The following is a 540,250-nucleotide window of genomic DNA, read 5'->3' as shown; positions in this document are numbered from 1 at the left end:
TTTATGATTAAATTTAAGATTTTTATCCCATCTCCCTGGCCAGTAAGCCTTGAAAAGACATTGGCTGAGGGCTTCTGCGAAATTTTATTTGTTCTTTGGTGAAAACTTGTGAAAAAAATTTTTCTGACTGGTGTGAAATGGATGTGAAGACTGGAAGTGCCAATGGCCATTTTCACCAACCAAGAGGGGAAGCAGCCTGGAGCAAAGCCAGAATTCAGAAGTGGGCAGGGAGTTATCAATCTTGTATCCTTGATGACATAACAAACCTTACATTAAATGATGTCTGCAACCAAAACTACACCCCTGGTTAGAGTCACATCCGTTCAATTCAGCTCCCCTTCGTTTGCAGCCTTTAAGAGCTCTAAATTAGAAAGTAACACATCGGCATGGTGACGTAAAGAAAAGGGTGGAATCTAATCTTTATTTACAGGACACTGCAAGGTATGAAATTCCACATAGAAATAAGAAACCCATTGAGAGGAGAGGCTTCATACAGTATGTACAGTTTGGAACTGTTCAAGTATAGTTTCTTTGTAAAAAGTGCTACAATAACAAACCACGTGTAAAGAGTTCTTAGTAGAGAAACAGTAAGACAAACTTCTACCAAACATAGTACACAACAAACAACTTTATGCCTCAGATGTACGATCTAAAAGTTGAAGGTCCCAGCAGTGCCATCCTGAACTTGGAATGTATACCCTTCAGAGGTAGTTTCTGGCACAACATTTTGATCTTCCTCTTCCTGGAAGTATTTAAAAACAAACAATATAATCCCATAAATATGGCACATTTCTAAGAGGTAGCTGCCTAGAAGTCTGTATTTACTCTTTTTTCTTCTTTTATCTCAATTTATTTAGGCTAAAAACAAAAACAAAAAAAAGTTTACTCATTTCTCCCGCCTCTGGCAACCACCAATCTGTTCTCTGTATCTATGAGCTTGTGTGTGTGTGTTTTTTAACATTCCACATATAAGAGAGATCTTATGGTATTTGTCTTCCTCTGTCTGACTCATTTCACTTAACATAATGCCTATAAGGTATTCACTCTTAAAGTCTTCATTTGCGTATTTCACCTTTAATCCTGAAACACACTTCAATATCTCAAATAGTGGAGGGAGGGCTACTGAAACTTGCCTGAGAGGGGAAGGTTCTGAATGGGTTAAGAAATGCTACTACAACATGGATACAACTAGAGATTATCATACTAAGTGAAGTAAGTCAGAAAGACAAATACCGTATGACATTACTTACATGTGGAATCTAAACTACGACACAAATGAACCTATCTGTGAAACAGAATCACAGACATCAAGAACAGACTGGTGGTTGCCAAGGGGGAGGGGAAGGGGGAAGGATGGAGTGAGAGGTTGGCGTTAAGTGTAAGCTATTATACATAGAATGGATAAACAACAAGTTCCTACTGTACAGCACAGAGAACTATAGTCAATATCCTATGATAAACCATAGTGGAAAAGAATATATACAAAAAAGTATATATATATGTATAACTGAATCACTTTGCTGTACAGCAGTAATTAACACAACATTGTAAATCAACAATATTTCAATAAAAAATTATAATATTAAAAGAAAAAAATTTTTAAAGAAAGCTTCTACAATTAACAGAAAAATAGAGATTTTTTTAACCTATCACTTTTCAGTAGGCAAGAGCAAAACCGAATAGGCCAGAGGATGGCTGTGGGGTCGGCCTACTTCTCCAACTCCTACACAAACTCAGTCTCAAGATATTCCAAGATTCATGGGACTTCCCTGGTGGCGCAGTGGTTAAGACTCTGCGCTCCCAATGCAGGGTGCCCAGGTTCGATCCCTGGTCAGGGAACTAGAGCCCACAAGCATGCCGCAACTAAGACCCGGCACAACCAAATAAATAAATTCAACAACAACAAAAAAAAGATATTCTAAGATTCGTGAGGCTCTTCATTCGAAAGTAAATTGGTGACTTTTCAATATCTCAAGTTACAAAGATGGTATTATCATCAAGCCAAACATTAGAGGAGCAAATATGTATGTTATCTCCTACTTACACTGATATTTTACTGTATTTTTCAGGGCTCGTTAAAAAAGTATGAGGAAAAAAAAATCTTACGGGCTTAATCCTAAGTGTGTATTTTCCCAGTTCTTATTAACATTACCAGGTTACTCACCTCCACAGAGAAATACTTCTCAATCAAGTTTAATGAAGCTTTGTACACAGACTCATTTTCATGGTTTTGTAGAGCTTCAATTTTGTCCAAACCTCCACATTCTTCAATCATTATACTAAGTTTCTCAGTTTCACCTAGTTTTTCAGCAGCCTAAAAAAAATTTCCAAGTTTAGTAGCTTAAACTTTGTTCTGTTTTAATGAAGAAAACAATGTCTACGTTTGACTATCAACATGTATCAGACAGAAATAAACACAACAGTTCCTTCCATAATCCTATGAGATAAAACTATCTCCATTTTTATCTACATTTTACATTTTTTAAAAATTCAAGGGACTCAGACCTGTACTTGCTCTTAGCAACTACTTCTGCAGCCTTCAGCCACAAAGATCTTAGTATAGTTCTCAACCTTTTCGGCAACTTTAAAAATGACGCTATATCCAGGTTCAATTGGTCTGTGATGGGAATAGGAAATTACTAGTGTAAAAGCACCCCAGATAATCCCAAGATGTATGTAGTCAAGGAAGAGAACCATTGTCCGAGAGTAAAGATGGCCTATGGTATGTAAAAACAAATTCCCTGGACTAGATTATTTGATGATATCAAGAACCTATTAGGTGTAAGAATGATATTCTGGCTAAATATGTTTTAAAGTTCTCAACTTTTAGGAGAAACATAAATTTTTAAAAATGAAATAACTCACTTGCTTCAAAATAAAATTGTAGGGCTTCCCTGGTGACGCAGCGGTTAAGAATCCGCCTGCCAATGCAGGGGACACGGGTTTAAGCCCTGGTCTGGGAAGATCCCACATGCCGTGGAGCAACTAAGCCCGTGCGCCACAACTACTGAGCCTACGCTCTAGAGCCCGTGAGCCACAATTACTGAGCCCACATGCCACAACTACTGAAGCCCACGTGCCTAGAGCCCGTGCTCCACAACAAGAGAAGCCACCGCAATGAGAAGACTGCGCACTGCAACGAAGAATAGCCCCCGCTCGTCGCAACTAGAGAAAGCCCGCGCGCAGCAACAAAGACCCAATGCAGCCAAAAATAAATAAATTAATTAATTAATTTAAAAAAAATAAAATTTTAGGTAAGGTGAGTAGAAAAAGAGGCCAAGGGCTTCCCTGGTGGTGCAGTAGTTGAGAATCCGCCTGCCAATGCAGGGGACATGGGTTCGAGCCCTGGTCTGGGAAGATCCCACATGCCGCGGAGTAACTGGGCCCGTGAGCCACAACTACTGAGCCTGTGCGTCTGGAGCCTGTGCTCCGCAACAAGAGAGGCCGCGATAGTGAGAGGCCCGCGCACCGCGATGAAGAGTGGCCCCCGCTTGCCGCAACTAGAGAAAGCCCTCGCACAGAAACGAAGACCCAACACAGCCAAAAATAAATAAATAAAATTAAAAAAAAAAAAAAAAAGAAAAAGAGGCCAAATGTTGACAATTATTTATGCTAGGTGATGGATACACTAGGTATCATTACTCTAAACTCAACTTTGATATGTACAAATTTCCATAATCTGAAGTTTAAAGTTGTTGAGTAAGACCTACCTACCACCAAACACTATGACAAGTGCCATGTGCTAGCATGCTTGGATCAGTTAGGAACGGAACCAAAAGAAAAATATAATTAACTAGGTCATTCAAATTTAATCTCACCAAAATTCAGTATGAAACTGGGGAATTAAAAATTCTTGACAAAATAAATAGGTATGAATAGTGTCCACATATGTACCTGACCTCAATTCAGGTGACATCATGCACCTGTCATCTCCTTTATATCTCTTACAATCCCTTGTCACACCTTTTATCAAGAGTGTGGCCCCCATAAATGTCTCTCTGATTCTGTGGCCCCCTGAGTAAGCTCAGCTGCCCCCACCCCGATCACCTACATAGCAAACCAATTATCAAGTCCAAATTCAAACACATGCCACCTTCTTAAGATTTACCTGAAAGATATTTGAGATGGCATCCAGAATAACCAGAATAATTTTAGTGTCTTTCGCAGTTAGGAGGTTCATCAACGGTTCTATTATGCCACAATGAACAAGGTATACGATCTGCTCAACTGTTCCGCCGCTTGTGTAGTTGGTCACAGCCCATACAGCTTCCTTTTGTGTCTTAAAGTCGGCCTAATTAACATAAGAAAACAGGTTTATTTCAGAAGAGTCATAAAAATAAGATTCCAAAAGTACTGTTTCAGAAAAACGGTGACTAAAACTACCAACTGGTCCTATCCAAGCTTAAGTAAAAGAAATGACTATAATTCAGCAAAGGCAGTTAAGTAGAACTTAACATTAGCACATTAAGAATCTACCAAGTGCCTGTCCATAAACACTAACAATCCCTTATTAAGTCCTAAGACTTCATTACCTTAGAGAGAACGCCAACAAGGAATGGGACTAATCCATGATTTACAACTTGCTGTATCTGGTCCTGGCGGCCAGCCGTGATGTTTGACATTGTCCACGTAGCTTCCTTTTGAATATTAGTTTTGGAGTTTGTTAGCAGGCTGGGAAAGATGGCAAGTGCTCCTGCATCTATTACAACCTGAGTCTGTTCATCTGTCCCAGTGACAATATTCCCTATGGCTCTTAGCGCGGGAGTCTGAAAAGGAAAAAAATGTTGACGCTGGCGGTTATCTTTTATCTTTTCCAGCACTGCTCAAAATCTCTATACCCTAAAAGTTTTGACAAGTAAGAGGCTCATTATATGGCCTAAAATAGACAATATGTCAATATTAGTACCAATTGATTATGCTCCTTACACTTTATATTCTCACCTGAAAGTTCACTTACCACAATTGGCAATTCAGTAGCTCCTAAAAGCTTCACAAGTTGGGGTACAACCCCAGTTTTCACAACCATTTCAATCCGTTCATTTGGACCATCGGTAAGATAGGAAATAGCCCAGCAGGTATCAGCTAAAACTTCTGGATCATCGTGATGCAGGAGACGAACTAAAGTAGGAAGAATTTGTTCAACAGCATCTAAGGGGGGTGCAGGATTCTTGTTGCGACAAAGATTTGAAAGTGTCCAGGTAAGATTACGTAAGTAACCACACTGGGGGAAAAGAAAAATGCAATGAAGTGCTCTGTTTTTTGAGAAGGTGGGAAAATTATAATCAATGAATAACTTGATGTATGTTAAGTAACTTACTGCTAAAGATGACAAATCAGGAACCGCCAAAAGTGCCAACAGCGGGTCAACTGCACCATACTTGATAACCAAGTCTCGGAAAACCGAGCCATCACCTTTAAAAAAAAAAAAAAAAAGGCAAAGTTAACCATAACTACTTGTCTAGCACCATCAATTTCAGTGACTGAGTGCACCAGTGTCTTGACGCAAAGAAAACACTCTCAGAAATTCCTTAAATTAGATGCCACTTCCACCCCTTATACGCACTGGAAGCAAGTAAGTTCAAAACCCAACACAGACGTCACTATTACTTATGACAAGGCTCTTCTACCAACCTCAGTATGACTGGAGACACTCAGTCAAAAGAATTTTAAATCCAAGTACCTGCAATGTTTCCTAGAGCCCATACAGCTTGTTCACTGATGTGAGTGTGGGGAGATGCCAACAGAGAAATGAATGCTGGGATAGCACCTCCATCTACCACAGCCTTGGTCTGTTCTGATGTCCCGGAAGCAATGTTAGTGAGGGCCCAAGCAGATTCAAACTGAATGGGACTACAATCAGTTCTGCCCAAGAAGGACACAAATTTTGGAATCAAACCAGCCCGGATTATGCTGTCTATAGGGGGCTGTTTTTCCCTGGAAAGCAGTTTCCTAAGGGAAAGCAAAAAGAGAAACAAAAGTTGAAGGTGATTAACAAAACAGGTTCATATAAAAAAACAATTTAAAATGCAACTCAAGAGTTTAGAACTTTAAACAACCTTTTACAGTAAAGCACTAAATGCTGAGACATCCTGGATTTAAGAGGAGCTGAGCAGACTGGTTGCATGGCGCTACCGTAAGTTGCGTCGTAAACTACTTTTTTTCCAAAGCTGAGATATTACCAATAACATAGAACCTTCTCTCTGCATCTCTGCAGAAATCTACTTTAGATCTTATCACTTTTTAAAAACTTTGACAATCTGATAGCATCACACTCTGTTAATTTAATTTGCATTTCTCTGACCACTAGTGAAGCTAAACATCTTTTCCATGATCATTTGTCAACTGGACTTGCTTTTCCCCACACTGTCAAGCTACAGAAATTATTAATCCTTTCTATTATGGATATCACAAATATTTGTGTATGGTGGGAGATAAGAGTCTACATATATTTATTTCCTAAATGGATGGACCATTCTAAATAAATGTGCTAATCCCACTTCCTGAATAATTCCTCCTTTCCCTGACACTGACTTGAAATGGCACTGTGACAAAAACTTTGTAATTTTGTTAAAAAGTACACCGAAAGGTTAACAGTGATTATCACTGGAGGTAGACGGAATTACAGAAAATTTTACATCCTCCTAAGGGAAGATTCTAATGAAAATAGGCCTAGGCCTGGCTTAACCTTTACTTGACCCACACCACCTGCTCATCACTTTCCCACCAAAAAATGTAAAAAGGCTGATTTCTTAGGTTACCCATGCTATAGCAGACAAGACTTACCTAGCAGCTTGAGTAGCTTGGAGCTGGCTTTCCAAATTGTTGCTATTTATGCCCTTGACAATGTCATCAACAGACCAATTTACAGTGCCCTACAAGAAGAGTGGAATTAATTTTGCAAATTATCATTTTTAAGATTAAATACAGGGCTTCCCTGGTGGCGTAGTAGTTAAGAATCCGCCTGCCAATGCAGGGGACATGGATTCAAGCCCTGGTCCGGGAAGATCCCACATGCCGCGGAGCAACTAAGCCTGTGCGCCACAACTACTGAGCCTGTGCTCTAAAGCCCGTGCGCCACAACTACTGAGCCCGTGTGCCACAACTACTGAAGCCCACGCGCCTAGAGCCCGTGCTCCACAACAAGAGAAGCCACTGCAGTGAAAAGCCTGAGCACCACTAATGAAGAGTAGCCCCTGTTCGCTGCAACCACAGAAAAGCCCGTGTGCAGCAATGAAGACCCAATGCAGCCAAAAATAAAATAAAATAAATAAATTTATTTTAAAAAAAGAATTAAATACAAACAATAAAATCCCAACATGAAGACATTCCTAAGTTTATAATCAGTTACTACGAGTTTAGCCCTACATTAAAATTTGCCTGTTAATGAAATATTCATTTTTAATGTGTAGAACAATTCTCAAACTTGGTGTCATGATTAAACAAAGTCTCGGGCTTCCCTGGTGGCGCAGTGGTTGGGAGTCTGCCTGCCAATGCAGGGGACACGGGTTCGAGCTCTGGTCTGGGAAGATCCCATATGCCGCGGAGCAACTAGGCCCGTGTGCCACAGCTGCTGAGCCTGCGCATCTGGAGCCTGTGCTCCGCAACAAGAGAGGCCCCCACAGTGAGAGGCCCGCGCACCGCGATGAAGAGTGGCCCCCGCTTGCCGCAACTAGAGAAAGCCCTCGCACAGAAACGAAGACCCAGCACAACCATAAATAAAATAAATAAATAAATTTAAACAAAGTCTCAAGTAATGGAGTATCCCAGCATTTAGTCACTAAAGTAGCTGTGAACAACTTTAAAAAAATGAATTTGAGCACTGTGAAGGTTATTCCTATCTTAGTCTAAATCACTTGTATTTAGGTATGCTGGGAATTTTCATATCTAAGTTTGTTATCTATTCATTTCCACAGTAGTGTTGCAAATATAAATGTATAGGTTGTGATCATAGGTTTGAGTTAACTGTAGCGTTGGTTTGAGAACCAATGCTACAGTTAGCTCAAAAAGACAGTGTCCCTTTCTCCCTATAAGCTTACAACTTAACAAGGAAAATGTGACAAGTAAACAACCATATAATAAATGGCTGTATGTATAACACTATATATATAGTGTTATATGTATATAGTGTTATACAGAATTTACTCTTCTTTTTTGGTGCAGAATGGGGTGCTACAGGAATTCTGAGAAGGGAGCATTTTTCCTGTTAGGCTAACCAAAGAGTGCTATAAAGGAGAAGATGGGATTTGAGTATAAAACTCGAGAAATAGCACATAGGTGGAATTCAATAAAAAAAAAAAAACACTGATAAAATACGGAGCGCTAAAGTAAAGCATAACGTGAAAAAAACTAGGAAAGTGCCCAATATCTTTGAAAGATGAAAGACATAAATTTGAAAATCTAAGATGGGTCTAATTTACAAAAAACATTAAAAAAATAAGGATTTAAAACCATAAAGTTTCTAAGATGTTTAAAGCAGTATTTTAGGAAAATTTTTAGGTAAGTGGCATGTGGCACAGAATGAAGGGCAAGATAAAATTAGGAAACTACTGAAAGTATTTCAGTACTGAGGAAAAAGACCTGAATAAAGCTGGTGACAAGTACAAAAAATAGAGAAGAAAGAAAGGGAGGAAGAAAAAGAGAAAGAGAAAGAAAGAGGTAGAAATAAGATGGTTCTGGACACGATTAACTTTCAATTAACAGTTGAACGGCCAGGTCAAGGTATGAGCTGGCAACTGGAAATGCAGAAAAACTTGAAGGGAGATCAGAGCTAAAGACAACCTTAGAATAAGCTTCAGTAGATTACGTAGGGTGGGCAGGAAAAAGACAACGCATCAGAATTACTGACTGGGAGCACACAAAAACAGATCTTCACATTTGATAGTTAAAACCACAAAGCTAGGCATGTTATTTAAATTTCTAAGAAAAGCCCCATATTGATTTTTCTGGGTTTACCGTAATTCACAAGCTAAAATATCCTTACCTGGTTGTTGCGGTTTTCCTGCAGTGGAGAAGCAGCATCGTCTGGAAAAGAGCTGACATTTCTCCTTTTCAGCATCTGGTCATCCTTCTTAGCTTTCCTGAGCTCCACATTAACTTCTATTCGGCGCCGCCTCATTTCCTTGAGAAAAGACAACATATCATCTCACCTATTACATCAGTTTTTGTTGTCAAGTGAGGGCACTTTTTCAAATTCGCTCAAAATTTTGACCCCCTTTCCAAATATATTCCCGTTTAAGAAATATCATAGGAAAGCAACAGAAGGTACTCACTGTACTGTCTTTCCCCTTGTTCTTGAATCTGTTAAGGCGGGCAGCTGGTGAATTAGCATTCTCATTGGTGGACATGGTTATCAGACAAAGGGAGAAAGCTGTAAGATGAGGGAGAGAAAAAAATTTCCCTTTTATCATTTTGATTTGCAATAAGATGAGCATTAATGGAATTACCAAACACATACTGAGTCTACATTTCTATATTAGAGGAGGAACTTCCTTTTTCAGCACTATTAAACAGCTTTGGCCAAATGATCTTTGGCCCCTCCCCTCTGAAGGGCTGAGACTTCCTGGAGCAGTACTGTCCACCAGAAATATAATGCAGGCTGCATAAATTTAAGTTTCCTAGTAGCCACATTTTTAAGAAAGCAAAAAGGAACAAATGGAATTAACTTCAATAATATATTCTATTTAACCCAACACGTATTTTCTCATTTCAACACGTTACATCAAAAAATTACTGAGATATTTTACATTCTTTTTTCATACTAATTCTTCGAGATCTTGCGGGGACTTTAAGCTTACAGCATAACTCAATTCAGACTAGCCACATGCGTTTGGGGACTACCACACCGGACAGTGTGCCTCTAAACTCTATATTAGACCCATAAATAGTTAATTGAAGACAAAGTAGGGGAAATGAGGTTACAGTTTAAATCTATGTCCTAGGGGCCATAAATTCAGATCCTCTGGAGCCTCTACTGTCTTTAAAAGGCCAAAACAGGTACATTCTCCACGTCTGAAAATTTTTAAAAATCGGATTTATCATTACATTGTGGAGTCTTTCATAAAATTTCCTGCCCACCCACCCTGAACACCTGCGACGCAGTTCTGCATCTTCAGCATCTCGCATATATTTTCATTTCCAGAAATTCTGAGCGAATCCACTAAATTAGGCTGATATCAGCTGTGCTTCACTCAAACTCAGCTACTTAAGAGCAATCTCCAAAAGAGCACAAAAGTAAACGTCCTCCTTACAAGTGGCTATCTTTAATTCCATTCTGTTCTTTTACGAAATTGTGACACAGCCAAACCAGGGCCTACGTATTAAGAGACGTTCAGAACTTCCAACTGCCACCTCCATCTCCAGTCCCTTCCCCTGCCCCACCCCCCCACCCCCGACCCCATTTCGGGGAAGCAGCAGCGGGAACGGGCGGAGGAGGAGCCAGAGGCGCTGGGCCCCCTACCGAGGCTTTCCTCCTCGGGCCTCACTCTGATTCTCTCTCAAAGACAATCGCGGCTGTTCGCAGGGCCTCGAGCCCTAAAGCCAAGCACTCGCATGGTGCAACGCCCGTCTCGTCAACGAACTACGCCCCCGAGGCCTCCTCAACCAGAGAGGCCAAAGCCAGGCTGGGCATCTACCCCGGGCCTCCCCTCCCGCCGCCTGCAATCCGAGCGCGGCCTTGCGGGCCAGCCGTTGCCGCTCGGGCCGCGCTGCGGCCTCAGTTCGTACCTACAGAGCCGGCTCAAGCTTCCACAGGAGGCGGTGCGGGGCGCACAGGCTGCGGATCGACTGCGCTCTAAACGTCTACCACGGTCAGCCAGAGGACGGTGTGGCTCGAGCAGCCGGCCGGCGCGATTTAAATTTCCCGGTGGCCCCGCATTCCGATTGGCTGGTTCGAGCTTACGCTATGCGCCCATTGGTGGATTTGAAAAACACGTTGGGGAGGGAGTCAGAGGGCCCCGAAGAAGAGAGGATAGCATCGCGAGATAAGGGAGAGGCCGGGCTATCCCAGAGCGCCTTGCAGTTCGGAGGGGAAAGACTCCAGATCCCGGCACGCAGCGCGAAGAGCCAGTTCCCAGTCCGCCATGGCTGGAGCGTTGCCTCTTAGCAGTGCGTTTATGCTTGTACGGTGGATGGTAGTGTCCCTGGATGTTTGCCTTAAACAAGTACCACAGATGATTCCCAAAATAATTCTCTTTCAAAATCTTGATATAGAAATATATTGCTATGCATTTTTCCCCTGATAGGACTCAGAAGGAACTTGGTCGGGGTTTCTGGCCATCAAGGAGGGGAGGGGTAAGGCAGATATGTGCTGCATTTTTTTAGGTGGTGTTGACGTTGTTGTTTAACTTGCGTCATAAAAGACTGCATAGAAGGCACAAATATGGTAACAAAAGGTTTATTATGCCTGTTTCTCCAGTCTTATTTCTAATAATTTCAAATACAGTACAGCTGCAAATCTTTATCCATATTTGCCAAATGTTAACATCTGCCACATTTACTATTTCTCTATGTAAATATATATATACACGGCTTTTACATATTACTTTTTGAACCATTTGAGAGCAAGTCTGAGAAATCATGTCCCTTTACCCCTAAATATTTCGGCTCGTATCTTGTAAGAATTCTGTTATATAACCACACCACAATCATCAAATTCAAGACAACTGAACTTTGATGTGATTACTTATTTATAGTCTGTGTTCAAATTTTGTCAATTGTTATAGTAATGATCTATGCTATATTTTATACATTTCTGAATAAAATGTTTGTATTTTCTCGTACTTTTTAAAAAAGCATCAATGATGGTTATCAGAACCTCAGGATTATGGGCCACTTTGTTGTCTTTTTGCAACTTTTCTGTATTCTGAAAAGGGTATTTTTAAGAAAAGCTGTATTAGCTTATTTTTTACTATAAATTCAAACAATGAACTTCATCCCTTCTCGCAGGCATTTTTGCCAGCCTCACTCATTGTGTAGCAGCTATGAGAGTCATAGGAGGTTGATTTCTACTCCCACCGAACCAGTCAGCACAATCCTATCCCCCTAAATGCAAAAATGTGGAAGGATTTCACCTCCAAACCTGTCACTGCAAGGCATTCTCTTGGCTACTGTGAATGGTTCTGGGGCAGTCATGTGACCTAAATTCATCCAGTTGGGAAGCCTGTGCCTTTTGTTTAATGATTAGAGGTTGGAAAGCAGGCTCTGTTCTTCTGAACGGAGAGATGTGAGTAACAGAAATTTCAATTAGACAGTCCAGAAATCTGAATTAGACAGTCGTAGAGAAACCAGGATCAACAGCCTGCCTTACCTCAGAAAGCTGCAATTATATAACTTTGAAATTACATCATCCAATACATTTCCTTTGTTGTTTAAGCCCGTTAAATTGGGTTTTCTTTTTTTTTTTTTTTTATTTTTTGGCTGCGTTGGGCCTTTGTTGCTGCGAGTGGGGTTTCTCTAGTTACGGCTAGGGGGGCTACTCTTTGTTGCGGTGCGCAGGCTTCTCTTGTTGCAGAGCACGGGCTCTAGGCGCGCGGGCTCAGTAGTTGTGGTGCACGGGCTTAGTTGTTCCACAGCATGTGGGATCTTCCCAGAGTAGGGCTCGAACCCATGTCCCCTGCGTTGGCAGGTGGATTCTTAGCGGTTGGATTCTTAACCACTGCGCCACCAGGGAAGCCCCAAATTGGGTTTTCTTTTGCTTGCAAATATTGGGTACTATGTGCCCAGAATTGTTCTAAGTGTTTTACCTTTATGAATACATTTAATCTTCACAACTCTGTGAGGTAGTATTATTTGTTCCATTTCACAGAAGAGTGGGTGGTTAAGTAACTTGTACAGGTTTGCACAGGAGTAAATGGCAGACAGGATTCAAACCCAGGCCATTTCATTCCAGGATCCGTGCTCTCTGACCACTATTCTGTATTTTCACCTGAAAATAACCTGAAACACAAGTAAAATGTCAAAAGTGAAAGTTGCCTTTGAAAGATACAACCTTGTCCTGGGAAAGCATACACCCCCAACTCTTCCTATTGTAGTTTGGATGGAGATTCAGGAGAGGGTCTGTCTGGCCTAAGCCAATCATTACATTCCATCCCCCAGACACAGGAATTTGGTGATGAAGATGTAACACAATGCAGTAAAATATATACTGAGGCTTTTGTGAGATATCCCCTCTCTTCCAGTGGACTGCGTGCCGTGATGACGTGAGCCTGAGTATGAAGCTGCTCCAGAGAAGCAAACCCAAGTGTGCCCAAGTCTGAATAATTATAGTTTACCTGTCAGTCATTCTTTCAAGAACTATGTTCCACTGAAAAAGCAGCCAGTTTAGCCTGCAACTCAAACATTGAACAAATGTTTTCCTCAGTTCTGTGGTAAAAGTGATTTATGCATAATTCCCATTTTGTCACACAAAACATTAAAAAGATGTGTACGCAAGGGTCGAGATTTAAATTAATAATTCTTATAGTGTCATCAAGGATGTTCTTAAGTGAAGCTGGCCCAAATTCCCTCCCCTCCCTCCACTGCACAAAGGTGAAGAATAACGATTATTGCTAACAGTGTCACTGCCTTGATTCATTAAGGTGTCAGTTTTACCCACCATCGCTTCTGCACCATCGTTGCTATATGATTATTTATTATTCACTAATAATGTCCTAGTTTTTGTGAAAAGCATTTCCTGGATGACTCAGGATCCACAGGTAATAAAACTGACACATAACACACAGACACATAAGATTTGAAAGATGCACACCAAAATGTTAATAGTGGTTAACTCTGAACGGTAAAATTATTATCAATTTCAATTGTTGTTTGGCTTACCCCCATTTTATACAATTTAAAAATGAACAGGTATTATGTGTCTAAGAAGAAAACGAAATCGTGTATTTTTAAAAATAACAAATGCAGCACCTTTATATGCAACAAGCATACAGATACTATGCATGGAACCAGAAAATCTCTAAATCTTTATCGAAGACCTAGCTTTAAGATAAAAACAAAATTCGTATTATTTTGTATTTAGGGACCTCGTTATATTTATTCTCCCTTCAATTCGGAAAGAAGAGATGGGGAGAGAAATGGATGTAGGTGAGCGGGAGAGAAGGGCAGATTTGAAGAAAAGTCTCTTCACCCTGGAAACTCCCAACAGCTCCCAGCACATAATGCTATCCAATTAACGTAATTTGAAAAAATGCAGGGAAAAAAAGGGAAGGAGGCAGCTGTTAGGGATGGGAAGGTTGGGGGGATGCGGTAGGACCTCACCCCAGAGGAAGGTCGCAGGAACTCTGCAAAATGCAGAGGCCCGGGACCGCCCTGGTAAATAGAATTAGAACGGGGAGAGGCCAGGCACTGAAATTTTGTTTAGAGTTCCTCCGCCCCACACCAAGTGCGCCTAGTATGCTGCCAGGACTGAGACCCTTCCGAAAACCCAAGAGGAAACAGCTCCCCCAGAAACACCCAGAGCCACCCGCGTGCGGGCCACGCAGTACCAGGGAAAGGCGGTGGGGCAGACCCTGCGCATGCGCGCGGAGGCTCTGGCGGCGGGACGGGTCGAGGGCGCAGGAGTGCGCAGGCGCGTGCTGCAGGCACTGGGGGCGGCTCCCAAATCACACACCGCCGGAAGGGAGGCCGCAGAGCGCGAGGGCGGTGCGCGATGATGGCATTCCGTAAGGGGACGGTGTGAGAACCCGGATCCCGTGGTGACCCAGTGGCCTAATGGATAAGGCATCAGCCTCCGGAGCTGGGGATTGTGGGTTCGAGTCCCATCTGGGTCGCAGGAAGATTAGTTTTGGTGGAGAGAAACGCGGGGATGAGCACGAAAGTAGATTTTGAAATGTCGTAATTTCGCTTTCTCTACAGCGATCTCGAGGGCTATCCGATTTACAAATTAGGAAATGCATCTCCGGGTTCTAACAGCACTGTAAGTGAGACCTTGCAAGTAAAAGCTAAAATCTGACCCAAAAGAGGAGCATTTACTCTTGCTTAGTTTATACTGATCTTTAAAAGAGAAAAGCCTTAGGAAACAGCAACTGCCAACTGGACAGATGGCATCATCTCTTTTTCTATCTTTTAAAAATGGGTTTCATCATGGGCAGCCACACATGCAAAACTTCCTCCCCATTCTTATCCCAAGGGGTGTGTGAGCAGATTCAACTGTGCTGGGTCCAAACATTTATTTCCAGTACTAAGGAGAATATATAAGCAACTGTGTTTTTACTTGTGTTAAAACATACAAATATAATAAATACAATTTATGGTTTCTGTCCCTAAAGTATAATGAACAACAAATTGTAGTTGGAACGTAAGGTTTGTGTGTGTGTGTGTGTGTGTGTGTATTTAATTTGCAAATTAGTGTAATAAAAGAAATACAATCAGAGTTTAAGTTTGTCAGACTGGTTCAGTTGACTAGCTTGAAAAGTTTAAACTCTTCTTCTAAAACTTGTACAAGAGGAATATCGAGGAGTGAAGTCCTACTTGGGAAAAACAACTTAAATACTAAGTGCGATGTGGTATCCTGGATTTGAGCCTGAAAAAGATAAAGGGCGTTAGTGGAAAAACCAGTGGAATCTGAATACATTCTGGAGTTTAGTTACCAACAGTATGCCAACGTTGATTTCTTAGTTGTGACAAGTGTACATGGTAATGTAAGATGTTAGCATCAGGGGAAACTGAGTGAAGGGTATATGGGAGCCCTCTGTTCTATCTTTGCAACTGTCATGTAAATCTGAAATTATTCCAAAATTAAAGTTTATTAAAGGAAAAAAAAACCTAAACAATCAATGGGGAAATTTAGCTGATACCTTTACCCCCCACCCTTTTTTTTTCTTTTTTGGCCACACCGAGCGCACCCGGACCACCCATCAAACCCATGCCCCCTGCATTGGGAGCGCAGAGTCTTAACTACTGGATCGCCAGGGAAGCGCCCCCCACCTTTTTTAAGATTAGGAATGTAGTGCTGAATTTAAAAACCGGAACACATTAACAAATAAATAAGACCAGGACACAATTTCCAGCTGCATTCTTGGTACCTCAGCGCTGACCGCCACATTAGGTCCTTGCTACAGTTAGGTGCTCAAAAAATCGGAGCTGCATTGTCTCCTGACTCCTACCTGTAGGCAGCATCTGGGGACAACGGACAGTGACAATGTCTCCGTGGTCCAAAGGCAAGATTGCTCTCATACACAATACTCAGCCTGAGGACTGGGCAGGACAAACTCCTCACAGGTCCTCCCGTCTCTGGGCTTCTGACTGCCCTCTGGGCCTCCAGCAAGCTCACCTGACCCTCCCACCTCATTTCTCTCCTTCAGCCTCTCCTCTCAGCCCAGCTCCTTCTCTCTGGCAGATGTTTTGTGACTCATTCACCATAGTTCATTTGGCTGAAGTCAATGCCTACTGAACACCCCACATTCAAGTCATTCCATGCAAATTCCACATTTTCCTCTTCCCTCACCTCCATCATCTCCCCCGTGTTTTCCCTCTTCTGTCTCACATGAAGAGATGTCTCTTCTCCAGTCCCAGGCCAGTCCCAGGCCAGTCCCTCCCTCTGATTTTGCTTTGAACCCCTTTCTCCTCAGGAAACTTGTCTGACACTTAGTAGACACTCAGAAGGTGGAAGCCTGTTAATTCCCCCCCTTGACTATGTCTTTCGTTTGCCTCTACTGGCTCTTTCCTTTGAGCCCCAAACATTCTACAGATTCTCCAGTCCTTAAAAGCTCACCCTTGGTCCTGGGCACCTGGCATGAGTCCTGGGTACCTCCCTCCATGCACTCAGGTTGCCTCAAGGGCGGCTCCTGAGTACCCAGGGTCTCCTTCCCTCCACCTGCCATGTTCTCTTCATTCCTCTGTCGCTGGCCACACTCCTCCTGGAGAGGGACCTCTTAATTGGCAAATTTAAGAAGTACCTTTCAGTCCTTTTCTTGCTTGACTTTGACCTGAAGTTTGAAATTCTTTTTATTTTTTATTTATTTATTTATTTTTGGCTGCATTGGGTCTTCGTTGCTGCGCACGGGCTTCCTCTAGTTGCGGTGAGCGGGGGCTACTCTTCGTTGTGGTGCGCGGGCTTCTCATTGCGGTGGCTTCTCTTGTTGTGGAACACGGGCTCTAGGCCTGCGGGCTTCAGTAGTTGTGGCACGTGGGCTCAGTAGTTGTGGCTCGCAGGCTCTAGGTTGCAGGCTCAGTAGTTGTGGCGCACGGGCTTAGTTGCTCCACGGCATGTGGGATCTTCCCGGACCAGGGCTTGAACCCATATGCCCTGCATTGGCAGGCGGATTCTTAACCACTGTGCCACCAGGGAAGCCTCCGGTTCTTTCTTCTTGAAACACACCCTTTTCCCAGGCTTCCAGAAAAATGTCTTTTTTCTCGGTTCTCCAGTCAATTTCTCCATCTCCTTTGCTAGTTCCATCTTGTTTCCAACAATGGAAACAAACCAGCCCAACCTGAGCAAAGCAAATGAGAATTCATTGGAAAGACATGGGGAAGGGAGGTGCTTACTAAATAGGAGGGCAAAACTGGAGGACCAGTCGTGGGAACCAGCAAGAATAAGGACACACCAATGGCCCCCCAAAAGCAAGAAGCTGGAAGCACAGTGACTCTCAGAGCCAGGGACACTTGTCAGGGACACTGCTGCCAGCATTGCCACTTTTCATGCAGCTAGACCTGCAATAAGTGCCTCTGATAGTTTTCTTCATCCTAGGGTCACTTGCTCCAGAATCAAGTTTCCCAGGAAAAGCTTACAATTGGCCCAACTTTCTCCTGTTGATTCATGGGGCCACAAAGGGATCACCCTCCCACCAATTCTTCCCATAAAGGGGAAGAGGTAATTCCTTAAAAAGAAAAAGAGGCATGAATGCTAACTAGCCATGCAAAACATTGGCACCTATCCTCAACACAAATGTTGTACATTTTATTTTGAGTATTCCATATTAATTGTTCCACCATGACTGTTGATTTTAGGTGATGTAGACTGGGTTGTTTTTTTTTTTTTTTTCTCATTCAACTTTGTTTTAATGAGGCTCAAAATCCTCTGACAGATTTTTGGTCCAGTTGCTTCCATTAAAAAGTTCTGATTTTAAGAACTAATACCTTAAAACTGCCACAGACACACACACACACACACACACACACACACACACACACACATACGCAGACCCGGTAACCTTGCCATCTTACAATGCACAGGTTAGCCCCATAACAAAGAATCATCTGGCCCCTTGTCTAGGAACTGCCTTAGAAGCTTGACAAACAGGGATGGTATGACTATATCATTGATGGACCTCATGAAAAACATTTTAGGGCCTTACTAATTGTCCCCTTTTTTATCATTTTTCCTTTGACCCCAAGCAATCTCAGGGGCAACGTGAGGAGTGGGTCAAAGGGTACAATATTAGTATTGTATTAGTCCAAATTTTCAAAACTCATTTAAGAATGTCAGAAAGTACACCAGAATTAATATTAAAATACAAGCCAATGATATTAACATTCAGAATGATCATACGTTTAAATTTTACCGGATTTCAGTATTAAAAACTACAGTAAAGTTGCCATTTTTCTCCACTCCTCTCGAAAAATCCTACAAAAGCACAAGGGGAATGAGAAGCAGAACCACAAACAACACCATCAATGAAACTAGGAGATATCTGCAACTCCTCAAATAGAAGGAGAAGAAAGGGCTACCAAAAGCAATGAGGAACCAACACGGATAGATGCCAATTAGAAGAGGATGCTCGTGGACGCAGATCTTAGGAAATGCCAGCAGAGGGCGCTTCTCCAAGGGGAGGGTCGCACCCTGAGAGGCAAAACAATAATCCCTTGTTTGCAGTAAGACTGGGATGTGCGGACAGCGTCCTGTCCTCACAGGGACAGACACGTGTTCTGGGTATGGATTTGTCTTCTTTGCCTGCAGGGCTTCTGCTAGCACGACCATTCCTGGACTTAGACACTGCCAGAATGCGCAGGTCCAGTAACCAAGGAGAGGAGGTAGGGGTGGCTTCTCCCACTATGACCCCTAATAATTCCCTGGAAGAATCTTTTTGCTTTCCTTGACAGTGATCTGAGACTCAGTGGGTCTAGAGGTTCTAGTGCCCGGTGGAGAGATCTTTAGGCCAGGAAATACTATCATGGCTCCATTCAATTGGATCTGAGGCTGCCCCTTGGCCATCTGGGACTCCTCAGGCTGCTGAATCAATAGGCAGAGAAGGGGGGCGGTCACTGTTATGAGCTGAATGTTTATGTTACCCCCAAATCGATGGGTAGAAGCCACAGTGTTATGGTATCAGGAGGTGAGGCTTTTAGATGAGGTCATGAGGGTGGAGCCCCAGGATGGGATTAGTGTCCTTATAAAATGAAGAAGGGTCCAGAGCCCTTTCTCTGTCTCTGTCTCTCTCTGTCTCTCTGTTGCACTCTGTCTGTCTGTCTCTCTCTCTCTGACATGTGAGGAGACAGCAAGAAGGCAGCCATCTGGGAGCCTTCGAAGAGAGCTCTCGCCAGAGCCCAACCATACTGATACCCTGATCTCAGACTTCCAGCCCCAGAACTATGAGAAATGAATGTTTGTGGTTTAAGCCGTGCAGGCTGTGGTACTTTGTTATAGCAGCCCCAGGTATGACAGTCCCTGAACTAAGCCTTGGTGAAGGATGTGATTACCAACGGGGAAACGGTTTGCTACTTAGTGGAGGAAAGAGGAAATGTCTGGAATCCAAGGATTCACTGGGGGGCACATCTTAGTGTGCCCTTGTCCCAAAGACCCAGTTAATGGCAAAGCACAGCAATCCAATAAAGACAGGACCACCAAGATCTCAGGTCCTACAGGAAAAAAGTTTTGAGTCTCCTTACCAGGCATAGACCCCTGCCCAGCTGAGGGTAGGAGGAACAGGGAATAAATGATGGAGGAAGGTAGTTAAGATGATCAACTTAGACCTCATGGCCATTTGCAGAGGAACCTTCTAACAGCTACATTTATGTTAATTGGATCTTTTCCCTTCTCTTTAATTTCTACCTTATATAAAGAGCACTGCTAATAGTTTTGGAATCCATTAATTACTAGCTGTATAACCTTGGGCAAGTTACTTAACCTTTCTCTTATCCCTAAACTGGGATAATAAAAGTATAAGCTCATATGTTTATACAAAGATTTAATACTTGGAATGGTGCTCAGTAGATGGCAGCTATTATTATTGTTATTAACAATAGATTTTCCTTTACATTTCATTGTAATATTAGACAAGGCAGTTCCCAAATTAAGAAGGGAAAGATTTCCCAATTTTATTATTCATTTCAGAGATGATTTATTGAACTACAATTGCATATTTATATGGAATGTTCCAAAATTTGTAATTATAATTTTTAAACCCCTCAAAATTAATTTATAAGATATCTTTTTACTATAGTTGACAAAATCATAATAGGAAAAACATCCAGGAGAATGGTAGAGACCCCAAGTTCAGCATAATGATTACCTCTGGGAAGGAAAAGAAATTGGATGAGGGAGGAGCCTAAGGGGCCTTCAACTGTGTATTAGTTATTTATTGCCACAAAACGAATTACCCCAAAATTTAGCAGCTTAAAACAATGAACATTATTACTCACACTTTCTCTGGGCCAGGAATCTGGGAGTGGTTTACTGGGTGGTTCAGGTCTCTCAGGGGGAGGTTTCAGTCAAGCTCTGCACTGGGGCTGCAGTCTTATCTGGAGGCTCAACTGGGAAAGGATCTGCCTTCAGGCTAACTTACTAGCTGTTGGCAGACCTCAGCTTCTCACTGACTGTTGGCTGAAGACTTCAGTTGCTTCCTTGCGGTGGGCCTCTCACAGACTGCCTGAGTGTCCTCCCAACACAGCAGCTGGCTTCCCCAGAGGAAACGATCTAAAAGAAAGAGGTGAGAGTTCAGTCTTTTTGTAACCTAGTCTTGGAAGTGTATATTATCACTTTTTCCATATGCTATTGGTCACTCTGACCAGTCCTGCTACAACTACAGGGGACTTGTAGTGGGAAGGGACTACACAAGGTGTGAATACCAGGAAGTAGGGATCACTGGGGACCAGTCATCCTGGAGACTGGCTACCACTAACTATATCTGTACTATTTTAACATTAAAAAAACATGAAGCAAATATGGAAAAAATTATTAAGATTTGATAAAACTGGGAAACTGGGTCACACTTATGCAGGTATTCATTATATTATTTTCAATAGCTTTCTTTTTTTTCTTTTTTCTTTTTTGGCCACCCTTCGCGGCTTGTGGGATCTTAGTTCCTTGACCAGGGATTGAACCCTTGCTCTTTGCAGTGGAAGCGGGGACCCCTAACCACTGGACCACCAGGGAAGTCCCAACGGTAACATTTCTTATTTAAGATATCAAAAATTAATAGATCACGGACTTCCCTGTTGGCACAGTGGTTAAAAATCCGCCTGCCAATGCAGCGGACACCGGTTTGATCCCTGGTCTGGGGAGATTCCACAGGCCTCAGAGCAACTAAGCCCATAAGCCACAACTACTGAGCCTGCATGCCACAGCTACTGAAGCCTGAGAGCCTAGAGCCCGTGCTCCGCAATGAGAAGTCCGTGCACCACAAGGAAGAGGAGCCCCCACTGGAGGCAACTAGAGAAACCCATGAGCAGCAATGAAGACCCAATGCAGCCAAAAATAAATTTTAAAAAAATTTAGTAGATCAAACTATACAACACTTCAACACCACAGAACACCTCCCCCTCTGTATTCTTTCCAGTCACTACCCATCCCCAGGATAACCATAACCTGACTTTTAACTCCATAGATTAATTTTGTCTATTTGTGAATTTATAGAAATGAAATTACATAGTATATAGTCTTTTGTGTCGGACTTCTTTTACTTGATATCATGTTTATGAGATTCATCTATACTTTGCTTTTGTAATTGTAGCTCATTTAATTTCATTGCTGTCTAGCAATGATTATGGTTCACGATTTTGTCCCCAGGAGACATCGCAATGTCTGGAGACAGTTTAGATCGTCACAACTGGAGGTGGGGGGCGCTACTGGTATCCAGTAGATAAAGCCAGAGATACCGGTTAACAATGTATGACAAAGAATTATCTTGCCCAAAATGTCAATAGTGCTGAGGTGGAGAAACCCTGCTCTAGAGTATTTCAGTATGTCTCAATGCATTCATTCCTTTGTTAACGGGGACACGGAACGTTTTACAACAGCAAAAATTGAAAACAGCCTAAAATGTTCACAAATGATGGTTTGTCTAAATGAGAATATATTATGGACTTATGAGATTTCGTATCTACAAAGAGTTTGTAATAATATTTTAATTTTCATTGAATAAAAGCTGAATACAAAATTGTATACATGACAGGTGAAATGGGGAAGTGCCCTTGTCATGGTGTCATGTGAACAACACAGGATCCAAAATAGTGTTGGTCCTCTGATGGCATCTGTGTGAAATGGTATCTAAGAAAGAGCCTGGAAGGAAAAACATGGGACTATTGCAGTGATTGTTGGGTTTTTTTTTCCTTTAATTAATTAATTAAGGCTGCGTTGGGTCTTGGTTGCTGCACGCAGGCTTTCTCTAGTTGCGGTGAGTGGAGGCTACTCTTCATTGCAATGCGCAGGCTTCAGTAGTTGTGGCATGTGGGCTCAGTAGTCGTGGCTCGCGGGCTCTAGAGTGCAGGCTCAGTAGTTGTGGCGCATGGGCTTAGTTGCTCCGTGGCACGTGGGATCTTCCCAGACCTGGGCTCGAACCCGTGTCCCCTGCATTGGCAGGCGGATTCTTAACCACTGCGCCACCATGGAAGTGATTGATGGTGGTAGTTCTTGTGTCTACTCTATTTTTATTTTCCAAATTTTTCATTACAGTAACGTAGAGTGATAGGAAAACAAAATCAAGAATTAAAAAGCAGCTACTTAGGGAATTCCCTCGAGGTCCGGTGGTTAGGACTCGGTGCTTTCATCACTGCTGAGGGCCTGGGTTCGATCCCTGGTCGGGGAGCTAAGATCCCACAAGACAAGTGGAATGGCCAATAAATTTTAAAAATTAAATAAATAAAATTTAAAAATTAAAAGCAGCTACTTACCATTGTCTGTGGAGAGTCCATCTATAGGGCATCGAGGCTCTCAGCATCTTCCCCCGTTGGGGCTCCTTCCCTAGTGTGCCGCCATGCTTCCTGGGCCTGGGTAGATTCACATGCTCTCTTGTACCCCAGTGCCATTGCATGTGCTGTTGTCTCAGCCTGCAATGCCTGCCCTCCTTGGTCTATCTGGTGAGTCCCAGTCATTCTTCAAACCAGAGTTTACGTGATGTCTCCTGTAGCCTTTTAATATTGCACTTAACACTATAACGGAACGTTATTCCCCACAGCAGTCTGTGAGCCACTTGAGGGGAGGATTTATGTCCCAGTATTCCAGGACCTAGCCTGGTGCCTGTAGGAGTAAACCTAGCAGCTATCTGTGAAAGCCTGAAGAATCTGGGGAGACCTCGGCCCCAATCAGGATGGTCCTGAACTCGAACGAGAACATGACCCTAATTTACCTAATGGGAACCAGAGCAACAGTACTGTACTCTTTTTGAAGAAAGATGATGACGACGGGTATTTCCAGCTTCTAAAACGCCTGGCACATGGTGTTTCTTTGTTTTTGCTTTTGTTTTTCCTTGGCTGTGCTGCGCAGCTTGTGGGATCTTAGTTCTCCAACTAGGGATTGAACCTGGGCCCTGGCAGTGAAAGCGCCAAGTCCTAACCACTGGACCACCAGGGAATTCCCGGGGCACATAGTGTTTTGATACCAAGTGGTGGGCTGCAATTCAATTCTGACAGTAACCACCCAGAGTTAGCGCAGACCTCACTAGTTAAAGGGCAGATGACCCAGAACAAGACTGCCCTCATTTCAGACAGCTGGGTATAAATCTAGGGGGTTCTCATGATTCCTCTCAGGCCTGATAATTCTCTACAACAACTCACAAAACTCAGGAAAGTGCTCTACTTACGATCAAAGTTTTATTATAAAGGATACAGATCAGACCCAGCCAAATGAAGAGACACATAGGGCAAGATCTGGGAGGGTCCCAGATGCTTCAGGGTTTTCTCTCCACGGATCACAGTGCATCACCCTTCTAGCACATCAATGTGGTCACCGACCAGGAAGCTCCACTGAGTTGTCAATGGGTTTCATTAAGCAGGCATGATGGATTAAATCATTGACCATCTGATTGAACCCAATCTCCAGCCTCTCTCCGCCCCCTGGAGGTCAGACAGGCTCAAAGTCCCAACGCTCTAATTACATGGTTGGTCTTTCTGATGACCAGCTCCCAGCCCTAAGCTATCAAGGGGCCCTCCAAGAGTCACTGCATTAGCATAAACTCAGGTGGGATCCAGGAAGCTCGTGAATCATTAAGATGCTTCCATCACTTGGGAAATTCCAAGAGTTAGAAGCTCCATGCCAGGAACCTGGCACAAATCCTTTACTATACAACACACAGTAGATGCTCAACAATTATTTGCAAGGCAGAAAGATACACTCAAAATGCCAGAAATTGGCAGGGGAGAGGAAGGCAATTAGGCTCTTAGGTTCTTCCACCTGACACGTGGAAGATAGGCATGTAAAGGTGGACATATTAGGTTATGAGAAACCAATACCTTTAAACATTCCAATTATAGGACGAACTCCCCATGCTCTGGCTTATATTACCAAGCACTCTGATGATAATTTGGCTTCCCAGGTGACTTGTTTTTAGAAAGAGAACTCTAGCCAGGCTGACACGAGCCTGCAGGTCTGCCTGAGTCAATTTCTTGTTGGAAATTAATAAAGTGGCATTCTGACTTACATAGTTCAGTCTCTTCGAGCTCTCTGTGCTTTCCACCATGAATATGGCTTCTGCTCCTGCAAGCCATGCATGTGCTGCCCAAGACGCAGCCTTGGACCCTGGCAAGTTCTTCCAGGCTGGTGCCACCCTGGGAGCCTCTAGGAGCCTTCCAGTCAGCTCTCTGCCTCTACATTTCAGGGTGTGGGCTTCAGGGCATTCACAACATTCCTGCAACAGAAGAGTTTCGGGAACACCCCAAACTGGATCTGAGTGACTTGAATATTATCTCAGGCAGCTATGTCTAAGATGTGGTTGTAACTGAGAAAGCTTAAGCCTAGTTAATTTTATTCCACTTGACTTAAAGAGTACGTGAAAGAAAGGGATCTAAGGACATCTATAAATTATAAACCCCAAAGCATGAATTTCACAGTGTTTTTTGGTCTGGGCCAGAATCTGGACACACTGACTCTGGTGTACCTAAGCCTTGCAGTGACTGAAGAGATATACTCTTTTGGAGGAAACAGAGAATTTGCTCCTCTAAAACTCAAATGAGGGAAGATTAGCCCACCCTCAACTGCAATTTGATTTAGTGCTCAACAGGCAATCTCCTGATTAATCATTAGACCTCTGAATCACCTTTGCTATATCCTCTCTATTACAAATTAATAAGCGACATTCTGGGGCTTCCCTGGTGGCGCAGTGGTTGAGAATCTGCCTGCCAATGCAGGGGACACGGGTTCGAGCCCTGGTCTGGGAAGATCCCACATGCCACGGAGCAACTGGGCCCGTGAGCCACAATTGCTGAGCCTGCGCGTCTGGAGCCTGTGCTCCGCAACAGGAGAGGCCGCGATGGTGAGAGGCCCGCGCACCGCGATGAAGAGTGGTCCCCACTTGCCGCAACTAGAGAAAGCCCTCACACAGAAACGAAGACTCAACACAGTCATAAATAAATAAATAAAAGAACGTGAATTTCTTAAAAAAAAAAAAAAAAAAAAAAAGCGACATTCTGGTTTATACATCTGCTTTTTATGAGTTTGGTTAACGTGAGTTGGTCCCACAAATCTAATCCACTGACAAAACTGAGTTTCAAGCTGAGGAAAGTTGAGAACTAGACTACAGACATAGTGACCCCCTCCAACATATTGTCAGCCTGTGACTAGACAGCCAACTCCTCCCTAGAACACATTTATCTCACCACATCCCTCAAACCAACACACACCGAATTCAGGAACCTGTTCTACAGTATCCCTGAGTCACGTTCTCTTTGGATACCCCCAATGGCCAGGACCTCATTGTCACAACACCTCAAAGCAGCCTGCTTTCTTGGAGATCTCAGTTGTTAGAATATTGTTTCTTAAACTGAAATTAAACCTGTCACTTCATAACTTCTACTTACTGGTTCTTTCCCAAAATATAACAAATATTTTTCTGTGCCTAGGCTGCCTATTCTCAGTTCCTCCAAAAGAACTTGACCATGATGGACTCCAGCCCTCTCACCACCCAGTTGTTTTCCTTCTAGCTTTCCAGTGTCTTTCTTGAAAACATGATCCCCCCTGCCCCAAATCTGATCGGTCCACTAGCACTATTATTTTTGAGACATAAGATATTAGTGCAGCAAAAGTTTGTTATTTCTTTCAGCAGTTGCATCTCACTGTTGGCTCACGTGCTTCAGATAAAAATGCCTTCATCTCAATGCATTTCCCCTTCCTTTTGGATTTGAAGCTGTTGAAATGAGATACATGTCGGTAAGGCTGTGGGTTTACTATGGTGAGCTTACTTCCCCCTTTGGTGAATGCTGTTTCTGTTCAGTCTGAGGGACAGGGTCCTTAGCTCAGGACAAATATACAGAGCCATTTCAAGAATTCAGACCTAAGTAGTGAATGAGTTTTTCTTAGAAAGAAAAAAGAAAAATCCACCTTTCTTGAGGAAATGAGCCATCATTAGAGAGCTGGGAATGATTTTTACTTTTTTATTCTCTAGCTCCTGGTGGGTAAAAGGCACTCGCATGGGCTTGATGAATCTAGCCAACCAGCTACCAATTTCAACTGGGGACAGGGGGAGGGAAAAGAAAAGCTATTTTACTGAGGCTTTTTTCCTTTCTGATTCTAGAATATAAATATTGTATATATAGTAAAACAGTGTAACCAGACCTAGGATGTAGTGACTTGGTTCCTTTCAGAATCCCTGAGACAATCTGGGATGAATTTTCTGTCATCTGGAATCTCCTCCTTTCCACAAGCCCAAACTGTCTTAAGCTCTAATTTGCCTATTTGTTGTTGACTTAATCTAGACAAATCTCCCTATCACTCACACTCCCCCACCCTGTCCCTCAGCCCCTCAACATCCTTGTCCTCTCCACTGGCCACCCCACGCTCTCCTCCACCCAACCCCGGCCCGCAAACCCACACGGGTTTAAAGTGTAGGTTTTGATGCTCTCATTGCCCACGGATCGCAGGACAGACGTTCCCAGGGACAACTTTGAGAGGCCACGTGCTCGTCCCCCTAAGGAGGTGGGAGAAATCCCTGCAGCTCGGTTTTGTTCCAATGGTCTGCTCAGTGAGTGATTCCCGTTTCCCCAAAGGCTGCCCCTCATTAGCATGAACGGGGGTGGGGGGGGGGTGGAGAAGGGGTGGGGGGAGAGAAAGAGCAAAAGCCCAGGCTCAGTTTTAGAGCCTGGGAACCGTGTCTACAAACATGACAGCTAGAGCTTTCTGGCTCCTCTGTTTGATCGTTGGATCATCTCCCGAAGCCCCAGTGGCGGAGAGAAAAGGTAAGATCGATGAAACGCTGAGCCCTGGGAGAGGGGCTGGGATCCGGGGGCGAGCTGGGGAGAGGGCGCGATGAAGGGCGGGACGAGAAAGGGGTCAGGGCTTGCCAGAGAGGAGATTCCAGGTCCGTGTTCGTGTTCGAAAGGAGCAAAATGTGTCCCCAAGATTGTGTGTCTTGGCAGCCTTTATAGGAATGAAGCCAGTTGTTCAGCTACTGAAATGATCTCGAGCGAGCCGGGCAGGCTGGAGAAACTTTGCATGTTAAGTAGTTGCTCCATCACAGAGGAGGGAAAGTGTCAAAAGGGGTCGTGGCGCGCCTTTCGGGAGCCGTGCGGGCCGGGCTCGCGGGACGCGGCGGGCGGCGGGCGCCCGGAGGAGCGCGGGGTCCGCCCAGCGCCCGGGTCCCCGTCCCGCCGGCGATCAGAGGCGCTGGGTGCGCCCCTCAGGGGCTGGGAGCGGAGGGAGCCGAAATCGGACCTTTCTCCCCTCTCCCTGCAGCCGCCAACCAATGGCCTTGGGACACCTGAGTCTTTAAAACACACACACACACACACACACACACACAATTTCATGCCTGAGATGAAAATTACTGAGGGAATGAAGAAATAAGAGGTTCTCTGCGGGGAGGTGTTTTTGTTTGGCTTTTACTTGGATGTTCTGTTTGATTCACTATCTCTGGGAAAAATAGCTTCCGCACCTCACAGGGTAATTTACTTTGGGTTATTTTTCCACATGGAAATTGAATGACTTCAGTGGCATTTAACCCAAATATCAGACAATCTTTCCCATGACAACAGATGGTGATATCAATGGGGAAGCAGTTGTGAGGTCAACAGTTGACAGTCAGGAATTGGATATCCACCAGAACTTTATTCAGCTGTGTATGGGCAACGTTTAACATAATGAGCCAGAATCAACCTCTCTGCAAAAACATGAACTATAATCAGCTATTATTGCTGGGTGAAAGCTGATTTTAAAGGAGACTGTCAATTTGGCAAGATAAATCACTTTAAATGAAGTGTTGCAAGAACTGCAAATGGGCAGACCAAGCTCTTCGATGCCAGAGAGAAATGCTGAAAACCAGCCGTTAAAATAATAGAAAAAATAAAGATGGGCTCTTGTGCCCGTCTGGAGGGCACTGGGACCCAGGCAAACGGGGAGGTGATATTGTGTAACTGGGCATGGAAATTGGCCCAGCTTCTAAGCTTGTTGAAGTTTGCTCAACAACCTGCCTGCAGAACTGGGGAAAAGCACTAATAATTAAAAAAATTTGTTTTCATGCCGTTTGCCATTTAGGAGCTTTTCCTCCACCATGGGAAGGGGTGGGGGTCGGGCAGTGTAAGCGATGAGGGTGCTTTTACACTTAACCAGGGGTCTCTGCGCCCAGCCACGCTTTAAACCTCCTTCTAAGCTGCGGTTTACTACTAAGTGGTGTCCAAGAAGCCAGATAAAAATCCACTCACAGATGCTCGACTCTGCACAGACCAAGATGACAGTGTAAACACGGATGGGAAAACCAAACAGTTCTGTTGTCAGGGGCGCTTAAACAATTAGGAGAACCTGTAATATGAGACCTTTCCCCCTGGGGTTTGCTCTAGGTACTTTCTCAACAAACTGTACACAGCAAAAAGGCGGATGTTTACATATATATTAAAGAAAGGGCAAAAGACTTTGTTATTTAACCAAAGTTGTCAGTTATCTTTAGTCCTAGAACAAATAGGTGGTTGTAATTTGAAAAGCTATTGATTTGCAAAGCCTCCTTAACAAAATGAAATGTTCCCATGTGGTGAGAAAAATGTTCTTAGTTGCCCTCATTCTTAGAGGGCAAGACCCTCATCTCCGTCTCCTTGGGGCCTAGGAAACCTGGGCTCACCACCAGCCGGGGCGCCTTCCTCTTCCCCCTCCCGTTCTCTTTCCTTCACTTCCATGTCTGCTGCCCTCTCCACGTCGCCTCTCGCAGGTGTACGCTACGTTTACATTGTCCCCCATCTCCTCTCCCCTCCCAGAGCCATTTCTTCTTCCCCCCTGTCGGCCTCTCCTCCCCTCCACAGCCTCATCTCTGCCCGCCTTCCCTCCTCTCTCAGCCTCCCCGGCCTCCCCTCCCCTCCTCTCGGCCTCCCTCCCCTCTCTTCTCTGCCTCTCCCCTTCCCCCCCACCCCCGTCCCCTTCCCTCCCCTCTCAGTCTCCCCTTTCCCCACCCCTCCCCTCTCCTCTCAGCCTCCCCGGCCTCTCCTACCCTGACGGCCTCCCCGGCCTCTCCTCTTCTCTCCCTACAGCCTCGCCGCCCCACAACCGGAAGCCCGACCCCGGCGGCGGCCCGAGTGCGGAGACTCCTGGGCCCCGGCCGCAGTCGGTCCCCGAGACCCCGCGGCGGCCGCGCGCAGCAGAGGCCGCTCCCCGCGCCTGGTCCGACCTGCGGCGCCGGAAGCCCCAGCCGGCCGCCGAGAACCGGGCCGGCTTCCGGGAGGCAGCGCGCGCGCCCGCTGGCCCGCCGAGCCCGCGCCTCTCGCAGGCCGAGAACCGTGCGTCGCCGCGCCGCGTGCCCGCGCTGGAGGACTCCCCGCGGCGCGCGCGCGCCCGGGCCCTGCGCCTCCCGGCCGCGCGGCCTCCTACGCGCGCCGCCGAGGCCCCCGCCGGCCCCGCCCACCCCAACCGGCCGCGCGCGGCCGCACCGCCCCCGGAACCCGCGCCCGCGCCGCCGCCGCGCCTCAGCCCACAGCGGAGGGAGGATGCGGAGCCCGGCGCCGAGCCTTGCGCGCGCGCCTGCAGGGCGGACTTGGACGAGCGCGAGTCCTACTGCGCCAGCGAGTTCGGTGAGCCCCGCCCGCAGCTCCTCCCGGGCCCGGGCGGCCGAGCCCAGGCCGCGGGGCGAGCCTTTCCGAGCCGAGAGCGCCGGGCTGTGCACCGGGACCCCTGAACCAAACCCTAGAGAAACCCACCCACTCGGTCCTGCAGGCCCCAGAGCCGTGTCGACTATTTCGTGATTTGTTAGAAACGCACTGGGGAGAGAAAGAGGATGTGAGCGCTATGCATTTCTCCAAACTCTTTGTTTTTTTGAAAGCAGCAGTCAACGGAATCGTGCATGATGTGGACGTCCTCGGCACAGGGATCCGGCTGGTGACTCTGCTGGTGGACCGGGACGGGCTGTACAAGATGAACCGCCTGTACATCACTCCGGACGGGTTTTTCTTCCGAGTCCACATATTAGCCCTAGACTCCTCTAGTTGCAATAAGCCATGCCCCGAATTTAAACCTGGTATTGAAACTGATCTAAGTGATCATTTTATATATGTTCTTTATGTCACCATTGTAACTTTGACATATCACAGCCCGGTCTCTATCGGTTACCCCAGTACCTTTTTTTTTGGGGGGGGAGGGCTATTCTAAAATGAATAGAATTTAGAAGACAGGTATTATTTCGGCCACTCTGATTTAAATTCCATCAGCGCCTCCGGTTAAAGATGGGAACTGAGCGGATTGGCACAAAGCAAACACTCAATATTTGTTGACAAGTGGAGTGAATGACGAAACACTGTTGCCAGACGGGATGCCTAAGGGGCTTTTTAAACTGAGTTTAGAGACGTCTTTTGCTGGGCGCGTGTGTTTGGGGGGGGGGCGGGTAATGCCCACTCCCACGTCTTTCTAGAGATGTGCTCTGTAAAATCCTGCTGGCACTGTTGTGATTAAGACCTTTGTTTCTAGTGCTGGCTGTTTACAGGCTGAGTAATCTGATTATCTTATAAAGGTCACTAGGCTATTTCCACCTGCTGTCTGAGGTTTAAATGTCTGAGATTCAGCATGTGCAGCAAGATAAGAGATTCAAGCTTAGGCATTTCTTAAAAGCCTTACATTTTCTTATTGTTACGTGGTATTTGAAAGATAACTACGAATTTATATTTTGGTGTTTTTTTTTTTTTTTTTTTCAGGCAGCAGGTATATTGTGATGGGCCACATCTACCATAAGAGAAGGCAGCTACCTACAGCTCTGCTTCAGGTCCTGAGAGGGCGCCTCCGACCAGGAGATGGACTTCTCAGGAGCAGCAGCAGCTATGTGAAAAGATTTAACCGGAAAAGGGATGGGCAAGTGCAAGGGGCAATTCACACCCAGTGCATTTGAAACATACCAGCCTGGCATTTCTGGATCATAAGAGACTTGGAATTCAGCAGCAAGACAGGAAAGGCCTATCATTAAGTAATCGGATTTTCCTTTAGAACAGGGCACACAGCTCCTTTAGGAACTAGTTGCAAAGTGCCAACTCTCATCTTCAGGTTGTCACTTTTGTACAAAATACTTCATAAATGGTTATGCTTCTGAGCTCTGTGGTGAAGTTATTCAACTGGTGTGCCAGTTACTCACACAAGCTCAGATAACTGACCTGTCCAGTTAACAGATCACTGCTTCATGTTGTTTATTTTTAATTATTTTAATTTAAATACATTCTTCAGTAGAAATAGTTCACAAAAACATTTCCTTGATTTTAAATATACAATTTTGAATAGTTTATATCATGTATCAAACCAAATTTTATACTAAAACCATCACATTTTAAATTCTGTACATAACAGTAAGTGCACTAGTCAGACGTATGAAATGTCATTTAGATCACATTTAGATCAAACACTAAAGTCAGAGCCCGAGACAAGTATTAAAGTTTTACATTTAGAGTACTGAAGGGCTTATTCAAGCAAACAAATGTTTGTTCAAACAAGTGTTCCTGATGTACCAAAATATAAGATACAGTTTATTTTCATGCCTCCCTGCTTCTAAAATCCTATGTTTTGTGCCATACTGGCAGCTATCCCAATACCAAACATATTCTGGGTGTATCTGATGTCATTTTTCTATTAAGACCAAGTATCATGTTTGTGTTTGTAAAGCAGTAAATCTTTCTGTGAAATCAGATCTTGGATGCACCTGGTTTTTTCAGCCTCACTGAGCCCCAAAAGGTTTGGGAAAAAGCATTTCTCAAACTTACTCCAAAAACCCTGGAACCAATATTTAATGACGGCTTGCAAGCACGTGAATTTTAAACGCTTTCCAGTTGGCTTGAAAAAGATTTAATCACGAACTGAATTTATTATTGATTTTATACCTCAGCCCACAAAGACATTAACAATTTTTTTTCAGAAGACCAAGCTGTGCTTTAATTTGAAACGCTGTGAATAGAGACACTGATAATCCATGGTTGAAGATTACTGCCTAAAGAAAGATAGAAAAAAGAACTCCACTGAGGAGACAAAAACAGTCCATTTGGTATCAGATGAGATGCACTCTGGAGCTCAGGATGTGTCATTAGTCTGTAATGGCACAGAGTCTTTAAAGGCCTCGAAGAAGCACTATATACACACAGGATGTCAGGACAGCACAGAGAGACTGTAAGACATAACAACTGATTGTGACGGGAGATACTGTTACCTTATTTGTCCCAAACAGGGGGCAAAGAGGTAAAATAAAAGTTGAGAGGTTCTGACTATGCCGTGGTAAAGCATTAACTGAGGGATTTTTTTAGCGAATTTGCCAAGAATGAGTTGTGCCCAAGCTTATTAAAAATTATCTTAGAATTGCTTTTTGGGAATCCACTGCATTATTACACAAACCATTGGCAGTAGATTAGAGTATGCAGTGAATGAAGAGCTTCTGGGTTAGTTTTCTTAAGGATAAAAATTAACTAAGACAGAAGTAGCACCGGTCACAAAAACCAAAGCCGAATTTTTGAATGTCAAATGGCTAAGTGGTGATCCTGAGTAACATGGTGGAGAAAATTACAAAATGGCCAAATAGATAAATTATTAGTTGGATGGCCAGATGTTAGAGCATAAAGAGAAGTGTTATAAATAGCTCTGGTTTAAAAGATAGAAAAAAAGTCACTTTGATATAAGCCTGAGGGTTAGGGTTTGATTAGATTGCTTTGATAATAGTTTCTGAGAAGTTTTGGAATCACACCAAAAGTGCCAGAACTGTGATCTGTGTGATACTTGGAGGTCACATGGTTAGTATGTACACCTTGGCAAACACAAGCAGGCCAGTTTCTTAGAAACGTTGTTAAACTTAAGGCCATCATTCAAGACCAGGTTTGCAATGAGAGATGAGCGAGGCTCGGGACTTCCCTGGCGGTCCAGTGGTTAAGACTCCGTGCACTCCCACTGCAGGGGGTTCGGGTTCAATTCCTGGTCAGGGAACTAAGATCCTGCATGCCAAGAGGCACCGCCAAAAAAAAAAAAAAAAAAAAAAGAAAGTGATTGAGGCTCAAATGAGGTAGAACAGTGGTGCATATGGGGATATATGCACGGGAGGCGGTGCACAACAGGCTGGGAATTCCAGGTTAGGCAAAAAAGTTTAAGGAGAGTCTTCTCAATATTCAGTCAGTACCTTCAGTACAATCTTTTAATTTTATGGAAAATTTTAATTCCCAAATTCACTGTAGTTCCAAATCCTTTTCTCCTGTTGATAGATTTTCCTTAGCACGTGGGTTTGTGCTCCAAAGACTAAAGGATCACGGGCACAATAAAATACCTTGTTGCCTTCAAGAGGAGCTCAACACATCCCTCCTTCCATTCAGCTGTTGGAACTCAAGCCGAAAAAAGTGTTTTTCTTTTGGTAGGGAAAGGTCCATAAAACATACTTTTTTTTTTTTTTGTACTAGCTTTTAACTGTCTTTGAAAGGTATCACTTAGCACTGTTTATATTTCTCTTAAAATCATTTTTAAGGTTGATCAAACACAGGTATATGCAAACACCTAAAAACTGACCCACTACCTACAATGAGTAACTTCAGTTTCGGGTACAGGACTTTATCATTTAAAAAATATAGCACTTATTTCTTTAGTTGAATTTGGTCCAAATTGGATCAAGCGGGGTGTGATCTCCTAGGAAATGTCTTTTTTGGTATCTTGTTCCAAGTATCCAGAAGTACTTCAGAATATTTCAATTTATTAAAAATCCTTCCCCCAAGTACTTATAAGACATTACTTTGCTCATGAGAGATCACCATTCTCATTTTAAGGACAAGAAATCTGACACTTATGGGTAATGGCCTCAGTCATGAGGCTAAGTGTGTAGATTTAAAAGGTCACCGCACTGGCTCTTTAGTATCAGAAACACACAAAGATGCAGGGAGTTTGCCTAACAAATGAACAGAAATAGGGAAAGAACTTTTATTTGCAGATTCCAGGAAGGTAGATTACAAACAGCAGCAAATCTCAGAGTCTCTTAATAACACTCCAGGCCACTTGAAATATAAAAAGGTAATTGTTTTACTTTAGAAAATATCTCTGAAAGTTCACAATTTTTTAAAACTACTGCAGGACATTAACTAAAGTGCAAATCCTGCAGAATTTGGGTAGGAGAAAAAAGCCTTACCAATATTATGAAAATACTTTTTATGAAATGGTTTCAAGGATTGTGAACCTGGCAGATGAAATATAACAAGCATTGAAAATACTTTTAGCAAAGGAAATCTGTTGATGCAAATTAAACATATATACAAGCCCAAAGACTGTGTAGAAAAAGCCTAACAGTATAACAAATGTGCACTCTACTACTTGGATTATTGAAAGCAAAATAGCTGTAATACGTATATTTTATTGAGTAGCAGAAGCTTGTCAAATACTCGTAGAAAAGCAGCTTTTGAAACTCAGTATGTTATAAGAATGCACGTTTTTCCAAAAATTACTTTTGAAGCACTAAAGCTCTGTAGTTGATAAAACTATAAAATGTCTATGTATTTATATGGTGATAGAAACTGCAAAAGGCTTTATACTATTAAATACATATATGAAATTAACATATTCCTGGCCTGAGGATTCCCACAAAATTTACTTTTGTACAATTAGGCAATGCCAACATCTACAGAAAATATGTTAACCAACCAACCACTGTTTCATTAGAAACCGCACCAAATCCAATGTCAAAAACATTACTTTATTTTTCTAGGGTGAAATGTCCTATTACGTACAAAAAGAACTGCTGTTTAAATTTGCCACAATCTCTTAAAAACATAGCAATCTATTGCCTACAGGTAGGAAAGTTCTTGCTGCAACAAGTTTTAAATGATTAAGCCCATCTATATCTATATATATATGAATAAATAGTACAGAAATACTGTGACATGATGAGATGCAGAATAATTTTATAATTCATTAAAATGTAGGATTCTTGCATCAGCACAGTGCATACAATATGTAACATTTTTTAAAAGTAAAAGGACAAAATAACCTATATTTGACTACTTCCATGTTAGTATTTTAAGCAAAAACTTTGTTTCCATGTTTTCAATATTGAGCAATTAGTCTCTTTAGTTTGTAAGCATAAGTTTAAGTGATATTTTTATGTACAAAAAGGAATGGGCTTCATTAGATAAAATTAACCCAGAATAACTTGTACACCTGAGCCTGTAAGAAGAAAGAACTGGGAACTGTAGCAACGTCTTTCTTTTAAGAAACTAAGGTCCGGGAAAGGTTTTGCATAGCAGGGTGATATTAAACAGAAAGAAACTTTTAAAAAACAATAAATGGATAAATTCCAGAACTTGGTAGGACAAAGCTAATACGAATTAGTGCAAAATCTAGTAAAATTTTTGCAAAGCTGCATAAACCAACTATGGCAGATCTCACAGAAGCTATTATTACAATGAAGAAATACAACATGTAAGATTAGAACACTGAAAGGAAAAACATGCAAAATACGCCTTCCTCTGCTGCTGCCATTTTTTTCCCCTACTGTTTACACTACTTCTTCTTATGTGGGAAAAAACTCAACCAACAAACAAATACAAAAAGGATGAAGTCATTTTAAAAAATGCCCTTCATAAAAAATAAGTAGTGGTCTGTAACTGATAATTTGCCTGGTATCATATAACGTACAGATGAAGGCAATGTGTATTTTGTCACATTACCTTTTTTATTAGTCTGATCAATTGATGCAACAGGATTAGCACCCCTGAATATTTTTCTTCGATGTGATGACAGTGGGCTGGGAATTATAAAATGAAGGACCACTACTACCCTGGAGAAATCCAGGTACAATCAGATCCTTCTGCCTTTTATTTACCTTGCAGCCCTCCCTTTCCCCTCAATGGCTTACAGAGAATCATTAGCGCACATTCAAAGACACCGTCTGTGGGAGAAAAATTATCTCCATTTATTTTGTTTCATATACATCCATAGTTGAATTTTAATACAAAAAGAAAAAAAATTAGAATCTGACAAATGTTTACAAACAAGATACCTTCAAATAGATTTTACTCATGTTAACCTGGTGCAGAGTAAATGACAAATTGTACTGTTATATTCAAGGCAACAGAGTCTGTAGTCCAGGACCACTTAGCCCAACCTTTATGCAAGCTTAATTTTTATCTACTATGAACAATAAACTCATTGTTGATTCCCAGTTGTGTGTGTGTGCACATGTGTACATAGCAGCTCCTTTCATAGAAAGAAAAGACATCTAGAGGTCGTCTTGTACTTTTACCTACAGGAATCATGATAAGATACAGAATGGATTACATGTAACCGGGGCTGGATTTTATAAGAAAAAATAATTAGCTGACAAATGAGGGCAGCAATAAAAAAGCGTCTTTTTTGCAACAATAAATAAATACAGTCGAAAGTTTTCTGTGAGACTCTAAACCAGCTTCTTCACTGAAGAGCAGACGTGGCATTTCCATGGAGTTACACTTGACCCCATATTATCATTTTTTCTCTCTTTCTTTCTTTTTTTTTTTTCTTCAATAAACAAAGTTTTCCCGCTTCTGCCACAATAGTAAAACCATTTGATCTTGACAAGATAATGGTGTCGTTGACTTTGCTTTTCCCTTGTCCGTTGGACAAAATTGGCCAAGAATATAATTGGACTGTTATGACCAATAAAAACGAAGTTTAGGTCAAGTCTTGTCAGGATAACCTGACTAAAAACATCTGGCTCCTTAATTTAAAACAGTTCAGACAACCAGATTCTTGCTGTGTTTTATGTTAGGTTAACACGCTGAACTTTAAGAAGCTGTAGACTGCAGTTTGTTGTTATGAGACCTACAGAATACAGAAAAAAGGGAACAATTAAGCACCCTTCATTTTTGAAAACAGTGATGCTTTATGTGGATGCCAAGGTCAGTCTGTCTGGGGAAAGCAGCCATGTTCTTTCATTCACCCTTGGCAAGCAAATATATGAGAACAAGTAAGAAATTTTTACCCTATAAAATTAAAAATTTTCATTGTACACTAAACATGATAATTCACTGGAAAAAGCCAATATTAAAAAAAGGAAATATAAATATATATACATATATATATGTCCAATACATTTTTAGCCAAAGGGACAAATAGAGACATTTACAGAAGCATTACCATTGTGGTAAAAGTGTGTGTGTGTGTGTGTGTGTGTGTGTGTGTACACGCACGTTTATTTACATTGAGTTGGGGAATGTGAAGGAAAAAAAATAAAATATTAAAAGGAGAGAAATAACAGTATTAAAATCACATTTTTCTATTAAATTTCAGAAAGTGTCCTTTCTAGTTTCACAGTTTTATTAACAACTTTTGTTAGTAAACCAAGTAACTGTACAACTGTACAAGTATGTTCTATTGCAATAGTGTATATAAATACAGTCTTCTCGGAGTTTACAATTCTTAAATACATTGTTCAACATGGCTGCTAGAATAAATTGTTTACTACTATACATCTTTTTTTAAACATTAAAAAATTATATTAACTCATCTGAACTCTGGGGGGCAATTTTGAATTAGGTAATCAAGTGGTACAATAAAAGAGTGACCCCAACATCCAGTTCTGATTCCAGTTAAAAATTCAGACTAAAGATATCACAATCTGTAAGAAAAGAAAGAACATGGATGATATAAATGATGAATTATAACAAAGAACAGTTATGAAAATAATGCTGGAGATCACAAATTAAAAATGGGGAAAATACAGCAAAGGAAACCCTGGAAATCCATAAAAAATAATAGTTCAGTGACTGGCTACATATATGTTTCATTCTGCCCTAAATCTGGAAATCAACAAAAATCCCCTAACATCTCTTCACAGATCATTTTATTTACATAAGCAGACTTGAGCAAACTTCTCAGTTGGCTCCCATGTTCTTTAAGAAAAATTACATAAACCACAATATAATAAAAAGCTACATGAAACCACCAAATGGCAAGCTCTCCCGAGTGGCCCCTTCACCGTGCAGACCCAGCCTCTGGGCCTCCTCTCCTTCCCCCAGTCCCTGGGTTTTGCAGCAGGCCCACCTCAGCAGTTGCCGCCACCACCCACCCTCTGCGTCCTGCCTGCCAGCCTGGCAGCAGGGTGGGATTCAAATCCTCCAGCTTCTACTTCCACCAAAGGCTAAATAAAGCCTTTTCAGCTGAAAAAAGCTGTTTTAGAAATTTAATTGGAGTAATAACTACAAGAGGTACAAAGCAAGAAGCAAAAAAGCACGGAAGGCTTATAGTAAGTTGTGGTCCTCTGCCCTATCTTTACTCAACCTGAAAACCAGGCTCTCTAGGATGAATGACTTGGAACTTTCAGTTCTTAGGTAGTTAGATTTCTTACACTACTATTTCTTATTTTATCAACTTTATATTGTTTAAATCCTGCTATGGCAAACAAGAACTGAGCTCATGTAACCATTTTCCCTCCTCCCTTCTTGAGTACAAGTTTTATTTTTCTGTAATTTAAAATTAAATCTTTCCATGCTTTGTCTGTAGACATTCCAAAAGTTGAAAATCAATGTACTGTTTACATGACTATGTAAATATTTTTCTCTGTAGCACCTACTCTTTTGCTAGGAGGGCATTCTTAGTAACCTATACAACTTTTTGCCTTTCATGGAGTTTCTAATTGACTTTCATTTGCCCCCTTACATTCTTAAGTTATCTAATGTATGAATCAATTTTTTTCCCTCCAGACGCATCCCTCTTGGGAGTGCTCCATTCTCCTGCTCCAATTTGAACTGCCTGCTGCATGGGCCTGCTGTACAAATGTCACTCTGGGTCAGAGTCGTTCTCTTTGCTTTCTTGAAATCCAAGGTCTTTTGTTTTCTTGATTTGCTTCTTTATTTTGCTAGTGCACATCTTAAAATACCTTGCTAAGAAAGTATGCAAGGAAAAGAAGCCCTTTCTGAATCCTTATATGACTTGAAAATGTACTTATTCTGCCTCTACGCTTGACTGGCTAGACACAGACTTCATTTTTCCTCAGACTTTTGGATTTATTCTTCCATAATCCTCTAGCATTCCACGTTGCTAGAGAAAAGTCTGATAACCAGTCTAATTCCTGTTAATCTATAAGTTGTTTTATCCTCTTTACAAGCTTTCAGAAGAGCTTCTTCCATCCTTAGCCTCTGGAGATTTTACAGTGATGTGTATGTGCGGCGGACCTTGTCGCACTTGTCCAGCTGGCTTACACGTTTGTTTATCCACTCCACCCCATCTCCCTATCCCACAGGAACATGAGCTCCGTGGAGAGCAGGAACTTGGTTTGTTCTGCTGCTATAGTCAATTCTGACACACAGCCGGGGCTCAATAACCATTTTCTGAATGAACAGTTTTGCTTGGATTTGAAGTTGTGTGCCTCTCACTGGTTTGGAAATTTTTCTTATATTAGAGTAGTCTTTTGATAATTTCCTCTCCTCTGTCTTCTCTGTTCTTTCTCGTGGGAATTTCCATGAAATGAATATAGATACTTTGTAACATTTTCTTCTTTCCTGTTTTTCATCCCCTTGTCGTTTTGCTCTTTACACTGAGAGGTCCTTGATTTTAACTTTCAATGTGTGCAGTAAGTTTAAAAAAATTTCCAGTTACTCTCTTTTTCTCAGATTGTTCTTTATTTCTAATGTCCTGTTCACTGTTTTGCAGATGCAGTATCTTCTAAAATTTCTCTCGGGACATGACTTAGAGGCTTGTTTTGTTTTTTTAAAGCTCTCTCTTGTTCTCTCTGGAATCTATTTTTCGGTTACACCTTGACCTTTTTCTCCTTTACACTGCAGGCTTTCCTTACCTATCCGTCCGTCCCTGTCTGTTCCCACTTATGAAGAGCAAGTTAACAGCCTAGATGGGTGCCTGGAGAACCCTGTGCATGTGTGTGTGGCTTACTGACTGGCAGGCTTTGCTTTAGATCAGAGTTTTCAGTCTCAACACAACTGACATTTTGGAGCTGGACAATTCTTTGCTGTGAGGGCTATCCTACGCACTGTGGGATGTTTAGCAGCATCTCTGGCCTCTACTGATTAGATGCCAGTACCACTAACCACCTCCAAGTGTGACAAATGGCAATGTCTCTAGGCATCGCTAAATATCCCTTACGGGGTCGGGGTGAGTAAATTATCCTGTTGAGAGCCCCAGAGTTAGAATGAGGGAGCCGATCCTTCAGAGATCAGGGGAATTTTCCTCTGGGTCCCATTCTCTTCTGTCTAGTTCTCTGCAGACGGTTTATTCTCCTTCTTTGGAGAAGAACCCTGTGTTCTTCCAGTTCTTTGGGCTGCCTACGCAGGCTGCACACTGGGGTTAAAGGAGGCTGTGACTAGCCCAGATACCGATCTTCAGTTAACCCCTCTCTCCTCCCACTCTCTAGAGCCTTCGAGTCTATTTCAGAGTCTCCGTGTTGGAGGCCGTCTGGGGTCCTACTGGTCGGCAGGCTGTCACGTCCACTGAGGAGCCCAGCCCGCGAGGAGGAGTCTGGCTGCGCTGGCCCGCCTTCGTCGGCCGGTCGCCTTCCATCTGCTGAAATCTCATCAGCTAACTAACTTCTACCATATTCCTTTCACCACTCTGAGCTTATCCCTTTCTATTCCTTTATTATTATTTTCCTGGGGACTCTGTCATATTAAAGTTAAGTCCTCTTCCCTTTTAAGTTTTACAGCCGACGGGTTAACAGATAGGCAACGATAGAAATGGGACAGTTGCAGAGATTCTGTGGAGTCTCTTGGTTGGTGGGCTATACAGCTGGCCCGCCCACCTGCTTTCCTTCCCTCCTTGCCTATAGTTTTTGACTCCTTCGCTGAGAAGGTGATTGGATACTTCAGTTGTGCTTGTCCTTCACTTTTAGTTTATGCAAACTGACTCTGAAGTACAGTTCTTGATCTACCTTGTTACAGGAGAAGGAGAGAAACAAAATACCCTGAAGATTTGCCTCAGAGAAAAATGACTAGGTAGAGCACTGATTCTTATGCTTTGGTATGCAGAGTCCCTTGGGAGTTCATTAGGGAATACAGATGCCCAGACCCCGGCCCAGCCAAGATCTACCCAGTCTGACTAGGGAGGATCAAGCTTGCGGGCTGGTGGATGGGGGATGGTGAACAATGAATCTCAGGGCTACAGAGCGGTGGCAGCTCTCAAAGAAAAGGGAAACAGGCTTCCGTTGAAAGGAAGAAAGTCATGGGCTTGGGAAGGAGCAGGTGCGGAAGGTCAGAAACAGAAGGCACGAAGGTCACAGCACCTGACTAGCATGCAAAGCTGCTCAATGTTTTTATGTTACTAGAGGTTCAAAGAAAAGGTCTGCGGACTTGGATTAAAGTCTAGTTTTGCCCACAGAAAAAATCCAGAAGAACAAAACAATTCATGATTTCAAAGACACAGCAAACACAAATGAAAGAGAAAGCGCTTAAATCCCCACTTCGTGGTCTTCCCCTTACTCTACCCTACAGAACAGTCTTTTTTTAAAAACATTATTTTGTTGAATTCTACCAGTCTTTGAGCATTTCACCTACTATATATATGCTATGTTGAGTATTAGTTTCATAGTTTAAAAATAAAAAAAATTTTTTTTGGCCGCGCGGCTTGCGGGATCTTAGTTGCCCGACCAGGGATAGAACCCCGGCCCCCTGCAGTGAAAGCACCAAGTCCTAACCACTGGACCGCCAGGGAAGACCCAGAACAGTCATTTTTATACTTCCGTAAACTCAGTGAGAGCAAGAACTCTTACTACTACTATCTTTGTATGTGCCCCATGGCATTTAAGACAGCATCTTACATTCTGTAAGCATCTGATAAATGCTTTTTGAATTTTAAAAAGTGACTATAATTTTAAGCAGATCATAAACAAACCCAGCAATTTCTCGCTAGGAACTGAATTAGTTCAGAGCGCTGAACACATCTGCTTACCTGCTAGCCTTGAATCCTTTCAATTTCTGTACAAAGAATGATTCAAGAACTTCTGCACACTGGTAAAAAGGGGAGTCACTTGGATTGTAGTAACGACAATTATCAAAAATTTTGGTCATATCTGCTACAAATTCCGTCAGCTTTTCATAATATCTTCTTTGTACTCTTTCTTCCATGGTGGCAAGGTCTTAAAAACACAAAATGTAAAAGATTTTCAAAGCTTTAAGGTTGTTCCAATGTGAATACTGCCTGCAGTTCTGACAAATAAGAATACATAACATCTTGCCCAAGCAGTCCTGGAACCAGGCTGGTTTACCAGTGAAGACTACGTAGCAATTCTTGAAGAAAATAGAAGCACTTTTCCAATTTTGTTTTTGATTCAGGGTCTACAAGATAAATCCTGGCTACTGTTAAGAAGGGTCTTTTACTTTCAATTAACTACAGAGAATAGCTCTTTATTCAATTGGTTTGAAACAAAGGAAACACTACACCAACATGAACAATACATATCTAAGTATATAACACACTTTCACATGCAAACAATTGATTAAATACCTTACATGTACAAAGAGAAGGAGGAGTCCAGAATTAAGAATAAAATCTCTGTGGTTTTGTGAGCCTTGTATTAGACTTTAATAATATAATTTTGTTTCCTTTTAAATTTTTATTGTTACCTTTTATTGGTGACAAGTGATACTGACTTACCGATTATGTTGGTAATGATATAAAGTGTCTACTTAAAATAAACTTAAGGGGAAAATATTAGCTGATATGAATAAAAATAGCAGTATGTAATAGTAGAGATAGTATGCAGAAATGAAAAAAATTACTAGGGTGGTACACAGGTAACTGCTTTGGAATACTGAGCTAAATCCACCCAAAATAACAGTGGGTCGCAGGAGACAGTTGTGCTTGAAGGAAAATTCCATATACAATATGACATAAAAACCTGGGAGAGTAAAAGGTCAGTGATCTCAAATCAATCTAGGATTGATAGATAACACAATTCCTAACTAAATCTCAATAATTATTTTAGAATTTGAGAAAATAATTTTAAAGTACATTCAAAAAATAAAAGTGTAAGAATATCTAAAAAACATTTGAAAAATAAAAGTAAAGGGAGAAAATTTAATCTATGAGACATTAAAAAAAATTATAGGGACTTCCCTGGTGGCGCAGTGGTTAAGAATCCACCTGCCAATGCAGGGGACATGGGTTCGAGCCCTGGTCCGGGAAGATCCCACAGGCTGCGGAGCAACGAAGCCCATGTGCCACAACTACTGAGCCTGCATGCCTAGAGTCCACGCTCCGCAACGAGAGAAGCCACCGCAATAAGAAGCCCGCGCACCGCAATGAAGACCCAATGCAACCAAAAATAAATAAATAAATTTATATAAAAAAATTTATAAAGCTGTGATAACAAAAAGTGTGGCATTGCACAACATGATACAAACATTAATGGAACTGAATTCAAAACAGGAACAGACCTAACTGTATTCAACGTAAGAATTTCACCTATGTTGAGGATGTCATTTCAAATAAGCAGACAGGAAGAATTCATTAATAAATTGGGTTGAGGCAACTGCCTACCTATATTTGAAGAAAAATTCTATCTCACACTATATGCCAAAGTAATCCGAGGTGGATTAAAATTTAAGGACAAAAATGAATGTAGTTAATCACTGAATTATGCATATAAAAGTAGTTAAAATGGCAATTTTATGTTATACATATAATATTTTAACATACAAACACATCTTTGATAGTTCCAGTTTACGCAGGTAGGGGAAAAACGTGTAAACAAGAACAACTGCAAAAATGCACCCAGCCTGATTAAATTCCAAACAAGACTTGGGCTCATCCATTCTGTGTAGGTCACATAAGCTGTACAGGTAGGCAGAAAGCTTAACACAGCCCGCCAGAATATCACCATATTCAGACTTAAGTTCTGGGCACTTCCGGACCGACTAATTGTAATAAAGTATGTGAGTAGTGTTTGGACATTTTATGATTTCAACTTAATTAGTATCCCTTAAAAAAAAAAAAAAGTACTAGGAGAACATACAGGTAAGTATTTATGTATCTGGGGTAGGGAAAAAGGCTAAAAATACAACTCTAAAGGTAGAATTCATAATGATTAATAGATTTGAATTAAAAAAATGTTAAAAACTATCACATGACCAAAAAATTGCCATAAAACATTAAAATATCCTTAGTTTATAAATAACCCTTAAGTAACACTGACAACAGTATGAATATCTCAAGAGCAAAATGGCAAAATACATAAATAGGGAACTCATGCAGAAGTACAAACAGTAATAAGCACATCACTAGTTACTGAAGACAGGCAAAGCCAAACAGTCACTTCCTTTGCCCAAATTAGCAGAAATTAAAAATTATATAACATCAGCCTATTAACAGAGGCTACCTCTAAAGGTGGATGAAAGTGGTGGTAGATTTTACATTTTACTCCCTATATCTCTGTAACATCTGCATTTGTACATCAAACATATTCTTTCGAAATAAATATTTTCAAAGAAAAATTTTTCTCCTCGAAAGAGTGATAATGCTCAGGGTTTTCAAGTGTGCAGAGAAAAGGGTACAGATACACGCTATCAGTGGAAACTGGTTCAATCTGCTGAAGTGCAATTTGAAAATACTTACCAAAAGCCTAAAAAGTATACATACCCTTTGGTACAGAAATTCTATAACGTCATACAATTAAAAACGATGTAGGGGGACATCCCTGGTGGTGCAGTGGTTAAGAATCTGCCTGCCAGTGCAGGGGACACGGGTTCGAGCCCTGGTCAGGAAGACCCCACATGCCACTGAGCAACTACGTCCGTGTGCCACAACTACTGAGCCTGTGCTCTAGAGCCCATGAGCCACAACTACTGAGCCCCCATGCCACAACTACTGAAGCCCATGCGCCTAAAGCCCGTGCTCCGCAATGAGACGCCACCGCAATGAGAAGCCTGCACACCACAACAAAGAGTAGCCCTGTTCACCGCAACTAGAGAAAGCCCACACACAGCAATGAAGACCCAATGCAGCCAAAAGTAAAATAAATAAATAAATAAATTTATAATCAATCAATCAATCAATCACGTTAGTCTGTCTCTTTCCAGACATTTGCTATGCATCTCTAAACACAGGTACGTACCCTTAGAAAACATACAACTGTTTACTGCTTAAAACCTAGGGATTGCTCTGTAACTTTCCTATTTCTTTCAACAATATGCTTGGGAGACCTGTATTATCTGTATGTACATACCCACATAAAATGCTGTTTATCTTGGTGGTATTAAAAAAAGAAAAGAAAAAGACAGGAAAACATTCTAGCTCTTCAAGAAAAGAATTTTGGCTAAATAAGTTAAGGCATATTCAATTTACAGACTATACAAAGCCATTAATATCATGTTATTGAAGATTAATGACACAGGAAAATGACTGCCAGACACAAACATTTACTATATGATCTCAATATTTTTCTTTTTAAAAAAAAAAATATATGTTTTCAATTTTTACACATACACACACACACGAACACACCAAAATGTGGTAGCATTCAGTGAGAAAAAGATCAAAAGTGCATTGATCTTTTCTTACTTTTTTTATTTCCTAAATTTTCTATAATCACGTTATTTTTAGAAGCAAAAGACATCTATTTATTTAAATAAACACCCCAGGTACTTTCTCAAAGGAGATTATTCAAATCTGAAATGTGTATAATGATTAATTTCTTCTATCTTAGACATGAGGATAGAGGTAACGGCTACTTACTTATGGTTTTTCTTCCCAAAGATAAGCCCTCATTTATCTCTTCTTCATGTTTCCACATCTTTGAAGTTGCCTTCAATACAACCCCTGTCTTTTCTTTTCTTTTATTTCTTAAAAACCTGGTTGAACTTTAATTCCTTTAATTTTTTCCTTTCCTTTTATTTTATTTTATTTATTTATTTTTTTATAGCTACTTTATTTATTTATTTATTTTTGGCTGTGTTGGGTCTTCGGTTCGTGCGAGGGCCTTCTCTAGTTGCGGCAAGCGGGGGCCACTCTTCATCGCGGTGCGGGGACCGCTCTTCATTGCGGTGCGCGGGCCTTTCACTATCGCGGCCCCTCCCGTTGCGGGGCACAGGCTCCAGACGTGCAGGCTCAGTAGTTGTGGCTCACGGGCCCAGCTGCTCTGTGGCATGTGGGATCTTCCCAGACCAGGGCTCGAACCCGTGTGCCCTGCATTAGCAGGCAGATTCTCAACCACTGTGCCACCAGGGAAGCCCTCCTTTTATTTTTAAACTGAGGTATAATTGACATAGAATACTGTGGTACCTTTATGTATACAATGCGATGATTTTTTGTTTTAATTTATATATTTTTGGCTGCGTTGGGTCTTCGTTTTTGCGCAGGCTTTCTCTAGTTGTAGTGAGTGGGGGCTACTCTTTGTTGCGGTGCGGTGGCTTCTCATTGCGGTGGCTTCTCTTGTTGCAGAGCACGGGCTCTAGGCACACGGGTTTCAGTAGTTGCAGCACGCGGGCTCAATAGTTGTGGCACATGGGCTTAGCTGCTCCGTGGCATGTGGGATCTTCCCGGACCAGGGATCGAACCCGTGTCCCCTGCATTGGCAGGCGGATTCTTAACCACTGCGCCACCAGGGAAGTCCCAATGCGATGATTTGATGTTTGTATATATTGAGAAATGATCACCACAATACTTTTATTTAACATCCATCACCGCATATAGTTACAAACTTTTTTTTTTTTGGTGATGAGAACTTTTAAGATCCGCTCTCCTAGCAACTTTCAAATACACAATAAAACCATACCCATTTAAAAAATGCTTAGCTGGCCGTCTGGAATATTTTCATCAGCTAGAGCTAATTTTTTGGCAGTTTTGGAAGCTTTTAGCTATGTTTTAATTTCTATAACTTCTTTCATAGATAAAGTATTTTTAATATAATCACCGGTAGCTGTTCATCTTTTTTTTTTTTATTTTATTTTATTTATTTATTTATTTATTTATGGCTGTGTTGGGTCTTTGTTTCTGTGCGAGGGCTTTCTCTAGTTGCGGCAAGTGGGGGCCACTCTTCATCGCGGTGCGTGGGCCTTCTCACTATCGCGGCCCCTCTTGTTGCGGAGCACAAGCTCCAGACGCGCAGGCTCAGCAATTGTGGCTCACGGGCCCAGCTGCTCCGCGGCATGTGGGATCTTCCCAGACCAGGGCTCGAACCCATGTCCCCTGCATTGGCAGGCAGATTCTCAACCACTGCGCCGCCAGGGAAGCCCTGCTGTTCATCCTAATACAGTAAATCCCCTACATATGAATGAGTTCTGTTCCGAGAGCACGTTCGTAAGTCTGACAAAGTTAGCCTAGGTACCCAACTAACACAATCAGCTATATAGTACTATATTATAATAGGTTTGTAATACTTTTCACACAAATAATACATAGAAAACATTTTTAATCTTACAGTACAGTATAGTACTGTATACTTGAAAAGTATACAGTAGTACCAGCTACATCACCGATGCTTTTACGCTTGCTTCCAGACATCCTGGGCTTGAAATAAAGATGCTGTACTACTGTACTCTATACAGTACTGCACAGTAAAGTACACAAAAGCACAACCACTTGTAGAGGATGCACACATGTGACAATGTACACCAGACACGTGAACTAACTTACAGGACTGGACATGTGAATGCACGTTTGCATCTTTGAAAGTTCGCAACTTGAAGGTTTGTTATGTAGGGGACTTACTGTACAGTTACTTGTAGCTGTTATTTAGTACCATTTTTATTTTCTGGGCAATGAGGCTATATTCTCTTGGATTTCTACCTTTGCTCTCCTTTAGGAAAAGATGAAGAAGAGGTGACAGGAAAGATGAGAGGCTCATAAGGATCCCAATCCGTTCACTGATTTCATTCATTATACAGTAGAGAATACTCTGCTCATCCTTTGATTTAGCTACTCCTCTACTGATAGCTATTTATTTCATTTTCAGTATTTCTGCAATTATGAACACTGCTGTGATGAACAACATACCTGTGCACATGTAAATCCTAAGAGGTGAAACTGCTGGGTCCAAAGGTACACATACTTGAACTTTAATACGTACTCCCAGTTTATCCTACAAATGACCATATACCAGTTTGGACTCCCAGCAGTCTTGCTCAGCATATCTTCATGATATATCAATTTTTTGGATGATAAATGAAGTAGCTGCTGAGACTTCTGAAAAAACTCCATGTTCAACTCAAGCACTTACCCATAGGTTCCTTAATAACACCGTAATAATCTGGTGCATCATTAGGATCCACTGGTTCAAGGAAAGGCCAGGCCATCTTATGGGCCTATAATGAAAAAAAAAAAAAAAAAAAAAGACATCATTATTGTCAGGTGGAAATGATAATTTCACTTAAGTTCCCCATTTGAGTTCTTGCATCCATCGACCTTTAAACTGGAAAAGTCAGTTTTAAACTCGAGAGATGAAATTATTTATACTTAGATGATTTTGGCTGTGGTCACAAATTATCTCAGACGAGCATGCTCTGTGATAATGGTTCTCAAAGAGAGGTGTGGGACCTTAGCCTGCAGCGGGGATGGTGGCGCACTAGCTTAGGGGTCAAGGAATCTGTACTCTGGTCCCTTCACGATGACCTGCCAGCTGAGCGATGTTGGCACTGCAATCACACCTATTAAACTGGAGTGGGATGGGTTCCAAGTGTGGAATGGTTACCTCTGCAGGCTAATGACGTGGCAGAGGTGTGATGGTGATGTTAAATAACATTCAACCACATATCGAGACTATTGTTCTCGTTTCAGTTCTTTCAACGCTTCTCATTATGATTACAACAGGAGGAAGTGTCAATCTAGCACTCCTATGTCTGGAATACATCTCTAATACTTGCTAATCTTAGAAGCCACCCCCATCTTCCTTCTTATTTTTAATAAGGGAGGGAAGGCTTTGGCTCAGAGCCTTAGATAAGCATTTGTATCTTACTAGAATTTAATCAAATTGCTTTTCAATCAATGGTGGTAAGATAGTTTTCTTTAAAAATAAAATTTAGGTTAAAAATAATGAGTCACTTTAAACATGAGCATTAGCTAAACAACAGCTGAGCTAGTGTGTGGCTCTGGTTAACCTCACGGCGTCGGCACGGGAAGGACTGAAGTCTGTGGAGCACTTCAGCTGGGAGTCACTAGATAGTCAGGTGCTCTAAGATTGTAAAGGTCAAACCCCAGGCGTGTTTCCAAGGTCACGCTGGTTGATTTCATCTTTAAATGCTGCGCAGAGAGTGGTTTCTCACCTGTAAAGAACGCAGCACCCTCTTCAAACCCTCATAATCTTTCTCTGTTAGCGGCGTGAGCACTGTCATGGCATCCTCTGTTGACTGGCACTGTGGACAGACATACTCGTCAATGAGTTCTGCCTCACTTTGCAAGATGCCAACGCAGCGCCCGTGGTACCAATTCTGACACCGATCACAGCCAATATAAAATCTGCAAGATCCGAAATGGAAATGTGAGTTCAAAACAGATGGGATCACATTACTTATAATTTACTTTAAAAAGTAATAAAACATGCATCGAAAATATTCTAACCCTGGGATATAAAATAGTTTTAGTATTATAATTGTTTTAATACTTTTGAAGATTGACATTCCAATGAGTTACTTTAGTATTTCTGATGTTAAGAATAAGCATTAAAGGTTTAAGAACACTGTCAAAATTGGAGAACCAATATGAAGAAAAATGTAAAACATTTAATTGACTTTAAAGCTCAAAACAAAATAAAGACAAAAATCTTTCAACTAATACCATATCAAATGGGAAGCTGATATTGGCCACCCAACTGGGAGTTCAAAATCCTAAAAGCTGTTTAACAGAGTCTCGGAGCTTGTACCCAAATTAGTGTTTTTCTAACCTGCAATAAAGCACCATTTCAAAACACTGATAAAGTCCAAACAAGTCAGGCTATTTTAATCTCATTAATTTCTATGTTACATATTGAAGAATCAAGTCTACCATTAAACCACATTTTCCCCAATGCATCTCAAACATTCACTATGAAGCAACATAAATTTTGAAGGGGAGGTAAAGAGGGAAGAAGAGAAAAAAAATTGGAAAAGAATTTGTAATGTAAGTGTATAATATATGCAGAAAAATACCTTGCTTTTTATTTTAAAACAAATAAGTAACCAGTCAGAGCAATTTGGCTTCCTAAATTATTAAATATGATGCTCTTATCAGAACTCACTGTGACTCATCATAAGGTGTTCTGCAGATACAGTACAATTCCTCACTGTTGCCCTCTTGTGCCCGTTTACAATCATTACAGATGTACACATCCATTTTCTTAGCCTCCTTTTCTGTGATGCCAACACATTCTCCATGATACCAGTTAGTACAAAGATCACAGCCAATATAGAACCTAAAAGCATTCACAATGAAAATGACAATGTAATTGTCATTTTGAGCTGCATGGTACGTAAGTCTGTCTTCCCTGTCCTGATTCACGTTCTTACAGGATAACTTTCTGCAATGAGTCAGCTAAACATCCTGAATCCAACCATTCTAACCCTGACAAACTACAGCATCTGATGCTATATCAAGTGTGGGGACATAGAGTCGCTCGCATCAATTTCAACAAATACACTGTTTAGTGAAATGTGGGTCTTTAAAAACACACTGGAATTTGAAAAAATAAACAACACACTGATGGTAATGTCTCCCTCTTAATGAATGTGTGTAAAACTGTAACAGGCACAAAAACCAAAGCCAAAGAATCAAAGACTTACATCTGTCAAACCTATGCCACAGAAGCCATTTCAAAATCAGGGCTATTTCTTAGATAGGTTTGAAAATGTATCTCACGATTTAAATTTGAAAACAAAGCAAAGCGCAAACACCAAGTAGAAGTTATGCTACAAGGAACATGCAGGAGGTCAGCCAGGTGTAGAAGATAAATGGTCAAAACATGGTATGAAGAAGAAAACTAAAAAAGGTACATGTAGTAATTCAGTTTCTACCAAGTTTTCTAAGTAAATATTGGAACTTAATCTAATTTTAACAGACTATGACATGGGCCAGTTTTTCAGTTAATAGAATGTGTGTGACGATGTGGAGTGGCCAGGTTAATTAGCTGGTGAGGAACTACTTCAATTCAAAAACAGGGACACACGGTGTGGAGAGTGATGTAAGGACAGTTAATCTAAAACCGCAAGAGGGTCTACAAGATGGGGCCGTATGAGTGTGTAACTGTGGGTAGTAATCAGTTAATTAATCCTCAAGTCTTTTGTCATGTAAAATCCCAAATGGTAAAGTGAAAAGCATCTCTATGACAAACACACAGTGTATCAAAGTGTTGATGAATGCCCTGGAGGAACGCCTTGTCAAAGTCATGGCAAGAATAAGCGTGAATTGCAGGGCACGAGACTGGCCTTGCTGATACCATTGGTTCTACCAAGGTGTTTCTTGGCAGACTCGCCTACAGGAATCAAAGTAGTCCTTCCACCTAACCTGCTTTTGAACGCAAAGGAATAATGGTTGTGTGGTGTATCCTATTGCCACTAACTTTTTTCTTTTGAATTATGACTCCCGCATGATTTTCACTGCCGCACGTGGAGGCCTTCAGGGCGTTTTGGTATGCTGCCTTCACCAGGTGGTGGGCTGTGTGTTCTGGAAGTGAGCTCAGGACCTGAATTTCAGGTTTTAGTCACTCTCACTAGATTCCCAAAGCAGCCTACTTTGGAACAAGAGATCACAAAATACTCCTTAAAAACCACTAACTCTTCCCAACTAGAATAGGGAATGAATGAAGCCGGTATACTGAAATGTGAATAATGAAAAACTAAAAAATATGAAATATCCCCAAAATAATGAGGTAATCTCAATAGAATGAGCATACGTACACGTGTGCCGCATTTTATGCAATTTAGGTGTTAAAAAAAAGTTGTGTGTGAAATGAATTTCTATGATCTGAATATTTTAAATAGGCCAAAATGACTTGTTATTTAAGGAAATTCCATAAGCAGATCTTTTTGTAAAGAAAGAAAATCTTTTGTAAAGAAAGTAAATTTACAAAAATTGTATTGGACTTGTACTGGACTAAGGGGAAAATCAATCAATAGGGTTCTACTTTTTATATCATGTCTAATTTCTCATAAAGTAAGACAATGAAAAGTGAAGATGCCTACACTGATCTGTGTTTGATTCAACACACAGCTAAATCTACCAACAAAAAGTTTTGATTTAGCACTTGCAAACAGACTGTAATTTAAATAGCACCACTAAAGCAGCTTCAATGTTACAACTTAAACATCATTAAACAGACAATTTTATTTTATAAATTGATTAGGCATCCACTTACAGTAGACATTAAGCATTCCTAATTCTAAATGATCATACTTTTTTAGCACAATCAAATAAACTTTTGGGTACTATAAAATTAACACTGTGGTTAATTTTGGCTTTAAAAAGTTGGCCTGCATTTGAATGTTGAAAATGGAAGCTAAATACCTAGTTGAGTGATAATAATGATAGGAAAAAAAAAAGTGTAACCATGCTTATGGATTACTGTCTCTAAAATCGTGTATATATCACCAAATACAAGTTACAACTGTCAAAAGCAGCTTTCAGCTGCCATGCTTATCAAATTTTTGAGTGTAGTACTTGAGGAATGAGTGAAAGAATCACTTTTTGTATTTTTCTGACTTTTGTCCCCAATAAGAAAGTGGGAACTTTGACAAAAATAATATTAGGTTACAGTATTCTAATACAAAAAACATAGAATTACTTAAAATTAAATGCTAAAAATCCAAAACCACTCAAACTCAAAAGCCCCTTGCACCATTTGTATGTAGGTCATCTTTAGGATTGGATGTAATCGTGGGGTTGGGAAGATTCCAGAACAGATGATCTCAACTTTGGGCGGTGACAGTAATACACCTTTCTCCAGACGGCATTACTAATTGATCTGGAGTTGATCCAGAGAGAAGAGGAGACAGCAAAGGAGCAACAGAAAGCTTATCTGACAGAAAAGAATATGATGAAGGACAAACACGAATCATGAACACGTGGAAAAAGAACCAAACTTTTATTCTAGTGTCAAGGTTAAAAATATCAGCTGCAAAACCACAGATGAAATATTATTATCCTTATTTTTAACTATTATTTACATTGCTACTGATATACTCATTTTCTTCAAAACTGGAAACTGAGCTAAACTTTTAAGAAAATAAACTAGAGCTCAAAAAGATCTACTCACTTAGATTCATCGTAAGGCGTTTTACAAATACAGTAAAGCTTTGTGTCCTTCTTCGTTTCCTTTGAGGTAGTAGAGATCATTTTCTTCTTCTTCGACTTGGAGCTTGAGTCTCTTTCCTCTTCTCGCTTCCTCTTCTGGGAAGCCACAGGCAGCGTGGCCGTGGCCGTGGCCGTGGCTAGGGGGCCCGAGTGCTGCGGCGGGGGCGGAGGTGGCGGGGAAGGCGGAGGGGCTGGAGGTGCCGGTGGTGCGGCGGGGGAGGTTGCAGCAATAGCTGTGGCCTGCACCATGTCTTTTTCCTTCTTAATTTTCAGGTCCCTCTTGAGCTCTTCCTGTTGTCAATCAAAGAATATAAGACCATCAACTGACTTATGTAACGTTCTGGCCAGAGGACGTTACATCACCTCCCTTGTCTGAGTAGCTCCACAGTTCACTCTAAAGTGAGGGAGTCTTGCTAACTCCAAACAAGAGGGTTCTTACTACACCTTAAACCCAATTAAAACAACTAGAAACAGAAGATGAAGATTACACAACAACTAGAAAACTGCTAGTTCTCTTCAAAGGAGGTCTGACAGAAAGATGAGCAAGTGTGTAGAAAGAACGGCCCCTCCCGCATGCCAGGGTCCTGCCCTGGTCATTGCAGTCATCACTCAGGACATGATTTCAAGTGTCCTCGCCCGCTGGCTGCTTTCTTCCGGCCAATCTCCTTGTGTCTCCTTAGAGTGAGTCTCGACATGAACTGGACATGATACTCCAGATGTGGCCTGACCAGCCCAGAGCAGAGTAAGACAGATGTGCCTCATTTACTGTGCTCCTGTGGCTAGAATTTAAGACTGCAAGGAGAGCTATTTTCTCAGTACAAATTTTGCATAAATTAAAATACTTTTTCCCATGTGAGGTATTTTACAGACACACCTCTGCTACCTAGTGCTACAACTTATTCTTAGAAATGATGATGAAAGAACTTTTATTTCCCTTGGACTTCCCTGGTGGCGCAGTGGTTAAGAATCCGCCTGCCAATGCAGGGCACATGGGTTCGAGCCCTGACCCAGGAAGATCCCATGTGCCGCGGAGCAACTAAGCCCGTGTGCCACAACTACTGAGCCTGCGCTCTAGAGCCCGCGAGCCACAACTACGGAAGCCCATGCGCTTAGAGCCCGTGCTCCGCAACAAGAGAAGTCACCGCAATGAGAAGCCTGCACACCGCAACAAAGAGTAGCCCCTGCTCGCTGCAACCAGAGAAAGCCCGCGCGCAGCAACGATGACCCAATGCAGCCAAAAATAAATAATAAATAAATCAAAAAAAAAAAAGAACTTTTATTTCCCTAGAGAAAAATCACTGTGATTGGCATTCATGAACAAGCTTGGTGTAATTAAATCAGAGCTATGACCAAGTTTTTAAACATCAAAAAAATTCTAACAAATAAACCAGAATGATCCTGGTTTAATGAACCTCTTTCCTCTATCTAGAGTCTAAATAGTCTTATAACTGAGAAGATATGCTGTGTGACAATTCTACAGTCCTTCTCTATTTAAAAACGAAGTCTGAACTTTTTCCTAGGGAAGAAAGTAAATCTTGAGTTTCATCTTCCTAATAATATGATGTGTTTATAACATAAAGAGATGGATTTTAGGAAAATCAAGATCGTCAAGACAGGTACATACTTTGACATACCTCTTCAAGAACATTCCCATGGTAGTAAGATATAAAAAAGAGAAAACTGAAAAGACAGCCATGCTTGAATAAGATATAAATGTCTCTATGGAACGGAAACACAAAACCATGACCAGGGCTAAAACTGCAGGCCTCCTGGGCTCCAGATTCAGAACTGGGAAGTGCAGGCTCCTGGCTGGATGTTAAAGGCTGGCTGTGCTACACTAGGCTTCTCGAGGGAGGAAACAAAAACAAAACTCCTCTCACCTAAAATTCCAAATGCAAAATCAAATGAAAAACAATAAAAACATGTAATGTAAAAAAAAGAAAAGAAAAGAAAAAGCAACCAACAAAAATCAATAACCAAATATGAATTTACTCCAAGTGAATTTTTATGTTTTATAGAACAATCTGACAAAAAACTTTATAATATGTATGAGATATTCAAAGAGTTAAATGAAGGCATAAGTTCTATTAAAAATGAGTAAGAAATACTGAAAAGACAAGCAGAGGGGGATGGAGGAGGGAGGAAAAGGTAGAAGACAACACATTTTTAGGACAGTGAAACTATTCTGTATGATACTGTAATATGATTCTGTATTGTTATGTAACGTGATTATATGACATCACGCATTTGTCAAATGCACAGAACTATACAACACAAAGAGTGAAACTTAATGTAAACTATGGACTTTAGTTAGTTAATAATAATGTATCAATACTGGCTTATGAATTGTACAAATATGCCACCCTAATGCAAGATGTTAATAATAGGAGAAACTGGGGTTGGGGGTAGTATGTGAGAACTCTCTGCTTTCTGCATAATTTTTATGTAAATTTAAAACTGCTCTTAAAAATGAAGTCTATTTTTTAAAAAGGCAAGCATAAATGATATAAGAACAGGTAGATATAAAGGACCAATCACATATGTTGAAAATAAAAAATAAAATCTTTATAATTAAAAATAATTTTTAAAATATGCTAGTACATATACGTTTGAATGTTGTTGCTCAAACTAAATCATCTTAGCAATAAATTCTATAGTTAAAATAGTGCTGAACGTTTTCTTTAAGTATAATTTTTCTTCCTCATTAGATAAGCAATACACTGTCAGAGACAACACCACGACTGTATACTAGAATATTTATTTGCGGTAGTTGTTAACATTTTTAAATGGCTGCATAGTACGTACAGTGCAGAAAAAGGAAAATGTTCAGTGTATGTTGTCTCCAGCGTGATTCTGATTTTGTTTAAAATGTGTTTATATATGAATACATTTATTAAAAATAATATGGGGCTTCCCTGGTGGCACAGTGGTTGAGAATCTGCCTGCCAATGCAGGGGACACGGGTTCGAGCCCTGGTCTGGGAAGATCCCACATGCCGCGGAGCAACTGGGCCCGTGAGCCACAACTACTGAACCTGCGCGTCTGGAGCCTGTGCTCCGCAACAAGAGAGGCCGCGACAGTGAGAGGCCCGCGCACCGCGATGAAGAGTGGCCCCCGCTCGCCGCAACTGGAGAAAGCCCTCGCACAGAAACAAAGACCCAACACAGCCAAAAATAAATAAATAAATAAATAAATAAAGGAGTTCCTAAAAAAAAAAAAAAAAAAAAATGTATAAGCTATATCCTAAAATTATTTTAAAATGGTCATCTTTGGAGGGAGGATGATCAAAGATTACCGGCTCTTATTTTTGTTTACTGGGACAATGGTTGTGGTCTCAGTATTTATCTAGCAGTGACTACCTTACTGAACTCCCTCTTAGGTCTTAATAATTTTTCTTTAGGGTTTTGATATAATAATCATATCATACATAATAACAAATTTTATCTCCTTTCTTTCTTTGGCTTAACCTTAGCTAGAATTTCTAGAGATGCTAAGCAATAATGTTGATTCTGGGCACTACCGTCTGGTTTCTGACTTCAGTGGGAAGATCTCTAATGTCTCAGAGTTATGTGCAGTGTTCGTTAGTAGGATGATCAGTGTTTTCTTAACATCTCTCACCTTCTTAAAAAGTACAAGGCACTTCTAGGGATGCTTTATATAGCCCACTTCTCTTTTAAAAAACTGTTTAATTATGTATGAATAGATGTCTTCTTTCAATTTTCAACAAATTCCCTAAGTAAGCAGAGGATTAGCCGTGCCTGCAGGATCATTTACAACTCAAGGAAGAAATCTGGTCTTATTTAATGAGCACACTTTATTTTTCTTTCAACATTATTTTGCAGTTTCTCTGTCTACCTTTCTCATGAAACATGGCTCCTGATAACTTTTGGCAAGACTGCGTCACAGACAATAAGGGCTATTGCCAAGAGGGTCCTCGAATGTTTTAATCAAAAGACTAACCTCTCCGAGTGGCTAGTTTAGAGATTACAATATACATGTAGATACAAAAATCTCTGTCGTGTTTTAAAAGACATTATGTCCCACTGCTTCTCACTCTAGGGACAAAAATGTAAAATCTAGAAAACAAGCTCAAATTTTAAGCTTAATCGAAATTTCAAGGGGAAAAGAAGAATAAAATTCGATGCCAAACACTGGACACAGGAGGATAGAAAACGCCTTCTTACCTGCACTTCAATTTGTAGATCTTTGTCCAGCAGCGCTCTCTTTTTCAGTATTTCGGCTTTGAGCTGCTCTTTGTGCTTGAACAGCAGTGCAGAGAGCTTGCTGGCATTCTGTTTGCTACGTTTCTGTTCCACGCTCTCCTCTCGCTTCCGTTTTTTTGCTGCCTGTTTTTCTTCTTTATCTATCTTATCCAAAATATACTTCATCACCTGGTTACAGACAATCATTCTAGAGAGAAATACACAATCTATGTAATGCTGGGCATTTCATTCTGAAAGGCTTAAGACATAGTTTTTCTATGTCTTTACAGTTGGTACAAACTTTCTGTGACTGGGAAGCTTCAGAGTGACTGGAACCAGTTATGAGCATCTATTAGTACTGAGTGTTCTCATTTAATAAACTTCAATCAAGATAAAAACAATACAAACTCAGAACTCCTGTGTGTGTGTGTGTGTGTGTGTGTTAAAGAGAAGAGACTGCTATACAGTGAGACCCAGTGTAATGGGTTATAAACATTTCTCCCTACCTTTGATTCTCTTCTCTTTCAGCTGGAGTCATGGTCTTTTTCTGTTTTAAATGTTCTATTACAGCATTATGCTTCATCACCACCTTCAGGACAGAACAAAATCCAAAAATGCATATTTTATAATGACTACAAGTTGGTACACAGGTAACAACAGTAGAAATCTGAGCACATGTATGTGTTTCCCAAAGAAACTAAGAATTTTATATCGTAATACAAATAAAATGAGAGCTACTGTGTGGCCCGGGTGCTTATCACGTACTGGGCACTGTGCCCAGGGAAGCAGCTGACATTATCTTGTTTATTCACCGTAACAATGCTGAAAGGTAGGGACACTTTTATAAATGAGATAGTGAGACATAAAGAACTTACTAACTTGTTTGAGATTAAAAATTAATACAGCTCTAATTTTAACCCAGCTATCATCCTCCAATAACCATGTTTTTAACATTATGCTCTCCGTCCCCGGCATTCATTTTAAAGATCACCCCACCCCCGCCCCAGTGCCACCTTGTACAGAGATTAGGGTAAAGAGAGACATTGTAATAATTCTCAGTTCATGGACCATACACTGCTAAAAGCTGGATAATAGGGGCTTCCCCGGTGGCGCAGTGGTTGAGAATCTGCCTGCCAATGCAGGGGACACGGGTTCGAGCCCTGGTCTGGGAAGATCCCACATGCCGCGGAGCAACTGGGCCCGTGCGCCACAACTACTGAGCCTGCGCGTCTGGAGCCTGTGCTCCGCAACAAGAGAGGCCGCGATAATGAGAAGCCCGCTCACCGCGATGAAGAGTGGCCCCCACTTGCCGCAACTAGAGAAAGCCCTCGCACAGAAACGAAGACCCAACACAGCCATAAATAAATAAATAAATAAATTAATTAATTAATTTTTAAAAAGCTGGATAATAATGCATTTTAACACATTATATGTGATGTTAATTTTTTAAGAATATTACTACACATCTTCAAAATCTCTCTGCTGCTTAAAACACTTCTAACAACATTACAATCATCAAAGTTGCTAAGAGACTAGATCTTAATTATTCCAACCACTAAAAGGAAATGAAAATTATGTGACATGATAGGGGAGTTAATTATTGCTACAATGGCAGTCATATTACAAGATGTGAATGTATCAAATCAACAAGACATATACCTTAAATTAAATTTATACAATGTTATATGTCAAATATATTTCAATAAAAAATAAAAAGTGCTTCTATACACATGACCTCATTTAATCATTACAGTAACCTTGTGTGGCTGAAAGAGAGAGAGTTTTAATGAGGATATAGCTCAGGGGAGGTCAGTGGGTTTCACAGACTGTAAACGGGAGACCCAGGAACTGGGTTCTCCTGACTTGGGAACACTTGAAACCCACACAAACTCCTGACTAGCGCGAAGCGCTGCACATTCTCCCGCAAGGCTATAGAGGATGCCTGTCACTATACATGTGGCTTCGTTTCAAGCAGAATAATTCTAACTCATCTAAATTGCCTTACTTCACTACAAAGCTACTGCACAATGCCACTTTTTATTTATGCTATGGAGTAATACTATTTAAAACTTTTTTTTTACAAAGGTGTGGCTGGAAACACAAATGAGTTTAATCTGCCTATAAAATTTGCTTAGTCTACGTGCAAACTAAGGAATGACAACTGCAAATAACTTCAAAGAAATTGCTACGATGCCTGAAGTGGCTTCAAAACTTAGTTAAACCTTCAGGATTCATATCAATGAGACTGAAACTTCCTAAGTCCACTCTTTCCATCTTAGTTCTCCCAAAATACACGGAGTTTTTCCAGTAAGCACTGACTGTTTATATCCAACAAGAGTTCCAAACCATAACAGTCATTCAGTACGTTTTGGTCAATCCAGTGCTGCTTCTAACTTGAAGCATCAATGACTTTTGTGTCTTATTTAAGGAAAGCTAACACAACCAAACACTAAGTCTAATGCACAGCACAATAATTCAAGCTACTGAACATGCTGCTTTTACTGAGTGACTTTACCTGTTTCTGAATGATTTCACTTTGATTAGAAGCTTGGAGGGTGTGTTCCCGCTTAATCTCTATCTGCTGCTGCTTCTTCTTTTGCTGCTGGTCCCTGAGTTGCTGAACCCTTTGCAACTGCTCTTGCACACTGGCTGCCTGTACTGTGACCACATTCTGAGTCTGGTGAGTCTGCACAGGGCTGCTTTGCTGCATCTGAACGGGTAACTGGAGTTTGATCTGCTGGGGCACACCACCTTGCTGAGCCTGTATCTGAGCCACAACCTGCGACTGGATCTGGGAGAGAACCTGGACTTGCTGCAGCTGCGGCACAGCCAGGACTTGGGGCTGAGGCTGCTGTACTTGGAGCGGAGGGCGGGACGGGGACGAAACAGTAACTTGGCTTAACGTTTGTCCTGATGAAAGAGTTTGAGTTGAAGACTGTACCTGGGGTTGTGACTGTGGCTGGCCCTGGGAAGGTGGCTGAAGAGATGTGTGTGGCTGAATTGGAATCGGCTGTGAGGCTGTAGTCTGACCCTGGGACTGCTGTCCAGGAGACACTTGGGATGGAGCTGATGGATGCATTCGAGTCTGTGGCGGACTCTGGACGCGAGCAGGAGACTGTCCTTGGACATTACTCTGAGGCTGACACTGTCCTGCACCTTGGGGTTTGGAGGACTGGGCTTGGGTGGGCTGTGCTTCAGGAGGGACGTGGGAGGCAGCAGTTGCTTGGGTCTGGGCTTCAGGCTGAGCTGGGGACGGGGGTTGGGTTGGGGGCTGGGGCTGAGTTGAAGGCTGTGCGGGCTGAGCAGGCTGAGGCTGGGCTTCTGCAGGACTCACGCTCGACGGCTGAGCTGGAGACAGGCTCTTGGCTGGCTGCACCTGTGTCAGGGGCGATAATTTACTCTGTCTTTGTTCACTTGTACCTGTGAAAAGGAAAGACCAAATATTTCTTACTCTAGAACATCAGACTGTGGTTTAAGGAGAATTTGAAGGGGATTTTCTAAAGGTGAGAATTCTGCATTTCAGTACAGAAGACTGATGCCCTAGAAATGCTCCATCTAGAAACACCTAGGTCAGGACTCTCCTAAATTGGGGAACAAGGGCCCTGTTCATGGCTGCCCTCCGCACATTTTGCTAAGTCTCCAGAGGGCTGGCTTCCAAAGCAAGGCACAGCCAGGTCTCTGGCCCAGCCTAAGGCCAGCCCACATTCCTCTCCTATGGCGTGGCGCCAGTGAGTGACGGCCGCTTGCAGCAGGCGGCTCACCAAGTGCTCTGGTCCTGAAGCTCCCAATCGTAGGTTATGAGCTGGAAATACCCACCTGCCCTGAGAGCACATCATCACTCAATCAGCTCCTACAGGCTTGGTGAGGAGTTAGGAGTGGGCACAGTCACCACGATACTTTACTATTTTGTGCCAACCCCCCACTTTCTGTAGTTTTTAACGGGGGGTGGTGGTGACAGGGAGGCTGTCAGAGCAAGAGATCTGGTCAAGCTCTTGTGAGGCTGACCAGTCAGCTGTGACACTCACCAGCTTGAGGCACGTCCTCCCAAAGATAAATACCGGTCCTCTGGCCCCCTCTGCCACCCAGCAACCCGTGACACTAACATGCAGCATTTCCGAGAAGCCCAGGTTCTACCTGCTGCTGTAGTGGAAACAGTGGTGGTGGTGGTGCTGGTTGCCGTGGCCGTTGTTGCCAGTGGGGTGAAGAGGAACCGCTGCACGGTACCGTTTGGCATCGCGGCTTGCATCAGCTGCTGTCCTGGACCGGGAAGTATAGTCACCCCTTGAGGTATCAACTGCAATTGTCCAGTAGTTTGGCCTTGTCCTTGAATCACTACTGTCAAACCTTGATTGCCACCCTACGGAAAAACACACAACATGTAAACAGTGTTCAAAGCATCGATCTGCAAGTATACCATTTTTATGTTGAACAGATCCTTTAAAATAATGAACCTATGTATTTGAATGTCTGTGGAATGGTACCAAGAAAAATTCAGATAAGCTAAAATAAGAATATTTATTTTAAAAGATTGATGCTGTTTAGTGGAAAAAACATGGACTAACAATCCAGAGTTCCAGTCCGAGTTCTCCAAGTGGACAGCCAGGTTATCTGTCTATAAGTAACATCGCTCCTCTGGATCTAAATTTCCCAATCTATAAAATAAGGGCGTGAAGTGAATAACTAAGGTCTGCACAAAATTCTGATTTTAAATCACCTCATTTATATTCATATTATTTTATAACTTTCAAAGCATCTTTAGACATACTTTAGACATGCCTCATTTGATTCTCACAATAGACTTGTGACTTTGTGGATTAGGGAGAGAAAATATTACTCCAATCTTCCTACCAATTAGGAAACTCAAGTTAGAAAGTTCAAGTCTCTTACCCAGAGTGAGAGAGCAAGTTCAAGGTGAGATATAATGAGAAGCCCAGGTCTCCTAGTTTCAGTTTTTTCACTATGTACCAAATGACCTATGGAGTGTGTTGGTGTGTGCCAACGTATAGAAAGCTTAGGGTTCTACACATGGAATGCAAATGCCAGGTGAGGAAGGTCACTAATGTCTGAGTAGTCATCCAAATGGGGACTAGGAACTAAAAACTCCATCTGCACTGCCTCTTCTGTCCAAGACTTCTTAATCCTCAACTATCAGGAACGTGGTGGAGAAGTAGAAAGCAAACGTAAAAACAAGCCACCCTAAGTTCCCAACAGCCAAAACTGATGCTACAAAGTTCCTACACTGATGCTAAGCTTCAGGCCTCCATGCACTTTACTCAGGAGTCCCTTACTACAGCGGTCCCCAACCTTTTGGGCACCAGGGACTGGTTCCGTGGAAGACAATTTTTCCACGGACGGGGTGGGGGTGGGTGGGTGGGTGGGTGATGGTTCAGGCGGGAATGCGAGGGATGGGGAGCGATGGGGGGCGGCAGATGAAGCTTCGCTCGCTCGCCCACCGCTCACCTCCTGCCGTGTGGCCTGGCTCCGAACAGGCCGCAAACCGGTCGAGGACCCCTGCCTATTCACTGTTGCTTTTCTAAAACATTTCTGTGCACAGTCAAAACTACATAAAACACCAAGTATAGTTTAAAGAATAATTATAAAGTGAACGTCTATAAAACCAGCATCATCAGGTCATCACTGCCAGTATCCAAGAAGGCCCCCATGTGACCTGCTCTGATCTTAATTCCCCTCCTTTGCCCTAGAGGTAAGCACTACTCTCACTGTCACAATAACTGCAGTTCTTCATAGTGTGACCACTTAGGTATAGCTCTCTAAGGGCCACAGACTTACAACTTCAGGAGCACCATTCAGGAAGAATTCAGATGGTGTCCCTTCCAGGTAGGCAACGCAGCAGGCCCATCACCCTACACATGTAGCTAGTTTTGCCTGTTTCTGACTCTTATGCAAATAGATCACAATGTAATTCTGTTTGTTACTTGCTTTTTTATTTAGCTCAGCAATGTAGTTCTATGTGTCTGCAGTTTGTTCATTTCCATTGCTGTAGGAAGGCAACTTATTTATCTAATTGACTGCAGATTGACATTTGGGTTGTTCCCAGTTTTTGACTCTTATGAACAACGCTGCTGTATATATTCATGTCCATCATCCTGGTGCTCAGATGAACAAGAACTTCCCCAGGAAACACACCTAGAAGGAGAACTACTGTGACGTGGGGCATGTGTCTTCAACTTTGCTACACAGTGTCTACAGTTTTCCAAGGTGGCTAAACCAATTTATACTACTACCAGGTGTGTATGAGAGTTCATTCTCCTCCATGTCTTTGCCGTCTCTTGATTTTGTCTGACATTTTAGTTTAAACCAATCTCTTAGATACATGGTTTTAATATGCATTTCCCTCATTACTAACAAAATTCAGCAGTTTTTTGGATTTATGGACGTTTAGATTTCCTCTTTTCTCAACAAGTTTGTTTGCTCTTTTTTCCTACTGAGCTATCTGGATTTTTTTCCTTCTTAATTTGTAGTAGTAATTCTTCATGTATTCTGCAGAATAGTCCTTGGCTGGTTGTATTTATACCTTCCCTCATTCTTTTCACTCTTTTATAGTGTTTGATGAACTGAAGTTCTTATTTCTAAGGTTGTTGAATTTATAAATCTTTTCCTTTATGGCTAGTATTTTCTGTCTTTAAGAAAGCCTTTCCTGGGCTTCCCTGGTGGTGCAGTGGTTAAGAATCCACCTGCCAATGCAGGGGACATGGGTTCGAGCCCTGGTCCGGGAAGATCTCACATGCCACAGAGCAACTAAGCCCGTGTGCCACAACTAATGAGCCTGTGAGCCACAACTACTGAAGCCCGCATGCCTAGAGCCCGTGCTCCACAACAAGAGAAGCCACTGCAATGAGAAGCCCGCGCACCGCAACAAAGAGTGGCCCCGCTCGCCACAACTAGAGAAAGCCCACGTGCAGCAACAAACACCCAACGCAGTCAAGAATAAAATAAATAAAATAAATAAATTAAAAAAAAAAAAAAAGAAAGCCTTTCCTACCTTCTGAAAGTATTACAGTTTTACCTTTCACAGTCAGGACTTTTATCTTCCTGGAACTGAGTTTATGAGTGAGGTAGTGGTCTAAGTTCATGGTTTGCCATATATACTCAACTGACCCAGGACCCTTTATTGAAAAGCCTGTCCTTTCAATTATCTGCAATGCCACCCATGTCATATAACAAGTGTCCACACATACACATGGGTCCCTTTCTACTGTTCTGTATCTACTGGTCTATCTATCCTTGTGTCTGTACCTGACTATATTAATTAGTGAAACACCATAATAAGTTTTGTTATCAGGCTACCATATAGGGCAAATCCTCCTTTTCTTCAAAAGTGTTACAGTTATTCTTGATCCTTTGAACTTCTATATAAATTTTAAAAATCAGCTTGTCAGGTTTCAAAACATCTCTTTCAGGATTTTGATGGGAACTGCATTCAATCTATTGATTACTATTGGAAGAACTGATAATAATATTGAGTGTGGCAAGAAAACAGCTTAATGTACTCAAATTTTATTTATCCCAAGCAAACTGGTTAACTAATTTTTTTTTTTTAATAAATTTATTTATTTATTTATTTTGGCTGCATTGGGTCTTTGTTGCTACATTGGGTCTTTGTTGCTTCCTCAACTAGGAAGTCCCTAGTTGAAGGTTATTATACCCTGCCCTTAAGAAGTATTTTGGGGGCCTCCCTAGTGGTGCAGTGGTTAAGAATCCACTTGCCAATGCAGGGGACACGGGTTCGAGCCCTGGTCCCGGAAGATCCCACATGCTGCGGAGCAACTAAGCCCGTGCACCACAACTACCGAGCGTGCGCACTAGAGCCCGCGAGCCACAACTACTGAGCCCGTGTGCCACAACTACTGAAGCCCACACACCTAGAGCCCGTGCTCCACAACAAGAGAAGCCACTGCAATGAGAAGCCCATGCACCTCAATGAAGAGTAGCCCCCGCTCGCCACAACTAGAGAAAGCCCACGTGCAGCAACGAAGAACCAACACAGCCAAAAAGAAATAAATAAAACAAATTTATTAAAAAAAAAAAAAAAAAAGTATTTTTGTTTGACTCTAGGAACCAGCCATTTAAAAAAGTAAGTACATTTTTAAACATCCAAAGATAAGTACATGTTTTAAAGCTTACAGCAAGAGTAAGTAAGATCACTTGTAAAGTTAAAATGGAAGTCACATTACTTACGTGGCCCTGTGTTAACTGGGTGAGTTGAGCCATGGTAAGCTTCACCTGTCCTTGTTGGGGGCGAGGGGGCTGTGAGGTTGAAGACTGTAGACTTGCAGTGGGTGCTCCTGAAGTTAATCCTTTCTGTGCAGGTGTTGAGGAAACTGTACTAGGGGCAGAGATCGCAGTGGAAACAGGCTGCCCTCTGATGATCTGCGTCACCACCTGTTGAGGAGTACCTATGTAAAGAGCAAAACATTAGAATGCTCCTATGCCCTAAGCAATACTCTGCATTGAAATGTCATTCAACACTTCAGATGAATGTATTCTTCTCAATTTTCAAACAGACTTAAGGGATGCTGACAGACTGATGCATTCAGTCATATATCCACACCCAAAGGACCCACCTGGTTGTCAGCGAGGCTGTTTTCACTCAGCTCACTAACAACCACTCCCCCATTCCTGCTCTCTGCAGTAGTCAAAAAAATAATAATAATAATAATAATGCTCTTCCTATGAATCTAAAGCCAAAATGACAATAGGGAAGATGGAAGAGCCTATGTAAAATGTGCCATTAGGCTGCCTTTCCTTAGGAATATAAATGAAAAGATAATAATCTAATATATAATTAATTCATGTGATTTTTAAACAAAACATATAGAATCTGGAATATTCTGGGCCAATTATATTTATAAATGAGTTTTTCTTATAGCTATCTGCAACTTAGTTTGGGAGAACCAAGAGGGCAAGAACCCCTGTAATCCTCAATACTAGAGCAAGGTGCTCAACAAATGCTTCCACAGTTACTGTTGAATAAACATCTATAGAATGAATGAAGTTTAACTGAAATGGCTCTATAGTCTTCTAAAAACTTCTGTTTCTCATTTAACCTGATGAAACTAGAAGAAAAAGCAGGTGGTAATTATTTGGCAGCTAATTTTACACTTACAAAATCTGAATTCATTATTAATTAGTACATAATATTATATTTCTGAAATTTTGTATTCACTTCCTGTTTTTCTTCATATGTCTACATATATATTTCTGTGTATATTTCTTTTAATGACTGGTGCCTAATATTATTGCATTATGTATATAATTAAACCTATTTTGACATTTAGAACACTTTCCCTTTTTCTTTTTTTAAATAACACCCTTGTGAAATCCCTGCTTATAAATTTTTATGTGCTTCTAATTATTCCTTAGAATAAACTCCTCCCAAAATTACTGGATTCATAGCAGGAACATAGTACTAAATGGAATTTAGAAAGGTTATACCCATTCATACTCCCATCACCATTGGGTGCCCATTTCACTGAACCCTTGCCAACCCTATCACTAAAGTATCACATTCCAGCAATCAGAAATAGTATGATAGCATCACAGTGTCTGCATTACTTCAGTTGGTCTACTTTCCTTTGGTATCATGCTCCTAAATTCTGGGGGCTTGTAAACATGCTATAGAAACTGGCAGTGTAAGTTTTTCATCATTACTCTTTCTTCTAAACTTTACTTGGTTATTGTTGTCCACTTATTCTTCAAGATGAATCAAAAAACAGTTCAGTATATATAGACAAGTGCTTGAATTTGAGAACTTCTGGACCCCAACACTCTGTCCTTGTACTGCAGTTTGAGGAATAGTTAATGAAAAGTTACTTTCTTTTATCACCTTGTATTTTCTTTTTTCCATCTTTATTGGACTATAATTGCTTTTCAATGTGTTAGTTTCTGCTGTACAACAAAGTAAATCAGCTATATATGTATACATACATCCTTATATCACCTTGTACTGATATGGTGTCATCATAAACACAGATGGATAAAAGGGCTGGTATTGACTGATTATATGATGGTCAATCAGATGATCCCCAATATGTACATGTTCATTTATGTTTAGATCATCATCAAAATACAAATTCAAAAATTAAAACACTTTTTATTATAACCTGGAAGTGTTCAACTTTGGGAAAGGCTAGCATGGTGGTAGGAATAGGGATAAGCTGACCTACACACACTCAGACACACACTACACACATCCATCCACCCTCTACCTCTCTGACCACAACTCCTAAGACTCTTACTGTCTTTACTGGGCCCCACCAGCCTCACTGGCCACGTTGCTTTTCATATGACACACCAGACACACTCATATGTGAAGCTATATATTCACATATGCAAGTCTAAGTATATTACCATTTATCATCCATAAACTTTTCTTCTTCTTTACATTAGTTTTATCTTTCCTTTTAGTTGGCTGCCTAACTGACAGCTATTTTTAAACATGAATAGATACTGAATTTTATCAATTGTCTCTGTAATATTAACTGAAATAAGGAATCATACTTTCTTCTCTGGGGTAAATTTTGCTTAGGCATTAGGATATTTCCTTTAAAAAAAAATACTATGCTAGGTTTCATATTCGAATTATGCTAAATTTGTAAAATGAATGGGAAAGAACTGATCTACCCCTTTCCCCTTATGGCCTGCAACTATTTTTTATAAGAAGGAAATTGTTTCCTAACCATTTCAAAGAATTTTACCCATAAAACCATGAGGTCTGGAATTCTTTTTTGTAGGTAACACTATGGCAACTTTCCAAATTTCTTTCCTTGATGTGAGTCATTAAGACTTGACATTTATAAGCACAGTATATAATTACGCCTTGTTATTCAAACAGATTTAGTTCCTTCTATTTTCATTGCACTTTCTCATTTCTACTTTTTCTAAACTAGCATTTTGTTCCCTTTTCTCAAGATTAGACTTGCAAAAAAAAAAAGGTTTAATATTTGCCTTTTCTGTCTTACAATCATTACTTGTACTTTACTTCCTTCTTCCTGTTTTCATTTAAGACTTGTTTTATATATTTTTCTAACTTCTGGTTAAGATTTAATATGGGTTTTTTTTGGTCTATTTTGTTCACCAATGTGTTTCAACTGCCTAGAGTAGGTGCTCAAAAATATTTGTTGAATGAATGAATTTGCCTCTCAGTTCAGCTTTGCAGCCTGGCTTAGCTGCTACTTGACAATCTGTTTGTAATGACACAGTTGATGTTTCTTTAACATAAAAGTTACTTTGGAGAACATAACGTTTTTAAATTCCAAGCAAGTAAAGGTTCTTAGTATAATACCTTAATATTAATTTCTAGCTTTACTACAAAAAATGTAGCCTATACATGTTCTACTTTTTGGAATTCATCAAGGTTTTACCTGTGGCTCATTGTAAGACCATTTTCATACAAATAGCTCATAAATATTTAAAACTAATGTGTATTCCTAAAGGTACAAAAGCTGATACAGTCTGTTTCTGGTCTACTATGCTTCTGTTAATCCCTCCTTGATTTCAAATAGTTTTTGCTTTATACACGTCAAAGACATCTTATTTAAAGACCCAAGATTGCACCTTCACTGCAATCTATATCTTTAAGCCAATATAAAGTGACTTTCTTTGTCCTAGTTATTGTTTCTTTAAAATACTGAATTCGACTCTGTTCAATATTAGTAGGATTATGCATGTCTTCCCTCCGCCTCTCCCTTCTTTCTTTCTTTTTTTGTCCTTTATTTCATGTGTCTTTGACCACCTTTTTATTTTTTATGTTTTACCTTCTGTGGTAATTTGCTTTTAGGTATGTTTCTCATAAATGCACAGTTCGATTTCTTTTTTCACTCCATCTTTACAGGCTTCAACTTTTAATATGGGAGCTTTAACTTATTTACATTAAAAAGGGCAGGCACTGCCTTTGTAATCTGGTTTTATGCTTTCCATTTAAATGCTTCTTAGCCATTTCCTTGATTTTATCTTTTGGCACACAGACTGTTTTCTTTACTTATTCTCTTTACTCCAATGATCTGAATGTATATATCCCATTTACTAGAGGTTTTAAGAACATTTTTAACAAGCATACTTGGACCTGCTTTTCTCTTATTGACAATGCCAGAAATGAAATAAAATCTATGGGTGTGTCCCATGATGAATCAGAAATTTAGTATGCTTCAGAATCTCAATTCATATTGGTATTTTCCAGTATGTAGAGTGCCAAATACAGAATATTATAGATTTCCTAGACTGACTCTTTAGATGTAAAATGATAATACTGGATGGGTGAATACCTGGCTGTACCATCACAGGTGTTCGAATAATTGCCTTTCCTAGTGTTGACTGTTGGAGTGGTGTTCTAATCACCGTCATACCAGGGCGGATCTGAGGCCCTGTGATTACCTACAAATAACACAAAGGACAATGAATTAAAATGTTTTTAAAAGACTAAAGCATAATGGACTTAGAACAGAGATCCTTAAACATTCTATATTGATAAACATGTCTACAGAAATTACAGAGGCTCTTGGACATTACATATTAAATTATATTAAGCATCAGAATAAAGATAGAACTTTGAGGGGAGAAAATGTAATTTAAATGAGATCGCATGAAACTCCTTGTCACTGACACCAAGAATAGCCTACAGACTAAAAGGAAGGATACAAGACCCAAGAAAGCTCTGCCCTATAACCACCACAGTTGCTCACAGGAAAATGATGAGCCCTATTTTCCCTGAGCTCCAATCCTTATCTGTAACCCAGAGAACACAGGTGCAAGATCAGAGACCAGAAGTTCTTTCATAATTTAAAGGAGAGACTACACAGCATATTATTTTCAGTGTTAGGTTTAGAACATTCTCAAGTCTGCAAAACATTAAACTTTTTCCATAATACTAGTGCCAAAGAAATGATGTATATAATATGTGTGCATATCAGCTGATAGACAAGTTAATGCTGTGGATTATGTTTTCACTCTACTTCTTAGCTGCAGAGCACGTCGTTTTCCTGGGTGATCCAGTGTTGCCCATTGTTTTCAATAAAGACATTTTCTTCGTAAAATCCTGGAAAGCAATTCTTATGATTCATAAACTATACTAATGTGCTATTAACTAAATGTTAAAAATTAACAGTTCACTTGAAATATAAGTAACAGATTTTTTTTTTAAATCAATACTTTGTCACAGATTAAGTAAAAGGTGAAGAAAAACTAGAAGTTGGATTAATCCTGGAAGAGGCCATTCTAAAAACTTCAACCAATGTGGTTAACACCAAATAAACCTGTAAAGAACTCTTACTTGGGAAGTGCTTGTAGTTCCTCCAGAGCTTGAGGTATTGGGCCTAATTGTGACTGTTGCTGTCCTGGGCTGGAATGAAGTAAAGGTTTGCTGACTTGTACCTGTACTGGATGGAATGATACCCAGGACTTTCTGCTGTACTTGAACAACGCCTTGAAAAAAAGATGAAGAAGTAATTGATAACTGCCCCTTTCATAAAACATCAGGTACTGCTTGGTTCCTGAGGAGAAACAAGGTGTGGCGGGGGTTTATAGTGGGCTACATAAAATGTGAGATCCGAAGACTGAAATCAGTGAAAAGGAAATGAAAAATAATGGCAACAGTATGATCTGGCAAATGTGAATTAAAACTCTTCACATTTCCCTTACCTCCTTGCGTTGCTGGCACATTTACAGCGACAATCTTGCTGTTTGCAGGAAGTGGCAGTTTGGTAATTACTTTTCCTGCCATAGTGACTGGATTGCCTGTAATTTGGAACGTCTGACCTGTGCTGGCAATGGTTGTAGCAGATGTGGCAGCTGTGCTGGTGGCTAATGGGGTATAAGACATTTAATAAGCTTCAGATTTAAAATAACCAGCAACGTAGTGACTTCTAGGAAGGCACCAATGCATGAAATGTGGCTCATTTTGTATTTTTAAGAAAAACATTCCTCTCCACTCAAAGTAAGTGAACCATGTAAATGTTGAAAGTGAAATAATGTATAAGAGAGGAGTTTCGCTAATGTAATATTATGAATATTATCTGTAACAAACCTACTGTTAACAGTTTGTTTGCTCAATCAGCTGCAGAAGAAAAATAATTTTCTAAAGAAACATTTCATTTCAGTAGGTAAAGGACTGAAATTTCTTTTTCTTGAATGAAAGCAATCTTTTATTTAATCACAGTTGTGTACCTGAATTTGACTGGCCTTGCTTAACCCAGGTAGCAAAGGTCTGATGAAAGTTCTTGTTCTGCTGGAATGTTACTGTAGCTGGAGATCCAACTTTAGTAGTTAGTACCATTTTAGTGCCAGCTGTAACTGAGCCACTTATGGGGGCCACCATAACTTTCTGTGCTGGAGAGATGGTACTAGTTGTACTGTTTGTTGGGGAAGTAGTGGAAGCTGCAATTACTGTAGGCTTCTGCTGTTCCAATCGTTTCTAGAAAAGTCAGGGAGAGAAATCATGAACCAAAATCGTTCCAAATAAAAACACCAATCTGCATGAAGTCCAGCCACAATTCCTCTCAATCTAAGAAACTGCACCAAATTTCTAAAATATTTAACTTCTGAAAATATGCCCATACAAATTTACACTTGAATTTAATTTCTTGAGGGAGGCAACACTTTTTATGACTCTAAATCACATATACTTTATTAAAAGCAGTAAGTTTTTGGTAACAAAAATTTGAAATGATCAAGTTTTTCCAGTCTGTGCAAAGGTCCAAGCTTTCAGACTGAAAGTGCAAGAGACGTGGGTGATCTAACTGGAGACAGGGATACCTTGTGATTCAGCGGTGGGGTTTAGAACAGACAGACAGCAAATGATGGGACCTGTAATGTTAATTTATCCAATCATAAAGAACATGTCAATATTTAAATATCACTATTCAAGTTGGCAAACCTGCAATCAAACAAGCTGAAAATAATAAACAACTTTTCTAGACTTATATTTTTCAGTTCAAGTATTTTTACAGAAAAATCCTTTAGACTATTTTATACAGAACGGTATAATCGGATCTTTCAGACTATAGTGTTATTAAAGACAATTTGTGTTTCTTTTCCCAGAGACTGCTGCCTTTTCCTGACAGCTTATCAACATGACAGTTTAAGTTTACACATGTAAAAACTACAACTTGATCTTTTTGAATTATGGTTTCCTCAGGGTATGCCCAGTAGTGGGATTGCTGGGTCATATGGTAGTTCTATTTTTAGTTTTTTTAAGGAACCTCCATACTGTTCTCCATAGTGGCTGTATCAATTTACATTCCCACCAACAGTGCAAGAGGGTTTTTCTCCACACCCGCTCCAGCATTTATTGTTTGTAGATTTTTTGATGATGGCCATTCTGACCGGTGTGAGGTGATACCTCATTGTAGTTTTGATTTGTATTTCTCTAATGATTAGTGACGTTGAGCATCCTTTCATATGTTTGTTGGCAATCTATATATCTTCTTTGGAGAAATGTCTATTTAGGTCTTCTGCCCATTTTTGGATTGGGTTGTTTATTTTTTTGATATTGAGCTGCATGAGCTGCTTGTAAATTTTGGAGATTAATCCTTTGTCACTTGCTTCGTTTGCAAATATTTTCTCCCATTCTGAGGGTTGTCTTTTCATCTTGTTTATGGTTTCCTTGCTGTGCAAAAGCTTTTAAGTTTCATTAGGTCCCATTTGTTTATTTTTGCTTTTATTTCCATTTCTCTAGGAGGTGGGTCAAAAAGGATCTTGCTGTGATTTATGTCACAGAGTGTTCTGCCTATGTTTTCCTCTAAGAGTTTTATAGTGTCTGGCCTTACATTTAGGTCTTTAATCCATTTTGAGTTTATTTTTGTGTATGGTGTTAGGGAGTGTTCTAATTTCATTCTTTTACATGTAGCTGTCCAGTTTTCCCAGTTCTGAAGAACCTAGGGGCAGGACAGGAATAAAGATGCAGATGTAGAGAATGGACTTGAGGACACGGGGAGGGGGAAGGGCAAGCTGGGACGAAGTGAGAGAGTGGCATGGACATATATAGCACAGGGAGATCAGCTCGGTGCTTTGTGACCTCCTAGAGGGAGGAGATTTGGGGATATATGTATATGTATAGCCGGTTCACTTTGTTATAAAGCAGAAACTAACACACCATTGTAAAGCAATTATACTCCAATAAAGATGTTAAAAAAAAAAAAAAACTACAGCTGGCATTGACAACAAACCTGGTGGCAAACCCTTTACCCTTCATTATCTTATTTAATGCTTGGACCAACCCAATAAAGTTGCTGGTACTGTGATTTAAAGATGAGGAAACTGAGACTTAGAGAGGTTGTAAAACTAGCCCAAGGTCACAGAGCTAGTAAATGCTGGAGCTGAGCTGTGTACAAAAATCAAATTCCAATGCTGAACTATTTCTTGCCATCAAAAACTGCTCACCAAAGACAGCATACCTAGTCTTTTTACTGTTACTTTTGTATATGTCCTCTATGCGTTAAAATAATGTGAGGTATTTTACATAATTTCTCATTCCTCAGGAGAAAAGGAGGGCTTCCCTGGTGGTGCAGTGGTTGAGAATCCGCCTGCCAATGCAGGGGACATGGGTTCGAGCCCTGGTCTGGGAAGATCCCACATGCTGCGGAGCAACTAAGCCTGTGCACCACAACTACTGAGCCTGCACCCTAGAGCCCACAAGCCACAACTCCTGAAGCTCGTGCTCCGCAACAAGAGAAGCTAATGCAAGGAGAAGCCCACACACTGCAACGAACAGTAGCCCCCACTTGCCACAATTAGAGAAAACCTGCACGCAGCAGCTAAGACCCAATGCAGCCAAAAATAAATAAATAAATAAACAAATAAATTTATATTAAAAAAAAAGAAGAAGAAAAGGAGCTTAGTTTTGGATTCTTAGACATGTCATCCAATTGAATCAGTTAAAAAAAAAGGAGGCAAAAAAACCAAAACAACTAAACACATAGTTATTTTCTGGGGCTATGCCTTCAAAAATTGGAAATGCTGACTATGGGAAATATAGCCAATATTTTGTAATAACTGTAAATGGAGTATAACCTTTAAAAATTGTATAAAAAATTTTAAAAAATTACAGGGGGAAAAATATCACAGGTTTGACATGTCCACAAAATCTGCTGGGTTTGCACACATGTTCAAAACGGCAAGTTTGTCATTAAACTCTAGCTGTCATTATTTCTCAATTTTTGCATGGAAAAAAAAAGTTTTGATCATCTTCATTGCTAAATTTGGAAAACATATTAAAATGAAGATTGACTTGTTTCAAGAAAGATATTTTAAATAAAAATTTTGAAGTAATATATAGATTAAGTATATACTGCTCTGTTCGATTAAGCTATATACAGGTGGATGTCCATCACCTCAGAAACTGACACACATAGGAAAAGCAAAGAATACAATGTTCTTGGGGGACTTAGAGAGGTAATACATCACCAAGTTCAGGTTCTGACTTTCAACAGCCAGAGAAAAGCTTATTATCAAATTAAAGAAATTGACCCCCTGGCCCCCCCCAAAAAGTAATACCTTGGGTTACATCGTAGAGATGACAAAACACATCCATAAAATGAAAAACAAAACAACTAGCCAGTCTTTCTGTGAGTGGAGAGATAGACATGACAAAATCCAGAAGTGCTGTTATCTCAAACTTTGATCTAAGTGAAGATGACCTAGAGTAAACCACTGTAAAAGATACAAGAACTTGAAAAAATATTTTATAAAATATGAGGAAAAAGGTAAAACATGAGGAAATGAGTCTGATTTATTTATGTAATATGTAATTTTTAAGTAAGTTATGTGTAACTAAGTTAATGATACCTATTTTATCTATTTCTATTTTATCTATATCCTGAAAGTTTATATATTCAAGTTTGGCTAAAAACTTTCATAGTATCTTCTTATTAGAATGAAGGGGTAATTATCTTTTACTTGGGTCCCTAAATAGTCAGGCACATATGACACATCACAGTATGGAAATACTAAGACGCCACACAGTAGCTTGATGACCACCAATTACAACAAACTCTTATACTTTTAGTATAACTCACTTTTTCATAGACCACAGAGATTTTACAGATTGGAATTTTACAGGAAAAAATTATCTTTAGAAACGACCCTTTGAATTATAAATATAATAAATAAGAGAAATTATACTTCACACATTGTTCTTCAAATATGTACACTTTTTGCAAAACCAAACCTTGGTATATCCACAGAGCTATTTTCAAGTACTGAAATTAAGATATATATGAGATACACGTAAAACTAAAACCACATGAATATATAATTACTGTGCTTTTAGTGTGCACGAATTTGGCTAAAAATGTCAGTGCGCTGCCAGGTGGGACTGGTACCAACTCCCCCACCTGCCGGGCAGCCGATCGCTGCTGTTTGAGGTGAGCCTCCATTTGGGCCTGGAAGTCCTCTGCCTTCTTCTGTTCACTAACCTTAGCCTGTTGCTCAACTGCTTGTGCCTTTTCTTTCTCCACTCTGCAGGGAAAGAAAGGAGGAATTTATCAGAAACTACAGGCATACCTCATAGATATTGTGGGTTTGGTTCCAGATCACTGCAATAAAGCAAATGTCGCAATAAAGCGAGTCACATGATTTTTTTGGTTTCCCAGTGCATATAAAAGTGATGTTTACGCTATACTGTAGTCTACTAAGTGTGCACTAACATTATGTCTAAAAAAAAAGTACATACCTTAATTTAAAAAATACTTTATTGCTAAAAAATGCTAATAATCATCTGAGCTTTCAGTGAGTCGTAGTAGTGACATCAAAGATCACTGATCACAGATCATCATAACAAATATAATAATAATGAAAAATTTTGAAATACTGTGAGAACTACCAAAATGTGACACAGAGGCACAAAGTAAGCAAATGCTGTTGAGGAAATGGTGCCTATAGACTTTCTCAATGCAGGGTTGCCACAAATCTTCAGCTTGTAAAAAACGCAGTATTTGCAAAGCGCGATAAAGTGAGTATGCCTGTATCCTACTAGGCATCTGGCATCTAATATTAAGTGAAATCTGGTTAAGTTTCACATCATACAAAAAGTATAAAATTATTTCAATTTAAAAATAAAACATCTAAATTAAGGTAATTCAAAATTGACAAGTAGATAATAACTCATAAAAATTAGAAAGAGGACATTAGTAAATGATACACAGCTAGAGAATCAAAAGGTGGAGCAAAATTAGGACATACCGAATAAACTATTAAAGGGGTAATTCTTTAATTCTGAAGTGATAAAAATCTTCAGCATCTGATCACATATAAACCATTTCCTTACCTCTCAGCAAACGCCCTGATCTCCCATAATTCCAACTCTTCCTCTGCTACCCAGGTTTCAATAATAACAGGGCCAGTTTGCTTGGGCGTTTCTGGTCTCTTTGGCCGCAATGCACTCGATCGAAGGCCTTTCCTCTGAGGCGTAGGTGTTTCTTTGGAAAAGAAATCGGAGTATTTTAAGCAATATAGCTTTTAAATTATAGTACTTCTGGCATCTTCTCTTATATCATGAAAAGCAGGGATTGGCAAACATTCTCTTAAAGGGCCAGATGGTAAATACTTTAGACTATGCAGGCCAGATGGTCTCTGCTACAACTCCTCAACTCTGTCTCATAAAAGGAGCCAAAGGCAATACATAAGTGAGAAAGTGTGGCTGTGTTCCAATCAAACTTTATTAACAAAAGCAGATGGTGGGTCAAAGCTCATGGTTTGCTGGCCCCTGATATAAAAGTCCTATTAGCCTTTACACAGCCTGTTCCCTCTGCCTGGAACACTACTCCTAGCCTCCTTCCCCCTCATTTGACTGGTGTCTAATTCATCCTTCAGACCGCAACATGGATACAACCTTCTTCAAGAAGCGTAGCGTGTTCCTCCCAACTGGGCTGGGTGTCCTTGACATGTACAACTCTGGCGATCTGTATTTCTCTATCAGGGCACTGAGAAGAGGGACTGGAGAGTTACTAATGTAAAGGAGGGATCGGAAACTATTAAGAATAGATATAATCTCCAGTGATAAGATTCTAAAAATAAAAAGTAGGGACAGACAAGCATTGAACCTTCCCATATGTTCAGGAAAGAGGGAAGCAGTAGAATCACAGGCAAGCAACAGAAGGAAACTGAAACAGCAGCAGGACCTGGATTGTATGAAGTGATACAAGAAAAGAAAAGTGATTCAAGGAGACAGCAGTGGTTTGCATCAATGGCTGTGGAGTCAAGACTGACGACTGGTCAGGAATGCCTTCTTCCATCTGTGTGTCTTTGCCTATCAACTGAGCTGTCTATTCCTGTTCCAGGACAACATTGTTTTAATCATACTAATATTTCATCATCTATTAGGACAGCTACCCCTTTATTGGTACTCTTTTCAAAAAAGCCATTCTCATTTATTCTCCAAGATGAGCTTTTGAGTTGATTCAATCAAGATTCAAAAAATTAAATTTATCCATTTGGGGACAATTAACTTCTATAAAATAGTAAGCTTCTATTTATAGACAGCATTTTCTTTTTACATGTTTCTTCATAGTTGTTCCCTTAGGTATTTTTACTACACATGTAAAATAAAATTATTGATTTTTGTCTAATTATATATCTTGAATCTGGACACCTTACTGGACTCTTTTTAGTGTTAATAGTTTTGATTCTCAAGTATAGAATTATCATACCTTTTCTTTGCTTCCTTTAGAATAGGGGCTGGATCCCATTCTTCTATGTATTTGCCACCTAGAGCCTATCATGTAGGTGTCTACAAATGTTTCCTGAGTAACTCTTTATGCCTCTTAGGTTACTTCTACCCTGAGCACTGAAGTATTACACAATAGCTTGAACGCTTGAGTCAACAAATCTTCACTGACCACTTATGTGTCAGATTCTGCAGCAGGTTCCAGGACTACAATCAGACAGACTCAAAGGCTTGAGTCTTGGAGCTGACGGTCTGGTGTCAACCACTGCTCCATATCTTTAATTACTGATACAAGAGGTATTTGTACCCTTCCTCTGCCTGGTACCGTGACTGTAGGCATCACTGTGTGTCTAGTGGAATTCTGCTATGTTTATTAATTAAATATCATTTTAATAACAGAATAGTTTGTGATGAAAAAGTATTTTTTTCAAAAGTTGAATAAAGAGTTAAAGAAACAATTATAATCAAACTTCAATTCATAAAAGATATGGCTAACAGGTAAGTAATAAAAGAATAGAATTCTTTCTACTCCTTACCTTTTGGTGCTTCTGGAACTCCAATGGGGCAGATGATTTTCCTGATACAGTATTCAGATCGAATGCCATAAGGACCAACATCTCGCCTCTTAATTATTTCTGTTGTTGTGATTTCAGTTTCAGATGTTTCTATGGTGATTTAATTCACATAGTATTAATAACCACCCAAAATATTCAGAGAATAAAAAGGTACAACATCTGGTACTTTAAAAAATAGACTAAACCTTTGGAAACATTTGCTTAATGAACAGCTGCAGGACCATCACTAGACTGCAACAATACTGAGTTTCTTCCTCACTGAAAATTTCTAAACTGAGCAAAATGCTGTTTGGGGACAGCTTAGTTCCTGGTGGCAAAATTCGGTCAAAATAATAAAAACCCTAGGAGAGCAGCAGCAAGCACAGGGTTCCAGATGTCCCAATTTAAATGATTTATACTGTGCGGTAAGAAATATCTTTTAAAAATTCACACTGGTTCACACATTAGTGACTCCCCTTATAATGTGAAACCCCCCTGCCCGGCCCCCAGGATTTTATAGCATGTGCCGCTAAACTTGACAAAAGCCTTGTTTTTAAAATACTAGCACTATATTTTAATAAATAACAGATATGCTTAAAATGAAGTGAACCGTCAAGAGGTTTTTCTCTTTTAAACTTAAATTAGAAAATAAAAAACCGCTACCCGTCCGTGTAGTCCCTCCTCCTGGAGGAGCCTTGGCTGCCATGTCATCCCATCTCAGACTTGCCCACAGTAACCGCAACATAAGACTCACTCCAGCTAAGGACTTCACAGTCTGAAGTCTATACCTGAAAGAAAAACCCAAGAAAAACGATGTATGTATACACACACACACACACACACACACACACACACACACACACACTCTACTGAACTGAAGGATTGTTTTTTGTCCTCATTGTGACTTCAATATTTATCATATGGCTTTATAAGCACTTTGGTTATTATATGTCCCTTAATAAAAGAACTTTCTTGTTCCCAGGCATAACATGCATCTAACAATTCACAAAGGGGCTGTAGTCACCTCAAATGCCATATAAATATGTAAAACAAAGCATGTTTCATTGTAAGACTGATATGGCAACAATTCACAAAGATTTTATAAATTTAGCCTAATTCTAAAATATGTGTTAGAAAAATTATGAATGAGAGCATATATGGAGAAATAAATAATTGTGTGACAATGTGGTAAGTGATCTGAAGAAGAATAAAATCTTAACTGATTTTTGCTGAAACAAACTGAAAATGTTTCAATTTTCTCAAAAAGCAAAACAAAAAGACCTCACAAATCCAATAAGACCTTTCCAGATGGACAGAAATTTTGTACTGAAATGGTGGTTCTGCAAAACACGAAGTACTGGATGATGAATGCTGCTAATACTAACATTACTTTAACAACATCAGTGTAGTTTTAGAATCTTATGATACAATGAATAATAAAAAAGGACATTACTATGTTAGTTACTAGTCAGGAGACAAAAGAATCTCCTCTGTGTTCAGGTTTTTTCTAAACACTGTATACAAAGTTACTGAACATTTTAGATATTCTTTTAAAAATAATATTAAAAACACATTTCAGAATGAATTTACAACTGCAATGAATATCATGTCTTAAAATGGAGCTAACCATAGAACATTTTAAAGCAGCCCTAGGCTGCCAATTCTCTATTAGTGGTTTTGTATAATTAAATATTTTATTGACGTTTCCACATACTTAAATGAATATACTGATTGATTGTACTGTAGGGAAAGCCTATGAAACGAAATAATTTCCTCCTCTAATAGAGGTACAAGGTAAATCTTAGACAATTTATATTTGAAAAGCAATGCTTTCTATTCTTAACGTTAAGTTAGAAAAGCAAACAATGTGAGAAAGAGAAAGCTCTAGCCAAAAAGTTGCTGCAATTTCTTAACTTCCCCTCTCCACCTGTGACACCATTATTTTCTTTGTTGTGCTATCACCCTGTGAATCCTCTGACCTGAACAGACGGTTATTAAATGAGAGGGCAAATGTTAATCAGTGCAAGGATGTCCTGAGAGGGGGAAAGTGTCTGTCACTTTCAGACCACACACCCTAAAGAAATGCCTAGGGAACTTTGGACTCATGGGAGAAAACAAATGAATATTTATTTGGAAAGAGAGTTGTTTCTCATTCTCTCTCTTCTTCCTCCAATCACTCTCAACAAACAACACTTGAAAGCATCTCTATTTTACAATGGAAACAACACCACGTGGGGAACACATCTCATGCATTGGAGCATGTTCATTCATTTATTCATTCAAAAAATACTTGAGTGTCTTCTGTGTGTTAAACTAAGTGAAAGGAGCTGGGGACACAGAAATGAATTATAATGTCTTCCTGCATCCTCGGGAGCTGTAACAGAGGAAAGCACAAGGGAGTGGTACCTGATTGGGCCCAGGGATGGGGATGAGAGCTTTGCTGGAGTCTCAGAGGACAAGGGTGAGGGGGCAGCTGACCAAAGGGCAAGGGGGCACACATGTGCTGAGGAGGAAGGTGCACAAAAGCACACACTTCTTCCTGAAAACCACATCCGGTGTACTCTGGCTGGAGGGAAGGGGTGTGAAGGTGCAGCGAGAGATGAAGCTGGCACGAGGGAAGCAGGCAGAAGCCAAAATGTGCTGCACCAAATGGAAGGGTTAAAGAGCATGAGGGGCCATCTATAAGGAGATCTCTGAAAGGTACCCAGTTTTGCGTGGGTTATAAAGGGGAGCCCTTCTCGTAGCCGGGGTGGACAGGTGACAAATGTTTTCCCCTTCCCAGCCCCGTGGTGGTGAACACATCCTCTTTAAATGCCTGCTCAGCTCACTCAGAACATTCACAGGATAGATCTGCATTTTTAGGAGGATCCTTCTGACAGCACCGTGGAGAAAACTACTGGTTCAAAGTGATCATGAAACACAGAATCAGGGCCTGGGGAAAAGGGAGTAAGGGAATGGACAGTGTGGAGGGAAAAAGAGGCCCTAATGAGTCAAGGAGACAAGTTTCACTTTTTCAATACTGCTCAGCCTTAATGTTAAATTTAATAAAGACCAAACATGCGCCTTTGGCCTTCTTAGCTCCTACTCTAAGCATCAGACATATTTTATTCAAGTGTGAGTAGAAAAATGCATTTCACATGCATGGTTTTTATAGCGATACATTTTTAAAAAATGCATTCTAAAGTCAAGAATCATTTACATTTTTACCCATGCCTCCGTTAGATAGAAGGGATTATGTTTCTCTCAACCTCAGCAAATTAAGACGTTAGCATATATCTGAAGGCAGTATCTGTTTAAAACGTACTGGAAGGTACTTCCTTCCATTAAAAAATGAGAAATTAACTAAACAGATAAAAACTGTGCCCCCAGTGCATATTAAAACATAACAATACAAGGTTTCTGAAACCCAGCCGTGCAGAAAAGGGCCCTGGGCAACACGTGAACAGAACTGGTTCAGAGAAAAGTGCTTCGCAGTCAAGCCTACCTTCCATTTACAGAATAGAAAAGAGCAGAAAGGTCGGCCTCCACAACTGCCAGGTCACTTTAATTAAAGTATTTGTACATAGTAACTTTTCCAGTGGGAAAGAAGTTACCTGCAGGACAGTCAAGGATACATTTTGGGACCGCTCTCAATGAAGAAAGCAGAAAAGTGCAGAGTAATCCTACAAATCCATGAACTGTAATGAAGAGTTCCTTGATTCCCTGCAGGATTCTGCAAATCCTTCATTGCAGGCCCTGCAGAGAAATTGTACTTTTCAGCTGTCTCTATTGAATGTGTAATGGAGTGATGATATTTTAATTCAAATCAAAAGATGAGTTATTAAAAACTTGGTCAAACCAACTATGACTGGTCATATTAATTAATTCCTTTATAGAGAGTACTCATTTACAGTCTTTTTTTTTTTTTTAATACTAGCTAATTGTAATATAAAGAAAACAAGAAAAGTATGATTTCAACTTAAAGGAACCATACTAAAAACACACAGAAATGAAGCCTAAAGTGAAATGGAGTCTGCCCAGGAACTTGCTGACGTCATGAACTTCAGGATCCTAGCGAAATCTCACTGCAAACAAGACCGTGCCTAGTTTCTGAGCATGTCCCACAGAACTCTTATGTTTTCAATGTTCACGTCCCATCCTTTTCAATTTTAAGGGTGAAAAGATAAAAAGACAAGGACATGGAAAAGCACAAAGCAAGGACAAATACGTGAAATGTGATATAGAAGATAAAGTACTGGACTGGGGTTTAGGAAAACCAGGCACTATTCCTAACTCAGTCCCTCTGTGACCAGAGGCAAATTATTATGCATCTAAAAAAGATACGAATTTCTAAGATCCTTTCCCAACTTAAAACTACATGATCTTACAACTGCCAACTCTACGTACTTATAATTTATCCCCAAAGCTTAATGCCCAGAAAATTTTAAATTAAGACTAGTTCTGGGTTTAAAGAAACTCTCTAAGGAATCTCAGACTACCTTTTCTCACATAAATAACAGAGAACTCCAAAACAAATGTCTATCATGCAAACAAATTACATTAAGATTTCTACATTATGATGAACCTTGTGTGATTTACAGGCGTGTTTCCTGTCTTATGTTTTTATGAATTACCTAATAGAAATAAAATACAAACATTCCAGAAAGTTGGTGATTATCCAATTCTGTGATTATCTCACTCCCAAAGCAAACACATGGCAATAACTTGGAGGTTAGACCACGAAAATAACTATGTTTGACACATTTCTTTTGTCTTGTGAAAAGTGAAGCTGAATTTCATTTTAAAGGATTCCCTTACATTTTCAGTCTTTAAACATTTTTCCCTAAGTAAACTTTAGTACCTACCAGCTGGCCGAGTTAAAAACTCTCTGTATCTTATTTCCATTACTAACTTTGCCCATTAAATATATATTTCCCTGTCTTATTTCTGTTATCTCATAAATGAGATATTTTTATTAGTTAATTCTTTAAAAACTTTCTCCCTCCCCCAAATGCATTTTAAAGTACATACCTCCAGGTGATACCAAAGGTTGGTCTAGGAGAAGGATATGGCCATATATCCAAGGCAGGTTTTGCATTGTAATTAAAATAAGGGACTTCTCGGATTCCTCCTTTTCTGGCCAATTTTTTTAGGTCATCATTGGGCAAAACAAATATGCTCTTCTTGCTGCTCTTGGTGATAAACTTTCTGTACGATGGCAGAGCTGTACCTGAACGAGTCTTCTTGGGTCTTGAAAACTTCATGAGTTTCACTTTGTCTCTTGTGGAATATTCTTTGCTCACGGTCATAGATGTTACCAGAGTGCCTCCTGCGGTGGTCAGTGAGTCTGTCACTGTCGTGGTGACCACAGTTTTGCTCTGCTCCTTCACAGAGATTATGTCCACACTGCTGCCTGTGGAGGGCGTGGAAAGCTTTGTTACCGTTGTAGTGGTGGTTGTGACAGTGGACTTGGCACAATTTTCTGTGGAAGAGACCACAGTCTGCTTATCAACTTTTGCTACCTTAATTACGGTTTTTGATTCTGTGGCCACTGTGGATGTCATGGTGGTGACTTCTGTGATGACTGTTTTTCTTTTAGATTCTCCATTGACATTTTCATCTTTGTTGGTGGGCGGGCCATTTTCATCAATAAAATCATTACTGAAGTGAGACTCCTCTCCAGAAGTAACAGGAGACGAAGTAACTTTCTTAACTTCGCAGGTTTCAATTTCCATATCTTCTACCTGATTGGCTGAACTGCTTTCTGGACAAGATGGCAGAGGCGTGGTAGCTTGGGTACCCTCAGATTCTTTGGTTGATGGCAGGGTCTCTAGGCGATCTTGGTAGTCGCCTTCAGTATCTGAAGACCTCAGTAAACATGATTTTGTTTCCAAGTTATTTTTTTCATTAAAATCTTCCATGATGACATCACCATTCATGAATGGCTTTACAGCAGATTCTTTAACAGTCAAAGACTTAATATCATTTTCAGGAATTATTTTATTTATATTATTAACCTTTGGTTCAACGTCACAACTTCCTACTTTACTCTCAGAAATGTCTTTCAAGCATTCACCTTTCAAATATACTTTAGGTTTATTATCTTTTCCATTTATTTGAAAGGTACTTGCTTTCTGTCCTTTCTTTTCAGACTCTCGGTTTTCATTATTCCTTTTGTCAGTGACACTTTTCAGATTGATTTGATCAATACATTTATTAAGTGGTCTCTCCTCTAATTTCTGATCTTGACTTGGTTTTTTACCATTTGCTTCATTTACCTTAGCCTGCAGCCTGTCGTCACAGTTTCCAGGGGTCTTATCTGAAACAAACTCATGTTTCAATGGTTCTAAGCCTTCACTACCTTGTTCTTGAGTTATTAACTGTTCAGAAATACTTTCACTGCTATTCTGAACAATCATATCTTCTTCACTGCTGTCTTGAATAGACATAGTATCAGAACTATTTTCCAAAGTGCTATTATATTCAGAATCACATCCCAATTTTCCTTCAAAGTCTATTGCTTTTGACAGAGATGGGATATCTCTATCATCAGTACTTTTAGGTACTGATGGAAGTAAAGGGCTCTGGGAAGGAGACACAATGGTGTCATTATCTTCCTGTATGAGTGGTTTTTTGTTCTTATAGATCAAAGTACCAATTTCATCTGCACTGGCTAGTTTAGCGTCATCAATGAGAAAATCACTTCCTTTTGTTTTAATCTTACTGGGTTCCTGGCCTTTACTGGCAGGGTCAGAGAGACTCTCATCTACGTCATTTCGAACAGAATTTTGTTTCTGACAGTTTGTCTCTGCGCTCTGAATGGAGGCATCATCTAGCATTTGATCTTTTGAATAAAGTTTGTTTGTTGTATGATCAGAATCACTGATTCCAAGAATTGAGGAATCATTTTGTGAACATCCCCGAATCAAGTCTTCAGATTTATCATTACTTGCATTAGAGCTCTGTTCTTGTGCAAGCAAGTCACTTTGACACCCTTCTTTTACTTTTGTTATTACTGGTGATTCAGACAGACTTTTCGAAGAACTTGTGGAGGTCTTTCCTATACCCTTAATTCCACCCTCCAACTTCATTTTCTCATGGCGTTGCTTTTCTTCCAGTGTAAACTGTTTAATTCTCCTTTCAAGGAGTCCATCTAGTTTGGATGATTTGATTTTCTTTTTATAACTAGTCCTTAGATGAAAACCCTCACTGACATTGACCACATCTACTTGAGAACTTTCCTGACAATTTATATGTGACTCTATTTTCACATCATCATCTATTTCCATCGGTTCTTCCTTAAAGGATTTATCATTGTCAGAGTCTAAAACTTCTTTTACATCTGTGAAACAAAGACATTTATATAAATGTAATTTTTAGTCTGAAATGTGGAATTCATGATAATATTTTCACTTTAAAAAATACCAGTTTTTCTGATTTTTACTCAAAACCTTAACTATAAATAGCTATATATTTAAAAGTTCCTGATATGATTAAAATAGGTCAATGGACAGGGCTAAACTTTATAAAAGGTTAAAAAACACATACATTCCAAATATTTAAATATTCTGATTCCTAGTATCTAAAAATGATGGAATGCCACAAGGAAAAATAACTTAGTATGTGACAGCTATTGCATATACCAGTACCTTCGCATAAGGTTTTGTACAGAGTATTTTATGGTTATTTTATGGTTATAAAACATATTAAGGCTCATGCATTATCTAACTTATCTAGTTTTAAAAAAAACAACTTTTCACAAAAGTCAATGTCAGTTCCTCAAAAGGTTGAACATAGAGCTATCTCTTGATCCAGCAATTCCACCCCTACGTATTTACCCAAGAGAAATGAAAACATATGTCCACATAAGAACTTGTACATGAATGTTCATATTTCCATTATTCTTAATAGCCAAAAAGAAACAACTCAAATGTCCACCATGAATGGATAAACACAACATGACGTATCCATACAACAGAATATTATTTGTAAATAAAAAGGAATGAAGTATTGATACATGCTACAACATGGATGAACTTTGAAAACATGCTAAGTGAAAGAAGCCAGACACAAAGGACCACATACTACCTGATTCCATTTATATGGAATGTCCAAAACAGGCAAATCCATAGAGACAGAAAGTAGACTGGGATTTAGGGAGGGCTGACTGCTAGTGGGTATGAGGTTTCTTTTCGGGGTGATGAAAATGTTCTAAAATTGAGTATGGTGATAGATGAACAACTCTGTGAACATAGTAAAATCCACTGAATTGTACACTGTAAGTGGGTGAGTTATATGGCATATGAATCATGTTTCAATAATGCTATTATCAAAAAGAGACATTGCAGTACCTTTCCTGCTGTGTGAACTAGATCCAGTGCTTTCTTATCACCCCCAGGCTGCCCTCCACACTTTTCTCTCCTTACCTTGGTCCTTCTTCTCAGTAACCTTTGAAATGTCCATTTCACTTTGGTCTGCTCCTTTTGTAGCATCTGAATCTTTTACCTCGCCTTTCTCAGAATCAGACTCTGTTTTTATTTTTTTTGGACTTCGTGGACTTTTTCTTCTATCTGATTCATCCATATTTTCATCCATATTATTTTTAGCTAAAAAAACCCCCAAGTATATAGTAATTACAAGTATGTCAAATATTAGCAATTTACTTTAATATACCTAGTTTAGTGGAAATTATCAAGTATATTCCAGCAATTTATACTTTATTTTTTATTCAAAAAACCCAAAATACAAAAGTTGAAGCTGTTACATTCTTTCTTATATGCTCAGGTGACCTAAAGCATAGAAGTAATGACTACAGTTTAGATGTACTTCAGAAGCCTTCACACATGAGACTATTTCAACCTGTTCACTGACTCCAGAAAGTCTGCATCAATGGTTTCTAACATACTTTGTATTACAGAACCATATTAGAATTGGATAAACGCTATGATCCCCTACCCAGAGAAAAAGTACATACACTAACTTTTGTAATAAATTTCAATGGATTCTTGAATACAGTTGAAGTTTATCTGTAGATTCCAAGTTAAGAATACTTAAGTCTGTATCACAGGAAAGAGAAATAACCAAATGCAATGTGTAGCCTTGTTTGGACCTGATTTACTACTCGTTTCTTCCCTGCTACCAGCTGGGAGGAAAAAACTCAAAAGATGCTCCAAGACCAACTTGGTACCTGCTAGATAAAGGCCCAGCATCTGGACAATAGAAAACCCCATGCTAAGGAAAGTGGATACAAAATAAATTCGCAAAAGCCTAAATATTTTGCATATTGATAATCTGGATTTTATTACATAGGTCAAACACAATTAAAGAAAAGCTCTCTATAATTCTTTCTAAGTGCTACACAGGTAACTGGAACAATGAAATAGTAATAAAAATTATAACAATCTTTTAGAATTTATTATAATGGACATTTAGCTTGAATATAATCAGATAATGTAAATGAATATTGAATAGTTCTATTTAGCAAATAGAAACAGTTATTGAACATCTGCTATATGCAAGACACTCCTAGTCCCTAAAAAATAAATTCCAGTGAGCTCTATAAAATACGTTTTTTTCTGTTAAAAGGTAATTCAATGACAACTTTCCCACATTAACAGTTTCAAAAATCTACTGGTTCAGGTTTCATGAGAACCATTCATAAGGAAGCCAAATCAGTTAGCTAGGTGTGTACATAGTACTTATTTGGCACTACAGCATGGGCTTCACAGGAAAGACCGTATCACACCATAAATTAGCAAATATGCTGCAGAGTGAACAGAACTGCTTTTGAAAATTGCTTAGATAACAAAGGAGAGACAACATGGTAGAGTGCAAAAAGGGCAACAGAAGCACTAACTGTGTGACCTTCAGTATGGCACTTAACATCGTCATGAAATAATTTGTTCATGTAACATGAGTTTCAAAATATTTACCTCCTAAAAGGGCAGTTCACCTCTAGAGTTCTGTGATTCTAAACACTAAAGTGGGGACTTCTCAGGTGGCGCAGTGGTTAAGAATCTGCCTGCCAATGCAGGGGACACGGGTTTGAGCCCTGGTCCGGGAAGATCCCACATGCAGCGGAGCAACTAAGCCCGTGCGCCACAACTACTGAGCCTGCGTGCTGCAACTACTGAAGCCCGCGCGCCTAGAGCCCGTGCTCCGCAACAAGAGAAGCCACTAAAATGAGAAGACCACGCACTGCAACGAAGAGTAGCCCCCGCTCGCCGCAACTAGAGAAAGCTCACGCGCAGCAACGAAGACCAAACGCAGCCAAAAAATAAATAAATAAAGTCATTAGCCAGTAGCATAAACTGAGTTACTATCTCCTTTATGTGATAGTGTTATGGAAGCCTCTATCGCTTTCTTTCTGGTTTTGTTAAATGTTACAATGCTGAGGTCACCAGACTGTGTTTCCTCAAGAAGTCAGGTAGTACTGAATTTAAGATTTTAGAAAAACAATTAGGTAGCTGAGGCCTTCTTTCTTTTAACAAATTCTATTCTATCATCTTTTTAAGCTAAAATCCTAGATATCAAAATCCCATGAATAAAGGTAATTTAAAAAACTTTAGAGTTTACAATTATTAAACTACATTAGTAATTTTGCACATTCTAGTAAGAATTTCAGAAAAACACTTTTATCCAAAATATAGTCAATATACTACAAATTTATAAGAATACAAATCAGAAGCAATTATGCAGGAAAAACAGCTTAAATTACTTACTTTCTTCTAATGACTTTCTGTAATTCACATTAGTATTGCCTGGCAATTTAGGAACAAACCTATAAACATGAGTTTTACTAATCCAGCTCCAACCACCATATCCTGTTACTCTGTATTCCTCTCCTTTTTGTTTCCAAACCTGGTGTAAAGTGAAAACATGCTGATTAAACAAGAATGAGAATGTTTTATAAAGTACGTGTGGTTTTACACATTTTTACTAAATAAAATAAATGGTCAGGCAAATTAATTTACCACTCATTTTATTTTCACTGAGAATCAAAGATTTATGAAGAAACTTAATATTCCTTTCTAATATGAAAGATGTACAACAATTTTACATTTATAACAATTTCTACAAATTGGTCTGATGACTCACCTATATTCTACTAACATAAACCTATGCTTATAAAATTGCCAGAAAGATTTACTTCATTCCAACTACGTTAATTAAAAGTGTGTCAAAAGTAAAAAAAAATTAATAAGTATTCAAAACTGCAGAATCAAAGTCTCAGAAATGGCTAACACAATTTAAAAGATCATACCAAAATTACCTGATGTTTAACTGGAAACGTATATTTTACCCATGTAGCTTGTTGCATTGTTTCTTCCTCTTCTTGTTTTTTCTCTTTTTTTTTGACTTTCTCCTTTTCTTCTCTTTCAATTGATGTCATTCTATGTAACCTAAGAATATATGGATAGAAAGACAGAATTACACTCAACTATGAAAAATAAACAAAAAAGATAAAAATATAGTACTGAAAATTAGGAAGACAAAAACAAAGAATGGTTAGCTATATAATCCCACAGCCCAGAAAACCCAGACTCATAAAAATAAGTAGATGTACAATTCTTTAATAGGAAAAAAATCAAATAGTACAAAAAGGAAAAAAACAGAACATGCTATCCTTCTCATATCCCTCTCCATAAGAAATATACTCACTTATGACTTATTTATGCATACACCAACATTGTAATATAATATCCTTTTTGTGTAATTATAAATACAATTACACAGTCTTTAATCAATGAAAAACTGCACTAGATCTTTCCATACCAGAAGATACATATCTTCTTTCCTTCCCCGCAAAAAGACCAACAAATCCCAAAACTCTTATTTTATCAACCAATATTCTTATTTCTACTAGTACTTGGGATTTTAAAGTCTTCAGAGGGTCCACTAACATAGGACTCAGGTTTCCTACAACCACAGAGAAAGGGACCCACAGGGCTCCTGCTTTTGGATGACGGGAAGGGTTGGGCAGGAAGGACCACATTGACTGGGCATTAATCATTAGGCATAGGGCACAGACCACACTCTTTTTTCAGGTAAGAAAATAGATATCACTGCACCTACCAGTAAGGAGATGGGCAGGTCTGTGGTGAGGTTCTACTTTAAGGTGATTAGATTAGATTATCATGAATGGGAATATTTCCCATAAAGAAGAACATTGACCAAAATCTACGAAGAAAGGAGCTCCGGTCTCTAAGAGCCCTAGTGCTAGAAGAATTGCTTTTATCATACCCTACCCAGATGTAGCCAATCTCAAATGCACAGCTATGTGAAAAGAATAAAGAGATCTTTTGTTAACTTGGGGGAGCGGAAGAAAGATGTGAGAGGGGATTTAATCCTTTTCCCCTCCGTCCCTCCACCAAAAACTTCCTATTTATCTATCTCCACTTTGAATAAAGTTTTGTGTCCTTGTGATTACAGCGCCCTAGAATCTAGCGTCCCCCAGGCCAAGAGCTCATGCCTGTTAACTGCACACAACCAGTATAGCAAAGATTCTTCATCTCTCACTACTGACGGGAGAGGAAAGGGAGTGGATTCTCACTGGGGACTCATTTAGTCTCAGATACCATAATTTGCAACCAGGGAGTGGGGAAAGCTCTGTAGGCACAACACAGTGGATAACCTGCCAGCCTCAGCTCTCCAGAGTAAAGAAGGAGTGACTGAGCTACGACCAAGTAGTATTTCTCAACAGGGTTTTTGTGGGCTCAGCTTTAAACACCTGTAAAAGGCCAGGTCTGGCACAGCAACTGAGCCATCTTCGCAGATTGTGGCCAGGAATGGAGCACTGTCTGGGGAGAACACCAGTACGGTGACACTCTGGGAACGCGCAGTTAAGCTGGGCACTCAGCTTGTGCTCTTGGGGTTCACATGGGGAACAGGTCCATCTTCATCCTCAAAGACAAAGACTTCACTTTGCTGACGCCAGGCCAGTGAGGTAGTATTGTAGCTAAACTGTGATGTCCACTCTCCCAGAATAGATTCTACTGTTCTCACCACCTCCAACACAATCCTTATGGGAAAAGGCAGCAGGAAAGGTGAGCTCTGCAGGGGTTCAGTTCCATTTAGTTGGGCAGAAATCTTGGCTACTGCTGGCAGCCTGACGGCCCCAGGAAAGAAGCCCCATGACGCTGGTACTACGAGCCTCCAGGCACCACTCCGTACTGGCGGGTGCACTGGGGGCAGGGGCTCCCTCCACACGTCCTCGGTTCAGAGAGCCGGGCCAGGAGTGTGGACTGAGCCTCAACTCCGTTCCCCATCTCCACAGGGTTTTGTTGTGTTTCTCTTCCTATTACAAACAAAGCTACAGGGAACCATGTTTTACGTGTTTCTTAGCAAACTTGAGGAATATCCCTTTGTGTTTCCCACTGGTAGAACAGCTGAGTCCAAAGGGTATTATATTTAAAGTGCTGACAGATGGTGCCCAATTGCTCTTCGGATGGGTATGCTTCACACTGCCATCAATTATAAAGCAACCCTGCTTTCCCGCACCTTCACTCAAGTTAGTACCAAACTTCTAAATTACTAGCCCAATTGAGAGAGAAGAAATACTATCCCGTTGTTTTTATTTACATTTCTTTAATTATGAGAGAAGTAACCACTTTTTTATGTCTACTGGCCTTTTATATTTATTTTTCTGCCAAATGCCTGTTCAAATCCTGTGTCTTATCTGTAATGGGCTTTTCATTTATAAAAGGTCTTTTTCATTTATAAAAGGAAAGTTTCCATTTGTGGTGTACATATTTTTCCTCAGTGTGTCATCTTTCTTTTGGATTTGATTATAATATTATTTTTCCACTCAGAATTTTAAATACATATATCCACTTTTTTCATCTATGGCATCTGGGTTTTGTATCTGTTTGAAAAGAAAGTATCACAACAGAAACATAAATTAATCCATGCGCTCTTAAGTTTTTTGTTATAGTTTTTAACAATATGTTGGGTATTTTTCAATCCTCATTTGTCTGAATGTTTTTGCTGAGGCAGGAATCTGGGTGATATTTTCCCCAAGCACGCCCTCTTTTCCTTCTCTGACAGGCAAAGCTATCACAGTGGATTCCCACATGTGTTTAGGTCTATTTCTGGATTCTCTGTTTGATTCCACTCCTCTACTTCTTCTATAGTACAAATTATTTTGATTATCGTAGCTTCAAGATATATTCTAAATACCTATTCCCTTTTTTTGTAATACCTACTTCCCTTTTCTTACACATTTTCTAGAGGAAATATTAGTATCATTTTGGTCAAGCCTCCCTCTCCCTCCAGGAAGAAAACTCCTATTCATAATGTAAATGAATATTAAATTTGATAGATTAAGTTAATATAATTAATATACTGCATGGCATCTTTAGAAAAATGCAACATACATATGTAAGCATATGATGTATCTTTTCATTTACTCAAAGTATCCTTTATATCTTTTTTTTTTTTTTGGCCACTGCACGGCAAGTGGATCCTAGTTCTTCAACCAGGGATTGAACCCGCAGTGGAAGTGCAAAGTCCTAACTACCGGACTGCCAAGGAAGTCCCAAAGTAACCTTTATATCCTTAGTAAAGTTTTAACGATTTCTTTACATGCTCCTAAATATTTATTAAATATATTCCTGGCTTGAGGTGTTTTGTCGTTGCTGGACGTTTTCTTCATTGTAATTTTTAAAAATATGTAAACTGTAACCAAGTTAAGAAACAGAACCTTATCAATAACCACTACATCCAAAACTAGTGTGTCCCACCCCCAGGCAGCCATTATCCTGACTTCTGTGTTATCATTCCCTTGCTTTTCTTTATAGTTTTACCACCACCTATGTGTGTATCCCAAACAATATAAAGTTTGGCTTTTGAAAACTCAGCAAGAAGAAAACTAGCTGCATGAGCAAGAGCAATATTGTCACTATTAAAAGAAGGTTCCCAGGAAAAAATAAATGTGTCTCCAGGTCACCTTTCACAGGTCAAGAGCCTCCTGTGGTGCAATCAGAGGGCGCAGTCATAAGCAACGCCTAGAAGACAGTGCGCCCACCACACTCAGGGTACCTGGCAGGACCAGGTGTAAACAGGTGCACTGCAGAGACAGACTCATGCATTGCTCTGCTCTTCCTGCTTTTGTGCCTTTTGAGGATTCTATGGCGTGACTGGTGAAATTCTCAGTTCTCCCCCACTGACTTGGGATTTGGCTTTCTTGGGTAGGGTACCACTCGTCCTCCTGCAATACTGCTTGCAGTTTTACTGGTGCTCTCTTCTCTGTTGTTCCCCTTGTCCCTGTGGGTTTATGCTTTGAAAAAATCCCTTTGCCATAGCTTTGGTGGAGTTCAGTGGGGAGCAAAATTAGATGTGCTCATTCAATTTGTTATTTTAACTCAGAACTCCCGCTGTATTTTCTTCATGGTTACTATCTGCATATATAAAAGCGACTGTTCAGTATGGGGGTCACCTTGATTAATTTTCATATTGTTTTATAGTTTTTCAGTCAATTAAGTATACAATTAGATCAACTACATATAATTGTCCCTACATTTACCTATTTATGTTTTATTTCTCTTGGCAAATTGCATTAATACTTTAAAGAAAAGTTAAAAGATAACAGCAACAGTGGGGATCTCTGTTTTGTTCCACCTAAATGTTAATGGGAATACTTCAAGGGTTTCATCAAAAAACATGACGGTTTGGTTTGAAATACATCTTTACAAAAAAGGGGAGGGGGCATTCATCTATTTCTACTTACCCAAGTTTTTTTTAAAACCAAGCATTAATAATGAACTTATATCTTCTTAATAAACAAATACCTTCTTGACATCTAATGAGAAAATCAAAGTTTTCTTTCTTTGACTTCTTAAAATAGCAAGGTATTAATAATCTCCTAAGAACAGACAAATCTTCCATACCTAGAGGAAGTCAAATTAGTCATGATTTATTATTCTTTTAATTTACTCTTGACTATATTCGCTAATGCTCTGTTTAAGATTTCTTGCATACACTTCTATTTGCTATTACTTTTTTTTTTTTAAAGATTTTTTTTTTAAACTTTGGGTTTGTTTGTTTATTTATTTATTTATTTATTTATGGCTGTGTTGGGTCTTCGTTTCTGTGCGAGGGCTTCCTCTAGTTGCGGCAAGTGGGGGCCACTCTTCATCGCGGTGCGCGGGTCTCTCACTATCGCGGCCTCTCTTGTTGCGGAGCACAGGCTCCAGACGCGCAGGCTCAGTAGTTGTGGCTCACGGGCCCAGTTGCTCTGCGGCATCTTCCCAGACCAGGGCTCGAACCCGTGTCCCCTGCGTTGGCAGGCAGATTCTCAACCACTGCGCCACCAGGGAAGCCCTGCTATTACTTATTAATCAATGGTAAATATTAATAAATGAGACAGGGCCATGATTTTCTATTTATCTATTTAACAAGTTTTAGAACACTTTTGTACTAACAGAAATAATAATGAACCGGATTTCCTTCTTTTTCTATTTTATGGAACAGTTTACATAGAATTATCTGTTTCCTAAAATTTGAAGAACTTCCTCATGAAATCATCTGGTCCTGCCCATCTCCTTACTGATAGGTGCAGTGATATCCTTCAAACTGAACCAGAAATCCTTTTCTTGCCTAAGAGTGTGGCCTCTGCCCTACTGTCCAATGATTCAGATCAGTGGGACTCCTCCTCCCCAACCCTTCCCCCACCCAAAAAGAGGAGTCCAGTGGGGCACTTTCTCTATGAATGTAGGAAGCCTGAATGCTATGTTACTGGACTCTGTGAAGGTTTGAAATCCAAAGTATCAGTGACAGAGATTCAGAAATATTGTTTGTTACGTCCCCTTTTTCATTCTTGATATTGGTTATTTGTTCTTTATCCTTCCTTCCCCCCCAGCCCTGCCCCCATTCCTGATAATCTCATCAGAGGTTTGTAAATATAATAGTATCTAAGGTACACATCTGTTTTCTATTTCATCAAATATTGACATATTTCCCATCTTTGGTTTGACTCATTGAGGTGCATGCCTAGCTAATTAATTTGCAGTTTTTCTTGTTTAGTGTAAGCACTGAAGGCTACCCATTTCCCCTAGGTACTCTTTAGTTGTTTCCCACAAATTTCAATTTATGTCGTATTCTCATGAACATTCAATTCATAATGTTTTCTAGTTTCCATTACAATTTTTTGACCATTTGTTATTTATTTAGAAGCATATTTCTTAAGTGTCAAGCATATAGGCCTTACACTTCTTTAAACTTTTACCACAAATGTCTACATCCCTAAACAATACAGCATTATATTAGCATACATTCTTTTAACCTTTACATAAATAGAATCACACTACATATATTTTCAGGCAAAGAACTGTTTCACTCTGTTGAACATTTCTGAGAGTCAATCTCATTGACTCATGTTGCTCTGGTTTGCTTTTTTACTGCTGTACAGTATGCTATTAGAGAACCACACCATAATTTAAACATGCCTGATTATGGGCATTTAGGGATTGTTACCAATTTTCACCATTACAAAATATTATAAGGAACACCTTTCTACATGTCTCTTCATGTACAGATACAAGGTTTCGCTAAGGTTTTTAGATAGGAACAGGATTGTATTCTCAATATTACTTTTACCAAATTGTTCTCTAAGATGGTTGTAGTATTTAGCTCTTTTATCGACAACGTATCAGAATTCTCTTCCTATTATATCACACATTTGCCAATACTTTTTAAATTTATGACAATCCAATGGATGTGAAATAATAGCCCCTAGTTTTTGGGGTTTTGGGTTTTTAAAAAATATTTTGATTGTATTTAGGATCTGTTACTCCAAAGACACCATGAGTCTTTACACAGTAAGATCTAAGTCTGGCAAAGATGCCTGCATTGTGAGTGGTACTTAGGGACTGAAACTGTTTTCAAACCAGCAGAATCACCTCTACAAGTCCACATTCATCCTGGAATATATTCTCAGACCTTTTTTTTTTTTTTTTGGCCATGCCCCGCAGCATGTGGGATCTTCCCTGACCAGGGATCGAATCCATGCCCCCTGCAGTGGAAGCACAGAGTCTTAACCACTGGACTACCATGGAAGGCCCCAGCCCCTAGTTTTGTGGGGGGTTTTTTTGACATCTTTATTGGAGTAAAACTGCTTCACAATGGTGTGTTAGCCTCTGCTGTATAACAAAGTAAATCAGCTATACATATACATATATCCCCATATCTCCTCCCTCTTGCTTCTCCCTCCCCCCTCCCTATCCCACCCCTCCAGGTGGACACAAAGCACCGAGCTGATCTCCCTGCACCATGCGGCTGCTTCCCACTAGCTAGCTATTTTACATTTGGTAGTGTATATATGTCCATGCCACCCTCTCACTTTGCCCCAACTTACCCTTCCCCCTCCCCGTGTCCTCAAGTCCATTCTCTACATCTGCATCTTTATTCCTGTCCTGCCCCTAGGTTCTTCAGAACCTTTTTTTTTTTTAAGATTCCATATATATGTGTTAGCATATGGTATTTGTTTTTCTCTTTCTGACTTATTTCACGCTGTATGACAGTCTCTAGGTTCATCCACCTCACTACAAATAACTCAATTTCGTTTCTTTTTATGGCTGAGTAATATTCCATTGTATATATGTGCCACATCTTTATCCATTCATCTGTCAATGGACGCTTAGGTTGCTTCCATGTTCTGGTTATTGTAAATAGAGCTGTAATGAACACTGTGGTACATGACTCTTTTTGAATTATGGTTTTCTCAGGGTATATGCCCAGTAGTGGGATTGCTGCGTCGTATGGTAGTTCTATTTTTAGTTTTTTAAGGAACCTCCATACTGTTCTCCATAGTGGCTGTGTCAACTTACATTCCCACCAACAGTGCAAAAGGGTTCCCTTTTCTCCACACCCTCTCCAGCATTTATTGTTTGTAGATTTTTTGATGATGGCCATTCTGACCGGTGTGAGGTGATACCTCATTGTAGTTTTGATCTGCATTTCTCTAATGATTAGTGATGTTGAGCATTCTTTCATGTGTTTGTTGGCCATCTGTATATCTTCTTTGGAGAAATGTCTATTTAGGTCTTCTGCCCATTTTTGGATTGGGTTGTTTGTTTTTTTGATATTGAGCTGCATGAGCTGCTTGTATATTTTGGAGATTAATCCTTTGTCACTTGCTTCGTTTGCAACTATTTTCTCCCATTCTGAGGGTTGTCTTTTCATCTTGTTTATGGTTTCCTTTGCTGTGTAAAAGCTTTTAAGTTTCATTAGGTCCCATTTGCTTACTTTTGTTTTTATTTCCTTTTCTCTAGGAGGTGGGTCAAAAAGGATCTTGCTGTGATTTATGTCATAGAGTGTTCTGCCTATGTTTTCCTTTAAGAGTTTTATAGTGTTCAGTCTTACATTTAGGTCTCTAATCCATTTTGAGTTTATTTTTGTGTATGGTGTTAGGGAGTGTTCTAATTTCATTCTTTTACATGTAGCTGTCCAGCTTTCCCAGCACCACTTATTGAAGAGGCTGCCTTTTCTCCATTGTATATTCTTGCCTCCTTTATCAAAGATAAGGTGACCATATGCACATGGGTTTATCTCTGGGCTTTCTATCCTGTTCCATTGATCTATATTTCTGTTTTTGTGCAAGTACCATATTGTCTTGATTACTGTAGCTTTGTAGTATAGTCTGAAGTCAGGGAGCCTGACTCCTCCAGTTCCGTTTTTCTTTCTCAAGATTGCTTTGGCTATTCGGGGTCTTTTGTTTCCATACAAATTGTGAAATTTTTTCTTCTAGTTCTGTGAAAAATGCCACTGGTAGTTTGATAGGGATTGCACTGAATCTGTAGATCGCTTTGGGTAGTATAGTCATTTTCACACTGTTGATTCTTCCAATTCAAGAACATGGTATATCTCTCCCTCTGTATCATCTTTAATTTCTTTCATCAGTGTCTTATAGTTTTCTGCATACAGGTCTTTTATCTCCTTAGGTAGGTTTATTCCTAGGTGTTTTATTCTTCTTGTTGCAATGGTAAATGGGAGTGTTTCCTTAATTTCTCTTTCAGATTTTTCATCATTAGTGTATAGAAATGCAACAGATTTCTGTGCATTAATTTTGTATCCTGCTACTTTACCCAATTCATTGATTAGCTCTAGTAGTTTTCTGGTAGTATCTTCAGGATTCTCTATGTATAGTATCATGTCATCTGCAAACAGTGACAGTTTTACTTCTTCTTTTCCGATTTGGATTACTTTTAATTCTTTTTCTTCTCTGACTGCTGTGGCTAAAACTTCCAAAACTATGTTGAATAACAGTGGTGAGAGTGGGCAACCTTATCTTGTTCCTGATCTTAGCAGAAATGGTTTCAGTTTTTCACCATTGAGAACGATGCTGGCCCAACCCCTAGTTTTAATGTGCTTTTCCCCCAACTTACTAGGGAGGTTAAGCATCTTTTCACATTTCTTGGCTATTTGTGTCTCCTTTTCTCTAAATTATGTTTGTACCTCTGGCCTTTTTTTCTACTAAATAGTTTGATTTTTTTTCTTACTGAACTGTAGAAGTTCTTGAATATACTGTGTATATTAACACTTTTTTTTTTTTTGCTTTTTTGATTATAGTATAATAAAACAATAAAAACACCTTCAACCAGTTTAGGATTCAGTGTTTTAGGATGACACATTATTATAAAACTCAAACAACAGAAAATCATTGTTTACTGCTATATACATATGTGATAAAACTACACAGTAGAAGGAAGGGTGTAACAAAACACAAATGTAAAAATGATGGTTATCTCTCAGGACAGGCAAGGTAATATGAATGCAAAGTAAATGCAATAATAATAATGTTCTTATTTTAAAATTGGGTGGTGAATTCACAGGTGTTCATTTTATTATTACCCATTATAGCTTATATATTTCACACAATCTTATGTACATATCACATATTACAGGTGAAGAAGGAAAGTCACTTTTAGTACTTGCACACACACAGGCATACACATGCACACTCATTCAAATCTGACAGACAGCACTCTTACAAATGAAATAAATAAAGCCTGCCTTAGCTATGTTAGGGGAGATACTGAATGAATCAAGAAGGAAATAAAACAATCAGAAGAGAAAAGGAAGGAAGTATGGCAGGAAGAAAAGCAGGAAGAAGGAACGAGTGAAAGGAAAGAGAGGCACAGAAGGGAGGAAAAAGGGAAGGAAATGGAGAAGGAGAGAGGGAGGGAGGAAGAAGAGAACTTTTTTTACTTCAGAGTCACAAAGATAATCTCTTATATTCTCTTCTTAGAGTTTTAAAGTTTGCTTTTCACATTTAGAATTTACTCTACCTGGAACTGACTATTGTGTATAATATAAAGAATGAAGTTCAATTTACCACTGTACAGACAACTGATTTCCTCCTCATCTTCTATTGGACAGTTCATCCTTTCCAGTCCTACTTCCATCACATACTGTATTTTCATATACGGATTGGTCTCTTTCTGGACTGTTTACTCTGTACCACTGGTCTATTTGTTTACAGCACAGTATTATAGCTACCAAGTAAGTTTTGTTACATGGGAGGGCAAGTCCTCCCACCTCGTCCTTCAAATTTACGTTTTCTATTGTTGCCCCTTTCCATAAAAACTTGTTAACCATCTTGTGAAATTCTACAGAAAGCCCAACTATAATTATTAATGTGTTTGAACTTAATCTGTATATTAAGGTGAGAAAAATTGACATTGTCAAGACACTGAGTCCTCCTATACGTGAACAGGAGATATATTTTCATTTATTTAGGTGTTCTTTAATGTTTTTCAACCAAGACTTTATAACTTTTTCAAAAAAGATCCTGCCTTCAAACCTTTACTATTGAATATCACAATAAACAAACATTTTATAATAAAATATTTGGTTGAATTTCTAGATACTGCCTTAGGATCAAGTCTTAGAAGTCTGTCACCTAAACAGTTGTGACCATACTACTGCCAAAAGTGGAAGTCCTATTATTAATTTCTAATTTTCATGAATCATGGTCTCTAATTTTTTTAAAATTCAAAGTATGCTGTATCACCTCATCATAATTTTAAAAAAAGTTCTTTTGTATATATTACCAGATGTGTCATACTAATACAATTCATGATACAATTTTATAACTCTAGTAACAGGTTTAAAAGACTAGTCATGGGAATTCCCTGGCTGTCCAATGGTTAGGACTCCACGATCTCACTGCCAAGGGCCCGGGTTCAATCCCTGGTCAGGGAAAGAAGATCCCACATGCCACGCAGTGCGCCAAAACAAATTTAAAAAAAATAAAATAGGATAAAAGACTAGTCATAATGACATACCAGGAGGGGAAAAAACCCTAACTAAAAAAAAATGAATTGCATTTTCATTAGAATGTTTAATATTTAGAAACGAATTTATAAAAGCTTTGACTTAGTCATTTTAAGTTACATTTGAGTACTGAAGTTTTCTTTAGCAACATTTAGCTTAACTTTAGTTCTCAAAATATTGGTCTCTGCCACCAGAGACCACCAACACAAGTTTCAGGATGAGCACTGAATAGGAGACTGTTGGCGCAGAAAAGTTTGGGGAAAGTCTGGAAGTAAATGCAAGAAGGAAAAACAGAAATATAGGCCTCACAATTGCCTCTGACTTTCCCCTTGCTCTCCCTGCCCTGAGAAAAGGTGGCGGTGAGAAAAATACAGGCATGCCACCCATTTAGCTCTCCTCTCCTGGGCTGCACCGTTCATAGCACCTTAACTTAACCCTGTTGTGTTTTTTTTAATCCTAGGAAGAATTAAGTCCATTCCATTTGTGGAAGCTTCTACCAGTAGCAGCAATTACATTCAAAATAGGAGGGAGAGAGGAAAGAGTATCCATAAGACTTATGGGGGGAAAACACTACAGAAAACTGAAAGCAACCCTTAGCAGATGAAAAATATTTAGCAGGCATATTTATTTTTCTTAAAATTTTTCATTATAAGATAAAACACAGGGGGCTTCCCTGGTGGCGCAGTGGTTAAGAATCTGCCTGCCAACGCAGGGGACACGGGTTCCAGTCCTGGTCCGGGAAGATCCCACGTGCCGCGGAGCAACTAAGCCCGTGAGCCACAACTACTGGAGCCCGCACACCTAGAGCCCGGGCTCCGCAACAAGAGAAGCCACTGCAATGAAAAACCCGCGCACCGCAACGAAGAGTAGCCCCCACACGCCGCAACTAAAGAAAGCCCGTGCACAGCGACAAAGATCCAACGCAGCCAAAAAATAAATAAATAAATTTATTTATTTATTTATTTTTTTAAAAAAGAAAACACAGGTGTAGAAAGCAACACAAAACATATTTAAATTTAAAAAAATACAGCATTATACCTTTGGAGTGGGCCCTGTAGAGGGGCAGGGAAGGTAAAAGGAGCCTTACTTTTTACATTGAATAATAATTTACATTTTTTACCATAAGCTTACATTAGGTTTGTAATAAGAACTTTTTAAAAATTAAAGTTAAAAAATAAATCCATTAGGGCTAAAAAGTAGATTCAAGTCACAAATTTATTTTTTTTGTTAACCGTCTGCTAAAGTCACACAACTCTGGGTCTACTTAGGAGCTACATGATCTTTGGCCAGATACTCGACTCTAAATAAATCAAGACGTCTAGCACATTCCAGAGTAAATATTCAAAAAATATAAGCATTCTTTCTATTCAATAAAAATACTTTTTACTTTAGAACATATTTTTAATTTTCATATACCTGATCTCTTCTGATCTTCATTATAATCCTATATCCTAAATAAGAACTAGTGTTTATTCAGGTTTACATCTTACATGTTTTCCTCCATCTTATAGGAGGAAAATGAGGTCAAGAAGAGTTAAGTCTTTATGATGGCCTCTTCAACACATTAACTTTCATTATTAATAGACTAGTATTCCAAAAGGGAGACTAACCCACCATTCACGAGGCTCAGGATTCACTTACCTGGTATGTCCTAAAGATTCCCGCCAGATTGGTAGCATCACAACTGGTTTAACTGCACACTCCAAGATAGCTAAAGCCAATGCAAATTCTCTGGGTTTGCTACACATCTGAACGGCCTTGATCCAATTTGCCCTAAATTTCAGAAAGGAAAAAAAAAAGAAAAAAACAAAATTTCATCTTGTTGATCTTAAAGCACAAGAGCTGTAATTTATGAAGACTTCACCTTATAGGCCATATGTTTCTAGGCTAAGCAGGTATAAAATATACTGCTACTGGAAGTTTCTACCTCACAGAATCATAGGTCTTAAACACTGGAGGAATCTCAGAGGTCAATTCGTCCTCCAAATCTTTAAACCTTCTATGATGTTCTGGAACTCTGTCTGGACTCCACTTGGTTCCGGGAATAAAGACTCTGCTTTCCAGAAATCTTCCCAATGTTAGTGTTGGATCGGTAACTTAAGAAGTAAAGTTACTCCTATTCCTAACATCCTCAGTGTTTTGCTGACTAAAATGCCTTCATTCAATTCATTAATAATGACAGTTTAAAGTGTGCAACTGCAATAATCATTTTGTAAATATTTACTATATTCACAGCAATAAATAAACCTAGTTTCCTTTACCTGTGTGAAGCCCAGTTGGGATGAAGAAAGGAGGAAGGGATATTGTTTTCCAACTGGGTGATAGTCAGTCTCAGAGTAGATATGGTAAGAACTTTGGATCCATGGACAGAACCATTCCATTTGAACTCTCCAGCTGGAGTCAGACAGAATTTATGTGCAAGATGCCTTCTCTTATCATGGTCTTCTCTGTGCTGGTGCTTATTCAAAGCAAATGAATTGGTGGAGTACTGATTGTGGTAGACGCGATACTTCCCCTCTTGACCCAACTTAAAATAATTGTTGATATTTCCCTTCATGACCACTTCCTTTTTGGTGCTCAACCGTGAAATTTCTCCTTGAGAATTAACTACCAGTACCTGACCAAGAAAATAAAAAGACTCCATTATTTATGTCAAATATGTAAATTTGATCAATTGTCTTTCAATAATTTGTAATTTATCATTCAAAATAAGTTAAGATACATCTTACGACTGAACTTTTGAAGTTTAAAGATTTTTTTGATGTGGACCATTTTTTAAAGTCTTTTATTGAATTTGTCACAATACTGCTTCTGTTTTTCTATGCTTTGGTTTTTTGGCCGAGAGGCACGTGGGATCTTAGCTCTCCGATCAGGGATCGAACCCGCACCCCCCGCATTGGAAGGCGAAGTCTTAACCACTGGACGGCCAGGGAAGTCCCTGAACTTCTGAAGTTTAAAAGCTAAAGCTAACTGTTTATAATTAAACAACCAAGATATGCCTGCAAAAAGAAAGAAAACTAAGCTCTATTAAAGTGCCTATTATATGTTGGACATTATTAAGTATTTTCATGTATCTCAAATATACACATGAAACTAATATATAAATCATTCACCAATCATTTTCTCAAGCTTACAATATACAGGGGTTAGAGACAAAAGAGGGCATGAGGGCATTACATGTACTACTCCCGCAAACATATATTCTTTTTTTTTTTTTTTTAAACATTTTCAAGACTTTTTGTAATTTTTTTTTTTAAAGATTTATTTATTGATTAGTTGATTGATTGCTATGTTGGGTCTTCGTTTCTGTGCTAGGGCTTTCTCCAGTTGCGGCAAGCGGGGGCCACTCTTCATCGCGGTGCGCGGGCCTCTCACCATCGCGGCCTCTCCCGTTGCGGAGCACAGGCTCCAGACGCGCAGGCTCAGCAATTGTGGCTCACGGGCCTAGCTGCTCCGCGGCATGCGGGATCCTCCCAGACCAGGGCCCGAACCCGCGTCCCCTGCATTAGCAGGCAGACTCTCAACCACTGCACCACCAAGGAAGCCCAACATATATTCTTAAAAATACCTTTTCTTCTGCTCCTTTTATCATTCCAGCTTTAGATAAGAGCCCATGGATACGTTAAAATAGTGTTTCAAATAGTTGATTCCAATCCTTTAGTGGACTGTGAAATCAATAGTGGGGCTTATTCAGCTTTAAAAAAAATGAAATATAATACAATAGACTAGAAAAGAAAATACCAGAGTGCTTCCCACATAGTAAAATACTACTTCAGGAAACTTTTGAATGTATGTACTGGGTTGCTATGAAAAATGTCTTAGTGAGGGTCAGAGTAAAAAGAAGTCTGAAAGCCACTGTCTTAAAGCCATTTCTTTGATGTTAAAAACACTGCATTAAAAAACAAAACAAAACAAAAAAAACCCCACTGCATAATCTTGCATATCTACCCTGCAAATAATTCTCAAATCTGAGAGACACAGCTGTGGCCCTTATTCTATCATCATGGCTTGCTGGGAGACAGAAATACTGAGTCCTAGCTTCAATCTTTTTGTTCACAGTCAGAGTTGAGATGTTCTATACACCGTGCTCTGCTATCAAGGGGTAAGTCTTACCTTTTAGCTGCAGGTTCATCTAAAATGACTACAGCCAGAACTGAGCATTAAATCTTTAATAAAGCCCACAAATAGCCTACCTGTTCCCACATGTGAAGAAGCAGCCTCTATCTCTTTAGAATTATATACAATAAAACTAACCATATAGTCAGAAACAATACTACCCATTTACAGCATTTCTATGCATGGATTGAAATTTGGGTGTACAACTATACTTAGCATAATACAAACCTAACACTTTTAATCTCGTTACACACTACACTCTCGGAAGTGAGGAAAATACAGTTCAAAAGTACCTCTACAAACTTCCTGCCCCTATTTTAAAAATGATTTTACATTCCAGAGATTTTTGTTTTAAACAGAAAAAAACACACCTCTTTCCCCTCCTTAAATAATTTATTTGCTTCGTGGGCTGCGGCTGCCACCTGTTGGCTCTTCAGCTGACTCAGTTTGCTGTCTGGATTCCGTAACCTGGTGATAATCCGAGTTGAACCAGACGCTCCTCTTCCACCTCCAGGAGACTCACTTATTTCCCCATTAGACTTCTCTGATTTGAAATCACCTGTTATCAGATAAAAAGCCAAAAGTAATTGCTAACAGTAAGTAAATTACATATAGTAATAACACCTTACTTATCCAAAACTTCTATCTGGTAGACAACTAAGATCCAGAAAATAAAAAGTCCTTGAATAGCCAAAGCAAATGCATTAATTCTTAAAGTTTTACTCCAAAGAAAGTATGCCAGAACTTTACGGTGAGTCATTTATTATTTTACAGAAAATTCAAACATGCCAGGTAATCTGTTTTAAAGCTCAGCTACTAGAAAAGAGGAAGGGCTGCTACAGATTTACAAGTAACAAACATAACTCAAAATGCACACTAATAAAATATTGCCTTATATATTCGACATGGATTTCTGTATTAAAAGTAAAGGATATAATTAATTTTAGAAAGATTTCCACTGAAATTCTGTTTAAATACCTAATAATTTAAAGCTTATAAACATAAATGCCAAGTGAATTTTTTCCTAAAGAATCTAGATAATTATCTGTGTATGCAGATAACTGTACATGTGAAAATCAACTACATTAGCTTTTTAAAATATAATAAAGGCCTCTCACATTTTCATAATATCTTAATTTTTTAAAGTGACAGATTTAACTGCCAAGGAGCAATTTCTGCTTTTCCATAAATCTCACTTCAGCTGAAAATTTCTATACGTTCTAAAACGATTACATCACTATCCAATTTCCACTGGCCAGACAGTTGAACAAGATCTCATTTTTCTTTCTTAATTTAAAGCTTTTAAAAACTAAGACAGTGTGGCACTGGCAAATGAAAAACCAAGCAGAAAATATGGCACTGACTAAATCAAGATGGGGTAGGGGTACTGGGTATCTTGCCATCTCAGGCTGGAAAGCTAGTAACCTTCAATGTGTGGTAGCAAAGCAGTTGGTTAGTTAGACTATCCACGATTTTCTCTCGGCTCTCAGACCATGATTGTACCCATGCTAGAGTTCTGTGCCGACACGATGAACTACAGCGGCAACTTTTTTTTTTTTTTTTTTTTGGCCACACCACGCGGCTTGTGATATTTTAGCTCCCCAACCAGCGACTGAACCCGGGCCCTCAGCAGTGAGAGTGTGGAGTCCCAACCACTAAACTGCCAGAGAATTCCCGATAGTGGCTACTTCTTGGGACTGTCTTTGAAGTCCTACAATAAAGACTTTTTAGACATCATTTAGTCAAGGCCAGACTTCCTAAAAGCAGAAAGGGAATGGCACAGCACTTTCTAAATTAAGCGCCTCAATTTAGAGCCAGCAATCCAACAGGTGAGAGTCAATCCTTTGCCACTTGCTAAGTTTAGTGCAAATAAGGGAAAGGAGGCAGAAAATTCATCCCTGGGGGTACGACTTGAAGGAGCAGAGAGAGGGGACAAGGCTAAGAGTGGAGGTCATCGTCTAGCACACCCTGCCCAAAGGCCACATTCCTGTTTAAAGGAGTGAATCACTGTGATGCCGCCTGGAGGCTGAGTGCAGAGCTGCCTGGCCCTGGCCTCCCTAACTCACTGTTTAATGAGTCAAGAGGCAGGAGCGTAGACAGACTTCGCTCACCTGGGGGCTGGGGCAGACAAACTGGGCAAGTAGAGGGGGTTTACCCTCAGGGACTCTGGGCAAGTTTCTGGGCATTAGGTACTAGCTGGGTATTCAGGCAATCTATAAGGGGGTGTTACTGCCAGAAAAAACCCCCAAACCTGTCACACTGGGATGTATAATTATTCAAACCTACAGCAATTTCCAGCAGGCCATCCCTGACAGAAGTCAGCTGGATCTAGGCTGTTAAAGGAGAATGGCCTCCAGAAGGGGGATCTTCCCGTATGCTTCTCACTTCTCATCCATATCCATTCTCCCAGAAAACCTCCCAGAAAAGGGCCGCCAGGTTTATCAGAGAACACCGTCCACCATCAGGTTAATGAGTGTCACAGGTAGTTAAGCTCATAATTTGGCTCATGGATTGTAAGATCAAGATAAGCCACAACCAGACATAATCAAAATAATACACACAATACACAGAAATCCTAGATACAGTTAAAATTACCAGATGTTCATTTTGGGAGAGAAGTTTTTGAAAAAATTTTCAGTTGTGGGTGAGATCTTTCCATTATGTTCGGCAGAGGCATTTTTTAATTTGAATACACACGTTTGTACTGAGCTAGGGTGGAACTGTGGATATTTGCTGTTTCCTATCTTCACAGCATCTCTCCTTCCTTGGAAAACCATTTCTACCCCACTCCAATTATATACTTTTGCTGGAGCCATCAATCATAATACCTTGCCTGCCCTGGCCACAGGAGTAGGAACAATATGTCCAAGATAGGCCACTCACATTCCTTCCTCAAGGGCTTTTGATTTGGAGCGGGAGTAGGGGCCTCGCCTTTGGGTCACAGACCTTGGAAAGATATGAATACAAACCGCTGATGCCATCTTCCCTGCCACTTGGGGAAAGCCTGTCTGTATTAGGAGAGAATGAGGTTAACACACAAACATATGCAGATCCAAAAGGTGAGACAGAAAGAGGAAAATGGAAAGAGTTTTGATACCTGGAGGTCCAGTTATGCCTGGTGATGGCTTGGACTTCCCAATTATATGAGCTAATTAAATTCCCTTTTCACTTAAGCTAGTTTAAGCTAGTTTGGTCACTTGCAATTGAAAAGGTTCTAATTGAGACAGATCTCCATCTCATATCATACACAAAATTATACACCAGAAGGATTAAAAATGAAGTTATAGAAGTATTATGTGAAATTACTGTAAAATATATGTATGTTCTTGGGATAGGGATGGTCTTCCTTAGAAAGACACAAAATCCAGAGAAATCCTAAAGAAAAAGACTGATAAATTTAACTGCATAAAAAATGTAAAAATTTCTTTATAAAACAACAGAAAGAGTTAAAAACAAGCAATGACTATATAAATATATAGGTAAAATCAAAAATTAATACCCACAATACATAAAGCATTCCTAAAACTCATTTGGGAAAAATATCAAAATTCAGTAGAAACAAATCAGCAAAAAATATGAATAAGCAATTCACAGAAAGTTCAGCAAACACATGAAAAGAAAGTCAACCACATTAGTAAGCAGGGATATGCAAATTTTAAAATGAAATACTTTTCACCATTGGCAAAAATGTAACAGATAGATGATGTCAAATTTAGCGAGAATATGAAGAAATACACATACATGTAAATGATTAGTATAAATTCCTTTTAACATACAATTAAGCAGTAGCCATCACTATTTTTTAAATGTACCTACCATATGATCCAGCAATTCCATTTACTGTATCTATACTGCCAGAAATACAAGTACACAGAGATATATGGTGAGGATGTTAAAAAGCACCACTAGTTGTAATAATGAAAAAACTGTTAGCCTAAATGTCCATTAATAGAGAAATAGTAAATGAATTATGGTTCATCTGTACTGTGGAGTACCATGCAGCAGTTAAAAAAAGAATAAAATCAATTTATTACATGAAAAGAACCCCTACATGTATTACTGAGTGAAAAAAGCAAGATGCAGAACAACACATGCAGAATGATCCCGTTTATATTTAAAAAAAAAAAAAAAAACTTTTTGTAAACATACATACATTAATGTAACTGCACGGAGAAAGATATAAAATGTTACACACCAAATAATGGTGGTTACCTTTGGGGAGGGGGTGTGAAAAAGATGTATTTTTTCCCAAGTGCTTTTTTATTTTTTTAAAAGAAAAACACTGAGTGCAAGTGTCACTTGTGTTTAAAAAAAAAAAAAAAAAAGGAAAAGAAAATCCAAATCTTCCCACCCCCCATCAAACTTTTATTTAAAAAATTAAAAATTAAAAAAATAAAAAAGCTCCTTTCAATGTATGAAGTGTATTCTTACCTATCTCTTCTTGAATAGAGACAGGTGTATGAGATTCTCTTTCTCCATTTTCAGGATCATCCGCTGCCTTAGCAGATTCACTCTGGGAAGAATTTAGTTCACTGCTGCTGTTACTGTTTTCCAGATTAGGCTGGGTGGAGGTAGTGGTAGCACTAGTGTTACTGCTGTCACATGTCTTGTTAGGTTCTTCTAGAAAAATAGAATACCTGATTTTTAAATTGGAAATCACATCAAAAACAACTAATTGTCAGAAAAGACATTTAATTGTTTTAGGGTTGCATTACAAAGCTGGATTTTAAAAAGCTGCTCATGTATGAATAATGCAATGTATGAAAAGAAATTTGTAAACAACACCCTATGAATTGTTTTTTAAGTCTCCCAGTATTAACTCAGGCTCTTATCACCTTAGTGTATAGTACACAGCAGACAATCTTTCATAATAATAAAGTGATATAACAATCTCACAAAATTTATGATGTGCCAGATACTGCAGAATTGATTTTGTTAAGAAAATCCCTCAAAATCTGAAATTTATATTCTTACTTTTCAAAAAGTATTCAAACAGTATTCGAAACAGAATTAAACAGGATTATTTATCTCTAAGGTTTTCTGCCTGAATTCTATACCCCCAAATTTAACTAGAAGGTAATGCCTAAGTGATTGTTAATTTTAAGACCAATATAATAGTATCACTAAGAGTATAGTTCCTAAAAGTATATCAAAATGAATGCTACCACAAACTGAAAGCCTAGGTCTTTCCTCGGCAGTTCAGAAATCTAGAGCCTCCCTGTGCATTTCATTTTGCCACTATTAAGATACCTTTTAAATTAATCCCCTAAATTAAAAGTCGTCGACAGTATATCACAAAGGCTATCTGTAATGTATCATGAGCTCCTAAATTTTTTTTTGAGTGAAAAAACCAACAACCTGATAGAAAAATGGGAAAAATATATAAACAGTGACGAAAGAAATGAAAATGGCGGGAATTCCCTGGCGGTCCAGTGGTTCAGACTCCGCGCTCTCACTGCCAAGGGCCCCTGTTCAATCCCTGGTCAGGGAACTAAAATCCCACAAGCCATGCGATTCAGCCACAAAAAAGAAAAAGAAAAAGAAAAATGGCCTTTAAACATGGAAATATGCTCACTTAATTCAAAGTAAGAGAAATGCAAAGTAAAATTGTATAGAGAAACTACCTCTCAGCTACCAGAGTGGCCAAAAATCCAAGTCTCACGATACACTCAGGTAGAGAGGCAGTGGGTTAAGAGGTACTGCCACACATTGTTGTAGGACTGTAAAGTGGTGCAAACTGGATAAAAGGGAACTGACAATATCTAGAAAAATTACAGATACATTTACTCTTAACCTAGCAATCCCATGTCCATAAATCTACCCTGAAATACACTGGCAAAAATACTAAATTATTTACTGATATTTACAGAGGTATTCACTGTAGCACTATTTATAATGGCAAAAGACCAGAAAAAACAAAATGCCCACCAATACGGCACTGGCTGAATAAAAGGTGGTACATACAATAAAATATCATGCACCATAACAAGGACTGAGGAAATCATTATATCCACATATGAAATGATCTCAAGATTAAATGTAAAAAGAAAGATGCAGAACAGTACTTAGAGTATGCTAACTTCATGTAAGAAAGGGAGAGAAATATGAATTTATGCACATATTTTGCTTTTCTATATGAAAAAAAAAAAAACACTAGAAGAATAACCAAAACTTAATAAAAATGGCTACCTGTAAGGGAAAGGAAGGAAATGGTTATCTAGAGAGGGAAGGGATGAAAGTGAAAATTCTCTGAATAGATTACAGTTACAAAGTTTGACTTTGGAATCATGTAAATGTTTTACATTTTTTAAAAATTCAAGCTAGAAATGCAGCCCCTAAAAACTGAAAGAAAACAGCCTAATCGTGTATCAAGTTGTTGGCATAACCACACAGAGAAAAAGATTATTTCAAGTGACTTTGGAACACAGAATTTTGACTATACATTCTTTTTTTTTTTTTTTTTTTTTTTTTTTTTTTTTTTAATACAAATTGACTCTTTTTTTTTTTTTTTTTTTTAATTTTTTATTTATTTATTTATTTTTGGCTGCGTTGGGTCTTCGTTTCTATGCGAGGGCTTTCTCCAGTTGCGGCAAGTGGGGGCCACTCTTCATCGCGGTGCGCGGGCCTCTCACTATCGCGGCCTCTCTTGTTGCGGAGCACAGGCTCCAGACGCGCAGGCTCAGCAATTGTGGCTCACGGGCCCAGTTGCTCCGCGGCATGTGGGACCTTCCCAGACCAGGGCTCGAACCCGTGTCCCCTGCATTGGCAGGCAGATTCTCAACCACTGCGCCACCAAAGGAAGCCCCTTGACTATACATTCTTACTGGAAATATGGTATAAAGATAAAGAGCTGCAAAAAAATCTTAAATGCGGTTCAGTAGTCTTACTGTGAGCAATAATATTGGTATTATGAAATTACTATGCTATTTAAATCATTTCTTCTTATTACTATTATTAATGCACATCAAGATATTAACAATAATTATAAAAATAATATATATTATTAATGGACATCTGTAACAGGATAAAGCAAGTATATAATTAAGTTACTGTTGTCAGGAACTAAGGCATTCAGTATAAAGGAAAAGAGATACAAGTGTAAAAAAAGAAACTAAGTATGCAATCCTCAATCTGAATTTGAAATGTCAACATGAATTGGTTTTTTTCTTTTCCAAAATATGTATTTCCTAACACTACCCAATAAAAAATCCTAGAGGCAGTGAGAGCCCAAGAGCAGTAAATACTCTTGGGTCCAGATGATGGTCTCTAAATATCATTCCCCACAATAAGGAACCAGGGCTTCTTGCAGGAATTACTGATTCGAGGTCTGGGGTAAGCAATGTATAAGATAAGCTGCATACATCTTACTCTGCCAAAAAGCAAAAAAGCAAAAGAGACTACTGGGGTCATACACAGCAAAAAGGACTCAAAAGCCAATGTAAAGGGGCTCCTGAAAATCAATATAACCAAATTAATGATAACTACAACTGACTGAAACAAACTGCATACATAAAGACCTATGAGTTCAAACAGATACTTAAAATGAGAAAATCATGCCCCTCCCCCCAAAGTTCATAACTCAAAAATCACCACTGAAGGTAACTGGACACCAACTCCTGACTCTGAAAATCAGATTTTAAGAGAAATAATTAAGCATGTATTTCTGCTCTAATTATATTTCAAGGTATTCAAATAGACTTAGTTAATGAGGGAAAATTCTTTACAGAAGAATTCCAGTTAAAAAAATACTGAAAAAATTATAGAATTAGAAATCATATACTATAACTTCCAAATAGACAGCTGATTTTGAACTCACTGATCTATCTTAGAATTTGTAAAGGTAAAACATACAGACATCATGATGAGCCTTTTGATGCAATATGATGTGAAATACCCAGAACACAGCTTATGAAGTATTCTTGCCAAAAATAGTTGAAAATGAATTTAATCAAGCCTTTAGAACAAATTAAACACTAAGAAGAAGGAAAGAAAATCCTGGATGTGGGATATTCCATAGGAGGATATACTAGGATTCTTTAAAAAGTCAGGGAAGGGGAGAATGCTCTAGATTAAGAGACTCAGTAGACATAAAACCAAATGTCATGTCGTGCAGGGATCTTATTTGGAGTTATTTAAAACACAGCCAATGTTTAAAAAAAATTTTTTTAAGTGAGGAAATTTAAATTGACTGGATAGTAGATGATACTAAGGAATTGCTGTCAATTTTATTAAAATGATAATGGCACTGTAATTATATAAGAAAATGTCCATATTCTTTAGAAATGTATGTAGGACTGATATAACATGATGTCCGGGATTTGCTTTAAAATACTGCAGTAAGGAAACAACCCAAATTCACATCAACAGGAAAGGGGATAAACTGTGTTATAGTTACACAGAGGAGTACTGTAATACAGTTAATATGAAAGAACTCCAGCAACATACAACATTATATTAGTAATATAAAGTGAAAAGATTAAGTTCCCCGAAGTTATACTTAACATATACACTTACTAAGATATACTTAACACAACACACTTGCTACACAGTTTAAAACAACCGAAACAGAAATACATAGTTTTTATGTTACAAGCAAACCATGTAGATCAACTCAATGAAGCAACAGTTATGTGGGTTATACATCACTTTGACCTCTAGTATCAATAGTCTTAATTCTACTGGATTTCTGTCATAAAAAGGAAAGAAAATATTAGTGAACACAGGATTTAGGGTGACAATCACTTCAGGTAGGGTAGAAGGATGCAGGCAATGAGATTGGGGAGATGGCTCGATACAGGTGAGTTTCAAAGCAGGACTTAGACTTCTGTTTTGGGTGATAGGTTCCTAGGTGTTTATTTCATTAATAAGATCATTTCAAACGTGAATGAATAAATTAAGGGGGACTATGCAATGACCAATGATGAGTGCAATTAACGAAGGATTATGATTTATCTAATAGTGTACACCTGGGGTCAAAGGGGGGCGATTTTTAAAAATTTGAGTCCTCCCCACTCAAAAAAGCAGTTTAAAAAAAAAAAAAGCATGAGTAAAACTAGTATGACAAAATATTGATGATTTTCTAATCTAAGTGTTAAAATATGGGGGAGGGGTCACTATGTTATTCTCTTAACTTTTGTGCATGTTCATAATAAGAAAATTTTATATGAAAGATAGAAATGGCAAACTTAAAATCTGACAGCTGCAAACCAGTAATATAATCAACTAACTCATGCTGTAAAATGCATATATTTGGAAGAAAAGAAGTCTCACATGAATAGCATCAAATTCCTCACTAATCATTCCTTTCACAACTGTAGATCTAGTTTTGAAATGTGCTGTATTCTTAATTTATAATTGTCTAAAAATCATCTTCTCGAATAATGAAACAGTATATAGACATCCCCTCATTTATGAGCTCAGAATTCAGAGTGCATTTTCTCACAGAAGTATAATAAAAAGTGATTGGGGGGCTTCCCTGGTGGCGCAGTGGTTGAGAGTCTGCCTGCCAATGCAGGGGACACGGGTTCGAGCCCTGGTCTGGGAAGATCCCACATGCCGCGGAGCAACTAGGCCCGTGAGCCACAACTACTGAGCCTGCGCGTCTGGAGCCTGTGCTCTGCAACAAGAGGGGCCGCGATAATGAGAGGCCCGCGCACCGCGATGAAGAGTGGCCCCCACTTGCCGCAACTAGAGAAAGCCCTCGCACAGAAACGAAGACCCAACACAGCCATAAATAAATAAATAAATAAAATTTAAAAAAAAAAAAAAAGTGATTGGGTTCTAGACTAGCCCACAAAAAACTATTTCAGCATACAATACACCCCAAGTATGGTTTTAACCAAGACAATAATTCTGGGATAGGACTTAAGAGATTCCACCTAATCATATCTTAAAATACTTCATAGAAAGTGCTCTCTGCTATTAGGAAGATAATGGTACTTCATAAAAGAATAGGCAATCAATCCCATCCCAAGGTATTTTGATCTTAAAAAAAACTACTACCCCACTGAAAGCAAACTGAATTCAGAATCTATCCATTTAAACTTTCAAGGTGCTAACAAGCTGAGGACTACCATAACTCATAATACAGAGCTTTTTTGTTGACCTGTCCCAAGTTAATTTGCCTTAAGTTTTCCTCCATTTCAGTTTAGAGGAATTGTTCTAGAACTCTTTACATCCTTACTTCATTAGGATTAAAGAAATCTCAAGCATTTGTTTTAAAACACCACAAAGAAGGTATCCCCTACCAATAGGCCTCACAGTTCAAATATTCTAGACTAGAAGCTAAAACCAAACACATTTAAAAGAATAAGAAACAAAAGAGTAATATTTAGCTGCAGAACCTCCAAAAGCCATTATCAATCAACTCAATGAGGTAAAAGTAAACGGGAAACACATCAGTTCAGCATCCAGTATCAGCAGCCTCTTACATCCACTTAATTTCCTTATAATAAAATCCAAACCTAAAGCAAAGTACTATCTTTTAAGATGTCATTATCCCAAAAAGTTAAGAAACAGGTTAAATTAATATGTTCTTATAGTTCAACCTTACAGATGTTAGACTTTCAATATGTCCATGGAAACACTTTCAAAGCAATTATAAATAGTTATGGAAATAAAGCCAGTTTTATCTACGGCTGCTATTTTCTTCATCCCAGGCATTAAATCTAGAGGCATAACTTTAATAAAACAAATGCTGTCTGCATTATATGTTTGAATACAAATTCTCAATAGTATATTTGAGGTTAAGATGCTAGAAAGACAGATGCCCCTGTCTCTCCTTATATATTGAAAAACTGACAATCTGGTACAAAAGTTTCTAATCTAAAATCCAGAACAAAAGTGTAATTCTGAAATTGAGCTGTTTGTTAACTACAAAGAAGTTATACTGAATAATAAACAGTACACTTGCTATAAGGGGTCGTTTTTGGCAACATAACCATTTTCATGAACTGAAATGAAATGTCTGGAATACAGGTGCAGCGGGGCAAAATCTGAGGAACAGATATTCAGAGATTAACTTTTTTAAGTGATGTCTACAAACATTTCCCAAAATACGGCCCAACTTTTCAGTTTAAACTTCAATCTCAGCCACATAAAATCTTTCTGAATCATACCCAATTTGAAATCATGAAATCTGCCCATTTTTCTTATGTTCTCACACTCCTTTAGATTTTTAGACCACAGATTTATAATTTTTCCTTTGCATAATGTCATCTATCATAAGAAAATGATAGTGCTCTCTGACAGGACCTGACAAAATACAGCTTGAAATAAATAAATATGCATATCCAGATATATGTATACATATGTGTGTATATATTTCTAAAGAAATTCTAAAGTAGATGTATTTTGAAAGAGATTTTAAATTCTCGGGTTATTTTTAAGTATCTTTCTATTCCAGAAAAGATATACAATACAAACGCTAATCAAAAGAAAGCTGCTGTAGTTTAGTAATATTATTAAAGATAAAGGACATTTCACAAAGATAAAGTTAATTCAACAATATAAAAATTATGTGCACCTAATAACACAGGCTCAAACTATATGCAAAAACTAAAAATATTTTAAAGATAAAAAGGCAACCCCACAGTAAATAGAAATAACTTAAAAGTATCTTGCATATGTTATAAAGCAGAAACTAACATACCATTATAAAGCTATTATACTCCAATAAAGACGTTAAAAAAAAAATTATCTTGCATAGAGGGAAAAAAAAATAGCAAAGATATAGATTTCAACAAAACAATTAAAACCCTGACCTAGTTGTCCTGTACTGTACCCCAAAACTAAAAATAGATATCCTCTTCGAGTGTATATGAGACAGTTTATCAACATTAACCAAATGTTGGACCACAAGACAAGCCTCAACAAATCTTAAAGGACATAAATCATGTATAGAATGTTATCTGACTACAGTGTGTTAAACTAGAAATCAATGAAAAAGATAACTAGAAATCTCTAGGACTTCCCTGGTGGCGCAGTGGTTAAGAATCCTCCTGCCAATGCACGGGACATGGGTTCGAGCCCTAGTCCAGGAAGATCCCACACACCACAGAGCAACTAAGCCCATGAGCCACAACTACTGAGCCTGAGCTCTACAGCCTGAGAGCCATAACTACTGAGCCGCGTGCCACAACTACTGAAGCCCGTGTGCCTAGAGCCTGTGCTCAACAACAAGAGAAGCCACTGGAATGAGAAGCCCGTGCACCGCAAGGAAGTGTAGCCCCCACCCACCACAACTAGAGAAAGCCTGCGCACAGCAATGAAGACCCAATGCAGACAAAAATTAGTTAATTAATTTAAAAAAAAAAGAAAAAGAAAATCTCTAAATGTTTGAGTATTAAACAATATATTTCTAAATAAGCAATGGGTAAAAAAAACACATCATAATAGAAATTAGAAAGTATTTTAAACTGAATGATAAAGACAAAATAACATATTAAAGTTTGTGAGATGCAGCTACAGCAGCAGTACATAGAGGGAAATTTATAGCCTTGACAACAGACATAGAAAAAATAAAAAATAATCAAAGCATCCACCTTAAGAAGCTAGAAGAAAAAAATAATAAAGAGGGTATGAAATATATGTATATGTATAACTGATTCATGTTGTTATAAAGCGGAAACTAGCACACCATTGTAAAGCAATTATACTCCAATAAAGATGTTAAAAAAAAAAAAGAGGGTATGAGAGAGACTTCCCTGGTGGTGCAGTGGTTAAGACTTTGCCTTCCAGTGCAGGGGGTGCAGGTTCAATCCCTGGTCAGGGAGCTAAGATCCCACATGCCTCACGGCCAAAAAACCAAAACATAAAACAAAAGCAATACTGTAACAAATTCAATAAAGACTTTAAAAATGGTCCACAACCAAAAAAAAAAAAAAACAAACAAAAAAAAGAGGGTATGGGAAACTTCTGGAGGTGATGGATATGTTTATGTCATAGATTGTGGTGATGGTTTCACAGGTATATATTTATCTCCAAACTCATCAAGTTGTATATATTAAATATGTACAGCTTTTTGTATATCAATTATACCTCAATAGAGTGGTTTTGAAAAAAAAAAGACAGGGAAGAAAAATTCACAAAAATGAAAAAAAATAAAAGGAATGAAATAAAAATAAGATAAAAAACTAGAAAAAATATAGAGAGGATAAACAAAGCCCAAAGTTGTTTTTTTAACGACTCATAAAAATTGTTAATAGTCTTATGAAATGATTAAGAGAAAACAGATAACCAATTTCTCGACTGAAAAAAGAGATCATTACAGATACTATAGACATTTAAAAAATAGGATGTTATTATGTCAATAAAATTTTAAATTTAAATGAAATGGTAGATTCCTAGAAAAATAAAATTTACTAAAACTGACACAAGAAAACAACAGAAAATATGAATAGCCTACTATTTACCAAATAAATGAAATCTACAATTAATAACTTTCCCACAATGAAAACTCCAGGACCAGAAGACTTTAGCAAACATTTAAGGAATAAATAACACCAACCCACACAAACTCTTGCAGACAAAAGGAAAAGTGGGAACTTGTACCAACTCATTTTATGAGGCCAGCATAATCTAGGCATCAAATCCTGACATAGACATTATCACAGAAAGAAAATTGCAAGTCAATCTCATTCATGAAAGTTGACGCAAAAATCCTAAACAAAATATTAAAAAATGGAATGCAACAATACATAAGAACAAGAACATATCACAACCAAGTTGTATTTATTCCAGGAATATGATGAGATTGGGTTAACACGTTTTAAAAAAATCAATGGAGAAACTTTTGCTTCCAGTCAGGATGGAGTAGAGGGACTTGACTTAGCCCAGCCAATGAAACAGCCACACACACAAAAAAGAGACCACTTAAAAAAAATAAAAATAAAAAAAATATTAAAAAAAACAGACCACTTGATAGAAAATGAACAAAAGAACTGACAGGCAATTCACAAAAGAAGTTATCCCAATGACAAATATATATATATATATATATATATATATATATATATACACACACACACACATACATACATACATACATATAGGCACACGCACGCACACACGCGTGCACACACACACACAAAAGGTGCTCAACATCCTTAGTCACCAGGGAACTACAAGTTCAAATCACAATAAGATATCCTTACATTCCTACCAGAATGGCTAAAATAAAGATAGGGGGGGAAAAAAAAAAAGGAAAGAATTACATGACATTCTTATAATACACAGAAAAATTCTTTAAGGATTTCCAATACAGTATTAACTATAATTATTGACTTTTGATAGGATTACCAGTATTTCTTTTCCTGTTTTGCTCATCTAAATTTTCTAATTTGTTTTTCAAAAATATACACACAGCTCCAATAATAAAAAAATTTTTTTTCATTTTTAAAAAAGGCAAAAGGAAAGGCATAATAACATTCTTGGTGTGATATAACTACTTTGAGTATAATTTTAATTTTAAAAAGCTTAAAATATTTATTACTGGTTAACTTACATTTTCATGTCAAAATATATTGTGACAATGGTTTTCTATTATAACATTATGGTTTGAGATGTTGTTAAAAAAAAACTTACATGACCACATGCAAACATAAAATTAATCTGTTAGTACATACAGAATTGGAATGGTCAAATCATTCAACACTGAGCCATTAGTATGTGAGTACTTAAAACCAAAATATCTGCCACTATGGTCTGGTGATAAAATATAAAAATAAGTCTATTAGACAAAAACAGCTAAATGAACTTTAAAAAGCATGAAGATTATGATGAGTTTCAAGCACTAAATGCAAGAACATCTGTCAAACTCCAAATGTTAGGTGACAACTTAGCAATTAGGGATGGCACTTATGTAAGCAAGCAGCATGAATGAACACATACTTTAAAGTTTTAGGTGACATTCAGCTTTTACTACTAAAGGGAAGGATTTCCCCCCCATTACAGAGGCATTGATACACTGCCCTCTGTACCTGGCACATCCTGGGGGAGCTCAGATGCCACCTTCTTCTCTGCCATGTTGCTGCTATCATGGGTTTCTGAGAGACACCCCACGGGACTCCTCCCTTCCTCAGAGGGACTAGTCTCTTCTGAAGAAGCATTTGCTGTGTTGTCGCCAAGATTTGCTGACACAGAGTTACCTTTATCCCCAACTTCTGTTGGCTCTACAGTAAAATGCACAACAAAACTTTAAAGATATCCTTTAAAATTGCTTTAGGACAAATGGCCACATTCAGTCAGCTACTAAAAATGAATGATCACCAAAAAACCTGGCTTCTATTCGATGGCCATTTTGAAGCAATTAGATTCTGGGATAATTTTGCAGCAGGTAATCCAAAGGGTATTTAAGAATATTTGATATATTAAGAATTTTAAGTAGTTAACATAAAAAGGAACATATTATATCACATACAAAAGTGTATATTCTGGTATAAAAACAGTGATTTTCACCAACAAATCTTATAGGGAAATGGCACCTTATTAAGAAGTATAAATAGAGATATGGGTATAACATTATAGTAAATCCACCAATATATAAAACTCATTACAATGACTGTACATGTTATAAGGAGGAAGGGTATCCTAATCTCTTCAGAAATGTAAAATTAAATAGGTGTTTGCAATAAAAAAGATTCATCTTCATTTTGCAAGTAAAACTGGAGTTTTCATAAATAACACTGATGAAATATTTCTTTTTAACCAAATAATGTTTTTACCCTCAGTTTTTCCTTGCTCAGGATCGAGGTCATCTGGCGTTTTGTCATCACTGTCTTTTTCAAGACTCTGGTCTTCAAACTCCTCTCTGCTTTTCTCAGCATCTTTGGAGTTATTATTCTCAGTCTCATTTTTCTCCTTTTCTATTTCTTCTGGACTTTTAACAATATCAATGTCTCCTTTTTTGGCTCTTATAGATTCCAAAATTTCTTCTATAATAAAACAAATAAAAAATTATGTTTCCATATATACCAAGTATAAAAGTACTACAAATGCCACTTAAGAGTTTCAATACAAGTTATTAAAGATAAATTTGCTAAAAGCATTAAGAACTATGAAATAAGGATCAAGATTACCAGTAACATTTTGATGTTGAGAACTCAATCGATTTGGTTATCTTCACTTCTAGAAAATACATGCTAATATAGGCTCTAATTTCTTTTTAAAAAAAGAAAGAAAAGTTAGTCTATCTTTTAAAATTGAGATTGATATAGATTACTGTGATATCCTCTGCCACAGGAGAAAACCTGCAAGCTGACATAGACCCACAGTCTGGGCAGTGTGGTACAGTAACAAAAACCTAGAGACCCAGGACCTAGCGCAGATCTGACCTGAATTAACCACGTGAGCCTGGGGGCAGGCTACTAAATCTTCAGGCCTCCACTGTAAAATGAGAAAACAGAGGCCCACTGGAAACATTTCTCTCTGAAGTACCATAACTTTCTGAAAGTCACTAAATCCCTAATGGCTCTAATTTTCTTTCAACTTGGGTGGAGTGATACTACGGCATGGGTGCAGACCGCAAGTTATATCAGCATAGACTCCTGTATATTAATGATGTTCTTTGGGTTATGATCCAATACTATCATTTTTTACTTTGTTGCTCAAATCGGTCCAGCTTTTGGCCATTGAGAGCTTTTCCAGGTAAGTTCTGTATCCTTTAAACACATGAGTCCTGTATCCTTTAAACACACTTCCTTCCCTCCTTCCTTCCTTCTGTGCTTCCTTACTTTCCAGCACTGCAAGATGTTCCAGACTCACCTTGTATTTTCTCTGCACCAGCCCTAGAATACACCATCTCTCAAGGAGTCTTGATTCTTTTTTTAATTGGAGAATGAGATTTAGAGGTCGTGATCTGGGCACTATGTGTACTTGGTACTACTGGGGCACCAACAGACCTAGAAAATATATATATGTACACTAACCTATGTATATATACATCTTTATTGTTTCTGTATCTATCTGTGTGTGGGGGGGGGTATGTGTGTGGTTCATTCAAGCATTGCTCTCTTGTTTTCTTGTAACTTTTCTGACAGAAGTTCTGTTTTCATTACAATATATTTATTTGGTCAATCCTGTTATACACAGTAAACCAGTTTCAGAATTGCTAAATGGTACTCTCATGAGAAATAAATTTACCAACTAGAGTACAACGTTTGTAAACAAGAAGAAACGTCTTTAATGCCAATGCCATGCACCCATGGTACTTCTTTATGGATTTTTAAATTTCCTTGTTTACATTTCCTTTCTTTAAATGTTCTCTACCTTCCCTTTCATCAATATTTCCTAAATTGTAGGTTTCCTAGGATTAGAAAAACCTTGTAAAGTCATCACTGGAAAACACTGACCTCTCTGGTAAAGTGATTACTTTTGAGGCGGTTGGAGTTAATTCCTTACTCTCTCTCACCTTCTCTACTCTTAATTCCTCTAAGAATTCTAAGCCAATGATTATATGACATCTAAGGACATCTGTAGGACAACAATTTCAAACAGAAGGAATCCTAATTGGTATATTTTCTGTCTTCTTCGTCATCCAAGTCACCCCGGATCCTTTTTTACATCATTTCCTTATATCCTTTTACCTATCTATATACATCTATACTGTTTTCAGTTCCTATTTACCCGAGCTGCATTTACTCTTGCTAAGTACACTAAACCTATCAATGGAAGTATCTCAATCACTCTTTTTTAAAGAACTTTTTATTTAGAAAAAGAAAATTTATTTACCAATTACTTGCTTTTCTTAGAGCCATATTATTTCTTACTTTCAAACATAGCTCCCCCCTGATCTTCAACTGCCAGCTTTTCCAAACCAAAATGTTACACATTCATCCCAACTTCCCTCATGCCATTTAATGGGGATTAAACATTTTTTTTTAAACCTACAAATTAGATCATCTAAATTAGATAAAAAGCACAGGTAGGATGACCAAAGATCTCTGATTTTCTATAAAGGTTCTAATTTCAAATATTCTATCTTGTTGCCTACTCTATCAAGTATACAAATATTTATCAGTCTATATGTCTGTATTTTCAGTTCAAAACCTATGGCACTCATAGCCATAAGAAAAATAGACCAAGAAGGTCAGGGGGGGAAAAAAACATTAAGGGATGAAAGGAAAAATAATCAGTTTAGGTTGTATCTGATCTACAATAAATATGCATATTCTATAAACATGTATACTCTATACTCTGCAGGAATATTTCAAAATTAAACAGAAAGAATTAACCTACCAAACTTTAAAAATCATCTCCTCTCAGAAAAATTTATTCCAAAAATAAACTTCCTTCAAGCAAACAAAATAAAGCATTGTAAAACAGTCACCAAAAAAGTATATGATAAAACAATTTACAGTTACAAATATATAATAAATTGTAGAATCTAGATGATGGGCTTATGGGTATTTATTGTATAATTCTTCCACTTCCTGTATATCTGAAATTTTTCAAAAAATATTAGGAAAAAATAGAAAAATTCAACTACCAAAAAATAGAATTAAACTCTCTTAAAGTGGTCATATATGTATATAAAAACCAGAGGGTTTAAAAGTTGGAAGGATTTATGCTATTTGTGAAGTTAAAAATGTAAAGTCATAAGGATGAACTGTGATTCTGAAATCACTGCTACGATACTGCAAATTATTCTTGGCTATTTCAGAAGCCCAGTAGTTTGTTTTTTTAATCTCATAAAATCCCAAGTTAAAGAAAACCGCTAGATATTATTTTGGGTATTTACCTGGGCTGGATGCTCCTAAACTATCATAGCCAAGATTTTGGTTCCCAGAGAGAGCAAATAAAGGTAATGACGGCAGACCAGTGTTTTAATGGGAAATTCTTCTATCTCAATGTTTAATTCATTGCCAATACATTCCTTAGAAAGTTGTTGAGAGGATCAAAGGCTTGTATAACAACTAGATGAACACCTGGCCCACAGTAGGTACTCAAACATGTTAGTTTCCCCTTCTTCCCCATCAATTTTCAATGCTTGTGAATCCCTCCACCTCTAGTACCAGGTTGGTTGCACCTTAGCAAAAAAAAAAGGTGGGAAGGGGGGAAGAAAAAGAGAAGAAAAATGTCACTTTTTGTCTAGATCTCACCGTTAAATCCAAGGTGCAGTTTACCTTATTTAAATTAACTCCAGTTGTTTTAAGAGGGTAGCTGCACACAAGATTTGGCCACCTAACTTTCTAAGAATATACTGTGCCCTAACGCTCAAAGCTCTCTCTGCTATTTTTGATTATTACGAAAGGTTTAACTAATTTTTAAAAGTACAGGGCTTCCCTGGTAGCGCAGTTGTTAACAATCCGCCTGCCAATGCAGGGGACACGGGTTCGAGCCCTGGTCCGGGAAGATCCCACATGCCAGGGAGCAACTACATCCATGCATCACAACTACTGAGCCTGCGCTCTAAAGCCCGCAAGCCACAACTACTGAGCCCACGTGCCACAACTACTGAAGCCCGTGCGCCTAGAGCCCATGCTCTGCAACAAGAGGCCCAAGCACCACAACGAAGAGTAGCCCCCGCTCGCCGCAACTAGAGAAAAGCCCACGCGCAGCAACGAGGACCCAATGCAGCTAAAAATAAATAAATAAAAATTTAAAAAAGTACATTACAAGCTGAATTATACTGAAATATAATATGCTTATTGTAGAAAAATTGAAAAATATAAAAAGGAAACTAACTATAATCCTACTATGCTAATTGGTTATTTTTTAGTGATAAAAGCTGGTTATTCACTCAGTTGGTTATTCTGAGGAAGAGAATTTAAGTACCTCAATGACCCAGGTACTGTTTTTGCATGGTACCTTAAGTAATTCTCCAATGTACAGTGTTCCATCACATTATAATCCAAAATGAAATTAACCAATTCCTCTGCATGTTTATTTTTAGTTTTACATTCCCCCAAATCAGGCCACTAAACATTTTGATTATCCATTCCTATGTTGGCTTTGTTCTTTATTTAATTGATACTACATATACAATTTTGCACACAGACAAGCTCACTCTAGAAAATATTTCTAATTTAACACTTGATAAAAACACACTCGCCATTGCTTTTTAGAGGGCTGCCTGGTTCTTTTTGATTGTATTAAAGCTGAGAATGCAAGAGAAAAAAAGGGATTTGTCAGTTTGAATGCCAGGATTCATGAAAGGAAATTAACAGGGGAAGTAACCTGGCTGAAATTAATAAAACTTCCTATTATTTGATCTATAGTACGGAGGGGAGGGAGTGAGAAAGGGATTATATCAATATGACTGCAATTATCAACCTCCCCAAAGAATTCTGATGAGTAAAACTTATCCGATGGAAAAAACACACATTTTAAAAAACAGATCTAATAAAAAAATACTTCCAAGTACAAGATATGAATAAATATAACCCTTGGTAACTAAGTCTGCTAGTTTCTGAAGACAAAGTGTATTTGTGCGCAACAGTATTTGTATATGACACCGTGAATACTGTTCTCCAAAAATAATCATGAATTCAAGAGAATACTGATGTCGAATATATGAGAACAAGCTTGGATACAGCTGAACTAAATATATTTATTAAATATAAAAAATCTATTTTTAAGCAAATAGAGAATAGGGGACTTTTTCAGTAACTGGAAAATGGAGGAAATTAATAGGATTATATGTATAGCAGATAGTATCAATATGTGTAAAAGAGGAGAACAGGCAGTTTAAGTATACTATCAGAGTCTTACCTAACCATGTTATCTATGTTAAGATTAAAAGGTACTGTTAGAAAATACAGGTGATACTTAGTAAACATGCACAAACTACATCTGGCAGGATGTTTAACAATGGCATTAATGGTCGTCTCTGAAAAAAGGAAGGTAAAATTGGGGATTAAGAAGGAGAGAGACTGACTTTTCAGTGTTATAATCTTTTGTACTATTTACTTTCTAAAAATATCATATGCATTCATTATTTATTAAAAAGCAAAGAATTTTTAAAAAGCAAAATGCTGAGCCACAAAATAAATAAGGTAGTAATTAAAATATAACCCAAGGGCTTCCCTGGTGGTGCAGTGGTTAAGAGTCTGCCTGCCAATGCAGGGGACACGGGTTCAAGCCCTGGTCCAGGAAGAGCCCACAGTGCCACGGAGCAACTCAGCCCGTGCGCCACAACTACTGAGCCTGTGCTCTTCTAGAGCCTGCGAGCCACAACTACTGAAGCCCACGTGCCTAGAGCCCGTGCTCCACAACAAGAGAAGCCACCGCAATGAGAAGCCCACGCACCGCAACAACGAGTAGCCCCCCGCTCGATGCAACTAGAGAAAGCCCACGCGCAGCAATGAAGGCCCAACGCAGCCAAGAATAAATTAAATAAATAAATAAAATAAAATAAAATATAACCCAAAGTGTAAAATATATATCCATGAGTCCATCCTCATATAAATGACTGAATAAATAAAGGAAGAATAGACGAATCTCCTGTGCAGAAACATCCCAAACAATGTATGCAGATAAATGCTCCCTCAAGGAGGTGCAGCATAACTCCTCACGGCCTAAGGGTGGGCTGTGCCGTAGCGACTTTCTCCCCAAAAGCACAGTATGGGTGGGAGGAGTAATTTTACAATAGAGAAACCTGACAAACACTGCCTCAACCAGATGACCAAGGTTAACATCATTGGTGATAAGTCACGTTGGTGGCAGGTACTCTTGATAAGATGATGAGAAGGGCACTGCACCTCTGTGGTCTTCCTCTCCAAAATACACAACCCCAGGCTAACTACGAGAAGAACATGAGACAAATCCATATTGAGGGCATTCTATTAAATACCTGACCAGTAATCCTCAAAACTTGTCAAGGTCATCAATAATAAGGAAAGGCTGAGAACCTGTGACAGTCTAGAGGAACCTAGAGAGACACGATAACGAAATATAATGTGGTGTCCTGGAGGGGATCATGAGACAGAAAAAGGACATTAGATAAGAACTAAGGAAATCTGATATAAGTATAGACTTAAGTCATTACAATATATCAACATTGGTTCATTAGTGATCACAAATGTACCACACTAATGTAAGATAGTGACAATAGGGGAAGCATGCTGCAGGGTACGTGAAACCCTCTGTGTTACCTTAGCAACTTTTCTGTAACTCTAAAATTATTCTAAAATTAAAAGTTTATTAGAAAAAAAGAAAGAAAAGAGTAAATTTTAAAGGAATACCATTTCTCATAATTAAAAATAGGACTCCCTAAAAGGTTTATTAATAAAATTCTTGAATTAAAGAAACAAATATAATTTGGGGAATATCAGTAATGAGCAAGGCAAGGTACAAAACACTAAAATGCACAGGATCCCTAATTTATGTTAGGATGAACAAGGTTCTCTTGAGAAAATGAAATATAGACAATTAAAATAAAATAATCATACTTGAAAATTTTAATATATTTTCATATTTTGTAGTGATTTCATACCAAGAAATGTAACAAAAAGTAAAATAAGAAAATTTCCCTCTCACCATTAGCTGCTGCCAGGAAGGATTTATTACTGCCCCGAGCCTTATTGGTCAGGTCTTCAGTTATGTCCATGTGCCGGTGGATTTCTTCACGCATTTCTTCTAGAATTTTGCAGAGTTCTGCTTCCCAGTAATCTTTGTCTAGACAGTCAATTAATTCTGCAAGCTGGACCTTTGTGCTGTAGTACCAAATTTTCTTTTCATTTTCATTTTCTGTATCTTCTTCTCTGTTTAAAAAAAGCACAAAAACACTTTGATGTTAGACAAAATGGCACTTACCTGACAATTTTATCTATCCAGTGGAAGTTAAAACACACAACACAAAGATTGTGCACTAAAGCTCAGTATATTTGCTCATAAGAGATCCTGTCAAGTCTCATTCAAACTCAAGGTACTCATTTTATTTAAACCTCTAATTATTTTGATTTCCTAGCCCATAGCAGCTTAGGATAAAATAATTTGCTTGTAGTAGTGGGAAGAGAGGAATTAGTATAGCAGCAAAGAAAGATATCTAAAAACATGACATGCAGAAACATGACCTTAAAATTCAGAGCGTGTGAGTACTTGGTGAAGGACAGTCTTGGTTACACTTCAATCAACTTTAAGGTCATCACTGGAACAATACGAGGGGCAGAACTTTAACCAGAAATATTTAAACTATGTTCAGTACTTGGCAGGTACAGAGCAGGTTCACATTACAGTGTAGTTTAGAAACATTTCCATCCAAATGGTGTAAATGCTCTGCTAAGTTCTGGTCCCTGAAGGAGTCATGTCAATCAAGTCACAATGCCTCATCTCTCTCTCTTGATGGACAATCAAAGCTCAAACTGGAGAGAAGAAGAGCACAGCAGCTTCTTTTCCTGCTTAAATCTCTCTGAAGATGCCAGTCACTTGTAATGGAGGTGGAGACTTCAACACTAATAACTAAAAACATAAGGCAAATTAATGTCTAGGACCAGACTTCGAGAAACATATGTGACTCAGTTCTTCTCTCATTCAGAAGATTCAGGAGTGTGTGTGAGGTACCTAACAAGAAAGAGTCTAACATTCCTGTCTGCTCAAAGGCAAACTCACGAAGCTGAAAGAAGAGCACTTTAAGAAAGATATGGCTTTAAATGGGCTCAGTCACTAATGAGATATGTGAATGTGGACAAGACACAACTCCTCTGAGCCTCTGATACATCTTATTCACCTCACTGGTAAAATGGGGATAACAGTACCGGTCTTGAGGGACACTGTTTATAAGGTAAATAAAGGTATTATAATAAGGCATCTATCATAGTACCTGGAAAACATCATTAGTGATCAATAAATAGAAAATATTATTGTTACTAGTAAGGTAGTAAATAAATTAAAATGTAGCAGAATTCCAGGAATGAGACATTCAATAATTCTGAACAAAGAAGGGATATATTAAATCATTGATAAATAAAAGGATAACAAAATTATCAAAAATTTTAAAGAAAAAGAGATTAATAAAGGGTCCCCGTTTTCCCTCTTTCAAATCAGCATCTGCTGACATATGATATCAATACATTTCTGTTAGAAGCTTTTTACAAAAATTTCTGAAAATCATTTTTTTAAGCTGCTCTAGATTTCACTCTACAGTGGGTATTTCTACTGACTTCTTATGACTGAGTGATAACAATGGTCTACTCCAATTTAAAATGTTAAAGATGTCAGAATCCTCTAAATAAAAAGATTAATAGGGGGCTTCCCTGGTGGCACAGTTGTTGAGAATCCGCCTGCCAATGCAGGGGACACAGGTTCGAGCCCTGGTCCAGGAAGATCCCACATGCCGCGAAGCAACTAAGCCTGTGCATCACAACTACTGAGCCTGCGCTCTAGAGCCTGTGCTCCGCAACAAGAGAAGCCACTGCAATGAGAAGCCCGCGCACCCAACGAAGAGGAGCCCCCGGTCGCCGCAACTAGAGAAAGCCCGCGAGCAGAAATGAAGACCCAACGCAGCCAAAAATAAATAAATTAAGAAAAAAAAAGATTAATAGGGAATTCCCTGGCGGTCCAGTGGTTAGGACTCCGTGCTTTCACTGCCGAGGGCCCGGGTCCAATCCCTGGTCGGGGAACTAAGATCCCACAAGCCGTGCAGCACAGCCAAAAATAAATAAATAAATAATAAAAACTAATAAAAAGCTTTCAAAAGGGAATACCATAACAAAAATCTAATTAAGTGACAATATCAAATTAGAAAGTACATAGTGAGGGGCTTCCCTGGTGGCACAGTGGTTAGGAGTCCGCCTGCTAATGCAGGGGACACGGGTTCAAGCTCTGGTCTGGGAAGATCCCACATGCCGTGGAGCGGCTGAGCCCGTGTGCCACAAGTACTAAGCCTGCATTCTAGAGCCCACGAGCTGCAACTACTGAGCCCACGTACCACAACTACTGAAGCCTGTGCGCCTACAGCCTGAGCTCTGCAACAGGAGAAGCCACTGCAATGAGAAGCCCGCGCACCGCAACGAAGAGTAGCCCCCGCTCGCCGCAACCAGAGAAAGCCGCACGCAGCAACATAGACCCAATGCAGCCAAAAATAAATAATAAATAAATAAAAAGTACATAGTGAGCTTTGACTGAGCACAAGAGTTACAGGACAGCCTAATTCTTTGTTTTCTAAGATTTCAATCTTAAGGATTTTTCCTCTGTTTAAATATATCAAATTCTTTCCTTAACTGTTTGCTTTTTTCCTCTTGATTCAGAAATATCTACAAATTTCAATGGAACAAGAAAAACATTCTATATAAAAACGTTTTTTGGGTAGAAAACAATTTATAAGCATAAGATTTCTACGTGAAAGTGAGATGCTATGGGAACAAATTTAATTAAATGGACATTCTGTCCAATTTTTCAAGCAACTCACAGGCTACTGAAAGGGTCCTTATCAGTTGACTGACTCAGCCCATGCTGGCATCTGCAGAATTTCCATCTTAACAGAGAACACTTAATTTTAATTTTAATCTTAATTTTCATCTTAACAGAGAATTCACAAGTTCATATGGTGGCAGTCCATTCTAGATTGGAACTGCTGTTAGAAAGTTTTTTCCTTTTAAGAGATGACACACACCTAGTGTTTCCACCAATCCATCCTGATTCTGCCTGCTAGAATTCTCTGAAATAAACCTAACACCTCCTCCACACACAGTCCTTCAACTCTTTCACAACATCTATAATTTTACCCTGTTTTTTTTTTCAGGCCAAACACGTTCAAATACTTTAACCATTCCTCATACAGCATGTTTTCCAGTCGTCACTACCTTGATATTCTTCCCCTAAATGTACAGTTTTGTCAACGTCCCTCTAAAAACAGCTCTATTTGGGGACTTCCCTGGTGGTCCAGTGGTTAAGAATCTGCCTTCCAATGCAAGGGACACGGGTTCCATCCCTGGTTGAGGAACTAAGATGCCACAGGAAGTGGGGCAACTAAGCCCGCGCCCACAACTACTGAGCCCGCATGCCGCAACTACAGAGCCCACACGCTCTGGAGCCTACATGCCACAACTAGAGAGAAGCCCACAAGCCGCAACTAAGACCCGACGCAGCCAAAAATATATATTAAATTTTAAAAAAAAAGTAAAAACAGCTCTATTTTTTATTCTGCTCATCAAAGAGAATACTCAACAATGACCATTTTTTTCTTCTTTAAGCTACAGAAGGATAAATTCATCAAAAGCATAAAGTAGCAAAACTGAGTGAACAATAACAGCTAATGCTTTCAAAGAAAAGTTTTAATATAGATGTACTTGGGCACATTTACACAGTTTATATAACCAAGATTATTTGTTCTGATTGTAAAAGTGACAACTGCTTTCCTATATGAATATACATCAATTTGTAAGTACCTTTGTTTATGGGGTTAGAATTTGGTTTCTACAGAAGCTCTGTCTCTGCAACGTTCCTTCTGCACACCCAAACTGGCCTGGCTTCCCTTAAGTCACTGATCAGCTCAAGGAGCTGATAGGGTGGCAGGGGAGGACAGAATGGAATGAAAATATGGGCCAAGAATACAATTAACAGCAAACTTACAGATTATATGCCTACATTTTAAAGTCTGTTTGGCTTTTACTCAGGCAAGATAAGTAAGAGGTTAATGACTAACCGTAAGTTTTGAGTTTCATTTCTAAACAAACCCACAGAAACTAAGAGTGAGGAACGCTAGTGCGGTGGGTTGACAAAAAGGTATGTCCACCTGAAACCGTAGAATGTGACCTTATTTGGAAATACGGTCTTTGCAGATGTAATTAGCTAAGGATCTTGAGATGAAATCATTCTGGATTTAGGGTGAGCTCTAAATCAAATGACTGCTATCCTTACAAGAGGAGGAGAGGATTCAGAGAGACACGTGGAGAAGGTGATGTGAAGATGGAGGCAGAGATTTGAGTCATGTGCCTTTGCCTATGAGCCAGGAGACACCAAGGAAGACCAGCAACCATCAAAAGCTAGGAGACAGGCATGGAACAGAGTCTCCCTGAGCCTCCAGAAAGAAACAACCCTGCTGACACTGGTTTCAAACTTCTAGCCGCCAGAATCGTGAGAGAATAAATTCCTGTTGCTTTAAACAACTCATTTTATGGTCAATTTGTTATGGCAGCCCTAGGAAACAAAAACAGATTTTGATTTCATGCTTTTTTTTTTTTATGATTTAATTTTTTTAACTTATTTTTTTGGCTGCATTGGGTCTTTGTTGCTGCACGTGGGCTTTCTCTAGTTGCGGCAAGTGGGGGCTACTCTTCGTTGTGGTGCGCAGGCTTCTCACTGCAGTGGCTTCTCTTTGTTGCGGAGCATGGGCTCTAGGCGCGCGGGCTTCAGTAGTTGTGGCTCGCGGGCTCTAGAGCGCAGGCTCAGTAGTTGTGGCATGCGGGCTTCAGTAGTTGTGGCACGCAGGCTCAGTAGTTGTGGCTTGTGGGCTCTAGACCGCAGGCTCAGTAGTTGTGGCACACAGGCTTAGTTGCTCCGCGGCATGTGAGATCTTCCCAGACCAGGCTCGAACCCGTGTCCCCTGCATTGGCAGGCGGATTCTTAACCACTGTGCCACCAGGGAAGTCCCCTAAAACAGATTTTGATACTGGGAAAGGAAGTGCTGCTATAATAGATACTTAAAAACGTGGGAGTGGCTTAGGAACTGGGAAATGGGAAAAGGCTGGAAGAATTTTGAGGCACTTGACAGAAAAGGCCTAGACTTTCTTGAAGAGACAGAGGTTGGCAGAGATTGGAATTATGCTGCCAGCAAGCCAAGGAACACTTGGGGCACTAGAAGCTGGAAAGGGAAAGAAAAGAATTCTTTCCTAGAGCCTTTGGAGGGAGTGGGCCCACTGACACCTTGATTTTTTACTTCTAGCCTCCAGAACTGTGAGAAAATTAATCTCTCACTTTGCCTTGTTACAGCAGCCACAGGAAACTAATGCGGTTCAGGAGTCAGAGATTAAAGGCAGCCCAAGGAGGTTAAGAGCACACATTCTGGAGTCACAATGCCTGGGACTGAATTCTGATTCTGCCACTTACTAGTTGTATGATACTGGATAAATTACTTAACCTCTCTCTTACCTCAACTTCTCCATCTGAAAAATGGGGTGACAGTACTTACATCAAAATGCTGTTGTGAGGATTAAGCAAGTTAAAACATAAAGTGCTTCGAACACTGACAGCACGTAGTGGGTGCAATTTGCAGGGTTGCTATTATGTTCTTCATCTGATGAAGTATATGATATTTACCTTAAAACAAATAATTACAAGTGTAATGCGTGCTTTAAAAAAAAGAAGTGTTTCACGGTGCAAGAGGGAGAGAAATTCAGGGGAAAAAGCCCTAGGAAATGGCATAAATAGGCTGACTTGAAGGATAAGTTAGTCGAAAGGCTTTGCGGGTTTTTAGTTTGCTTTTTATTGATTTTGTTTTGGGTGGTAGGAAGCAAAGGAAATAAATACACAAAATTAGGGATCTGTGAACTTTCTGTTAAGAGCAAATGGAAGTACGTAATTGAAAGGTTTTTCAACTTGGGGGGAAAAGACCTGATCAGAATGGCTGTTTTAAAAATAATCCAGCTATGGGGATTTCCCTGGCGGTCCAGTGGCTAAGACTCCACGCTTCCAATGCAGAGGGTCCAGGTTCAATCCCTGGTCAGGGAACTAGATCCCACATGCTGCAACTAAGAGTTCGCATGCCGCAACTAAATGATCCCGTGTGCCTCAACAAAGACCCGATGCAGCCTAAATAAATAAATATTTTTTAAAAAATAATAATAATAATCCAGCTATGGAACAGAGAACAGAATTGGGGAGTTACACGTACACCAGTTTGGAGACTACTAAACTAGTCTAATCAAGATGATGTTGACAGTGAGAACGGAGAGAAATGGATTCAATATTTAAGAGGTAATTAAAAGGTATAACAAACAACATAGGACAAAAGACTATTCCCAGGTTTCTAGCTTGAGCAGCCAGTAGGATGGTGATCCCATTTACTGAGATGGCAACACTGAATGACGGGTAGGTAATGGGGGCAAGTGATGCATGCAGTTTTAGACATGTTGTGTCTGAGGTGCCTGCTATGTGGACTTGTCCAGGGGGCTGCTGGTACGCAGAACTGGGCACAGGCCGAAGGATTACAAGCGTAGGTCTGATGGCAACTGAGTCAGCAAGTAAATAGGTGGCTTATGGCTAGAATGTGGAGGTGCAGGTGGAAAGCTGTACAGGTTAAAAAGCATAAATTAGTTCATCTGGAAAATGAAAAAATGCTGAGTTTTAAAATGATGTGTTCAAGGTAATTTTATTCAGAACAGACAGTGACAGGAAAAGGTGCTAGTCTAATCTGGCAGTTCCTATTTTACTAGAAGTCCCAATTTGAGAGCAAAGGATTGATAGAATGAAAACAATATTTAAGAAAGACTGGCCCTCTTACATAACAGATTGAAATTGATCTCTAAATTGTTTGCTCAGTAAGTATCTTGGTTCCTCAGGTAGACTATAAACTGATGTGTAAGAACTTTTCTTTTATTCCCTAACCTACTCAAATAACATATTTTTAAATGAGTATTAAACAAATAAAAGCAATAAGAGAAAAATATTTTCTATAAACTATTAGCATTACAATTAAAAAGTGTTCACTGCCCCAGACTTTTAGACATAACCCCCTTGGGCAATAAGTCCACTGATTTATCATTTTAAGCTTCTGGACTTCCAGGGAAAACATATACCAGATCTCCACATAACATAAGCTAAGCAATTTACATGGTTTCAAAACTTTCATCAGGAGTCCACATATCATCTACCACAAGGGGGCGCTTAAATGGAAATTGTTTTGATCTAAATTTTAAAATGATGTAAAATCTTTCACATTTACTCAAATTATTCACAAGGAACAACTATTATTAACAATGATATTTAGGGACTTTCCTGGTGGTGCTCCGAATGCAGGGGGCCTGGGTTCGATCCCTGGTCAGGGAACTAGATCCCACATGCCTGCTGCAACTAAGAGTTCACATACCACAAATAAGGAGCCCACATACTGCAACTAAGGAGCTGGTGAGCCACAACTAAGACCCAGCGCAACCAAATAAATAAATAAATATTTTAAAAAATTAAAAAAATCTTTGTATCTGACTTTTTACAAAGAAAATAGTCAAAATGTCACAACACATGAAAAAAAGTATCATACTTGTTCATCCGAGATCTTCATTAAATTCTGTGTACTTTATTATGCAATAAGAAAGGCAGTTTGAGAGATTACGACTAAAACTTTTAAAGCAAATAAATGTAAGTGAATAGTTTCCCTGCCAAACATGTAGTTTAAAGAATCTGTTCAATTTAGAAAAGTGGATTATTTCATTTCATTGGTAATGTACCACAAATCCATGCATGGGTACCTTCTTAAGTCCCTTCACTCCTGTAATTTTAAAGCTTTGCACCTATTTAACCACATTCAAAGGGTCTTCTCTTCTACTTGTCTGAGTGTTGTTTTATATACTGATATTGAATTATCAAGAAACAGAAGTTTTTTGAAACACCACTTAATTTACGTCATATTTTCTAAAAATGCCTGTGTTTCAAATTTATAAGATCTCAGAAAAACCCAGTCCCAATAGAGCCAAAACCATTATACTATCTTTCTCCCCCCAGTTATAAGCATTGCTTTTAACAGCTAAAACAAGGCAAATTGCAGACTTCTCAAGATGATGGCTTGGAAACTAGACTACAGTATAAAATTAGTTATTGAAAATATTCTTGGGACTTCCCTGGCGGTCCAGTGGTTAGGACTCCATGCTTTCACTGCCGTGGCCCAGATTCAATCCCTGGCCAGGGAACTAAGATCCTGCAAGCTGCATGGTGTGGTCAAAAAAAAAGAAAAGAAGAAACAAGAAAAGAAAATATTCTTATAAATAGGTCCTGAAAAAAAATTCTAGGTCCTACTTCCTAATAGCCATAGAGTCTTGGGCAAGTCCTAGAGCAAGTTATTTAACTTCTCTGAGTTTAGTTCTTCATCTATAAAATGTACAAAAATAGTACCCACATTATTGGGTTGTTGTGAGGGTTAATGAAAAAAATGTATAAATAAAATGCTTATTAGAAAACTGTAAGGCACACATTATTCTAAGTGAAAGAACTGAGATACAAAATAATATTATCATATGTTTCTTTTTATATGAAATGTTTAGAAAAGGCAAATTTATACAAACAACAGAGTGATTTTCTAAGGCTGAGAATGGGAGTAAGAATAACTGTAAAAAGATATGAGACCACTTTCAGAATGACTGAAATGGGGAGTAACCAACCACTTGGATTTGTCTCAGAAGAAAATGTTTCCTGGGATGTGGGACTTTCCGTGTTAATTTACAAAAATTATAGAATTGTACATCTACAACAATAGAATTTTATAATACATAAATTAATAAACAGCTCAGGGAATTCCCTGGTGGTCCACTGGTTAGGACCCTGTGCTTCCACTGCAGGGGGCACATGTTCGATCCCTGGTCGGGGAACTAAGATCCCGCAAGCAGCACAGCGCGGCCAAAAACAAAAAAAACCCAGCTCAATAAAGCTGTTAAAGTAAATAACAGAATAATAAAAATACTAGGTATACTTCACAAATAGTGTCTTGATTACTAAAGTAAACATACAGGAGCTTCCCTGGTGGCGCAGTGGTTGGGAATCCGCTTGCCAGTGCAGGGGACACGGGCTCGAGCCCTGGTCCGGGAGGATCCCACATGCCGGGGAGCAACTGGGCCTGTGTGCCACAACTGCTGAGCCTGCGCTCTGGAGCCCACGAGCCACAGCTGCTGAGCCCACCTGCCGCAGCTGCTGAGGCCCACGCGCCTAGAGCCTGTGCTCCGCAACAAGAGAAGCCACCACAATGAGAAGCCTGCGCACCGCAACAAAGAGTAGTCCCCACTCCCCGCAACTAGAGGAAGCCCGCTGGCAGCAACAAAGACCCAACGCAGCCAAAAGTAAATAAATAAATAAATAAATTTTATAAATAAATAAACATACAAGCATTCACAATTCATGAAGCAATGACAATTCTCATTTTACAGGTGAAAAAAACCAGGCTTAGAAGGGTTGTAGGTGCTTTAATATGACACAGAACTTGTAATTAACAAGGCCAGGAATGCAAACCAGGGCTAGTTTCAGAGCTTTAATATTTAACCACTCTGTATGACAACTGGCTAGTAATAAATGACCTGAATAAAGACAAAAAAAGAAAAAGTAAACATACAAATTTAAGATATATATTGGGAAACCGTAAATGTCAAAAAGAAAGAAAAAGTTTCTTATATACTAAAATAAAAATTTATACACACAATTTGATTTTTTATTGTCATTTTTGAAGGTTAGAAAATTGTGTATAAAATTTTCAGAGAAAAGGCAAATTTACTATTTAGGTTATATAAACATAAAAATGAACTTTTCAATCCAATGATAAATTAAATCTGTTACTGTCTGTAGGGCAAGTTGACAGTTTAATAAACTCCTTGAGGATCTCTCTAGATTTACCCACTTTCCTGGCTGGGGATATACATTTTGTTTGAAAAAAAAAAAAAAAGCTGTTGAAATTTTAACTTTTTTTTTCTACGTAAATATAATATGTAAAAAGCAAAAAACAAACAAACAAACAAACTGTACAGCATATATTAAGTGCTCAATAAATGTTGATGTTGGCTATTGTTATTACTAACCCATCAGCAACTAGTTCCACCTATAGGTCCCTAACACCAAGGCCTACACCATTGATTATTGTGTGATAAGCCTTACATTACAGATGTCAAGGCCTACCTATATGTGGACAAAGCACCTTTGGCATGTCTGGGGCCCGAAATGGCAGCACAGGGAAGGAAGTGAGAGGCAGTGAGAATGAACATCCAAAAAGGGTGAGGAAAGGCAGGACACGGAAGGGAACATAAGAATGGGAGAACAGGAGTACAGAATAAATTTCATTTACTTCCTGATTTGTTCACAGCAATCCTGATGACTCTGAGCCCTTCCGGGAAGGCACATGAGACTGAGTGGATAGGGTCTGTTAACTGCTGTGCTGAACATCTAGAGAGTACAAGCACCAGGCTCCCTGAAAGGCAGTCTCACTGACTTTTCACATAGAATGAAAGACTGCATTAAACTTCAAACCAAAATGTGGTTACAGTTATCTTTCCATTTGTAATGACCTCACCAACACAAGTTTCCATGCTACCATCTCCACAGCATGATATGAGAAAGATGGCACAATAAACACCACAACCAGATGTTTGGGAGATACGGGGGCAAAAAAAAAAAAAAAAAAAAACTTATACAAAATTTTAAAATAACTGATCCAAACCAAAACATACAAAATATACTTTGTATATTTAAAACTTTTAAAACTTCGTATACTGTTTCTCATATCAGTTTCTGGATTAAGGTAGTAGACTGAATCCACACATCTCAGTTTGCTCCCTCTTGAAACCCTCTTAAAACCACTAAAGAAATATTTTTAAAGATCTAAACTTACAAGATTAGAGAAAATAAGAGAGACAACAAAAAAATTTTTGGAAGCAGGAAAGCAAATGGACAAGTGATAACCGCCTTTAACAGAGCCAAGAAAGCCCAATCCGAAACATAAAGGGTGGAGCTGAGAACCAACAATCACCAAAATGAGGAGGGGAGTATCGACAGCAGAGAAGTGCTTGAAAGCTGTTTTAGGAGCAGATCCCAAGGCCACTTATCTATCCACTTAAAGCCACTAAAGGTTTAGTCTCTACAGGAGGTAAAAGTGAGGTTCTCCGGACCAGGGGACACCAGGTGCAGGTGTGAACAAAGGTATTGTACAGAAAACCAAGGTACTGAGTGGCTATGTACACAGTAAATGCGGTGTGCATGGTAAATGCAGCCCGCCTCCACCACCCAGCCAGCCAAACCCTCATGCTCCAAGCAGAACACCAGAAAAGGCCTCTCTGGGCCACCTGACCAGCTCAGAAGGAAGGACTAAAGATAGTGAGTGACATCAGGGATCACCAAGTAAAAAGATTAAGAAAATCACTCAACGATTAAGCTCAAAATTGATATGGTCCACACACTTGCTCAGAACTTCCAATCAGCTGTATAATCCCGCAGTGTTAATCAGGAGCAGAAAATTAAGGATTAATAGACATCTGAGGATGGAAGAGACAGACCAATACAAACAGCAGGAAGAAGCAGCCTGGAAGAAACAGAGACCATTCACAGTGGGAAAAAACACATGAAAAAACTATCAATAACATCCTCGAAAGTAAGAGAAATTATTATTTCCAGAAAACAAAAAACTAAGATTTTATTTTTTAAAAAGGAGGATTTTAAGAACAAAAGAGCTCTTAGAAAATAAAAATGTGATAGATAGAAAAAATAAACAGTAGGGCTTGAAGACCAAGATAAGGAAATCTTCTAGAAAAATTGAACACACACACACACACGCGCACGTGCGCACGCATTCCAAAGAGGACAAAGACAAAGAGGAAAACTGGAGCAAAAAGATAAAATCAGAAGACCAAAATAGGAAGCCCAACATTCAATAAAGTAATAGTTCAAGATAAATACAACAGGCAAAAGGAGAGGAGGAAGTCCTCAAAGGAAGTTCTCAGAACTGACTCAACTGTCAGATTGCAAGTGCCCACCACACACACAATGGATGAAAACAGACCCACACAAGGCCCTATCACTCTAAAACTGCAGAAAACACTGAAGGCAAAGAGAAGATTCGACAAGTTTCCAAGTAAGTCCAAAGTGGTTATACACAAAGAATCAATGAATGGATTCAGATTTCTCCACAGCAACACTACAAGAAGACAACTGTACAAAATTCTGAAATTCGCTGTTTATTCTGTACCATCTTTAAAAACTAAGGGTGGGCCTGGCTAAGATACTTCTCTGTACCTGGCTTGGCCTGACCATGTGCTGATGAAGTTCTTTCTCTCCTCTCCATGCCTGCTCTTTCATTTCATCCCACCACAAATTTTCTGATTTGACCTAATTCTGAGAGCTTGAAGAAGGCTTTGAAAACTTTAGAAGCTGAGGACTTCCCTGGCGGTCCAGTGGTCAAGACACCGCGCTTCCACTGCAGGGTGTACAGGTTCGATCCCTAGTCGGGGAACTAAGATCCCACATGCCACACAGCGCAACCAAAAGAAAATAAATAAATAAACAAATGAATGAATGAATAAATAAATAAAATATTTAAAAAAGAAAAGCTTTAGAAGCTGAAAATACAAAGTAACCCACTCCCTCTGACCATACTTCTACAGGATGCCCAAAACCAAGTCCACACTACAACCCTGCCAAGCACCCTCACTTTCCCAGGCTTCCTCCCGCCCTTCCCACTGTCCTGCCTGAAAGAATCTCTTGAAAACCCTCAGGAAAGCACAAGCCAGACTATGACCAGGAGTCTGTTGGGTTTAACTTCTCCTGGGAGGCTGCAACCAATCATGGCGGCACTGATCTTTCCTTAGACCGTTTCTTTGTTCTTGCTGCTCCATTTTATGTACAAATATAGTAAAACTAAAAAGAGAAGCAAGAAAATCCTGACACCAAAGTTAGGATGCAGATTACCTCATGGTGGGCTGCAGGGAATCTAACAGGGGAAGGGCCCACAATGGCATGTGGCATCCCACCTAGTAAGTAACGTTGTTTTCCATCCTAGGCATTGAGTACAATGGTGTGTATTTTGCTTTTTTTCATACACCCTTCTTTCCTTACAATTTTAAAAACTGTTTTAATGTACATATTCTTTCAAGTTAGAAATTATTAAACTATACAACTCATTATTAAATCACCAAGGTTTACATCACATCAGCAGCACAGCTCTACAACAATCATGAAGGAAGTTGGCTTAATTTTAAATACATACAAAAATTTAAGACCAGATTTACTCACATTATGAGTCTTCGGTTTAAGAACCAGTATTTCCTCCGACTTCTGTCATATCCAATAGGTTCATGTCGAATATATGGTTTGTTTTTTTGGATTTCAGCAACGCAGTCAGTCACACCAGGAACCTTATGTGCTACACAGACTTCACACTGCCACTCATCCTCTGGCACCTCCTCGAGAGGCGGCTTCACACATTCCAAATGGTACACTGCTGAGCAGGTCTCACAGCAAAGCAAATCCCCGAGTTTGTGACAAACCCTACAGTGGTCATCGTACTGGATCACCCCTTCAGACATCAACTCCTCACGAGCAATGTTTGTGGTAAGAAACTGATCGACTAAGAACTGCAGAACTTTGATTTTGTTCTCTACTGGTCCATAAGGATAGTCCTCTGCTTCTTGGTAAGGAAGAACATGATGGTACTCCTTGTCACTCTCACAGTACACCCGCAGCACCTCTGGCCACGTCATGCCATCGATGAAATACAGCGTGGAATTCACGCTATCTTTCAGATCGGCAGGTCCAAAGGTAGTATTGGAAGTGTCTTCTTCACGCAAAACTGCTTTCAAAAGCACAACGTGCATCTCTGCCATAAGTGTGCACTGCTCTTGACTCACCAGAGCTGCACAAAAGTCCTCAAAGCGAAAAGGAGATAACCTTAAAACTGTACCAAAGTTCCGCAGTACCTCATAAATGGCAATAACATTCATTATATGCTCGTTAGGCACCATTAAATCCTCAGAGGACTTGGGAAATTCAAGGGGTGGGATGTCTTTTTCTTCCAATATTGGAGAACGAGGCCGATGTACTCTTGGTTTTCGCCTACCTGTAAATAAAGAAATGGTATAATTACAAATCAATACATCATTTCTACAAACTAAGGATTTTCTGGTTTTTCCTATTTGGACATATACCCCCAAAAAGAGATAAGCATACTTCTATTTTTCTAATAACTGTCAAGTTAAAATAATACCAAGAAGCAATGATTTAGCTCTAATCTTTGTCTATAGAAAATCTAAATTTAAAGTTTTCCCATTATATCCCAAAGTAGAAGTAAAAAAAAAAATTACAATTATAATCAGTCAGTTCTCAATTACCTAGAGGGGTTAACTGGTTTACAGGTAACCATGATAAAAAGTAACAGTGAATTTGTGAAAGATCTGACAAGAACATAAATGAGAAAAAGACATCTCCAAGGAAGAGAACACGTGTAACAGATCTCACATGGTGCCAGCTGCACTAAGAAATGCCTCTCAGCAATCAGACAGGAAGTTCTCTGGTGCAGCACACCCTTTCCTTGGCCAGTTCTTCCTGAGAGCCATGTAATGGGGAGTTCCACAGTGAAGCACAAGGTTAGGGCTGAGACAGAAAGGAAGAAGGAGTAAGGAAGGGAGAAGAGAAGCAGGGTTCCAATACTGGGAGAAAAGGGTGGGGGCGGGGCTCACTTAGGAAACAGACAACAGATTATAATTTTTACCTGTAAATTAAGCAACAGGAGGCGTGCCTGTTCACCAATTTATGAAATGTACAGTCCAGGAATATATATGTATGTAAATGTATAAATATATAGCATTTGAGAGCTTAGTTCATAACAAGCAAGCAGATCTCATTTAATCCTCTGAACAAGTCTATGAGGTATTTTAATAAGAAACTTATGGAAAGAAACAAGTTTCTCCAGAATTGCCATGCCCATGCCTGCATTACTATTATTACACTTTCCAATGATATTTACAGAATAGGAAATGTACTTTTAAATAGCAGACTTTTTATGAGATTAACATTAAATTTATTTTTGTGCAATTGTTTTATTAACTAAGATTTATTAACTATGGTTTTGGGTTGCTGGTCACCTCTTAACTGCCTCCTCCCTTCCCCATTCCTGCGCCCTCCTCACATCTAGTTAACTCTCATCGTGTACAAACTAAAAGGGTACAGGGCACCAGGAAAAGAAAGTATGCTATAGAATATAAAAGGTCAAGATCTTTTATTTTATACAATGTACCCCCTCATATTCATTCACTGGAAAGATTTTCCAAATAAGATTATATCCATTAGTTTCTGCAGAAAAAAGTCCAAGGGATCACTCTGGGCCAGACTTTGCTGATGAGCCTACATAGTAAGAAAGAAACCTCCTCCATCTCAGCAAATACCCATCTACTACAAAGATGCAGTTTTCACAGATTCAATTAAATCACAGAATCACCATGCTAGTAATAAGCATCACGATGGTAATCCAGTCCATTTCACTGTCTTCTGGAAGTTATTTGGGCCTCATCTGCATAAGCACAAATGAGAGAAAGCAGAAAAGGATTAAAGGGAAGACTGAACCTAGAAGAATACCCTCAAATGCAAGAGAAGAAACACAAGTCACCAACTGAGACAAACCTGCTTATAGAAACAGTCCCTGTGTTCCTCTCAGCTGTTTATGCAAAATGCTGTCAAACAGAGTCCAAGTAAAGGATTACAGAAGTTAAGGCTGGAAAAGTAGTTCTAGGACCAGAACACGGATCCTTAAATGTTAGGTTTAGGCATTTGTACAGCACTTTATTCTGGCAGTAATGTAGGTTGATGGCTTTGAATGAAGTAATGAAGACTTTTTGAGCAGGGCAGGGACATGAGAAGAATGTTCCAGAAAGACTTCTCTGGCTTCAGTGTATACAATGAATAGGACAGGGGGAACAGACCAGACACAGGGCATCTTCTGAAATTACCCAGAAGATAAAGACCTGGATTCAGAGTCTGGCTGTGGGAATGAAGAAAAAGATGAATAAAAGTGACCTTATGAAGAAAGAAACCAACTGGTGTGGAACATAACACCACCACCCTAAGATTTAACTCTGGTACCATTTCCTCCAAAAGACTATTCGAACTCCCCCAAACACTTCTGAATTCTCATAGCCTTCTCTGAATCATTTGCTACCCTACAATTTACCTATTCATGGTATCCATTCCACCTCCATAGCTGAACACCCACCTCTTATGCCAAAGAAAGATCTGGCACGTTTGTTTTATTGGAAGCATTTGCTAGCATCATTCCCTTTAGAGAATTACCCTTCCCCTACACCATGTGATTCTGATGGGGCCCCCAAACACAGTATTCCATCTCTTGATCACTGGCAAGGCAGGCCAGTGAGTCTTGCCTGGGATTTTATATTCAGATGCTGAGTGAGAAGTGCTCTGAAGCTCGTTCTTTCCATGAAGGTGGCCAGAGGCTGTATGTGGCTAACCCACCTTTACCGCCCTTGTGGAAGAAGGGAATAAAGACAAGAGACAGAAGCAGAAATGGGAGATAAGTATTGATAACTCACGAGTACTGACAGAACCTGTCATTCAAATTTCCCAGTCAGGACTTCCCTGGTGGAGCAATGGTTAAGAATCCGCCTGCCAATGCAGGGGACACGGGTTCAAGCCCTGGTCCAGGAAGATCCCACATGCTGCAGAGCAACTGGGCCTGTATGCCACAACTACTGAGCCTGCAGTCGAGAGCCCGCGTGCCACAACTACTGAAGCCCGCGCACCTAGAGCCCGGGTTCTGCAACATGAGAAGCCATCACAGTAAGAAGCCCACGCACCACCACGAAGAGTAGCCCACGCTCGCCGCAACTAGAGAAAGCCCACGCACAGCAACGAAGACCCAATGCAGATAATAAATAAATAAATAAATTTATTTAAAAAAAAACAAATTTCCCAGTCACACAAACCAAAAACCACTCCCCTTTTGCTTAAGTGAACATGTTGGTTTTCTGTTGCTTGCAAATAAAAGAGTACTGATTAAAACAGTATCTAACACTGTATACAAGCCTTTTATAATGAGAAACTCAGTAAATTGCTATTTAAAGACTATCAATGAGAGCAGTTAATGTTTAAAAAAAAAAGACTGTTGATAGTACTCTTTTGTAGTAAATTAACTTAGACAGTAACAGAAGTAGTCTAATTTAATTTGATATCTAATTTTAAAATATCAGCTTTCACAGATTCTGAAAGATTTTGGATAAACATGTATTATTCTAATATTTAACAGTTCATTTAGCTTTATATTAAGCTAAAGTCTGTTAGCTTTCTATTAGTTTTAGAGGTAAAAGGAAGAAAGGCAAAAAAAGGTTCATAAATTCTACATTCTATCATCTAGCTGGAAACCACAAAATAGCATCTACTCAAACTACAACTACATACATACTGAAAAATGTGAGCACTTTTACAAGTTAACATTAAATACTGGTCAGTTCATTCTGAAGCATTATTGGGAGTTTAGATCGATTCAATTTTTTTAAAATTTATTTATTTACGCTGCGCCAGGTCTTAGTTGCGGCACAGGGGATCTTTTAGTTGCAGCACGCATGCGGGAATAAGGTAAAATTCATGTGCTGAAATAAGAAATCTTTAAGACATATTATTAAATAGAGGAAAAAGCCAGCTACAGAACAATGACTAGGATGTCATTTGGGAAACAAAATTAGAAACAAAAAAAGAAAAGAGAACAATAATAAAGTGTATACATCGAAGAGGTCATATATGAATCTTTTTAAAGTAGTTGTTCCTGGGGAGGAGAAATGGAAGAAAAAAAAGAAAGAAAGACTAATTTTTTTATCCTTTTATATTCTTAAATACCACATGCATATATTTTTATTATAATATTTTAAAAGAAAAATATTGGGCAGATATCTATACAAATATATAAAAATATTAATATTTAAATCAATAAAATGATGCTGCTGGTAATGGCTACTGATGGCCTTGTATGAATACAAACATAAGGTCATTATGCCAAATTCAAAGATTTGGGTTTACAGAACTGAGCACAGATCACCGTGTATAAAGAGAAAACTCATAAAATTAAACCACTTAAGCCCCTCAACTGTCAATCATTAGTATTAGCAAGTCAAGTTATTTAAACTATTCAGGGAAATGTATTTATAATATACCACTGAGGATTACACTCATTACCATTTTCAACACTGATCTAGTATCTAGCAGATAAAGTATATTAATTTTCCTGTATTAAAAAAAAAAAGGGATTAACGTCAACCTCACTAGCCATCAGGAAAAGGCAAATTAAAACCACAATGAGATACTGTTTCATACTCATCAATGGACAAAAGTTTTAAAGTCCATCCAAACAAACTTTTGGGAAGAACGGAGAACAACAGAGACACCGGTATACCACACTCGGGACTGTAAAGTGGCATCACCACTTTGGAGAGCAATTCAGTAACAGTCAGGTTAAGGTTGTGCACACAACCCTGAAAGGGCGGTTTGAAAATTTTTTGCCCATGACCCAAAGTAAGAAATACATTTTACATTTAAATCTAGTACACACCTACCCCAAAACTAAAGTTCTACAAAGCACTACTCTTATACTAATATCTTCTCTTCCATCCCATTCCAATACTTTCTATTCCATTCTCTTTCTGCTTTTAAATTATGCTGGTTGCAGCCCACAGTTTGAAAAACACTTCTCAGGAATTCCCCGGCAGTCCAGTGGTTAGGACTCTGCGCTTTCACTGCCGAGGGCCCAGGTTTGATCCCTGGTCAGGGAACTAAGATCCCACAAGCCACACCCCAACCCACCCTCCCAAAAAAAGAAAGAAAAAGAAAAACACTTCTCTAGAGAAACTCTCCTTATACATATGCAGAACACTGAACATTGCGTATAAAAGCAAGCAGTCAATCAAGCTGGAAACAACAAAAATGTACATCAACGGGGGAACGATTAAATTGTAGAACATTCATTTGATAGAATCCTTTTTTTTGGGCCATGCTGCTTGGCTTGCGGGATCCTAGCTCCCTGACCAGGGATCAAACCCGGGCCCTCGGCAGTGAAAGCACGGAGTCCTAACCAGTGGACTGCCAGGGAACTCCCCACTTGATAAAATTCTATAGAGCAGTCAAGGGCTACATATGTCGGCATGGATCAATCATAAAAACACCATGAAACAAATAAAATTGCTACCAAAAAAAAAATTGCTACTAAAGGATAAACAATTTGAAACCATGTGAAACAGTTTTATCTATTGCTTATGGATGAATGGATGTATATATATAATATATATATGAACTAGTAGTTAACATCACCACTAGAATGTAATCTCCTTAAGGGCAGGGAGTTTTGTCTGTGTATTTTTGCTGCTGTGAATACTTCAATAAATACTTACTGAAAGAATCAGGAGTTTAGTAGGCACACAAAAAGATGCTCATCATCACTAATTATTAGAGTAATGCAAATCAAAACTACAGTGAGGTACCACCTCATACTGGTCAGAATGGCCATCATTAAAAAGTCTACAAATAATAAGTGCTGGAGAGGGTGTGGAGAAAAGGGAACCCTCCTACACTGTTGGTGAGAATGTAAATTGGTGCAGCCACTATGGAAAACAGTATTGAGGTTCCTCAAAAAACTAAAAATAGAGTTGCAATATGATCCAGCAATCCTACTCCTGGGCATATATCCAGACAAAACTATAATTCAAAAAGACACATGCACCGCTGTGTTCATAGCAGCACTATTTACAATAGCCAAGGCACGGAAGCAACCTAAATGTCCATCCATCGACAGGTGAATGGATAGAGAAGATGCAATACACACACACACACACACACACACACACACACACACACACACACACACACTGGAATATTACTCAGCCATAAAAAAGAATAATGCCATTTGCAGCAACATGGATGGACCTAGAGATTATCATACTAAGTGAAGTAAATCAGAAAGAGAAAGACAGGGCTTCCCTGGTGGTGCAGTGGTTAAGAATCTGCCTGCCAATGCAGGGGACATGGGTTCGAGCCCTGGTCCGGGAAGATCCCACGTGCTGCGGAGCAACTAAGCCCACGCGCCACAACTACTAAGCCTGCGCTCTAGAGCCCATGAGCCACAACTACTGAGCCCACGCGCCACAACTACTGAAGCTCGTGCGCCTAGAGGCCTTGCTCCGCAATGAGAAGCCCCTGCAATGAGAAGCCTACACACCGCAACGAAAAGTTGCCCCATTTGCCGCAACTAGAGAAAGCCCGTGCGCAGCAACAAAGACCCAACACAGCCAAAAATAAATACATTTTAAGGGAAAAAAAAAAAAAGAGAAAGACAAATACCATACGATATCACTTACATGTGGAATCTAAAATATGACACAAATGAACATATCTATGAAACAGAAACCGACTCACAGACATAGAGAACAGACTTGTGGTTGCCAAGCGGGGGGCGGGGGTGGGGTGGAGGAGGGAAGGATTGGGAGTGTGGGATTAGCAGATGCAAACTATTATATATAGGATGGATAAACAACAAGGTCCTACTGCATAGCACAGGCGACTATATTCAATAGCCTACGATAAACCATAATGGAAAAGAATATGAAAAAGAATATATGTAAAATTGAATCACTTTGCTGAAAGAATCAGTAGTTTCAAACTCTAGCCTATGCAATTACACAAGAAAATGATGTCTTTACATTATTTGCAGATCTTAGAAATGTGTTTTTACTCCTCACTATGTAAATAAATAGAGGACTACAGTGAGAAGTCCTAGAACAGTGGTCTTCAAATTTTGCGCATCAGAATCACCTGGAGAGCTGATTCTAATTAAAACAGCTTCTGATTCAAAGGACTAGGAAAGAGTCTCAATTTGCATTTCTAACAATTCCCATGCGATACTAACTCTGCTGGTCTGAGGTCCACAGTTTGAGAACCACTGCCCTGGAACTCAAAAAGGTTATCCCTCTGAGATTCAGTTGAGTAAAAATTAATACACATCAGATGAAATTCACTAATTCCAGTTACCTTCAAAGCTTGCCACTCAAAATGTGATTGGCATTATCTATGAGGCTAGAAATAAAGTCAGAATCTCAGGCTTACTAAATTAGGATTTGCAGTTTCTCAAAATCTTCAGGTGATTCATGCACACATTAAAGTTTGACATGCTGCCTTGAAAACTATCCATCCTAAAACTAGAAGTGCAGCAAAATCACATGGTAAACTGTTAAAAGTAGAGTATCAAAATGCAATTCAAATTTACAGAACCCCAGGTGAAGCTCAGTAATCTGTATTTTTACCTTTCTCCCCAGATAATTCTGATGTGCAGCCAAGTGTGAAAATTACGGCTTTACCGAAATTGGATATTCCCGCTACCAAGCAGAAAGTGGGGCTTTTTTGGAAACTCAAACAAGAGAATCAAGAGGCTGCCTAAGAAGGTATGATTAGAATAGGACAGGTGTGAAAGGAAGCTGAAGCCTAATCAAAGACATTAATAAGCCTACAAAAAGAAAATGCTACGGATGGAAAGTGGTCTGCATGGGGGTGGGGAGCGGGTAGGGGAACCAAAGAGCAAGAATTTGTCAGTGAATTTCCAACACAGTCAAGGTTAAGGGAAAGAGTTTCTTTTTTTTAATGTATTTATTTTATTTATTTTATTTTTGGCCGCATTGGGTCTTCGTTGCTCCACGCGGGCCTTCTCTAGTTGAGGCGAGTGGGGGCTACTCTTCACTGCGGCGCACAGGCTTCTCATTGCAGTGGCTTCTCTTGTTGTGGAGCACGGGCTCTAGGCGTGAGGGCTTCAGTAGTTGTGGCACGTGGGCTCAGCAGTTGTGGCTCGAGGGCTCTAGAGTGCATGCTCAGTAGTTATGGCGCACGGGCTTAGTTGCTCCGCAGCACGTGGGATCTTCCCGGACCAGGGCTCAAACCCATGTCCTCTGCATTGGCAGGCGGATTCTTAACCACTGTGCCACCAGGGAAGCCCAAGGGAGAGAGTTTCTTGACTAAACAAGGATTCTGGCCCATGTGACAGATTATTACCTTAATAGAAGAATTATGCTACTACGTACATTATTTGAACGACCTGACAGTTGCTAAAGCAAAACTTTCCACTCCTTTGAACTCCACAGTAGAAGTCTACTGAATAGGGTCTACAGGGATGCTCTCTTCTCTGCGCTCTGGAAGAACGGGTCAACAATACTCACCAAGTGTTAACTGTCGCTTGGGGTCCTTTTCTACATGCCTCGGTTTTTAAAATATGCACCGTGGGGCACAATCTGTATTTGTTAATTTCTCCCTTTTTTAATTTAAAAACTTCTCTATACATTTTAAGCAGATATTGCCTTAATTTGCTGAAGCTGCAAGAAATCCTAGAGCTTTTCCAAGGCCCTGATCAAATGTCGCCTCTTCTGTCCTCTCCTGTGCCTCCAGGCACTGTGCTTCTCTGACACTTTGTACAGCTCTCCATTATAGTGTGAGTGCATTTATATTACAGGCAATTACTCATGTGCCCCAAGCTCATTTGTTAACTCCCTGAGAGCACAGACCATGTTTTATTGTAATAACCAAAAAAAAAAAAATGTGTTCAACAAATGATACCCAGAAGCAAAACTAGAAGTCCAGGGGTGAGGTCACGCCAAGATTAAAATCCAGACGCCACAGTAGATTTTTCAGTTTGGCTCATACATTTTTATTGTATTAATTCTAAGAAGAATATTTACAGTGTTTTCATACTTCTAGACCCCGTAACTCTCTATATAGTGTGCGTTTCTATCGGAAACAATCAGATAAACCTAAACAGTGAGACATTCTAAAGACAATTGGCCTGGCCAATGAAAAAATGTCACTGTCACAAAAGAACCCTTCCCTCTCCAAAAGTGACAGAAGAGCTCTAGATTAAAGGAACAAAAGAGATGTCAACTAAAAGCAATACATGACCCTTGACTGAATCTTGGATAAAGAAACAAAACAGCAATAGAGGGCAATTGGGGAAATTTGAAATGTAATATTACATTTGAAATGTAATATAAATGTAATATATCCAGGTTAAATTAAATGTCTTGAGTATGCTGAAGTATTTAGAGGTGAAGTGCTATTATGTCTGCAACTTACTATTCAGTGGTTCAGCAAAAAGAAAATTTTAAAAGACTGAGAAACCAAATATGGCAAAAATGTTTTTAAAAATTGGTGAATCCGGCAATTATACTTCAATAAACACGTTTAAAAAATTTTTTAAAAATTGGTGAATCCGGGACTTCCCTGATGGCACAGTGGCTTCCCTGGTGGTGCAGTGGTTAAGAATCCGCCTGCCAATCCAGGGGACAAGGGTTCGAGCCCTGGTCCGGGAAGATCCCACATGCCACGGAGCAACTAAGTCCGTGCGCCACAACCACTGAGCCTGCGCTCTACAGCCCGCGAGCCACAACTACTGAAGCCCCCGCACCTAGAGCCCGTGCTCTGCAACAAGAGAAGCCACCACAGTGAGAAGCCCGCGCACACAAGGAAGAGTAGCCCCCGCTCGCCGCGACTAGAGAAAGCCCACGTGCAGCAACAAAGACCAACGCAGCCATAAATAAATAAATAAATAAATAAATTTATAAATTTATAAAAAACAAAAATTGGTGAATCCAAGAGAAGGGTATACTGGGTGTTCATTGTACTATTCTTTCAGCTTTTCTGCATATTTGAAATTATGTAAAGTAAAAGCAAAAAGTTCAGAAAATCTGTTCTAAAGTTCCTTACTTCTAATTGTTTCAATTATTTGTTTCAATTTTTTCAATATATATAGCTAACAGGACATATCATGTTACAGCCTAAATACAGAGTAAGATTAAATAAGATTATTAAATTAACTGCAAACTTGTGAACATCAACTGATACCTAGGACAGAAAGTGCTGTAACATACCACCTGTTTTACCTAGCCTCTCTTTGAAAACATCTGACATATTTGGCCACAACACCCTTCTTGAATTTCCTATGCCACCCAGGACTCAATTTCCCTGACCAGCTGTCCCTCTGCCAAACACCTCTCTTACACGTGCAAATTCCCCAAAGTTTAGTCCTCAGCAGATTCTCCTGCTTTCCCCCAGTTATCAGTGGACTCAATTACCACCCAAATATCAATGACTTCTAAATGCATTTCTCTACCCAGACCCCGCTTCAGAACTCCAGAGACATTATTTCCAACTGCCTACTAGCTATTTTCAACAGGATGTCTGTCCCAGGTACACTTCACTTTGTAGGCAATGGAAATAAAAAGGAGTTACAAAAGTTTAATTTAAAGCAAAAATTTTTAAATCCCTAAATGGAACAAAGATTTTGTAACGATAAAGGATGCAGTCTACAATGAAGATATAACAGTTACGAACAACTTAATAAAAAGTAAATATGATTGTGCCAGTCCCCAACTTTAAGCCTTTCAGTGAGTCTCCACCATACTTGGATTAAAATCCAAACTCCATCCTGAGACCTACAAGGCCCTCTGTGAGGTGCGCCCTGCCTACTGCTCCGAACTCAGCCTCGCCCTCTCCTTTCTGCTTCAGCCACACTGGCCTCCTGGATCATGCAAAGCTCGCTGCCTCCCCACAGCTGTTCTCTCTACCTAGAATACTCCCTCCCACTCTGTGAAGTGGTCAGCTCCTCATTCATTCAGGTCTTTTCCCTCATAGTATTTTATCACACTTAAAACTCTTACAGTTTCATTCAATTAACATATGCCTCCACTGGACTGCAACTTCCACAATGGCCAGGACAATTTTTTATTTATTTATTTGTTTGTTTGTTTGTTTATTTATTGGCTGCGTTGGGTCTTCGTTGCTGTGTGCGGGCTTTCTCTAGTTGCGGTGAGCGGGGGCTACTCTTCGTTGCGGTGCGCGGGCTTCTCATTGTCGTGGCTTCTCTTGCTGGGGAGCACGGGCTCTAGGTGGGTCGGCTTCAGTAGTTGTGGCACGTGGGCTCAGTAGTTGTGGCTTGCGGGCTCTAGAGCTCAGGCTCAGTAGTTGTGGCACACGGGCTTAGCTGCTCAGCGGCATATGGGATCTTCCCGGGCCAGGGCTCGAACCTGTGTCCCTTGCATTGGCAGGCAGATTCTTAACCACCGCGCCACCAGGGAAGCCCAGGACAATTTTTGTTTGGCATCTCAGGCCTAGTACTTATTACACTTCCTGGTACATGGCAGATGCCTGAATTAGTTGCTGCATGAATTAATAAACCAAATAAACTGGCATCAAACAATATAAGGCAAAACTATAAGAAATCCAAGAAGAACTGGACAGAAACAGAATAGTAGCAGGAGACTTTAAGACACTTCTTTTTAACCTTAACAGCTCTAAATAGCTAACATGAATGCAGGTCACAAATTCAAATGTCCACAAGGAGGAGGTAGAAGAGTAAAGAGGACAGACAGGCAATCTACAGGGCCCAACTAGAACTAACCTAATCAAGAAAAGGTGGGACCAAGCACAATAAGTAGAATTGGTGACGATAAAGGGGAACTTGCCACAGGTACAGAAGCTATTAAAAGAATGCTAATAAAGTCTAAATCCTGAGTGAAAGGATGACTGTCAGAGAATTACTAAACACCAAAACTAAATCAAAAAACAGAAAACAAACCAATAATTATGGGAGAAACTGAAGAAGATGTCAGCGAGCTCTTACCCCTAAAACAGCACCCAGCCAGGATGGTTTTCAAAACATTCCAGAGGACAGAAAAAGAAGAAAAGATTTTAAAAGTCCTCTTTAAAAAACCAGGATAACAGTGACACCAAACCCTAATAACAAAAGACATGTACCCCCCCCTCCACAAATGAAATGATGGGCCAATCACAGTTATTAAAATAAAGTTAAAAATAGCAAATAAAATCCAAAAGCATACTATGTGTAAATATCTATGAAAAATTACAGAATAATACCTACCTTTTAATCTATCAATCCCCTTTCTAAGAATTTACCATATAACATAACTCACACGTACATTCATTTTGGCACTGTTTGCAACAGTGCCAAAGCTGTAAATAACTTAAATGTCCACCAGTAAGGAACTGGCTAAAACAAAAAACTATAACATTGTACTTCCGCACAAGGGAACACTATGCAGCTCACAAGAAGAATGTGGTCCAAAGCCAAGATGGAGTAAGCTCGCTGGAGCTAATGGCTCCACTAAACTGCAACTGAAAACTCTGGACAAAATACAGAAAAAGCAACCACCAAAGGATTATGGGGGGGAAAAAAAAAGCAAAAGCCCAAGGACCAGGTAGGGGAGTCGAAACTAGAAGAAGCAACAACAAACAACAAGCAGAGGTCTGTTTCCCTATTTTCTCTCCTGGAATAGAACAAGCTCACAGTGAATCTACGGCAAAAACCATGAACAGAAAAAACTCAGAGAAACCCTGTCTTTCAGGCAGAGGACTGAGGAAAGGGTCCCCTGTGAGCTGAAGAGCAGGAGGGAAATCCCCTGTTTTGTGGTTATTTTACTTTTTTTTCCCCTCTTCTGGCCCCTGCCTCAAGGGAGGCTCCAACTACAGAATCTACAAGAAACTCACATCTTTCTAGCCAGTAGATCAAGAAAAGGGGCCCCTGCAAGCCAGAGTATGGGAGGAATTCCAGAACATATAGCTAAAGAAAAATCTACAAAGCAGCAAGAGAAAAAACAACATTACATATGAGAGAACAATAATTCAAATAACTGCAGAGAATGGGACATCTTTAAAGTGCTTAGAGAAATATCAACCCAGCATTCTATATCCTTCAAAAATACTCTTCCACAGTTCAGGCAAAATAAAAACATTTCAGATGAAGGAAAACTAACAGAGTTTCCTAAAGCAAACCACTCACTCCTTGATCTTGGCTCTCCTGGTCAGAATTTTGTGCACTCTGTAACATCTTTGGTCGTGGTAGTCCAGTTCTTCTAGTAGCTTTGTTAATGTGCTGTAGAGGACTGACAATTTTAGTATGTAGTGTATGTGATATTAAATTGTGAATTAGTGGGACTTAACAATGTAACAGCATATCAATATTTGAAGATACTGGCACTTGATATCCTGTCAAGGAAAATTTGCCTCCAAATTTTAAGCTGGGAAGTCACTGGAATAACTGTTCAGAAAAGAATCACAACTACATGATTTTTTAGAGTTTGGGTATGTATGTTAAGAATTGTGAAAAAAAAAAAAAGAATTGTGTACAAATTGAAATGTCTGTGTACTGATCCTCAAAACAGCCAATAAAATCTCAATTATGAAAGAACAAAAACAAAAAAAACAAATGGTAAAAACGGTAAAAGAAACAGAAATGATACCAGAGTGAAAACTGGACTTTCAGGAATAAAGGAAGAACAATAAATTAAAAAACAAACAAAAAAGGTTGTTTCAACTCTTAAGCACTTTAAAATATGTACAGTGGTTGAGAGCAAAAATTGTAACATCATCTAGTGGAGCTTTAATGTATGTAGAGTCTGATACAGAGGGCCGACTGTACGGTGCCACTTTACACAAGGGATCTGACATCCAGAGATTCTGGTATCCACAAGGGTCCTGGGAATCAATCCCCCACAGATACAGAGGAACAACTGTAGATATATATGACACTTATAGCACTGGGGAGGGGGCTAGGATAAGGGAACCTCTATGGTTGTGACACAAATTTTACTTAAAGGGATAAAATGCTAACTTTAAGTAGATAAGTATTTTGTAATTCCTAGAGGAACCACTAAAAAAATAGAACAGACATAACCAAAAAGCTAATAAACTAAAATAGGGCAATGTTCAACTAATCCAAAAGCAGGCAGGAAAGGGAAACAGAGGAACAAAAAAAAAAAGAAAAAGAAAAGAAAAGATGGGAATTTCCTGGCAGTCCAGTGGTTAGGACTCCACGCTTTACTACCAAGGGCACGGATTCAATCACTGGTCAGGGAACTGATCCTGCAAGCCAAGCCTTGAGGCACAGCCAAAAAAGAAAAAAAAGAAAAAAATTAAATGTAAATAGTCTAAATTCACTGTCAGAAGACTGGCTTTTTAAAAAAACAGAACAGGGAACCCCTTTAAAATATGACATAGTAGGGACTTCCGTGGAGGTCCAGTGGTTAAGACTCTGCGCTCCCACTGCAGGAGGCACGGGTTCGATCCCTGGTTGGGGTAAGATCCCGCATGCCACGCAGCACAGCAAAAAAAAAAAAAAAAAAAAAAAAAAAAAATATATATATATATATATATATATAAAAATATGACATAGTACAGACTAAAAGTAAAAGGGTGGAAAGAGATACACCCTGCTAACACTATTCAAAAAGAAAGAAGCTGAACTGGTTATATTAATATCAAACAGTAAATTTTAAGCAAAGAATATTACCAGAGTAAAGAAGGTCATTTCATAATGATAAAGGGGTCAAATAATCAAAAGACCAACAACCATAAATGTTTATGAACCTAATAACAGAGCCACAAAATATATGAAGCATAAACATACAGTACTGCAAGGAGACAGAGAACAAATCTATAACAGTAGTTGTAGATTTCAACACTCCTCTCTTAGTAATCAACAGAACAAGTAGATGCAAAATCTGCAAGGATATAGAAGACTTTAACAACACTACCAACAACAGTTAATCACATTTATGGAACACTCTACCCAACAGCAGCAGACTCTTCCTTCCTAGTACACGTGGAATATTCACCTAAACAGACAATGCTTTGGGTCATAAAACAAATCTCAAATGACTTCATTTTTTAAACATTTAGTCATACCCAGTATGTTCTCTGACATATGAAGTTAAATTAGAAACCAATTTTTACGATAGCCAAGACATGGAAGCAACCTAAGTGTCCATCAACAGAGGAATGGATAAAGAAGATGTATATATACACAATGGAATATTATTCAGCCATAAAACCACAACGAAACAATGCCATTTGCAGCAACATGAATGAACCTAGAGATAATCATATTAAGTGAAGTCAGACAGAGAAAGACAAATATTATATGGTATCACTTATATGTGGAATCTAAAAAAATAGTAAAAATGAACTTATTTACAAAACAGAAACAGACTCACAGACATAGAAAACAAACTTATGGTTACCAAAGGGGAAGGGGGGGCAGGGATAAATTGGGAGTATGGGATTTACAGATACACACTACCTTTACATAAAACAGATAAACAACAAAGATTTACTGTATAGCAGAGGGAACTATATTCAATATCTTATAATAAAATATAATGGAAAAGAATCAAAAAAAAGAATTAAATAAAACTGAATCACTCTGCTGTACACCTGAAACTAACACAATATTGTAAATCAATTATACTTCAATAAGAAAAAGAAAATCTATCTTGGAAAAGGAAGACATAAAATCATCTCTATTTGCCAGGCAATATGATTACCTATGTAGAAAAACCCAAGAAATCTACAAAAAAAAAAAACAAACTACTAGACTGACAGTTGAGTTTAACAAGGTCACAAAGATCAATACACAAAAATCAATTGTATTTCTATTATAACAATAAATAACTGGAAATACAAATTCAAATTTAAAAAATAAGTACTAATTGTAATAGCACCAAAAATCATGAAATACTTAGGTACAAATGTAATAATATGTAGAAGACCAGTATGCCAAAAACAATAAAACACTGATGAAAGAGATCAAAGACTTGAATTAATGGAGAGACAGAATGTGCTCATGGATTAGATAGTTAAGAGAGTGAAGGGCTTCCCTGGTGGCGCAGTGGTTAGGAGTCTGCCTGCCAATGCGGGGGACGCGGGTTCGTGCCCCGGTCAGGGAGGATCCCACATGCCGCGGAGCGGCTAGGCCCGTGAGCCACAACTACTGAGCCTGCGCGTCTGGAGCCTGTGCTCCGCAACGGGAGAGGCCACGACAGTGAGAGGCCCGCGCACCGCGATCAAGAGTGGCCCCCACTTGCCGCAACTGGAGAAAGCCCTTGCACAGAAACGAAGACCCAACACAGCCAAAAATAAATAAATAAATAAATAAATTTATTAAAAAAAAAAAATAAGAGAGAGTGAAACACAAGCCACAGACCAGGAGAAAATACATGCACATCACATAGGCAACAAAGCACTTAAATTCCAAACCAAAATGAAATACCCCTTTATGCTTATTAGGATAGCAAAAAACAAAACAAAATAAAAAAATCAATGGTCAGCATAACAATTAACAGTGAAATATTAGCATCAGTCCCATTAAATTTAGAAAGTACACTAAGATGCTTCTCATTTCAACTAGTATTTAACATTGCTTTAGAGGTGGTAGACAATGCAATTTGAAAAGAAACAAAAAGGAGGTATAAATATAAGAAAAGCAGATGGATGTATATGATTCATGTTTGAAGATGATGAAATGTTATTCCTAGAAATTCCAACCCAATCAAAAAATAAGTTATTAAAAACAATTAGAAAAGAGGTGGCTAAATACAAAATTAACTTTTAAAATCCATGAGCTCTCCACCAGAAGCTCCATGAGAGCAGACATTTTCATAGACAAATTATTTAAAGATACAGTAAGATTTCATGGTATAAGGGAAAAGATTTATAAAACCAATTATGCATTATCCAATTTTATAAAAAATATGTACGTTTCTACACATGTAAGTACTCCTCATATGAATACACACACACTCACACAAAGCTGGTTATCAAAGGAGAGTGACCAAAATATTAATGTTATCTCCTGAGTTTTCTAAATTTTCTATATTTCTTCCCTGATAAAGAGAAAAAGCAAAAATAAAATTTGAAGTTCTTACTAGACTTTCAAAAGTGTTATTTTAAAAATTCAAAGCTTTTTCCCTAACCTAGTTATCCAAATCACAGATTAATGAATGTCAAGAGCTCAGAAAGAGGTTGGCAAACTATGGCCAGCCACAGACCGTTTTTACAAATAAAGTTTTATTCAAACACAGCCATGTTCATTTGTCTACTTATTGTCTCCAGCTGCTATCATGTTACAATGGCCGAGTTGAGCAGTTGCAGCAGAGACAGTGTGGCCCAAAAAGACTAAAATATTTACTATACAGCACTTTAAGAGAAAGTCTGCGAATCCCTTGCCCATTAGATCACCTAGTCCAATCTACACTTTATAGGTGAGTAAACTAATAAGGCCCACAGAGGAATGACGTCTCTAAGGTCAAATTCAAGCTAAGAAGCAATAAAAAAAATTCCATTCCCACTTGGCCAGAAAACTCTGAAAAGAGACATCTGCCCCCCAGTTTAGGAGCTAAACCTCAGGCTTTCATATTATAAATAAGTGTATTTACCAATAAATTGATGAGGAAAGGATTTTGGGCCTAGTCTATATCCAAAAACACCTGCTAAAGGTCTGAGTAAACTTCAGTAAGTCCCAGAAAAAGTCAATTTAAAAGCCACATAAACACAGATTAGGGAAGGTCTAAGAACAACAGTAATGAGAGTATAACCTGGTTCAGCCTATTAAATGTAACCCAACAATCCTACTCTTAGGAATCTACCTTATAGAAACACCAGGCTGGGCGACTAAAGATACATCTCTAGCACATTTAGAACAGCACTGTCTGTAAAAGCAAAAAGGGACTAAAATTCCAATAGGGTTAGTTTTTCAAGGCAAATAAACTTTAACAGCAAATGCAGTTTTGTATTAATAAAGAAAAAAAAAAGGCCACTTCACATCTTTAATTTACTTGGACCCTGCAGCATTTGAGTTTGTGTCCCCTGCCATAAACAAGCTCCCATTGTTAGGTTTCTCCTGAAATGCAGGGAGATTTTATAACTCAAGCTATTTAGGCAATTAAGGATAATAATATATCTGGATAAAGGCAATCTTCCAAGTTTACAGAGAATCAGAAATTTGAGGCATTTCACCCAGATAATTCAAACTAAAAAGTTCAAATATGTATCTGAAATTACAGTAAAATCACTTTTTATTTTTTTAATTATTTGCATAACACTGTGAAAGCAGATTATGGTCATAAGTTGGAGAAAAGGGTAATTTACTAAGACTGCAAGGCCTGTGTGAAATAATTTTGATGTCTAGAAAAACAGGGAAAACTGCACTGATAGGAAGGGCTAAAATTTTATTAGCTACTTTAAATGCTGGACTATTTCCTCAGACAAGTCTCAATATAGCTATGCAAGCATTAGAAGGAAAAAGAACAAGAAGAGAAATTCCACACAGATTAATATGTGCGTTTCTGAAATGCTTTTTAAGTTCCATAAATAGAATACACTGTAAACAGACCTCAAAGGAGGCAATGTTAACATCCTGAAATCAAGCAGGAAGCCACAGCAGCAAAATGTAGAAATTGCACCTACTGAACACTGTCATTCAGTATGAATCACTTGGCCATGCAGTCTCCCAAGTGTGTGAATTCTAGAACACATCCATGAGTAGAGAAGAGTGTAAGCATGAGCTTTCTTAGCAAATCTTCTGAGGTTCCATAATTGCCATTTAACATCGGTTAAGTAACAAAAGAATTCCACTCAAAAAGTGATGTCTTTTCCTTGAAAACTATTGAAGTAATTAAATCATTTGTCCAGAGACTCCTGAGAAAGAGGTTTTATATAGGAGAACTCAGACAACTGAAACAACACACCAGTATGTGACAATTCAGTTCACATACCAACTTTTACAATATAGGAATTCCCTGAGTTATCAAACTAAATTTCTCACCTAAAAGTCTCTGAATTTTAATTCTTCTTTCCCTTTTGTCCTGCATCTACGACTTAGCTTAATTTTCTCAGGACCATGGCAGATTTTCTAAAACTGAAGGTTAGCTGACTACGTCTTCCCCTACCCCAGAGAACAACAAGTGATGCCATCATCGCAAAGATGAGCCCAAGCCTCACTGCAGAAATTCAACACCATCACATCCACAAATAACGCTGGGCTGACAGGCTTAACAGAGACAAACCACAGCCGAGTGCTGGGGCTACCCAGGCCGTGCAGGATTCAGAGCAAATAAAAGGCTAGAGGAAAAGGGATGCTAGGTAAATTCTCACAGTTTAGCAGAAGCAGACTGACGACAGTAACACAGTCAGCCCAAGAGAACTTTCTGTGATGATATGAAGTGACCCAAATGTTCTACATCACACATGGCTACTGGGCACTGGAAATGTAGCTAGTGTCAATAAAGAACTGAAGTTTGAATTTTACTTAATTTAAATTTAAATAGCCCCACGTGGCTAGTGGCTGCCATACTGGACAGGGCAGAACTAAGGGTGAACATAATCTAGAGATTTTTTTTTTGACTCATACACTCAGTTCAGCAATTACCTGTGCTGCCTATTGCATGCTAGAGACTGAGCGGCACTAAGGAGAGGAGATGAATGAGAGCCTCCCTGCCCTAAGACAGGTTCGGACGAAGGAGAGAGCCAGATAATTAGAGTCCATTTCAGTACAATGCCTTAACAAATAAAGATATAATGATGAAGGGGTTAAATAATCCTTCCTAAATGTTTATGTACTTAATAACAGAGCCTCAGGGGCTTCCCTGGTGGCGCAGTGGTTGAGAATCTGCCTGCCAATGCAGGGGACACGGGTTCGAGCCCTGGTCTGGGGGGATCCCACATGCCGCGGAGCAACTGGGCCCGTGAGCCACAACTACTGAGCCTGCGCGTCTGGAGCTTGTGCTCCGCAACAAGAGAGCCCACGATAATGAGAGGCCCGCGCACCGCGATGAAGAGTGGCCCCCGCTTGCCGCAACTGGAGAAAGTCCTCGCACAGAAACGAAGACCCAACACAGCCATAAATAAATAAATAAATAAACTTAAAAAAAAAAAAAAAAGCTCAGAGGAAGTATATAATAAATAATAGTAAAGAATACATAATAATAATAGTTACCATTTAGTCTCACAACCACTACATGATACAATATTTAAAAAAAAAAGGGGCTTCCCTGGTGGCGCAGTGGTTGGGGGTCTGCCTGCCAATGCAGGGGACGTGGGTTCGGGCCCTGGTCTGGGAAGATCCCGCGTGCCGTGGAGCAGCTGGGCCCGTGAGCCACAGTTGCTGAGCCTGCGCGTCTGGAGCCTGTGCTCCGCAACGGGAGAGGCCGTGGTGGTGAGGGGCCCGCGCACCGCGATGAAGGGTGGCCCCCGCTTGCCACAACTAGGGAAGGCCCTCGCACAGAAACGAAGACCCAACACAGTCATAAATAAATAAACAAATACTTTAAAAAAATAAAATTAAAAAAATAAAATAAAATAACGGAGCCTCAGAATACATGAAGACTAACAGAACTCCAAAGAGAAATAGGCAAATCCATGACAGTATTCGTAGACTTCAACAATTCTCTCTTGGTAATCAATAGAACAAGCAGGTAGAAAATCAGCAAGGATACGGAGGACCTTCATAATGCAACCAACTTGACCTAACTGACACTTATGGAACACTCTATCCAACCGCAGCAGAATACACCTTCTTTCCAAGTACACTTGGAACGTTCACCTAGACCGACAACATTTTGGGGCACAAAACAAACCTCTAAAAAATTTATTTATTTTGTTTATTTATTTTTGGCTGTGTTGGGTCTTCGTTGCCGCACGTGGGCTTTCCCTAGTTGTGGCGAGCGGGGGCTACTCTTCGTTGCGGTGCGCAGGCTTCTCACTGCGGCGGCTTCTCTTGTTGTGGAGCAAGGGCTCTAGACGAGCGGGCTTCAGTAGTTGTGGTGCACGGGCTCAGCAGTTGTGGCTCGCGGGCTCTAGAGCACAGTCTCAGTAGTTGTGGCACACGGGCTTAGTTGTTCCGTGGCATGTGGGATCTTCCCGGACCAGGGATCTAACCCGTGTCCCCTGCATTGGAAGGTGGATTCTCAACCACTGCACCACCAGGGAAGCCCCACTATGAGGTGTTTGAGGGGAACTTTTACAAAGAATTCAGTATTACCTGACAATCAAATTCAAGGTGAAGAGAAATAAGTTGTGATTAAAGAGAGAAATAAAGGAGATTTAGAAGTCAATTCAACCTTGACCATATCCCAACTAACCAATCTATCACTAAGATGTGACATCCTAAATACTAAATTATTTTTTGAGTATTTCTCTCCAAGGTACAAAATCTGTCACCTGGTCTACTTCAACAGCCTAATTCCCTTCATCAATTCTTATCCCACTCCAATTCATTCTCTATTCTATAGCCAGAGGGACTTTTTTTTTAAAAAACACCAACCTGCTCACAGCACTGCTGACTCTGAAATCCTTCCTGGTTTTCCCTCCAGTCCATTGCATGTGGTGATCCTATGGCCTAGAATCCTCTTTCCCCTCCCCTCCGCCGGCTACTTCCATTTGGAGCTCACCTGTCACCTCTTTAGGGAGGCCTTTTCTGACACTTCCCCCCTCACGCCCATGAAGTCATTCTCACTTGCCCCTTTTGGAAGCACTTCTCTCACTGTTACACTGGCTACCTTCCCTGCTGTTTCAGGGCAGGGGCCATATCTGCTTTATTCGTGGCTGCATCCCAGAGAGTGCCTGGAACATAGTAGGTTCCCAACAGGTATTTTTAAAATAAGTGAACAAATAAATGAAGCAACAGAAGATGAGGCTGGTAGAGGAAGCAAAAGCCAAGTCAGAACTATCCACCTACGCTAAAGCACATAATCATTTTCCCACAGAAGATTTTTAAGAAAGGGCATAACATGGTCAGATTTGTCTCAGAGCAGAGCAGTATGTACGTGGAAGATGGATATGAGAGATGAATGGACAAAAGAAGGCCAGGCAGGCAGGCAGGCTGTTTCCTTAAGAGGCCAAATAAGGGATAAAAAAGGTCTGATTTAGGTAACCATTCGCATGGATGGACAAGAGAGCTGAAATATATTTAAGAGATATATAAGATGTAAACTTCACAGGACCTGGTGACAAGCCTGCACATGGAGGGTGAGGCACAGGGAGGAGAGTCTGGTACTTCCTCACTTCCGACTCGGGCAATTCAGTGGGCAGTGCCATTATTCACTGAACAAGGAAATGGGAGGTTAGGAGCAGTCTCTAAAGCATGAATTCTATTTGGAACATGTTGAATTGGATGTGCCTACAGGACTTCTAAGTGGAGGGGTTCAAGAAGTATTCACTCATCCATTAGTTAAAACACAGGAAGGAAACCATGACTACAGAGATTTGGGTGTCAGAGGTCATGAAAGCATTAAATTTTATTAGTCAAAAAATGCAAATTCAAACAAGAGAAACAAGAGAGCTTTTAACCCATTGGATGCAAAGATGGTTTATAAATAACCGGTGCTGGTGAAATGGGCACTTTCATACACTGCTGGTGGAAATATATTTCTAATATTTATAATATAATGACACATATTGTATTATTATAACATGTATATTATATATTACCTAATATATATGTTATATAATATTTATAATATATTAGTAATACATAGTAAAAGCCTTAAAAAAAACAGGAATGTGAACCAAGATTTATCTAAAGGTTTAGTCACTACAGGTAATCACAGCAAACGCAAACAGTCGGCCCTCCGTATCCACAGGTTTGGCATCCAAGGATTTCGAGGGCCAACTGTACAACACCATTTTATATAAGAGTCTTGAGCACCAGCAGATTTAGGTATCATGGCGGGGGGTGGGGGTGGGGTCCAGCCGCCAACTGCCCGCAGATACCAAGGAATGACTGTACAGCACAGCTTAACTACTTGGTAAAGCCTTAGGATGGGATCTTACGTAGCTATGAAAAGTTATATCAGCCCCCTCCTATTCCAATAAATCCTATACACCAAAGCCAGATTATTTTTCAAAAAGCTCAGCTTTTTTTTTTTTTTGGCTGCACCACATGACATGCGGGTCTTAGTTCCCCAACCAGGGATCGAACCCATGCCCCCTGCAGTGGAAGTGTGGAGCACTAACCACTGGACCGGCAGGGAATTCCCAAAAAGCTCAGCTTTATCATGACATACGCCAGTTTTAAAACATTCAATGACTACACACTGCCTACTAAGTTCAAATTCCTCAGACTGGCATTTATTCAAATTGGACCAAAACATAATCTCCACTTCTCTACAGTCTTGCCTCCTCCACACTCAGACCTCAAGTACGCAGTCCCTCAACGTTCACCTTCCTGTCATCTGTTACCTTTCACCTCCTCCTTTCTCTTTCTCTTCAACCTCCACCTGGAGAAATCCTACCCAATCTTCAAGAAATATCTCAAATTCAACCTTGTTCTTGACACCATTTCTGATCTTCCAAATATATAGAATATGATCTCTCTCCCTAATTTAATTCTCTGTTTTTCTTACAGCACTTAACCACAGCCTGCCTTGTATTATTTTATATTTATGCACTGTGTTATTATTCCCTCTTGAAAGAATAAAGACCTGAGAGTAGGGACCATTTCTTATCCATCACTGGATCTCTTTGAAGGTTTTAACACAGTACCTTGCACGCTGAATAAGTATTAGATAAGTTATTTTTTAACTGTTTTGTAAAGAAATACTTAATGAGACTTCACTTTATATATGATAAATATGTAACATGAGCTAATATCCTTTTCCTCGCAACACTTGGTAAATTGACAACAAAGAAGTACAAAAGGTAAAAACATACTAGAACAAAGAGAAAACCACAATGAGGTATCACCTCACACCTGTTATTATGGCTATTATCAAAAAGACAATAACAAGTGTTGGTGAGGATGTGGAAAAAAGGAAACCCTTATGCACTGCTGGTAGGAATGTAAATTGGTGCAGCCACTATGGAAAACAGTATGAAAGTTCCTCAAAAAATGAAAAATAGACTTACCATATGATCCAGTAATTCCGCTTCTGGATATATCCAAAGGAAAAGAAACCACTATCTCAAAAAGACATCTATACCCCCCCCATGTTCACTGCAACATTATTTACAATAACCAAGACATGAAGCAACCTAAGTATCCATTGATGGATGAATGGATTAAAAAAATGTGGTGTATACACACACACACACACACACACACACACAAAATATGGAATATGATTCAGCCATTAAAAAAAAAGGAAATCCTGCCATTTGTGACAACATGGATGGACCCTGAGGGCATTACGCTAAGTGAAATAAGTCAGACAGAAAAAGACAAATCCCATATGATCTCACTTATATATGGAACCTAAAAAACAAGCCAACAAACAAGCTCATAGATACAGAGAACAGACTGATGGCTGCCAGAAGCAGGGGATAGGGGGTGGGCAAAATGGGTGAAGGGGGTGAAAAGATATAAACTTCCAGTTATAATATCAATACAAATAAGTTATGGGGATGTACTGTGCAACATGGTAACTATAGTTAAGAGTGCTATATTGTATATTTGAAAGTTGCTAAGAGAGCAGATCTCAAAAGTTCTCATCACAAGAAAAAAAACATGTTTTTGTAACTATGTATGTTGACAGATGTTAACTAGACTTACTGTGGTGATCAGTTGGCAATGTATATATATATCAAACCATTATGTTGTACACCTGCAACTAAGATAATGTTGTATGTCAATTACACCACACTTGAAGAAAAAAAAAAAAAAAAGTTGGCTCAGGGTTCCTAACAGGGAAATTCAGTGAAGTGTGCCTACTCCAAGGTGTGAGCCCTAGTCACCCTCCCTCATCTGGCTTCCCAGGATATTGGTCACGTGCCCTCGGACCCCTACTCCCAGCCCCAGGAAAAAAGATTTAAGAAATCTTCCCTTAAGAAACCAAATAGACTCACAGGAGAAAAAAAAACAAGAGTGAAAGAGAAAACAAAAATACACAAAAACAAAAACAAATATTGATACCTGGGGTTCCACTGCCCAATTACTCTGCAGTGAAACCCACCAGCTGACAACCCATGGCCACCCACAAAATGCTACCCAGTGCTTCACTCCTAAATATGAAGAGTTTAGGATCACGAGGCATTTGAAAAATGTCTCCAATATCAAAGAGAAAAAACTAAAACCTAAGAATGGAATCTGAGGAAACAAAAGAAACAGAAGAAAACTTCAAAAAAAAAACTATAGTAAATGTCCTTAGAGAGATAAATCAGGATGTTGCATCCAAGAAGAGAATGCTCTGAAAAAGGAACAGAGAAAAGAGCTTTGGGAAATTATATACCATAAATAATATTTATGTTAGCTGAACTTTCCAAATTCAATAATAATAAGAAAACCACCCAGGGCTTCCCTGGTGGCACAGTGGTTAAGAATCCACCTGCCAGGGCAGGGGACACGGGTTTGAGCCCTGGCCCGGGAAGATCCCACATGCCGCAGAGCAGATAAGCCCGTTTGCCACAATTACTGAGCCTGTGCCCTAGAGCCTGTGAGCCACAACTACTGAAGCCCACACGCCTAGAGCCCGTGCTCCTCAACAAGAGAAGTCACTGCAATGAGAAGCCTGGCACCGCAGTGAAGAGTAGCCCCTGCTCACCACAACTAGAGAAAGCCTGCGCACAGCAACGAAGACCCAATGCAGCCAAAAATAAATAATAAAATAAAATAAATAAATTTATAAAAATAAAAAATTTAAAATTAAAAAAAAAGAAAACAACCCAATTACAAACTGGGCAAAGGGAGTTCCCTGGTGGTCCAGTGGATACGACTCTGCGCTCCCAATGCAGGGGGCCTGGGTTCAATCCCTGGTCGGGGAACTAGATCCTGCATGCATGCTGCAACTAATTAGTCCACATGCTGCAACTAAAGATCCCGTACGCCGCAACTAAGACCCAACACAGCTTAAATAAATAAATAAATAAATATTTTTTAAATGGGCAAAATATTTCAACAGACACTTCACCAATGATTTTCTTCACAGACAGCAAATAAGCACATGAAGAGATACTCAGCATTACTAATCATTAGGGATGACTGACTGATAAAGATACAGTGATATGGGAAAACCTTGCCGTATATCAAGGAAAAACAGTTTGTTTAGTGTCATCCTAGTTATAACTTTTAAAAACTGTGTAGATAAAAGCAGGTTACAGTAAATGGAATAAAAATATATATATATATACACAAACATGTCTAGTGAGTATCTTTGGTTGGTGGGATTACAGATGATTTTCATTTTCATCTTTATATTATATGTACTTTCCCAAAGGAGTAAATCTACACTATTTTTAAATTTTTCACTGCAATTTTTAAAAACAACTTGAGAATAAATGAGATCTCAGGGGAAGGAGGGAGACAGTGAGGGGGCCAGGGGCTGGTTTGAAAACCTGGAAACCTGGTGTTTAAGGAACAGGCGGAGGAAGATGGCATGGAGGAGAGGAACTACCAGAGAGCTGAAATTATCAAGAGCACTATTTCTACTTTAACTGACCCCTGTAAATAACTAAAGTAAATGTATTATTTATTATAGTTCTAGAATAAATCAGATGTTAGCTAAACTGAATGTTTTGAATGGGTAAGTTAAACATTTAGTAACTCTTTTAAAGGGGGGAAATAAAGCTCTATTTTAATGTACATTTTTATTTAATGTGGTCCTTAAAATATTTTTATACCTTGTGAGTCAGTTGACAGCTTTCGACAGAAGAAAATACTACCTCACTACATTGTAAGAAAGGTCCCTATATCCCTACAGAATATCCACTTTCAGTTCAGGAACAAATCGACAGACAATAATAGCTACTATTTATTGAATCTTTACTATATATATGCCAGGCACTGTTCTAGGCACTTCACATGCATTAACCCATTCAGTCTTCACAACACCCTGAATTCAGTACTATGATATCTCCATTTTACAAAGGAGGAAAGTGAGGTACAAAGAGTTAAGCAAAATGCCCATCACAGAGCCTAGATTCAAACCCATGAGGACTGGTTCCAGATCCTTCACTCTTTAAAACTCTGTGCTACATGCTACCTCCCTAGATCCTTGACATTCATAAAGATTTATCTAAAATCCTGAGACTCTCACGTATCATGACAGCCTAAGATTCTGTGCTGGGCTGACACATGTGGGTGCCTCCAAAGCCTGCCAGACGCCCTCACACTGACTATGTGGAAAAACGACTCCACTTACACTGCTCCTTCTCTGACAAACCCTGGTATAAATTCTCCAAGCTGACCTAAAGCAATCCAAAAATCATAGATATTTTGGAAGCTTTACAAATCAGCTCTCATTCATCCTAAGAGAACTGTTTTAAAACTACTGTAATGAACAAAATAAGTCTGGTTATAAAGATTCTATTAAAATTGTATTTGTAGGCTTCCCTGGTGGCGCAGTGGTTGAGAATCTGCCTGCTAATGCAGGGGACACGGGTTCGAGCCCTGGTCTGGGAAGATCCCACATGCCGCAGAGCACCTAGGCCCGTGAGCCACAACTACTGAGCCCGCGCATCTGGAGCCTGTGCTCCGCAACAAGAGAGGCCGCGACAGTGAGAGGCCCGCGCACCGCGATGAAGAGTGGCCTCTGCTTGCCACAACTAGAGAAAGCCCTAGCATAGAAACAAAGACCCAACATAGCAATCAGTCAATCAATCAATAAATAAATCTTTAAAAAAAAAAAATTGTATTTGTAATAATCCAGCTATTCCACTCCTAGGATATACCCAAGAAAAATAAACACATCTTGTCCAGACAAAAACCTATACATGAAGGTTAGCAGCAGTATTATTCATAACAGCCAAAAAGTAGAAACAATTCAAATGTCCATGAAGTGATGAACGGATGAGCAAAATGTGGTATATCCATACAATGGAATATTATTTCAATATAGTGCTGTTACATGCTCCAAGATCCAAGAACCTTGAAAACATTATGCTAAGTGAAAGAAGCTACATATTGTATGATTCCTTTCATAAGAAAGTTCCAAAAGAGACAAATCAACAGAGAATGAAAGTAATGGTTGCCAGGGGATGGAGCGGGGGAGGGAGAGAACAGGGAGTGACTGCTATGGATATGGGTTTCTTGCTGGGGTGATAAAAAATGTTCTGGAATTAGGTAGGGATGATATATTCACAACTCCGTGAATATACTAAAAACCACTGAATAATACACTTTTTTTAAAGGGTGAATTTTATGGTACGTATACTGTATCTCAATAAAGCTGCTATTTTAAAAATGCAAAAATTTTTTTTGTATATATATATATATATATATATAATTAAAAAAAAATTTTTTTTGCCACGCCAGCTTGTTGGATCTTAGTTCCCCGACCAGGTACTGAACCTGGGCCCTCGTCAGTGAGCGCTCAGAGTCCTAACCACTGGACCACCAGGGAATTCCCAATTTTTTGGTATTTTTTAAATGCAATTTTTATTAAATACTGCTCGAAAATAATTCAGTAATTTAGATGTCCAATGTTAGCTCTTACTGTTACTATTTTTAAAAATCAACCAGCAATCAAAAAATACTTGAGGGGCTTCCCTGGTGGCGCAGTGGTTGAGAATCTGCCTGCCAATGCAGGGGACATGGGTTCGAGCCCTGGTCTGGGAAGATCCCACATGCCGCAGAGCAACTAGGCCCGTGAGCCACAGCTACTGAGCCTGCGCGTCTGGAGCCTGTGCTCCGCAACAAGAGAGGCCGCGATAGTGAGAGGCCCGCGCACCGCGATGAAGAGTGGCCCCTGCTCGCCGCAACTGGAGAAAGCCCTCGCACAGAAACGAAGACCCAACGCAGCCAAAAATAAATTAAAAAAAAAAAAAAAAAAATTCTATGAGAACAAAGTTTAAAAAAAAAAAATACTTGAGGAATGTAACTTAGTATCTAGAAAAATATATAAAATAATTTGATACATACCAGTAGACAAAACAATTAAAACATTATATTTAGCTATATGCATTTTAATACTATCTGCATTTTACTGTCTATCTTTTAAAGTGCATTTTGTAAGTTTTTCGTTTTTAAAGAAATGTTCTGTCTCCTGAGGCTTATCATTTTAAAGAACTGAAAGCATGAAAAAAATTAGAATAATGAGGGTCAGTGCTAAACTAGTGCTAAATTATGAAGATGAGGCTATAACTGCTATAAGAGGCATTCAAAGAGAAGAGAGGACTTCCCTGGCAGTCCAGTGGTTAAGACCCCGTGCTTCTACTGCAGGGGGCGCGGGTTCGATCCCTGGTTGGGGAACTAAGATCCCACATGCCAAGCGGTGCAGCCAAAAAAAAATAGAGAGAGAAAGACGAGACCAAGGTGAGCAACAGAACTCTGGGAAGACTTCTAGGAAGAGATCCCCAGAGCATGGCTAAGGACCAGGGAGGGAACAATCTACCCAATGCAAAGAGGGCATCTACTTGGATTTGCTCCTGTCTATGTCACCCAGACTACCAGTCTGCCACCAGTACCACCACCTTCTCACCCCTGGCACCCCCCCAACAAGGATCTGCAGTCACAGGGAGGACATGGGGTCTTGAAGAGGGAGGAAAGGCAGACCTAAGGGAACAGACCAGAGCTCCTGGCCTTAATATCCTCAATCCTGCTGCACACACACATTTCAATACCCAGCTCCACTTCCAAATATACACCAGAAGAGTACTGAGCCTGAGCTGTACACAAACCATCTATTATTGCATACCTCAGACGCACCTCTCTAATACCCACAGGTCATGTTGTCCAACTTTTTAATAACTCTTTGGGGTCCGCATTTTCTTTCTTTTAATTCTCATGTTTAACCTCTTCAGGTACCAATACCTGAAAACAGATCTCATTAATTTCCCTTATAATCTTGAACTCCTGTTCCTACTGAAAGCATTGCCATTCTTACAGAGGCATATCTGATGCATTCCTCTGTCTACACTTCTGATGCTGGAGAATTCTGAAGTACCTCCTGAATTGATCTTCCCATCCAGGGCTACAAAACCCATCCAGATCCCCACCAGTTATCTGTCCTCTTCCAATCCATCCTGCAGAACAGAAGTAATGCTAAACTTCCTGATGTCCCCCTGAAATCATATCCCACTTGTTTCCAAATCTTCTGATTGATCCCCAATACCCACAAATGAAATAGATCTGAAATAGACGGGGGGTGGGGGGGGGAGGGGAGGAGGCTTCAGAAATCACCTCTTCCATTAATTCTCTCAATTTGTGGGGGAAAGAACTGGCTGCATCGGTGATTTAACAGTATCCACGATTTGATTTGGTTTTGTTTCATGCTCCCACATGGTGCTGATAGGAATACAGCAAATCCCTTGGGTGTTCCAGGAGTGAAAAATGACTGAGGATCACTGATCTACCCCGATTGTTATCCTACAGATGAGGGAGAGAGGAGATGCTATAGCCTGGTTCTCTAAGTACTGCCCAACAATGGTGCTTTAGTTTTTTATTTCCTATTCACATACTCAGGCTCTTGCTAAACCAGGTTACTTAAGACTGCCTGCACTTTAGAATCAGCGCCTTGCTTCATGCTGCTCCCTCCCTTCTTCTGTCCATCCTCACTAGCCACATGCCCATCCAGGAAGCATACGCCCACACCAACTCCCCCAAATAGGGTATGATCTCGCCCTCCTTTAAATCTCCACTGCACTTTGTACCTCACTTGTAGCAATCAGGAATTCCAAGTACAATGAAAAAGATATTTGGTTGACACCGGGGAGAATAAATACTGCCACCAGGTAACAAATTCTGCTTCAGATAAATCTACAGTTCATTCATGGCACCTACGCCACCCATCGCCACTGTCATAATCCTTAGAGCACAGGTCCCCAACCTTTTTGGCACCAGGGACCGGCTTCATGGAAGACAATTTTTCCATGGACGGGGTGGGGGGGATGGGGGATGATGGCTCAGGCGGTAATGTGAGCGACGGGGAGCGCAGACGAAGCTTCAGTCCTCGCGCTCACCTCCTGCTGGGCAGGCCGGTTCCTAACAGGCTGCGGACCAGCACCGGACCCGGGGGTTGGGGACCCCTGACTTAGAGGACATAAATCACGAACTCTCCCAGGGCAACACCAGAGCTTTTGCTTTCTGAAGTCATCAGAAGCTCCAAATTTCAAAATACCACCTAGGTATTCTTAGAAGTTCCACACAAGTTAAATGCAAGAACTATTCTGTTTAAAGTCTGATTTAACTTTTTTGAAGTAGCAAATGCTTGATTTCAAGGTGCTGTCAGAACTTTACCAAATGCCTATTCAAAATAGATTTTCTATACAATCCTTCTCAATGTACTGGCAAACTATGTCATAAAACCTACAGGCTAAAATAACTCTAAATTTTAACAATAAAAATAAAAGCCTTATTCAACCAAATGCCTTGAATTTAAGCAAAACTAGATGATTTCAATTTTGTATTAACAAATTGTTATACCTATAGTAATATCTGTCATGTGAGTACCTTACGTACCCATTTAAAATTTCTCTCCATTAAAAGGAAAACATTTCACCTCCAGTGAATAAACTTTTTTAAATATATGGTTTTAGAAAATTAAGCTAGTAACATCAACCAATGTCTTCGCATCAACAGGTATATTACCTACAAAGTACTCAACATATGAATAGATGAATGAGTAATTTCTTATACTAGGAATTGAATATTTAGTACTTAAGCCAACATTCTAGTTTACAAAGCTTAATCATCTTCTCTAAATTACCAATAAAGTATATTCCTCTCTGAGCCCTGACAATACAGTTGGATTCAAATCCACCAAACATATTTATTTATGAGCTTTGGGGATATCTTAAACCATCTAGAACATTTTTTCCTTCCGAAGCACATACATACACATTTACCTAGAAGTACAGACAATAAAACTAATGAAACAAGTGCTTAGCCTAAACAACTCACTGTCATGCATTGTTATTCTAGGCAAGTAGACATTCTAAAAGCTTAGAACGGCAAAATGTATCATCTCTTCTACAATCTTGAGAAATAATGTTTCAAAAAGTAAAACATCTAACAATCTTGAGAAATAATGTTTCAAAAAGTAAAACATCTAACACATTAACACCACATCCAATAAAGAAAGGAAAATGCCTGGCAAGCAATATGAAACAGCAGCTCGAAACTCACTAACTCTGCTACTAAAAACATGCCCTGGTCAAAGTATCAAAATCTAATTAGACCAATATTTAGTTTCCCCAATCCAAAATATTTAGGAATTCTGGCACCCACAGGAGAATTAGCCCAACTTCATCCATTACAAGTTCTCACCTACTAACAATCATCTGTCCAACCAATCTCTGATGAGCACCGGCTGTGTGCGAGACGCTGTACTAGGAACTGCAGGGGGTGTTACGATCACTATAAAGATATATAATCCATAATTTCACGTAAAGATAGGACAACCATACACAAGGTAGACTACGAATGTCATCAGAAAAAACGAAATGTCATGGAAGTACATAAAGATATAAGCATCTTTTTAAAAAAGGAAACCAAACAACAAACTGTAATTTAACTCAGCATATACATGGCTCTCAACCCTAAATATTATTTGCTAGGCCTTCAAAGAGGAGTTAAAGTTAGCTGAACCACCCTGCCAAAACGCCTTAGCTCTGTCTCATCTGAGAAAACTTCCTCCAGTAGTGTAATTTACTCTCCACGGGTCTTTCCATTCTGGGCTCTTGGTAGAAAAGACCACATGTGATTTCTTAAAGTAAAAACTATTACTATAAAAGACGTACTAAAGTTAAGTTGGCAAGAAATGAAGAATGGTGTGTAGTCCCTTCTACATACAGGACACGAACACTTGACATTTGATTCATTCCTTTCATTCTCCTGCCAGCTCTCCCCACACCCGACCCCAAAGACAGGCAGATATTCTGTCAGGCAAAAGAAATTACCTTTTTCATGTGCTGTTAGGACAATCTAAACAGGTTTACATCTGACTTAATACTCATACTCCTCCAATGAGTATTTAGGCATTTATTAAAAAACAGACACATTTAAATATAACTACTGCTACTATCCTAGTCTCTTTTAAAAACAAGTGACACACCTTTATCACTTTGTTAAGACCCTATTCCCTCACGAACTTCACTTTGTAAATGCTCTGAAAACTGGATTCTAATTTAGTTAATCCAGATTAACAAAACTATAAAGGAAAAGTCTTGTAGGTTATCGCTATAAGTTACGGGTTTTTTCACAATTTAGTAAGCCGCAATTACGTATTTAATACAAAGCAGCCATTGTGTGTGTGTGTGTGTTTTAAATAAAGAAAATGCATCTCAGCACCAGCCTAGAGGAACTCTGAGAAAACAGGAGAGGAGTCACCATGGAGAAATTCATTACAGATCAGGGAGGACTATCATCCTCAGAAACAGAATGAAAATAAAAAGTCATTTTGCAATAAATCTCCCTATACTTCTGCTGTGTGACTTGGGAGTTGGTCCAAAAGTTCATCTTCAGCAATTACGTCTGCATGATCAACTACACGTCTCTGCAACAGGTGACAGGAAACTGCATTTCTCAGGCAAAGGGATCAAATTAGTTAAGACGCATGTTCCTGAGGTCTCTTTATTTTATTTTGCATTTTACCAAAATGATTTTGAATCAGATGAAATACTAAATTTGTTTTGGTTTCCTTTGGTTTTTCCGCTTCGCTTTTTAATCGGCCATTTACTCGCAACTGTTGCACGCGCCCATTAGCACTCAAGAATAAAAACAAACACACAGGACCAGATAAGGCTCCCCTACTAACCCAACTGATCCATTTCCTTAAGACACTTTTAAAACCACACAGCTCGGGGTGTGAAGAGAAGCATGTTTTGTGTGTGTTTGTATGGCACAATCTGTCTAAATCCTGAATTCCCTTTTTAGGAACAGATATAGAATAAAAATCTAAAAGAAACCACATTAGAAATGCAAAGAGGTTTGCAAAAACAAGAGGCTTCTTTCATTCCAAAAAACCAAACCAAAACAAGGGGAGAAAAATGAATGCAATGGATGTGTGTGTGCCAAAGTTTCAACCCTGCCCGGTGGAGACACTGCACTGGCACAAATTTTTAAGAGGAAAAAGAGGGGGTTGGTGGGGGGAGAGGGAGAGAGAGCGCGAGTGTGTGGCCTGCGAACTGCAACAATGCAATCTCCATTTTGAACAATGCGCCTCTTTCCTCTTGTAAATCTAGTTTTTTGCCACTTGATGTGCCGTCGCATTTCCCCTCTGTCTGGGGGGGAGGAGGGGGTGGGGGGAGACCAGAGAGGGAGTGAGCGAGGGGAGAAGGGGGAGGAGGTGGGGAAGGAGTCTGCAGCAACTGGGCTGGGTGGGTACCTGGAGTGCTGCTATAGGTGCTATGGCTCCTGAAGCTGCTTTCCGTGCAATAACTGGCGTCGTCGTCGTCGTCGTCTTCCATCTCCTCCGGATAATCGGAGTCATCGTCGTCCTCTTCCATCTCATCCTCCTCGTCGTCCTCAGAATCCTGGGTCTCCTCAGCCTCGCCGTCCTCCTCCTCCTCCTCCTCCTCGGAGACCATGTCCTCCTCCTCCTCCTCCTCCTCGCTCTCGTGGTCATCGTACACCACTTTGTTGACGGCCCTCCGGGCCGGGGTGGTCCGGGCCAGGTGGCCGCCGCCGCCCCCGCCCCCCGTCCTGCCGCCCCCGCCTCCTCGCCCCCCCCGGCCCGGGGCGCTGGTGCTAGGGGGGGCCGGCGGCGGCGGCGGCTTCCTCCGGCTACTGCTGCCCCCCCTGGGCGAGCTCAGCCGCGTCTTGGGCGCCACCTCAGCCTGGGCGGCGGCCCACCTGCCCCGGCTGCTGCCGCGGTGCCGCGAGCGGAGCCCCCCGATGGGTCCGGACGTGGGCGGCGGCGGCGGCGGCGGGGCCGGGGCGCAGCGCTCCGCAGCGGGAGCCGCGGGCTGCTTGGGCGGCCTGCCCCGCCGGCCCCTCATGTCGGAGCCGAGGCGGGGGGAGAAGGGAAAGCGGAGGGGGGAGGGGCGGGCGGAGGGGTGGCGGTGGGGGGCGCCGGGGCCGGGTGGGGAGGCCCGCGGGGCCGGGCGGGAGGGGCCCGGCCGGCGGAAGCGGGTGGAGGGAGAAGGCTCAATCCGAATTGCTGGGGCCCCACTCCGGATCGCCTTCAGCCGCCATCTTGTTTCTTCCCTCTCGCTCGGTGACTGGGGGAACCGACAGCGGCCGCAGGCCCGGAGCGCGGTCACGTGAGCTGCGCCGCCGACGAGCCTGGGACGGAGCGAGGCCGCACGGCGGCCGCTAGGGGGAGCGCGGCAACGCCGGGTCGGGGGCGGGGAGCCCCGGGCCCCCTCCGCTCGGCGTGGCTGGACTGCAGCCGCCGGCGGCTCCGGGGAGAGGGGCGCTCCCTCGCGAAGTGCCGCGGGCCGAAGGCCTCGGGAGCCGGCTGCCGAGCCTGAACTCACAGGGCCTCCTGCCCGCATCTCCCCTTCCCCGGCTCCAAGACGAGGGCCGGGAAGCCCCCAAATTCGTCCCCCTCCTGCCCCCTTGGGGAAACTGATGCTGAAAGAACCAGAGAGGGTGTCGGGCAGAGGGGGAGACTCCAGCGACCGAGGGGGCAGGGCAGCGCCAGCAACGGAGGGAAATTACCTGGGGGCGGGGAGACGAGCCCCCAGAAATGTGAAACTCCGAAGGCTGGGCTCTGGAGAGTCCTGAAATTGAGCCCGGTGACAACTGCTCGGGGGCTGTGCCAGAAGCCACGCCCAAAGCTGCCAGACCCGGAGCGAGGGTCGCTCTGAGACTCTTAGGATAAAATCCCCACCCAAAAAGCCTTCGATAAACTTCAGAATACAACTACATTCCAGTCTCCTCCACCTTTCCCAGGGTCCCAGCTAGAAACTTGACCACCTCAGAAAGAACTTTTTTATTTGCTGTAGAAAGGGTAACTTCCCACCTCATACCTACTTTAAAATGTTGTGTGTTTGTGTTATCGGGAAATAATTTTAATCTCTCTACCTGACAAGTAACCAAGTCTCGGCTAAACCCAGGGAACGAATCATAATGATGAAATTTTAGGCATCCCCAGACCAAGGCAGGGAGACTCAACTCGCAGTGGTCTGGGGCTAAGAGCAAGGTTTTATAAACATATTAATATTTATTGAAGCACGTGACCACCAAAAAGTGATTTAAGGAAAAATAGTTAACAGGATTCTGTCCACCAAGTGGCTTATTATAATGGAGTTAGAAGGATAGAACGCATATGTGAAATGAAAATGAACGTACAAGCATTAACTGCCAAATTCATTTATTCAATATAATTCCATTGAGCAGCAAGGGTGGCAAACTTACATGCCTTCAGGGACCAGGTGACTAATGAAAGTAAATCAGGTGAGCAAGGTGAGGACTTTGGCGGATGGAAGTGCCTGTTTTGTTTAAAGAGCGCAGCTTTGGGAATGTGAGCCTAAAATGGCCAGATCTTCGAATTTTTCAAGAGAAGGTGGAAATGTGCATTTCACATGAAATCTCTTGATTTTTAAACGTTGGCAACTGTCAGTTTAAAAAAAAAAACAACACTTCAGATTGATCAAAATGAATGCAGTTCAGATATAGCCCAGAATCTACAAGTTTGCAACCTGTATCCTGCACTATATAAAGTACAACGCTATGTACTTAAATAGAAAGATATTAAAAATGGTGACAGCCTTCAGAGTTTACAATCTAATAACGGAAGAAACCTACTTTAAAATAGGTTCCCCGGACTTCCCTGGTGGTGCAGTCGTTAAGAATCCACCTGCCAATGCAGGGGACACCGGTTTGATCCCTGGTCCAAGAAGATCCCACATGCCACGGAGCAACTAAGCCCGTGCGCCACAACTACTGAGCCTGTGCTCTAGAGCCCGTGCTCTGCAACAAGAGAAGCCACCGCAACGAGAAGCCCACGCACCGCAACGAAGAGTAGCCCCCGCTTGCCGCAACTAGAGAAAGCCCGCGTGCAGCAACAAAGACCCAACGCAGCCAAAAAATATAAAATAAATTAAAAATAAATAAATAAAATGGGTTCTCATTAGGTATTAGAAGTGATCTAGAGATGATTTAAAGTATATGGGAGGGGACTTCCCTGGTGGTCCAGTGGTAAAGAATCTGCCCTCCAATGAGAGAACACGGGTTCGATCCCTGGTTGGGGAACTAAGATCCCACATGCTGCGGGGCAACTATGCCCGTGTGCTACAACAAAAGAACCCACAACAAAGATCCGGCATGTCACAACTAAGACCTGACACAGCGAAAAATAAATAAATAAAATTTAAAAAAAATAAAGTATATGGGGGAATGTGTGTAGGTTACATGCAAATACTATGCCATTTTACATAAGGGACTTGAGCATGATTGGATTTTGTTATCTGGGGGTAGGAGGGTACGGGAAGAGCTGTCCTGGAACCAATTCCCCGAGGATACCCAGGGACCATTGTAAATAGAATCCAAGCTCTCAAGCTCTTGTCTTCCAGCTGGCTCAGTAGGCGTGAATTCCCTGGGTCATTCCACTATTCCTTAAAGCCAGCTGCTTCTGGTTGTCGGGGTCCACAATACGGGGCTAGTGAATCTGATAGGACAGCCAGTTTCTTTACTTATTTCACTGTAAAGTTAGTTCCTTGGTCAGATGCTGTTATGGACTAAATGTTTGTGTCGCCACAAAATTCGTAAGATGAAATCCTCCCCCCAATGTGATGTATTAGGAGATGGGGCTTTGAGAGTTAATTAGGATTAGGTAAGATCATGAGGGTAGAGCCCGCATGAATGGGATTCGTGCCTCTATAAGATTATGAGAGAGCCTGCTTCCCATCTCTGCTCTCCTCTGTGTGAGGATATAATACGTCGGCAGTCTGCAACCCAGAAGAGGGCTCTCACTAGAACCCAACCACACTGGCATCCTGATCTCAGACTTCCAGCTTGTGAGAAATAAATTTCTGTTGTTTATAAGCCCCACAGGCTATGGTAATTTGTGATAACAGCCTGAACTAAGACAGATACCGTGATGTATAAGATACCGTGATGGTGAATAAAGTATTCGGTAAACCCATTTAGGATGAGGATGGTAAAGGCATGGCTGGTAGGAAAGGAAATCCAAATTCAGTATAAACCTCACCCCAATGAGGTTGACTCACTTAACCACCATGACAGAAATAATACATGATAATGATTCCTTCTAAAACGGGCACTCTGCAGTGGCAACAGTCAGACCAGCCTTGCGGAGGAGAAGCCTGTGACGAGCTCATGACCCCAGTGAGCAGGCAGTCGGTTGACTAGGAAAAGGTCTTCATTCACCTGACCAGTCGTCTTGTTCACTAATTTATTAAAGCTTCTTTAGCAGTGGGGACATTTTTTAAAAAATTTATTTTATTGGGCTTCCCTGGTGGCACAGTGGTTGAGAATCTGCCTGCCAACGCAGGGGACACGGGTTCGAGCCCTGGTCTGGGAAGATCCCACATGCCGCGGAGCAACTGGGCCCATGAGCCACAACTACTGAGCCTGCGCGTCTGGAGCCTGTGCTCCGCAACAAGAGAGGCCGCGACAGTGAGAGGCCCGCGCACCGCGATGAAGAGTGGCCTCCGCTCGCCGCAACTGGAGAAAGCCCTCACACAGAAACGAAGACCCAACACAGCCCAAAAAAAAACAAAAAAAATTTATTTTATTTTTGGCTGCATCAGGTCTTCATTGTGGCACGCGGGGTCTTTGTTGCAGTGCGCAGGTTTCTCTCTAGTTGTGGCCTGTGTGCTCAGTAGTCATGGTGCATGGGCTCAGTTGCCCCACGGCATGTGGGATCTTAATTCCCCGACCAGGGATTGAACCCACGTCCCCTGCATTGGAAAGCGGATTCTTAACCACTGGGCCACCAGGGAAGTCGCAGGAGTGGGGACATTTTGATAAATATTCATATAGGGTACAAGTACTCTCACTTTCTAGGTCTATTCTGAGGTTCATCTACAGCTACATCCTCTCTCCCAAACCTCCTTGTCACCAGCCTAAGTCCTTACCCACCTGGGCCATGAATTGGTGTAGAGTCTTTCTCAAGGCAAAGAGAACCACAAGAGTACAACTCAAAGCTGTGCCCACTGGGAGGACTTCCTTTTGCCACTTCCAAGACCATTTTCAAGACCATCTCCAAGTGTAGCTAGAACACCTTAGCAGTCCACTGCCAGCTGATACCATCTGTTAAACCAAGCTCAAATGTCTTCCTTAGTCACCTAGTCACAGGAGTTTTCCATAAGGCCACGGTGTGAATCGAGGGAGGAGTGGCAGTAAAATGGTAATAAACATACAGGCATACCTCATTTTATCCTGCTTCACTTTACTGCGCTTTGCAGATACTGTGTTTTTTTACAAATTGGAGGCCAACGTGCAAGCAGCTGGCATGTCAGCTCCCATAAAGTGGAGGGTTCCTTCAATGTGAGAGGGGATGTAGGTTGGGTGAGATACGACAGAGAGAGAAGTGAACATGAGTTGACTTGGACTTGGGTAACTTGGAGAATGATGTATCACAGACCTACAGGTGAGACTCAGCAAGTCAGCACAGGAGCTGGTTTAGGAAGGAAGTGATTAGCTCTGTGACCTTAGATGAGTCACCCTGACTGGGCCCCAGTTTCCTCACAAATAAGTTAAGGTGCTGGGTTAGATCTGTACTTTCCAACCCTTTCACATTATAGCACCCAATGAAAACTAGAGGGGCTTATTGAATGTGATAAAATGTTTTCTTTATAGACTGTGATTATAATAGAAATTAAATACATAGCATTAGAGACGATATTAAATTGTGAATTTGTTAACACTTTTCAAAAAGTCATTTTTATTAAATGAGAAACTTGAACTTGAATCCTAGTACCTAATTTTATATTCTCAGCTTTGTGTTTTAAATAGCTCGTTCCTGACTGAGACTTTTGAACAGTGATCTCTTTAAATGACAAGAAACTGTATAGCAGTAGGTGACCCAAAGAAATTTAAACCATCTTTGATAACCATTCAAACATTTACAAGAGTAGAAATTATATTTAAGTTATATTTAAGGCTCTTCCTCTTCTTTCATTGACAAATGTGCTTATGAAGTTTCTTGTGGATTTTTGATCCAATCAGACTTGTTCATAGCTAGTATTTCAAAACCATGATTGGGGCTTCCCTGGTGGCGCAGTGGTTGAGAATCTGCCTGCCAATGCAGGGGACACGGGTTCGAGCCCTGGTCTGGGAAGATCCCACATGCCACGGAGCAACTGGGCCCGTGAGCCACAATTACTGAGCCTGCGCGTCTGGAGACTGTGCTCCACAACAAGAGAGGCCGCGATGGTGAGAGGCCCGCGCACCGCGATGAAGAGTGGTCCCCACTTGCCGCAACTAGAGAAAGCCCTCGCACAGAAACGAAGACTCAACACAGTCATAAATAAATAAATAAATAAATAAAAGAACGTGAATTTCTTTAAAAAAAAAAAACAAAAAACCATGATTGAAGCCCTAGTTTACAGAACACGGACACTATTAGAATAGTCAGTTCACAGTTTGGACATCATTTGTGGCACACCGGCCACAAACAGACAAAATTATCCAACATCAAAGTTTGTGGAGATGGAGTTTCTGAGCTGTCTGCGCAGAACCCCCGCCACACACACGCACTCATTCACAACTCCCTGCCCGCTGGCTGCTCCTTATGTTCCTTGGGCACCTGGGACACAAACTCCTCCAGCATCTCTACGTAGGCAACAACGTGCCCTGCATCTGGCTGCCAGTGGTGGCCTCTTGCTCACTCTCAGACCCCGCCCCCCTCTCTGAAGGCCATCAGAGGATGCGGCTGTAGTGAACAGGGGTGACTGGTCCAGAGGCTCCAGCCACACTGGGGGCTGGGAGGATGAACGTCTCCGCCCGTCCATACCTCATTCGCTGTGCACTAGTGTGTGTCATAGCTCCCTGGTTCGGCAGGTCTGGATTAGATCATCTCTATGGTTCCTTCCAATGCTAGCATCTGTGCTTATGATCCTGTGATGCTTCTTATTTAGGTAGGCTGGATTTGGCTTACTGATGGGAAAATGAGGTGGAAATGTCTAGGAGACAGTTTGAAATGTGGACCGAAGCTCTAGCGAGATTAAAACTAGAGGTATGATTTGGGAGCCAGATTTATTGAGATGAAAGTGGCAGCCACGTGGATAAGTTAAACTACTATGAAAGGAAGTGCAGAGAGAGAAAAGAGCACCTCATATAGACCTTGGAGAATCATTTACATTTCAGAGATGAAAGAACAGGAAGAGAAGTCTATTCCATGATGTAGAGAATGATCAGTCAGGGAATTCCCTGGCGGTCCAGTGGTTAGGACTCCGCGCTTCCACTGCTGGGGGCACGGGTTCGATCCCTGGTGGGGGAACTAAGATCCCACATGCCGCGCTGCATGGCCAAAAAAAAAAAAAAAAAAAAAGAGAGAGAATGATTAGTCAGTATCAACACTAGCTTTGGGGGCCTTCCCTGGTGGCACAGTGGTTAAGAATCCGCCTGCCAATGCAGGGGACACGGGTTCGAGCCCTGGTCCGGGAAGATCCCACATGCGGCAGAGTAACTAAGCCCGAGAGCGCCACAACTACTGAAGCCCGCGCACCTAGAGCCCGTGCTCTGCAACAAGAGAAGCCACCGCAGTGAGAAGCCCGCGCACCGCAACGAAGAGTAGCCCCTGCTTGCCACAACTAGAAAAAGCCCGCACACAGCAACAAAGACCCAATGCAGCCAAAAATAAATAAATAAATAAATTTTAAAAACAAAAAGTAAAACAAAACAACAACAACAACAAAAACACTGGCTTTGGGGTAAGGCATAACCAAATGGAAAACAAGGGCTGATTGAGGAAACTGTACCCCAGACCTATGAACCTCAAATCCTACTTTTCCTCTGATCTCTTTGACCACTCCCCTCAGTTTCTTTTGTGGACTCATCTCCCTCCACCTACTGGCTCCAATGTCATTATACTCAGACTTCTGTCCTACTTACACATCGCCTGGACCCTCTCACCCACACCCGTGACTTCTGTTGCCACCCAATGAGCTCATGTTTCCCAAACCAGCATCTCTTGTCCAGACCTGTGCTCTGATCACCTGTTTCTCAAGCAATCATTTGATTAGTTTTCTCACTTCCCTGGTACCAGAAGTAAAAGCCCTCTGAATTTAAACACAAATATTCTGCTCACCCATCAGTCCTTATTTAGGGAGGAACACAGCCTGCCTCCAGCTGAGAAAACAAACGCCATCTGGGGACCTAAAATGTTTGCATCTTTGGAAGTATTCCGTGCAGTGAAATAGAGTCACCAACTTATCCCCAATCTGCCAAGGACTTTCCCAGTTTTAGCCTGAGTCTTGCATCCCAGGAAACCTCTTGGTTCCAGGCAAACCCGGTGGTTGGTCACCTTCCACGGAGGTGTCCACAGTGAAGCACTAGCAAGGGCAAAGTTCTGGAAAGAGTGGCTGTGCCTATAAGTACAGACATTTGATGAATATTGGGGTGGCAGGGGAAAGCAGATATGCTCTAGCTATTCCCTAGGGCGCCCAGAACATTTGCAAAGGTCTGCAGGAGCAGGTGGGGGCAATGAGGCAGAGAAATTTGGGTACAAGGTAAATGTGGCCTCATTTAAACTCACAGGCTGGAGAGGCCCGGGGACTTTTGGAATATAATTACATAGCCAAGATGACACCACATACACAGTTTTGTCTAGGGCTTTTGTATTTGTAATTCTACAATACAGACTCACAATTTAATGGCTGCATAATATTCCAGGAGGATTTTGAGTTTGTTTCAATGTTTTCCCTATTACAAATAACACTTCATGAATATCTTTGTGCTAAAAGGTTTTCTTCTGTATTAAAATGTTTTTCAATAGTAATTTACAATTATCATTGATGGCACGTATACATTTTGAGATATTATCTCATTTAATCCTCTATATTAAAGCACCACTCTGGAGCAGGTATTATCTTCCTTAGATAGAAACTGGAGCCCCGAGGCCATGTCATTTGCCCATAAGCTAGAGCATGATGGAGCCAGGACTCTAAACCAGCACCACTGTACACCTTTTAAAATATGCCGATGAATTTTGATAAGTTCAGGGCCGCATTGTCACTTGCCTGGGTTTGTTCTACTGAACCTCCCTGAGCCTTGCATCTGCATCTCTTTATTTCTGGTTATATGTGTTGCCCAAGTCATCACATGTATTTCTCTTTTGCATTTCTCCCACTGTGTTGTATTTGCTTGTTTACACATCTGTTCCACCTGCAGGTGGGGAGAGCCCACCAAGGGTAGAAATGCATCCTATTCATCTCCTCCCAACATACCTAGCAGAATGGAGTAGAGACGAGCGATTTGTTGTTGAATGTGCAAAAGGAGAACCAACTGGTAACTTAAGAGTGAAGGATTATGGGACTTCCCTGGCGGTCCAGTGGTTAAGACTTCGCCTTCCAATGCAGGGGGTGTGAGTTTGATCCCTGATCTGGGAGCTAAGATCTCACATGCCTTGCAGCCAAAAAACCAAAACATAAAGCAGAAGCAATATTGTAACAAATTCAATGAAGACTTTAAAAATGGTCTGCATTAAAAAAAAAAAAAATCTTTAAAAAAAAAAAAAGAGCAAAGGATTATTACAGGATTGAATGGACTGGAACAACTTGATGGGTGAGAGCTGATGGTCTTGTATGTGCCCAGAGAAAGTGACATCATCAGGGGCCAGGGGGGAGGGGAGGAAGGACTCGATCCAGGCAGACAAGCTATTCTGGACTGCGGGAATGGAGGAAGCAAATTTAGGGCGGTGGGAATGTCCATGGATGCCTTCACTTACTCACTCACTGGACCCAGCATGTTCGGGCAACAGTAAGAAGAATAAATGGAGATTTCCCTGGCTGTCCAGTGGTTAAGACTCTGTGCTTCCACTGCAGGGGGCATGGGTTTGATCCCTGGTCGGGTATCTAAGATCCCACATGCCACGCAGTATGGCAAAAAAAAAAAAAAAAAAAAAAAAAGACTAAATGTGTTGGGGCAGCTCTGTAATCCGGGGCAGGTTTCTTGACCTCTATTGTGTCATATGTAAAATGGGGACAATGACCACTGTACCTATCTCATAGGGTTGTTATGCATATTAAATAAAAGAATGCACATGAGGAGCCCAGTACAGTGCCTGAAACTCAGCAAACGCTGCTTAAAGTTAGGGATAATAATAATTATTATGATTCTATAATTATTATTTTATTAATAGGAGAACACTGAGAAGTGTGTGTACAGTGACATGGAATTGTCCAATGTTAATACTCAGGAATCAGGTCTGGATTCAGCCCTGGGGCTACCACATAATAGCATGATTTGCATAATTCTTTAACCTCTCTAAGTCCTAGTTTTCCCAGCTGTTAAAAATAAAGAATAGTACTTATTGCTTAGGACTGTTTCAAGGACTAAATGAAAAAAATTCACATAAAGCATTTAACACAGAGCCTGGTAACATGGGAAGTTCTCAAAAAGTTTGTCTTTTGATTATTATCTTTTAAGTACATGGAGGTTAAATCTCTACCATCCCATCGTCTCCCTGGGAAGAACACTGCAGTTCACATCTGCCCTGAGCCCTGCTCTGACTTACCCTTAAACTCTGTTAGCTAAGTAAATAATCTATTTGCAGTGACAGCACCTTAGATATGTTTTGTTCTTTACATTTGATGCACTTCTTTTGTAAAATAATTATTTTACTAGTTATACAAGAAAAGAATTAATATATTCTCCTGATTTAAACAATTAAAATATTATAAATTCAAACCTAAGCCAAAATGAGATCCACTAGGATGGCTGTAATTTTTTTTTTTTTTTTTTTTTGCCAAGTTGCTGATTTCTTTTTTTTTTTAATAGTAATCTTTTATTTATTTATTTATTTTTATATTTATTTTTGGCTGTGTTGGGTCTTCGTTTCTATGCGAGGGCTTTCTCTAGTTGCAGCAAGTGGGGGCCACTCTTCATTGCGGTGCGCGGGCCTCTCACTATCGCGGCCTCTCTTGTTGCGGAGCACAGGCTCCAGACGCACAGGCTCAGTAGTTGTGGCTCACGGGCCCAGTTGCTCCATGGCATGTGGGATCTTCCCAGACCAGGGCTCGAACCCGTGTCCCCTGCATTAGCAGGCAGACTCTCAACCACTGTGCCACCAGGGAAGCCCCCTATAATTTTTTTTAAAAAGGAAAATAAGTGTTGGTGGATGTGGAGAAATTAGAACCCTTATATATTGTTGGTGAGAGTGTAAAATGGTGCAGCACTGTGGAAAATACGTTGGCAGCTCCTCAAAAGATTAAACATGAGTTGCCATATGACCCAGCAATTCTACTCCTAGGTATATAGCCAAGAGAATTGAAAACATGTTCATGCAAAAATTGTACACAGATGTTTATAGTAGCATCATTCATAATTGCCAAAAAGTGAAAACAACCCAATGTCCATCAACTGATGAATGGATATATCCATAAAATGGAACATTATTCAATGTTTTATTTATTTATTGGCTGCACCCCGCAGCATGTGGGATCTTAATTCCCCAACCAGGGATCCAATGCGGGCCCCCTGCAGTGGAAGCGTGGAGTATTAACCGCTGGACCACCAGGGAAGTCCCCTATTCAATCTTTTAAAGGAAGGAAATTCTGACATATGCTTCGACAAGGTTGAACCTTGAAGACGTGCCAAGTGAAATAAGCCAGACGCAAAAGGATAAATACTATACAATTCCACTTATATGAGGTCCCTAGAATAGTCAGATTCATAGAGACAGAAGGTAGGATGTAGTTGCCAGGGGCTGTGGGAGGAGGGAAATGGGGAGTTACTGTTTAATGGGTACAGAGTTTCAGTTTGGGATGCTGATAAAGTTCTGGAGAGGAATAGGGATGATGATCGCACAACAGTGTGGATGTACTTAATGCCACTGAACTAGACAGTTTAAAATGGTTAAAATGGTAAATGGATTTTATGTTTATTTTTCCACCATTAAAAAAAAAAATGATGCTTAATGAAAGAAGCCAGACACAAAAGCCCACATATTGTATGACTTCAATACATGAAATGTCCAGAACAAGCAAATTCATAGAGACAGAAAGTAGATTAGTGGGTTGCCAGGAGATGGGAAAAGGGAAATGGGGAGTGACTGCCAATGGTTACAAGGCTTCTTTTTGGGGCGATGGAAATGCTCTGGAATTAGATAGTGGTGATGGTTGCATAACCTTGTGAATAGACTAAAACCCACTGAACTGTACAATTATTCGGTGAGTTTTATGGTATGTAAATTATATTGCAATCGAAATTAATAAAAAATAAATAAGTGGTACAAGGAATGGGAAAATATATATATAAACATGCTTTGTCTTCTTTAATTAGCTCTCCTCACCCTTTCCGCAACAAAGTTACTCTCAACTGATACTATTATTATCAGTTAGTAAGGTTTCTAGTCCCTTTTCTAACATTTACATATATATATCTCCAGAGAAGATATGCAAGGTTAATTCGTTTTTTCTTTGTGATTTTGTACTTTTTAAATTTTTTCTTTTACTGAGTTTGTGGTTCCACAACTTCCTTGCCCCCCCCCCCTCCATGGACTTTCTTTCTGCCTCATTTGGACTCTGCTCAAATTGACCTAGTTTTCTCTTTAATCAAGTCTTCAGGAACCAATTCATTACCATTAAAAATGATCTAACAAGCTTTATGTCGATCATTGTTAAAAAATTCTTTTTTTATTTTTGGATAATGCAATCACAAAGAATGTTACTTGACTAGTAAAAGACAACGCTTCTGAATAAAAACATATGCCAGCAGGCTTACCTGATGATAAAGATAAAGATGATTGCAGCTGAATGCTGCATCTGCCAGACAATGGTTTTAGATTTTCTGTGATCCCTGAAAGCCGTGAAAAATGTATCGCCCGGCATCTTGATAAAGAAATCAATTACCCACCTCGTTCTGCATGAAGAGAATAAGAGGATTTAAAAAAGTAATAACAACAAAAATGGCAAGAATAAAACAAACTGGGAAGAGACATATGTTTCAAGCTAGTATTGCGTTGCCTGAAAATAGCCTTTATGCGTTCATATATTCAGGGTGATTTTTATTCCTTCATTCCTGAGTCCTCCGAACTCATTGGGGACATTTATCCTAGAAGCAGCCAGCCGCCAGCTTTCAACCACACCCGATGTCATTTTTCTTAGCTTGTCAGGACAGTTAACCAGAGTGGCCTCTGCCCCCCCCTACCACAGGCATCCCATTCAAGAATTCACAGCCCCTGCTGGCCTGGCCGTAGAAAACGAATTTAGTTTGCAGGAGGAAGCTACACATGATCTTTTTTCCTGAACTGGGTTTCCATCGTGATGGAGTTACTTCTTTTGCCCTTCACTGCTCTCTGAACAGCGCTGGCAAATAGGAAGTGAAGGAGGTACAGGTTTTTCAAAGCCCCATTTAGTCTTCCTACCGGGTCATTTTCATGGAGCAACACAGGGATGGAATAGTTTTATTTCCTGATCAATTACAAGCTACCCTCAGTAACTGCAGCCATTTCATTATCTTCTTGCCCTCACAAATGCCGTCTTCTCAGCCAGGAAGCTATAAAGCCAACGTCTTACGAGGTTCGGAATTTTATTAAACATTTATTTGCTTTACTCAAAAGTGAATGTATGTTAGCTTGATCATAAAACGAATGACCTTTTTTTTCAGGGGAAGGAACGTGGCAAATGAAACATGGGACTCATTTGCCAGCTGATGCTGAGGGCATAATATAAATAAGAGGCTGGGGGTGGGGAAGCTTCCCACACCTTGTCTGGGATAGCGCATCCATAGATTGAGGCTGGAAGGAAAGGATCTGCTGCTCTGGGATCACACACACGCACACACACACACACACACACACACACACACACACAGGATTGACCTCAAGAGCAGCCACGGCCAGGCTGAACCTAATTTCAGAGGCTCTGCCGTCAGCCAGGGCTACTGTAGTCTTAAAGCTGTCACTATCCAGGACTGCACCTTGCTTTGCTGATTCTCTACCTTCTATCATGTTTAGAAAACTAGACCCAGATCACAGAGGCACGGAATGAAAGGTAGTCTTGCAGACGTGCCTCAACCTGTTTGTATACACAGAATCCCCTGGCCAGAGTTGTGGCCCATAAATGAATGAACAGAATCCCAAATCTAGCAAGAGGCCTCCGACCTCCTGCAGCTCGGTCTTCTACCTGATCCCTCCACTAGGGGACCTGGGGCTCAACATAACTGAGGAGGGGGCTGGCCAGGAGGCAGGGCATGGGGGACACAAGTATTACTGGCTCCTCAGTCTAGCCCCACTTGCATTGCATTCCTTAAAGATGTCAGATGTATCTTTGCCCTGTAAACACTCAGAGCGCATTTTGATCAGAAGAATGTTTAAGTTGTGTCATGGAAGGATTCGTGGTAAGGCTAGATTCGAAATGGTTTACCGAGAAATTGGGGTGTAGTACTTAAAATCTAGATCACTCTGGATTTGTGGGGATGGGAGTTAGATTTCAATGTAAGTCTTGAGAAGTTGGAAGACACGGCAGTGCTCTTAGGCTTGGGCAAGGCTCCTGCTCTCTCCAGGGGCTGATGAAAAGGTCCAGCCTAGCCTTCTGGGGCATCGTCTTCCACTGGTGACATCCTCATCCTTCTGCCAGACCTGCCTAAGCCTTGGCCCAGCAGTTCCAGATCAACGGCAGGCACGCCACCTCCAGGCCAATCCCCAGAACTGTAGTTTGGTGAGCTAGACTGACATTCTGGGTCTCGTTCATTCTGGGCAGTGTATCCTTGGGACGTAGGGCAAAGAATCCACTCTTCTGGGATGGGGACACCCTCCCTTATGCAATTCTAGAATCTAGGGTTTCTTGGGGCTCAAGAATCTGGGTGGTCCATCCCCTACTTTGCCACCCTGTTTCCCCTGAGTGACCTCAAAAAGAAATGGGATTCCTCTGGTACCAGCCTCGCTCTGTGTTTTGTGTCAGGGATAAACAACTCCTTCTTTTTAACTTGACCTTGGCCTCCCCCAAATCAGCCTGGCCTGACATCCTCAAAGCCAACCCTTCCGGCCTGTCTCAAGAAGTCCCCAGCCTAAGTGACTTCCTCCCCTGTGACTCCATGTCAAGAAACCTAAGATGGCTAAAGTTGACCTTGTGGGGAAGACAGACTTGCTAGGGAACTAGGTGGCCTTCAAGGAGGGGTGTCCCTCACCTGACAGCCAGGCGTGCCCGTGACACACTCACCTCATCTCACGCCTCATCACAGTCTTCAAAGACTGGGATTCTCACGTTTGCCAGCTGAGCAAAACTGTTTAGCAGATATCTTGTCACAAAAGCTGGGGACGGCAGGGAAGTCCCACCTCCAAAGCCCCATGGCCTGAGAACTTTGCAGCCATGCCAGGTTTGTTGCTGCTGGTCTAAACAACTCTGCAAGACCATCATCCAATTAGCTGAAATCCAAGCTGCCCCAAAGGTAAGGAAAGGGATGCACAGGATCCTCTTCCGCCTGAAGCATCAGTGCCTGGGCAGCTGGAACCTGCACAGCAGTGCTCGGATCAGATAAGCCACTACTTGGCATGTCACTAAGGATCATTCAAAATCCTTAAAAGAACTTTTGGTGGCCCTGCGGTCTGAAAACTGTCCCTAAAATCCATGAGTCCTTGAATCACAGGTACTCTGGCTAAGAATAGACCGCAACAGTCCTAAGGGCTCATATACCCTCTCCAGGCCCTCGTGATGCCCACAGGCATCACATCATTATGGTTGGGGAAGGGATACCCAACCCTCTAAGTGGGTGACTCTAAGTGGGTGACTCTACCCTCTATACTGGACCTTTCTTCTGGGTTCCTGATGGAATATATCAGTCAAACTATAGAGAATTCTCTCTGCTCCCTGCCCACCAGGAAACATGGCTGCACCATCCACCTTAACTGTAAAATCTGCTAACAGTTCAGCACATTCCCATGTCCAAAATACACTGACCCACACTTACCATGGCTTCCATTTCTCGAACGCTCTAAATCACCAACCATCTTACCAGCAAATGGTTAGGACCTCAAGGGCTTGCACCCTAGGGATGTACATCAGAGTCACCGGAAGAGCTTTTCAAAAACAGAATTCCTGCCATAAATAGATATTTATGAGGTCATTTGATTTTCAACAAAAGCATCAAAGAAATCCTGTGGGGAAAGGAAAATGTTTCCAACAAAGGTTGCTGGAAAACTGGATATCCATACCAGGTGAAAAAACAAAGGAACCCTGACCCCTTACCTCGCACCATACACAAAAATTAATTCAAGAAGAACCCTAGACTTAAATATGAAAGCTGAAACTATAAAGCTTCTAGAAGAAAACAGGAGAAGATCTTCATCACTTGGGTACAGGCCAAGGTTTCTTAGGACACAGAAAGCAATAACCATAAAAGAAACATTGATAAATTAGACTTATCAAAATTTAAAACTTTTGCTCATTAAAAGACATCATTAAGAAAATGAATAGATGAGCCACAGACTGAGTGAAAGTATTCTTTTTTTTTTAATAAATTTTATTTTTTGGCTGCATTGGGTCTTCGTTGTGGTGCGTGGGCTTCTCATTGCAGTGGCTTCTCTTGTTGCGGAGCACGGGCTCTGGAGCGCAGGCTCAGTAGTTGTGGCGCACGGGCTTAGTTGCTCCGCGGTATGTAGGATCTTCCCCGGACCAGGGCTTGAACCCGTGTCCCCTGCACTGGCAGGCGGACTCTTACCCACTGTGCCACCAGGGAAGTCCCAAGTATTCTCAAAATATATATTTGACAAAGGAGAGATATCCTGGACATAAAAAGAACTCTTAAAACTCAATAATAAAAACAATTCAATCTTTAAAATAGGTGAAGGATTTAAAAAGGCATTCCACAAGGGAAGACATATGAATGGCCAATATATACATGAAAAAGTGCTCTCCAACATTTAGTCATCTGAGAAATGCAAGCTAAAATCACAATGAGATACTTCTATACTCCCACCGAAATGGCTAAAATTCAAGGCTGAAAATAGCAAATGTTGAAGAGGGTAGTAGAGTAACCAGAGCGCCCGTATATTTTTGGTGGGAGTTAAACATAGCACAACCACATTGGGAAAATGTGTGACAGTTCCCCATAAAATTAAACATGCACCCTACCTTATAACCCAGTGAACCTATTCCTATGTATTTACCCAAGAGAAATAAAAACACGTGACCACACGCAGACACACAGTTGTACAAAAACGTTTATGGAAGCTTTAATTGTAATAGCCCCAAACTGAAAATAGTTCAAGTGTCCAGGAGAATGGCTTAAAAAAAAACCCCTGGTATTTCATACAATGGATTACTATTTACAGTAAAAAGGGACAACTACTGATACATGTAACAACATAAACAAATCCCCAAAACATGACTTTAAGTAAAGGAAGCCAGACACAAAAGAAGACATACCATTTCACTCTATTTTTGTAAAGTTCTAGAACAGGTAAATCTATGGTGAAAAAAGAAATCACAATAGATTGTTATCTCTGGGGAGGTGGAGGAGGGATTGAATGGAAAAGAGTACGGGGTGATATTCTGCATCTCCAGAGGGGTTTGGGTTATACGGGTGCATGCATTCGTTAAATTCATCAAAGGGTATATTTAATATCCATGCATTCCATTGTATATAAGTCTGACCTAAACAAAAAAATTTTTTTTTAATTTTATTTTTGGCTGCGTTGTGTCTTCGTTGCTGCGCGCAGGGCTTTCTCTAGATGCGTTGAGCGGCGGCTATTCTTAGTTGAGGTGCGCAGGCTTCTCATTGCAGTGGCTTCTCTTGTTGCGGAGCACAGGCTCTAGGCATGCGGGCTTCAGTAGTTGCAGCACGTGGGCTCTAGGGGGCTTCAGTAGTTGTGGCGCACGGGCTTAGTTGCTCCGGGCGGCATGTGGGATCTTCCCGGACCAGAGCTCGAACACTTGTCCCCTGCAATGGCAGGCGGATTCTTAACCACTGTGCCACAAGGGAAGTTCTCTAAACAAAACTTAAAACTCATAAACAAACACATGATATGTATGATGAAGTATACTGATGTTTGTAACTTACTTTGACATGCATAAAAAATAAGATGGGTTGATGGATGAATAGACAGGTGGGGAAACGGACAGATGTGTGATCAAACAAATAGTAAAATGTAAATTATAGAATCTTATCTTGGGTATATTGGTAATTATTGCACAATTTTTTTCAGTTTTTGGGGGGGTGGTAGGAACGCTAAACTGAATTGGTGATTTTTGTTCCTTAAGTGGTAAATAAATATACATGGATGTTTGTTAGACTTTTGTCATATTTTTGTTCTCGAAATAGTCCATAATAAATTAATTAATTAACAAACACATAAATAAGAGTTACCAGGTGATTCTGACACCCACTCCTGGGTGGGAAAAAACCCACTGTTGGGCTCTGAGAGCTCACAGATCTGCTTATACAGCATGCTGAGGAGCTACACGACGCTTATCCTGGGAGGAAAGAGACGAGTTTCCTATTGCTGCTGCAACACCACAAATTTAATGGTTTGAAACAACACAAATTTACTGGGAATTCCCTGGTTGCCCAGTGGTTAGGACTCCGCACTTTCACTGCCCTGGTCGGGGAACTAAGATCCCAACGCAAGCTGCGTGGCCAAACCAAACCAAACCAAAACAAAAACACAACACAAATTATTACCTTATAGTCCTGGAGATCAGAGGTTGGAAATGGGTCTCAAGGTGCTGGCAGAGCTGTGCTCCCTCTGGAGGTTCTAGAGGAGAACCCATTTCCTTGTCTTTTCCAGCTTTTAGAGGCCAGCTTCTGCATTCCTGGGCTCACAGCCACTTCCTCTATCTTCAAGGTCGGCAGCATAGCATCTTCAAATCTCTCCCTGATTCTGACTTTTCTGCCCACCTTTTCCACATTTAAAGGACCCTTGTCATTCCACGGAGCCCACCCAGATAATCCAGTATAATTTCTCTTGTTTTAAGGTTACCTCTTTAGCAACCTTTTTTTTTTTTAATTTTTATTTATTTATTTATTTTTGGCTGTGTTGGGTCTTCGTTTCTGTGCGAGGGCTTTCTCCAGTTGCGGCGAGCGGGGGCCACTCTTCATCGCGGTGCGCGGGCCTCTCACTGTGGCGGCCTCTCTTGTTGCGGGGCACAGGCTCCAGACGCGCAGGCTCAGTAGTTGTGGCTCACGGGCCCAGTTGCTCCACGGCATGTGGGATCTTCCCAGACCAGGGCCCGAACCCGTGTCCCCTGCATCGGCAGGCAGATTCTCAACCACTGCGCCACCAGGGAAGCCCTCTTTAGCAACCTTAATTCCACTTGCAACCTTAATACCCCCTTGCCATGTAACAAACATATTTACAGGACATGGACATCTTTGGGGAGTCATTATTCTGCCTACCACAGGGCTCTGCCCACCTGTGAGTGGTTCCCATGTAAGAAGTACTGATTCCTGCCATATACGTGCCACCTGGCCTTGAAGATGGAAATGCCACTTCTTGCAGAGCCGTGGCATTGCTCTCCATTCATGCAGATCCATTCTGTCCTCAACTACTCTCTTCTACCCCAGACCACCCTCCATACCCCCACTAGCAGCCCAAACAAGTCAAGAGGGGCAAGTGTGACATGTGGTGCAGGAAATACTGACCCCCAACTGCCTCAGGACCAGTTCCAACGTCTGGTGCTAACGAAAGGGTATGAGCTGGCAGAAGGATTACTGGCCCCCATCGCCCCTTCAAGCACTTCTCTGGAGAGGCTAAGACATTCCGCTGGGTGAGTGAAGGGATGCCCTGCCCTGCCCTATCAAGGGGATTTAGAAGACTCTGGTGCTGGCCCCAGTTCCGGCCCTTTACTCAGCAAGCCCAGCCACCCCCAAAAGTCAGCCCTAAACACCATCTGACAGCACGGCACCCCTGATGCCCTCAGGATGCTTGCTTCCCCTCCTTCCCCAATTTGATCCTCATCTGCTCAAACTTTTCTCTCCTCTCTCTGGTTCGGAACCTTGATCCCATGGCCCTTCTGGAGGCTCTTCCCATGAATGGAGCCCCAGGGCTCCTGTACAATTTTTGGCTCAGCCTCCTCCTTCAGATTCAGTGAGGACTCCCTGATTTAGACCCCTGGTTCTGAGGATTCAATTCCTCCATTCAGCTGCCAGGGGAGTCTGAGCCCCAGCACCCTTGCAAGGAATAAGGAGAGAACTCAATCCTTTTGTTCTTGGCATTTGTTTAACATTATTTCCTATAATGGTTCCATGTATCAATGGGATCCAGTATACTGACAGACCATATTTTGCTTTGTTGCTTCCAGGCTTTTAGCTCTGGGGACATGGGCAATCTGAGGCTATTATAAATAGCTCTGCAGGGAATTCCCAGGTGGTCCAGTGGTTAGGACTCGGCACTTTCACTGCCAGGGTCTGGGTTCAACCCCTAGTTGGGGAACTAAGATCCCACAAGTCGCGTGGCCAAAAAAAAAGCTCTGCAATAAACATTTTTTTTTTTCCCAAATTACTTTAGTTTCCTCTTGGATTATTTCCTCCGGATGAATTCTCAAATGTGAGATAATTGGGTTGAGGTGTTCATCTACTCCTTTTTTGTCTGACACGCATCCCTTTCCACTGGGAACAGCCTCTCCTCCACTTTATGGTTCTGATGTGCTTTTAAGTAGAAGTCCCCACATGTCCTGTCCCAGGGGTGGGTGTTTGAGCCAACTTGTTCATAGTAGATTGGTAACAACAAACCACAAATTTCAGTGGTTTAACACAGTCAGAGTTTATTTCTTGGTGATATCATAGCTTGACGAGGGTTTTGGAAGACAGACGGGGTGGAACACGGGAGGCTCTTCTATAAGCAGAAATTCAGAAATACAAGTGCCTTCCTTTTAGTGTCTTCAAGTTCTGTAGGGCTTCTTTGGAGCCCTTGGTCAGCCCTGTGCATGCATCCACCTTTGATGAGCAGGGGAAGGGGGGACATTTTAGGAGTTAACTCATAAGTTGTATGCCTCTCTTCAGCCACATTTCATTGGCTAGAATTGGTACATGCTTCCTGTAGATGTGAGGGCACCTGGGAAATGTAGTCTCCTCTTGTGTCCCGGAAGAAACAAACCAGTCTGGTCACCACATCAATTGTCTTTGCCAATTAGAGTACCCCATACCTGAACATGAAGCTTCTCAGTGATGGGCATATGACCTAGGCAGATCTATCAGAGTCCTTCTGGGGAATTGTTGTGGATTCTGAGAGTCCATCTAAGGACTAGAGTTATGCAGCTCTTGTTAGCATGGCACTGGCAGGGCTTCTTCCCCAGCAGAGCGAGGGAGGAAGGCTGCCAGAGAACAGAGCCAGAGTCAGGGAGGGCCAAGGAGCTCAGACCCCTGGGGTCCTGCTTTGAGCTCCTGGATCCAGAATCAGCTCCTTTGGATAAACTCCTTTTGTTCGAGCCAGTCTGTATTGGATTTCCGTCACTTGCAACCAAAGGAGTCCTGACTAATAATGCATAGGCCAAGGGATAAAAAGATTTACTAGTGTTTGAAACATTTTTCTAGATTACTCTCTAAAATAACTTAGACATCGTGTAAGGCATTTTTGTTTTCCCAATTTTTGTTTTCATAACTTATATGTATTTCTTTCTTCTCAATTCTTATGTATCTTACTTTTCCTTCTTAGAGTATTATGGCAAGCACTTCTACTATAGCATGCACCAAATTAAATTGTTAATTAAATTAATCAAACCACATTATGTTAGGGCATCTTGGTTTAACACTTTAAAAAAATTCAATACATAAAAAGAATCTAAAAAAGAGTGGACATATGTATATGTATAACAGATTCACTTTGCTGGACACCTGAAACTAACACAACATTGTAAATCAACTACACTCCAATAAAAACAAATTCAATATATATACAGGTTTGAAAATTCAAAGGTTACAGATAAAAGCTAAGTGAAAAGTAAAATCTTTCTTCCCTACCACCTACCCCTCTCCCTAAAGGCAAACAGCTTCTTGGGCTTTCTTCCACAAAAAAACAATAATTGTATATGCAAGAATGTGATTAATGTGTGTGTTTGTGTGTATGTGTTTTCACAAGCTCTTAATTATACATCTTTTTACACCTGTTTTTAGGTGCAATGATTCTAATGCTTCTCCATTAAGTGAAGATTCCAGGTGTGAGAGGCACTCCTTAACCCCTTAAGCCACGAAGCAGACGGGAGAGAATGCATTCACCTTACCTGGAGAGAGGCAGGGTGCACACGGTGGGGCTGGGGCACCTCCCAGGAGGAGCCCTGCCTGAGAGTTGGGCAGGAGGACATTTTAACGGGTCAAAACCATTGATTCATTGTTATTTTGCAAGAATTCTGCTCTTTCTTTGCAGCCGCTGTGTTGGTTTTAGGTCCTCTTTAGCATCTGCCATTTTGTCACGAAATTCTGTCAACAAATTCTGGATTGTTGCATAGCCCTTAGTGTCGTTATTATTTCTTTTCTGATTAAAAATACTCATTGGCTGGGCTTCCCTGGGGGCGCAGTGGTTAAGAATCCGCCTGCCAATGCAGTGAACACGGGTTCGAGCCCTGGTCCGGGAAGATCCCATATGCCATGGAGCAACTAAGCCCGTGCGCCACAACTACTGAGCCTGCTCTCTAGATCCCGCGAGCCACAACTACGGAGCCTGCGAGCCACAACTACTGAAGCCCGCGCGCCTAGAGCCTGTGCTCCGCAACGAGAGAAGCCACCACAATGAGAAGCCTGCGCACCGCAATGAAGAGTGGCCCCCGCTCGCCGCAACCAGAGAAAGCCCGCGCGCAGCAACGAAGACACAACGCAGCCAAAAATAAATAAATAAATACATTTATTTAAAAAAAAAAAATACTCATTGGCTAATGCTTTTTCACAAGTCTTCCTTTTTCTGTGATATTTTCATTTGGAGTTCCTTTTCAGCTTCCCCTCCCCTTTGGGGGGGCGCCCCGGGGGTCCTGGAATGCAGGCATTGCCAGGGCGTGCAGCCCTGCCTGGAGTCGCCAGCAGAACGCGTCACCTCCTGAGAAAGAATGCATCCTAGGGGAGCACGGCTTCAGGCAGGCAAACCTGGCACCTGAATGAGCTTCAGGTGATAGAGTGTAGAGGTGGTGCTTGTCACTCTTACCTGTGTGGTCCCTGACCCAGCCACCTGGAACCCAGCGTCCCTGGTCTGAACTGTCTCAGTTTCTAGGCTATATATGAACAAAATCTGGAAGAGCTGTTTCCAGCACAAAGTCTATAAAGCCATAGGACCAGAAGCAATCGTGTTCCCTTTCACTTTGTCCATGTGACAAAGTATGTTGGTAAAGTAGGGAGAGTGGCCTCGCTCCCCACTTCTACATGGACTTACGGCAGACAGCACGCTTCAGCCCGCTGAGTTTGCCAGAGAACACTATGCAACTTTGGCCTCCTGCTCACTGACATGGGTGGTATTCACGCGTGACGGTTAGTTTCACGTACCAACCTGGCTAAGCTATCGGACCCAGTTATTCAGTCTAACACTCACCTAAGTGTCGCTGGTGTTTTGTAGATGTGATTATTGACATCTACCATCAACTGAGTTTAACTAAAGGAGATTATCCTTGATAATCTGGGTGGGCCTCATTTAATCAGTTGAAAGGCCTTAATAACTGAGATTTCCCTGAGGAAGAAGAAATGTGGCTGCGGACTGCAGCATCAGTTCCTGCCCAAGAGTTTCCAGCCTGGCCTGCCCTACAGATTTCAGACTTGTCAGCCCCCACGACCATGTGAGCCAATTCCTTGCAACAGATTTCTTCATACAGACACCTTTTCCACCGGTTGTGCTTCTCTGGTAGAAACCCGAAGGATATACCATGGGAGCGGCAGCATCCAAGGGAGGCCGCAGCGGAGCATCTTGTGAAGATGGCAGGGCCTGTGTGACACTTTCTTGACTGTGGGTATCAGACAAAGTGGCAAGAGGAGATCCCACACCTTCTTCACAGGCAGCAGGTATCAGTGAAAGCGGCCAGGGTGGAGGAAACAGCAGACGCCTCGAGGAGGAAGGCAGATCTTGCTGGCGAACATGTGTGCACACCGTCTGGGGGACGCTTGGAAAGATCCCAGTGAGACTTTGAGGCAGTTGGAGGTCCTTCCCCAACAGCAGGTGTAAGTGGGACCCCACACAATACAGTTAATCTTCACGTGACCCTGTCTGTAGCTTGAGAATGGTGTGGTGGTAAAAAACACGGTGCTTGAGTTCTAGCAGGAAACAGGTGGCATGCCTAAACTAGGACCAGGCAAGGAGGTTTGACAAATGGACTATCTACCCAAGGCTGGGCGTGGCGTCGGGAAGCCTCGAGGGGCAGCCCAGCACTCCTGGGGCTGCTAACAGTCCGACTGTTACTTCCTCCGGGCTGAAGGGACAGGAGGAGGAAAAGATTCCCAGAAGCTGGAAGCAGAGCTGTGTGCAGAAAGGTGTCTTGTGAGGCACCTTCCGTGGAGGGACAGCCAAAGCAAGGTAAGCTCTTAGGGAGGGAGCCAAGGGAATAAATGACTCTGATCTTACTCTTTTTCTTCCCCTGATCTCTTTTTTAAAAATTATTATTATTTTTATTTTTAAAATTTTTGACTGCATTGGGTCTTAGTTGCTGCACATGGGCTTTCTCTAGTTACGGTGAGCGGGGGCTACTCTTCGTTGCGGTGTGTGGGCTTCTCACTGCATTGGCTTCTCTTGTTGCGGAGCACAGGCTCTAGGCGCACAGGCTTCAGTAGTTGTGGCACGCGGGCTCAGTAGTTGTGGCTCGAGGGCTCTAGAGCGCAGGCTCAGTAGTTGTGGCATGCGGGCTTAGTTGCTCCACGGCATGTGGGATCTTCCTGGACCGGGGCTCGAACCCGTGTCCCCTGCGTTGGCAGGTGGATTCTTAACAACTGCATCACCAGGGAAGCCCGGTTTAGGTTTCTTTATGGTTTTTGAAGCCAATGTAACATTAAAGCAAATTTCAAACAAAGAAAAAACTTCATCCTTAACCCCACCACCTTAGCAGTATTTCCAGAGTTATGCAGTCACTCCTATTACTTATTTATTGAGCACTTACTATGTGCCAACCACTATACATACATCACTGTGCACAGTGTTCTTAATTACATCATCCTCATTCTATTACATATCCTGCTTAAAGAGCAGGCTCCTAACTGACTCATAAACATTACTCATGTGTTCATATAATCTTCGTGATTATAATTTTTTAAAATATAATACATTATAAAAAACTTGGAAAACAAGTAAGAAAAAAAAACTATCCAGCACCTAAGAACCCCTGTTACCTTTCCTATATATGTCTCTATGCACTTTTATACAAAACGGTAATCACATATCTTACTTTTCCTAACATCATGTCATAAGCCTTTCCCCATTTTGTTACCCAGTCTTCTTGCAAAATAGCCTTTGCTTATAGAAATTTCCAGCCTTACTGGCATTGTCCAGGTTTTCCCTGCAGCTGACTTCCTAAGCATTGCTGGAAAAATGCCAAAATGATTGTCTGAGTTGGGGTTTGTTCTAAGTGGTTTCTTGTGCTGAGAATGGTGTGGCTCTGTGGGGTCCCCGCCTGCGGGACTCACTCTTGCCCATGTGTGAGCAGCTTTCAGAAAGGGCTGGTGGGGATGAGGTCAGCTTAGCTTTGCAGCTTCTTCCCTCTGCACCCCTCACTCGCCCTCTCTCCCCGTCTCTGATGCCCATGTCTTTGGTGTTGGAGTCAGACAGTCCTGGACCCAGCCACTCAGCGGAGTGACCACAGGTGAGTCACCCTGCATCTCTGAACCTGTTTCCTCAGCTGTGGGATGCGGCACCATGTCCACAGGGCTGTTGTCCACACATGAGATGATGCACGTAAAGTACAGAGCAGAGTACTTGCTATCATTGGTGCTGAGCAGTCATTCTGCATCTGGGGTTTGATCTCCATCACTGAGTCTGTCTGCCTGGGCCTGACCTGTAGACTCACAACCCTGTGAGCAAACTGTGATTGAGTTTGGCTCTCGTGAACCAGTTCCTCTGGGCCTGAGGTTCCACAACCCTGTCACCCAGACTTCTATGCCTTGACCTCTATTTCCTCAAGCCCTGTCCCTTTTTCAACTTCCTTACCAGAAGTGGCACTCCTCTTTCTGACCAGCGGCAATCTCCCCAGGCTCCAAACCTTCACGGCCCCGTCACACCTTTGTTACCCAGTTCCTTCCTCTCTTTACATTGGCTCTCCTGACGCAAGTTCCCCTCCATACACGCATTATGACCTGGTGAAGCCCTCTATTCGGTACCATGATCCTTATGTACTTTGCCCACTTGTCATGTGTCTGCACACTGCAAAGTGTCTCCTACACATGTGCTTTGCTGTGTTAAGAAAGCAATCTGGGCTTCCCTGGTGGCGCAGTGGTTGAGAATCTGCCTGCCAATGCAGGGGACATGTGTTCGAGCCCTGGTCCGGGAAGATCCCACAGGCTACGGAGCAACTAACCTGTGCGCCACAACTACTGAAGCCTGCGCGCCTAGAGCCCGTGCTCCGCAACAGAAGCCACCGCAACGAGAAGTCCGCGCACCGCAATGAAGAGTAGCCCCCGCTCGTCGCAACTAGAGAAAGCCCGTGCATAGCAACGAAGACTCAACGCAGCCAAAAAATAAAAATAAATAAATAAAATAATTTAAAAAAAAAAGAAAAAGAAAGCAATCTGATGAAATGAGGTACTAAGATAAATAAAATAAAAATAAAACCTTGCATGTGTATGGCAATTAACACTACATACAAGGTACTTGCTGGCAAGTTATCACCTTTGATTATCCCAACAGACCTATGAGCTAATAAGTAAGAATGGTTTAGTTAGCTTCTTTTGAAGATGGAAAATTAAGGCACAGAGAAGTGAATTGCTCAAGTTTGTTGATATCATGGTGGTGCTAAAATGAGTATCCTATGACTTCTCATCTAGTACTTTCCCCACTATCCTACTTAAATGACTAATAGCCCCTTCACTTTCCCTGTGGTATATGCTATTTAGAAGACATTTATTAACGAATCCAAATGAGTTTGTCTTTTCTGGCCAGCCATGGGAAAAGAGAAAGAACTTGAAACAAAGTCATGCAGTATGGAAGATGCATTCCGATGGCCATGTTGAAGGCGGCAGAAGCTAGCAGCCTTGACTGCTTCGATTTAAAAAGGAGGAGGAGAGAGGAGAGTGACTCTGAGGGGTAGCAAGGAGGGACATAGGGAAGGACAAAGAATTTTTGTTCTGTGGCTAGAAGAAAACCTCCCAAATCTGCAATCTTCCTGTTATTTTTTTTTAAATAAGTTTATTTGTTTGTTTATTTATTTATTTATTTATTTTAGAAATTCACGTTCTTATTTATTTATTTATTTTATTGATTGATTGATTGATTGCTGTGTTGGGTCTTCGTTTCTGTGCGAGGGCTTTCTCTAGTTGCGGCAAGCGGGGACCACTCTTCATCGCGTTGCGCGGGCCTCTCACTGTCGCGGCTCTCTTGTTGCGGAGCACAGGCTCCAGACACGCAGGCTCAGTAATTGTGGCTCACGGGCCCAGTTGCTCCGTGGCATGTGGGATCTTCCCAGACCAGGGCTCGAACCCGTGTCCCCTGCATTGGCAGGCAGATTCTCAACCACTGCGCCACCAGGGAAGCCCTTGTTTATTTATTTATTTATGGCTGTGTTGGGTCTTCATTGCTGCACATGGACTTTCTCTAGTTGCGGCGAGCGGGGGCTACTCTTTGTTTCAGTGCACAGGCTTCTCATTGCGGCGGCTTCTCTTGTTGCGGAGCACAGGCTCTAGGCGCACAGGCTTCAGTAGTTGTGGCTTGCGGGCTCTACAGCGCAGGCTAAGTAGTTGTGGTGCACGGGCTTAGTTGCTCCGCGGCATGTGGAATCTTCCTGGAACAGGACTCGAACCTGTGTCCCCGCGTTGGCAGGCAGATTCTTAACCACTGCGCCACCAGGGAAGTCCAACAATGTGATTTTTAATGGCTGCATAGAATGTCTTTTTATGAATTATTACTCCTCTATAGCTCGCTATTTAGCTTGTTTATGCTTTTTTGCTACTGTAAAGTAACACTATGATGAACATCCTTTTCACATACATCTTTGTACACATCTCTGATAAATTCCTAGAAATGCAACTGTTGGATTAAAAGATATGCACATTTTAAGGTTTTTGATGCATATTGATAAACTGTCCTCCAGAAGGACTAAACAACAACAGCGTATGAAAATGCCAACACTAAATCACATAGGGTCTCTCTGAAGAAATCTGTCCATTATATTCTGAGAGTCTTGTTAAAAATGCAGATCCTGAGCCTGTACACAGATCAGGAGTGAAGACAGCAGTTCTCCATTTCCAGCTCCCTGGGGGGCACTGCCACTGCTGATCTGCTGCCATGCTTCGAACTGTAAGGATTTTGAGGACTTCCAAATCACACAAGAAGGTTAAATGAAAACTGGTCTCTTAATACTAGCAGATTCCAATCAACAGGCACTTGAATGGCTTATCCAGCTGAATAGAAGACAGGTAAGGCCCCAAGGAGACTATCGCCAGGTGAAGATGGTGGAGAAATCCTAGATCCATTTGTGCTTTTGATGTAATTTACCTTCTAAGATTCCTTCTTTTTTGCATCTGACTCCACTTTGGTCCTAACCTCTACACCTAGGCCAGTTCCCTGGTTTTGAACCACAAGCTCCAGTGAACACAAAATTGTGTCTTCCTTACAATGGTCGCAATGAGTCGCAATGGTCCTGACCTCATTCCTGTCCCAGCCCTTGGCCCAGCTCAGCGCCCTCACAGTGGCTGTCCTCTGAGCATCTATCCTGGACCTGCCCTAAGTCCTTACCTGCATCAGCAACGCCTGTAGGTTCTCTCCCCTGGCCCAACCTCCAGCTTTTCCAAACTCAGTGAGAGTCAGAAGGAAAATTGTTGGAAATGAGAGGGAAACGTATTCCTATGAGAAAAGCAATTCCAGCAAAGATATTTACAGCCTGAAGCCTCTCAGAGATTCCTCTATATGTGTTCCATGACTCCTTCCAGACTAAGGGTCTGGGGGTGAATGCCCACTGGGAGAGTCCTCCATGCAGAACACTTTAGGGCCATTTGATCCTCAGTCCCCCCAGCAGTTCACTCCTTGGTGAATTCAGAGAGGGCCTGTAGCATGAAGGTGGGCACCCCTAGGGCACCGCAGCACAGATGACCCCTTTGTGACAAAGTTGACACCATTTTTGACATTGCCAATCACCCTCTGGGTCCCGCCAATGGCAGGAATGACACCCAGCATAATTCCAAGGACAATCCTATTCCAATGATGTTCCAAGGACATCCTGAGGACAGTGGTTCAAGGGACCAGTGCTCTCTCTTAACCCTGGAAACCTCTGAGATGTGGCTATCTCGTATTTTACTTCTAACCCGCCCACTGTCCACATGGGGGGAGGGAGCCTGTTTTCAAGATGAAGGATTCTTCTCAAACCAAGTCCCTTCCAAATATTGGCACTAGGGGTATCCATCAGTCTGCCTAATGTGGCCCTGCCCCCATGCAACTTCCTTTGCCCTGATTCTGACACCCTCTACTTGTCCCAACTCTTTCATGGAGCTCCCTGGCCATCTCACCTTCCCAGGAGCCAACAGGTAGCCCTCCGCAGTGCAGGGTGAGGTGAGATGTGCTCTCCCATCACTGAAGTAGGAATGGGGCCTGCATCTTCCCACAGAACTGTGAAGATGAAGACAAGCTGATAGTCCTATACTATCAACACTCTATTTCAGGTGCTCTTGTGGGCTAATCTCTAGTCTGTAAGCTTTGTGGCAGCCAGGAGCCATGTTTATTTAATTCAATCGTTGTATCCCCAACACCCAGAATTAGGCCTGGTACGAGTAGGCACTCACTTAATATGTGCTAAAGGAGAAATAGCCTGGGATCAAAACCACTTGTTTGAAACACTGGCTGTAAAACAGTCTAAACCCCTAACACCTACTCACATTCAGATGCCAGCCAGCAATCACACAGAGCCTATAGCGCCCCAGGCGCTTATTCACTGCAGAGAGCATCAAAGCAACCTGCAGGGCAAATCTTGTTATCCCATTTCCAGATGTGGAAACTGAGTCTGAGAGTTTAAGTGACTTGCCTCAAGTTCCATAACGACTAAGAATTGGGGTTTGCAAAGAAGGGCTAAGGCATCCCATAATACCTTTCTGTTAACACATGCTGCCCTGGAAGAACAACTTGTTCCTACAGATACATCCTTTTTTCCCCCCCTTGTAATGAGAACTCTTAGGATTTGCTCTCTGAATAGCTTTCATAGAAAACACACAGCAGTGTTCATTGTATTAATCATGGTGTACATTACAGACATAGTACTTATTTATCTTATAACAGGAAGTTTGTACCTTCTGACCACCTTCATCTAACACCTCCCCACCCCCAGCCCCTGCCAGCCTCTGGTAACCACAAATCTGATCTCTTTTTCTGTTTGTTTTTGAAGTATAATTGGCCTACAACACTATGTTAGTTCCTTGTGCGCAACATAGCGATTCAATGTTTCTACACATTACAAAACAATCATTGCCCTACAGATACATTGTTTTACCAGTGGTTTACTCCATTCTCTCAGTCCTGTCTCACCGGGTGGGCCCCATGGAGGCAGCCAGGCCCAGTGCACCCCTGGAGTTGGGTTAGTTACCCTGCACAGGTCACTCAACTCATCCTGTTTGCTTCTTTGTTGAGTTTTTAGTGTCCACATTCCTCAAAGGGTTATGGTGAATATAAAGGGGAGTGGGGGGAGAAAAGATTAAATTAAAGCACTATTTATAGTGAAGTTTTATATACACATTAAAATTAGAAATACAGGTGTGATTCATTAACTTAAAAATACAAAATAAATAGCTCTCAAGACTTGACCTCTAATCAGGATTTCACTAGGTCCCAACCTCTCTGCTGTGGGCAGGACCAATTGGCCATTTCAACACATTTTTTACAAACAGACTAGAATAAGCCAGAAAAACCCTATCTTTAGAAAGTATTTTGTATTGATTGAATGTGTGTGTATATTTAATTTCTTCTTTAAATCATTATGGGAAATTAATTTCAATTGTAGAGAGACTAGTATAACGAATTCCCACGAACCCATCTGTAGCTTCAGGAACCCATCTGTAGCTTCAACAATCATCAAACTCATGGCCAAGTATGTTTCATCCAACCCCCCCACTTTCCCCTCTCCCATATTATTTTGAGACAAATACTAGAAATCATAATTTCTTACATAAATATTTTAGTATATATAGCTCTAAAAGACAGGAACTTCCCTTCTGAAAACATAAAGCACTTAAAACAAAATCAAGAATAAGTCCTTTTATCATCAAGTATCTCTAATCAGAGACCAACCTTCTCTTTGTTTTATATGTCATACATTGTCTAGGTTTGTTTGTTTAAATTAACATATCTTTTATGTCTCTAAGTTTATAGGTTACCCTTCCCCCTCTCTATTACACCCTTGCAATGTATTTTGTAGTGAAAGCCTAAATTATATTTTAAAATTCTAAATTAAAATTATCTTGAGATCATATGTTGGTCTTAAAGCAAAACAGTGTCAATTTGGAGGGGGCAATCATCCATACTTTCCACCCACTTTTGTAGTCAAACACTGATTTGTTTACAAGGGAATAATCAGTAAGAAGATAGCACTACATTGTAATATTAAGGTGCACAGAAGTACCTCTTTAAAACACTTTTTAAATTTTATAAACCAGTTTTTAAGCAATCAAAACGCTACAGAATTACTCCCTTCATTGGAGATTTCTAAAGGGAAAAATAAAATTGCTGAGCTCAGGCTTCCCTCGTGGCACAGTGGTTGAGAATCCGCCTGCCAATGCAGGAGACACGAGTTCGAGCCCTGGTCTGGGAAGATCCCACATGCCGCGGAGCAACTAGGCCCGTGAGCCACAATTACTGAGCCTGCGCGTCTGGAGCCTGTGCTCCGCAACAGGAGAGGCCCCGATAGTGAGAGGCCCGCGCACCGCGATGAAGAGTGGCCCCCACTTGCCGCAACTGGAGAAAGCCCTCGCACAGAAACGAAGACCCAACACAGCCAGAAATATAAAAATAAAAAAAAATTAAAAAAAAAATTAAAATCTTAAAAAAAAAAAAAAAGAATCGCCTGCCAGTTCAGGGGATATGGATTCGATCCCTGGTCTGGGAAGATCCCACATGCCGTGGAGCCACTAAGCCCATGCGCCACAACTACTGAGCCTGCGCTCTAGAGCCCTCGAGCCACAACTACTGAGCCCGCGTGCCACAACTACTGAAGCCTGTGCGCCTAGAGCCTGTGCTCCGCAACAAGAGAAGCCACCGCAGTGAGAAGCCTGTGCACCGCAACGAAGAGTAGCCCCCACTCGCCGCAACTAGAGAAAGCCCGCGCGCAGCAACGAAGACCCAATGCAGCCAAAAATAAATTAAAAAAAAAAAAAAATTGCTGAGCTCATTTTATGTGAAACAACAGGGTATATGGTTACTGCAAAGGGCAACACCCAGGGCACAGGGCGGAGAGTGTTCTGCACGGATAAGAGCATGAAAGTGCATAAAGATTAGCTGTTCTTTATTAAGGGGCTCAAGGCTTCGAGAAACATGAAAGTTTAAAGATACCTGGTTGCCATGGCTGCACAAAGTAGAGAACAGAGACAACCCTCATTCACCTACAATGTGAAGGAGGGTTTGAAGGACTACTTTTATCTCCAGAATTGCTTTAATTTTCCATTATCCATTGTGGGGATGGGGTGAGCAGAGCTTCTGCCCCCAAACAGCCTTGGCTAAAGTGTTGTGGTCCCAGAGGATCGGCCTGAGGCGGGTGGGGGTGGAGGGGAGAGGGCCTTCTTTCCTTCTCTCTTCTCTGGGCCCTTTCACCCCCTGCCCTCTGAGTCTTGCTAATATACACTCTGCCCCGAGAGAGGGTGGTTCTGGGAGAAGAGCCCAGTGGCTGGGTGGTTGGGCAGAGGTGACTGGGTGTGGACTCTGGTCTGGACGACACCGGGGTGCCTGGCCCTGGGAATGCAGCCAGGCTGAATTAGTCTTCTGGCTATTGCGGGTCTCAGTATACGTTCCTTTCTCCTGTCCAAGCTGGAAATTCCATTGCACTGAGCATCTGTGTGTGTGAGCACGTGTGTGGTATGAAGAGCACGTAAGGAGAGGCTGGAAGGACCCATGTTTGTGGCTTTCTCGGCCCTGGGATCCCAGCGCTCAGCTCCAGTGGCCAGGTCTCTGGCCTTTCAGGAAACCTGGATGTAGAGCAGACAGAAGGGGACCTCAGTCCCCTCCAGGCCACCTTGGAAGGGCAGTGTCAACCTGACATTAAATGGGGAAAAATCGTAATAATAGCAAACCTGATTAAAGGCTTATGACCATAGCCAGGCATTTTCTATGCATTAATTACTTCATTTAATTTGCACTGCAATCCCCCAGGTAGATAGGATAAGATTGGAGCAAAGCAAGGAAAGGGAGCTTAGTAAGGCTGAGTAACTCGCTCAAAGTTAAACAGAGTGTGAAGACATTTGGCTCTAGTGCTTCAGCTAAGCAGCAACTCTAGGCCAAGTCATTTGGTCTCTCTGAGCCTTAGTTTCCTCATCTGTAAAGTGGAAATAATGGGAATACCCACCTGAAGAAGTTAATTAAAAGAAAAAATGAGCTAGTGCATGGAAGGTCATAGGATGAACTAAAGCACAATCCAAAAATAACGTAAGAAGGTTAGAAAGCTGCTTGCTCAGCGCAGACCCAACTGCTTTCCTGGTAACAGGACACAATTTTCTTTGATGAGATTCTTCTAGTCAATAAACTAGGTTATCTCATTGTAAGAATATCTGGTCTCTTTTCATAGCATTCAGTAAAGCTCATGTCATCTTGACTGAGAGGAAAAAAAATGAAGCCTGTAAACACTTGTATTTTTCTTGAATTAGCATTTGTGCTAAAAGAGGGCTCGCTGCTGAAGAAGTTGTGCATTCCTCAGAGGCAGGCCAAGTTTTACATTCTGTCACCAGCAGCTCTTAGCCAAGTCCTGAGCACCAATTAGTCTCCTGAGAAACACCTGCTTGACATACAAACACTTTCTCCAATTTCTGCCCATAAGACCTCATGTAGGTAGTATGTGTGTTTTTCCCTATTACAAAGTTCAAAGAAAGGGTCCTGTATTCTTAACATTCGAAGCTTCATTCATTCATTTACTCCACACTCAAAAAATAGTTTTTTTTTCATTCATTCTTTAAATTTCTAGACTGCAGTAACCAGGCGCTGTCTAGATTCTGGAAATACAGGACAGACTTGGTCCTGCCCTCATGAACTCATGTAGTTTAACGGGGGCAACAGAAAACCCAAGCAAACAAGTAGGTAACGTGATGAGTGCAAGGAAGGAAGCAAAGAGCTGATGCAGAGGTAGAAAGGGCAGGAAAGGCTTCTCAAAGGTAGAGACCCAAAGGCTAAGAAGGAGCCTGCCCTGTGGTGGGGCTGGAGACAGAACAGCAGGTGGGGGGCCAGCATGAACAGAGGGCTGGAGGCAGGCGGGGCAGGGCTGCTCAGAGCAGGCCTGCGGGCCAGGCTCACAGTGTAAGGAATGGGCCAGGGGCCACCGTGCTGGGCTTTGCGGATTATGGTAAGGAGTCCAAGTTTAAAGGCTGCAATAAGAAGCCATTGGAGCTTTGTTTTGAAAAAAAAAACTGGGTAACATTCACATAACATAGAATTCACCGTTGTAATGTGAATTCCTGTTCCTCCCTCCACCCGCCCACCCGCAGCCTCTGGCTGCCACTAATCTGCTTTCTGTCTCCATGGATTTGACTATTCTGGACATTTCATATAAATGGAATCATACATTAAATAACCTTTTGTGACTGGCTTCTTTCACTTAGCATAACGTTTTCTAGGTTCATCCACAGTGTAGCATTTATCAGTACATCAGTAAAAGCTTTTTAAAGGGCGGTGTGCAGCAATCTGACTTACGTTTTGGGATCACTTTCACTGCCCTGGAGAGAATGGATAGGAGAAAAGGCAGAGGGCAAGTGAGCAGATGAGTCAGGGCCTGCTGCAGTGGGGAGGGTGAGAGATGACGGAGATGCGGAAAGACGGCTGCAGTGGACACGGAGGCAGGGCGCGCTGACATCTTTTATAGGGAAGGTTGAGGGCACTTGCTGACGGATGGGAAGTGTGGTTCCAAGTCCCCAGGAAGTCCAGGCAGGAGGAAACAGATGTGGGGGGAAATGAAGAGTTCCATTTTGGCTACGTTAAACTTGAGATATCTAATCTGAGATGTTAATTAGGCGATGGAAATGCGAATCTGGGAATTAGTGGGAAAGTCAGAGCTGGAGGTAAAAATTTGAGGGTCGTCAGCCAGAAGACTGAGGTTAAATCCAAGGGAATATGTGTTAAATTATGTGCATTATAACAGAGTGATCTCCGCCCCCAAGGGTGACCAAGAATAAGAGGTCTGTAAATCTAATACTTCTCAGCTCCTAGCTAAAAGGGGAATATTCTGCATTTGAATTAGTGCTCAGCATTTACAAAGACAGAAGCTGGCGTCCTCTGGTCTGTATTCAGAGTCACCAGCCTCACTGAGCGGACCTGTTTGCATTTCTATCACCACTGCACTCAGTCAGCACCAACAACTGGTAACTCCCATTAAGGATGTTAAGTGAACGGATGCTTGCCTTTCAATGAGAACCCCAACCAAGTGCGATCAGGGTCTTAGCTCAGGTTAAAAATGAATGCTTTGAGCACTGAGGTCACTTAAATTGAAGAAATCAAACTTATTCTTAACCTTCTCTGGACAACCTGTACTCCTAGGTGGGTGATTCTCCCAACTGCTAACAAAAACTCTGGGAGAAGTCCTGGAACCAAACCAAGTACTGGGGCACTTTTGCTCAAATAGCAGTGACTGGGCCCCATCCCCGCCTTTGGGTGGTCGGCGGTGGGGAGGGATGGAAGACGTACACTTCCAACAATTGTCCTTCCTTTGTTGCCCACACCTGTTTATTTTCATGACTGTAAAACACAGATGCCCTATGACTGTTGGCACAGGTTTGAGGTGAACTGAGAAAAATTAGGACAACATAAGAGTACTTCTTATAAGTTAATTAGTAGAAAAACTTGGCAACCTTATGTCAGATCCCAAAATCTTTTGGACATTTTACTGATTCATGAAGCCCAAAGCTTGGGAAGCAATGCTGTAGATTTCTTGGATAGAACTCCAGAAGCACTGCTGCTTGGTGACACTCACGTGGCATGCAAAGGGGAACTTGTATTGCTATTTGCTTTTGCTTTGAGGTCTCCTCTGCCAGATAGTAAGCACATAAAGGCAGAAATTTTTCTCCCACTTTTTGTATTCCCCTTAGCAGGTGCTCAATAAATATTCATGGAGACAATAAAAGCAACACCTCTCCCCACTTTTCTGACTAAAAAAACCCCCCCAAAACAAAAAACCTTCTGCTTTTTATGTTTAATAATTCCCTAAAAGAGTCTTACGAGTTGCGGGTTTGCAATACAGCCCATTTGCTGATGACGCCTGTGGGGAAAGGAGATGGGCTGAGCATCTCCTTTGGATGGAAGTTCGCTTTCCCACTGGCAGGGGGGTCAAGTGAGGAATCTCCTCTCTTGGGTGAAGTTCCTTATCTTTTCCCCCCTGACTTTATGTTTGTGTCTAACCAATGCCTTGGTTCCTTACTTAGCTTCTGGTTTGTGGGAACTTTTCTTTCATCATGTAGTTATTTCCCACTCAAGCTGTCTTCTCCAATCACTCAGTAATTATTTAATGAACATGTCCTCTGTGTCATCTTCCTATTCATCTGCTAACGGCTCCTAACACAGGTTGATTCCTTGCCTCTTCCTGAACATAATCCAATTTGCCCTGGCACGGGGCGGTGCGGGGGGGGGGGGGTGCTCAACAAAAAAGGCCTAAGCCCTTTAACCAAACACCTAAGGTCCTAATTGATGTTTCCCTCAGGGTCTCAGTATATTTGCACAAAACTTAAAATATTAATATTTATTTTTTAAAAGATCTAAAAGTTCCCCGTGGCCTTCTCTGTCATACTATATAAAGGAAAACTACAGAATTAGAAGAAAAAAGAGCAGACATTTGAAGCAAAAGTGACTATAAAATCTATAATAGAGACCAGGTAAGAAAACTGACCCTTCAGACATTTCCAGAGACATTCCACCCTATAGCAAATGCAATCAGGCATTGCCAATAGAAGTATGTCAGAGAAATACATAGCATCAAGACTACAACAGGGGGATTCCCTGGTGGCGCAGTGGTTAAGAATCCGCCAGCAAATGCAGGGGACACGGGTTCGAGCCCGGGTCCGGGAAGATCCCACATGCCGCGGAGCAACTAAGCCCGTGTGCCACAACTACTGAGCCTGCGCTCTGAAGCCCTCGAGCCACAACTACTGAACCCCACGAGCCTAGAGTCCGCGCACCGCAACAAAGAGTAGCCCCCGCTCGCTGCAACCAGAGAAAGCCTGCGCACAGCAATGAAGACACAACGCAGCCAAAAATAAATAAATAAAATAAATTTAAAAAAAAAAAAAAAGACTACAACAGGAAACAGTACAACCTATTAAAGGTGTAGGTCTAGACAAAATTTCCTTTGAAATCCTAGGGAATAAACATATAGTTTTTGAAACATGATCAATTTAAACACACACTTACCCATCATATAAGTAAACATATTAATTTATACTTACTTACGGTATCGTGAAATGGTTCAGTAGCTTATTTAAAATTGTACTCTGCAGTCCAAAGGAACCAGCATCTCATAAAATTTCAACGCCCAAATACCAATTTAGAGGAAATATGAATTTAGAAGAATGTGAGAAATGATACTATGAGGAAATAACCAGCATAACCCAGACAGGAAATTCTATAGGACAAATGACCTAATTTCACAAAAAAGAAAAAAACAAGAGATGGGAAGAAAACCTATAGACTGAAAGTCATGAGACTTATCGGTCACAAATATGTAAACTTCACTTTCTTGATTCAAATAACTTGTAAAAATAAATGAATAACTGAAATATTCAGGGATGAAAATATCTGATGTCTGGGAAGTAAGTGGAGGTATAGATGAAACAGGATTGGGAAAATATTGATAAATGTTGAATCTGCATGATCTATGCATGGGATTCATTATACTCTTCTGTCTACTTCTGTATGTTTGAAATTCTCCACAATACAAAGAAAAAAAAAGAAAAAAAGAGGAGGAACCTATAAAGTAAAAGTTTAAAATATGTAATCAGGTAGAGTCTTTGTGAGCTTAAATTAAAAGTTTCTTGACTTTTGCAGTTGCCGTATGTTGTAGCCACCTTTCCTGGGCCCAATTTTCTATTTCTATTATATCCTCTTAATCGTACATTTCTCTTTGAGAGGCAACGTATAAACAAATTAAAAGCTTTACACCAAAGGTTACAGAAGTCTTAAGCTTCCTAATTTTCTTAAGGGAATCATGCACCAATCAAACTGATGAAAATGGTACAAATTTCATTTTGTGGAGTGTATGCTATTGCACATTACATGCTACTGTCCAACCTAGTAATGATACAGGATGGTGCATATGTTCTGTGCAAATCCAAGAGCCTTTCTTCAAGTATGTACCTGAAGTACTTGGTATCCAAGTTCATTTTAAAGTAAAATAAAACATCTAACTACACCTTACCTGATGTACAATGTAAAATATAAGACATTTAACAATAAGGCAATAAAATATCCAAATAAACCAGAAGAAATAAATGTTGTAAGCCCTGTGGTCTGAATATATGAAAATAATGAATAACATATTTGGCACTGACAACCCAAATCAAACAAATTCATCCAGAAATGAAAAGTAGCCAAGGATAATTAGGTTAACGTGAAATTACAGTTTTAGAGAAGAATTTCAATTTGTTAATTTATAAGGATTATAGGAAACTATAATTACCTCATCACCTCTCATACCAAGGTATTTATGTTTCTGGGAAAACAAATCAGTGTCAATTGCTCGGTGAGTACAGAATTAAAGAGAGGAAAAATTATTTAAAAATTTCTTTTTGGCAACAATGTGCACCTCTCACGGATTCCCATCTGTCCCTCCAGAGCAGCATAGTTTTTGGTTTCCCATTTAACACGTTGTCCATGTTCTCTAACTTTTGCTGCATAAACACCACTACATTTTTTTCTCTCTCTGATTCAAAGCATTCTTTCATCCTTAGACTAATGGAAGGTTGCCATTAGTCTAAATTGAGGTCTGTGTGTCAATTTCCTCAAGAGTAAATCTTACTTTATGGGACTGATAAGCAGGCTTAAGAGTATTAAATCAATTAATATTTCTAAAGCATTTAGAACAATGGTTGGCACAGAGTAAGTGCTATGTAATCCACTATATAGTAGCTTATATATCATAAACATATTATGAGTTTAAATGGTAAGTATACAAATGTACATGTTTTACTAGTTAAAATACAATTAAAAAACTATTTTATATTCTAAGTCTAAAAATGAGCTAGAATATCACAGCAGCTGGGATCTGACATGTACTATACATTAAACATCTAACACACAAAAAGCACAATTCTACCTAATTACTGGCTATGTTAATCTAGGTAATAGTATGTGACCTAAAACTAAAAGCGGAACCTTGAGAGACATCTATTTAAAACCCCTTTAATAACAGTACACTGCTTTCTTAGAGATGAAAAGGCTCTGGGGAGGTTATTTTAAATAATGCCAGTCCCTTCAAAAAAGTTGCCCAGAATTTTGAGTAGTTTTTTCCTTAAGAAATTTGTCTGTAGCAAACAAAAGCACTCCAAAAATTCCACTGATGTGGGTATGTTTTCAAAAGCATCCCCAAATTATAATGATGATGATTAAAGGAAGTGGAAGAGTATAATCTAAAATCACATTTCAGCTTTGCTAAAATAAAGCTGTGGGAACAGGGTAAGACACTTAACATTTATGAATAAATTATTGGTAAGCCTTCTCAGCTCTCGTTTTCTGAGTCTGAAACTTTTAAGAATCAAAACATGTTAACTATGTAAAAACATGGTTTTATGAAAATATTAAGTGAAAAAGGTAGACCACACATTGTATGCTCAGTGTGATTATAACTATTCAAATCTGTGAAATACCTCCATCCATTTATCTGCTCATCCATCTATAGATTAGAAAGCAGACTTAAGAGATGAGAATGGTGGCTACATGGCACACAGCATTCCATTTTAAAGTGAGATTTGGGGGCTTCCCTGGTGGCGCAGTGGTTAAGAACCCGCCTGCCAATGCAGGGGACACGGGTTCGAGCCCAGGTCCGGGAAGATCCCACATACCGCGGAGCAACTAAGCCCGTGCGCCACAACTCCTGAGCCTGTGCTCTAGAGCCTGTGAGCCACAAATGTTGACGCCTGCGCACCTAAAGCCCGTGCTCCGCAACAAGAGAAGCCACGACAATGAGAAGCTCGTGCACCGCAACAAAGAGTAGCTCCCGCTCGCCACAACTAGAGAAAGCCGGCGCACAGCAACAAAGACCCAATGCATCCAAAAATAAGTAAATAAAATAAATAAATTTATAAAAAAATAAAAAATAAAGTGAGATTTATACCAAAACAATTTTTACATTTGCAACCATAACCGTCACCAAAGTAATAACCGATTCATGCAAAAATTACCAATGGGTTCACTGTTAGGGAAGAATAACATTCCAGATAGGATATTCACACAGTCTCAAGGATAAATAATAAATACATAGGTTACTTATGAAGTACAAAGGAAAAAAGGTACGTTTAGAGTGAGGCAATCTGGTAAATCCTACCTTAACTAAGTGATCCAATTTAGCATCACCAGTGATAGGACAACTCACAGCAATGCCTCCTGATGCTGTGCCCTCTCTGTAGTATTCTCGTCAGAAACGTTTAATCTGAATCTAATCATGTGGAAACGAGACAAATGCAAACTGAGGGACATTCTGCAAAATAACCGGCCTAGATTCTTCAGAAATGCAATTTTCTAGGGAACTGTTCTACATTAAAGGAAATTAAAGAAACATGAAAACTAATGCAATGCATGACGCTTGAATGGATTTTAGGAAGGAGGAAGTCCAATTATAACAGACATCACTGGGACAATTGTGGAAATCTGAATAAGGACTGTAATCATTCTAAATAGCACTGTATTAACATTAATTTCCTGAATTTCATAATTGCGTTGTGGTTATGTAAAATTAATGCCCTTGTTTTACAGGATTAAACTTAAGTATTTATTGGATTAAACTGAATTATGAGATTAATCTGAATGTTTGTAAATAACTCACAAATGATTCAGGAAAAAAGAAAAAATACATAGTGTAAAACTAACATGGCAAGATGTTAGGAACAGATAAATTTAGGCTAAGGATACAAGGGTATTCATTGTTTTTTCTTGCAATTATTTTAGGACTAAAATTTTTTTAAAAGAGTTGGGGCAAAAAATCCATCTTTGTTTTAAAATTCTACATGATCCAGAATGGACTCCACTATAGTTAGTCACCAAATACTTACAAATAAGGCTAAAGAGGCAAAAAGCAAACATCTACTTTTAAGTAGCAATGATAACCTGTTAGTCCACATTTCCCTCAAAAACCATCAAATTCACAGTAAGAAACCATTTCCTAGATGGAGAACTTAAGAAGTTTAAAGAACAATTCTTGGGAATTCCCTGGTAGTCCAGTGGTTAGGACTCAGTGCTTTCACTGCCAGGGCCGGGGCTCGATCCCTTGTCAGAGAACTAAGATCCTACAAGCCATGAGGTGTGGCAAAGAAAAAAAAAGAATTCTTTTATTATTATATAGATGTAGCATATATAATCAGAAACAAATCTGAGTTATAATTAAGTTATAAAAAATAAATGTCTAGAGGCAGAAGATACACTGCCTATATGTGGTGAACATAGAGGATTTACTTGCCAGAAAAAGTCACTGTTGCAAACCCTCAGAATTATTGCTCTATAATTGGACAGATAAGATCTACTATTCAGTAATTTTATTCAATAACCATTACTGAACACTGATTATGTGCCAGTGGTCCTGTACTTAGTGTGCATAAGGGTAAGACAAAGTCCTTGCCTTGAAGAACTCAGCCTATAAGAGTCTCTCATCAATTATAACTTAATTAAAAAAAATCCTCTATATGTCCTTATAAAATCCTTATTTAATTTCTAAATTGAGTCTAATTTAGTCTGTAGGTAACCTAGAGATCATTTGCAACTAGTATTTAAAAGCAATTACACTTTTCTACTTAGTTTAAAAATCAATAATTTGCTTCCATAATATTTACAGGCCAAATTATTAAACTTTAAAACAAAGACTTTATTAGGAGCCTATACAGAAGTTCTTTCCAAATAGACAAAAGTTTGAGGGAACAGGGAATCTTCCTCTGGCCTCTCCTCAGTCAAAGGCCTCTGCTTGTTTGAACCCTGACCAGGCCAGTTTCACTGCAGAAGCTGTCTTCAAGTACAATTAAATCAGGAGTCATGAAGAGCATATTGTCAATCTATGAATTTCGTTTGCTTGTTTTCTCTGGCTGAAAGAATTCGTCAGTCAATCTGAGATTTGTCTCTTATTATGGGTTCTTATAAATTAAATCATAAATAACTCAGAATCTAAAAACTGTGACAATCCTGAATAATCTTAACCCCCGTAAAAGGATCTGTAAATCATAAAGGATGTGCTAAGGTTCAAAGTTTTTTTTTGGTTTGGTTTGTTGTTAATTAATTAATTAATTTATTTTTGGCTGCGTTGGGTCTTCACTGCTGCACACGGGCTTTCTCTAGTTGCGGCAAGCGGGGGGCTACTCTTCGTTGTGGTGCGCGGGCTTCTCATTGCGGTGGCTTCTCTTGTTGCGGAGCACGGGCTCTAGGTGCAGGGGCTTCAGTAGCTGTGGCACGCGGGCTCAGTAGTTGTGGCTCGCGGGCCCTAGAGCACAGGCTCAGTAGTTGTGGCACACGGGCTTAGTTGCTCCGTGGCATGTGGGATCTTCCTGGACCAGGGCTCGAACCTGTGTCCCCTGCTTTGGCAGGCGGATTCTCAACCACTGCACCACCAAGGAAGCCCCATGAAGTTCAAAGTTTTAAGAAAAGCTTAGGAACCCACAATTTTATGTCTGGGTGCCTGTAAGTAATTCTTAAATGGTTCACAGAAAAGATAAAAAGAGGATAAACATAGTGGAGACTTGTATTTTTCATTTCTGCTGAGAAGTACTGTATCACTTAGTTTAAATTGTCTGAGCAAAAGGTCCCACTTAAAGTGAGCATAACTATTAATATATGCTGCTATCTTTGGTATTTCTTTTCTCTCAGATTAAAGAGAGATTAAGAATGACTAAGGAATTAACACAACATTGTAAATCAACTATACTTCAATAAAATAAATTAAAAAAAATGACAAGGGAGAACCTGTTTGTTAACTGCAATAGTTGTAACTAAAGTTTACAGAGTGCCTGACCTAAATGAAGCCTTTCTCTAACGCACGTTAAGTTGAGCCATCAGGATTCTGTATAACATGGGCTCTAGAACCACACTTGAACTTATATTATGTGCTAGAATTTACAGGAATTTAAAAAATATATATATTGCAACCTTTCACGTTAAAAGAGGTTTCAAAATGATCTACTCAACAGAGACTTTCATAGCTCATAAATGTTTCAAGTCACTCTTGGGAAACTTAGTTCATCACCTGAAAAAGTGATTTCACTTTTAACAAAAATAAATTTGAGTTTATTTTTAAGAAACAAAAGCATCCATTTCTTCTACATAAAGCCTTTCGTTTGTCCTAAACCCGAGTTAAAACAGGAAATTCTATGGTCAATCAACCTATAATACTATTTTCAGAAGAGACTTTTTTTTTTTTTACTATCTAGAAATATATTTCTATAACTGAATTTAGCATCCTAATCACAGAGGTAATCTGAGGGATGATGTTCAAGCCCTGGGTATGTAAGAAGGTAGTGCAAGGAGGTAAAGAACGGGAGACGATGGCAGGAGATAAGCACATTGGTGTACAAGGCCCCTTCCCACCCTGCCTGTGGAAATGCCCTCTTCTGTCCCCCATGAACACAGATGAGCTGGGACAGCTTCTGACTCTGATAAAACCATGTTTTTCCTAGAATCACTGTTTCTTCAATGGTGGTTTTTTATTAAAAGAAGAACTATTCAAATGGATGGTAAGAAATTCAACTTTTATCAATACACAAATAAGTTTACTTAAAAACACCTCCGTTACATATTTTTAAAAGTTTCAGAATCTCTCCCCACCAGTGTCCATAAGCTAGAATAGGTTCACGTGAAACCTGCAGTCCGGCCTAGGAGAATCAATAAGTGATGGTCTAGGTACTTGCTCAGACATTTCTCTTGTCACCGAAGAGACAGTCACAAACAAAACACATCTCTTGCCTGGTTGAGTAGGAAGAATCCACATAAAAGAGCTTCATAAAACGTCTATGAAGGAGAACTGGTAGTATCAGAAGAGTTCCAGCACTTCAATTGAATATAATTCTCTATTAGTCTTTTCTTGATTTAATTTCTGTAGCTCACGAAAACTTACTTCAATCTTGTTGAGCTCAGAACAAATGCTTATCTAAAGAAAAAAGTTCCAAAATAACTTTTACCATAACTTGTACATTTGAATAAATCCTCCACAATTACTTAGGGCTATTCCAAGAAAAATTTTAATAAATTATAATTTTGGTGCTTCTTGGTTACAAACAGAATTCAGTATGTATCAATAATTACATACCTGGGATTTCACAAACTTGTAAAGACTTAACAGTAGCCTTTTTGCTTCTGGTAGCATTACCACAACAGTAAAATTAGCATCTAGAAGTAGACATATCCAATCCATAATCTGAAGATAAACAGGAAAAGGAGCTAAGATTTTAAATTTAATTTTAGGTTAATTCATTTTACAAAGTCCATAATAATATCAAACAGTTATAAGAAAAAATAAGTCTTCTTTACAGAAGTCTGAACGTTTTAGAGATGAAGGAATTTCTAAGCAATCTAAAAAGCCTCTTTTCTGCTTTTATACTTGTCATTTTACAAGCATAATTGGATCTTTTCCATCAGATTAATCAGTAAAAAGAAAGTCACAGTGATATTTAATCCAAGGGAGAGCTAGCACTTTTTATTTTAAAATTCTTGATAACTACTAGCAGCTACAAAAAAAAGAACCCACTCATCTCCTATTCTGAAATATACACTATGACCCAAGAATAAGGTGTCCTGTATTATAGATAAGCTACCAAGAACTAAAATAAAGTTATTACTATACATTTATTAAAGTATCCTACGTAGTCTACACCTTCAAATGGTGTTGTTAACATGTAAATATCACTGTCATGAAAAAGCATTAAGGAAACCAATTATCCATTTGCAGGAAGAGGGGAAAGCTGATCCCTATGTAACTCTCTACACCAAAATAAACTTTATATGTATCAAAGAGTTAGACAAAGAAAAGGAAAAGAAAGGTACTAGGGAAAGGTACAGGGCGGCTATTTTTACACTCTTAGAGTGGGAAGGGCCTTAAGCATGGCATACCCAAAAAGAAGCCATAAAGGAAAAGCTTAACAATTCTGACAGCATGAAAATTAAAAACTCATCTATGGCAAAAATTACACTAAAGCAAGTAAAAAAGAGTGATAGGAAAAAAGTATTTGTAATACACTTCATAGAAACAGACTAATTTCTCTTAATATACAAAGAATAATTTATAAGGCAAAATGAAAAAGACAGGAAATGCAATAGAAAAATTGGACAAAGAACCTGATTAGGCAGTACACAAAAAGGAATATAAATTGGCAAGAAATGATGGTCCACCTTTCTTATTATCAAAGAAATGCAAATTAAAATAAAACACTTATTTGTTACCTACTTGACTAGCAGAGAGTAAGGTCTCAGATCTTGGTGGCCACAGTACCTCTTGTCACAACCCTTTGGAAAGGTAGCCTGGCATTTTCGAAACTAAAAATGCATGCACCCTTTATCCAGTAATTTCACTAATGGGAATTTACCCAACAGGTGTTCTCTCATAATATGCAAGAATATTTGTATAAAGATGCTCACTGAAAGTTTGTTTACAATAGCAAAAAACTGTAAGTAATTTAAATGCCAATCAATAGGGGACTAACAAATTAAGATTTTCTATAAAATCAAATAGTATGCAGTGGTTAAAAAGAATGTGGCAGATGTATATAGCCTGATTCAGAAAATGTGTAAAATGTAGCTAGCAATGAGTGAAAAAAAACAAGCTGCAGAATAGCATGCACATGATCTAATTTGCATTAGAAAGACAAGAGAAAGATAAGTTAAGGTACAGAAAGCAAATTTCTAGACATAAATGCAACTCTTAGTATTGGTTATCTCTAAGAGGGACTTGGGATTATTAGGTTACTAGGAGGACACTTATTATCCCTCTCTCCCAACGAAGCTGAGGAAATTCTTGAAAAGGGTCACAATAAAGAATCAGGAATTTAAGATGAATTTAAGTTCCTTAGTATAGCATTATGGCTCTAAAAAAGCCATCTACCAAATTGAGTGACCCACTCCAGTGGTTTGTGTACTTGGTGAGGGAGGAGGGTCGTAGGAACCACGAGACAGGGAGAAATCAGTTCCTGGATTCCAGATTCTGATACTATATACATAAAACCTTTTTTTTTTTAACATATTTTTCCCAGCATCAGATCAAAATAAAAAGATTACCTCACCTGGTTCAGGGTTGGAGGGTGTATTCCAGGAAGAGTCATAGTAGCATTTTCACTACACTTCAGATAAAGGAAATACAAATACTGGAGAAATAGCTAGGTGGGGCGGAGAAAAGAACAATCACTTTGATAGAAAAATTTTCTCTATGTAAAGCTAACAAAGAGACTGGAGAGAATTTTAAGAGGCTACTGAATTTAACTGTACATCAAACAAATATGCTAGACATCAGGGGACACAAAAATGAATCAAATGCACTCCCTGCCATCAAAGAAGAGTTCATTTGGTTTGGGAGGGGTGGGTGAGGAGCTTATTTTGTTTGTAAATAATAAGTAGAGAAGACAGAATCCTTCTCCGGGCAATTCTTTTTAGTTCCTACTCGTTTCTAACTTAGATGGATGAACCCGGCCTTCGGGTTTGGCACCAGGAACACGTCAAGCTCTGCCTCCCCCAGGTCACTCTAGCCTCCCAAGCACGATTTTTCACCCTGAGGGCTGGGAAACCTCTTATTCAGATGAAAGAACTTTATAACCTTTCGAATGCCCTAGAAGCTGGGTAGAGTTAAGGAGCAACATTTAACCCAGAAATAAAATCCTGTAGGATTCGTAAGAACACTCACAGTGATGTGTTGTGCTGGGATGTCCTTCAAATGAGGCAGAAGAAACGTCTCGCTATATGCTGAATGAAGAATTGCGTTTCTACTCGGGAATAAAGGAAAATCTCATTTCAACCAATAAAGGCTTTTCTACTGAAATAATGAGTAATTCCCTTCCCCAGTAACATTTTTCTAAATTTATACAAAAGTTCTACTTTTCTAGAAGAGTGCTATCACTGAACATTGTCCTCGTCACTAGAGATCATCTGGAATACTTTGCTATTATAGATAATTGGTGTTTATTCAGTATACTGAATTTTAGAAGGGATAGAGCTTCTATCTTAGTACAGCTTCTTAAATAAGAAGGTTTAAGTAAGTTGTTTGAACACAGCATTGAATGTAATCCATTTTCAAGCAGAAACTGAAAAAAATTGAAAGAAAGAAAAGGAAAAAACCACCTTAAATTATCTAATTACCCCTTAGTTTTTGCTTGGCATTTGACTGCATCCCTGGGAAAGAGACAATACAAGGGAAGCTGTTCCAAAGGATACAGTAGCGCTGCTCTTTTCCCTGTAACAGGGCAGGAAGCGCTCTCCTCCGCTGCAGCCTGAGGCTCCTCAGTCAACTCCTGAGCACAGTTCTCACAGTTATCTTCTTCAGGACTGAAACCATTTTGAAGAATTTCAGTTTGTTCTTCTATTTCCCCATCTTGTATAATAGCAGTATAGTCAGAAACTGACTCCATATTGATATCTGTTTCTTGAAGACTGTCATCACCAATGCTATCATGTTAATTGAAAGCAGGAAATAATTCTTATCAGTAGTTGAACTTACTGGAAAATTTTTCATTTTCTAAGCCTTCAAAGTTTTAGAAATAAAATAAAACAATAGATTAAAAACGCAGTGAAAGAAAAGGAGCATCAGCTCCTAACTTACCTCAAGAAAATTTTTAAGCAAGCGCAGGTGACTGACTCAGGGATGTCAGGGAACTGCTGTAGGCAGAGCTGTAGGATCTGCACATCTGTCTTTTCTAAGGCAAACTCCATTAAGCCAGGGCACAAGCTAAGACCAAAAACATGAATCATTTTTATATATTAAGAAACTCTCAATTGCAAATAATTCATAAGGCTTTTTCAGAGTATGAAAATCAAAACTGCAAAAAACAAGGTCAAAAGAGTTATGCGTATAAAGTTTGGTGTACAGAAACATTTACCTGTAAGAAAGCACACGCGTTTGGATAAGCTGCATCAGACAGTTCCGAGGATAAAATGATGGTTCTGCTTTACATCTTCCCAGAAGTCCTATTACTACGTCCCCAATAATAGTATGAAAGTCAGGGGTCCGCTTAACAGCCAAAAATTTACGTAATTCTACTTCAATATGTTTTTCTGAATCTTTCTGAAAGGGCAGAAGTAAAGAGTTCAGTGTGGTACATTAATAAACGTTGCTCTGCACTTAAAAGTTCCTAGCTTAACATCATCTTAAATCACTAATAGCATTCATGCATTCCTGTGAAACTGGAGTTGATACTACAATTTACTGCACAAAGACAAAATACAAAGAAAAACAAACTCAAGGATTTAGAAATCAAAATTTCTAAGAAGCTAAATTGCAAACATTCAATGCAAAGGTGAATGAGATATGAGGCCACCACCATCACACTGATCTCACAAAATGCTTAGCGAGAGTCAAATAAGCCAAAGCATCACTCTGACAACCTCAATATACTATACAAATGTAAGCCATAGCTCTAAAAATGATCACAAGAGGAAGACAATAAAAAGTACATAGGATTTCTTTTAACCATGAGTTGACTTTTCGTATTTCTAATATTTTAAAATTTACCTGTACGGCTGCTAAGAGTTGTGTGGATGGTGGAACCTCCGGCTGTACACTCGCTTCAATTTTCCTTCTCCTTAACTGGAATTCAGTAAATTGATTAGGATCTCAAAACAACACAAAAGATGCAATAGACATTTAGAAGAATATAAAATATCCCAAAGAGACTGGCACACTTTTGCTCTAATCACAAACTTTTTTTTTTTTTAATTTATTTATTTTTGGCTGCATTGGGTCTTTGTTGCTGCGCGCGGGCTTTCTCTAGTTGTGGCGAGTGGGGGCTACTCTTCATTGCGGTGCACGGGCTTCTCATTGTGGTGGCTTCTCTTGTTGCGGAGCACGAGCTCTAGACATGTGGGCTTCAGTAGTTGTGGCATGCGGGCTCAGTAGCTGTGGCTCGCGGGCTCTAGAGCACAGGCTCAGTAGTTGTGGCGCAGGGGTTTAGTTGCTCCAGGGCATGTGGGAACCAGACCAGGACTCGAACCCGTGTCCCCTGCATTGGCAGGCGGGGATTCTTAACCACTGCGCCACCAGGAAAGTCCATTCACAAGCTTTTTTAGGGTTTGGTTTTCTTACAGTGAAAAGTGGGTCTATTTCAACTTCTAACTTAAATATCTTTAAGGTTTTCAGGTTTTCATTTTTTAATAAATAAAATCTCTATACTCAGGAAGGTATTATTACTAATTGCAAACTGGTCCATTTTTACACCTGGGTCTTACACACATGCCCATAAAAACTACTAGATGACATGTGTCACTTTCGGATAAGGGCTGTCAGGTTACTAGGTTCAAGCTTCAAATCACCCCAACATTAAGAGCAAGTTTTAAGAGTTGTACAAATATGAATTATTAAAATAATTCAGCCTTTTCTGTTTTTTAACATCCGTAGTAACATTTCTATTTCAACTACCAAACTTACGATTCTCTTTGACTGCTCTGAGTTCTGAGATCCAAGTCCATATCCCTGTGATGTTTCCCAGTTTACAAAATGAGTCATGGCATGAATGTCTAAGAAAACACAAAACACACAATTTCTGGAATTTTCTGACCTATTGGTATTTACCCAGCCAATCAATCAAACAAAGAACAATAAAACAACCACCACTCATGCACAATTCAAGAGCGGCTTTAAAGTCCATTTCATTCTACCAATAACCTCAGATCAGTAAATCATAATATCCTAAAAGGCTATGTGCCCAACAGATGAGGCCACTGGTAAACCAAGGAGGGAAAAAGCATTACTGATTTTGTCTGCAGGACTTTCCCGTTGCCCCTAAAGTCAGAACACTGGTGTTCAAAACGCAGCGTAGCTCTTTAACCTGCAGCAGTGTCTGCAGTGTGGACTGTTCCCAAGGTAGCTTCCTGGACCAATAAAATCTGAACGAACACTGGCAAATTTCAACATTAAGAACAGGTTATGCAAACCGATAGCTGTGAAAATCTACATATCAAACTAGAAGTTTATAAAATGGTTTTTAGTAATAAAACATTTAAGTTCCTACCTGGATCTTGACTATGCTTGAGTTTTCCAAGAGCACCTGCTAATGATGACACCTCACACTTGTATGGGATTACAGTTAGAAATTTTCCATGTAGCATAAACAAATTTTCCCCATGATACCAGAGCTACAAAAAAGTTATCAAAAATGTAAGCAACCCTTTTTCTCTTCTAAGATCTGATTCAACAAAGCCATATAACTTATAACAATAACTTGTGGTGGAAGTAATCTTAATATAACAGAAAGAATAAGGTGAAGTTAAGCAACTTTCCAGAATAATCCCATATGTTCAATTTATTAATTGAGGTAGGTTTACAAAGCTCTTATTTTTGCCCATGTCTGAATAAAGTGTAATTTAAAGATAATTTCTTTTGACTCATAAAAATTTGATCAACACATATATTTAAAATAAATGAATTGTTTAAAATATTGTAAGTATTACACATCTATTAACGTGATACTCACAAAGGCTATTGTAACACAGGCAAACTGTTTTGATGTACGAAATGAAAAAAGCAGAATTTAACACTGTTTCTATCTCATGATCTCAATTATAAAATTGTAAAACTGAGACAGGTATATGAACAAAAAGCTCAAAGGAACATGGAAATCAAAAGTGAAGTTTGTTAGAGCAGTGGAATTGTGAACGGCTAATTTTGTGAAAATTACTTGTTTAAATATAAATTAGAATTCTATGCTAAGAAACATAGTCTCCTTATCGTCTAATTACAATGATCAGAAACATCCTATATCTTGATGTATTTATATCTTATATTCACTAAACAACCAGTACTTACTGAGTACCTTTGTTAAGCACTGAAGATACGACGGAGAACAAAAAAGACAAGGTCCCTTGCCTCAGAAAGTTTATAGTCTGGTCACCTTAAATTTTAATTCTTTAAGTATTCTTATGTAATTCCATGATAACATTTAACATATAACCTAAAAGACTAATTTATTAGGCAAAGTAACAGCCCTTGGATATAGTTCAAAATACAAAAGTAAAAAGATCAAACCAAAGTGAGATTAAAAAGTTTTATTAACTAGCTAACTGTTCTCTCCTGATCTAAAATTAGCTTATAATTTAGTCTTTTGAAAGTGACAAACATAAGGAAACTATAAAAACAATAACCAAATTAAATATAATCTTGCAGGTAGAAAATATTTCTTAATTTATTTTAATCAAAACTGACAAAATATTTAGATCCGAAGAGACCTCTTCCCTGACAGTCTATTTGTCAGACACAAAAATAAGTACATTTGAAAAACACCCCAAAGTGCAAAAACTTACTTGACCGCTGGTCCCTTGTGGTAACTCTTTTGAAGCCTGTAGTGTTTGAAATTTTGTATTCCATATGGAGAGGCATTCTGTAAAATAAGACATACAAATTCAGAAGTTGGGACTTCCCTGGAGGTCCACTGGTTAAGACCTCCACGCTTCTACTGCAGAGGGTGCGGGTCTGATCCCTGGTCGGGGAACTAAAGATCCCACATGCCTCGTGGTGCGGCCAAAAAATTAAAAAAAAAAAAAAAGTCCAAGTTCAGAAGCCAGCCAAATATAAATATATGGTGCTGGGGGTGCGGAGAAGGGAGGGAGGGAGGAGGGAAGTCATAGTTAAACACATAGGTCTTGCTTTATTAAGAATAAAAATGAGTAATGAAGACAGAAATTCACAGAAGAAGTGGACACATGTGCAGGCAGGAGGCATATGGGAATCTGTGTACCTTCCCCTTGATTTTGCTGTGAACCTTAAACTTCTCTAAAAAAATAAGGCATTTTAAAAAAAAAATTAATGAATTTTCTATTGAAGTACAGTTGTTGCACAATATTACATAAATTACAGTTGTACAATATAGTGATTCACAATTTATAGTTATTATAAAATACTGGCTTATTCCCCATGTTGTACACATATTCTTGTAGCTTATTTTATACATAATAGTTTGTACCTCTTACTCCCTCCCCTACCCCTATCTTGCCCCTCCTCCCTTCCCTCTCCCCACTGGTAACTACTAGTTTGTCCTCTGTATCTTTGAGTCTGCTTCTTCTGTTTTATTCACTAGTTTGTTGTACTTTTTAGATTCCACATATAAGTGATGTCATACAGTATTTGTCTTTCTCTGTCTGACTTATTTCACTTAGCATGTCCTCCAAGTTCATCCATGTTGCCGTAATGGCAAAATTTCATTCTTTTTAATGGCTGAGTAGTAGTCCATTATATATATATGTATACACACACACACACACACAAATATATATACACACATACATATATACACACCCACACCACTTCTTTACCCACTCATCTGTTGATGGACACTTAGGATGCTTTCCTATCTTGGCAATTGTAAATAATGCTGCTATGAACACTGGGGTCCAGGTATCTTTCTGAATTAGTTTTTGTTTTTTCAGATATATACCCAGGGTGAAACTGCTGGGTCATATGGTAGTCCTACTTTTAGTTTTTTGAGAAACCTCCACACTGCTTTCCACAGTGGCTGCACCAATTTACATTCCCACCAACAGAGTACGAGGCTTCCCTTTCCTCCACATCCTCGCCGACACCTATTATTTGTGTTCTTTTTTGTTGACAGCCACTCTGACAGGTGTGAGGTGGTATCTCATTGTGGTTTTGGTTTGCATTCCCCTGATGATTAGCGATGTTGAACATCTCTTCATGTGTGTGTTGGCCATCTGCATTTCCTCTTTGGAAAAATGTCTATTCAGTTCTTCTGCCCATTTTTCAATTGGGTTGTTTGTTTTTTTGACTTTGAGTTGTATGAGCTGTTTATATATGTTGGATATTAATCCCTTATCAGTCATATCATTTGCAAATATTTTCTCCCATTCAGTAGGTTGTCTGTTCGATTTGTCGATGTTTCTTTTGCTGTGCAAAAGCTTTTAAAATTTAATTAGGCCCCATTTGTTTATTTTTGTTTTTATTTCCTTTGTGTTAGCAGACAGATGCAAAAAACTATTGCTGTGATTTATGTCAGAATGTTCTGCCTATATTTTCCTCTTAAAAAAATAAAGTCATGGGGCTTCCCTGGTGGCGCAGTGGTTGAGAATCTGCCTGCCAATGCAGGGGACACGGGTTCGAGCCCTGGTCTGGGAGGATCCCACATGCCGCGGAGCAACTAGGCCCGTGAGCCACAACTACTGAGCCTGCGCGTCTGGAGCCTGTGCTCCGCAACAAGAGAGGCCGCGATAGTGAGAGGCCCGCGCACCACGATGAAGAGTGGCCCCCACTTGCCGCAACTAGAGAAAGCCCTCGCACAGAAACGGAGACCCAACACAGCCAAAAATAAATAAATAAATTAATTAAAAAAAAAAAAAAAAAAAAAAAGTCAATACAGATGCTGCTATGGAAGGCTCTCTATGATATCTCAGGTGAGTGGATAAATTAAGGTGTACAACAGAGGATACGGTATGCTACCATTTGTGTAAAAAGAGGAAGAAAAATAACTAGTAGTATTTGCATATATTAAAAAAAACTCTGGAAAGAGACATGGGAAACTTTACTGAGGTTAGTGAATTTTTGGGGGGTTAAAGCAGGAACTAGAGAGGGAGAATGGGGGTTGAGAGAGGAGAAGCACAGCTTGGTAAAGTGGTTAAAAGCCAGGACTTAAGAGTGGTAAGATACATGGCGTAAGAGTCAACCTGCTTGGGTTGAACCCTAGTTCCACTACTTAGTTACCTAACATCTCAGTTTCTCATTTGTAAAATAAGGGTGATAATAACTGGACTTTCTCTCATAGGGTTGTTGGAGGATTAAATGACACAAATAATGAAATAATACAAGTAAAACACCTGGCACAGGACAGTATGCTGTAAGTGGTAGCTCCTATCTTAAAAAGAAACAAAACAAAATACACAAGGATGGCCATATCAAGTTTGTAGTCAATAGGGAGCCTGGCCTGAATAAAGCGGAGAGTTCTTGCTTTGAAACTGGGAGAAGAGACTGAAAAACGTGGACAGGGTCTAGACTGTGGCGAGAGTTGAATGCTAAACCATAGATTTGGAGTTTTATCGTGTAGGCTGGGAGACCCCAATCTTGCACTGGCCAGGTACAACTGTGTCCTTCATGACAGACTACAATTGTGTGTGTGGAGGGGTGTTTGGGGGTGAGGAGGTGAGGTGATGATGAAAATCCTGCTCTGAAGTCACAGAGACAAAAGGCACATTAGTAGTCCCCAAATTTCAAGCTGTCCAAGACTAATGAATTTATATTCTGCTAAAATGTCACCAAGGTATGAATTCAATACTCTACTGCAAGTCTTAACAATGTTTCCAATGCCTACAGGCTGGCACAGATAGCTGCAGTTTTTATTTAAGACACTGGTGACAAGCAAGGTAGTGAGTGATATAGGAAATGTTTTAGAGAAACTGATCAAGGCAAGATGAAATCAAAGACCTATTCAAGAATTAGGAAGCTACAGTGAAAAAGAGAATGAATTAGGGTGGTAATAAATAAATGAAAAAGAAAGAGGAGACTTTAAAAGTACACTTTGATGGAAAAAATCCAAAGGACTTCTTAACTGATTGGATTTTAGTTACCCTTAGAAGCTGATAGTGGTGGTCCCAGGACTGCTACGTGATCTTGGTCCAGGATGGTGAGTGCAACACCACTTCGAGCACTGCCAGACACCACGGACTTGAGCAACAGTGATTGAACTACCCTCTGATTTTTTTCTGGGTCACTTGGATGTATTGGTATCAAGGTTTCATATACACATCCATCAGAGCCTGTTGGAAACAAGTATTTATTGTTCATTATTGGATAAATGATAGTTCTATATCTGTTACAGTTAAATGTACTAAGTTGTTTATAAGATTTTACCAATTTGATAGAGAATCCAACCAGAAAAATAAACAAATGTAATAATCACATGACTCTATGCTTTCCAATAAAGAATATACTACAGGGGCTTCCCTGGTGGCACAGTGGTTGAGAATCTGCCTGCCAATGCAGGGGACACGGGTTCGAGCCCTGGTCTGGGAAGATCCCACATGCTGCGGAGCAACTAGGCCCGTGAGCCACAACTACTGAGCCTGCGCGTCTGGAGCCTGTGCTCTGCAACAAGAGAGGCCGCGATAGTGAGAGGCCTGCGCACCGCGATGAAGAGTGGCCCCCACTTGCCGCAACTAGAGAAAGCCCTCGCACAGAAACGAAGACCCAACGCAGCCAAAAATAAATAAATTAATTAATTAAAAAAAAAAAAAAAAAAAGAATATACTACAAACCTAAAGTTGAGGGAGGAGAAATATTAATAAAAATCTCAGTAAGAAATGTCATGATAGCCATGAAATAAAAATTGTAAATATCTGTAATAACTTAGAATATGAGGGGACTGCCAGGAGTACAGACAATTCAGTCAGTAAAAGGCTGTATCTCTTATTAGAAATTAATTAGCATTCTGGTCTAAATATTACATTTCTTGTTACTCCAGCACCCTAAAACCCTATTAAATCGCTGCGTTTTGTAAGTCAATTGTATTTTTGGCAATTTCATGTGGTTCTAGCTATGTTACATGAAGATTTTATGACCCTTTGGTTCACATTCCCTTACTTCAATGTTCAAAAGCTAAAACACAACTCACAAACTTCTGTGTAACAATAAATATGTCCTCTAGGTTAAACTTTAAGAAAACCAGTCCCTCTTAAGCAAAGGTATTAAGCGGATTCCAAGGACACTCTAGACATGATAAACGAAGGGAGCCTTTTTCTTAACAGCCACTGCAAACGTTTGCACATTGAAAAACTTCACAAAGATTTTAAACTGTGATAACATGAAAATGTTTCCTAAATACTGCTCTGTTTCATCCTGCCTTAACCTTCCCAAAACAACTTCAAAAGAAGCCATAACAGGCTGGGGGGAGAAGACCGCAAAGGCATTTTTTCCCCCTAGATGCATAAGACTGGGATTAAACCTTAGAGCATTAGGTAGAGGTAAACTCCAAAGCATTAAAAAAAAAAATCTGGGCCTTCCCTGGTGGCGCAGTGCTTACGAATCCGCCTGCCAACGCAGGGGACACGGGTTCGAACCCTGGTCCAGGAAGATCCCACATGCCGCAGAGCAACTAAGCCCGTGTGCCACAACTACTGAGCCTGCGCTCTAGAGCCCGTGAGCCACAACTACTGAGCCCACGTGCCACAACTACTGAAGCCCGTGCACCCTAGAGCCCGTGCTCCACAATAAGAGAAGCCACCGCAATGAGAAGCCTGCGCACCGCAACGAAGAGTAGCCCCCGCTCACCGCAACTAGAGAAAGCCCGCGCGCAGCAATGAAGACCCAACACAGCCAAAAATAAAACAAAATAAAAAATAAAATAAAATAAATTAAATAAAAAAAAAAACAAAAAACACCTTCTAAAAAAAAAAAAAAAAATCTGTAAAATGGTGGCTAGTAGAGTCCAAGACTGCTCTGTTAGTGTCCTTTTACCCACCTGTCTCCGTCACTGTTCAAAGAATGGCACACTATAGGTTGGAAAAGAGGAATGGGGAGTTCATGCAGTACCAACCTTAGGTATTTCACGGTTCACTAATTATAATATCAAAAAACCTGGACTTATCATAATAAACAGTGATTTTTCCTTTTTTATTGGTATTATATTATTTATTGCTTATGATAAAACTTTAAGACATAAAATTTACCTGCAGAGAATTACTGACCTAATGCATGACTAGACATGGCAAAATGCAAAAAGTGAAGGCATAAATGCTTGTAAGGAAGCATGGAAAGGGAAATACTACAACAGAAAACTGTAAAAACTGAAGACTCGAACTTAAAACACTATCCTGTAATACCCCTTTATTTATAAACTTTGAAAGTTTAAAAAAAATACTTACTTAATGACATCAGAGAGATGAATTTCCGATACACAGATGCACTAAAACTCTGTGTAGCCGATTTTTCTTCTTGTCTAAGTAAAAGTGTGTATTTGCTTAGGATACGTGAGTTAAACTTTTGTACATAAGCAAAGTAATTTCCATGCTGGAAAAAAAAAAAGGTTATTTTACTTTAAAAGTATTCCCATTTCCACCAACTATATTTAAATGTTGAGACCAGTTGTTGGCCCACTGTAATTACTTTAATGAGTGCTTAAAAACCTCTTGTCCAATTAAATTTAAAAAGTTATAAAAAATATTTCTTTAATTCAGGCATAGAAATAATTATTACTAATAGATTTTTCAGTATTTTAAAAATATATAAAAATTTTCTGAAAGAAATACCAAAGTCCAATTTTAGTTTTAAAAATCATACAGATGACGCTGAAATGCCACAAAATGGGCCAGGAATTAAAGGTATCACTTACTTTTTCAGTAATAAAAATCAGCACAGGATGCCTAAATACCATAAAAAACTTTGTCCACCTAAAAAAGAAAAAGAAAAATCATAAAATGCAAAATCACCAGTTGAGAGAAACACATCATCAATCTAAATTTAAGAGATTATCTTTTATTAAATATTTTTTAGAGCCAGAGAGGTAGCAGAGAACACTTAATTCAGTGTTTCAAAATATCTACCACGGGGACCTAGAAGGCATTCCTCTGTCAAATGCATCTCTGGATTAAATGCAAGTTGCTGAGCTTCCCAGAACTTTAAAGACAATAACGTGAACTATAAAGTACCAAGGGTGAGTCAGACAAGATGCGGTGTTCCCCAAACTTAATTGACCCACCCCTCCTTTTTTCAGAGTCATTTTGGGGCCTCGTGTTCTCAGGAAAACATTAGCATCTCACCTGCCTTCTTCAAGTGACAGCGGGAACTGAGGCATAGGGAGGGTAAGGGGCCTGTAACCAAGGCTGCACAGCCATTTTCTGGCAAAGTGGGGATTAGAACCCAGATTCTCTACCTATATCCTTTTGCATAAAGATTTCCTCCAAACACAGTTGCTCACACTTTAGAGGCATTCACTGAGTCTAAGATATAACTGGTCACCGTCCACATTGTTCAGTTGACTACGTACAAGTCTTTGCTTGGACCTTTAAAGATTTAGTTTGCATCAGGTGGGCCTGGAGGGGCAGCAAGTTAACCAAACAGGAAATGGGATGAAAGAATAGGGATTGGATAGATGTAAAACTGTGACATTTCCTTCTATCATTTGTGCGAGTCATTTCCCAAGTTTTATTCCAGAATCTGGGAAAGCAGAGGTCTCAAAGCACTATCCTGATTCCACTAACAACAAGCTGCACATTTCTTCAGGCGAAAGGGTTCTGACCTTGGCAGTCAGGGCTATATGACAGAACATTCTGGTCTTGTGGGATTACTCACTTAATTTTCAAATAACTTACTATTCAGTTCTGTTATTAGGACAGGACTCATTTGGCCCCAGTTTCCTCAATCACTTATCACGCCAGAGGCTTTTGAGGGATGTTATTTTGGCTACTGTCTTACAGACGGTTTTCAATCAGCTTACTTTTATCATGTTTATAATCAAAATACTTTTGAACAAGGCAAAGAATATTATAAAAAACACAGAGTGCATTTTCTTTTTGGTTAAAAATTACAAGCATTAGGGACTTCCCTGGTGGCGCAGTGGTTGAGAATCCGCCTGCCAGTGCAGGGAACACAGGTTCGATCCCTGGTCTGGGAAGATCCCACATGCCACGGAGCAACTAAGCTCCTGCGCCACAACTATTGAGCCTGTGCTCTAGAGCCCGTGAGCCACAACTACTGAGCCCACATGCTGCAACTACTGAAGCCCACGCGCCTAGAGCCCGTGCTCTGCAGCAAGAGAAGCCACTGCAATGAGAAGCCCGCGCACTGCAATGAAGAGTAGCCCCCGCTCGCCGCAATTAGAGAAAGCCCGTGCGCAGCAACACAGACCCAACACAGCCAAAATAAATAAATAAATTTAAAAAAAAAATTACAAGTATTAGAACTTACTTAATCACTTCTTCATCAGAGATAACAGTTTCAATCTTCTGCTGGGGCTCTGCAAGCAAGGCCTCTAAACCACGAACGGCACCTTCCTTGAACAGCACCAAGGGTTCTGTCCCCTGTATCGAATGTACCCTATATACCTCAGCGGACAACTAGAAGAACATAAAAACATTTAAATTTTTATTCTAAAGGAACTGCCACCTAATAGAATCAGGACATTTACAGAAGGCTTATCTTTAAGGGACTGATTTGCTTTCATTTTTATTCAATTTTGTTTTATAATTATGTATGGTTCCAAAGTTAAATCTAAACATAAAATACAAAGTTAAATCTAACACAAAATACATTCAGAAGTCTAACTTTTGATCCTATTCTCTATCCTCTCCCCTGCTCACCCCCGTAAGTAATCACTTTTATTCATTTTTGGTTTATCTTTCCACTGTAAATACTGGAGGTTAGGCTATAACCTGGGTCTCTCAAAACTGGAGGTGAGGAGAGGTACAAACAAAGGCACTAATGCAGTTATAAGCGGTTTTGGTATTAGAAAAAGAAAGATGCCATATATAAATACATGGGCCACACACACATATTTATATATGGGTGTGTGTGTGTATGTGTATATGTATGTATGTATGTATATATAGCCTGCAAGCCCAGGAAAAGAAGTTAACACCATATGTAGGATTAAAAAAAAAAAAAAAACCCATTGTGTAAAATTCAGGATCGTGTTACTTCAGGGTGAACAAAATGACTGGAGCCAGTGGGCAGCACAGGTAGCTGGCTAGAGGTTTCAAGGGTCCGGGTGACAACTGCGGTTGTATGTGAATCAGCTCTGTTGTGAACCACTTCTAAAATATGCCAATTGTATTTAGAGTTAGACATTTAGAACCATAAAGAACTTTCAAGATTAACCTAGTTAGAGAACTTCATTTTATAAGAAAAAGTTAATTAACATACTTTAGGTCATTAGGAGAAAAGGCACAGTTAGTTAGTCATGGTTCTTTTTCACTGCAGTATGTGCCACTTTTAAAATGTATAATGCCTGAAACTTGCAGGGTCTGTTCTACCTATTTTAAGAAAGGGAACAATGAAGTTCATTTGCTCTTGCAAGGGACACACCACAAACATTTAAACTCATGGAAATAACTATAAATGTATCATTCATGAATTATTTAAGTCCTCAACCTCATATGAAAATAACATCATGTCACATTTTCTGACATATTAACTCATAAATTGAGACATTTTACTAAGATATACTGTACGATAGCTAGAATGAAAAACTGGTTATAACCTTTATGTCATGTTCACAGACACTTTAAGATAAATAACTGCTACATTACAAATTATTCCGTCTCACCAATAAACTAAATAAATATGTTGGAAAATCCAAAGACTTACTGTCGCTTTAAATACTTTATCCAGGTTTACGTCTTCATTATTCCATATTCTCAAGACCTGAAATAAAAGCATACAACTTAAAAAAGCATTCCAATTTCGATTTACATACAACATGAATAGTTAATAAATCAAAATTTGATTTGTTTTGTATATATTATACAAAAATTTTAGAACTCACCTTATTATCATGGACAACAATATACTCTCCAGTTTGAAAGTTGCACACAGCTGGACACGTTATAATTTGACCTTGTTTCACTGACCAGCTCCCCAAGGGTTTCTGATCAGAAACCTAATGAAATGAACACACAATATTCAAAAAGTCAGTCTCAGACATTAAAGCAATTAAATTTACATTCGAAAGAAATCATTAAAACGATAGTATTTAACAAATCTCCTAAATTAAAAAAATATCTAGTCACAAAAAGACAAATACTACGTGGATTCCACTTAAGACAGAAAGTAGAATGGTGGTTGCCTGGGGTTGAGGAAATTGGGAGTTATTATTTAATGAGTACAGAGTTTCAGTTTTGCCAGATGAAAAGAGTTCTGGAGATGGATGGTGGTGATGACTGCACAACAATGTGAATATATGTACTTAATACCCTGAACTGTACACTCATAGTCATTAAGATAGTAAATTTTGTTATGTGTACTTTACTGCAATTAAAAAAAAAACTTTAAAAGAGTAGTTAAAATGAAAATATAAGTTCCTAAAATGAAAAAAAGTAAATTAATATCGGCACTTTGATAATGAACAATATTAGTATATTTAAAAAATTGATGCAGTTGTGCCCTTGAACAGGGGCATGAGAAATAAGAGTAAGGATAGCTGGAATCATGCCAATTCTAATCAGCCACTCTATTCCTATGCAGGAACTGCAAAAAGTCCACTTGACAGCCAGCTAAAAACCAATGGTGTCTTCAGAAGCATCAAAACAAGCAAACAGGATAGTACTGTTGGCAACCTGTTCCCCAAACTTCAAAGCAGACAGCTAGCTTTTTTTTTTTTAATTGAAGTATAGTTGCTGCACAATATTATATGTTACAGGTGTACCATCTAGTGATTCAGTTTTAAAGGTTATATACTGCACTTATAGTTATTATAAAATATTGGCTATATTCCCCCTGTTGTACAATATATCCTTGTAGCTTATTTTATACGTAACTGTTTATACCTCTTACTCCCCTATCCCTATTTTGTCCCTCCCCCCTTCCCTGGCACCACTGGTAACCACTAGCTTGTTCTCTATATCTGTGAGTCTGCTTCTTTTTTGTTATAATCACTACTTTGTTGTAGTTTTTAGATTCCATACATAAGTGCTATCACAGTATTTGTCTTTCTCTGACTCACTTCACTTAGCATAATGCCCTCCAAGTCCATCCATGTTGCTGCAAACGGCAAAATTTCATTATTTTTTTAATGGCTGAGTAGTATTCCATTGCACATATATACACCACATCTTTATCCATTCATCTATTGATGGACGCTTAGGTTGCTTTCATATCTTGGAATGGAAGATAATAAATAATAATAAATAATGCTGCTATGAACACTCGGTGCATGTATCTTTTCTAATCAGTGTTTTTGTTTTTTGGGTTTTTTTGGGATATATACCCAGGAGTGAAACTGCTGGGTCATATGGTTGTTCTATTTTTAGTTTTTTGAGAAATCACCATACTGTCTTCCATAGTGACTGCACCACTTTACATTCCCACCAACAGGGTACAAGGCTTCTCTTTTCTCCACGTCCTCACAAACATTTATTTTTTTGTGTTCTTTTTTTTTGTGTGTGTGTGTGTTCTTTTTGATGACAGCCATTCTGACAGGTGTGAGGTGATATCTCATTGTGGTTTTGGTTTTCATTTCCCTGATGATTACCGATGTTGAGATACCCAACTTCTTAAAGACACAGAAAACTGTTCAGCAGCTCACATAAAAAGAATTACTTTCTAAGGAACCACTAAAAGCAAAGTTTAGAAAATGTGCTAAAGCAGTCCTTAGGCTAAATGGGGGCGGGGTGTGTAGACTTCAAGGGACGCAAATCCAGGATTCACAGGGTGAACCATAGCTGGCAACAGGTCACTCGGAATCAAGATGCCTACTAAGCTGCCAAGAAAGCAAAAAGCCAAAACAAAACACCGACAAAACTTTCCCCCCTAATGAGTGGGTAAGAAGTGTACGGACACAAGTCTAAAGCACTGTTCTGGCAGTGACATCTTCTCCCACCCAACCAATCTCCGTTCAACCCTTCTGCGGGCAGCTGGGCTGACAGAGACCCCAGAAGGGGATCTTAGCAAGGATATCTCCGGGAGATATAAAGCGAAAAGCACAGGTTTCCTTTCCTTTCCGAATGTAGCCCACGTGCACTTAGACGCTCTGCCGCCTGCAACTCGGAAATATGCCTCTCCGGGAGAACAACCGAGTCAGATTCTAGACCTCATTCAGCGTCCCGAAAAGGCCACAGCGGCTCTCCGCTAAGCCCGCTGCAAGATCTCTTTCCAAAGCTGTGAGAAACCTGAGGTTCCGGCTCCGAACTCAGAAAGGGGCGAGACAGCAGCGGGGGCGCTCCGATCCTATCGCTCTCACCTTATAGAGGATGACGGTCCTGCCGCTGTCCGTCACTAGAAACTGGTCTGTTTTGTCGCTCTGCTCCACTCCAAGGGGTCCGTCAGGCCCGGAACCCAGCGGTACCGCAGTCAACGTGAACCCTTCCTCCAAGGCTGCCATTTTGGTCCAACTTGCGGAAGGCCGCGCGTCCGTCCCGGCAGGCTTCGCGCTTTCTCTCGTGAGAACTAGATTAGTTCTCGCCGACTGGATTAGTCGCTCGCTAACTGAGATACCTGCTCGCGGAGCCTGCGACCTCTGGCGGGTGGAGATCGCTAGCGGCGCTGCGGACGCCGCGGGGTAGGCGGGGCCTGGAGTTTGCGTCTAGACTCCGCCTCCCAGGCCACGCCACCGAGTCCCGGTGTACTGCTCTAGACGGGAAAGAATGGGCGGGCGGGGGAGATCTTACCTGTTAGGTACTGCATCCGCTGCCCCTTATTCAGCTACGGACTTGAGAGGCTGAAGGATGAGCGTGGCAAGTGGCCGAATATAAACAAACTAGATTTTTTTAGTTGAAGCGAACTCTCTAGGAATTACTAACACGGCTTCATAGAACAGTGTCCCAAAGGAAAAATATTTCTCTCTTCAGATTAACTCTTCATAACGTGCTGTACCTAACTGAAATGCCTAATACCCCCTGCTTCTCAGAACCCGCCACAAAGGTCTGGTCTCTGCGGCCTTTTGGGCCTCCCAGCTTGTCTGTCCCCCTTGGCTCTCTGAGCACCCGCGGGGAAGTCTCTCCAGCTTACAGGAAATTCAAACTTGTCTGATGAAGCAGGTGACGTTCAAGATCCCTCTGGGCAATTTTTGGCAAGACCATTTCTGGGAGAGATTTTTAAGATAAACATGACTGATTCAATCAATAATATAAAAACTCAAAAAAGATAAATTGTGCATGTTCTTAGGGCGAAACTACGTAAATAGGCAATTAACAGATATGTACTATGTGCTACATCACAAAGCAAAATGCCTCCACATCAGTTTAGATTACGCATCCACACGGATCACCTTGTGTGTGTTTGCTCGTGGCCACAGCATTATAACACAGGAGATAGGAGATTATGCAGCTATTATGAAAGAATCAAATACCTACAGTAAATTCTTTTTTTTTGGCCTCACCATGCAGCATGTGGGATCTTAATTCCCCGACCAGGGATGGAACCTGTGCCCCCTGCAGTGGGGGCGTGGAGTCCTAAACACTGGACCGCCAGGGAATTCCCTACTGTAAATTCTTAATAAGGCTAATAGGTCTTTTTTTTTCAAAGTGCCTAAGGAGGTTGACTTTGAATTTGTGGCCCCTTTGTTATCTGGAAAAGAAGTACAGTGAGATTCAGCCTAGACCTCCTGGCCTCTGTGAAACCTTTCTTTTTCTCTCAGCACAGTCTCTCTACTGAACCGTGTTTTGCACCTACTGCCCATATTTGAGATGCCGGTCTAGACACCTCCTCCTCCAGGAAGTCTTCCCTGACTGAGACTGGATTAAATGTCTGATTCAGGGCACCAGTGTTATTGGTACATCCAGTACCGGAATGGCCCAGTTACTCATGTATTTCCCCCATTATGTTTATTTCTTTGAAGGGACTCTGGATTTATCACTAGTATCTGGCATAGTGCCATTAATATTTGGGGGACTAATGAATAAAGAGTGAAAGTTTACTCATAATTCTGTACGTGTGCTTTCCCTCTTCTTCAGCTTGAAGACTTTAAAACAGGGGTTCTCAAACTTTGTGATTTCAGGATTCCGTTACACTCTTAAAAATTGTTGATGACTGCAAAAAGCTTCTGTTTTTATGAGGTACATCTATTGATATTAACTGTATTAGAAATTAAAAGTGGGGAGTTGAGAAATATGTATTTATTCATTTGAAAATAATAAATGTAAACACGTTAACATAAATAATAAGACTTCCCTGGTGGCGCAGTGGTTAAGAATCTGACTGCCAATGTAGGGGACACAGGTTCAAGCCCTGGTCTAGGAAGATCCCACATGCCGTGGAGCAACTAAGCCCATGTGCCATAATTACTGAGCCTGAGCTCTAGAGCCCGTGCTCCGCAACAAGAGAAACCACTGCAATGACAAGCCCACACACCGCAACAAAGACCGAACACAGTCAAAAAAATAAATAAATAACTTTATATAAACATAAATAACATTTTTATAAAAAATAATTTGAGAAACAATTTAGTGAGAAGAGTGGCATTGTTTTACATTTTTTTGTTGTTGTTTTACATTTTTGCAAATCTCTTTAATGTCTGGCTTAATAAAAGGTAACCAGATTCTCATATCTGCTTCTGCACTCAGTCCATTGTGGTATCACATGTCATACCATACCAAAAGAGCTCCGTAGTACTCCCCAAAAGGAAAATAACATCTGAAGAGTTTGTCTTCATGGACCCTCTGAAAGGGCCTCAGGACTCCCAAGGGTTGTACCCAGACTCGCGCTTGAAGAGCAAGTATAGGGATCAAGTTTACCTGCCTGGGAAGGGCGAGATCAAAGTTCCTGGTTCCAGAAAAGAGAGATGGAGCAACCTTTCCTGAGTTCTGGAGTCTGGACTAGGTGTAAAGACCCTGAGGGAGTCAAAATAGGAAGAAAACGTGGGAGGGCTTTCACCTTGGAAGTGAAAACTAAGCCCCACCTTCCTGGTACCCAAGAGACCTTAGGGCAAGGAAAAGAACAGCTGCTCTAGGAAGGCTACTGAACTTCTTACAAATGCTAAGAATTGGAACAACTCTGACTCTTATTTTTAGCCCTAGAAAAGATTATGCGACTGGAGATAGATCTTTAAATTTTCTTTGTTTCTTTCTCTTTTTGGATCAGTGTTATGAACTAAATTGTGTCCATCCTCCCACCCCACCCCCCAACTCAATTTATCTGTTTCCTTTTTATCACAGTTTTAAACTATTTTATCTATTTATTTGCTCATTACCTAGGCTCCCCCACTGTATCATAAGCTTCTTGAGGGTAGCCGGTCCCTCTCTGTCCTATTTGCCTATGCATCCTCATTTCCGAGCACTTCATAGGCACTCAGTAAAAAATGTGCCATTTGATTGAACGAATCACTTTACATCTTTGTATTCATGGCACCAGCAGTTGTATCTGATCTATATAAAGACTTTAATACATGCTTGTTGAATAAATCACACTTATATGGCAAGCCATTGTAATAAACGGGAAGCGCACTTGACCCATTAGGATAAAGTAAGACTTAACAGATTGAGAAACCCAGAACTGCACTGGCAAGTTTGTCCGTAAATTTGAGTCTAAGAAGATCGCGGTCCTTTTTGGAAGGACACCAGCTGTAATGAGGGCACTAGGAGTCTTCTGCAACCTAGCCTAAGATAAGAACGGGTCAAAGTGTTCCACTTCCAAGATGAATCAATCAAGGTCAATGAGCGAGAGCAAGGCCTGGCTATCCATCACTGGTTAGAGACGTTTAAGGGCTGGTCTTCAAAGGCAGCTGTGACCCTGTACATTTTAATGTGAGCTGTGGATGTTCATTCTATTTGGATTGTTTGGCATGTTTATGCTGCTTGGCTGCCAAGCTATGAAGGCTGGGGGAAGATACTGCCTCTCACATTCAATTCCTAGAATAGAATCAGGTGATAAATATACAATGAATAAGTCTAATTATATAGTAGGGATGCGTGCCCATATTCAAAAGGGAGAATGTTACTCATTATAGATTTTTCATGGAAGGTTGACAGTTGATGATTTGTGCATTGCTTGAATGGGATATAGTAAATGCTTTGCCAAAGGAACATTTCTGGAAGCACCATTCTGAGAACAGGATGGATGGTAGATATATATATTCTACCAAGTCTCCACATTATATGGAAGTTTTAATGGTGCTTAAATAAAGGTTTAAGTTACTCTGAGATATGTTTTCCAGTTTTAGACTCTCAAAATGCCTTTGACGCCACAGAAATGAACTGGACAATATTACTGGCACTCAGGCAGACACCTCTGAAGATGTTTCCCACAGCAAATATCAGAGATAAAGGAAGAATCTAAGCTCTCTTTTCATAATCTGTATACATTTCAGTCTAATGCTAGTGCCCTCCCAGTGAATGCCAAAACCCAATGGCTGTGTCTGGAATTTGAGGTCAAGCAAGCATTTGTGGTTTAATTGTAATAGGATAGGGAAATGGGAGAAAAGACCTGGGTTGAGGGGTTTTAGATGGGTGGGCAGAGTCAAATGCTCACAGAACCCAACAATCTTCAGGAAGAGTTTGGGCTGGGCAACTTGTCATCACCAGGGGTCCAAGTTGAAGTCAGGGGAGCCCTGAACAGTGAGCAGAGCTCTGGAAAAGGGAGTGCTGGCAGGTGAATGAATAAACACCCTGAGAAAGGTCTGGCCACCGGAAGTAGTTTCCAGTCACCGGACTGAGGTTCAGGGTGAAGCAAGAGCAGGGCAGGGCTTCAGATCTGGTTGGAAACCCCTGAAACTTCTCCCTTGTCTCCCAGATCCAAACTGTACCAATGCACTCGTTCATTTCCCAAATACTGATGAGTGCCTAGGAGCTGTGAATTCCGTAGCGAAGGAGACAGGGGAAGTTCCTCTTCTCAGAGAGCTCGCAATCCAGTGGTGGGAGACAATCTGCTCAAGAAAAGTCTCCCTAAAGATGAGACCTTTCCACTGAGATCTGATGGACAAGAAGGGGTCAGGTGAGGGGGAGACTAGATAATGATGAGATTGAGGCAGGCAGGGACCTTAATTTTGTAGGGCTCTCTGTAAGCTAGATGAGGAGTTGGCATATTCTAAATGCAATAAGAAGTCATTGAAGGGTTTTAAGCTAAGGTCTGACTTCTGTTTCGAAAAGATCATCCTTGCTCCCAAGTGGAGAATGGTTCAGAGGTGAATAAAAGTAGAAATAGATATACCAGTTTTGAGGCTCTGGCATTCTTCTAGATGCAACAGGTGGTGGTTTGTGGTAGGTGATAATAGTGGAGATAGAAAAAAAATACACCAATTCAGGATGGGATTTAGTGGGTAGGGTCAACAGGATGGTGGATGGATTGAATGCGGCAGTGAGAGGAAGAAAGGAATTAAGGGCATGTTTGCCTTGAGGGCCCAGGTGGGTTGGGGTGTTCTTTACTGACATGGGGAAGGAGATGATTTCGCAGGGAGTGGTTTGAGGAAGTAGACCCAGGGTTCTATTTCGACTGTGTTCAGTTTGAGATGCCAAATAAGTGGGTAGCTCATCGGATCCTGGCACTCCTGGCAGAGGCTCAGGTTGGAGATGTAGATTTGGGCCTCATCGGCACATGGAAGGTGTCTAAAGCAATGGGACCCGTGTAGATTCCAAGTGCTGTTGATTTTATCTTCTAAAATTCACTCCAGTGGTTCACCTCTCTCCTTCTCCACCGCCACCCCTCCAGTCCAAGCCCCTCTTACGTGGCCAGTGTAATTGCCTCCTTGTCTCCCTGCTTCTCCACTTGCCCCCTTTCAATCTGTAGCCAGTATGATCTATTTAGAATTCTAATCAGATTATGCCACCTCTGCTTAAAATCCTTTAATACCTTAGTCTCAAGATGAACAAGATCAAATCCTTCCCTGACCCACAAGTAGGGCTGCCAAACAAAACACAGGATGCCCGGTTGAATCTGAATTTCAGATAACACATAATTTTTTAGTATAAATATATCTTATGCAATTATTCATTGCATATCTGAAATTAAATTCAACCTGGCATCCTGTTTTTTTTTGGCCATGCCATGCGGTACTCAGGATCTTAGTTCCCCGAACAGGGATCGTACACGCGCCCCCTGCAGTGGAAATGCAGAGTCTTAACCACTGGACCACCAAGGAAGTCTCCATCCTGTATTTTTATTTGGTAAATCTGGCAACCCTATCCACAAGGGCTTTGCAAGATCTGACCCCTATTACTCTTTCCTGCCTCATCTCTCATCAAATATCCCTTGTTTCCTGACTCAAGCTATATTGTTTTGGAATAGGCTATGCCCTCTCCCACCTCAGGGCCTTTGTACATGCTATTTCCTTTGATGGGAATGCTTTTAGCTTCTCCTAAATCAACTAACTGCCGCATACTTTTCACATCTCAGCCTCCACTGAATAGCCCTCTTTTCCTTGTGGTCCATGCTCTCCTAATATGATGTAACTTTCCTTCACTGACCCTGTATCAAGTAGCAGTTACACATTTATTTGTGTGATTATGTAAGTATTATATATCTTTTCCATTAAACAATAAGGTGAGAGACCAGATTTATTTTTGCTCACTTCTATGTCCCCTGTGCTCTCCTAGTGTCTGCTACATAACAGGCACCATGAAAGGAAAAAAGGAAGGAAGGAAGGAAAGGAAAAAGAAAAAAAGGCTGAAAGACTCTACTAGATTATAGAATAAATTATATCAGGACCAGAATGAGGAATGAGGACCAAAGCAGAGATTGGCCCTGTGACGCAGTTCACAAGGAGGGCCAGGAGGGGATGCAGGCTGAAGATAAAGCACCCAGGTCAGCCTAGGAGGAGGGTAACTTAATAGTTTGTCTCAATGTTTTGGGGATGGGGCTAAAGAAGAGGTTTGAGGCTGCTTAAACTCTTTCTACCCCTAAACTCTGTTTGGTCTGGCACATGGGGCAGCCTGGGGGTGGGTACTGATGGGCTTCTTTGTGGAATTGCTGCTAAGGGAAAGGTCAAGTGGGTCTGGGCTAGGCCCCTGTTCAGCTGTCTGGGAATTGTTTCCCACCACTCCCATGTCCCATGAGTAAGTATGAGGGTGTGTATGGATTAAAGACAAGCAATGCAACTAAGCCCCTCCTTCTCAACCAGCCCTCCAAAATAATTTCATTCTATTCTTAAGCTAAACTTTTAGTTGACTACCTTTTTTTGTATAAATACAGATTTATAAATTGCTTATGTTTTGTCTTAGTTAATGAAGTCAGTAGGAAAGGAGCAAGAGGGTTGGTGCTTTTGACACAAACATTTCCACTTTTCTGCTAAACATTTTTTTGGGGGGCTGTCTTCATGGCAAATGTTAGCTATACGTAGTTTTTTTCTCATCTAAATTTTAATGTTTGGAAACAGAGTGGCCACTTATGCTTAGAATTTTGCAGTTTATGTAGTGTTCTCATATCAAGAAATTATTTTTTATGGAACTAAATTAGATTTAATTCCAGTAAAATTAAATTCATTATCTCAAAATACAGATGACTTATTCCCTGAATTACATTTAATTAGTATCTATAAGTGTTATTAAAAATATACACACACACGAGGAATCCCCAAACTCTAGAAGAGCTACGTTCCCAAAGCTAGTTTGAGAGTCAGTTGTTTTGAACTCAGTCCAAATTTCCTCATGCTCTTTAGGGAAACCAGGCAAACCTCAGTGCAGCTGAAGGACCATCAGTATCACCTTTATGTTAGCGTTCAAAACCCCAGAGAACACGGCTCAATAGGAAAATGTTTCCCAGAGTTTGGGATGTCAGAAAGACATCTTTTTTTTTTTTTTTTTTTTTTTGGCACGTGGGCTCAGTAGTTGTGGCTTGCAGGCTCTAGAGCGCAGGCTCAGTAGTTGTGGCGCATGGGCTTATTTGCTCCGCGGCATGTAGGATCTTCCCGGACCCGGGCTCAAACCCGTGTCCCCTGCATTGGCAGGCAGACTCCCAACCACTGGGCCACCAGGGAAGTCCCAGAAAGACATCTTTATCTGCTAGAATCTAGACAAGGGTGGTGGCTTCCACTGTCTCAGTGGGGGTAGGCGATGGGGAGGTGGATTTGAGGGAAGGTCTTGGAGACCCAGTGGCAGGCATTACGGAGGCTGGGACTAGGGTTAGAGAGCCATTATGTGTACAGCCATTATGAATAACCCAGATGTTTGAGCTGGAGACCACCTTTTAGAGGAAAGTAAAATAGCAAATGCCTCCAAATAGGAGAGAAGAGAATACCACGTGACATCTTAGGGGGTCCCCTTTACAGGTTCCAACGCTCCCTCTGGGAAGAAAGACTCTCAGATTGTCCCCTTGTAAGATTTTGAGGTATTCTACTTTTTAATCCACCTTCCCTTGGTTTTCACTTGAAGAATCAAGGAAGATGTAGTGAGGAGGGGAAGGAAAGGAACTCACCCAAAACAATGAAAATAATTGATTCATATTTGGATCCAGATTTGAAGAGGCTAATGTTTAAGCTATGGATGCTTCTTTGGGTACATTTGGTTTAATTTTATTTAAAAGGAATCAATGAAGAGTTTCAGTGGAGGTGCTGGTATTACTTAGCAAAACAAATTAACAAAGTTTTGGCCTTTCTCTTAAACTTTTCTGTGTATTAATCAGATCTGACTCAAAAGCTATTCATCAGGTTGGGGAGGGTATCTTATTATGCTAAAAAGCTTTTTCATCTAGATGTAAATTAGACCTAGCATATCAGAAAAAAGGGAACTTTTTGACATTTTTATATTCTGACAATAACATCATATTGCTCAAAAGAATCTGAATATAACACACTATTGACCCACCAGATAATCTGAATTAGTCAGTTTGTTGTTGTTGTTGTTTTAAAAATCGAAGCACCCTCATTTAATTCTCTTTACTGGAGTAAAACATAATTATTTTACAACTTGCATGCATGGAAATGAAGCAGGTTTTGCATGTCTGGATTCATCTGTACCATTCTTTTCGAGCAGAAACGTCTTTCACCTTATTCTTGAAACATCATTCTTTTTACCTGAGGTGTTGTTAATGTTTGTTTACGTCCTATGAAAGGAATACAAATTTACATTTCTTACATTTGTTTCCTTCGGAAAACTTGTTTCTAGAAATGACATTTCAACCTACTTCCCAACTGCTTTTAGCTACCTCGTGTGGTTGAAAGGAAGGGACTCACTCAAAATAGACTCAAAGTGAAAGGAGCTTCACACAATGATGGCGCTCTAGGGAACAGCCATCTTTTCTTCCTCATGAGCTACCTGCTCTTTCTTTTTTTTAAGTTCTTAAATTTTATTTATTTATTTATTTTTGGCTGCTTTGGGTCTTCCTTGCAGTGCGTGGGCTTCTCATTGCGGTGGCTTTTGTTGCGGAGCATGGGCTCTATGTGCGCGGGCTTCAGTAGCTGCAGCACACGGGCTCAGTAGTTGAGGTGCACGGGCTCTAGGCACGCAGGCTTCAGTAGTTGCTGCGCGCGGGCTTAGTTGCTCCGCGGCATGTGGGATCTTCCTGGACTAGGGCTCGAACCCGTGTCTCCTGCATTGGCAGGTGGATTCTTAACCACTGCGCCACCAGGGAAGTCCCTCCCTGCTCTTTTTTTTTTTTTAATAAATTTATTTATTTTATTTATTATTTTTGGCTGTGTTGGGTCTTCGTTGCTGCGCGAGGGCTTCCTCTAGTTGCGGTGAGTGGGGGCTATTCTTCATTGCAGTGCGCGGGCTTCTCATTGCAGTGGCTTCTCGTTGCGAAGCATGGGCTCTAGGTGTGCGGGCTTCAGTAGTTGTGGCTTACGGCCTTCAGTAGTTGTGACTCGCGGGCTACAGAGCGCAGGCTCAGTAGTTGTGGCACACAGGCTTAGTTGCTCTGCGGCATGTGGGATCTTCCCAGACCAGGGCTCGAACCAGTATCCCCTGAATTGGCAGGTGGATTCTTAACCACTGCACCACCAGGGAAGCCCCCTACCTGCTCTTTATCATGGAGCTTTTGTTTGAATTTGCCTATACCCTCTCTTTTTCTCATGATTCTTCAGCAGAAGCTTCTGCTAGCAAGTGGCAATCTTATTTTTACATACCTGCCATTAAGATATAAAATATGCCACTTACTGTTACACTTGAAGAAATGAACGCTCAGAAAGATGAAGTGATTTGCCAACATCACACAGCTTTAGAAAACTTCGGTTAAAAAATGCAATACAGGACTTCCCTGGTGGCGCAGTGGTTAAGAATCTGCCTGCCAATGCAGGGGACACGGGTTCGAGCCCTGGTCTGGGAAGATCCCACATGCCGCGGAGCAACTGGGCCCGTGAGCCACAACTACTGAGCCTGCGCCTGTGCTCCGCAACGGGAGAGGCCGCGACAGTGAGAGGCGCGCGCACCGCGGTGAAGAGTGGCCCCTGCTCGCCGCAACTGGAGAAAGCCCTCACACAGAAACGAAGACCCAACACAGCCAAAAATAAATAAATTAATTAATTTTTAAAAAATGCAATACACAGGAAAGTATGTTTACCGGCTTATCAGATATTTTTCCCCACAAAACAATCCTTTAAAATGTCTGATACATGCTATAAAATGAACGAAACTTGAAAACATTATGCAAAGTGACATAAGCTAGATACACAAGGACAAATATTGTATGATTCCATTTATAGAAAATATCCAGAATAGGCGAATTTATAGAGACAGAAAGTAGAATAGAGGCTATTGGGGGCTAGAGGGAGGGAAGGATAGGGAGTTATTGTTTATTGCGTACAGAGTTTCTGTTTGGGATGATGAAAAATTTCTGGAAATGGGTAGTGGTGATGGTTGCACAGCATTGTGAATATACTTAATGCCACTGAATTGTACACTTACAAATAGTTAAAATGGTAAATTTTATGCTTTGTATATTTTACCGCAATTTAAAAAGAGCCAAAAAAAAAAAAAAAAATGTTTGAGAGCTGTAATGAGTATGTTTTAGTAGAAAGAAAAACTGATACGGCCTCAATGATATATTTTCTTTGCTTTTATTTTTATTTATTTAATAAATTTATTTATTTTATTTATTTTTGGCTGTGCTGGGTCTTCGTCACTGCGCGCAGGCTTTCTTTAGTTGAGGCGAGCGGGGGCTACTCTTCGTTGCGGTGCGCGTGTTTCTCATTGTGGTGGCTTCTCTTGTTGCGGAGCACAGGCTCTAGGCGCATGGGCTTCAGTAGTTGTGGCACATGGGCTTAGTTGCTCCACGGCTTGTGGGATCTTCCCAGACCAGGGCTCGAACTCGTGTCCCCTGCATTGGCAGGCGGATTCTTAACCACTGTGCCACCAGGGAAGCCCTTTGTTTGTTTTTAAAATTAAAGGTTTTGTGGGGCAAGGTGAGGGGCGTAGGGTGAGGGGGCTTGGCTATAAAGGGACAGTATTCGAGAGTTCTGCAATGATAGAATAGTTCCATGTATTGAATGTGGCAGTAGCTACATGAAGCTAAACAGGTGATAAAATTGCGTAGAACCAAACACATACACACTTGCACACACACAAATGGGTGCATGTAAAACTGGTGAAATCTGAATAAGCTTTATGGATTGTACCCATGTCAGTTTCTTGGTTGTGATATTGTATGGTAGTTATACAAGCTGTTATCATTGGGGGAGGCTGGGTTAAGGGTGTATAGGACATCCATGTACATTTCTTTGTAACTTCCTTTGCATCTATAATTATTTCAAAATAGAAAGTTGACATCAGCACACAAACTGGGACTTCCCTGGTGGTCCAGTGGTAAAGAATCCGCCTTCCAATGCAGGGGACGCAGGTTTGATCCCTGGTCGGGGAAATAAGCTCCCACACACTGCGGGGCAAGTAAGCCCGCTCTCCACAACTACTGAGCCCATGTGCCTCAACTACAGAGCCCACGAGCTCTGGACCCTGCATGCCACAATTAGAGAGAGAAAATCCGCACGCCACAACTGGAGAGAAGTCCGCGCCACAATGAAAGATCTCACATGCCTCAATGAAGATCCCGCATGCTGCAACTAAGACCCAACATAGCCAAAAAAATAAATAAAATAAATATTAAACACAGACACCTTTTTGACCCAGCCCCTAGAGAAATGGAAATAAAAACATAAATAAACAAATAGGACCTAATGAAACTTAAAAGCTTTTGCACAGCAAAGGAAACCATAAACAAGACCAAAAGACAACCCTCAGAATGGGAGAAAATATTTGCAAATGAAGCAACTGACAAAGGATTAATCTCCAAGATTTACAAGCAGCTCATGCAGCTCAATAACAGAAAAACAAACAACCCAATCCAAAAATGAGCAGAAGACCTAAACAGACATTTCTCCAAAGAAGATATACAGATGGTCAACAGACACATGAAAGAATGCTCAACATCATTAATCATTAGAGAAATGCAAATCAAAACTACAATGAGGTATCATCTCACACCAGTCAGAATGGCCATCATCAAAAAATCTAGAAACAATAAATGCTGGAGAGGGTGTGGAGAAAAGGGAACACTCTTGCACTGTTGGTGGGAATGTAAATTGATACAGCCACTATGGAGAACAGTATGGAGGTTCCTTAAAAAACTAAAAATAGAACTACCATACGACCCAGCAATCCCACTACTGGGCATATACCCTGAGAAAACCATAATTCAAAAAGAATCATGTACCAAAATGTTCATTGCAGCTCTATTTACAATAGCCAGGACATGGAAGCAACCTAAGTGTCCATCATCGGATGAATGGATAAAGAAGATGTGGCACATATATACAATGGAATATTACTCAGCCATAAAAAGAAATGAAATGAAAAAAAAAAAAAAAAAAAAAAGAAATGAAATGGAGGTATTTGTAATGAGGTGGATGGAGTTAGAGTCTGTCATACAGAGTGAAGTAAGTCAGAAAGAGAAAAACAAATACAGTATGCTAACACATATATATGGAATCTAAGGAAAAAAAAAAAAAAAAACGTCATGAAGAACCTAGTGGCAAGACGGGAATAAAGACACAGACCTACTAGAGAATGGACTTGAGGATACGGGGAGGGGGAGGGGTGAGATGTGACAGGGTGAGAGAGTGTCATGGACATATATACACTACCAAATGTAAAATAGATAGCTAGTGGGAAGCAGCCGCATAGCACAGGGAGATCAGCTCGGTGATTTGTGACCACCTAGAGGGGTGGGATAGGGAGGGTGGGAGGGAGGGAGATGCAAGAGGGAAGAGATATGGGAACATATGTATATGTATAACTGATTCACTTTGTTATAAAGCAGAAACTAACACACCATTGTAAAGCAATTATACTTCAATAAAGATGTTTAAAACAAAAAAACAAAAAAAAACCAGCAATATGAAAACCAAAAATAAATAAATAAATAAATAAATAAAATAAATATTAAACACAGACACACACACACAACACTGACAACAAAAAAGTAAAGACTGCAGTCAGATTCTGAACTAACCTGCGGGTAAATCTGATACCTTGTCCTTATTATGAGTGAGAAATGGCCATTCTCCCTGAGAAAAACTCTGTTCCCCAGGAATGACTCTCACGTGGCTCAGGAGGAGATGACACACAGACTGTTACCTTCCTTTTTTGGTGCATGTGTGCAATCCATCATCGCATTCTTTCCAAGAAGTTAAATGAAAAGACATTGAAAGGACTCTGCTCTGTCCTTACCAAGGTTCTATCAGAATCAGGAAATCACTGATTCTAAACTAAAATTCTCGAGTTTTTACTTTGATTCTCTCTTGGTTAAAAAAAACAAGCAAAAAAAATCAAACAAACAAAACTTGTTGGCACATATATGGTAGTTTTCAGGAAATACTCAAGTAAAAATGCATTAAATATTTGTTATCAATGAAAGCTTGAAAAAAAATCACTTAAAATTGATATTTGTTCAGAAACAGACTCACAGACTCTGGAAACAAACTTATGGTTACCAAAGGGGAAAGGCTGTGGGGAGGGATAAATTAGGAGGTTGGGATTAACATACACACACTAGAATATGTAAAATAGATAATCAACAAGGACCTACTGTATAGCATAGGGAACTCTACTTAATGTTGTGTAATAACCTGTATGGGAAAAGAACCTGAAAAAGAATGGATACATGCATATATATAACTGAACCACTTTGCTGTACACCTGAAACTAATACAACATTGTAAGTCAACTATACCCCTACATAAAATAAAAATTAAATTAAAAAAATTGATGTTTGTTTATTCAATTAAATGCAATTCCTTATGCTTTTCTTTCTGTAGTAACCAGTCAACATTTCTAAGCTAGGGAAGGCACTGAACATTTAAATAAATCAGAGAACTTCTTTGTCTAGACTTGCCCTTCATCATATGAACACCCCAAAAGAGAGTATTAAGACATTAAACAAACAAAGGACTTATGTGGGAAGTGGACGCTAGCCATTGCTTAATAACTTGAGAATAGTGAATTTTTAAAACTACAAATACTTGTTTAAAAAGACAAATGTTCTTATTCATACGCTGTCAGTGGAATTGTAAATTGGTACAATTTTCTACGGAGGAGATATTGTCAGTAAACACTCAAAGTCATAAAAATATTTATATCCTTTGACCTAGTAATTCAATTTCTGGGAATTTATCCAAAACAAATAATTAGAAAGAAGACATAGGGACTTCCCTGGTGGTCCAGTGGTTAAGACATCGCCTTCCAATGCAGGGGGTGCGAGTTTGATCCCTGGTTTGGGAGCTAAGATCCCACATGCCATGTGGCCAGAAAACCAAAACATAAAACAGAAGCAACATTGTAACAAATGCAATAAAGACTTTAAAAAATGGTCCACATCAAAAAATCTTTTAAAAAAAGACAAAAACTATATTACAAAGATATTCTTAACAACCCTATATATGATAACAAAATCCAGAAAATAACCTATATGCCAAATACTAAAGAAATGGTTAAGTAAATGATAGATTCCCAACCCAATGGAATATTACACAGCTATGAAAATGATGGCCATGCTATGTACCAAATGTAAAGGTGTTTATAAAATAATTCAAAATCCTTGAAGTATTTTGTAGAAAGGTATGCATCTATGAGTTACCTTCCGCAGAAGAAAGAGCAAATTCCAAAGTACTTAATGAAGGTGAAAAGAAAATTCACGATCTTGGGTCTGTATAATAGATTTTAACAAGAAGCAAAGAAATGGAATAACCCTAAGATAAGAGTGGGAAAATTCAAACTCGTAGACATGTTTCTAAATTTCCAAGTTGTATTCTGGGAAGAGGTACAGCACACGTTAATGCTGATGACTGGCTTTAACAGCAGACTGCACACAGAGAGCAGCAAGCTATCTTCGGACTGCTCTGAATATAATCACTTGTGTGCTGAAGATCACAGAGTGAGTCCCAAGGGTTGCTAAAGAGCAGTAAACTGTCAGCATCTTGCATGCAGAAACCCTTGGGAGCAGGAAAGTTATTTTGGAATACGATTTTTTAAAAAAAATCACAAAGGTCCAGATTTGTCTGCCCTCAAACACCCTTGAGTAACAGATGGCCAAATCTCCTTTCTATAAGTTAAAAGAGGGGGAAATGATGATTCCCGGTCCTTAGTGTCTGCCTTTAGTGAAGACAGTTGGTACTTCTACTAGTTAAACGTAATTATTCCCTAAATTCCAGGTGTTTAATTCAGCTGTTTAATGTTGCTGTACCGAATGGCTGGATTCAGAAGGACCTGAGGCCATGTCCAGTTTCTTTGGCTACTTATTAGCTCAAGTCCTCCATGCTGGAACCGGGCAAGAACATTAAGGCAAAGTTAGTTCCAGGCCGTTTCCAATTTTCCCAAGTGAAGGAGAAGTAGTTAAATGTTTGGACTTGAATGAGATATCCTACTAGGTTAGATGCTGTAGAAAAGGGAGAATTTATGGAGGTGTGGAATACTAGAGGGCTAAAAATTAAGCAGAGAAAGTCAATATAATAAACTTGTAAACAGGGCTTGTCTGGATCAGCCACACAAGTTACAGGCTCACACACGCACACACACACACGCACGTGTACACGAATGTACACGTACACATAGGTTGATTGTTGTTCCAAAGCCATCAAAGCTTCAGGCTTGAGACTAACATTTTCATTTAGGGATATTTCAGATCAGGGCTAAGAGAAACGATACATGATTTATCTTAAACCTGAGAGACCAAGGTACAGTTGGAAGTTGGAGGCAAAAAATCCCAAGTGAATATAGTGAAGGAAACAGGAAGTTTTAGAAAAGAACGCGGGTGTGCAGAAATCTAAGAGTAACACTCAAATGAGATAATATCATGATTAAAAGCTGTACAGGGAAACTGGTGATGTGATAAATATCTATACATTTAACATCAGGCAACCTATATAGTTTGGCCCCAGGACGAAACAGCCAGCCTGGCTGTACCGAGTTCGCTTTCAGCCAGCAACTATGTGTGGGAAGCTCGTGTGTTTTGAAGAACAAATGAAAAGGCAGGGCAGCAAGTGCCATAACTGCTGAAGCTTGCACCGCAGCAATGAAGACCCAATGCAGCCAAAAATAAATAAATAAATAAATAAATTTATTTTTTTTAAAAATGGCAGGGCAGGAATGGTAATGGTGAATTTGCAGCTCGAAACTCAAGCATGTTTTAATTAACTGAGTTAGTGTACATAATCTGGCGACAATCTTCAGTGTATTTATGGTGCACTGTTAGAGGAAGCTGTGGCCTGGCACAATCAGAGATTAAGGTACACAGTGTGGATGCCCCGTGGCATATACCTGGACAAAACTCTAATTTGAAAAGATACACGCACCCCTATGTTCACAGCAGCACTATTCACAATAGCCAAGACATGGAAGCAACCTAAATGTCCATCGACAGAGGAATGGATAAAGAAGATGTGGTACATGTATACAACAGAATATTACTCGGCCAACAAAAAGAATGAAATAATGCCATTTGCAGCAACATGGATGGGCCTAGAGTTGATCATACTAAGTGAAGTAAGTCGGACAGAGAAAGACAAATACCATATGATATCACTCATATGTGGAATCTAAAAAATAATACAAATGAACATATCTACAAATCAGAAACAGATTCACAGACATAGAGAATAGACTTGTGGTTGCCAAGGGGGATGGGGGGTGGGGGAGGGAGGATTGGGAGTTGGAGATTAGCAGATGCAAACTATTATATATAGAATGGATAAACAACAAGGTCCTATTGTATAGCACAGGGAACTATATTCAATATTCTGTGATAAACCATAAGGGAAAAGAATATGAAAAAGAATATATATATATATATATATATATATATATATATATATATATATATATATATATATAACTGAATCACTTTGCTGTACAGCAGAAAGTAACACAACATTGCAAATCAACTGTACTTCAATAAAAAAAAAATAATGTGGATATTGACATGTGTTACAGGATTGAATAGGAGGGAGAGGTGTGTCTCTGCTTAAGCTCCGAGGAGACTACTGAAAAATGGGTGCTAAAGCATTTCTGTGCTCCCCTCCCGTCCCCAGAGGACCCTTTTGTGAACAACAGGAGCTACTTGAGATGGAGAAACCACCATCAGATCAGAGGCATTTCAGCTCAGCTTAACTGGCTTGCCCTGCAGTGGAGAGAATCTGGTGTCCCCCTAAGATGGTGTTCCTACAGATTCCCTGGGGGATGCTTTACCTTGGTTACCACTCAAGACTCTTGCCTCACATTCGATGAGGGGTAACCAAGCACCTGATGGGTGGATGGATGAGTCAGCATGTGTATCCCACTGGGTTATATTCACCTTGGGTATTTTTTGGCTGGATAGTTAGAGCTGGCACCCAGGCATTTCTTACCAAGGGCCCAGCCCTGAAGACACCATACGCCTATTAGCAGGCCAGGCTTCTTTGCACACAAGTCCCCTAGAACTGGGTCTAAGTACTGGCCTTTGGCTTGTTCTTTCTCCCTTGATAGCTTCTTTCCCATCAACCCCCAAGTTCCCAATAGTTAACATTCCCTTGGGAAGATCTGAGAAAGAGAGAGAGGAAGCTACACTTGGAAAGAAGATTGCTTTGTACTTTATTTACAACAGAATGTAAGAAAAAGTAAGTTATTATCAATAATAAATAACTGGGAAAAAAACACAAAACAGCCATAAAATGACACAGGAGGATGGCGTGTGTGAGGATCAATTTTGTTTGCTTTGCTTGCTGTCTATAACACTGTGCATCCCAAAACTTGGTCCCTCAGCTGTGGCAGTGGTATATTGACTCATTTAATCAAGATCTCAGCTCGAAATGTAAACACTAAAAATTACACTTGAAGCTACATACAAGTGGCACAGGTATAACATCAACTCAAAGCACCTCTCCTGGGTGACACACAGAAACTGAAGGGAGACTTGCAATTCAACAGACAGGCTTTCGATTTTAAGCAAAAACATTTGAGAGGCTTATCCTAAAGCATTTGTTAACTTAACGACAAAATAACAATAACAGCATCTGGAAAGGTCTCAACATATTCACATTCTCTTATTGCACTAACTCCTAAAAAGCTTAAACACTTACATTTCAAATGAAACAGATTGTTTTGAAGGTAGAACACAGAAGAATCTGGTATATGTTGCCTCCGTATGCCATTGCCGCGCTCTTGTGTAACACTCGGTTTCAGCAGGAAAGAACAGTATTATATGATTTATGATCAAGTGCAGTCACTGGTTTTTTTTTCTTTAATTTCAAGAATTATGGCTTAGATGGCATATCGTCACCCAGCCTACTGAATCAGATGATCAGAAAGGGCCTAAAACTATTTAAACAATCTTCCCCTATTGGATTATCTGAGTACGTATTACACATGGAGTAAATTATTCTCTGGCCCTTCTGAAAAGTAAAATTGTTGTTGACCTATGCCAGCCAGTGATGTGTCGTCTCTGAGCCACTGAAAAGATGCTAAGGCGAGTAGAATTTTAAAATACGCATAAATCCATTAGCCTTGAAATTTTCATGGAAAAATGATTTCTTGAGAAGTGTCAGAATCTATTCTCTTAGGTCACTGTTTATTACAGTGTCTTGGAAGAAAACCACATAATAACTTTTGGGGGTCTTTTTGTGTTTTTTAAGTGTCTACATTAGACACACACAATTGTGCTATTTAGAGATTTATTTTCACAACCAAAAACATGGCTAATAAATACCTCCAAATAAATTAAAGCCATTTTCCCTCACACAAGTGCAAGACCCAAACAGAAGGGTTTATAAATTCGTTCACCAGTGAACTCGTATTGTTTTGGTTATCACGTAGTAACAAAAATGTCACGGACTCCTTTGCTGTTTTGCTTCTTCTTTGCTTTGTCTTATTCCAGCCCAAAAGTAGGAAAATGAAATGGTCTTCAGAGCTGACTTCTGACAAAGTTTATGTGGTAAAAACACCAAGGCCTTCTTATCCTGGGAAAGCACAGCAAAGCCACAGTGCTGTACTATAGCCAATGAAAAGCACAAGGGCATTTCGTAATTTGAAGTCCATCCAAAGTAATGAAATTTATGGTCATTTTGATGGTCTCCATTAACATGAGAGACAAAGATCGGGTGAACATACGTGTTATTCTGTGGATTATTTATTTTAATTTGGCTACCAGAGACTTAAAACTGGTGGTGTCGGATTCACTATATTTATATATATACAGGTATAATACAGTTTTGGTGAACAAGGTTGAAGGTTTCCACATTGCAGACAGAGGCACTGAGTTAAGATTCTATTCTTCCCCCAAACATGCTTAATGAATTCAAGTTTCTGCTTTTTTTTTCTTCTAAATTTCCATCATGCAGCCATTTAATTTCCAGCCTTATAGGAATTAATAATGTTCTATATACACATTCATCGCAGGCTTGTACCCCACAATAAACAAATTCGTGTATGGAGACTGTGAAATGACACTTGAAAATCAAGACAAATAAAATACTGAAGTCATTTATGCCTTGTGATGACTGGATTAAATATTCAAAGCAGCTAAAGGAATATCTGCACCCCTCCCCCCGTTAAAATGCACACAAACCACATGTAGACAGAAAAACTGAACATACTTTAAGAGCACACATATTTGTTGGCTAAGAATCACACTATCAGTGGTAGTTTTGCAAGTAATGTCTGTGGTATTGTACTGGCTATAAGAAAACTCACAGTAGGAAACCAGAAATTAGCTTTCTAAAGCATATAGAATTGCTGACCTTGATAGCAGAAGCTACTTTACAAAAATGGAAAATTAGCAATGGCATCAACAGAAAAACTAGGTCCAGATGTGTGAACAACACGCACAAAATAAGTTCATTCCATGCAAAAATCACGATCCCACCCCATCCGGATTTCAGCTTGCAAATGGTAAGCAAATATACACACTATGTCAGTGTCTTCTGAAAGGAGAATTTTACTTCCAAAGGGAAACATTCTTGTTAAGTGCTACTGTGTCGAAAGAGAGCCATTGAGAAGTCCAAGAGGTCTTGATAAAAGACTGAGTTTTCCCACAAGCAAAAATCATGCTACCATACCATGCAAAGGCGGTGTCTTACTATGGTGCTATCATTCTTAGGGAAGAGATGCACTGTTGATCTAAGCTATTTGCAACGGGTGCCCTTTGAGTTCTGGGTTTATTTATTTATTAAGCTAAATGTCAACCTATAGATAAAGAAATGATCTTGACAATCTGACATATGACTTAGAACACTTGGTGCTGGGCTCGTGGGACCAGCACCTGCACCTTGGGAGAGTTTGTCAACTGGAAGGACACTAGGCAGAGTGCTGGGCTCTGAGAGAGAGAAGCAGGCAGGGTCCACTGGCTGAGAGGCTGTGTAAGAGGAGGAGGATACGCTCCTTGGTCTATGTTGTTTCCTTTGGAATCTGTGTTTGGGGAAGGTCCCTTTCCTGAGGTTGGAGGTTATGGTCAGGAAGGCTAGCTGGGGCCCTGGAGTTGCCCAATTACCTTGCTCTCTTCCTCTCTTGGAGGACAAAAGGAAATGCTAGATTCTGTTTGCTCTTCCTTCTGTGTTTAAAGGCAGTGAGGTGCGAAGGTGGCAGAGTCTTCTCTTTAGATCAAAGGAGAGTTCTCTTTCTGCCACTTTGGTGAGTGATCTTGTCTCCCGTCAACCTCGAGTCTAATCTTGCATTACCAATACTCTCAGAAAGGAAAGCTAGACAGAGGGGCATCTTTTATCACTTTTCCTTTTTACTCTACAGATAGGAGTCAGCCATTCTGCTCATTTTCTCCTCCCACTTGACTGTATTCACTCGACTTTTGTGACATTCCCAATATTTGGATTTCGAGTAAGGAGCAAGAGAATGACAATCTTTTCTAAGGTCCAGTGATGGGCAATCCGTTCCAGGGAGGTCTGGATGTTATTAAGAGTAAAATGAGGAAGGGGATGGGAGACAACTCTGACAGCGTTAAAGTCCAGGTAGCTTACTCTACCCTTGAACTTCTTTGAATGGGCAAAGAGTCAATGAATTCTACTCAATTAATTGCAAATTCTGAGAATCTTAAAGGATGACGGAAGGTGATAGGTCAAGGTTCGTTGGTACCTGTAGAAAAAAAAGACGTTTGCCTCACCTGGGCCTCTTGGTTCCTAAACCAAACCATCCCCAATCAGACAGTTATGGTCACATTCATCCACGTAATTCTTAAAGATTTCTGAGGCCACAAGGGCACGAAGGGGAAAGTTATTAAAAGACAGAAACAAGTGGAATCTTTATTAAATTCTGTGAAAGGTATAAATAAGTTATTGTTAATTGCACTTGGAGCCTCTACATGTTGATAATTAAAATTTCCAAAAAATTTAAAGAGTTAATTAGGCCCCAAATCCTGAGTCAGACTAACCCAAATAGGAATCTCAGTAACTACTGGTATTCAAGTATTGGTAAGGAGCAGTTCAAAATTTAACAATTAGGTATGTTACGCCTGAGAATATTTTTGAGAATTTCAGGTTTGATGGGAGGAAACTGACTTCACTATTTCACTACACCTTGTAACACAGTGGTGCAAAGTTTTCACTTATTTACTCTTGAAGTCCATGCCAACCTCATCAAATGCCCAATAAACAAGGCTTCCTCCCTGGCATCCAGCTGTGGCTACAGAAGATCCCTTCTGTCCTTTGCAAGTCTTACATTTTACATCTAATATGACGCTGTGTGGCATACTTAAGGAATCATAGGTGAAATTACTTAACGACATGCACACTCAAGAGATCAAAGGGACATGTTTGAGTGACAAAGCAGTCTTTTTCTATATCAGATTATTAAAAAAAAACAACAAAAAACAAAAAAAACAAGACCCCAAACCGAAAATATAAAACCCCATGAAATATTCTTAGGAAGTTACTCTGATTTGGGCCAACATGGCTTATCTGGAGAGTGTATGCCAGGTAAATTCAGGGTGGCTTTTTTCTCAGGGTCTGGAAGCGTGAGAGTTTCTGGGGCAGACTTTTTCCGGGGCCGATCTTTGGGAACTGACAGAAATTCTGGTGCATCCGTGGAGAGAGGAGTGGATGGGGCACTGGAAGGGGCACTGCGGACTGAGGAAGGCAGCAGGGGAATGCCGGAGATAGAAATGGCAGGTGGGAAAACGCCAATTTTCTTGTTGGTGGCTTCCTGAGTGGCTCGTTCAAATTCTCGGACTTCATCCATTGTCATGTCTTAAAGGAAGAAAAACAGAAAGAAGGAAAAAATGAGCAGGTATTTAGAAGAGGTGCAAAGGGATTCATCTCTCTGCCTGTTTTAAAAGGACCCATCAGAACTCTATGATAAAGGATCTCTCCAGATTATAAACCCAAATTATCATCGAAATACTAAGCCCTGAATTTTTTTCTTTTGACTGAGGCAGACCTCTGAAAAAAAAAATTCCTTTATAAGTATCCATCCAAGATTTTCCAAAGCACTTTTCAGTGAGTACTTTAAGTATTCTGAAAAAAGAACTTATCAGGAGAGTACAGAAGCACACCGGAGCTGTGTGTGTCTGTGTGTTGTGCGTATGGTATGGTATGCAGAGCTATTATTAGACCTGGCCATCTTTTCTATAGAGGGAAGATTATTAAAGCAATCAATGGCCCCAAAATGATACATACTGTTATCCACTTTAGATTGTGAAAATATAAGTTCACCTTTATAGGGTAAATAGGCAGATCATCAGAATTTTTCAACGTGCTATCCTCTTATCCAATGAATATACTTTTTGCATTCTAGGGGTTACTTGTTTCCTGACTGTGTATCCACCCTGAGATTTTTCAGACGCTGTGTTTTAATTATTTCTTCTTAAAAAACAAGTAAGATATGACAATTACAACAACAAAATCTGCTAACTATCCCCAAACCAAAAAAACAAAACCATTTCTCAAGGAAACATAAAAAGAAAAAGAGCAGAGAACAAAAGGATAGTATCACATAATGGGTGAGAATTTTATTTAAAAGAAAAAAGAGCATTATTTGGCATTCAAGAAATAAATTCAGTGACGCCTCATTTAACAGGCATTGTCAGATGGTGTAGACTTTCCAAATACCTGAAATGTTATTATGTGAGAAAGTAAAAAAAAAAAAAATTCCTTTAAATGTAAATCCTTCCCTAATGTAACTACAGTGAATAATGTATTATATACACTTACTATATTTTAGACATAATATACTGAAAGAATATCACTGTGTTATAATACAGTGATGCCTTCTTTCTTAGGGCCAGTTTGCTTTATATAGTTTAGTATCTCTTCTCTCATTCTTAGAAACTCTATTATTACTACTACTATTATGGTTATTATTAATTACTCTCAGTCTGGCTATCCCTGGTATCCTTTGCCAATTTTATTACTGGTAACAGGGAAAACAGGTAACTGGGCATATTAGAAAAAGCTCAGTGAAGGCCTAAAAGCTTGTAAAATGTGAAATCTGCTGCCCATGGATTTCTACATCTGTTTTAGCTTCCAGAGACCCATTTTTCATTTGTGGCCTCTCCCATGAACTTAGTAGGTGATACCACATTAGATGATACCACATAAACTAGTATGAAACATAGAGTCCTTTGGAAATACTAACTATGGAGTTAATATAGTATTAATCATTAGGAGATATATATATATATAGAGAGAGAGAGAGAGAAAGAGAGAGAGAGAGAGAGAGAATCATATCATAACATATGAGCAAACCAGGAATATTGCACAAAAAACAAAATCCTTAAGAGGATTTCCTGGGAACAATTATTAAAATTTTCTGAAAGGAAAAAGTTCTTACAAAGGAAATAAAAAATTATGCCTGTGTTGACAGAATATGAAATTCAGAATATAGCAAGAACTGTACCTGTAAACTTACCACTTTAAAAAAATACTAAGACTATTAAACATGCTCAGAAATAAGATTAAGTTCTTTAAAAGGAGGTATTTCAAAACAAAATTGAGAAGCAGCCGCATAGCACAGGGAGATCAGCTCGGTGCTTTGTGACCACCTAGAGGGGTGGGATAGGGAGGGTGGGAGGGAGACGCAAGAGGGAGGGGATATGGGGATATATATACACATATAGCTGATTCACTTTGTTATACAGCAGAAACTAACACAACAATGTAAAGCAATTATCCTCCAATAAAGATGTTAAAAAAAAAAGTATAGGAAAAGTAAAAAATAAAAACAAATTGAGACTCAGAAAAATTTCAGTGAATTTCAGCAAAATCTCAGCAGTATGTTTCTGCTATAATAAATGATATCATCTTTGAAAAATCAGGTTTTCTATAAAAGTGGTTGAATATAGTGCTCTACTCCACACATCCAGCAGGGGGCAGAAATCATCCAAAGTACAGAATTTTGATTTTACACTCCCGTTCAGAGTCTCTTAGAAGTTCTCTTCCTTGAAAGTATTGAACCTACTCAATTGAACAGGAGACCCTTATTTCCTTATTGCCCGTGGCCATGGATGTTCATTTTGCCTAATTTCAACCTAGCTTGTCTCTACTCAGGTCAATGATTTAAATTTACTGAGCGCCCATGCAGTTTTTATTCGTGATGGACAGCAGCCTCTTGATTTCAACTTTTTCATTATGATTGAGAAGAAAAATATAGAAAAATAAATGACCCCCAATTTGATGGAATTCAAAGAATAAGGGATATGGTGGTAAGCATTTAAAGATAACCACATTGGGACTTCCCTGGTGGTCCAGTGGTTAAGACTTCGCCTTCCAATGCAGGGGGTGAGGGTTCCATCCCTGGCCGGGGAACTAAGATCCCACATGCCTCCAGGCCAAAAAACCAAAACATAAAACAGAAGCAATATTGTAACAAATTCAATAAGGTGTAAGAACTTAGAATGAGGAAAGCACTGTTTAGTGTCCTTTGGCTACCCAGCATCTTCCCCTTTCCTCTGGCTTCCTTTGTCTTGTGGTGCTTATATATAGTGAGTGGCTTTCAGAGAGCAGCTGAGAGGGAACAGGTGTCTAACACTCCTAAAGAAAAGGTAATTGAAAGTGATAGAAATTCAAGGACAGTTTCCTTAATGAGCACTTCTAACTTTAGAACAGGGAGAGAGGAAGGGGGAAGTCCTACAGGAACTGGTCGGTGCCTACAGAGGAACACCTCCTGATCCAAACAGCTGTCTGCAAATCCAATCACTGCATCCAAAATGGGGAGGAAGAGTTAGGGCCATTTCACCCTCAAGGGCAGTCACATGCATCCAATAGCAGTGCATATGTCTTACAGGGCACATTCCAAAGACGTGCTCTCAAAAGTTCACTAGAAATTTCCAAAGTGCAAACAAAGGTCTTTGCACATCTAAAGCATTTACAACAATAGCCATCTGTCAATTTTCTATAACTACGCTGTCAATTTCTTAAATATCTAGCGTGTATTATTCTGGGGCTAACAGACATGTGGGCTCAAGCTGGCACCCAAAGAGATCACAGCTCTGGCCAAAGATACATTTAAATGACTTGGCAATTACATTTTTCTTTGTTATCTGTCACTCCTCTTCATTAGCACGAATGATTGAGATAGAACTATATTTAAGATGCTGGCATACACCGTACGGTCAGCTCTCAGTCACCAATGTGCCATTAAATAACCTCAGGTTCTCTGATGCTTAAGTCACGGGCTAGATCTAGCTCACCACACCTTCACTGCTCAGCCAGTATGTATGCATAGACGGCAGCCCCATCTGGACATGAACCTAAGTAAAAAGGAAGTGATTGGGTAAGACAGCCATAAAGAGCCCTAGGAAGCATTTCAAAGCAAATGTAAAGAAACCTAAAATACTAGATGAGCCAGAATGAATGACTTAAATGAATGACTGAGTGTTAACTATGTCTTTAAAAGTTACTGGCATTGATGGTCTAGCTTTCTTATGACGTCCGTTTTTACCCCTCTGTTCTTTTGTGGTGCAGGCCACACAGTGTTTCCACTCTACATGCTCTTGGTTTTATGACCAAAATAACCCCCGAGTCAAGCGGCTTTAAAGAATGGAAATGTCTGGAAGCAAGAGGTAACACTGTCCAATTAAGACCCAGCTCAGGTTCTTCACCAACAGCCTCTGGGCGACGAAGCTTTTTTGTAGAAGTTTGAGAATTGATGCATTTGAAGTCTTTTCAAAGATCAGTTTATGTGTACGTTTGGTAAAGGGTGGGCAACATGTTTTAAAAATTCTACATACACTTGTTTGGGCCTGGCTCTCTATTTCATCCACAGTGGAGGAATGCTGATTGCAAACTTTTATGTTGGTTTGTTCATGCATGTTTTTCTCGTATTCCCGAACATCATCCATTGTCATATCTGAAAGAAGGTCAAGATGTTGGCAACTTCCGTTATTAAATGCAAACTTTCAATGGGGGAGACTTCAGGGGAAGAAGGCAGCTTAGCAGAAGCCAAAGAGAGGAGTAAAAAGCAGGGAACTCACTAACTTTATGAAGAGTCAATCATAAAGTTAGCTAAACCAGCCAAAGGGGGAGTGAATACAAGGAAGTTTAGTCAAAATAGTCTTAGAACTGAGAAGAGTGGAAATTATTTAGGGGTGATTCTTGTAAAGTGAGCTAGGTGGGTAGAAAGTATTAGCTCGTGGATAGGGCTATAGCCTGAGATCTCCTAAAAGCATGGTTAGAAGATCCCTTTAAGGCACAGGGTCAGGTTTGTGTGGTCTAATACTTACCTTCCAATACCTTTCAAAATAGATTTGGAGATTCTTTACAACAATGCATTCAACAACAGAAAGGACACTTTCATTGCTATTGTAAGAGACATGACATAGAGGGCAGAGAAATGATGCTCGCTGCTACCAGTGAGATTTGGTGCCGTGCTCACACAGAGAGGTATTTTTGCACGGAATACATGGTGTCAGAGAGTACAGGTCTACACTGAACTTCAAGTCTAGCATAACGGCACAAAGATGGCTGGCACTACTTCCACCCACACTGATCTCTAAATAAAATGGCACATGACATTATGATGTTTGGCCTGAGTCTTCACTTTTTCAGTATTTCAGAATGATGATTTCTTAATCCAGTGGTTCTCAACAGGGAACAATTTTGTGACATTTTTGGTTGTCACCACTGGGGTGGAGGTGCCACTGGCATGTAGTGGGTAGAGGCCAGGGATGCTGTGGCACATCCCACAGTGCACGGCCCTCCCCGCCTCCCCAGCAAAGCATGATTTGGTCCAAAATGTCAGTGGTGCCAAGGTTGAGAAGCCTTGTCTAAAATCCACCTGATAAAAAACTTCAGCAAAGAACCTGTTATCTTCAATAGGTGAAACACATAAAAATAACAATTGGTCTCACATTAAATACTTCTGTTGCTTTATCCTCAACTCCCCACTCCACTCCTTCATTATTTTACAAAATTTTATTTGCAGTTTCCCCAGATGGGCATTCTTCTGTCACTCTCACGGCAGAATTTAACTTCATGACTCTTTACAATGAATGGTACATGCACAACAATTGGTTAATCAAGCTACCGCCTTGGTCACTAGTTAGCTTGGTGGGGATTTAGAGTGGGTATTTACAGCTGCAATTTTTCCTTAAGTCATTCCTGCATCATGTGGTCTGGTGTCTTTTTATATCAATCCATGTGTGTCATGTGAGAGTCTCTTCAGTTCTGAAGGGCAGACTTGCCAGAAGTTTATGAATTAATTCAGTGTAGTCTTGCGGCCAAGATGGAGGGCAGCTCTAAATCCACACCTGGGCTATTTTATTTAGCTGATGGTCCCCCTCCACACCCCGAAACCGTTAAGCAAAAATGCTGTCCATAAGCAATGTAAGTATCAAGAAAGCTAAGCAGCAGTCTGGCCAAGCAAAGAGCATGCTTTTCTTTTAGAAAATCAAGGTAACTGGAAAGCAGTAAAGAGATGCTGCTTTGTGATTGAACAAATGCGTCTTAGTTAACAATAACAGCCTTTCAATACAATCACTTTAATTTCAATGGCTGGTTATCAAAATTTCTTAAACACAAATACACCTGGTATGAATACTTAGGTCATTTTAAGTTAAAAGTTTAAAATTTAAAGAAATTTCTTTATACATATGTTCATTAGACACTTTATTTCCCCCCTCGCTGGCATGCCAGTAATTTTGAAAACAAAAACAAAGGCGGTTTCATTTCTTTGTTCTAGTGAATCTCAAAGGAAATCATTCTTTATCTTTAATTAGCTCAATGTTAAGAGAGGGGCTTAAACTGTGTGACTATGGGCTTTCAAAGATATCTCAATTTTTATGGATGTGAAAAAAGATTTAATAACAAAGATACTCATTATTATCTTGTTCATAATAGTGAAAAATTGAAAACAACTCAGGGGCCTGATGGTATTATGCAGCGGTTATAAATGATGCAGAAGGATATTTAACACTATAGAGAAATGTCCTTGGTATATTGTTAAATAAAAAATTGGAGGTAAAAGAAATCATTTTTTGCCAGAAAAGCATTATATACATTTAAAAAAGACTTTTGAAAGGGTACACTTCAAAATGTTAACAGTGATTGTTTTGAGGAGTTGGAATTATAGGTAATTTTCATTTTCTCCTTTTTGTTTATCTGTATTTTCTAAATTTTCTACATCAAATATGCATTACTTCTGTAAGAAAGAAAAAGAGAACATTATTTTAAAATCGATTATTTGGGGTCATTAGAAGATGGATACCATCAATTTGCAAATAGGTAAGAAGATATACTTTTCTAGAATTTTTGCCTACTCTAGAAGCATGATCCCTTTTTTCTTAAAATGAAGAGTTAAGAAACAAAGTTGCAGAAAATTTCATCTAAAAGAAAAAAAAATCTCTCAATTAGACCACATAAGAATGAACATTTCTAGGGAGTTCCCTTGTGGCCTAGTGGTTAGGATTCGGTGCTTTCACTGCCGTGGCCTGGGTTCAGTCCCTGGTCAGGAAACTGAGATCCTGCAAGCCGAGCAGCATGGCCAAAACAAACCAAAACCAAAACCAAAAAAAACCGAAGAACATTTCTAGTAGTTCTCTAAAAGATGATGATAATTTGGTCCCAGCCAATGCTGAAGGAAAATATTGGGCTGGCCTAAAAGTTCATTTGGGTTTTTCCATAAGATGTTATGGAAAAACCCAAATGAACTTTTAGGCCAACCCAATACTTTTGTCTAAATTCTGAACTATCCCTGCATACCATACACGCTTATGGAAATGATGTCAACATTTTCAATATTCCTCAATAATTTATGGAAAGCCTAATCAAGTGAAAATGTTCCTATTCAGGTTATCTGGTAGAATGCATTATGTCTTGCTTCGGCAAAGTATATTACCTCAAAATCTACACATGAACCAATTTTTTAGTAAATTCAATTACACACACACAATGACAGATTATACTTTTGGAGATGATTCATCTTCATTACTGATTGATTTTCAATGATCAGAGTGACTTCTCACAGTTTAGGTTCAGATCTCTTTGCTCCCAGCAGACAAATGCTTATGTGTATCAGAGAAACTCAAAGGAATCATATGTCAATTATTTTGCAATAAACTGATCAATAATCATCCCTTACTTTATAGATTTGAAAGGTCACAATTTACTTTTCTTAAGTAAAGTTTCTTAAATGAAGTGTTCTTAAATAACACTGGCCTAACTCCCTGATTTAAGAGACTATTGGAACTAGTACCAAATTTCTTCTGATAAGGAAGGCATATCCTAGTATCTTTGACACTTGGCTATCAGAGTGTGACTGATAATCTGGGGGTATAAATGCCCTCTTCATCTCAAGATTTTCTGTCTTTGCCCTCTTGCAAGACCATTTCTGTCCTTCTCTTTCTCGCCCTCCCTCAGGTGAGGAGAGTAAGCAGACCCCAGACTTCTGTCCCAGCATGTAGAGGTCACACTGAATTGGCCTGGGTAGAACCCTTTTCTCTACCACCAGCTCAGCTTCGTCAAAGAAGCTCTGGATTCAGGGGATTTGTTAATTGAGAAGCTTCTTCAATTTCTTAAACCATGAACTAAGCAAAATATACCTCTGTATGAGTCTTGGTCTGCTTCAACTATTTTCTGCTTTGTTATAAAATGCGGATTTCAGTTATTATTTACTTATTGAATCACTCAAGTAATGCATGAATTATTTTCCATAGAAATAATTCAAGTAGTACTGGATTACACAGAGAAAACAGAGTAATTCCTTTTAACTTCCCTTATCAATCCTGTTCCTTCTGGAGATAACTGCCAGATTTTTTTCTATGAATTCACGTGTATGTTACTATTACACACAGTCTCATTTAATTTCACATTTATGGAATCATACTATAGTATACTATACGATACATATTATTCTGGCTTTTTCCACTAATGGAAAAAAACTATTTCCATACCAGTATGTAGAGAACTACCTTATTCTTTTTAACTGTTACACACAATATTTATAGCATGAGTCTATCATAGTTTACTTGACCATATTTCTGCTAATGGACATTTACATGGAGACTAGATTTTAGCTCTTATAAACAACACTACACTGAACAGCTTTGTATTTATATTCACGAACATGTGTATTCCTCAAGAATAAATATCTAGAAGTGGAATTACTGGGTCACAGGTTATTCGTACTTATCACTATCATTTTTTTTACAGAAACCGTTAGTATGTTCTCCCACCTATCCAAAACTGGATTATTATCACTCTTTATAAAACTTCGGCTATCAGATGGGCAAATGTCATATCTTCTTGTTGTTCTCATTACGTTTCTTGTGATTAGTAGTGAGGTTATTGGTCATTTGCATTTCTTTTTCCATGGTTTACCTATTCATGTTCTTTACCTTTTTTTCTACTGAGTTGTTGGATTTTTGATTTATATACTGTAGATATTAGTCCTCTGTTGGCTACATATGTTGCAGATAGCTTCTGTTAGTCTTTCAACTTTGTTTCTGGTGGCAATTTTCTTTCAATCATTTTATTAAAGAAGGCAGGTTTATTTCACTGGAAGTGGAGGCAAGACTGTATATTTGAAAAGCCTTTAGGATAGAAGTCATTTGAACCTACAGAGAAACTGCAAATGACATGGAGCAAAATGTCTGCAAGCAGGGATTTTCCTTCATTGTACTGCACAGCTGCAGCAGTGACAATTTTAATAAAGCGCCATATACCCTAATTCAGTGACCTGTCCAATGGCACATTATATTTTATTTCCTTCTACAAATGTTTTCTCTCCATTTCCAGGCTCCTCAGCCTACACAGAAGTAATTTTTTTTTTTTTTTTTTTTTTTTCTCTAAGTCAAAATGGAAGTCTTAAACAAGTGGTTGGTCAGAGGAAGCTCCAGCAATCATGAATTAGGTTTGATACACCTTTGACTCCAGGAGAATGGTGGCCATGCTTTGGGAAGTGCTTTTTTTTTTTAAACTCTTTAAAATGGTTATAAATTCAATAGATGCTTGTTATAAACAGTTTACTTTTTTTTTTAATAGTTTACTTTTTTGTAGTGAAAGTAGCCAATCCTCAAGGCTTGGTGCATACCCTTTCCATGTAATTCAGACCACTAAGATCTAGAATTGTAATCTATAGTTGTGATTTTTTTCCCATAGTTCTTAATTTGGGGAGGTGGAGGAGGGCGCATCACAGATCCCTTTGAAAATGTGATGGAGAGCAATGGGTTCTCTCCCCAGAAAAATGAAGGTAAGCACACACACACAAAATGTTGCATAAGGGCCACAGCACTCAAGTTCATGTTTCAGGAAACCTGAGGCCATTGGAAAATGCTGGCTTGGTGAACTCAGTCAGCTAATGCTGGTCCCTAAGCTGGCTTCTTTCTCCACCTTGAGCTTGCTTCTCTCGTTGTTAGGCTGCTCTGAGGACTCCAGAATGATTTCTACGTCACTTTCATGAGGGAGTTTCATCTATACTAGCCAGAGCTACCCCCTCTACTTTTTTAGAAGGGTCAGGATTCATGAGGTTCCACTCAATCACAACCTCCCTTGGGAAACCCTCTGTGTTCCTCTCTCAAAATACTGTCAGATTTGTGAAGCAAAACCATGCTTTGGTGAAGCTGGGCTGCCTATTTTTATCTACCTCCCCTTTCACCCCATCTTCTGAAATGTGCAGTTGTTTCTTCTGATTAGTGTTGCAGTCATGCAGGAGACACCCAAGGCTCATGGATAAAGACCAATCAAGCCTTTGAAAGACAAACTCAATTCCTCCAGCAGTGGAAATGGTTACACTTTACAATGTACAAGAGCAGAATAAAATCTGTTTTGGGAAATAGTTATTTGACAGTCAAATGCTGAAATTCAGAAAAGATACAAAATTAATCCTTGGGCAAGAAATGATCACCATCATCTACAGTGTCTTTTTTTTTTTTTTTTTTTTTTTTTTACTCTTAATTAGGCACTGGAGGTGGTGAGTCTAATCAGGGAGAAGGAGATCATCCAGGGCTGCCAGTGGATAAGGGTGTCCGGTTTGGGCACTGCAGGAACACACAGCCCAGGAGGTCAATGGAGCTAAAATTCAGCCCTAAGCCAACAGCACCTGCGGAACCTGCCCAGAAGGGGCGCCTTTTTTCTAATGCTTACAAGGCATCAGAGTTTAGCAGTTGGCCCTGAAGACATCTACCATTCTCTAGTATAATTAAATTTGGATTGAATTAATTAAACTGTCCCTTCAATCTAATCTGATTTAAAGTCATTCTTAAAATTTTACTGAGCGTCGGATTCATCTGGAGGGCTTGTTAAAACACAAGATTGCTGGGCTGTACCCCTTGAGTATCTGATTCAGTAGGTTGGGGCGGGGTCTGAGAATCTGAACTTGTAACAAGTACCCCAAGGATGCTGATGTGGCAGGCCCACTTGCAGAATAAGTGCCATAAGCTATAGGAAAGGATTTCTTTACTTTGAACCTTTTCCATGTTTACCATGAGAGCCTCACGGAGCCTGTAGAGACCAAAGAAAAATAAGCAACTTCAGGTACCCAAAACTGAAGGTCTGTTCTGGTGGGCCGTGACACAGCCATTTACCTGAAAAGCCTGCAGTCTGCAGCATTACCTTGAATAAGGGGCTGTGGGCAGGGCTATTTTCATTTATTTGACTGAGTGTCTGCATCTGTGTAATGAAGGAGCTACTGTTCTCCTGGCAAGCAGCTCAGCTGGGGGCAATGATGCCAGTAATTTACATGAAATTGATGGGGTGGTTCTCAGACCCCTTGCTGAGTGAAAAGGCTGCTTGTTTTGGTTGAGGCTAGGATTGTATATATAGTGGGTGGATGCCTTCTCTGGGGAGTACAAGGTGCCCTGACCATCTATATCTGCTAAACCACACGCTTTTTTTCTGCACTCAGATACAGAAAGGGCTTTTTGTCAGTAGACTCCCTGAGTTAATTCCTGTCTCCACCTTACCCATCTTAAGTAGATGTTCTCATCTTAAAGGTCTTCCTTTGATGCATTATTCTAGCTTTGGGCCCCTGTAATAGTCTGAGTTTTGTGGGTTTTTTTTGGACTAAAAGTCTTTAAGTCTCTTCGTTGCTGCAGGCTCGGGTGAGATGGAAAAGAATCGGCCCCCATCCTCTGCACTCCAGCCGTTCCCTTACTAGACTCCCGCCCACATTTTCTTTTTCTGTATCTTGCCTCTACTCTAATTCTCTTTTCTGACCAACAGGCTTGCAGTGTTTTGTCCTCTTAATCGGGGCGTGGCCACCCTTTTCGATGCTGCCTTTTCCCAAAAGTCCTCTAAGGCATCCTGGCACTCAGGAGAAATCTACTGAAGCGCCCTGTCTCTTGGTCTTCACTGTGGCAGAGTTTTGGCCCTTCAGGCCTCTGTTCCCTTGCCAAACTTCTCACCAGTTTTGAGCCTCTTATTTGAAGAACCTTTTGAAATTCCTTTAGTGTCGGCGGCAAGGATGCCGGGGGCGTGGGGAGTGCAAGCTGGGGGAGACCAGCAACTCGTAACCTCTGGGGTGTCTGTACTCCTCCTAAGAATCTGAGAAACGTTCTCCAGAAAAAAACAACCAAAAAGATTTGTTTAACGATCTGGGGAAGTAATCACAGGAGACTCTCCCTCCCCCTGTCTCTCCGTAGACAACCACACATAGGCGTTCAGGAGGTGTGACAATGCGGCTGCCTGTGAGCGGCGTCCTGGGGGTATGTGCGATAAGAGAGAGCAAATGATGATCTTTCCAAAGAGTCTCTTCCAGAGGTCTGCATTTGAGCAAACCCAGGAAGATGCAAAGATGCATTTGCTTTTCGGAAGATGTGGATCTGGGAAAATTGTGCAAAAAAAAAAAAAAAAGCACTCCCATAGCCTACAGAACCCTCTCTTTTAAAATGTGGTCAGAAACAGCTAACAACATTAATAACAATCACTGTCTTTGCCCATTCAGTCCAATGTAACTTTTCACTTCAAATTTGATACCTTCTGCTAAGAGAAGGGAAGGGATTGGTGGAACAATGACAGAAAGGCACCAAAATGCAATCTAGGTTACGCTGAGAACAAATTCAATGTGACTTAGGAAAAGGCCAAGGAGAAGGGCATTTCATTAGGCAATCAGATACGACCCAAGTCACCAACTGGGTGTGTTTGTTTCTTTTTATAGTCAAGGACACTAGCCTCCGATGACTGATTCTGGGAATGTCAAGGATTCACATGGACAAAATGATAGCACTGGGGATATGGGAAGGGTCGTCCATCCATCATGGGATGAAACAAACCTTGTTTCTTTCCATTTACTGGAAATATACAGAACTTGTTTAATTCTTCCCAAAGCATTAAAAAAAAAGCCAGAACAATAGTCTCAATTAGAAATAAGGGGGTACCAATGCCTTTGTCCTTGAATTTTTACAGAGTCCTTATGTTTTTGGTGAGGGAGTGTTTCCAGTAGTCTCTAAATCAAAGGACTGCTTTCACTTGATATGATGCTTCAGACAGCACTGATCTTGAAGTTTGGGATAAATTAGGATGGGTTTGAAGCCCATCCAACAGAGAATTATGGAGCCCTGCATTATCAAGTATGCAAGCATCAAACATACTGAGGCCCTATTTAGTCAATAACTAAGTGTTGTGGTTATTTTAGACCAAACTTCTATCATGACATTCTTCTTCATTATGTCCCATGGACAGTGCTGTTTCCAATACAGGAAGCAATAGCCCTGCCTTTGCTGTTGTCTTTCTAGGTAGCAGCTGAAGCCAGATGGACTGAAAGACCAAGCCAACATGTTATGAAGTTGTTCTATGAGTGATTTTGGGGAAGTTGACTTACCATACCACTCATCAACCCATGCAAAAGCCTGTCTATGTCCAATCAGAAGAATATCTCGGACCACCTAAAAAAGCAAAAGAAGGATGTTTGACAGAATACCAGGTTTGATTAAAACTATCTGGAAAAGGGATGGTTCCCAATTCTTGGAATCCTGGCAATTACAAATTTCTCCATCCCTCTGTCCATATGTGATGACAATTAGGGGCTGACATACTTACTCTCAGCCCTTTCCATGGTGTCCATACACTTGCTGTAAATTAATCTCTTTATCTTATTTAAAAGTTGGGCTGGAGGTTGTTCACACTAATGAAACGACTTGGCAGTCACACAGCAGTGACTGGACTGAATCTCTAGGACTGATCACCTTGAGATTTTTCTCTTCATTTATCTTTACCTAAAACAGGTTCTACTTTTCTTTTGCGGAAGGGTGCGTCACACTGGTGCCGGGAGGTCATAAATGTTGGAAATCAAGAACATTTGTCCGGGTAGCAAGTCACTTCTAAGCCAAAAGCACTTAAAACTCTCTCTTTTCTAATGAAGTATCCTAAATATTGCTTAATTTTTTAAAAAAATAATTGAAGGTGTGGGATTCAAGAGAAGTAAATATCTTTCTAGGCTTGATTTTCATGTAATAAAAGGGGGGGGGGGAGCAGTTTAGTCAACTATTCTTGAAAGAGATGAAATAAGAGACCTGAACCAGAGTAGAACATAATGGGAATAATGAACTTGACTGGAGACAAAAGGAATGAAATTGTTTCTTATGGTGACACATAACGGCAACAGAAGACTAAGAAAAATAATTCTATAGGGTTTGTGTGTCATACCATTTATGTGCTTTTATTTCATGGTATTCTTTTCTTGTCTTCTGTAAATATGCCTTTTTACATTTCTTAGATACTCAACGCTCTCCCTCCAACATTCCTTTCTTCCTGCCAAACAAATCTAGCAATTGTCAAAAACCTCTTGTAGAAGGTTCAAGCATGTTTCAATAAATGAAGGATTTTAATTCAGTGAATTTGCAGAAACAAGGGAAGCTTTCATAATGAAGTGTTTATATTACTCCAGGCCTCTGGATATCTAGTGAGGCTTTTGTAATTCAGAAGGAGGAAACATGTAATGAAAATAAGAAACAACATGAAGCCATACGCACTTGAGCACTGAGTGTGTCAAATTCATGGAAATCAAAAGAACAGCATTGAGGCATCAGTAAATACACCCTATTGCATTAAGCACAACACAGCTGTCTACTGGAAACAAGAATTCAATAATGTGCTAATGGCTTGCTTTCGAACATTTTTTCCCCTTAACTGTGAATAGATTCTTCAAACACAAAGGTGTTCAGAGAAAGGCATCCCTGGCACTTAAAACCCATGCAAATGCTAGCCTCAGATACTCATTAGTGGCTCATGTGCCACAGCAGGTGTGTTTTGGGGGTGTTGATAACACTTCATTATATTTGGAAATGGGCAATGGGAATGCCTATTACTAGAGCGTAATTCTTGCAGGTATTTTAAAGAAATGGATTCTCAAAACTAGAAAAGAAACACAATGAGCCCTGTGGCAATCTAAATATGCTTTGTGAGAAGAGGAGATAATAAAACATACTACGGTAGTGGCCCTAATAAGAGGAGATCATTTGCGGTTTAAAAACAAAAGGTGGGATGTTGTAGGAAGTGAAGAATATATAGCTGGAGCTCGACCCAGAGCTGAGGCTGGAAAATATTTACTCTGAGAGCCCGGACTGTCTTCCTGCTTAATAACTGGGACACAGCAGGAAAACAAGAGGTCCCAGAACTTGATTTCTCTGTGTGCCACTTGGCTCCCACTCCGGGCGGGGCAGAATGGATTCTGGAGCTCAGCAGATCAGTACACTTCTCTGCTTCAAATTTGCTCAAGGGTCTGCTATTATCAGGAGCCCAAGTTCAATCTCTTTCTTGGACCCAAATTCAAGATTTACACATTTTATTGTCAACTCGCCCCCCCAAGCTCAGTAGATAAATCCATCTAAGTAACAAAAAGCTCAGTGCATTAAGGTTAAATTCCAGTGCCCCCAAAAGAATTTCAGAAAGCTATTCTTTATCAGTTTTTGAGTGGAAAAATAAACAGATATCCAGCCTATCTGGAATGTAGAGACAACTTGGGTAGTATTTATTTTCATGAAAATAGGAGTTACAAAGGGCAATGCTCAACACTGTATTTCCCATTAATTTCCATGCGGATAAGAGTTATGTTAGAAGCCCCTAACAAACTTAAATCATCACTCCAAATGGGTTCCTGCTACAACATTAACATGTTTAGTCAAAGTAGGCATACAATTGAAATCTGTGTTTTGAGGTTGTTAATAATTCTTTGGTAGTAGAATTATTAAAAGGGCAGAAATGCTGGGGTACACCATCTAATGGGACCACTGGGATTTCCTGTTCTGTCTCTTGGGGCAACTTCTACCTCAGGTGTCTACATTTGCAGGATCTTTTGAGTGAGAACTATCCTTGGGGGGAACTGCACATACAGATAAACCCTGTGCTTCTGTCTGAACCCAAGTACCCAAGGACCAAGTACAAGTACCTCTCTCTGGAACTAGATTAGCCTGATGCCAAACAAAGAGAGAAGTATATTTTGAAAGCCCAACTTCCTGAACATACTCACCCAAAAGACATGGAGGTCACAGAATGAGAGATAAAGTGTAAGATATCTATTAGTGGAAGAAAATTAAACAGTAGACAAAATGCATTTTCATGAAAACAGGGTTTTCTAGATGCAGGTACCTCGTGTTGGCTCAGCGCTTATACATCTGTTGGGCATTGGACACTCCAGCTCACAACAAAGACAGTTATTTTGTCCATAGCCCAGGAACTGCTGTCCATTTACTTACCTTGTGTACAAATTGTTCCACTCTGGTCTGAAGCCCCCAGACCTCGAACTTCACAGTCACCAGCTTGTAGGAACACATGATGGGCTGATGACTATCTCTCCAGCCTTCCCTTAACTGGCCCCGTCCTGTCTTCTCTGACTTGAAGTGTTTAGGATCCTGGAGAAAAAAAAAAATCAGAGAAATGATAACTTAAAAGTTCAACCATCTTTTTACATGAAATAAGTGAATAAGGGAAGCCAAGTGAAAGAAACCAGTCACCAAAAGCCACAGTGTCTAATTCCATTTATGTAAAATATCCAGAATAGGCAAATCTATGGAAAACGTAGATTAGTGGCCTAAGGCCGGGGGAGGGAGATAGTATGGGGAATGACTGCTATGGGAACGAAGTTATTTTTGAGGTGATGAAAATGCTCTAAAATTAGATTTAAGGTGATGGCTCACAACTCTGTAAATATGCTAAAAACCATTGAGCTGAACACTTTAAATGGATGAACTTTATGGTATGTAAATTAGATGCCAATAAAGCTATGAAAATACATAAATGAAATATAAAAAATGCTATCTACTACCTCAGTAGGGTTTTTCAGGGTGTGCACTGGCTCTGGGTTTGCTGATATTCTTTTTTTTTTTTTGGCCATACCGTGCTGCTTGTGGGATCCTACTTTCCTGACCAGGGATTGAACCCGTGCCCTCGGCAGTGAAATTGTGGAGTCCTAACCACTGGACTGCCAGGGAACTCCCTGCTGATATTCTTGCATAAAGTAATACTATAATAACCATTATCCTGGGGCTTCCCTGGTGGCGCAGTGGTTGAGAATCTGCCTGCCGATGCAAGGGACATGGGTTCGAGCCCTGGTCCGGGAAGATCCCACGTGCTGCGGAGCAACTAAGCCCGTGCGCCACAACTACTGAGCCTGCGCTCTAGAGCCCGCGAGCCACAACTACTGAAGCCCACGCGCCTACAGCCCGTGCTCCGCAACAAGAGAAGCCACTGCAATGAGAAGCCCGCACACCGCGACGAAGAGTAGCCCCCGCTCGCTGCAACTAGAGAAAGCTCACGTGCAGCAACAAAGACCCAATGCAGCCAAAAAAAAAAAATCATTATCCTAAGTGTGTTTGCTGAATGCACACTGTGGGCAGGCACAGAACCAGGTATTACATTATGCTTCCCCTCAACCAGGGGTCTTTGCCCTGGGGGTTGTGGGAGGGCACCAGGTGCATGTGTGGTCTGAAAGGTATGGTCCGTGTGTGATTGCAGGGCGCTTCCCTCCACTCAGAGAATGGACTCAGCTCTACTTGGATGATCTCTGTTCCCTGACTTCCCTCCAGGGTCCTTCCTTACTTGCATCAATGGCAGGAAGATGGTGGGTCTGGGGGTAGACAGGGACCAGAGTGGGACACATATATAATTAATGGAATACAGAAGTGACAAAAGGGATTCTGGAAGGGAGTAAGGAAAGAAGGATGCATAATAACTACCCCAAGGAAATAAGTGCTTCTGGGGAGGGAGGGACTTGAGTGTGGGCAGCATTTTTGAATCTTTGGTACCAACTTTGCCAAGCTATATTTTTATCACCTGGACCAACCCAGAAACTGCTACTGAGATTATGTGCATAGGCCTAGAAAGATTATGATAATAACATGACATATGAAAAAGGCATAAGCATAGAGTTTGGCCCATAGCAAGTGCTCAACTGATGTTGGCCATTATTGTACTTCCCAAGGCAGTCAGTCAATGAAGCCTCTGAGCTCAGCCCTACAGTCCAGGGCAGAGATAGCAATGCCTTTCCAAAGCACCCTGGAATTGCTGGTAAAAGATGTGATGTTTAAGACCATGGGACTAATTCCTGCCTGACCTGTATTCCTACACCACAAAATGTGCAGTGGTTAAGAATCCACCTGCCAATGCAGGGGACACGGGTTCGAGCCCTGGTCCGGGAAGATCTCACATGCTGCAGAGCAACTAGGCCCGTGCACCACAACTACTGAGGCTGCGCTCTTGAGCCTGCGAGCCACAACTACTGAAGCCTGCACGCCTAGAGCCTGTGCTCCACAACGAGAGAAGCCACCGCAATGAGAAGCCCACGCACTGCAGCAAAGAGTAGCCCCCGCTCGCCGCAACTAGAGAAAGCCCACGCGCAGCAACGAAGACCCAACGCAGCCAAAAAAAAAAAAAAAAAAAAGAACAAAGAGAGAAGGCCAGTAAATGAAGAGATATATCACCAGGGAGACTACGGGAGGTAATCTCCAAAGATGGCCCCCATCAATTCCCTCCCTCACTGTGCCTGTAGGAGGTGGAAGCTACTTCCCCTCCCCATGAATCTAGACTGGTCTGTGATTTGCTTTGACCAAAAGAATGTGGCACTGTGAACACTGTGTCAGTTCAGGTCTTTAAGAGAAGCTGGGAACCGGAAGTCTGCCACAATGTAAAAAATCTAGCTTGATCACCCTGAGACCACCATGCTGTGAGGAAGCCCAAGCCTGCCATGTGGAGGGCCATGTGGAGAGATGCTCGCTCGTTCCAGCTAAGAAGCCAGCACGTGAGCGAAAAAGCCGTCTCTGATATTTCAGTCCAAGCATATACCACGAGGAACAGAAGATCCTGCCCAGCTAAGCCCAATCGAGATGGCAGAATCGTGAGAACTAATACACTGTTGTTTTAAGCCACTAAATTCTTGGATGAATTGTTACTCAGCAAGAGATAACAAAACAGGAGCATCAAATGGATTCCAAAACAGATGCAATAACTGGATCTCCAAAGACGAAGAGAAGGAATGCTGCTTTCTTTTTTCCCAGAACTCACCGAAAGTTCATACAATTAGCTACACCCTTGAAAACTATACACAAGGAAATGTACGGCTGCCAAGCAGTTCCTGCAACTTAAAATACAAGAGCTGGAGTCAAACAGGGGAAGCTGGTTTCTTCTCCCACCTGCCCTTCGACTTTCCCGCAAGAGGCAAGTGACGAGTATGATTATCAGCACACGGACAACTATCTTGAGGCTTAAAAGACACGGCCTCCACGCTGTGGCCGACCAGAATACACACAGGTGAACCCTCGTGAACCTGAGTGGAGGTTATCCTACTCCGGTTAGCAACTGGGTAAATAAAGGACAGTTGCAGGGCCAGCGAGCAGTTGAAAGCAAGAGGGCAAAGTTCCTGGCAACCCAGACATGCAAGAGACAAAGGACCCAGTCAACAAGGAAGTGTGGCCGTGGCCTGAGCTGCTTTCACTTGTCTCAGGTCCTGTGCACTGGGCCTGAGAGAAGCCTGAAGATGGAGGCCCCTGGGTCGGCTGGGTGCACCCCACGCTCCCCTCCCCAACGTGAGTCCCTGATTCATGGGCTAGCCTCGGCTTGTTCCTTCAGCCAGCCACTGTGGATCTTGAAATGATACCTATTCTAGAATCTTGGTGTAGATTCCAGACATCTCAAGAATAACGTAAGACTCTGTAATATTAAACGTGGAACACCGGCAGATTGCATTTCCAAAGCAATTAAAAGAGTTGTGGGGCCTCACAGCAAACTTCACTTCTGAATAAGACCTGAAAAGTATTGCCTGCAAAGTGAAAACTATGCAGACACTTAAATTCACGTGTGGCTCCCGATCGAACCACAAAATTATAAAATGATATCAGGCATTCGTGAAACAGAGCTTTGGGAAAAGGCTACATGGGTATGAGAAGTGTGCTGTATTTTCAAGACGCGGAATGGGATTTTAAAACTGGAAGTGGTAATTTGACTTCATACCCTCGGTTTTATGGATAAGGATACTGAGGCCTGAGAGAATGAAATGTTTTGTCCCCAAACCACGGGCACTTGGTAACAGAGCTGGGACAAGAATCCCCGCCTCCCCTAATTCTAGCCCAATGTTCTTTCCAGTACATTTACTTTGAATATTAAACAGCGAAAGGGTGTTTTTGTTATAGCCAGATGCCAAAGAAGCAATTAACAATTGGGCTTTTTATGGCAACAGTGTGTTGATTTTTTGCGAGTCTGGTGTCATATCCACAGCTGCTGATTTCATCTAGTAAATCTCATACGTGGCCTATAATTAGGGATTCACTTTCAGAGAGCTGGAGGGAAGTAAGGGAGAGGGATTTACCAGAGGACTCCTTTAACCAAAACTCAAGATCAGAAACGAACATCCAGCTGAATACCTTTGAATGACAATGAGCAAAATAAATAGATAAATTAATAAAATTTTAAAAATCAAACCACTGGGTCTTATCTGAAGTATTCTGGTCACTGCAAACTTTCTGCCTTTTCCCCTCCCCCTCTATTTCTCCTCCCCACCTTCCCCCCAAATACTCATTCTTCTGGAAATTATTATCTTCAACTCTCATTCTCTCAGTTGAGTTTGTGAACATAAATATCTAAATTGCCCCATTCATACAGCAGTTGATCTTTCTTACAACTTTCTAAATTTTTTTATGTTTTAATATTCTAGTTTGTATTTCTTTCTATAGCTGCTATAGTATTTTTTATTTTTAATAAATTTATTTATTTATTTATTTATCTTTGGCTGCATTGGGTCTTCGTTGCTGTGCGCGGGCTTTCTCTAGTCGCGGCGAGCGGGGGCTACTCTTCATTGCAGTACGCAGGCTTCTCATTGCAGTGGCTTCTCTTGTTGCAGAGCATGGGCTCTAGGCACGCGGGCTTCAGTAGTTGTGGCACACGGGCTCAGTAGTTGTGGCTCGAGGGCTCTAGAGTGCAGGCTTCAGTAGTTGTGGCGCACGGGCTTAGTTGCTCCGCAGCATGTGGGATCTTCCCGGACCAGGGCTCGAACCCGTGTCTCCTGCATTGGCAGGCGGATTCTTAACCACTGCGCCACCAGGGAAGCCCTGGCCTATTTTAAAAGGACATAAAATTTGACTTTAGTGTGACTGAGAGATTATGCATCTCCAAACTCTTGCTGGATCCCAACCTGGTGCAATCAGAAAACACAGTGAAAGTTCTCTGTAGTGGGTTGCTGACACCCCCAAAAGATATGGTCAAGTCCTCATCCCTAGTACCTATGAATGAGATCTTATTTGGGAAAAAAGGTCTTTGCAGACGTAATGAAACTAAGGCTCTAGAGAGGAGCTCATCCTAGATTAAGAGGGTGGGCCCTAAATCCAATAACAAGTGTCCTGATAAGGGACAGAAAAGAAGACACAGAAAGGGGGACATGTGAAGTTGGAGGCAGAGGTTGGAGATATGCAACCACAAACCACAGAACTCCTGGAGCCGCCAGAAGCCAGAAGAGGCAAGAAAGGATTCTTCCCTAGAGCCTCACAGTCACTAAGAACTTCTGTCCTCCAGAACTGTGAGAGAAACCTCTGGGGGTGAGGAGTATGGTTAAATCCCCAATGCTTCTGATCAAATCGGTCTTGGGTGGAGTCTGTGCATCCGGCATTTCAAAAGCTCCCCAGGTGATCCAAACATACAGCCAAGGTTTAACCACTACCATAAGGTACGAATGTCATCTCTGTGCTCCACACGAGGAGCCTGAAGCTCAGAGGTGATTGCTGACTTATCCACAGCTCTCCAGGCCACAAGCTCTGGTCAACCTGACTCCCAGACCTGGGCTCCCTGCTCCTAGACCATGTGGATTCTCATCTGAAATTCTGGCACAATCTGTCAGAGGGGGATGGTGTTAATACTTCTCATCTGCAGGATGGTGTTAATACTAATTCCCTTGTGGGACTGTTGCAAGGCATAAATTGGATAATGTCGGTGAAGTCCCCAGCCCAACACCCAATAGGCGATGCATGATATACAGGAGATATCCCAGAGCTTTAAGAAGCACATGATACTGAAACATCCTTAAGAGATTTCAATTTCCTCAAATCTCACTTAGCTCCTCAGAAGAAAGGCAGCAGGAATATCTTAAGTGCTGTAGGATTATTTTTACTTTATTGTTATCCTGTGGTTGAGTGTATAGAAAAATAAGTGCCAAAAAATATGGCTGCCCACCATAATGCTGGTGCCCTTGTATCAGTGAGAGGCAGGGTGGGCATTTCCGTTTTCTGGAAGCTGTCACCTGTCAGTGTCCATAAGTACGGTGGTGGAAGAAATCCCAAGAAAAGGGTTTTTGCTTATTGGACTCTCATGACTAGGTTCTGGGCCAAGGACAAGTGATAGTCTTCAATCTTAGAATCAATTCCTTTCCCTCTTTCTCTTATGTTTCAGGAACACTGTTCCAAGTTGACAAAGCGGAGAGCAAAGCAGATTGCCCTACTGTAGGCTGCTCCCTTAAAGGAAGGGATTTTACTGATTTCACCAAGGTTCCGGAACCCCATAGGGGCACACAAAGCAGCTGGTCCATCCAAGCTGGGAGCTTCCCTGGCAGATGGACACACTGGGCAGCTATCTCCCCATGTCAGGATGGGCCAGCCTTGAAGCCAGACAACTTCGAGCATCTTAGGGGTTATATAAAAGCTTTCCTCCAGAAGAGTTGAGAACTACACAGAGATCAATGCAATCCTTTCCTTCCAGTAATCATCCAAGCTAGGGTGGAGCTTGTTTCCCTAACGGGGAACCTAGCTGTATAAGTTTGCTAGAGCTATCGTAACAAAGTACCACCCACTTAACACTCACTTTGTGTTAAGCCACACAAAGTGGTGTCTCACGGTTCTGGAGGCTAGAAGTCTGAGATCAAGGTGTCAGTAGGGTAGGTTCCCTCTGGGGGTTGTAGAGGAGAATCTGTTCCATGCCTCTTTGCTAATTCTGGTGGTTTGGTTTGCTGGGAATTCTGGTGTTCCTTGACTTGTAGATGTACACTCTGGTCACATGGCGTCCTCCCGTGTGTCTTCACATCGTCTTCCTTCTGTGCATGTCTGTCTCTGTCTCTAAATTTCCCCCTTTCGTAAGGACACAATCATATTGGATTAGAGCCCACTGAACCTCATTTTCACTTGATTACCTCCGTAAAGACCGTATTTCCAAGTAAGGTCACCCTCTCAGGTACTGGGGGTCAGGACTTCAACATATCTTTTTGTGGGGAACCAGGCCAACCTCTAACACCAAGTCAGAGAGGTTTTCACAAGGGAAATCCTCTAGATTACCCTGTAACTCTTCCACAGCTTGTTCACCTACTCGGTCAATGCTCTTGCCTTGAGGGCTCTGCCCAGCAGCTGGCTAGCTGGGAATGCACCAGGCTGCAAGTTCCTCCAGCTGGGGGGCTTCTAAATTCATCCCCAGTGAGAGCTCTGGCTCTGGATCCTATCGGTGCTCCCCAGGCTTGGCAGATGGCAACTTGGACCCTTGTCATTAAAGCCCATCTTTATGGAGGGAGCCGTACTGGTGCCAGGGCTTCTCTCCGGGGCCAGATGGACCTCGCTGGTCACACTTCCTTCCGTGCGGGCGCATCTTCTTTAGAAGCCTTCCTCTTTCCTCTCCCCGGGGTCAGTCACACCTTCAAATTTCATCCATCTCGCACTTGGACAAAGCCGAACAAAGGTGACGCTAAGGGCTTTGATTAGTGCAGCCCAGTGAAACTGTGTCCCTGGGTTTGTCAGGATCAGTCTCACACCTGGGAGGTGCCAGGAGAAACCCACAGGAGATCTCAGCCTGGCTGGAGCGCAGCTTGCATCTCAGAGGCAATATTATTAGCCAACGTTCACTGAGATATAAAGTCTCTGTGATTAATTACGCTTTCAGTTTGAACCACAAAGGACTATAGCCAACAGGGGCTTGCCCTGTTAACTGAAATTAGAAGTCTTTGATAAATGTTAAATGAAAAAGGGCTAAGCAGTAACTGGCTAGGAATTGCTATATTATGTAACCATAATGCTCAGCCCTCAAATAGAGATGAACTAACCAATCTGAAAAATATCAGATTTTTTCCTGCATTCAGGAACTCTTCCTGATGACTCCAAGGTGGTATTATCCTCATTCCCCTTCAATGAATGGCCGTTTCAACCAGCTAAAATTTAGCCGCAAATTTGAACCAACATTTCTTTTTTTTTTTAAAGAATTTCACTTATTTATTTATTTATGGCTGTGTTGGGTCTTCGTCTCTGTGTGAGGGCTTTCTCTAGTTGCGGCAAGCGGGGGCCACTCTTCATCGCGGTGCGCGGGCCTCTCACTATCGCGGCCTCTCTTGTTGCGGAGCACAGGCTCCAGACGCGCAGGCTCAGTAGTTGTGGCTCACGGGCCTAGTTGCTCCGCGGCATGTGGGATCCTCCCAGACCAGGGCTCGAACCTGCGTCCCCTGCATTGGCAGGCAGACTCTCAACCACTGTGCCACCAAGGAAGCCCCTGGACCAACATTTCTTAAACCTGAATCCTAAAAGGGATACACATAAAAATTAAAGTGCTTTCAAAGAAGCTAGTCCCAACAGATCACATATTAAAGGATCCCATTCAGATGAAGCGTCCAGAACAGGGAAATCTACAGAGATAGGAAGATTAGTGATTGCCTAGGGCTGGGGTGGGATTGAGGATAAAAGAATAGGGGGTATGATAGCTACAGCATACAGGGTTTCTGGGACTTCCCTGGTGGCGCAGAGGTTAAGAATCTGCCTGCCAATTCAGGGGACACGGGTTCGAGCCCTGGTCTGGGAAGATCCCACATGCCTGCGGAGCAACTAAGCCCGTGCACCACAACTACTGAGCCTGTGCTCTAGAGCCCACGAGCCACAACTACTGAGCCCCCTCACTTAGTGCCCGTGCTCCGCAACAAGAGAAGCCTCCGCAGTGAGAAGCCCGCGCACCGCAACCCCTCTCGCTGCAACTAGAGAAAGCCCGCGCACAGCAACGAAGACCCAACACAGCCAAAATTAAATAAATAAATAAAAATAAAATTCATACAGGGTTTCTTTACTGGGTTGATGAACATGTTTTAAATTTGACTGTGGTGATGGTTACCCACATCTGTGAATATACTAAAATCCCCTGAATTCTACACTTTAGTGGGTGAACTGTATGGTATGTGAGCTAGGTCTCATAAAGGTGTTAAAAAAAAAAAAGCCAACAGCACTAAGGAGCTTTCATCACAGTGCACTTGAGAACTGGCCAGAAACTTTACTTAAAAGGTCACCTGCTATGCATCAGCTTAAAAAAAAAAAAAAAAAAAAAATCCCAAATGCAAATTGTAGCCAGAAGCAGCCAATTCTTGCTTTGTTAGCAGTTAATACCTAAAGAGCTATTTTTAAAGCATTTGCTCTTGGCACTAGCGTGTACTGCAAACACAGAGTGATTTGTGTTAGTCCTCTGCAAAGCAACTCTTAAAGGAGCTTGACTCAGAAGGTGTGTCTGACATGTAGAAAGGCAGAGAAAAAGGTGGCTGGGTGGGGGGTGTGTTTTGGTGGGTGTTCTGAGCCCTTCGCGGTTCTAATTCAGGGCCGGGAGAACTCAAAACTCTCTACCTGAAGAAGAGGAAGCATGAGAATGGAAAATTTGAGTACAAACCACAAAACCACTGAATAGTCAGCAGCCTCTAGCCCTGAGGGTGACCACTGGTGATGCCTTTTAGCGGGGAGGGAGGAGACGAAGGCAAAAGAGAACCCTGAGAGAGGTGGTCAGGAGAAAGTGGAGGATGGAAGGAGGGGGAAGTCGCCACACTAGCTAATGTTCATCAAATGCTTGCTGGGTACCAGAGCCTGGGTCGAGCACTTCAGATATGCTCTCTTATTTAATGTTTGTGGTATAATAAATATATTTGAGGTGACTTAGGGTGCAGCCCTTAGATAGCCTCAGGATGGAGCTGGTTCCTGGAAAGATCAAGGGCTTAGACTGCTGACCTCTGGGGAGGGGAGAAGAGGGAGGCTGGCGATTGAAATATACAAATTCTTGACAATGAGATCTGGAGAGCTTCCAGATTGGTAAACACATCACTGTGCTGGGACGGGGCGGGGGGGGTGCAGCAGGCATGCCTGGAGAGGACGTGCAACCTTGTACCTCCTTCCCTCATCCTTTGCCCTGTGCATCTTTTCCTTTTGGCTGTTCCTGAATTGCACTCTTTCTAAAAAACTAGTAAATGTTTGTTAAACATAAGTCAAGTGGTTTCCTGATTTCTGTGAGCCTTCCCAGCAAATTCTCGAATGTGAGGTTGACTTTGTGGGAAGGAGGGTAAAAATAACCATACTAGTTAATGTGGTGGCCCTGGACTTGTGACTGGCATCTGAAGTGGGAGTGGTCTTGTGGGACTGAGTCCTTGAACTTGTGCTATGTGATGCTAAAGCCAGGTAGTGTCAGAACTGAAATGAATTGTTGACACTGGGTTGGTATCAGAGAATTGGAGAATTTGTGGGTTTCAGGGCAAACACCCCAGAATTCTCCTGACTACAAACCTCTAAAGTAGTACATTATTATCTTCATTTTGTATAATGTCCAAAGGAACGCCCCCATCCTATTCCCAGACTCACTCTCCACAGCTCCACCTGAGCCCTTGCCATGGGCTCCTTCCACAAGCCTCCTCCTTCAGAAATCTCCAGATGGGCAGCAGGCATCAATCAATCTCTGTGTTCCCCTACAAACTTCTGGGGCCACTTTGCAGCCTTGCCCCAGTCTCCCTGGATGGCAGAGCTGCGTGTGGACCTGCAGGTTCCCAGCTCAGCAAATAGTCAGCTTTTATTTATTTATTTTTTCTTTTGCAGATGCTCCAATTTCTGTAATTAATTCTCTTGGAATTCTCCTGTCACATGGCTTTGGGGTTAGGCAAGAAGTGTACCCCCAATGACTCTGAGAACTCCCCTCCCCCATCTTCAAATACAGACTAGGAATGGAGGGGAGATGGATGATGGGTGCCATGGCGAAAGGGCCAGCTGGGCCGTCTGGGCCAGCCCTGGGGAGAACCTGGCCTCAGTGATGAGCGGCTGCCCGGGGAATGTGCGGTTGTAACTCCTCTTTGTCCCCAGCTTTGGGTCTGGTTCCCAATTCCAGAGCAACAAGAGGCGGCTCCCTAATATCCTGTTACATGAAGCTACTCTGTTCCTTTTGGCACAGATATGACTATATTTTCAAGATCACCTCTAATCAAAACCAATAAAGTTATTCAAGGACCCACCGGAGAGGACCCCGCCTTACGATGTGTGACAGTGAGAGGCTAGGCACCAGCCTCCTAATAGCCAGGGAGCCAATCTCTTCCCAGAAAGGAGGGCCGTTAGGACCTGGCTCCGCTGGCAGACTTTGAGCTGGGATTTTGTGTTGTGGACTGTCCCTGCTCACTCTGATCTTAGCTGTGCTGTTTGGACACAGGCTATGAAGCATTAATAACCATATCATATATCCATACTGAGGATATACAATTTGGCCCACAGATAGTGTAAGTTTCTGAAATCAAAAGCTGATAACAGGGGCTTCCCTGGTAGCGCAGTGGTTAAGAATCCGCCTGCCAATGCAGGGGATATGGATTCGAGCCCTGCTCCAGGAAGATCCCACATGCCACGGAGCAACTAAGCCCGTGAGCCGCAACTACTGAAGCCCATGTGCCACAACTACTGAAGCCTGCGCACCTAGAGCCTGTGCTCCGCAACAAGAGAAGCCACTGCAATGAGAAGCCCTCGCATCGCAAAGAAGAGTAGCTCCCCGGCTCGCGGCAACTAGAGAAAGACCGAGCACAGCCACAGACGACCCAACGCAGCCAATCCATCCATCAATCAATCAATTAAAAAAAAATTTTTTTTAAAAAGCTGATAACAGACTAAGAAATATTCTTGATGAGTTGCAACATGGCAACAGTGATCAGCACTGGATTAACTGTCCCTGAATCTAGTTTGCTCCTCATGTATGGTATTGTTTTGGGAAACTTGGACCTCCAACTTGTTGAACAGAAACTGGGAGAGAGATAGTCAATAAGCCAATCACTCTGTATTTGAAGGCAATAAAGGATTTCCTTTTTTTTTTTTAAAGATTTGATTGATTGATTGATTGCTATGTTGGGTCTTCATTTCTGTACGAGGCCTTTCTCTAGTTGTGGCAAGCGGGGGCCACTCTTCATCGCGGTGCGCGGGCCTCCCACTGTCGTGGCCTCTCTTGCTGCGGAGCACAGGCTCCAGACGCGCAGGCTCAGTAGTTGTGGCTCATGGGCCTAGTTGCTCCGTGGCATGTGGGATCTTCCCAGACCAGGGCTCGAACCCGTGTCCCCTGCATTAGCAGGCAGATTCTCAACCACTGCGCCACCAGGGAAGCCCAGGATTTCCATTTTTAAAGCTGGAATAGATTTCAAACTGATTTTAGCTTTAGAACTCATTTTGTTTTCCCAAATATAATTATTATTTGGAATCCCAACATGTAAAGAAGGTAAAAATGATGAGTGGATTCCTTGGACTGTTTCAACCTTCATTATTTGACACAATATATGTCACTGTTTACTGGGCTCAGAAGCACCTCCGTGGGGCCCGAGGTTCTGTGGAGCAGAACTGTGGACCAAAAAAGCTTTGCAATGAGACACCCATGGGTTTGAATTTCTGCTCCAGCGACTACTACCTGTGTGAACCTGGGCAAGTTATTTAACTCCAAGACTGCTGAGGGGATGATAAAAATGAGAAAAGGAATGTTTCCTAAACTGGTGTCTGTGGGTGTATTCTTTGGGGGCTATGACTTTTATTTTTTCTTTAATGGGTTCCTGTATTACTCCACTGTGGGATGGCCACGTTTTGTTTTTTCCAGACCAGGTTTGTTTTGGCCAACCCACTATTTTCTAGAATGTTCACAAGGAGGAAAATTTTCCTAAAAGATGGGGAGTCGACTTCCATCAGATCATTAAACCTAAGGAGGGTAACCAAGGGACTGGAAAGGCCCTTCTTCTTACTTACTCTGTCTTTCCCTAAGATCCTCCATTCATATGGTCAGTGAGACTCGGGGTTAACGAATTACATTTTAGGAGGAAACAAATTTCCTAGAGTGCTTTATAAAGACAGACAACAGTGTTTGTAACTTCAGCTTTGCCTGAAGGGGCCAGCTTGGTGGGGGAGGAGAAGCACAATCTTTGGGGTTTGAATCAAGGCTTCCTGAAACGTCAGCAAGCTACTTAGACTCTCTGAGCCTCAGTTTCCCTATCTATAAAATGGAAACAATATCTATTCTATTGAGTGGTTAGCATTAAATGATATAACTGAATAAAATAACTTAGCAGTGACCTTTCTTTTTCTCAAAAGTTAGTTCCTGTCCCTCTAAAGTCAGGTTTAGCAATTCTGTGAGAAATCTGTTGAAACTTATAAGGCCCAAGTTAACGAGCTGATAATTGTATGTCTTTCTTTGGGTCCCTTAACAATAAAAGATGAAGACAAGCCACTAAACAGTACCTATTCTTTCCTGGATATTTTTGGAGCAGAAGCTGAACAGCTGTACTTGGGAGTCTGAAAAAACAGAAGTGGAGGAGAGAATCACTGGGTCAGGTCTTATTTCTCAAGAGAAAAAATATCACTTCCATCATCCCAGAGTCGCAGCCCTAGATTCTTAGAGCTAGTTGGGAAAGGGCTTGGGCAAGATCTAGCCAGAGGATCTGACGGACCCCGATTACGGTCTTCAATGAAGGAAAATAAATTTGGATGAGGGTCGATCCGAAGCCAGCCCCCAACTCAGCAGCAACTTAGGAGAAAACTGCGCAAATGTATATTATAAAAACACTGTTGGCTGGCAAGGAAGGCATTGAGTATGACTCTACAGATGACAGATGGTATCAGATTCTCAACAGATGGAATGAAAATCAAAGGTATTGACCCCTCCCTCGGCAGGGGATTGGGCAGTCTTCCAGGCTTACATTGCTGTTTCCTTTAGCCTCTACAAAATTAAGTAACAATAAAATGGTTTTAAAATGCGAACACGGTAAATGGAGCTTGCTTAGGCAGAGCTTCCCTACCTTGAACGGATAAACAGGTGTGACAAGGTCCGGGTCCCCTTGGCCCCTGGGTGAGCAGACTGGGCCTCCTGACCCTGGGGGGTGGTCCTCTGTGACCAGGAGCTCCCTGACATGCCCATCAAAACCGATCATTTTCTATGTGCATTATGGCATGAAAAAGGTTGGGAAGCTCTGCTCTGAGGTTTTTCCCCAAACGTGATGCATTCATACACAGATCCTTGGGTCCCATCTTACTGCATCTGGTTTGGTAGGTCCAGAGAGGGTCCCAGGCATCTGCATTTTTTTTAAGCTCCTAAGGTGATTCTAATCTGATCTGGGAACTCTGCTCTAAGGGCCAAGAAGTTCTGGTGTTTTAATAAGGCAAAAAAAAATCAGCAGGGGCTGATGTAGGTGGCAAGTTGTGGATTTAATGCCTGTTTTCTTGAACATACAGATGGAGGTTCTCCATGAGATGGGACTGAAGAAGAGCTTGGTTGTACCTGTTCACTTCTGGCTGAAAGCCTTTCCTTTGGATCCCGCTTCCTTCTTTTAAAGTCTTAACTACTATTCTTCTAAAATACACCTGGTAAAAGGCTTGTGGTAGACAGTTGATAAAATGCCCAAGCTGCCTTGGGTAGCATCCTGGGATTCCAGTGCTACAGACTGCCCCAGGTTGGCACAACAAACAGTAAATGCAACCTCTAAGGTTTCTTAGGGGTGAAGTATAAGAGGCACATGCCAGTCTGAATTCAGGTTAAACAATAACAGAAGTAGTAAGAACACATTTTTTAAAAAAGTCTCAGCAGTACAAATGGCTCCATTTTCTGAAGGATCTTGCTGTACCTGCAGCAAATTCTGTCATCTTGTGAACTGGAGTGATTGAAACCAACTCTCTGCTTCTCTTCTGCATTCATGCCAACAAATAAAAAGCAATAGGCAAGCAAACTCCCATAGCGCCACTCATGGCAGCCACTTTCCAAAGACACTTGGGGGACTTCCCTGGCTTTGCCTTCCAATGCAGGGGGTGCAGTTTCGATCCCCGGTCGGGGAGCTAAGATCCCACATGACTCGTGGCCAAAAAAACAAAACATAAAAAACAGAAGCAATATTGTAACAAATTCAATAAAGACTTAAAAAAAATGGTCCACATTAAAAAAAAAAATCTTAAAAAACAAAGACACTTGGCTTCTACTGAGCAACCATCCCAGCAACACATCTGCAGATCTCAATGCCAGTGTCAAAGCAGGGAGAAGGGAACATTTACTAAATGCTAACTGTGTGCCGGTACTGTGCATTTTAATGCTTTGCCTTTCACATCATCTCATTGCATCTCATCTCATCTCTCCATCCATCCACTCATTTGAACGGAGCAAGAGATTCAAGATGGTGAATCATCATTGGTGCTGATGAAGTGCAATGGCTGTGATCACCTGGGAGGCCTCCCAAAGCCTGAGCCCCTTATTACATTAGGGTTGAGCTCCAGCTACTCAGGGAAAGCATGGGCTGGGAATCCCCATCCGTAAGTTCTAGAGGTTATCTTTCGCACAGATCCGTCTTCAACAAGTCCAATTGTTTCTCCCTTCAATGGATGTTTTGCTTGGTTGAACCCTCCCTTATGGGACATGGGGCCATTTCCCCAAAGCTCTTTCTATTGACTCAGTGACCCAGCACCACAATCAGCAACTCCACTCCTGGCAGAGACTTAGAATCTCTGGTTTTGATCTGATATTTAGGAATTCATTTGCCTCAGTTTTGTTTGACTCACATGGTTTGGCATTTCACTACCCAATCCAATTGGTAAGATTTGGAACTGCTATTCTGGGCACCGAGCTCTGGGGAACCTCATTCATGCAAATTATTGCAGCAGTTTAAATTGGTTATTTTTCCCCTTGAAAAATTAAAAAACAAAAATCCTTTCTCTAGGATGGAGTTGGGCACTACCGTTTTCCTAGTACTCCCAATGAAAATTGGCTTTGCTCACAACATTGCAGTAGCTCCACAGGATTAGGCCAAAAGAACAGTAGTGGTTTTAAACACCAGCACTAGGCATGGTATTTCAGTAAGACCTGGTGACCCCGCTTTCTTTTACTTGGAAGAAATGAGAACTGAAAGAGAGTACCTATTTGTTATTGGTCTAAAAATGATGCAGCCAGGGTTGTTGAAGACTGGACTACTGTTTAGTGCCCTGTTATTTCCAAAAGTTTCTTTTCATTAATAAAGTTTTATTGCTGCCAATATGGCTGAAGGTGATTTGTTCACGAAAGAGGTAGCAGAAGAAGGAGAGAAGTAAGTTGATGGGTTACAGGGTTCTAAACCTCTTGGTGTCCAGGGGTCTGCCCTCACCACCGCCGCCCCCCCCCCCCGCCCCCCCGAGAAAGTCAGTTTCTCTGGTGCGGTCACAAATGGAGACGCCTTGCAAGGGGGCTGGTGACCCTGCTTTGAAAGTTCTCAGCTACTTGCAGAATAAAAGCCAAATTCCTTGGCCTGACATTCGAGGCTCTTCTCTTCTGCCCCGGTTACTCACTGACCCTTGAACGTGCAGTGGAATTCCTCACCTTTTCACTGCCTTTGCTCTCACTCACTACACTGCCTTTCCAATCTCACTTCTTCAAAATTCAGTGTGTTCCCACACAAGTGTGGGTCAGAGAGTCATTTAATATAGCTTTGGAGTGGGGGCAATTTGGCTATATCTAAAAAGATTTAAACCCACATACCCACTGACACAACAATTTCACATTTAGAACTTATTCTACAGAAATATTAAAACTATGCCAAAAAAAAAAAATATAGCATGAGGATGTTGCCTGAAGTACTATAATAGCAAAAGAATGGAAACACTCTAAACGTCCACCAAATGGAGAATGGCATAATCATACACTGGCACATCATACAGTCATTACGAAGTCTGCTAGAGAGACGTGTACTGCCCCAGAAAGACGGCAAGCTTATATCGTTATTGAGAAAATGCATGTTGCAAAGTTGCATCGTGTGAGCTCATTTTTATAAAATAATGTCATGTATGCGTTATGTTTAAGTATAAAGCCCCATAAACACCAACTTTAACAACGCCTGACTCGGGACTTCCCTGGTGGTGCAGTGGTTAAGAATCCGCCTGCCAATGCAGGGGACAAGGGTTTGAGCCCTAGTCCGGGAAGATCCCACATGCCGAGGAGCAACAAAGCCCGGGCTCTGCAACTACTGAGCCCATGTTTTCACAGGGGATATGTTCTTGAAGATCAGAAGAACGGCAGAACTTCTCTCCAGCCTTGCTGGGATCAAGTCTTCCTGGCCAGGCTGACCGGATCCCCACTCCCACACACAAAGGGAGACACTCAAATATCACCGAAGCCTCCCACTGGGCCGGAGACCCATTGCCTTTCCAGTGCAATTGGAACCTGGATTGATGTACAGGACGTCACGCAACTTGTAAAGTGGGCTGGGGGACAGGGAGAATAAAAGGCAGTTTCCCAGCAGGTCACTCACGCTCTCCTGCATGGTCAGGAGGGCCTTTGTAATGACACTGCAGTCCTGGGACCACGCTGCTCTCCTCCTGGGACCACTTGAGGCGTTTGTGTTGTTGCCCAGGCTTCCGAGGAAGCAGGTAAGAGAACCTGCACTGAAAAATGTTCTTCTTTGGGGCTTCCCTGGTGGCGCAGTGGTTAAGAATCCGCCTGCTAACGCAGGGGACACGGGTTCGAGCCCTGGTCCGGGAAGATCCCACATGCCGCGGAGCAACTAAGCCCGTGAGCCACAACCACTGAGCCTGCGCTCTAGAGCCCACAAGCCACAGCTACTGAAGCCCGCGCGCCTAGAGCCCGTGCTCCTCAACAAAGAGAGGCCACCGCGATGAGAAGCCCGCGCGCCGCAAAGAAAAGTAGCCCCCGCTCGCCGCAACTAGAGAAAGCCCGCGTGCAGCAACGAAGACCCAATGCAGCCAAGAAAAAAAAAAAAAGATCTTCTTCCAATGGCTTTCCTTCTCACCTATTGCTCCGGCCACTTCCAGAGGCCACCACGTGCTTCCCTCTCTAACAGCACTGGCCTCGTGGAGACGCTGCGAAGGGAGAGGCGCAGGGCCCTGCGGTGCAGCAGCTGCTGGAGACCTTCCTCTATCTCCTTGCAGGCTTTCTGTGCCAGCTTTGGAGGCTACCACTGGGGAGCACTTTGGCGGTGGAGGCTTCGCCCCACACCAGCGGGCGCAGACAGTTCTCATTATCCCAGAGGTGCCCAGCGCCGCCAAACTGGAAGCCATCACCAAACAGCTGCGTTATTCTCAGAAAGAAACAGACGGACGGAGGGAAAAGGGAAAAAAAAAAAATGACAATAACAGCACAACAACAAACTGAACTCCACAGTGGACCCCAGCAGGAGGCAGCTGTGTTAAATCTGGCCATTTGGAGATAACTGAAAATTCTGACCACCCTCAACCATCAAGATATAGACCGACATGAAAATATTCTTAATTTGAGGGAGCAGAGTGGTTTGGATGAAGCACTTTGTACTGAAGGGTACAGCTGAGTACGACAATATTTACTCACTTCATCTCTCTGTTCCCTTTCTGGGGCCCGTTGTACTTAGCAAACAGCATTTAATCTCTTACCCTTGACAGTTACTGGAAAAGTTAGAGGTATGTCTTTGTTCGCTTCTCTCTCCCTTAAGAGAGAATTCAGCAGATATTTAGACCGGGTGTGACCAATGAACTGGCTACCCAGTTTTCCTCAGTTCAGGAAATCTCTGTAATCCAGGGGGCCTGGAGACTGAGTTCCAAAAGAGTCCCCTAGTCACCCAACTCAAAGGGAACGCTCTAAATCGAATCCTGCCTAAAAACTTGCCTGGTGCTCTCCTACCTTCAATCATACCACTTCAGGGGTACTTGCTCCTGAGACAGTCTCACATTCTCCTTCATTGCTACCCGAGTTCAAAATGTTGTAAATTTCCCTAATTTCTCCATTAGAATTATTATGCTTTATTTAACACTGGTAAAATGGAGACCTCTTTTACATCTTGCAAAACGAAGAGAAAGAGGAATTTCCTTTTTCTCTTAAAAAAAAAAAAAAAAGGATCCAGTTCAAAGGGTAGTGGAGACTAGACACGATTCTGGCCTTTGTAGCCCCAGTGCCTAGCACAGAGCCTGGTACACAGTACGCACTTAATAAATGCAAACGAAAGAAATTAATGAGTCTTGCTTCTAATAGGTTTCCCTGCATTTCCTGTCCTTGGATTGGCCTACAGCAGAGTTTCTCGACTTTGCCGCAACTGGCATCTCGGGCTGGGTAACCCTCTGCTGTGGGGCCGTCCTGTGCATCGCAGGATGTTCAGCAGTATCCCTGGCCTCTGCGCACTAGATGCCACAGCAAACAACCCCCTGCCAGTGGCGACAATCGAAAATACCTCCAGACGTTGCCAGATGACCCCTGGGGGGCAAAACTGGCCCTAGTTGGAAACCGCTGGTCTACAGACTCCCGTTTGCTTTACATAAATCAATGAAGATTTCTAAAAAACAAAGCACAAAACATCCTCTACTTCTAAACTTCCTCCCCCAGAAAATGACATTTCTTTTTTCTTTTTCTCCTTTTCTACTCAAGGCTGAACATTTAGAAACTGCATATGACTCCACATTCGTGTCTCTGGGGGAGAGCTGCGGGGACAGACCTCTGGAAGGCCACTAGAGATGCCACTTTTTCTGGTCCCTCTTGATCTTGTAATGGAAGCCGAACCTTAAAAACGATGGCAGTGAATCCAGGAGGAAGAGCACTGGACTTGAGCCAACACCAAACCTCTGAGTTAGAGCTCCCTAAGCCTGACTTTCGGAGACTGTCTAGGCTGGACCAGTCCTGGAGGCTGGGTGTTGAGATTTGTTCCTGCATCCCAAATGGCCAACTCAGCTTTGCAGGTGTGGGCTCACTGCCCATGTCCTCTGAGGGCATGCTACAACTGATCGCCCTAAGTTCCTCCTTCCTGGGTTGGGATTTTCACCTTGAAATTCTGGCAGAGCATCAAAGGGATGGACACCTTGGCAGAAGAAAGAACGCACGTATCATCCACATAACAAGTACAACCTGCTCAGACATTGGCTTCTCTTCGTCTTTGCTGCTTGGGTGGTGCTGATGTGACTGGATGCAAAGAGCTTCATGATTCTAATGGGGGCAGGGCCTCGGTGGGGCCCCGTGGAGGTGCACGTGGAGGTGCACGTGGAGGTGCTCTCTGGGCCCGAGAAATCACACTGGTTTTTTTTTTTTAAACAATGCAGCGCTGCCCTGCAGAGTCCTGCCACAGATAGGAGAGAAAAACTTGAGATTAAGAGGTTCTTGGGAGCTGCAGCTTAGGCCCCTGATGTGGCTGGGAAACAATGGCACCACAAAATGAGAATAAAGAGAGCGCTGGGCTGAGCCACCAGCCGATTCTGAATCCTTCTGAAACTCTGCTTAGTGGGGGCCCTTGGTGCCACTAGGCAGAGGGCACCCAGCGGAAAATTTCCAGCTCTGGTCACCTTAATGAGAGAGGCATTCTTGCCTCTCATGTGGTTCGGAGGTTTCCAGGGACAAATGGAAAAAGAAAAGAAATTACTTCAATCCCCTGCTTCGGCCTGGGTGGTGGGGTGTGTGTGTGTGTGTGTGTGTGTGTGTGACGGGAGCTGAGTGGTGACCCAGATAACCCTGGTCTGAATGCATAAGCCTCAAAATCTCAGAATAGATTGAGCCCACCAGCATTTCAGCTTTCTCTGCAGAAAATGTGCTCCTATTTACGATGCTGACATAGTCAACTTACAAAGATGGACGGGAAGAAAAAGCTCGTAAAGCTGTAGGCCTCAGATTAAAGGAAAAAAAAAAAAAAAAAAATATATATATATATATATATATATATATAAGGAACTCTGATTCACAACTGTTAGCTTAATGGCCACAAATGCATTTTCTTTGATAGCGCTCGCTCTGCAATTGTCACTGCTAGAAGGAAAAAATAAAGCCCGTGGCTTTCACTCATTCATTCGATGACCGTTTTGTGAGCGGCTGCTATGTGCTGGTTCTGTCCTAGCTGCTGGGGAACGGTGATGAAGAAGACAACCCTTGTCTTCGTGGAGCTCAGGGTGTAACTGTGAGCTAGCACGAGCTAGCATGATCTAGAAGCCACAGACCAGAATTCTTGCTGCCAGTGGGTAGGGAGTGGGGTGCCCAGGAGAGTCCAAAGAGGAGAAGTCACATTTGAGCTGAACTCTAAAGAGTAATGACTAGAAGCTTCCAAATTGAGAGGCACAGAGGTGGGGAGGGCTGGAGGGGAGAAGGCAGAGGACCATGCTAAGGGGACCAGGCTTTTAAGCAGAAAATGACAAGGTCAGATTTCATTTTAGAAGGAAAATCTTGTGGCCGGGAGGAGGATATTAATTATTTACAGCGTGCAGAGGAGAAAGGTATTTGGAAGTGGTTTGCCTTCTGAATCGGTTGTTTCCCTTATTCTCTGTCCCTGGCTACTGACACACAACCCAAACAGCCTAGGAAACTCACTTCTCTCCCTTCTGGTAGGCTCATACTGCAGTGTGGATTCTGGAAGTCGAATGATGGTGGGTTTGGGTCATAAGGGAGTCCCATGGAACATACTTTTCCTATGATTTTATTGCAGGCTCCCAAGTATGCCTTTTCCTTTGTGGTCTAACCGCCAGGGCGAGTGAGAAAAAATTCTACCTGTAACATAGGCTGGCGATCGTTTGGGAAGCAGTGCTTGACAGAGTGTGCAGGGCTGAGCCCTCTGGGGCCCCCTTCCTCCACATCCATTAAGTAAGCCTAAGACTCCAGGACAGGCAGGGGTGGCTCTCTGAGTGTGAGAGCTGAGTCCAGACTTCCATTCATCTCCAACGACCTTTACTTTCAGGGTAGGATTTCCCAGCCTTGGCATACTGACATTTGAGGGTCGATCACTCTTGTTGTGGCGGGCTGTCCTGTTCATTACAGGATGTGGTTAGCGGCTGGTAGCACTACCAAGTTGTGACAACCAAAAATGTCTCCAGGGACTTCCCTGGTGGTCCAGTGGTAAAGAATCCACCTTACAATGCAGGGAACTCGGGGTCGATCCCTGGTCAGGGAACTAAGATTCTACATGCTGCGGGGCAACTAAGCCCGAGCGCCACAACTACTGAGCTCTACGCCTCAACTAGAGAGCCTGCGTGCCATAAACTACAGAGCCCATGTGCTCTGGAACCCGTGCACCACAAGTACAGAGCCCTCATGCCCTGGAGCCTGTGCGCCACAACTAGAGAGGAGCCCACGTGCCACAACAAAAGATCCCGCGTGCCACAACTAAGACCTGACGCAGCCAAAAATAAATAAATAAATAAAAAATAAATAAATCTTAAAAAAAAATGTCTCCAGACATTGTAAGCATCCTTGTGGGGCAAGATCGCCCCCAGTTGAAAACCACTGCTCTTAGAGACAGTTTTCCATTCTCATCTTATTTGATCTCTCACCAGCATTAAGCATAACCAATCCCTCTCCTCTCTTGCATTCCTTGGTGCTCTCTCCTTGTTTTCCTTCTAATTCTCTGGCCAGTTCTTTGTAGATCCCTGGGGCCTCCTCATCCTCTTCCTGATCTCCAAATATTGCTGTCATAAATTTAATGCTCGGACCCGAACCCCTTTCCCATTATACTTTATGCTTGCTCACTCTCATCCATCCTCAGGACTTTAAATTCTTCTATTTCCCAAATACTCTCCAATTTGTCTCTGGCCCAGATCTCTCATTTAAGCTCCAGACCCATTTCTATTTGTTCTAGATGTCTCATTGTCATCACAAAATCCATCCATCTTTCTCCAAAATCCACTCCTCTTCTCACCCCCATCTATCTGTTGCCCAAGCTGTGAACCTTAAGGTCATCCTGACTCTTCCTCTTCTCTCACCTTCACACCTAGTCCACGACCAATCCCTGTCAAGTCTGTCTTCAAAATATACCTCCAAGCCATTTGCTCCCAGCCCTCCACTTCGAGCTGCCATATAACTTCAATAACCAACAACGTAGACAACTCCGATGACCTCAGTGGTTTCCTGACTTCCACTCTGCTCCCGGCCAGTCCCTTCTCCATCCAGAGCAATCTTTTAAAAGCACAAATCAGATCATATGATGCCCCGGCTTTAATTTCTTCGAAGGCATTCTACTGCATGTAAATTAAACTCTAAGTGTCTTAACATGGCCCCACCCTCTTTTCCAACCTCCCTTTGTGCCATTCTTCCTTCTGTTTCCGCTGCTGCCGCCACACTGGTCTTCTTTTGTTTCCTCATAGGTATCACCTTGGGACTCCCATGCATGCTGTCACCTCCCCCTGGAGCACTGTCCCCCAGCTCTTTTCATCCTGCGGGTGGGTCCCAGCAGGTCATTTCTTCCTGCGCATCTTTCCTGATCCCATCCTCTTAAATTCAGTTTCCCTATCATGGTCTCTCCCTGCAAGCTTCCTTATGGCACCTGTGACTTTTAACTCCACATGTGCTCATGTAGTTATTTCTTTGTTGTTTGGCTCCCCTGCTAGATTGGAAATGTTGTGGGGGAAGAGACCCTCGGTGTCTCTTCTGTTCATTGCCATGTCCCCATCTAAATATTGTCTGTGACACTCAGTTGAGTACTCAGTACGTATTTACTGGATGAATGACTATTCCCCTCTAATTTCCTTGGTCACAACTGCATCTAGAAAAGAATATTTTATGACCCAGGAAAATGAACGACTGTGAAGCATGAAAAAATGCTCTTTGAGCATCTGTGTCAATGAGAAAAAGCTTTCCAGTGGTGGTTCCTGGGAGCACAATGCACAGGGAGATGAGTCAGGTACACGATGACTAGAAATGAGACTTGTTGATTTCGTCATTAGTGTTCCATATCTGTCCTGAGACTTTCCTCCGACTCAGAAGGGAGCTCCCTGAGTGCCAGGCAGGACCACACCAAGGCTACCTAAGAGGAAGAGCTGAAATCAGTTCAGAGTTTTCTGGCAACGCTGCCTTTCTAGAAGGCTTGAGCTACCAAGAAAGAGGCCAGGACGTCCAGGTAAGACAGCAGCCCCCCAGGCCCAAGGAGCCTCAGAAGCGACGGGGCAACAGCTTCACCCAATGCACTGCATGATGCTTTGCACATCACTGAAGCCCCATAAGTATTGGTGGCCTTGAGACGAAACCACAGAAGTACCTCCTCTAAGACAAGGGGAGGCCAAGTTTCTCCTCTTGAGCAGGTCCACAGTTACACAGAGAGCATTTCATTTTGTTTTTCTGAAAATTCACAAGTGTGGTTGGCTGCAGAGTGTAATGCAAATTGCTGACGTTCAAAAGCTCATCCTTGAGTCCCACCAAGAGTAATTCACATCAGCCGCTCCCCGACTTTAAAGAGACAGCAGCTGCAGAGCCCATGCCTGCAATTAAGCAGCTAAGCATTTGCTAACATTGGGTTGGACTCTGATATCCAAACGAATCCCAAAAGGTGGAAGCAAAAAAAATCTGAACCACACTGGGAGCCCAGTGTGTGTCACGGTAGAATTCATTTATACCGGGTTTATTTATTATGTCTTAAATCAGCCTTAACGAAGCTGAGGGAAGAGTTTCAAGGTCCATGTGTTACAGCTCAAGGACGAGACTGGGGCCCCAACTCCAAACATATTGTGATTGGCTGAATGTTGCTAAACAACAAAAATAGCCCAGCATCTGTTGTCGTTGCAGGGCTGGGACGTTATTTCCAAGGGGGTCACCCAAGTTCCGTCAGCAGCCATTAATAAAATACTAACAGGATACAAATGGGAACTTGCACTAACAGTAAAACAAAGTTCGCACTGAGGCACACAATGGATTCTGGTAGGTGGGAGTCATACAGAAACATGTTCTCTTAAATTTATTCTTAGTCAAGATGAAAAAAGGAGATGGCTGCATGAAGGCACTTCTGGTTTTGAGAGAAAGGTTCTGTGCAGAGATGACCTGTCCAAGTTTCAATATGCACTCAGAGAGGACTGATGGAGCATTTTCTTTGTGTTAGACCCCAAAGGTACAAATAAAACACAGCTCCTGCAGAGGCGGGAGACAGGCTGGGCCCAGGCCTGGCCAAACAGGAAGCCAGTGGTGGCTGCTGCGTTTTATAGGCCAGTTATCGTTGGGTGGTTCAGCCTTGTGAGTATTTTGCTGCCCAGATAGATGGCAGAGCTGGGGAGATAGGAAGACTACATTGAAACTGAGTGGCAGCCGGGGTTAACCACGGGCCCCAAGCAGTAGGGACTTCATTTTGAGACTCGCAGTAAAGAGTCCAGCGAGATGTGAAAGCAAACTGAATCAACACAAAGACAGATGGAAGTGTCCCGGGTCAGGGCGGACTTAATACATGTTTGTTGAATGAATGATTGAATGACTCTCTTCCACATGTCACCCCATCTATTGCTCACCTCAGATTCTTTGTAGTAACGTTCTGGAATTTCATCGCAGGCAATATCGATAAAGCAGACTTCCCTCTCCAGATCTTTGGCTTCATTGTCAAAAATCTGAAAGAGCAGAGCAACAATATCAAAGGTTAGTGATAGTGGGTGAGATCCTCAAGGCGCCTGCAAGTTGGCCCAACAGTGCCTGAGGCGGAATAACTCCCCACAGAGCATCTTCACACGGCTCAGTGCCCCCGGGGAGAGCTTTACGCTGCCCCCGAATGTGCAAGAATCATGAAAAGTTTTTATTCATCGCTTACATCTTGTCACATCAGAGGCAGGTGTAGCATCAATCACCACTTGGTTAGGGGAAGAAGAAAAACAGGCTGTTTTTAGAAGTTCAAGAGTGAAGAAATAAATCTCTTCCAATAGTCTCTTCCAAAAAGGAAGTCTGCTGATTTTTGGCAGTTAATCTAAACAGGGGGAGGGAAGAGGCTAAAAAGGTTCTGGGTAGATAGGAGACAAAAAGCAGTAATACAGCCTGAGATTTAGAGAAGAAAAATGTGGGGTTTTTTTTTTTTTCATTAAAATGTTTACATATATTTAATTTCAGAAATAACACACACTCATTGAAGAAAATACAGATAAACAAAAAAGAAGAAAATAAAGATTGTCCGTAATCCCATTACCCACTGTCTTATTCTTGATCATTTAAGGGCATGATTTCCTTGGTACACACAGTGGTAAGAAGGCGGAGCTTGAAAAAGTACTGAGATGGCTTCCTGCCAAGCTACGCTTGGTTCCACTGGCCCAGAATGTCCACCACTTGCAAAGAAATATGTAAGACAGCCACATATATAGATATACGCTCTAGTGGAAAGATTAAGTTCCTCTACTTTTTGCCATTGCCACTTTTTCTGATCTAAAGGGATACACTTCTGAAGGATAGTAAACAGATTAAGTTTGCAAATCACTTCATCCTTGGAGAAAGTCTTAACTGTATCCCTATCTCACTGTTTAGCTAATTCCTACAGGGGAGTCATCCACTAACACTAATTAAATCTGACTCTCCAGAAGAGAATGAAATATTTTGGAAGAACAGAGTGGTTGACGCCGAAGAACATTGTCTTGACACAAATTTGGAGCCTATTAATAACACACTCTCCCACAGGAGAGCATCTGGAGGGCTCTTTACAAGTTGAAACTCCTAGTCCTTTCCAAATGCTTTCTGAATAATATCTGTGCTGGTTATTATCTGCCCAGTCTGCTGTTTGCTCTGTCACCAATTTTCTTCTATAATGATTAGATACTGGACTCTTCAGATTTATTCAAGGAGATGAACTCCCCAGTCTGACTTGAGGAGGCCACTGCATTTTCCTTAAAGGCAGAGAAAGACTGGTTCCTGGATCAGCTCTGATTCCTTCCATGGCCAGTTGAAGTCAAGAGCTTGGGGACACTCTCAATGTGTTTGGGAGGGACAAGTTGATTGCTTTGAAATGGAATGGAGAGAGGGAGGGAAAGTAAGTTCAAGGTTGAGTGGAGAAATAAGTTGTGAAATGAAACACTGGGTCTCAGGGTGTTTGTGTGTTTCTCTCTCTTCGCATGAGTCTCTCTTAAAGTGTGTGCAAGAGAAGACATGTGCCTCATTAAGAAAACAAAACAGAAGGGAACACCCCAGAGGCAAATGAGCTGCTACAGAGTAAATTACAAGAGAAGTAAGAGAGCTTTGACATTTATTGGTGGTAAAATTTATGGGACTGAAAGAAGGGAAAATGAACAGGGGTTAAGGGAGTTATTGACAGATTAGGTGGCTTTTCCTAATTTAATTCAAATACTTTTGGATCACCCATTATCACATTATTACATTATTGCCCTTCTGCTCCAAGCTCACCCTTAAGTCTCTGCTCTGAGATAACAGACTGGACCCTGTAAGCACTTCTCCTTGACGGTGAGTAGGACACTAAGCCATGTATTAGAGGGACCCTGCAGGAAGATGATGCTTCTCTTCCTGGTTTGAATCTTATTCCTGCTGCAGAATCTGTTGGGACGGGGGACATGCAGTGCTGCTCTGTCCCAGCTGCGTGCCCAGAGTGCACAGTTGCCTGGTGACCTCGGAGTCCTGGCCTTCACCATGGCCCTCCTGATGTAGGCACCATGTGTGCCAGGCCTCGCATTGCCAGTGGTGCCCTGACCCTATATACCTGCCCACCAGTCTCATCTCACCTGAACCCAGAGGGCTGTTTTCTGTTGCCCAGCAATTGTGGACAAGCTCTGGTCCAGGAAACCCAGCAAACTTCTCTGCCATCCAGTGGGCTATGACCACAACTCCTGCAAGGAGGTCTGAACTCCAGCCATGGAGGTGGACCCCTTTCAAGTTTGTTCTTGCTTGTGCCTACTCCCTCAGCCTTTGACTTCTCTTTACATCTTTATGGTTACTCCAATCAAAGTTTAATAATTCCTTTTATTACTTATATACTCTCCCTGTTCAAATTATTGTGTGGTTTATGCCTCCCAATTGGGCCCCAACTAATACCTCCATTGCATACAAAATGGCGCCCTTGGCTTTGGGGGCTGCAAAGATAAGAAGGGCTGAGTTCCTGCCCTTAATGAGTTACCATCTAGTGGGAGAGACAGACTGGGAAGCTACTCCCCAAAATACAAGATGGAAGAAAATATTTGCTACAAAAGAAAGAACAGACTGTCAAGCTAGAGAGAGGAGTCATTTATGTTGACTCAACAACTACATGGTCAGGATAGTATTATTATTTCCAATTTTCAAATGAGAAAACCAAGGCTCAAAGAAGTAAAAGAGCTGCCTGCGGTCACACAGCCCGTTGGTAGAGAAGCTCAGATTCAGGGCAAGTCTCCAGGCTTCACAACCAGACTCTTCCAAGGATAAAAGGTTGCCTCTTGGCACCCAACCGAGAAGATAAATATCAATCAAAAGTACTTCCTATTTCTTTCCAGAAAGATGAAATTGGACTCTGGTTCTCTTCCTGCTACCGAAAAATGTATGTCCTGAGTAGCTATTATTGGGAACTCCTCAATGACTTGGAGCTTTTCTGCTGAGGCTGCAGTAGAATCTACTTAGGTAGCTTTCAGTTCCAACTCTGGACTCCTCCTTCAATATGACACTTAATTCTTGTATCCAAGTCCATGAAATACCAAGCACCTTCGCAGTCAACGTTTCAGGGTGGGGACCTGAAAAAAAAAAAAGCTACAAAAAAATCAGTTTGAGGACCTCAACATCTTCTTCAGGCTTGAGATTACAAAGAGTCTAAATTTCCAATAAATAATAAATCTCCCAATGATTAAGAGCCTTTAGGAGATGCTCGTAGGTGCTCAATACATGACTGCTGAATTACTGGAAGACATCAGCTTCTACTTTCCAAAGAAGAACCTATGGCACGAATATTGCTTACTGATTGATCTCACATTCCTTTCATGAGCCCAAGTTCTATTTCTTTGCTGGTAAGCACCCTAACTTTCTATAATTCCCAATATAGGGCTCAACATAGAGTGGAAACCTCATAGTATTGGCTGATGGATCCCACATTGGGAATCAGGACAGCTGAGTTTGAATTCAGTTATCACCTCTGTGTAACCTTGGGCAGGACCCGGCACCTCTTTTGGGTCTCCATATCCTTATCTGCAGAATAAAAGGCGTCACCTAGATGAATGGGTAGCAGGGACTTGTGAAATATCCTGGAATTGTACCCAACATTTGAGGAGATGCTTTCTTTCTGGAGAGAGGGTTTGACCACTTTCATCTGATTATCAGGGAGATCTATGGCCCCAGTGTGGTTGAGATCAAGTGACCCACATGACCACTAGAATTCTTTCCAGTTAAAATGTCGGTGATGTTGAGTGACTTGCGGGTCATGTTAGGCTCCTACATCCTGTTTTTTGCCCCTTCACCTACATGCAGCTGACGTGGGTGGTGCACAAAGGGGCTACAGCAGGGAAACAGGAAGTGGCAGTGGTCACGACGTAGCGTAATCAGAGGCCACAGCGGGGGTAAGACAGCCTCATGTTCATCCTTAGTTTAGGGCATGATCCAGAATTAAGCCAACACTATTACAAACAGAGGCTTAGCCAGGCCCCAAAGGAAAACAGCAAGAGTCACTATTCATTGGGGCTTCCCCAGAGGCAGCCGCAGCGGCAGCAGCTGCCAGAACTCTGGTCCAACCACCAGCTCTTTGAGGTGGAATAAGAGATCTGCTGAGATAGTTTAGGATGAGATACATCTTAATGTTGATACATTAAGCCAAAGCTCCACCAGGATCTCACCTGACACAGGTGCTGTGCACCTTCATGCTCTTGGGAGCTTCTTGGGCGGAATTTGTCCCTTTCTGAGATGGGAGTTGGGTTTGGGAGTCAAATATGGTACTTTCCCTATATCCCTTATAATAATGTTCCCATCTGTGGTTATTTATCAGAGACATACCCACCCACGAATCATCTGTAATGGATTTCAGTGCCAATCTGGTTGACTCTTCTGAACTCCACCCCCCAACTACACAATGAACATCAATAAACAAACTCCTTTTAATATGAAATAAGCAATATTACAATGAGAAGGCAAATCTCCTGAGTAAAAACTATCTTAAAGATTCCAAAATGAAAAGGGAGTAATTCTCCCTTTTTTGTAAAGCATTATGAACATTAAGTATCAAGCATCTTTAAAATCTCCATATACTTTGACCTGGTAAATTTAAGCTTTGAGAATTCATCTTAAGAATATTAAATAAATGAAAAGCTTTATGTACAAAGATTTTCACTGTGACATTAATGTAACAGCAAGAAAAAATAGAGAGAGAGAGGAAAAAAAAAAAGCAAACAGTCAAAATATCCCAGTATGGGAGAATGGCCAAGGAAATTATGATAAATCCATTCGATGAACTATTATGTAGCCATTAATAACTCCATTCTTAAAAAAGATTTTCCCAGGAGGGTAAACATGGGCGTGGGTGGGATGGAGAAGGGGACATGCCCCATATTTAATACAGACAGATGTTGAGTCATGTGGTTGTAACTCAGAAGGGAAAGGTACATTGATAAATATGGAATGTGTTTTAACGACGCACTAGATTTCTTCCTTGAACAGGGGTGTCTTTCTAGATTTAATTTAATCTCTCGTTTTGGTTTTAGATGTTTCTGGATTTTGTGATAGCCCAGCCAGGGAGAGCACTGTGTACAGCGGCTTTTCAGAAATCCACAATCCTGGGAATCATGGCTTCCGCAACCCCTTTCTCTATAACAGTAAGTTTGTGGTTTAAGATCCAAGTTTAGATGGGAACTGTCTGTACTTTCTGCACGATTTTTCCATAAACTCAAAACTGCTCTAAAAAATAAACTATATTATTAAAAAAAAAATGGGGGGGAGAGGAAGATCCAAGCTTAGTAGTTGTGTGGATTTTATCTTCCTGCCATCTGTCCAAACTACCAAGGATGCAAGGTAGAGGTGGCTGATTAGTAGGGATTTTGAGAAAAGTCCACCAGTCATCTCATTTTATGCTTCACATATGATTAAAGGGACAAAGAATCCCAGCTAAGCTGCTGTTCTGCTCTTTTTTTCGCTGCACTTGGGACGTTTCAGGGGGAGGCAATTGACTAACAAAGAATAGGTTCAGCAAGAAGGAACACTGGAAGCAGAATTATTGTTTTAACAATGCTTTCATTTCAGTGCTCTGGATTTGAAAAGTGGACAATTGGTTTGGTGCAGGGCAGGGGATACGGGTCCCTGGTTCATACATTAGGCATATGGGGCTAGAGCCGGTTCATGGTTCTATTGATTATTCTCTAACAGTACCATCCCTGCTAGGGAGAGCCTGAAAAGCACTTATGGCTGGGAAAAAAAATAGTCCAAGTTATTGACAAAGACAACCATCATTTCATTACCCCATCTCTACTGGTATTCCCACCAAGAACATTTTCACGCCTACACAATTCAATGGTGACTGTTTCACAAATATGTAAGCTATATGATCCAATCCAAGAACATGAAACTTGTCTTCTCCATCGCCATTAAGATAGAGGTAAAAAAGGATAGTCTTCTTTGGTCTCTTTAAAAACGTTTCTGCTTCTTTCCCACCCCCATCCCCAGAATAGAGAGTTGGGTAACTTATTTGTTCTGAAGGTGGACCTACTTAACGACAGTGCTCTGAAGAGAAGAGACTAGGCTTCCAGCAATCAATAAATCAGCAAATACTTACTAAGCATCTGCTATGTGGCCCACACTGTTCCTCTTAAAATGTGTCAGATAAGCTCCGTTTTCAAGGGGCCTTATGATTTTGTAGAAGACTCGATTCAATGCAAGACTTAATTAACAGCACCATATAAGATATAATCTGTTACTAAAGTAATAAGTACTAAAAGGTATGTATCAGACAAGAAGTACTCCAGTCCAAATTCAGCAAGGAGGAATTACATATATATATTCTTTTTCAGATTCTTTTCTATTATAGGTTATTATAAGATATTGAATACAGTTCCCTGTGCTATATAGTAGGTCCTTGTTGATTATCTATTTTATATATAGTAGTATGTATATGTTAATCCCAAACTTCTAATTTATCCCTCTCTCCCCTTCCCCTTTGGTAACCATAAGTTTGTTTTCTATGAGGAGAGACAAAAGTTTAAAAGTTAACTTCAGGGGCTTCCCTGGTGGTACAGTGGTTAAGAACCCACCTGCCAATGTAGGGGACACGGGTTCAAGCCCTGGTCTGGGAAGATCCCACATGCCACGGAGCAACTAAGCCCGTGCACCACAACTACTGAGCCTGCGCTCTGGAGCCCGCAAGCCACAACTGCTGAGCCCGCGTGCCTAGAGCCCGTGCTCCACAACAAGAGAAGCCACCGCAATGAGAAGCCCGTGCACCGCAATGAAAAGTAGCCCCCTGCTCGCTGCAACTAGAGAAAGCCCGCGTGCAGCAACGAAGACCCAACGCAGACAAAAAAATAAATAAATTAAAAAAAAATTAACTTTACATGAATGCTAGTGCCATCTCGTCATTCACAAAAAATAAAATAACTCAGCACCTTTAGTAAGGTGTTGATCCTTGTTTTTTATTTTGGACTCCCTGCCCCTGAAACAATCTTTTTTAAAATTGATTTTGGGGGGAGTGTACAGTTCTATGAATTTTAACACATGTATAGATTCTTGCAACCACAACTACAATTAAGATTCAGAACAGTTTCACCACCCCAAGAAACTAATTTATCATCACAATTTCCCCACACCCCAACCCCTGGCAACCACTCATGCGTCCTCCATTCCTACAGTTTTTGTCTTTTCAAGAATGTCTTACAAATGGTATCATATAGATTTTAACACTTTGAGACTGGCTCTTTTCACTCAGGACCATGCCTTTGAGATTTATCCTGTGGTTGTGCAAATCGAAGCTCATTCCTTTTGCTTGCTAAGTAGTATTCCATTGTATGAATGTACAGCAATTTGTTTATTCCCCCATTAAAGTTTGGGGCAATTATGAAGAGAGCTGCTAAAAGCATTTGTGTGTACACAACTTTTCACTTCTTTAGGGTTCATACCCAGGAGTGGGATGGCTGGGTTATAGGGTATTATGTTGATTCTTCTTTACGAGAAGAGGAATCAATACTCCCGTAGTGAATTGACTAGTGCCTCCCCCAAATTCATGCCCACCGGGAACCTCAGAATATGACCTTATTTGGAAATAGGGTCTTTGCATATATAATTAGTTAAGGATTGCTATGGACTGAATGTTTGTATCCCCCGGCCCCCAAATTCGTATGTTGAAAACGAATGCCCAATGCAACAGTATTAAGAGATGGGGGCTTTGGGAGGTGATTAGCTCATGAGGGTGGAGCCCTCAAGAATGGGATTAGTACCCTATAAAAAAGAACCCCCCCCATAAAAAGACCCCATAGAGCTCCCTAGACCCTTCTACCATGTGAGGACACAGGGAGAAGTTGGCGGTCTGCAACTCAGAACCCAACCATGCCAGCACCCTGAAGTCAGCCTGTCTTCAACAAGTGTCACGAACAACTTTTTCTTTAACATCAGCCAGTGGTGGAGATTTGTCCTTTTCCCTTCTCCACCCACCTCAAAGGTTGCAGAAAATTCAAAAACAGGCAGGAACCTGATGATAACAGTAGAGACAGAAGGACAGGAACAACACAGGGCACTGCTCATCAGTGAAGTCCAAAATAAAAAGCTGCTGATAAACATACCTGGGGCTGAGAACACAGACAGATGTAAGAGGAAAGGATGCCTGGGGAAGGGGCAGGGAGGAGACCTAAGGGTCAAAGAGCATACATAACACAGTAGATATGAATTCACAGTGTGCTCCCTGTGAGGGAAAGAATACTTCTTTCAGTTCCCGGATTTGTGACTAGAAAGAGCGCTGGCAAAACCAGTGGAGGGTTGACAACCATTTCGTGCTGTGACCTGAAGTCCCATGCAGGAAAACAATGGTGAACCCTGGTTCATTTGGGTAATCAAAGTGACATGGTGACTGATGAGAAAAAGATTCGGACTGGCAAAACAGTGTTCTCATAAGGTGCTCTGATCATGGTAACTAATTAAGAAAGGAACAGAAAAGTACATTAAAACAACCCAGTAGGGTCACAAATGCTATGACTCAATTCATTTACTGAAAAGGCTTTAATGGCACAAAAATGCTTCTAAGTTACGGTTCCCAGGGCAGCTGTAACAAGGCTCTTTTCATAAGCTTGGTCTGATTTCAGCACGTAACAGCCTCGATTCAAATTCTTCCTGTGGCCGCAGCCCCCTTTGGACCCATAGGCTGTGTCATGAGATCAAGCCAACACGTCACGTGGGTACATGTGGATACTGGCTCCTGACACCCAAGAATGTGTATAGTTTCCCTGCAGTATGATCAATAATGCTTCTTAAAATAAGTCTCAGAAGCCGAGCTTAAAATAGTTTCAATTTCTCCTTGTTCCTTCTGATTTCAATTCACAAGGTGGCCTCTGGGAACTAGAACTGCTGGTTTTCCTGCAAGTTGACGAATGGCTATTTCACCTGAAAATGCTCACGGGCTTGCGACGGGCCAGCCCTCAATAGCCTCACTGTGTGAGGGTTGCTACGTCACCTTGACGTTGATTCGGTCCTTCTCGAAAACTTTTGAGTCCAAACAATGAAACCTTTGCACAAGAGGTAATGTGCCTGACACCTGTCCTTTTCTTTTCCCTGAGAAGCTACTGACTCAGCCTTAAGGGAAGGGACTAAAATGCTGAGGTAGGTGGCTTGCTGAGGCCTGTGCCTGGTGGGGCGGCCACACTGGGAAGTCAAAAAACAACGCGGAGAGTCCCCCAAGAAGGCTGCCAGCAGCCTTACTCTCCAGAGGCCACAGAGGTTCCTTCTCTGGTTCACCAAACAAGCGTCCTGAGGTGCTTCGGGGCCTTGTGTCTCCTTCTAGCTCATTCCTGGCGTGCCTCTCTGGGCAACACAATGGAATGGACACCGGCCCAAACCCACTTAGGAAGCGTGATAGATTGCATCTACTGTCAGAAAAAACAAAATCAAGGAACAAATGGTTACATTTTCCTGGTAGGTTGTGTTTTGTTTGGTTTTTCCTTTTGTGTGGACTGGTTCTAAATACCTCCCAAGGCAAAGTCGGGGAACGAGGCAAGGCTTCTGGCTGAGCTCCACAGACCTGCCCCAGGCAGCCGACCGGAAGGCTCCAGAAGGAGCTCTCCAGGCGTGGGTAAGACAGACATGGGCCAGCAGATGGGAGGGGGCTGCTTCCTGAGTGCTACCCAAGGTCAGGGTGTAATTAGGCCCGAGGCCCCTGGAAGGGCCTGCCGTTTCTGTTTACTTCTTTATTATGGAAAACAGAGTCAGAAAATTGTAGAGAGAGGAAATATAGTGCAGTGGTGATGAGCCCAGACTCCAGAGTCAGCAGACCTGGGCTCTGCTGCTCGGCTGGGTGACCTGGGGTTGCTACTGAGGACAAGTAGACCTCACTTTTCCTCATCTGTAAAGAGCAGTATTAGTTCCTCCCTCATCCGGTAGCAGCGAGGACACAATGACATGAAGCAGTGATGACAAATGGAAATGAAAATGGAGTAATCACAGTTCAGGCGCACAAAAATGAGTTGGGTGGCCATTGAGAATCTGGTCTCAGACACGTCTCTGCACCCTGAGAACTTGAACTTTCTTTGAACTGTACCTGACCCAAGGACACCTCCAGCCATATTCAAAACACCACCTGCCAGCTGCAACCTTATGGTCTCAAGGTCTCCCTTTGTCCCCGTGCAATCATTTCAGACCCCAACCAATCCTTAGTTAACAAACACCCTTAGTCCTCGCCAGCTCCAATTATAATTCCTGAGAAACAATTCATGTAGCTGACCGTAACCTTGTGTTTTTTTTTTGCCTTCATAAGCCTCCCCCATTTTGTAGTCCAGTGGAACACAATTCAAATGCTTCTTTGAATCTGTGTCTCCCAGGCCGCAGTGTTAACAAATATCCAATAAACACCTTTTTATTTCACCTAGGTCTCTGTTTCTGGAATTTTGGTTAATGGCAGGTAAAGCCCACTTTATTTGGACCTGGTTAAAAACTTATGGTTACCAAAGGGAAAACGTTGGGGGGAGGGATAAATCAGGAGCTTGGGATGAACATACACACACTACTGTCCATAAGATTGGTAACCAACAAGGTCCTACTGTATATGTATAGCACAGGGAACTCTACTCAATATTCTGGGATAACCTATATCAGAAAAGAATCTTAAAAAGAATGGATATATGTATATGTATAACTGAATCACTTTGCTGTACACCTGAAACTAACACAACATTGTAAATCAACTATATTCCAATGAAATTAAAATTTAAAAAAATCAATGTATTCAAAATTACATTCATCGTCTTCATCGCTACCCCTTTGGCTCCAAGGTTTGAGCCTACCCTTCCTCTTGTGGTCCAAGGTAGAAACTTGGGTGTCACCCTAGGCTCTTCTTTCTTTTGTATTCTTACATCGGGACAGGCAGTAAGTCCTATGAATCCCTCTATGTCTGCCTCCATATCTCACCAATCCATCTCCCTGACAGACCTTCTATTCTCTATCTCACCTGGACAACTGCAGAATCCCTAATGCCCTTTCTCTTGAGATTCTGGTTTCCATCAAGCATCCATCCATCTATCCATCCACCCATTCATCCATCCACCTATATACACCCACCCGTGAGTTTTCTTCCCAATATGCTAGCATGGTTTCTTCACTGCCACTGGAACACAGTTTATGGTGGAAAGGGCCTAGGAGTCAAAACATCTGGGTCTAATCCTGGTTTCATGAGTTGTGTGAGCCTAGAAACTCCTCCATGCCTCCATTTCATCATCCGGAAGTGAGCAGGACCAGTCAGGGCCAGGTGAGATAACCAGGTGTGAAGGGGCTTTGCAAACTCCAAAATGCTGCACAAATGTATGGAATTAGTATACCTGCTTCTACCTGTCAACTCACACTGCCTAGAATTCCTCCTTTCTCTCTTCCTTGCTCCAGGCATGCCCCACTCACCCCTCTGAGCATCAAGCTTCCTAACAACTCACCATTTCAACTTTCCACACCCTGGCTCTTGCTCATCCCTTTGCCTTAAAGGCTCTTCCCCACCCTATCTGCCTGGCTCACACCAACTCATCTTTCAAGGTCATGCCAAGCTGTGCCAAGCCCTTCTTGATCACCTTTTAGTAAAGCAACAATGTGTATAATTCATTATTTTGGGTAACATCTGGTTATGGTTAAATCCTTGGCCTCCCAGAAATCCCAATGCGTATCTCCCTGATGGACTTGCCAGGGGAAACACTACCTATAGTAAGTGGTTTGTCTCAGCTGTTGCTACTTTGGTTAAATTAGAGGCTTATAAGTCATTAACACTCAAGGAAAGGTTGAACAATTATCTTTCAGCTCCAGGCTTTTGAAATCTCTCCAAGTAAAGCCAAATCGAGAAAGTGGCAACAGACTCATTGTGATTTTTGTTTTAAAAACTATCAAACTGGAGAATCCAGAGGAAATGTTCTGGTTTGGATACCTGTCTGGACATGGAAGATGAAATAAACTTGACAGGTGACAGCAAAAGTCTTTTATTTCACTGAATTCTGCAAATCAGGACTGGTAGCACCCCAAGGGCTCTAGTAAGAGGATGGCCACTGCTTGGGTCCCATTAAGTGCCCCAGCACTATGAGCCCATGTGGTCCCCAAGGTAGTGGGCAAAAGGCTGTAACAAATGTATCTCATTCATCTGTGCGTTCTTCAATCTTTTAATGTCTCATATATAATCAAAGCTCAACAGTTAATTTTTTTGTTTTCTTATTTTTTGCTGTTTTGGAACTGAACTGTTGCGCTAAATACCACCAACTTTGAGTTTTAACATTAGCATTTGTTTGCCGGTAGTTGGTTCATTTTGTTGACTGCCAGCAGATGACATCTTGTTAGCCAAGAAGTAGTAACAGATGTCAAAGTTTAGAAAAAAAACTGTGCGAGGAAAAAGAAAAATTCCATGCATGAAATTTCCTTCTTCCTGCAAATTAGGAAAAATAATTGTAAAATTTTAGACGCTGAATCCCTAGGTCAAAGAATAGTTAGAGACTCATGCCTCAAAACCAATGACAGCAAGAGCCTGAGGGGCAACTTAAGATCTTTCCAGCATGTTCTAAATAGCACTTCCTATACTTTAATGTGCACATAAATCACCTGGGGAAACTTGCTAAAATGCAGGTCTGGTTCAGTGGGTCTGGGGTAGGTCCTGAGGTTCTAATAAACCTCCAGGTGATGCTGAAGGTTCTATAAACATGTGGTATTTGGGGAATATAAGTTTGAGGCAGGGAGTATGAAATCAAGAAACTGTAGAGGGAAATAGTGGTCAGATGGAATTCCACCCTGGTAATGGAAGCCAATGTGAAATAATCAAATTTGGGGTCTAAATGGATCCCCTCAGGCAGCTTTGTGGGAGATGGGTTTAGTGAGAGATGGTTCTAGAAAAGAGATAAGCAGTTGAAAAGAAGAAGATAGGATGGATGAAATATTTAGGAGGAAAACCATCCAAATGGAATTCTCTAGCTCAGCAACTTGGGTACAAAAGGCAAATGGAGGGAGGGAATTTGGCCTCTTTTCCCTCAAATCCCATCAGACCCACTTCTGCTCTAAGTGAGCCTGTTAGGGCTTCATCAGCGGTTTGCAGAAGTTAGAGGCCACCTTAGAAGTCCACTGCTACTCCTGCTTCGGGATTTTCCCTGTGCTCTCTCCCAGGGGGACTTCAGATCAGGCAGCCACTAGTCCTTCTTCAGTCCTAGAACACGTCAGCCTGAACCCTCAGCCCACACAGACCCCTCACACTGGGCCCCCAACTCCAGCTCTGTGATAAACACAGCTGGGAAAACCAAAGGAGGCCACAGTCTTCTCAAAGGCCAGAAAGTAAAACACAGGGGAGCCACACATGTTGGGGAAGGACATTTTGAAAGACCACCAAGACCCAATGTTACTTCTATAGAATTTCTACCAAAGATGCCAGTCTGAATCTAATCATGAGAACACAGTTAGGAAAACACAAGAAAAAGGGACATCCCCTAAAATGGCCTGTGCTTTTCAAGATGCCAGTGTCATGAAAGGCAAAGAAAAGTTGAGAAATTGCTCCAGATTAAAGAAGTCCAAAGAAAGTAACAACTAAATGCAACGTATGCACCTGGATGAAAACACAAATCATGAAAGTTTTTATGGTTGCTCACTATAAAAGACAATTGGCAAAATGTAAATATGACTCTATATCAGATAATAGTATTGTATCAATGTTAAATTTCCAGAATTTAATCACTGCACTGTGGTTACGTAAGAGAAAGTCCCTGTTCTTAGGACATGCACACTGAAGTCTTTACAGGTGAAGGGTCATGACGTCTGCAACTTACTCTCAAAGAGTTCTGGAAAAAATAATAATGTGTTAATATTTAGGGAGAGAGACAAAGCAGATGTAGAAAAATGTTAACCATGGGTGAATCTAGAATCGCTGTGTTATTCTTGCAACTTCTCTGTAGGTCTGACATTTTTTTAAGTTAAAAGTTAAAAAAAAAGTCACAACCAATCAATAGTTTCGCTGCTTTGGAGAAAGCAGCTAAAATGCCAGAAGAAACTGTTAACGGGAAAATTGGGCATGGTGTCCAGTCTCAAGAGTTACTTGCAACAGAGAACCTCCACCTGTCTGCAGTGGTCCAGCTCTGAGCAGTGCTTGGTGTGTGCCCTGGAATGGGGCTGGCCGGTCCCATGGCTTTCTTAGAAAATGCTACCTCGGCTCTGCGGCATCATGAAATCCTGGGGCTGGCTCCCTCTCCCGAAATCTCAAAAGGCTGCACCCCACAGGGAGCAGCTTGTGAGAAAAAAGCTGTCTTGCAAGAGGTCTTACTGGGCCCCATGACTGACGCTCACCATTCCGGAAGCCGCTTCCACAAGCTTCCACCCCCTGCACGTTTCTTTCCTAGAGCTCCGTAGGGCAAGAAGGTAGCAAACCCAATTTTTGCTCAAATGGAGCTTCCTCCAACTCCAAGTGAAAAATGGACCTTGCTGGCCACTATTTCCCTGATGCAGATAACATACCCCATTCTGCATAGGGGCCAACCAAGGACAGCCGAGGGGGTGCCAGTTGGAAGGGTTTCTGCCAAGACCATTTTAAGGTCAAGCAACTGCCAAATTTTCAGACAGACAGCAGTTTGTTTCTATGCTTATCTGTATATCGCAGGAGAACCACCTGAAAAAGGGTTGCTAAATAAGAGTTCTCTTGCACCTTTCCTTTTTTTTTTTTTTTTTTGGTTCTTTCTCTCTCTCTTTTTATTATTATTTTTTTAATGAAAAGAAAAGAAAACCTCTCCTGGCTCAGAGCCTAAAATCTCTTACTTGTGATGCTAATCTCTCCTCCCTGGCTCCAAGCCACTTCTGCTGGCTCCGTGCCTGTTTAATATTGTGGCTGCTGAGAGCAGGTTGTGTCAGCGTTTCCATTATGAAGCTCAGCTTCAAAGATGTTTCTGAGATGGACATACAGTCTTCCAGGCAAAGGGTCCTTATTCTACACCTGGTCATCCAAGCGAGGGCCAGGGGTCCCCAGCCTGCGTTTATGTACCTTTTCTCTTCACGGCCACTTGGCTGAATATAAGGGTGCTCCTTTGAGCTTTTTAGAAAAGGTGGTTGTCAATGCAATGCTTCATTCTCCAAACATCTCTTTGAAGGCATCCGAATTTGGGTTTGGGTAAAAAAATGGTCACTTGTCTTAGTAATTAAAAAAAAAAAAAAGAGAGAGAGAGAAATACCATGTTGGGTGTTTGAGGAAAGAGTGTTTTCCCCCAAGGCTTGATAAAGAAAATATTTTTATCTGTTACTCTCTTCTCTCATTTCTCTCCACCCCATTTTTCATGACTTATGTAAGACTTGTTTACACACTGAAGACTTGTTCGACCAAACTACTGAATAATTCCCTCATTTATCCCCCACTGCCCACTGTTCCATTAATTCAGATAGCCAGTTTAGGGCAGAAAGCTTCCATCTGATGCCTTCCCACTGAGGTCCACTCTGGCCACAGGATCTGCTTCTTGGCAGCTGAGGTGGAGTGTGGAAAGAACAAAGAACACACAATCAAAAGACTGAGGACCTCAGTTTTGTCGGTTATTAATTGTGTGGCCTTGGGCAATTTATTTAAACATCTCTCAGCAGCAGTGCCCTCATCTGCAAACTGATTATAACCATATCTACCTTGAGATGTTGTGAATGTTGACTGAGATAATACACAGCACAATGCTCTCAAGTTTAAATGTTAGGTATCAGGCTTGAGTGCTGGTACCTAACAGGAGCCCTGTGAATGCCAGCTGAATTCACTAGATTTTCTGGTAACTGCAGGAGCCATTTTCCTGTCTGGCGCTGGAGGGGTTTTCTGACCTGGTTTTAAGAGCTGTCGTCCTGCCCATTACTTATTATTTTATTGTCCATTATGACTCCCAGGCACAGCCCATAACAAATACAGGAGTTTACTGTACTACCTTCACTTACCACTAACATAATTGGGAAGGAATGACAGAAATACATGAGCCCACTAATGCAATTTCTCCTAACTAAAATCTTCATTAAGAAAAGTCTGGGAGGTTTTCAGGATGAATGTGCAAAACAGGGGAAAGTCACAACAAACCCAGTGAAGACTCCCCAGCCTCGAGGGCAAGGTCTGTCCCCAGGCTGGAAGGCGGCTGCCAGTTGGCAGGTGGCATACATCCAAGGTCTCGCCCAGACTATGGAAAATCCATAAACAGTTCAGGACAAAGGCTTTTGCAGAGCTGTCTCTCTCTCTGCGTGGCGAGATATGCTGAGTGGTTTTGGCTGTGGGTATTTTGAGATGTCCTTTGGCACTAGATCTCAGCTGAGAAAGGCACGTGGGGACTAAAAGGTAGGGAAAATAAATTGTTCAGACATCGGGCTCTAGGAATAGAGTTCTCGGTTCAACTTTGTTCCTTCAAGGAGCCTTTTGGTTTATCATTGGCCTCAATTTATTTTGAACTTATTTCCTTTGCCTTTATCTCTGGGGCCATTCTCTCTTTCCCACCTAGATCTTCTTTTTCTCAGAATCCGATCATTTTTATCCCCTTCTGTATGTGCCACCAGCATCCCGCTACTGGCTGAACATCCTCACCTTCTAATCCCAAGGTATCTGATTGGAGCCAGACTCAAGATGACCCAGCTCTGTCCCACCACTCATACTGGAAGATATACAAAAACTGAACACATGGTTGGAAAGCAATTTTCCTGACTCTTCCCGTTGATAAACTTGCCTTATAAGGCTCTAAACCTCTGAGAAAATTCCTACTAATAGAGTTTTTAACAACCCAAGAGGACAAAGGATATCATTACCACGACAATTCCTTTTAGGAATATTTGCTGCCCTGCAAAACTTGGAAGGAGAAAAGAAAATTGTTTTTGGACATTGCTTCCATAACACGGGAGGGACTATTTCCCTTTCCTCACTATGAAAATTTAAACCTTCAACCAGGCTTTAAAAACCCAGGCGGCAGATTCCACCTACAGTCTTATAACTCTATTTTTAGAGCCAAAGAGAGCATATTCGTTATATGAGAGTTGGTGCTTTGAGGCTAAACTAACCCAGAATCAAGTTCCAGATCTGACACTTGCTAGTTCTGATCGTGGGCAGACCACTTGCTCTCGTGAAGCCTAAGTTCTCAGCTGTAAAATGGGGATAATAATAGTTGTGAGAATTTAATACGATCATGGCTACAACAGGTTAGCAGGATGCTGGGTTCATGCTCAGTAAATATTCCTGCAAATAGCCTTATAACTATCATCATCATCACTAGCCATTATCCACATCACTTTCATGATGATGATGATGATGATGGTGACGATGTTACTATTATCACTATGACCCTCCACTCTTGAAGAAGTTACTTCCTAGTTGGAGCCTGCTGGTTTACCCTCCACCCTCCTTGCCTTCCTTTCGCTGAGCCAGAGGGGCATCGAAGAGCTGTCTTTTTCCACCTGTACTTTGCAAAAGGGCCATTAGGTGGGGCCCTCCCATCATCACCCAAGTCAGCAAGTGACTCTGATTCTGGACTTTGGAGCCTGGGGAAAAGGTGTGAGAGGACTACTGAATTCTGTGATTACTGCTCAGATTACTGGCTCTGGTTAAGAGGTGGCCCAGGGTCTGTCACGTAGCAAACACCACAGCCCCCGTGGGTTGGCACATATCTGTGATAAGCTGGGCATGAAGCTTATTGGCATGAAGTACAAGAGATGTCCTCCCTTAGGATACAGAGCTCAGTATTGAAGAGGCAGCATATTCAGAATCACTAATCAATCCACTTCCAGACAATGCTTGGGAGAAAAGTCAAAAGCCCATTAAAATTCCTAGAGGTTCATGGTCACTTGTAGAATCATTGGCACTTTGGGGACCCCTCTTCCTTTCAGGCTCATGTGTTCTAGCCACACGGTCATGCTGACTGGTGTTAGTTACAGACCAGTGATCTGGACACCCCTGGCGCTTCACTTCCCGCAACACCGTGGACCACATTCTAGGTTCTGCTTTATCCCAACTCATGTCCACGTCTCTGTGATCTCAGTGTCCATACGGACAGCCCATGCAATGCCACAGGCTCAGCCTCCTAATTCCTTTTTTACTTCTCCTCCAATGACCTTTACCTCCATTTGACCTCCTCCCCACTTCCTCTCCCTCCCCAAACCCCACCCTGGTCTTGAATCTCCTGGAATTAGTCCACTTTTGAAATCTGAAAACTCTAGGTACTTTTTTTTCCAACCTCAAACTCAATCTTCTCACTCCTGGTACCGCTTCTCCTTGACCTGGTTGAGCTCTCTGATCCCTGAGAGCCTCCACTGGACTCAAGGCCCACGATGACCTTCACTTTCTCACTCCACTTTTCCATACCCTGCTGAACCCACACTGAAAGCGAATCCTGAATCAATTCCACCGTTTCCTCTGCTCCGACAGGCAGGCTGCAAAGCACAGCTGGGAAAATGACACCAATACATAGTAAGGCTGGTGGCACAACTTATTCAAAATTTCCCAAATCACCGGACTGCCAAAGCTTTCAAGTAAATGCTTTTCCTCTTCTGGAGTTGGTTCCTTCATCCATTTCCCATTCAGGTTATCTTTGACCTTGATCCTCTTCTTTAAGCCCTCTTCCCTGTCTCCTTCCCTTTCAGTAGATGACCTTTCTTCTCACATTACTGGAAACTAGAGGCCATCAGGTGTGAGGCTGGTGACTTTCCCTTCCCCATAGACATATCCTTACCTGCTCTGCTCTCTGCCCTCTCCTTTTTTTTTTTTTTTAAGGGGCTCATGAAGACCATTCACCCCCTGACTTCTGGGAACAGGCCCTTGCTCTTCTACTTCTAAACTCTCACTTGCCTGCTGGCTCCTTCCTCTCGGTACTTCACAGTCAAGAGGTGATTTACAATATTTTATCAGTCAGTGGGCCCATGTTTGTTTCTTGTATCCCATGCCTTTCCCTGGGTTCACTTTTTAAATATAGCCCCTCATTAACTTCTTTTTAAAATTGTTTTAATTTAATTTTTATTTTATACTGGGGTATAGTCGCTTTATAATGTTGTGTTAGTTTCAGGTGTACGGCACAGTGATTCCATTATAGATACACATATATATCCATTCTTTATCAGATGCTTTTCCCATATAGGTTGTTGCAGAATATTGAGTAGAGTTCCCTGTGCTATATGGTAGGTCCTTGTTGATTACCTATATTTTACATATAGTAGTGTGTACCTGTTAATCTCAAACTCCTAATTTATCCCCCACCCCCGTTTCGCCTTTGGTAACCGTAAGTTTGTTTTCTATGTCTGTGAGTTGTTTCTGTTGTGTAAATAAGTTCATTTGTATCATTTTTAAAGATTCCACGTGTAAGTGATATCATATGATATTTATCTTTTCTGTCTGACTTACTTCATTAGTATAATAATCTCTAAATCCATCCATGTTGCTGCAAATGGAAATATTTCATTTTTTTATGGCTGAATAATATACCATTGTGTATATATACCACATCTTCTTTATCCATTCATCTACTGATGGACATTTAGGCTGCTTCCATGTCTTGGCTATTGTAAATAGGGCTGCCAGGAACATTGGGGTGCGTGTATCTCTTCGAATTAGAGTTTTTGTCTTTTATTTATATATGCCCAGGAGTGGGATTGCTGGGTCATATGGTAACTCTATTTTTAGGTTTTTGGGGTTTTTTTTTTTTGAATTTTATTTTATTTTTTTTATACAGCAGGTTCTTATTAGTTATCTATTTTATACATATTAGTGTATATATGTCACTCCCAATCTCCCAATTCATCCCACCACCACCCCCTTCCCCCCTTGGTGTCCATATATTTGTTCTCTACATCTGTGTCTCTATTTCCGCCTTGCAAACCGGTTCATCTGTACCATTTTTCTAGATTCCCCATATATGCATTAATATACGGTATTTGTTTTTCTCTTTCTGACTTACTTCACTCTGTATGACAGTCTCTAGGTCCATCCACGTCTCTACAAATGACCTAATTTTGTTCCTTTTTACGGCTGAGTAATATTCCACTGTATATATGTACCACATCTTCTTTATCCATTCGTCTGTTGATGGGCATTTAGGTTGCTTCCATGACCTGGCTATTGTAAATAGTGCTGCAATGAACATGGGGGTGCATGTGTCTTTTTGAATTATGGTTTTCTCTGGGTATATGCCCAGTAGTGGGATTGCTGGGTCATATGGTAATTCTATTTTTACTTTTTTAAGGAACCTCCATACTGTTCTCCATAGTGGCTGTACTGTTAGCTATTTATTTTTAAAAATTCTTTATGCTTCTGTGCTATAAACTGGGTTGTATTCCTCAATACTATCTTCCAATTTACTAATTATCTCTTTAGTTGCATCTAGAGTTTGTCTTATCTATGGAGTCTTTCATTTCAGCAACTGGGTTCCCAAATTTCCAATTGCTTCTTTTTCAAATCCTCAGTCGCTTCTTTTTGTTTGTTTTGTTTCTTAATTTCTCATTCTTTTATTTTTATTTTTAATTTTTTTGGCTGTGCCATGCACAGCTTTCAGGATCTTAGTTCCCCAACCAGGATTGAACCGGGGCTCTTGGTAGTGAAAGCGTGGAGTCCTAACCAAAGGACTGCCAGGGAATTCCCTCATTCTTTTAAAATGGACATTATTTCCTTATTTCCCCCTTCAAGCAGCACAAACATACTATTTTAATCAGAACCATCTATAAGGTTTTTTCATTTGCATTCAATTTGTGTTTTGATTGTTGATCATACTGGTTATCTTTCTTAACAATTGGTTTGGGGGTCTCTTTGAGTAGTAAGCTTCTCTTTCTTATTCTTTTTTTTGGTTGGTGCTCTGTTTCTCCGTCTCCAACCCATCCCCCACTCCTTGCATCAGTCTTTAGGTTTTACAGCTGTCTCCAAGAGCAAAACCAGTTCTTTTAAGCCGTGGCCCAGGCAACCGTCATAGAAGATGCTTTCAGTTTCCTTTTACCAATGGAGATGCTTTCAGCCTCTTCAAACACTGAACCTGGCTCTGGCCCCTTGTTTTGCATGAAACACTTTTAGTCCCATTGCCTCCTAAGACCCACAAACACCTGCCCCCAGACTCACAGACCAGCCACTCCATGCATCCCAATCCTCCTGAGTTTCTGTCCTATTTCCACGACTCTAGCTATATCGTTTTGGTTTTCTCTTTTTGTATTTTATCTGTTATTGCTAACTGTTTGGAACAGAGGAGAGGCATTTGAACATGAACTTGTTTTCCACCAAGATGGGAAGTCTTCCATAGGCTTCTCACCTCAACCCTGAGTCCCATTCTGATTCAATTTCTTTTCTTCCTTTCAGAGCCAACCATCTCAGAATTCCTCTTTGGTACAATGCAAGCTGGGTTCCGCCACTATCACTTCACTCGTTTTCATAAAGGTCACCAATGACCTCCTTATTGCTCAATCTCACATGACCTTTAAATTCTATCTTCTTGAACTCTGTTGCTACTGTCATTGGTGACACTTTCTTTCTTGGCATTCTCTCTTTCCTGGGCTTTTGTAACTTCCTAGCTTCCCAATTCTCCTCCTAACCTCTGAAGGATCCCTTTTCTCATCCATCTTTATGGGATGCTCTTCCATTTCCTTCCCCTTAAATGTCAAAACTCCCACAAGCTCCATTCTTACCCCTCTTCTCTCTTTACCCTTCACATATCCTTTGGGTAATATCCTCTGTTCCTATGGCTTCAAACTACCTTTGCTTTATGACTTTCAAATCTATATCTCTAGGTCTCAGCTTTGGATTTATAGGTCCCATTTCTTACTGGTTATTTTCACTAAATTTTCCATAAGCACTTCAAACTTAGTTGGACCAAAACTGAACTCATCAACCTCTCCTAAACCACTTAAAACAATTCCTTGTCTTAGTTGGTGGCACTACCACCAATCCATGACAAAACCTTGAATCATCCCAGACCCCTGAGCCAGTCGTCCCAACCCATTCCCAAATCCAATTAGGCACCAATGTTCCTCTCTCTTCCTAATGAATCCTCTCCCATTTCTTCTGTCAGTGCTTTACATTTTGGGCTGCATTCTCTCTCATCTGATCTACTGCAAGTCTCCTGTTTTCTCAACTAGTCCCTCCTTGCATGATCATCCTGCCTTTCTCTTCAGTCTCGTCCTCCACCCTGTGTTCTCTGGAATACCTATCACATCATGCTGCAATGACAGTACTTGCCTCCCCAAACTGACAACTCCTGGTACAAAACAGATGCTTGACAAACATTTCCTGTATAATGAATTAATGCATTATTGAGATCATCCTCTCCTTTCAATGCAAAATAAAGGACTTCTCAGATTCCCACTGGGAGGTTATGACAAAGGGATCAATGAAGAGAACTGGTATTTACTAAACCTCTATTACCGGTAGGAACTGGGATAGGTGGTTTATATCAAATATTTGGTTCAGAACATTCATTATCATTCTTAAAACTGATCCAAGGGGTAAGGAAAATCCAGGGGGAAGAATCTTTACAACATAAGAATTTACTGCTGCTCTAGGGAATAAGGAACACCCAAGGGAACAGTCTTTAAACCAGAAGACTTTACATCAGTTTAGAATAATGATTGGGAACAACACGAGTAAATCTAGGTCTGTTGAAAATGGTTACAACTCCTCCATCTCTCAACGCTGGTGCTGACTGCCCTTGAGACACTGTCAGACTCTTCCGATAACTTGGCAGCAGGAGAAACCTGTTAAAGTCCCTGAATCTTTTGACCAAAGAACCACTTCTTGACTTTGCCCAGTGTAACAAACACCTGTTATCTGTAGGGGCACTGGCTTGGTACAAGATAAAGCAAACAGAGTTGGAAAAGTCCTTTACATTGGACATTCCTGTTTGTACATTGAGTAACGATAAGTGTCACCCATTGTACATTCTGTTCCTCAATACCCCGTGGTGCAAACTTACAAAGTGTGTGCTAGAAGGAAGTTTTCAGGGCAGCTAGACAACAAATCTGGCACAAAAACATAACTCTTAAAAATCTCTACCCAGAGGGAGTAACTAATTTTTATCCTTAATTGTATATGAAAGAATGTTTTTCCCAACAGTAAGATTTTTTGAATAAAATCTTAGAAATCTTGGGAATTCCCTGGCGGTCCAGTGGTTAAGACTCTGTGCTTTCACTGCCAAGGGCGCGGGTTCAGTCCCTGGTCAGGGAACTAAGATCCCACAAGCCTCACGGTGCGCCCCCCAAAATATATATCTATGCGTGTGTGTGTGTGTGTGTATATATATATATATATATATATATCTTAGAAATCTTAGAAAGAAGAAGCAATGCAATGATACGAACTCTTAGCCAAAGCAGAATATTAAGTCACCCTGGGTATCACATGAAACTACTTTTTATTTTAAAGTAATGTTTTCTATTTCAAACTGTTACAAAAAGTCTCAACAAAGGCATACCATGTATGCAACTGGTGTAGCTGGTTTAACATCATCTGTTTCAAGAGACCCAGATGGTTCTAAGCAAATTTAGCTGGGTGATGAAAACAAGGCTTCACCCATAGATCAAAATTAAGTTACTAGAAAAATCATTCTTTCCAGTGTCCTTCATTGCTGAGGTTCTTCCCTAATACGCTTCATATTTTATTTCAATATTTCACTCTGGTTTTGACATGCCAACCAAGGTGAAGTTGAGTTAGTAACAAACTCAAACTCATGACAGATTTCTGATTTCCTTTGAACCTAGGTATGAGTGATAATAAAACACTTCAGCACCAAAAAGCCAATTATTTGGTTTCACACCTGAGTATCTACTCCATGATGGCATTTAGTTGATGCTTTTCAACATCTATTTATTAATAATCTGATTGGCATAGCCAAAGAAAATTATTACTCCACATAATGGTCTGCATATTCCAAAGGTATTTATGACTGTCTCCTTAAAGGGCTGGAAACAAGGTGAAAGATTTTCAGATGCAGCTCCATGAAGTTTTTATTTACTAAGTTTATGTACCAAATGGCTGTAAAGCCTGATGGACTATAAACAGGTTTTCAATAGGTATTAGTGGGGAAATGTGATTTAAATTTGACTTAATAGCTTAGTATTGTTCAGACAGAATTACTATCTGTCTCAGAAGATCAAGTACAGAATTTGGTGGGCAACAGCTGACACGCTGCTTGGTTCAAATACAGAGTCTGTGTACAAGCAGAGGAGCAGATGGAAGCAATGCTTTCAGTGCATCAAAAGGAAAAAATTGCTTTGAAACCATGTCCATTGGAAATCATTAACTTCTTTTCTGTAAGGTCAGCTATCAGCATCTCCTTGCCTCACTTTTTTTTTTTTTTTTTTAAGAAGACTAAAATACTAGTGGAGACTTTTGTCCTTGAAGGTGTTTATCAGATAGATGACATCCAGGGATTTTACAGAGAAATTCATTTTATAAAGATGAAGGCTCTGAATCTAAGAGTGGGAAGAGTCAAGTGATCCTTTTTCGGACCTCTATCAAGTCCTTTGCATCGTGAGGAAGCGGATCAGTGCCCTGGAAAAAGTTAAACAACCTTCCAGGCCTGGATGACTGAAGAGCTTATTTATTCAATGACTCTTCTTCAACAGAATCCGGAACAGTGTTCACACTTCACATGCACACAATCTTCAGGGCTTAAATTCACTATTCAGACGTCTCAACATCCTGGGCAGAAGGAGGTCTCACGCTCAATTCATTGAACCCAAGACACTACCAGTTATATCACCAAAAAAAGAAAAATGTTGCCACTGATCACTGCACGATGCCATCGACTAACATACGTTTCATTTTTAGGGTTGTTAAAGCTCGCAAAACAACGGCCACCTTGGACTTGATGAAATATGGGAACACCAACAACAATAACACGTTGAGTATGACTGGGTGGACCAAGCACTGTTCTGAGTGCTTTTCATGATTAACACATTTAATCTTCACAAGTACCTGATAAGTAGGGACTATTATTATATCCATTTACAGGGGCACAAAGAGGTGAATAACATGCTTAACTAGCTGCTAAGTGGCTGACCCAGGAATCAAACCCAATTGGTCTGACTCCAGTGCCTGCAGCCTTCACCTCTTCACCATTCTGCCTCTATGCTGTTGATGACTACTTTGGAGCAGTAGGCAGGTGGCTTGTCACCTCTTGGGGTCAAGATGTGCCAATCAGGATGCCCTCCAGGTGACTAAGAGAGCCAAGGAAGGATGGGTTCTGAAACCAGAACTTCCAGGCAGGAGGCCAACAGGTTGCAGGTCCAGGGCTCTGGCCAGTGACCACTCCCCTCCTTCACCTTGGAAAAGTGAACTCAAAAGCTCCCAGAAACATGTGACTCCCCAGCTTATGTCTGAGGATGTCCCTTCCTGGACGGTAGAAAAGGAGTAGGGACTACAGGCTTTGGAAATGTGAGAACTCAGCACCTTCACTCCAAAAGAACTAACCTGATTAATTTCCCCACTTGCAGATCTTGTACTTGCCAAGGGTCTAACTCTGAAGTGGTTTCCACGAAGCATAACTGAAGTTAGAGAGAAGAAAAGAACAACTGTTATGGAGTATTTGACATGCATCCTCTCACTGAATCCTCCCAGTTATCCTCTGAGGTGGGCATTGTTTTCCCCTTTTCACTGCTGGGGAAGTTCAGAACAATGAAGTCCCATTATCACTGAGCTCCAGAGCTCGGCTTTGGACCCTGTTTGGTTCAAGGCCAGTGAGTTCTCTGAATCTAGTACATTATCCTGCTAAATGGGCCTGGCCAGCTGCGAGCTTTTGGCAGGTTCCTAAAGTGTCCTCATTCAAATGGCTCCAAGACCCAAAGGTTGTCGGTCACCATCTGTTCTGAGCAATCCATTCACTGAGCTACCAACAATTGGGCTCAACAAACATAAACACAAAGCTCTAGGTAAATAAACAGGAAAGCTGTGCCTTTTTATTTTTTTTTAAGTGAAGTGCACTGTTTTCCCACAGTAATTAGGTCTCTTCTGAGGGGGAAAGAAAAAGCCAAATATTTGGGAAGCAACTGCAAAGTGACAGGAACTGAGGATGGATTACAGAAAATAGAAGAGGTTTGAGTCTCACTGAACGAAGAGTTGGATGAATATTTTTTTCAAACCTCAAAAGACCGACATCCACGGAACTATATTCAATATCCTATGATAGAGGTTGGTTCAAGATGGCGGAGCAAAAGGACGTGTGCTCACGCCCTCTTGCAAGAGCACCGGAATCACAACTAACTGCTGAATAATCATCGACAGGAAGACACTGGAACTCACCAAAAAAGATACCCCACATCCAAAGACAAAAGAGAAGCCACAATGAGATGGTAGGAGGGGTGCAATCACAATAAAGTCAAATCCCATAACTGCTGGGTGGGTGACTCACAAACTGGAGAACACTTATACCACAGAAGTCCACCCACTGGAGTGAAGGTTCTGAGCCCCACGTAAGGCTTCCCAATGTGGGGGTCCAGGAACGGGAGGAGGAATTCCTAGTGAATCAGATTTTGAAGGCTAGTGGGATTTGATTGTAGGACGTCGACAGGACTGGGGGAAACAGAGACTCCACTCTTGGAGGGCACACACAAAGTAGTGTGCACATCGGGACCCAGGGGAAGGAGCAGTGACCCCATAGGAGACTGAACCAGACTGACCTGCTAGTGTTGGAGGGTCTCCTGCAGAGGCGGGGGATGGCTGTGGCTCACTGTGGGGACAAGGACACGGGCAGCAGAAGTTTTGGGAAGTACTCCTTGGCTGAGCCCTCCCAGAGTCCACCATTAGCCCCACCAAAGAGCATGTAGGCTCCAGTGCTGGGTTGCCTCAGGCCAAACAACCAACAGGGAGGGAACCCAGCCCCACCCATCAGCAGACAAGCGGAGTAAAGTTTCACTGAGCTCTGCCCACCAGAGCAACACCCAGCTCTACCCACCACCAGTCCCTCCCATCAGGAAGCTTGCACAAGCCTCTTAGATTGCCTCATCCACCAGAGGGCAGACAGCAGAAGCATGAAGAATTACAATTCTACAGCCTGTGGAAGGAAAACCACATTCCCAGAAAGACAGACAAAATAAAAAGGCACAGGACTTTGTACCAGATGAAGGAACAAGATAAAACCCCAGAAAAACAACTAAATGAAGTAGAGATAGGCAACCTTCTAGAAAAAGAATTCAGAATAATGATAGTGAAGATGATCCAGGACCTCGGAAAAAGAATGGAGGCAAAGATCGAGAAGATGCAAGAAATGTATAACAAAGACCTAGAAGAATTAAAGAACAAACAAACAGAGATGAACAATAACTGAAACGAAAAATACACTAGAAGGAATCAATAGCAGAATAACTGAGGCAGAAGAACGGATAAGTGACCTGGAAGACAGAATGGTGGAATTCACTGCCATGGAACAGAATAAAGAGAAAAGAAGGAAAAGAAATGAAGACAGCCTAAGAGACCTCTGGGACAACATTAAATGCAACAACATTCACATTACAGGGGTCCCAGAAGGAGAAGAGAGAGAGAAAGGACCCGAGAAAATATTTGAAGAGATTATAGTCAAAAACTTCCCTAACGTGGGAAAGGAAATAGCCACCCAAGTCCAGGAAGCACAGAGTCCCAGGTAGGATAAAAGCAAGGAGAAACACACCAAGACACATAGTAATCAAATTGACAAAAATTAAACACAAAGAAAAATTATCGAAAGCAACAAGGGAAAAACAACAAATAACACACAAGGGAACTCCCATAAGGTTAACAGCTGATTTCTCGGCAGAAACTCTATAAGCCAGAAGGGAGTGGCATGATATATTTAAAGTGATGAAAGGGAAGAAACTACAACCAAGATTACTCTACCTGGCAAGGATCTCATTCAGATTCGACGGAGAAACCAAAAGCTTTACAGACAAGCAAAAGCTAAGAGAAGTCAGCACCACCAAACCAGCTCTACAACAAATGCTAAAGGAACTTCTCTAAGTGCGAAACACAAGAGAAGAAAAGGACCTACAAAAACAAACCCATAACAATTAAGAAAATGGTAATAGGAACATACATATCAATAATTACCTTAAATGTGAATGGATTAAATTCTCCAACCAAAAGACACAGGCTCGCTGAATGGATACAAAAGCAAGACCTATATATGCTGTCTACAAGAGACCCACTTCAGACCTAGGGACACATACAGACTGAAAGTGAGGGGATGGTAAAAGATATTCCATGCAAATGGAAATCAAAATAAAGCTGGAGTAGCAATACTCATATCAGATAAAATAGACTTTAAAATAAAGAATGTTACAAGAGACAAGGAAGGACACTACATAATGATCAAGGGATCAATCCAAGAAGAAGATATAACAATTATAAATATATATGCACGCAACATAGGAGCACCTCAATACTATAAGGTGACTGCTAACAGCTGTAAAAGAGGAAATCGACAGTAACACAGTAATAGTGGGGGACTTTTAACACCTCACTTACACCAATGGACAGATCACCCAAACAAAATTAATAGGGAAACACAAGCTTTAAATGACACAATAGACCAGACAGATTTAATTGATATTTATAGGACATTCCATCCAAACACAGCAGTTTACACTTTCTTCTCAAGTGCACACGGAACATTCTCCAGGATAGATCGCATCTTGGGTCACAAATCAAGCCTCAGTAAATTTAAGAAAATTGAAATCATATCAAGCATCTTTTCCGACCACAACCTTATGAGATTAGAAATCAATTACAGGGGGAAAAAATGTAAAAAACACAAACACATGGAGGCTAAACAATACGTTACTAAATAACCAAGAGATCACTGAAGAAATCAAAGAGGAAATCAAAAAATACCTAGAGACAAATGACAATGAAAACACGACAATCCAAAACCTATGGGATGCAGAAAAGCAGTTCTAAGAGGGAAGTTTATAGCAATACAAGCCTACCTCAAGAAACAAGAAAAATCTCAAATAAACAATCTAACCTTACACCTAAAGGAACTAGAGAAAGAAGAACAAACAAAACCCAAAGTTAGTAGAAGGAAAGAAATCATAAAGATCAAGAGCAGAAGTAAATGAAATAGAAACAAAGAAAACTATAGCAAAGATCAATAAAACTAAAAGCTGGTTCTTTGAGAAGATAAACAAATTTGATAAACCTTTAGTCAGTCTCAGCAAGAAAAAGAGGGATAGGACTCAAATCAACAAAATTAGAAATGAAAAAGGAGAAGTTACAACGGACACCGCAGAAATACAAAGCATCCTAAGAGACTACGACAAGCAACTCTTTGCCAATAAAATGGACAACCTGGAAGAAATGGACAAATTCTTAGAAAGGTATAACCTTCCGAGACTGAACCAGGAAGAAATAGAAAATATGAACAGACCAATCACAAGTAAGGAAATTGAAACTGGGATTAAAAATCTTCCAACAAACAAAAGTCCAGAACCAGATAGCTTCACAGGTGAATTCTATCAAACATTTAGAGAAGAGCTAACACCCATCCTTCTCAAACTCTTCCAAAAAACTGCAGAGGAAGGAACACTCCCAAACTCATTCTACGAGGCCACCATCACCCTGATACCAAAACCAGACAAAGCTACTACAAAAAAAGAAAATTACAGACCAATATCACTGATGAATATAGATGCAAAAATCCTCAACAAAATACTAGTGAACAGCATCCAACAACACATTAAAAGGATCATACACCATGATCAAGTGGGATTTATCCCAGGGATGCAAGGATTCTTCAGTATATGCAAATCAATCAATGTGATACACCATATTAACAAATTGAAGAAGAAAAACCATACGATCATCTCAATAGATGCAGAAAAAGCTTCTGACAAAATTCAACACCCATTTATGATAAAAACTCTCCAGAAAGTGGGCATAGAGGGAACCTACCTCAACAAAATAAAGGTCATATACAACAAACCCACCGCCAACATCATTCTCAATGGTGAAAAACTGAAAGCATTTCCTCTAAGATCAGGAACAAGACAAGGATGTCCACTCTCGCCACTATTATTCAACACAAGTTTTGGAAGTCCTAGCCACGGCAATCAGAGAAGAAAAAGAAATAAAAGGAATACAAATAGGAAAAAAAGAAGGAAAACTGTCACTGTCTGCAGATGACATGATACTATACACAGAGAATCCTAAAGATGCCACCAGAAAACTACTAGAGCTAATCAATGAATTTGGTAAGGTTGCAGGATACAAAATCAATGCACAAAAATCTCTTGAATTCCTACATAGTAACAACGAAAGATCAGAAAGAGAAATTAAGGAAACAATACCATTCACCATTGCAACAAAAAGAATAAAATACCTAGGAATAAACCTACCTAAGGAGGTAAAAGACCTGTACTCCGAAAACTATAAGACACATGAAAGAAATCAAAGGTGACACAAACAGATGGAGAGATATACCATGTTCTTGGATTGGAAGAATCAATATTGTGAAAATGACTATACTACTCAAAGCAATCTACAGATTCAATGCAATCCCTATCAAATTACCAGTGGCATTTTTTACAGAACTAGAACAAAAAATCTTAAAATTTGTATGGAGACACAAAAGACCCTGAAGAGCCAAAGCAGTCTTTTTTTCTTTTTAATTTTTTATTTATTTTATTTTTTATTTTTGTCTGCATTAGGTCTTCGTTGCTGTGCGTGGGCTTTCTCTAGTTGCGGTGCGCAGGCTTCTCATTGCAGTGCCTTCTCTTGTTGGGGAGCACAGGCTCTAGGTGCGTGGGCTTCACTACTTGTGGCACATGGGCTCAGTAGTTGTGGCTCGCAGGATCTAGAGCGCAGGCTCAGTAGTTGTGGCGTACGGGCTTAGTTGCTCTGCGGCATGTCGGCTCTTCCTGGACCAGGGCTCGAACCCATGTCCCCTGCACTGGCAGGCGGATTCTTAACCACTGCACCACCAGGGAAGTCCCGCCAAAGCAGTCTTTGGGAAGAAAAAGACTGAGGGAAAAAAACGGAGCTGGAGGAATCAGACTCCCTGACTTCAGACTATATTACAAAGCTACAGTAATCAAGACAATATGGTACTGGCAGAAAAACAGAAATATAGATCAATGGAACAGGATAGAAAGCCTAGAGATAAACCCATGCACCTATGGTCAACTAATCTATGACAAAGGAGGCAAGGATACTCAATGGAGACAAGACAGCCTCTTCAATAAGTGATGCTGGGAAAACTGGACAGCTACATGTAAAAGAATGAAATTAGAACACTCCCTAACACCATACACAAAAATAAACTCAAAATGGATTAGAGACCTAAATGTAAGACCGGACACTGTAAAACTCTTAGAGGAAAACATAGGAAGAACACTCTTTGACATAAATCACAGCAAGATCTTTTTTGATCCACCTCCTAGAGCAATGGAAATAAAAACAAAAATAAACAACTGGGACCTGATGAAACGTAAAAGCTTTTGCAAAGCAAAGGAAACTACAAAGAAGATGAAAAGACAACCCTCAGAATGGGAGAAAATATCTGCAAACGAATCAACGGACAAAGGATTAATCTCCAAAATATATAAACAGTTCATGCAGCTCAATATTAAAAAAACAAACAACCCAATCCAAAAATGGGCAGAAGACCTAAATAGACATTCTCCAAAGAAGACATACAGATGGCCAAGAAGCACATGATAAGCTGCTCAACATCACTAATTATTAGAGAAATGCAAATCAAAACTACAGTGAGGTATCACCTCACACCAGTTAGAATGGGCATCATCAGAAAATCTACAAACAACAAATGCTGGAGAGGGTATGGAGAAAAGGGAGCCCTCTTGCACTGTCGGTGGGAATGTAAATTGATACAGCCACTATGGAGAACAGTATGGAGGTTCCTTAAAAAACTAAAAATAGAATTACCATATGACCCAGAAATCCCACTACTGGGCATATACGCAGAGAAAACCATAATTCAAAAAGACACATGCACCCCAATGTTCACTGCAGCACTATTTACAATAGCCAGGTCATGGAAGCAACCTAAATGCCCATCAACAGATGAATGGCTAAAGATGTGGTACATATATACAATGGAATATTACTGAGCCATAAAAAGGAACGAAATTGGGTCATTTGTAGAGATGTGGATGGATCTAGAGACTGTCATACAGAGTGAAGTAAATCAGAAAGAGAAAAACAAATATCGTATATTAATGCATATATGTGGAACCTAGAAAAATGGCACAGAGGAACCCGTTTGCAGGGCAGAAATAAGAGACACAGATGTAGAGAACAAACATGTGGACACCAAAGGGGGAAAGCGGTGGGGGTGGGGGGTGGGGGGGGTGGGGGGTGGTGTTGGTGGGATGAATTGGGAGATTGGGATTGACATATATACACTAATATGTATAAAACAGATAACTATTTAATAAGAACCTGTTGTATAAAAAATAAATAAAATAAAATTCAAAAAAATTTTAAAAAATCCTCTGATAAACCATAATGGAAAAGAATATGAAGAAGAATATACATATGTATAACTGAATCACTTTGCTCTACAGCAGAAATTAACACAACACTGTAAATCAACTATACTTCAATAAAATTAAAAAAAAAAAAAGACCAATAGCCAGAAGAATACCAAGGATCATATAATAAAGAATCACTACTCACCACTCAAAATGAACACATGTAAACGGTTTGCCATATTTGATTCGGCCCCTCCTTTTCTTTTCTTTTTTAAATTAATTAATTTATTTATATTTATTTTTGGCTGTGTTGGGTCTTCGTTTCTGTGCGAGGGCTTTCTCCAGTTGCGGCGAGTGGGGGTCACTCTTCATCGCGGTGCGCGGGCCTCTCACCGTCGCGGCCTCTCCCGTTGCGGAGCACAGGCTCCAGACGCGCAGGCTCAGTAGTTGTGGCTCATGGGCTTAGCCGCTCTGCGGCATGTGGGATCTTCCCAGACCAGGGCTCGAACCCGTGTTCCCTGCATTGGCAGGCAGATTCTTTTTCTTTTTCTTTTTTTAATTTATTTTATTTTTATGTATTTTTGGCTGCATTGGGTCTTTGTTGCTGCACGCGGGCTCTCTCCAGTTGCAGCGAGCGGGCTCTAGGCACGTGGGCTTCAGTAGTTGTGGTGCACGGGCTTAGGTGCTCCACGGCATGTGGGATCTTCCCAGACCAGGGCTCGAACCCGTGTCCTCTGCATTGGCAGGCAGATTCTTAACCACTGCGCCACCAGGGAATCCTTCTTTTTCTTTCTTTTTCTTTTTTTTTTTAAAGAAAGTTTCACATTTAAAGTTAAAATCCTTTTCCTTTCTATTCGAGGCTGACAGCTATCATAAATTTGTTGTGAATCTGGTCTATATTTTTATAAACCTTATATTTTGTACAATATGTAAATGTATCCATAAACAATATATTTTTAAAAATTAATTAATTAATTAATTAATATTTGGCTGCATTGGGTCTTTGTTGCTGCACGCGGGCTTTCTCTAGTTGTGGCAAGCGGGGGCTGTTCTTCATTGCAGTGCGCAGGCTTCTCACTGCGGTGGTTTCTGTTGTTGCGGACCACAGGCCCTAGGTGGGTGGGCTTCAGTAATTGTGGCTCACGGGCTCTAGAGCACAGGCTCAGCAGTTGTGGCACACGGGGTTAACTGCACCGCGGCATGTGGGATCGTCCCGGACCAGGGCTTGAACCCATGTCCCCTGCATTGGCAGGTGGATTCTTAACCACTGCGCCACAAGGGAAGTCCCAACAATATATTCTTTTTTTTTTTAATGTTTTATTTATTTATTTATTATCATCTTTATTGGAATATAATTGCTTTACAATGGTGTGTTAGTTTCTGCTTTATAACAAAGTGAATCAGCTATACATATACATATATCCCCATATCTCCTCCCTCTAGCATGCCCCTCCCACCCTCCCTATCTCACCCCTCTAGGTGGTCACAAAGCACCGAGCTGATCTCCCTGTGCTATGCGGCTGCTTCCCACTAGCTATCTATTTTACATTTGGTAGTGTATATATGTTCATGCCACCTTCTCACTTCGTCCCAGCTTACCCTTCCCCCTCCCCGTGTCCTCAAGTCCATTCTCTACATCCCAACAACATATTCTTAAATGACTTCCCACACTCAAGTTTATAAACTCCTTTAGGAGTTTTTTTGTTTTTTTGTTTTTTTAACATGGAGAGAGGTAGGGATCTAATATTTTATTTTTTCCATATGAAATGTCAATTGACACAATGTCATTTCCTGAGAGAAGTTTATCTTTCCAAGCTGCCTTGACTAGTATGTATCAAACTCTCATTATCAGCTTGGGTCTATTTCTATCTTTGTGCCAATACCACACTTAACTATGGTTACGCTACCTGGTATGATCAATCTCCCTCCTTGTTCTTTATTCAAAAATTATACTGGCTGTTTTTGGACTTTTATTCCTCCATATGAATTTTACAATCAATTTTATGACAATCCTGTTGGGGTTTTGATTGGAATTACATTTAATTTGGAGATTAATTTCGGAAATAATTTCCTTCTTTATTGTATTTAGTCTTTCCATCCATGAACATGGAGTATTTATCATTTATTCAGGTCTCTGTTATGCCCTTCAACAAAATTTTGTCTATAAAAATTAGATTGTTCCTAGGTGCCTTAAGGCTGTGTTGGTATTAATGATGGTGTCTGCCTTCAGAGAGCTTTGAACGGGTTAGAGAAGACAGTTAAATGAGCAATTACTGTATAGGTTGATAAGGGCTGTACTTGGAGGGATGTAAACAGGGTAGTATACAAACATCTATGGTGGTACATATCCTGGGCTCTAACCCTTAGGAGGGTTGTACACTTAGAAGTCTAGTCTGAATCATCTCCATCTGCCTTTTCAAAACTTCAAGACACAGCCCAGAGTGTGAAATTACAAGAGAGAACCTAGGGTTTCTGCAATTCAAAAAATCTCTTCGTAAACATCTTTTGGGTGAATAGAATCAGTGTTGATGCTGATAATATTTATGATTAGGCTGTCTCATTAATTATTTTGCTGTTTCATTAATGAAATCAGGATATCACCAAAAAGAGAGAGAAGACTGAAAGCTTCTGCTTCGTGACTACAAAAAAAGAAAAACACTGTGTAACTTTAAGTTATTTGACATCTCATTGCAACATGTGAATAGTTCCTCTATTTTTATAAGACTTTTTTAAAGAAGGAAAAACATACACATATAAATAAATTTTTTTGGCTGAACCATATGAGAGTAAGAGTATGTTGCAATGGTACTTCCTTCCTAAATATGTCAGCATGTATTTCTAAGAACAAGGACATTCTCCTATATATCTACAATATAATAATCACAGGCAAGAAATTTAATATTGACTCAATACTATACCACACTATTATGTAATATATGGTCCAGACTCATTTCCCAATTGTCTTATAATATCTTTTCTGTGTCCTGCACAAGCCCACCCCTTTTGTTAATCCAGAATCTAATCAAAGATTAGGTGTTAAATTCATTTGTCAAATTACTTTAGACTCCTTTAATCTAGGGCAGTCCCCCAGGTTTTTGTTTTGTTTTGGTTTTTGGTCTTTGATGACACATTCTTTTTTGAGGATTTTTGGCTAGTTGCTTTGTGGAGGGTCCCTCAATTTGGATTTATCTGATTGCTTCCTCCTGATTGGATTCAGGTTAAATATTTTTGGCAAGGATAATCCATATTATGATTTGTGACGTTGTGTCCTCAATGTATCACAATGGGAGGCACATTATGTCATTCTGTCCTATTATTGGCAATGTAAAATTTGCTTACTTGATGGCATCCACTAGATTTCTCCGCTGTTTGTAATTAATAAATAATCTCTGGGGTGATGCTTTGAGGCAGTGTGAATTCCTGTTCCCAAACGCTGCTTCACTCAATGGTTTTAGCACCCATTGGTGACTCCTGCTTGAATCAATTATTACTATGGTAGCTGTAAAATGGTCACCTAGACCTTGACACTTGGTATTGCTTTTCTGGCTCTGCCCACTGGTTTCCTAACCATGGATTCAGGCTCATCCCTTTGATGCTGCTGCTTTTGACCAGTTTGGTTAACTGTCTTCTTAACCCTTAGTACTAACAGGTCAGCACAGTCAGGTCTTTTTTAGATTTACCACAGCACCAGTGAGCCAGGCCTACATAGAAAGCAAATACTACTTTGAGCTATATCTATTAATAATAATGATTACTACCAATAAGCTCTAGCTTCCCTGAAGGCAGAGATAACCTGCATCATGACTCTCCTCAATTAGAAAGTTAGTCCTCATGCTGGATAGATGCACCTTTTGCCCACGTGTTTTTTTTTTTTTTACATCTAGCTCTCAGATGGCAAACTGTACCACAAAGAGCAAAGGCAACATCTTAAGGAATGAAATATAATCTGTTTTCCATTGTCCTCAAAATGATACTATTAGACACAGACTGAGTAAGGACACTGACTTTCCACTTCATGTACCAAAATGGATAATAATCCTTCAAAACTGCAAATGGGGGTGTTTTGTGCAAACTTCTTTTTAGCATGTACCGATGACTTATTAGAGAAAATTGCAGATTTTGTAGGTGGCTGGTTATAATAATCTAAGGTTAAGTTGAAGACATCAGACATCATGTCTAAAAATAAAGCAAATGCTTTTTCCTTTCTATAATCCTCAATTAGAAGCCATTTAAGGAAAGGATAATCAGCTTGAGAGGCTTGTAAATATGGATTCTACAGTGCTCATGGGCTCCCCTGCTTTACAAATTAATTTTAGTACATTTTGAAATGTGTAAATAAATTATTTTACCCTACATCCATCCATACTGCCCTCTTGATTTTAACATCAATACAAATACTAATACTAATGAAATGAACTTCATGATGACTATTGCAATAACAAATCCTCAATAAATACAGCTCTCCTTAGATGGTGAAATTCCCTCTTTGTCGGTTGGTAACTTCCAGTGGGAACTATTTGTGGTCAGGAGGAGAACTCTTTTGGCCACCTCTCCAAGGCAATGCAAATTGAGCCAAGTCAAAATATTGAAATGTTTCCTCAATTCATCCAAAGAAGACACCCATCCAGGGGAAGAAACTAGATTTCTCAGGTGGACCTACGTAGTTGACTAAACGAGATAATCTAATTCCCTAAAATCAAGCACAACTCATTGACTGAAAATGACTTGGTCTTAACCAAGGAGAAAGGAAAATAGTCAGAAGCTGGATTGAAAGCCATGGGAAAGTCCTTCTCAGGGCCAGGGTGCTCTCCATCCTGGAGCAACCAGAACTTTCTTTTTTCTGTCACTCCTCTTCCTAAATAACCTCACTTACTTCTATCTCTGAATCATGACCTTACACCTCTCTCTGAACTCCATATTCATATATCCAACTCCTTACCTACCATTTCCACTTGGATGTATCATTGGTATCTCAAACTGATTGTGTCCCTGCTGGAGCACTTGACTTCCTGCTTCTCCTGCACTGCTCCCCACCACCCACTCAGGGTCCAAAGACAAAGCTAGAAATCCTGAGGTCATCCTTACTTTGCCCCCATCTAATGCATCAACCCCCAAAGAAAGTCAGTCTGTTTCCAAAATATACCTATCTTTATCCACTGCCGTCTCTCCAGCCCAAGCCACCATCATCTTTGGTCTGGATTCTTGCACTTGCTGCCAAATGGAATCCCTGCTTCTATTCCTGCCGTCCTCCCACCACTCTCCACAGAATGGCCAGAGCAAATGTTTAAAAACATAAATCACACACTGTAATATGGCATCCTAAACTGGATGCTGGAACAGAAAAAGGACATTAGTGGGAAAACTGGTGAAATCTGAATCAAGTCTGTAGTTTTGAAAAATGATTCATGGTTATATAAGATGTTAACATTCAGGGGAAGCTGGGTAAAGGGTATATGAGAACTCTCTGCACCATCTTTGCAACAGTAGTGTAAATTTAAGACAATTCCAAACTAAAAAATTTATTAAAAAAAAAATACAAACCCTAAATATCACGTCTCTCCTTTGTTTAAAATCCTTGCATAACTTCCCACTGCGCTAAAATCCAACCTCTAGCTATGGCCTCATAGGTTTTACATGATCTGGCTTCTGTTACTTTCTCCATCTCATTTCCTACCAGTCTGCTCTCATTCCTATCGCTCTGGCTGCTGGTTTTCTGACAGTTCCTGGATTATGCCAGGCTGCATCAGGGGCTCAGGCCTTTGCCCTTCTTGTCCCTGTATTAGCGTGCTAGGGTTGCTATAACAAAATACCACAGATGGAGTGGCTTAAACAACGCAATTCTATTTTCTCAGAGTTCTGGAGGCTGGAAGTCCAAGATCAAGGTGTTGGCAGGTTTGGTTTCTTCTGAGGCCTCTCTCCTCGGTCTACGTATGGCCAGCTTTCTGCTGTGTCCTCACATGGTCATCCTCATGTGGTCTTTCCCCTGTGCTTGCACGTCCCTAGTTTTGCGTATCCAAGTTTCCTCTTCTTTGAAGGATAACAGTCAGGTTGGATTAGGGCCCACCCTAACGGCCTCCTTTTAACTTAATCACCTCTTTAAAAGTCTTATTTTCAAACACAGTTATAGTCTCAGGTACTCCAACATGAATTTTGGGGGGACACAACTCAGCTTACAAAAGTCCCCTTGCCTGGACAACCCTTCAGAGGGTCGGCTCCTTCCCAGCCTCAGGTCTCACATGGATTTGTCACCTCTTCTGAGAGGCATTTCCTGACCACATGGCTTCTAGCTGAGCTCCCCTCCATCCTATTTATTGCCTTCTTAGCACTTCCTACAACTGGAATCCTTTGTTTACTTGCTTATTATGTGCTTTCCCCCATTCCATGAGTAGTGGAGACCTTGTCTGTCTTATTGCCTCTTACAATGCCTGGCACATAGTAGGTACTCAAAATTTGTTGACAAGAAATGGTTAATTGACAATTCAGACAAAAGCAGAGTCTCATTAGAAAATCATCTGTAACGCAGTTAATCCCAAGGTAGGACCATAACTGAAGCAATACCTAATATTTGTATAGCACTTTACAGTTTATGAAGTGCTTCCAGGTAAATTAACCTGGACAAATCCTCCACGTTGTGATGCAAGCATTATTTATTCTATTTTCTTGATAAAGAAGCCAAGACTGCATTGCTTAAGTCATAGAGCTGGGGCTTCAATACGTATCTTTTTGTTTCACAAAGAACAACTTTGTGTTTTTTCATTATGACATAGCTGAACTAGGAACTAAATAAATTCCCAAAACTTGGGGACTTCCCTGGTGACGCAGTGGTTAAGAATCCGCCTGCCAATGCAGGGGACACGGGTTCAAGCCCTAGTCCGGGAGGATCCCACATGCCGCGGAGCAACTAAGCCCGTGTGCCACAACTACTGAAGCCCACGCACCTAGAACCCATGCTCCGCAACGAGAGAAACCACCGCAATGAGAAGCCTGCGCACAGCAACGAAGAGTAGCCCCCACTCGCCGCAACTAGAGAAAGCCCACGTGCAGCAACAAAGACCCAACGCAGCCAAAAATAAATAAATAAAATAAATACATTTATATATTAAACAAAAATCCAAAAACTTCTTCTAGGCAATTTCGAAGGACAGCTGTGAAGGACAGAGCCTCATGCTTCCAGGAACTAAACTGGACATTCTTTCCATCTGATCAGAGAAGTTTCATTGCTGAGGAATAATGGCTAATGAGAAGAAATACAGTGCCCTCAGGCCCCTTTATTGTGTGTGTGGGGTGGTGGTGGTTATAAATATGCTTTTTGTAAACTGTTCTGTTTCCAAGGGTATGAAGAAGTGAAGAAATTTGGAGAACCTGATTTCCTAAGTATTCATTGTTGGTTTCAAATAGCACTTAATATTTCCTTTAAATCTGTAGTTCTCAGGGGCTTCCCTGGTGGCGCAGTGGTTGAGAATCTGCCTGCTAATGCAGGGGACACGGGTTCGAGCCCTGGTCTGGGAAGATCCCACATGCCGCGGAGCAACTAGGCCCGTGAGCCACACTACTGAGCCTGCGCATCTGGAGCCTGTGCTCCGCAACAAGAGAGGCCGCGATAGTGAGAGGCCCGCGCACTGCGATGAAGAGTGGCCCCCGCTTGCCACAACTAGAGAAAGCCCTCGCACAGAAACGAAGACCCAACACAGACAAAAATAAATAAATAAATTTTTTAAAAAAATTAAATCTGTAGTTCTCAGCCTTGATTGCTCTTAGGTTCCCCTGGGGGAACTCTACAAATCCCAGTGACTGGACCCCAATCCCAGACAAATGAAATCAGAATCCTGGGGAGTGGGACGGTGGCATCAGCGAGTCTACAGCTTCCCACGTCACTTTAATATGCAGCCATGATTGAGAATCACTGGTCTAGATCCTCAGATGGGGTGGGGATGGCATATCCTACGCCCTCCAAAAAGAACATATCAGGTTTGACTGGAGGGTAGACTCTAAAAGTCCACACACTTCTATGTGGAATCTAGAAAAATGGTACAGATGAACTTATTGACAAAGCAGAAATAGAGTCACAGATGCAGAGAACAAACTTACGGTTACCAAGGGGGGAAGGGGGAGGTGGGACAAATTGGGAGATTGGGATTGACATATATACACTACTAAGTATAAGATAGATAACTAATGAGAACCTACTGTTTATAGCACAGGGAACCCTACTCAATGATCTGTGGTGACCTAAATGGGAAGGAAATCCAAAAAAGAGCAGATATATGTATACGTATAACTGAATCACTTTGCTGTACAGCAAGAAACGAATACAACATTGTAAAGCAACTATACTCCAATAAAAATTTTAAAAAAAGAATAACCATAAGAGCTTGTTAAATATGCTCATTCCCGATTACTCTGCAGATTACTTATTAATTTCAAAGGAAAAATGTACCTTTGCAATGAAGAGTTCTAGAAGACACCACCTTAAATAAGTGATCAAATTTAGCATCACCAATAACAGGGCAATGGCATATGAACCTCCTGATGTGACGCAATGGGAAGTAAACAACATTACTTCTGTAGTATTCTTGCCAAAGATGTTTAATATGAATCTAATTGCGAGGAAACAATCAGACAAATACAGATTGTAAACAAGACAACAGACCTGGACTCTTCAAAAATATCAGTATCATTAAGAAAAAAAAGCCAAAGGTACTATTCTAGAATCTAGATTAAAAGAGACTAAAAAGAAGAGATAATCAAATGAAATCCATGATTCTTGATTGAATCCTGTATCAACACAAATAGCTAGGATGTTTTGGAGATAATGTGAGAAATTTTGATATGGACTCAATATTGAATAATATTATTCTATCAATATTACATTTCTTGGATGTGATATGGTATTATTATTATGCAAGAGAACGAGAGAATGCTTTTGTTCATAGGAGATAGATGCTGAAGTATTTAGGTGCAAAGTGGCATGATACCTGCAATTTAATTTCAAATGTTGTAGCTAAATGCATACATGTTTTTACTAAAAAAAAAAAAAAAAGTCCACACACTTCCAATTGGAGAATTCTGTGTTCCTAGAGGGATAGTGTCAGAAGCACTGCCCTAGACCAGTCTGCACCCTGGACCAATTAAATCAGAATCCCAGGGTGGGTGGAACCCAAGCAGGAGCCATTGTTAAAGCTTCTCAGATGAGACCAACGTGCAGCCAAGGCTGAGAACCACTGCTTTTAAGTGGTACCTGCTTTGTTTGGAAGAGGAAGTGGACGCAAGGCTGCCCCCCCCATTAACCACAATGAACGACAGTAACCTGGCAGCAGCCGACACTCGAATGATAAGCACTGACTCTCCCAGATCTAGATTTATGGCCTTGGACAAACAACAGAACCTTACTTTGGCATGGTGCCATCCTCCTCAGCACTAATTAAGGCCTAAATAATTCTCATCAGTATGTGCATAAAACAAATGGGCCTCAATTTAAGACAACTTCCCCATTGTGTCCTGGTTAATGTAATCACAATTTACAGGTTTTCTCAATCATAAATATACTAGTTTTATTTTAACAAGGAGAAGAAAATATTTACATCTAGATATCCCAATTTTTATATTTTTACACTAGATATTGGGTCATGTAAAAGGATGACTTAGGTGGTAATTGATAATAGGATAACAGCATGTACTCTTTTCGATCAGTAATCAATATGATTATCACTAGCGTCTTTCAATTTAATTATTGCTTCTTATCGTCATCCATTTCATTACAGTTTTGGCAGGTAGGGAAGGAAACAGGGTGCAGATAGCAGTATGAAGGATGGTAGCTGAATGATAAGACTATATACCCAGAAAATGCAAAGAAATGACCTGAGTTTATTAAATAATTTGGCAAAGCAGTGAGACAAGAGAAACATCCACCACTGCACTGCTTTCTTTAGCAATTCTGCCTCCCACCAGAAACTCCATACTCACCCCTGGACAGAAAAAGAGCATGCCAGCACACGCCATCTGCTTAAGGCTCCAGTTTTGAACCCCTGGACAAAGCTATCTTTTAATGAAGTATTATTACATAAATATATATTTCTCAAGTTCTGATTTGGAAACATTAACAAGTGTGAATGAAAACCAATGGAGTCTTCCTTTTCTGCCTCCAGGGACCAAGCTTGAACCAGCTGGGTGACCAACAGCTGCCGCTGAATATGGAAATCAGAGGAAGACGAATTGGCAAAGAAGAAGTCTCATCAAGCTGGGGCTGGCCTGTCTGGTCCAACAGCTCAGAAGCAAGACCTGGGGATTTATGGATCAGAGCCAGGCAGAGGCTGGGCAAAAACACTTAGGGCCTCTTCAGTGAACTCGGACTTGGGCAAGTTGGGTGCCACGACAGAGAGATAAGGAGCTGGCCCCCCGGGCAGTGTCAGAGCCAGCAAGTTGTGGAGGAGGAGGCAACACAGGGTACAATAGCTGGCATTTCTCCCAGAGGAAGCAAATTGTGTTGACATGGACTGCCCACAAGTGCCCTGGGGTTCAGTGCTTCTCTTGCAAGCCGGCCTAAGTCTCAGAGAGAACTGGCCTTTGGCGTGGGTAGAGGGTGCTGACTCTAGGCATGGATCCTGACTTTAGGGTGACTGACCTGGTATTTTAAATTCCTAAGAGAGGAGTGACAAAGCTAAATTCCTGGGAGAGTAGTGAAAAGACCTTAGCACTTGCCAAAAAAAGGGATACAAGACAGTAAATGATAACCATGTGATTTTTTTTTTTTTTTTAGATTAGACCTGAGCTGAGGATAAACCAGAAGATTACGCTGGTCCTATCAACCTATAAGGATCAAGGCAAGGCCGCACATCCATTCCATACCTCTACAAACGGAGCGGGTTTTAACTATTCATGAAGACAGGACAGAGCGATAGAGAAAAAGAGAAAGCAAGGCAATTTGTCTAGAAAGATTAAAAGATGTTTTAACCCCCTTTGCCTCCCCCGCACCCCGTATTTTTTAGATTGTGCCGGGAAAAGCAATTCAGGCACGTCTGATCTCTATCACCCTTTTCCTGATGGTCTACGGCTACATCAAAATGGTCAAGCCCACTTCAAGATCCAGTGACTGTCAACTGTTCAAAGAAGTACATTTAAGTAGGGAATGCAGCGCAGCCATTAAAAATTACTGGGAAGGATACTTCACGACATGGTAAAAACAGGAGGTTGTATGAGCCAATTTTAGGGAAACTGGTTGAAAAGTAAATTCATTAATACTTTGCAGGATGAACCAAAATGCTAACAGCAGTTATCTCTGAAGTATGGGATTACTACTGGTTTTGCTTTTTTTGTGTGTGTTTTCCAAGTTTTAAGAACCATGTTAATTTTCCCATCAGAAAAAAAGTCATGACTCTACAAGGGTTCAAGGTACACTGTGCAACACTATTTTAGACAATGAGGCTTTGACGCAGTTGGCCAGCAAAGTACCTCTGATTTCAGGCTGCTGACAAGGACACGGGACTAAACGGCTCTGTTAGGTCACCCACCACCAGGGGACGCTAACCACTGAGGATCCTGAACTTACTGGGGGAAGAGTACCCTTGCAGGTTGCATTCTTCTCTCCTCTGGAAAGTTTCAGGAACTCTGGAGAAGGCATTCAGCTGGGATGGATCTATCAAGGGGTCAAATCTGGAGATGTGGTGTGTGCCGCTCTGATCTGAGTCTCTCTGACCAGGGGTTAGCAAACTTTTTTTCTGTAAAGGGCCATGTAGTAAATATTCTAGGCTTTGCAGACCACATGAGCTCTGTTGTAAGTAGTCATTCTGCTGGTGTAGCATGAAAGCAGCTTAGATATCCACAGATGAGTGAATGAATGTAGCTGTGTTCCAAAATAACTTTATTTACAAATAAAGTAGTTTGTCGACCCCTGATAATCTTCAGGTTTCCTAACTTAGTTCAAGAAGCTGAAGTGACAGGGCACAAGCCACGTCAGTCCCTGTGAATAGATGGGTCATTATGGAATGTCACTCCTCAAGCGCTTTCCATTCCAAGGGTTGACTAGTGGTGACTCTTCACACCGAAGGAAGGGACGCCCATTAACGCACTTATGTTTTTAGTCACTTAATATGTTGGTTCACCCCCAGACTAAACCATGAGTCCCTGGAGTTTGAGAAACATATCTGCATTTTTAACACCATCCATGCAGCTCACACAGTGACATCTAAATAGAAGGTGCTGGAGGTGCTCTTGTTGAATACTGAGTGAATGAACCGGTGTCCTCCCTCACCACGCTGGTGTGAAATGTAGTTCTTGGGTGACTCCTCTTGGGAACCACTCAAGCTCTGTCCAGGCAGACTCCACCTTGAATGGGACACCCTGAGTTCTGCACAAACGCACCTGTACCTTCTAGAAGAATTTGTTCTTGCCAAGGGCAGGAAGTTTCTAGAAGATGTTTCTAGAAGATGTCAACATGAAGAAACAGAGTCAGCCTGGCCAAAGCTGTCCCTTCTAGAGAGTTTCTTAGTTTATCTCAGTGACTGTTTTCACATAAAAAGGTTTTCAAATTGACAACGTTTATGAGCCCTTAGATAGTTCTTCCGGGCACTTAGGTATCTCCATGGCCTCCTGCATCTTGTTTTGCATCTCCTTGGCTCAATGAAGGCACCAAAGGGGTCGCCTTGTCAGAACTCCCTTACTCATTTTGCCACAGCCTCAATTTTCATCTTTCTCCACAAATGCAAAACATGAAAATGAAGTAGAAATTAATAAGTGAAGCCCTGCAGCTTCTAGATACAGGTTCTTCCCTCATTGCGTCCTGATGGAACCCACAACCCAATGTCAGGCTGAGGTTCTTGTAGGTCAAATCATCCACTCCCAAGGGGATGGGGATTTAGAAATGTATCGCCCCGACAGAAAGAGGTGGGGCGAAAGCCAGGTCAGAAGTGAATTTTAAGCAATACTAATGAACAAAGTTCTTGGCTAAAATTTAGCGAGAGTCAGAATGCCTCACGAGGTAAACATTTGCTAGAGGGTTACGCTGATTTTTAAGGTGGGATTCGTTGCATGTGTGTGTGACTGCGTGAACATATGCACAGCCCAGAAAATATGTGCATACATGTATTGTGCACACATACACCTGACTGCATTCATTCTTCTAAGCAAATGTCATCGAGAAGATTTGTGTTCAATCCAATGATCTAGAGTTCCAAGGTCCCCATCAACCTTCTTGATCCCCAGTGACAATCACTCCAGACGACAGAGATTTCTGCGCAGAGGCCATGGAAAGTACAGAATGATGAGAAGAAAAGCCAGAGCTTCTCTGAGGTCCCGGGCACAGATCGTGCTGCTGGCCCTGGCCACACAGGAGCTCTCAGAGTCCGTGAGGGGAGAGCGCGGTATGGACTGGGGCGGGGCATGGGGTGGGGTGGGGAGGGGGCTACTCACGCTGTTGTTGCTTCCTTTGTTGTCCTCATACTTGGTTTCTATATGAATGGAGAATTTTGGCAGAAAGGAACACTATGGAAAAAAAGAAAAGTTTCATCAACATACCGTTTTTTCTCTCTTCACATCTTCACTTTAGCCTCTGGCTGCTCTCCTGACCGCTTGGTTGCGAGCACTGTCCACGATCAGAAATGTTAAGATACTAGGTGCATGTCCACATGCAAGGAAAGCCACCTTTTTGGCAACGTGAACATGATTTCATCCAGGAGTCAGGCCAGAGAGAATAAGCAATCAGGCAAGTCGCCGAAGAGGACATTTCCGAAAAGAATATGCTTTACGAGTCCGACCACAGGCTTTAGGAGAGCAACCCACTGGAACAGAGACAATTCCAGTTCCAGGGTGCTTCACTTCAGGGAGTAGCTGCCACTGCTGGATGCCTGGGAACCAGCCTTAACCATGATGTACATATTCATACAAAGCTAGAGGCGGTAGCGTAGAGCTTTAAGATTGTAAGTTACGGAAGTCAGACAGACCTGGTTTTAGCTTTGGCTTTATCACTCGATAGCCATGTGACTTTGGACAAGTCACTGAACTTGTCTGAACCCCAGCAATATTGAAACAGGTAAAATAACGATTACTTAACAGTGACATTGTGAGGGTTAAATAAAATCATGTGCATAAAACGTAACAGGGCTGGGTGTCAAGCCAACTTTGCACAGAGGGCAGCAAATCAGTATGAGGCTGCAGCTGAACTTGACATAAAAGGCGGCCTCTCTTTTTGTCGGCACAGGGGAGAAAAACCCCAAATGCACACCATCCTGGCGTCCCCGTCTCCTTGAGCCCATTCTACGTGTTCGGTAGACTATAAGGGTTAGCGTAGCTTGAGAAGAGGATGTTGATGGATGTCGGTGTAGCCTTCCTCCTGCTGGCACTGAGCAGGGCATTCACCTTCTCTACCACCGGAGGTGGGATTGGATGGAGACCACTGGCTAAAACGACCTAGCGTCTCCACTGGGAGCTGCTGCTGTTGGAGGAGTGAAGCTTGGGCCAATATGTTCACAGTCCAAGAGGTTGGCTCCTTTATTTATTTATCCAATGTACACAGAGCACACATTCTATACCGGGCACTGGTCTAAGAGCTTCCAAGTTCTAATTCCTTTATTCCTTGTCACCATCCTATGAAGTAGGAACTATTATCATCAGCCCTGTGTTAAAGATGAGGAAACGGAGGCACAGAGAGGTTAAGTCAATGGCCCATGATCACACAGGTAGTGGACAGTAGAGTTGGGATTGAAAGTCTGGTGGCCTGGTCCCCGAGTCCGTGCTCTCGATGACTACCCCACTGGTTCTCAGCATGGGCTCTCTGAACCTGGGAACAGCAGCACCCTGGAACTTCTCAGAAAGGCAAATTCTTGGGCCCAGCGCCAGACCCACTGAATCAGAAACTCTGGGAATGGAGCCCAGGCATCTGTGTTTAACAAGCCCTCCAGGGATGCTGATGCGGGCTTAAGTTGGAAAACCACCTCACTATACCATGCACGGGAAGGAAAGCGAGAGAATGCATTATCTAAAACCCCGAGGTCCACAACATGCACCCTTGCCCCACACGGTCACCCCATCGTGACTGTGATCCCCTTTCAGCCCAGCTGAGACCCCCCCCAAATGGCATCTGTGCAAGAAGGCAGAGGCCTTCGATGTGCCATTGATAATTCTGACATCACATGCCTGTGCGCATTCGGTGTTCATCTGTCTTAATCTGAGTGAAACAAGCAAGCTGAACGTGACTAAGGAAACATGGAAACAATCAATCCCAGTAACTGCCTTCATGGAGAATGAAGCCCTGCGATCATTCATTAACACTTTCTTTGCTGTCTCCTGTCAAACCTCTCACTGCACAACTGCTGCCCTCACACCCAGACCCAGGGAGTTCCAAGGAGGGGCCGCCCATAATGAATCAAGATGGAGTGGCTCAGAGCCCCACGGTAGAGCTCTCAATCAACAAGTGAACTTGAGGACACACACCTGCAGAGACCCTTTTAAAAATAACAAGCTTCAGGTGAACCGATTTGTCCTTTTTAACCCGTAATTCATGAGGCTAAATCCAACGTGTGCACAGTACCAGGTGGCGAGAGAACAGAGCTATCCAGGGTGGGGAGGTGGGTCTGGGTGCATCAGAGTGGAACCCCGCAAGGAGTTTTTATCGGTTGAATCTCTAAACCACTTAACTAAGGTCAAACAAATGAATTTTAGCATTTGGGTATTAAACCCAAATACAAAATGCAAAACTCTTATGCAAGTTAACAGATGTTATTTTTGAGTCAAGGACTTAGGTTATTTTCATGTCAGAATGGCAACCCTGCCAGAGGCTAGAAGTGCACCTGGTTTCCGCAAGGCAGTGGGCAGACCTGGGTCAGCTAGGCCAGCTCCAGGCTGGTCAGTGCTGTCTCCTTCAGCAGTGGTTTGGGACTGATAATCCCCCTGGGATATCTGATGGCTGGTTCTCGGAACCTTGGAGTGTGTGCTGTCTCTCATGTTAAAATCAGAAGTATCTCTGGCTCGGGGCATTTTTAGTGCTATCACTAAAATCTTTCTGGCCAGAATCTTTTTATCCATCTTGAGATAAACTCCTGCTTACCCCAAGCAGGTTAGCTTCTCTAAAAATCCAGCCCTCTAATCCTAGTCGAGTCTAAACTGTTAAGCAAGGCTTTTTTCCTTTCTCCCTGGCTGGCTCCCTACTGTATCTCACCACCAAGGTTATCTTAAACCCCCTTCCCTTCTCAAGACCCCACGCCTGGTTTCACTCTTCCTCCCTCGCAGTTGATAATTTTGATGCATAGTTTAATGAAGACACAGACCACGTGACAGAAACACCTACAACTTCCTTCTCTTCCATTGTCGCAAATCTTCTGCTTATTCCTTTATTTTTTTTTAATTTATTTATTTAATTTATTTTATTTTTGGCTGTGTTGGGTCTTTGTTGCTGCACGCGGGCTTTCTCTAGTTGTGGCGAACGGGTGCTACTCTGCTGCGGTGCACGAGCTTCTCAGGGTGGTGGCTTCTCTTGTTGCGGAGCACAGGCTCTACGCATGCAGGCTCAGTAGTTGTGGCTTGCGGGCTCTAGAGCGCAGGCTCAGTAGTTGTAGCGCACGGGCTTAGTTGCTCCGTGGCATGTGGGATCTTCCTGGACCAGGGCTCGACCCTGTGTCCCCTGCACTGGCAGGCGGATTCTTAACCACTGCGCCACCAGTGAAGTCCTGCTTATTCCTTTATGATGCTTCTTATTCTTCATGAATCAGAGAAAGATGCTGCCTTCTTTAGCCCAACGGAAAAATAATATAATGATCAGAACTGAGACATAGGAGTCATCAGACCTGAGATGTATCAACTTGGGCAAATTATTTTCCCATCCCCAGCCTGTTTCCTCATTTACAGAATGGGGACTATCCTTCTCTACTCTGTAGGCATGCTGAGAAAATCAGTGAGATCATTCAGGTAAACCCAGCACAGTGCCTGGCACAGAATAGGTGCAGGGTTAAAAATATACGTAAGTCTCTTCTCCGGAAACTTGTTTCATTGATTATTTGCATCTTCTCCCTGCTTCCTTTCTACTGCCTAAAAATATAACGAGAAGTATCACATTCTTTCTTTCTTCCTTTCTTCCTTTCTTCCTTCCTTCCTTCCCTCCTCCCTCCCTCCCTCTCTCTCTTTCTTTGGCTGTGCCGGGTCTTAGTTGCCGTGTGTGGGATCTTTTAGTTGCGGCATGCGGGAATCTTTAGTTGCAGCGTGTGGGATCTTTTTAGTTGCGGCACGCATGACCTAGTTCCCTGACCAGGGATCAAAGCTGGGCCCCCTGCATTGGAAGCATGGAGTCTTAACCACTGAACCACCAGGGAAGTCCCCAAAGTGTCATATTCTTAAAAAACAAACAAGTATCAAGTTCCCTCAGTTATGTTTCTTCCTCAATCTACAACCAATCCCATTCCTCCTCGTCTTCACAATCAAACTCTATTAAAAGAACAGTCGATGCATGCTGGCTGTACTTTTTCATCTCCTACCATTTTTTTCTCAACCAGTGCAATATGGTATGGAAATGACTGATGATCAAAGAATTTCCAAAGCAGCAACTGATTCTTCATCCACGCCCTGTAGGGCTCTCTACACTGTTCTATGTGATGAAGCAATTCCTCCTACGACAGCAGCTCCTTCCCAGCCTTCTCTTCCCTCCTCCATTCCTTCAATGAAGGTGGTCCCTTAGGTTCTGCCCTCCACCCTATTTTCTTGCACTAAGTGATCTCATCTGCTCCTGACTTTTCCATGACCCTTTTTTATGAATCCTCCCAAATTGACATCTTTCACCCCAACTGCCCTTCTCACATGTCCAGTTGCCCACTGGCTGTCCCCAGCAAGGGTCCTCTAGGCCCACCAAACTTGAATGGTCCGTACCGAACTCGAATGTTCTTCTGCACTGCACGAGTTTCCCAGGGCTGTCAAATTACCACGAATGTGGCTTAAAACACCAGAAATGTAACCTCTCACAGTCCTGGAGGCCGTAAGTCTGAAATCAAGGTGTTGGCAATGTCGTGCTCCCTCTGAAGGCTCTAGGGAAGCATCCTTCCTTGCCTCTTCCAGCTTCTGGTGGTCCCAGGTGCTCCTTGGTCTGTGGCTGCAACTCCAATCTCTGCCTCTGTCTCCATTCACCTTCTTCCCTCCGTGTGTCTCTGTGTCCTCTTCTTGTAAGACAAGTTATTGGATTTAGCCCACCTTAAATCCAGTGTGATTTCATCTCTCATCTCAAGGTCCTTAAGTAATTACACCTGCAAAGACCCCCTACTTCCAAATAAGGTCACACTTGAGGTTCCAGTGGACATGAATATTGAGGTGGACATTATTTCATCCACTACACTCACCCATCACATCCAGTGAACCCCCAAGTTCTGCTGACTCAGTTTCTCTCCTTAAGGGGAAGACCTGGAGTCTTCTGTATCTGACCCGAATCTTCTTTCTGGCTTTGCCCTGTATTCATCCCATGGCCAGTCACAGAAGACCGCTTTCCATTCCCTGGAACACTTCTGGCTACCATGCTTTTATGCCTACAGTTCCCCCGGCCTGACATTTCCTTCCTAAATTTTACCCATCAGCCATCTCAAACCACTTCAGAATGATTATCCCTTGTATGCACATAGCATTCTGTTTGTTCCTTTGTCACAGCACTATCTCCTTTTGCATCATCACAGTGAGTTGTCTATGTGTCTGGCTCACCAACTCTCGTTAAGCTCCAACACTATTCCAACACGAGGCTCCCTCCCCTACTCCCCACTACCATTAGGAATGGCTTAAGTCACTTTCCCTCCAGTTATTCAGGCATCAGAGCATCTACTTTAATTTCAATTTGCTCAAATCTGCTTTCTGTGACAAAGGGCTTTGCTCCAGCTGGGAAGATACCACCTAACCTAGTCATTCTCAAATATCCAGGGGGTGGAGAAGGGAGCACCCCACCTTCCAACCCTGGACTTTCTCAAAATATATCCCTAAAGATTCTGGGGCTTCCCTGGTGGCGCAGTGGTTGAGAATCTGCCTGCTAATGCAGGGGACACGGGTTCGAGCCCTGGTCCGGGAAGATCCCACATGCCGCGGAGCAACTAGGCCCGTGAACCACAACTACTGAGCCTGCGCGTCTGGAGCCTGTGCTCTGCAACAAGAGAGGCCGCGATAGTGAGAGGCCCGCGCACCGCGATGAAGAGTGGCCCCCACTTGCCACAACTAGAGAAAGCCCTCTCACAGAAACGAAGACCCAACACAGCCAAAAAAATAAATAAATAAATAAATAAAAATTAAAAAAAAAAAAAAAAAAGATTCTGACACATTTCCTAGGGTGAGGGGGATTCCATATCACTAAGGGAACTGTCAGAGTGTAGGAGCAGAAAAAAAGTTGGGAATCCTGACACAATCAAACTGTTACATAATGCAAGAAGAGAGACATCAGGAGTGTCACCCACTGGCTAAAACTGGAAGCTGTCCAAGGGATTCAGAGGACTCTTATGCTCTCCATGTCATTTGGGAACACTGAATGCTTAAAGTTCCATTTGGCCCATAGCCACATGGAGGAAGACTAAAATACCCAAGGTAGGGATCTCCCTGGTGGCTCAGTGGTTAAGAATCCGCCAGCCAATGCAGGGGTCACGGGTTTGATCCCTGGTCTGGGAAGATCCCACATGCCACGGAGCAACTAAGCCCGTGCACCACAACTACTGAGCCTGCGCTCTACAGGCCGAGAGCCACAACCACTGAGCCCGTGTGTCACAACTACTGAAGCCCGCGTGCCTAGAGCCCGTGCTCCACAACAAGAGAAGCGACCGCAATGAGAAGGCTGCGCACCGCAACGAAGAGTAGCCGCCACTCGCCACAACTAGAGAAAGCCCGCGCAGCAACAAAGACCCAATGCAGCCAAAAATAGATAAATAAATTTAAAATACCCAAGGTAGACAGAATTCTAAGATGGTCCCCAAGATTCCCAGCCCCTGGTATAATCTTGCACGCTTTATATAATCCCTCCCCTTAAGTGTAGACAAGACTTGTGAATATGATGGGATAGTTGCTCTTCTGATTAGATTACAAAGGTGATCAGATTATGTTACATTATATAAGACTTCTTTTTAGAAGAAACAGGTTGATTTTGAGGAAGTAAGCTGCCATATCCTGAGAGGGCCACGTGGCTAGAACCTGAGGGAGGCCTCTAGGAGCCAAGAGCGACCCCTGGAGGCCAGCGAACTAGAAAACCAAACTTCAGTCCTACAACCGCAAGGAACAGAATCCTGCCAACAACCAGAGAGCTTGGAAGAGGACCCTGAGCCTCAGATGAGATTGGAACCGTGGCTGAGACCTTGATTTCGAACCTGACTGAGACTCTGAACCAAGGACACAGCTAACCTGAGCCCCAGTGGAAACTCTGAGAAAATGAATGTGTGATGTTTTAAGTAACTAAGTTTGTGGGAAATTTATTATATAGCAATAGAAAACCAATATAACACCAAACCTCAAGAATCCAACCATTGCTTCCCTGCCAAATCACCCATTTGGTTCTCATCTGAGTAAAGTATCACTGACTTTGAGGTTTGAACATATCTAGGGAAATGGGACGGGAAATCTGTACTCTTAGTTGTTCCACCTGTGATGTCATCCACTTTGTCAATGGCCACTACTTATTGCCCAGGGCGATATTTACTAGGAACTGATGCCACAAAACTTGCCATTGACTGGTGTCCAGATGCAGCAGTGTGCACCTAGCCCACAGGGAACAAGTAGGATTGTTCAGTAGAAAGAATGTAGGTTTTGGAGTGAAACAGCCTTTAATTCAAACGCCAGCTTCTTTTCACACAAACTGAGACTTTGGGCAAATTCCTTAATCACCCTGAGCTTCAGTTTTCTCACCTGTAAAATGGATACAATACCAACCTCACAGCTGTGGGGTGAGGTAACAAATGTCCAAGGCCAGGCAGTATCTGGCTGAACAGATATTAGAGAAATGTTGGCCCACCCCGTTGTACCCCTCCCCATGAAATCCCACAGACTATATGGAGAGTAAATAGAGTTGGTATGTCTGTAGGGGGACCCTTCCACTGTGTATGTGCAAGGATGTCTTGGGAGGTTGTGGGTTTGCTGAAGTGGTGGCAACACAACACCTGATTGGTCCTTCTCATGACATGGATGGTGGCCAAGCCACAAAGCAGGCTTGGGTTCCTCCAGCCTTGCTGTGACCCCTGACCTGCTGTGTTTTGGGGACGTGTCATCACATCTTCCAGGTCCATCCTCTTACTGTCCTCCTTTACCTAAAGGCCTAGCAGCTCCTCTTTCTGCACAGGGGCCCTCTCCCCTCACCTCTTCTCAGATTTCCTTGATCCCCTGCCAACTACACGTAGGGAAACAAGAATACTACCAGAATCTCGGTGAACTTTCTTCTTTCCTAGATCTAAAGGCTTTGTGCCTGTTGGTTCACTCGGCCTTATTTTAAAAACCGAGGCTCAGAAAAGTTAAGAAGTAGCATCAAAAAACAACATTTGGGAACCGCAGGGGGTCCCATGAGATGAGCCTGCTGACAGGCAGAGGGTTGGGGCAGTGACTCCAGAGCAGTGCAATGAAGCAGGGAGAGGGGCCATGAAATGTCCTCATCCCCCGGAGCCTGGGGGACATCATGAGTCATTTCGGCCCCTCCCTGCCCTCCTTCCTCCCCTGGGCCCATTCAAGATCTGGAACCTTCTCTCTCATGAAAAATCTTTTTCTCTCTCTTGTTAACTAGAAAAGCAGCTTGGCCAGGAGACTCATAACAAATATTCACTTTATTACACCCAGGGTTTATTTTGTCCCTAACCCTCTAAAAATAACACTGGTATCATGGAGAAATCAGATAAAAAAGGCAAAAGATCTCCTATCATCTCCTCTTTGATTTTCTAGCTTAGATCCTCCCAAGCCAGAAGAGTCTCACTAGTACTGCTTTCATCTGCTCCCTGACAGGACCAACTTCCTTTGTAGCCAGTATCTGAGCATCTTTAATTTGCCTTTCAAACACAATGTTATCCACTGGAATGAACCTCTTATTGCAAAGTGATCATCGGGTACCTGTGAAATCTCCAGCACCTAAAACTGAATGTGCAGAAAAGCAATGTTCTCTGTTGAACATGAAATACGTGTACTTGTATGTATTGGAAGTGATGGGAGAATCTGCAGTCGGGAAGAAGAATGCCAGGAAAGACGAGTGAAGTACCTGGGCCCCTGCAAGAATAATTTCCAGACACAGGCACACCCAGGTTCAGTGTTGGGAAAGGAAAGTAGCATATGCAAAATACATGGCAGAGCTGAATTTTCAATTCACTACAGCCATGCTTTGGAAAAATGAAAGAGATATTTTTAGTCCAGTGATTGATTAGGGTTGCTATGGCAATAAGAAACACTTAAGAGAAGGAAACTGAATGTAAGCAAGTCTTAAAGAGAAAGGTGCAAGTGCACTGGGAATTTCATAGTCAGTTTCTGGGTGGTGCTGGCTGCAGTTTCCACACCTGCTTAGGGCGAGAGGGGAATGTGGCTGCAGAGAACGGGCCAGGGAGACAAGTCTGAAGGTCTCTGGGGGCTCTGCACTTCAAAAACATGCAGTGGCGAAACTTCTAGAAGAACTGCACCATCCACTTTGATGATCATCATTATTGTCATACTATACCCGCCATAGCACCCAGCACATGGTGAAAACTGTAAGCTAAAGGGTACTAATCCCTCCCCATACCAGTAAAGTAAAAATCATATTCTAACAGTATTTTTCAAAAACTTACTTAATGATGCTTCATCTGGTGGGCTTGTTAAAAACAGATCCCAGGCTCCTCTCCTAATGACTTGCTTTCAGAAAGTTGGTGGAGTCCCAGAGCCCACACCTGAACCTAGAACTTGATTTTTCTTTTCTTTTTAAAATAATGTTTTTCACATCCCATATTATTCACCCATTTCAAGTGTACAGATCAATGTTTCTTAATCTGTTCACAGAGTTGTGCAGCCATCACCACGATCTGAGTTTAAAACATTTCATCACCCTAAACAGAAGCCCTGTGCCCATTGGCACTCACTCCCACCTCCCCCTTACCCCATGCCTGAAGCAACCACTAAGCTACTTTCTGTCTCTGATTTGTCTATTCTGGACATTTCATACAAATGGAATCATATAATATGTGGTCTTTTGTGTTTGGATTCTCTCACTTAGCATCCTTTTTTTATGGCAGAATAATATTCCATTGTATGGATATACCATATTTAACTTACCCATTCATCAAGTGATGGACATTTGCTTCCAGTTTTTGGCTATTATGAATAATGCTGCCATGGACATTCTTGTAGATGTTTTTGTGTGAACATATGTTTTTATTTCTCTTGGGTATACACTTAGAGTGGAATTGCTGGTCATATGGTACCTCTACATTTAACTTTTTGAGGAACTGCAAGATGGTTTTCCAAAGTGGCTCTACCATTTTGCATTCCCACCAGTAGTGTCTGAGGGTGCCAGGTTCTCCACATCCTTGAAGCACTTATAATTGCCCAGTGTTTCTTAATCCCAGAAAGTTCTGAAATACCTTTGGGTCAAAATGATGATCCCAGGTAACCATTCCTCACGTCCAACTGAGACACACAAATATGACTCAATACTGAGGTAAAAATGACAATAGTATGTATACTGTACTAACTATCATCAGGCACTCTTCCAAGTATGTGGTATATAATAATTAATCTATTAACTCCATAACCCTCATATAACTCTATGAGGGATATACTACTGTTACCCCCATTTTACAGATGAGGAGACAAAGGCAGGGAAAGGTTGCGTAGCATGCCCCAAATCATAACATTTACATGACAGAGCTGGGATGGATTCGACTCAGGCTGTCTGGCTCTGAGTTCAAGCTCATGACTCCACATCCTGCTGCCTGCTGAGTATTAGGAAAGCACACAAGCGTTTCCAGTGGATTTGAGTGCTCAGTTGGGGGTGATGGTGGCTAAGGCCCCTCAGTATGTCCTGTGGCCACTGAGAGCAGAGAAAATATGTCCATGTGCATCCATTCAATGAGAGATGTGCCTCTTTTAAACAGGCCCAAAGAAGGAAAAACAGGAGGTACCCGAAAGATAAATTGGGGAAATATTCATTTAAGAAATTCACGGGACTTCCCTGGTGGCACAGTGGATAAGACTCTGCACTCCCAATGCAGGGGGCCCAGGTGTTTGATCCCTGGTCAGGGAACTAGATCTCACAGGCATGCCGCAACTAAGAGTTCTCATGCCACAACTGAGGAGTCTGAGTGCCACAACTGGGGAGCCCGTGTGCCGCAACTGGGGAGCCCGTGTGCTGCAACTACTGAAGCCCATGTGCCTAGAGCCCATGCTCTGCAACAAGAGAAGCCACCACAATGAGAAGCCTGCGCACCGCAACGAAGAGTAGCTCCCGTTCTCCGCAACTAGAGACAGCCTGCGCACAGCAACAAAGACCCAGAGCAGCCAAAAATAAATGAATAAATAAATAAATTTATAAAATAAATAAGTAAAATAAAATAAAATGGTAAAATGTTTTGTTTTTAAAAAAACAAAACAAGAAAAACAAATAAAATGTTATGCAGGGTTGTGGTGGCCAGTGAGGCATGTCCATGGAACTTCCTGGACCAAAGAAGAAAAGTTTGAAAACCGCTGATTGAGCCCAATAATTCAATGCTTTATTTCTTGTTAGCAGCCAGAATCCTTCCATGTCTGAGAGTAACACTTTACAAGGAGGCTTGGAGTCAAGAAAATTAAATGGAAGAGTTGAGAAGCTGGCTTGGGGCAGATGAAGTATTTATAGGCTTTTAAAAGATCATTTCCTTTTAGGACTTCCCTGGTGGTACAGTGATTAAGACTCCGTGCTCCCAATGCAGGGGGGCCGGGTTCGATCCCTGGTTAGGGAACTAGATCCCGCAGGCCGCAACTAAGAGCCCGCATGCGGCAACGAAGATCCCGCGTGCCACAACTAAGACCCAGCGCGGCCAAATAAATAAATAAACATTAAAAAAAAAAAAGATCATTTCCTTTTAGCTTTTATCTGGAATTCAATGCATTCCTCTCTGACCATCTTGTTCTGACTTCAAGCAACATGTGTTCCTTCCTATCAATGAACATAAAACTCTATATAGACTTGACCTTCTCTCTAATGGAACCCCACTGAAGACATCGATTCCCTGGTACTATATTCTATATTATCATATTAAATGCACTCCAAAGCCATACAGGGAATTTCAGCTTGAGATGGGATCCTTAATAAAACTGGATTTGCAAATGCTTCCTCCTGTCACCAACAGAAGATGTACATCCAGAACGTTCCAGTGAAGCTGGTGAAATAGGTGTAGAGTTTAGGATTTATTACCTTCGAGGAATCTGGGGCTGGAGCCTGTGGGCGGTGAGTCTGTATGTAGAGGCAGGAGACAACCTAGATTTTAAAGTACCTTCCGACTTTCTTTATTCTTCATCAGAAAAATTTTATCCTTCCATTTGGACAGAAAGTTTGCCCCATAGTTGGAAGGTAATATATATATACTCTTTTGTGCATAGAAAATCTTCAATAGACACAACAATTTCAAGAAGGTGTTATGTCTGGTTGTCCCGCATCTACTCAGAATCTCAGTCATCCTGCAGGGAAAGATGCAAAGGAAAGAAGGGGAGATATTTGGGCTTCCTTGGCTGTTCTGGGTTCCGAGGGTCACATATGATTTTATACATCTGGGTGGGTGGTCCTAGAGACAGGATAGTTGGAAAAAAATTGCAAAGAAGATCGGTCCAGAAAAATGAGATGAGGAACCCAAGTGGAGAAAAAAAGTGGAAGAATTTTAAAGCAAAGAGAAGGCAAAAAGGAATCACATGTAAATAATAAAGATGAGGATGAAGCAGAGAGTGATTTCCCAAATATAGGCTGCATCGGAAGAAAAATGTGGCCAAGAGGAGCAGTGGGGCCTGAAAGAGAAGTGGGGGAGGGTGAGAGGAAGGCAGTGTGTAGAAGGCAGAGCATGGAAATACAGCAGGAAACAGCTGTTTGTATTCCAGCCCACAGTGAGGAAATGAATGACAGCCTCTCCGCTGCTTCTCACCAGCCTGCACCCTACACTGAGGCTTCTGTTCATTCATTAGTTCCTCCACTGATGAAGCCTCGTCCCTCTTCTGACATGCTGAGTAACAGCCACTCACTGGAGAAGCGAGGCCAGGAGGGAGAAGGAGCAAATGCATGAATGAAAGTATGTTTTCTCAATGGGGCATTGTTTGCTACTGGCGCTTCCATGAAAACTGAGGAGGGAAACTAAATTCAGGCTCATCCAATCTAGAGCTGGACCTGCCAAGGCAGAAATAAGCACAGGATGTTTGTGAATACCAATAGCTACACACGACAGAGGCAGGACAAGGAGTGAAAGAGCAGGTGGAATACGTCAAATGAAAAAGAACTGCATGTAAATAAGAGAGATTGGAATGAATCAGTGACTCCCCAAATATAGGCTGGCATATGGCCAGGCAGGAAACTTCCAGATTACAAGCCTTCTCAGTTAAAAATGGTAAGAATCACCCCTCTTAACCAACTGGGCAAATTCCTCACTTAAATACATACTATCATGTAGTTCTGAGTATCTTAGTGACTAGAAAAGTTGAAAGGCATGGGGGCAACTTGCATTCACTTTATTTAATCACTGAAATGTACTATTTCAGTATATCCATAGTTATATGAGTTTTATTTTATTTTTGCAGAAAGAAAGCTGCCCTACAAAATCTTCCAGGTTGTATTACTCTGATCTCACCAACTTGAACTGAACACAACTCCGTAGGTATCAATAAATTGTAGAAGAGAAATCTAATTTTCAGTACAAGTAGAAAATAGAAAAGAAGGAAAGGAGTACTTCTTAGGGAAATCTTCTATTGAAAATGCCTTTAAACAAATATTTTTTTCTTTGGTGATTGTCCTCTGCAAAGTCATTCTTAGTGGTGTTTAAAAAGATGCAAACATGGACCTAGAGATTATCTTACTAAGTGAAGTAAGTCAGAGAAAGACAAATATCACATGATATCGCTTATATGTGGAATGTAAAAAAAGATATAAATGAACTTATTTACAAAACAGAAACAGACTCACAGACATAGAAAACAAACTTATGGTTACCAAAAGGGAAAGGCGGGGCGGGGGAGGATAAATTAGGAGTTTGGGATTAACAGATACACAATAGTATATATAAAATAGATAAACAACAAGGTCCTACTGTATAGCACAGGGAACTACATTCAATATCTTGTAATAACCTATAATGGAAAAGAATCTGAAAACAAATATACATATATATATATAACTGAATCATTTTGCTGTACACCTGAAACTAACACAACACTGTAAATCAACTATACTACAATTTTTTAAAAATGCAAATAACTTTAAAAGCTACGTTATGGTAGAGAAGCATATTTTAGCTTCTGCTCTCCCCCCCACCAAAATGGCTGAATTAATTTTCTGTGATGTACAAAGAAGAGCTTGGGAACAGCTAGAGCAAATGGAACTGGGATAAGTCGGACAAACAACACTGTCTGTTCCAAAGTCTTCCCCAGGCAGCAATCAATTGGGTTGCTGAGATGTGGAGACAAGTCCTAGCCCTGCATAAGGACAAAGGCACTTCGGCGAATAAGCTTGTTTGTAACTGGTTCACCCATGCAACGAAGTTCATTTTCTAAATTGAAATAAATCAGAATGCATAAGCTCACTGTCATCCCCATGTACTGCTGCCTTGGCTGTTTGGTCTAACAGAATTGACTTTGCTTGAAAAGAACTTGCAGGTTCTGTGTCACCTGATTCTTAAAAAAAAAAAAAACATTACAGTTGGGAGTTCTTCCAAAAAAACTCTGGTATTTGAGTCATAGTAATCTTCAGGCAACACATTAGCCCACTAAAATTTAGGAGAAAAGTAACATTTACTGAAATAGAATTGGTCCATTGGCCTATTTAGTGGTCACGTAATAGCTCTGACCCTGAAAGGAGCTTCTGGAGCATCCCTAAGTTTTAGAAGACTGGCTTTGCAAAATCCAAGGTCTCATGGACAGAGTGTGGGAAGTGTTGCATACTACAGCCTCCTTTTGGAGATTCAAAACGATATTGTTATTCTACAATAACAAAATGTGTTAAAATCAGTATAACCCGTTGTTTCCTTTACTTAACTGGCTATGAACCATCTTAGTGATAGTTATAAATGGTTCCAGACTGTTTCTAAGTTTTCTTGAACCTGGAAGACTTCTGAACTTGGTTGTTCTGACCCTATGACACGAGCCTCATGCCATGACCCATGACTCACCTGACTTCACCACCTTCTCTGGGAGGATGGCCTGCGCCTTGCTCATCCAGCGTCCCCAGTTGGATGACTGTTTCTATGGCCTGGTCCCTAACAGGTCCCAGCTCATATGGCCTCATTTCTAAGAAGGGATACTTCCATTGCCCCCTCCACCCCCAAATTACATACTGCCCCGGATACTCAGGGTTAACTGTGATGCAGAGACCTAACTCCCATCATTACCCCATCTCCATGATGCCAAAAAAGGAATATTTAGGGACCTCCATTCTATCTTAGCTCACATAGTAGCTGAGATGGCCAGATTGACTTCTAATTTCCTTCCAAACAAGACCACTCCTAGAGTTCAGGTGTAATAATGTATTTGCCCTAGACTTGTAACTATTTCCTGGTTATGCAATTTAGGGGTTTCTACTACCCTTGGCTGGGACTCAGTGGAAGGTGGGGGAGGGGGAGCTTAAGAAGGACGAGAGGCCTGAGAGGAATGGAGGTCGGTCTGTACACACAGCACCCATCAGCTCTTCCTATTATCAGGGAAGCTGATGAGGTCAAGATTGAAAGTGAAATTCCTATCCAGGATAGTTAGCTGCTTTCAGAAAAATACCTCTATCTCCCTAGTGCCACTCCTGGGAAGATAACCTGAGTTCACCTTGGGTTACTGACGACTCAATTGTGAGCAGCCCGACTTTCTTCCCCAGCTGGACTAACCCAACACTGAACAACCGCATCTCTCACTGTGGCTCAGTACCATCTGAGGTTCTCATGCAAGAGTCATTTCCTACTCCCTGGTTTCTTACAGTTGACTTTTTCTACCTCTTTCAACTAAATAATTAAAATGTTGGGTAGCACTGGACAGCCCACTACTATCTTTGGGGAACGGCTAGCCCTTCCAACTAACAGAAAGGTGCTCTCCATTTGTCATCACCTCTTCTGCGGATTCATATTAAAAGATGTTTTGGTGGAGTGGGTGCTCATGGCAGCAAAATATATACAGCAACTGTATATTCTAGGTCACTGCTATCGACTTATAATAGCTTGAGTTTTCAATTTCTTACAAATGAGAAGAAAAGCCTTTTCTTCCCCCCTTCATTACTACTGAGTTTGAATTGATGCTGCTGAGCTATATTCATACTCCAGTGAGGCCTTTTTTTAGCCCTAGAAAAACAAAATCGGCGACTTTGGAAAGCAGCCAGTCTCCTTGGGCACCTTCCTCTGTGACTTTATAAACTTCAGAAGAACCGGCAGGTTTTGAAGAACGGGTTAGATGGTCTGTCCTCTGGAAAATAGCTGTTGTGTTGTTCTTTGTTTACTGTACAATTAAGATTTTCTTTCCTATAACTGAGCTAAAGATATTTTTTTCCACTTCCTGGGCAAATGGCATTTCCACATAATCCTAAACACACACAGTCACTCACAGTGATGAAAAAGCTTTTACGTCTTAATAACTGTGATAACACCGAAGCCCTAGATGACCCTGAAGAGAAAGTTCCCTTAGCTGGATTTTCTCACAAATGAGGGCAGCGTGAGGTCTCAGTAATAGCTGGACAGTCAGAAATAAGACCCAGGGGATCCTAGGAATAGACATACAATGCTCTGGACTAATCCTATGAGAAAAGACACCTGTCCGGAGTATTATTGACCCCCTCTGCCTCCCTGAGGGAGGGTGGAGTATGGTGACCCCAGTTGGGAATTTGGCTTTGGGGAAGTTTTGCTTTCGGGCACAGATAGGAAATATGGGGCTTGGAATGACATCAAGAAGAGGTATTTAGGATTAAAGGGTCAGTGGATAAAGAAAGAGCCCAGTGAAAAAGCATTCAAAACAGGGGAAAAGATGAAGACAATTGAAAGCCTCTGTCCTAAATCCTGGGAGCAGACCCTGTAGTCAGAGAGAAGAGTGGGCTCTTCCTCCCGGGTAGAGAGCGTGAGAACACGGCTGAGTCCTAGTCAGGAGGAGGGAGGCAGCTTCAAAACGAACACTGCAGGCCTGAAAGTGTGCACCTGCAGCCAGAGAGAAAAAAACCCAGAGGTCCTCACTGGGGAGATGGAAAGAAAAGCTGTGCTATATTTGGGATGGAAAATAAAAGTGGACTAGCTGGGAACAATGTTGCTTCCCTATGGAAAATTAAATCCAGACCTTGCCCTGAAACTCAAAGCTACCACTACCTGGCCTCCACATGTCTGGGCAGCCAGGATCCAGCAACATCACATGCCCACTGAGCCTGGAATGACCACACAGTGGACTGAATGTTTGCTCCCCTCCATTCATATGTTGAAGCCCCAACCCCCAAATGTGATGGTATTTGGAGATGGGGCCTTTGGGAGGTAATGAGGTTTAGATGAGGTCATGAGGGTGGGGCCCTCATGATGGGATTAGTGCCCTTATAAGAAGAGACCAGAGAGCTTGCTTTTGCTCTCTCTCTGCCATGTGAGGACACAGCAAGAAGACTGTTAGCAAACCAGAAAGAGAACTCTCATCAGGAAATGAACCAGCTGATACCATGATTGTGAACTTCCTAGACTCCAGAACTGTGAAAAATAAATGTCTGTTGTTTAAGCCACCCAGTTTATGGTGTTTTGTGATGCAGCCCAAGCAGACTAAGACAGAACAGGTATCTACAGGTGGGAGTTCTACTCTCCCCAAGGTCCAGCTCAAACCCCACCTGCTCCAATAAATCTTCCCACAATTCTCCCAGGCAGAATTTCTCTCTCCTTTGCACAATCCTCTGTTTGCACTTCGACTGTAACACATAGCACTGGTCTTCCTTGAAATACTGACAGCTATGTATTCACCTGCTCTCAGTTTATTTTCCCCTACTCCGCCCCATTCAGTCCATTTCACTTCCTGAGCTAATCCTAACTGAGGCAGGAAGTACTTACGTAGTTATGACATATCATGTGATTGGCCCCATCGTTAATGTGGCATGTCAACTGCAGGACAGTTTCCTGAGTTATACAATTCTCTCTCCTCCCTTTCCCTTGGCCTACCAATGTGCCCCCGTTCTTATAGCCTGATTTTTGTACATTAGTCTCTGAGACCAGTTCTGCCCCACTGTCACCCCTCCCCCCAACAGGCTTGCCAGATAAAATATGAGATGAGGGGACTTCCCTGTGCCACAACTGCTGAGCCTGCGTGCTACAACTACTGAAGCCTGTGCGCCTAGAGCCTGTGCTCCACAACAAAAGAAGCCACCGCAATGAGAAGCACGTGCACCGCAACGAAGAGCAGCCCTTGCTCGCCGCAACTAGAGAAAGCCTGCGTGCAGCAACGAGACCCAGTGCAACCAAAAATAAATAAATAAAAAATAAATTGAAAAAAAACATGAGATGAGCCCTCTTTTAGTATAAGTATAGCCCATGCAATTTTTGAGACATACTTATACTAAAAATTACTTGCTGTTAATCTGAAAATTCAAACTTAATTGGACATGCTGTATTTTTACTTGCTAAAGCTGGCAACTTTATCAGCTCAGCATCTCATGACCAAGTAACCTATGTAGGAGGGCTGTGTCCTGTTCTCACCTGTACATCTTCTTGAGGACTCTAGTCCTGTCTCTGAAGCTCACGGCCCCAGTGCAGGGGCCAGGGCCTTCCCTTTCACATTGCAATCGCTTTTCTGGCTGGATGCCCAGTGCCGTTCATTCTGCCCTCTGGTCTGAACCTCTGCTGTTAGCCCAGCTCAGAGCTCATCCAGGTCTGAGTGCCAGCCTGTCCCCTGAGCTGTGTGATGGCCTGTCCCATCTTGCCTCCAGAAAACTCCAGGACTTGCAGATGACTCCCAGGTTTTGACTGGAATGTCTAACTATTTCCCACCAGACTGTGACTTCCTAAAGGGCAGGGGTCATTGCTTAATGAAGCCTAGCATCTAGCATAATGCTTTACACATTGTTGGTGCTCAGTAATAAATTACTGTTAACCTAAAATTGAAAGATGATGTTATGGGTTGAATTGGGTCCCCACTAAATATATGTTGAATTCCTAACCCCAGTTCCTCAGAATGTGATCTTACTGGGAATTAGGGTCGTCACAGATGTAATTAGTTAAGATGATGTCAAACTGGCATAAGGCAGGTCCTTAATCCAATATGACTGATGTCCTTATAAGAAGAAGAGAGAGACACAGTGAAGAGGATGCCATGTGAAGATACAGACACACACAGAGGGAAGACAGCTATGTGAAAACAGAGGCAGAGACTGGAGTGGTGCTCCCACAAGCCACGGAATGCCAGAGGCCACCAGAAGCTAGAAAGAGGCAAGGAGGGATTCCTTCCCTACAGGTTGCAGAGAGAGCAATGCCCCGCCGACAACTTGATTTAGACTTTTAGCCTCCAGAACTGTAAGACAATAAATTTCTGTTATTTTAAGCCACCCAATTTGTGATACTTTGTTACGGCAGCTCTAGGGAACTACCCCAAGGATTACATTAGGGAGGAATTGACCAAAAACATGAGGGCCTAGAAGAAATCAAGTAATACTTAAAGAGTCAGAAGGGGCTGAGTATGAGACTATACAACTCTAACTTCTTCATGTTTTGTCTCCAAATTTCCTCAAGCAGAAATAATTTGTGTCCCTTTAAAAGTCTGAACTGTATGATTAGAACTGCAGCAGTAGTGTGGGGTAGAGGCTGGGCAGAAGTAAAGGCTATGAGCCCCTCAGAAATCCTCCGTGGCCTGAACAGAGGTGGGCACAAGAGACCAGGGTTCATGGTGATGGAGACTGGCGGGAAAGGCTTCCATGGGAGGTGCGTCCCTATGGGGATTGCTTTGTCAGGAACCATGGTTTCCATTCTGTTGCCTTCTGTTTTCAGTACTTTAATACATAGTCTTAAAAAATGAGCACGATACCACTAAACATTTTGCAGACTTCATTTCTCTGTTAATCACCCCCATATTTCACAGTAGTGTCATGAATTTATGGAGAATAAGTACCATCAGTTTTGGGTCAAGTCAAGGTGACCCAATTCTAAGGCAGCAAATAACTGCCTTTGCATTGTTATAGAGACAAGAATTCTCTTGGCCTTGCAACTATGGATTACATTTCCAATGAAAAGTCCACGCACAAGCTTTGGGAGACGTGGGAAATGGGGTAACATCAGCTATCAATAAAATCAAATTAAATCCTAGGAAATTAGTACCGTCCAGTCTAATGAGCCCAGTCTGCATTGAGGGGCACCAACATATAGTCCCATTTATTCATCCATAGAACTTCCATTTTAATGATGGCAGCTTCCAGCACTGTATGATATGTAATAATAACGAAGGATTTACCATGAATATTGAGGATTTACCATGTACCAAGGACTAGGCTGAGATTTCATGTGGATTATTTGATATAATCTTCATATCAGCCTCACGAGAAAGTTATCATATTTTCCCCTCTTACAGATGAGGAAATGGAGGCTTAAAAGGAATTAATCTGCATGACTGTCAATGGAGGTGGGATTCACAAGATTCCTAAATCTTCCTCTTGAAGACGGTGCAATTGATAGGGCTGGGAAGTGCTGTCTGGGAACCATTTAATTGCCTGCTATTTATAGGCAACATGCTAACAGTTTTCCATACATTAGATCAGGGGTTGATAGACTATAGCCTGGGGGCCAAATGCAGCCTACTGCCTGGGTAAACATGACCAAGCCCATATCTCTACATATCATCTCTGGCTGCTTTCTCAAAGACAGAGACTGTTTGGCCCACAAAGCAGAAAATATTTACTATATGACCCTTTACAGAAAAAGTCTCCTAATCCCTGTGTTAGATCATTGAATCCTACTACTAATAGCTCTCTGAAAAAGGGATTATCCCAATTTTAGAGATGAAGAAACTTAGGTTCACAGAAGTTAAGCTCCTTGTTCTAGAACAGTGTTTCTCTGACTTCTAAATTATAAAAATTGTATTTTGCCATAGAACTGCCTTTTTTTCCCCAAAGATAGGGACATTGGGGAGGGTGCTATATATATTCCTTCATTTCATAAAAGAAAAGACATTTTAATACCCAAGAATGAGGGTTCTAATTATCAACAGTCCTTTAAGTGGAATAAGTTTAATTTTATGAAAAACTTTTTTTTTTTTCTTTCATTTTGCAAAGGATGGGTGAGAACACAGTAATGGACCAGCATGAGTTCAAGAACTGGCAGTTGTGGGTCATTTACTTAAGAACTTTAGCTAGTAAGAACCAGAGGATATTCAGGCCTACCTGACCCCAAAGCAGGTGACACTTCTGTATCTGTTGGGACTACCCATCTACCTTTGACCCATGCATTCCTTCTGTCATTCAATAACTATTCATTGAGAATCTACTATGTGCCATGTATGTACCATGCTCATACCAAGGACATGAGGAATCATTTTTCTCCATGCAGTTCTCACCATCTCTCTCCTCTTTGGCTGTTTTGATTAAGACTAAAAACTCAACTCCATCACAGCTCAGTTAACCATTTTCTTCTTATGACAGTTTGACCTATTTGCCATTGGGGAAAATGATCCAAATGAAAATACCACAACACAATGACCTTATAGACATTTTTTTTTTAGTGTAAGTAATGACTCTACAGGCTCTTAGGACAGGTAGAAATTAAACGACTTTATCAAGCCACCGAGACTGTCCAATCTGAGCAAAATAGTTTGAACGTAAGTCAATAGTTTGACCTTTCGTTTCAAGGTCTTTTTATGAGGGATCAGGTCACAGACTATAAGGAAAAGCCCCACCTTCCACTGATAACTACCATCATCTCTTTAATACCACATTGCTAGAAACTGTTCTTCTATTACAGTGAACTATCACAAGTAGAGCAGTCAAGCTATTTAAAAATACAAGCAAAAGTTAATTATGTAAAGGCATTTTAAATTAACATTCATACTCTTGAACAAATGAGAACATTCAAATTATTGCATTATATATAACTATGTAATAGCCTACATTTAAATATTTCTGATTCTGAATTATTCCTCTTTTTTTTTTTTTATTACATTGATAAGATGAGAAGCACAAGGGAAGTTCCAATTACTCCACTGATCTTAGGCTGACTATTTTAAAATGATTAAGTGAAACTTACTGTGTATTCTGGTCCCAGATGTTCATTTGGACAAGAGGGAAAAGAAAAAAGAGAGAGAAAAGGATGATTTAGACCACACTTATACGCAATATAAAACCACAGAACTAATAAATATTGCTGAATTATAATTATTAAAAATGTGGTAAAGAAACCTTCCGAGGATTAAACTTTCATAAATACTAAGTGTCTCTACGTTTGCTCTCGAAACTCTTTCACATACTTCTGTGGTTGGGTAGATAAGGAGTGTAAGACAAGATTCAATTAGCCTATAGGTTTGTGGCTAATTAAAAACCAAAGAGTTGGCCTTAGAAAAGCAGAATTAAAGACTAATAATTCCAGTAGAGCATTTCATTAACCACAAAGGAAATCTTTTAAGTGGAAAAGCAGCTTTTAAAACCAATAAGAAGACCCTGTTAGGATGACATTCAAATGGGATCTTGAATTTTCATGTGTTCAAGGGCAGGAACCAAACCTTCTAAATTTCTGGCCAGTGTCTAGCTCAGTACCAACACTGAGTGTTATTATCTCTCTACCACAAGTGAGGAATAAAGTGATTTTCATATTATCCTATTGCAAAGGAAGTGGTTTGGAGCAGAGAGACCCAACAGAACCTTTTATATAAATTATAGTCAGGTTTTGTTTTGCGGGGGTGGGGGGGCGTTTGTAAAGCAAACAAGTCAAAATAAACAACTTGTTTATGAGCAAACCCCAACTCAACATTATTTGGGTATTACTGAGAAAAGAGGGAGAAATACGGATCATGAAATCTCTAGAAATGTCACTAAAAAGAGCTTCCCTTTTCTTCTCCATATGTTATTTACTACAATCACTTTAAGAAGGAAGATGGAATAGTTTTGCTTAAGCCCCCCAACCCCCTGCTAGGAAGAGTGCTGACCTAAAAGTATGGAGGCAAAGGGTCAGGGAGATATCACAGCGTTGCCACCAGTCCCTGCTTGGATAACCCACCCTCAGTGAAATCTGAATCCTCCTGTGTCCTTGCATGCGACAAACTGGGTGTACAAGGACTTACCTGTAATCGTGTAGGGATAATAGTTCCACGCCTTCTCTGTAACATAAAATATCTTGGGAACAACAGCTCTAGCCCAACTAGGCAGTTTGCTAAGACGGAAGAAAGACAGAAAAAAAGACAATTAGAGTCTGTCCAGGGCCTCACCCTGCTACCATATCTTTCCAGAGAAACTGACTGCTAGAGAAATCAGAGGACTTCTATTTCCGCTCTTCTCTCTTCAGCCACTCGGTCCCCACCTCCCTGGTCTTTACCATAGTTAAATCATCCTCGGTTCATATTTAGGACATGTAGGATGGCCATAGACACTACAAGGCAGGAGAGAGGCACAGAAGGGATTGGTTCCCCAGAAAGAACCAACACTGCCAATACCTTGATTTCAGACTTCTGGCCTCCACCCTGGGAGGGGATAAATGTGTGTTGTCTAAAGCCACCCAGGTCACAGCCATTTGTTGCTGCAGCCCCAGGAAAATAATGCAAAGACAGAGTCATTCCTCTGGAACAGGCACCCGGGCAGCCGTTTGCATAAAACATTCTCAAAACAAGGAAAACCCAAGGGCACAGGTCCCAAGACCCTTGGTAAACCAAGGACTAATTAAGTTTTGCTTTGCTTTGTTCTGTTTTCCTTCTGAGGCAAACTCTACAGCTTACTGCAGGCCCAGAGAATTCCTTTAAATATTATATTTAAATATATAGAATGATATACTACTGAAGTATGGCTGCATGATTTTATTCCCCCCCAGCACTCTACTGTGGCATTTTCTGTCTTTCCAGACGCTACCATTTTGTTTCTTTCCTATGCTGGTGCCTACAGCTAAGTGTCTGGGACACCAACGTCTAGCAGTACCTCACACCCAGAGCGATGACGTAGACTCCCAGCTCCTGAGGGCTGCGTGTTGGCAATAAAGAACATCAAGAAGCGGTTGTGAATTGCAAGCTGATCTAGCTAAGAGAGGGGGGACATCAAGGTAAAAGAACCCCAAACCCCAAACCCCTCTTGGACATGGGGTTTAAATGACATCCAGAGCCAGTAAAATACTGTGCACCTTGCATGTCTTCCCAAATTGTTTCTCTGATTTCTGACAGTATCCAGTCCCTGCTTTTTAAAAGACAAATATATATTTTCGATGGCTGGTCAGACCTAACCCAAAGAAAGCTCCAGGCTGATACTCAGCGCTAAAACAAACGGGGAAATCAGAGCTGCGCCCCCCTCCCCGCCCCTGCAGCCGAGTGAGTGTCAGATGGAGGCCACTGCTCTCAGGTGTGCTATGAGGGGCGCACGGAGCAGTTTTATAATTCACAGGACAATTCTTCTTGCTGATCTAATGCAGAATGTCTCACTCCCATAAAATCATCTCTCACTCCCATAAAATCATTACTCCACTCTGCAGTAACTGCTCATTTACCTTCCCTTCAATCTGCTTAGAAGGAAGGGGCTGCTTCCCAACAGGGGTTTTTACAGCTTTCGCCTAGGATTTATTCTTTCAGTCACTGAAGTTGGAGGGTAACTGGGGTCAACGCTGAGAGTGGGAAAGTCGCGTTGGGCTGGCTTGCGGGAAGTGGTCACGAGCATAACGTCCCCCAGATGCCCTCCCGTTTGCCACCACACCCCAGAGTGATATGCCAAAGGGTCATACAGGGAGGTGTGGATTCCACTCACAGGCAAGTGGTTTTCTTGTGCTTTTAATGGGACCGAAACAGGTTTGTGGAATCTCCCCAAAGTAAGTTAGGCATTGTTCAGTTTAGACAAAGTACTTATGTCTCCTTACAAGCACTAGAGCCCTTTACCCACTGTTCTTTAGTGGGGGAGGTGTTCCGTCTACACTGCACCCCTTCCCAGATTCACCAGCCTCCTCTTGATACCACTTTGGGGCCCGAGCCTTCCTCCCTCCATAACTCAATCCCTCTGCCATTTAAAAAGTCTCCCAGCAGAACCACATCCCTAAGCAACCATCATTTTCTGGAAGGAAGATGACAAACACTGGCCATTTTCCACTCATGTTGAAACTTGTCCTATTTGTAAGTGGTCACGACGCCAGGCTCTAGAATCTTTATCTTAGCTGCTTCATCCACCAATGTATGCAGAATATGCAGCACTATAATCAAATACCTTTTCCAAAGAGACGCCCGAAAACACATAACATTTAGCCAAGATGGCTGATATGATTTTATGTGACTTCTAAACAGTCTGGAAAGGAGGCCCTTCTGGTATAATCCATTTACCAGGCCAGGCAAAGGAGGCGTTGGAACAAATTCTGTGATATGCCATTTAAATATTTTTAAGCCCACTGGAGACCTTCTCGTAGCCCCTGACTTCCCTGGAGCACATTCAACATTCGAATCGTTTTTGTCTGAGAAGTAAAATTCATTTTTCCCTGCAGCAATAATTTATCAGGGCTGCAAAGGAAAATGGAATTAAATTAGACCCCACTGCTGCTGTCCCTTTCGTGATGTATACTGCCTATAATTCCAAGGAGAAGCCTGTCATTCAAACTCACTACCTGGCATCAAACAAGAACCTCTCTTCTGGAAAGGTGGTATGACTTGAATCACGTCCTCTTGGTCCAGTGGCCGAGACTAAACCTCCCAAGACCATCTCACCATGGCTCAGGCATTAGGGACACTGAGGAAAAAGACAAAATTCTAATACCTTTAAGGAATTAGAAAACATGCTGACGTGGAATGCTACCACATTTCCCCAAAACCTTTGTCCATGCCTACCAAAGATAGACTTTTCAAGTTGTTTTGTTTCTTATTTCTTTACTTCACATGGAACAGAACAGAACAGTGACAGCTGGTCAACTTGTCCCAGGTTAAATGGGACTGTCCTGGTTCTGAAACAGGAGAGAAGGGGGCAGGGCACAACTTTTGAAAGAATGACATAGCCCGAGGACATGACATAAACTGATTAGAACCAAATGGGTCCAAGATGGCAGACAAGTCGACTGCACTAGACCTTGAGCCTTAGTACACGCTCACATCAGCAAGCTAAATGACACACCCACAGGCACCGTGACAGTTCCAAGACCGACCATAAGGATCAAAAAGTGGGCGGTGGCCCAATTCCTGGAAATCCCCGGCCCTTCCTGAAATAGCTGGAATACTCCTCCCACTCACTAGCCTATGAAATTACCCACCCCTATAAAAACTGACAACCCCATACCCTGGTGCCTTTCTCACCTTCTGAGATGGTCCACGCTCTGTCTGTGGAGTGTGTTTCTCTCTAAATAAATCCACTTCTTACCTATCACTTTATCTCTCACTGAATTCTTTCTGCGATGAGATGTCAAGAACCTGAGCTTCATTAAGTCCTGAAACCAGGTGTGTGATCTCAGTTGGAAGACTGTGGGTTTTGGCTGGGTTTGAGTCCCAGCCACATGGGTTCAAGTCCCAATCTGGGTTTTCGGCTGGGTTCAAGTCCCGGCTGTGTGGGTTCGAGTCCCATTCTCAGTTTTGGCCAGGTTCGTGCCCCAGCCACGAGGGTTCGAGTCCCAATCAGGGTTTTGGCTGGGTTCGAGTCCTGGCCATGTGGGTTCAAGTCCCAATCTGGGTTTTGGCCGGGTTTGAGTCCCAGTCTGGGTTTGGCCAGGTTTGAGTCCCGGCCACGTGGGTTCAAGTCCCCATTTGAGGTGCACAGTTTCAGCTGGCGACCACAAAGGGACAGTGATAAGGTAAGAAAATGTTGAGAGTCAGCTCTTGGTCCTAAAGAGGCCCGTGGGATGCCGCAAGCCATGCATACTGGGGAAGATGCTCTGCCAATGTCTGCTCATTTTTGACTGGCGGGTCAACCCCGTATACTTATGTACATCCAACAGCAGGTCCAGGACAGAATTATTAATCTCTATACTCCTCTCCTTGACCCTGAGGTTTTTCTCCTACATTCTTGTATTCTTGTTCATTCCTGCTCTATGTCTTTCTTTCTTCTGTTAACCCCAGAAGACCTGTGTTACCACCAACGTGTACTTTTTATTGCTTTTACTCCCCTCCCTCCGACCCTTACAAGTGCTGACCCTTTATTCCCAGCTTATAGCTAGACCAACTCCTGTTCATCGTCAACACTGTTGGGGACGTCTTCTGTGCCATCTCTTTGCGACTTCTGGGGAACTAACACCTGGTTGGGAGGCTACCTTGGAAGGGATAGCATCTAAAGCTGTAAGTGCAAATCTTGACTAAATTGCGTGGTGGATTTTGACTTAAGAGTGGCATTTTGGATAGCTCAGGAGTTAGAGACGTCACCTCAGGCTTGTCTGAAATGGGTCAGGGCTGCATCAATCCCAACCAATACTCCTCTGGGCCATATACTCTGGGGTCGGGAAAGATTTGGACAACAGGAATTAAAAGGAAAAAATCTTAGTACATTATGTAATCAGGTTTGGTCACAATATGAGTTAGGAAATTTAAAATGGAGTGAAGTACCCTATGTTCAAATTTTCATGGCCTTGTATCTAGGCAATGGAACCCAAAAGGAATTTAAGGCATGTGTAGCTCGGGAGGGATAACTCTAGGAAGGACACAGAGGACATTTTAACTAACTCACCCTACAAGGCCATGGATCCCGAATGAACGTGGATCCCTCCTCCCCTGGGGTACAGGCCCTTTTGGCTATGCATTTCATAGCCCAGTCTGCCCCAGACATCAGGCACAAAACTCAGAAAGCAATTGCTGGTCCTCAGACTCCAATCAATGAATGATTTGTTCCAATTGGCTTATTAGGTTTTCAGTAATAGGGATATGGCCAAAAAGCCTGAACGCACCCAGAGAAATATGCAAAAGGCCCACATGATTGCAGTGGCTTTGTCTGCTCAAAGACCACCAAAGGGGAAGCGGCTTTTCTGGGCCAATCTGGCCCTGGCAGACCACAAGGCTCACAAGGCCAGTGTACCCTGTGTGGACAAAGGCAATGGAGGGAGGATTGTGATCAATGTGCCCTTTGCAAACAGCCAGGGCACTGGAAGAGGAAATGCCCCAGATGCCAGAGAGCAACGGGGGCCCCTCTGCCATTGATGGTTTTGCAATCAGAAGACTGAAGGGGCCCAAGGCCAGAAGTGGCTCTGCCTAGAGACACCATCTACATAACTAATGTCATGCCTCGGTGGTCATTGATGTGGCGGGCCACTTGATAGAATTTCTTACAGACATTGGTGCAACCTTCTCCGTCTTAACCCAAAGGATTGGAAACCTTAGCAATCATAAGGAATACTTAATGGAGTTGTCAGGGAAGAGACAGGGGCACACTTTCCTGGAACCCCTTTTGTGCAAGATCAATGGCCAGCTGTTTTTACATTCCTTTCTGTTTGTGCCTGACTGTCCCATCCGTTTAATGGGAAGAGATTTATTAACTAAGTTAGGGGCCACTCTGTTTCTTGAGGGGCAAGGGAACCACCCTCATCACCAAATGGTTCTAACAAAAAGCAAAAAGAAACAGATAAAATCTGAAGCTAAAATAGAAGCCTTAGTAGACCCTGGAATGTGGAATATTGAGGTTCTGGGCTTGGCCAAAGATATCCAACCGGTGATTATTAAGTAAAAAGGGTTATATAGTGTCTAAATATAAGGTAACAAATTTCTTAAACCTAGGGAAGATCCTGAAAGATGTTTGTAAGTAGATTACCAAAATAGGAGGCCACTGGTCTGACCAAACTGACCATAGCTGATATTCAGAGCCCAAAAGGAATTTTGGAAGAGGGCTTCTCCCCTAAACTAAATAAGGAAAAATAAAAGTTTCCAACAGAGGTGAATGGGTATGTCAGTCCTTCAATATCATTGAGGTAACCACCCAATTATTTGAAAAAGAAAACAAAACTGTCCTTGTTTTACAAATGTAGTCTTTACAGGACCAGAGGCGTGGCTCCAAAAATAATCCAAAACCCACACTCCCCAAACCTTCCCTATTTATTTTAAGAGGCTTGTAAATATTAAACAAAGGGGAAACAAAGTCATCCTAGGAGGAACTTGCCTGTATCTTTGAGATGCAAATGTCCTATCTGGTCTTCTCAGGAACGTTTATCTCTGCCATCTTTTTAAAAATTTTAAAAAGAGGGGCAAAGTAATTTAGAACTTGACCTGTCAAGGATACATAGAAATCTTAAGTGTCTTTTCTGTGAACAGCAGTAAAAAGGGTTTAGCCATCTAGGTAGGTGAGCTTGATTTGTTCCATCTGCTAGAAGCCCAATTTGAATCCAGCTCCTTGTAACTGATGGCTTTTATGTTGTACCTGACTCAGGCCTGAAATTTTGGAATGGGAACTATGAGGCCTCTGTGTTTGTGTGTTCATATGTATCTATATGTGCATTGTAGGTGTATGGTATTGCCAAAAATTAATTCGTAAAAGAGATCTACTTAATTGGCTTTTAAAAAATTAAGCGCTTATATAAATACTCAGAAATAAAAAAAAACAATCTGGCCAAAATGGATCTCAGGTTCATGTCATCTGGAAAATATTCAGTACTAAACTGCTCTCTGGTGTTGAAGGTGGCTTAAGTTTGTTGGTTTGATTAATACAGACAAGCTAGAGTCCTCCATGTTAAGCATAATACTTCTGTTGTACCTAGGTTTATGAGAGGTCAAATAAGACCTTATTCTTTCTGTTACAAATCTGTCAACAAGAAAAGTAACTCAATGTGAAAAATACTTCTAAGAAAAGTAAGATATGTGTTTTTAATAAAAGAAGGTGTGGCAGTCTCGGAACTGTCATGGCGCCTGTGGGCATGTCGTTTAGCATTTGCTAGTGCATTACAACGAGCGAGCGTATAATGAGGCTCAAGGTCTACTGGAAGTCGAACCTTCCGCCGTCTTGGGCTGATAGGTTCTAACCGGTTTTTGTCGTATCCTCAAGGGCTACGTCATGCTTTAAGGGTTGTGCCATGCCCTCTTCCGTCCTGTTTCAAGACTAATTTGCAGGGCCCCAGCCAATGAACTTCAGATGGTAGAGGAAAAAACTTTTTTTTCCTCCCCTAAAGTTTTGGTGACCATGAAGGAACAGAAAAGGCTGGGGTACCCTATTTGCTCTGGAAACCACTGATGAGATCCTGGGACAACAGATAAAAGCTGACAAAAGTTACTTAAGTTGTGCCACAACTACTGAGCCCACGTGCCACAACTACTGAAGCCCATGTGCCTAGAGCCCGTGCTCTGCAACAAGAGAAGCCCCTGCTCGCTGCAACTAGAGAAAGCCCGTGCCCAGCAACAAAGACCCAATGCAGCCAAAAATAAATCAATAAAAAATAAATAAATTTATTTTAAAACAAAAAAAAAAAAAAAAAAAAAAAAGAAGGTGTGAAGAATGAAAAATACTGAAAAGAGTTATGCCTGATCAGGATTTTCTAAGACTGGATTGAATTTAGTTGGGTAAATGGATTTTGTTAGGAATGGGCTGGAACAAGACCGGATTTGGTTTCTCCAAAGTATTCTTGAAATGCTGCTTTTGACAACAGATTGTGTGAGTTTCTTTGCCTTTAAGTGACTTGTATTTGCTTTTGAGATCTTTTGTAACTTTGGTTAAGGAATAAGTATTGTCTCACAGTGACCTATGACCTTATTTGACCAGGTGTTTCAAAACTTTTTGACAAACTTCCCAAATATCAAATTTTAATTAAGTTGCTTTTGATTTCCAGCTAACTTTGGGGTACTTTAGAGGTCCCTGAGGTATCTTAAAGAGAAATATTTAATTAGGATTATTTGGTGTGCTAAGTTAAATGTAATCATTTGTAATTCTGGTTATTGTAACCAAGTTTCTTTATCGATTACACTGTAATCAGATGTTTAACCATGCCTTTTAAGTCTTTTGTCATTTATAGATATTTTTGTACTCTGATGCTGTTAAAAAAAGTGCTTCATCATCAAGGAGATTCATAGAAAGGCTACGGAAACAATTACAACACTTCCACACTAAGATGCTGCCTATGTGAGGATTCCAGCCCATATCGACTTAAAACAAGGAGCTGCCCTGTCCCTGGGGTCCCTAGATCAGGCATCCAGAGATTTTTACTGCCTGACAGACAGGGTTGATGCCCCTACTCAGCCTGGAAGCAGTTACAGGAGACAGACTATCGCCCTTTTGCTTCCCATAAGAATATGGAAGTAAAATCTCTGAGGGGGGAATGAAACGAGGGAATCGGGCAGGGCACAACCTTTGAAAGAATGACATAGCCCGAGGACATGACATAAATTGATTAGAACCAAATGGGTCCAAGATGGCAGACAAGTCAAATTCCACTAGACCTTGAGCCTCAGTATACGCTTACATCATCAAGCTAAATGACATCCACAGGTGCAGTGACAGTTCCAAGACCGACCATAAGGATCAAAAAGTGGGTGGTGGTCCAATTCCCGGAAATCCCCGCCCCTTCCTAAAATAGCTGGAATACTCCTCCCACTCATTAGCCTATGAAATTACCCATTCCTATAAAAACTAACAACCCCATACTCTGGTGTCGCTCTCCCTTCTGAGATGGCCCACACTCTGTCAGTGGAGTGTGTTTCTCTCTAAATAAATCCACTTCTTACCTATCACTTTGCCTCTCACTGAATTCTTTCTACGATGAGACATCAAGAACATGAGCTTCGGGGATTCCCTGGTGGTGCAGTGGTTAAGAGTCCACCTGCCAATGCAAGGGACACAGGTTCGATCCCTCGTCCGGGAAGATTCCCACATACCGCGGAGCAACTAAGCCCATGCACCACAACTACTGAGCCTGCGCTCTAGAGCCCGCGAGCCACAACTACTGAAGCCCGCGCACCTAGAGCCTGTGCTCCACAACAAGAGAAGCCACCGCAGTGAGAAGCCCGTGCACCGCAATGAAGAGTAGCTCCCGCTCGCTGCAACTAGAGAATGCCTGCGTGCAGCGAAGACCCAATGCAGCCACAAATAAAATAATTACAAAAAAAAGAACCTGAGCTTCATTAAGTCCTGAAACCAGGTGTGTGATCTCAGTTGAAAGACTACGGATTTTGGCCGGGTTTGAGTCCCAGCCACGTGGGTTCAAGTTCCAATCTGAGGTGCACGGTTTCAGTTTTAGCACTGAAAAGTCCCACATGCTAAATTCCTTGGTCCTGAGCAAAATGGGACAGTTGGTCATTCTAGAGCAGTGGTTCCCATTTCAATGGGAGAGCAGTGGGGGAATTCAGCAAAGTCTGGAGACATTTTTGGCCGTGAGAACTGGCTGGGGGGGGGGGGGGCGGGTGGGGAGATGCTGCTGGCACCTAGTGGGAAGAGGCGGGGGTGCTGCTCACGGTCCTGCGATGCTCAGGACGCCCCTCATGACACAGAATTTACAGACCCAAATCTTGAACGGCGCCAAGGTTGAGAAGCCTGGACATAAGTGGATGTAATCACTGTAACCTTCTCATACTCTCCTTAAATCACAAATGATCTGATAAGAAGGGCCCATGGGCAGGCATAATCTGAACTGGCCTCACGTTAAGAGAATTTATCTACTTCATAAAGAGTTTCTGGAACTGAAACCTAAACCATTCCTCCCTTCTAGCGCTTTACATTCCAGATTATCACCAAATTCTCCACCATATCTAATGTCACTTTGCAATTTATGCTCATTTGGGGATATTTTTTGGATCTAGGAGGCCTTGAACATCATCAGGCCAAATGTGGTCTAAATGGAGTCTAATTTCATTTTCTCAACAGGGGTCACAATTATGACAGTCTCAACTAGACACTTTGGACTTAAACATTCCCGGCAGAAAGTCCTGAGTTCAAAAATAACAGTGCTTTGGGAATTCCCTGGCGGTCCAGTGGTTAGGACTCAGCACTTTCACTGCCGGGACCCGGGTTCGATCCCTGGTCGGGGAACTAAGATCCTGCAAGCCACGCGGTGGAACCTGAAACTAGCCACTGTCTATCTATCCTAAGATTAGGCTCAACGAACTGAAGCTCATTTAAGTGATTTTTAAAAGGACTTAGCTACCTTCATATCTTCATTTCCCACTGGTTCAGGAGGGATCTTCTGACCTGTTTTTTCTTCTTTATGCCCAAATCCGACATTTGACAGTTGTTTAATAATAATTATTTGTTCCTCTCCAGTTCTGTGTACAGTGATTTTCTGAGGTCTTTAAATTTCTTCTCTGCTGCTGTGATTTACTCATTTACTCTTCTTAATGGTTTTCTGGCTGGTCTTTCATCCTGATCTTAATGTAATTTCTTTATACTGCAGCAAAGAGATGAACAGAGTTTCCGGACTAGAGCCATCACCTGTGAGAGACAGGTCTGCTGAGGCATCACCCACAGGAAGTTCCTTGAACGTGGACACTGCCATCACTCTTCCTATAAAAGGACAGTTTGCGCTGGGATTCCGGGAAAAGAAGGCTGCCTCGTGTCAGTTGTTGGCAGGCTCTGCGTGTGGAGAGCGTTAGGGAAACGTGGCAGGGGTGTGGGGAGCACCCAGCGGAGCCAGCCACATGTGTCAACATCACCAGGCAGGAGCGAGGCAGAACCAAGGTGGAAATCGCTTGATGAGATGCCCTGTAAGATCCCAACCAGGCCTAAACATTCTGTTTCTGTGATGCTCCATGGGAGTAGTTGAGGGGGCAGAAGGCAGGGGACCTGGCAGCATGAGAACCCCTGGCATGTTCTTAAGGATTGAGATGGGAACCAAACAGAAGAGCATGGACTGAAAGGTATGTCGGGAAGAAGGCTCTACGTGCTCTATTTTCTCCAGTATATATATATATGCTTTTTTTAAAAATAAATAAATTTATTTATTTTTGGCTGCCTTGGGTCTTCATTGCTGTGCACAGCCTTTCTCTGATTGCGGCGAGTGGGGGCTACTCTTCATTGCGGTGCGCGGGCTCCTCATTATGGTGGCTTCTCTTGTTGTGGAGCACGGGCTGTAGAGCGCGCGGGCTTCAGTAGTTGTGGCTCGCGGGCTCTAGAGTGCAGGCTCAGTAGTTGTGGCGCACGGGTTTAGCTGCTCCGTGGCATGCAGGATCTTCCCGGACCAGGGCTTGAACCTGTGTCCCCTGCACTGGCAGGCAGCTTCTTTTTTTTAGAAATTTATTTATTTTGTTTATTTTATTTATGGCTACGTTGGATCTTCGTTGCTGTGCGCAGGCTTCCTCTAGTTGCAGTGAGCGGGGGGCTACTCTTCATTGCAGCGTGTGTGCTTCTCATTGCGGTGGCTTCTCTTGTTGCCAAGCACGGGCTCTAGGCGTGCGGGCTTCAGTAGTTGTGGCTCGCGGGCTCTAGAGCACAGGCTCAGTGGTTGTGGCGCACAGGCTTAGTTGCTCCGCGGCATGTGGGATCTTCCCAGACCAGGGCTCAAACCCGTGTCCCCTGCCTTGGCAGATGGCTTCTTAACCACTGCGCCACCAGGGAAGTACATCCAGTATATATTTAAAATACTATTAATTTATTTAATATTATATTCTATATATATAGAATATATATTTATATAGAATATATGACTGAATATTCTAAAACATATAATGTTCTTATATACATGGCTATTGTGCACCGCCTGTCACTCATAACTAGAACGCAAGTTCCCATCAGGGCAGGGATCTCTGTCCTGTCCACTGCTGCTCACCCAGCCAGCACCTAGAATGATGCCTGGCACACAGCAGGTGCTCAATAAATATTTTCTGAATGAATGAAGATCGTCTCTGGATATTCAGAAGTCAATAATAACCATGAAGAGTCTTTCAAAATAGTGTGGAAATAAGCTCTTAGGTCAGAGTCTCTGGCCCCGACACTTCCTCTTTGACCTGTTGCCTGGGTAGTGGGCTCTCCCTCTGCCACATGAGCTGTGGGCAGTAAGCTCGTACTGTGGGGAAGATCTGGGAGAACAGGAAGAAGAAACGTGAAAGAAAGACCCAAGCCACAGCAACAAGGCTCTACCAATGAGCTGGTAGGTAAGGTAAAGTGGCCAGCTGGTGGCTTTGCTTATCCAGTTAAACAGGATTCATGGCTTAGGGAAGCTGTACCCTCTCCTACCCAGAGCCACTAGAAGCCAGGAGAGGTTGCCCTGGAAGGCAAGAGCCACGTAGTGGGAGAAATGTTCGCGTCGTGCAAATCAATTCAGGCATTAGGCGGAATCACCGTTAGAAGCTGGCAACCCTCCCTGACTGGCAGCTGCCAGCACAGCCTAATTAATCCAGCAGCCGTAGTGGAGAAGAATATGACACTTCATGACTGATAAACAAGCCTAAAAATAGGCTCCCTCTTTTCTCCAATGCCCCTCCACCCCCACCAGACTCCCTCCCCTCATGGGCTTCAGTGGGAGGGGACTGGAGTGATGCTAGGGATGAAGTGGAAATGAAAGGGAACAAAAGAAGAGCCCCAGCCTCACGTGATTCTGGACAACAGGTTTTATTTAGAATCGTTGTTCCAGAGTTTGATTAGTATCTTGCCTCCTTTCCCTGGATGCCAGTTGAAACCAGGATTTTTGAAGACAAGCCAAGAAATACCACTTACTTGGTTAACTGAACTGGATCAAAGGCCCAAGGACAACCACCAAATGTACTAATGTATTAGAACTAATGTAATGTTCTAAATGCATTAGGCAGTCACCCAAATGTACTGCACATAACAGTGTATCAGACGCTATAGGAAGGGCCAGAGAGTGGAGTAACCCCACAGTACTGGGAGATAAGAGGCAAGTACTAAAAGGATAAATGGCATTTGAAAAAGACATTATGCTCAACTTAAAAATGGGCAAGGGATTTCAATAGACATGTCTCCGAAGAAGACATATAAATGGCCCATAAGCACATGAAAAGATGCTCAATGTCATTAGTCATTAGGGAAACGCCAATCAAAACCCAAGCAAGCTACCACTTCACACCCACTAGGATGGCTGTAATCAAAAAGACGAACAATAACAAGTGTCGGTGATTATGTAGAGAAATTGGAACCCTCATACATTGCTGGAGGGAGTGTAAAGTAGTGCAGCCGCTTTGGAAAACAGTCTGGAAGTCCCTCTCCCCACCCACTAGGAGCCTGGCTTGGCCTGGGAACTCAATGGGAAGCTTATGTTTGGAATTTTATTTTATTTTATTCTATTTACATATTTTTGTGGCCATGCCATGAAGCTGGCGGGATCTCAGCTCCCCAGCCAGGGATTGATCCCAGGCCACAGAAGTGAAAGTCTGTAATTGTAACCACTGGGCCACCAGGGAACTCCCCATGTTTGAAATTTTAGAACAAACGATAGAAAGAAAGAATGGACAATTGGGAGCCACCCACAGCAGCCATGGTGGTAACGGCGGGATGAAAAGGTCAGTTTCCCTTAAAGACGGTTGTCATCATTGCTGCTCTTGGCCTCCTGGAGCTGCCTGGAGAGCTGTCCATTCTCGAGCCTCCAGCTAATTCTGTGGACCGCTAACATCCTTACACAAAATGTCCTTTCTGGTCAAGACACTCAGAGAGGAGGCCCTGATGATACAGGCACTGAGTACTTCCAATGCCCCAAATAGTTGCTTTGGGTAATAAATCAATAAAGCAGTTTCTGAATGTGATTTGTCTTCCCATACAGATTGACATAAGGAAGAGAATGCACTCCCTTTGCCAGCTCGTGAATTCAGGTCCACAGGACATTGATATTTCTCTGCGTAAGTTATTTATTTATTTGGCCACACTGTGTGACATGTGGGATCTTAGTTCCCCGACCAGGGATTAAACCAGCGCCCCCTGCATTGGAAGCGTGGAGTCTTAACCACTGGCCCACCAGGGAAGTCCCTCTGTGTAGGTTATTAAGTGGGCACTGGAACATCTTGGCTACTTCCAGTCCAACTCTCAGGACCCACTTCCCTGTGGTCAGTGAAGGGGTCCACAACATGCTACAGTGACATTGGGATTATTTTGAGCTGAAGACATTTGAGAATCCAACAGTCGCAGAAAGACACTTTTTCTGAACTCCCCTTATCTGCATAAAAACAGAACCTCTCAAAAGAATTCAACTGTCATAAATCCCCTCTCCGTGAGTTTCGCAACCAGAGAAGATTGACTCCGATCACCAGAGACAAGAAGTAAGCACCAGGATAAGAAATCACCTAAACAGACATTGTCACAATGTCTATCTTGTCTCCCATCCATTCTCCTAAGGCCTTATTTATTTTTCATACAAGACATTTCTTTTCCCATAAGTCTCTTTTCTCTCCCTCCCTTATTAAAAATGGTATATAAGGGCTTCCCTGGTGGTACAGAGTTAAGAATCCGCCTGCCATTGCAGGGGACATGGGTTCGGGCCCTGGTCTGGGAAGATCCCACAGGCTGCGGAGCAACTAAGCCCGTGAGTCACAACTACTGAAGCCCGCATGCCACAACTACTGAAGCCTGCGCACCTAGAGCCCGTGCTCCGCAACAAGAGAAGCCACCGCAGTGAGAAGCCTGCCCACTGCAACAAGGAGTAGCCCCTGCTCACCGCAACTAGAGAAAGCCAGTGCGCAGCAACGAAGACCCAACGCAGCCATAAATAAATAAATTAAAATTTATTTTTAAAAAATGGTATATAAGCCCCAAATTCTAACCACCCCTTTGAGTCACATTTTTCTGGATGCTCTCGCCTATGTACATGAATAAAAACTTGTCTTTTCTCCTGTTAATCTGTCAGTTTCAATTTAATTCTCAGGACCCGAACCACCAATAACTAAGTAGACTGAAGAAAAGTTTTTCCTCCTTGACACCACTCATAAGATGGACAGATGAACTTACAAATAATGGAATCGGTTGACCTAGGACCCTACTTTGATCAGAATACAAGAACCATGTCTTAATTATTAAGAGATTCTCTCCAACACCAGAGCAATTTGTTACACATTGTCAATTTCAATACACACTCATTTAATGAATTACAATTACAAAGCAGCCTCACCAACATGGCAGTCCCATGACCTGTGCATGCAGGACTTGGGTTAACTTGAGGTGGGTTAACTCTAGTTTGTAACCACAAAGTAGTAGGTTTGGTTTACTTTTATGATTACGAAAATACTTACTATTTTATAGTTATGTCACATACCAATTTTTTCTTTCTTTCTCTCTTACTAAACCATAATCTCCCTGGTTCTGAGATAAAATAATGGATCTACTTTAGATTTGTGCAAAAGGAGCTAAAGGTATTTTTTTTTCCTGTGTCTCACTGGTTATTCATTTATGTATGCTGGAGGAGAGATGAGATAATGTCTGAAACAGACTTTAAGCATAGAAAATTAGGGTTGAAAAGGATCTGAAAGGTTGTCCATTTTAACCACCTACTTGATGTTTGAATCTACTCAAGGATGGCCTGACAAGGGTGTGGTTCTGCTTATGCTCAAACACCCCCAGCAGCAGCATAACTGACTATAAGTCACCTTACTGTGCTCTCTGATGGCTCAAATACTTAGATTTCTTCCTTAAACTGAGCCTACATTTTTCTCCTGGCATTCTCACCCATTGGTCTTAGTCTAATTGGTCCTCTTGAGGTCATCTAGAATACATACGCCTAATCCTTCTCCCACCTGATCAAACCATTATACACCCCAGTCTAGCTTTTCTAGGTTAAATGTCCTTGGTTTCTTCCGGTATTCTTCATATCACTTGGGTTTCTAATCCCAAGATTCATATGAACAATTCTGGAAAAGTTCAGTAAGTAGGAGAGACTCACCTTACCAGACATCAAGACTCCTTATAAAGCTGTAGTAATTAGGAATTTTAGGATTATATTCTCAAATTCTATTTAAAAACAACCTGGTTGGCATTTTAATTAGTTTTGCCTTAAATTTATAATTGATTTGGGAATTGATGGCAACTTTATTACATAGCTTTTCCCATCCATGAATATTCTCATTTGTCTAGGTTTTTTAAAATGTCCTCTGCTAACGTTTTATATTTTCCTCCAAAAAGATTTTGTATATCTTGTGGATTCTTTTTTTTTTTTTTAACCAATTATTTTTTTTTTAATTTTTATTTATTTATATTTATTTTTGGCTGTGTTGGGTCTTCGTTTCTGTGCGAGGGCTTCCTCTAGTTGCGGCAGGCGGGGGCCACTCTTCATCGCGGTGCGCGGGCCTCTCACTATCATGGCCTCTCTTGTTGCGGAGCACAGGCTCCAGACGCGCAGGCTCAGTAATTGTGGCTCACGGGCCTAGTTGCTCCGCAGCATGTGGGATCTTCCCGGACCAGGGCTCGAACCTGTGTCCCCTGCATTGGCAGGCAGATTCTCAACCACTGCGCCACCAAGGAAGCCCTCTTGTGGATTCTTTAATGGGTACCTTTAGGTTTCCTTTTCTCTTATAAATGGAATTTTTAAAAATTATTTTTTCCATTTATTGCTCCCATTCTATAATAGTGTTACTGATTTTTGTATTATGAATTTTATACCCAGCAATCTTGTCAAATTCTCAAATTGATGTTAACAATCAGTCATAAATCTGATCAGGTCATGAATTACTATTATTATACTCTGAGGTATTTGATTTGCTAAAGTTTCATATAGGATTTTCCTGTCTATGTTCTTAACTGACATCAGTCTATAAGCTTCCCTTTTATACTGTTATTGTTCAGTTTTGTTATCAAGATTCATGTGGTAGGCACTATTAGTTGCCTTCCCAGCCATCACCATGTATTTCCCACCCCCTTTCTTAGAAGCAGATCATGCCTCTCTTGAACATCTTTCCCTTTTTAATCAGGGAGGAAAATCTCACATCTCATTGGCTGGAACTAGGTCACATGCCATCCCTAGCTGCAAAGGTGGCTGGGAAAATAAGTATCTGACATTTTCAACCCATGAAATACTTAGAAATTTTTACATTTCTAAATGATGAGGAAGTTCATTTATTGTTGCTACCAATTTCTTATTGTCATGCTCTTTAATCAGCCAACAGGATCTACACAATATTGATTTTCTGGTATTTGAGACTGGTTTCTGGCCTACTTTGTATAATCAGTTTTTATACACTTTCATGTGTGTTTGAAAGTCATGTTGGTTCCAGGGTCTATTAATGTCCACTAGATCAAGCTTGTAATTCTGTCATTTACACCTTCTCTATGTTTGTTCAATTGTTTGTCTACTTGATTTAACAGTTTATTAAACAAGTAGGTTAAAATCTCCCATTATAACTTTAGGCCACTTGTGATTTTGTCAGTGTTGCCATATCTTTGTTGAGCTAGGTTCAGGTTTAGGGTTTAACACACATTATTATTGTGATCACTGACACACTTTGATTTATCATCTGACAAACAAAATTTGTTTTCTATTTACTGTGCTTTTTGTAGGCTTCTCTTTGTTCTTCCTCTGCCATCTATTGGATTGGTCAAGTTTTCTCTTGGAAGTTACATATTATTTTACTATTCTTTTAGAGGTTACCTTTACATTTTGAATATACATATTTGCCTTAAATTTTAAAAAATATTTATTTATTTATTTGGCTGCACCAGGCCTTAGTTGCAGCATGTGGGATCTTTTAGTTGTGGCATGCAGGCTCTTAGCTATGGCATGCAGTATCGAACCCGGGCCCCCTGCATTGGGAGCACAGAGTCTTAACTGCTGGACCACCAGGGAAGTCCCTGCCTTAAATTTTTAAAAATTAATAAACATCTCTTTTTTCTTCCTAGATGATATTAGCAACTTAGAGCACTTTTTTTTTTTTTAAACTATACTTACTACCCTTTCATCTTCTGTTATTATTGTCTGTTATTTAAATTCCACAAATATACTTCCAATTACTAATTATTCATATATTTGAAACATTCTATGCTCATTCAGATTTGTCCAGATGTTTACCAATTTCTTTGTTTACTATTACTTCTAGATTTCCCCCTCCTATTTCTTGGTTTCAATTTCCTTTTACTTCAAGTACAACCTTTAGTAGTTCTTTCAATCTGTGTCTCTGAGTAGTAACCTTTCTCAGCCCTTGATTGTCAAAAATGATTTTTTTTGCACCATTCTCAGTCCCAACATCCCATTTACATGCACCAAGGCCACACTTCCTGTCCCCTTATGGGAATGACATCCCCAGCCCCTAGATGTCAGGGCCCACACTCAGTTCTGACACCCCCCAGCTTACTTAGCATTAACTCATCAGCTTTCCACTCCAGTTAGTTTCCTCTTTATTTCTAGTACCTGAGGATTTCCCTTTCTTTGCTTTGAACTCAGCTTTATATTGTTATATTTCATCCTGTGTCTGTCATATGGGGTGGGGGGAGGGTCCATATTAATCCTTTTAGTTATTATTACTGGAAGTCCAGATATTCTATTTATAACAAATTTCCCTCTTACTAATGTTTAGTATTCTCCTTTAAAATAAATGTCATACATTTTGATAGAGGAAACAGACATGACAGAGACAGCTGGACACTTCTTGTTCTGTTTCAGGAAAAAGTTATAAGGTTTTCTAATTTCTTGAATTTGGTACACAGGGAACATTCCCCAGGCAATTACTTTGGAAAATGCAATCGTCTGCCGAGAAATGGAATTTTCTGTAGGTTTGTATCTATTTCCTTGCACGCCCCCCACACTTCTCTTTGCTCTACTGAGGTGATCGATGCTCAATATTTGATTTACACCCTTTGCACTAAGAATGCCAAAGCAGCATATTGAGAAACCTCTCTCTGCAAGAAAGCCATCCTCAGGCTAGACCCGGAGCTCAGCTACTCCTGCAAATCAACAGCTGGCTGCAGGCTGCACTGGTTCCAAATCCTGGGAATTCACAGCTACTGATAGATGAACAGGATCAATCTCATTTGCATTTCATCGTGACTCAGGAATTCCCTGGTACTGCTTCCCTGGGAAGATTAAAATGTGCTGGTTTAATCAGCCCAGTGTCAGGATATTGGCCTGAGAGATTTCCAAACACCCTGGTGACAGAACACAAACCCTCCCATCAAGAAGAAATAGTCCCTTTCAGCCTGTCGAAGGGTAGAGGTCATACAAGAATGGAGGAATCCAAATATGGCTCCTCTCAGAAACACCTGACCGTGCCACTGAGCATGGAGAAATATTCACAAGTGTCAGTGCTTAAACTGGGGACACAGTCCAGCTATTATGCTGGAAGTGCTTTCTGAATGAGAAATGGCCAATAGGAGAGGCCATAGATGGTGGTAAAGAGTATTCATGGAGATGATAGCAAAGACCACAATGGTCATATGCTGGTTCACTGACATAGACAGTTACTTTTGAGAAAATATGGCACGTGACTGCAAATGTTCTGACCCAGAAAAGTGAAAGGAAGAAAGTGACCTGGAGGGGGGTGTAAGGTCGGGAGAAGATCAGACAAGCCCCAACAATCAATTATGTCATTAGTGATAAGAAAACAGAAGAGATTAAAGAATGTATTTTGCAAAACAGAAATGGCAGCCCTGATCAGCGCTGGTTGATGATCCTCGAATCTTTACCCTTTCAGAGGAGAGATGACAACCTTTACCTTGGGAAGGATGGGTCCACTTGAGAAACAGAAACCACCCGACTACTCCATATCACTTTGGTCACAGGTGACCGGTGGTTTTGTCATCTCCCTTTGCGGACACCCGAGTCCGCAGGTCACTCGGCAGGAAGTGGAAATCTTACCGAGTCAAGACCCCAACAGCACACGGCCACATTCAGCACTTACTTTTCTACAACTTACAGGCAAAGCTGCCTCTTCCCTTCTGCTAACCCGGGACCAAGGGTGAAGACAAAGTCCTTTAATTCTTAAGATCAGATTTCAGCTTAACACGTCGTGGAAGGGTTGGGAGAGGTAAGAGGAAAGCTCCTCCTGATGAAAATGCGCTTGAGGACTATTTTGCAGAACGCAGGGGTTTCTGTTTGTGGCAGCAACTAGACTGGCAGTTTTGGAGGGCGGATGTAAAGACTTTCCCAGTCACCTTTTTATGCCAGACAGTCACAGCCTCTACCTCGGTCTTGCAGTGGGGCTGGGTGGGAGCCCCTGGGCAGGGTGGGCGCCCGGAGGCGGAGCACCGGCTGCCGGGACTTACCTGTTGAGATACACGCGTTTCTCCGTGAACTGCCCGTTCCCATGGTGAGGGTCCTCGAAGGGCTCGTTCTGGACGACCTCCACCCCTTCTCCTCGGTCGCTCTGTTCGTGGCTGTGCTTGCTGATCATGTACAGCTGTCCGATTTTGTACTACAAAACACACAGACACAGAGGGGTCAGACCCATCGCTCGCCTCCGAAAACTGCCCCCGCACCACCACCGCCGCTGCGCCGCAAGCAACTCAGAGCATCGGCACTTCCTGTTGAGAAAAGAAAAGCAGGCACGTGGGCCTGATGTTACTCTTCCTCAGGAAGAAGGTGGAGAACGAGCTGTGAGTAGAATGCAGAAACGGCCTGTTCCTGTGAACATTCTGCATCACCTCGGCAGATGCTTGCCGGTGTGGCCGATGGTCTTCAAGGTTTGGCAGCCGATCAACCAACCCATGGGTAGCGGCCGGGAGGTGGGCACGCCGGAGTCTCCCTTTCCACTCTGGCCCTACAGGGTTAAGTGGCGCTGAAGTCCTATTCTGCTTGGCTCAAGACAGGCTCAGACAGGCTAAGGTTTGTGATTTCTGTCCCTTCTTTCTGCCTGATTAACTGCATTGCTGGGCACAAGAGGATTAGATTTCACCTGTCTCTCCCATCGCCTCTCTCAAAGTGTTCAACTCTCCTGGAGGCCTCTGTCCCACAGAATGGTGGTTCTCAAAGGTGGCTGGACGTTAGAGTCACCTGGAAGCTTTAAAAAAAACCCTCCAGATGCCCAGGCCCCACTATGAGTGGAAACTGTGGACCCACCTTTAGGCTGGTCCACAAGGAGGAAAATCTACAGTATCTTTAAGTCCTAGGGCCTTAGTGCAGGGCCTTGCAGGCTGAGATGCCGGAAGTTACATGTGCTTACACGAAATTGATAAAATGGAATAACGTCTAATGTGAACACTTTCCGTGCCGCCTGTATCTTTGAGCCGTTCCATTCTCTTTCTTGCCTCTCTGAAAACCCTGGGGCTAGCAGGCATCTCTTCACCCAGTGAACTTCCAAAGTGACAAAACTAATTTGACGGAGGGGAAAAGAAGAGAGAGAGGAAGGAGGGAGTCAAATGACTTTTGCACCGAGGAAGTCTGCTCAGAATCAGCAGGCAGGGCGATGAGACACTGCTGTGGTCCTTCCACAGATACGGTGTGAAACAAGACACAGTGTCAGCATCATCAAGGCCCGAGGGATGGGGGGAAGGGGCCTGAGTCTGTAGCAGGCTAATGAGGGCTCCAGGTTATTCCCAAAGAGCCCAGGCCAGCAGGTATGCAGGTCCCCTGTCTATGTGCATAAGAGAGAGAAATAGATTTTAAATTAAGGGGGCGTGTATAATGTACAAGTCAACAGTGCAGTCAGTTCCAAAGCTGAGAGGACACACACGTCCAAAGGTCCCTCTTCCATTCTGAGGCAGGTGCCGGGAGGGGAGTGCGAAGAGAATGGGAAAGGCTCTGGTGTGAGGCCAGCCTGAGGGACCAGGCCCAGTAACCATGACAATGGGAACAGCAGCCTTCTGGCTCTTCTCAAAGGGCAGTGCTTCTGGTCTGTGCCACGCCTCTCCCCCAGAAGGGTCTGCATTTAAAATGCTTTTAATGTAACTGTGTGTGTGTGCTGAGGATAAGAGCAGGGAGAGGAGAGAGGAAAATCAAAGATAAAATTTATTTTTAAACAAATTTTGGGATCAGAAACTTGCCTTGGGACTTCCCTGGTGGCGCAATGGTTAAGAATACGCCTGACGATGCGAGGACACGGGTTCAATCCCTGGTCCGGGAAGATCCCATATGCCGCGGAGCAACCAAGCCCGTGTGCCACAACTACTGAGCCTGTGCTCTAGTGCTCGCGACCCACAACTACTGAGCCTGCACACCACAACTGAAGCCAACGTGCCTAGAGCCTGTGCTCCGCAACAAGAGAAGCCCCCGCAATGAGAAGCCCACGCACCGCAACGAAGAGTAGCCCCCACTCGCCACAACTAGAGAAAGCCCGTGCGCAGCAACGAAGACCCAACGCAGCCAAAAATAAAATGAATAAATAACTTAATAAAAAAAAAAAAAAAGAAACTTGCCTTGGCTTCCCCTCTTCCCTTTGCTCATAAAGACTAATACTGTTTCAAGGAGGAAGACAGTGAGAAAAAGTTTACAGATTGGAGATATGTGAGATCAACACTCTACCTTATATGGATGGGCACACAAGCCTGGAACGGCATGTCCAGCTGCCCAGGGGGTGGAGATTTCACTGGCAGTTGCTTTGTACTTGGAGTTCAAAAAAATACGTGTTTACTTACAATGGAATATTACTGTGCCATAAAAAGGAAGGAAGTACTGATACTGATACTGCTTAATGTGTGTTACCAGTTGAATTGTGTTTTCCCAAAATCCATATGTTGAAGTCCCAGTACCTCAGAATGTGACCTTATTTGGAGATAGGGTCCTTACAGAGGTAATCAAATTAAAATGAGGTCATTAGGATAGGCATTAGTCCAATAGGACTGGTTTCCTTACACAAAGGGGCAAGTTGGACATAGAGACACTCATAGGAAGAATACGAGATGAAGCGATGCATGAAGATGGCCATCTACCAGCCAAGGACTGACCTGGAACAGATCCTTCCCTCCCAGCCTTCAGAAGGAACCAGCCCTGCCTGCTGACACTTGATCTTTGACTTCCACCATTCACAACTGTGAGCCCTTACAACTCTGGTTGGTTAAGCCACCCATTCTGTGGTGCTTTGCTATGGCAGCCCGAGCAAACCCATACAATGGGTACGGGGCTTCCTTTTGGGGTGATGAAAGTGTTCTGGATCTGGATAGAGGTGGTGGTTGCACAATATTGTGAATGTACTAGACGCTGCTGAATTGACTTCAAAATGGTTAATTTTGTGTTATGTGATTTGCACCTTGTGGAAAGGGAATGCTGCCGCCATTCCAGTAAACAGTGAATGCCAGTCATCAAGCCATTAGCCACTGTAGCCACACAACCCCCCCCCCAGCCCCAATGGCGTGCCCTGAGGGGAATTCAGGATGGAGAAAAAAATGTAACATTCTGTGCTTTGGATACTGGCCCTAGATAGTTAAGATGTATATCTAAGGAATCATTTCAATAAGCCCAGACTCTTGCATCTTCCCACACATAAAAAAAACTCCAGGCTTTCCCTGGTGGCACAGTGGTTAAGAATCCGCCTGCCAATGCAGGGGACAAGGGTTCGAGCCCTGGTCCAGGAAGATCCCACATGCCGTGGAGCAACTAAGCCCGTGCGCCACAACTACTGAGCCCATGCGCTGCATCTACTGAAGCCCACGTGCTCTAGAGCCTGTGCTCTGCAACAAGAGAAGCCACTGCAGTGAGAAGCCCGCGCACCGCAACGAAGAGTAGCCCCCACTCACCGCAACTAGAGAAAGCCCGCGTGCAGCAATGAAGACCCTACACAGCCAAAACTAATAAATAAATTTAAAAAAAAATTTATAAAGAAAAACAAAAAAAACTCCTATATATTCTGGCTCCTCCTTTACTTCTTTGGAGTAGTTTCTCAGAGCTCTAGTCCTCAGTAAGCTCCCCAAATACAACTTAACTTGCATCTTTTAGGTTGTGCATTTTTCTTTAGTTGAAAACCTCAATTTTTTAAAAAAAAAGTGTTGACCCCACTTCTGAAGCAGATACCCCTAAGCCAAAATGCTGTCAAGGGCTTTAGTCGGGGGTGGGGGGACTTGACAGAAGGGATGCCTATCCCTGGACCATCTCCAGGAGCTCCAACTCACTCACGCATGAAAATGTATGGGACCAAGGGCGATGCATGACACAGAAAAGCCATTAGCCAGACGCGAGTCAGCCTGGCTGCGCTCAGCTCGATTGCTTCCTGCCCTGTTGAAAGGAAAGGGCCGAGGCAGCCAGAGGCTGATTCACCGCCAGCCAGAGGAGGGCCTCGCTGCCCAGCCTCATTGATCATTCTGGTGGCTCCTGAAAGAGCCATTGCAGGGCAGACACCAGCATTAGCTCACTAAGATGGCGTCAGTCTGTGGGCGACCGACAGACGCTGGATGCAGTAACGTGGGTGACATTGCTGGAGGTGGCGGGACACTCAAGCCCAGACACCGAGGTGGTCAAGGGCCCTGCAGCTGTCACTTTTTTCACTCTCAAGCAAATCAGGCCTGTTCTCCAGGTTGTGGCCATCTGAGCTGGGCCATCCAGAAGCAGAGGTTTTAAACCACAAACTGACTCAAAGACACATGCATCCAGAAGTTCCTCAATTAGAGCGGACAGGGCAGGACAGAGAGTCCTTCAACCATGTCTCAAAATCACCAGAGATACTCCTAAAAATGCTGAATCCTGGGCCATTCCAGCCCTCTTACATTCACACTCTGAGGTACAGGGAAGTTGGGGATCTTACCCAAATACACGCTAAAAGCTGAGAACCACTGCGGCAGAGAGTGGGGAAGGCCTCCATTAGTACTTGCTCAGTACCAGACGGTGCCAAGACCAAAAGGTTCCATCTTTAGGGCACTTGTTTATTCTTTCCTCTTTAACACTGAATTCTTGCAAAGCTCCATCACTAATTTAGTGAGAATACTACATCACAGATCACCAACTCCAAACAAACTTGTATGTGAAATGAAGGCTGCGAAATCCATAGACTCAGAAGGATTCTGAAAACATTGAAGCCAGAGAATCGATAACAGAATTGATAATGATGATGGTGGTGGTGATAGAGTAAAGCTTAACTGATTGCCTATCAGTGTGAGGCACCAATTAGGTGCTTTATATTCATTTCTTAGACTCACAATGATTCAGACAGGTACATATTTACAGATGAGGAAGCTGAGTCTCCGAGAGGCTAGAGACTTCCTCCTGCCACGTGGCTTCTAGGTGGCAGAGCTGGGGTTTGAAGACCATAGGTTGTACTCTTTCTTCTCCACTCAGCTTCAGCCCTTATTTCTCTAACAGGTGAACTGCTTTAACAAACCTAGATCTCATTATGATGAACAAAGAGGGATGGTTCAGAGCCACTGCCTTTGAACTTTGCTATTTCAGAAGATGAGGAACAAAAGTCTGGTATCATTTGAAAGATCAAAGTTGTTTAAACTGTGCACACATATGGAATGGCGGAGGAATTATGCTCTAACTTTGTAAAATCTATTGTTATAACTCCAGAGTTTGGGGTAATCATCATTACAGGCAATCACGATTGGAGACAGCTCTGCGCTGCAGGGCTGAGCCTCCACGAGAGCCATCATCAGAACAGCTACCCCAAATAATTCTCTCTGTAGTCCAAAAAAAAATCATGGGGATGCAGAGCTTTCCCATTTGCATGCAGCGCTGCATGTTTGATAAAGCTGCAGAACTTGAGGGAAGGCAGAGTTGCATAACATGCCTGGAAAAGCCAAGGGGTTTCATCACCTTGTACTTTTGCAAACTCTGTGACTGGGCACAACCAAGGCACTTAACATAGTTCACCTCAAACCTTGATTTTTAGAAAAGGTGACCCCAAGTCAAAACTCCTGATTATGGTAAAGGATTATTAACTGACCATCACCAACACCTAAATAGCATCCTTGCCGTTAGAAGTACTGGACCCAAAGTTTTAGGTTCAGTAGAACCCTAAGCTTTCACTTAACTGCCCCTTCCCCAATTGCTGAGCTTCAGAGATCTCTGCAAGGCCAGGCTCCCATATTCCCCTCCCTAAAGAACCATTCTAACCATTTTTAAGTGTACAGTTCAGTGGCATTGAGTGCATTCACATGCACTCAATGTGCATGTGAATGTGGGGGTGTCATCTTTCTTCCAATCCCTCCCTTCCTGCCCCCTTTCTCGTCCTTCATTAGTCCCAATACCGTTTTCAAACATCATGATGTGAAAGGTGGGAACCACTGTTTTGCAATAAACATTACTCAGCCTGGATGGAGTTATTCCCTGATGTTATGACTCAGGACTTCAAGGCCCCAGATCGGGAATCAGAATTTACAACTATTTCCACTTCTACCATCAAAACAGACGGATACCACACAATATGACAACCACGGAGAAATACCTGTCCCTCTGACTTAACCTGATATCATGTATGTTTCCATCTTTGAAATGTGCGTGATTCCTGCCTCTCTCACTCTGGCTGTGTGGAGAGAGGAAAGAGCAGAGGGTGATACAAGGTGGCATTCCTGGGAGTTTCCCACATTATTCACATCACGCTTAATGCTTTTCTTGGCTTTTTTCCCCCAGTCTTCTCTACTCTCAATACACGGACCTCAAAGCACAGTGGAGCAATTGCCTCACGATGCCCAAGGAGCCCCCTGAAGAGAGTGCCTGAAAGATAAAACATCACCCAGGACTCCAGCGCATTGCAGTCTTCACGCCAAGTGGTGCCAAAATTGTAATTCCACTCAGGGAAGGGGATGTGATGAGGCCAGATTTTAACAATCTCATATCAGAAAACTAGAGGCTAGAGCCAGCTGTTTTCTAGAATCTCACAGCACAGCTGAGGCAGTGGGACAAATGCTCTGGTCCAGCAGTCGGCAAACTATGTGGCCTGGTGCCTGTGTTTTTAAAATAAAGTTTTATTGGAACACAGCCGTACTCATTCATTCTGTGACTGCTCTCACGATACCACAGCAGATACCGTGTGGTTCAAAGAGCTGAAAATATTTACTATCTGGCCTTTTACAGAAAAAGGTCGCTGACCCCTGTCTAGTGCAGTGCTACTGGGTCCAGCACTAACCAGCGCTGTCCGGGATGGTGGCCACTCGCCATATGTAGCTTATGAGCATTGGAAATGGGGCCTGTGCAATGGAGGACTGAATTTAAAATTTTCTTTCCTTTTAATTAACTTAAACTTTAAAACTGATACTCGATTCAGCTCTAAGAAAACTTTTACACATGTGTGAGACACACCACTCAGTAGACATAAATCTACTGTTTAAACTGAAAATTTTTATGAAATCTCAATTCACATCAGGTACCTCTGATGAAATTTTAGCATCTGGCTTGAGATTGCTTACAAGTGTAAAACGCACACTTAGTAACAACAGCAAAAAACTTAGTAACAACAACAACAAAAGTAAAGCTCATTAATAATTTTTAAATTGATTGCATATGGAAATGATAGTATTTTAAGAGATACAGGGTTAACTAAAATATATTCTTAAAAATAACTTCACCTGTTTCTTTACATATGTGGTTTGCATTTGTGGCTCACATATTTCTATTGGATGGTGCTGGTCTAAGCCCTAAACTTGACCATCAGGGATGGAGAGTCAGGCCATCAATCCGTACCAAGACGTCAGAGGCTGGCTGGTCAGGTCAAGGGTTTCCATGTGTTTCCAAGCTAGCGAGGTAGAGCACTGGTGATAAGGGATGCACTTGGAGAAGCTCTCCCTTTCTGAGGACCGGCATTACCTGGACCTCCAGAGGGGTGATAATTGTTCACTGTGTGCTATGGTGGAAAGCACTGCAGTTTTAAAATTGAAAACCTGCAGCCAAAGTCCTGATTCTGCCTTTGATGAGTTTTGTAACCCTAGACAATTTGCTTAACTGAGCCACAGTTTCTTATCATTAAAATGGGACTAAGAAAACACCTCATGGGACATGGTGAGAATCAAATGAGAAAAAAAACTTACAAATTAATATGCTTTATAAGATGTAAAACTGTACGCTGTAGCTATGGCTCCTTCTGTTTGGCAACACATCTGACTGGGAGGTGAAGATCTGTTTCATTTGTTTCCATTTTGCTACAGTTCTATACAGGCTAAGAGAACAAGGCATCTGCCATACACACCCCTACAATGCAAAATTCAGGGAAAACCTGACCATCAGCCCAAGACCATCATTTCCTTCTGCAAAAATTGTATTAGATGGTAGTCAGATCAAACACTTCCCAAAACATTATAAAAAACTTGGGAACATCCACTTATATGATGTCCCTAGGGCAGTCAAATTCACAGAGACAGAAAGTAGAATGGTGGTTGCCAGCAGGGGTGGGGAGTTAACGCTTAATAGGACAGAGTTTCTGTGTGGGATGATGAAAAAGTTCTGGGGATGGATGGATGGTGTTGATATTTGCAAAACAATGGGAATGCACTCAATGCCACTGAACTGTACACTTAAAAATGGTTAGAATGGTAAACTTTATGTGATGTATATTTCATCACAATTCTTTAAAAAACCTGGAACATGTCATTTTCCCCTGTCGCTTACTTACTTCACGCCTCAAGGTGGCCATCTATCAGTGATTCTATTTTTATGATTATGAAAAAGCTTTTTTTAGGACAGGGACTTTTATATTTGATGGATCTTTGGTTTGGAAGCTTATTTGAAGGTGTTGAGCCAAGGTGACAGAACTATAAAATGACTTCCCCCAGAGACAATGTTGCATGAGACGCCCGATGCCTGCCATGCCAGGGGAGATGCCCGGCTCGCTCTGCCCTAAACTTAAATGTCTTTGACATTAGCAATCTGGAGGATTCCTGTTGCTGACGTTCCCAAGCAACACGGTGCTGACTGTGACAGTGTTACAGACAAACACCCTGACAGAAGGGAAAGAGTGATTAACCGAATACAAATGCATCCTGATCCCGCCAACCTTAACGAGGGTCACTGAGAACCCCAGCTCCTTATTGAACAGGACTGTCAGAGTTCACAGCCCAGCCCCTCCATTTGCCTGGGAGCAACTCTACAACAAGCCCAATTCCATTTCCTTTATTCCGTTGGGAAGGTATGGTGTGTATTTTTACCTCCAAGGGCTGGATCTGATTTGGGTTCTGCAAAGACATGACTGGTTCGCCCCACCAGTCTTTCTGGCTCTGCGATTCAAATGTCCAGATTTCTCCATGTAGACAAGTGAGGTTTAAAAAAAAAAAGGTGTAAAGTTCCTTGGTGTTTCGTCAGCTCTCTCCCTGCCAGGTCAATAAAGCACGAAAACCAATATCCGATCCCACAAAGAAAATACAAACCTGCAGCTCATATTTCAGGATATCAGTGCATCATCACATATTTATCTTTTCTCCCGGATCTTTATAAGCAGCTGTCAGAGGTGCCTTGTTTATTACGTAATACTGTGTCATAATGTCAGGGTGCAGGAATGAAAAAGCTGATAAAAAGATTTAAGAAGGAGCTGGGTTATTGACATTTAATTCAAAAATCCACCTTCTGTGACAAACTAATATAAACAGCATTGTAGGCTGGTGCTTAACCCATTCTAAGTTTTGGACTAAACTGAATAGAAATAGAGCAACTCAATGCCAAGGGAAGGGCTCAGGGTATGCTTCGTGCTGGTGCAAGCAGAACTCTACGCCTGTGACTGTACAAAACCGCAAATTGTTTCTAGTACACTCAGCTGTCCAGCAGCATAATCCACTTGACCGAGTACGGGAGGGTATAGTACATGAAAAGTAAGAGTGCACATTTAAAAAAAATAAGTTTATTTATTTATTTTATTTTTGGCTGTGTTGGGTCTTCGTTGCTGCACACGGGCTTTCTCTAGTTGCGGTGAGCGGGGGCTACTCTTCGTTGTGGTGCGCGGGCTTCTCACTGCGGTGGCTTCTCTTGTTGCGGAGCACGGGCTCAGCTGCTCTGCGGCATGTGGGATCTTCCCGGACCACAGCTCGAACCCGTGTCCCCTGCACTGGCAGGAGGATTCTTAACCACTGCGCCACCAGGGAAGTCCCAAGAGAGCACATCTTAACTGCTCCTTCCAACACTGACTCATCCTTGGGGGTGGTATTCTAGCCCTGAGAACTCATTTGATGCACAAATTGAAAAGCCAAAATGATGACACGCAGTGAGTAGAGGCTACTTTATAAGCATCGGCTCAGGCAAGAGGTGTCATCCCCTGGTACTGATAAATGAGAAGCTGAACACGTTAGCCATTAGAGAGCAGCATGAAAAGCCACAAAGAGAGCAAAGACAGGAACTGCCAGAACTCAGTTCAAAACTACAAGGGTAGCTGGCCCTTGAGGAAGAACATGGGATTTCTCCAGATGTTGGCTGGGGGACACTCTTGGTCCCTTCTCCTTCGTGCACTGAACAAACAGAGTACATCAGGCTCTGTAGATACTGGAGGCAGAGCGATGAACAAGGTCGACCTGGTCTCCGGCGAAGAGGAGGGTTTCCTGAGTTCCACCTCGAAGACACAAGGCTGTGAGCTGAAGGAACTTGAGGCTGACATAAAAGCCATTGGACCATTTGCCAAGAAATGTGAAACCAACTGCAACTCAAGTAAATGGAGAGGTTTGGTAACAGGGCTGACTTTTAGAAAGCAATCAAGGCTCTTGTGTTTACTACAAAGCAGAAACCCACAGCCAATCACAAGACCAAAAAGGGAGAAAACTAAGACAGAACTTTCCCGGAAATATATCCTGCACCGTCTCCTTGCCACACCCGGTCGTGTCAGTGCTCATCTCCTTAACATTGGCCTCATAACCAGAGGTGTTTCTAGGAGAGTGGTCTATCTTTATGCGGGTAACAGGCTCTTTCCAGAATTAGAAAAGCCCCTGTTTGTGAAGCCTGTTGGACCTACCAATCCTTCAGGAAAATGATGGGTGGCATCAAGAGATGCTGTTGTTCTGGTTAAAGCTAGAAATACACTCGTAGGAATGACAGCAATTAGTTTTAGTGTCTTTGAGAAATTCTGAGAGCAGAAGAGCACACTGAATGCGAAAAGAAGCACTTGCTGCTTCATGTACAATTGAACAATGGGAGCTCTTAATGTTTTGAAAGAATTATTCAAGACACTTCATGCCTAGAACAAGAAGACCTCAGTAATATTTGAAGGTCACTGAACCCCTCTGCTTGCTTAAGTGCTAGCTGACACGGCAGGTGGTTTCAGGGCTCTGCTAACTCTCTAGCAATGATGAGAGAGAGTTATGACCAAGTGGTTCAAAGTCTGGAAAATTCCAGCATCTGCCTTCACCCCACTTTGGAGGAGTGGCCCCAGGTTTCACATGCCTGCAGTGGTACCTGTAGCCCATAGGTAGCCGTAGGGTATGTGGCTGGGTGTAGGGAAGGCACCATTCTCCTAAGCAATAGCAGCCTACGGGTGTTTCTTCCTTGGTAAAAAGAAGCAGATAACTGATGGAGAAAAGTATATGGTTGTCAACTCCTGCTCTCCTGAGACAGTTCATGAAGACAGGCAGAACAGAGTAAATTGGGTACATTTCCAGGAATTGCTATATTTAAAAATCTATCTTTTTCAGATACATCCACCCCGATGTTCACAGCAACACTACTCACAAGCCAAGACATGGAAGCAACCTAAATGTCCATCGACAGATGAATGGATAAAGAAGATGTGTTATATATATACACACACACGATGGACTGCTACTCAGCCATAAAAAAAGAATGAAATAATGCCATTTGCAGCAACATGGATGGACCCAGAGATGATCATACTAAGTGAAGTAAGTCAGAAAGAGAAAGACAAATATCATATGATATCGCTTATATGTGGAATCTAAAATATGACACAAATGAACTTATCTACGAAACAGAAACAGACTCACAGACATAGACAACAGACCTGTGGTTGCTAAAGGGGGAGTAGAGGAGGGATGGAGTGGGAGTTTGGGATTAGCAGATGCAAACTATTATATAGGATGGATGAACGACAAGGCCCTACTGTACAGCACAGGGGACTATATTCAATATCCTATAATAAACCGTAATGGAAAAGAATATGAAAAAGAATATATATAATATATGTGTGTGCATGTAACTGAATCACTTTGCTATACATCAGAAACTAATACAACATTATAAATCAACTATACTTCAATAAAATTACAAATAAATAAATAACTTTCTGATGCATCTCAGACTTATTCTAATGACCCAGAGAGAGATTCCATCAAGCGGGACTTTTAAGGCCGAGTGGTGGCCCTGTTCTTGCTCTGTCAACAGTCAGTAATCCTCCATCTCTGTGTGTATTCTCCTAAGGGAGGCAACGCCATGATGAAATAAATACAATTCACCGTGTTTTCAAAGAGTGGGGAGAAAAAAGAACACAGAGACAAAATGATGAACCAGAGTGTTGTTCCTCACAGGATTCTTTTTTTCATTTTTTAATTGTGGTAAAATATAGTTAACAAAATTTACCATTTTAGCCATTTTTAAATGTAGAATTCAGTTGCATTAAGTTCATTCATAATTGTCGTGCAACCGACACCACCTTCCATTTCTGAACTTTTTCATCATTTCAGAAAGAAACTCTGTCCCCATTAGATAGCAATTCCGGTCCTCCTCCCTAGTAACCTCTAATCTACTTCCTGTCTATGAATGTGTCTATTCTAGATACCTCATGTAAGTGAAATCACACAATGTGCGTCCTTTCTTGATGGGCTTTTTCACTTTAGCATAATGTTTTCAAGGTTCATCCATGTTGTAGTATGTGTCAGAATTCCATTCCTTTTTAAGGCTGAAAAACATTCCATTGTATGTGTATACCATGGATGCTTATTCATTCAACTGCTGATGGGTATTTGGGTTGCTTCTACCCTCTGGCTATTATTGTGACCAATGCTGCTATGAACATTGGTATACAAGTATCTGTTTGAGTTCACACCTAGATGTGGATTTGCTGGATCATATGATAATTCTATGTTTAACTTTTTAAGGAACCACCAAACTGTTTTCCACAGCAGCTGCACCATTTTATTCCCAGCAACAATGCACAAGGATTCCAGTTTCTCCACATCCTTGCCAACAATGGTTACTTTCCATTTTTTGTTTGTTTTTCAATAATAGCCATCCTAATGGGTGTGATGTGGTCACATGATGTTGTAAAGTCAACGCTAATTTCTTTCTTGGATCTCACTGTTGTAAGGCTCTCTTTAGGTGGTGCTTGGGCATGTCAAATCTGTCTTCCAAATAAGTACTTGAGACAGCCCTGGGAGAGATTTCAACTCTACCATTTATTTAAATCAGAAGACCTTTCTGATAAAGCACTGATGAACTGAGGTGGCTATTTTTCAGGGGGTTGGAGGGTGTCCCTTTGAAATGCTCTGCCTGCAAACAGAAGATGAAAATGCAATAAATCCCTTTAAGTAAAAAGGCCCCAACATATTCATAATAGTTAAGTCACTATGGTGTAGGGTACCACAAAGAGACAGCCATGAATTATTACCTTAGGGAGTCCAGGGGTGGTGGTGGGCATGACCTGAAAAGACACTTCTATTTCTCTTATAGAAGCTGCTTTCAGGATTATTTTGATGGCCCAGCCAGGAATGTAGTAAATTATAGAATCACAATGTAGAAGGCAGCAAACAGTCTTGCAGAATTTACGTATGAATCAAACGTGTATGACTTATATTCAAAGATTTGAGGTAAAAAATCCACTCTGGGTAATTTGCCTTTTTCATGTTTTTCTTATAGTTTAAGTCACTCTCTATTCTATTTTAGGTGACAGCTACTCTTGAAAAAGTAATCTTGGAAATAACTTTAGACTGCAGTGGATTTAAGTAGTTTCTCATACTTGCTAGTTGTGTTTGTTTTTTTTTTTAAGTATACAATTCAGTAGTTTTTAGTATATTCACAAGGCTATGCAACTGTCTCCACTATCTAATTCCAGAATATTTTCATCATCCCCAAAAGAAACTCCACACCCATTAGCGGTAACTCCCCGTTCTCCCCTCCTCCCAGCCCCTGGCAACCACTAATCTACCTTCAGTCACTGTGGATATGCTCATTCTGGACATTCCATATAAATGGAATCATACAGTATGTGGCTTTTTGTGACTGACTTCTTTCACTTAGCATACTGTGTTTTTTTAAATTGAAGTATAGTTGATTTACAATGTTGTGTTAATTTCTGGTATACAGAAAAGTGATTCAGTTATACATATATATTCTTTATCATACTTTTTCCATTATGGTTTATCACAGGATATTGAATATAGCTCCCTGTGCTATACAATAGGACCTTGTTGTTTATCCATTCTGTATATAATAGTTTGCACCTGTTAATCCCAAACTCCCACTCCATCTCTCCTCCACCCCCACCCACCCCTGCAACCATAAGTATGTTCTCTATGTCTGTTGGTCTGTTTCTGTTTTGTAGATAAGTTCATTTGTGTCATATTTTAGATTCCACATATAAGTGATATCGTATGATATTTGTCTTTCTCTTTCTGACTTACTTCACTTAGTATGATCATCTCTAGGTCCATCCATGTTGCTGCAAATGGCATTATTTCATTCTTTTTTATGGCTGAGTAGTATTCCATTGTATATACATACCACCTCTTATTTACCCATTCATCCGCCAACCTAAATGGACATTTAGGTTGTTTCCATGTCTTGGCTATGGTGAACAGTGCTAGCGTAATGTTTTTAAGATTCATCCAGGTTGTAGCATGTATCAGTATTTCCTTCCTTTTTTACTGCCAAATAATATTCCATTGTACGGCTATCCCACATCTGTTCATTTATCACTTGATAGATATTTGGGTTATTTCCACTTTTTGGCTATTACAAGTAATACCGCAATGAACATATACGTATGAATCTTTGTGTGGACTTGTGTCCATGTCTGTTGGGTAGATATCTAGGGGTGGACTTGCTGGGTCATATGATAACTCTATGTTTAACCTTTTGAGGAACTGCCAGACCGTTTTCCACAGCTGGTACACCATTTGACATTCCCACCAATAATGTCTCATACTTACTTTCGATAATTTTAAGTTACTTGTAGAAAGTCAAACAAGTGACTTCAAAAACCAAGAATAAATTATGGGACAAGTGTGGCCTTGCTTGCTCATGTCACCATATTTGAAACTTGGGCACGTCTGATGAACAGACATTCTGGGCAACTGTCCAGGCTCATGGTGTCTTTTCATTAATCTGCGGGGACAACAAAGAGCTAAGTATGACACTACAGACAATTAGGAGCCAAGATAGCAGATCCAAAGGTACTAATTATACGACACATACGGAAAGTGTGCAAGGGTTAGAAAGGGAGCGGCACAGGCTAGAGCTGTCCAGGAGGGCATCACACAGGAAATGAGGCTTGACCTGTGTGTGGACAGGCATTAGCCTGTTAAGAAGGAAGCGGGAAGTCACAGCCTGCAAATAAATCCTGGGCATTTACTTGCTCACAGCAAAACCTCACTACTTCCTAGGGCCTCTGAAGGTGCACACAGAAATAATAATAAAAGCTGCCACACAAAAGGGTGTGGAGAAAAGGGAACGCTCCTGCACTGTTGGTGGGAATGTAAATTGGTGCAGCCACTATGGAGGACAGTATGGAGGTTCCTTAAAAAACTAAAAATAGAGTTACCATATGATCCAGCAATCCCACTCCTGGGCATATATCTGGAAAAGACAAAAACTCTAATTCAAAAAGATACATGCACCCTTATGTTCACAGCAGCACTATTTACAATAGCCAAGACATGGAAGCAACCTAAATGTTCACCAACAGAGGAATGGATTAAGAAGATGTGGTATATATATATACAATGGAATACTACTCAGCCATAGAAAAGAATGAAATAATGCCATTTGCAGCAACATGAATGGACCTAGAGATTATCATACTAAGTAAGTCAGACAAAGACAAATATCATATGAAATCACTTATATGTGAAATCTAAAAAAACGATACAAATGAACTTATTTACAAAACAGAAATAAACTCACATAGAAAACACACTTGTGGTGACCAAAGGGGAAAGGTGGGGGGATAAATTAGGAGTTTGGGGTTAACAAATACACAACTACTACATATAAAATAGCTAAGCAACAAGGATTTATTGCATAGCAGAGGGAACTATATTCAGTATCTTGTAATAACCTATAATGGAAAAGAATCTGAAAAAACTCAATCGTCTTGCTGTACACCAGAAACAAACACAACATTGTAAATCAACTATACTTCAATAAAAAGTTGTTTGTTTTGGAAAAAAAGCGAAGAAGAAAAATGCTGCTACACGGTGCTAACTTTTCTGGGGTCAGCATGGTCCTAAAGCATTCGTACTTATTTAATCCTCACAGCAACTCTATGAGATAGTAGTATTTTTATCCCTGTTTTACAAATGAAGAAACTGGTGCACAGAGAAGTTGAGTAACTTGCCCAACTTCACCCAGCTAGAAAGTAGCAGAGGTGGGATTTGAACCCAGGCGGTTGAGCTCCAGGATTTACCATCCCTTGTCTCTGGCATTAATCTCCTCAGTCACTTGCTTGACATGAAAAGCTATTTATTTATAAGTCTGGGTGAAAGTACCCTGGGAAGTAAAGTGACTTTCCTCACTCTTTCATGCTGCTGACAGTTTTAGGTGGATATTAGGAGTTTTTTAAGAGGTGGGAGATGGCAGTGCCAACGAGAGCAAGCAGAGAAGGAGGTCACGGTAAGTTACCAGGGGGGACAAAATTAGCAGCTAAGAGCCCAAGGTTCTTGGCCCTGCTCCTGGAAACTCTTCCTCCTACACAAATTCTGACACACGGCAATTAAAGGAAGCATACCCATCCATACAAGTCCTTGAGATTTTAAAGTAAAAATTAAAATTAATGAGTCCATCTAATTTGGACTCACAAAACACGTGGGTGGAAGAAATTCCTGAAGCTGACAGCTGATGTGACAGTTATTTCATGAAAAGGAATAGAACTTCCCTGCCTGCCTTCAGATTTGAATGTTTCCATATGTGATTGTAAACCTTAGCCTGAAACAATGTGCAGGACAGAAGCTGAATATAGATATTCTGGGGAGAAAATCCCTTCAGCTTCCCCAGTCAAGCTGATGTGAGGGAAAGTGAGATGAAATATCCACTTCTCTTCACCCTTCTTGAGAGTCCAAGGCAGCGGGCTCAGACGCTCTTAACAATTGAAATTAGATTCCTAAAGGCATTGTGGAAAACAAGAATTGCATACTCAAAGGCTTCATTAAACTACTGCAGTCATCTGAATCTAAATACACACTGAAGTGATAGATGCTACCCTTTTGGCTCCATCCCCCCTCCCCAAGAAATGTAAAATCTGACTTACATGTATATCCCTAGTGATCAACCTTATAGGACAGTCCGTAAGGCAAACCACAAACTCCTGTCCTCACTCCTAGAATGAGGAAAAGACTCTAACATTGAAAAATCACATCTTTCCTGGTTTTCCTCCTCTTTGGCAAGCCTCCTCCCCATTCCCAGAGGAAGACATTTCCAGAACTTCTGACAACCCTCAGAGGAGGAAGGCCTTCCTCCCTCCTCTTGGGCAGATGGTATTTGCATACTGACATATTGTAAATCTAGTCACCCAGGTAACAGGCTCCCGTTAGCAACAGCACAACGAAGGTCAGCTTGATTCCTTCTAAAATTAGAAGTCAGACCAATCGGATTTTTAATTGTTCAAGGTAGGATGCCCTGTTAGATGGCAAATCCAATTCTGAAAGTGAATTTTTCAATTGGGAGATTCAGCACAAATTAATAAGGGCAAGTTGGCGGGCCAAGGGCAGGGGGTAAAAAAGGCAAGTTGGAGCATTTCAACACGATAATAACATAGGTTCTGACATGTGGAAGATTTTGGCTCTGTGACTTTCCTGTTTCTGTGAATAATCCTTCTACGACTCCAGTGTCCGTTAGTAGATGCGTTCTCGACCTTGCATCTCCCTTAACCTTCACAGGCAATTGGTCATTAACGACTGGTAATTCCATGCCAGCTATCTCAGGCCTTCCACAGTTGGCCAACTCCAACTCCACCGTGGTCCCCTGTCTCTCTGCCTCATCTCTCCCTCCCTCACAGTCAAACTGCTTGGCACTAAGACCCATCTTTTCCATCCTCTTTTGTCTTGGCCCACACAGATCCCTCCTACCTGGGATTTGCTCCCTTCTTTTCTTTCCCTGACCATGGACAAGGGTCTCGGATGGGCTTCAAGGAGTGCATGAATTGTGCACAATTCCCCCCACTGTTAACTTCTCAAGAGAGCCACCTCCCCGCAAAATGTTAAGAGCCACCAGCTATCTAATTACAGATGGTATCTACACTGGCATTTCCCAAAATGACTTTAAGGAACGTCAGTTCCATAGGATGTTAGTTAAATAGTGGGGAGAAAAGAGCGTCTCACTCACATAAGCTTGGGAAACACTAGGTCAAGCAGGTCGGACGGGTGTTTTTAACGTGGGCCTTTGCTGCACCTTAGCTGTACGGACGTGCACTGTGCACCACTGATTTCACGGGAGACGCTTTCTCAGCAGACGCTTCTCAATGTCCCCTCGGTGGCCCCTAGGAAAGCTGGGCTTTACTTCTAATCACAACTACCAAGTCATGCACTGCTTTGTGTTAGTTCCTCCATTACTCTTTTGAGCTATTTATTTTTTACTCCATATTTTTAACAATTGTTAGGAATCATATCATTGCACTTATCACCTTACGTAGTGCTCATTTTATATCATTTTATATCCATCTCTCCTATTAACTGGAAGTCACTTGAGAGTGGAGTACACACCTTGATATCATATCCCCAGTGCCAAACTGACCAGAGCTTAGATGCTCAGTATATGTCAAATGAATGACTGAAGGAATGAATGATTGAGCTTATCTCCCCAACTGGATGACAAGTTCCTTCAGAACATAAACTACATTTTAAACCTCCTATGTTCCCATAGCACCTAGAAAACAGCTTTTCATATGGCAAAAGAGTCAATAAAATTATGAAAATTTAAATCCATTAGAGAATATTTATCAAACACCAATTATGCCCTGGGCACCAAGGTTATTTAAATGATAAAGTACAGTCCCTGCAGTCAAGGAGCTTAGATTCTGGTATGGGAAACAGACATATAAACAAAAAATGATGATAAAATGTAAATACTTGAAAAGGAAGCACAGGCTGCCTGGGAACACAGGATAGAGCCCTCGTGTATGCCTGTGGAAGCCGGGAGGGGTCAGTGCTGTGATGCTGAGATTTGATGAGGGATCTGCCACTGGGGCCTGACCACCCAGGTCCTCAACCGGCCGTGCTGAGCCACACTTCGGGGGGAAACTGGACAAGACGCTGCTCAAGCTGAGGCATGATCACACTTGCTCTGTCCTCAGCCCCAACAGGGGCTCCAAGCCCAGTGAGCGGGCCTCCCCGCCGGCAACTGGTGGGCCCTGTTGCCCAGGGAGAGCTGTCCTGGGGGTGAGAGCCAGGCACGCAGCCTGGCTTCACTGTCCTCAAGTCCACAGCCAAAGCTTGACCCTCTATGTCTTACCACTTTGAGAGTTAAGGACGGGCAGTCCAAAGAAAGGAACATACCAAGGGAAAAGAATGGAAGCACTTCTCTCCTCCCTGAGAAGGAGGGCACAACTGGTCTCATTCGCCCTCTTGGCCTTCAGCCCACGAATGCCGGGACTCCTAACCCTCAGTTTTATGGGGAAAGCTGGGGATCCTAAGAGGCAGCATGCCAAGAAAGACAGATCATGTCCCTGGACACAAAGCCAGTAAACGTTCCTCCCCTTGATCCATCCAAAAAGGTTCTCCTGCTCTTTGCAGGAGGAGGGGCGGGGGGTGCGGGGTAGAACAACCCAACACCTAGGCCTCGGTATCTTTTCAAACTTCCGAGTTAAGGTTGAGAATCACTGGGGAAAAGGAGCAGAGAGGGCCCTTAAACGCCCAGTAGAGGCAGGTTGTTAGGACGGATTCATATAGAATTCATATCTCTATTGTCTCCAGGGGCAGGTTAGGTCAATGAATGAACATCATGGCTAAAATGAACAGACTGGGGCTTCCCTGATGGCGCAGTGGTTAAGAATCCGCCTGCCAATGCAGGGGACATGGGTTCGAGCCCTGGTCAGGGAAGATCCCACAAGCCGCAGAGCAACTAAGCCCATGCGCCACAACTACTGAGCCTGCGCTCTAGAGCCCGCGAGCCACAACTACTGAAGCCCGTCCACCTAGAGTCCGTGCTCTGCAACAAAAGAGGCCACCGCAATGAGAAGCCCGTGCACCGCAAGGAAGAGTAGCCCCTGCTCGCTGCAACTAGAGAAAGCCTGTGTGCAGCAACGAAGACCCAACTCAGACAAAAATAAATAAATAAATAAATTTAAAAATAAAATAAAATGAACAGATTCACTTTCTTGGCAAATTAAACACATGGGGCAATCCTTCACTTATACATAGAAATATGTTCAATATAATATTTTTGTCTTAGTTTCCCACTTTTAGTAGAGACATGGGTACCAGGATATATTAAGGAAAACAACAAGCCAAGTATGATGATGAATTATAAATGATAACCAGTTGCATGGGAGAGGGAAAGGGGAAGAACCGGTGGGGGGAGAGGGGTGGCAACAGGAACCTGGAGAACCCACGCCCCATCTAAAGGGGGCGCAGCGACCCAGCTCTGGTGGATGCTAGTCAACATTTCCTATTACTCAAGAAAAGCTGAAAATATAGATTTTTATATGAACATCCTACTTCTAAATGTTGGCCAAAATTAAAAAACAACTCATAACACTCTATAAACATGAGAAACTGGTGAGCTACATTTAGCCACATTAGTTTGTAACCTCTGATTACATGTAACTCAGTTACAATAAAGAGAGAAAACAGATGTGCACAAGCAGAATAATACTGGAAAGTGTTATATTCAGAGCCAAGCTGCCTCATTAATGTTTGAACCCCAAGACAATTATGGGAATACAGAAGATGTAAGAACACTGTAAATGTTTTAGCATAGTTCCATTTTCAAAGGTTTTCTCCATATCCTCACCATCTCAATACTGATACTGGCTAGGAAGCATAATTTAGAAAACAAGAGTACACTTTATTATAGCAATAATAACAATAGTTAGTGTTTCCTGAACGTTTACACTGTATGAAGCAAGGACTAAATGCTTTACATAACAATTATCCCATTTAATCCTGAAGGCAACCCTTTGTTGTAAGCAAAATTACCATCTCAGTTTTCAGATGAGGAAACTGGGGCATAGAGAAGTTAGGAAAATTATCAAAAGTCACACAAATATGTGGAGCAGCTGGGACTCACCCCAGGTCTCTCCCACCAAAAGTCCTGGGCTGGACATCACTCCTTCCAGCTCTGAGGCAGGAAGTGGTAGTCAGCACAGGGGTCTGAAGAGAGGGAACAGATTTCCCATCCTGGCAGGTAGAGCATAGAAATGAGGAATTGAAGTGCACAGCCAAGTAGAAGCCGGGGAAGGACTCAAAGAAATACAAATGGCCGATAAACAAATGAAAAATGTTCAACCTCAAGTATTCAGTATCACTACAGAATTTTACAATGGGAAGACATGTAAAAAAAAATCTTTTTAACACAAACTAAAACTTCTCACCTATCAGATTAGTAAAGATGAAAAAGGTTTGCCAGTGTTGGTGAGGTGGAGGGAATAGACCCTTGATCACACTGGTGGGAGAGCGAAGTGATTAAATCCTTTAGGAAGATGATTTTGTCTATTAAAATTTAAGATGTTTATATCATTTGACCTAGTTACTCTACCCAGGAATTTTTCCTAGAGAAACTCTTTTGCAATTGTGCAAAGATTTATATGCTTCAGATTATTCATGGCTTCATTATATGCAATAGCACAAAGCTGGAAAAACTCCAATTGTCTATCAATGCGACCAGCTAGATAAATCAAGGTACATCCAAATAATGAAATACAATACAGCCATTAAATCATGAAATAGATCTCTACTTGCCAAAATGGAAAGAAGCCCCAGATGCATAGTTAAGTGGAAAAAAAAAAAAAAAAAGTAAGCTGCAAACAGTAGGTATAGCAGGAGTTTCAGTAAAGTGCACACACATCTATTAGTATATGAATGGGGGAAAAAACTAAAAAAATTATATAGTCAATTGTTAACGATAATTACCTAAGAGAGGATTGTGGGAAATGTACTTCTGTAAGGTTTGAAGTTTTTATAAAAAGTATGTGTTTTTCAATTAAAGAAATAAATTGGTATGGAAAAGGTGACCCTATGCTGAAATTGCAAGGCAGGATTCCTATTCCTGGGGTGTACGGTAGACAGAATTAGAAAGGGATCTGAGGGTGTTTATTGACATGGGCAGCTGCACGGGTTGTGTACTGCACAAGAGCACCCTCTTGAGTTGTACAGGGCTTGGGGCATTAGATAGGGTCTTGAAACAAGAACTCAGAAAGGTAACCAAAGCAAGAGTCTTGGCATCTACGCAGGACAGGAGGTTATCAGAAGGTGGCCCAGAGAAGAGAGGTAGAAGTTACCCAAAATAGGGAGAAACTCCTATCTTTTCAAAGTAATTTGCAAAGCTCTGCATAAAGTGAGACTGTGTACTTAGAATTGTTGAAGTAAATCTGCCTCCAATTTGAGTGGATTGTGTCCTAGAATTTCCTTTTCAGGCTAAAGTGTTTTGAAGCTCCCATAGAAATAATATCATTAGGTCAGCCTGGGGAAGGCTAACTGACCCACAGTTTTCCTACATAAAAGCCCAACCACCATTTCTAATAATGTTTCTTAAAAAGAAATGCATTGAGTTCCAGCAGTGTGTGAGGAAATGAGGAACTTAATTCCTCTTCCTTGCCCTCAAATAGTGGAATGTTCCCCAAAGTATGTTCCTCTTACATCTAAAGGATGTGAATATTATGTTCCACTTTAAAACATTTTTTTCCCCTTTTGATCAGAGAGCTCCATAATCAAATAAGTCTGAGAGAAACTGGTTCAAACCAAGTTGAACAGGTTTTATTTTATTTTATCTTATTTTAGTTTTTAATTGTGGTAAAATATACATCACAGAAAATTTACCATTTTAACCATTTTAAAGTATACCATTCAGTGGCATTAATTACTGCCACAGTATGGTGCAACTATCTCCAGAACTTTTTCACCATCCCAAACAGAAACTCTTTACCCATGAAACACTAACTCGCCATCCCCCTCCCACCCCCCCCACCCCTGGCAGCCACCATTCTACTTCCTATCTCTATGAATTTGCCTATTCTAAGTACTTCATATAAGTGGAATCATACAATAGTTGTCCCTCTGTATGTTTTGTAAGGACACTGAGGTTTCCGGCTCAGTTAACTGGTAGGATGGGGAAAAGGGGACTATGTTCCGGGGCTCGAGGGAGGAGGAGGAGAAGCAGACTTCAGAAGGAAGACAGAAGTTTCTGTGAGGTTGAGGAGTCAGGAAGCAACTAGGTGAAGGTGACCTCGACATAATTAAACACATACTGGTTTGGAGTCCATAAAAAAGACCTAGGCTGGACCACTGAAATGGACAGCATCCTGAAGGATGGTAGAGCCAAGGCAGAATAGGGATGGGAGGCAGGACCCAGCAGCATCCAACAATTAGGGGGAGAGGAAGGAAGAAAGCCTGGGGAACACAACTGAGAAGGCTCAGCCAGAGAAACAGAAGGAACCAGGAGCACGCCTCCTAAGGGTTCCCCTGCCTCTGGTCTCCGGCCTTCCATTCAACCTACTCGTTTTGGAATCACCTGTCTAGAGCACAGATTTACTCTTGATCTGATTCTGTCACCCCAAATTTAAAACCTTCAATGTCTTCCCCCAATAGGCAGAGCAAAATCTGGCCTCCTTACCAAAGTTTCAAGATCCTCTCAGCCCTGCCTCTCTCACCACTCACCCCACTTCATTTGCTGTGTTCCCACTCAATACTGCACATTTTTTCAATGGGCTCTTCTGCTTGGTGTACGCATCATTCTTTCTTCGTATTTGCCTATTAATATTTTGCCCTCATTTCAAGGCCCAGCTTCCATCTCACCTTTTCTGAGAGGTCAAAGTGGATTCCTGAAATGGGGATGATTGTGCCTATTCCTTATAATCCTACAGAGCTGCACTATATCCTTAAAAAACAACAAAATCATACTATTATCTGGTTATTAAATTGATTTGTTTTTCCTTATAGAAAAATTAGAATATGGAAAAGGGTTTTTTTACTCATCCAGAAATAAACAATAGTAACATTTAGGTACATATTCTTTTTAGTCTTTCAAAATGTTTTTAAGCTAAATTAGAAATTATACTGAATGTATCACTTTGTGAAGTGCTTTTCCTAACTGAATATATTATTATCAGCATTTCCCATATCTTTAAATATTCTTCAAAAATTATTAATGGCTGCAAAAGATATCCCCTTGTATGAACATAATTTAATGAGCACCCAATTACCAAATAAGAATTCAAAAATTGTTTGTTTATCCCAGTGCATTACACATAGTAAGTATACTTACACATAGTAAGTATTCAGAAGACGTTTGTTGAATTGAATTTTTATCATTGATAGAAGACAACAGCAATTGCCAATTCCTGTTCTGAATTTACTCTAGCATTCAAATAGCAAATAATTTGTTTGTTTATTTATTTCATTTTGGTCACTCCACGCGGCGTGCGGGATCTTAGTTCCCCAACCAGGGATTGAACCTGGGCCCTCGGCAGTGAAACGTGGAGTCCTAACCACTGGACTGCCAGGGAATTCCCACAAATAAATTATTTAAATGAAAAAAAGTTGTTTTCAGCTTGTATGGTAACATGGACTTGCAGAATTTATAAACTTTTGTCAGAAAAGCCAATTAAAACTGAAGAAACTACTACTTTCCCCAGCCCATGAGGGCCACCACATCTTCTTCCAAAGACTAAAATCCATGATTAAGGCATTGATGTGGACAAAACAAACAAAATCGTAAATCTATAGAGAGATTGTATATTCAGAAAACTTCTATAGATCTTTAGCATCATCTAATCTGGAAGTTTGTGTAAAATCTTACTTCATCTTTTTTTTTCTCCTTTCTTCAGTATTTCTCTTCACATTAAAATACATTGGCATTTTTTCAGTTGGTAAAAGCCAGTTAAATAGGATTTATGCGCTTGCCCACGATCAAGTGAACTTTCATTGTCATTAACTGGTCTACCTGGCACACAGTCGTGTCTCCCCAGCATGACGACTTAAGGAAGGAAGGAGAGAAAATGTAAAGGAACTGAATGGAACTGAGATCAGCCCAGTGTCCATGAGGGCAGGCAAGGGGTTTCAAGGATGGGGTAACAACAGAGGGCCAACAACTGGAAAAAGCATACGGCCAAAAAGCCATGATGATGGAAGCCCCAGAGCAAATTAGGTAAAGAGGTAGCGCTGCTGGCCAGAATACAAAGAAACATCGGCAAACAAATTTGGGAAGAAAAGAGAGTTACTCCACAATTTTACGTATGGCCCAGCTGGCATCTGTGTGAAAATGTACACATGCAAGTGGCTTCCCTGGTGGCGCAGTGGTTAAGAATCCGCCTGCCAATGCAGGAGACAAAGGTTCGAGCCCTGGTCCGGGAAGATCCCACATGCCATGGAGCAACTAAGCCTGTGCGCCACAACTACTGAGCCTGCGCTCTAGAGCGCATGAGCCACAAGTACTGAAGCTGGCACACCTAGAGCCCGTGCTCCCAACAAGAGAAGCCACCGCAATGAGAAGCCCACACACCACAACGAAGAGTAGCCCCCACTCGCCACAACTAGAGAAAGACCGCCTGCAGCAACAAAGACCCAACACAGCCAAAATAAAACAAATACAATAAAATAAATTCATATAAAAAAGAAGCAATATTGTAACAAATTCAATAAACACTTAAAAAAAAAAAAGGTACACATGCAGAGGTTCAAACACATCCCTTTCTCTGAAACTACTATTTGAAGATCTCCTCTAGATGTCTAAGAAGTATCAAAATTAAGAGCTCAAGACAGAAAAGATCTAGTAGCGTATAGTGAAACCAGCAAAATAGTTATGTCTAAATAATCACTATAAATATGAAATACTGACTGAAAATAAAAATTTTAAAGTATAATATTCAATGCAAAAAAAAGTACTAATAACATTCTGAGAGCTACATGTTTTATTGTAGGTGGAGGTGGCTTGAAGGAACATAAATGAGGAAGGGGAGGGAAGACAAAAAATATTGTTCCACATATTGATTACCTTGACCTCGATAATCAGAAAAAGTAAAGGTTGAGAATGCTTTTTGCAAAACTTAAAGGAATGATTAAAACAGGATGTGAATTTTCAAATCACTAGAGAAGATATAGTGCATATAGCAAATAGCAAATGTTAAAGGAAAAGTAAAAATAAAATAAGATGAAACAAGATCATACTATTAGTTATAATAAAAAAAGATACTACACTTCCATATTAAAAGGAAATAACTTTCATATTGGGTGGAAAAAAATAAAACCCAGTGACATTTTTGCTTACAAGAGACAAGTGTAAAACAAAATGAGACTGAAATGTTACAATAAAAGGATTATCAAAGATTTAGCAGACAACAAACAAAAAGAAGTGATTTTGATTCATGATAACAAGGGTTATATTTTCTTTTTATGTGTTCATGGAACATTTATAAAAACTAATCATATAGTAAACCACAATAAAAACCTAAATAAATTCCAAACGAAACTATACAGGACTCACTGTCACGCCTTCCCTCACCCCTCAAAAAAACCTCACTTAAAATAGCAGAAGTCTAAATCAAAACCCCAACAGTTGGAATTTTTTTTTTTTTTTTTTTTTTTTGCCATGCTGCGCAGCTTGTGAGATCTTAGTTCCCCGACCAGGAATTGAACCCAGCAGTGAAAGCACTGAGTCCTAACCACTGGACCACCAGGGAATCCCCCAACACTTGGAAATTTAAAAGAACTTTTTGATAAACTTTTGGTTCTGGTAGAAATGGAAACTACAGCTATAAACAATTTAAAAATAGAAAATAACAATAGGAACACTATATATTAAATATTAGGTGATATAGGCAAAGTTGTTATCAGAAACAAGATAAACAGATGGGAACATGACTATTATATAAGTCTTAGGCTTAAAGGAAACTAAGTCCAAATTTAGATGCCATTAAATATTATATGTATATATAAACATATACACATTAGAGAGAGAGGAAGGAAGGGAGGGAGGGAGGAAGGAAGGGAGAAAAGACTCTCCAAAATATTAAGAGTAAAAACAAAAAATTGAGTAGTTATTGCTGGGTTGTGAATTTCTTTTTCTTTTTTCTTTTTTTGAATTTCCTAAATATTCTCAATGAGAATGTACCACTTTTATAATCAGAACAAAATTAAACAAAAGCTCAACAAAACATAATTTACAGTCATCAGAGGGTAGGAACAACACAAAACACCATCTTGCCAAAGTAATCAAGGCAATTAAAATTCTCTCCTTTTAAGACTTTTAAGCTCTAGCCTGCTGATGGTTGTTACAAGCCTGTTTTTACTGTTTCAGCACAGTTCCATCCTCTGGTCTTGTGCCTGGATGTCAGGTATGGTGTGCAGAGGCTGCCAACTCCTAACCATTAGTGCCTCTTTTTAGGGAAAATCAAGCATTCAGACACGTGGGGAACCATGAATAGTGTGGTGACTGCTATTTTAAGGTTAACAGTGTCATACAGCAGCATTTGCATTACAGAATTGATGGGGAAAAAATAGAATGGCTGAAGAGAATTTCCTCTTTTGTTGTGTGTTATTTTGGTTTCTTGTTTTTTTAAAAACAAATAAGTGGGAGTTAATGTAAATGGCACTTCAAATATCACAAGCCACCCCAGACAGCAATTTGAATCCACATGAAAAAAGAGTGCCAGTAAAGGTAATTATGTAACTAAAAAAATAGTATAAACACATATTTATCCTTTCTTGTCTTAACTGATTTAAAAAGCAATAGTATAAAACAGTATGTCTAGAATTGTACTGTTGGGCCTATAATGGATAGAAATGTAGTATATTTGACAATAACTGCACAGAGGAGATGTGTGCGAAGAAAGCTATATTAGAGGAAGGGAATGGTACCAGATGGTAACTCATATCCGCTGACACCAATGAAGAGAGCCAGAAACGGTAAATAAATAGGTTAATATAACAAATTCTATAAATATATACTCTCCATTTCTTCTCTCAGCTTCTTCAAATGACTTAAAAATATATAAAGTAATAATTATAACAATGTACTGTTGGCGTTGTAACACACACAGCTGTAATACATATAATAATAATAGAACAAAAAGAGGGAGGAGGACTGAAGTTTCCATGTTTCACTGGAATTAAGTTATTATAGTATAAATCTGAAATAAATTCTGATACATTATGATGTATATGGTAAGCCTAAGAGTAAATACTAAGAAAATAACTTTTTAAATAGTTTAAAAAAAATCATTAAAATAATGTAAGTGCTACACTAGAAAATAGTCACTCAATGCAAAAGAAAGCAGTGAAGGGAGATAGAGGAACATAAAAAGACGTAAGACATGAGATATAGAAAGCAAAAGGTAAAACAGCAGATGTAAATCCAACTATATCAATAATACTAATTGTGAGTTGATTAAGCAATCCAAAGCAGAGATAATCAGGCTTGATTAAAAAAAAAAAACAACAACAAGAGGGACTTCCCTGGTGGTCCAGTGGGTAAGAATCTGAGCTCCCAATGCAGCGGGCCTGGGTTCGAGCTCTGGTCAGGGAACTAGATCCCACATGCATGCTGCAACTACGAGTCTTCATGCCTCAACTAAGAGTCCACATGCCGCAACTAAAACATGCTGCAATGAAGATCCCGCATGCCACAACTAAGACCCGGCGCAGCCTAGATAAATAAATATTTTTTTAAAAAAAGATCTATCTATAAGCCATCTACAAGAGAATTTAGATGCAAAGTTACAAATTGGTTGAAAGTATAGATGGGAAAAAGAATCATGCAAACAGTAGCCATAAGAAAGCTGGAATAGCTGTATTAATATCAGACAAAGTAGAATTTAAAACAAAAACACTACCAAAAATAAAGGGGGACATCTTTTTTATTATGAAGCAGAGAATTTTTTTAAAAAATTTTTACTGGAGTATAGCTGATTTACAACGTTGTGTTAGTTTCTGCTGTTCAGCAAAGTGAATCAGTTATACATATACATATATCCTCTTTTTAAGATTCTTTTCCCATATAGGTCATTACAGAGTATTGAGTAGAGTTCCCTGTGCTCTACAGTAGGTCCTTATCAGTTATGTATTTTATATATAGTAGTGTGTATATGTCAATCCCAATCTCCCAATTTATCCCTCCCCCGCTTTCCCCCCGTGGTAACCATAAGTTTGTTTTCTGCATCTGTGACTCTATTTCTGTTTTGTAAATAAGTTCATTTGTATCATTTTTTTAGACTGCACATATAAGCATTATCATTTGATATTTGTCTTTCTCTGTCTGACTTACTTCACTTACTATGACAATCTCTGGGTCCATCCATGTGGATGCAAATGGCATTATTTCATTCTTTTTTTTTTTTTGAATTTTATTTATTTATTTATTTATACAGCAGGCTCTTATTAGTGATCCATTTTATACATATTAGTGTATATATGTCAATCCCATTCTTTTTTATGGCTGAGTAATATTCCACCTTTTCTTTATCCATTCATCTGTCAATGGACAGTTAGGTTGCTTTCATGTCTTGGCTATTGTAAATAGTGCTGCTATGAACATTGGAGTGCATGTATCTTTTCGAATTAGAGTTTTCTCCAGATATATGTCCAGGAGTGGGATTGCTGGATCATACAGTAGTTCTATTTTTAGTTTTTTAAGGAACCTCCATACTGTTCTCCATAATGGTGGTACCAATTTACATTCCCACCAACAGTGTAGGAGGGTTCCCTGTTCTCCACATGAAGAGGGACAATTTATAATGACAAAGAGGTCAACCCATCAGGAAGATACAATTATAAACATGTATGCCCCTAAGAGAGCCCTGAAATACATAAAGCAAAAATTAATGGGAGAAATAGATTATTAAACTATAATAGTTGGAGACTTCAAAACCCCACTCTCAATAATGGATAGAACAGTTAGGCAGAAGATCAACAAGGAAACAAAAGACATGAACACCATAAACCAACCAGACCTAACATAACATAGAACACTCCACCCAACACAGCAGAATACCTTCTCTTCAGTGCAGAAGGAACAGTCTCCACAATAGACCAATTGCTAGACCATAAAACAAACTTCAATAAATTTAAAAGGACTGAATTCACTCAAAGCATGTTCTCTGACAACAATGGAATGAAATTAGAAATTTGAGGGCATCCCTGGTGGCCCAGTGGTTAAGAATCTGCCGGCCAAAGCAGGGAACATGGGTTCGAGCCCTGGTCCCGGAAGATCCCATATGCCACGGAGCAACTAAGCCTGTGCACCACAACTACTGAGCCTGTGCTCTACAGCCCGCAAGCCACAACTACTGGGCCCGCGTGCCACAACTACTGAAGCCCGCGTGCCTAGAGTCTGTGCTCCGCAACAAGAGAAGCCACTGCAACATGCACTGCAACGAAGAGTAGTCCCCACTCACCACAACTAGAGAAAGCCCGCTCGCAGCAACAAAGACCCAATGCAGCCAAAAATAAAAATAAAAAATAAAAAAAATAAATTTATTTACAAAAAAAGAAATTTGAGAAATTCACAAATAGGTGTAAATAAAACAACTCACTCTTAAATAACCAATGGGTCAAAGAAGAAATCACAAGAGAAATTAGTAAATACTTCTAAAGGAATAAAAATTAAGATACAACATATCAAAACTTATGAGATGCAGCTAAAACAGAGAAAAGTAACAGAGAAAAATCAATGAATCCAAAAGCTGGTGCTTTGAAAAAAATCAACGAAATTGACAAACTTTTAGCTAGACTGACCAAGAAAAAAAGACAGATGACTCAAATTACGAATATCGTTAAACACTGTTTTGTTAAAATATGTTTTCCAGGTCCTTTTGCCCCAGCGAGGAATGGGTTCTAGAGAGATTTTAGCCATTTCCTTGTAACTTTTCAGCAGAAGTTTGATATTGTGCTCTTTAATACTTTTGCACATGTGGCTGCCAGTTCCTGGAATAGCAAAGCAATTATTGCCTCTGTGCCTTTTTAGCTGCTTTGCTTTTTAGATAAGACCTGTTTGGCACCAACCTGAGAAAATGGGAAGATCTGAGTGGCTGTTTTGTTTATACAGTGTTGGCGTGTTTTCATTTGCTCTAAACTTCCAGGCAGATACAAAAGAAAATGAAAACGGCTTATGTTCAGTAGATTGGCCAAGTGGTCCTTTGGGGAAGGATGCCCCACAGACTCCTGGAAGGTTGGAGAAAATACCAGGGCTGCAAAGAAGTTACCCAGAAACCCTTTTCCTTTCAAATCCGAGTCCCTTCCGTACACTCATTTGTGAGAGGAAGCAGTTCTGTATGTGATAATTTCTCCCACCTTCCGCCCAGTTCTACAAGTGGGAAATCCAAAGTGTCATCCTGGATGCCTCCCTACCCCACCCCCAGCACATCCCGGAGATTTATTTCCCAGTAACTCTCACCTCCACTGATTCTCTCCATCCCACAGCTGTTGCCCTGGTCAAAGATACAACCACTGCTGGACCCCATAAGAGCTTCCAAAGAGGAGTGCTCGAATCTACCCTTGTCCCTATCCGTTTCCTTCTCCTCACTATAAATCTGTTTTTGTCGCTTCCCAAGACAATGCCCTTCGACTGCTCTTGGAATAAAGCCCCAGGCTTCAGCGTGGCCCATGATGGACGCCCTGATTGACTGGGTACTTCGTCTAACTGGAGCATGTACCCGCCTCTCCTTTCTAGTTTTGTGGTTCAGATACACTGACCTGCTCCCCGCCTCCTAGGATCTTTTGAACGCACAGTTCTCTCAACCTCCATCACTTTGCCAAATTAACATCATCTGACTGAGCTCACTCAAACTTCCCCAGGCACATTTCTGAGTACCCGAGACCAGACCCAGTCTCCCTGTCAGAGCCTCCTCATAACCCTTTGTCCCTTCCTTCTTGAGAAAGGGTTAAGGTGAGGCCAGGATTGACAAATGCACCGACTACCCCATGGCAGACATCACTTAGTGTCAATAGCCTAAATGCCCCCAGAATCCTCTTGAACAGCCCCTACAGATTGATCAGCCTGATGGTTTTATGTTTTAGAGCTTTTGTGCCTGAGCCAACCTACTCCTTAAATCTTCAATATCCTAAATTTTCCAAACTCCTTAAGTAGCTTGCATTGTTACTCTCCCAAGCTGCTTTCATACATCTAAATCAAATTTGCATTACAATTTAAAGCCATTTCCTGGAATAGACTGTGCTTTACTAAAAATCCAGAGAGCTGAGAACAGCCTAGTGACCGAAAAAAAAAAAAGCACAAGTAAATCCTACAACACTGATTATGACTTCATGAAATGAGAAGAAAAACACTAAGGAATAATTCATAAGCTTACGGTGCAACTACGGTAATAGGATTATTTACTTAATCACACAAACTTTCATCTTATTACTTTACTGTTAGTCCATATAACGTTTTCAGAGTGTTGAACGCTATGGTACATCTAATGGGCTTCAATTACAACATTAAGGTCTAACGTTTACTGAACAAATTTACTATGTGCCAAAGATTGTCTAACAGCTTTTCGCACACTAACACACTTAATCCTCATTAACAACGCTGAGGTAGGTGCAACTTATGATCACCCCCATCGCACAGATGAGAAAACTGAGGCACAGGCAAAGTAGAAGAACAAAATTAAGATATTTTCAGACATGCTAGGATTCAGAAAGTTTCTCTCTCCTGTACTTTTTCTAATTCGGAATTTCCAAGAGGGTATACCCATTTAAGAGGCTTCAAAATAAGGGAACAGAACAAAAAAAGAAGACGACAAGAAATTCAATAAAATGTTGAGCCAAGGCAGTGAAACAGTGAGGACAGTGGCTGGTGGGCTGGGACAAGATGATGGTGGCTCTGAGAAGTAAGGGGATGCCTTGTAACCGAGAGCATGGTAATCACACTAGATGATGAAAGAACATTATTTTTTGTCCACATGAAAAAGAAAGATAAGTAGGAACTCCAGGAAAACAAAAAAGCTGTAGTTGATAGTACAGAAAAGAGAATTCATCTGGACCTTGATGCATGAAATACTGTTTTTTAGGTGGTCTGTGATGTTAATCCTGTAGAGAAGATAATATAACCCTAGCGCCTGGACCTGCAGTGAAAATGTTTACACAGCAATAATCACATAAATGTTGTTCCTTGGTGTTCAACTTTTAGAAACAACCTAAAGACATTAAGAATAGAGAATGGCAATTAAGAGTTTTTTAATTGAGACAGAATTCATAGATCATAAAACTCTTTTCTTTTCCCCACCACATGGCTTGCGGGATCTTAGTTCCCCGACCAGGGATTGAATTGTACCCTCGGCAGTGAAAGCTTGGAGTCTTAACCACTGGACCACCAGGGAATTCCCCAAACTAACTCTTTAAAATATAATATTCAGTAGTTTTTAATATATACACACAACGTTCTATAACCATGCCCACTACTGTATCTAATTTCAGAACATTCTCATTACTCCCAAAAGAAGTCCCATACCCATGAGCACTTAATTCCCATTCTCCCTAGCCTATGGCAACCAGTAATCAGTTTTCTGTCTCTATGGATGTGTCCGTTCTAGACATTTCATATAAATGGAATCACACAATATGTGGCTTTTTTTTTTTTTAACATGTGGTCTTTTGTGTCTGGCTTCTTTCACTTAGCATGATATTTTCAAGGTTTATCCATCTTGTAGCATGTATCAGTACTTCACACCTTTTTTTTAAAATTTAATTTTATTTTGGCTGCGTTGGGTCTTAGTTGCTGCACGCGGGCTTTCTCTATTTGCGGCGAGTGTGGGCTACTCTTCGTTGCGGTGCACAGGCTTCTCATTGCGGAGGCTTCTCTTGTTGCAGAGCACAGGCTCTAGGCGCACGGGCTTCAGTAGTTGTGGCTTGTAGGCTCTAGAGCACAGGCTCAGTAGTTGTGGCGCTTGGGCTTAGTTGCTCTGTGGCATGTGGGATCTTCCCAGACCAGGGCTCGAACCCGTGTCCCCTGCATTGGCAGGCGGATTCTTAACCACTGCGCCACCAGGGAAGCCCCTGTGTAACACTTCTGAATTAAAAAACAATACCCATTTATCCACTTTTGACATTATCGCCCTCAACGTTCTCTTCTCTGGTCTAAAAAGAAATAATTCTGCTAATCTGTGATAATACTAACTCTTTGAATCACCATGTATGAGTCTGGGTTAAAATCGCTTGAGAAGTCTGACAGAAATGAAAACATTTTTTGTAGAATGAATTGTACCTAATGCTCTCAGGTGGGCTCAACCAGAGGGGAACAGTAAGTGCTTTCCATGTGTCTCAGTGGACTGGAATTCAAAGGCAGACACAGTAATTCCATAGTAAACAGGGGGAGATTAAGGCTCAAGTCTGGGGTAATACTTGTCACAAAGGAACCCAACCTAACTTGATTTTTGCAAAGACAAGCACTAACCTTTGTATGACTCAACTCAAAGAAAGCAAGGAATGAGATTTAGATGCCTCACGGAACTAGTTAAAAACCTGCATATTTGGTTATGCTCAGAAGACTGAAAATATTTTTCATATCATTTTCATGGGGAAATTACTGCATGCAAGAATCTATAGTTCAACAGTAGGAGGAGATGGAGAAGAAAATTATGGGGAAGGGGAAATGTCTCCCTCATGAAAGTGTTTGTTAGAGGGGCGGTATTTTGAAAATGTGTTCTTTCCACCCCCCAATTCAAGTTGTGCTCTCTCGCATTTTTTTCTCTAAGGACAAGTATTACCCTTAGCACCACTCCAAAAATGCTCTCTGTAATTCCTGCAACGCTGTCTTCTCAGAATTCAATTCTCAGCAACACCAAAAATTCATTTGTGTTTCAGAATTTCCAAATTCTAAGCATAAGGAGTGGAAAATAATCAAATGAAAGATGGTCAATACACCAACAGGCATATGAAAAGATGCTCAACATTGCTGATTATTAGAGAAATGCAAACCAAAACTACAGTGAGGTACCACCTCACACCAGTCAGAATGAGCATCATTAAAAAGTCTAGGGACTTCCCTGGTGGTGCAGTGGTTAAGAATCCACCTGCCAAAAAAAAAAAAAAAAAAAAAGAATCCGCCTGCCAGTGCAGGGGACACGGGTTCGAGCCCTGGTCCGGAAACATCCCACAGGCCACAGAACAACTAAGCCCGTGGGCCACAACTACTGAGCCTGTGCTCTAGAGCCTACAAGCCACAACTACTGAAGCCCGTGCGCCTAGAGCTTGTGCTCCGCAACAAGAGAAGCCACCGCAATGAGAAGCTCATGCACCGCAATGAAGAGTAGACCCCACTCGCCGCAACTAGAGAAAGCCCGCGCACAGCAATGAAGACCCAACGCAGCCAAAAATAAATTAAAAAAAAAAAGTCTTCAAATAACAAATGTTGGAGGGGATGTGGAGAAAAGGGAACCCAAGTACACTGTTGGTGGGAATGTAACTCGGTGCAGTCACTATGGAGAACAGTACGGAGGTTCCTCAAAAAACTAAAAATAGAATTGCCATATGATTCAGCAATCCCACTCCTGGGCATATATCTGGAAAAGACAAAAGCTCTAATTCGAAAAGATACATGCACCCCAATGTTCATAGCAGCACTATTTACAATAGCCAAGACATGGAATCCATAGACAGATGAATGGATAAAGAAGATGTGGTATATACACTCAATGGAATACTACCCAGCCATAAAAAAGAATAAAATAATGCCATCTGCAGCAACATGGATGGACCTAGAGATTATCATACTAAGTGAAGTAAGTCAGAGAAAGACAAATACCATATGTATCACATATGTGGAATATAAAATATGATGCAAATGAACTTATTGATGAAACAGAAACAGACTCACAGACACAGAAAACAAACTTACGGCTACCAAAGGGGAAAGGGGGTGGGGGAGGGATAAAGCAGAAGTTTAGGATTAGCAGATACAAACTACTATATATAAAATAGATAAACAACAAGGTCCTACTGTATAGCAGGGCAACTATATTCAATATCCTGTAATAAATCATAATTGAAAAGAGTATGTATATACGTGTATAACTGGATCACTTTGCTGTATAGCAGAAATTAACACAACATTGTCAATCAACTATACTTCCACACACACAAAAAAAGATGGCCAATACATATAAACTGTCCCATATCCAAAGACATTTATTTCTAGGGACTTCCCTGGTGGTCCAGTGGGTAAGACTCCATGCTCCCAATGCAGGGGGCCTGGGTTTGATCCCCGGTCGGGGCACTGGATCCCGCAAGCACGCCACAACTAAGAGTCCACATGCTGCAACTAAGAGTCTGCATGCTGCAACTAAGAAGTCTGCATGCTGCAACAAGTTTCCTGTGTGCCGCAACTAAGACCCAGTCCAGCCAGAATAAATAAATATTTTTTAAAAAACAAAGACAGGGACTTCCCTGGTGGCACAGTGGTTAGGACTCTGCGCTCCCAATGCAGGGGGCCCGGGGTCGATCCCCGCCCAGGGAACTAGATCCCACATGCGTGCGGCAACTAAGAGTTCGCATGCCGCAACTAAGGAGGCACCCTGCTGCAATTAAGGAGCCCACGAGCCGCAACTAAGACACAGCGCAACCAAATAAATATTTTTTTAAATAAATAAATAAAATAAAATAAAAAACAAAGACATTTATTTCTCAATGTTGATTATACGTGTTCAGCTTTTTATAATCAACAACAAAAACTCTCTAGCAATGTCACCATGACAACATAATAGAATCAGCTAGAAGTGCTCTCCCTGTAAGCTGCTGTATGTTATGCCCATAGCTGTATCAGTCAGGGTTGGTCTGTTATGTTGTGGTAACAAAGAACCACACGATCTCCATGGCTCAAAACAGCCAAAGTTTACTCCTTGCTCAAGCAGGTCAACAGGGCTGCTCGGATCCTTCTCATCACTCAGACATCCGGGCTGACAGAGCAGTCACCACCTTGAACTTTGCAGGTCACCACACAAAAGGGGAAGAGAGAACTCTCGGAGGGCCCACACTAGCAAGAAAATGCTGAATGTGGCACTATGTCGCTCGCGTTAGAGGTCATTAGCCAGAACTAGTCACATCCAGCTACAAAAGACCAGGAACACAGTTCTCTTGTATGTCCAGAATGAGAGATTAATAGAAATATTTGAGAAACAGGAACAAACAATAACTGATAGCTTTTCAAAAACACTAGAAATGAGACTATAAAATAGGCTGGATTTTTTTGTTAATTTTTTAGGCTGGTTTTTTTTAAATGTAATTTTGTTGTCAAAATGGATGTAATATTCTGGAATTCTATCTGTGTGACGATACTAAAATGTCAGCCTCTAGGATGAGAAACCTTTATCCCCATCAAGGCTGTCTTAACAAGTTCTAGTTTGCAGCCCAAATTCGTAAACCATTCTATCTTTTGTAAGCATTTCTTGAGAACTAAGAAGTGAAAAATAAACTTTCACTATTTGATTTTTGATAGATGTTTGCTTTTCAGGAAAGGAAATGTAACTAATTATTAGGATCTGCTGCATTAGTAATAGCGCCAAACTTCTTCTATTTTATCTCATTATTTTGGCATAACAGGATGCCAAGCAAGAGGAATGTCTAGCTCTTCAGGTTCTCTAAAACAACCTGAGCTAAAATCCAGATGTACTTAGCCATTAATTTTTTAAAAATAAGAAATGTGATTTGCCAGTTCAATCAAATGTCTAAAAGGAAAGTAGGCAGCTGTTATCGAAGACATCATTCCAACTTTCTTAAAGCAGAGTTTACGTTGACTAATATATAGTTACAAACTGCTAACTCACATGTAATTACATGTCAATGTATGCAATGTACAGTTGCCCAAGTCATTGGTCAAGACAGCCACTGAAAACAGGCCACATCATTCTAGAGTTGAGTGGGTTTTCCCCTCATGTTCCCCTCATGTAATTCTGTAGATAGATGTCATTAGATTGTCTTCTCTTTTTTCATTTGTCATAATCAGCTAAATGACATGAACAGTCATCTATCTGACTAATCACTGCGAGTGGAATTCAAGGTCATACATTTGATTCTGACATAGGCTAGCGCTTAACGTGGATTCCCCCAGCAGAAAAGAACTGAGAAAAGGGAACAGGAGAGAAATCAGGAGTGAAAAGTGACAGCATGGACACGCAGGGGGCCCTAAGTCTTCTAAAAAAAAAAAGAAAGACAAGAACTCAAGAGCAAGCAATTTATTTGGGAGGTGAAAGGAACGAGGAAGTGATATAGAGAAGGGAAGATATGAAATAAATGGTGTGTTTCAAGCCAATTACCACCCTGCGCAACTGAGCTGAACCCCATTGGTGGAACCTGCAAAAACCACGTAGACACACGCCTTAGATTTACCCACCCTGAAGGGTGAGGGAGCTGGGGTATGTCAGTCATTGGTTGGGTTGCTCCCGGGAAGCACTGCTTCATGGGCAGCAAAGTGACCTATAGCCCAGAAAAATCTTCAAGCAAAGAAATGCAGGTGCTGTAAGTCAGAAGTCAGGCCAATGTGCACTGAAGTGGTAAAGATGAAGGAATATGGGCAGGGTACCAACCGCATCTGTTATAGCTATTAACACATCTGGTAATGGCCACCAGCTCTAACTCCAGACAAATGCCTTGTCATTGGTCACTAGGAGCATCAGTATCGTGTCATACATGCCTGCATTTCCAATAGTCAACTAGTAGCGTTAAAATAGCGGCAGACCAAGATACAGATTTTTAAAATATACTTAGTAATAATAAAACTAATGGTAAACCAGAAAGAAAAGGTTAAAAGCTACAGTTTCACATCAAAAGCAACATTTCCCAAAGTGAAAACACTCTATCCCCACTCTATCATGTCATCTTGTTTTACTGTCTTTTCAGCTTTTATCACTATCAGAAATTACTTATTCATTTACTTCACGTACGGATTTATGTGTTTGCGGCTGTTTCAACCACTTAGCATGTGAAAAGAGAGACCTTGGGATTTCCATGGTGGTCCAGTGGTTAAGACTCCACGCTCCCAATGCAGGGGACCCAGGTTCCATCCCTTGTCAGGGAACTAGATCCTGCATGCCGCCAACTAAGAGCCCGCATGCCACAACTAAAGATCCCGCACGCTGCAACAAAGATCCCACACGATGCAACTAAGACCCAGCACAGCCAAATAAAAATAAAATAAATTTTAAAAAACCACAAAAAACAAACAGAGACCTTGTCTGTCCTGTTTACTAGTGTAACCCCAGCATCTGGCACATGGATGCTCAATAAATAGTAGTTAAATGAATAAAAGATTGCCTTTCCAGAGAGACCCAAAGCCAATGGACATAGAATAGGCTCTGAAACGTCCTTTATCATAGGACATAGTGACTTTATTTACCCTAGCATGTCTCAAGTTTATGCAACCATGGAACCCTTGTGTGCGTGGGGTTTTTTTGTTTTTTTGTTTTCTGGCCACGCTGCGCAGCTTGGATCTTAGTTCTCCAACCAGGGATTGAACCCATGGTCTCGGCAGTGAAAGCGTGGAGTCCTAACCACCAGACCGCCAAGGAATTCCCAACCATGGAACCCTTTAATCCTGGAAATTAATTTTCCCTGGAAACAAAGTTTGAAAAATGCTAGCCCAGAGATGACAAAGCCAGCAAGATTGAGAATAACTTTAGTGAGTATGACATGGTTAATAAACTGTAGGAGATACTGGAAATATTCACTCCTAGAAATTCAAGAGACTGAAGGAGGTAAACGCCACTCCTTAAGAAGCAGAAAGAATTCACAATATATGTAAGTCAAATCACTGTACTACTCACCTTAAACTTATACAGTGTTGTATGTCAATTATAACTCAATAAACCTGGGAAAATAAATAAACAAACAAGAGTCTGGTCTTCCACCAAAAAAAGAAAGAAAGAAAATATCTCATGTGCCTACCAATGGCTGGCCCATTTCTAGACGATGCCCAAGTACAAGTTCCACAATAAAAGGTGCTCAGGCAAATTTCATCCAATGGTAACTTTTGCTCTGACAAAGGCTCTTTTATTTTCCAAATTTTGATTTACTACAATTTGATTTGTTACAAAGCAGATCAATTCCAGGGATAGGGCAGGCTGGCTGACTCCTGATAACGGCAGTCTTCTTAAGGGCAGAGGTTTAGTTCAGGTTTTGTTCACTGATAAATCTACAAAAGTTATATCAGAATATCTGTTTCCATGGAAAGAGGTTAAAAGTATTGTTCAGTGGAAGAAAGCAGTTGATAATAAATGTGTGCCGTATGATCTCATTTTAGTAGTAGTATTTTATACATAATCTCCCTGGAATGTCAGCTCCATGCAGACAGGGGTTTTGTCTGTTTATTCATGCTTTATCCCTAGGGACTGGCACATGGCAGGCATTCAATAAATATTTGTTAACTGCAGAAACAGATGTCTGCATTGAAAGGAAGGTTTATACATGCAGTGTATATGCAAATATATTCAACAGTGGTTAACTCTGGGCGTCAGATTTGTGGGTATTATCTGGCAGACCTGTATTTTTCTCATTCTTACAAGGAAGATGCATTGCTATTGAAATAAGAAAACAAAGACATCTTTTACAATGATTGCTAGGTTGCTGCCACCACACCTTCTTCCCCTTTCCAAGCCCCATTTCAGTACTTCAAGGTCAAACCCACTCTCCCCTATTCCCACAAGGGTCTAGAGGCATCAGGCAAATGAGAAGCAGCCTCCACTTTAGACAGGTGGGGCCTTGAATTTTAATCTAGTTTACTCCACTACACCAGTACTTTTTCCACAGGCCTATCAAAGCAGGATATTTAGAAACCCTGCATATCATTTGATCGCTTTCTCAGGTATAGAGTGTAGAACTAAACCTGAAAGCTGGAAAGGAGAGTTAAAACTGGAGCTCTTACGAGATTGCAAATTTGTTGCTGACACTCAAGGTGGAGGATACTGCAGCTGTGCCATTCATCTCTCCAGTGATGGGTTAAGAATATTTAGAATTCACAGTCAGTAGCTCAGCAGCCTCTCTGTTAGGGCTCTAACAATTGCCCTGCCCTGTGACGGGTTCTTCTGACACATAGAGTACTCCTCACTGAGAATGCAGAGTTCCCACCTAAGAAAGAGGGTTCTTGCTCCTAGAAAATCCTGTGTCCAACACTTGGATCTTACAAAATATCCACATTAAAGAACAGCTACTGAATTCACCATTCGATTCTCCTTTTAACAAAAGGATTCCAAATATGATTGGATATTTTAAAAATTAACTAGAAAACTGTTTGGCAATATCTACTAAAGCTGAACATATAACACTTCAACTCCTGAGAATATCGCCAACAAAATACACAATATGTTCCCTAAAAGCACTTATTTGTAATAACTCCAAACAGGAAGCTACTCAAATGTCCCCAGAAGGAGAAGAATAAATAAATTGTGGCATCTTCACACCATGGAACACTACACAGCAATGGGAATGATCAAACACGCAACAATAGGACACATCTCACACACTGCTGAGTGGAAGGAGCCTGCCACAGGAGACCACATACCATATGATTCCATTTAAACAAGTTCCAAGGGCATAAATTCTATCTATGGTGTTGGAAGTCAGGACAGTGGTTATCCTGGGGTGATGAGAAGACAGGAATGAGGCATGAGGATCCTGTTTCTCGAGCTGGGTGTTGGTTATTGTTTTAGTTTTCATAGAAAATGACTACAGACTTGGTGGCTTAACCCAACACAAATTTATTCTCTCACAGTTCTGGAAGCCAGAAGTCAGAAATCAAGGTGTCGGCAGGGCCAGGCTCCCTCTGAAGGCTCTAGGGGACAATCTGTTCCTTGCCTTTTCCAGCTCCTGGTGTCTCTAACTGTTCCTTGTGGCCGTATCTCTCCAATCTGTCTCTATCTTCACATGGCCTTCTCTCCCATGGCCTCTTCTCCTCTTCTGTCTCTGGTAAGGATATCTGTCATTGGATTTAGGGACCACCCAGGATGATCTCATCTCAAGAGCCTTAATTTAATCTCAAAGACCCCTTTCCAAATAAGATCACATTCACAGGTTCTGGAGGACATCTCTTTCTGGGAGCCACCATTCAACTCACTACAGTTACCTGGGTGTGAAATTTTACCCAGTGATGCATGAATGCACTTTTCTGATTGTGTGTTATACATCCACAAGGATTTAAAAAAAAAAATACAAATTCTCAGAAATACATTTGTATTCACCATGACACATTTTGCACACATCTAACAAAAAAGAACACAATCCCTGGTATTTCATTGGCCGTAATGCCTGCAGAGTTTTTGGCTTTTCACAACCTCCCATCCCACTTCTGGTTCTTAGTAGACTGTACAGAAACCTCACAGCAACTTCCATTTATGTTTTTATTAACTGATTTCCCCCCATCCTCCACTACCCGAAGTGTTGAAATCCTTTAACAAATTACAAGCCAGGGGCCATCAGGGAGTCTGGGCTCTGCACTGTGTCAGCTCAGAGAATCAAGCTGTAATTTTAGACAGATGTTCGTAAACTTGGGGATTCCTGGTATGTGGACTTGGGTGCCTCCAACCCCAGACGGCAGGGGAAGCAGCCAGTGTTGCCTGCCCAGATGACCAGAAAATGTTTCTTAATGAATTGTCCAGCGGGACTCACGCTGGCTCCCACATCTGGCAGATCTGGGTTATATCACTCTCGGTCCTCAGTGTCCTGCGGGTTCCTGGGAACGCCCTGCCCAGAGTCAAGTGCACCAGCTGCAGCAGCCGGCTGCATTCACATGCCTCTCTGCGTCATCCTGACGGTCACACACTATGGGGCTGGCTCCGGCTCCCAGTTCCAGAGGCTGAGTCGGCCGCCCCCCAGGAGGCCACCGCCTCTCACTTTCCCATGGGCCTAAGAAGTCACCATGGAAGTAAAATTCCATGCCTGGAGGTATCCAGGGGAGGACTGCATTCTCTGCTTTTCTACACTAATAGCTCCTGGCACCATAATTCAACATTAGCTGTGTTAATCTAGAGAGAGGAAAAAACAAACATAAAAAACCTGAGCCATTCACATTCCTCAAATAGGATCCGAGGAGGAGAGAAAGAAGTAAAAACTTTGAAAGAATTCCAAGAAGAAATATAGATTTAAACAGCATGTGGCACAAGGTGGATGGTGGCAAAGAGGTGACAATTTTCATGGAGATGGGGAGGCCTCTGACGCTCTGCTCTGTTGGACCAGAGTCCTGCTATGTTCTCTCCATCACATAAAAAGCCCCAACACTCTCTTACAGTCTACCTGGCACTACATTCCTGCTTTCTGATTAACTACAGAGCCTTGGAGACCTTTATTTTGTATCCTTTTAGTAACTGATCAGAACTCCCCTGAGGCTGCTTCTGGGACAGAACTCCCAGCAGCACCCTGTGGGGAGGTTTTATCTTCCTGCTCATTATCGCTAGAACATGATGTAATTCACACTCATGGAACTACTATACAGGCCTGCCTCACTCCCCATCAATTCCACCTGTTCATTCAGAGTCAGGGCATGTTAGAGCCAGAGAGGACTTTTTTTTTTTTTTTAAACAAAATCTTTAATCTTGGGCTTCTTCACAGTGGTTAAGAATCCGCCTGCCAATGCAGGGGACACAGGTTCGAGCCCTGGTCCGGCATGCTCCCACATGCCCTGGAGCAACTAAACCCGTGCGCCACAACTACTGAGCCTGTGCTCTAAAGCCTGCGAGCCACAACTACTGAAGCCCGTGCACCTGGAGCCCATGCTCCGCAACAAAAGAAGCCACCGCAGTGAAAAGCCTGCGCAGCGCAACGAAGAGTAGCCCCCGGTCGCCGCAACTAGAGAAAACCCGCGGGCAGCAACGAAGACCCAGCGCAGCCAAAAATAAATAAATAAAAATTAAAAAAAAAAATCTTTAATCTCATTCTTCTAACTGGTTTGCCAATCCTCATTCTAATTTTAAAGCCAAAACACAAGAAACCTGCGATCCTGACAAGTAATTCATCATTCCGCAGTTAGATAATGACACACACAAGCGTACTACCCAGGTCTCCTCATTCTTTGTTTCAAAATTACATCATGCAGCTCATTAATTTAAAAAGAAAAGCCTATTAAAAGTCTTTAAAATGTGGGCTGAGATTTACAAATCTGCAGATGTGTTCTAAAGAAATAACCAAGAAGAAGACAGAAAGAAAGGGATGGAGAAAATATTCATTTATATTTAGTCCTTTACCTGGTGCTTCAGAAGGCCGGCTGCCCAGCAGACTCGCTCAGCCTTCCCAAACCCCCGCGCCCAGGGCAGAGCTCAGAGCAAGTAAATCGCCATCTCCGGAGGGCAGACCTCAGACCAAGTAAATCGCCATCTCCGGAGGGCAGACCTCAGACCAAGTAAATCGCCATCTCCGGAGGGCAGACCTCAGACCAAGTAAATCGCCATCTCCGGAGGGCAGACCTCAGACCAAGTAAATCGCCACCTCCGGAGGGCAGACCTCAGACCAAGTAAATCGCCACCTCCGGAGGGCAGACCTCAGACCAAGTAAATCGCCATCTCCGGAGGGCAGACCTCAGACCAACTAAATCACCATCTCTGGAGGGCAGACCTCAAACCAAGTAAATCACCATCTCTGGAGGTGGGGTTCGGATGGCAGTAAGCAACCAGGTAACTCCAATGTGTAGCCAACCTGGAGTGCCATTGATTTACTGGAGTTTAGGCCAAAACAGCTGTGTAGAGACCAAAACCACAGTTTTCGAAAGAACAGAGAGGAAAGAAAAGAAACAGAAAAGGAGGAGGGAGGGGTCATTTATATGACGTGATCTTCAATTTGTCATCCTCTGTGCTTCAGTGGGCTAAATGAATGTGTGGTCAAATTGAGAAGATCTACACGGGTGATCTCAGCCTGGGACAAGGTCACCTTTCCCCACCATGCCTGTGACCACAGAGGCATGTGGACTACAGTTGGAGAAAGGGGGAAAAGAGCTAGCAATCAGGTCCTGTACTCTTAAAGTACTCACAGCTTCTCAGGATACTTTTCCTTTTTAAAAAAGGAGCCCATTACCATATGATCCAGCAATTCCACATTTTGATATATATCCAAAAGACTAAAACGCAGGGACTCAAACAAATATCTGTATACCCGTGTTCACAGCAACATTATTCACAATAGCCAAAAAGTCGAAGCAATCCATCCATCCATCGACTGAGGAATGGATAAACAAAATGTGGTCTATACACACAGTGGAATATTATTCAGCCTGAAAAAGGAAGGGGCATTCTGACATAGGCCACAACATGGATGAACCTTGAGGATGTTGGGCCAAACGAAATAAGCCAGTCACAGTACAAATACTGGATGATCCCACTTATATGAGGTCCCTAAAATAGTCAAATAATAGAGACAGAAAGTCAATTGGTGGTTGCTGGGGGCTGGGGGGAGGGAGGACACAGAGAATTATTGTTTAATGGGTACAGAGTTTCAGTTTTGCATGAAGAAAACTTGCATGGATGGTGGTGCTAGTAGCACAAACAATGTGAATGTACTGAATGGGACACAAAAATGGTTAGGATGGTAAATTTTTTAACAAGTAGGGGGGTACCCTATGAGTGCCTCTCATTTACTTCTCTCTGGTGTTGGCAGAGGTTACTGAGGGCAAAATCACAAAGGTAGATGTGTCATCTGTAAAATTCTGACGTCTGAGGTCTGCGCACAACACACCCCAGGCCACTGAAATCTATTTGGCAGGACTGGCTGACTCAAGAAAGAGTTATAGAGCTTTGCAACTCCCCAGGGGGCACATGAGGGCCGGCTGGCAGGCCTTGCGTTTCACGTTATATAACCACCAAGCTGCCGGTTTCCAAACAAGACGAGGTGAATTCCAATGTGCTCCACGCCTACGAGGAGCCAACTGGTGATTAATTCCCAAATAACTTTATCAAGGAGCCTTTTTCTAATTCCCAAATGCAGTAATGCCATTTATTTGTTAGTTGAGAAATCTCTGGTTTCCTTTCTGATGGGTTGACTCAAATGTATTGTGAAAGAGGGGCTTATTTTTCATCTTTTCCCTCCGTTTGGCTTAGTATTCTAGGGGCAAAGAACAACTTCAACAAGGAGAAAATTCCGTTGGCAGCAGCTCTTTTTGAGCTGCTCTGTAATCCAAAGCTTTCAAGTGAGTAAGCTTTCTTCTTGACTAACACCTCTGCGACAGACAGAGAAGGAAAAAACCTGCAGCTCTTCCCTGATCAATGGTCCTAACCCTTTCCTTCAGTCTGTGATGATCCTATACAGGGGATGACTTGTGAAGATGTTTTCTAGGGGAAGTCACCTGGGCCCTAGAGGCTGGTCCCCAAGCCCACGTGTCTGAGCTCTGGCCAGGCATCTAAAACAACTTGTCATGTTTCCCCAGCCTCGGACCAGCAGCCCCAGAGCACCACTCACACTTGACCAAGAAAGTCTGTCCCAGGGATTCACCAGGAAGCCCAAAGTTTGGCAGCTGGAAAAATGTAAACCTTCTGCTTTAAGAGTTTGCATATTAACACTTCTGCCAGAAGCCAATCACTTAACAGGAGTTGCATTAAGTACTCGAACATCCTTCTACTGAGCTCAGACACAGGGAAACACTCAGTTGTTTCTTTGGCATAAGGTTCTGCAAGATAAAAGAAATTTCTCTAAATCTAAACAGTAAAGGAAAAGGGGAGAGGTTCTTGTCCACGGAGGGAAAAGGAAACATAACTTAAACGGTATGACTTATTTGTGATAAGTTCTAACCAATGTCCATATTTTATGGGTTTTTTTCATATAGATACTTACAAATAAATTCCACAATACTCTTTAATACAGGACGTGCCACTTTGGGAACTCCAGGAGGCAGCCTGAAGAGTAAGAAGGAATCTGGTTTCCTGGGTGCTTCTAATTGCTACCCCCTGCTCCAAATGCATAGATACTTTTCAACTATATTCCTCGTTATGTATCTGAATTCAGACACATAAACGTAACCTCCTTGCCTCCCCGCCCCCCTGCCTCAGGTTTGCCCCATGGATGGAAAGGAAAAGATCCCCCCCCTCCTTGCTTGGATGGAAAGGAAAATACTCCCTGCTTATAACTGCCATGGAAGCTTCATGATTTCCACAAGGCTCCCTGGAGTCCACGGAACTCTGGAACCATGAAGTGGTCCACGGAGTACGTATGTGCACAGCAGCACCCCAGCTGTACATTGGTGCCACCCCAGATCAATGCCATCTTCTCAGAAGGTCTCTGTGTGCAGACATAAGGCTAGCAAAACTACATACTGCCACGGGAGGAGGAAGAAAAGGTGTATTTTCCACCATTACTCCTTAAAAGCACCCTAAGCACCATATGTAACTTAATAGCCTATTACTTTCTTTGCCCATAAGAGAGAATTCAGCTCACGAAATACCACCATCAATAAATATTGAGTGTTCGTTATACAGCCCAACAATAAGATAATATACTGTGTTCCAAAACACCGTTAAGGCTCTGAGAACATTTTCTGGCACACTGAAATAGTGGAATGACCATAAATTATGTAAAGGGAGAAATTTCTTACATTTCAGAAAAAAATAAAATAAAAACCTCTAGCAACAGAATTTAGTGCTTAATAACTCTCACATGCTGAAGTTTCAGCTTAATCAACTGTGACTTTTGATATTTTATTTAATATATCTAGGAAGCATCACCAAAAGAGTAATTTTAATATTGCTTCTAAATTCAATTAGAGTGGTTACGTTTTTATGGCAGAGTAACATTCGCAGGGCCCTTCTTTAATACACCAGTTATTAAATCCCACAGTCCCTTAATCCACATTGCAGACTAATCTAACGCGCTTAAGCCACCCTTGAAAAGCCATCTCTCAGCGCGGGGCTCACAGAGTGTGATAGCTTTTGCTTTTCTGGCCTAAGAAGTCATTTTTTTCCTCTTGACATCTTAAGAGTCATCTTTAATAATTTTTTTTCTGTAGTTCCAATGTCTCTCAACTCCTGATATGCCAGACTGACTTGGCAAATCTGTTCTTCTCCCACAGAAACACCCATCAGCTGCTGCTATTGCTGACTCCCAGGCACATGGTCTGGCAGATACCCTATTACAAAATAAATCCACAAATCCAGATGAAAAGCCAGACGCTTCCCAGCATGCTCCACACAATTCCCACTGTGCTGGTGACAGATGCTCCCAGTGGCCTGAGCACCAGGAAACCAGGAAACTCACACACACAAAGACACACACAGAGACACACACACACACACACAGACACACACACACACACACACACACAGAGTCTGGCCAAGTGGTTGGGAGTGAGAACCCAGTGGCTACATTCTACCAACTTTAGGTAAGTCACTGGGTCTCTCTCTGCTTCCCTATTTGTAAGATGGTAATACTCGTTGTAACCACCTTCATTGACACAATGAGCAAGAATCAAAAGAAGTTCTAGTTCTTAGGGTGGCATCTGAAATTTTTATTAAAGCCTTCAGTCTGATTTCTTAGGGAATTGGACTCATTTTTACAGGTCCAGACAAATAGGCAAAGCAAGCACCAGCAAGTTCTAAATTAGGGTTCCACTGCTTTAAATATTTTTTTCAGAACAAGGTCAGATGTAAATTAACAATGACAGCAGCCCCTAGAGGATTAAGCCGGCTTATGTGGTAACTGAACTAAAGATGAATTCTTTGATATAAAGGCAAGATGGTTCCAATTTAGAATGACGAGATAGTTCAACAAAGGCTTATGTTTTTAATCTGGAAAAAGTTGGCTATAAATGATCTCAAGCTTAACACAAATCTAATTAGGCGAAGCTAGACAGTGGAAACTAACACAAGCATCTATCACATAGGCACTTTCACAGCTGGGTATCATGCCCATGTTACAAGCAAGGAAACTGAATAAAGAAATGGGTTAATAGGGGTGAAGGGAGAATGGCTATTCCATGACAGTCAACAGTGTTGGTTACCTTTTACTTCTCTTCCATTATAAACAGAGCTATATTTTGAAAATTAAGATCTACGTGCTTTTCAAGTAGAAAAACCAAAGTATAAAGTACTAAGTCTGCCCAGGCTACCCACCAATCCAAGCTGTGGGTACTTCCCATCCTCCCATTCTGCCCTCAGATGGGTAGGTAGGTGATGGAGAGATGGACAGATGGATTTATAGTCTTTGAAATCAATAAACCTATAGGTCATGAAACATTTTCCAAAACATTTGGACCGATTAAACCAGAATCACACCCGCAAAGAGACAATTCATCTTAATGTTGATCAAAAAAGGAGAAGAAAATTATTTTTAAAAAATGGAGGCCCAGGCTCTTCTTTTTTTTTTTTTTTTTTTTTTTAAATTGCCACAGGCCAAGAGCCATGGCTCTCAGGGGGCTCATCTTTTTTTTTTTTTTTTTTTTTTTTTAATATTATTTATTTATTTATTTATTTGTTTATTTATGGCTGTGTTTGGTCTTCGTTTCTGTGCGAGGGCTTTCTCTAGTTGTGGCAAGCGGGGGCCACTCTTCATCGCGGTGCGCGGGCCTCTCACTATCGCGGCCTCTCTTGCTGCGGGGCACAGGCTCCAGACGCGCAGGCTCAGTAGTTGTGGCTCACGGGCTTAGTTGCTCCGCGGCATGTGGGATCTTCCCAGACCAGGGCTCGAACCCGTGTCCCCTGCATTAGCAGGCAGATTCTCAACCCCTGCGCCACCAGGGAAGCCCACCAGGCTCTTCTTTAAAAAAAAAAAAAATGGAGGACTTCCCTGGTGGTCCAGTGTCTAAGACTCCGTGCTCCCAATGCAGGGGGCCTGGGTTCAATCCCTGGTCAGGGAACTAGATCCCACATGCCGCAACTAAAAAGATCCCGCGTGCTGCAACTGAGACCCGGCGCAGCCAAGTAAATAAATATTTTTTAAAATGGTATGGCTTTTCAGCTCTTTGACCACTTTTATAATAAGAAGAAAATATTTTATTTTTGTTGTCACTGTGAGATTTCAACTCTCAGCGCTCTTAAATAATGGTTAAAAAAAAAAGAGAGAGAAACTGAAATTCTTTATCTTGAGATGTGTTGGCAATGAAACTTCCTACAAAATTGGCTGCAAGTCCGATTTCTGCCCCCTAACATGTTTATTATTACTATGAATCAAGAACATCTCTGCAAATGTTCGGTAGACAAAGCACCAAGAAAGAGGCAGGGAGAGCTGGGTTATAAAGATGGCGCCCTCACTCCCACTTCATCCCGATGCCAACCCATCACTCCCACAGGTCAGGAGCTGTGAAAGTATTGCCCTCTCCTCATTGGAGTTTCTATCTGAGGTTCCTGTCACTGGTGGAAAGTAAGCTGGCAATCCCCAGAGGCATAAGATAAAGAGAGGCATGGGGTGGTGTAGGACACAGTGACCTCAGGACAGAAAGTCAAAGCATGGTTCTGAATTTTGCCACGAATGAATGTGACCTCAGCAAGTGACTTGACCTGTCTGCATCTCGGTTCCTCATCTGCAAAATAAGGCAACTGGATCACCCAATTTTTAAAGTTCTTTCCAGCTGTAGAAATCTTTATTACGAGAATAAGCACAATTTACAAAACAGCAATTTTCAAATCTGGGCCTCATTTGCAATGATTCTTACCCTATGGGGCTTCTGCAACCAGAATTTCCTAAAAACAAAACAAAACAAAAAAAAAACCTAAAGCACCAAACAGTTCTTACTGTCTTCCTTCAAACATTTTTGTTGCATCTCATGAACTATCAGGGAAATACCAAATCCCAGGGCATTTGGATTCCAGCATGTCTTAAGGGATCATATTTGCGGTGGATTAAAGAAGAGACTAACAACAAGGTCCTACTGTATAACACAAGGAACCACATTCAATATCCTGTAATAACCTATAATGGAAAAGAATCTGAAAAAGGTACACTTGAAACTAACACAACATTGTAAATCAACTATACTTTAAAAAAGAAAAAAAAAAAAAAGAGAAAAACCCACCATTTGACTTTACAAAGTTTTATATATAAAACCAGAATATTTTTCGGTTTTAACAGCCTAAACGCTACAGACTTGAAAAATCTGATGCTAGGCACAAGATATGCAAAATCTGATCCTATTGTGAAGGAGGTAATATGTCGTATGGTTACTAAAAATACATCAAAGATAGAAAAATTTCTATCCAAAGGAGAAAAAAAACCCCTTTATCTATATTATACTTCTGGTTTGCCTTCCAAACAGGTCTAGAAATACCTCTAGATAATCATATTTTAAAACTTTAAAACTGTATTTTTTTAAGTTTATTTTTAAAATAACTGATAAATTATTAAGAGCTTTATTCAAATTGTAGCCCTTCTAAAATATTTTATGATAAGATCACTACAGGGACTTCCCTGGTGGCGCAGTGGTTAAGAATACGCCTGCCAATGCAGGGGACACGGATTCGAGCCCTGGTCCGGGAAGATCCCACATGTCGCGGAGCAACTAAGCCCGTGGGCCACAACTACTGAGCCTGCACTCTACAGCCCGCGAGCCACAACTACTGAGCCTGTGTGCTACAACTACTGAAGCCCACACGCCTAGAGCCCGTGCTCCACAACAAGAGAAGCCACTGCAAGGAGAAGCCCGCGCACCGCAATGAAGAGTAGCCCCGTTCACCACAACTAGAGAAAGCCTGCCTTCAGCAACGAAGACCCAACGCAGCCAAAAATAAATAAATAAAATAAATAAATGTATTTAAAAAAATAGATCAATACAGATTTAACAAAGAATTACAATGAACAACAGCTAACTAAAGGTCAATCAGAGTCTTATTGCTAGGTCAGTAGGAAACTATGATTCGGTTCCTCAATGGTGTAAAAGGAGAGCATACTACTGTAAAATGTCACAAAACATAAATAGCTTTTCTTCTTCCAAAGATACAAGTAATCCTCGTAGCTCAACAAAGCAGAATTGCAAACTTTTCAAATCGCCTAAGCCTTATTCCACGATCCTAGCCAATTTTCTCTTCTGTATTGATCTGGCTCCTCTTTTGGCCCTTTGCATATAAGACTTTGAATTGTTATTGGTCTAGTTACTCTATCAGACTGTAAATCCCTTGAAGGCGGTATCCAAATTTTATACTTCCTCTGTATGCTTAATTTCTAAAGGAAGTGCCCTCTGAAGGCATCTAATCCAAAGTTCTATCCTTTTAGAAAAAATTTATATTATTTTTTCTTATACAGGTAATACATTTAGCACAGACTGAAAGCTTTCCAGCAAAATTCATTTTCTCCTTCCTCTGTAGCATAGCGTTGTCACTGGCCACATAGATGCCTATCAGGATTTTGGTCCCTGCCTGCCTTGTAGTTGGCAGTTGAGTTTAGCCATGTGACTGTGTCCCTGGAAAGGTGTGTGAGCTGAAGTGATGTGTGCCACTTTGGGAACAGAGTCTCTTCCATGCCCCCCTTCTTCCTTGTGACAGCACCCAGCCTTGACCATGTACAAGACAACAAGGCCCTGGGACTTCCCTGGTGGTCCAGTCGCTAAGACTCCATGCTCCCAATGCGGGGGGCCCGGGTTCGATCCCTGGTCAGAGACCTAGATCCCACATGACGCAACTAAGAGATCACATGCCGCAACTAAAGATCCCGCATGCAGCCACGAATATCCTGCGTGCCGCAACTAAGACCCGGCACAGCCAAATAGATAAATAAACATTAAAAAAAAAAAAAAAAAAAAGATGACAAGGCCCTGGGGAAGGGGGGAGCCACAGAATGGAAGGAACCCAGGATTGTGAATATCTGAATGGAACAGAGCCCCCTGCATATCTGGAACATCTACCTCAAACTGTTAAATGAGAGAGAAATTCATTAAGCCTCAATACTGTGGATTTCTTAGCAGCTTGGCTTTTTACTCTAACTAATGCATGCATATTTATAGTGGAAAGGATGAGAAAATAGAAGAAGCAGAAGAAAAGTCACCTGGACCCTACACCAAGGGTCCCCAACCCCCGGTCCGCGGACCAGTACAGCAGAAGGTGAGCAGTGCGCGAGCGAGCGGAGGTAGCGAAGCTTCATCTGCCGCTCCCCATCGCTCCCCATTGGTCACATTACCGCCTGAACCACATTCCCCCCTCCCCCCGCCCCGTCTGTGGGAAAAACTGTCTTCCACAAAACCGGTCCCTGGTGCCAAAAAGGCTGAGGACCACTACCCTATACCACCTAAATAATTATTAACATTTTGGGGTAGTTCCTTCTCGACTTTATGTCTATAGAAAAACCACATACACATAGTTTTCTACAGAAATATAGCCTCTCTCACTTAATATCATCGTCTATCTAATATATTAATATTTTTTTTTCTTTTTTTTTCTTTTGGCTGTGCCACACAGCTTGCAGGGTCTTAGTTCCCCAACCAGAGATCGAACCCAGGGCCCTGGCAGTGAAAGCACTGAGCCCTAACCACTGGATGCAAGGGAATTCTCTAATATTTTTCTGTATCAAAAATACATATAATTAATTTTAATGGCTATATAATATTCTACTGCTTGGATTTATCAAAATTTGTTCAACTAATTTTTCATTGTTGGCCACTTGCATTTTTTCCTTTTAAAAATTCTGTTATAAACAACCCTGCAGAGAACATTTTTATACACAAACCTTTACATATCCATCAGGTTTTTTTCCCCCCAGGTCTCTATTCTCAGCATATCTTTGCAGACAAAGATGTTCCCTCTTTCTGGGGACCTGCATTAAGTCATTATGTCTGATAGGTGTTTGCAAGGCTGCCTTCATTCATTATATTTTTGAACGAACTCCTATTTATGTTTTGTCAACCGGAAAAACCAAACAAGGTCCAGCTCCCCACTCAGCACCCGGAATAAGTAACTGACTCCCTACGCAGTATCAGGCAAACTCCCCCTGTACAATGCAGTCCTGGCTAGTAACATGCACAAAAGGGAAAGCAGTAGTAGACCTTGCTTCCTGCTGACAAACCTTGATCTACATCTGTGTTGCCAATTACTTGTTCAACAAACCTGTTACTTTTTTGGAAATAATAAATAATTCAGAGAAAGTCATTTTGAATCCTCTGACATCTGTTGCTTGTAATGACTCTGAATTATTCATCAGTGAGCATAAACAGCATTAATTAAAGAAAAGGACTGAGGCAAACCATGGAAATAGAAACGAACATTGCAGAAGAAAATGCCTTTACTCAACCCATACTTCACTTGTCATTGACAAATATCCAAAGAGCCCGCCAGTCCTTGGAATTTAAAGGAACTGGTACACTTAGATACCAGAAGGCATGATCCAAATGAGGATCACTATGTCATGTTTCCAAACTTGCTTCTTTTCTTCTCCTTCAGAAAACTCCTTCAGCATTCTACCTGCTCAGCTCTCTGAGTCTCGGAGAGTGTCCTGGTATTCAGAGGGAAAGGAAATTTACTAATTGAGCTGCAAAAGAATTGCAAGAAGTATCCCAGATCAAGTCATCCTATGCTCATTTGTACACTGAATTTTAGATATATTAATGGAAGAGGTCTCCCAAATCAAGGACGGCTCAATTCATCTGGCTGCTACCGCCTGATCATTTATTTCCATGACGACACTGGCACTTCCTCTTGACAAAGCGCTTTCTTGTGGTAAAGAGCAAAAGAGAAAAAACCTTACAGCCTGGCCGCCTATTCTACACCGCTGGCCGTGGGCTGATTCTTCCCCCAGTCTGTCTCTCTGCACAGGGAGAGTGATACTATATTCTGTAACACTCTCCACTGTAAAAGAGCCTACGGACTCTGTCTGTGTGGAGGGAGAGTGTGAGATGAAAGGAAACGTGTTAGAGTTTACGCAGCACTGTTGGTAAACAGATGCCTCCAGAGGTGGGGCCCCGGGTGTCTCAGTAACTGGCTTCTCAGGGACCAGAAGAAACAAGTCTCTCTGGAAAGGCAAGGTGGCGGGGAGCTGTGGAGGGTGGTTTGAATCGGGAGATTTTCCAAGAAACCTATTCCTGTGTATGACTCTGGTGACTTGCTCAGTTAAGGATTTCTCGACTCCGAGGTAACCTGGCCTCCAGCTCCCCCTACGCCAGTACCAACTGCTGGGGTTGCTGTGGGCAACAGAGGAGAAACGCTGGACAGAGAACAGAGCGGCCAGAAGAGGAAGGGGAAAAAAAATGAAACCCAACAAGACTGAAGAAAGCCACAAGCCCCATTTGGGGTCTTTTCAAAACCTCTGAATTCAGAGGCATGACAAGCAACTGGCAAGGTCTTCTTGCTGGTGGCCACTAATGAGTGGCTTCCGTGCAGAAATGATCATTCCAGTCTCTCCAGATCGGGTGCACAGAGACCTCCCAACGCTTCCAGAAAAAGAGACACAGAAACCCTCCATGCACTTTTGAATCCTCTTTCAGTAACATCCTTTCAAAGGATTTCAGAAATGGGGACAAACCTCCCTTGTTTTTTCCCAGTTTGGTCTGTTGTTATTGTTTTGTTCCTGCGGGGAGGAAGGTTGGAAAAGGGAGAGGAGATGGTGGAGGGGAGCTTGGAAGAGAGGAGAAATGGTTGGCTCTGCCCGGCTCAGACTGGCCCTTCATCAAAGGGGGTTTGTTGTTAAAAACAGCAGAGGACGGGTGGAAAAGAAGCCAAGGCTCTCAGTTTCCCAAAAAGAGGCTGAACAGGGACTTCTGTGTCTTTCAGGCACTAACCAAAATGCAGCTACAGATTTAGAAAAGATCACTCGTATAGCATTGGATTTGAAGAAATGAACTAAAAAAGATCTCTTTTAGAAAGACAATGGATGGGTTTGCTGGGTAAGAGGTCCCTCCACCGAAACCCAAGTCCAGCTGGGATGGATGAAGCCTGTCTGTAACGTCAAAAAGTTTCCCAGATGCCCTCACAGGCTTCATTTCATTCAAATATTCAAAAAGCAAACACTGACCCAGAGTACTTTCTCTTTAGGGGGAAAGAAAAAGGCACTACCTCCTTCCTTTCCAATCCAAGCGGTCTCTAAGCTAGAGGTAAAGTGAGAGTCTTAGGGGCTGAACACAAGGTGACCCTTCCATCACCAGCTAATCGGGGTGCCATCACTCTTAACAGGCAGAGCCTGGAGGCACCTAGACTGGAGTCTTGGTTTGGTGACAATGCTATGATGCACCCGGAAATTGGGGTCTGTGAAAACACACTCTACCTGAGAGCGCTGAGCAAGACTTTTCCGGCGAGGAGGGGAGCACCTGTGTTCTCAATCTAGGAGAACTCATAGGGCAGAACTCAGGAAGCTGGGACCCTCAATGGAGGCCACCCAGTCCTCAAATGCTGTCTGAATGGTAAAAAAAACTGGAGTCCCCAGTGGAGATACCAAGGGACAGCTCAGAAAATCTTGCCTCAGAGGCAACACCCAGTATTTCCAAACTTCACCTGGGAATCTTGTTACAGTGCAGATTCTGATTCAGAAGTTCTGGGATGGGGCCTGAGATTCTGCATTTCTAACAAGTTTCCAAATGATGCTCTGCTGCTGGCCCACAGACCATACTCTGAGTTGTAGCAGTTCAACCCAGGCAACACATTAGAATCACTATAGTTCTGAAAGGGAACCCCCTGACCCAGTCCTTCCCCTGCTCAATTAAATCAGTATGTGTGGCAGTGATGCCAGTCACTGGGCTTTTTTTTAAGTACCCCAGGTGAGTCTTATGTGCAACCAGGGTTGAGGACCCACTGGCTGGGCTAATTCTGGCTCTCACCATCAACTAGATATGTGGACCCAGGAAACTTAATCTCTAGGAATCTCAGTTTGGTATCAGAAAAAGGGGATATGCTGGCCGAAATGGATTGGTATAGAAACAAATGTGCAGTATTTGAAAGCACTTTGAAAGAAGATAAAATACAAAAGTTATTTTACTCATCGAGTCTTAGTTTCCTTGGTTAGAATGAGGAGTTCATAGTGTCCCCAACTAATCAAATTTCACAAATAACAGCTGCGTGTTAATTCTATGGAAGAGACTGCTTTTGGCTGAGATGTCCCTGTTGTTCTGTTAACACCCCAAAGCCCAATGCACTGGGATTCTTTCTTAAATGACAACTGACTCATCAATGGATTATAGGTCCCAATGGCATCCTAGCCAGTACCTTGAAAAATCCTCCTAAAATTATTTTAAATATGGATTCCCAGCACCCACTGATGACTGGTGCTGATCTACGAAGCAAACCCACATTACCGCCCCCCCCTTCTACTCTTCCCCTATCTTGCCAATCCCAAGCTCCCTGGGTGCAAGGAAGGTTCTCTGCTGCCAATTTTCAACTTTCTGTGCAATGAACAAAGCTTCGAAAGGCATCAGTTCTGCCAACCACCAATAGATGGCATCAGCGGTCGTGAAAGGTCGTTTCAGCCTCCGCCTCATTCCTCAATCTCTGTCATGTTTGCTATGTTTGAAATGCAGTGTCCTGTTAAAAACTAACTGAAGGTAAAAGGGTTAAAAAAAAAAAAAGTCAAAATGCAGAAGTGTCTTTGGATAATAAAACGAGAATTGTAAAGGACTAGGAGTCCCCGCCATCCCCAGCTCGCTCGGGAAACAACTTTACCAGCAACCGACGTGTACCCAAGCTAGGTTAGTGTCATGTTGCATTTAGAATAAATGGGCTTTCAGACACTCATCGGTGAGAAGAGCTTCTTGTCCCCAGCTGACATCCCATTGAAGCTGATTCTCAAACGCACACAGAAACCACAGAGAAAGCAAAACAACCCACCACCAGAAGGCAAGGCTATAACCACAGCAACACTCGCCAGAACAAAGACCCTCTGAGAACCAGAGCTCCATTTCCTCTTGTGTGCTGAGAACATCACAGCTGTTCCCAAGAACCCCCCCACCCACTTATCAACGGCGGCCACGCCGATGTTCACGCCAGGGCAGCTGAGTTCTCTGTGCAGGAACCCAGGTAAATGCCATCGTCTTAGTCTTTCAAAAGTAACACTCAGGAATTCTGTGCGTGGCCAGCATGGTGTATGCTATTTGAGATCACTGGTTCTCAGCCAAGCCATTTTATTCTCCAGGGGACATTTGGTGGCACTGCCTCCAACTTGGTGGCACAGGATACATTCTGGTGATCACACTGGGGAAGGAGGAGAGGATGCCACTGGCATCTGGTGAGTGGAGGCCAGGAATGCCACTAAACACCCTACAATGCACAGGACAGCCCCTCACAACAAAGAATGAGCCAGTCCAGATGTCAATAGTGCTGTGGTTCAAGAAAGCCTCCTCCAGAGGCCAGGAATTTCCGCCAAGAAAATTTAAATTCCAAAAGCCAATTTCCTACTGTCGTCACCAAGAAACATCCTGACGGAGAAGACAAAAGATAATTAATGGGAACTCCTTCCTGAGAAAAAGAGCAACCTTCCCAAGCTTTCTTTGTCCCTGTTTTTGAGAACAGAGTGTCCCTCGTTTTTGCCAAGGCCTCCCCTCTTTTGGACCTCATTCTCACCGGCCTTCTCAGGAACTTGGCTTCCTCCTCCTCAGCATCTACACCCTCCCTCACCACCTCGCTCTACCTGGTTCAGAGAGGCCGTTTTCCCCTTTTAAAAACATCTCTCACCTACAGAATAACATAAATACCTGTTGAGTCTATACTGATGTAAACAAATAAGTGGATAAATAAATAAATGGAAGAGAAGGGACAAAACATCCTCACAGAAGAATTCCAAGAAATAAACATAGAAGGAATGAAAGAAATAGAAAACCATTAACAGAACATGATGGTAATAATGGCTGCCGGTGAGATCCACTGGTGAATGTTGAAAGTTTTTAAAGGAGAAACAGGTTACTTGCATAGTCTCAAAGCATCTCTCCAAAAGCATTTATTAATCACTGTGGTGGTTTTAACACCCTTAAACAACTTTTTTTTTCATGCCCTCCCTCTACTGGGTAGAGCTTAAACCCCCCAACCTTGAATGTGGGCTGGATTTAGTGACTCACTTCTAATGGATGGAGTAGGTCCCAGGGACAGCTTTCTAGAATATCAGGCTGACCTCTGGCAGTTCTATTCTTAGAGGTCATGGAGATATTTTGACACAATATCCAAATGCACCACACACCTGGCTGTGGCTGGCAGGTGGCTTTGATGCAGAGATAGTGTAGCGTTTACCCTGAGTGACACTAACTTGTAGAGCAAATCTGGTTGGGGTGCGGGCAAAGCAAACCTTATAACATGCCTAAAGCGACAGGTTGGTGTAGTGAAAGAACAATACCTGGTTCCCAAATTCAAAACTGTGTAACAGCCATTCAATCACTGACCACGGCCACTTCAAAAGCCTTGGTGACAACATCCATTAAATTAATACCCCAGTCACTCTGGGTCAGAGTAAATATGAAACAGGTACAACTGAAACCTTTCTCACTCGTCCACAGCTCCCTCTCCCCATCTTGTATCTGGAAAGAAATCTGAGGTCAGGAAAAAAAATCTGGATGCCTCAGAGCCCTTTTCAGCTAAAATGGGAACAAAAGCAGGCTCAAGAAGGAATCAAGTGAACCTTAGCACAAGAATGCCAGCTTGTTATTTTGCAAACAGTAGGGTCAAAGCCCTGTATATAGGGAAAACAGTTTGGGGCAGAAAATTAATATTCACTGCTGAGACCTATTTGCCATGAGTTGACTCTGGAAGCAAATGGGTGAAAGATGGATCAGGATGAAAGCCTTCATCATCTCCCATCCTACCTCCCACCAACACCAGGGACCACCACTCCCCCCCAGAGCCAGCGAACCCCCAGTGGGGTCCAGCTCAGCCACAGGTGCCAGAAGGCAGGGGCATCTGATTCTCCTTTCCTGTGTCCAGGAGTAAGTTTTTCAAGGGAGGGGGCCGAGAACACTGAATTTGGAAGGGCAAAGGACTGCTGTGAAGAGGGGCACTTGGAGGAGCGATGAATTGTGTTAAAGGGAATGAGTAAGAAAAGGTGAATGTCTGGCCCTATTCTCTGCTGGGTAAGGCCAGAGTGCCCTGCCTGTATCCCTTTACCAGGTAAGGGTTGCTGTAAAGTGTTGACTGCTAATGGGTCCCATCTGGCCCCCTAGTCTGTAAAATTGCCTTTGGCCTCTGGGAGCATCTCCACCTGGAAGGTTATACCTGCCCTGAGGGAGGCCCATAACCGATCAACGGCTGACATGGGAGAGGGAAACAAAAGGCTGACCCCTGGGCAAGGGGAGACAGAGCTCCCCAGGAACCCAGCTAAAACTCCCCTTTCCCCCACTGCCCTGCCACTCTCCTCAACTCCACCTCCTAAGCCAATATATCATCTCCATGAGAATCCCTCGACTTCTAAACAACCTGACCCAAGACATTGGGAATGAGGCTTCCTTGACGTTTTAGGGGTTTCTGGTAGATGCTGGGAAGAGGATTTCCAGTTCAAGGACTCCAGTGCTCCCTTGAGGACAACTAGGCAGAGAAGACTAAGACCCAAGCCCACCGATGCCCCAAGCACCAGAGAGAAAGCTCATGTCCTGGTTCTCCCTTACTCAGATTGGAGAAAGGACATCAGAAGGAGGTGCCCCCCCTCATACCTGGGTGACAGAGCCATGTCCTAAAAAGATCCTACTACAAAAGGCTGATTTTGCTAGTTCCTGGACACTGTGTACTCAAGTTGGGAAAAACTCAACACTGGCAAATCCAATCTCACAGATCACTTATAAGGCAAAAAAAGAGTTATGTTAGCTATCAAGTCTTTTTCAACAAGGTATTTAAAATGGGATTTCACACTGGTGCTAGAATTGAGGCACAGATGATCTTTCCTTGGTGTTTTTCAAGGCTTTTTCCTCTACACCAGATCAGTAGGAAACTCTCTCCTTTACACTCTACTGCCTTCCCTCCTTCTCCTTTCTCACTGCCCTGTGCTCCTCTTTGGGCTTCCTAGGATCACCTCCCCCATTTCTCATCTTAGGGTTGATCTCTGGGGACCACTCTAAGACATGTATACATCCAATAATGTAAAATCTTAAAATCATAGTTCCAGAGGGCATACTCCCAGTGAATAGCCCAAGAATGCAAAGCATGTGTCTATGACCTAACTAGTTATAATTTGCTAAAGTCCTTGATTCTTGGGCAAAGTAGGTTAAAAGCCAGAGAGTTGTAAAAAAGTGGTCTGAAACAGCCTAAGAACTTTATACAACTCATAACAATGTGCTTCTTTGGTGCAATTTTACGTTAGCTTTTAAAATTAGCTTTCATAAATCTTTGCCTGGCCCATTATATTTCAGATGTTGAATTTAGGACAGTGTTCAAAGATTTTTATGGGGCCAGTTCACGGTTTCAATTCCAATTTACCATTTTTCCTTTACTGACTTCCTTTTGGAGTTCACCAGCATATGGGTCCTTAAGGACTAAAAAAACCAATGAATTAATCAAAGGGAAAATGTTCTGTTTCTCCCGTTTAGAAATTCATTGAAATATAGATGAAGTCCATCCTGAACAGCAGGACGTTCTGAGAAAGCCATCAGCCTAAATGCCTTTATGAATAACTATTATGTTAGAAGCTCAAAAGATCTTATATCTCAGCCAGATGAATAATCAGGCCACTAGGGAACACAGGGAAGAAAATGAATATAATGCAGGTCTATATATTTTTTTCCTCTGCTTGTCTAAACACATAAAATATCTTTTTATTTTTACCACCAAATACACATTCAGGTAGCTTCTCCTGGCATCAGTGATGCTTCTCCACTCTAAGTTAAGGACTTCTGGAGGCTGAATTTGCTTCCTCCGGCCTCCAAAGCACTATGTGAAGTACAAAATCATTACAACATGAAGGCAACATCCTGCTTAACTTGTAAGAACTATTAGTATGGGCTCAGGTAAAGCTGATTCAATATTGCCACAAATGCATACTGTGGAAATACATGCCACATATTCAATTAAGAAAGTGATTAATCAGTATTGTAACTAAGTATTGAAAGAAAACAAAACTGGGCTTCCCTGGTGGCGCAGTGGTTGGGAATCCGCGTGCCGGTGCGGGGGACACAGGTTCGATCCCTGGTCCGGGAGGATCCCACATGCCACAGAGCAGCTGAGCCCGTGTGCCATAACTACTGAGACTGCTCTCTGGAGCCCGCAAGCCACAACTACTGAAGCCCACACGCCTAGAGCCCGTGCTCTGCAACAAGAGAAGCCACTGCAATGAGAAGCCCGAGCACCGCAACGAAGAGTAGCCCCCGCTCGCCGCTACTAGAGAAAGTCCACCTGCAGCAAAGAAGACCCAATGCAGCCAAAAATAAATAAATTTAAAAACAAACAAACAAACAAAAACTAACCCAAATCAAGCTTTCAATTCCCCCTACCTGCCAATCAGAGGTACAAAGAGAAAAATACTATCAGTGTTCATTTCTCCTTAGCTATTATAAACTGTTACTTGCTATGCAAAGGCATTAACAAGTCCAAATTACTACAGGATGCTTATGGTTTTAAAAAACACAAATGCTACATACGATTAGTATATTACTATATATACGTGTGTATATATAAATACAGTCTATGTATTTGCCTATAATTATTTAGTGATCCAACTAGTCTTTTTTCCTTGAAATATGCCATTCAGAAAATACCATTACATCATGTAAATAATTTCCCTGGCTCCACCCCAACTGCATAAAAGCAGTCTTTTTTCCAGTACAACGTGTATTTGGAAAGTGCCTGCTTTGTGGTGTTCTTGTCCAGGTCACCATACTTAATTAAGCACACGACAGAAAAAAAGGAAAAAGAAAGGAAAAATCAAAACTGTAGCTAAGCTCCCTCCTCCCAACTCAGAATCAGCAGAACTCTCCTTGTCAAAGGACCAAACACATGAACTTCAATGATGTGAGCCGCCAACAACACAGTCATCTTTAAATTCAAGCAGTACATTGTGAAAGCAAATGGAACGCTACCCAGGTGAGAAGTGGAAGAGAAGTTCCCCAGGGAACAGTGATGGGCAAAAAGCCAAGGACCAGGTTGAGTGCTGGCTGTGTGACTGATTCTGTGATGACGAGCAAGTTATAACATACTTTGCGGCTTCAGATTCCTCATCTACAGTTAAAACACTGGATTAAATGGTCTAAGGTTCATGCCAGGTCAAAATTCTCAGATTTTTAAGACCACCTCAACACCTGGGCATTGCTGAGACTCCACGACACTGATCCTGACTCCCAAGGCTGCACTGTGGTCGCTGAAAAGAAGATTTTGCTTGTCACTCTCCAAGACAATGGGATGGGTTTGGAGCAAAACAGGAAAGACATGTCCTGTATGATATGCATGTGGTCCCCTTAAGTGAAAGAAAATCACCTATTTCATTAGTTCCCAAAGGATATGGAGTATCTTTATTCTAAGACAGACCAGACTGACTCAGGCACTGCCCCAACAGCTACATATTATCCTGTGCTGTTCTATTGGGACCTATTATCTATTTGACTCAAGTAGGAAGATTCTAGAAGCATTTTCAAAATGGAAATACAAAATATGTTTTACTTCTAATTTGAGTTATTTGAGAAACCAGTGGCATTTGCTCTTCTCATATACACAGTTTAAAGCAAGAGAATGAAAGAGTTCTGAGCCCTAGAACAGAAATAAAGGCTAACCCCTGCAGCACAGTGCAGAGGCTGCGAGAATATGCAGGCATCTTAAACTGCTTATCCACCTGTAATGAACAATGGCTATCCAGAGGCTGACAGAGAAAGTATGGAAAATCAATGAGCATTCACTTTGACAGACAATTCTGGGGGCAGAATACCTGCCACCAGGTAATAAATCACTTCATTTAAGTTTATCTTTTTAGCAGTGCACAGTGGATTATACCCATACATCACTTCAGCCCTTCTTTTCTGCCCTGTTGACAAAGGACAAATTGAGAAGGATGGTCGGAAAGCTGGGAGAAAGAAGGGAGGAAAACAGAAGAGCTCTGTTCCTAGGCCTGTGTCGTAAAAGAAATAATAATGATGATGATGATGATGATTCAATTTCATTGTTTTCTAAGCATCAGTTCCATCTGTAAAATTTTACGGCACTTCGTGGATTTACCAATGAAGTGACCATGGGTTGGAAAATAAAGGTAGCTTTTTTTCCAGATCCCTTAGGACATACTATATATCTACAGTTTCAGCAGGATCTCAAGCACTTGGCTTTTCTAACAATGGGTGAGTTTATGGGTTTCACTAATGATACTGCTTAGAAACTGGTACCCTGAGAAGCCTTGCAGCACAGAACTGAATATGGTAAATGGGACTTCAGGTGCAGCAATATGGTGGCAGATTAAGACAATGTGAAAAAAAACCTCCCACTACAAATACTTAAGAATGCTGGGTAAAATATGACCTGAAAAAGAAAGGGAAAAACTGAGTGAAAGCACATGAGTGGATTCTGAGACTGCTTCTGTAACTTACAGACTTGCATTTTAAAACCCAAGTGGACAAAGGAGGTGAAACCACGGGCTGCCATAAGGCAGAGAGTTGGAACTAAAACACTTGAGGACAGGCAGGAGCCTCAAAGAGGGGCTTCCTCAGTGAGACTGGGGGCGGGGGGGAACTCATACCCTAGAAAAGGGGTCCAAGAGGACAATTTTGTGTGTCCCTGGGCTCTGAGTGAAAAAAAAAACACCTCTCCTCTGAAATATGGATATCCAGATCTGATCCTTGAGCAGAGTAATCCAGGAAGTTCCAAACTAAGAAATTAGCAGAAACACTGGCCCCAAGCCAGTGATACTCCTGAGATCTCTAGAAGAAGCAATGCAAATTGTTCTGGAGGGGGCCTGTTATCAGGTCACAGAAAAAGTAATCCCCACTCAAGATTAGCTTATAAGAAAATTTAAAATTACAATATATCATGAGAAGAAAACAGCAAACACAACAAACAAGATTGTTAGAATTCCAGGAACTTGGGTACTTCCCTGGTGGTCCAGAGGTTAAGAATCCACCTGCCAATGCAGGGGACACAGGTTCAATCCTTGGTCCAGGAAGATCCCACATGCCACGGAGCAACTAAGCCTGTGCACCACAACTACTGAGCCCGTGCTCTAGAGCCCATGAGCCACAACTACTGAGCCCACATGCTGCAACTACTGAATCCTGTGTGCCTAGAGCCCATGCTCCACAACAAGAGAAGCCACTGCAATGAGAAGCCCATGCACCTCAACGAAGAGTAGCCCCCACTCGCCACAACTAGAGAAAGCCCGCGCGCAGCAATGAAGACCCAGAGCAGCCAAAAAATAAATTAAAAAAAAAAAAGAATTCCAGGAACTTGGGATAACAAAATTAAAATCTGAAAAAGAGAATACAAAATAAACATGCTTAAAACTATGAAAGACATAAAAGTAGGAAATAAAACCCTGAGGAAAAAAAATACGAAAAACAGCCAAGTATGAAAATAAGCCAAATAGAACTTCTAGAAATATTATAATCACTGAAATTAAAAAGTCAACAGAAACGTTAAATAGATTAGACACAAGTAAAAAGAGAATTAAGTAAAATGGAAGACAGATTTGAAGAAATTACCAAGGGGCATCACGGAGATAAAAGGGGCATGAAAGAATAGCTCCTGGAATAGCGAGTACAATGAGACTATTCCACACATTTAATGCAAGATCCAGATGATGCAAATAGAGAGACTGTGTTAGTTTGGGTCCTCCAATAAGCAGATGCCAAGAAAGGACGTTGGGAAGAGAAAGAGTGGGAAGGAGAAACCTCAGACCAGAAAGTCATGGCTCAAGGACTCCCCATTTAGAAGAGTCCTATATCCCACAGGATGGGCTAGCACTAGTAGCCATGTCTTACTAAGCCAGCAACCAGGAACAGCCCAGGGGAAGCATGGCTTTTGAGTGAATCCTGAGACATGGCATCTGGGGTCAGTCAACTAGGCTTCCCACAGCTGGAGATCTGAGAGGCACATTTTCATGGCTGCTGACATGAAGGGGAGCAATATTTTAAAAGATAATAGTTAAGGATTTTCCAGAATTGTAAAAGCCATAAATCTCCCATGTAGAGAATAATAGCAAGTTCTGAGCAGAATAAACCAAAACAAATCTACACATGCTATAGTCAAATGACAGAATATCAAAGGCTATAAAATACCAAAAACAAGGAGAAATTTAAGCTAAATGAAAAGAAAATAAACTGGCAGGGGGGATGACTGGAGTTAATTTTAGAATGCTTTCTAAGAGCACACATTTAAGGATAATAAAGCCAGTAGAGGAAAAAGGGAGGAACTGATAAAACTCAATTCAGTAAGAGACAGGAAATGAGAAAAAGAAAGCAAAGGAAAAGTATGGAAAATAGAAAACATGAAATAAGAGAAATAATTTAAAATATCAACTGTTACTATAAATACAAACAGATTAAAATAGCTGGTTAAAAAACTCAGACTGGATTTTTTTCTTTTAATTTAGCCATATGCTATTTACAAGAGGTTCTTGTAAATAAGAACCACTTACTTACTTTACCAGTAAGTAAAACCACTTACCTGTTCTTACTACTTACACAATTTATTAACCTTTTGCAGATTGATTGATCTCATCAATGAGATGAGATTCCCATTCTCATCTGTAGAATGGGATGATAATGACAGACTTAGTTTTTAATCTATAACATGTTTTTCTTAAAATAACACAAGCAAGTACAGCAAAATGTTAACACTTGCGTAATCTTTCTGGTGCGTACATGGGTGCGAGTTTCATTACCGTCTGTACATTTTAATCTATTTGAATTGTTTCAAAAATAAAAATGTTTTCACGTTTAAATCCATAAGCCCAATAACCAAGTAAAAATATAAGACCACAGTAAATGACAATGTTCTTATACACCACTTGGGAGGGCATAGAACTATACACCTTTCCTAGAGAACAATTTTGCAAGATACACCAAAACTTAAAAGATATAGATACTCTTGGGACTTCCCTGGCAGTCCAGTGGTTAAGACTTCATCTTCCAATGCGGGTGCAGGTTCAATCCCTGGTCAAGGAGCTAAGATCCCACATGCCTCTGGGCCAAAAAACCAAAACATAAAACAGAAGCACTATTGTAACAAATTCAATAAAGACTTTAAAAACGGTCCACATCAAAAAATCTTTAAAAAAATATGTAAATACTCTTTAACCCAGGGATTGAATTCTTATAATTTATCCCAAGGAATTAATCAGAAATGTGTACAAACATTTGTGTATTAGTTTACACCTGAGTTATGTCTAATGGTGAAAAATTCAAAACAACTTTAATGTTGTTGGGAACTGCTTTAGTAAACTGTAATGCATCTGTATAACAGAATAGTATGCAGTCATTAAAATTCAGGTTAAGGTTATAGAAGATTATTAGTGACAAGTACATATTAATAAGTGAAAAAAGATACAAAGCAGTATGCATAGTATGAGTTTGTTTTAATTTAAAAAAATATGTGTATATATGTACAAAGACAAGGGACCACCAGTGAAGCACTTCTGGATGGTAAAGATTCTGAATGATTTTTTTTTTATTGTGCTTTTCTCTGTTTTCCAAGTTCTCTGCAGTGAGCATATGGTGCTTTGCAATTAGGGGGGGAAAGCAATCATTACTTCTAAAGTAAGTGGCAATAATTCCAGTTTATACTCTAATGCAGGGGTCCACAAATTATATCCTGCAGGCCAAATCCAGCCTGCCACCCTGCCTGTGAGTTAAGAATGGTTTTACATTTTTAAATCGTTGGGAAAAAAAAATCAAAAGAAGAATAGTATTTATAATCTGCCATTCTAATCTAATCTTTGTATTTAATCTTTACAACAACCCTGTGAAGTAGGTACTATGACCCATTTTACAGATGAAGGAACAGAAGCTCCTAGATTGGTCAGGTAAGTAGTCAAAGATCTCCTAGTTACTCAGTCTTTGCTGAAATTCACACCCAAGGAGTCTTACCCCAGACCTTATCCTCTTAAGCTGCTTCCTCCATGTGAAAAGTTCTCCACCACTATAAGGGCAAATGCAGCCAGCACAGTCTGGTGAATTCTCAGGATGGAAGACCACAGTGTTTCAGTGAAGCCTCGTTGGAGGATGAGGCCCTGTTTCTACCATGATGATAGGAAACACTAACTCTGAACTCCAATTAACCAAGATATTATCCTCCTCAAAAGAATTCCATTCTTGGGCTTCCCTGGTGGCACAGTGGTTAAGAATCCACCTGCCAATGCAGGGGACACGGGTTCGATCCCTGGCCCGGGAAGATCCCATATGCCGTGGAGCAACTAAGCCCGTGCACCACAACTACTGAGCCTGTGCTCTAGAGCCTGCGAGCCACAACTACTGAAGCCCGCGTGCCTACAGACCGTGCTCCGCAACAAGAGAAGCCACCGCAATGAGAAGCCCGCGCACCGCAACGAAGAGTAGCCCCTGCTCGCCGTGACTAGAGAAAGCCCACGCACAGCAACAAAGACCCAACGCAGCCAAAAATGAAAACAAATAAATTAATGTTAAAAAAAAAGAATTCTATTCTTTTCATTAGTAGACCTGTATAACAGAAAATTGTACCCTTTTATTATTATTCTGTTTTGAATTTCATCAATAAAATTTGTGGAAATTTGTTTAGTCTCTCATTATGTAAGCACCTACATAATGTCCTTGATGTTGTGTATTGGCCCACAAAGCCTAAAATATTTACTATGTGACCCTTTACAGAAAATGTCTGCAGACTCCTGTTTAAATTGACAGAGAAAAGCAAGTGGGGAGAGCAGAAGTCACAGTATTAGTGGAGTCCCCACACCTGGAACCATGGAGTAACCAAGAACCCAAACGGTTCTCTCTCCCAAGCCATTCCACAAGCTCTTAGTCGTTTAGAGACTGTTTCTTTTCTCCTTCTCCTGCTATGTCTATATTTTTTATCCATTACCTCCCACAAAGGGGTGAGCAAAAAAAAGAAAGTAAAACTTAGTTCAGTCAAGGTTATTGCTTCTTAGAAACTCTGGCAAAAATTTGTTCAGGGAAAGAGACTTGACTTTTATATCATTTCTGAAGTTAACTTATCAGTGTTTTCTGTTACCAAAAATAACTGAGAATTTGGCCACTCATCCTAAGTATGGGATTGTTCATTCATCCACTTAACAAACCCTAGCATAGCGCACAGATCAGAAGATATATATCAATACAACAAAACATTCTATAATAGAAAGCAGTTTTAAATGACTACAGAAAATGCAAATTAAAACCACAATGAGATACCACCACACCCAGTAAAATATCTATAATCAAAAGGACAGATGATACCAAATATCGGCAAGGATGTGGAGAAAGCAGAACGTAAAATATAAAATGCAACAGCCACTTTGGAAAACAGCCTCGTGGTTTCTTTTCAAGTTAAACATATGACCCAGAAATTCAACTATTAAGTGTCTACCCGAGAGGAATGGAAACATGCATCCATACCAAGACGTGTGTACAGATGATCGTAGCAGTATTTTCATAATAGCCCCAAACTGGAAACAGCCCAAACGTCCATCAACTGGTAACTGGATAAACAAAATGTGGTATGTCCACACAATGGAATACTACTCAGCAATAAAAAAGAACCAACTATGATACACTCAACAATATGGATGAACTCAAAACCAGCATGCTGAGGGAGAGAGGCCAGTCTCAAAGGACTGCATATTGTATGATTTTATATGACGTTTCTAGAAAAGACAAACTATAGATTCAGAAGCGGATCAGTGGATGCCTGATATTGGGGTGAGAGCAAGGGCTGTCTACAAACAGGCAAGAGAGAGCTTTGTGGGGTGACGGAAAGTACTAAAACTGAACTGTGGTTGCACAAATACATGGATTTACTAAAACTCATCAGTATACTTATGGGTGAATTTATGGTATGCAAATTAGACCTCAATAAAGCTGTTTTAAAACAAAACTACAGGAGCGAAGGGGCAGATATCTGCTCGAGGTGGAAGAAAGGGTAGGGAAGGCTTTAGAAGAGAGAAATTTTGAGATAATATCCTGATAACGGACATTTAGCTGAGGCAGGGATTTAACAGTGTGCAGGGGCAGGAAGGCATGAAAGCTCAAGTAGGATTTGGGGAGGGAAAAGAAATAGGTGATACTAAAGGGCAAGCTGCACTCAGAGACGGGGGTAAGTGAGAAAACAAGAAGTTGGTAAGAAGTTGGTACTTCACCTCATAGGTCATGGGAAGTCACTACAGAATTTGAAGGGGGCTGAGTGACTATCACATTTGAGTTTTAGAAAGCTAACTCTGGAGACAGTGTAAAAAGAAGATGACTTAAGAGATGAGGGGGAAAAAGCAAGAGGCCATGTCCAGGTAAAAGATACAGAACCAACTATTTAGTTTCTAATGAGGTGGTGGGAAAGAAGACAGTTTCTAATCTCAGCAGCTAAGATGCTGGTGTCACTAAAACAAATAAGGACGAGAGGAGCAGAAGCAGTTTTGGGGGAAGGCGGTGACATAAATACTGTTTTAGGTTGATTGTGAGCTGCTGTCAAGATATTCAGGTACAAATATCCAGCAAAGAGTTGCAAAACTGGAAAGAGTCTGGGGTTGACGCTGTGGCTTGGGGAATTCTTAGCAAAGAAATAGTCACTGAAACCACTGAACTGTTAAGATTGCCATGGACTTACATAAACAGCAAGAACTTAGGGCTCAAGATCAAAAAGGCTAATTACAGGGAATTCCCTGGCGGTCCAGTGGTTAGGACTCCTCGCTTCCGCTGCTGGGGGCCTGGGTTTGATCCCTGGTCAGGGAACTAAGATCCCTGCAAGCGTGCAGACAAAAAAAAAAAGGCTAATTACAGAGTCTACCCTGTCATCCACACAACGACATTAAGAAAATGTTTTTCCTTCTGTTGCTGTTTTTTTTTTTAAGCATTAGAAACGTTTATTTGTCAAAATATTTTTTTTTTTTTAAAGTGAGAAGAGTGGAGTAAAGCAAGGCTAAATTTCAGCTAATGTTGTACCACGATCAGACATAAAAAGACAAAACAAAACAACAACAAACAGAACCCCAATGGTCCTAGCAATTTCAGAAGATTAGCTCCAGTGTCAAAGTCCAGAGCTAAGAGAGAAGAGTAGAAGGTTGCTTGCCACTACACGTGGTCATTTTAAAGGGAAAGGAGGGGAATTCCCTGGTGGTCCAGTGGTTATGACCCAGCGCTTTGGGGGTGGGGGGGGAGAAGGTTCATCCCTGGTCAGGGAACTAAGACCCCGCATGCCACGAGGTGCAGCCAATTGAAAAAAAATTTTAAAGGAAATTAAATTTGAAAATTTGAAAATAAATAAAAATAAAGGGAAAGGAGATGTTGCAGGTAGACAGGGAGAGGGGTCAACTCCTAAGGAGAGCAGGGTAAGAGGGATTCCACTGTACAGGAAAGAGGGGCTGCCAGCATAATGCTCACCTAGGGCTGTGCTGTGGTCTTGAAGCAGACGGGACAAGTAATAGTTGTAGGCAGTTGGACACGGGAGCTGCTGCTGCCACTGCCCCCTAAGAGCGGACTCGGTAAGGCTCACAGTGGTGGAGTGTCCCTATGCATCACTGTTATACACGGATTCCCCGTGGCCAACGGTGTCAGGTGCGCGCTGCTGCATACTGTTTGTTACACTGCTCGGTAACGTCCGCCACACGGCCCGTATGGTCTACTGGGCACTCTTCTGACCAGTGCCCCTCCTTCCCACACTGACAGCAGCCACTCTGGTCTCCCATCCCAGGGGCAGTCTGAAGCCGGCTGGTGGACAACTGCACGTACGTTCGTGTGCCTTGAAACTGTGTGTTGTCAAGGCCCCTGACAGCCCTACTGCATCCTCTGCCTGCTCCACGTGTACGAAGGCGTAATCTTTCACAATGTCACATTCGATGACGGAACCATGCTCCTCCAACCTGGCTCAAAGCTCTTGGTTGGTACAGGTAGGACTGATGTTGCCTACGTGCAACTTGGCTGAAGCTTTGCTCTTTTTCTTTTTTAAATAAATAAATTTATTTATATATATATATTTATGGCTGCATTGGGTCTTCATGCACAGGCTTTCTCTAGTTGCACTGAGCGGGGGCTACTCTTCGTTGTGGTGTGCAGGCTTCTTATTGCGGTGGCTTCTCTTGTTGCAGAGCACGGGCTCTAGGCGCATGGGCTTCAGTAATTGTGGCACGTGGGCTCAGTAGTTGTGGCACACGGGCTTCAGTAGTTGTGGCACACGGGCTTCAGTAATTGTGGCGCACAGGCTTAGTAGGCTTAGTGGCTCCGCAGCATGTGGCACCTTCCCGGACCAGGGCTTGAACCTGTGTCCCCTGCACAGACAGGCGGATTCTTAACCACTGCGCCACCGGGGAAGTCCCTGAAGCTTTGCTCTTATCCTTGCCGGCTTCCACGGTGATGTTCACACTGTGCAGCTTGTAGCGGACGGCATCCTCGGCCGCCGCCTGGTCCTCTATGTGCACAAAGCCGTAGTTTTGTGGCTTTTGTTGTCGTTGTTTGTTTTTTGGCGCAGCTTGCGGGATCTTAGTGGCCTGACCAGGGATCAAACCGGAGCCCTCCCTGGTGAAAGCACGGAATCCTAACCACTGGAGCGTCAGGGAGTTCCCAAAGCTGTAGTTCTTAATGATGTCACATTCCAGCACCTTCCCACACTGCTCGAGGAGTCAGCGGATCGCCTGCTCCGTGCCCTCCTGGGGCAGGTTTCCGATGAACGGCGTCACCGTCCTGACAAGAGCCTCCGTGTGGCGGCGGCGGCGGTGGCAGCGGCGGCGGTAGCGGCGGTGGCGGCGGCTCCGGCGTCTCAGAGAACCCTACAAAATGGCGGCGGGCGCCCGCGCCCTGGCGGCGCGACCGGGCGCTGCTCGCGCGTCAGCTCACGCACGCGCCACTGCGCGCCGCCTCAGGCTCGCGCGCGCCATGTTGCTGTTCCTGTGGTCAGTTTGTTCCTAGCAGACCGCCAACAGATTTTACAAAGAGTTACAGATTACAAAACAAACATGCCAAAGATGATGATCAAACTGGGGACAAATACATAGATGGGAGAGCAGAATGCAGAACATAACAGAGGCACTTGAGACTATATAGAATCTGCTATCTAGAAAGCAAGGTGCATGCTTTAGCTGCCTTTGAAACTCTCATATTGTGAATGTGGGTACTAGTCTGCTCTTTCAAGTTAAGGGTACGTGGGTCAGATTCCATCTATTGCCCTCAGCTCATCCGCAACCATCCAAATGCACATCAGTTCTACCATCTTGTCAATAATATACTGTGCAAATTGGCACCCTGGAGATCTACCTTCTTGGACCTTCCCAAAGCCCCCAGATGGCTAACACATGGAGAGGACAAAAAATTTCACAGATTGTTATATGCAGGGTACTAGGAAATATAGACAAAGGAACAGTAGGCTAAATGCCAGAAGATCCAGATTCTATATTCTTACACCATTGACAAGTTAATTATATTCTCTGTATGTACAAATGGGAATAAAATGCACAGATCAGATTTTGAAAATTTAAGTGTTGCACCGTGTATGGTAATACTGCTTGAAAGTTCGTCATACCCCACACAACCTCCTGTCTATTTAGGGGCCAAATGAGTTAAAGTTGTGCTCTATTATTTTAGGGGAGAGAAGTGTCTTTGACGGTAAAACTTGAATGTAATTTACAAGAAATCATGCCTAGAGGTGGAGTACTGCAGTTTATCAGATTCTTCTATACATGACCTTTAATTCTGCTGACATCTATTTCTAGCCTTTGAGTAGGAGAACTTAGAACATGACCTAGAGGTCTTCATTCATCAGGTCCCCACCCTCCCTCCCACAATGGATGTGGCCCTTCTCCAACAGTGAGTCACCCACCTTCCCCTCTGCTTTCTGCTTGGGTGGCCACCACCAAGCTGGGGACCCGATTTCCTGGTCTGTCTACCCAACCAGAAAAGAAGTTCCCCGCTTGCAGGGTAGAGCTCATTCATCCCTGTGTTCTCAGCACCTGTCAGCATGTAAGGCTCAAAAAATGACCCCCAAGTGAAAGAATGCCAGGAAATTAGGGGGAAAGATGCCAAATGGCACATATTAAAAATAAAATTTTTATACTATTCTATTTTTTAAAATAAAAATTATATATACTTAAGGCATTTGAGATGATGATTTCAGATACATATACATAGTGAAATGATTACTACAGTCAAGCTAATTAACATATTTCTTCTCGTGGTTACCTTTTTGTGTATGTGTGTGATGAGAGCAAAAATTAAATTTTAAAAGTCTCCTGTGCATTGAGTGACAGATGAGTGGATAAACAGAATGTGGTACCTACATACAATGGAATATTATCCAGCCTTGTAAAGGAAGGAAATTCTGACAGATGCTACCACATGGATGAACCTACAAAGCATTATGCTCAGTGAAATAATCCAGACACATGATGCCACTTATATGAGGTACTAGTCAAATTCATAGAAACAGAAAGTACAATAGAATGGTGGCTGCCAGGGGCTGGGGGGAGGGGGCACGAGGAGTTAGTGTTTAATGGGTACAGAGTTTCTGTTTGGGTTGACGAAAAAGTTCTGGAGATGCATAGTGGCGATGGTTGCACAGCATTATGAATGTACTTAATGCCACTGAACTGTACACTTAAAAAAGGTTAAAATGTAAATTTTATGACACATATAACCGCAATTTTTTTTAAGTCTCCTGTGCAGTATTCCATCTGAGGAAGGATACAGGACTGTGGCCTTTGGCTTATTTTTAGGTGGCTATTTCTTCATAAGATGCATTCTTAAATATCTAATTGATAGCAAAGGGAAGAAAACACATTCAGCATTCACACAGCTCAGTGTCCAAATGTCCAAAGTCATTAATTTAGAAAAATACCACGAGAATCATGAAACTGATTCAAAATTTACTTCTAAACCATGAAAGCAAAAAACGAAGTGTGATTTTAATTGGGTTTTCTGGGAGTGTAAGTGTTGTCTTAGATGACTTGTTTTTTTAATTGTTGGTAATCACTGCCTACCAGTACTAACCAGCCAGAAAAATAAACAGTTAAGTAATTAAAATATTCAAAACCTGAACTAGCAGAGAAAAAATGTTTATGTTTCTAACACTTTCCTTTTAGCATCAATTGTGATTCATATATCAAAAGACTAACCTTTTAAAAAGAGATGAAATAGCTTTCATATTTGACTATTTTGGTAACCAGCTGTATAGAAAACTATTTTATCATCCCTTTTCCGCACCCCCAGACAGAGAAAGTTGTTGAGCTTGAGATTTCTAGATTATAATGTCGAAGTTCTCATGCAAGCAAAACCTCCCAGGGATGTTAGATGTCTTGTCAAGGTAAAAACAGGAAGATTTTTTTTTTTCTTTGATATCTGTCAAGAAAATATAGAGGTATGCTTATTACTTTCTTTAAAAAGTTCTTTTCCCTTTAAAGAAACGTGTTGTGTTTATTCCAATGGCAGTTTAACAAATAATCTCAGGTTCTCAGCAAGCCCTCAAAACGGGTGATCAGAATGCAACAAGCTGACAGACTCCAAATTAAATTGACACTCCCCAGTCTAAGGCTTCAAAAGATGTGCGTGCGTACCAGCATCGTCCAAAGCAAGTCTCTGGATCACTTTTAACTTCTTCCAAATACCAAGCCTTTAAGCCAAGCTCACACGTGGCGGAGGAGAAAAGGCAGGAGAAGGGACTTTGCTGTGTCAACATGGACATCCCTTAGAAGGTCAGTGCAAATCAAAGAATTACAACCAAATGGTTTTAATCGCTTGGGTGACAATGCACAGGTGACAAGGGGGAAGAGCAAAGAGATAAAAGTGTTAGTGCTTGAAGGAGATGATGCACCCACCTTTGCAGTTCAGTAAACACGGCCTAATGGTGATTTTGTCTGTGGATGGTGAGAAAGGACTTTGCACCAGAAGATCTTATCCCTCGGGAAGGACTAGATTCTAGTCTTAGATTCACAGAGTCACAAAAGAGGAGAGAATGGCCCGGTGGCTCTAAACAGATCCAGCGGAGGGGAGAAACGGAGGAAACATTATGAAGATGGAGTCGTGAATAAAGCACGCGTGAAGCACCTACAAAGGGCAGCTTCCTGGGTCCTGGAGAAGCCTGGTACCCCCTCCCGCAAGTCGAGGAAGCTGCCCTGATTCTGGAAGCATCTGGTTCCAGATGAGAAAATCACTTCACTCTGGGTGGAAGAACCTCAGACAGCCGTACAGTCAGGGACACATGCAGACTGAGGTGATCAAAAGAAAACACCCTGATTAAGCCCACAAATCATTTTCAATAAGCCTTTCCAGAAAAGCAGTGCGGTGAGAGAAGTCCTGGGGATGTGATGTATTAGTGTGGAGACCGTGGGTAACAATACTCTATTGTACATTTGAAAGCTGCTGAGAGAGTAGATCTTAAAATTTCTCATTGCAAGAAAAAAATTAAAAAACCAAAAAACAGCCATGTGTGTGTTAGCTGGGATCCCAGGTAAAAACTTCAGAAAATAAACACCTTCAAAGAAAGGAGACTTCTCTCTGCGGTTTTGAGGACGAAGTTTCACATCCGCTGCTCCAAAGTCCCAGAAAGGCTTACTGTGCTGGGGAACTGGGGTGTGCGAGCTTTGAAGACTTAGACAAATGATCAGCTCTCTCTGTCAGAGATCCTAAAGTCTTCTAAGAGATTCCAGGTGGCAATAAATTAATAGGCTCACTCTTTACTATGTTTCTATTTCTCCTAGCTTAAAAAAAAAAAATCTTAATCAGAAACAAAATTATTTCTTTACCAAAGGCTCCTGTTTCTGTGTGATATCCTAGTTAAACTTGTACATTTTTTCTCCATTCTGTTTTTTTTTTTGGACTCAGAACAATTTCCTCCTCCTAAGCAGAAAAGCCTCCAGAAAAAGTGTTGGTTGTGCCCTAGTTTCAGGAGGCGATGAAGAGGCAAGTCGCTAAAGCAATATGGAGAAAACTACTACTTGTGGCCCCGGGGAGAAAAAAAAGAATCAGCCAAACAAAGATACCTAGAGTCAGACTGGAACTTCTGGAGCAATCTAAGCCTTACCTCCAAATGCCTAAACAATAGCCTCTATTTATGCACACTTCAAAAGACCTCATTGCATCAGAAGGCACCTTGCGAATAAGATTGCAGCTAATTCTCCCAGCAGCAGAAATGCACTCCCGTGAATAACAAAGCTTCGCTCTGTTATTCATAGTAAGGATTAAACCCAGTGGGATAAAATACACAGTTGCCAGGTCATCTTAGTGTAGGGCTGAGCATGGAAAACTGAGTTCTCATTTCTCCTCCACTAAAGCCTGGTGGTTGGTACAGGAGCCAGTTCTTTAAATGTCCTGTAACGATTTCTTTTGCTGTTAAAGGAGAAATCAGTTAACAAGGAAAGTGCTCTGAGAGACAGTTGAAGGGCACTGAATAAATATTACTACTGTCCTCAGCCCCCTGTCACAATTGAGTGCAGACCTTCAAAGGAAGGTAACACATTGTTACCTAAAACTAAAAGATTACCCCAGCCCATCCCCCCACCTAAAAGGCTGCCTCTAAAGCATCGAGGGCCTGGCCCCCTATCTGTTCCACACCTAGGTTTTTCTTCCCATTCCCTCTCCCCGCCCTGACCCCTGTTCCAGCAAAAACAATCTGTTGACCCCTTGCGCACACATGACTTAACAGCTTCCGACTTACAACCTTTCTTTGCCAAAATCCGTATTCATCCTTCGAGACTTGCTTTAAAAGGGCCTCCCCATGACCCCAACCCACTGACAGCTCTTTTTTGCACATGGCTCATATTGAGTTTGCAATCAACTAAAAGTTTAATGTTCTTACTGAAATAATTCTATTTGGAATAATATGTTGTCTGGAATTTGCTTCAAAAAAAATCCAAGGATAGGTGTGGAGGGTGGGGCATTCGGGGTGGGCCCCATGTGGGTTCATCAGAGGGGTCCCTCTACTTTTTTTATAAAGTCTTTATTGAATTTGTTACAATATTGCTTGTGTTTTATGTTTTGGTTTTTTGGCATGTGGGATCTTAGCTCCCCTACCAGGTATTGAACCCGCAACTCCAGCACTGGAAGGCAAAGTCTTAACCACTGGACCGCCAGCGAAGTCCTGGGTCTCTCTACTTTTGCTTATGTTTGAAAGTTTCCATAGCAAAAATCTGAAAATTTTAGTGTCACAAAGCTAGCTAAGGACAACCAACATTCGAACTCAGATTGCCTGACATTAAGAGCAGAGCCCGCTAGGCTGTTCTATTGTTTTCCATGAATTATTTCATAGTTGCTGTTACTGCTTTATTTCACTGTATCCAGCTGTATTCATTATTCATTTGACATGAAAAGCCCGGTTGCTCTCCTCAAGGAGAGCAGGCAGTGTAACTGGGGACACAGGTAAACAGATAAATCACAGCAGAATCAGTGAGTGTAACAGCCAGGATAGGAACCGAGTGGAAACAAACAAATTTCTATGGGAAAACAGCAATTAAGCCTACTTGGGGAACTCAAAAAGGCAGCCCAGCCGGGAGCTGTTATCCCAGGTGGAACTCGAGAGCTAAGCAGGAACGTCCAAGGTGAAGGAGTTTGGGGACAGGAGCGCAACTCGGGCAGAAGCTGTGGTGTGGGCAAAGACGCAGTCCTGAAGAGGCGTGATGAGGAAGGAACAGGGCCAGGTGGGTCAGATGCCCTGGTGAGGTAAGTGGAGGCCCAGACTGTGACGAGGCTTGCAGCCAGGCCAACAGGGTTGGATTTTACCTCTTAGACAATCAGGAGCAAATGCGGAAGTGACGCGATCACGGTTGGTCTGTTAGGAAGGTCACGGTCAGCTGTGCACCTAACAACCTGGAATGGGCTTTTGCAGCAGGTCATAGCCAGGATTAGGTACAGAGAGACTGAGGTACAAAATTTACGGGGACGCCAAAGAACTCAGCGATTCAGATGACCCGCCTTGGACAATGGGAGAAAATGGGTGGGGGGCTTTGCAGTTTTCTGTATCAAATAGTAACCGGATTCCCACTCCACCCTCCTGCCCGTGTGATTTCCACTCGGCCCATGTTAGCTTCAGTCCTGCGTCATGGAATATGGCCCCATCTCTGCAGAGCAAATCAGAGGCCAGTTCAGGATTGTGGACAGTTTAAGTGACAATAAGGGTGAGGCGTCATCCTGATGAACCGTCAGGTGTGGAAATGCACTCAAGAGAGACTCACAGCGATGGAGGAGGCCTTCATAAATAAAAGCTGCTACCAAACCTAACTTTTGGATGGCTTCGGAAGGCTGAGTTGCTCTGAGAGGGAGGTACAGAGATATCAACTTGCCATCCATGGCCCGGCCCAGGCAAGGAGCTATGACTAAACAGGAAATCGGTTACTGATCAGTTGAACGGATGTATGAGTGTTCAAAGCGCAAGCACCAGGCTATACTCTGAGACATTCTACAAAGTGAAAGCAGAGCTGTGTTAACCCTGACAGATGTGTAAGAGACTCGTGTAAGAGGCAGGACCTGCTTGGGTCTCCTGAAGAACTAATTCTCTGTGAGTAACTATGAATTATTCAATGCTATGGTTTATTGGGCATCTACTATGTGCCCAGTATATCACAGGCATATTTTTTAAACCACCCCAGAGCCCTGCAATGGAAAGCGCTATCTTTATTTTACAAAAGGAAGCTCAGAAAGGTTGAGTTGTGAGCCTGAGTTCATAGAGCTGGTCCTAAAGGAGCTAGAATTCAAACCCAGAGCAAAGTCAGGCTTAGAGTAAGGAGAAACTTTTCCTTTTGAGAGCTCAGTGACGTTCTGGTTAGAGAGAGGTGAATGAGTTTGAGTTCGCCAGTGCAGTGTCAGATCCTGCACTCAACATTTTGATATTTTATTCAGCATGGGAATATTTCGCATTAATGATGATTTTAAAAATACAATGGATTAAAAATATTATTCATTATGATTATTGAGTTTGGGGGAATCCCCCTTCAATTTGGGTGCCCGGGGGCGTGTCTCACTAGCCTCACCCTAGTTTTGGCCGTGTTCCAGGCTGCAGGCGATCTGTGATAACCTGAATGCAGCCTACAGACAGCTCTCATTTTAGGCAGACTTTTCACTCTCCTCCTGCCTGCCTGATAAGTTTTACATCCAAAGTTATTATCTACTGGGAAAGAGGTTTTGGGTTTTGAGGGTTTTTTGGGGTTTTTTTTGTCTGAGTTGGGTCTTCGTTGCTGCACGTGGGCTTTCCGTAGTTGCGGTGAGCGAGGGCTACTCTTCATTGCGGTGAGCGGGCTTCTCATTGCAATGGCTTCTCTTGTTGTGAGCACGGGCTCTAGGCGCACGGGCTTCAGTAGTTGTGGCTCGCGGGCTCTAGAGTGCAGGCTCAGTAGTTGTGGCTCATGGGCTTAGTTGCTCCGTGGCATGTTGACGGGGGATGGAACCTGTGTCCCCTGCATTGGCAGGCGGATTCTCAACCACTGTGCCACCAGGGAAGTCCCGCCCCCCACTTTTTTTTTTTTGACTTGCTTGTTTGTTTCTTTTGATTTCCTGTTCATTTTATTTTTTTCCTTTATCTTCTTTCTCTATTCATCACTGGCTGGGATACTTATAAACAAGAAATGTGTCAAAAGGTGATACATTGGATAACAGGATGCAAAAAATTCTACACAACCCATGAACATATTCAAACGCACTCAAAAAGGAAGCGTCTTAGAATAATTTCACGCCCCCTTCCCAGGGCTGCAGAATATATTTATTTCTATAAGAAATTAGCTTCCAGGGCTTCCCTGGTGGTGCAGTGGTTAAGAATCCTCCTGACAATGCAGGGGACATGGGTTTGAGCCCTGGTCTGGGAAGATCCCACATGCCGCGGAGCAACTAAGCCCACGCGCCACAACTTCTGAGCCTGCGATCTAGAGCCTGCGAGCCACAACTACTGAGCCCGTGTGCCACAACTACTGAAGCCTGCATGCCTAGAGCCCATGCTCCACAACAAAAGAAGCGCAACAAGAGAAGTGCACTGCAACAAAAGAGTAGCCCTCGCTCACTGCAACTAAAGAAAGCCCGCGCACAGCAACAAAGACCCAACGCAGCCAAAAAAAAAAAAAAAAAAAGTTAGCTTCCATAAGGATCAGCCCTTCACACATCTGCTTTACAGAATTGTCTCTGAGAAAAACAAATACCGTATGCTAACACATATATATGGAATCTAAAAAAAAAAAAAAAGGTTCTGATGAACCTAGGGGCAGGACAGGAATAAAGGCGCAGACGTAGAGAATGGACTTGAGGATACGGGGAGGGGGAAGGGTAAGCTGGGATGAAGTGAAAGAATAGCACGGACATATATATACTACCAAGTGTAAAATAGATAGCTAGTGGGAGGCAGCCGCATAGCACAGGGAGATCAGCTCGGTGCTCTGCGACCATCTAGAGGGGTGGGATAAGGAGGGCGGGAGGGAGGCGCAAGAGGGAGCGGATATGGGGATGTACATATGCATATAGCTGATTCACTTTGTTATACAGCAGAAACTAACACAATGCTGTAAAGCAATTATACTCCAATTAAGATGTTAAAAAAAAAAAAAGAATTGTCTCTGAGCCCTATTACCAGATACAAAAGTAAATACTATGAGCTGAGGCTGCAGGTTGTACTGGTAGCTGGAGGGTGAAAAGTCATCCTTTTTCCTTTTTTTTTTCCTTGAATTTTATTTTATTTATTTATTTTTCATACAGCAGGTTCTTATTATTATCTATTTTATACATATTAGTGTATATATGTCAATCCGAATCTCCCAATTCACCCCACCCCCCTTCTTTCCGCCTCTCTTTCTAAACTTCTGTTTCTACAGTGTGGTACTGTTGTGACAAAACACGAGTTTGAGGAGGAAAACAGCCATGCCAACAGCAAACACAGCTGTTTGGAATCCTAGTCTGCATTTTTTTAAATTAACTAAATACAGTTCTTGGTGCTTTTAAAAATCAGCATTAGGAAGCTCATCAGCTACACAGGAGAGAAACTGACATAGAAATGGACACTGTCCAGGTACACATGCCCAACCAGTTTTGCATTTCAGCCCTGATTTCAATTAAAGAAGCATTCATTCAGTACCTACTGTGTGTCCAGATGCGACCAGGAATTTGTATCACTAAGACAAAGGGCCAGGTTTCCTGGGAGAGACCGATGCTCAGCAGGGTATCACCACCTGGACCCGTGTTTTATGGAGGAGAGTGCAGTCCATTAGTTTAATTAAAAAAAAAAAAAAAAAAAAAGCTTGATCTCAGCCCATGTACACTTTCTACAGGACAGGCCAAGAGAAATTTATAGGAGCAGAGGGGGTGGGCCCCTGGCAGGATTACGATAAAATAAAATTTTTGTGGCCTGGAGTTTCCTCTCACTGTTCAGCAGTTTCCACCTCTAAACAAAACAAAACAAAAAAATTAGTAGCAATAAACCATCAGCAGGACTGCTTTTTGTTGCTGCGGCAGAGGATTATATGTCTGGATTGCTTCTCCAGTTCTCCTAACTTGACCCAGCTAATGAACATTTAAAAGGAAGGAAGGAAAAATTACCTCTGAGCTCAGAAAATCAATGTTAAAAGTCCAGATTCTAAAATCCCCATGTTCTATGCATTCGAAAGTCACTTAGGCTCTCACTCAGGAACTCCGTCCTTCTCATCCAAATTCTACCAAAGATCTTAATTAATCTGGTTTCTCAACCTGCAGGAGCTTAGAAGGCACATGGCAGAAGGGGCGTCCATGCCACTGTACATGGCTGCTTATAATTATCACAATTGGGGCTATTTGATGATGGTCAGGGCAGATACGGCCCTATTCATTCACCGACAGGCCTATTCATTCACTCACTCAACCAACATTCATCAGACTTCTCCTCTGGGCTACTAGTGCTCCTTCAAGTTCCTGGTTAAGACCACCCTCCCTGATGTTAAGGGAGGTCTACAGAGCTGTCAAAGCTCCTGATAAGACTCCCACCCTCCACCCCAGTGCAATCTCCTAAGAGACCGAAGACCCTTAGGAGCTGCATTAGTTTCCTGTGGCTGCAATAACAGAGTAATAATACCACCTGAGTCACTTAAAGCAACAGAAATGTTATTCTCTCACAGCTCTGGAAGCTAGAAGTCCAAAATCAAGTTGTCAGCAGGGCCACACTCCCCCTGAAGGCCCTAGGGAAGAATCCTTCCTGCCTCTTCCAGCTTCCGGTGGCCCCAGATGTTCCTTGACTTGCAGCTGCATGTCCCCAACCTCTGCCTCCGCCTTCACAAGGCCATCTTCTCTGTGTCTGTGTCCTCTCTTCATATAAGGATCCCAGTCACCCTATATGCAGGATGATTTCATCTCGAAGTTCTTAACTGACTACATCTGCAAAACCCTATTTCCAATTAAGGTCACATTCTGAGGTTCTGGGTGGACATGAATTTTGAGGGGGCACTATCAGACCTACCACAGAAGGCTATCATTAAACTAACTGAGTACCCCACCTCCCCCGAAAGGCCAGCAGAACAAATATCTGAACCTCAACATCCCTGAAGTCCAAGAATCCCTGGTGCCCTTCTATCCCTGCTCTTCCTCTTGCCTCAACTTTCCATACAGCAAAGAGACAGAAATCAAATCATGTCACTCGGCCTTTCTCACCTTCTGAGGTGGCCCACACTCTGTCTGTGGAGCGTGTTTCTCTCTAAATAAATCCACTTCTTACCTATCACTTTGTCTCTCACTGAATTCTTTCTGCCATGAGACGTCAAGAACCTGAGCTTCATTAAGTCCTGAGACCAGGTGTGTGATCTCAGTTGGAAGACTGTGGGTTTTGGCCAGGTTCGAGTCCCGGCTGCGTGGGTTCAAGTCCCAATCTGAGGTGCACGGTTTCAAGACTACATGTCAAGATTCATAATCTTGCAGGTCTATCAGTGGATGTCCAGAGTGAGAACCTTCCCGCCTCCAAAACAAGCGTATCAAAAACAACAACTGTGGGCTTCCCTGGTGGTGCAGTGGTTAAGAATCCACCTGCCAATGCAGGGGACACAGGTTTGAGCCCTGGTCTGGGAAGAGCCCACATGCCGTGGAACAACTAAGCCCGTGAGCCACAGCTACTGAGCTCGCATGCTGCAACTACTGAAGCCTGTGTGCCTACAGCCCATACTCCACAACAAGAGAAGCCACTGCAATGAGAAGCCTGTGCACCGCAATGAAGAGTAGCCCCCGCTCGCTGCAACTAGAGAAAGCCCGCGCACAGCAACGAAGACCCAATGCAGCCAAAAATAAATAAATAAATTTATTTAAAAAAAAAAAATCACGTCACTCCCCTGTTTATAACTCTCAGTGGCTCCCGCTGTAAGGGGCCACATCCCAAACTCCTGGCCAGGCCCCTGAAGCCCTTCACCGTCTGTCCTCTTCATCCCTCCATCCCCTCTCCTCCCCCTGCCCTCGCTTCACCCTGTCTGTGCTCCTCCTGGTCACCCAGCTCTACCCTTACTCTCCTCCTTGTTCAAACACACCAAGGTCATTCCAGCACTTGCTGACCCCTCTGTCTCCCTCTACCTGGACAGCTGTCCTCCAGATTGTCACTTGGATCCTACCATTGTTCAAATGTCAAATCCTCAGAAGAGCCTTCTCCATCCATCTTATTCAAAATAGCACCCATAGGGACTTCCCTGGTGGCGCAGTGTTAAGAATGCAGGGGACACGGGTTCGAGCCCTGGTCTGGGAAGATCCCACATGCCGTGGAGCAGCTAAGCCCGTACGCCACAACTACTGAGCCTGTGCTCTAGAGCCCGTGAGCCACAACTACTGAGCCCACACACCACAACTATTGAAGCCTGCACGCCTAGAGCCTGTGCTCCGCAACAAGAGAAGCCACCGCAATGAGAAGCCCACGCACCGCAACGAAGAGTAGCCCCTGCTCGCCACAACTAGAGAAAGCCCACGTGCAGCAACGAAGACCAAACGCAGCAAAATAAATTAATTAGTAAACTAATTAATTAATTAATTATAAAAATAAAATAGCACCCATATTAAATGAAGTGTAGGTTTATTCTAATATATCATTATTGGTTTGCAGGATTCCAGACAGCATTGGAAAAGACATAGAAAAGCCTTGTCAATCTATTTATCTGCTCCACGATGTCTTTGTTAGAAAAGTAAAAAGCTGAAGAAGCCCAAGTTTGAATTGGGAAAACTCATGGAGCTACATGGTAAAGGTAGTAGTTCTAGAAAAGCTACTGGGGATGAGACAGGTGCTAAAGTTGAACGAGCTGATGGATATGAGCCACCAGTCCAAGAATCTGTTTAAAATTCAGACTTTTAATGGTGACAAATAAAAGATCTTATTTGTGAAAATAAAATAAAATAAAATAGTGCCCATACCCACACCCACAGGCACCTTAGGTCACTTGATTATATTACCCTAATTTGATTTTTCTTTATTACACTCAATACCATCTGAAATTATATTATTTATTTCTGTGTTCGCTTATTTACGGTCTGTCTCCACTAGTAGAATGTCAGCCCCATGAGGACAGGGACATGCCTGGAGGGCTTCCCAGTTTAGTGAGGGCACACAGACACGTAAAAAGCAGTGACACTCATGGGGTCAGATACTGTGGGGGGATTTCATCTTCACAACAATCCTACAAGGTAGGTGCTATTATTATTCCCATTTTACAGATGAGGTAACTGAGGTTGAGTCACTTGTCAAGGGGAGCCAGGGCTCAAACCAGGTGGTCTGAGTCTAGATCTTGTGCTTTTGGCTTCTAGTCTACCTCCCCAAAAAAGATGACAGCATTTTGCCAAGGGGAATGTAAAGGTTATGTTACAGGCCTGTGAGAGCCAGAAGAGGAAACTCTGTCTCAACAAGGTTGAGAGCATCCCTTTGCTGGTAAGCTACTGAGTTCCTGGGCAGAGGAGGCAATCAACATGTGCAAATGGACAGGCAGTATAACAGAGAGCGGCAGAGAGCCGATGGCATTCAAAGGGATGCAAAGAAGTTTCTGGTCACCCTATATGAGCAGGAGGAGGGGACACAGGACCCTGGCTCCATAGCTGAAGTGTCAGCATTAAGTCCGTTGCTGCAAGACTCATTCCCAAGCTGCAGCCCTGGTTCTAAGCACTAAACGCTTGACCTCCTTAACACATGTAATCAAGGTGCTCTCTTAAACCAGAGTTTCTGCTTCTGGGCTCCAGCCTTGCTCTGCTCCATCTCCTTGGAGAGCCAGGTTCTGTTCTGAGCCCCAGGAGCAGTGCCACCTGTGGCCTCTGCTGACAACACCCCCATTCAGCCTGAACTGTACTTCTGCTGGCCGCCGGACTATTCTTTGTATGCGTCTTCTCCCTCGGCTGGGTGGTCCTCTGATGCAACTGCCTGCAAGCTTGGCTGATCATAGCAGCCACCGCACTCTCCCTATGTGGCGTCACCCACGTGTCCAGACCTGCCCCTGCAGCTGCAGCTAAGCCCTTTGCCTTCCCTACGGCACACTTGTAGCTCTGTCTCCTCTTTAGATCTGGCTTCCGTTGGTCTGGCTCAAGCAAGAAGACAGGAAAACTATAAAAAGCAGAAGAGGGAGAATCATTTAGTGCAGAAGCAATTGGCTCTTCTGCCAAATATCTGCAAGCCGTGTTCCCATGATTCATGCAGGTCTCGGCTCAAATGTCACTTCATCAAAGGCCTTCTCCATCACTTTCCCCATCCCTACTCCCTGCTCCTTTATCCTGCCTTTTTTTAATCTCTACCTGACATTACGTTATATTTTTATGTTTATACGTTATTGTCTGGGTCGTCCCATGCAGAAGGCAGGAAGTTTCTGGTGGCCCCAGGCGTTCCTTGACATGTGGCTGCACATCCCTAGTGCCCAGAGCAGTGTCTGGCACATAATAATCACTCAATAAATAGTGGTAAGCTAAATGAGAACAACAGTCCCACAGAGCTGAAATCCACAGGTAGGATACACTATAATAGCTGATATTCACAAAGATCTCTCAAGAGATCAAGGCAGAGGAGTATTTATTTTTTTCTTAGAGTTAATTTTTTTTCTTTGATGTTCAGAAAGCCTGTAACAAAGTTTCTAGAACATAGCAAGCCCAGCAAAATGTTAGCTATTATGATAGAAAACATCCTAGAAAAATTTATATGATTTTGTTAAACCTTCCTTATCAGGCACACCCAGCTTGTTTCCTGAGAGTTTCAGATAGCTGGAACTTTCCTGGAGGGTTAATCCACTGGGGAAATACAGGGGTGTGGTTGGTGCCATCTGAAACTGAAAATATCAGACTGAGCCAAACAGAGGACATTTTAAATACAGGTGTTGCTGAGGAAATAGACATACAACCCGTTGTCCAAAAAAGTCACCACTTCAAAGATAAATGAAGAAAAGGTTTTCAGACTTATTCACGTGGAGCCCTTGGAGATCTAAAATGTGTGGAAATGTGTGAGTTATGCATTCCTCCGGCTTTATGCTTTTAAGTAAGGGATAAATCTACATTAGCATTCAAGGGCCACAGAAACCAGTCTATTTTACAAATTACCATGTAATTAAACAGAAGCACATCTTTCCCCTATTCTTAGTATTCCGCTCACCCATCTAAGTCCTCTCTAGCCAAAACCACAACTTAAAAACTGCAAACTCATGGCACTGTCAAGGAATATTTTCTAACTGTCCCCTAAAACTGCCAAACAAGCTGTGTTCCCGTCATGAATAAGGGTATAAAGAGGCTGACAGGAGGTTAAACGATGGGAGAAAATGTAAGAAGGGTAAATCTCAAGGGTGAGACAATACAGGAAAGTTTTTTTTAGAAAAAGCATTGTTTATGTTAATGATCCTTAAAGGGACAGTTCATCAAAAGTAGAAACACCTAATAAAGGTCTTTCAACGTTCCAAGTTTTTTATAGCACAGAGCAGCAGCAGAGAGTTAATGATCCTGAGATGTTACCGTTTATAAACTCCACTGCATGGGAACTGTCTTAAATTCTGTATAAATCTTATCTCTATACCTGTGAAAGGTACCCCTTTTGCAGGTGAGCAAAATGGGGCTCAGAAAAATTAAGTGATTTGCCCCCAAGTAGCTGGGATTCAGAGCTGCAATTGTGTTGTTCCAAAGCGGGGCTGGGGGGCTCTTTCGGCTGCCAGGAGAATTCCTCAATGATTCCCAAATGCTCCTGCGTCACCAAGTTTGCACAGGTTCAAGGCCAAACGGAAAAAACAAAGCCAGTATAGTCTGTTCTCCTAAAGCTAAATTTACTCACTATTTAAATCCTGAAATTGTATCCTTCCTAATGTTTCATGTTCAAACGTTCTTCCATAAAAGAAAGGATATTTCGATACGAAAACTCCCCCAATCATAAAAACAAAATTTTAACATGAAAAATTAATAAAAAGAATACTGGAAGTTTTAAATAGCCTTACTCTGCAACATAAAAAGTGGATGATCTTACATCAAGTGCCAAAATTTCTTTTGAAATTTTACTGACCCATGAAATAAAAGACTGGCACCATTGCACAATAGTCAGTATTTTTCAATTTACCCATCAGGGGTTCATGAGGTCATTTTAGTTGGTCAATACCTTCATTCTCTTCTTCCTTTCTTTCTTTTTCTTCAATAAAATAGAATAGAAAAATAGAAAACATCAGGAGATAAGCACAGGTAGCACAAAGGTTAACTAATACTTCATGAAACGCTTGTTTTAATTGTATAAATACATAAATGCATGTTTGTACTGGGTCGGGATGTAAATTGTACAATATATATTTCTTACTGTGGGTCACAGACAAAAAAAAACTTTGAAAGCCTTGGTACTGTTTTTCTTAGAGTAATACATATTCATAATTGAGCATTTGTAAAACAGACAAATTATAAGAAAGTTTAAAATCATCTATAATTCTGTCACAAATGACTATATTAATATTTTTATCTCCTAAGCATAGTATGTTTTTATATTACACAGACACTAGCTGGACACACAAACACTAAATATTCCTAAGTCCTCTAATGTAGCACCATGATTTAAATAGAAGACTGATCCTCAATGGCTGTGTGCCACAAATGGCAGGCAACGCTCTTATTTTTTTTGTTTTTCTTTTGGCCGCGTGGCTTGCGGGATCATAGTTCCCTGACCAGGGATCGAACCCAGGCCACAGCAGTGAAAGCGCTGAGTCCTAACCACTGGAAGGCCCGGGAATTCCCGTGGGGGCGGGGGACCACTCTCTCTCTCTCTTTTTTTTTTTTTTTAATTAATGTATTTACTTTTGGCTGCGTTGGGTCTTCACTGCTGCACGCAGGCTTTCTCTAGTAGCAGCGAGCGGGGGCTACTCTTCGTTGCTGTGCGCGTGCTTTTCATTGCGGTGGCTTCTCTTGTTGCGGAGTACCGGTTCTAGGCGCGCAGGCTTCAGTAGTTGTGGCTCGCGGGCTCTCGACAACAGGCTCAGTAGTTGTGGCACATGGGCCTAGCTGCTCCACGGCATGTGGGATCTTCCCGGACCAGGGCTTGAACCTGTGTCCCCTGCATTGGCAGGCGGATTCTTAACCACTGTGCCACCAAGGAAGTCCCTAAGGGGGAACACTCTTAAACAAGATCAAATAGTGCCATTTCAGATTCTGAGGCATCCATCAATCTCTGTGATTACATCAGTTGATAGGTGGAATTGATTTCTATCTACCTGCTCACAGAAGGAATGCCATCTTCCACCTTAAAAGTAAGCATTTGATTACACCATGAACATTTTCATGTTCAAATCAGATTATATCAGATCAAATCAGATTATATATCTGCTTGGAATTTTGCTTCCAAGTGTTAAATACGGTTTATTTTTAGCCTTGGGAGTGATGGAATTTGTGTTAACAGGTCCTGGTGAGAATAATCAGTTCACAGCCAAGCTCCGGGTGCAGCCAATGTTCACGTGCAATGAAGGATGACTTTGAAAATCCGGCAAATCCGGATCACACGCTCTTGTGATAGGAGTCGGAGGAGGTTTTCATAGTAAGAAACTGTAAATTGTGGGAAAGGAGTAAAGTAGCCAGCATCTCACAGCGCCACAAAGCCCTACGTATTAATGTGAACTCATTCCAGACAACCAGGAGAACTTCTCCCAGGGGGAACTGGGACTAGGAGAGAGTGGCCTGGGATGGCACCTCCATGGTAGGTATTAAGGAATCAAAGGGACCTCACACTTGCATTTGCTACAAAGGAGAGAAGCACGGAACATGGTGCTGAAAACGTCGTTGGCAAGTGAAAGTGAACTTCAACGTGCATAGGGATTCCAACATTATCGATTAATTTGTTTCATATCAAACATGGGTGCCCTTACCAAGCAATGCAAATGAGAAATCCAATTTTCAGGAAATAAATGTGGAACATTTATATAAAAATTAAATAAGTTGTAAGAAAACATTGTGATACTTCAATATAGAAACTCTAAACATATATTTATATTCAAATGAGTTTCTTACTCCAAAGTATAATTTTCATACTTCGAAGGGTACAGGAAGTTTATGATGATCTATGCAGGTGTCAGCAAGCCAGAGGTTGAGGGCCAATGGCCTATTTGGTAAATAGAGTTTTATTGAAATGAGGTCTCATACTCATCCCTCTAACCTATTGTCTATGGCTGTTTTTGAGCTTCAGTGGCAGCATTGAATGATTGTGCCAGAGACCTTGTAGCCTGCCAAGCCAAAAATAGCCACTAGCTGGCCCTTTAAGAAAAAGTTTGCCTAAAGTAAACTGGATTTCTGGTGAAGCAATGCACCTTCTGAACGGGTGGCAGGTCTTGAATAAGCTGTAGCTATTTCTGAGGACCTCATCTTCCTGCACAATGAACTAGTGATTCTTCTTTCTCCGCAGAGGTCATTTATACAGGGGCATATGAATAGCTGTAAAATGTAACAGGAACACCAGTGGGGTTTGGATTGGTGTTAAAACCAGTTTCACAGAAGTGTGACTTTCAGATCTGCAAGGAATCTACTCAAAGCCTCTTCTGTGAAACTGATCCGGATGTTTCAGCACTGAATCCAAATAAGGACCAAGACACTCAAGAAGGAACACTGCGACTCTCTTCATGTGAGACTCAGACCACATATTCCTTCCAGGCTGGAGAATACAAATCTGGAGCCTGCTTTTGAAGGAGCTACAGAAACTCTCTTCTTTTCTTTAGCAACCTTCTCCTATTTGCCCTTTACCCCAGAACCCAGGATGGAAACCCAGATAGATACAGCTGGGAGCACACCCATTTCATTCAACGCAGGTGAACCACGTAACCCTGTAGGTTGAAAGTACTAGTGACCATATTTCACCAGCTCTCCCCAGCAGGCCTGCTGGTGGGGGTGAGGGTGCTCCAGGCAAATATTACCTCCCCCAGGCAAAGCCCTGCAAGATGATGGCGAGTATTTCCCCAATCCATCATGATCCTTCTGTCTGTTAGGGAAAAGACCTTTATTCAACTTGTATTGCTTGATTTGAAAGCCAAACCCAAATCTCAACGCCATCCTGACAATATTTCTATTAAATAAAATCCTCCCGTCTTGTTGGGAGGTTTTTAAATCAATCTGCCACAAAAAGCTTCTGAACAAGTTAACACAGACGCCTGACTCACTCTCCAGCAAGCACTCCTCCACGAAGAATCAATGGACTTTGTTCAATCTATCAAAACAGTTAGCAGTTGAGCAGTAACACAATTAAAATGCAGCTCTTCCTCGTACTCTTTCCCATATTTAAAAAGAAAAAAAAAAAAGGCAAGGATGCTGAAGTTTTGGGAGTAACAGAATTAAGACCTAGCTGCTGGGTTCAAATCTGAGCTTCATCCCTTAGGGGAAGAGCCACATTTGCTAAGCGCATAGGCCACAGAAGGCACCGAGGCACGGCCACACGACCACTCTTTCTCAGCCCACTTTTATTTATTTTTTTATTGAAGTATAGCTGATTTACAATGTTGTGTTAGTTTCCAGTGTACAGCAAAGTGATTCAGTTATACATGTATATATTTATATCTATTCTTTTTCAGATTCTTTTCCATTATAGGTTATTACAAGATACTGAATATAGTTCCCTGTCTCAGCACACTTTAAAACATGAGCACACTGAACCTCAGAGGGTTGACGTGACTTGTCCAAGGTCAAGTATCTAGTAAGAAGCGGCAAAATTGGGATTCAAATTCAGTCTATCCCCAAAACCCTATTTTGTTTTGTTTTCTCTCCCCAACTCTATGTAATGATAGCTGGACAATGTCAAAGGTCTACGACCTCCTCTCTTCCTGGGACAGCCCTGGGGACGTGCTGTTTTGTTTTGCTCTCTGCCTCTTTTATTTTTATTTTATTTTTCCTTGCCTCTCCTTTCAGTCTTTCGAAGCATATATCGGTACAGCCTTTCTTCAGATGATTTGGTTTAAGCCTTCTTCATTACAGTCACAAGTGAGTCATACTTCCTGCAAGTTATACCAGCTCACCTTGCTGGGTTCCAAGGGTTCACAGATATTAAGCTCTCATACTGTGAGTCTTAACTTCAATTTGAGGTCATTTCCTGTTGGCCTCATGTAACATCTACATGTGGAATTTGCCTCTCGATATCATCTCTGGAAGGTCTCTGCCTTGGCCCTTCTAGACTGTGAGCCCCATCAAGGAAGGATTTGCTGGCTCACTCACCACTGTATTCCCAGAACCTGATAAATATTGACTAGATCAATGGACACTGTGCCTTCACCACATTTCAAGGAGGTAGGGAAACTAAGGCACAGGAAGATTTAAGATAACTTCTCTAAGACCACAAAAAGAGTGGGACTTCACATAAAGCCATTTAAGAACAGCCATAACCTGGATAAGGTGTCATCTGATAGAGCAATCTGGTTCTTTCCCTAATGCCATGCTATACGAAGGGGTTACAAACAACATAAACGGGTTTTGAAATTTACCATCTGCTTTTCCCAAGTCTTTGGCACCAAGATAAAAGACATTGATCCTATGCTGTACGTGTGAATGAATCCAACACAGGGTGGAAAACTAACAGTTCTTTTTCCACCTGCCAAGTTCTCACAAGCACCATAAAGAAGAAAGCCTATGTTCAGCCTACCTGGAAGGGAAGAAGCCAGGGAGAGGTGTGCAGAGGTCTCGCAAAGTACCATCTTCCCCCTTGCACCCAGAAGGACCCTAAAAGAGCCCCCTCCCCACAAATGGACTGGAGCTGAGTACGTTCTAGTTAACATCGTGGACAATGCGTTATTCATGGATGGTGAGATTCTTAGTAGGTTCATTATGAATTAGGACCCACATTAGGCATTTCTGATTTTCCTTCCACTGCATACAGACTATATAAGTAGAGGACTACTGATTTGATCAGAAGAAATACTGGAAAATCAGCCTGAGTACCAAGGCACGAAGTGCTTCTATGAGGAGAAAATATATAAATGTCAGGAAATGCACTGGAAATAAAAACACAAGCAGAAAATTGAACGGATTCGTGTCATGTGCCTCCAAGAATTTAGAGATCTTGCTACACACTGAGATTTTTGCTCCACTGCTTCTGGCTGCATTCAGAGGCATGCCGACAGGCCGTGACTTAGTAATTCCTGAGAATCTTCCTTTGAAGGTTTTCAAATCGCATTTAATACAAAGCATGTCATAAAAAAGGCTCACTAATCATTGATCAATAAAATATATTCCCTTCCATGGAGTACCTTTTTATACCTCCAATCTGAAAAGCATTGCTTTCCTGACACCACCTTGGGAATCAAAGGCAGACTAATGTCAGGCCCACAGAGCACAAAGGAAAATGTCTCTGATAACTTTGTGCTTTATGTACAGCCAGAGGTGGATCATTCTGGAATAAAAGAATTTTTAAAAATGAGTCCATTTACTCTGTAATTCGGAAAAAAAGAGGGACTTCCCTTTCTCAGAATTTTCCTGATCCCATATTTAAAGTCAAAACTAGAAAGTATCACAAATAAGCATGAAAGACTGGCTAGCTCTTAGATCTAAAGCATGTACTGAATCCACAAAACTTGAGACAAGGACACAGAGAAGGATGCATGAGTCTGGCACAGCAACTTGAGGTAATGTTAGCTGGATATAAATCTGTCTTCGTAGGAAATACACCCTATCTATGCTCTACCCAAGAATTAGGAAACTTCTAGAATCTGTGCCAATGAAACAGAGCTGACTGAACAATTCAGAGAGAGCTTCTACTTCTCCACCACATATACCTATTTTCCCCCTCATCCCCTGCACCTGCTGCCAGCCTTTTCCAACCTCCTATTGCCATCTTTCTTGCTTCCACATTTTTCCTCTCGTTTTCTCCTTCTCCCTCTAAGCAAGCTTTTAGTTGTGGTTGCAAGCCACCATCTCTGCTTAAATTCACTGAATTATCAATCCAGTGTTAATCTGGGCAAAGAAGGTGCGGTCCTCCGTCCCTTACAGATCAGCTGGCATAAAAAGAGCTAGTTACTTTGCAATGCCAAGCTAGACCCAAGTAACATGAAGTTCTCACAGGCTGAGAGATCTCTGAACACAACCCAAGGCATCAGTACTGTATGTTTTCTCTGGTCAAGGGCATTCATTTTCATCATGATTATATTAAGCAGAATCCCTAAAATGACTGCCATCCTTGGTTGCTAATGCCTTTCTTTTTGGTTTCCTCCCCCTCTAACAAGACTGTTTCACAGAACATGTAGAAATCTGCCTACCTATCCAAAAAAATGAAAAATGTGATGCTCTTCTGATAGGAACTTTTTTCATGAAACACTGAAATCCCATTTCCCTGCACTGTGAATGAATCCAACACAGGGTGAAAAACTAACAGTTCTTTTTCCACCTGCCAAGTTCTCACAAGCACCATAAAGAAGAAAGCCTAATTTCTAGGTCATTACTTACTAAGCAAAGTTAGAATATTCCATTTAAATGTAAAATTGTCTTCTCCTAGGACCAGCAGAGCAGCGCTGCCATAAACAAACAAATTGAGCAAGTTAGAAATTTAGTCTCTAATAAAAATAGGTATGGGGGGCTTTATAATAATCTGCAAGGCAATACTAAAATCTCTTAGTCTACTACACAATCATCTCCTGATAATGAGGTTATGGTCTTAGGAGCCTTAAGACCTGAATCATCTGTCAGTGAGATTTATGACATGCACTTCCCAAGGGAAGGATACCCCTAATACGCTGTCGTATTCCCTTGACGAAGCAGTCAGGGCCCCCATGTCTGCGGGAAACCAGAGAGACCTTTTCCACGGTGCCAAGTACAAAAGTATGCTCTCAGGGGGACAGCTGATGAGAAGTTATTTTAAAAGTGTGCAAATATATATGACCCACCTCAAAAGACATCCAGAATTTTATAGAAAATAGAAGAGATTCAACCCAGGCCTTTCAGTACTCTGGATTTGTGGAGCAAGGGGCCTTTTAGAAGATCAGGAAGGCTGGCAACCAAGAGACTATACGTAGGTCATGTTAACTCTGCCTCTGCTTTCGTTGCTGACACCACTTTGAGCTTAGGAACCAGGAGGGTCCTGGATGTTGGGACTATTTATAAATCCTTACTTCTCAAATATGGCAGGACCTATCCAGGTACATCAGCATCCCTGTACCCTGAGAACCCCAACAGGAGGCTGGGGGCCGAAGAATCTAGGCAGAAATACACTGCATCTGTCCCAGCTCCCCATGACCGTCTCGTTTTCGCTAGGTTTATGTATCTGTAGCTGAAAATATAGGATCTTAACCTAATTTGACAGTGGGTGAAATTATACAAAACTCCACTGTTAATAAAATAGCCATACATATGAACAATGAAAAGGGGTGCACATTTACATACAAAAAAGGACAAAGCGTTATTTGGAAAGTTAAGTGAGTTTTTCAGAGTTCGTACCTGTGTTCATAAAGAGTCCAGTCATTGCCATGCTATTTTCCATATTAAACACACATGACACTGATATTGGTGTACCTTCAATTTTGCAATCGTTTTTCAACATACAAATGAGGGCAAAGAATGGCAGCACATTTTTACACATAAGTATAAAAAACACTCAGGTTTGCTTTTCAGGCAAGCACGATTTTTAAAAGTCAATGTTTTCCTTCCGAAAGACGTGACTATTGCATATTTATCCTATCTAAGTCGGGACTTCATCATTTTCAACCAAAGTTCCTTGCATAACATCCAGAAGAAGGAAGAGGACAACATGATCTTCAGAAAATGTTATAATTCTTCAGAGAGAAAAAAGTTAGAATGAGTTTCTGGGTTCAAAAAGATGTAACATTTTAGATTTCATGTATTAAGGGCATTGTGAAGCCATTATATAACCATGTCCATGTAACTCTAATAGCCAACAATCTCATTAGCTCTATTTTCAAGAGAGCCAAGGCAACGAAAAGAAGAGATATTAAAAGTTAACTACATAATACATTGGGGGAACAAAATTAGCTTGATTTGGCCAAGCATGGGATACAAGGGAGGGGCAGAAGATGAGGCTGAGAGAAGTCTTCCCTGGAGGACTTTAAATGTCACACAAGGGACTTCCCTAGTGGCACAGTGGTAAGAATCCGCCTGCCAATGCAGGGAACACGGGTTTGAGCCCTGGTCCGGGAAGATCCCACATGCCACGGAGCAACTAAGCCCGTGCGCCACAACTACTGAGCCTGCCCTCTAGAGCCTGCAAGCCACAACTACTGAGCCCGCATGCCACAACTACTGAAGCCCACGCACCTACAGCCCATGCTCCACAAGAGAAGCCACCGCAATGAGAAGCCTGTGCACCGCAACAAAGCATAGCCCCCACTCGCCGCAACTAGAGAAAGCCCGTGCGCAGCAATGAAGACCCAACGCAGCCAAAAATAAATAAATAAATAAATTTATTTTTTTTTTAAATGTCCCACAAAAAGGCTTAGACTCACTGTAAAAGAGGGTGTGCTGACCCTAGGGATTTGGAGAAGAATGCGACATGGGTCTTGTTATTAAGAAACTTACAATCTAATGGAAGTGACACCCAGAGAGGTTCATGAGCTAAAGAAAGGCAGGAGAGAAATGAATTATGACGGGGGAGATGGGAAACTTTCCCTGAGAATGTGGCATCTCATCTGGCCCCTGAGGGGTAGGTAGAATTTTGACAGTAGTGGATGGCAATCAGAGGGCATAATAAATGGAGAGGACGTGCAAAGACATGGAGTCAGAAACACATAGAGTATACTTGGAACACGATGAGGATTTCAATCCAGCTGTAGAAGATGTATGGGAAGCACCCTACAGAAAGAAGTTCCCCTCTGCCCACTGTTCTCTATTGCATAGCACTAATCATGACCTGTCATTATTCCTATCTGTTTGTGCTTCTTCTTCTTCTTCTTTTTTTTTTAATTTATGGCATGCGGGATCTTAGTCCCCCAACCAGGGACCGAACCCGTGCCCCCCGCAATGGAAGTGCAGAGTTTTAACCACTGGACTGCCAGGGAAGTCCCTGTTTGTGCTTCTTTTCTGCTGTTTGCTGTTTGTCTCTAACTCTAGACTAGGGGTTGGCAAACTTAACGAACAAGACAGCAAATATGTTAGGCTTTGCAGGCCATGCAGACGCTGTCACGACAACTCTACTCTGCCATTGTAGCAGGAAAGAAGCCCTGGACAGTGTGCTAGTGAAGGAGTGTGACTGTGTTCCTATAAAACTTTATTGATAAAAATAGATGTCGGGCTGGAATTGCCCCACAGAATGTAGTTTGCAGACCCCTGCTCTCAACTGCATGGCGACTGACTAGGGCTGGGTCTGTCTAAATACAACACCTAAGAGTACCCGATGTGGCAGGCACTGAATGTTGAATGGCTGAATGCAGAAGACAACTGATAGGGCTGTAAAGCTGGGTTGAGGGTCCATCCTATAAGGAAATTTGTTAGGGAGTTTGGACTCATTATTCTATATAGAATGGGATACCATCAAGGTTGTCTAGGTTTTTTCAAAGTTAGGTTTACTGAGATATAATTAATACAATAAAATTCACTCTTTTTATGTGTACATTTCAATACATTTTGACATACAGTCATTTAAACAAGCCCACCTAGGGACTTCCCTGGCAGTGTAGTGGTTAAAACTCTGCACTTCCACTGCAGGGGGCACGGGTTCGATCCCTGGTCGGGGAACAAGGATCCCGGCATGCTGTGCAAAAATAAATAAATTAATTAAATAAACAAGCCCACCTAGAGACATTTCCTTCACCCCAAAAAGCCACCTTGTAACCCTTGGCAGTATCTCTATCACCCCCAGGCCCTGGCAATCACTGTTCCTATAACTTAATTTCTTCTAGAATGTCATATAAATACCTCTTTTTGCATCTGGCTCCTTTCACTTAGTACAATGCTTTTGAAATCCATTGATGTTGGTGTGTGTATATCATTATTCTGTACCTTTCAACTGCTAAGTAACATTCCATTTCCATTAAATGGGTATACTGCAATTTGTTTATCCTCTCATCAGTTGATAAACACTCATCTTGTTTTCAATTGTTTAGTGATTATGTATAAAGCTGCTATATTTTTTTTTATTTATAAATTTATTTATTTATTTATTTATTTTTGGCTGCATTGGCTCTTTGTTGCTGCATGTGGGCTTTCTCTAGTTGCGGTGAGCGGGGGCTACTCTTCGTTGCAGCGCGCGGGCTTCTCATTGCAGTGGCTTCTCTTGCTGCGGAGCACGGGCTCTAGGCGCACGGGCTTCAGTAGTTGTGGCATGTGGGCTCAGTAATTGTGGCACACGGGCTTAGTTGCTCCGTAGCATTTGGGATCTTCCCAGACCAGGGCTCAAACCCATGTCCCCTGCATTGGCAGGCGGACTCTTAACCACTGTGCAACCAGGGAAACCCTATAAATATTTTTACACAGATCTTTTTGTGAATATATATATCTTTATTTCTCTTGGGGAACCGAGGAATGGGGTTGTTAAATCATAGACTAAGTGTATGTTTAACTTGATAAGAAAATTTCAAAATATTTTCCAGAGTGGTTGTATTATTTTGCATTCCCAACAGCAGTATATGAGCATTCCAGTTGCTCTGCTTCTTCACCAACACTTGCTATTGTTAGTCTTTTTCATTTCAGCCACTGTCCACGCTGCAGAAGCCAATTGGACAAGGAAAATTCCTGGGGCTAAACAAACTTATCATTACATCATTGAAATAAAGACTGGATGAGAGTGGGGCAAAAAGACTCCATGTGTTTGGGAATTCCCTGGCAGTCCAGTGGTTAGGACTCTGCGCTTTCACTGCCGAGGTCCCGGGTTCAATCCCTGGATGGGGAACTAAGATCCCACAAGCTGTGCAGCGTGGCAAGGAAAAAAAAAAAAAAAGACAATTCCATGTGTTTCTCTCTATCAGGGAAACAGACAGGCCTATTTTTATTTGGGGGTCGTGTCAACATAAGGCTCTATGCAGAAATAGAGTCCTTTATGAATACTGGTGTCAGGTAGTAAATGGACACCAAACTGATTTCTGTTGATGCCAGTGAACAAAAGCTCCATCTGAATATGGACCACAGAGATATTGGGTAAGGCCTCATATAGTTTGCAGGACCAAAAGATGGAGGTTTTTTCATGGTTCATGGTTAGTGAGAGACATGACAGTATGGTGGCCATAATGAGGGATGTAAAAGAAACAGCACTGGAAGCAAGAAAACCAACAGACCAAGAGATAGGAGGAGCTCAGATTCTGCTCAGCCGCTGCTAGCTCTGGGACCCAAACAAGTGGCTTCTCTTTGCCTAAGCTTCCTCATCAGTAAAATGAGGGGATTAGACAAGATGAATTCTAAGGCCCCCGTTGGGTCTGCAACAAGAGAAGCCACCTCAGTGAGAAGCCTGCACACCACAATGAGGAGTGGCACCCGCTTGCCACAACTAGAGAAAGCCCTCGTGCAGCAAGGAAGACCACAGGGTCTATAATTCTGTATCTCTAGGACTGGTTTCCTCCAGCCAGATTTTTAATGTTCCCCAGATATTTATCATAAAAATTGGGTACCACAAGATGGAAACATATCAGACAGTGGTCACTCTATCACCCTTTTAAATCCTAAAAAATAATAATACTATTGTTTCCCCAATGGAAGAAAAAAAAAGCTGTATTATTATTAACACGTAAACAGTTGAGCCAATTCAGAAAATTTCTAGAGACAATATAGCCTTTTCTGGTGCCTTGACTGAAGAGAAACAGCAAAGACATTTAATTCACACAAATCTAGGACATACTCAGATAAATTTGTTATGAATATTAGAATTTTTTTGGTTTTGAACTGAGAAAAAAGCCCCTCAGCTTTATGATAATGGTTATACGAATTCTTGAAGGTGTGATTAAGGAATCTAGTTTTGTTTAGGTCAGATAAAACAAAAACTCAGAAGTGAAATTATTTTGAAATTCTTCCATGTTGTCATGTGTATAAATAGTTCATTCCTTTTTATTGCTGAGTAGTATTCCATTTAATGGATATGCCACAATTTGTTGATACATTTTCCTGCTGATGAACATCTAGCTGTTTCCAGATTTTGAGTCTTACAAGTAAATCAGGCAGTCTTAATTCTTTTTTTTTAAATAAATTTATTTATTTATTTATTTATTTATTTTTTGGCTGCATTGGGTCTTCCTTGCTGCACGAGGGCTTTCTCTAGTTGTGGCAAGCGGGGCCACTCCTCATTGTGGTGCGCAGGCTTCTCACTGAGGTGGCTTCTCTTGTTGCAGAGCATGGGCTCTAGGTGTGCGGACCTCAGCAGTTGTGGCATGTGGGCGCAGTAGCCATGGCTCACAGGCTCTAGAGCGCAGGCTCAATAGTTGTGGCGCATGGGTTTAGTTGCTCCATGGCATGTGGGATCTTCCTGGACCAGGGCTCGAACCCGTGTCCCCTGCATTGGCAGGCAGACTCCCAACCACTGTGCCACTAGGGAAGTCCCCACAGCCTTAATTCTTCCCTTTACTATTTAGTAACTCCTCTGTTCTCTTTCAAAAGCACCTCCATACTTGGCCATGGGTTGATAACTGCTGAGGCTGCGTGAGGGTACACGGAGAATCATCACACCCTTCTATTTTTGTGTAGCTTTAAACTTTTCCATAATAAAAAAAAAAAGAAATTTAAGCACTTTATAAAGTGTTTTTCTCTGTCAATACTAAAAATATTCAGTAATTCTATAGTCGAACTAATGGGTCCAACTTGGGTGCTTTATTTTAAAAAGGTTTAAGTTTGATTCCCATATTTCGTTTATTATAGTCATGGGGAGTGTTTGCTAAAAAAACAAATTCTTTATCCTCTCCTCAGAAGTACTGAATCAGGTCACGCCACCAAGTCATTCTTATATGCAGGTAGTTTAGAAAACACTGAATTCTCTCTTTCTGAATGACCTAGCCTCCAGCTTTGGCTTCACATTGGAAAAGAGGAACAATAAATTTCATGCCCCCACTGTCATCTCCTTCTGTACCTACACTTTCAATTTCTCCCCCATCATTCTCGACTTCTCAAATACTCTGAAATTACATCCAGGAACCAACTAACTGCAGAGGAAAACTATAATGGAGAAACAATAGATAGGAACCAAAAAGAAATCTGTAAATGGGAAACAATACAATAAAAGGGGAAAGAAATTTAAGTGAAAAGATAAATATTTGAGGAAATAGAATACCAGTCCTTATCATCTTCCAATTTCTTCCCTTTCCCCAGGTCACGAGAGATCAGGAGCAAAGTTACAGGGATGCAAATGAGTGAGGAGTCATCAAGACTTCAGTATCTAGTTGAGTTGGAGGACTTGGTTAATTCCAGGCATGCTGGGGCTAACCTCAAGGTGAGGGGTGGGGGAGACCATAAATATTCAGTCTATACCACTAGTCATAACATCAATTTGTTCCTGAGACTGAGTTGCCATTTCTCTTGTATTTGAGTTTCAGTTTCTTGAATATGGCAACTGAGGAGCTATTCAAGTGCCCCTAGGGCTGGGGTGTCTTGCCAATCTCTTCTTCCCCCAGCCCTCACTCCTGCTTTGTAACTGACACCCTGTCCCTGAGTCCCACTCCGAGCTGGAGCGCTTCCCCACATGCTTTTCTGATGCTGCTAGGCAGGCTGCCTTCATCCCCCAACCACCTGCCTTCCAGAGGCCTTTCTTCACCTTCTCATGGCCATCCCTGTTGACACCCACCTACCTGGACCACACGGGTGGTCCAGCATAGAGCTGTTGTGTTTTCCAGGTGTAACTCCCTGTAATCACAAGCAGAGAGCATTTCCATCTCCTTCAATGTTCTGAGTACCATCTACCCAACTTTGTGTCAGCCAACCCTTCCACGTGATGCTATAGGATGTGATAGGGTATGTTTCTCATCATCATGGACACAATTTTGTCTTAGCATAGCTATAATATGCGGGTTCCAAGAAAGGGAAGCAGCTCTCTTCACCCCTCGATACCCTGATTCTGCCAACTGCTACACTATACTAGCTCCAGACCCTATGTAAGAGAGTAATAATAGGCTGGTGTGATGTTGCTTTAATGAACACACACCCTTATTCACTATTAGCAAAAGCTTCACCACCTCAACCAGCCAAAGATCTGTTTAAGCCTCACACTAATATTTACAAGTTTAAAGAGATACTAACTGGATACTGGGTTCTCTGGCTATTGGCCTTTTGCTTGCTTAAAATAATTCTTGCTGGACTTCCCTGGTGGCACAGTGATTAAGAATCTGCCTGCCTTTGCAGGGGACATGGGTTTGAGCCCTGGTCCAGGAAGATCCCACTGGTCGCGAAGCAACTAAGCCCATGTGCCACAACTACCAAGCCTGCGCTCTAGAGCCCGTGAGCCACAACTACTGAGCCCGTGCGCCTAGAGCCCATGCTCCGCAACAAGAGAAGCCACCGCAATGAGAAGCCCGCGCACCGCAAGGAACCGTAGCCCCCACTCGACAAACTAGAGAGAAGCCTGCTCTCTCAGCCAACTCAGCCATAAATAAATAAATAAAATTTTAAAAAATAATAATGATTCTTGCTAATAAAATAGTAGAAGCCTAAGAGGCAAATTTCACTTGCAAATACTACTTCTTTCCTCTGCGTAATGACTATTCAAAGAGACACGAAACAAAGAGAACGTTTAAAGGCTGAGTTTTCCTAGATGTAAACTCTTATACATTGCTGATAGGAGCATAAATATTACAATCACTTTGGGAAACATTGCATAACTCTACACTCCTAGGCATATTCCCTAGAAAGACAATCTCACATGTGGGTAATAAAAAACATGTTTAAGTATGTTCCCAGCAACAGTGTATAGAAAAGCAAAACTCTGGAAACAACCCACTATGGGTCAAAGAATGAATTAAATACATTACGGCAGATTCATATAAAGCATACTCTACAGCCATAAAAATGAATTAATTATAGTTATATGCATCAATCTCAAGATCAAAATGTTCAGTAAAAAAGATCAAGCTCTGCAATACGATGGGGAAACATAGTCTTCCCAAAAATGATGCGGAATCTATGGCCATACCACCCTTAATGTACCTGATCTCGTCTGACCTCGGAAGCTAAGCAGGGTCAGGCCTGGTTAGTACTTGGATGGGAGACCAAATGTGAATACAAGGTGCTGTAGGCTTTAAAAAAAAAAAGTGGTGCTGGGAATTCCCTGGCGGTCAAGTAGTTAGGACTTGGCGCTTTCACTGCCGGGGCCTGGGTTCAATCCCTGGTCGGGTAACTAAGATCTGCAAGCTGTGCAGCACAGCTAAAAAAAAAAAATGGTGCTAGGACAAAGTGGATATCCACATGCAAAAGAATAAATTTGGACCACCACCCTATACCATACTCAAAAATCTACTCAAAATGGACCAAAGATGTGAATGTAAGAGCTTAAGTGGTAAAACTCTTAGAAGAAAACATAAGTATAAATCTTTGTGGCACTGGATCATTGGCTTAGGGAATGATTTCTTAGATATTACACCAAAAGCAAAAGAAAAAGTACCTTGGACTTAATAAAAATTTAAAACTGTTGTGCTTCAAAGGACACTATCAAGAAAGTGAAACAAGAGCCCACAGAATGTGAAAAAATGTTTGCAAATCATGTTATCTGATAAGGGTCTAACATCCAGAATACAGAAAGAACTCTTAGAACCCAACAATAAAAAGACACATAACTTGAACAGAAATTTCTCCAAAGATAGACAAATAGCTAACAAGCACATGAAAAGATGTCCAACATTATGATTGTCATTAAGGAAATGCAAATCAAAACCATGCTGAGATCCTACTGCACACCCACTAAGGATGACTAGAATCAAAAAGACAGAAAGTAACAAGTATTGGCTAGGATGCAGAGAATCTAGAACACTAATACACAGCTAGTAGGAATATAAAACAGTGCATCAACTGTGGAAAACATTCTGGCAGTTCCTCAATAAGTTAAACAGAATTCCCATACGACCCAGTAATTCCACCTCTAGGTATATATCCAACAGAAGTGAAAACTGTTGTTCAAACAAAAGCCCGGACACGAATATTCATAACAGCATTATTCATAATAGCCCAACAGTGGAAACAACCCAAATGTCCATCAACTGATAACTGTATGAACACAATGTGATATATCCATACAATGAAATATTATTCAGCCGTAAAAAAGAATGAAGTACTGATTCATGCTACATGGATGAATCTTGAAAACACTATGCTAAAGGAAAGAAGCTGACACAGAAAGCCATATATTGTATGATTCCATCTATATGAAATGTCTGGAATACGCAAATCCATCAATATAGAAAGTAGATCAATGGTTGCCAAGGGCTGGGGAAAGTGGGGAGTGGGGGGTGACTGCCAATGGGGACAGGATTTCTTTCTGAGTGATAGAAATGTTCTAGAATAAGAAAGCGGTGATGGTTGCACAATCTTGTGAATATACTAAAACCAGTGATCTGTACACTTATTTAAAAGAATGAACTTTGTTATGTGAATTATATCTCAATACAAAAAGTTAACAGAAAAAAACCCAGCAAGCTGTTGAAGACTACCTCCTCTGGGATGCCACGTGTATAGAGAGCCTGGGGTCAGCTGGGGGCATGTAGAGTGTTCAATGAACTTGTATCATTCTACTTATTAAGCTGGGCAATAGGTTCGTGGGTGTATTGCTTCATATCTATTCAATATTCGATAAAAAACAAAACATTTACAAGAGCAATAAATATACTTTTCTTTCTGTTTTTCAAACCACAATCAACACAAAAATTGGATCTGAATTTAAATGACCGTAAGTTGGTAGTCAACCTTAACTAAGCAACCGCAGTGTGCAAAACACCATTACAAAAAATTGTGGGGAGTTAAAATAGAGGCAATGACAATCACAACCCTCCAAGGAACTTATAATCTAAAGTATGAGCGGCCACCAGCTCCAGAAAGCCATAAACCAGCTTCCTCGTGGAATAATTTCAGCAAAGGTTTTGAGAGTCCCAGCACCAGCTATTATTAAAGAATCCATTTCATACAATTTCATACATAACAATTTCATACAATTAAAGTATCAATATATTTTACTTTGAGAGCTTCAAATTTTTATTCTGAAAAGTTGTTTCCTCTCCCTTTTATAAATCTGCTTTTAAGGACTTGGGATAAGGTGGAACTAGACCATAGGAAAGTGTAAGGAACTTGTTTATGAGACTTGTTCTTCACTTGAAGTAATATATTTTTAAAGCCCCGACTTAAATGATATCTTTAGATTATCACACATTCTCATCTAGACTCTATTAGTTTCTGAATATTCATATAATGACATCTTGAAGTGCCTTTTTTGCAAGATACGGTCTAGATAAACAGACAAGCTTTCTAAAAACAATTAAGATTTATAATCACTGTAGGTCATCAAAAATTGCATCTATGTTTCCAGTTTTACCAAAGATTGGCAAATGCAAATAGTTTTAACTTGAATACTCTCTTTCCACTAAGGAAATCAATATTTTTATTTCATATCACAGTTTCTGGGATATATACTCTAGAAATGTATCATTCCAGTAACTAATTCAGGAACATATATCCATTTTAGAATCAACTGTTTAAATTAATACAAGTAACTTGATAATGAATGAATGTCAACTTCTCTTTGGCTGTGGAAAGCAATGGTGTTGGAGAAAGCAAATGGAAATTTGTAGCCAAAGAGCCCTGGATTGGAATCCAAATCTGCCACTGATTCTCTGACAACTGTAAAATGAAGATATTAGGATCCACCTTGGAGGTTGACTGCAAAGATGAAATGAGATAATTAACACAGTGATCCTGGCACACTAGAATGTTCCACAAACGCTGGCCCTCTGTGTTTTCCCCTTTCTTGTGAAAAAGCAAAGCCTTCTTAAGTAAATGTCCACATAGAGAAATATATAATTTTAATTAAACATTTAGTCACTAAAAAAAAAAAAATCGGCTTTGCCATTTACTAAATTTTCTCCTCTGCATGGTAAATTATAATCTTGGTTAAACTGTTTCAAAAAAATTTCATGAGAACCTTATTTTTAAAATTAAAACTAATGAGGAAGTGGAGAATAATCCATTCTTAAGCTTATTAATATAACTGAAGGCTTCATCTCTCTACCCAAGTGCTTACTGGTTTCTGCAACCAAGGTGAGCAGCTATGACCTATATTTTAGGATTTGGATTGGACTGAAAAGTCGCTGTGTTGTTGGATGAAGACAGAAAGGCATGCTTATCACATCTAGCACTAAATTAAGAGGAGTAGCTAATACGGTAAATAACAAAAGCAAGAACCAAAAACATTTTGTCAAACTTGAAATCAGCAGATGCCATTCATCACATTTACATTTACATTACAAAGTCCTATGGTAATGGTTGTTGTCGCTATAAGGCTGCTTGTTTTTGTAGGCCTCAGACACACCGGATGGAGAGACTTAGCTTTGCCAGAAGATCACGTGGATAAGACGAAGGTGAACTGATCACCTTGTCAGTCAGCAGTTTGATGCAGCTTCCAAAAATGACAATGCTAATACTAAAGCATCAACATAGCATAAGGTGCTGAAGTAACAGTTCCCATATTTTCAGCACTGGTCCTCCAATATCTTGAGCCCAACCTGGCCCACACCTCTTTTTGTACGGCCCACGAGCTAGCTATGCATGGGTTGAAAAAAGGCAAAATAATATTTCACGACATTTGAAAATTATATGAAATTCAAATTTCAGGGTCCATAAATAAAATTTTACCAGACACAGCCATGCCCATTCATTTACGTATTGTCTCTGCCTGCTTTCATGTTGCAAGGTCAGAGCTGAGTTGTTGCAATCTTATAGCCTGCAATTCTAAAATATTTCTATCTGGCCTTTTTACAGAAGAAGTTTACTGACCCTTGCTCTAGAGCACTGCATTCAATATTTTTGAAAGGGCAATAACAGAGGAGGTCCAACGGATTGGGGAGGGAGTCTGAAACCATTTCCTAAGGTGAATTGTTGAGGGAATTGTGGATATTAAGCCAGCAGAAGAGAAAACCAAAGAACAACATTACAGTTTTCTCTAAATATTTAAAGAGCCAGCATGTGGACGTGGCTTGTGTTTGTGTCACCATAGACAGGAAAATGAAAGTTCTAGGGAGGAAGACATCAACTAAATATCAGAGAGCATCTTCTGGGAATCCCCTGGTGGTCCAGTGGTTAGGACTCCCCGGTTCCCCTGCTGGTGGCCTGGGTTCGATCTCTGGTCAGGGAACTAAGATCCCACAAGCCGCTCGGCCAAAAAAAAAGCATCTTCTAACACATCAAAGTGGACAATCATAGATGTTATATCACAGAAGAGCAAGCACCCTGCCATGCTGGTATTTAAGCTAAAAGGCAAGATGATTGCCGTGCGAGATTATTATAGAAGATTCTCAGAGTGGGTAGGAAGCTGAACTGGTTTAACACTCAGGTTCTCTCTAAATTTTATCTCAAAAGAAAATGATCATAAATTACAGGTGAGAGCTTAATGACAGGTCAATGGAAACAATTTCTATTACCACATTCACTAAGGATTATACCTTACAGGGAAATATATATACCTTTATGTATGTGTATACGTATATGTGTGTAGGTACATATATATGTAAATGGCATATTAAAAAGAGGTTTATTTAAATAAAGAGCACAGTAGCTATAAAAAGAAGCACAGTAAAAAAAGAAGGGTTATTTTTAGGAGGAGGGTTCCAACTACACAAAATAAGGAAAGGACGTCCACTGCTAAATAAAATGAGCTGGAATCTTGCCTTGTGTTACTACAGGAAATCAGCTTGGTGCCGCTTGAAAAAGGGGAATAGTCTATATATATTTAAAATGGAAAGGGGAGGAATGCATTAAGAAAAAAAAAAGAGTGTGCTCAAATACAAAATACAGTAAAGGGCACAGTTGCGTGATTTACTTGCACTGGACTTCATAAAATAGTTTTACAAACAACTTCACAAAGCACGGCCACCTGTTAAGCTGTTATTTTGGCCTATCTATTTCCAATGGCAATCTTGACACCCAAGCAAGAGACATACCACCATAGCAACATAAACATCACGGTGTTGGAGAATAAAATTTTAGGAAGCAATTTATAGCTTCTGCAGGGCTGGAAATAAACTAATCCTTAAGCATTTGTTACTATGACATAACGTTCCCACAGGACAGACTCAGATCCTCTGGACACCTCAGGATTCCTTCCCATGGGTCATTTGGAAAGTACAGACTCCAAAAATGAATATTGTAGTAGATGGACTTCTAAACTAAAGGTATTTAAAGGTGTGAGACCGTGTGATTTCATGCACAGCTCAGGGAATGCATGATTACCAGGTATTCACACAGCATCCACACATGGACGATTATCACTGTCCCTTACATGTGCCGAGTGGGCTTGTATGTCATGTGATCAGCCCCTCATGGAGGCAAAAAGAAGGGTACTGGAATACTACTCAGCCATAAAAAAGAATGAAATTTTGACATTTGCAGCAACCTGGATGGACTTGGAGCGCATTATGCTAAGTGAAATAAGTCAGACAGAGAAAGACAAATACTGTATGATATCGCTTATATGTGGAATCTAAAAATACAACAAACTAGTGAATATAACAAAAAAGAAGCAGACTCACAGATATAGAGAACAAACTAGTGGTTACCAGTGGGGAGAGGGAAGCGGGGAGAGGAAATATAGGGGTGGGGGAGCAGAAGGTACAAACCACTGGATATAAGATAGGCTCAAGGATGTATTGTACAACACGGGGAATATAGCCAATATTTTGTAATAACTATAAATAACTGTAACCTTTAAACTTGTATGAGAAATAAAAAATTAAATTAAAAAAGAGGGGTATTGAAAGTTGAGGAAACTGAGGCACAAGAAAATCCAGTCTTCCTAAATCAATTCATGGCTATCAATCAGCAGGGCCTCACCATACTGCACCACCCTAAGCCAGAAACCCCAAGTTAGGACAATATAGGTACTTTAGCTCCAGGAGATAAAATGCTAAGGAAAGGGTAGAGGAAAATGAAAGGAAAATCATGTTTGAAAGTGATGAGTCCTCTTTTCAGGGATGATACTCCCCGTGAGAGGTGGGGCGATTACCAGGACTTAAAAGATGAACTTTGTAAGGTACGGCTGATTTGCCGTTCAGAAAGACCCAACCAACGGGAAAGAAAGCTGATTATCCAGCTTTAAGTTGAGACACACCCAAAAGGTGTGTCGTGGGTGGCATGTGGCAGGGCCAAGTGAGTCTGCATCAGGGTGAACAGGTTCTACCTCATCTGGGGATCTGAGAGACACCAGGGCAGATCCTGAGCCCAGTGGTCACAAACGTAGGCCTGGGCTCCAGCCCGGAACCACGGTCCATTAGCCCTGGCCACCATTTCTAACTGCCTGTTTTTCCTTTGCTCTTGAGTATTCTCAAAGATAGAGGCCTGCAAGGCCCGTGGGCAGTTCCTTCTCCAGATCCACAGAAAAGACTGTCCAAAGGCCAGGACAACACTGAATGCGGCCGTTCTGCAGATGAAAAACAGATTAATCTATGATGAAGCTTCTATGATGCCAGGGATTTGGCTGCTTTTGATATGAGAACCATTCCTGAACCCCTTTAAAAAATAAGATGGTTTCTGACAGACATAACCAACATTAAAACAAACAAACAAAAACCTCCTAAAAGAGCTAAGGCAGAAGGCTGGACACTATGTAAATAATGGCTAATTTGAAATATACTTGACCCTTTTGGAAGTGTGTTTCTTGAAAAGGCTTAAGGGGATTATTCCATTTGGACAACTAATAGCCTAATTACTATTTTTTAAGAAAACAATAACCAAACTCCTTTTCAGCCAGTCTTGGCAAGAAATCTCTAAGAACACCCATCTCTGCAGCACTATATGTCATACTGCTGAGAAACATAATTACACTCAGCTGCATCCAAGTTTCCATCAAACACAATCCAAAAGAGGTGAACTATTGAATCCTGAATCTAAAGGTTTTTCATTTTGGGCACGATGCCTCTTTATGAGCAACAAAAACATAACATCCAAAAAAGAAGCATTCGTCATAGCCTTCAATAGTCCAGGATTTGGGTCTCCAGTGCACACGGTACAGTCTGTACCCCAATGATTAAATACAATTCTAGTTACCAAACCCTTTGCACTTGGGGGGGATTAAATAACTCTATTTCATATCTTTAAACCTGTCTCATTGAGCAAAAGAACCGTCTATTTTCACAGCACTTTTCAAGCATTGAGAAAACCACTTTTATCCACCATGTCACTTTAATGGAGGCTGAAATAGCCCAGAATGATGACAAATGTTAGGTGACATGAATGGCTTTATTTGTCTTTTCATCGGCTCCAGCATCATCATCATCATTATTTCAGGTCAGGGTAAACTCAGCAAAATTTTCCTGATGAAGGCCCATGTCAAGAGGGTACAAACCTACAGGGAACTCACACATCTCAGAAGACATGTCCAGGGGTTCAAATACAAACTTTAGTGATAACCCCTGTCTTCAGAACTACCTGTCCATACAAGGAGGTGATTACAAGTCTTGTTTTCTTAAACATCTATCCAGTGTTGTTTTTCTATTTGGTTAAACTGCTAATTACTACTTTAACAAGAGTGTTGTTTTCTGTGACTTTGTTTTGCAGATGTCTACTATTTCGGGTGCATTAGAGATTAAACAGACATCTGTAAGGTGGCCCAGGCACACTGGAAAGTTCTCAGACTGGAGACCAACATTTTTCTACAACCCACTACTTTCTTGGACAGTGCAGGACACAAACCGCTGCTTGAGAGCGGCAGGACTGTAATCCTATAAAATCTAATGAAATCCAGGTTGTTGGCTAGTGAGTTGAAAACTCTACCTACAGACATCACTAAGAGAATTGACAACAATGAAAATGTTGCAAAGTTAACTTATTAATAAGCCGTCATAATAACAAATTAGTTTTTTTCTCCTGAGTTAAATATTTATCAAATCCTAAAAAAAAAAAAGCCAACATTTTAACTGTACTTCTTTAATTAGAAAAAGAGTCCAATTGATGTCTGTTTCCACCTGGTACAGGAATAAAGCATTATCATTAATCAAATATTCTGTCTTCTACTTTAATAGAAGAACACTTGTCAGTGACAACTTTGTTGGAAATACTTCTAAAATGCACTGGTACTTTTTCCTGCTTTGTAAGTATTCCAAGCAAAAATGCGCTTTTTGTGTTAAATGACAATATAGTAGGACTCCTGAATTAAAAGTGTCAGGCACTCCAGCTGTTGCTACAAAGGTATAGGTCACTAACTGAGTCATTAATGCCACCCAAAACATGGATACAGGTCCATCTTGTCATTTTCCTCCTTTGAAAGAAGGCAGAATTCAGAAAATATTTCTAGTTACCTTCTGTTAATTCAAGTTTTATTAAGTTTGCTTCAGGAAATGATGTATGAGTTTAATGATAAAGTAATAAACCAGTGCTTTAAAGGAAAGAAAAAAATGCTGACCAGATACCTAGAATAGTAAACTCATAGACAGAAAGTAGAATGGTGGTTGCCATGGGCTGCAGGGAGGTGGATAGGGAGTTATTGTTTATGGGTACAGAGTTTCAGTTTTACAAGATGAAAAGAGTTCTGAAGATGGATGTTGGTGATGCCTGGCCAACAATGTGAATGCCCTTCATGCCACCGAATTCTACACTTAAAAAATAGTTAAGGACTTCCCTGGTGGCTCAGTAGTTAAGAATCCGCCTGCCAATTCAGGGGACACGGGTTCGATCCCTGGTCTGGGAAGATCCCACATGCCGTGGGGCAACTAAGCCCGTGTGCCACAACTACTGAGCCCACGTGCCACAACTACTGAAGCCCGTGCACCTAGAGCCCGTGCTCCGCAACAAGAGAAGCCACCTCAATGAGAAGCCCATGCACCACACGAAAAGTAGCAACTAGAGAAAGCCCACGTGCAGCAACGAAGACCCAACACAGCCAAAAATAAATAAATAAATAAAAATAAAATTAAATAAAAGTTAAAAATAATAAGTTTAAGAAAAATAGTTAAGGGGACTTCCCTGGCGGTCCAGACTCTACACTTCCCCTGCAGGGGGCAAGGGTTCGATCCCTGGTCAGGGAACTAAGATCCCGCATGCTGCGCAGTGTGGGAAAAAAACCAAAAAGTTAAGATGGCAATTTTATGTGATATGTTTTACCATAATTTTTTAAAAATTATTTTAAAAAACTGACCTGAATGTACACATCCAATTAAGTGTGGTCCCTTCAAATAGTTCATTTTAGGGCATTACATGTTTATTTCCATAGTGTTGACACAGAGCAAAACATCTCTGAATCTCCGACGTAGAATTTAAGACAGGTTTGTTTGGATTTTTTTCATTGTTTTGAACATTCCTGATAATGGTAAATGTCTTTGGAGGACAATTTTTAATTTTGAAAAAAGCCTTTTATAGCTCCATTTTCGGAATAATAATCTTATCAAGTTAAAAATTTTATTTTAGCCCACGTGAGGTGTGACTCTACAGGAGCAATATGAATTTGTGCATGTGGTTTGTAAACTGCCTGTGAGGCAATGCTAGTAAAGGTGAGACACAAGTTTCCAAGGAGCCGCCATCTCAGCAGGAAGGGAAAGTACACAGTGCTGACTAATACATTTTGATCATTTTTCATACCCTCCAGTTTGCTTACCTCCATGTGAAGAGGTTTAAGTTTTCAACGAAATGTGCCAGAAACATGGTGTCACTTGTCTGTTCCCATTGTTATTTCCAGATACTAATTTTGAGAAACCTGCAGCTGCTTATCAGCGAACATCTCGGCTAAAGATGTCTATGAAAGCCAAAGGCTGTCACTGCCATTAAAAGGAATAATTTCTGAAAGTGTAGGGGTGGTTCTCTTTTTAGAGCATGAACTACAAAACTTCTTTTCAAAGAGGAGTATGATTCATTTATCAAAGTTAAACTGAGGGATGTCACTTGGTTTAAAACTTGAGTAAAATTGATTGTTCAGTAGGAGATAAAACTTATGGACCGCTCTGTTAGCTTAATTGGAACAGAAGAACTCCCTTCCCCCAATTATTTCCTTTGATAATCCTGAACAAGTTATTTAATCTTTAAGGGGTGTGTGTGTGTGTGTGTGTGTGTGTGTGTGTGTGTGTGTGTGTGTATTGGGATAGAACTAAATAATCTCTAATGCTCCTTCCAGCTTTGGGATTCTAGGGAAGGCAGAATTGAGAAAGCAGAGAGCCTGGGCTCGGAAGTCTGACCAGCATGGGCATGAAGCCAGGTCTACCATTGACTAGCCATGCAAGCACCTGTGAACCACATCTGTAAAACGGGACGATAATATCCAACTCACAGGACCATTACAAGGACTAAATAAACAAGAAAGCGCTGGACAAATGTAATTTCTCTTTGCCTCCTTCGCACGCGGAATGAGACTGCTTGCCATCCAAGCATACAAAACAGAAACTGAATTGTTAAAACTCTTACTTTCCAAGCAGGTTTCACGGGATGCGTCGCCGAGGCACATAGTGCTATTTTATTATGTACAGAAAAGCAATGTGAGGACTCCCCTGGTGGCGCAGTGATTAAGAATCCACCTGCCAATGCAGGGGACACGGGTTCGAGCCCTGGTCTGGGAAGATCCCACATGCCGCAGAACAACTAAGCCCGTGCGCCACAACTACTGAGCCTGCGCTCTAGAGCCTGCAAGCCACAACTACAGAGCCTGCATGGCACAACTACTGAAGCCCGTGCGCCTAGAGCCAGTGCTCCGCAGCAAGAGAAGCCACCGCAGTGAGAAGCCCGTGCACCGCAGCCCCTGCTCGCTGCAACTAGAGAAAACCTGCGCACAGCAACAAAGACCCAAAGCAGCCAAAAATAAATAATAAATAAATAAATTTATTTTTAAAAAAAGAGAGAGAGAATCAGGGCAAGCAACTTTCACAATTTGTGTAAGACACAAAGACAGAGATGGCTCAGGTCAGCAAAATGAACAGTGTAACCCTGCACTTCCTAGGGACTATTCAGTCCTCCACGATACCTTTCAGGAAGCGTGGGCACAGTATTCATTAAAAGGTCCTACACCATTTCTATAAACGGTCTATGCCAGTTGGAAACACTCTTGCCAGAGAGTCAAGAGATAAGTGAAACTTGGTCATTTTAAGAATAAATAAATAAATAAATAAATAAATAAATAAATAAATAAATCCCACCACGACGGTTAAAACTAGAAAATTTTGGAGAGTTTTGGGGAACTCCAACTAATCCAGCCAATAAGACCTAATGCATTTGAAGGCATCAATCACTTAATTATATTAGCATCCAAGTTCATGGTGACTTCTCTATCCCCAGCTGATAAATTTTCTTCTGAATAAATACACAGATCAGTTAATTGGGGTATAAAAATACACAAACTAATGCTCAGAAACACCTGGATCTGACCTTAATACGGCAAATAGAATCAGACCTAAATGGTGTGTGTATGTGTGTGTAGGTGACATGGGACAGGAGCAGTCTTTGGAGATTAGTTGCTTAGATTAGGTGCTTAAACAACATTATTACAGGTTGTCATCAAATTACATTTGTTTGGCCAATCTTACTTCTCTAGGTGATTCATTCTGGGAAAGAAACAACACCCTAAAGATTGTCAGATTAATTCTAAAGAAATTAAAGGATGATTATGTTTTTTCTTTGCTTGGGAACAACAGGAATTCTAGAAGGCCGTGCTTCACCCAAACTTAAAAGAAGCAAAAAAAGAAAAAAGAAAGATCAAAAAAAAGTGAAGAACCATTGGATAAATCTGATCAAGAACTTACATTAGCTACTTGTTTAGGTGGATGAGTCGACTTTCACTAAAGTCTAAAAAGGAGTTTTAAGAGCCGGCCCCTTTGTCAGAGTGCTGGGAAATGAAAGAATGACTCACTTTATGCTTGATGTCAAAATCTTGGTGAGCTCTGGCTTTCGTGTTTCTAAATCAACAAACAGCATTGTATAATGTTGCTCAGGCCATAAGCCAGGAAGTGGCCAGTGACCCTAGACTCCTTTCTCTGTCACGGGTAAAGCTAGTGGCCAAGACAGCGTGTCCTGGGCACAGGGGGGTTCCTTCTAACTCTGTGTCATCCTGGGAGACTTGCCCAGCCTAATGCAGCATGATTTTGCCATCCTAGACAGAGACTATTGACACACAGTTTAAATAGTCATTTAGCCTATTTTATAATGAAGCCTGTGATGGAAAGTCTCAAGGACATCTGCCAGAGATGAATAAAGCAGAGGACTCAACTCTCATGTAGAACCATCTCCTCCAGAACACATATTCCAGGATTCATTCTGCCAACACATCCTTTCCCACTCAATGTGCAGAGAAAGCAGAGGACTGCACCTGGAACCACAGCCAGAAAGGTCACCAGGTACTTACTGTTCCTTCCATTAATGATGGCTGGTGCCAGCCTCTGTCCCCAATTAGGGGTGGGGAGGGGGGCTGTTCCTGAGGATAGTGAAATCTGTCAATGAATGTCTCCTCCCCCTCCGCCCGGTATCCTAAAGCCCTGTAGCTGTTCAAGTTGTGATTACGTTTTTGCCCCTAAGTATCAAATTCTGACCTAAATTGTGGTCATTCTAGTCCAAATCTGGCAATTTTTTTTTTTTTTTCCCACACTGCTACAGAAGGGGACAACCTCCTTTGAAAAGCTGTCTAAATTCAGGACAATCAGAGTCATCTTCTTGATAACAGAGAACATAACTTTTCAGTGTTCGTACTCCTAATTCAATTTCCGTGCTTTCTGTCAATGGCTCTCTCTCTGAACACAGATGTCTATTCTGCTGGAAAAATCCATAGATACTTCTTTAAAAAAAAAAAAAAAAACAGCTTTATTGAGATGTATTTTACATACCAACTCAATGGTTTTTAATATATTTACACAGAGCTGTGCAACCATCACCATAATCTATTTTAAGATGGCAAGGAAACTTCTCCAATGTTCTCTGGACTGTAAGCTCTAAGAGGGCAGGGATCGTGTCTGCCTTGTTTGCTGCTCCATCCCTGGCACCAGGTCTAGCACCTGGCACAGAGTAAGAGTTCAGTAAGCATTTGTGATAAACACTTTCATGCTGCCCCAGGGCCAGCCTGAACCTTCCAGATCCCTAAGTTTCCTAGATACGAGAAATAACTACTTCTTTCCTCCAACAGAAACTTTCAATTCAGCTAATCTCCCTATGGTAGGCAGAATGATCCCTGAGGTTCCCAGTGTGCACACCCTGTATATGTACAATTCCTTCACCTTGAATGGGGGTGGGTCTAATCAGACCATTCTTTTTGAAAAAGAGTAGAGGTCAGAGACAAGAAGTCAGAGGTTCAAAGTTGCAGCAAATGCTCTCCTGTTGGCCTTGAAGGGGCAAACGGCCACATTGTGGTGAGGGCCACATGGCAGGAAATAGCAGGTGGCCTCTAAGAGCTGGCCCCTAGCTGATGGCCAGCAAGATAAGGGGGGACTCAGTCCTACAGCCACAAGGAACTGAATTCTGCCAATAACCACGTGAACTTGGAAGAGTACTCCAAGCTCCAGAAGAACATGCAGCTTGATTTCAACCCTGTGAGACCCTGAGCAGAGAATCCAGCCACACGGACTTCTGGTCCACAGAGACTGTGAGATAATAAATGGGTATTGTTTGAAGCTGCTAAGTTTGGGAAAATTTATTATATAACAATAGATATTGAATATACTTCTCAGGAATCTGGAGGAAGGCAGACTGATAACATTAACTCCCAGGAATGAATGGCCTCAAACTTCTCAGAGGTACTGCTGTGGAATTTTAAAATGAGGAGATTTTTAATAAAAAAGAATCTCTAGTTTGCAAAATTTCAAGAGGTATAAAGCTTAAGTGAAAAACTTAAACAGTGTGAAGGAAAACACCTAGGGTCAGCTTTCCTAAAAGGTTCCTATTTTTCTCAGCTTCTTCTCATCCATTCATTCAGCAAGCATTTACTGTGTGCCAGACCCAAGGTTTAAGCACTAGAGCTGCCCTATCCAATACGGCAGCCACCAGCCACATGTGACCCTTGAGCACTGCAAAGGGGCCAATGGGAATTGAAATGTGCTAGCACAGGGAACTCTGCTCAATATTCTGTAATAACCTAAAAGAAAACAATTTGAAAAAGATACATGTATATGTATAACTGAATCACTTTGCTGTACACCTGAAACTAACACAACATTGTTAACTATGCGCCAATAGAAAAAAAATTAATTAATTAAAAAAAAAAGAAATGTGCTGCAAATGGAAAATACACACTGGATTTCAAAGACTTCGTATGAAAGAAAAATAAGTTAAAAGATCTTGTTAGTATTTTCTTATGTGGATTACACGTTGAAAAGATAGTGATGGAGGTGGATGACTAACAAGTAAACAAATAAGTACAGATTAAGATAAATGCAAAAGGGGGGAGGGATAAATTGGGAGACTGGGATTGACATATAAGCACTACTATATATAAAACAGATAGCTAATAAGAACCTACTGTATAGCACAGGGAACTCTACTCAGTACTCTGTAATGACCTATATGGGAATAGAATCTTAAAGAGAGTGGCTATATGTATATGTATAACTGATTCACTTTGCTGTAAAGCAGAAACTAACACACCATTGTAAATCAACTATACTCCAATAAAAAATTTTTAAAAGATAAATGCTATGAAGGAAATAAGTGCAAAGACAGAGAATAATAGGGGAAAACTATTTTATATGGAGTGGTCAGGAAAGATGTCTCTGAGAGGTAACATATCCACTTATAAACCTGCAAGACTGCTATTAACTCTCAAGTTTTAACACATGACAGCACCAGGGGCTGCGGAGCTTGAGAGGACTGACAAAGGCAGTTGGTCAGCTGCAGGGCTATCACGTTGCACCATTCCCATTGGGTTCCATGTAAATGGCGCCCCCTGGAGGTGTGCACCCCTGAGATTCTGTTTGTATGAATTGCTTATAAGTTTTCATAAGATACTTTTTTCAAACTTTACATTTTCCAGATACAATTTGTTTTCCAGTTTTAATAGTTATAAGACACTTCAACTTCATCTGCCATGTAGCCTACAAAAAAATCTCCACTTGGGAATACAACAAAATTCCTGATTTCAAGCATGAGACACAGAGGGCAGGCAGTTGGCAGTCTGCAATCTGAAATTCTTTTTCTCGGCTCCCAGCGAGCTGAATTTGCTAAAGATTTGTAAAACCTTCCTGACTTCTTGCTACAGATCAGCTGGTTTCTGTATTTGTCTTCTTCTATGAACAGAGGCAGACATGTTTGCTAGTTTTCAAAAAAGTTTTCAGAGTTACTTGACCATACAGACCTCCAGGCAACAGAAAGCAGGCCAGAATCCACAGAGGCCAGCCAGGGCACCTGCGCCCTCACGCAGGCCGCCAAAGCAATGAACCTTGACGTACTTTTCCAGTAATCGCTGCCCCTGAAAAACACACTTACTGCCTGTCACTGTGCACACACTTTTATTTTATTTTATTTTTTTTTATTTTTTTTTTTTTACAGTCCCTGCCCTCAGGTAGCTTTCAGGACAGCAGAGACAACAGATTATTAAGCGAGCATTGCTTAAATTAGTGAGTCTTAAGTGTGACTAAGGCTCTAAAGGAGAAAAACAAGATGCAGTGGGAATGTTTCCCTCCGTCTGGGGGCCCAATTTTGTCTGACCAGTGTAGACTAAAGAGGGACAATTATGTCTCCTGTGCTGACTCCAGAAGCATATTAATTAATGGAAAAATTCATACACTTTTATATTTAAAAAAACAAAACAAAACATCTTTGTGAACCCTCTGCCCTACACACACACACACATACACACACACACACACACACACACACTTCCCTGATTGACACTCTGGGGCAAGGAAGAGATCTTAAAGAGGTTAAGTGTTGAAAATAGATTATTTTTTTTAAAAAACTACCTATAAAAAATAGTATTCTCCATTCACCAAAATGAGAGCCTTTCTGAAAGGAAGATGCCTCACTTTCCCTGAATATCAGTTATACTCAATCAGATACAGTGTTTTGAAGTTGATTTTTAAGAGCCTTGGGAATTCGCCCCCTGCCTTTGTAATGAAAAGCAAAAGTTAATTACTACCCACTTTTAACTAGGCTTTTGTTAACAATAGTGTTGTGGGTTTTTTTTTTCCCCCAAGGCCTAGAATCTGTTTCATGTGACAGGCATTCACACCCAAATCACAGGGAAAATGCAGTGTCCTTTCTCCACAAAGTCACTTTCACTGACCCGCCAGGAAGCCAGCATCTGCTCCTTGTTGTCTGTTCTATTAGTGGTGAAAGGTTTGCACTGATCCATTAACCCGCCCCCCACTTCCCGGGTGCCCCTCACGACCAAAAAGGGAGCTTTGGGAGACAGCTGGGCAGCAATGAGCAACATTGTTCCTTGATGACTGTGAAACAGGCCAGAGAAGCTACCGGGATCACCCAGAAATCACTCACAACCCCAGCTGTGAGTGGCGGAGAGTTGTCCCTCGCAACTAAGCTAACAATTAGGAAAAAAAAAAAGTCAAAATAGTGCTCATTCTTAAAAAACAAAATTCCAAAATTATGTTTATGAGGAACCCTGGAGAAGGTCTGAGATTAATCCAAGGAGTCTTTCTCCTTTACATTCAAGGATATCACTTTGTACAGAAAACAAAGTGTTGATGAAAATATCAAACTTAAAACTTCTTTCCTGGCCTTCCCTGGTGGCGCAGTGGTTAAGAATCTGCCTGCCAATGCAGGTGACATGGGTTCGAGCTCTGGTCCAGGAAGATCCCACATGCCACGGAGCAACTAAGCCTGTGCGCCACAACTACTGAGCCTGCACTCTAGAGCCTGCGAGCCACAACTACTGAAGCCCGCGCGCCTAGAGCCCGTGCTCCTCAACAAGAGAAGCCACCACAATGAGAAGCTCCTGCACCACAGTGAAGAGTAGCCCCCGCTCGCCACAACTAGAGAAAGCCCACGTGCAGCGACGAAGACCCAACGCAGCCAGAAGTAAATAAACAAATAAGTAAGTAAATAAATGGTTTTAATAAAAATAAAAAAAAAAAGAATCCACCTGCCAATGCAGGGGACACACAGGTTGGAGCCCTGGTCCGGGAACATCCCACATGCCTCGGAGCAACTAGCCTGTGCGCCACAACTACTGAGCCTGTGCTCTAGAGCCCGCGAGCCACAACTACTGAGCCCGCGAGCCACAACTACTGAAGCCCACGTGCCTAGAGCCCGTGCTTCTCAACAAGAGAAGCCACCGCAATGAGAAGCCCGCACACCGCAACGTAGAGTAGCCCCCACTCGCCGCAACTAGAGAAAGCCTGCGCGCAGTAGCAAAGACCCAATGCAGCCAAAAAATAAATAAATAAATTTATATATTAAAAAAAAAACCTCTTTCCTTAAAGAATTTCTACCCCAATAGGTTTGCAGATGCATTTCACGAAAATGCTTTAAAACGGAGCAAAAAGGAGCACCGTTGGGCATTTTGGCATCTTCATTTATGTCATTCCAGAGACGGCATCACCCCGATCCCAAACCTGTTCTCAGAAATGTGCGCAAGAAAATTCTCTGGGGACTCGGGGGAGCCTGGATAAAGTGCGCTGGCTCCCTGCCAGGACGAAGAATAAAATAATATTCTGTTAAAAAGTTGGGGGTTTTTTTCTTTTCTCTCTCTTTCTTCTTTTCTTGGAGGGGAGTGTTTCTGTTTTTCATTGTGCATCAAATCCCTGAAGATCACAAGTAAATCCCAGACATTAATGTTGATGCAGTCAGAACAGGAAGTATTAAACACCAAAGCAAGCAATGAAGTTGAAAAGATTCCCACCTTAGATCATACTGGGCTGTGCTCAGCTCTTGGAAGATGCTTATCTTACTGATAAGGACCTGTCAGGGAGACATGATCAGACTGTGCTCCGTGGAGTCCTGAAGATGCAGTTTGGGATCAGGATGCTGGAACCAGTGGCAGCACCAAGGAGTGGCTTCGGAGGGAAGGGCCTTGAACTCCACCATAATCTGCACTGAGCCACACATCCAAAAGCTACCCCCCAAAAAAATACAATCGAAGGAAAACCAGTGGACTTGTTATACAAAAGCAGCTTCAAAGAGAGGCCCCTGGCCACCTTTAGGGGCAGCTGACAACCCCTAAAATTCCCCTAGGAAGACAAGGTCAGAGTCTCCAACCCACCTTCCAACTAGAGACTGATTTAGTCTCCTGCTTTGCACATTCGGCTTAGGGATATTTCCTTCCAACAGGGAATCCCAGCAAAAGAGCTTTGCTCCGGGTTCTGGCCTAGACCTTGCCTTTGGCTATGAGATGGGCAACTAACTGCACCTTCTATAGCTCTAGTCTTCTCCTCCACAAAATGAAATGGTTCAACTCTAGACCACCTCTAATGGCCCTTCCAAGTCTAAAATTCTAGAATCTATATCACCAAATGTTTCAAATGAAGACAATGACAACTGTCTCTTCATAGGCAACTATTGGCCCCCAGGGACCTTTGCTGTTTAGAACTTTCCAATGGGCTTATATTTAGTTCAGAGACAACAACATTGAAAATAAATGAGGAGACTATTCCAGTGAAGTGGGGTTTTTTTAAATTAAAATAAATCCATGGGATGTTACTTATAATTCTTTACTCTAATATGAATGTCTAAAAAACAAAACACCAACACTGATCTAGACTGTAATTCAGCTTTACTTGCTTTATCTCCCAGAGCTGTTCTTCTTTCCTGGAACTAAGGAATATTTTATGAGTTAAAATAAGGCGAGAAAAATAGTAGAAACTAGCACACTCTATACCAATTCAAAAGGTCTTTGATTTTTCATTTAGTTGATAGTGCTGACTTTATCTGTTTTCAAGTTTTTTTTTTTTTTTTTTCTGGATTAAACATGAGTAACGGGCAAGAAGCAGAGTAAGGAGAAACAAATACTAATGGTTTTACCATGGCTCTGGTTCTGGCTTGGCTATTAACTAGTTGTGTGGCCTGGTGCACATTACTTAACCTTTCTGAATCTCTGTTCACTCATCTGCAAAATGTGGATAACACACCAGTCTCCCTTACACGCCCCTCCAAGAAGAGTTAAACTAGATAAAACCAGGGAAAAAGGATGGACATACAGTGTTGGTCCTTTTGATGACTCTCCAAAACAAGGGCATTTGTCTCATTTTTAAAAGTATGGACTTTGCTACTAATTAACTGTAGTTGTCAGAACAGGGACAAATCCTAGAAGTTTCATGTAGGTTGAATCAGGCCCAAAGCAAATCAACAGTTGTAGCAAAAGTGAGGTTTCTAAAAGTCTACCGAAGTTGATGGTAATTGTCTTCTTTGAAGATAATTGCTTCCCAGTTTTCAGTGTTAAGGTTGGGAGGACACAGTGCTAAGGTGGAGGGTGGATTGTGGGGTTCACTACCAATCAGACCCTAGGGGTCTAACCTCTGGCAAGCTGGGCCTCGTGTCCTCATCCATCATCTGATTTGGTTAATCTGAATCCTTCCGCTTTGAAACCCTCCTCAATTTAAACTGCCCCACCGCTTCACGAACAAAGAAGAAAACTACTTCGGAATATGACCTTACAGACACTGGATCATGCTTTGGTCCAAATGAATGACACATTAATTAAGTTATAATTATACATTGTATTACAGGCCGAGTCTCATTTCATTTGCCAATCAAGAAAGGAAGGGCCTCCACCTATACCACTCAAATATGATTACTTCACCCCAAAGTTGTAGTTATTTCAGTGCAAAAAAAAAAGTGGAGAAAGAGCCGTGCCTGAGGGTTCAAGAAAGCCTGAGAAGGAAAAAAACAGAATAAAGAGATTTTGTAGGTAGCAGAGAAGATTTGAGAGCTGGTTACTTTCTTGACTATCACCTGCAATGGGGGGCATTTCATGCTGTACCAGCATTGCCCCTAGATCCCAAACTCCTCTCAATAAATAAAGTCATTAGGAGGAGATGGAGTGGAAGCAGACACACCTCCAAGCTGAACTACTCATCCGCTCAGGGGTGGAAAGATCTCAGCCTTTTCTAGAAAAACTCCGGTTAACCAGTTTCACTCATTTGCCTCTCCCCTCGTCCACATAGCATTGTGTGCTGCTTCTCCACGTTATTTACACGGTCTGCCTACCCACATGGCATCCATCCTTCAAGACCTTGCTCAAATGCTATCTCCTCCAAAGCCAACGAACTGCACGGCTCGGTTGATCACTGGGGTGGAGGCTGATCTCTTTGGCAGCCAGCGTCCCTAGAATACATTTTGTAAACTCGGAGCTATACTTTGATCTTGCCTTGGATTGTACTTGGCTCTTGCCTTAACACTTGCTCCAGACAACAAATGAAGACAAGTCCCCATCTTTTTCTCTCCCAAAGCACCTCGCCCCTTCCCCAAAGTAGTGGCTCAGTAACATGTCTGACAGATTAAGTGCACTGTATTTAAACATAAACACGGTTTGGGTCTCAGGTGTCATGTGTGTTGCCACACCAAACCACACTGGTAAGTTTCAAATTGCCTTGATTGGCTTCACGCTTCCACGATGTCCCTGGACAAGCGCTAAGCAATTGTGAAATCACCGAAGATAGGGAGGCAGAGCGGGAATAAAGGAAAGCCGGGGCCTGAATAATCCTCACTGAGTCATCGTTTCCTGAAAGATCGAGCTTGAGGCTTGGAGTGGGGGGAGGGGTGGGGAGGGAGGGGTTCGGGAGAAAGGAACCTGAGCAGCGCGTGGAGGACGAGCCCAGGACAAGCCCCCTCCCCTCGCCCTGCAGCTGCGGGACCCGGGAACCCGGACCAGGCCCGCACCCACGTGCTGGAGCTCCCCCCTGTGGCCGCGCCGCAGCCCCCGCCGTTCCCCGCTCGCCCGCAGAGAGCTCTCCCCGCGGCTCAAGAAACAAGACACGCAGAAAGTTTCCGACCCAGGCGGTTAGAGAAAGGTCGAAGCCAGGTCCGGGGGCCTCGAAGCGCGGGCGTGGCGGAGCGGCGCCCAGTCTGGCGGCGATGCAAGGGGTCCGAGCCCAAACGGACCCCCTGAGGGTTCCGAGGTGCCCCGGAGCGGGGCTCGGGCCCTCCAAATCCCGAGGGCGAAGGGCTTCTCCCTTACCCCAACCTTCCAGCGAAGGGCGGGAGGGGAACCTGGGCCCACGCCAGGTCGGGATGCCCCCCCAGCTACCAGGGCATGCTTGGGGCTCTTGGGTTTGCTTTATTCATTTTCTTAACTGGAGGGAGGGGGCGACCAAATCCCTTTGGCGCATTCTGATCCCCAGCAATCTGGATTCTGGGTGGCCCCCCCAAAACCCACCTGCAGTCCACCGCCCCACCCAACGCCGCCCTCCTTGCTGGGGTGACAAGTGGAAGCAGCAATTCCACTTCCTCCTCCCCCTCCAGCCTCCCGGTTTGGGAGGCAGTTTTCCACCAGGGTTTCCCCGCCGCCCGCGAGGCGGAGGCGGGAGGCGCGGCGCCCCGGAGCCGGGGACTGGGAGTGGGCGAGGCCGGGCCCGGCGCGGCGCTTACCTCGGCTACGGTGAGCGGCATGCAGATCCGGTACTCCTTCAGCAGCATGGTCCTGCCGGCCGCGGACCCCCGAGGCGGGAAGAGGGGGGCTCCCCCAGACCAACAAGGCTGCCGCCCAGGAGCAGGGCAACGCGCCCGGAGCCCCGTGCTCGGAGCCGGGCGGCGAAGCAGCCCCGGCGGTGCGCTCAGGTCCTGGCTTCCTCCTCTCCGCCCGAGAGCATGTCAAGGCTTGGGTCCTGGTGTTCGCGGCTCCCCCGCCTCCTTCCTCGCCGAGGTCGATCCGCCTGGAACGCGGTGTTGCAAAGTCAGGCAGGGAGGGAGGGAGAACCGCTGGAAACCGCTCTGATCGGCAGCCCGGGGCAGTAGTAGCGGGCGCCAGATCAGGACATGCCCGGCAGCGGGCGAGGGAAGAAAAAAAAGAGAGATTTCCAAAAATTAAAACGAATGCACAAAAGTCACCCGCTCGATTCGCCTCTGAAACCAGATCTGAACCTGGCGACCCCCCTTTTCCGGCCGGGCTGCCCAAGGCTAATGTCACCAGGCACACATTGCAGACGGAGCCAGAGATGCTGACTTTCCAGACAAAGGCTCGATCGGCTGTGCTCCCCGGGCGGTAAACAAGATTTCCTGCTCTTTTTAGGGCCGGTCCCCGAGGCGCTTCAGGGCTCGCTGGGGGAGAAAAGGGAAGCCGCTGCCGCCGCTCAGCTCTGCCGGTCTGGGGCTCCGGGTTCCTCCGACCTCGGCTCGCGGCTGCGAGGGGCGGGCGGGAGGAAGCTGGCGCCTTCCGTGCGCGTCCCCTCCCCCGAGTCCGGATCCCCGAGCGCCGTGCGTGCCCGAGAGTTTGCAGCCACCTCGCCGTGGCCGGAGAGTCGGCGCCGAGCTGCAGTGTGCCTCGGGCCGGGGAGGTGGGTGCGGGAGGAGCGAGCGCGAGCGAAGCTGACATCAGCAGCGGCCTCCGCGGGGAGGGTAGCCCCATCCGGCCAATGGGGAAATGGCAAAGAATGTGGAGGATTTAAACAAAACAGCATGTCTCTCCCGGGCTGCTGCCAGACGGCAGGGCTGCCGCGGAGAGCCGAGGCCGGCGGGCGATGGGGAGGATCGGAAAAGGGGGCTCCCTTCGGCTCCTTTACCCTTTGAACCTGTTCTCAAATGTACCCCGGGTGCCACAGTGCTCTGTCCAGCCACTCTGGGTAGCTTCTGGGTCCAAGGTACAGAAGTGCCCCTTGACCTTTAGAGAAGGTTTTTACAAATGCCCAGCGAGAGCGTTTTCACTTTGGTCCAGTAAGCAAGTCCAGCGCTGGAGAGGCGATGGGATTTGGGAGCAGGAAAGCAAACCCTTGCCTGGTTTCCTAACTGGTTTCAGAGCAGGAATCCAGAAGCTGGAAAGTGCAACAATGTGAATGAAAATGAAATCCAAACAGAAAGACACACAAACCAGGGGGAACTTGAACCAGGCATAGCCTTTTACCTCTCCTGGCCCTGCTCTGCAGTCTGACTGCAGGCTTCGCAGAGCAGCAAGAATAGGTTTTCCTGTCAGCACTCCCAAGTTCAAAAAGTCACAGTGAAATGTCAGTGAAAATGCCTGGAGTGTTGGTATTTCATCCATATTAAACAGATCCCTCATTTTAACCACAAGAGGCACATTTTTCAGTTACTCAGGAAGCTGCATGTAACTGCTGAAGTCTGTTTTTCATTTGTCTGGTATTTTTAAGCTTGTTTTTCTGAAAAGTTGCTGGATGAAAAATGCATCAGTTGCCTCTTTGCAGAATAACCTGCAAGCATCATCTTTCCTCAGAAAAAATATTCGTGCTCTAAGATCCTGCAGCTCCTCACAGGGCTTTGGATGGCGATACTGATGGCCTCAATCTTATAGTATTTAAAATTATGAGTAATAAGTAATTAACCAATATAACTATGGTGGGCTGTGGCTAAAATCATCCAGATGGCTGGAGAGAATTTACAACTGTGTGAACATGATACAAAGGCTGATAGAAAAATTACACCCTCTATCCAGCTTATATTCTAGGGAAAAACTATTTTCTAGATAAATGCTTCCCAGAGTTGGCTCAGAAAGATTCACAGCAACTAATTAAAGCTAAACCAAATTCCTCGAGGTGGAAAATCTAAATCTGACACTGTACTGCTGAATAATAACACATGAAAGCCTGTGATACGCAGAGGAAGCTCAAGCTGTTTTTCTTTTTCCTGCTTCTTACTAAAACACGCGTAGTGGCTTCACTTCTGGCACTTAAAACTCTTCCCAGAGGCAGCTAGGGGATGTATTGCCTAGCCACACATGCATATGCACACAGGACATCAGGGAATGTGGACAAATTCCTGGCTTTCCTAGATGTTTCCTGACACTGATTCTGTAATGAAGTATTTTACTGATGAATATTACGGTTGAGGAACTACTTCTCCGAATCTCGCAAACTGCAAATTACCATATATATGCTTCTGTCCTTTCCCCTCTGCTAAGCTGACTTCTTCCCTGAACTTTTCCTTTTCAGTCAGTCCGCACGCCTGGTCATGTTACCCTTGTTCAGGCACAGCTCTAATCCTTCTGCCTTCAAAACCTCTTAGTGATTCTCTATGGTCTAACTGAGCAAGTTAAAATTCCCTGGCGGGAAGATCAAGGCTCTGAATCTACCTTTCCCACAGAGCCCCATCACCCTTCCCCAGCCCTACTCCAGCCAAATGAAAAAATTGTTGTCTAGAGAAGGGCTCCACTTACTTCAATCCTTCTGCTCTTGCCACTGCCTTCACAGAGAATCCTCTCCCACTCCCTCCCTCAGGACACAATTAAGCAGCAGGGCACTGACAATCTGTGTTGTTGGAAAGTGATTCTGATGGTAGTGTGTTGGATGGGTTCGGACAGAAGGATACCAGAGGCCAGAGGTTTATATTACTGTAATTCTAAAGGAGACAAATGGGGAGGGTCTGAATTAGACAGCGAATGAAGAAAAGACGATGAATTTAAAAGATTTGGATAGGACTTGGGAACCGATGGGTTTTCTCTACAACAGTGCTTGGGGGAGGGGAGGGCAAAGGGAGAGCCTATCCATTCACAACTCATTCACACAAGGGAGGAGGGCGCCATCTACTGGTCAGACACCTTGCTTTAAAATGTTTTAAGTCACCTCGTCAGCAAGAGTCTGGTGAGAACTGTATCTTTTGTTTCTTTTCAACAATGGAGTTCGCAATATCCATTTCCAAAGAGCCTTGAAAGTGTTGCTATCATCACTATGGATGGTAGCGATGTTCCATTAACAACGTACACTCTACAGTTACGGGTCATCACATATTAAAAAGTGTGTATGGGGAGCAAAGGGCAAAAAGAGGAACCAAGAGTAAAGTTACCAGTGAGGAATGATGCGACCAAAAGGAAAAGAATATTAGCCTACTCATGTCTATGACAGCATATATTCTCAGATGGGTGACACCTTCTGAAGGCAGGGGTTCTCAACGCGAGATGGGGGAGGTGTGCAGCTGTTCAACCCAGTGTCTTCGCCCGAATTCTGTTGACTCACCCCTCCCCCACATTGAAACCTCTTCTCAGTTTGTGTGAAAAAAAAAACTGTAGGGTTCTGTCTGTAACTAGGATCTGAAAGAAGACTGTATCAACAGACTTCGCGACTCTTCGTGTTTTATTCCAAGAATATCCCTGGTACTTGTAAAGTAAACTGGGGCTTCCCTGGTGGTGCAGTGGTCGAGAATCTGCCTGTCAATGCAGGGGACACGGGTTCGAGCCTTGGTCTGGGAAGATGCCACATGCCACGGAGCAACTAGGCCCGTGAGCCACAACTACTGAGCCTGTGTGTCTGGAGCCTGTGCTCCGCTACAAGAGAGGCCGCGATAGTGAGAGGCCCGCGCACCGCGACGAAGAGTGGCCCCCGCTTGCCGCAACTAGAGAAAGCCCTGGCACAGAAACGAAGACCCAACACAGCAAAAAATAAATAAATCAATAAATAAATTTTTTAAAAAAATAAAAAAAATAAAGTAAGCTATCGTGGTTCTTTCCATCTTCCTATTTCCTCCTCACTAGATCTAAAGTCTGTGGGTTCATCAAGGCCCAATGAGAATCCTATCTCCTACACGGAGCCATTCTAGATAACTCTTTACCTTTCTAGACAACCCAGAACACTGATCTGGACTATTCATTTTGGTTCTGGTTTGTATGCCAGTGTGGCCTTTATATATATAATGTCATATCCTTTACTTGAAGTGTTTCACTTGTTCTCCAATTCCCCAACATGGTGGTAAGCTTCCTGAGGAGATGGACCATGTCCTATTGTGTCATCTGGAAAGTGTAGCCTAGTTTGAGGGATATTGTGGGTACCCAATAAAGGTCTATTAGATGTATGCATATGAGTTCAGGATTCTCGACCTTGGCACTACTGACATTTGATAACAGATAATTCTTTGCTGGGGGAATCACTGTAGGATTCAGCAGCATCCCTGGTCTCTACACACTGAGTATCAGTAGCCATCCCACCCGCCCACCCACGTATATTGCCAAATATGGGGATGGGTGTGGAGGGGGGAACTGCTGCAGCGGAGAATCACTGCATTATGTAACATTCAATAATCTTACCTAAATGTGTAGCTACTCCAAAGAAGCTTTGAAGAGACTGACCTTCAACTTGTTTTAGAGCTAAGGAGAGAAGGAACAGAACAAAACTGTTACATCACAGTTCTATAAAGATGTCCCCTTCTCATTCCCATGCTCTGCTTTCTATTAGCCAAGTAGCCCTTGATAAAGGGCTTAACTTTAACCTTGATCATTTGGTTAAGGTAATGTCTACCAAGTTTTTCTATTGTAAAGTGACTAGTTTTCCCTTTCCATACTCTATTCTTTGGAAGGCAGTCTTGAAGTGCAGCCTACACTCAAGGAAGCAGAGCTAAGCCCCAGCCCCTCAAGGGGAGGGTATCTACACACACAATATGGTATCCTGCAAGATGTGTCTTTTCTCCCTCATTTGTGTGTTCATTCAATTATTTATTTATATCAGTGTGGACTCAGGCATATTTCTTCTCTACTTTGAGTTATAATTCAATACGACGTTATTTTTGTTGTTCACATTGGTCCAGCTTTGGCCATTGGTAGCTCTTCCAGGTCGGTTCCTGTGTCCTTTTGACATGCCCCTCCCCCTCTTTAAGGGCGATTTTTGAAAATCAAAGTTACACTTTGCAATTAATTTTTGTTTTATTAAACATTATTTAATTCCAGAGAAGTCTATGTCTATATATTCCTCTGTGTGTGTGTGTGTGTGTGTGTGTGTGTGTTTTAAACACTTGTATGTCTAACCTTGTTAGGTCCTATGCAAATGTTAAATTCATTCTTAATAAAACTACACAAAGCAAGTCCAGAAGCAATTCTTATGTGTAGACCCACTTATCAGGTCTCTATTAAATATGGAGAATGCCTTTGATGTGGAATTGCTTATAGCTGTGCAGTAAATGCTCATAAAATAAAGATTAATTGACAATGATGTGGTACAAATTGCTTCACATGGGAAAAATACCTGGAGGATCCGTGGCCAAACGTATGGCTTTGTCTTCTTTTTTTTTAAATAAATAAGCTAGTAATAAATTTTATGAAGCTTTCACTTTTTATTGCATTACCTGTTTTTACAGAAGTTGGCAAAACATTGGAATATTTTGAGATGAATTATGAGAGGATCTGTAACCTATACTCACTGGAGAGAAATTTTAGTGATGAAAGAAGACGTTGTCCTTGACCCTGAGTATCCTTTAAGAGGAAGTAACTGTGCAACCATAACTTACGGTAACTCTTTAATGCCAAAGTATATTTGACCTAGTATCATCAAATGACGTCAACACAGATCCAGAAATAGTATTTCTTAGCTATGTAGTGCCATAGAGACGTCATGGAATTTGACTTTTTGTGGAACATTTTAAATGTCCCCAGAGAGAAGAAGGAATTATGTTTGCTATTAAGAGTATGTGACCGTTTATATCAAAACCCCAGTTTAGAAATTGCGTAGGTGACTACAGTGCAGCTGAATAATGGCCCCCAAAGACATCAGGTCCTAAGCCCCGGAAACTGAAAATGTTACCGTATTGGAAAAAGGGTCTTGGCGGATGTGGTTAAGTTAAAGACTTTGAGATGAGACTATCGTGGATTATCTGGGTGTCCCTAAATATAGTCATAAGTATCTGTGTAAGAGAAAGGCAGGTGGACATCTGACACACACTTACACACAGAAGAGGAGAAGGCACTGTGACCATGAAAGCAGAGATTGGAGTGATGAGACCACAAGCCAAGGGATGCCCACAGCCACCAGAAGCTGGAAGAGGCAAGGAACAGATTGTCCCCTAGAGCCTCCAGAGAGAACATGGCCCTGCCATACCTTGATTTCAGCCCACTGACACTGACTTCAGACTTTGGATTCCAGACTGTGAGAGCATCATTTGTTTTTGTTTCAAGCCACCAAATTCATGGTTATTTGTTACAGCAGCAAGAGTAAATGGATACAATGACTTAGGTATGCCTTTACTCACCTGACATTTACCCAAAAGATAAAATACAGCATATTTTTCTTTACAAAATGATTCATAACAGACTTGAAAATATCAAGTTCTCCCATTGCCTTTAAAATAAGCAATTTATAAAAACAAATATTTTGGAAATTCCCTGGTGGTCCAGTGGTTAGGACTCGGCGCTTTCACTGCCCGGGTTCAATCCCTGGTCGGGGAACTAAGATCCTGCAAGCGGCGTGGCCAAAAAATATATATAAGTAAATAAATAAAAACAAATATTTTACAAACAAATATTTTACACACATTTCAGGAAGTTTTCTGTCATGTAAGCCCTGCGACTTTCAATACCATCAATATGTTAATGCCTCCTAACTTCAAATCTCTAGTCCAAATGACTCCCTTTAATTTGACATTTGTATATCCACTTGCCTTCTCAGCATTGTCACTTGGATACCCAATAGGCACCTCAAATTAACATATCCCAAACTGACTCCTGCCCTTTTCCCTCTGACTTGCTTGTCCCTAGTCTGCTCCATCTTGGCAAATGGCAACTCCATCTTTTCAGAGATTGAGCTCAAAAATCTTGCAGACATGTTTGACCCCTTTCCTCTCATAACCAACCACAAGTCCTATCTTGACTCTATTTTCAGATTATATCCAGGATCTAGCCACTTCTTACCACTTCTACTGCCTGCACCCTCGTCCAAGACACCATCATTTTCCTCCTGCATTATTGCAAAAACTTTCTAACTAGTCTCCCAGCTTCTGCCCAGCAGGAAACAGCTTCTGTCTCTTAGGAAATAGCCAGAGTGATTCTTTTACTATGCAAATCAGCTCCCGCCACTCCTTTGCCCCAAACTCCCATTGGCTCTCCATCTCACTCAGATTAAAAACCAAGTCCTTCTAATGGTCAAATTGCCTTAAATCTCATCTCCTACATCTCTCGCCCTTACTCATTCTGGTTTTCAAACAAGCCAGGCATGGTCTGATTGCTCTCAGCTCAGTGCTCTTGCTCCGGCCTCTGCCTGGAATCTTCATCCCCCAGCGACCTGCAAGACTCCCTTACTTCAGGTCTTGGCTCACTGGCGATGCCCTCTTCGACCACCTCCCAAGCACTATCACCCCTGGCACATATTTACATGTTGATTTTCTGTCTTCCTCCCCATTAGAATGTTCACTTCACAAAGGCAGGAACTTTGGGTCAGATATGTGCACAGCCAATAAGCTGAAAGTGCCAGAAATGCCAAATACGAAAAAATATATATACCAATGTAGTAATTAATATATAGGCACACTATTTTCAATAATTAGTATCATAATATATATTACCATGGTTCTTTCTGAATAAACTTTTTCCAATCAGTATTTCTCCCTTCATTTTAGATTCCTTATTCTTTTTATTTTTTTTTTGGCCATGCTGCGTGGCATGCGGGTTCCCTAACCAGGGATGGAATCTGTGGCCCCTGCAGTGGAAGCTTGGAGTCCTAACCACTGGGCCGCCAGGGAATTCCTAGATTCCTTATTCTTCCACTGCCAAATTTTCTCTTCTGAAACCAATTTCTTTCTTACAAAGCCACAAATTTAATCTCAGACTCACTCAAATAATAAATTTATAAAGAGTCTGTCTATAATACAGTACTTCTACCTATTTTCTCTGCCCATTGCTCAGACTTTTACTGGTTTCCTTCTTTATTTACTTCACTTTAACTTTTTGTTTCCTTTGCAAGCTTTTCCTCAGATTTCAATTGGCTTTCATTATTGTTACCTCCAAGCCTAGCGAGGAAGGGCTTCAGTTTGGTGTGGAGCCAACTGACTTTTCTCCACCTATTTGCCTTCTTTACACTCTTTTTTTTTTCTTAAACAACAGCTCCTGTTTATTTTTTTTATTTTTTTTATTTTTATTTATTTATTTAATTTATGGCTGTGTTGGGTCTTCGTTTCTGTGCGAGGGCTTTCTCTAGTTGTGGCAAGCGGGGGCCACTCTTCATCGTGGTGCGCGGGCCTCTCACTATCGCGGCCTCTCTTGTTGTGGAGCACAGGCTCCAGACGCGCAGGCTCAGTAGTTGTGGCACATGGGCTTAGTTGCTCCGTGGCATGTGGGATCTTCCCAGACCAGGGCTCGAACCCGTGTCCCCTACATTGGCAGGCAGATTCTCAACCACTGCGCCACCAGGGAAGCCCTGCCTTCTTTACACTCTTATTTTTTGAGTTCCGTAAACTATAAATCTGTTTAATCCACCACACCTTTGTTACTTTTTGTTTTTTCAAACTTTTCACACAAAGTGTAGAACCCCAAATCCTTTTGTCTACTCTAGTCAAACCAACTGCCCACCAAATGTAGAGCCAGAAAACATCTTACCCTAGTGTGTCTCAACGAGCTGTTAGAGTGTGCTTTTGAAATTTGTAAGGGAATTTGGGGCTGTCACGGTCACGGTGGATGAGGAAGGTATCAACATGTAATTGGGATGCTGAACAACTGCAATGCAACAAACCTACACAATAAAATATCGTCTCACATTCCATCAGACTTTTCAATGTCCTGCCAGACACCTCCTTATGTGTCTGAGGCCTAACTCCATTATACCTATGCCAAGCTTTTTTTTTTTTTGAAGTTTTAATACGCACTAAATTTTCTAAGACTTCTTCTATGTGAAAAACAATGGAAGATTATACTTCGATATACAGAACTTTACCAAGAAGTTGTACACCATATTGGAAAAATCATGCCACCCTTATGCTTGAAAAACCAAAAGAACACACCTGTGGCAGCTGTAACGTTTGCATTTATAGTTATTGTATTGTATATGTGTACAAGCAAATGGCTACTTCTTTGTATTTCTACTGTAGACATGTTTCAGCCTTTATATTTTGAAATATATTATTATTTTGCTATTTTGCAATGTTTCTCCTTTACAGGTAGGATGTTTTCTTGTTTAGTGTTTGTTTTTTAGTTATGTGTGTAGATGGGTTATATTATCCATGATTTTTATTCCAGAATAGTTTTGTTTGTTTTTTCTTTTAAATTTTTTTGTCCAAGCCATGCAGCATGTGGAATATTAGTTCCCTGACCAGGGATCGAACCCACACCCCCTGCATGGGAAGCACAGAGTCTTAACCACTGGACCACCAGGGAAGTCCCCAGAACAGTTTTTTTTTAAAAAAAGGTCTATTCAGCATATATAAAGGGAGGTTGGTGCTGATTAAACTGAGAATCACTAACATAACAGTAGACCTCTCCATGATTTCCCGTTTGCTTCCCAGGCTACTGTTGACACTTAGACCACACCACACACAGCCTCATTCTCACTTTCAAGGATCTTAAGCTTTTTTTTAAAAAAAGGGACCCAGATGGTGTGGATGATAATAAAGAAAACTTGTATGGTCCTTAATTGGAAAATCGGCTCGGATATACGTGATCTCTTTTGACGCTCACAAGAGGGAAAGGGAAAGCAAATAAAACGTCTTTCTAAAGATTCTTCTTACCAACATAATATTTACCTAGTATACTACTGAGCCACTGCCATACCTTCTCTTATTAACTTTAAGAGATCCCACAGATTAAACCACCAAGATTCTCAACCAGATGAAGCCTGAGAACTCTTTTCTTCGGTGTTTATTTCAGCCTGCTCCTATAGACAGGAGAAAACCGAGATCCAAGAAAAGTTAAGCGACTTGCCCACGGCTCTGAGAAAGCATAATATTTCAAAGCAGAGGTGTAAGAATATGTATCATAGCCTATTCGATTACACTAGCTTGTCTCACCGCAAACTGTAGATGAGAAGTCTGTCATCAAAGACAGAACCGGACGTAGGGTGCACTAGCGAGCCCCGCGCCCCAGCTCCGCCCCCAGGGCTGTCCGTGGCGCTGCCTGCCTGGCGGCCAGCGCAGGGGGCCTCGTGGGGTCCTTCGCGCGGGCTGCCGACGCACTGCCTGAGCGGGTGCGCCGGCGGCTTCCGCTTCCGGTGTGGGTGACGAGTGGTGCCGAAGCAGGGAGACATCAAGGGACGCTCAGGCAGGGACCATGGCGGAAGGCGGCTCGGAGCGGGCAGATGGGCGCATCGTCAAGATGGAGGTGGACTACAGCGCCACGGTGGATCAGCGACTGCCGGAGTGCGAGAAGCTGGCCAAGGTGAGGGGAGGCCGGCTGGCTGTTGGCGGGCGCCAGGGGCTGAGTCACGGCGCCGAGCTTGCTTAGGCCTCAGGGGGCCTGCGGGCTGGAGCGCGCATCCCCCTGTTGCCTGCCCGGCCCGAGCTAGGCCTGCAGAAGTAGGAGATCCCAGGTCTTCCTGACCAGGGAGACCCCGCAGCCAGAGTACGCTAGTGCATACAGCTTCCCAGAACCTCCCCAGGACGGATGGTCAGTTCATTCCCTGAGGAGTTGGGGCTCCATTAGTACTTTTTACCTTTTCTTGGATACTGTTTCACGTTTACTTTAGTAGTTTCTCAGGGGTTAAGGCCGCTTCAGCATTCACGCTAGATCAGAGAGTTTAGTTCTGTTGCTCTTGTCGAATCAGTTTCTCTGGTTAAGTTGCGTACGCATCGTGGCGATGTGCTTGGCCTTTGGCCAGGGGAAGGGACAGGGACGAAGGTGATTAACACAGGAGCCCTGTCCCTAAGGGGTCCGTGTACACAACAAATTACGCAAGTTACGCGTGGTAGTGAGTGCCATACAAGTATGAAAGTCTTACTGGAACACAGAAGGAAGCCGTTCGTTCTTACTGGTCGGTTAAGGGAGGGTTTTACAGAGAAGCTGATGTTTGTATCAGTCCTTGAAGAATAAGATTGTGATGAGGAGGAGTCATCCCTGGAGCGGGAACTGCACAAGTAAAGACAAACAGGCACAGAAGTACAAAGTAACATAATTAATGGAGGTCGTTAACAGTAGTTTAGCCCAGCTGCATATCTCCCATGAAATAGAAATTTTACTTGATCCGAACATTTATCATGCAACATGGGATGCTGTGTGTCAGGCAACTTTGTGTATCATTTTACATGTAAAGGAACCAAGGCTTAGAGTTGTCTCTCCGTCCTAACAGTTAGTAATAGGTAGAACCAGGGATTTAAATCTAGGTTTGCCTGACTAGGGTTTGGATGGTTGTTGCATCACTTTCATCGGGGAATGTTGTTAAGGGTTGTGCTCAGGCCTCTTTAAATTCCTTGATCAATCCAGCCACAAACATGTATTGCTATTCATCTGGGATACATTCACTAATAGGGTTGTTTTTGTCTCTTAAGGAGCTTACTACCTAAGTACATTAAAACATAATAAATTCAGGGGCAGGAGGAGTGTCAAGTAATACTTCACATTTAATTCTCAGAAGGAACCCTTTTAATGCTTCCCTTTTTTCCAAAAAAGAATTTAGTGGGGCTTTACAAAAGACAAGGTTAGGGAAAGATGATGAAGTTGATACACTTGTATTTCTTAGGTTCAGTACCCTAAGTGGAGGGTAGCCATCAATTCATCTCTGAGCTTTTTAGCTGCTACTATAAAGAAACATCACCAGTTACATAAAAGAAACATCACCAGTTACATAGAGGTTGGAAAACTCAAACACCTCCAGTGCGGGGCAGATAAACAATCACTGACATTTATTGAGTGCTTTCTGCGGTGCCAGGCACTCATGTATTAACTTATTTGATCCTCACCTTAGCCCTGTGAGGTAGGTATTATTATCATTCTTATTTTACGATAGGAAAACAGTCTAAGAGAAGTTGCATCACATGCTCCAAAATCATACAGCTAGTAAAGTGGTGGAGCCAGGATGCAAACCGAGGCATACTGATTCTAGAGCTTCTGCTCTCACCGAGTGTCCTGCCTAGTGAGCAAAGTGTAATGAAACCTGAACTTCTGAGCACCTGCTCAAGGAAAGAGAGTAGGAACTCTGCACCTCAGGTTAATCTTTGCCAATTGCAAATGAAGGCCACGCTTTATGAACTCCTCTAATTTGAGGGAGAGACCAGGAATATGGATTTTTCTTTTTTTTTTTAAGGGAGCGCTATTTATTTATTTAGTCTGTGTTGGGTCTTCATTTCTGTGCGAGGGCTTTCTGTAGTTGCGGCGAGCGGGAGCCACTCTTCATCGCGGTGCGCGGGCCTCTCACTGTCGCGGCCTCTCGTTGCGGAGCACAAGCTCCAGATGCACAGGCTCAGTAGTTTTGACTCACGGGCCTAATTGCTCCGTGGCATGTGGGATCTTCCCAGACCAGGGCTCGAACCCGTGTCCCCTGCATTGGCAGGCAGACTCTCAACCGCTGCGCCACCAGGGAAGCCCCAGGAATATGGATTTTTATATGAATTGCCTTTATATTTAGAAACTGGACACTAATCTGTTCTAAAGCACTGTTTGAGCCAATACCATGTAGATCAAACAAAACATATGTACAGGTCAAAGTCAGCCCCAAACCACCTCTTTGGAATTAATAGATTGATAGTTTCCATAAGGAAGAAACTAATTGCTTTAAAGGAGTACAGTTGTTCCAAGAACTGAGACTAGGGTGAAAAAAAAATCTTCCCCTTACCAATTTCTTCTGATAGCCTGCTGTGTGCAAGACCCAGTCAGTGCTAGATTTTATGGGGGTATAAAGATCAGTGGACAGAGCTCTTGCTTTCAAATAGCTTATAGGCCAGGAAGAAAAACATATTTCGCTGCTACAGTTGTTCTAGCAGTCAATGTATGGCATTTATTTAGAACATCGCTGTTATGTTCAAGACCGTTGAGAAGATTTGCAAACTCAAATGCCAAATGATTTTTTAGGTGTCAAGTGGGTGATGGAAATGTTTCAAGCAGGGAATGTTGGGGCCTGTTAAACTATGTAAAATTAAAGCCATTTGGTTTTTCTTCTAAGCCACTGTGCCTGTCGAACAAAACAAGGTGTAGATATGGATTGTCCTTGTGGGAAGGTGGGGCAGGGGAAGAGGGCTGGGGCATGGGAAGGTAGAAGGTTTTTTTAATACAGACCCACAGTTTTCAACTTCTGGATTAGATAGTTGTCTTAGGGTTTTTTAGGGTATGTTTCCCTGTTTTGCTTTCTATCCCTCATTTTATATTATTTTCTAGCCATTCTGCCAATCATAAAAAAATACTTAAAGCATTGCATTTCTACTTTGGAATGCATGGAACACTTTAGCATACATTCTTTTGTTTTTTATTTTGAGCCCGTCAATAAAACTGAAGGAAGTTTTGTTATCTTCACTTTGCTTGTGGGAAAACTAAGGTTCAGGCAGCTTCAGTAGTTATCCAAGGTCTATAGAAGAATCAGATCAAGCTGAGGTCTCCTAGCAATAGGTATAGTGTTCTTTTTTGCTACATCCCATGGCTTCTTTAAGAGACTATCACTTCTGTGCTTACTTTCCTTAAGACATTTTTTATTTTTAATGTGAAAGACATTCGAAGATAAAAATTATGTGTATAGAGAATTAATAAGAATGTATCAGGTGAGAATACCACATATAGCAGAAGCCTTCAAAAGTCAGACCGAAGTCTAAACCCAGGTGGTATACTTGCCAAATCTAGGCCATTTGAATCTCCTACAATTGTGACCTAGTACAATTCTATCTATCTGTGTATCTATCTATTTCTTTCTTTATTTATGCATGCATGCATGCTGCTCCGGGTCTTAGTTGCAGCATGCTGGATCTTTTCATTGCAGCATGCGGACTTCTTAGTTGTGGCATGCAAGCGGGATCTAGTTCCCCTACCAGGGATCAAACCTGGGCCTCCCGCATTGGGAGCGCAGAGCCCTACCCACTGGACCACCAGGGAAGTCCCTGACCTATTACAATTCTGTTTCTGTGTCCTAACACTCACCTAGCAAATAACAACAGTGACTAATAATGTTAGCTATTATGATGATGGTAAAGTACATACTATGTTCCAGGCATAACTTCATAGGTATTGCCTTAATCCTAACGCCAACTCTATGAAGTAGGAACTGTAGATATTATTATGCTCTTATCACTGAAGAGAAAATTGAGGGTCAGAGAGGGTAAGTGTCTTTCTTAAACTAACACAGTGGTAGATCTGGAATTTAGACTCAAGCAGTCTGGCTGCAGAGCCTGTTTTTAACCATTGGATTCTACTGCCTCTGTGATTGGTATTTGAGGACCCTGTATCAGATTGGTGAGATAATAAAAGTGATACTAGTTCTAGATAATAGTTGTCATTTCACCCTTGCATTAAGGAGTTAAAAATTAATCTAATGAGGGCCTTTTCTGAACTGTAAAGATGTAGTATTTAACAGTTCTAATGCACAGAAGGTTCCCCTCCAACCCCTACCCCCACCGCCTGCTTTTGGATTACTGTGTATATTTGGCACATGGTTATTTAGGGACTACTTGCATTCTTAAATCGAATGTATCCTTCGTTTCTCCCTTCTCTCTTTTTTTTTTTTTTAATTTATTTTATTTATTTATCTTTGGCTGCGTTGGGTCTTCATTGCTGCACGCGGGCTCTCTCTAGTTGTGGCGAGCGGGGGCTACTCTTTGTTGCGGTGTGCGGGCTTCTCATTGTGGTGGCTTCTCTTGTTGCAGAGCACGGGCTCTAGGCGCGCGGGCTTCAGTAGTTGTGGTGCACGGGCTTAATTGCTCTGCGGCATGTGGGATTTTCCTGGACCAGGGCTCGAACCCGTGTTCCCTGCGTTGGCAGGAGGATTCTTAACCACTGCGCCACCAGGGAAGTCCCTCTCCCTCCTCTTAATGTCTTTTCATTTCAGTTGGTCACCTGCAACCTCTTCTCATGGTTAACACTAAAAATAAAGAGGAGGTGAAATGTAAAACAGTTTACTGATTGTTAGTAGCTTGGACAAAAGACCCCTTCAAGAAATAGGTCATTTAAAAGTATTGGATTGGCATTACATTTCAACTATTTGTGGTTAACTTTTTATGGACCTTTTCTTACTTGTTGAGGTTGTTTAAGAAATCATTAAAAGATTGGATCATTTAGGAGTTAAAGGACACAAACATACAGAATATACAGATACCCAACATGTATTGATGTTGAATAAACTCCTTAGTCATTTACCTCATTGACAAGGATTATTTTAATGAGAAAAAGGAGCCACAAAAGTCACACGTTCTAACAAGTTAGTTTTGATAGCTCTGACCACCTTGTTCCTCTGAGTTGAAAGGCAGCATTGAGGAGGTCGAATTTCAAGGAAGATATGTGAATAGATAGGAAAGGAACGAGGAAGGTGTTTAGCCATAAGCTTGAACATGGAAGATTGGGTGGAAAAGTGGGATGATTAGAGAATTGGGAGTTGTATTTAATGAAATTGATGGTAACGTTTCTCAGATAGCACTGAATTGTCAGCCATATAATTTGTCACATCCTACTTACTGTAACAGTAAGAATCAGGAATTGTAAGCCAAGATCAAGTGAATAGGTCAGGTCAGTGTCAATCCATTGAACACATACTGTGTACAGGTTGGTGTAAGGGAAACAATCAAACAATGTCCAGCCCTAAAGAACTTATAGACCACTTAGGAGGCAAGACATGCACATTAATAACTGTGGTACAAGGTATAAAGGGATGCTCCAGAATATCTACAAAAACACCCTTATATGCTTGGGCAGGTGCAGAGCACTGAGCTACAGTGGTGAACAGTATAGACATGACCCCTGCTCTTACAGAGTACATTCTAGTGAGATTAGAAAGACAGTGAACATTAAAATGGGAAAGAGTTTGGGGTTGTCGACTGAAAAAAATGCACAACCTAAATAAAAGTGGAGAATTATGTCTTATTTGGGGCATTACTGAGAACTATAGCCCAGGAAGGCAGCCACTCAGATAGCTCTGAGGGACTGTTCCAAAGAGGTGATGGAGGAGCCAGAATACATAGGAGTTTTGGCTGAAAAAAAACAAACATGTAGTTGAACATCAAAAGATTACTGCTAATCACAAAAACAGACATCTCAAGTTAATGATTTTAGTGTTTTTCTCTGTAGGGGAAGATGCAGGAGCCTGGGCTTATTGAAATCATTTCTTTGATATGCATTTTTACTATCTAGGGCCGGTATCCTGTTTTACGGCCGCAACATCCTTTGTTTACTGAAACAGCAGGTGACATTCTTTGCCCACAGGGTCATTGCAAAGCAGAATGTCAGTGGGCTGGAGTGTTAAAGGAGGTGCTGAGTGACTACTGACTTTAGAGAGCATTATCCAAGAATGCCTGTCTGAGAAGGTGACGGTGACGTTTAATGTTTTGTTGATACTGGTAGACCCCAGCTCTAGAGTGGTGTGTGATTCCTTCATTGTAGGGTGCAGTTCTTTAAAATCCATATTTCTGAATTAAAATACCATACAGTAAATTACATGCTGTTGATCACAATCATGTGACTAATAGTAATTACAAAAGTGACAAGAGGGGACCATCAGTAAACAGTATTTTGCATTTTAGCTATTTTTGCACTATATTTTGTTGCCAAGTAGTAACCATTTCCCTATGGAAATTACAGTTGACCTTTGAACAACACAGGTTTCGATTCTTTCCCCTTTGCATGGGAAACATTGTTAAAATGTTAGTAATTGTATGTTTTAGATTTAATTAAAATAAATTCAAACAATGCCTATACAGTACATTTTCTTTGCTGCCTAGAAAATTCATAGTTTAAAAGTTATCTTGGAAAATATGGGAATAGTATTTTGAAAAGTCTAAACATTATTTGTGCCCTTAATTCAAAAGCTGTTTAGTTTCTCTCATCAGTAAAAGAGTAGTACTCATGTACCATCTATGAATGTCATTAAAATAAAAATAAATTTCCTTTACGGTTAGAAAAGCAATTTATAAATGAAACCCTCCTCATCACTTCCAATTCATTCAGTGTTAGTAATATCAATATCTTAAATTAATGCAGTCTTTGTGCTGTGGGTTGGTTTTGTTTTTATCAAAATGTGTGGTTCCTAATATGATGGCTTATTTTAGTCCTGGTGTATTATCATCTAGATTTATATTATTTGAATTTTGTTATTCCCATTTCTTAATGTATGCCCCAGGGAGAATGTTTTGTTTTTACATATGAGATAGAGATTATTGTCAATTGATGACTTGGTATAGCATGCGTGGGTAATCTCAGGTAGGCTTTGTTTTCTTTAAGCACAATTATAATTTATTTCTAAAGTCATTGAAAAATTAAACCAGGGTTTCCTATCTTTTTACCACCAAATATCCTTTTTATTTCTCCTCAGAACTTCATGTTTTAAAATACTTTTGGTGAATTTATAAAGAAATCATCATTTTCCCATTTTTGTTCTTCAAAGACATGGGTGACAGCCAGTTAAGAGTCTCTTCAGAACAAGATAAACAGGTGTTACCACACTGAGGTGATGAATTAGAATCCAAAACAAAGACTTGATGTTTTTCTTGAGTGTTAAATCATTGTTGTTCTAGAGTCAGTTTCTCCTAGGCATTTTGAAATGTTAAAAATAGCTTGTGGGGGCTTCCCTGGTGGCGCAGTGGTTGAGAGTCTGCCTGCCAATGCAGGGGACACGGGTTCGAGCCCTGGTCTGGGAAGATCCCACGTGCCGCGGAGCAGCTAGGCCCGTGAGCCACCATTGCTGAGCCTGCGCGTCTGGAGCCTGTGCTCCGCAACAAGAGAGGCCGCGATAATGAGAGGCCCGCGCACCGCGATGAAGAGTGGCCCCCGCTTGCCACAACTAGAGAAAGCCCTCGCACAGAAACGAAGACCCAACACAGCCAAAAATAAATAAATAAATAAAAAATTAAAAAAAAATAGCTTGTGGTATTTGTTTTTCTCTTTCTGACTTCACTCTGTATGACAGACTCTAGGTCCATCCACCTCACTACAGATAACTCAATTTCATTTCTTTTTATGGCTGAGTAATATTCCATTGTATATATGTGCCACATCTTCTTTATCCATTCATCTGTTGATGGACACTTAGGTTGGTTCCATGTCCTGGCTATTGTAAATAGAGCTGCACTGAACATTGTGGGTACATGTCTCTTTTTGAATTATGGTTTTCTCAGGGTATATGCCCAGCAGTGGGTTAGGGCACTGACATATATACACTACTGAGTGTAAAATAGCTAATGGGAAGCAGCAGCACAGCACAGGGAGATCAGCTCAGTGCTTTGCGATGACCTAGAGGGGTGGGATAGGGAGGGTGGGAGGGAGGCTCAAGAGGGAGGGGATATGGGGATATATGTATGCATATGGCTGATTCACTTTGTTGTACAACAGAAACTAACACAGCCTTGTGAAGCAATTATACTCCAATAAAGATCTATTAAAAAAAAAAAAGTAGCTTGTGGGCCCCAAGTTGGGAACCACTGACTTCTGGAATCCTCTGGAGAAGCAGGCAGTATCATGAAAAGGAGAAAAAGACAACAGTAGTCTCTTTCCTCTAAAATAGGCTATTGATTTTGTCTTTCTGTGTCAGAAACATCTCATGTTAGACTAAGTTATTTGGTTTTGTGTTCTTGGTGTTTTCATTGTTCATTTACCTTTTGTTTTAGGAAGGAAGACTTCAAGAAGTCATTGAAACCCTTCTCTCTTTGGAAAAACAGACCCGAACTGTGAGTAGATTATATTGAAAACCTCAATTGCCATTAATTTCATTTGACACTGTTTCCATTAACTTTCAATATATTTTCATTCTTACAGGCTTCTGATATGGTGTCTACATCCCGTATCTTAGTTGCAGTAGTGAAGATGTGCTATGAGGCTAAAGAATGGGATTTACTTAATGAAAATATTATCCTTTTGTCAAAAAGACGGAGTCAGTTAAAACAAGTGAGTTCGTGATTGATCAAAAACAAATACATTCAAATTTAAATAAGGACTTGCAGAAAAAAACCTTTCTATGAATCTGTTTTAAATCTGTTAAATCAACATCACAACATTTAGAGAGTTTTTAAAAATTCTATCCATATTCTCATGACAACTGCTTTTATTTTTGTCTTCTAGTCTTTATATATTTGCATATTTTTACAAAATTGTTCTGAGAGTGTTGATGTAACTTTCTTCTATTTTCATGTCGCTCCTTCGTATTTATTATTTTAAATGGTTGTGTTATAATCTGTCAAGTCGATAATCCGTAATTTAAGCATGCCTTTATTAAACACTTAATATTTAACTTTTTTTTTTTTTTTTGGCTGCGTTGGGTCTTAGTTGCTGCGCGCGGGCTTTCTATAGTTGTGGTGAGCGGGGACTACTCTCTCTTATTTATTGATTGATTGATTGCTGCGTTGGGTCTTCGTTGCTGCACGCGGGCTTTCTAGTGCGGTGACTTCTCTTGTTGTGGAGCACGGGCTCTAGGCGCACGGGCTTCAGTAGTTGTGGCACGTGGGCTCAGTAGTTGTGGCTTGCGGGCTGTAGAGCACAGGCTCAGTAGTTGTGGTGCACGGGCTTAGTTGCTCCGCGGCATGTGGGATCTTCCCGGACCAGGGCTCGAACCCGTGTCCCCTGCATTGACAGGCAGATTCTCAATCACTGAGCCACCAGGGAAGCCCCTATTTAACTTATTTTTGAGGCCATTTTCAGACATCATTTTGTTTAAAATTTCAGACTACTCATTTTGTTTAAGGTTATATATGTTCTCTTTTGGTGTTTTTGTGAAGCTGGATTTTCTTTACTGCTTTCCTGTTCTGCTTGAGATATATTTAAATGATCCTCTATAGAAGTAGACTCCACTTTTTACATTTATATTTTATCTTTAAAATGCTGTTCCGAGTAGCTTATGGGTTTTTATCTTTTGCTTTCAAATGGTAAAGGTAATGACATTGTAAAACAAGGTAGTAGTGGAACCAAAAAATAGAAGTACACGGTTCTTGTCCAAAGCCCTTATTTTATTAATTAGTCTGCTGCGAGAGTGAGCTTGATATTAGAGTGGGTTAAATTATTTTTTGTAAAAAGCAAAGTTACTGTGATTGGTTTTTTTCCTTTTTCTTAGATAAGTTTACATGCATATAAAATTCACTGTTAAGAATTAACATAGATTTAATTGAGGCTCTCTAGTACATGTGAATGTGAAATTCATTTAAATATGCTTTTTGCTGCTCATTTCTGTGGTTTGAGAGACTAACATGGATAAGCCTTCATCTTCCTCTGATTTTCTAAGAGACTTGCTTTCTATGGGACAATTTTGAAAGGGCTACTTAATTAGAAATCTTGGGGTAACCTGGGTTAAAATAAACAAAAATAAGTGTTTTATATAGTATTAATATAAAGTTCAAAGCACATATCATAAAATACAGATTTAATTTCATAGAGTCATAAAATTTTAGAACTAGTAGAGAGACTGTTTACTCTGTTACTTTTCTGATAGAGAAACTGAATTTTATATGTAAGGCTCTTGGAATGTGAAGAAATGTGTAAGTAACCTATAGCTTAGTACAGAACATAAATCGCAAGTAATCATAGCAATCTTTAACATGTCCCAAGATTGATTTTTAAAATTTAAAAAAATTACTTGCATACATGGCAACATATAGTAAGTGACATTAGAATAGTAAAAATGCTAAGATGTATGAAAAGAGGAAGAGAAAGGTTTTAATTAGGTTTATTAGGGAAGGCTTCTTGGGGAAAGAGGAGTTGGAGTCAGTGTTACAGCCGGCAGTGACATCCCCAGAACTGGAACCAGAGCTGCTCTTTGTGCCTTAACATGTTATGTCTTCACAGCTGGAAAGTACTTAGGGACTCCAAATATCTCTTTCCTTTTCTCATAATTACTTTTTACCTCAAACTTTTCATTTTTGCTTTATCAGGGTTAGAAAGTAGTAATCTTCTTAAAATAACCTTTTCTAGATTGCTTAAGATTAACGTTTTCTAACTCACTGTCACTTCAGTGCAGAGGGTCAGCATCACGCCAACTGTGACTTCCCTAATGACTTCCCTACAGTTTTCTCAGGGACCAGCAGGATGTTCACTTATCATTAGGATATTGATTTGTTTCCTTTTCTTTTCCCCATCTGGTTTCTGTTAATGTATTTTTTGCACAGCTTTTGGAATGATCAAGTTGTATGCCCTTCTAGAAATCATTATTATAATTAGTTTTAGAGGGATCATCTGTTTTGTGAGAGACTGGGTGTTCCAGAGCTTTGCACTTACTGAAAGAGTTATATTTTACAAAAAAACCTTCGCCGTCTGGAACTCCTGGGAGTCTCTAAACAGCTAATTTTCAGATATTAAGTCTGATCTGAGCTATGTGAACATTAAATGTCTTTCAAGGAAATCTGTGCAAGATATACCATGGGATTTATTTTTAAAGCTTTACTGAGATATAATTGACAGCAAGATATTTTGTTTACTTTTCTGCTATCTTAAAATATGCTTAATGTAATTTAACATTTTCCTGATGACAGAGTCCTAATTATTATTATCAATGATTATGATATGCTGTTTGGAATCTAGATTAGGGGTTGGCAAACTATGGGCCAAGGACCAAATCCTACCTGCCACCTTTTTAAATAAAATTTTGGGGGGACAGAGCCACACCCATTTGTCACGTGTGGCATATCTGTGGAGTTACAAAGGCAGAGCTGGATAGTTGCCACAGGACTTCCCTGGTGGCGCAGTGGTTAAGAATCCACCTGCCAATGCAGGGGACACGGGTTCGAGCCCTGGTCCAGGAAGATCCCACATGCCACGGAGCAACTAAGTCCATGCGCCACAACTACTGAGCCTGCGCTCTAGAGCCCATGAGCCACAACTAGGGAAACCCGCGCACCTAGAGCCCATGCTCTGCAGCAAGAGAAGCCACCGCGATGAGAAGCCCGCGCACAACGAAGAGTAGCCCCCGCTCGCCGCAACTAGAGAAAGCCTGCATGCAGCAACGAAGACCCAGCGCAGACAAAAATATATAAATAAAATAATTTTATTTATAAAATAAAAAATGAAAATGAATAGTTGCCACAGAGGATCCTATGGCTCACAAAGTCTAAAATACTGTGTAAATATTTATAAACATATACAGAAAAGGTCAGCTGACCCCGACCTAGATCATAGACTGTTAGAGCTGGAAGAAATGTAGTACAGTCTGCTTGTACTACCTGTCAGGGAACTGTGGGCAAGAGATGATGTGCTTTTCAGTGTCGCATTTTATTGAGGTGGACGTGGCTGGCTGTGGCTCCTCCTCCCCGCCCAGATGGTGGAACTGTCTTACCTTCTGCTTCTGCCACTGACTCTTTTTTATGGCTTCACTGCTGTCACAGCCACTGTTAAACACTGCTTTTCTCTCCCCCCACCTTCCCCTGCCCTTAATCTGTTGCCACTTCTTCCATACTTTTCTTCTTGACTGTAAAAAAGCTAGCCAGCCAGCCTTCTAACAGACATTGCCAGACATGCCTCTTCCACCTTTCCTGTTGTGTAATCAGCTCACCCACCAGTTGTAGTGGAGAGGGGTAAGGTCTTTGCACCTGAGGTTTTCCTAACCTTTACTGCTTTGTCACTGAGTATTCAGTACTTCTTAGCTAAGGGTTGCAGGGGTGGGGCTAGGGGGTTGAGTTTTTTTTTTTTTTTAATCGGCAATTCAGTATCTAGAGTTGCTTGGGAAGACCAGATTTGACCACAGCACTTCCATCAATAAAATACTTCCTTTTCCTGTACGAGGAATGAATTTAACTTATGAATGGTTTTTATTATTTTAGGCTGTTGCAAAAATGGTTCAGCAGTGCTGTACTTACGTTGAGGAAATCACAGACCTTCCAATCAAACTTCGATTAATTGATACTCTACGAATGGTTACAGAAGGAAAGGTGAGTTTTCTATTAGCAGAACTCACAGTAGGTACTGTCTTACCTGTATTCAGAGATACTTATGTGTTTAAACAATTTATGTAAGTACATATGTATGTGTTTTTAAGATGGAATACACAGAATGTCATGTGTAATGTAATGTTTGGGATAGCTAAGGTTTCTTAGAGTGTTTACAGTGTGAGGTTAGCTTTCAGACTTTCACTGTCTTGCCAGAATCTATCTGTATTTCTTTCGATGCCTGTGCCCCATCCCCCACCCCCAATCTAGTGTTTCTCTAAAAAGGGCAAGTATGAAATGGTGGCTGTGGTAGATGCGTTTCTTTCTAGGTAGATTTTTGTGGTTTGAAGACAAAAACTTAGTTTATATATAACTTACTGCCTCTTTTGATAGTTTAGTTCATTAAACATTTATTGAGCACCTACCTGTGTTGTGCGAGGTCCAAAATGGGCAGGACGCTATTTTTAACCTCAAAAGAGATCAATCATGGAAATAGTTACTGTGCTGGTCATGACAGTAGCAAGGTGCCTGCTGTTCCCTGCAGCACAGAGGTAGGGGTTGACTGGCTGAGGACCCCAGGAAAGCCTCAGAGAGTTTATGGTGGCTCAGCTGGCTTTTTAAGAATGAGTAGAAATTCTACTGGGCCAGAGCATAGGGAGAAGGGCATTTAAGACATAGGGGAAATTATATGCAGAGATATCAGAGTGAGAAACACTTAGTACATTTAGGAAAGTGTAAGCAGTTTGTTATCGTTGGAGATTAAGGA

The 540,250-nt window shown here is 41.5% G+C and overlaps 6 protein-coding genes, 1 long non-coding RNA gene, 1 other non-coding gene and 2 pseudogenes across 22 annotated transcripts in view; 4 read left to right on the top strand and 6 right to left on the bottom strand.

Moving 5' to 3' along the window:
• Positions 1 to 390: 390 nt before the first annotated feature.
• KPNA2 (karyopherin subunit alpha 2) lies at positions 391 to 10,834 on the bottom strand. Its single transcript, XM_059906896.1, has 11 exons — positions 10,723 to 10,834; positions 9,270 to 9,367; positions 8,981 to 9,118; positions 6,784 to 6,872; positions 5,681 to 5,949; positions 5,318 to 5,412; positions 4,958 to 5,221; positions 4,533 to 4,766; positions 4,109 to 4,291; positions 2,165 to 2,314; positions 391 to 742 (listed from the first exon to the last, which is right to left on the bottom strand). The coding sequence occupies exons 2-11, from the start codon at positions 9,342 to 9,344 to the stop codon at positions 650 to 652; spliced, it is 1,590 nt and encodes a 529-aa protein (XP_059762879.1). The 5' UTR covers positions 9,345 to 9,367; positions 10,723 to 10,834; the 3' UTR covers positions 391 to 649.
• Positions 10,835 to 14,692: 3,858 nt separating this feature from the next.
• TRNAR-CCG (transfer RNA arginine (anticodon CCG)) lies at positions 14,693 to 14,765 on the top strand. The gene has a single exon. It is a non-coding gene; the product is annotated as a tRNA-Arg (tRNA).
• A 1,213-nt stretch (positions 14,766 to 15,978) lies between these two features.
• On the bottom strand, positions 15,979 to 29,969 carry LOC132354973 (uncharacterized). Of its 2 annotated transcripts, none has more exons than XR_009499480.1 (4): positions 29,772 to 29,969; positions 23,044 to 23,139; positions 20,575 to 20,848; positions 15,979 to 17,426 (listed from the first exon to the last, which is right to left on the bottom strand). It is a non-coding gene; the product is annotated as an uncharacterized LOC132354973 (long non-coding RNA). The 2 variants fall into 2 exon arrangements; XR_009499481.1 differs by having other exon boundaries at positions 20,718 to 20,848.
• Positions 27,419 to 32,574, top strand: C20H17orf58 (chromosome 20 C17orf58 homolog). Its single transcript, XM_059907127.1, has 4 exons — positions 27,419 to 27,537; positions 29,812 to 30,348; positions 30,600 to 30,791; positions 31,462 to 32,574. The coding sequence occupies exons 1-4, from the start codon at positions 27,462 to 27,464 to the stop codon at positions 31,650 to 31,652; spliced, it is 996 nt and encodes a 331-aa protein (XP_059763110.1). The 5' UTR covers positions 27,419 to 27,461; the 3' UTR covers positions 31,653 to 32,574.
• A 3,198-nt stretch (positions 32,575 to 35,772) lies between these two features.
• On the bottom strand, positions 35,773 to 177,256 carry BPTF (bromodomain PHD finger transcription factor). Of its 13 annotated transcripts, none has more exons than XM_059909118.1 (32): positions 176,418 to 177,256; positions 141,586 to 142,408; positions 128,215 to 128,438; positions 121,461 to 121,670; positions 120,717 to 120,908; positions 110,170 to 110,358; positions 106,110 to 106,297; positions 103,884 to 104,239; positions 103,264 to 103,395; positions 90,623 to 90,752; positions 90,072 to 90,210; positions 87,777 to 87,956; positions 84,382 to 86,692; positions 80,035 to 80,159; positions 79,354 to 79,482; positions 77,420 to 77,570; positions 76,488 to 76,611; positions 72,322 to 72,568; positions 71,797 to 71,958; positions 71,429 to 71,580; positions 70,425 to 70,533; positions 66,340 to 66,557; positions 62,275 to 62,497; positions 60,656 to 61,560; positions 58,647 to 58,729; positions 58,123 to 58,348; positions 53,901 to 54,229; positions 50,892 to 51,065; positions 49,942 to 50,134; positions 48,900 to 48,984; positions 42,635 to 42,821; positions 35,773 to 37,561 (listed from the first exon to the last, which is right to left on the bottom strand). In XM_059909118.1, exons 1-32 carry the CDS (start codon positions 177,028 to 177,030, stop codon positions 37,525 to 37,527), a joined length of 9,546 nt encoding a protein of 3,181 aa, XP_059765101.1. In that variant the 5' UTR covers positions 177,031 to 177,256; the 3' UTR covers positions 35,773 to 37,524. The 13 variants fall into 13 exon arrangements, with proteins under 13 accessions (XP_059765101.1, XP_059765102.1, XP_059765112.1 ...); XM_059909119.1 differs by having other exon boundaries at positions 76,569 to 76,611; XM_059909129.1 differs by having other exon boundaries at positions 61,082 to 61,560; positions 76,569 to 76,611.
• Positions 177,257 to 220,286: 43,030 nt separating this feature from the next.
• NOL11 (nucleolar protein 11) lies at positions 220,287 to 239,803 on the bottom strand. Its single transcript, XM_059906862.1, has 18 exons — positions 239,633 to 239,803; positions 237,221 to 237,334; positions 237,043 to 237,099; positions 235,645 to 235,793; positions 234,071 to 234,128; positions 233,604 to 233,748; positions 231,312 to 231,500; positions 228,045 to 228,121; positions 226,757 to 226,880; positions 226,174 to 226,262; positions 225,262 to 225,336; positions 224,630 to 224,814; positions 224,353 to 224,478; positions 223,968 to 224,198; positions 223,441 to 223,519; positions 222,827 to 222,919; positions 220,861 to 220,968; positions 220,287 to 220,701 (listed from the first exon to the last, which is right to left on the bottom strand). The coding sequence occupies exons 1-18, from the start codon at positions 239,771 to 239,773 to the stop codon at positions 220,585 to 220,587; spliced, it is 2,157 nt and encodes a 718-aa protein (XP_059762845.1). The 5' UTR covers positions 239,774 to 239,803; the 3' UTR covers positions 220,287 to 220,584.
• Positions 239,804 to 257,349: 17,546 nt separating this feature from the next.
• PITPNC1 (phosphatidylinositol transfer protein cytoplasmic 1) lies at positions 257,350 to 517,158 on the bottom strand. Of its 2 annotated transcripts, XM_059907374.1 has the most exons (10): positions 516,271 to 517,158; positions 391,683 to 391,831; positions 371,789 to 371,877; positions 370,759 to 370,766; positions 348,857 to 348,928; positions 302,995 to 303,090; positions 277,840 to 277,995; positions 274,968 to 275,031; positions 265,945 to 266,063; positions 261,876 to 261,964 (listed from the first exon to the last, which is right to left on the bottom strand). In XM_059907374.1, the coding sequence occupies exons 1-10, from the start codon at positions 516,316 to 516,318 to the stop codon at positions 261,959 to 261,961; spliced, it is 807 nt and encodes a 268-aa protein (XP_059763357.1). In that variant the 5' UTR covers positions 516,319 to 517,158; the 3' UTR covers positions 261,876 to 261,958. The 2 variants fall into 2 exon arrangements, with proteins under 2 accessions (XP_059763356.1, XP_059763357.1); XM_059907373.1 differs by lacking the exons at positions 265,945 to 266,063; positions 370,759 to 370,766 and having other exon boundaries at positions 257,350 to 261,964.
• LOC132355799 (RNA-binding protein 4B-like) lies at positions 458,596 to 511,162 on the bottom strand (annotated as a pseudogene).
• On the top strand, positions 494,763 to 494,881 carry LOC132356239 (5S ribosomal RNA; annotated as a pseudogene).
• Positions 517,159 to 526,722: 9,564 nt separating the features above from the next.
• The window catches only part of PSMD12 (proteasome 26S subunit, non-ATPase 12), a 25,651-nt gene continuing 12,123 nt past the window's right edge, over positions 526,723 to 540,250 (top strand). Inside the window, exons 1-4 of the mRNA XM_059906894.1 lie at positions 526,723 to 526,903; positions 535,249 to 535,308; positions 535,397 to 535,525; positions 539,380 to 539,487. Of these exons, the coding sequence (XP_059762877.1) occupies positions 526,796 to 526,903; positions 535,249 to 535,308; positions 535,397 to 535,525; positions 539,380 to 539,487 (405 nt within the window). The 5' untranslated portion in view covers positions 526,723 to 526,795. The remainder of the gene's footprint in view (positions 526,904 to 535,248; positions 535,309 to 535,396; positions 535,526 to 539,379; positions 539,488 to 540,250) is intronic.

The sequence above is a fragment of the Balaenoptera ricei genome, chromosome 20 (assembly GCF_028023285.1).
Source record: "Balaenoptera ricei isolate mBalRic1 chromosome 20, mBalRic1.hap2, whole genome shotgun sequence".
NCBI lineage: Eukaryota > Metazoa > Chordata > Mammalia > Artiodactyla > Balaenopteridae > Balaenoptera > Balaenoptera ricei.
The sequence above is the reverse complement of the archived record's forward strand: the minus strand, read 5'-3'. Positions and strand labels throughout refer to the sequence as shown.

Excerpts from the sequence above, each read along its gene's own strand:
- BPTF (XM_059909118.1), bottom strand. The coding sequence starts at position 177,030 with ATGAGGGGCCGGCGGGGCAGGCCGCCCAAGCAGCCCGCGGCTCCCGCT. Across the intron at positions 120,909-121,460 it reads TGAGCAAGGAAAAACTGAGG|AGCCAACAGAAGTTGGGGAT; the intron begins GTAAAAACATTA and ends ATTTTACTGTAG. Across the intron at positions 106,298-110,169 it reads CTCTATTCAAGAAGAGATAG|GTGATTTCAAATCAGAGAAG; the intron begins GTAAGAATACAC and ends ATCTGATAACAG.
- NOL11 (XM_059906862.1), bottom strand. The coding sequence starts at position 239,773 with ATGGCAGCCTTGGAGGAAGGGTTCACGTTGACTGCGGTACCGCTGGGT. Across the intron at positions 233,749-234,070 it reads TGATTTTTATTACTGAAAAA|CATGGAAATTACTTTGCTTA; the intron begins GTAAGTGATACC and ends TTTTTTTTCCAG. Across the intron at positions 220,702-220,860 it reads ACAAGTTTGTGAAATCCCAG|ATAAGCATTTGTTCTGAGCT; the intron begins GTATGTAATTAT and ends TTTTTTCTTTAG.
- KPNA2 (XM_059906896.1), bottom strand. The coding sequence starts at position 9,344 with ATGTCCACCAATGAGAATGCTAATTCACCAGCTGCCCGCCTTAACAGA. Across the intron at positions 9,119-9,269 it reads ACAAGGGGAAAGACAGTACA|GAAATGAGGCGGCGCCGAAT; the intron begins GTGAGTACCTTC and ends TCTTTTCTCAAG. Across the intron at positions 4,767-4,957 it reads CTACTGAATTGCCAATTGTG|ACTCCCGCGCTAAGAGCCAT; the intron begins GTAAGTGAACTT and ends TTTCCTTTTCAG.
- PITPNC1 (XM_059907373.1), bottom strand. The coding sequence starts at position 391,725 with ATGGGAACGGGCAGTTCACGGAGAAACGCGTGTATCTCAACAG. Across the intron at positions 277,996-302,994 it reads GTTACTACAAAGAATCTGAG|GATCCTAAACACTTCAAGTC; the intron begins GTGAGCAATAGA and ends TTTTTTCTCCAG. Across the intron at positions 261,965-274,967 it reads ATGGGTTGATGAGTGGTATG|ACATGACAATGGATGAAGTC; the intron begins GTAAGTCAACTT and ends TCTTCCTTTAAG.
- C20H17orf58 (XM_059907127.1), top strand. The coding sequence starts at position 27,462 with ATGACAGCTAGAGCTTTCTGGCTCCTCTGTTTGATCGTTGGATCATCT. Across the intron at positions 30,349-30,599 it reads CTACTGCGCCAGCGAGTTCG|CAGTCAACGGAATCGTGCAT; the intron begins GTGAGCCCCGCC and ends TTTTGAAAGCAG. Across the intron at positions 30,792-31,461 it reads ATGCCCCGAATTTAAACCTG|GCAGCAGGTATATTGTGATG; the intron begins GTATTGAAACTG and ends TTTTTTTTTCAG.